General features: G+C 40.7%; 6 protein-coding genes across 7 annotated transcripts in view; 4 read left to right on the top strand and 2 right to left on the bottom strand.

Moving 5' to 3' along the window:
- The window catches only part of ccdc85cb (coiled-coil domain containing 85C, b), a gene marked incomplete at both ends in the record, with an annotated part of 44,703 nt that extends 603 nt beyond the window's left edge, over nt 1-44,100 (bottom strand). The window contains 6 exons of the mRNA XM_083898734.1: nt 344-442; nt 702-794; nt 4,836-4,940; nt 11,102-11,143; nt 12,254-12,333; nt 43,389-44,100. Coding sequence (XP_083754860.1) covers nt 344-442; nt 702-794; nt 4,836-4,940; nt 11,102-11,143; nt 12,254-12,333; nt 43,389-44,100 — 1,131 coding nt within the window. The remainder of the gene's footprint in view (nt 1-343; nt 443-701; nt 795-4,835; nt 4,941-11,101; nt 11,144-12,253; nt 12,334-43,388) is intronic.
- Nucleotides 44,101-54,577: 10,477 nt separating this feature from the next.
- On the top strand, nt 54,578-68,923 carry sptlc2b (serine palmitoyltransferase, long chain base subunit 2b; the record flags this gene model as incomplete). Its single annotated transcript, XM_083898864.1, has 12 exons — nt 54,578-54,721; nt 58,447-58,641; nt 58,909-59,063; nt 59,790-59,938; nt 60,167-60,291; nt 61,482-61,575; nt 62,201-62,306; nt 63,072-63,291; nt 64,039-64,165; nt 67,133-67,268; nt 67,471-67,600; nt 68,797-68,923. 12 exons carry the CDS (start codon nt 54,578-54,580, stop codon nt 68,908-68,910), a joined length of 1,695 nt encoding a protein of 564 aa, XP_083754990.1. The 3' UTR covers nt 68,911-68,923.
- A 3,885-nt stretch (nt 68,924-72,808) lies between these two features.
- Nucleotides 72,809-81,555, top strand: ism2b (isthmin 2b; the record flags this gene model as incomplete). Its single annotated transcript, XM_083898269.1, has 6 exons — nt 72,809-72,919; nt 77,304-77,555; nt 78,310-78,637; nt 80,555-80,692; nt 80,787-80,855; nt 81,038-81,555. 6 exons carry the CDS (start codon nt 72,809-72,811, stop codon nt 81,553-81,555), a joined length of 1,416 nt encoding a protein of 471 aa, XP_083754395.1.
- An 11,031-nt stretch (nt 81,556-92,586) lies between these two features.
- Nucleotides 92,587-99,828, top strand: LOC310934580 (cholesterol 24-hydroxylase-like). The gene is made up of 15 exons (XM_083898332.1): nt 92,587-92,814; nt 92,899-92,979; nt 93,152-93,233; nt 94,540-94,613; nt 95,296-95,382; nt 95,473-95,611; nt 95,710-95,820; nt 95,901-96,063; nt 96,513-96,578; nt 96,667-96,739; nt 96,813-96,897; nt 96,978-97,088; nt 97,236-97,324; nt 97,435-97,501; nt 97,805-99,828. Exons 1-15 carry the CDS (start codon nt 92,666-92,668, stop codon nt 97,943-97,945), a joined length of 1,518 nt encoding a protein of 505 aa, XP_083754458.1. The 5' UTR covers nt 92,587-92,665; the 3' UTR covers nt 97,946-99,828.
- Nucleotides 99,829-102,612: 2,784 nt separating this feature from the next.
- snw1 (SNW domain containing 1) lies at nt 102,613-107,453 on the bottom strand. Of its 2 annotated transcripts, none has more exons than XM_083898246.1 (14): nt 107,438-107,453; nt 106,830-106,983; nt 106,510-106,671; nt 106,256-106,351; nt 105,977-106,083; nt 105,670-105,774; nt 105,423-105,492; nt 105,246-105,311; nt 104,994-105,110; nt 104,738-104,879; nt 104,370-104,475; nt 104,084-104,201; nt 103,653-103,813; nt 102,613-103,549 (listed from the first exon to the last, which is right to left on the bottom strand). In XM_083898246.1, exons 1-14 carry the CDS (start codon nt 107,449-107,451, stop codon nt 103,354-103,356), a joined length of 1,614 nt encoding a protein of 537 aa, XP_083754372.1. In that variant the 5' UTR covers nt 107,452-107,453; the 3' UTR covers nt 102,613-103,353. The 2 variants fall into 2 exon arrangements, with proteins under 2 accessions (XP_083754372.1, XP_083754373.1); XM_083898247.1 differs by having other exon boundaries at nt 104,370-104,472.
- Nucleotides 107,454-271,019: 163,566 nt separating this feature from the next.
- On the top strand, nt 271,020-571,226 carry nrxn3b (neurexin 3b; the record flags this gene model as incomplete). The annotated part of the gene is made up of 22 exons (XM_083899178.1): nt 271,020-271,743; nt 277,185-277,211; nt 336,841-337,142; nt 338,505-338,549; nt 340,259-340,420; nt 355,608-356,046; nt 359,380-359,763; nt 383,727-383,930; nt 385,496-385,522; nt 387,059-387,178; nt 387,517-387,629; nt 388,471-388,739; nt 388,939-389,129; nt 389,580-389,753; nt 390,319-390,345; nt 392,342-392,461; nt 489,831-490,012; nt 524,633-524,804; nt 534,027-534,116; nt 535,944-536,254; nt 558,380-558,458; nt 570,241-571,226. 22 exons carry the CDS (start codon nt 271,020-271,022, stop codon nt 571,224-571,226), a joined length of 5,148 nt encoding a protein of 1,715 aa, XP_083755304.1.
- Nucleotides 571,227-576,716: the final 5,490 nt, after the last annotated feature.

Below are 576,716 nucleotides of genomic sequence, written 5' to 3'. Positions count from 1 at the left end.
TAATTGCTCTGACAGCTCAACTCCAACGTCTCTTCTTAGGGCTTCCAGGAAAGAGTTGGATTTGGAGCCAAGGTGGATGGAGGAGGAAAGAGTGAAAGAGAGAGAGAGAGAAGGAGAAGCAGGATAGGAGTGCTGTGCCCAGGAAAGTGCTGTACATGTCACTCTAAATCAAATGTGCATGAATGTGGGCTCATTAGTGGAAGCAGCTAACAGACTTAATTTGGAGCCAGCGGACGAGGGAAAACACAACAACAGACGGATCAATGAGGACATTTATGGATATAAGGTCTCTTTGTTTACAGCAGTAAGGTGGTAGGAGAAGTACAAAAGGCGTTGCACTCACGTTGCACATCTCTCGCACAATGGCCTTCTCTTTCTCGCTCAGATCGTCCTCATAGTCCTCAGGAACCTGCTTGTCCAAGTTCTCGTGGACCTCGAGCACCTGAAGTGATGAAAAATGTGACTTTCATGAGAGGTGAACACGTGGTTAAATGGAGGAGAGAGGCAAAAGTTACATTTTCATTTCCCCGTTATCATTTCTTTCAATTTTAAGTCGTCTTTCCTGTTTCCAAGTGTTATAATTATAAAAGGAGTTCTGGGAAAAGCATGGGTAATTAAACTCCTCACTAATGAAGAACTCGACAACATGAATACTGATAAAAATACGTCAAAGTTTACTGAAGATTAAGTGACTGTGTTACCTTCATGGCGTGCACCACAGCCTCAGGCTTCTGGACACAGGACAGGTAGCCTGTAGCAGGGGAGGACTCGCTGGTTGGGAGACGACCCGTACCCTGGGAAAGGAAAGATAATAATAACTTTAATGCTTTTGGTCACTTCTTTTCATTTGACACTGGAGGTTAAGAGCCTGAAGTCAGAAAAATAATGAATAAAAACACTCTTTATCAGTGGGTCTGACTTTCACTGGAGGATATTTCACATACTGCAGCACTGAAAATGCCATTCCCCCTCATCCCAGCTCAGGTCACCTCTCCTCTGCTTGTGTTACTCTCCTCCTTTTGTATGTTTTCAGCTGCCAGCCAGGTCTGCTACCTGCACAAAGTGATTTAACCTGCTGTGATGGGAGCGGCCGGCCAGAAAGAGAACCGCAGTGGGACGTGGGGGCGAGTTGTTTGCTTGACTCATCCCACCCCATGGTTACTTCCAGACAGTAGCTCACTGTTGGAGGGGGACACAGATCTCCGGGACACACAATGGTACCATTCAATGTAACCTGGCATCAGGGCAGAACCCTGATTAGACACAGCTCCGTGGCTCTGTTAGCCGGGGTTCAACCCCCTCCGCCGCGCCATCACTGACGGTACTTTTTTTTTTTTTTACGAGAGTCCTTTGAAAACCATAATGAGCCCACACAACGTAATAGCACAGAGATAAAATACTGAGGAATGGTTTGTTCATTCAAATCACAACAGCTTCATAAAGAGTTGACGTCTTGTACCGGTGTTGAGTGATGACCTGACAAATTCTTACCTGGCAACCGCAGAAAACAAGAACGACTGTTTATCTCACATTTGCTGCAGTGTTTACGCATTTTTTTCCGCGGCAGTGATAGGTTATCATATTGGATTTGTGAGGGCAAGGAAATGGAAAACTGATGTTAAACTGGCTGATAAATTAAGAAAAGTAGCCACACCCACTTATGAGCTTTGATACATGAACAACTCTGGGTTTCTCACTTCTCCCACAGCCCAAACACATGCAGCTTATGGATTGGTTATTTGGAGACTGAAGGGTGGAGTGATCTGTCCAGGATGTAACATGCCTTTTGACCTAAATCAGATCAGGTGAGATCGTCTCCAGCTCCCTTTTGTCATCCTCACATACTAAGCATTATAGATGATGGATGATGGAAATATCTCGACTGATACACATCTACAACGTCGTGCCATTATTAAGATTCAAAGAGTTTCTCTGGTAAAAGAAATGGTTTAAGTAATAACACACAATAAGGGCAGTATAACTGGAAATGCAATAGAAATAGAAATCTGTTCTACACTCTTAGAAATCAAAGTGCTAAGTAGAACCATATAAGGTTCTTTGGCTTGTTCTCATAGGAGAACCCTTTTTGGCTCCAGGTAGAACCTTTTTAAAAAGGTTTACCCTTTTGGAGGGTTCCACTAAGAACCCTTTTAAAAACCCTTTATTCAGGAAAGGGGTTTCAAAGGGTTCTCTGGATCAACATGGTTCTTTACTGGAACCATTAGTGTTACCAAGAACCCTTGAAAAACCCATTTCTTTGGGAAAGGATTTTTCAGAAGCAAAATTTTCCAGGTAGAACCTCAGCCCTTGTAGAAGGACCCTTTTTGGAATCCTTATTTCTAAGAGTGTATACAATGAATTATAAGTATAGCTGTGCTGTGTAGAGATGAACCATTGTAAGACAATAATATGCAAAACTGTCTGCGCTTCCCTTTGTTATCAGCTTACATTTACAGTCCTTCCGCTGTGGACAAAACATGTATAAATCCTTATCACCTGCTCCTTCCAATGTTCACATCTGTTGGTTTAAGTGAAACAACGTGAAGAGTGTACATGTCTTATTGTTACGAGTGTTGAACTTCTCAGTTCATCCTACAGTGAAAAGCCCTTTGACAGCACAGAGACAGAGCCAGCTCGCAGCGATGTTTACTCTTCACATGGCGTACAGTTTCTTATGGCTTGCCTGCGTAAACAGACCTGATTCAGGCCCGCGCAGTTTGAGGGGGAGGGAAAGGGAACGCTGTCACAATCAATGGTTTGTAGTCGGAGCATAACGATTCAGCGCTGACTCCTGGAATGTTTGTGAGAATCATGCAGCCTGGCAGCTTTCTTTCTCTATTCATAGTTTCTTTTCATCTGTCTCCTTTGTTTCCAGTCCAACAATATCACACACACACACACATGCATGCATACACAACCTGTACGAGAGACAAAGCACTAAACATAAAGGTTGAGTTGATAGATTAGGATGATACACACACAAAAAGAGTCCCTACATCCTACATATCTCGTTCCACCCAACAGTTTCACCTATATCCGAAATGTGGCACCATCTTCAGACTCCTGATTTATCCTTTTATTGATGGTTCGTTACTGATCTTTTTCCAAATGTGACACACACATATTCTCTCTTGTGGTAGTATAAATCCCAGGAAAGTGATCTAAGGTAAAATCATTGATCACATTTCAAGATACAAGAAGAAACTTGCATGAATCCTTGTCCCAACATAACGGTGTTAGTGCATTATTTTGTGGTAATTTACACATATGGTATTGTAATATATTGTGTTTTTTTTGCTTAGAACCAGACTAATGTTACCCTATTGTGTCACTGTTATTCCAAAAACTACACCAGCGACCGTGTCAGAACGACACCATGTGTCATTTCTGCAGGGAGCCAGAATTCACAGATTACATCAACACCGCGACCTTGTCTCTCTTGCGCAACTCTAGTGCAAAATTAAATGCAGGGAGAGGCGAGCGCAAAGATCGTTTGCAGTTTATCCTTCCTCCAGCGGGGGGAGGGAGGGATCTTTTATCGGGTCAAGGTTCATGGACGTTATGTAGCAGCACGAGGCGGGTGTGACCCACGAGCTTAAAAAAACGTGCTAGTTTGGCCATGCGTCACACCACTGGGCCTTTTTTTCCTCTTCTTCTTTTTTTTTTACACAGGGGAGATTTAGTCCTTAAGCAGTCAGAAAACAATTATCCAGCCTCTCCTCCACACACACTGACGGGGTCAGAGGGTGTTGGTGGATTGACGAGAATTATTACTTTCATAGCAGGATTCAGTTCAAACAGGCTCCAGGGAAAAGCCTGGAGCTGAAAGGCCACAGAATGAGAGTTCACAGCAGCAGAGGTTGACTCTTGATAATTGTCCTTTCTTATCTTTATCTCACGTTTAATTTCCTTCCCTGCCTCCCGCCCTTTCTTTCTTACTGCATGCGTGTGGTGGTTATACTTGGAGCGTTTGCAGCAAAGTGAATTAGAGCTGACTTGACTTGATTCCACTGTGTAGGCAGCGGTACAGCCCTCCCTTCAATTAAGCCTGTGTGTGTCTGTGTGCAATTACTGCCTGTCTCCATACATAACCACATAAAGTACATGACAAAAGAAGAAAGATTTATTGTGTTAGTCTGACTAAAACCAGACTTTTGTAATACTAAATAAAAGTCAGACTAACACACACCTCACACAGAAATTATAGCGGACGCTACTAAACAGGAGAACAACAAAACGGTGACATTAGTGTGGTGAAATCAAGGCTGGTGCATGTGGAGACCAATTTCATGCTCTGTCAGTGTAAAGAAGTGAATATCTCAAAGTTCATAGATGGTAGGAAGACTTAACTGCACATGAAAAGCATACTGAGAGTCATATAACACATTACCACTGGTCATAAAACCTGTTTAATGCCAGGATTAAAATACTTTTTTTGACCAGTGGGATGTGTTTAAGTGGCATTCACTCCCAGGTCAAATGACTCTGCAGTGTGCACAGCCCCAATCAGCTTTAGCGGGAATGCAACACCTGGGTGAACATGCTAATTTAATCTTTGTCTACTTCATGCCCAGAGTAATTTTAATGCAATACTAAAACACACAGTCACTCCTATTCTGGTCATAAGTATAAATCACAGAGTTAAAGTCCCAGGTACACCTGCTCATTTTTGTGTAAAACAGGCTCCAGTGTTGATTTTTGCCTCCTGAAGTTTGTATCCATGGATGTGCATCAATATTAAAAATTAATCGTTGTCCCGGTCTGTCTGTTTGTCTATCTATCAAGTATGTGTATGTGTGTGTGTGTGTGTCTGTGTTTGCCTTCTGTGTACCCACCATGTGCATGGCGTCCTGGCGCTGAGGCAGCGAGGACAGCTGGGACTCTGAGTGGTAGAGGGTCATTCCCTTCCTCAGGGCACGGAGGTCACCTGGGTTACACTGCTGGGCAAAAAAAAAAAAGAGAGAGAGACACACAAAAAATAAACAAATGTTATAAAAACAAAACACAAATAATACCTCAAAAACTGCATCTCTGTATGGTTAAGTGATCAGAATTATAGAGCGAACACAAGAATAGGGACAAAATGTACAGACAGGAAGTGAGCAATGCACACGTATGCACACAAATCACACATTTGCCTCAGTAATAACATGACATTAACATTAACTTGTGTATTTTTACAATCCATCACCAAAAACATACAATGACTGACATATTTATGAATTAAAGCTCATGCTACTCATGCTTAAGCATATTAAATAAATCTCTTTTTAATATTATACATTTAGAATTTTTTTAAAGGCCAATACAATATTTTTGTTGTCGATCATCCTCTCACATTATCACGATGACATATCAGAAAATTAATTATACACATTATATGTACACGATCTTTTTTGAACATCTCCATATACATTACTGAATTATTACCCAGTAATAATTATATTCATACAGATATACTGTATAAATGAGTATCTAAAAATAATGCTTAAGTCAGCTCATATATAAACTATATTAAATATATATAGTATTAAATATATAATATTAAATATTTGAAAGATGACAGGAAATGACAGGACATTTGAGATAAAAGCGCATTTTGAACAGTAACAACACTTGAAAATGACATTACACATTAAGTGGCGCCAGTGAAACACTGATTACTGCAAGTGTTTCTGTCTGCCTCCACTGTGTATATTAGGATCCTCAGTGATGCTTCATTAAAGACAGTATGGGTCTCTCACTCACCCCCCTCACACACACACCCCCACACACCCTCTCCTACACTGGCACCTGCCTGCACTCTCAGTGTCCCCCGTGACGCCATCGCTCCGAGCACTTCGTTTGCAAAGCTGATTTTTGTTTGCCGGGGCTCCAGAACACTGGGGCTGTATCACATTGTACATCATCGAGGGCCATTACACGGAGACAGTGTTCCTACAATTTGTCCTCATTAGCAGCAAAAGACCACTGGTTCCTGGAGGCGGTAACCAGCCCGACGTCTCTCTGTGGGCAGGAACACGACACAACGCCAGTGTTCCTTATGACATTTCTCATCTCACGCATTAATGTTCCCTCTGTATGAGGCGCGGTGTGTAAACACACGTGATGCCTGGGGCCACTGGGGCTATAAATAACCCACTGAGCAGTGTGTGTGTGTGTTTATACGGATGCATGGACATTGTGCTGTGTTGTCTGCCTCTATAATACCTCTGTGCCACATGCTCAGGTGCACACTCGCGTACATTTTGAACATGTTCACCTCGTCTGCACTGTCCATTGACGTCCCTGACCTTATCAACTGTCCCGTTGTTCCTCTAACCTTTGCTCAGTCCTTCCCCGTGTACTTTTTCTTCTACCCTTATAGTTTTTTTTCTCTCATTTGTGCCCTCAGTCTGCATCTCTGCCATTTATCTCTGTCAACTTTGTGTCTGTCAGCTGTCTGCGCTCTGTGTCTCACACATCTGAATGAGGGACAGATGTCTGAGGGACTTTTTTGTTGCGTAATCACAACAAGAGCAGCTAATGTTCGGGGGTTTTGGAGCCGCCCTGTAAACATGTCTCAGTTGTTTTTATTTGTAAAAATTTGTTTTTCATCTCTCTCATGTAATTGTACCCTTTTTTTCCATAATTGTATTCATTTATTTCTACAATACAGATAGTAAAGGATGTTTGGTTAGAGAAGCAGATCATTTGTTAAAGGTGAAGTAAGTAGTTTATAGTGACATCTATAAGAGGAGAGGCTGAAATTTACAACAAGAATTGCTCCTCTGCTCACCCCCTCCCTTCCCTGAGCGCTACGGTATCCTCAGCCGGTCAAATGTCGTCCTCGTCGTCTTTCTCCGTGTCAGCAGATGAGGTTCTAGTATTTATTCAGATGTATAAGTGTGTCTTTTGTATATCGTATTAGCTCCGTCAGTGGAGGCGGGACTTCCGCTACAAGTAAAGCGACGCTTGATTTGTTCTCTCGGGTTTGTCTATACAGGCTCCCGTAGAAACATGGCGTCTCGCTGCTAACAGTGGCAATGCAACAGCGGCCCGTGACCATGTTATTTTACATGACTTTTTGAAACACTACGAAAATGAAACAAAAACTATTATACAGCGACTTGACAATGCAGGAGCACATAATATGCATAAAAAACTGGATTTTGGGTCATCTAAACCCATAAATACTACGCAGTGTCCCTTTAAAGGGGGAAGAAAGACACAATACTTTAGCATTTGTGTATTTAACACAGTCACCGTTATCCCAGTTTCCAATAACATAATCGCATATGGCACGTTTTCCTAATATTGTGCAGCCCCTGTGCCAAGTCTAGTTTAGCAAACAAAGCGACCGCTGTCCAACTTTACTTCCTTCCCTTGGTTGACCTTGACGTCCGAGACCAACACAGTGATTTGTTTGCCAGACAGCTGGGGACAGTCGGCTTTTTCTGCAGTCTACATGGTTAAAGCTCAGGCCGCTCCATCTATCCATCCATCACAATGTTCTCTGCTGTGACGGGGAGAAGCTGTGGTTGTCATGCTTCATTTCCTACTTGAGTAACGAGGAGCAACAGTGACGCCAGAAAAAGGTAGAGAGAGAGAGCAGTTCCTAAGTGAAACTTAAAGCTGCTCTCAGTCAAATACTTTAGTTAAAACCTGGGTTAATTGGCTCCACATTGTGACTGCGATCACTAATCTGGTGTTTGCTCAGTGACTAACAGTAAAATCTAGGAGAAACTTTCCATGTAATAACCTGTAATTTCATATAATCCTGAGGGATAGAAGAGGAAAAATGCTACTTTCCTGGAAGTTGATCTAAAGATGACATCACTGACAGCAGCTTATTCAGACAGTTTTTCTACTTGTGTGTCTATTATGTGTACATTTTTCTCACGATTGTCTTATTCTTCTGTGTACCGGCTTCTTTTATTATAGGTTACAGCCTGGATACGGGAGAAGTGAAGCATGTGCAGAGCACACAGGCCAGTTTGAACAGTTGAACATATACATATATAATAGTATTTCTACTCCCAAAATATATTATATCTATTTAGTCCAATTACAGTACAGATTAACTACATTAACAGAGTTTCTCAACCATGGTCCTACCTTATGTCGCCCTGCTCCGACACACCTGAATCAAATGCTCGTTATCAGGCTTTTCCAGAGCTTGATAACGAGCCGATCATTTGAATCAGGTGTGTTAGAGCAGAGCAACATCTCAAACATACATGACCAGGCTTGAGAAACACTGCATTAACATACTGACTGTTAATCGTGTTTGTAGCCTTTAAAACGTTCTGTTTAGCTCTTGTCATCCTCCTTTAAAGGTCCCATATATTATGCAAAATCAACTTTTTAATCATTTAAATCCTTATATTTGGGGCAAAGTCGGCAAAGTGTGAAAAAAGATGACTCACTCATGTTTTTGTGGTCCTCATCAGTCTAAGTACAGGAGATAAAACACGCAATGTTGACTTCCGCGCTCATTGGGATGTCACAATGTGCTAAATTTCTGTTATTGCTTTGTCCCCAACATGCGAGTGGTGGCGAGGGCAACGGTATCCGAAGACTGGAAGTCCGTGAAGTCCGCTAAACGTTCTATTCTTGGCTCCACAGTGCAGCACAGAGTCCCACACGAACTTCCAGGTGATACAAGTTATATATAACAGCAATGTGCCTGCTAGATCGCAAATGATCACTTTTCCAAATGCTAACTTCTGTTAGCTCCCAATAGCCTCTGTGGCTGATGTCATTTCCTGTCCCTTAAGTTTCGTTTTACTTTTTTTTTAAGGTGGACCTTTAAGGTGGAACCAAAGAGATACTACCAAACAGAGCGTGGTGCATTTATGGTATTTTGACCAAAGCATGTCACAGACATGTTCATTAGGACACCAGGGAACTACGTTAACTTGGAGAAATAGGATATAAAATGACTCCTTTAAATTAAAGAATCATTGTGTGATATTCTGGTAACGCAATATCTTACTTCTCTGCGATAATGTAAGTTCATCAAAAAATAAACTTCATTTCATTAACCTCAGTCCTTTGTGACATTAATTACCCTGCACACATGTGATCTAGTGTCACACTGAGCACTTGTTCATGGTAAAGTGAGCGCGTAGTGAAATCCTCACACTCCACTGAGTTAAGAGAGAGATAATTAACGGTTAGAAGACATGGGTGAGCTGAGTGGGAGAAGAAGTAATAGAGGGAATCGCGCACACGCATGTGGCGGCGTGTACCTGTGTGTGTCATACACACACACGCGCTGTATGTACATTAACGCAAAGTAAGACTTTGTTCATATCTTCTGTGGGACCATGTTATTAACTCCCTCCCTTGTTCCCTTAGTACAGTAAAAGCACTACAGCCAGGCTTGTTCAGAGGGTCAACATTCCAGCGATAAGAGGCTATTGTTTCTTTCAGGTTTAACACAAGTTTCAATGGGCCAGTTTCATAACGTAGGAAGTTAGGCAATAATGTCCTTTGAGGTGACTAATCTATTGAAACAACCTCACCTGAGAGCTTTCAGATACCGTACGTCAGAGAAAATGCATTGTAAGAGTCAGGTTCAAAAGCAAACCGAGGTGCTGCTCTTTCTTCCATTATTTACTGGAGTAAACATTTAAGAAATCAACGTTTATTTGAGACACAACCCTTAATGATCTTTCACAACTTTGGACAGACATTCCATCATTTGCATACCACAATCCAGGCATCTATTACAGCTGCCTGGATGTTACCCATGTTGACCCCACATCGTAAATGATTTAACCCACCACTTCATTTATGCACCAAAGCACAACGTAGCGCTCGTTCACCTCATGTGCACCCAGTGTATCAAACACACAGACAGTGCAGTGCAAAAACATCTCAAAGCACAGAAAAAAGGCTTTCCTGCCAAGAGAGGTCCCGTAACAAGCAGGGCCACCTAGGTTCATTCATTAGCGCAGCATGCTACCAGAGCGTAGGAGGCCAAAAACAGGACTGGACACAGATGCAGGACTTCTACAAGGTAACACAGTCTAACTCCAATGAGCATGTGATAAACGTATTTGAATAAATTCAATGTTAAGTTCAACAGCACATGCCTGAATAGAGTCTTAAAGACATACTAGAGCTGTAACTAACGATTATTTTCATAATAGTTTAATCTGTCGATTATTTTCTCGATTAATCGATGAATCGTTTGGCCCATAAAATGTCAGAAAATGTTAAAAAAAACTTTGTTCAGTGTTTGTCAAATCTGGAAATTATGATGTTGTTGAATGTCTTGTTTTGTCCACAAACAAATACGATTCAGTTTGAATGATTTCTTTGTGATGTGGAGCAAAGAAACCAAGAAAATATTCACATTTAAGAAGCTAAAACAATCAGAAATCTTGTTTTAATCATGAAAAAAGCTTCAAACCGATTATCGATTATCAAAATAGTTGGCGATTCATTTAGTAATCGATTAATCATTTCAGCTGTAAGACATACTGTGACGTTTTGGGAAATAAATGCTATAGGAGGAAGAATAAATAATTGACATAACTCTAAGAGTTGCTCAAAAGACTGGAAAGGAGGAAAAACTGTTAGTCTATTGAAAAAAATAACTGAATTTCAAAGGTTAAAAGTTCATTTTGTGCAGACACTGTACAAAAACATGTAAAATTTTGTGTGCACAAAAAGTATAAAAGCAAGAAGTCATGATATTAGAAAACTATTTCTTGTAGAGACTTCCTGGGATATGTAGTTTTTATACTTAACTTATATAGTTTAAATACATGGAGAGGAGTCTTTATACTAAAAGGTAATCAAATGATTTCTTAGCTATGTCATAAAAAAATAGATCTTTTCATCTTTTTCATACAACAAGTAATCGAATGAACACTGAAATGTGCCTGAAGTTGATGCAGTGCAGTACTGAATATGTCGTTATTGCACAATATTCAAAGTACAGGTGTTCCCTTTATTGTGTCCACGCTCCGTACAGAAGTAAAGCACCAAGCTCAAAGCCGTGTAAAGTCCCACCACCAAACAGATAAAAGAGAGAGAAGGCGAAAGAGGCTGAGAATTTTGTCGACGGAGAGACACGCAGATGATTAACGACATTTCAGGAGGTTACCTTTTTCGTCTGTATTTGTGATAAGCTATATCTGCTATGAGCCTGCGGGGGAGAGAAACATAATGATATATCGGTTCATTATTTGAATATTCAATGCCCTTATCAGAGGTTGTAAATGTAAATGTTGTTCCTGCGCTACGGCAAAAATAAAGATACAGTTTAAATAATAAATACGGTCGCATTCATGGTGATCTCACATAAAGAAAAGGAAGAAAGAAAAAAAACATCATCACTTCAAAGATGAACAAGGACTATAATTGACTTTAAGAAGCGGGCTCATATTATGCGTCCCGATGGATGTGAGACAATGTGTATAGCGCCATAAATATAGCACTTCAGGGCTACGAGGAGGATTTAGGCTTTATATCTGGGATTCCAGCCTACACATGAATCTACTGGGAGATAATTGGGGAGGGGGAGAGAAATCACTTGAAATAAAAAAAAAGCCTTTTGAACTGTCTTCATACGGATGTATCACATCATAAAGATAACAAACGGCGTTTAAAGGACCAGGATTTGTGTATGTTTTATGTTTACCATTTGTTCCCCCCCTACACGTGACCAGTTATCAGGCTTGCGTTCTAAATTCCACCGTGAGTCTGTTTGTCCTAAGTTGTGTGTATGTGGCACATACTTCTGCAGACTGACATGTGACCTCCTGGTGAACCAGACCCAAATATTCCCCCGCCCTCTTCTCACACTCACACTCCCACCTCCACTCAACTCAGAGCTCCATCCTCCAAATTAAAGAGAAGTCAGAGCAAGGTCAACTTTGGAGGAAAATGCTTTACTCTGCCACTGTCACTTAATGCCTCTTTCCCCTCGTTTTTTTTCCTCTCCTCTCGTCTCTCTCCTCCGCTGCCACACTTTCCCCTCAGGGGCTAACATCACTGCTCGCTACTGAAGCTTATACTGACTCCCCATGAATTAAACATGGATAAACATATTCTCCAACTAACAGGGTAGCAGGGTGTTTTTGAGGGGGTGGTTTTCCACTTCGTCTCATGCTGCTCCCGATTCACGTTTCCCTGCGAGTTTAAAAAAAAAGTTGCACTAGAGCAGACGAGTAACTGGGCTAAATATGCAACTGCGGTGTCTGTGAGTGATAGAAGTTTGATCCTGACGCCCATCTGTGGAGCATGTGGATCTCACCTGTGAAAGGAGCTTATTGTTATCGTCCTCCAGGATCCGCACTTTTGTCTCCAGCTGCCTGATGTAGTTGGAGGAGGAATCTGGAGAGAGAGAGAAGAGAAGAGGGGAGGACAATTGATTAGCATTTGAAAGACCTCAACTGGGAAACAAGCTGGCAGGGGCAACTGGAGCAAAGGACCCCATATAGAGCTCGGATGGAATTTCCTTGTGGAAGAGCATTCTTGGAATGTGTGCATTTTAACTGAGGTTATCTTTTACTTTGAAACCCGGTGAACCCCCCAAAAAATGCATGCACAGTTTTTGTTTGCATCAGTTTTGATGGGCGACAAAAAATAAAACGCAATATCAATTTGTGTCAGCAAAGCAAAGCAAGCCACGGTGTCAAGGTCCCGCAGGTACACGGCTGACAAATCATGAGTCAGTCTGCTGTCAATCATGAGGCCTCACCACAGTTTTCACAGCATAAATGACAAAATAAATATAGTTTGGTCAGAAATAATATAACACTCGTAAACACACAGTACAATGGTACATCATAGTCCCAATAAGTGACGTGATATAAATCATAAAATGTTGATCATTTTTTCCTAAACCTCGACATCATGATGTTCTTGAATGTCTTAGTTTGTCCACAAACAAAAATTAATCTGTTTTAATGACTTCTTTGCTGTTTGAAGCAAAGAAACCAGAACATATTCACATTTAAGAAGCTGAAAAATCAGATTGATTAACAAAACAGGTGACGATTCATTTAATAATCAATTAATAATCAAATAATTTCCCACTGGTTTAGCTGCCATGTTGTTCATTTAAATGTGCAGTCACTGGTTTCACATATTAGGCTATTTTACTAATTAGCACTAAACTGTTTAGGCTGAAGGTAAAGTTACTGATGACTGAGTGAACAAAACATTGTTGAGCCAAAAATGGGCAGCATGAAACCAGTGAGCCGCATTAATGTGTGGACCCCATCTGCAGTAAGTGCAGCCAGCAAGATGGTTTTCATATATTAAATAAATGAAGGGTTTTACACAGTTTTGGGCAGCCCACCCACGGCCAAGAGGAAAGGTATTGGGCTTGTAACTAAAGGGTTGCCGGTTTAAATCCCTGACCGGATCCTCCACTGTTTCCCTGTAGCAGATATGTGTGAGTTTTCACTACTGGTGCATAATAAGGATGAGTTCAATGTCTGATTCACTATCTTGTGTGTGTGTGTGTGTAAATAGAACTAATTCTAATTCTGTTGTGTGGAAGCATTGTCACCATTTTTTTTTGTTTTGACTGTGCAACAAAGAAAAGTTCATTAACAATTATGTAAAAACAACAAATCTACTTTAAGTTAATCCCTAAATGTAAGCTTTTTTTTTACTTCTAGGGAAACTCAAAACTAATAGCATTATTATTGTGTTAAGTGTTTAACACTTTGAAAAATGAACTCCATGTGCTAAAAACAAAAAAAAAATAGTTGTAGCCTAATGTTAAAGGTCAAGCACTGAGCCTTACCACCCAGATTAGCAGTGCTTGACCTAACTTTTGACCTTTACTCATGTCCCTTTTTTGCTTCACACTTTCCCTGCATGCCTGCATGTTACTTGAGATGCTGACAATCTGGCAAACAGTGTTAATTATGGCCTAATTGCCTCACTGGAAACTCAGGACCCTGATAACAACGGCAAGCATTCTGCCTTACGTGAATCAACCTCAGCGAGTTCAAACCAGGGACAGGAACTATGAGAGGAGTGGGGGGTTAGGGGCGGGGGGGCGGCTACACAGAGCGCCTGTTATCTAAAATATTTAATTTACATCGAGATCAAAGCAGCCATGCACTTTGTTTCATTTTCGAACAGGAACGGAGAACGGAGACAGTGATGTGTGGAGATATAACAGACGGAGCCGATGGGGAGGACTGCTGCTGAAAATGACAGGCTGAGCCAGACGCAGTGGAGAATTCACCACTGCAGGCTACACACACGCACACACACACACACACACACACACACACACACACACACACACACACACACACACACACACACACACACACACACACACACACACACACACACACACACACTGTTGTAGAAGTACGAGTCAGTAATGTTAGTTTTACTCAAAGAGGTTTTATGACCTAGTTTTTCCAACACCGTGCAACCAGGGGGCACTATTCTCCAAAATCAACATCAGAGACACACACACACACACACACCAATCCCACTGTAGATGATGTTTACATGCAGCATTCTACAGTAACCTAACCTTATGAAAATAAATGATATTTGCAGCTCTAATTGACATAACTCAAATTAACCCAATTCCATAGATGTGGTTAAGAATGAGAGAAAACAGGTTGTAGTTTTTTTTTGGTCGTTTGTTGTTTGGACATAATAAATTAATAGAAGACATAAATTTGCAGAATTCTTCTAGCCTTTTATTTATGATCTATGTGTATTTGACATAACATTTATCTCTTCAAATGGGTTATTTCATGATTTACAGTGTAAAGTATTGTTAATTAGGTCACAATGATTTGTCATCTTTAAAAAGCCCCCCCCCCCCCCAAGTCTGGAAAGCCCCGTGCTAGGTTATACATATGCATTGAAATACACCAGCCTTAGATAAATCATATTGTAGTGAATGAGTAGAACGTGATTGTTTTCATGTTTCCACTTGCTTACCCATGATTTATCCCCATTAATGGCTGAGAAAGGAATAAACATGAGTGAATGTTACCTTGGCAGGACCTGAAGACCAATTTCTGTTCAGCTTTTTAGACGAGCCAGAGCAGACAGTGCTGTATGGTGTATGGCTGGTTAACCAACGGTTAAGACTGCTGCTGCTGCTGCAGCCGGGACTACTAATCCTCTCTTCCTGCCCTGTGACACTCTAATCTGGATTCATCTGTTGCCCTGACCTGCGGCCAAGATCTCAAGCCGATTAGGATGAAGGTTCTTCAGCCTTCAGTCATCACCAGCACCAACAAAGGGAGACGCATCAGAAAGAGGGGAAGGGAAGGACGGAAAATGAATGCTGATGGGGTTTCTATACTCCCAGGTGGTGTGTACATTAAGATGAGTTACCATGATGGAGATTTCTCCATCATCAGAGTGATTCTTATCTCTTTAAATATACAGTATACACTTAATTATTTGGCGTTATATTGCGATTGTGGTTTCATTTGCGGTATAACTCCTCGAGTCAAGCTTCAGTTTCATATTGACTGTGTTACAGAGAACTCTAAGATGTGAATGATTTATGCATCGCACTTTTGGCATAGAATATAGAACAATAGAAATGGAACTATTAAATTGCAGCCGTTGCAATTAGCTAATTGAGTTGTTCCGCCTTGTTTTGTTTTTTTTGATGTGAAAATGATTAATTGTTCGACGCTGGCGCAGACAACTAGGAGCACCGGGAACTGGCGTTATGTGTGGAAACCCCACAGCAATGAGCACATTGCATTTTAACATACAGCACCATATACTGCGCTCAATCCACTCCCAATCTATAAGCCTTTGATGTGCTATAGTGGGGGGGTATGTTAAATCTCTGAGCGCAACACTTCTGCATTACACATGACAAGGTTAAGTAATCCTGATTAAATATGTGCAGAACTGCTGTGGGAATATTCACAGGAACACATGACGAGCACCAAACGCCTCAACACCTCCCACACACACACACACACACTGTAAAGAGCTGCAGGAATCAGCAGGGTGAAGCCAGTCTGTCACCTGCTCTTTAACAACCAACTCTGGTGAGTCTTCCTGGTGGGAGAAAGGTCAGACTACTGAACTGTTACCTCCTCCACCACCACTGCTCCATCCTTATATCCCCTTAACTACTTCAGAGGCTTCACATCCTCTCCTCACTGCACTCCCATGAAACGGGAGGGAAAGCTACAAATCCTAACTAAAAAAAAATGTGTGCACCCTGCAAAACTCGACACACAAACAAGCACTTTGGAAGAGGATTTCAATGCATGGTCTGTGATCTTGTAAAGTGTGTCCTGTGAGGCAGCAGAAAAGTTACACCAAAGTCCAACTAAGCATTTAAGTGTTGTTTACTCAACGGATTGAGCTGATTAATATTTATGCGAGAGCATTTTGTGGACAAAAGGTGACGCAAAACAGTGGCGCGAGTCTATCCTCCCCGCTCTGCACGTCACTTTGCATCACATCAGTGCCACTGTGACCCACTTCCAGTGGCCACTCCCTCCTTAACTCTGCCCCACTCCACGATTCCCTCCATTTCCCTCCGTCCCTCTACTTTTAACTGTGTCGTCTATTGTCTTTCATTTATGCTCTTGAATGCAGCACAGTCTTTTTTGGCGAGACTCACCACTGCTCGTCAAATTTTCTTGTTGGCAACGCGTCACATGATCTCATCACTGTTACTAAATAAAGCTAAGAATCTCCAGATACTCCCTGGCCTGTGTGTGATCATTTTAAATGTGACCTCACCCAGTTCTTTGTTTTGCTGCGAAACTCTATCTGTCCATCATAGGTTAACAACTGTGTTTTAAACTATAAGGACAACTGTATATAGACATACACAGGTACAAAATTTGTTTTTGATCATGTACTTTAACATTTTAAAAACTTTAGGTAGATTTGCAACGATTTACCTTTTTTTAAGCTTGTTTAAATGTCCCATATTATGCAAAATCAACTTTTTAATAATTTAAATCCTTATATTTGGGACTCTGGGGGCCCTACCAGTCACCAAAGTGTGAAAAAAGATGACTCACTCATTTTTTTATGGTCCTCCTCAGTCTAAGTACAGATAAAACACGCAAGAGTGCTGGCGAGGGCAACAGCGCCTGAACACCAGAAGTTTGCCAAGTCCGCGAAAAGTTCTATTCTTGGCTCCACAGTGCAGCACAGAGTCCTACACAAGCCTCCAGCCTCAGAGGATTTATCTGTCCAGTGGATACATGTTATATATGACGGCAATGTGCCTGCTAGAGCCTGCAAATGATCACTTCCAAATGCTAACTCCTGTCATTTCCTGTTTTTTTTCTTCTTTCTTTTTTAAAGAGATACTACTAAATAGAGCGTTCTGAACAGGGCTGTTTTGGCAGGGTGATTGAACTGCTGTGGTGCTTCATCCTTATGGTACTTTGACCAAAGCATGTCACAGACATGTTCATTAGGACACCAGGGAACTAGGTTAACTTGGAGAAATAGGGTATAACATGGGATCTTTAAAGTTGTTTTCCATCTCCACATTTGTTTTCTTTATCACACCCTCCTTATATGCCTCAACTCCCAGTGAGGGGCATTGGGTGGAGGTCAGGCCACTGTTTATGGAGCAACCATAAAGCAAGGCATGCTGGTGACGGGATGTTGCAAGAACCAAGGAGTGTGACTAATTATTAGACCATGCATGTGCAAATATGCACTCGGCATTTAGCCGACAGTGCCAGGTAGTAATGCAATTACAGCAGAACCAGCCTCCACACTGTTCCTCCAAGGCCTTTGCGACATGAAAACAGCTTTGGCAAAACAGTAAAGTTAACAAGGACAATGCTTTCGGAATCCCCTAATGTTTTAAATTGAGATCTCTTGGATGTTTAGAAGCCTGCAGTGCACCGGAATCACTCTGTTTTTATTATTCCTCTGGCTTTCATCTCCCATTCACAGCTGCGTCGCAGTGTTTTAGCACAGAGACATGGATATTCTCCTGGCGATGTGTGTAAGTGTGTACTGAGTATGACTGAGTGTGTATGTGCAGCATTTGTACAAGAGGGAGTGCCTGTGGATTGCAGCCGAATGTATGTGCGTGTAAGAGGGGGAGGGAGCGAGCAAGTGTTTGTGTGAGAGAAAAGATTAAAAAAAAACATCTGTGTGTGTGTGTGTGTATAAGGCAGGAGGTTGGGTCAATTACCTCAAGATGTTGAAAAAGGGGCAGAAACCGTCCAAACAGACTTTCTCTCCTTTCTGTGCGCCATCGCACCCAAATAAAAGTAGAGTAAATTCCAAGAAATGTGATCTCACTTGCTAAGGAAAGTCCAATTTATCATACAATAACATCCCCATTAACCGGCAACATTGGAAACTCAATAGAGAACAGACTGAATCCACACCAGGATGAAGAATCTGAATGAGGCCCTGCCTTAAAAGTGAAAAAAAGAGAGGGAAAGAGAAACAGAAAAGAGGCCACACACTGCCTCGACTCAGAATTTAATGCAAGTCAGGTCAGCAGATCGCCGTTAAGGCTTCGACGTGTGTTTGTTTTAATTACTTCATTATCATTTAATCTGCTGATTACTTTCGATGAATAATCAATTACTTGTTTAATCGACAAATATGTCAGACAAGACGCCCATCACACGATTCCCCACATCCCAGCGTAACATCTTCCTTGTGTGTGTGTTTTGCCAATTTGGAGTACAAAACCAGATAAATGAACACATTTGTTCACATTATTGTTCCAGTCCAGATCATTTTTCACTCCAAACAACTCTGCGCACACTGTTCCCCAATAACAGCAGCAGGTTTACAGCTGAAATATTTTGACAAAAAAACAACACAAGGGTCATCAACTTATTCATGCTAACTTTGCACAAGCTGCTTATAAACGTCATCTCCAGTAGACACATTCTAAATGGATGATGTAAAGGGATAAATAAATGCTCTTGGATGAAGTTCTAATGCTCTGGAGTGCTTTGCCGAACAAGCAGCTTTAACAAAACCACATTCTGACAGTGACACTGTGGTGTGGGTGACAGTCGAGAAGCTCAAACCTCACTCAGAAAATTTGTGAAGACGTGATTTCTGAAGTATCACGTTGCCTCAAAGAACTGCGGCAGAGGGAATAGCTGATGGGGCACAAATAATGAAATATCACTGGAGAACATCCTTGGCGTGTGATGCTAACTAACACTCAACTAGCCTTTTATGTGTGAGGATTATTGCAGAGTTTGCATGACAAATAACTGTCTTATGCAAACCATACTGCACACTGCAAGTGGATAGGGAGTTCCTAGTTTTTCCTAGTTTGTGGCATTTGGCATAAAGTGTCATGACATATACAGAATTGTATGTTGTTTTAAAGTGGAATCGGCTGGTGTTCCTTACAACACTAAACCACAGTGCTGCAAAAAGTTAAAAAAGAATACTTCCTTCTGCTCAATTCCAGGAGAGTATAGTGTGATGTGTATTGAATCATTTAGTGCAGCCATTTCAGAATGTTTTAAAAACTGAAATGATAATTAATAAGTGACCCTGACTTAGCCTTTTTTAACAAAAAAATAACATTACAACCTTAAGGTAAATCAATTTTTGGAACAGAATTTATAAAAGTACCTTAAAAGGTGCCATATGTAAGAATGTGGCCAAAAACGGTTACTACATTCAAATTCAAAATACCAAGGTCTTTTAGGTTTCGTTTTCTGACGTAACTGGCAACCCGTGGTTGCTCGTCAGCTGAGACTCGACTAACTGCAATGATTGGTAGACGGTGGTAGGTGGTGCCACATGCCAAAACATGGTTTCAAAACATAAACATGATTTGCAGTCTGCAAAATATTTGTTTAATGCAAATATTTTGGCTGTACTGTTGTTGTTGGTGAGTTCAGTTTGTTATATGAACATTATTCCTGAGTCTCTGTGACATATTAGGAGGATTTTATGGCCAGTTGCTTTAAAACTATTACATAATGCACCTTTAACTTAATGATGTTCATACTCTCCCATTAAAAAGAGGAGCAGATGAATTGTGCATGTTTATATGTAGATTAGTTCTAGTGTAATATGTCTGCGTTCTATTTGGGTCCAATGCAGCCTACATTTGCATCTGTGACTTACACCTCACTGTCCCTGCATATACTGCACTGTATGTGTGTGTGTGTGTGTGTTTGTGTACATACTCCCTTCCCCTGGTTACCCAGCGCTCAGTCAAAGCCAAGCAAGCTGACCAAAGAAACAGAGAGGAACAAGTTAAGCGGGCACCCAAGCAGCGTTAATGAGAGGGATGGCAGAACCTGGCAACCCAAGCATGTTAAACCAAGGGCCCCTAAAAGGGCTTCAAAGGCTTGAATTGTGCATCAGCTGTCACGGAGCTAACCTCATCTGACAAGACATGGCACCCGCTCTGAGGGAAAGAGCGAGAGAGAGTGCCTCACCTCCTCACACACACACACACACACACACACACACACACACACACTCCGTTGTGTACTGTACTGTAGGTGCGTGTTGTGCAAGACGTGTTTTCTCATGAGCATGTGAATGCAAATACGTGTATGCGCGTCCCTGCGTGTGATAACAGCGCTGGGCTAATTTAAGCTTGAAGCGAGAGACGACCCATGCTGAGCGACTGGCGAGAAAGTTAATGGATGACGCAGGAAAAGGACGTTTTTTTTTTGTTTTTTTTCTGTGTATCAACAACCTTTACAACATTAACCAGGTGTAATCTGGTTTTCAATCATTTGCCTCCTGTCAACAGCCCCAATACATAGGACTCGCTGGAAACCAGGGACACACCTACTGTGTTTTAGTAGCACTGTACTGTTTGAATGTGAAGATACAGATCACATGAGAACTTGTCAAACAGAGTTGAATGTCTTAAAGAAACATGGCATTCTACAACACAAATGGTCTGTCACTCCAAACTACATTATTTCTGCACTGCAGTGCAATTTCAAACAGTATTTCCAATAAAATGACGTTAAATACATTTTTAATAGCACTCTTTCATAACATTTATCGATTGATCACTTGACTTTCAGTTTAGTAATAGTTTAACTATTTTCAAACCACCACAGGTACTTTTTGGAAAAGATTTGGAAAGATGTAATGGGAATTAATATTTGTGTTTTCCTCTGGTCAATTCTTGAGCATGCCAAAGGGTTCTTCAGCCTGGATTAGATGTCAAACAGATAAATGAAAGTAAAGATAATTAGAGTATGCTGTTGAATTTGTAACACCGGTTAATCTTCCTTGCAAACACATTACAGAATACTATTTTCCTAAAGCTGAAGTGAACGTCATCTCCTCGCGTGTTTCCCCAGCAGAAATCAATCTGACAATCTAAATGAAAGGGAGAGAAGTAGACAGGGAATCGTTACCGAATTAATTTAAATTCCCACAAACACCACAGCGCGTTACACTTGTAAGTCATTTAAAGTAGAGGTCAGGTGGGACCCTTTAATATAACAACTGCTGCTAATGTCTATTGAGTGGAAATTGAAGACCTCGCTAAATCTCTCCTGTCTACATATTGATCGGTGTGTCAATATCCTTAGGAGGTGGACGGAGGTTTATTTATAGTTAGTCCTGCAGACACTAACACACAGACGCGTGTCTTGCTGTTATCACACGTCCTGTCCGGCAAAGTGATGCTTCCCTCCCGTCTCCTCCGCTCATCGTCACCACCCTCGCAGGTTCAGTGGACGCCTCCGCATGCCTAAAGCAGTGATGTGGCTGAAAATGTGTCTGAGAAGGTGTGACTGATTTATAAATAAAAAGTCCTTCATGTATATGTGAAATTAATGAGTATGGGGGGTGTGATTTGTCAACAAAGTCAACAACCTCCATTGACTCAGCTTGTTTGTTTTCTGCACATGATCGAGCCACTTTCAAGGCTTGTGCCCTATGACCTTAATCTTTTGATTAGGATTGAAGAATGGCAATCTGGCGGCCAGTTAGTTTTAATCCCATAAAATCAAAGCTGCAGGGGCTAGCATTTGGCCCACACCCTTAATTATTGTCCCTGTGTGCATATGTTGGCTGGATTAAATGACATTTGGAGATGGATGAGCTATTGTTTGTGTTTTTGTTCCAGATGACTTTTTCTGATCCGTCCATCTTTTTCCTCTCCGAGTCAAACACATGAACAGGATCAGGACACACAACTACATTTCAATCATATTGGCCAGAACATGAGTGCTGATACTGAAAAGTGACAACATACCGAACAGAAAAACCACCTGTTTTGACGAGCGTGAACTACTGCTATTCCACAAAGAAAATCTTATCACCACCTCGCACTCAGTGACACTTATGGCCCTTGACACGGGAGGTGAAAGGTCAGAACTCCTGACCGATTCAGGAATGGGACACTGCATTCCTCTGTATCAGTCGACCAGATAGTGCTTATAGAAGAACATGGTGGCATTAACGTCCCAATGGATCTTTCCCATTCCTCCATCCATCCATTATCTACTGCTTTATCCTCCACCGGAGGGTCGCGGAGGGTGCTGTGCCCCATCTCAGCTGACATAGGGCGATAGGCGGGGTACACCCTGGACAGTTTGCCAGTCCATCGTAGGGCAACACATATAGAGACAAACAACCATTCACTCTCACTCTCACGACCTACAGTCAATTTAGAGTGACCAATTTAACTAATCCCCATATTGTATGTTTTTGCACTGTGGGAGGAAGCTGGAGAACCCGGAGAAAACCCACATACACACGGGGAGAACATGCAAACTCCTTGCAGAAAGGCCCTTGTTCTAACCGGGGCTCAAACTTGTTCCAACTCGGGCTCAAACCTGGGAGCTGAGGTCTTCTTGCTGCAAAGACGAGAGCGCTAAACACTACACCAACCATTCTTTCCCATTCCTGACAAACTAATATTCATGTACATATGACACAATTATTAGCAATTACAAATGTTTAAATCTCAGACAGCGAGGTAAATGGGACCGTTTATTGGTTGATGATGAGCAAAAATGCCTGATATTGCTCAAAATCACAGGATCAGATAAGAGCAGCAAGTAAAATCTGATACAATCACAAAACCCTCAATATCAGTTCACTGAGCACAGGCTGTAAATAGAGACATGTCCCATTAACATCATGTGACCAGAACATGAGCGAGGGCTGCAAGTCTGCCACGCTGAAGTGATCGTGTGAGAAATGTGGACTTAAGATAAAAGAAGAAAGAAAGCAAACACACGTTTTTTATTTTCAAAGAGATTTCTAGATGCTCAACGTTATATCAGTGTTGCTATCAGACATGAAAAAGTGGTATAGAGGCATTCCTGGCCGTCTCTGAACGCCTGCATTTCAACAACACGATACCAGACAGTGCCCTGGGAAGACTTTGCAGAAGAGGCTTAAGAGATGTCTGACTTTACCTCGCATCAACCCACAGCTCACCGCAGTGTGTAAACAAACACCAGAGGGCATTGTGAGTAAGTAACTTCCTCCCGGGGCCCACGGCTCTCTTTAACCTCATTCCTCTCCCCGTTACCACGGTTTCACGACCGCAAACCCAATGGCAAAAACATTTGCATAAATCTGCATACCTTCCCGTTGCTTTAAAAGCCTGTCAGACTGACTGCTGAGTTGGCAAAGGCTGTGCTTATGTAAGTAGAGTATAACAGCTAGTAGTTAGACGGTAAATACAGGGGACTATCTGTCGATAACTGCAACCTTTAAACCCCTTTATTACCAGCGTCTGAAAAATCCATCTGCTGTGTGGGTTCTGACGCAACCTGCGCTCCTGTAAGTCTTTCAGCAATGTGGAAAAATATCGTTCCAATGACCTCACCAATAGGTTTCATTACTCATTAGAACTCTACGAGTTACAGCCATGTCGCGTTTCATTCGAATGCGAATCAGTGCATCGGAGAAGGCAAGATGCAACTTGTGGCTGTGCTCTTTAATCCTGTTGACATAATCTATGTTGCTCCAGTACATTTGCAGCTATATCTGAAAACAAAGCATTACTTGTGCCAACGTGTAAGAAATCCCCCAAAAAACATGCCCTGCCAAAGAAGACTTGGAATAAGAATAGCCCCTCAAATGATAATGACTTGTGGAACTGCTGGAGGTTTTCAGCAGCACGAGGACAAAACTCTCAAAAAACAACATGCAGAGACAAAACTGCCTCTATTCACTGGCGTCATCTGGATTATTACCAACTATTAACTGAACACTGATGGATACAAAGGGTCTTTGAAGGGCTATTAGCAAAGTAATTGCCACAATGAGAAAGACCTCTTACGTAAGAGCTGCCCGTATAAGACAGTTATCTCATCATAACGCGCCACTAAAATTGAATTGATGTTCAAATCGAGTTCCACAGCCTTTGACTTGACCCGACAGCAGCATTTTTTAAACGCGGTGAAACTAAGCAAAGGTGACAGTGCTTGTACTCTGCAGTCGTCACGAGAAGAGGCCATTAGAAACAGGAGCAGGAGAGCGAGACGTGTAGTCGGGATACTGTGTGCAGACAGAACAGACCCGGGCATAACGACAAAGGGAATTCTATTACATCCCATTATGAATGGTTAGCACTGGCTCCATCCAAGTCTCCGCTGAAGAGGAAAGCTCAACTGGCCAGGACTCTTTATCCATCCCGCTACATTTATCCCTACTGTGTTTTTCTACCATTTTTCTTTTTTTTTTATATTCAAAATTTCTTCTACTCCCGCGCGAGAAGTGAACAATGTGCCGAACTCTGATGCATCGGATGCGTCCTCATCCTGTTCTGCAGGAGCAAAGCAGAATGAAACATTATTCAAACAGGGACAGGGTGCTTTAACTAAAAAAAAAATTCCGCACATCCTCAGAGAGATGAGCTATTTTTACCCTCCTAACATCAAATAGTCTTGTAAGAAGCAGCGGCAACATTTTAATCTACCACGTGACTGCACACACTAACAGCTCCCCCCTCCCACATCACTTACAGGCCTCAAAGCAGCTCAAAAAAAGAGACACAGATTGAGTCAAAGGAGTAAAACATCACTCGCAGGAAGAGTCAAGTGAGCACAAATGCCAGCAACCTCTTTATTAGAAGAAGAGCGCTGCACGAGCCCCGACAAGCAAGCATTAGGCTACACTGATGTTCAGGTTTGTCGTCGCTGTGCCTGCTGAGGCGGGCTGCACCGAGGAAACATGTTTTCTCCACATAATAACTCCAAATTACTTCTGTTTGATCACAGCTCTCGAACATTCCCAGGGTGTCTGATCTTGTCTAATTGCCTTCACTTAAAATTGACCTGCAACACAATGTTCAGTCCAAAACAGCCGGTTTGACTCCTCACTGTTCTGCATCCACACAACCTTTTGTCCGACATGATGAATTATACCTGTTGGATGGATGGATGGAATCATAATACAGCGAATACTTGGAGTTAATAACTTGGGAAAAAATAGATATGAGAACGTTAAAATACTTGAGATCAGCAGTTCAGAGACATTTTGGCCTATGACAAGTAAAATGAAACTGCCAAGTTGTTACCCTACCTACTTTTAAAGTTGCAAGCAAAAACTAAAAAGGCATAGCTACTTTTTTAGAGGTAGCAGTTAAATCACTCACAGGTGCATCAGTAGAAAAATGTATTTAGTATTTATAAATAATAATAAATACATATGATCTGAAGTTTCAGTTGACAATTCACCAATCAGGATCAAAGCTCAAACTATGACTAGGAAAAATGTCAAATACTTCATCCAAGGTAAATTAGCAAAGTGCAAAAAAAAAATTATTTGTATACTGAAATATATATATGGATGAAATATGTTGCTTTCTTGCACAATGACAGCATAAAAAACAGCATAATGTATGAACAAATAATACACACCCTATCCAAAGAGAATTGGCATGATACCAAAATGGATGCACACACTCCCTGTGTTCTGAAGTGTGTGGGTAAACGATCGATAAAACAAGCAGCAACTCAACCAAACCCAAGTCCAATCACAACACAGAGATAAATCAAACTGGTTAATATCTAGAGTTAATTGCAGTTAATGAATGTCTTCATTAAGTCGAGCTGCTACACACATCAAGTCCATTTCCAGCCCTGAGGCCAGAATGACATTTACGACTGCTGCTGCTGCCGCATGTGTTTTACAAGTTCACGTTTTTAAAGCATCGCATTGGATTGAATGATAGACTGGATTATTGCATTATATTTATGCTACAGTCCAGTGCACAGGGAGGGGTTTAAATGTCATTAGACACTTTACTGTGTTATATCACAATGGTCCCCATGTCATAACTGCCGCTGCAGCCCTGAAGTGCTCCATCTTTTAATAGGCCGAAAGCCCACCTCTGACTTTGTAGCCATTAGGTTTATTAGTGTAGCTTGTACTGGGGCGAAACACACTCTCTCTCTCACACACACATACACACACACACACACACACACACACACACACACACACACACACACACACCAAGGGGGGAATCACAGAACCAAATTCCATTAGCGAGTGAGACTAGAGGTTTATAGCCAGATGGTTAACCTTCCCTGAATCAATCCGATGAAGACTCCATCTTACACACACATATATACGCACACATATATAAATACCTCATAAAACCTAATGGAAACTCATCAAGCATTAATTTTATTACGCAGGACCTCGCCGACACCCCATCATCTGGTCGTCAAGTCACGCGTTCTCGCTTTATGATGCATGGCCATCATTTACACAGCAGGGTGGTTATAGAGGCAGTTTGGTTTGAAACATCCTCTGACGGGGCAGAAGAGAAAGTCAGCATCATCAATCCAGCAGCCACACTCTTAAAGTCTTGTGTGTGTGTGTGTGTGTGTGTGTGTGTGTGTGTGTGTGTGTGTGTGTGTGTGTGTGTGTGTGTGTGTGTGTGTGTGTGTGTGTGTGTGTGTGTGTGTGTGTGTGTGTGTGTGTGTGTGTGGTGGGGGGGGTCCAAGAAATGAAATGCACAACGGCGAAATGTGCTCCTGAACTATAAAATCAAACTGTTTTTGACTAGAAAATTATAACTGTGGTGGGTGAAGCTGATGTGTTGCCACTGGATTCCAAAGCCACTGAACTGTGGTGTGCGGTTGAACTAAATACCCAGGCTACTGAGTAATACAGGACAGGGAATCTTTAATGGGATGAATCCCTGGATATCAAACTACTTTTTTGAGTCATATCCAAGTATAAATCTTAAACGAAAGCCTGACACAGGGTTGGTCTAGTGGTTAGCACTCTTGCCTTTGCAGCTTTGAGTGGGTTTTCTCTAGTTTCTCCCTCCGTCAGCTGAGATCGGCACAGCTCCCCCTGTGACCCTCATGTGAAAGGGTAAAGCAGCAGAAGATGGATGGACATGTTCAATGTTAAGCCTCAGAAGTGACTTTGACTCTTTGAACATATCCAGGTAACCTCTACAACATCAAACATCAATCAATCATCCAAGTCTGGGTGACAAAGAAAAATAGGTGTATACTCCAATATGTCAAACAAATATGTACGCAAGTAAATCTATATCGACTCAAAACATTACACCAACACTGAAAAAGCGGGGAAAAAACAGTCAGACGATATTTATGTCAAGTGAATTGCAACCAGCTGCATCAACACACAGTCTGCTGCAGATATTATGCAAGACACCTTAGGCCACAGACATTAAATGATGTGTGTTATGATTATAATCTAAAATCTATCAACACCATGAATGAATATTTCCAAAATCTATTGCTTAATGCTGAAAACATTTTGACAACAAAAAATACACTCCTCCAGTTCTTATTTGCTGTGAGACTGTCTACTAAAAGTTAACCAGCATCACCACCATTACCTCAGTCAACTTTACAAACACAGACCAAAAGACACCGGCGGGTGTCGAGCTCTACCTCGGACAGCACAGATGGGTCAGACGCCGCTCGACCTCCACGTTCCGTGGCTGAGCCAGCTGTCCACTGAGCCAACGACCAGGTGGTTCCTATGACTCAGTGGATCTTAGTGACAGAGTTGAGGTCAAGAGAACATCACTGACAAACACCGGAAGACAATTGGATGACGATGTTTGTTGTTTATATTCAGTCTAAAATAGCGTTATGTGGATTTGGAACAAAGCCGAACACAGTTTCACGTGTGTCTCATTAGGCACAAAGCTGCTCTATATCCCAGAATCATGGAGGTCTATATTCAGATCCTTTGAGGCTAAAATAATAATAATAATATGCTGCAATTTAATTTTAATTGGGACTTTTTTGATTTTGGGTTAGAGATCAGTTTTATGCATTTTTTTATCTATACATGGAGGGTTATCAAACTAATCATCTTACTGTAAAAGCTGCAGATTGGCAGGAACAGGAACATATGCTAGCTCTTTGGCCTCGAAAAGGCTGCGTTGCTCCTCTGTGACGCTTTAAAAATTGCAATGAATCAAGTGTTTTCAGCAGGCTGTAACCTTTTCATTAGGCATTTTCCTGTTCTCCCTGCGTCTGATTTCCTCCACATGCTCCATTTCTCTCCTACTTTCCAGACACATGTAGGTTGACGGGTGACAGTAAATTGCCCACAGGTGCGACTGTGTTCACCTCTCGCCCAGTAAGAGCTGGGAAACATTCCAGTTTCCCACAACTCTCCACAGGACAAAAGCGGGCATCATTACAAAGGTTGCATTATGCATTGTGTGTTGCATCTGTGTGGTGTCAGCATCGTGCCCCAAATGAAAAGATGCAAGCCCGACGATTTTAATTGCGCAACAGCGGCTCATTAAATCTTTGAAATGCTACAGGCTAAAGGCTGATGTCAGCATATTTATCTGCTCGCAGCGTTTCCCATTAATAACAGAGACAGTGGCAGCAGGCCATGGTCTAATTTGTCTCACCAGTTTTATACACCGAAAACATTTTTGCACCTAAGCTCATAATGTCATTAAAAGACCGCTAATGTAGGGGGTTTGCCTCATTGCTTGACTACAAGTCTGTGCACATAGACTCGCTCAGCACCTTTTTACCACACTCTCTTTCACACATTAGCAACTTTACCTGCATGTGACAGTCGGACTGGCGTCAGGAGCACTAGGACAATTGCCACCATCATGGTACAAGTGTTAAAATTTTGTTTTTTTCTCACGCCCATCAACACCAGACACATCTTCTTCAGCTTAAGATACTGGGATTTAAAACATACAGTATATCGCTTGTGAGCAAAAAAAATAATGTTTTTTTGTCCATTTCATTCATATCAACCAATCCTTTGTTTACATTGATCCCGTGGATTATGATTGACATAGAGGAACAAAAAAAAAACATTGCCTCTAGGTAAAGTTTGTGCTTGGATCACAATACCGAATAAACACATACCGAATCAGGGCGGGGGAATAAGTTCAGACAATTTTAAATTTAAATTTTTCCCCCGGGGTTGTGATATTTGTACTTGGTTGCTGAACAAGAACAGCTAAAAGGAGCAGTTCCAAGTATTGGAAGTTCCGTGTTTTCAGTTATCCAGAGTTTTGAGAAGACAATTTTCAGTTTCTTCTGAGGCATGCTAATTTAATAACTTTTTAATCATTTAAATCCTTATATTTGGGATTCTGGAGGTCCTATCAGTTGCCAAAGTGTGAAAAAAGATGACTCACTCATGTTTTTGTGGTCCTCCTCAGTCAGTCAAGTACAGGAGATAAAACATGCAATGTTGCCTTCCGTGCTCATTGGGACATCACAAGATGATAAATTCCTCCGATTTGTCCATAAAACGCGCACAAGTGCTGGCGAGGGCAACGGTATACCAAAACCAGAAGTCCACAAAGTCCGAGAAAAGTTCTATTCTTCACAGTGCAGCACAGAGTTCTACACAAACTTCCAGCCTCAGTGGGATTTAGGACTTATATATGACGGCAATGTGTCTGCAAATAATCACTTTTCCAAAATGCTAACTGCTGTTAGCTCCCACTAGCCTCTATGGCGGATGTAATTTCCTGTCCCTTCGTTTTACTTCATTAGGACATCAGGGAACTAGGTTAGCTTGAAGAAATAGGATATAATATGGGACCTTTAAAAGCACATTGTATTGTACTCTTCTAACACTGTCCCCTTCAATTTAGATACACGTCAAACTGATGTGCATTGATTTGGATTTTTGTGGGTTATTGCCATGTGATACATTAGAATCATGACAAAAGCATATCTTCCAAATTCCTAAAGGGAATGGCACAAATATACTGTTTAAACTCTAGTCAGTCGACTGCACACACTGCTTGAATTACACTTATGAATATATAATCCACTACATAGCACCAACCTGTGTAAATAATTGTAATAGCAACGGCCTGTCTCTCCCCTTCTTCAACTTGTGGAACATGAACTCTAAATCAACCCTTCTCTCACATTTTTCTTTCCGCCCGTAAAATCCCAGGAGGAAACAACAGCAAATGTTCACATACGCCGACGTCTGATTTATGTAACCAATTCGCTGTTTTTATCATGACATTGTGACAGTACGCTGTGCTCGCTTTACCTTACATCCAAGTTCCTGTCAGCGTGCTCTTCTTATTGACATTCCCCAGGAATTTAAAGGCTCGGCAAGGTCCCACCCAAGAGCTATTAACATCTGCAGCGTTGCAATAAAAAAACTATTTCACAGTCAATATCTCAGATGCAAACACATAACTCTTCACGCATTTACGCAAAAAAACATAAATAAGTGAACTTCAGACCTCCACTGACATGCTTCCTGGTAGCAAAACATTTAGCAGTGGGAAATACTCCAAACTGGATCAGTTGTGAAACACTCGGTCAAGTCCCCGACTAGAACAAAGAACGGATACATGCAGATTTGGCGAATCAGGCAAATTGGCCATAGAGTTCAGCCTAATTTACACTCAAAATGCTTTGCCGTTTTTCTCTCTATTTCTTTTCTACACATATCTGGCCCCAAGCCTCTCAAACCCCCAACTCTCAACCATTTTTCCTAATTCTACGTCTCCCTCTTCCTTTTTCTTTTTTTTTTTAACTCGCCTCATTTCTCTCAGATTCCCTTTCCCCAAAACCCTCATTTGACTCTGATGTGGGCTCCCCCCCAAAAAAAACCCTCCCCCGTCAGTCTTTCCACCCATTTGGTGAACGATACTGCCATGGCATTGGTAAATACAACATAAACACAATGGGAATCAATTGCTTGTCTCTACTTTTATTCAGCTTGGCAGGCTTTTTCTCCTCCAGCTTTTTCCAAACAGTCAATTATTAACTTCAGCATGGAAACTGCTTATGTTATACCTTTCATCTTGTTCCATCCTGTATAAATACAGCACCATATGTAGCCTGGATCTGGGCAAATACTAACTGGTAGCGCATGACACAACCGTCCGCTCCCTTTTCATCCCGTTTTATTTCACGCCTATTGCTCTTGTTTGCTGTGCGTGCGCTGATTATAAGGAGACCCTAAAGGTATGCAGTACACATTCACCATTGAGAGAGTAGATGTAAATTCACTAGTGGCAACAGAAACACTGGATGCACATGCATTCCTGTAAAACAAGACGAAGCCTGCTTTAAGGTTTCTCAACCAAAAACAATTAAAGCAGTCAAGAGGAAATAGACTCAAGAGCAGAGAGAGATTTACAGTGGAATGATGGCACAGAGCTTAAAAAAAAGAAAAAAAGGTGCCAAGCAGTTGTGAGTGCATGGTAAAGCCCACCCCATAATATCGGACAAAAAGGGCATGGTATCCTAGCAACAAGCGGAAGGGAGAAGCTGTTTTGCTCTGCAGTGTCCTCTGTTGCTCCTGGATCTTCATCCTTGCATCTTTTCTTTCAGATGTTTTCCTCAACATCGTTTCTGAAGACACTTTAATCCGTCACGCAATACTTCTTCCTGTTAGGACACCCTGCTGGACCCTAATAGGGGCACTTTCATAAAGTGTGTAATGTACAGTGTTGTGTTCATCTTCTGAAGGGGTAGAGAGAGTTCCTCTGCTGATATGGTGGATTTCATACTGTATTCAGGGCTACGTGCCATGTATTTAAAAGAGAGGTGGGCAGAGAAATAAGATCCTTCTAACAAAGAAGCCCTCCCCTCAAAACCCTATGCCTTGCTTCCGAGAGCCATGATGGAACTGAAACATCAATGATTTATTCATTTTACATCTATTGTTGACCGAGAGGAGAGCAAGCGAGACACAGAAGATGTATAGGCGCTAACACACTGTAAAACATCTCCTGAAATCCCCCTTGGCTGACTTTTCTACTCAATTCATCTGAGTCGCTGTATGGAGACATCTACAGTGGGTTCATAGAGTTCACTCATGAGTCTAACCTCAATCAGACATCCAATAACCAATTGAAGATTTGAAATATCCTCAGCCTTATTAAGAGGGATTCACATATTTGTCAGTAACATGGCATTGTAATGTCCTGAATAGAGTTGTCACAATACCAAAATGAGTAACCACGGTACAATACCAGACAAAGTATCACGGTTACGGGTAGTATCACGATACCACAGCCTTTAGTATTATTATTATTATTATTATTATTATCATCATGTATTTTTTCAAGTTATAAATGCTTATTAATTACTTAAAATGTTGTTTGGTGCATGATAAACATAATACTGGTGAAGTAAGAATTAGAATGGCTTTAGTTCATAACTGGGTCAACAAGAGTACATGAACAAAAGCATATCAGCAATAAAAAAAAAAAAAATTAAGATGAAGTTAGAATGTATATGGTTGAAATTAAATAATCATAAATAATCAACTGAGGATAACAAAACCACTGTCAGGAACTGATTCCCTGTGAAAACTATATTTTTATGCATTTTCTATGTGCTTTATACTTTGACATCCTTTAACTCTTCATTCCTCAGCCTGTACACGGAGCCTATAGTCTAATATTAGCCAATGAGAAAAACAGGGGCATACAGGGCATACCGATATATCAGTATATCGAAATCCACGATATTACCGTTGCGTAGAATTTCTAGTACTGTAGGAACACTTACGAATTGGCACTGCAGTGTACCGTGGGAACCGTGGGTATGGTGCAACTCTAGTTCTGAAAGCTTTACAAATGCAGTTGTATGACTAACAATAATTGTTCAATTGCAAAACCCACAGTTTTAATTATTTAAAATATACATAACAAACTGTGGCAAAATTTAAGACAGGGGCTTCTGTTCTGATTCCACTGGCTGTAATGACTATTGACTTATCAACTAAGCCATTGCTAATCAACTTAAGTTCTGAGTTGATGAAACGACAAAAACAGTTTTTGCTTAAGTTTGAATAAGGAACACTATTTCCTTGTTTTTTTTCCCAGCTGGACAGCCTGTAGCGCAAGAGCCGGTTCATACTTTTTGCTTCCACATGTCTGCAGAGATCTGAGCTGAGACCTTCAGTACTGGTGCTTATAAAAGAACTTCTAAGCACCAGAATGTACTGACACTGAACTTTTCCCCAAAAACAGCAGCAGAGAAACAACACTATTTGACATCAGAACTAAAAAAGCCCACATGTTGGGAGGAAGATAGCAGAAGCAGGATGGCTATAATTGGCTGTCAGATGTGTCATCTCCTCTCAGTGTGTAAGTGAGAAATATGCTGCGCGATGCACTTTTGAACATGAATAACTCACTCCATTTGCCACACCAAATGTATAAGAAGCTGTTATGTCCATCCAGGCAGAAACTGAATGTAACTGAAACAAGCGAAGCTACATATACTGAATACTCTAAACCTAACACTCAAGCAGCCCATGTGTAATCTGACATTATCTGCTGAAGCCAGAGCTAACACCGGTGGAGTTACAGAGGATCGGAGGAAGACCCAGGGACATCTAGATAATCGTGTGGACATTCATGAGGAACATTAATGCCACCGCAAATATTCTCCAATACCATGAATATCAAATAACTGCAAAAAGATGAACAGATAAACGGTATTTGTACGTGTGCTCTCTCCCTCTCATCTATTAGGGCTGCCAGTCACCGACTTAATCGGACAAATTCCTTTTCCCGGAGCCTGCATTTTCATGTGATTATCAGCTTCCACCTAAGCGCTTTATGATTGTCACCGTCACACCACTGGAACCGAGCGCGCTGCCCTTGTTAGAGTTCAAATAAATAATGACTTTGATCAGCCTTTATAATCTGAGATATAGTCTAGTAAAGAGCAGTACTCTACATACATTTTTGATTGAATTTCAACAGCTGTTGCATTTGTCAAGAGAAGCATAACTTGGACTCAAAAGGGACAGATTTTTGTTTAATATAAGATGTGGAAGAAATGTTGATGATTATTCAATATTATCGATAGCACTGAGAGATGGAAACTGACCTCTGAACTTTTACCACGTGACTCAAATTCTTTCCATCTGTCCCATTTCCTCTTTATATACTTTATCCAAAAAACAACGTGGCATAATTACATCCAGAAAGATTTCGGTTACAGGTTTGACTGCACAGCCATCAAATGTAATTTGAAAAACCTGAGGATCTAACCATTGTGGGCAGATTAGAAAACTCTTGAACTCTTGAAGTATAAGTCTTTTAAGCCTATTCCCTATCACAATAAGGAAAAGTATGAAAGTATAGCTAAACTAAAAGAGCCAAGAGTCGACAGCCATGCTGGTGACAGTGAGAGGCTGTTTGCTAAAAGTTTCAGAGACCAAACCATCCTTGTAAAAAAAAAAAAAACGCTACACTGACAGATGGCCACAGTGGCATTCATGTGGGGCATTAATAGAAAAGAAGGAGGAGGGCTGCAATCCATTCTTCACTGCAGCAGTAGAATTAAAAGTTCCCCAGTTCAATTATTGACATATTTAGCAAAGCAAGAAACCACACTGATCCCACACACAATACACTTTCTCTTCAAACAATCGTTTCAACTACTGCTTCTTTATAAACTACTCAAAAAAGACCAGAAACAATGAGTAATGTCTGTCTCAGGCCCATCCCTAAATTTCGCCATTTTCAGCAGTTAAAATTTGCCTGGCAAGAGGAAACTGAGCATCTAGAATAGCAAAGCTGTTACCTGAAACCATAGCAAAAAAAATAAAAAATCCCCCTGCAGATGGAGGAACAACATTGACACTGTACAATTCATTCCAGATGCTCCAGTTGACCGAACAAGCTTCACATTATCTCATTCCTCTTGAAACGCCGCGGCCAGAGTTATACTTGTTGAAGGCATTCCAGTTACACAAAGCTATAACTATGACTCTCTCACTTTTTTATTTTTTTTTCCAAAGCAGCAGAACTGGATTTCTCGTAAGCGAAGGCAATCGCACAAACTAGGAATGTCTTTAAACCTTTAAACTAATGAGCCATTCCATGTGGGACCAACCAAAAGTGGTGCAATGGCCACGTTTTAGGCGACAATGTGTAACAGAATCAACCAGTAACTATTGTGACATCACTATTTAAATGGTGGAAAGGTGAACGCGTCTGCTGACTCCAGCGTCACAGGAACCCAGGGGCAGAAAGCTGACAGGCCAGAAAATCCAGATGAACACCTTGTTCCTCCCAGGCCTCGAAAGCAGCTGATGAAGGGGTGTTCTGCCTAGAAGTTGCTGACTTTTGGCAACCTGGGACCATTCCACAGTCGAAGGTCACAGACTATGTCGCATAGACAAAACTGAACTGCTGACTGTGACTTTATAGAGCAGTCCCAGATGGGTATTTGTCACCGGATCCAGTTACTTGTTTGAATTCCCTGCCGAGCCTGTCCTTTGCATTTTAATCATCTGTTTAGAGCTTGTCCCATCTGATATATGACACAGATCAATAAAGCTTTTTTTGCTTGGTGAAGTGCTCCCCAATAAAATTAACTTTAGCCCGTCAAGGACAAGCTGACAATGGAGAAGAGAACAAGCGAAGAACATGCCTTTGTGAAAACCTCATTCACAGTAGCCCAGCAACAATGCAGAAGGCATTCTTTAAAGTCTCACTTAAAATCAGCCAAAACTTAGTTAGGAAATAGGTGTAACTTCAATATGTTATTAATAACTTTTGTGTCGGTTATACTATACTGTCTATCTAGTCAATTTAAGTCACAACCAATCAACATGTTCAATCATCATGTAATGTGTAATTCTGAGTCTAAGTAACTGTAATCTCATCATCCCATCTCTAGTCTAATCTGTTAATCTGTCCCAGAAGACACGATATCAGCAAAATCGCAAGATTTAGACTTGTAATAATCCATAAGTTATACAACAATAATCAAATACTGGAATCTTGAGTCCTCCTCGGCTCTTTTAAGACATAATAGCCTATTTGTTTGGTTTAATGGAGAACAACTTTACTGTCTTGGTTCACTCTCAACACTAACAATAAAGTAACAACTGAAAGTAAAACTGGTAACGGATTAATTATGAGTGTAATGAATGTGCAACTTTAACCACACCCTGTTCATTTTGTATGTGTGGGTTGTTTTAAAGCAGCAGACACACACACACACAGACACAGACGTACATAAAGCATGTGTGCATACACTCACACAGAGCGCTGACCTTGCTTTGACTGGCATTATTCTGCACGGGTCAACCAGCATAGAGGCCAACAATGCCGAAAAAAAACCTATCCCCATCCCCCTGTCCTTCACTTGCCTCCGCTTCGGTGACTCCGAGGCTAAACATGGGTGCCGTCCACCATTGCCCCACTGATCATTGCTGTTGCCTAGGCAACTGAGCAACCCAGCCCCTTCCAGCCCGCTGCCCAATAAACACAAAAGAAGGACATCCAAAGACATCAGTAGAGTTGTAGAGAGAGACACAGTGAGTCATGAGAAATGCTTAAATATTGGTAGGATTGCCGTTTTTGACATCAGCAAACAGCTGCACCATTATACAATCCAATAGTTGTGACCACGCAAACATAACCGCATGGGTCACTTGCTGAAAAACATTTTTCTTGGTGAAAAGCCACCACTTTAGTTCAAATAGCAGGTCCATATCCACGTGTGCAAGGCTCATGCTGGCTCAATAACCTCATTCTGTCGACTGAGCGTTGTGTTGATGGGAATGAACGGGCGGTGGCTCAGACAAACGGCTTCATAGGAATTGAAAGAGAATCAGATGCAGATGGAAGGTGAGTGGAAGACGGGAGAGGCGGAGTCTGCGCGGTAACCGAAGACGCAGAGGAAGTAAAAAGTTCAAAAAGTGACTGGGACACGCACGCTTCCTATTGTTTTCCATGCTCCTGTTCCTCTCTTGTTCCTGCTGTGTCACTAAGGAGAGAGACCCACTTCCTCTTTTGTAAATCCAGGAATGTGGGACGTCCTGACAGGGCCGGCTTCTCATTCACAGTACACAGCAAAGAGTTCTCCTCTTGGCTCTTTCTCTCAGACATTACTGCATGTGCATGTTTGTGTGTGTGTGTGTGTGTGTGTGTGTGTGTGGGTTTCTAGTCCATTATCTAAGTTATCAGCTGACCTGGCCTCATTCAGACAAGAGTGCTGAGAAACACAAGACAAACAAACAGTGCACTCAAAGCGTACCAGTAACTCTCACTACTCACTCAGTCGTTACGTTTCCATACAGTTAGATTCACCATTAAATAGTCCTTGTTACAGCCATGGGTGGGGATACATTTATTAATGAAGTGTTTCCGACTGAAACTATACATGCTATAGTAGTCCAACATCTATTCAGTATAATATCAGTCAGATTAAAGTGTCGTTTTAAAGCCGATTTTAGACTAACAAAAATAATACTAATGTCATGTAAAAATGTAAATAGTTTATAGACCTGCAATTTCAGTTTTGTCAAAGTTGTGTATATCTAGGCAAGTAGAAGATCTTTCACCACCAAAGAGGCCGTTTCAGAGCAGTTGTTTTTCCCTTTTCATTTTTTTCCTCAAAGCCACCACGGAAGTATTGCCATTTATGAGGAGTATAAATGTAACCAGGCATTGGGAGAACCCAAGTCTTCATCTTAGAGAACACAGCAACATGAATCAAAGTGTAGACAAACAGGATATTCATGACAAAAACATCCTATTTCTGCTCAAACGCCCATTTTCTTCTTCTCTTTTTTTTTTTGCCTCAGACATGCCACACAATGACTTGAAACCACAGCCAAGAGGAAAACACAATTGTGTTGTTGATCCACTAGTTTCCTGTGATACAAGAAAGCAGCCCATGTAGTTAAGTGCCAAAGCTGACAAACTCGCAGGCTGTGATTTATTGATTGATGTTTATTCAAGGATACTCAACACTCGACTCATTATTTGAAGAAATAAAAGCATTGATAAATATTCTTGGAGAGATGAAAAACAAAGTAAACAACTGCTTTGATTCTTTCACATAAAACGTGACCCTAGTCCGTCTCTTCATTTAAGCCTACGCTCTCTAGAGTGACGAGCTTCATCTAGAAACGCACCTTGCAGGAAGAAGCACTGACTCATTTGGATTTCACAAGAAATACGCACACACAGATACTGTTGGCCGACTGGGAGGGCTGGTTCTACAGTTTCAAGTTGAGCTTTTAGGTCATGTCACTCCCCAAGGGTAAAAGAAAAGGAAACTAAGAAGACGAGTGAGTTAGAGAGAGAATAGTCTGAAAATAAGAGAGAGGAGTGAGTTCACACTCAGGCTAGCTTTACACGACAGTGATCTGAACACAAACTGCAAAAGTGGCATTGCGTTCCCACTTTTTATTTCACGTTTAAACGATCGTCTTTGGGTGGAAATCTGCATGCACACGGTGACGCAAAAGTGCGTGAAATTTGATGTAGTATGCATGCCAGGTGGCTAGGTGGCACTGTGAAGCACTGCAATACAACAAAACCAGGAGCGTGTGCATGCGTTGAAACTACCTTCTACTTCTCTCTTGAAGCGCGAAGCCACAGTCGAAAACCAAAACATTAACTCTTGAACATGACTCCTGGACAGGTATCAGAGCAGTTAAGGCAACTTGAATGTCCGACTGATGGATATAATCCGACATGTTTGTTGTCGTTTGGCTGTACTGCACATGGATCTGACGTCAACGCGTACAGGAGGATAGCCAGCGTGAGCAGCTCAGAGCACACTTTTGCGTTTGCAACCCTTTAGACGAGAACGCGACGGTGGAGTGTTTTTAAGATTTCCACTCTGGAGGGTGGGTTACATTTTTTTGCGTTTTTAAACCCCAAAAACGCCTTTGCCGTCTAAACGAAAGGCACATCTTTCACCCGGGAGCGTTGTCGTGTAAAGCCAGCCTCATTTACTGCACACACACACACACACACAGGTAAGTTTTGAACAATTGAACAAGATTTGAGTGACTCAATTAAACCTAATTTAAAGCCAAGTGGGTACATTTGAACAGTGACTCAGACTAAAACACACACAAAAACATGTTGTGTCAGGAACATTACAATATACTCAAGAGAACAAGCATAGGAGGCCTTTATTAATGTGAAACACATCTCCAGTGAATCACTAAACCCCTTTAACTGGTTTCTGAAACCCAGAGGCATCTGAACAGACTTTTGCCCTCTTCCATTTGCAGGCATTTTTGGATGTGTTGTCATGCGTTTCGTGTCTGAGAACAGCCTGTTAAATTTGGATGTTCAAATCACTTGGTGCCGTTCATCTCAATCATCACAATAAATCTCCAATAATGAATGAATATCCTGAGTGAATGCTAAACAGAGAAACATCTCTGTAAAACATGCAAAGCAGTTAGTCAGACATCTTAAAGTGTGTTTGCACAATGTATAAATATTATAAAGTTATACTTTATACTGAACATTTTAATTATAGACTGCAACGGAGGAAAATGATAATAATAGTTATTGTTTTATCGCCCAGGTGGCACAGCTCATCATCTGCTCCTTCCATTCTAGATAATCTTGCCCTCAGTTTTCTCAAAGTTTACCGCAGTTATAGTTTAGCATTTCATTTGCATTGTCAGCTTCTCAATAATGAAGGTTCACTCGTCTCCAGCTGTCAACAGCAGCTGTGCTAAACTCACCACCTCACTGGGGTTTAAAAAATAAACACACACGTTGCACACAATAAGTAAAGGATTAAACCACTGCATCAATTTAAAGCTACCCTCTGCTGACTAACCACTTACTAAACTAGTATTTATTCCTCTCACCTTTGTGTCACATACTTGACAAAAGGCATGTGGCACTAACCAGTTTCACTACATTAAAAGCAGCTGTACAATATTGAAAACGGTTCAATCATAAATGGTTTACACCGAGACAGTACTTTACTTTACTTTATGGCAGATAAAGCCCCACTACTCATTGAGAGCAGATGAGTGTCAAATGCAACAGGTTTCCAAAGTGGTACAACAGTAATATGTTGACGTCAGTGCACATATTTCTCTTCACCCTCGTCTGAGAGTCTTCACTCTTTGTAGTTCATAGAAACATTGTTCCCCTAAAGTCATTTGGCAGCTAAAAGGCCACGGGAATGTGTGAGCGTCTGTTTAAGGTCAACAAGTATTATTGCGGAGAGGTTCCTAATCAGTTCATCTGGACAATGTCAAAGCACCACTTTGGTGTCTAGCTTGGCCACTCTGTCTTAATCACATGAGGCTTTACTCCGTCTGTGCAGCCACTATAAGGGGAGCCTAATGCTAGCTCTCTGTGACAGCATCGTATTACACACGGTCTTTTGACTGGAATTGGGTTCCAGACCACCACAAGTGAGCGCAGACGTTGAGAAGTCAGGAGATAGAAGTCACTGTTTAAGGCTATGAAACACAATAAGGCTCCAATACAGCCCCTGCTGCTCTGTCTTTTTATTTCCACAGAACAGAATTCCTTGCTCCCCTTACACATTACAGCACACACCCAGTCCAAGTAAACACGCATATACACATAGCTATGCCCAAGAGAGGGGGGAGTGGGGGTTGCCAGCAATGTCAACGCACAAGAAATTCAATTAAGCAGACAGCAGGATGCCTTCGAAACCCAGCCTCCTTTGTGCTGAATATGCCCTCGAACGGTCCCCACCACTGCACCCCCAAGCTTCCCAGCCAACCCCTTACAGCCATTCAGCCACTCCCCCACCAAACCCCATTGAGGGTCCTTTGCTGGGTTCTCTTTTATCCGTTCCTCTCACAGTGCCCCAGTTGCCTCTAAAGAAATGGAAATCTTCCAGAGACGCACTAGCCAAGAAGATTAAAATCATAAAATGATGGTATGAAACATAAGCCTGCAGCTCAGTCAAGTTGGTTTTACACCATGGACACCAAAACTCATTTCATCCTCCTCCTCTCTTCCCATCTGTGTGTGCCTGGCGCCCGCACAGATGCTGTTCATTTAGCACTCGAGTGTCAGTCCTCAAGCATGTCTCCTAAATGCCCAAGGGAGCCACTGGCATTTGGACAGCATTAAATAAAGCCACTCAGTAGAAGACCTCACACCGCGACCAGATCTGACCTCGCAACATGGTCTCTTAACTCGGGTTTCAAACAGCTATGAGAGTGAATCAGAGCTATAGAAGAAGATCACTTTCTCACAGCTCAGGCCAGTAGAGGTTAGCTTCCACCTGCAGGCGATTACAGTTTACATCCGAGGTTTGCAGAATTATTCATTGCAGTGATGAAACACTTGTTTGATCGTACCGTCATTCGACTTGAGTAACAGTAGATTGGGATCATGTAGCGCTGCTTTGTTGTCGCTTTAAAAATCGACTGACATCTTAGTTTATTTCTCTCCGCGTGGAGCTGTTTGCAATTATATCAAAGCCAGGAGTAATTGTGATGCTCAGCTTTACTGAAGACCAGATAACATCAATTCCATTACCAATGCAGCAGTGTGTACAATGAAATAAGAAACGTCCCATGTGAAGCGGGCCAACACGTTCCTGTGTATCTGTATATCATTGTTGGTGATGAGCGGCACACTGAGCCAGAGCCTCAGGGGCGCACAATGTCAAACACGCATCCAGCAAAGCGGGCGGCTTAGATTGGCGCTGCAGACACAACACTGATGTTACATAATTATAGCAAAGTAGTGCCAAAAAATTAGAGTGTTCGCAGAAGTGTTTGTGTGTTTTCCAGGTTAAGAGTTATCTCAGCTTTCCCTTGCACGCATTCATACATTTATATTGTTGATCTTCCGTTCTGTTTTGACTATGTGCAATTCCAGTGAAGCCCAACGGACAACATGTGACCTGTCATCTGATTGGGAGCTGTTTGCGCTGAGCTCTAATATGGCGATGCCGCCCTGTCTATGTACACATAAAAGTATTCCCTTTGCCAAATGGATCATAGGGAGTGATCAGCCCATGTGCTCGCTAGACGAGGCTTAGTATCCTCTTGTTAAATGCCATTTTCATCCCAGCTTGCAGCTTTCAGGCGTGTATTTAGGTTTTTAAAAAGTGGGACATTGATTTCTAGTCCCATGCAACACATTTCAGGGCCCTAGGCAAAAACACAAGTGCTCTTCAGCGACAAAAGACAACAATTATAATCCTCAAACAACCCGAAAAACATGTTTTTGCTCGAGCTACCATCCAAAGTCTGTTGAGATAAGTCTGCTTCCTTGAGGACCCTGTGTGCAGTGACCTAAATCAGTGCAGATTCAAACGACAATGTAGCGTGAGACCGAAAAGGCCACTTAAGCATGCCGTCTGACCACTCTGTATGCGTGTGTGTGTGTGTGTGTGTGTGTGTGTGTGTGTGTGGGAGAGATAATCACCCCAATCAAGACTGTAAAGTGCGATTACAGACCCCCCCCCCGCCATGTTAATACTTAGCACCAATATTGATCAGCATATGTTGTCTCTGCAATCACATGGTGACTGTAAAACTGACTTTCTGACTGTATTATGTACATATGAGTGATGAAACCAGGAAGAGGAATACAGATGTAATAGGCTCTTGTGGTCACAAAACGGGTTTCTTTGCTTTTGTAGACATATTAATAATATACTTCAGTGGTGTCAGCCGAAGAGAAATAACTCACTGGTTTGGACACACTGTGTGGATCTGTGTCAACTTGAAGTTATCTCGTCATTTCAGTCTGAGATTGACTTAAAGTGAGCGGCTATTCTGAAGCTTGTGTTGTAAAGGCTTTACGAAGGTCCCAGTCTTGCCTCGTACAGACACATTTGTTACTGACGACTCAGGATATTAAATCAAGATCAGCTGAGACAAGAGTAATTTGTACAAAGCATTACAGTAACTTGACGCCACCACTAACCTAAAGCAGTTTGGATGTTTTGTCATTTGATATCAGTCACTGGTTTTACATACTTTAACGCAAGCCCAACCAAAATTAACAATGTTAAATTTATGGGGCTGATACCAAATTGTAACTTGATCTTGTCTTGGTCTTTTTACAATAGGGTCTTAGTCTTAATTTGGTCTGATTTGCTTAAAGTCTTGGTCTTAGTACACTCTAGTCTTTGTAATTGGTCTTGGTTAGTGAGGTCTATCTGAAACTCATATCAAGCTTCATCTTGTGAAGCCTGGACAAAGTGTACCATTGTTGTTTGTTGACAGGTGGATGTTGTGTGTGTACTCACCATTAAGTCCATTGGGGATGCTTCTGTGATGAGGTGCCGACAGGTCATCCATGGACCTCCTCATGGTGGGGCCCAGCTTACTGCTCTCTGAAGGCTTGTGTATGTGGTTGTGATTGTGGTGATCGGGGCTGCCGGCACTACCTGTGCTGGACGTGCTACTCCCGTCCCCAACATCCCTGACCGTCCCGGTGCCCCCGTTCAGATTGGTCAAACTGGACTGGCTGTCTATGGAGCTCCTGGACCCTGCACCGTTCCTCTCCTCGTCCAGCATGAGGATGATCTCCTTCAGCTCAGAGTTCTCCCTCAACACAGTCTCCTGGTTGGCCTCAAGCTCTTTCAGCTTCATCATGTAGGCGCCCACCTCCTTCCACATGGTGCTGGCAGTGTAGCGGCCGAAGCGCTGCCACTCTCGGGACAGCTTCTTGCCCTTCTGCCGGTCATCGTCCAGGAAACAGCAGAGCTCCCGCAGCTCCTGGTTGTCGTCCTGCAGCTTCTGGTTGACCTCCTTCAGGTTGCGGATCTCGTGCAGGTGCACCTGCAGCCTCCGGTTGATGTCTTTCATCATGTTCCCATGCTCGATCATCAAGTTCATTTTCTCGCTGTCGACCTTCCTCAGCCTCCGGAGCAGCTCCTCTTTACCGCACCGCAGCAGCTCCTCGTCCGTCAGCTGGCTCAGGTCATCCGTCGCTCCCTCGGACAGGTTTTTAGCCATGTTCTGTCTTGTGACTGCGAGTCTCAGTTAGTTAAAAAAAAATTTAAAAATAAAAAGGGCGGCTTGAAAGTTACCGATCACAACTCATTTAACCGACCCTCAGTTGCGAAATTGAGTAAAAGAAAGAACACATTGTACAAAAAGTATAGCTTTTACCCTCTGTTTCAACAGGCCGATGATAACAATGTTATTGTGATGCTACAATTTTAGTTTTTCTATCTCAGAAACTACAACTCGTGTTCACGCGCCGTCAACAACGAAAACACATGGTTATTAATGAACTACCAGTGATTTGCAAGCAGGTCCAATCAGGTCAGTGAACGCACCGCGGTCCATCGCTGTGTCCATTGAGCGGATGGATAAACGCACTAAAACTGGACGTTTTGATAATAATGTGACGCGAAAGCGGCCGAAAACTACAGAGTAAACACTGTACCGAAGCAAACCTTCCTTTCCTATTCTGTTTTTAGTTTTCCCGAGCGCGTGTCCCGGTCACCGGCGGTGCTCGGCTGAGTCTCGTCACCGAGCCGCTGTGTTTACACACGGACTCACTCAGGGTTTTCCTCCCGGTCTGTGGCAGCTCGGAATTAGCAGAGGGTGTCCCCCCCCCCCTCTCTCTCTATCTTTCTTCGTCCTCTCCCTCCTCCTCCCCCTGGTCCTCGTTGACCAAACACTCGGGTTTGAAATGAGTCCAGAGGATTTGTGAGGAGACAGCCAATCACGACGGAGCAGAGAGGAGAGCAGCAGGTAGAGGAGCAGAGGAGGAGACGCTTCACAGGACTCAGGCTCGGCCCTCTTAAAGCAACAGCCAGAGCTGCGTTCACACACACAAGGGAAGGAAAAAAACACACATTTATCATTATTTAATATACAGTCTATAATAATGAATAAAAGCATCACATAAACAAACACACATGAGCAAACAGTGAGCAGTTATGCTAATAGTTTAATTCATCATAACATTTAAGGAGATAAGATCTTTTTTAAGGTCAATTTTTTTTTTTTTTACTTTTTTTTATCCAGGAGATGTCGTGGTCATCCATTGGTACTATTGCCTTATTATATTGTTACTTTATTTGTTAGTACTGTAATTTCATGTTAAAATAAATACGTCTTTAAATGTAATATAAATATCAAAACAGAACTGGACTGTATGAAACAGTGATAGAGATAGGTATCATGACTTTATTTTTATTAAAAAAAAAAATACATTTAAATATTACCTAAAAACACAAGGCACACATTAGATTATATAATTAGTTAATTAATCCCCCCAAAAAATAAAGCAATACATTGCTCTGCAAGAAATGTAATTTATGTGCAAACAAAATCTGACCCCTACTTAAAAGTATGAGCTCAGTGCAACACGATCACTCCTCGCTTTCCACTAATCTATTAATAAACATAAATCAACATTCTCCTTCAATTCAAACAGAGAAAACTTTGCAATTTTAATTCTCCAAATATGAATTAACAGGTGCTTTTCAGCTTTCTTTGCTGTGTCACAGCGCCCTCTTGTGTATTAGGTTGGTAAAAACCCAACACTAATAATATTAGTGTTGGGGGTTTTTTTTATATATTATATAGAATTGCAAAAGTTTCTTCTGTGATTTAATTGTATTTCTTATGAAAACAAGGCAAATTCAGTATTGAAGGAAGAGAAGTTGCAGCTCAGCACATGAGGTGATCATTTGTTTTCTTCATATCAACTTTTCAGTTACATGAATAAGAATTATACTTCATACATGCAATTATTAAAAAATGAAGATGAAAACCATTCAACAGTGTGAATAGATTTTGCAGCTGATTGTACTGCAAAACTGATTGTACTTTTAAAGGTTTTCACTTTAAAAGATAAAATTAGTAGAATTTCTGCTTTTTAATCATCTAAAGGTGTAATGTTTTTGTTTAGTAGTGCAATTACATTCACCAAAACACTATTTAAATCCATAGAAAGGCAACACACAAGTTCATTTTGATTGCCTTTTAATGACTTCATCCGTCCCTGGGCAACAAATACTCACAATAATGATAATATAAAAGACAGCACATTGGCTAACTCATAAAATTACCAAACAACACATTTCCCATGACTCCACACTACTTCCTGACATAAATACATTGCATTATAAAAGAGTATAGAGCTCTGGGCCCTGTGGACCTAATATCAACGGGGATCGAGCATGTTATCGCACAACAGACAGAATGAATAAATCTGACCGCTATGACATCTTCAACCGTCTGATCAACTTTCTCTCATACCTGCTAGTCCACCAAATGCTCAGACGTCCCAATAAAACCTTGAAAAACACTAGTAACATTTCAAAATAGTAAATCTAGTCTGTTTCATTTTACGCAACAGATTTCTCACCATACAACCAACACTTAGAAAGGAGTCTTGAAGATACATCCTCTTTACATACCCCAGACAAATTGGTTCAGACATGTCTTACTAATGACTCATTCTGGAATTCAACCCACACACACATAAACATGATGTTTTGACGAAATGAAAGGAGTGCCTCGTTCTTAAAGCCTCAGTTATGTTCCAGAGTACAGAGAGGAGGACATGGGTTACAGCGCGCTAGTGCAGGAATGGATGAAAACGGACAAGGACAAGCATCATAAATACTGTCCTCCTCTCGACCAGATCTGATTTTCTGGCCCTCAGAGTCTCCAACACCAGAGAACACACCCAGCTCCAATGATGCATATATGGCTCAAAGGTTAATAGTTGGTGTACACCACAGTAGTTAGCATTGCTGCAACAAGAGGGAAGGACACTTCAAATAAAACATAAAGGGTTCTACCATCAGTAGTAAAGGTAGAGAATACATGTCATGCTCACAAGTTCATCAAGGATCTTTTAGTCCGAATGCAAAACATGTAAGCCACTTACGACTGTGTATATCATTTATAGATGTAAGAAAACATACTGTATTTATTCTATCAGGTACTGTATTTATACATTGGGAAATATTCTGGACCAAATGTGGCAAACTCAAGGCCCGGGGGCCAGATGTGGCCCGCCATGTCATTTTATGTGGCCCGCGAGTGATTAATTGGTCTTAATAATCTGTGCTAAAATAGGTCTATGCTGCTTTAAGACGTGCGTTGACCATAAACTACATTTCCCACAATGCATGGCGATTGTGTTAGCCGCAAAGTGACGGCACCGCCACTAGATCGCAGTGTATCATTGTATATGCATCATGTGACGAGTGAAATTGAATAAGTAATAATACAGAAAGTTATTTAGGAATATGTTACGTAGTAGTTACCTTTATTTTACATTATATTAGGTTACATTTATTCTGTATGACCGTTACATCTGGCCCTTTGAGGGTAACCATGATGCTGATGTGGCCCTCAGTGAAAATCCGTTTGACACCCCTGTTCTACACAGTGGTTGTGTTGTATTTAAGCCTCCAGCCGCGAGTTGGCATCAAACCTTTGACCGTCTTCCACCTCCTCTCACACTCATTTCACAACAGAAAGCCTTATTTTCAGTGAAGATTATATAACAGATTATTTAAAGGTTAAAAGGTCATCTCACTTTGCTCATAGTGCTCCTATGTATCACAATATATCATATCATTACACCTGTATCAGAATATGTACCAAAACACAGCCCTAGTAAACCATACTATCTTACCAAAGGAAACACACAACTTAATGTGAGTCACATCATCTCACCTACTGTGATTGAGTGTCAAATGAAGAACAGAAAATAAAATGTATTTATAAAAGAAGATTGGCACTTATTATTGTGCTATCTTCAAAAGCAAATACCTTGCATGTTTTAGGACACGACTTTGGCACATCCTGGAAACTGAGGTTTTGTTTTGAACGTCAGCACACAAACACAAAATGCTAAACAGACCCGTTGGCCGAGTTCCTTGAAGCTCGGTTGCTCCCCAACAAGTTGCTGTTTGTAAACGTCTGCTAATCGCGATGCAGATCTCGTTTCGCGACAGCGTTCCGAGCTGCGAATTACCTCAACTAAAAATCCCTCCAACCACACAGCTTGTTTCATTTCAGATCACTGATACACATAACTGACGAGGAGAAGGCCTGAAAGACCTGACCACACACCTTACAGAGTCTGATGTCAAACCAGAAGCTCTGAGTGGGAGTGAGTTAAAAAAGAAAAACATATACCTAAGAGAAACAGACTCACGTCCTGAGTGGTTTAGCTGATTCCTCTAAAGATGCATTTAACACCGTGACACAGCTGAGACTACAGGATTACAGTCCATGCACTTAAGAGTTAAAGATGGCAAGAGAGTGTTGTCATGGTGATCGATTGGTTAAAATCTTATTTAAGCCCTCTGCATTATGGGAATACAAACATACACTGGTGTAAAACAGCACCTATGTCAAAACTATGTCCTAACAAATACAGTTATACATTATTATTGTGATATAATAATAGTGTGATGTATTACAAACAATTACTCTTTAAACAACAGCAGTATATGGAAATGCTTGTCTTGATCACTACTGGCTGCAGTATAGACCAGTGTTTCCCAAACCTGGTCCAACACACCTGATTCAAACGAAGGTAGTACAATTAAAGGGGACATATTATGCAAAATCAGCTTTTTAATAATTTAAATCCTTATATTTTGCCATCAGTTGGCAAAGTGTGAAAAAAGATCGCCCACTCATGTTTTTGTGGTCCTCCTCAGTCTAAGTACAGGAGATAAAACACATGATGTTGACTTCCGCACTCATTGGGACGTCACGATGCGCTAAATTCCTGGAATTGTTGTGTTGCGGAGCTCCGCTTTGTCCACGCGAGAGTGCTAGCAAGGGCAACGGTATCCGAAAACCGGAAGTCCGCAAAAAGTTCTGTTCTTGGCTCCACAGTGCAGCACTACAGTCCTACACAAACTTCCAGCCTCAGAGGATTTATCTGTCCAGTGGATACATGTTATATATGACGGCAATGTGTCTGCTAGAGCCTGCAAATTATCACTTTTCCAAATGCTAACTGCTGTTAGCTCCCAGTAGCCTCTGTGGCTGATGACATTTCCTGTTCCTTAAGTTTCGTTTTACTTTTCTTTTTTTTCTTTTTTTAAAGGTGGACCTAAAGAGATACTACTAAACCGAGTGTTCTGAACAGAGCTGTTTTGGCAGGGTGTTTGAACTGCTGTGGTGCTTCATCCTTATGGTATTTTGACCAAAGCATGTCACAGACATGTTCATTAGGACACCAGGGGAACTAGGTTAACTTGGAGAAACACGGTATAATATCACCCCTTTAATACAATGTTTTGCATACTCGTGTCACAGCGGATGTAGATATACATTTTCTTCATTTTGCGAAATTAATAAACTAGCTGTTGAGGACAGAAGCATAGAAGTCAAGGAGCTAGTAGATAGTAGCAGTCATAACTATGGTATAGTTAATTTGGTAGTTGTCCTTTCATATTATATTAGTTATACGGGCAACCACTTAAGATAAGTCCACCATATTGAAATTGTCTGTTCTTGTTGCACACATTCGCCCTTCTTCTACCAATATGGAGACGCTACATTAAAAAAACTCTATGGTGGTCAACAAAAATACAACACAACGTGAACGTAATGGATTATTACCTTTGCCAGCACTTTCGATGATATGCGTGAAGATGTCCTTGGGGATGGCCAAACTATATAATTGTTGAGGTGAACTGATGGCCACACTCCCTTTCAGTCTGAGTGCACCAGCTGAGGCTGATCTGCTAATCACCTGAGTCACACACACACACACACACACACACACACACACACACACACACACACACACACACACACACACACACACACACACACACACACACACACACACACACACATATTTTAATGAGCTGGTTAAAGGGTGTAAACTGCAAATGTTTGAAGTTATGTTTGTTAAATACAGCTAATATAATATAATGTGATGCATTTAAAGCCATGTGAGTGAAACACAATGCGATGGATTTGAAAGGCTTGCCTTAAAAACAATTGTGTTATTAAAATCGTTAAATAATTAGACTTTAAAAATATATTATTTTCTGTTTAAATGATTTGAAACTGACTATCTGCTTACGTGATGCATTTTTGGTCATTGGCAATATTTTGCTGACCTTTCAGGTGGGGAATTTTGCACATTTAAACCCAAAACTTTGCATCAGTGAGGGACCACTTGATACACAATGATAATGTCCAGTTCTGACGTTTCTTTTCAGAAGATCGCCTTTATAAAGAAGTATCTTGTGTTCATCAAATGGTATTTTATGACTTATCCAGTAAAATAATCCATATCTGTGACTACTGAGCAAAAATAAAATTGTTTTATATATAAATATATTTGCAATCTACTCTACCAAAAAAAAGTTGCAAGATTGAACCATGTTCACCCATCAGGTCAGCAACAAAACATTTTTTTTTACCACATTTTTGATTGAATAAGGTTTTTCTATTTGATGTAATTGTTCTGCTGCTCCACAAGATGGAGCCATGTGAACTATAGTTGTTTCGTTTGGTTTCAAAGGCTATTTTGTGACTACAAAAATCACATTTTAACAAAAATTCACACCCTCCCACACTTTTAAAATGATATTCTTAGGGATATGATACCTGGTTGATTCAGTTTGTGATAGAAAAGCTTGTGTATGTTCCTGCTATTGATTCAATATCAAATATGTTTACACCGCCTTATTATCAATGTCTTTGACCAATTGTGTATATAATGGGTTTTTATCCTGGAGGATTTTATGGAGCCCTAAGCTGGGTTTTTTTGTTGTTTTTTTTACTTAGAAGGCAGTAAATTCACAAAAGTGGCCTAGTATTAATTTGCACTTCCATATTCAAAGTGAAGCACTCATGCTGATACTTGACTTAGGTTTTTAAGATTTCGAACAGATGTGCTTATGTGCAATAAATTAGCAAATCTTTATTTAATAATTTAAAAAAAATTTCCTGTCCTTTTTTTGTTTCTGACATTTTAAAAATAATATTCAATTGTCATGCAGAAAATCAATTTCCGTGAAGTTATACCAATGTGACCTCACTAACTGTGATATAGTCTAACCTTAGGGATTTTCCAACCTCACTGGATATCCATGGAAGTTACAATTTATAGTCACTTGCCCCGATAAAGGGTTAAGGCTTCTTGCAGCATCTGTATCAATGCGATCAGGACCACATTCGTTGTAACCCTGCCTCTGATCCTATTAAAGCTGGATAATTATCGCCTGTGTCAGGTTTGGAACAGTGTGCAGCACAACAATGTCACCAAACTGTAACCCTGAACATCAACACAACCTCTGTCTGTGGGTCCTTCAACACACACAGTTGGTCCAACAGTGCCATCTAGTAGGACTTAGCGCAGGAGCAGGACTGTGGAACTGTAGTTGGATTGTTTGCATGGTTTTACATAAACAATCACACCTTATCACAGAAACATGCAAATACAACAGAGCCCCTGCTGACTGGCACGTACCACCAGTTCTTATTTACCAAACAGGAAGATAACAGGAAGCATAGCCTCGAGGTTCATCGCAAAATCCAGGAAACTCTCCAATTGTTGCTGTATTCTCTTGCCACATAATGTCTTCTTCTTTTTCTTCTACTGTGCGTCGGAGTGTGGAAAGCAAAATATTTCATGTTTGTGAGGGTTCTCAGTCATCCAGGCCCTTGTGTCTTCAGGAGTTTAGACGTATAGTAAGAGTGTTTAGATACAGACAACTAAAGAAAGTCCAGCTGCCATTATCTAATCTTCTACAGTAATGTTTTTTTTTATGATACAGATTTTTCTCTTTTTTCAGTTTGTCAGTGAGTCAGATACACCACAGCAAGCTCTGTCACATATTCCACAATATTCCCCCAAAGTGGACTTTAAACTATCTGAAATACTCCACACAGCCCACTGTCACTGCCCACTTTTTTCTATGGGAATCTCCTTGATGATGGCCTTGACCCTTGTTTTTCATCCCTCCCCCCAGCTCAGGTGAGGCTCGACTGGAAAAATTTGTCTGACGTCTACAAGTAAGCAAGGAAGGGTTATTATGAGTCATTTCCACGGGCGGAGCCCACACTGAAGAGTGGGTGAGGCCAAGCAGGGAGGAGGCAATGTAAGGAGTTCTCACACTGTTATCAACCACACACACAAAACACACACATAAAATGGACAATACAATAAGATTTAGAACAGGGATATAAAAGTATACAAGAGAGGAAAAGTATTATTAAAAATAAATACATATCTAAACCTGTCACTGTCAAAAGTTTTTATGTTCACATTATTTTCACATTTGTGCATCAAAATGTTGATTTTAGTTTGCTAGGACTTTTCTTTCTTCGCCTTGTTATTCTTTTTGAAACACGTTTACGTAGAAAATATAGAGCTGCATGTTGGTTGCCATGGTGAGGCAGATCACACATGAACCAAAGGTAATAGCATGAGGAAAAAACATGCTCCAAAAGTTAGTTATTTTAACATTCTAGTCCAGACATTCATAATTCAGTTTTTCCTCAAATTACAGATTCAATTAAATTTAGTAACTCAATTATGCCATTACTTAATTCTAATTTGACATATCTGCAAATTAATTCTGTCCAGTTATATCTTCAATTCATTCAGTTCAGAATATTGCCTAGAGAAATGTTAAAATTATAAAATAATATGTGTGTTGGTGCTTAGTAGAAATAAGCCACTTCATCTACAAGAAAAAAGAAAATGATTAACATATTGTTTAAACATAACAATTTGGTTACATGTAATATATCACTAATAATTGGCATTAGTTCTGCAACATTTAAAATGGTCAGTGACTGCACTGGAAATATGAATGAAAAGTGTGTTTTGAAAATAGACCTTAGCAGTTTTCCTCAGAGACTGGTCCCAGTTCATAAGTTCATAAGTTCATTAGAGTCACCAGACGTAAAAAGAGGAAATTAACGCTAGCTCAGATTAGTGCCCATATAAATGCTTCAGAGCGTTCAAGCAGCAGAGTCGTCTTATACATCAGCTGTTTGGAGGAGACAACACACATCAGGCCTTAATGTTCCAACTGCAGCAAATGTTAAACAACCAGGAGAAAATAATTTATTGGCCCACAAAACAAAATAAGTTGACATACGACTGGGACTTGGGACGGTTCCTTTGGTCAGATAAGTCCACTTGAGATGTATTGTTTCACCTGCCATGTCTTTGTGAGACACAGACACAGTGAGTGGATGGTTTCTACATGTGTGGTTCCCATTGTGGAACATTAAAGGAGAGGTGTTAAGTGTTGGACAGCTTTGCATGGTGACATAGTTGGTGATTTATTCAAAATTCAAAGCATATTTAACCAGCATGGTTCCCACAGCATTCTGCAGTGGCACATCGTTCCCTCCGGTCTGTGGGAGCATCTTTTGTTTTTCAACTATACAATGACCCCAAACACACCCCCAGGCGCGGGCTTCAGGTACAGGCTATTGACCAAAATGGGGAGTGGTGGCATTCTCCACAATCACCCAACCTAAACCCAATTGTGGTGGTTGTGGATGAGTTGGACTACATTGTGAAGGAAATGCAGCACCTCTGGGAACTCCTTCATGACTGTTGGGATAACAATTCAGGTTAAACTGATTGAGAGATTGCCAAGCAGTCTTGTATAAATTACCTGAAAGGGATACTTCAGTAAAAGTACAAGTATCTGACCAGAAATGACTTACGTAGAAGTTGAAGTCACTTTTTATAATGTTACTTAACTCTTAAAGTATATGACATAATTGAATGTACTTCAGTATCATGTACTTTTCTGATATTAAATGTACTTAAGTTTAAGAAATAAACGTATTTAAAAAATGAGGATTGTCTTTTACCTAGAAGGTTGTGGGTTCAATTCCTTGTCCTTGAACAAAAGCCACTTAACCCCATGTTGAAGTGCAAATGGGTCTGAATGGTGAAATGCAGCTCATCAAGACTTACCAACTCTTCTTCTTCTGATTTTATTTGGTAATAACAACAAAGATAGAGGAAATGTAGTGGAGTAAAAGTTGCTAGAAATATAAATAACAGTGAAGTACAGATACGTGAATTTTGTACTTAAGTATAGAAACGAAGTATTTGTACTTTGTTCCATTACAACACTGCATCAAAGCATATTGAGTGCCATGAAAGGCGCATCCAAATAAAATGCATTATTATTATTATTATTATTATTATTATCATTATTATTATTATTATTATTATTATTATTATTATTATTATTATTATTATTATTATTATTATTATACAGCTATTTTATATGCAGTACACATGAGTCGTTGCATGCATAGACGATCTTTGTACAGGAGGAACGCCATTGGCCAAAGAATCTGTCTGGGGGCGGGGGTTTCCGGCAAGCTCATGCTAGCAGAGTGGGCGTTTAATCCGTCCTCTTCCCGCAGCTCATGCATGACTTCACGTTAACATTATACACAAGTTGTGAAATTCCGAGTCACAAGCCGATAGACGAAGATGACGGAAGGCTCGGCGAGCAAGCCGTTTACCGGAGACGCCTGTCACCGGACCTCGAATGGCAAGAAAACGAGCAAAAATGGCTTCCTGAAGAACCACTGTCTGTTTGAACAGCCGCACAAGTATCGACGCCCAAGGGAGAAGGTAAGGCCCAACGGTCAACTGCTATGTAAACAAGCAGGGCTCTGTTTGACACTTAGGTCTGTGTAGTTTGAATTCGGGTAAAAAATTGTTGATGCTTCAGCGTTTTCTCCCATGTAATGTCATTACTTTGGGTGGGTTTAAGTAGCAGGAAGAGGAGTAGCGTGAGCCTCGGCTGTATCATGACGACATTCTAACGTCACCAATCAAGTCGCCATTAATGTAGTTACATTGACTTGTATACCATACAGTAAGCCTAATTTGAGACTATTTACCTTGTGTGTAACTTAACTTTAGGCTCATTCCTGCCAAGCGCTTACATTTTCATCTTCTGAAGTTTGGACACAATTGCATATAATTCACGCCATAATGGTTTGGCACCTTGTTATTGGTCGTTCGTGCCATCTGATCATGGAGGATTGTAGTGGTGACTTCTGTTCTGTTGGTAACTTGATACCCTGTTGTCCTAGCTCTCCTGGATCCATGTGTGTGTGATTGGGTGAAGTTAGACTGGTTTCTGTTTACACTGACTCCAATATGAAGGGGAGCAGGGCCTTGTTGCTTGTTACCAGAGAAACTGACCGTCGGTTTGTCTTTGTATGTATATACGCCTGTCTCCTGGGAAAAGGAGTTTCCATATGGACGGAGTCTCCACATGACCACCCCTCAGAGAGGAATGTCCTCAGGCTGTGAAGGGTGTGGCCCCTCCTGGCGAATGAAAAGCACTAAAAAGACTGTTTGTGTGTAGTGGTGAAATTGTGGGGAGTACACACATGCCTTTGTTTTCTCTCTAGTTGTATAGGTTCAACACAGAAGGAAAATTTACAAACCACATATGCTAAGTTTAATCAGAAAGTCATGAACAATCTCTCATGTTTGAGTACATTTCATTACAGTCTTATAGCAGCATTCAGTTGCAGGGCTGCTGATTTCAACACATGTTGGATTTCTACAATAAGGTCCAGATGCTGTGGCTGCTGTCAAATTATTTAAATTCTTGTGCTTATTATCTCCGAATACAGCTGCAGGTTATATCATTGCTTGTGCTGTTATCAGATCATCCTGATAGTGAATAAACATCATCAAACTTTAGTATTTGAAGCCACAACACTAATAAACATGAGTGATTTGTTTAGTGTTTCTCAAATTACATAGACTATCATGTCAGCAAGTTGTATTCAGTCATGTTTTTTTCAAATTGAAAATGCATGAAAACATGAAATAACATTTGTTTGCTCGACTATAGTTAGCATGGAGAGGAATCTCTAGAATATTATTGTGTATGTTATTATTATTTCAGTGCTGTTTGTTTGTCACAGGGTTTCATAATAAATACTGAATTATTTTACTTGAACATTAGTGGGAGGGTAGGGGGTGGCCTGAAGAGAAACCCACCATGTTTTGGAATGGGTCTGATTAATGGACTGTACAGATGAGGTGTTTCAGTACCTTGCAAGATTGGAATTTCTGTGACATTAAATCACGAAGACAGACGAATGGGTAGCGTCTTAAAGCAGGTGGAATTTTGTGTTCATCTGGATTAAGTATCTAGATATTAGTGTTGGTGGAGGTGTGAGCTAATTGTGTGTACTAATTTTAGAGTAATGTGAAACATGTACCATGTGCAAGCTTTTATTATTATGTACACAATGTAATTTGAGCACCATCTCCTTAGCTGCAGAGCAAGCATTTGGAGGAGCAGGTATTCTCCGTGTGCTGGTTAGATTCTCTTCTTGGTAGAAAGGCTATATGCTTTTCCAGCTATAATGGAACCACTGACGCTTATCAGTTTTCAGCCTGTGTTTGTCCACAGGTATAAAATATTAAGCAAACATGATGTCAGGGTTAATTGATTTTGCTGCAAAGGATGACATTAGTAGACATCTGTCTCTGGTTGGTCGATTGGTAGAGGTGTTTAGAAGCAGTTGGCATCCATAATGATGCATTGCTGCCGCCTTCTGCATTCTTCTTGCTTCTGGATTCTTCAAGGCTACAGTCTCAGAGTGGTACACTAAGATGTATTCATGTCATGGAATGATGTTGAATTATTTTACCATAATATGTATGCTGTAAACAGGAGGAGAACAAGTAAAGGATTATTAAATCCAAAAGGAAGGCAGGAATGCAACATTACAGATGCCTACTGTTGCAAAACACATCTGCCAGCAGTTAACAGTTAACTGCCATAAACAATAACAACAACAGATAATGAATTATTAATGGTGTATACCATTTGTAGTTGGAAATTCTGAGTTCAACAGAACTTTTAACTGGGAAAGTTGAAGCAATCTCACTAACGCTGACATGGGATTCCGAGATGGCTGCCATAGATTCTATTACTGTTAATTGCCCTTCTGTCATATTTGTTTCACAGCAATTTTGCTACACTGTTTTTGTGTGCGCAAAATGCAGTGTACATGTTTTTATGAACTGGTATTTCTAACAATGGCTAGCTCGAGATATATTTGCTGCTTATTTTCATCCCACTTCTCAATGGGGTCACTCCCAGTTCCAACCTCCGACTTCAGATGTAAATGGAATGCAGCATTAATGTACCATACATTTGTAAGAAGGTAGTAAACGCAACTCTATGGTTGGCAAACCATAGCTGCTGTACTCAGAGGTTCATAGACATTTGTAAAGACTTGTAAGGAGCAGGCACTCTTTACCTACACCGCAGCATTTTCCTCTTCCCTGGCTTGAAGGTATTTCATGGAGAAGCATGACTGATCACATGTGGTATGGTTGCTAAGTTGCAGGGCAGAGCCTGCAAAGATTAACCACCCTCATTTGTTTAATGTTGGTTTTGTAGACAACCAGACCACAGTCAGGTTTAATGATCTAAGTGATATGCTTTTGTGGCATTGCTCCTGCATGTGACCATGTTCTTATGCGTCCCTAATTCAGGACGTATTGCTATTCGTTAAACTCAATGAATTATCGGGTTGTTGTATATTTTACTACACACTGGTCCACAGGCGGCCTTGACACAGCAAAGTCTCCATTGATAAATGTGCTCATGGAGCCTATATTCGGTTTCATCCTCTTTCCAAGAAAAACACAGTTTTAACTATTTAGCCCTGCTGTCATCTCGTGTGTGCACAGCTATTACTGGGTTGGTCTGATCTGCTTCTCATTACAGTTTATTGGTGGTGCCTAGTGTGGCAGATTTAATAAATAAACAGACTTAAAGCGTAGATAAGCTATTACCCTTTTGAAGGAGAAACTACTATTGGCTATCGGAATGGTTTATTTCCACAGAAAGTAGCATGCATTTTGTTACATTTATACTATTAAATCTGTTCCTCACATTCTGATTTGTCATTTGGTTTTATTTTAATAAAGGCTCTCCAAAAATGTATATTTTAATTTTCATTGTTTTCCACATCAACTGCAATGTCGGTTAACTGCACAAAAGTGGGAATACTTAAGAGGTGAATGTGAAAAGTGAGCAAGTGATATGGACCAGGAAAAACAAACAGTGTGAGGTCAGCATTTAGCGATCAAGCTGGTGCTCATGTCATGTGATGTTATTGCTTGGTTCGGCAGCTTAAACTTTACAACTTCTCCGCTTCAGAACTGAAGATGCCTGATTTGATTAACTTTGAAAATCAACAACAGTGAATAAATTCAACACACAAACAAACCCACCTTGTGTGCAAAGGCACACTAAATGACTTTTAGAAACTTATATTTATGACAAATGATTTTACTTCAATTTCCCACAGAACCGCAATGTCCCACACAACCCCAGCCTGTACAAGAAGCCCTACGTGGAGTCATTTGAGGAGACGCCTCTCTTGGTAGCCGTGCTCACCTACATGGGTTATGGCATCCTCACCATCTTTGGCTACCTCCGAGACTTCCTCCGTCACTGGAACATCGAGAAGTGCAATGTGGCTCGGGAGAGAGATGAGCAGAAGGTGGATAAGTGTTAAAATTATAACCTTTTCAATGCAAATTCTTATTTAAAATTCACACATGAATACCAAGTTCACCCTCACACTTGTTACACCTGTCATATCTGGTTAAACGGTAAACACAGTCTTCATGTACTGCCACAGATCTTTTGTGGAAATTGTAGTTTGTTACAACATTACAGTAAGAATAGAAGACCATTTTACCATGCTGTTACTGCTCTTAATCTACTATCCATTGTAAATGAACTGTCTTTCCCATTGCCTCCACAGGATTTTGTCCCACTATATCAGGACTTTGAGAACTTTTACACAAGGAATTTATACATGAGGATCAGAGACAACTGGAACCGACCTATCTGTAGCGTCCCTGGTGCTAAGATGGACCTGGTGGAGAGAGTTTCCCACGACTACAATTGGACTTTTGAGTAAGTTCTGTTGTGATTGTGAGTATGTGTTGTTCTGTACAGGGTTGATTTTTGTTTGAATGAAGGCGTTGTCAGTGTTGGTTAATACTTCCCCCACAGGATGTGTTTCTGTGGGTTTGATCAACAGGAAACTCATTGACCATATATTACTGATAACAAGAGTGATGTAAGCGGTGAATCCGGTAGTCATTTTGAAAGCAATAAATTCCATTTCATGACACTGGACTAAAATATCATTGACTGACACACCTGTCGCACAACCTCCACAAATTACAGCGGTAGTATGAGTGTAAATTTGTGCTAAAGCCACAGAGAGAGCTCACATATGAAATAACTGGCTCACTCTTGTTCAATTGTATTCACTTCTTAATTTTAACACCAACTATGAAAGATCTGTACGAATCGTCACGATACAAATATAAAGCTTTTTAGGGACTAAGTGCTAAGATATGTATGTAGACTTAACTGTTCTGTCATTTCTATGTATCTCAGTGTTGTAGTATAATATACACAACCCTTAGTCTTTGCTTGTTAAGTTCCCCTGGCAAAATCATATTGTGTATTATCATGGGGCATGATGATAGCTGTGGCAGTGAAAGGACAACACTCAGTAGCAAAGTATTGCCAAGACACCAGTGCAGAGAAGGTCACACAGGGGAGCTGCGTCTAATTAAAAAGTGAGGCAAAGGTTCTCTGTCTAATTCTCTCTGTCTGTGTCTCTTTCAGACACACGGGCAAGGTGGTGAAAGATGTCATCAATATGGGCTCATACAATTACCTCGGCTTTGCTGAGAACACTGGGGCTTGTGCTGACGCTGCTATTAAATCCACACAGAAGTACGGAGTTGGAGTGGGCAGCACTCGCTGTGAGATCGGTAATGGTCAAACTCTTTTTGAATATGAGATTTGTTTCCTAAGCACCTCACAGGATTTTTCATTTGAGCTAGCATCTGCTGTTAAGGAAAATTGGAATGACCTTAGAAGTATAGGTGTAATAGGTCAAAGAAAACAAGTGGGGCCTGATCTCTTTTTTTTTTATTTTATTTTTTTTTTTAAACACCAACTCTGTAAGTTGCAGTACAGTAATAGTGAGTTGTTTTCAGGGAACCTGGACATCCACGAGGAGCTGGAACAGTTGGTTGCAAGGTTCTTGGGTGTTGAGTCATCCATGGCTTTTGGCATGGGCTTTGCAACCAACTCCATGAACATTCCTGCTCTCAGTGGGAAGGTATGGAATTATATCACTTACTCTTTTGTTCTCCCTACGACATCTCATTATTCATGATTTTATATGTTTTTGTTTCCTATTTCCTGAGTTTTACTGATAATGAAAACTCAGTTTCCCTTTTAAAGCAGAAACAAACCACATTAAGCTGGAAGAGTTCACACTCACTCCTGTGACACAATAGTTTCTGTATGACACAATAGTTTCTGCCTAGTTTTTGAAACATTTAAGTGCAGGAGGTCAGTGCATTAAGTGTTGCCATTTTAACCCCAACAAATCACTAATGTCAGCTCTATGTTCCTCTCTTTTATAGTCAATGTTGCTTTAAATATGAGCGAACTCACAAGGCGGATGTCCCTTGTGGGTTAAAGGCATTTGCTGATTAGGCACAGGAGTGAAAAGAAAAAAAAATAGATTAATGCAAAGAAGCTTGTACAGAGTGACAGTAAACACCTGGGTCGTTGCCCTTGTCACAAGGGTCTGTCAATTCTTAACTTTGCTCATCATGCTTCAGACTAACTGACGTCTTTATGTCATGGAATAGTTGTTGTATAACAAGCTTATTTATTGATTGACCAGAGGTAAAGATGTGACGTGTATGTTTGAATGTTTATTGTGATGGAAAAAAAGCTCATCCTGGTTATGTATTTACTTATTGTGAAGGAATGTAAATGTTCAGGCTATTTTAGCTTTAAATGATATTACTGATTAACAATTTGGTTGATTATTACATATCTTATTACAAATAATAATTATTAAAGGTTCATGTGAATAGTTTATACTGATTAAGCATGGATTATTGGACCAGGCTATCTTCATCACTGACCAAGCATACTTTCATTGTAGCCACAATTATTCCATTCTTGTGTTTTTTTGAATGTGAGTTTTGTCACATTCAAAAACGTGTGTTTCTGTTTTCTAATGGGAGTTTAATGGGTATCTGGTTTAATTGCATACTCCCTTTTTATTAGGCTAGCACTTTTTGCTTAAGCTTGAATAGTGTTGTTTACATAAAATGTATTGTTGTTGTTGTTGTTAATTACAGCCCGGGTTGTAAATTGATATTAGAATTATGAATTGAATTGAAAGAGGTTTTTGACTTTTGGTCATTGAGTATTGCCTCTATTTCCCCTGACAACAACAACACTTGTACACTCTAAAAATGAGCTAAACAAATGTCATTCTCATTTTAGGGTTGTCTTATCCTGAGTGACGAGCTGAACCATGCGTCGCTGGTGCTGGGAGCCCGTTTGTCTGGCTCCACAATTCGGGTTTTCAAACACAACAGTGAGTGACCTCCAACAAGAGACTCCTTTCACCAGATTACTTGTCAGAATTGTGTCTTGGAGTACACCCAATGCATGCAGCAATATAGATATAGAGGATTAAGGTAACTTGAAGTGATCTTTTAACAGAGTGAGAGAGATAAGCTTCTTTACTCAGCAGGAAAGTAAATAGGTGTGTGTATCCTGCAGCAAATGGCCTCACTCAATGGAAATTGCCTCCACACGTACTTATCTCTGTAGTTCTCCATTAATTTACTTCAGCTTAGTCTTTCTCTCATTTACTGCATTGAATCACAGAGTGGGTGTAGTGGGTGTGGTGTAATTCATTATTTTTTCTTCTTGATTCAGGGCAAACATGTACAGACACAAATACACTTACCGAGACCATAGATTGATCCATTTCCAAGCTAACTCTCTGCAACTGGGAAAACAGGCTGATCTGCTTGAGAGTACACGCAATGCTTCAAAGGCTTAAAGTCATAAAATATTCACTCAGCCATTAATTAGCAAAAGCTCTCATATTACTTTAGTGGAACAAAATCTATTCCTGGCTAACAACTTATTATCAATTGTTTATTAAGTAACTTGAAACTTGTGTGAAAAGGTGTGTTGTATTTGTGTTGCAGACATGCAAAGCCTAGAGAAGCTGCTGAGAGACGCTATTGTACATGGGCAGCCGAGAACACACCGACCTTGGAAGAAAATCCTTATTGTGGTGGAGGGCATATACAGGTATAAATCAATTTGATCTATTTCATACACTAGGGCATAGTACACACCAGAGACCTTACACAAACGAACACTCTTGCGTTTCATGAGCTAGATAATTAGTGAGTATAAAACCTAAGCTTACTCAGCTAATTAATTTTTGTGTCTGCTTTATCTTGAATATCTTTATGGCACATCATTACACTATTTACTACCAATTATTTTGCACCTGCACTTATTTGAGTAAAGAATCATTAATCTTAATTTATCTTAACTGGTAGTTAATTGTCTCTTAATAAAATTCAGAAAACACAAGATAAATCTTCACAGAACATGAATACCAGTATTCAAAGTTACAGGGTTTTACTATGATGGCAGCATTCCCCGATTCTACCATTTGTTTAAATATAGAAAAATAATGGCCTTGAAGGAACTGTGTCCACTCTTTAATCCTGTTGATCAATAGAGTACAAAGAGAAACTGCCCAACATAATCAATGTCTTTCATTACTATTGCTGTGTTCATGGAGTTAGGTTTCTATTGGTGCTGCTAAAATAGATTTATTGTTCACACATTAACTCCAATGCATACACTGTGAAGCCTGCACACAATCTCAATATAATCTCAATATAAGAGTTTATTGCATGTCTGAAACTGAAGAGTCAAAGACTCCCAACATTGTTGTGACTGTATGACTAATGTCAATGTCATGTTGATGGGAAACATGTTGCTTAGATCCTTCTACAGCACTTGTCTTATATTTGTTTTTCTTTATTGCATGACCTGAAGTATGGAAGGATCCATAGTGCGCCTCCCAGAAGTCATTGCTCTGAAGAAACGCTACAAGGCCTATCTGTACCTGGATGAGGCACACAGTATTGGGGCCCTGGGGCCTAACGGTAAGGGAGTGGTGGACTACTTTGGCCTGGACCCCAAAGATGTGGACATCATGATGGGAACATTCACAAAGAGCTTTGGTGCTGCTGGAGGATACATCGGAGGCAGAAAGGTGGGTTAGAAGTTACAAAGTTGCAGGGACACTTGTAAAAATTGTGGGAACCCAACACATTATGTGTCATCCAGTTTCATTGTTGATCAACCGTTTACTAGCAGTGACATGTTTTACTTCCTGTTTCTCTGAAAAATTATTGTTTTCAGTGTAAGCTCTAATGTCTAGTAAGAGTCCATTAGAAAGCACTTCTTTTTTAAAAACAAAACAAAAACAAAATATGAGTTGACCACATCTTATGTAGCAAACAACAACATAAATGACTGGCTCTGATGCATAAGCTCTTTATTATTTATTACAGCTTAATTTGCAGTATTTCCACTTTACAAGGCTCCTTGTATAATGTATATTATATTCACTGGACATAATGTCCTCCACATGAGGGTCGTGAGGCCACTGGTGCCAATTCCAGCTGACATTATGATCGTCTATTGTTAAATATAGAACTGCCTTAATTACAACAAACCTATTATGGTTATTATAATTATTTACTTGCATGGACCTTTTGTGTTCTGGATGAAAATTGGGGAAAAACTCAAAAGTATTGTTTCTAACATTTACTTATCATCAAGCTCTGTGTCAGTGCCTTTAGTCAGAATTGTACTGCTAATGTTGTCAACAAATTTCCTCCGTCATTGCTTCCCCTGTTGGAGCAATGGTCTCTTCTTTAGAAATGTTTTGTGTCCTGTATCATGCAACCCTCATTATGTTGACTCATTTTCTGTCACAATGTAATTTTTCTGTTAGGACCTGATCGACTACCTGCGGAGCCACTCTCACAGCGCCCTGTACGCTACCTCCATGTCCCCTCCTGTGGTACAGCAGATAATCACTTCCATGGAGATCATCATGGGAGAGGATGGGACCACACTAGGTAGGCCATTTTCTTCAAAGTACATTTGTAGTGATTACCATTAGTATATGGTTTTAAAAGAGCCTTGGGTGGGCCTTTTTTAAGAGGATTGAAAAGAAAAAAGTGTTTGCTGGATTTAAGATACACCATTGCTGTGTTTCCATTTGTGTTAGTTTTCTCTCTTGCGTTTGCACCAGCAATGATATATTTTTTTGATTTTATTGTGCCCAGTGTTACTAAATATGACCACATGGTGGCAGTATAGACCAGATTTTTAGAAACCATCAAAACTTCAACTCTCATCCCCTTTTCCAGCTTTTGTGACTCATATTATGTGCCTAGTCTGTCTATTAAATATAAAACTACCTACCGTCTAGTTAGGAAGACAGTAGGTATTCTGTCTAAGTTACTTTGGCAAAAGTTTGTTTATTTTATAAACATTAAGCACTTCATATTTTGAGCATCATAGAGTGAAGTGCAGTTGGGGACGCGTATAAGACCCATGCTAACTAAGGATACTGTTCACAATGCTGCATGAACTTTACACCTCCCACAAGTGGGCCATGTGTCTCTTTTTTGGAATGGATCCCTTGCCTGTTTTTACCATCAGCTGTATCCTTCTCACATAAAAAAAATATTTGGTGAAAATAATATACCTGGCATAGGTCACAAACACAGCATGCCCTCTTCCTGTTTCAAATGAATAGCATTTAGTGGCTTCATGCTGAGGACTCCTGGCATTTATTTAAGTACAGATGAGTATTTAACAGTATATTCTAAGGGGTTTCAAAGGCAAAACCTTAGATAAAACACAGCAGAATCTGCACAGAAGTTCTGAGAGACTCTTCTGTTGAGAACAGCTGTAAGATGCAGCAGATCAGTGCTGCTGCCATCACGCACTGCACTGCATCTAGTGTGAAACCGACCTAAAGCAGCATGGTGTCAAAGGCCACAGATCTGTGCAGAACAAGATCAGTGGATTTCCGTCCTATACACACAAACAGACCACCAGGGCTTGTTTTTCTTGTAGGGCGGCACCGCTTCACGGTGCTTGATTGATTCCCTTAAAATGCTAATATAAGATCAGATTACTTTCCTCCCCAGTCGTTTAGTCATTAGGAACAGGAATAAACACCTGGGGTATTTTTTTAGTGCAGCCTTTCCACATTGTCATCAATTCTTTCTCCAAATACCTTCTGAGAAGAGAAGGCCAGAGTGGCTGACCTTGCAACATATCCCAGCTTGACATGTTTTCCTTGTGGAAGACTAACAATGGCAGTCTGATTGGTTGCAGCCATGTCACTGTTTGAAATTCAAGCCTTTGAAGATCCAGACACTGACATGAAGTCGAAGTGACAGCTGGGCAACGATTTGTTGCTGCTCATGGTTCCTGGCACCAGCCTATGTCAAAATTGACATTTGTTGTTTGAAGCTTTGAAGCTCAATCAGATATGTGCATGGGGCATAAGAGCACTAGGATGGCAAAGTTTTTTCATTACAGAAGGAATGTTAAGACGTTTGGAAACCAAAATCAGTGAATATTATACACCACTGGTTCTTGCCAACCGATCGCCCAGTACTGAAAGTAGCTTATGATTCCTTGTCTGTGGGGGAAATGTCTGGATAATATAATGTCAGACTTTGTTGTGTCTCAGGCTCTCTTTGAAGCTGCGATGTTTCTGCTTTGTTATTCAGCTCAGCCAAACAGATGTGTGTTGCTGTTGGCGCTCTGTGCCATGTGGTTGTTTGTTTGGTTAAGTAGCTGTCTGTGGAGCCTTGGCCGGAGGATTCAGTGAGTGAATCCACACGTGAGGATTGATGCCTGTGTAGTTTCAGCCCTTTGACCTGAGACTTAAAGAATACTGGTTGTCTTGAAAGGAAAGATGTCTCAAAATCTGTGTATACCATGATGGAAGAGTTTTGCACTCATCCCATGTATGTCTTTTTTTCTGACATGGCTCTTTTACAAGACTTGGCTCCATTAACACGGACTTCTTACTTCAGCTGTTCTGCAATTTACAAGCAGAGAAAATGGAGGAATTTGGAATACATCAAAGGTGGAAAAGGCTGCAAAAGCCCATGTTGTTTCATTCACTTGGCCTACGAACAAGAGCTGATAATGAAATTTTATGAAGCTTGCAAGTACAAAAATTGCGTTGCAGTTTAACTGCTCTGCACACGTCTCTAGATGTTTTTACTCCGGTTGAGTAGACGGTACATCTGTGCAGGATGCCTTGCCTGTTTTTGTATCAGGATGCCAAATTCAGTGCACTGATAATAATCATACAAATGTACATCGCCCTGTCTATATGCACACTGTGAACCAATGACAATAGATTTAATCAGGCAGATAAAGGGAAAACACCATTATGCACCATGTTTTTACAAATACCCAGTGTGTAAGTGCCATCTAATGGTGAGGCCGCAGATTGTTACAAATGGAGGATTCACACCTCCCCCTCCATTGATTATAAATAAATCGATAAATATTACTAAATGTTTTTCATATATATTCTACCTGCTTGTTTTTAGTTTTTTGATTTTATATCTGAATTTTATTTTATAAACATCTCTTTTGTATGCTTTTTAATGTTTTATGTAAAGCACTTTGAATTACCTTGTTGTTGAAAGGTGCTATACAAATAAACTTGCCTTGCCTAGACACTTATACAAATATTCTAATCGGTAGGATATTCCAATTGTCCCAGTAAACCCCCCTACACAGTGGACCTTTTTAAGGGGTTAATGTAAGATATACAACTGGAGTTTAAAACAGATACTGCAATCCAAATTAAGTTTTTCGTACTTGGTGAATATGTTCATTTACAGAAACAGTTACAGAAAAGGAGGACTTTAGGTTTAATGCCCACAAATAACTGGCATTAGGCTGCATTTAATTAATAGTGAACCTACCACCACCAAGCTCATGCCTGCATTGTGAAATATCGCTCTAACATCCCATTCATGTGTTTCTCTGTTTTCTTCCAGGTGCTGATCGCCTCAAACAGCTGTCACAGAACACTACCTACTTCCGAAGGAAACTCCGCGACATGGGTTTCATCACCTACGGCAATGACGACTCGCCCGTTGTACCATTGATGTTGTACATGCCTGCCAAAATTGGGTATGCTGTTCATGTTATTCATATATAATGTGGTTTTAAAGTAGGTAATGGGAAGAATCTTAAAATCACATACTTTTCTCGACTTCATGTGTAAAAAGCTGTTTTTGATTTCACTGGAGAACATCTCCAAGATATGGTGCTAGAGATGAAAAAGACCACAAGTTATTCTTGACATGTGTGTAAAGTTGTCATCGCGTTCCAGGGCATTTGGCCGTGAAATGCTGAAGAGGAACATCGGCACAGTGGTCGTCGGCTTCCCAGCAACACCCATTATCGAGTCGAGGGCGCGTTTCTGCATTTCGGCTGCCCACACCAGAGAGATGCTTGACACTGTAAGTCTTTCCAAAACACAGAGTAATTTCAAATTAACAAGCTTGTCTATTATAATTTAGTTTAATTTATCACGTAAATCTGAAAAATGTCAGTACAGGTTAAAACTGACTCAGAAACCAACCATATAGATTCAAAATGGACTATGACCGATGGCAGGTAACAGAATCAGCTGCTCTTTGGCCTATTTTTTTATTGCCATTTTTCTTTTCAGAGATAATGGCAGTAAAAAATGGCCACAACAATGGCTTTAAAATCTAATTTAATGTGTGTGTTGCGTTAAATGAGGCTTTTGGTCTTTTAAAAAAATGCACTCAAATGGTCTCTAAAGTAAACATTCTAAATCTAACCTCAAACGGAGAAAGATACATTTGCACCAAGACCATCTTCTTCACCACTAAATGAAATGTTGTCAAGGCACTTATAACTGAAGACTTAATTTTTTGATTTAAGTGTTTATTTGGGCCCATGGGTGATCATAGATCTAAGCATTCAGTAGGCTTTGTCAGCTGTTAATTAACCAGATTTGCCCAACAGCTTTGTGCATGTGTGTGTGCACGTGTGTGCACGTGTGTGTTGAATAATAAAGGCTCCCAATATGTCCTTTATTATAAAGGAATGTGGAAGGCCAAACTGTCTCTAAGTATTATAGTGTGGCTCCGATACAGACTTTAATTTTAGCTGTTCTGTCTCTCCAAAGACACTTCATTCATCTTACTGAGTAGTGTGTCAACACTGTTTCTAATAGTCCATTTAAAGGGCATCAGGCTTTCTTTGTAGAGCATTACGAGGAGCCGCTTTTTCCCTCTTTGGAAAAGCCGGTCCTCTCTATTTCTCAAACCACAGAATCAGGAAAAAAGGGTCAGGAGGAAGGTAAATTGTTTCCAGGTGTCCTGCAGTGTTGCAATGCTGATACAGTCTCCTGTGGAAAGACGTGGAGGGGTTTGTGTTCAGTTGTGGTTCATGCAGAGCCTTCAGTTCACCAAGCCTCCTCCTCTCTGTCACGCCTCTGCCATGTTGAATGGTTAAAATCCATGTGTGATTTAAGGTTTTATCACTTCATGAATCACTTTAAAAGACAGTTTATTTTATAAATTGTCCAGCTTTTATGTTTCACCATCCTCTCTCATCTTTGTTATTGTTTATATTGTCTCTCTGGATAGAATGATTAATAACATTCCTCCTGTTGCTGTCGCAGGCATTGGAGGCCATCAGTGAAGTGGGCGACCTGCTGCAGCTGAAGTACTCGAGACGCGAGCAGCCGCTTCCCTCTATGGGGTGGATGTCTGAGGAGAGCCTGCTGCAGGACTGAGCCACATCACCCCCTCAAGCTCCCTCCATCCTTCCACATCACCCCACTCTACCTCCCTTAATTTACCTCTTTACATCCGAACCCCCCCCCCTCCCCATTACCCGTCTTCACCCCACACTTCTCTTTGCATCAAGAGGATTACCGAGGACTTTCACAGCCAAAGTCTTCACCCTGGTCCACTCTGATTTTTTTTAAAACCTGCACACTAGCGATACTATTGTTCTTGTCCAGCTTTTTCACTCCACAGGGGGACTGAAATCACCCACATATTTCTGTGTCCATTGTTACAAAGTTTGTCCTAACTTAATGTGACTGCATTGGTTAAACGTCAAGTTCTATTCCTGTGTACGCATCGAATGTGTTTCCTATTTGTGCAATAATCCCAACAGTGCAGTTTCTTTTTCAAACAAAAGTCCGCAAACTAGAAAGATTGTTGCCCATTTGTGCACTTGGAGAACAATAAATCTGATCATAGCCATTTCTATAATGCACTCGAATGCAAAAAATATATATATATTTGTAAATATTATTTATCCCAAAGTTGGTAGAACTGCCATAGAGTAGCATTCCAGACCTCAAATACAGATCCATTATTTCACAGGATTAGCATGTGTTCTCCATGTACATAATCCTATAATCGCTTTTACTTGAATAGAGAATATAGCATATTGGATTCCTTCCCTGACCAAAGGATATATATATATGTATAGATATATTTTCTACCTTTTTCTCTTAAAATGCAAAGCAGATGTTCCAGAAGAGAAAAAAATAATAATGGGGAAAGTATCCCGTGGAGCAAGACTTAGGAATATTTTTTACTGATTATTTTCTAGACATATCCCTCAGCCTTAGTTAATGTTTACACCTGCACTCAAAAACTCGAGCCCAGTGTCTTTAACGTTTCTATAAGCTAATGAGCTACAAAGTGTGATTGTTTTTTTTGTCTATTTTATTTCTTTGAATCATTGTCACCCAAGTGCTTTCATGTGTTTTCAGCGTAGACACCCGTCTCAGAGCACAATGACACGCTGTAAATACAATCTGTATGTATGACGACGCCGTGTCAACACTGATCCGATATACAGACAGCTTTTTATTTATTTGTCTTCCTTCGACCTTTTTTGGTGATAAATGTAACCTTTACCTGAAAGGCAGCTCCTAATGCGACCCAGTGCAACGTGTATAATTGAACTGACTATTTTACTTGCACATCTTGGTCTTCAGTGCAGCACTACTGACAGGCATTGTAAATGCACAGATGACGTAGCCACTGAAATTTGTTGAGGGGATGCCTCACGTTATGATTTATTGTCTGTGATCATGTTCTGGAATGACATTCCATATTGACCTGCTTTGATTGTTATGTCCTTGTTTTGCTGTTTTTGTTGTGTCTTTTTATTTTTAATGCGAGGTTACCCCCACACACGCTACTGTGTTTGTTTTCACTTATACTGATGTGAATCAGAGGATGCGTCAGTGAAACCAGTCCCAAAAGCTGGATGTGACTATTCCTACGCGTGTTCATCAAAGTGATTAAACTCAACAGCTATGTTTTCAGCATCAGTACGCTGAGGTTTTTGGGGTTTGTGTCTTAACGGCCCGTAGTCATTTCTGTGTTGAGTCATTCCAATATTGTTGTTTTTCTCTCCTCCAAAAATGTCTTTAATAGCAACTCGTTGATGCGTTTGATTTTAATAAATTGAATATGAAAGGTGGAACACATGACGGCAGTGTGACGTGAAAAATGTTCTTGTCAAAGTTTCCTCTCAGGCTGTCTGCAGCACCGTGCAGTATGTGAAAGTCTCTACGTTTCTGTCTATGAAGGCAAAAAAAAAATGTAATTGCAAACAGCAACGTGCCCTGTTTCTCGCAGCCAGGTTTCCTCCACTGAATGTGAGGAATTACATTTTCCAGCCTACCTACCACAAACACCTGCACGCTGACCTGCAGTCACCGCTGGAAACATGTTTATCAGTTGCTTTTGCCCTTGCAGTTGTATTCGGTTTGGAGATAAAAACCACTTAGAGGAGTTAGTGAAGCCATGATGTTTGTTGACTGTGCTGGTGGAAACTGCTGCAAAGATTAAATCACTTTCTTCGTATCAAGTTCTGGAACGGCTTTGTGTTTATTTACGGCACATTGTAGACTGTAGCCACAAACCTAAAAGCTTGTGAATAACATCTTACAGCCATTTTGACTGATGAATCACTGACATCTTGCCATTGCACGGGGCGTCCACAGTGGCCAGTCATCCACTACTGTCTTTACATGGTATTTTTAAGTACAAGCATACTTGTGGTTTCAGATAATAAGCTGTTTTCAGAGTTAAGGAAATGGGGGAAAACAAGTTTAAAGAAAATAACTTTATTAAAGAGAAGAAAGAAGTAAAAACCATAAATGTATTGACGTGCCATTATTTCATGAGGGGGTCCAGTGAAACATTGTCAGAAACTAAATATATATTACCCATAATCCCACTGAACCTTTAAAGGACCAGTGTGTAAGAATTAGTTGCATCAAAAGGCAACCTCCTCAATGTCACACACTGACCTGAAATCAGTTTCTAAACTTCCCCAGTTGAGCAAATGCATGGATACCAATATTCCAATCTTAATTCTATTAAATCTGAATAAATTAGTGCCAGGTAGACATCGTTTTGTCGAATCAGGACGCAAAATATTAAAATTGTAGTCTAATAGGTGCACAATGTGTTTAACCTCCCATGGAAGTAATAGCCGATGTGTGTTGTTATAACTGTCCAAAAACATACATTTTATAGTAAACATGATAATAAGGATTCAGTGGTTGGAAAATAACTCTTAACTCAGTAATATTTACTGCACTTTTGATATTCAACCCAGTAAGAAGTAGTAGAGGGGATTACAGTTCACAATCATGATAGGTCGCATCAGAATGAATACACAGAAATAATAAATTGATGTTTTACTTTGAGAGGCTGCCACTTTTGCACTTCTGCAGATTGGCTGCTGATTCTTTGTTTCAATGAAGTGGATTCGGATCCAAAATAAAACTTGTTGCACATCACGTTTTGAGTTTATTTTTTTAAATAACTAATGTGTAATCGTGTGTTCACACTACACCAGTAACTTACCCACCACTGACAGTGTTGGTGTATAGGTTGGTTATGTGCAAACCAAGACCCTCATCCCCCTCCACACAGCTGTGAGCTCGTTGTCCCCCACTCCTCTCTCCCTCCATCCTCTCGCACAAAGCGTGCGTAAAAGGCAAGTTTTCAGAAACCGGTTGGCTGGGCGGCGCGCACGCACGCACACACACACACACACACACACACACACACACACACACACACACCGGTGGATGAACTTCAGCTTGATAATGGATTAACGCATCAGACAGATAGATAGCAAAAGGCGCACTATCAGCTCCAGATGTAAATGTATTGGAAGAAACCATCCACCCACCCACCCACGACGGAATGACTCACAGTTTTAAGTAGTTGAATGAGCGAGTCCGCCGGTGCGGATGGGGAGATTCTGCGTGGGGTACTTTCGACTCGGTTCTCTCTACTTAAAGCTCTCCACACTGGTTTTTTTATGGGGTAGCTGAGCGCTGAGCCTGAGCCTGAGCCTGAGCCCTCTCCACACGGACTGACAGACGCTGCTGCTGCTGCTGCTGAGCGAGAGGCGCTGGTGCCACATATGGAGAGCGCGCGGCGGGATACTGGAGCGCATCTTCACCAAGTGTGACACCTCAACTCCGACGAGGCTTAAAACAAAAACTGCATTAGTACCGAGGCAAAGTTGTTGTCGAGCGAAGGTTAGGGAGGTTGGAGGTTGAGCGTCTCAACAAAGTGGTGTTGTTGTTTTTTTTTTTTTTCAAATTACAAAGCTTCACAGGAGGCTTCGAGGCAGAGAACATGCGTCAGGAGGTCGCGAGGAGATTCCACATGCTGCTCGTGCTTTGGTCAGTCGCTCTCCTCAGTTTGGGGACGGCTTTTCCCGCCAGACACATGAGTGTCGCGCACAAGGTACGTGTTTTCCTACACTTTGTGTTTTATGTGAAGTGTTTTTTGTTTCCTTCCTGCGTAACACAAAAGCTTTGACGACGTCTTTGGAATCACACCTGTCACCGAGAGACGCTAATGAGGCAGCTGACGAAACTTAGCTAACAGTTGTAAAATGTTCTAAATGTCTTATTTATGAATACATTTTACAAACATAACGGGAGAAGTGAGACATAACATTTTAATGTTAAATTCCAGTTTTTATTACGACTTAAATGATCAATTAATGCCTTTAAAGCAGAGGTTTTCGACATGTTTCCCCATGCTTTTCCTTATGCTAAATTGTGCTTATTACAATGCTCCATGTGGGAGTTATCATCACTTTGGCTGCAACTAATGATGAGTTTATGTCATTACTCGAATTGGTCCATAAAATGCAGAATGGTGACAAATGTTGATTTGTGTTTCCCAAACCTTTAAAATGGCGACATTATCAAACCAAACGTCATGTTTAGTCCACAAACCAAAGACCGAAGAACTATTTGAGATGACGATACATTACTGAACATGTATGCACTAATCATAATCACTTAATTAAATGAATCTGCAAACTTTTCACAGACCCTAAAGGGTTCCCCCGACCTCCATTTGAGAACCACTGCTCAAAGGAACGTGAACACGTTACATACTGCTTCAACATATAATCTACCTTTTATATACATTAGATCATTGGTTCTCAAAGTGTGGCCCGCGAGGCAAAAGAAACATTTCTGGTGGCCCACAAAAGACCAATAAGTGTAAACTGTAGAACCTGGTCATTAAAATGATTACAAATGGGATTTATTTCTGTTTTTGGCAGCCCTCAGTCCAATGGTGGGTTTCCTAAATTGGCTCTCAGGTATCAAAACTTTGAGAACCCCTGCATTAGATCATGAAATATAAGATAATTAACACCCTATTTAAACACAATCGGCTCACATTAAATTATTTAATCAGTGATATGAGTAGATCAGTGTCTGTAGTTAACTTTGCCATCAGTCAGCTTCTATTCAGCTGTAATACATCTTTAACTCAACTCCTTACACACACACACACACACAATGTGCAGTGTGTGTCTGCAGAAATGTTTGTCTTGCACACAGACATATTTGGATATCAAAGTCTGTTTGTGTGTGTTTGTGTCAGGGTTCAGTTTGTGCCTTTGAACTCTCTCCTTGTGTGGCCTCCCATGGATGTCCTATGGGGACTCTCTCTCATACACACACACACACACACTCACACTTACACACGCACACACTCTCGTCATCTGTCTGATTGATGCCAAAGCAAAAAAGAGACAGAGAGGAAAAATAGACGGAGGGAGGGAAGAAGAAGAAGAGAAGAAGGGGATGATTACTGAGCAAACAAATGTTCCTGCAGCTTGCTGAGATTCACGCTGCAGTTGGTGACTTTACCTGCTGTGACCTGCTGGATGTGTGTTTGTGAGGTGAGGGACAGTGGGGGTCATGCTCATGTAATGAGATGCTTGTGTGATTAGAATAAGGTGAACCGTCCGCATCTCTCACACTGGAGCCGGGGTCAAGTGTCACTCATCTGAATGTACGTTGGTTCTTTATTGTGTTAATGTGGAATTTCCTGTTTTTGGTTTTTACCCCCATCCCTCAGTGAGGGGAAATGGAGGAGTTTTTTGTCGAAGAGGCCCCTTTCCCATATCGGGATTGGTTTGCCTTATCTGCTTTGACCCCCCCCCCCTCCCTCCCTCCAAAGTCCCATCTTATCCTCCACAACCTCACCCCAGTTTCATCAGGCATGCATTTGTTGTCCTGTTTCCATTTGCGAAAGAGTTGGCGATCAAAGAGCGGCCATAGTTTATTGTTCTTCTGTAATGGTTTGGAAACAGCCATCGGTGCTGAGCTCTTTGATTTCTGCAGGCACATAAATCACCCCCCCCCCCCCCCCCCCCACACACACACACACAGAAAAAACTACCAGATCCCATTTACAACCCTCACCGCTGCCCCTGCTGCCCCCATCCAGTCTCCTGACCTCCTCTCTCTGACCTGAATGTGTGTTAGCCTCATCAGTAGCTCATAATGGAGCTCAAAGAGGAGGAAACAATGTGGTGGATTTGCTGTTGATGTTTGTCTGTGGAGAGAAGGGACAGAGTCACCAACTGTAGGTCTCCCACTGCACCCATGGATATTATTCCCTGTTAATCTCATTGCATGACATCAGATCAGCCATTAGGCCTTTGATCAGCCCCACTACAGAGATGAAGAGTGCAGGATCAGAGAGAGGGGGGGTGATATGCAGGGCAAAAGAATACAGGATCCAGATGTGTAACAAGCTGAAGGATGAGGAGGGTGTGAAAGTATGCGGCCTCGTGTCTCTGGACTTAGTCTGTTTTGCGTTTGCGTAAGTCCTTGAGTATTTAGGCATGTGTGAGAGTTAGGTGTGTATGTTCACTGCTGGTCTGGTCCTGTACACACACACACACACACACACACACACACACACACACTGTAATAACTGGTGTTCATGAGATCAATGAGGTCAAATACACCAGGAATCATGTGTTGCATGATGTGGTCTTTATTTCCTGACACAGTGGAACACAGAATGGTTTCATTAACGTAAGTTTCAAAAAACAAAAGTTCTGTATCAGTGACACGTGTGGCCGTAACTGACCTGCAGCCTCGCCACCGAGTCAGTGACCGAGGACTCCTCTGAGAGGAGTCTGCAGTATTTTTTACTCGCAGACAAAATGCACACTGATGAGATAACTAAGGCAACACTGTAGTCTTTGCTCAGCGTGGGTCAATTTCCTGTTTTGGCCCCAGCAGGCTGCACTTGATAAAAACTTTATTTTGCTTTTTATTCTTTTATGGGGTTTCTGTTGGAGTCTGTGTTGAGCTGGGAGCAGATCATGTGTTGATATTAGCAGACTCCATCACCGCACAAACTCTAAACTCACTCACCACTTACTACTCAGGCAGTAAAACAAAACTAATTGCATTTAAAATTAATACATTCGATTTGAGATACTGACAGTACATTTGTGTTTGTGCAAAGCCGATGTTCGTCATGAAAGAATTAAATGGAGGATTAAACATGAAGAGTTAAGAGCTAATATACTGAGATAGATAGATAGATAGATAGATAGATAGATAGATAGATAGATAGATAGATAGATAGATAGATAGATAGATAGATAGATAGATAGATAGATAGATAGATAGGCCAAATCACCCTCAAAGGTTATCTGTATGTCACCACCAGTTTACAGATACGTATCTTGGGAGGGGGCCAACTCTTCATCCATCATTTATCATGCCTGACTGCTTTCTACTCTAAAACAGGCTTTCTGTGTTCACATGCTCGGATTTGACCGAGAGGCATACTTTCTTTATGGCTCAATCACAGGCAGTCAGTGAAAAGTACTCCGTGTTCAAGAGGCCATAACTATAAATCATCAACCGACTGGTCGTGAATTCAGACATTTCCTCTCCTCTTTAGCCCTCTAACTGCCACCGGTTTGTTCTGAGCAGACCGCAAAACTGGCTCAGGTCCAAACTTAAGGTCCTGTCCAATCATACATTGGTGCCACTTAAGTGTGTTCAGGATCAAGGGGTTGATTGGAGTACATTGGGTTGTATTTAGGTTTTGACCATTGGTAGGAATGGAATTGATATATGTCGTGTTAGAAGTGAATCAGGCACGTACATCCTGGACAATCAGCCACAATACATACAATATAATTATTTACATCGACAGCGCGATGCACAATCACAAATAGTCACCACTAATCTCAGAGGTCAACGTTTCCCTGCCGGTCTTCCCTCTTTGTGTCTGTAAAACCTGAGAGGTCAAATTCGGTGGTGTCCACAGAGGCAGCAGCAGCAGCAGCAGCAGCAGCAGCACAGCAGGTTCAGAGACACTTGCAGCAGTACAGGGGTCCCACGCCTCCCAGGCCCTCTCATTAAAGCTAAAAGAGGATCTCTCTGGCACAGGCTCCTCTTTGTCCACTGCCTGGATGCCATTACTGTTGTGGGAAAAGAAAGAGAATGAAATGAACAACGGCTGGTTGGTCACTTGGCTGCTTAGTTGGATGCCTCAGGGTTTTCCCTTTTTTTTTTTTTTGGAATTGCCGGCCAAGCCGTAAGGTGCTAGATGGTTTCAAGGCTTCTTCCTGGAAACAGCACACTAATTGTTTTTACACTTCAGTGAGCAAATATAAATGATGAATGTGTTTTGACAATAGCATTAAAGTAGTCACTGGCTTTTGAATGTATAAGTGACTAGTTTATATTTGTCCCAGTTGCCCTGGTTTATATACGCAAAAAGGAAAAATCTTTGTTCCGCCAGATTAATGTCTCTAATTCAAATAAACACTTGTTCTTTCCATCAGGCTCACGGCCACCCTGTTCATAGCGCTGGGGTTCATTATGTCCCAGAGACTTTGGAGCAGCAGAACCAGGTGCAGAGTCTGCTGCCTGAACCACACAGCCAACAGAGGAGGTGGTCGCACCCTCAGCACCGCTCCGTTGGTGTTCTCCCACAGCCGGAGCCTGAAGAGGAGACCAAACCGTTCATCCTGGATCTCCAGAACTTTCCAGACCTGGCCAATGCTGACATGAACTCACAGAACCCCAACATACAGGTGAGCAGGGAGATGACTGTCACCCATTTCTCTATTTTGTGACAGTTAAGCTTCAGAGACGCTATGATGGCTTAAATTACATTTGTTTCCTTAATGTATAACTAGCTACAGATGAAGGATCTGTGTGTCCAATAAATCTTTATTCTGTCTTTTTTACATTGACAGAACGTTTTTAAAAATGTTAAACTGTAAAAACTTATCTAATGGCATTTTCCTTCTGCAATCAGGGTGTGGTCACTGCAAAGAGTCATTTTCATGTATCATAAAGACCACGTGCACTACTTACAAACTAAAAGACTTTACAGCAAGGATATATTCAACTCAGACTAAAGACACATTCGCCCCATTTATTTATTCTAATTCTAACATTAGTTTCAAAACAGCTACAAAAACATTTCCCAGTTGTTTCCCATTTGCCTGGTTGAAGTGGCCCCTTGGAAATGCTGTAGCATCTATAGTGAGTCATATTGAGGTAATGAGAGGTAGTTACCCAGAATAAATGCACAAATTCTCTCCCTGAGACGACTGTTTGGTTGGCTAAATGCTCATACTTAGTCTGGCTGACTGGGTTAGATCAGAGAACATTCGTCCGCGAAAATGATTCCTCTGCAGATTTGAGATGGTTGATTTCTTGAGTCGACCTTGTTACTGTAGCGTTAATGCTGCTTCAAAGTGTTGCTGGCACTTCTCGGATGAGTTAATAGAATGTTTAAGCAACAGACAGACAAAGACCTCTCTCTCTCTTAAAATACAGGTCACCATTGAGGTGGTGGATGACCCTCAGATGGAGGTAGAGATGGACTTGGCCAAGGAAAAAGACTGGCTGCCTTCCTCCTCCCCCCCTCCTTCCACAGTAGATTGGCTTGGAGGCAAGAAGCTTTTCTGGCCTCTTTTCTGGAGTTACACCGACGCTGATTCTGGCGAGGACAGCAGCAGCCGGTCAGGCATGGAGGAAACTGGCGAGGAAGAGGAGGAAGATTACTCCCTGGATTATGGCAGCGAGGAGCCTTTACCAAGTGGAGTGGGCGGAGACTGGGATACTCGTTGGAACGAAGGCTGGGATCCAGTGCAGAGCTACCATGGTAAGTCTTGCCAAGTGGTCCACACTGTCCGCTAATATATTCATTAAAAAACAGCTCTTTTAGTAACGATGAAACGCCAAGGTTTTTCATAATGGTGTTAAAAAAAGATTCACAATAAATCTTGCAGATTGTAGTGATCAAAGCAGAGAAGAGATCAAGCAAAGTTCTGGTAGGAGAGACAGAAAATGGAAAAACAAAAAAGGGCCAGCAACAGAGTTGTTTTGGAAAACTGCATGATAACTGTCTTCACAGTCGGAGTGAAATGAATGATGCCTGCATGCGAGGCAGCAAGAGCACTCGACCATCAGGACATTGTGGGTTATGGCCACTTTGAAGTCGACACTGGTCGTGCTGGTCGCAGAGGCCTGTCTTTTGAAGATGGGTCAGATGCGCTTGCTAATGGCAGCGTGAGGCCGGCAATGTTCCTCGGGACAAAACAGCTCTCTGCTTGAGGACAATTAGAGGGCAGATTGGGAACTCAGAATGACAGGGGCCATTTCACCGGCTCTTTCATCCTTCCGCGGGACCCCATGCCCCCCCCCCCCTCCCCACACACAAACCCTGGCGGCCCTCACTGGCTTCAGCGGCTCAGCCTTTTGAGCCAGTTCAAGAATTTCGGGGGCATCCGGGGCCCGGCATAACTTTTACTCCTGTTTACCCCTTTTAATTCTGCTCTCTTCTGGTGGGAAAAATGTTAGTGTCTCAGCTCACACAGAACACCAATTCAGTGGTAAAAATAGTAAATAAGTAGTGAGCGGAAGAGAGAGAGAGAGAGAGAGAGAGGACAGTCAGTGTACAAATGAATGACAGGGAAAGAAGGCATGGAGGAAAGATAGAATAATAAAAAAAGGTTCAGGAGTTGGGCAATGGGTGGGCCAATTTGCGCAACTCTTACCGTATATAACCATACAATTGAGGGTTTACCGGAACCATAATGTGTTCCTTCATCACTGAAATTTCCCATAGAAACAAAGCTGTGCATGACTAAGTTTGTTTTTGAAAGTTGCTGTGGTCGTACAAACCACTACTGTTCCAGCGTAATCTGAAAATGCAGTAGCAGGTGTCTGAAAAGTTGTTTTTTACTCTATAACTGTTCCCTTTCCCATCTGTCAATACAAACACTCTGTGTTGCACATGCGGACGAGTCAGCGCCGGGCAACAATGCCTGTTAAGTGGTCACATCTAAAGACTCAGTGAGCATAAATCAAGGAAGCCTGCCTTCGCCTCTTCTGTAATTAAGACTCTCCTGAGACCTCATTCTCATTCGGCCACATGGCGAGCTGGCAGCGCCCACAGAGTCAAATTGGGTGCTCGCTACACCCAGGCTGGTATTTCTGCACCCACCTCGCCTTTAATCAAGAATGACTTGTTTTCAGTGTTATTAACACCACAAGGAATCATGGTGCGGAGGCGGACAGCCACAGCACAGCTTCTCTCTCTCTCTAATTTTACTGAAACCTTCTTCTTAAAAAGAATATGGGTTTGCATGGGAAAGGTTAGACCAGCAGCACTAAACTGTCATTTATGTGGACTGAGGCGGTTCTCAATCTTTGAAGGCTTGTTGTGGATTAGACAGTTGAGCATACACACACACACACGCAGTTCATTTCAACAAAAATGAACTGCGTGTGTGTTTATAATCCAAAACAAACCCCTAAACCCCCATTAAACCCTAAACCTAGTTCTTCCTAATAGCTTAATGAATGCTGCTCACCCTGAAGTCCTATTTTAGCCTCTGTCTGTATGATCTAGAGCTTACATTAGGCCAAATTGAACACCAAATTTTCATTGTGTTTTCATCTTAATCTTGCAACGTTCGCTTATTTGAATTAAATGAATGGTGTACTTTTTAAGTATCAATATAATCTGACAAATTGTTTGAACAACTCAAGATTATTTGACCTTTTCCTCCCACAGAGAAGGAGACCGATGAGTGGACTCACTGGTCTCCCTGCTCGGTGACATGTGGACACGGTGAGAGAAAGAGGACTAAGTCTTGCGGTTACTCCTGCACTCTGACAGAAGCCTCCAAATGTGACCTGCAGCCGTGTCCTGGTGAGATTACACTTCTATCTTCTAAGTATTATAAGGACCAAAACAAGGTCACTTTGTTTTAAATCTTCAGCCGTACCATTCTTCTCATTCTCAGGTGATGTCAACACTGTGGTAGAACCTTTTCCCTTCGAGATGGAGAATGGCACAGAGCCATTTGGCACAGGTGAGGTCATTACGGTATCACAGATACTTATTAGACCTTTTTACAGCAGACATTGTGACCTTTTGAGGCATAAATTGAGGCAGCTAAGGGGAATTTGATTATACTTTTCCTACTGCGACATGCCTGCCATTAAAAAGTGAACCACGACAGTTGATGCAGTGTTTCTATTCTCTTTCCTACAGATGTGGACAGCTGTGAAAAGTGGCTGAGCTGTAAGAGTGACTTCCTCCAAATGTACCTGCACCAGATGCTGTCTGAGTTACCCAGCTGCCCCTGCTCCTTCCCCTCTGAAGTGGCGTACACCGTCGTCAGCGTCTACGATGAGACTCACGGCCGGCAGTTTCGCTGGCGCGATGCCAGCGCCTCGAAAGAACGCCTGGACATCTACAAGCCGTCAGCGCGCAACTGCATCCGCTCGGCGCTTTCCGGTGACTCGTCCACTCTCGCAGCGCAGCACTGTTGTTATGACGATCGCGGGCGGCTGATCACGCGGGGGAAAGGCGCAGGCACGCCTAACCTGATCAGCACAGAGTTCTCGCCCGAGCTGCACTTTAAAGTGGACGTGCTGCCCTGGATCCTGTGCAAGGGAGACTGGAGTCGCTTCCATGTGGTGCGTCCGCCTAACAATGGGCTCAGCTGCCCAAAAAACCCCCATGAAGACGTGTTCATGAATGAACTTGAAGAGGCCAGGGAGTACTGAGGGACCACAGCCAAAAGTACAACTCCACTCAGAGAGGCAGGCGGCCCAATCCTAATTTGAGAGGAGACAGTCTACCCTTAAAGTCATGAAATTTTACATCGAAACTGTGCGTCAGACATTAATTATGCATTGATGACTCAGAGGAAATGCACATTTGTGATTTGCAGGGTTTAGTAATGATGGTGAAGTGTGGCTGTCTCAAGTTAGGATTTGGCACTGTGTCCTGACAACAGGCTCTACTGAAGTGAATTATATGAATGGAAAACAAATGCAGTGTTCTCCCTTTGCTTGCCAACCTGTTACACATCTGGCATGACGTCAAGCTCTCTCCTTATACTCAGCACACTCCCCTGGGTGTGTGAATGCATGATGTCTTCTTCCTGGGTTTTTTTGATTGTGTCCTAGAGTGCTTGCGATTGACCAACAACATATGGTAAATATCCTGATCATGCTTCTTGTAGGTTTTACACGTCGTACACGTTACATGTATGACTCCATAACCACCTGACATCATCATGGGATCTCATGTCCAGTTTGCATCTGATTACATTTACACCTGATATTACTGTCTTCAGTGTCACCGAGATCCATTTGAGCTCTGTTTTCTGTGCACCGTGAACACCGCAGCTGCATTTACACCTGTATTTAATGTGGACACAGTATGTCCTGACACATTTTAATACCAGATGTAAATGAATATGTGGTTATGGGCTGTACTGATTACACAAAGGCCAAATCCCAACAGATGAATAATCCAATTATGCTGATATAGTGTATGGTTCTTACATATGAAGAGGATGGTACATCCACTGATTTTTTAAAGCCACTTGCATTCACAGTACTTTTCAATCAATAATTCATGACAAACAAATAAGTATAATAAAATGATATAGAATGTGATCCAGAGAGGTAAAATGAAAGGATTTAAAACCTTCTGTTTGTGGGTATTATGAGAATAGCCTGTAACCAATAACAATACAGTGGCAGCACGTTGGGTTTCAAATGTTTTGTCATATTTTTTATAGCAGGAAGTGATATGATCTGGGTGCCAAAGAGTTAAAAATCAGACAGTTGGTGCCTGTGTAAGTCCTAAATCTCATCAGCACTCAAAGATGTATCTCTACTATGTTCTCAGGGGGACAAACTGACCATGATAAACACATTTTGGTCATTTACCTGTACAGTGCTAGCACGATTGGCCCTTGCATAAAGGATATGGGGGCACAGATTAGTTGGGGCTATTGTGTGTGTAATCCAGATTGGAACTGGTGAAGAGATGATGCTTTTGCACCATTTTTATACAAGCAATCAGACCCTTATAATTGAATTATTGTTGATTCAATGAGTGTAGTAGAAAGGTGTCATGAGGGTGTTTGTGGGTTTATATAGAGAACTTGATTGGATAGAAAGGACATTCCAACTGACATAAACATTTCTATAAGTGTAGTTAGTGTCCTTTCTCGTAGCTGAGAGTACTGGAGAAGGCAATGTGGCCTTTGATGAAATCCTTCAGGCTTTCACTAGCACGCATAGCACGATAGCAAGATTGAAAAGGCTTTAGCTCTGTAGAAGTAGTTTTGTTGAACTTTGCACCTCCTCCATTTAACTGTCAGTGGCATTTATCTTCAACCTACTCAGAAATACATTAAAACTCCAGGAATGGCCCTTTCTATCCCATCTGATTTTATGGACGTTCACTCCGAACCTGGAACTGTGCTACCAGATGTGTGTATATGCAGACATGCATTTACATTTTTGGAATCACAGATTTTTTTTTTTACAAGGAAGGCACTTTATTTAAAGTATATACAGTCTGGTGACAAATTAAAAGGAAAGACCTGAGCAGATGAATGAACACAGATGCTTTCAGTGTGAGAGGTGGTGACACATGGTGTGAGTATGAACATGAAGTGAATCACATCCTATGGCCTTTGCAGTCACGTGTGGATGTTACACATCAGCATCCATCAACTTCACACCAAATGAAGGAACGTCTTTTAGAAAAATTGTGCTTTTGACTCTGCAATTGAAGCCGTTCAGGAGGCTTGTGGTGGCCCAAGACAAAAAAAAAATCAAATTTGACTAATTTTCCATTTGTGAAGGGTAACTCTAACTGTGGCATTGGATGAAATATGCGTATATTATATCAGGCGATCTGTTGAGAAAAGCATGAATTGTTTTGTGTGATTTCTTAGTATTACATATATGGTGTTGTACAGTATTTATTTCTCTGCTGTCTTTTTTTTCTAAGTTTGCAGATGCTTTGAAATGACTATACTCAACATGGTGCACTAATCGGACTGAAAAATGAAGGCAAAAGGGAAACCACATTCCTCATATCACTTCATACAGCAACATAAAGTGTGTGCTTCATTGTTGTACTGTAGTGTTCTATAAAAAGCAATGTTGCTACTATGCTGACAAAAATGATATATATATATATATATATATATATAAAAAAACCTTGCATTCATCACAGGACTTTCTAATGTGTTGTTTCTTTATCCGCACACGATACATCGTGTCGTCGGGCCAAGTACAGCAGAGTACTGCGGCGCAAAACTCCTTAAAAAAACAACCAAGACGTTACACTATTTGTTGACTGAGCGAGTTTTTTTTTCCACGGCGTTCTTCTCCCAACAAGACGCGTACAGTGAAGCATGTGGTCAGTACAAACATGTCACTTCACTTCCTTGTTTATGGCAACAAGGTAAAATGAGGAGAGCCAATGAAAAATACTGCACCGAGACCAAAGTGTTTTTTCTCTTTCCACAAATATTTTAAACATCCTCGTGTGTCAAAACATCAGCATTAGCATTTTAGGCTCCGAAGGTTTAAATTTGAAAGCAATTATTTGAACCTTCTTCTTTCCTTCTTCCTTGTTTTGATCATAAAGATAAGATAGGATTAACACAGACAGTGCATTTTCACACGTATTTTTGTTTTTGTATGTTATAGAAAGATATATAGATATGATTAAAAAAAAAAAAAAAAAAAGATGTAATAGGATATTCCCACTATGTGTAAATTTGCAGAGTTATAACTGTAGTCATGATAAAAAAAAGTGAAGGTTTACTACCTAGTAAACAGGAAATTTAAGGAAAAAGGTTAGGTTGTAAAGCTCACTAATGAACTTTAATGCTGATTATTTTAAAATACGACTGCACTGTCGTCATACATATGCTTCTGAAGGCCTAACGATCAACCTGATCCTTTTTTAAAACTGCTGTTCATATAAATATTGAACAAAATTGGGCAATTGGTCATTGCCAAAAGTCAGTACACCCACAGTGAAAGTTGTTCCTACTATCATGGGATGGAGTTACGCTGGGTGTTTCCCCGTTTTCCAGAACAAACTCTTCTTTTTAATATTGTTTAATCCCTTTTAGAAATACTTTGCCCAAGTGCAGTGGATGAGGCAGTGGAAGCTGTGATGTTGAAACTGTGTAATAACCTGTAGTTTGTGGGTCGGCCTTGATGAGAAATAATGGACTTGAGAGACTCATTTTCCACATATGATTACAGGAGTCGCTTCGGTATCACAGCTGCATTCTCCTTTCCTGCACGTGTTTTCTTCCCTTACACAAACAAAGTTCACTGCACGATCTCTTAACAATCGGGATATTGTTTTCCACAAATATGATTTCCAATTGCGATTTAGCCTCTTAGAGAAAGTACATGCTATACAATCCTTTCAATTCAAGCTCCAAAAATAGCCTGGTTGGATATGAAAATATAAGTGTTTCCACTTGACCCATCGGATGAAGTCGACCTGCTGTACCATAATTGCAACTTTTTAAGCTCCTGCGTGCCTCGTCTCACAACCGACATCCCTGTTATCCATCACCATCAGGGTTTCTGCATTGATATATAGTGTTTCATGTCGTCCAAAGCCATATAGACTTTCAGGGTGATTAAATAACATGGAGATTAAAGGGTCAAAAGTCAGGGTTATCTAAATCCACATGGTCAGACAATCAAAATACTGCACTCAGATACTCTAATCCCAGTAGGTCATGGTGTCCATATCCTACACTTGTGCTCTCACTGAAGGGGGGAAAAAAACAAATACCTATGCCTTTACAATAGAACATTTGGTCAAAAGTAGGACACAATTACCAGAGAATACCCTAATATCATGGATATATTTAGAAACCATCCCTCTGTTAAGTATCCACGGTTTTCTGAACGATTAGGAGCCTGGGTGCTTCTTTGAGGTCCTGCCTGTGTTGACTGCAGATGAGCGCTGCGTGGAGAGAAGCCAGACACATGTTGACCACATTGCTGTCACAGAATAACAGATAAATAACCGCAGATGTGTGGACAGAGCAGCGAGCTCCAAGAGATGGGGCCGCAAACGGAGGAGAGAAGAGAAGAAAAGGAGCGAAAATAAAAGGGAGAGGAGGTTTCAAAAGCCTTTTGTCTAAATAAGATGTTATCTGAAATATTGAATGGAGAGACATTGAAAAGTTGGAAAGACTTCACAGCTTGTGGAGGGAGTGTACGCTATGTCACCGAGGCAGCACACTGTGGTTTAAACACATTAAAGCGATTGCGTTTCAATTAGACGTCAATAATTCACATTAAAAAAAGTGTAAAGATTGGACTGCTTTTCTCCGTGACATACTTTGCTATGCACCTACATGCTCGCCAATGTGTTTGTGTGTGGCGCGATTCATTCCTTCGGTTATAGCGCTGGTGGCCCAGGCCTCATGCCAGAGCTCAGTGGTTGCAGATCTGTTTACTGTTGTAGGCTGGCAGGAACATGAGATTTCCTCTGGCTCTGCTGCGGCGGGTTAACCTGCAAACAGCACGGCCTTTCAAGTCTCTGCTGGTGCTGCTGCTGCTGCTGCTGCTTCAGGCCACCACATCCCCACCGTCCCGTCCTGGCGACTGCATACACAGACGAACCAAACCAACACACGAACACAAAGAGGACGAGTGGATTTGTAAAGGCCGGTAGAATGAAGATAGTTTGAAAAATGAAAAGGCTAAAAGCTAAGGGAACTTGGCTCATGATTGAACGGTTGCCAGTTCAAGAATCCGCTAGGTCAAGGGCTGGGTTACCAAGGTACTCAATCCCCATTCCTCATTGTTAATTGGAAACTCGAAATTGCGTCAGAGATGGCATCCGGTGTGAAAAAAATCCCTGCCAAAGCATGTGTGGGCTCATCCAAACTGGTGACCCCTAGCCATAAAAGCCAAAAGCAAAAACAGTGACCTTAAAGGTGCATTATGTAATAAATCTAAAACAACTGGCCATACAATCCTCCTTATATGTCACAGAGACTAATGTTCATATAACAAACTGAACTCACCAACTGCACCAACAGTGCAGCCAAAATATTTGCATTAAAAAATATATTTTGCAGACTGCAAATCATGTTTATGTTTTGAAATCATGTTTTGGCATGTGGCGCCACCTGCCGCCGTCTACCAATCATTGCAGTCAGTAGAGTCTCACCTGCCGAGCAACCATGGGTTGCCAGTTACATCAGAAAATGAAACCTAAAAGACCTAACCGTTTTTGGCCACATTCTTACATGTGGCACCTATTGAATTGCGCATCTGTTGCCACAAGGTGGCAGCAGCATGTGTTTATTTAGGACTGCATGTGTGTTTATAGAGGTATGTATGGGAATTGATGAGGCTCATTGAATGCACCTCCAAGCTCAACACACTGAGGACTTTTTTTTTTGATGCTGTCTTTCAACAGTTTGTTATTAATCATCAGGAGGAAAATCATGTAAACTTTTCAACAAAAGTGGCTCTTTCATGAGCTAATATAGGCACTAACCCATCATTTCAGGCTACTGGCCAGAATAAGCCAAAAATGCATACTGTATTATTGCCAACAAATACACCTTAGCTACTCTACAAACAGGTCATATATATAAATAAATATATGTATATATGGATGCCAGTGGAAATTAGGATTTCATGGATTGTCTGGGCTTTCGACTTATCCCATTCCTCGACACAGAGGAAAGCTTGTTCTTAGATGATCCACGAGGCTAATCTCGAGTGGAGCCTCCACCCATGAGAGAGTTAGACAACAAATGGACTTATGGAGTATGAATAACAATGTACAAATAAAAAAGTGCCTTCATTTCTCCCTCTACTAGTGAGGGGCAAAGATATCTGACAAATAAACCCAAAAAGGAATCCAAACATCCCAACATGCTTTGCACTGGCACTGTTAACATGCTGTTTTACAGGCAGAGGAAGACAGATATGGGGTTTTCTTTTAACCTCCTGTTACAAATAAGAACATTTATAGCAACAGATGATTGAAGAAATTGCTTAACTTAAAATAAATGCTTACTTTAAAAAAAACAAAAAAAAATTTTTTTGTGTCTGCACTGCAATGCATTTATAATCTTTTAAATAAAACTATGTAGAAACTTAACAATAATTACATGAAACAGATAATAAATAACTAAACTTTGCATGTGTTTGTTGCTAAATGACACAAGGTGCCGCTAATGAAATCATATTTTGTAGTGATTTATTTAAATTTTTAATTTTTCAAACAATCATCGCAACCCAGAAATCACATAAATGAGTCACATATTGATTTATTTCACAGAGATGACAGTGAGTGTGTTTACATGCACACTAAAAAACTGATAACTGGAATAAGCCGTTTAAGGTGTATACATCTCATACATAATAATAATGGCAATAAACGGATAATGAAATCAGTTTATTCCGTTTACATGAGCACTTGAATAACAAGATCACTACAAAAACCCGATAATAATCAGTTTTTTAGTGTGCATGTAAACGCACTCACTAAAACATAGTCAGAAATTGGTTCTTGTCACAGCTTATCTCGAGAATCGAGTAGCAATTGTCTGTCCTTGTATAAAATGTTGATATAAATGTTCTCAGTGCATCCTGCAGGGGGCACTAATGTATTTTCAAGGGAAAATTTGGCTCAAAACCAAGAGCCCCCTTTTCCTCTTTGACATTTCAATCTTTTCTGTCTTGCAAACCAAGGACATGCACTATTTAACGATTGATTTACACGTTAATGACCATTGACGTGTAAATATGGCAGATTACAGGCTAATAATTTACATCTGACAGAATGAACCTGATAAAAGGTACAACAGCATACATGAATAGTAAGAAAAAACAAGAGCAAAACAAGAGAAAAAAAAAAAAAACATTATTTAAAAACAGAAAACAACAGGACAAGCAAGGACCATAATAATTTTCAAGGTAGTAGATCAAAAACAACATTGAGCACAATAATCATAACAGTGGACATCAATATCCTTCAGAGAAGCCAGAATAGCTGACATTCTTTGGATGAAGCTGACTCTACAATCTTTTTTTTTTTATTATTTACACGTGTCCAGTGGGAGCCTTAATTCTCTCCCCTCTCTCTTTCAGTCAGATGATAATATAATAAAATAAAAGGAACAGCCAGCACAATACCTTTGGACACGTAGGCCCCTGCAGATCCAGTTGTACATAAGCGGCCGACAGCCAGTCATAACAACATCAAACAGCTCTTATCCTCTGTGGCGTTTACAGAGTCAAGACCCCGGAGCAATAACAAGGATTGCATGTTCTTTTAAAGAAAAGAATGTAGAAAAGCTCGGAGGTCACAGCAAAGCAATAGAAAGTGGTGGCAGTCAGGACACACACCTTTCTCATTATATTGTGCTACTGGCATCTATAAACCATCACTTGTGGTCTTTTATTTGACACCGTTATTTGTTTTCATTTCATTTTCAGTTTTTACAGCACTTGACCTTTGACAAGTGAGAACATTCTGCTCTCTGAAAAACAAAGACCACACTTGGTGGTGGAGAAGCATCAGACACAATCTGTCCTGTTTTCCAAGCATGTCGTCAAAGGGAACATTTAAGATAAGGAGAAAACTTTGAATAAACTGACATAGAGCACCCCCTGCTGGTCACCATGACGCCACACACCTCCTCTCCTCTCCAGTAATGGATGACTTCATATTCTCGGGATGATTGATAAAATACATTTTATGAAAACATATGTACTATTCACCAGCATCTTAACCTAAGCTTATAAACAGATTGTTTTTTATGGACCAGTGAGCTAACAATATTGGATATTGATCAACCTTTACAAGATATGAGACTTTTTTTTCATTTTTAAACGTTTTGCTTGACCATTAAAGGTGCCATATGTAAGAATGTGGTCAAAAACGGTTACTACATTCAAATTAAAAACACAGAGGTCTTTTAGGTTTCGTTTTCTGACGTAACTGGCAACCCGTGGTTGCTCGGCAGCTGAGACTCTACTAACTGCAATGTCAGTAGAGCGGTAGGCGCCACATGCGCCACATGCCAAAACATGATTTGCAGTCTGCAAAATATTTTTTTAATGCAAATATTTTGGCTGTACTGTTGTTGTTGGTGAGTTCAGTTTGTTATATGAACATTATCCCTGAGTATCTGTGACATATTAGGAGGATTTTATGGCTAGCTGCTTTAGATTTATTACATAATGCACCTTTGTACATTGGTTTGCATTGAAATGACCATAAATTTAAACAAATTTTAGAGTTCAGAACCCATTAATTATGGAAATATGTGTTTTTGCGTAAAACTACATTAAACAATCCAACCAAAATCCGTTTACACAATGGACAAGTGACCCATTCTCACAGTGGACAGTTTGGACATACTAATCATAGAAATAACAAGAGAGTTAAAGCAACAACATAGCCTTTAGATTTTTTTTTATTTTTTTTTTTAAACTTTATTTTTCACATTTTCTTGCACAGAAAAAACAGACAAACAAAAACAAAAAACGAATAACAAAGAATACGTACACAAGTCTGAGCACCTGATCTGACAAAGATACATGATCACTCACACTTGTGTGTCCAAGTAACACAAAGTAGTCAAACTCGTATTCAAGTACAATACTCAAGCTTGTGTGTCTAAATAATCAAACTCGTATTCAAGTACAATATACACAGATATAGCCTTTAGATTTGAAGCTCCAAATGAATGACATAGTCCTAGTCTGAAAAGTGATGCCTTCATAGTAGGACAGAAGTAGTAGTTAAATATGGTGGCCCTGAGGTGCAAAACACAAACGCAAATCACAAAACACAACACAAATAAAGAACATAAACGCAAATCAAAAAACACAAACGCAAATCAAAAAACACAAACGCCAATCACAAAAGCTGGACAATAACTCACTTTAGCTCACTTGTTAGAGCTGCCGTTCCATGTAGATGTGCACACTACTGACAGCCCCAGTTCGAATCCCGCCCCAGGCAGAAAATATAAAAGCATTTAACGCAACAACATTTTCTCACAACGGAAACACAAATCATTAAACGCCAACAAAAAAGCAAACAACACAACGGAAATGCATGTCAAAACGGAAACGCAACTCAAAAAACAACAACGAAAACGTTGTTTCCCGCGATCGACCAGTGTCGTCGCTCATTGCACGGTCTGTGTTTGTAACCTATGGATGTTAGAAACACGTATTTTTTGAGTTTGTGTTTTTGATTTGTGTTGTGTTTTGTGATTTGCGTTTGTGTTTTGCACCTCAGGGCCACCGTAGTAAAAGGTGCATTATGTAATAAATCTAAAGCAACTGGCCATAAAATCCTCCTAATATGTCACAGAGACTCAGGAATGATGTTCATATAACAAACTGAACTCACCAACAACAACAGTACAGCCAAAATATGTGCATGTTTATGTTTTGAAATCATGTTTTGGCATGTGGCGCCACCTACCGCCGTCTACCAATCATTGCAGTCACTAGAGTCTCAGCTGCCGAGCAACCACGGGTCGCCAGTTACGTCAGAAAACTAAACATAAAAGACCTCAGTATTTTGAATTTGAATGTAGTAACCCTTTTTGGCCACATTCTTACATATGGCACATTTAACCCTTAGGGGGCGAATTTGATTGGAACTCTCAGTCATTAGTTTCAGTTTTCCTCAATAGCACATGATGTCAGTTTTTGTTTTTAATAGTCACTTAAGTGCATGAGTGTTGTATATCGACAGCTGGTTTATCTAATAGGTGCCTGGTTGCATGTGACCAGCCCTTGACCCGTCCCTGGGATTTGAACTGGTAACCCTCTGACTTCATGCCCAGTTCCTTATTCCTGTATGTAGGGTTCGTCATCAAAACCCTACAACCCTACAACCAAAAACAAGATTTCCTGTTGTTTCAGACGATTAATTCATTCCTCCAGTGGTATGAGAGATTAGTGTAATTGAATAAACCAAAGACGTGTTTATTCTTGCTTCACCAGCTAAGGTGAGAGGGAGGACAGGATCTGATGTGTGAAGATAGTGCATCTATAGCTATACCGTTCTATGCTCTGTTTGGCAACATTGATCCTTTTTTCATTCATGGAGGAGTTCCCGTGTCTCTCGATGTTGAAAACGGTTTGTTGAGTGATGAATATTGAAATAGGAGGCAGAGCAATTTGATTCAAACCTCTGAAGCCGTAATGGAGATCACCACGAGTTGTTTATCAATGTTTATAGGGTACGGTGGGTGCATGACATATACCGACATCATTGTGCTTAACTAAGCAACCACAATAGTTTGTTTCTGGAACTAAAATAAATGTGATGTATGTGAGGAGATGAAGAACCCAATAATAGCCTAGTTATTCTGCTTTGCTTTAACCACAATACTTTCTCGGGTAATATTTTAAACAGCATAGGCTAATGAGGTGATAGCTGGTTAAAACTAGCTAGCTTAAACTTCCAGAGGATTCTGGGAGATTCTGTCCAAACACAGCAGCCATTTTGACTGGAAAAGAACAGGTGTTCTTATTAATTTAATTACCCACACCTGTGTTTTTCAAAAGGCACATCACAGTCGACAGGCCCCAGCGAGGATCGAACTCGCGACCCCTGGTTTACAAGACCAGTGCTCTAACCACTGAGCTATGGAGCCCGTTGGAACATGCGGGCAGTCGTGTTCGTTTTTATAGATCAGCAAGTATTTGAGGACTATTGTTTTTGTGATTGTAAAAACCTTTCACCTACAACCACCTACGGTATTCTACTCACGGCGCGGTCAGCATTAACTTTATTTGCCTGCGAATGACATGAGCACAGTGAAGTACAATGGCAGTCCTCCTTGTACTTTTGAGCTGGACCGCTCAGGCGCTGACGTTTCTGTTCTTTTTGCTTTTAATGGCGTTTCTCGGTTACTGCGTGTATATTAAACATTGTCACATGAAATATGACCACATACCTGGGCCACCGAGAGACAAGTAAGTATGATATGTGATTGGTTATTTGCCTTATTTTCACGCTAATGTAACTCGTTCCTCTTCAAGACTGTTTTGTCTTCGCAGTGTTTTCCTCGGACATTTACCCACTCTTTTGAGAATGATGAAACAATATGACGCCACGGTTCACGACAAGTTCCTCGAGTGGTGAGTTCAACTGAGGTTTTTTTTGCGCTTGAATAGCTTCTTGCTACCGAAGGCTACCATGGCAATTTATCACATTTCCGGTCGTTGATATGCCCCAAAAACTCTTTATGTGAGAAAGTAGGTTTGCATTTGAAAAAATAAATATACCTTTCACTGAAGTTGTCGTTTACAGGGCTGAACGCTACGGGAGTGTGTACAGGATAAACGTTCTTCATTACGTCTCAATAGTAGTCACCAGTCCAGAGGCAACAAAGGTAAAGTGTACACCGTGATGAGTCGGTTGCATAAACATTACACAGCGATTGAAATTAGTTTAGCTTTGTGACATGACGCAGTATCCTCCTGTAGGTTGTTTTCAGGAAGTTGACACAGTGGTCAAACACTTATGTACATGTTGAGCAACAATACTCGGGTAGAGTGGCATTAAAACGATGCTTGGTCCATACATCATTATAGTACCAGGCTGAACCGTTTATACAAATTGTGACCCCTTAAACCATTGGTTCTCAAAGTGCGGCCCGGGGGCCAATGGCAGCCCGCAGAAACATTTACAGTTGATAGTTCAGGAGCTACTAAGCTTGTTCAATGTTTATTGGACATTACTGGATACAGACCAATAAGTGTAAACAAAAATACTGGGTATTTACCTGGTTTCTATATGGTGAATTTTAGTGTATTATTGGGTTATTAGCTGGTAATAAGCAGGTAGCTACAGCCCCCAATTACTAGCTATTTACCCAGTAAATATATGGTAACAGAAATGTGTTACTTTGTATTAACCTGTAATTAGAAGGTAAGGACAATGGCCAAAATACTGGGGAATTACCCAGTAAATTATAAAGCGTTATTATATTAACGCTTAAATTACATTATATTAACGCTTATATTACATAACGCTAAACTGTAGAACTGCAATCTGGTCATTAAAATGATTACAAATGGGATTATTTCTTTTTCCTTTGGCGGCCCTCAGTCCAATGTTGGGTTCCTAAATTGGCCCTCGGGTATCAAAACTTTGAGAACCCCTGCCTTAAACCAAATGTCAAAAAAAAAAAAAAATCAACACTCCTCAGACCAGGAAATATTTTTCCAGTCTTCTTTTGTCCTATTTTTGTCAGCCTGTGCAAAATTGTAGTCTCAGTTTCTTGTGTTTATCTGACAACTGACTGTGTAGTTCATCTACTTCAATGTTATGTTGTGCATTCAAAGATGCTCTTCTGCATACCTTGCTTGTAACTTGTGTTTTGAGTTCCTGTTGTCTGTCTACCATCTTAAACCGTATCATTAAATAAGCATTGTTTGAAAATCACTGTAACAACCCTGTCACAATTAAGGTCACTTGCTTCACTGTTCTTCTCTGTTGTTATTGTTTGAATGTAATATGGTCATCTTGATCATGTGTCCATGCCAAAATTGAGTTATTGCCAAGTGATTGGCTGCTTGAATGTTTGCATTAATATGTATTGAACAGGTGCACCTCAAAAAGCATATTTGTTGATTATATTTGCATTGAAGCTCTTTGTCTATCAATGATGCACCTTCTAATGGTTGTTGTTTCAGGAAATCCTGATGTCCCCAAAGTACCCTAAAGACAAATTTGTCTACAAGAAACTCTTCAACCTGTTTGGCCAAAGGTAAATGACAGCTGATACAGTGATAACGATGTTGTTGGTAATTTGTCATACTTGCCTGGTGACAAATTATTATGAATTTGTGTGGTCAAGGGAGGGAGTATTGGTGACATAATATTCTACTTGTTTTGCATGTTGCATTTTAGGATGGGTGTTTCTCTCCAGTCACAATGTTTGTACAAATAATTCAATAGTGGTATTGACCAGCCTTGATCCCTTTACATAGCTATCATCACCTTCGATGGCTCAGTTGGTAGAGTTGAGGACTGTAGGCACATACTGTCAGATATCTTTAGGTTGCTGGCTCGAAGGAGGACATCTTTATAGGGTGGCCCATGGCCAAGAGGAAAAGGAAATTGGACTTGTGACTGGAGGGTCGCTGGTATAAATCCTAGGATGGGTCAAGGGCTGGGGCACCCGATTCCTGGGTGCAGATAAGTGCTGCTCCTGCACCCTGCTTGTATGTGTGTTCTCTACTGGTGTAATGCAAAGGATGGGTTAAATGCAGAGATGAAGTGGTTCAATGTTAAAGAATAAATAGAAATAAGTAATGCAGAATTATGAGCTTGATGTGGTAACACATGCTCATATATGTACACACACATGCATTTATATAACATTACAGAGTAAGATGTTATGTGAAATCATTTCTTTTTAAAGTCATGTGTTTCATGCCTGTCTGAAGGTTTTTTGGTAATGGCCTGGTAACAGCACAGGACCATGAGCTGTGGTATAAACAGCGCCGAATAATGGACCCTGCATTCAGCAGCACGTGAGTTATTTGCTCATCACAAAAGACTGAATGGAGAATCTTCTCTGTTTCTTGTGTGCAACATCCTTCACATTAATCTCTTGTTTCCAGGTATTTGCGAGGTCTAATGGGCACCTTCAATGAGAGGGCAGAGATGCTGATGCATAAGATTTCTGATATTGCTGAGAGAAACGCAGAGGCCAGCATGCTCAGCTTATTCAACAGTGTTACCCTTGATGTTATTGCTAAGGTGTTGTGTCACCAACTTCATCAACTCATTTTGTAGCTATCCAAGTATAAAAAAAAATACTAAATATATGTACTAAATGTTCCCTTGATAACTTTCAGATTGCTTTTGGTGTGGATTTGGACCTAGAGAACAAAAGTTCACCCTTCCCTAAAGCTATCGATATATGTATGAAAGGGATGGTGATCTACGTCCGAGATATCTTATTTGCTGTATGTCTTCACTCAAAGGTTAGACTGAGTTTGGATGATGGAAACCTATACTTACAGACATACAATGTTACGATTTTCAGTGGAAACCAAGCAACCGACCGTATATTAATGAAGTGAGGAAAGCGTGCAAGCTGCTGCGTTCAACTGGAGCTCAGTGGATCAATGACAGAAAGACTGCCATGCAAAATGGTGAGGACGTCCCCAAGGACATCCTCACGCACATCATCAAAAGTGCTGACAAAGGTAACAATCCATAACATTCACATTTGTTTATTTTGTTGGATAAGATGAATGTCTACATATACCAGTTGGTATATACCAGTTTTTAAAATTTAGTGTCTCCATATTGGTAGAAGAAGGGCAAATGTGTGCAACAAGGACAGATAGGGTAAATTGATAAATGAGACACAAATATAAATGTACTCTTTCCAATCTGGTGGACTTATCTTAAGTGGTTGCCACTGTTTTTAACTAATATGAAAGGAAATTGCTCATATTCTTCTGAACAGGATTCCTTTGGCAGCACATTGACTAATATAAGAGATTTGGGCTTTTTAACCACCTTTGTTCCCTGGGTGCAGATAAGTGCTGCCCACTGCCCCTGCACCCGGTTTGTGTGCGTTAAGGTCAAATTCAATATCACTAATTGGTGTGTGTGCAAATAAAACTAATTGTAATTCTAATTATTTCAGAGGAGGTCATGACTGAAGAAGATGAGCAGCTTATGTTAGATAATTTTGTGACTTTCTTCATTGCGGGTGAGTCTTTGTTGTTTCTTCTTTGATGTATGAAATGCTCCGAACTGACTTGACGTAGTTTGACACTTAAGTGTTTTCTATGATTTAGGGCAAGAAACAACAGCTAATCAACTTGCTTTTTGTGTAATGGAACTAGCAAGACACCCCGACATACTGGACAAGTAAGAATACATTTAAATAATACACTTTAGGTGGTGGCGGATGGTTGCTTAAATTATGTGTTTTGTTTCCAAGAGTAAAGAAAGAAGTGGATGATGTCATTGGGGTAAAACAGGAAATAAGCTATGACAACCTGGGGGAACTAACCTATCTCTCACAGGTAAATGTCTTGAAATTTGGATATTGTGAAATCAGGGGAATTCAGCACCATACACTGACCTTCACTGTAACCTCACCCAGGTGTTAAAAGAGACTCTGAGGATTTATCCAACAGCTCCAGGAACATCTCGTGAAGTACCTGAAGACATGGTCATTGATGGTATCCACATACCTGGAGGAGGAACCTGCGTGGTGAGTCATTCACTTTTAGATGTTTGTGTTTAAGTGTGTTTCTCTGTTGTGGCATGTTTAACTTGAGGACGTGCAACAAAACAACATGTCTCATCAAAAAAACAAAAATCTGCTATCATACTGTAATACAATTGGTCTGAAATTCAGTTTAGTTCCTATGTGACTGGGAGAATGGAGAAATTCTTCAAGGACCCACTGACATTTGATCCAGACAGATTCCACCCGGATGCTGCTAAGTAAGTCACATACAGAGCCACCTTTTCTTTTGAGTCTTGTCACTTGCTCCAGATGGAAGCAGGACTTATTCCACAGAAGGTGATATCGTCTCTTGTCTGTTTTTACAAAGGCCTTATTACTGCTACTACCCCTTTGCCCTCGGTCCACGCTCCTGCCTGGGACAGAACTTTGCTCAGGTGGGTGGTGATAAAATCAGCCATTAATAATTAACACACATTATACTCATGTTCAGACTTGAAATTCTGAATCAGAACGGATTTTCTTTTCACAACCTCTTCCTTTCACGTCTTTATTTACTATTTATTTGTTTATTTATGTACTTACTGTCTCCCTATTTGTAGAGTGACAACAATGATATTTATTCAGAAGTGTTTTGGACTTGGTTGGACTCAGTATGACACTCAATAAACAAACAGAAGTGTTTACATGTTACAACCAGGTGAGATCAGGGGTCATATAAACACATTGACTGCTTTCAGATGGAGGCGAAGGTGGTGATGGCTAAATTGCTCCAGAGGTTTGATTTCACCCTTGTCCCTGGACAGTCGTTCGACCTTCTGGACACTGGCACCCTCAGACCGAAGAGTGGAGTAGTGTGTTCTATCAAACACAGGAATTAACAGACATACTGTATGTCAGGGGTGTCAAACTCAAATACAGAGTGGGTCAAAATTTAAAAGTGAACAAAGCCGCGGGCCAAGGTTGAACAAATTAACCTTTTAATAGGGACCCAAACAAGTTTTGCATTGAATATTGAACAAGCAAGGCTTATATAACTTTAGAGTGACATGCAAAATCGAGTTTCAAATAATAATAATAATAATTAAAAAATATCAATGGCATATCAAATAAAATTTAAATAAAAAATGTAATGCCTCTTTTCTATTTGCAGCCTTCTGAGGTAAATATCAACATTAACTTTTTCCACAAGCTAATAAATTTGAAAATACCGTTATACTGACCATCAGAGTCGCCAAATCGCCGGCTAAACTCATCGCGATTGCCGCTGTATAATACCGGCGGGCCAGCTCTAATGTTAATTTGATATTGCCTCAAGGGCCAAATGAAATTACACGGCGGGCCAAATTTGGCCCGCGGGCCAGAGTTTGACACCCATGCTGTATGTGGTCATGCACTACAATTACTGTACATGAAAACAAACCATAAGAGTCAACGATCGTATAAATGTAATTTTTATGCCATTTCTCGGTTACACGCAGTAACCGAGAAACGGCATAAAAAATACGTTATCATAATTTTTTAACTATTTCTTAACACTAATGGTAATGAGTCATTAGTACTACTCTAGCTGAACGGACAGTTTACCTCACTGTAATTGTTCTTCTTTTAAAACTTGCTTACATTGCTCACTTCATTCATTTAAAAATGTATTATGTCATTTGATGTGGGTTAGGGTTACAATGATTTTCAATATTTACAGAGTTTATGATCTATACTGCGGCTAGTGGTGATCGAGGTGTTCAGCCATTGTTTAATGAATATTTCTAATACCTTGATATAATATATCACGTTCATAATCCATCACGACTGTACTTGATTAGGACATAGTTTGCAATGTGCTTTTTTTAACCAATATATTTTTGTATTCACATAATGCACAGGATCTAAATACAGTTTTACAAATCGATTGCCATGACAATGCTCTCTTGCCATCTTTAACTCATTAAGTGCATGGCCTGCAATCCTGTAGTCTCAGCTGTGTCACAGCGTTAAATGCATCTTCATAGGAATCTGTTCCATCAAGGGGATTCCCATAGGAAAAAGTGGGCAGTGTGGAGTATTTCAGAACGTTCCCTTTGAGGAATATTGTGGAGTATGTCACAGAACTCTCTGTGGTGTATCTATCTATCTGATTCTTTATGGCACCTTAAATGTGCTCACTAAAAAAATAGAGAATTGTATACTCTTCTGCAATGACTTTAGAGTTCAGATAACGGCAGCTGGACTTTCTTTAGTTGTCTGTATCTAAACATGCTGACTATACTGTCTAAACTCCTGAAGATACAAGGGCCTTTTTGTATCTGCATGTGTCTTCATTAAGACGACAGTTCCATAATCCTGCCCCTGCTCTAAATCCTCCTAGATGGCACTGTTGGACTACACAAAGGCTGAGCCCAACTGTGTGTGTTGAAGGACCCACAGACGGAGGTTATGTTGATGTACGGGGTTACAGTTCGGTAATTGGTGACATTGTTGTGCTGCACGTTGTTTCTAGGTTGTGGCAGCTTTGATTAAGACACTCACGATAACATCTGTGGAATCAGTTGCTGAGGCTTTTAACTTTTTGTTTCCACTCAAGGTTGTAACCTTGATTGTGTTATAATGAAACATCAGTCTGGTCAGTTCTTGCCAGTGTGCACAACTCCCATCCATTCCTAACCTGATAGAGGCGATAAGTATCCAGCTTTAATAGGATCAGAGGCAGGGTTAAGAGGAAAGTGGACCCGATCGCATTGATACAGATCCTGCAAGAAGCCTTAAAGTGGTCAATTCTGGTTTGGTGATTGTATGATGTACAGACACATAGTAATACATAGAAATATACTACCCATTAATGTTTCCATAAGTGGATAATCAATTTTAAATAAATGCTTAAATAAGCTTATGTTTTCCCCTTGTGTGTGTGTAGGTTTTCTCTGGGTTCGCTGTTTTTTTCCCCCACAGTCTAAAAACATGAATATTTGGGGATTAGGAAAATTGGATACTCTAAATTGACCATTTTGGTGTGAGAGTGGATGGCTGTTTAGGCCCTGTGATGGACGGGCAATCTGTCCAGTGTATACTCACCCTATGTCAGCTGGGATTGGCACCAGCGCCCCCACACGACCCCTCATGTGGAGGATAAAGCAGTTAGAAGATGATGATAAGTCTTTTTTTCTAAACTTAAGGCTAGGGCCTTGCGTCATTGAAGCAACTGTCTTGCACAGCCATTTTTCAACAGCCCAAACAGACAAACCACGAGTTTCTCACAATTCACCTCCAACAAAAGCTCACCTACAATCTATGCCACTTTGTAAACTGCTCACTCTCTGAAATCAAAGTCCACAATCATGTTTATTTCATCCTGGTATACACAGTATGAATAAATGATAACTGAATGAAGAAATAGAAAGTCGCCTTGCTGCTGGTGTGAGGTTATTTATTTAAGGACAAGAGGGGTTTATTGTGAATGTCAATCTGTCATGAACCCGGTCAAGGTATAGCTGAGTCATTGGAGGTACAATATAAAAACAGGAAGAAAGAAAAACAAACAAATTATTATTTTATTCTTATTTTTTTAACAATGCACAATGATTTGAAGCTTTTCCCCGTCTTAAAACAGCACACAGATGTGCCCTGTACAGCTTGTATTTGCACACAATAGTTGCAGACTGCTCGATAATGGGCTTCTCTCAGGCCTTCTCTGCTTTTACAAATGCACAGAGAGGACAATGAATAACATTCTCATTCATGAAGGTAAGAAGAAATTGGTTCCTTAGCATTGCTTTTGTGTGCCACTGGATGTAAACGGTGAACAGTATTGTGTTGGACTTGAATGGTATCGTCTGCTCTTACACAGAAGCCATGATGGATACCTTCTTATCTGCACCACAGTGAAAGGGACACAGAAATAATAAACGACACTGAGGTCTTACACTGCATCCTTCCACTCTTTGGATTTAGAAGTAGGATATCTGGCTTTGTTTTTGCAATGCTTGTTTGTGATATCTCTTCTCACTCCCGACCCTCAGTGACAGCAATACGTTTAGTGATAAATGTAATTCTGCAACAGCTGACCAGTCCCAGACGGCGATCAGAGTGTGTGATCTTATCTCACAATCTTTGTAATAAAACTTGTACAAGCACATTTTTGTCAGGTGAGTATAGAGCAAACGTGTAGCCTAATTTGTCAGTTTTATTGACTTCACACTTTTATTTATTTTCTATTTTATGGACTAAAAGATTCATTTGGTGTGACTCCAGTAAGTTGAGATGCTGGAACCGAGACACTTCCACTTACCCCCCCCCCCCCACACAGACTCCACTGCAACAGCACAATATCCTTTGTGGGAAAAACACAATAACCGACAAGGTTACTGCTAATGTTCATGTAGTTTTGTTCGAGTAACACATGATTTCCTACTCCCTGCTGCAATTTCCCAGCTTTCATGTTATCTAATAAAATCATCAGGAGGATCAGGCCTTCATGCTATTTCCCCAGCAGCCTATTGAGTCTCAGCGCTGTGAGAGAGGAAGTCTTAGAAAGCAGCCTTCTTTCATACTTCAGTGGCATCTAAATGTGGTGGATAAACACATGATGAAATCACAATACTTCACAAGTAACCATATAAATGAGAGTACAAACTATGCTCATGCACAAACAGAAGGAAGTGCAAGTCACATCCCAAACCCTAAAGTGGCAATAATGGAAACGAGCATTGACAAACGAGCAATAAGAGCAGTATGTCAGACTCTGCTGCAGCCAAGCCCGACCCTTTATACAGATGAAGACATTGGTTGGGGTTTAAATGAGTTCCTGTCATAGCAAATCCCCGGGCAGGGAGACATGCACTCCCACCACGGTTGGGCTGGCTCCGCCCTGTGCAGCACACCAGCTGCTTTTCTGATTGGCACAACCATTAAGAGATTGCTACGCCTGTCTAAATGCACACTCCATAATAGATTATCCACAGTGAGTGAGTCACTGAGGAGAGGTTGGAAACTGCTCTCCAAGATCCAGGTAAGGCAGACAGGATGGACAGATTGACAGGCGGGTCATTTTCCAGTGAGCGGTAGACTCTGTCCGACTCCAGACTGCTGCTATAATGATGAGTGAATCCCAGCCTAAATATGCACAGATGAGGAACTAATGATAAACCGAATGAGTGACAGAGGAAAGACAGGCTGTGCAGGTGTGCGCCGTGTTGTGGAGATGAACGTCAGTTTGACAGATGCAATTTAGAGGTTTTGTGGATTTTCTTACACCGCAAAAGTTCACGCTCTAAATTAAACTGACAGTGCGCACAAGAATAGCTACACAACTGCAAGTTGGTTCAAAAAGAATCTGGAGAGTGACCTAAAATGACAGGAGCGTTAAAAAAAGCCATTTTGTTGCCTTTAGGCCAAAAATGTTTATTTGCAAAAACAAAAACTGTTAACTCCAGACACCAAGTTATACAAAATCTGCACATTCTTGAATAATGTACAATAAATATATACACTTTTAAGGGAAACTTGACTTAAATTGAGAAATAGAGTGCTAATGGTCATTTTAAGGAGGGTTTCTGGTGTTAAGTATATTACTGTGGTTATATTTATAAGTTTAAAATCTTAACAACGCCCTTATTGGGGGCTGTATAAGAGCCAGTCGGCGTCTCCTCCTTTGACCAGTGTCTCTCCATCACTCTGTCATCCTGCATGTAAATACTCAACAAAGTTGTTTACTTCATCATGAAATACCAAGAGATATGTTGGTTACACACGGTATGAAATTTATTCCTTTGGTGGTAATATACTAAAATTATACAACTGGTTTGCTTTACAGCTTGCAGATCAAGTTTAGACCTATGTACATGTCTGATTTTAAATATGGGCAGTCGTTGTGCTCACAAATACACCAGGGGCTTTATTTACTAAACCACAGCTCACAAAAACTCAAAAAAGGGAGACAGGGAACAAAAAAAAGACAAAAGGCTAATAAATGAACACTGAGGTTTTTGTTGGTCTGTGTACATGTTTAAAAAAAAGGGGGAAAAAAAGAGCATACAACATCAATCTACACACATTCACATCTGAAATGACATCAGCTGCAAACTGAAACCTCAACATAAACAATGTTAAAAAAAAAAAAAAAGAAAGAAAAAGAAAAGCAAAGTGTATTTCACAATCTTTCATCTCATCTCATACTGAATGAAAACAAATGTGAGTACATCAAAACCCCTTAACTGCTGAGAGGGCACCGAGTAACTCCTCATTCTCTTAATAAGCCATCAATTGTCCTGAGTGGACAGTGTGTGTTTGCGTCCTCTCACTCCTTCCTCCGTTTCTTATCGTGGTAGTCGTCCTTTGAGCGGCCGCTGGTGGACGGCCTCTTGGAGCCACCGTGCTGCTTGGCCTCCTCCAAGAACTTATCCAAACCGAAAGGATCCTCCTCGAACTGGACCGGTCCTTCTCGTCTGTGAGAGTGGTCGGTGCCTGTGAAGTCTTTGTTTGGAACAAACCGGCTGTTGGGACAGAAAACAGAATTTGAATATGGTGAACACTGATAGCTTTCAAACAAAAACACCACATTAATCATCCACAAATAAGCAAATTAAGTCCAAGTACTTGTTGTTCATGAGCGAATCGAGGTTATCCGTGTAGGTGTCCTTGTCTATGTTCTTGCCGGGCCTGTAGATGTTTGCAGCCATGTCTCTGCCACTGCGGAACGGCTGGTCGTACACGTTGTACGTCTCATCCTCGCCGCCCGCGAAACCGCTATCCATTCCCTGGAAAAGAAAGATGGAGAAAATAAGAGAACATAACAAGGAACAGGTACAGCACATTTATAGTCTCATTCATTGCCAGTCATTCATTCACCCACACATGCATAGCACAGCTAAGCTTAAGGGTCTTGCATGATTGACATGAGGCGTTCACACTGGGTAAATATTTCAGAAGTGTATCCTCCTGTTGTAGAGACTGGGATCTTCAACCATCTGAATTATACCCCTAATGTTGATGTACTGGTTGTGGAGTAGGTGTGAAAAGTTTGTAACCTTGCTCTGATTGAAGAGCCTCTGGTCGTACTGGGCCTCACTGGAGGTACGGGGGTTGGGCATGCCGAGCGCAATGAGTTCACTGATGTCTCTCTCCTGGTCTCGCTGCAACTTGGACCTGGTGCAAAAGGACAAAGTGTGAAATATAACAAAAAGTAAAGCAAAAAAAAGCTTCTTCTATAGCATTACATGTTGTAATGTGATTGATAACTGATTTCTGATATGAAAGTACTTTATATTAAAGCAAGTTTGTATATGTGGTGTGTTAAAAGTGTGTGTCCAGCACCTCTTATCAGGAGCTGCCCTCATAATGTTCCGGTCCTGCTGCCTGTCTTTCCTCCTGTCGTGACGGATCTCGTCACGCTCCCTGGCCTCGCCCTCCTCGCCACCTGCTATGGTAAACACAATAAAGAAATTAGGGGGGAAAAAAGAGAAAGGAAATGACAAGAGAGCAGATGATGTGGAACAGCACAGATGTTTTCTAGTGAAAATAAACCATAGTTGGTACAAGTGAGACAAATACACAGCTGACGCAGTAAGTTGGATTTTTTTGGTCAGCCAAAAATAGTAGTATAATTCACAGTATATGTGAATTATCAGTCATATAGTCTTTCATATACATACACCATGTTAAAAAGAAAGTCCTTGTCCCACCTTTGTCCCCATGACTTTTGATTCCTGCTCTGCGATCTCGAGCCATTTGAGCCAGCTCTCTCAGTTTTTCCTCTTTCTTCTCCTTCTCCTTTTGGGCCATCTTCTTCTCTACCTGGGCTCTCATTTCCACAGCCTCTCTGGCCTACACACACACACACACAACCAGTATTATCATGTTATTTCACTTCAAGTAGTCATGGTAGGGCTTTCATTTCTAAACTGCTTTTCAGAACAGTCAGTAATGAAGGTGCTGTACCTTTCTGTCAGCAATGTAGAGCGCCTCAGCCAGCTTGGCAAAGTTTTCATTGATGTGAACCGTTTGCAGACCCCGACCATCAGCAGCAAGACGTTTGTCAAGTGGAATGGTGTAGCCCTAAGAGAATATATACATATCAAGAGAAAGAAATTAGCCGAGGACAGAAATGTAAGCTTGGCAATAAAACTGCAAAAATACAATGAATGACAATTAGTTTGACAACTGTTCCAAATGCTTCTGTTGTCGTGTTACCTTAGCGTTCTTCCAGTTGGAGATACATGGAGGAATCTTCCACTCCTGCTGCTCTTTTACCGTCATCTAAAGACAAAAGAGAAAACTATGTCAAACACAGTGTGAGCAACGCCGTTTAAAACGCATCAAGGTAGAATTAACAGTAGAATGCATCTTCAAAGGTATTTATAACTGTACCTTTCTGCTTGGAGAATGCATGACAGGGGCAGGAGGAGAGGGAGGTCCTCGAGGAATCTTCTTGTTAATTCTGAAATGCACAATAACGCACATCAATTATTTGAAGATATGCAAGCCTCTGAATCTGGGATCATTAAGTAAATATGCGATTAAGAATGCAATATTAATATTAACTAAAATATGTCCAAAAACTAAAAAAATTATTCACACGACCTCATTCTTCATTGATGAAGACATGTTTACTTACTTGAAACGTGGAGGCTCCATGGGGTCTTTCTGCATTTCCACCATGCGGATCACCCTCTGTTTGGCCCCAGAGTTAAAAGCTACTCCCTGCTGGGATGGAGTATATCTTCAAGAGAAAAAATAAAAAACAGACAAACTTGTTACTTCACCACCCACGTGTGCCTACAATTTCAATGATCAAACAGCCACAAATGTGTCTCATTTAATCTAACGCCATTACTGGCAAACTTTCTATAACACTATAAAACAACTAAAACAATCCTTCTCTCTACGTTTTTGAATATGATACTAAAATATCTGGTACATACCTGATGTACTGTGCAGGAGCTAGTTTGTCTGCAGCTCTAACAGGCATGGCAGCAGCAATCTTCTGAGACACCAGCTTGTCCAGTGCATCACGAGTCTTCTCTGTGAGCTACAGACACAAAACAGTGACCACGTTATCAAACTGATGATCAATTAATATCCCGTTCAAATCCATTATTAACATCCGCCTTGAACGAGCCAATATCCAGTCACAAAAAAAAAACATATCTGGAGGTAGTAGAAGGATGCATGTTCACATCAAAGCAGTGCAAATGTCTTACTTCTTGTACAGCCTCCTCATCAGGTTTCTGTAGTTCTGGAGCTTCGTCATTTAAAACTTCCTTAGGTAGAAGGTCAGTGTACTTACTGAAAACCACCTGCAACAAAGAGAATTAGAGAAGTTTAGAAATAGCCGACTACTGAAGCCAACCCAAACTTGTGTGAGATCAAATCAAAATATGCTATACATGCGACTAACTTTGAAAGTGAATATTTTCATTGAGAGAACAGTTGAAGCTGTCATTTGTCCGTATACCTTATCTTTGCCCTGTCCTTGTTTGGCGATGGCATCGTATTTTATCTTTCCCTCTGAATCCACCTGCACCGCCAAGGCGTTAGACGTCTTCTTCTTTCTACCCATCTCCAGAGGAAACTGGGCCACGTGGATCTCTGGGAAAGCTCCTCCATCTCCAAAGTCCTGCAAGAAACACAGGATGTTTAGGTCTTTGCATTTATGTACAATATGGGATTAACTCAAGAACTTTAAGTATCAAATGTGATATTCCAAAAACTACTAAAACCACACAGCAAAGCTAAATACTTTACATAAGGAATGATTACATATCAGTGGGTTACCTCAAGTGATCGAGGTATCCAGCCTTTTCTGTGTCCATAAGGAGGGGGCTCTCTGCGGGAAGACACCAGGGCTGTGGAGTAGGACTTTTGTGCCCGGAGTCTCTCCTCTGCCTCCAGCTGGTCCTGGGACAGCTGGGTCGGCGCTGGTAAAAAGCTGCAAACAGAATAACACATGAACACAACACGGTTAAATTAAACCTAGCTAACAAAGCGTAGCTGGCGTTAGCCGACATGCGCTAACCCCCGACAAGCTCAATACGGTTGTCAGAAGTAAGAAGTTGTAACGACCAGCGAGGTAACCGCCATAACCACATTGGAACAATTCTTACAAAACCGAAGGATATACATTACAGAGGCGTTAAACGACTGATGAATTGTGTTTGTTTACGCGAGTACGTGTGGCAACGTTAGCAGGCTAAGGCCATACCATTAGCCTGTTAGCATTAGCTAATGTCATTGGCTTTCACTTGTATCATGGAGAAAGATCGCGGAAAATCCACAATATCAAATATCAAGCGAAACATAGAGGTACTTAAATAGCGGTAGAAAACGACATACAACCATAATGCTGTTGATTTAAAGCACAAAATCCTCGTCGCGGAACTCACCTCGTTAGAGACATTTTCCTTTCTTTGCTATCGAAGAACTGCGCTTGCGCGTTTTCTTCGCCTAAGTATCTTGGCAGAAGAGACGCTTCATTTTCATTTTACCGCCATCTATTGGTTGTAGTCCTGTCCACGATTACAGTGGTTATGATGTTATTTTTAATGGACCAATTCTTTATCTTAATGTTTTTGTCCACATTTTATTCAGTAGTTGAACCCTGCACTGATAATGTGATTACATTTGATTAAGATAAAGCTAAGTTAAACTGTCTTTATAATACTTTACTCACCAAAGAGCTTGCAATTATGCTGTATAATGTATTATGCTAATTATCTGTTTTGAAACTGTAAATGTGTATTTCTGTTGTTGAACCTTTTTTTTTTACTTGATCCCTCGCTTGCTACAGCAGCAGGGTCAAGTACTACCATAAGGTATGGAAATATGCCATATACAATTATATAATACATAAATAATCTGATTTCAGATTATTATTCTCTATTTGCAATATCAAATTATAATCTGGCAACAATGCATCAATATTCCATTATTCCATTCAATTACACTTTGGTGTTAGGATCACCATTACACTGGTAAAAGTATGGCATAAAAGCTGGCATTATTACAATTTAATTTGTATTGTATAATTATATTTCATATGTGTAAGCTGTTTTTTGTCCAAAGCAGAACAAAATATTTGCCAACAAGCAGCTGTGAGAGTCTTGGAAGAGAGCAAACAGAACATCAGAGTGAAATCAGCAAGTGACTCACATTAAAGTGTGGCAAATAGACAAACTTTTACATTACAAGGACCCTAACAGTGAAACAGAAACATGAATTTAAACCCACGCCTTTTCTACTATTATGTGTCAAATTCAAATGTAAAATGAACCCATGAGTTTTGTAATGATGGGTAAATCTGTCCAACCTTGCATTAAAACACTTATTATTTTGAGTGCAATAATGCATTCAAACTGGCAAGTGTGAAACCTCCCCTTGACCCAAAAGAATAACTAGATATTAGGATGTGGCAGTCTAGTCAGAGGCTCAGATTTTAATGAGGTTTTGGTTACTTTTGAATAGAAACTGCTCCAGGTGTTGAGCCTCTGTAGACTGGTTACCGGTGGGAAGAGCTGATAAATTATCTAATATTAATCTTGTCATTTTTTAGATATTTTAACCGATTCCATTACTCTACATTATAGTTACTGGGGGAAATAAGGCTTGGATGTCTCTGATTTTACCTTTTTCTATACATGGAGCAATAAAGCAGAATAAGCAGGAGGGAGCACTGATGTAAAATGGCCAGAAGGAAACCCTCAAGCTGTTCTCACTCTCAGTTGCTAGTTGTTATGGCATCACTTGAGACTACTAAACAGAGGGAGAACATAAAAGCGTTCAAGATGAGTTTTGCCATGAAAAAGGAGAATTACGTATAACGTCACCATAATAGACCCTTCTGTTATGATGAAAGGGATAAATGTCTTGGCTCAGGCTCTTCTGCTGTAATGATCAGCCGCCACAAATGAGACATCGCTGCTGAGAATGCCCACTTGTTCTTTCTTTATTTGCTGTCCACACCATTTCCACCTCACCATCTCCTCCCCTCCCTCTCTGTTTCTTAAAGGAGGAGGCAGTCTGTCAGTCTCTCAGCAGAGATGCATCTTATTAATGTGACACAGGGTAAAAGGACACGTCAAAGGAGATCAATCACTGGACTCTGACACACAGGACAAGAAGGCTTTTAATAAACCCAATCATCTGGTTGAGTCTCTTTTCAAATATACCTGACATTTGACACGGATGCGCTAGTAAACCCTCTCTGGTCTTGTTGAAGAAACACTGATGGAGTTGAATTATTTTACTCACCTTGAGTCACTGGTATTCCCCCCTGGATTAAACATAATACATGAAGTCGTAGTTGTGGAAACATTTCAGTGTCTCCATCTTGAGGTCAGTGTAATAGTAGAGGAGCATCCATGTGCTGCTTGGTGGCGGCTGCCTCCAGCATGGAGGTTACAAGGCTACAGGCTGTGAGGAAGCGGCACGTGTTGTGTGATAACTACACATGTTCCACCTCCAGTGTCACTGTGGGAAAAAAGACAGACCACTGCAAAGGGAGGTCAAAAGTGGAGCAGAGCAGTAATGGAAAGGGGAAATTTTCAAATAAAAATAAATATTACTAATATTAATATAACTATCATCTGAAGGAAGGTGGACAAGGAAAAATGCAGAAGAACTAAATCGTGGCTGTACTTCTTAACAAAGACAGAGGCTTCTGGTCATGCGGCTGCTGATCTCACTTCTGCTACAGATGCGGTAGCGTTAGCATTTGCAGAGCTGCCATCAATCACGGATTGGCTGTGAGACTCACGCATTTGATTGGCTTCACACGCTCTCACGCTACACCTCCGATTTCTCACGCTGAAGTGCACATCACGATTAAAAAAAACGGTTCTGAATATATCTGTGATCTAATCTGTTGAGCTTGAGAAAATCCACTCGTGATCGATAAGTTATGTCTGCAGAGACTGTGAGGAGTACAATATTGTACTCTGGTTGAGCCAATACATCCATGGGCTGAGCTTGTGCTAAGCATATTGTGCAAATATCATCCATCCTCTGAAACGTTTGAAGAAACCACTCGCACCCGCGATAGACAGTTCGGGTAGGTCGTAGGATCGAAAAATTTCATGCTAGACTACATTGTTATTACGTAGCTCCAGGGCCTGTCCAAGCATTTATGGGGCCCCAAGCTGAATTTGATTTGGAGGGGGCCCTCCCACCATCTTAAATGTACCTCAATAAATTGCATTAAATATATTATAGCTGTGTTATTTACTCCAAACCAGTGTCTGTATCTAAAGATACATTTTATCTGCATTTCTTTCAAATTCTAAAATATTTTTGAAATGCAAATGTTACGCACATCGGAACTTGTGTTCGATCAGATGATCGTATTACAAGCTGTAACGGGAGAATGTGAGCAATATCCAGTAATGCAATGATATGCAAGACTGGATCATCAAAGGCCTGAAACTATAATGAACCAAAGTTGCATGTAGTTAAAACATAACATTAATACATTTTGTTAATGCTAAAGATAAAACAGCTCAAAAGAGACACACCTTTTAAGCATAAAACAAAAACACATATGAGACAACAGAGAGAAAAAACATACAGACAGTGACAGGATGATAGCAGCAGGACGGGACTTATATTTTGTTGTTGACAGATTTGACTGACAATCAGGCACTTTTTTAAAGACTTATATGTTGATGAAGAAATCAAAGGTGAAGGTTAACGGAGGCAGAAATGCAACATTATGAAAACAACTGTATCAAAGAAGAAGAAGAAAGAAAAAAAGATGAAGCAGAAGAAAATGCGTATATATGATAATAAGACAGCAGTATAACATTAACATAACCCAAAACACAAAAGACAATGATGAAAGATGACACCTTTTCTTCTTCCTCCTCCTCCTCCTCCTTCTCACCTCTTCCTTTTCCTCTCAAGTGGAATCCTTGTCTTTGACTTTTGATGGTCAGAACCTACAGACCAGTGTCCTGAGAACACAGTCTGATAAAACTGAACGCTGTGCTATCACTCAGACAGACAGAGCAATAGGGATCATTGGCCACAAAAGCAGATAATGTTGTCAAGACGCCCTGTCCTCTTCTTTCAAACGATACAATCTTAAACAAGCTTTAATGTTCTGAGGGACCAAAGGCGTCCTCCCATGTGGAATTTATAGAATGTAGGAACCAAAGAGTGCAATATAGTATCTTGACCTTGTCTTTAATCAAATATTTATAAACCATTTACTTTATATTTAATACATTTTATGCACTTTTATATGAATGTAATGTACAAATCATCTTCAATGTCGGTTATTTTTGATACATCAAACTGTAGCTTCGTGTCACATCAAATTGTTCCCATTTGTTTCATGAGCAGTTGGAATCAAAAGAAATAGTTCCTCTTCCTCTTCCCCTGGCTTTTCCATGTGTTTTTTTTCTTTTTTCAAAGCTGCGTGAGCTCCTTCATGTTGGAAAAATTATACATGTCACAATTATTCCTGAGTAAATACTGAATGAATGGGAAGATGAAGAGGAAGAGAGAAATGGGAAGAAAGCAAGGATGTTGTGGCTGCTGATGGGAAGTGAAAGAAAAATGAACAGCTTGGTCAACAGCCCCCCCCCCCCCCCAACACACACACACACACACACACACACACACACACACACACACACACACACACACACACACACACACACACACACACACACACACACTGTTTTGTCTGTTTCCATTCACCTGTCAGCTGCTGTTACACTGTTTTCCACCTGCAGCTGTTGTGATGAAACAGTTCAAATGTATGCTTCATGGACTGTTGTGTGTTGGGCTAATGATAACCTGTGAAACCAGCAGAAAGGTATGAGGAGCTGTGGTGTTTGCTTGCTGTTTTTTTTTTTTTTTTGCGCCATCTAGAGATTGGCACATGAACTGCACTGAAAAATCCAAACTCAGATAGTTTCCTTCTAACATATTGTTTACTTGAGTTTGAATGAACTTTTTCGTCAACCATTTTCTTTGTGGACTTTTTATTGATTTTTTTTTTCACATTGCCTTTATTTGGTATTTTAGTATATTTTTTAAATATCAATTCATGTTATGTTAATATAGCCGAATGCAACCATATTGAGGATCTCTTTTTGTGGTTGTTCTTGACACCAAACTGCCTTAGGGGTTAATTTAGCTTTTTTGTTTTTGCATTTAATTGGACACATTTCTTCAGTCCAGTGTTGTTGTCATTTTTGAGTTTATGTCAATAAAAACTACACAAACAAGGAAAGACAAATGAACACAACATAACACATGACTGAAGACTGGTAAGAGAAGCAGACGCAGGAAGAAGAGGGGAGATATAAATATTTCAATCGCTGCTAAATCCTCCTTAACCTTTATCAGTGACCTTAATCCAATGTTTCGTTGAACCCGTGGGTAATACTGTGGAGTCACTTGTCTCTGCTGCAGCAACAGAAAAAGACAGGATCTAACAAGGTCAGCAGGGGCTCAAACAGGGCAAGGAGTAAACACACTGCAGCATCTGCCTGTGGAGCCTTTACTGTAATCTGTGGGGAGGGAAGACGCTATGGAAGCACTGAGGAGGAAAGGGATAAAATGTTTCTTGACATATTTGTGTTGCGATGTTCTGTTCTTTATGAATTTGTTTTAGTAATTTTGCTCTATTAAAACACAATGCATCCCCACATTTATTTTACAGCGATAATAAGGTCATGCTTGGAGGATTAAGTCTGCAGCAGAATGGATGATCCGTCGTTCAAGGCCGTTAGCCAGCGATGCATAAGCATAAATACATTTGCACATCATATACTCTTGTTGTGAGGTTGGATATCATGTGTAAGAACATTCTTTCGTTGGCATATGATGGTAAAAACATCAATCTATTAGCAGAATTGCATAAAATGTAAAGCTTTTCCATGCAGGCTGTGATATGATGGGAAGTGTCCTTTCATTATATGATTGTTTAATAGTACGTTCGCCTTTTTTCATAAATGCAGGAATGAACGAGTGATGTGTGTTTATTCAGCCGTCAGCTTATCATATGATGAATGAGCCATGTCACAAAACTCAGATGCTCAAATGCCCCTTTGTCCATATACTCACCACTAGATGGCAGCACCACTCAAATCTGGGTTGCCCGCCTTAACGCACACACACACACACACACACACACACACACACACACACACACAGAAAGAGAGGTTTGCTCAGGTAAACAAAGCCTCATCCCCATCCTTAACCATAACCAGTTAAGTAGCATTTAAAATCTTACACACACACACCTAAGTATATACACATTCACAGGTGACATCAAAGAAGCCTGCAAGTGTTCCCATGACTCAGAGATCTACTATATGGCATCTGCTTTGCATGAGAAAGAGGAAAAATATAGAAATGGCGAGATGATGCTGTATCTTTGAGGGTTTTTCTTCTTCACAAAGTGAATGTGCTTGTGTGCAGTTCTGCATAAGTGCCAAAGAAAGCATTAGCAGAAAGCAAGAGAGAGGGAGTCAGCGGCGGCCGGTCAGGGCCTCTTTACATCGGCGGGCAGGCTGTCTCAGTTACCGTTTCCCCCATCTGTATCTGGACTTTTTCCAAATTGCACAGTGCACATCCCATTCAGGATGCTTGGAGGGGAGGCAGACTCCCATCAGCACCAGCAGACCCATCATTTGCCTCCCAATTTGGAGAGTTATTAATTTCATAATCGAGGCAGAATTGCTTTGTCAATCGGATGGAGCTTGTTTATGAAAGGGTGAATGGAGGCTAATTAAAATCCACTCAGCACACATTGGCAGCCCATTTAATGCAATTACTCAGCCTGCCGCATGGGTTCAAATAAACAAGTAAGCAAAAAACCCCCCCAACCCCCATTCACGCTGAGCTCATGCCTCCACGCACAAGGCGCTGGTGCTCAGCGCCTCGAAGCTGATCTGACCTTGAGAAGGGGTAAAGGAGACACAGGCAGTCCCAGCAGGAGCAGCAGCACGTAGGGCTAATCTCCAGAGCATGTTGCTCGACTGGAGGGTGTTGATCGTGAAAAACAGCAGTGTCTTCAGTGGTGGAGATAAGTATCGCTCCAGATTTGACAAACGATTTTAGAGCCATGTTTCTGCAAGTTCAGCCTCATTTCCTGCTCCATTTAATGTTCTGCTAAAGGTTATACAATCCAGTCTGAGAATAAGGCACTAAAACTCAGGTGATGTTCCCATGTGGACTCACAGCAGGGCAGTGTTATAGTCCCCATTCACACCTGGTGCTAAGCTTCACCTGGAGAGATCACAAGTGGACAGAGTTTGATTTAAAAATGTGTCTTGGATGCATCTCAAGTACACACTGACGTCATGTCATGAACAAAGATATGTTTTTAACTAGTCAGACTGACTGTACAGATGTGTTTGTGTCTGAGACTGAAGAGGAGCTGAGTGACTCAAATCTTACAAATGCTGCTGTAACATGAAATCAGATTTTAAAGTGACAAATATAAGCATTTCAACCTTCAAATAATGTCTCTATGATCATTTTGAGCAACTTATATCAGGGTCAGTGGCTCCTCTGTCAAAGCCTGAGCAAGTCTGCATCGCCTGCATTGTACTGAGTACAATACCCTTTGTGGCAATCGGTGGTAATAGGCTACACATAAATGAAATTATGGGTGCTAAGAAGTGTAAAATTACATTGAAACTGCATCAGGTAGAGGATCCGAGGTGCTAAGGCTGTCTCAAAGGTGTCCTGAGGACAGATGGCAGTCATGCACGCTTAAAAATGTGGCCACATGCATCCTCAAATCACCTCCTAATGTGGTTTTTATGATTGGATCTGAGGACACATTCAAAAAGCAACAGGTGCATTCAGAGCTGTACTTAGCTCTGTCCACTGGTGATTGGATCGCTTATAAAGTGAGCCAAAATTGGAAAAAAGAGCTGTACTGTTGGTGGTGGTTTTACAATAAGCAATCAGACAATTGCCACTCTGGGTCTGTGTGACTTGGTGTCGAGAAACATCTTCTTTTCAGTAAAAACAACATCAATTCCCGTTTATTTTTCAGAGGCATCTGGAGAAACGTAACTGTTTTGCATGAGTTTGTGCTCGGGCTTTGTCTGTAGTTACGAGTGGACCGAGGACATTTTTCCCATACATCTGCTCAAACACACACACACTCACGCACACATCCGTTTGGCTGTTTGTGGGATATATTCCTGTCACAGTTGGGGAACTGCCAGGCCAGCTGTGCCCTCCAACTACTGTCTGATTGATGTGCTGGAGCAACAACCCATGTGCTTTCATTGTAATGCATGAAGGTGCCCCGAAGTGGCCCACCCACCCCAAAATTCTCTACTTCCTTTCCATCTCTATTTATTCCGTTCATCCTCATGCTCCCTCAACTCATGGCTGAACTACCCCACCACAGGCTGCCAGTGTTCTGAAATGGACTCCATTATCATAATAAGTATCAGCAGAGTTCACCTCGGGACAGCTGCATTCTCCCCACCAAACAGACAACATGCTTTTCGATAGTGTGTGGTGCAGTGGGGCCGCTCCGCTCTAACTGTTTTCGACAGGTGAAGGAGACGGGAGGAAGGACGTGCAGCTGTGCTCGAGACATACCTGGTAGCAGATCAGCTGGCAAACGTCTCATGAGGAAGAGAGGACACAGCTGCCAGATTCAGAGTCTGTGCCACCTTGGAGAGTCGGTATTTGTGATACTGTTGGCACGTGCAACTCAAGCCCTTGGTGTTATGGTTTTTCATTGTGGGACATTTCGGAGGGTTTTGTTGGCAGAAACTGATTATCCATCCATGCTTTATCCTTCACTGGAGGGTCGCGGCGGGTGCTGTCAGCTGACATAGGGCCATAGGCGGGGTACACCCTGGACAGTGGACACCAGTCCATCGCAGGGCGATTATGCTACTAATTGTTTTGAATACATTTTTTTTTTAAAGAGTCCATCATCTTGAATTGTGTTTTTAGCAGCCCTGAACAAATAAATCAGAGGGAGCATTTTGCATTTTGAAAAGAAAGCTTATTATGCAAATGAGGAAGACTGGCTCTGCCCACATACACCTGATACATCAACCGAGACAACTCGTCCCACTTGTTGACATTCTTGACACGCTAGGAAAAGGAAGGAGTGAGCAGAGGAGTCCTCTCTTTGTTGCAATCTGCAGTCTTATCATTAGATGATACTAACTCTTACACACTGGATCTTTAATGTGAACTCTCACTTGCCTCGTGTTTTTGGATTTGGATTTCTCTTTTGATGTTTCCCCCCCCCCCCCCCCCCCCCAGGTATTTTGTCATATTCACTTCATGTTTGGTGTCTTTTAATCCACGCTTGCTGCTCATTTCAGCTTGTAGTATTTTCTGTTGTTTCCAACATGTCTTTGTGCCTGCTTCCTCGTGTCAGTATCTGTAAGATATCTTTTCCTGTTTTTTGACTTTGTCTGTGATCGTGTGCAGTGTTTACCCTTGCACCAACTTTAACACATTCATGGTTAACCCTAACCCTTTACCTAACCCAGGCCAGTGCAACAAAACCTCAGCTGAGACGCCTTTAGACAGCTTTAATTCATCACCTACCCCTCACCCTGACCCTAAAACCAAGTCATAACCCTCAAAAGTCCTTAAAGTTGTGAGGGCAAATATCAGTTATTCCTCATCATAGTATGATTATGTGGTTGATTGTTCCAATTTTAGTCAGATAGACAATAATTCAGTTTTCTTCATGTTATGTAAACACATGATATTAAGCTAGTCTTAATTGGACTATCATACCTGGATCATGTGATTCATAGTCTGATTACTCATGCACATATACAGTACATGCAGTCGGACTGGAATAAGACTTGGCGTTCTGTGCATGCCCCAAAATTTCCTCCCCGGTAAATAAAAATAAAAATAAACTGCAGTACTACACGATGGCGTTGGAGAGAGAGGAAGCTACAGAGCTATAAAACAGCAACGTCCATCTCACCGTACATCTCGCCGCTCGCCGTTTGTTTTTCTGTGACTTAAAAGATCAACAGGAAACTGATTGAATACACAGAGACACCTATGGAGGTGGTGTCAGAAGTAAACAGCCAATAAATAGATTTTCTCCTCCACATGAATACTAGGATTCGGGAAGTTGTCCGATTTGCCTGTGTAAGTTGGCCTATGGCCTTAGCTCGATTAAACTGTGCATGCAAACGTACTGAGTGACAGAACAGAATTAAATTAAAACCTGAAATGATATTGTCATTTGTACAGAAGTGAATGATTGAATATATACCTTCAATTAAATAAAATAAAAACATTCACGACCACAAAGTTAGCAAACACTGTCAGTATAAAATCTACTAAGGATTGTTGTTTTGAAAATAAAACGATATCTAATTTCCTTAAAATGTCTTTTTTATAGCATGATGACATGGAGTTTTCTTTCATACTTTTTCCAGCATAAAATGCATTCTGTCAAAGGTATTAAATTACAAAGGGTGAACGAGCAAAAAAAGGCACATAATGCGGTGGGGGTGTATAGTCATTTACATCTCTGAGCCAGTCAAGGGTAGCGAACCCAAATGGAACTGCCACTACTGTCTCCCCCTTGGTTTTATCGTGCTCCCACTGAATTAGTGCCTGGTGAAAGCAAACCGCAATATGGATTTGCAATTCCACCACTCCCCCCCCCCCCCCCCACACACACACAAAGATAGCTCAGACTCCCAACACTTGATGCCCTGGTGAGGCTGTAGAAGATCACAGGGCATACATTTCATCACACTGGGCCAAAGCATGAATTAGCCATGCATGACAGAAAAATACAAGGCATGAAATTACCGCTCCCCTCCTCTGTGATTTGTCTCCCCAGACATCAGTTTCTCCCTGCTGTATTTTTTTTTTCCCTTTGCTCTACGTTATATTACAAATGAACAAGAAAAATGCAGATTAGATTTATTATCAGCAGTCAGCACTACAGAGTGGTGTGAAAAGGCACATCCAATGCACAAGATAAGAAAGTCATGTGTAATGCATTTTGATTAAGTAAACATATTTTGGATTATCAGCAGCTTTAGCTTTGTTTTTGCTTTAATTATTCCGAGACAAGGCTGTTGTCTAATCATTAAATTGTTCACGGCTGGTGAGTAATAGTGCAATGATGCCTTAAAAATATTTTTTTTCAAAAAGTGTTCCATCAGAGCTCCAATCCCTACAAATCACGACTTCAAACACAAACTTGAAAAGACAGAGGATGAAACGAGAGATCAGAGAAGAGTCATCTTGTTTGACTCCTTTGGTTGTGTCTCTCAGCTGGTTGGTAACACACACTGAAACACTTGTAGCTTGGACATCTTTATGGATGTCTTCAAGGACACTGACTCTGCGGGAGGTTTCTCTGAGCATAACACTCGTGTTTGAGATTTTTATCCCCGCTGGATGGTCTTCTTTAGATCAAGGCACATGGTTACATCTATCGCTTTATGTTTCCATGTGATGTAGCTATACATGTCCTTGTAACATTCTCCCACCAAACAAAAGAGATGGAAAAAACATGTCAATAGCAGTGCCTTTGGGAGAAAGGAGTCTCTCGACATTGACTCAATTGACCCAGCTCTCCCGCTGGATTGAAGCGTTTTTGGCTGAGTGAACAGTGTTTCAAGGTTATGGAGAGGGAGATGCAGTCAAACGTAGTGGCAGCCTGTAATGAGTGTTTTCCTGTGGGATGGACGGTGACTTTGTGGATGGCAGGTGATTTATGGCCAAAGGGGGAAAGGATTAGACGCTCTCGCCACCTCTGACGTCAGACTCATTTCAACTCATAAAGCACATAATTACTGTCTTATTGTCTAACTCTAACTCTTTCTCCTTGTGTCTTTGTTTCATTCAAACCTAAGGTTGTGGTCTCTTCTCTTTCCGACTGCACTTATCAGCCTGTACGACAACGGCAGCCTCCTGGAACAACAATGTCTCAAAAAGTGTGTCTTTGCCCCTTATGCTCCTCCTGTATCTGTAATTATCATGTATTTCTAAATTTCTTAATTACAATGCTCATATTTAAGTTTCCCTGTACGACATTTATTCACTTTGATCATACTGTTACACTCATAATTCTCATAGGGATTTTATATTATTAAGACATGAGGTTGAAATAGCTTAATAAGCAAAGGCTAACTTAGACTCCATTTTTACCCACAAAAAAACGTTTTAATCCCAGGTTTAAACAGGTTTTTTTACCGGTTGGAATTTGTGTAATGCACGCAGGTTTCTATCAGCTCCAGCTTCGATCGCCATCAGTGGGATCTTAAGACCCAGGGGAAGAAGCATTTCATTTATTGCATTTCTGGTCTAGTGTTGCGCCATTGCTTCGGCAGGAGCTTAATATCATCTATTTCAACAATCGGATGATTTAGAAGATCTGTTTGAAGTAAAAGTTGCAAAATAGTAACAACTATAACATAATAACTGAGAGATATGGAGTTGTTTGTTTTATTGCCCTGATGCTTCCAGGACATTGCAGTTAAGTACCTTCTTAAGCAAAAAAAAATTGCAGTCTATGTCTCTTTTTCTTCCTGTACTCCGTCTCCATCTATTTCTGTCACAACACCCATTTTCCCCTTATGCCTAAGGATAAAAATGACTTTAAATATGTAATTTTACACTTATAAATGACAGCTCTTTCTGTGATTTCCATGGAAAGTGCAGATGGAACTTTGTCAGTGGCTCTTTATGGAGAGGTTCACACGGCATTAAGTAAACTTGCAGAATGAGTAAAATATTGGCCAAGAACTTTAGCCTGACAAACAAGGACCAACTCAACTGGACGGTACACAGACACACACACTGCACCAGAGATACATGGCTATAGATTTGAAATTGAAACCCACTAATATATAGAAAGTTGCATCTCATATGATGACAATATATAATATTTTACCATTCAAGTGGTTACATAAGCTTCTATTGAGCTGAAGTCCTCGAGGTCATTCCATACACTCTGATCCTGCAGCAACACAAACGACATGTCGCCTCCATGTGAGACAGACCCTCGCTGTGGCAGTAAATGGAGTAGAATGAGAATTATCGGCTTAAGCATTGTGGCAGAAATAAGTGATAAATCACCGTGCGGCGGGAAGTGGACACTTCATCAGGACGTGCATTTGTTGAATATGCCTGCTGTAATACTGAAGCAGTAAGTGCCATCTCCTCGTTGTAATTAGAGTCACCACTGAAAAGGCAGAGTGCGTGAGGAAGATAGAGGCGAAAAGGGAAATAAAAAGAATGGTTAGACACAAGTGGAAATGAGCAGCTACAGTGAGCCTGAGAGGAAGATGTAATTTAGGGTTGGACTAAATGCCTTAACTGTGAGATAATGGCGGTGATATGGGATTTGGGGCTGTCATTTTGAGGGAAGTTAAAGTAGCTACAAAGAAAATTCCTATAATTTTGGACGTTTCAGCAAATACATCCAGCTGCAGCTGTGGTAAACAGGGAGGAAGCTGAATGTTCAAACATGGTGAGGGGAAGAGTAAGGGTTACACATGCTTTGAACTCATTTTGACCTCCAACAAATCACTGTAGTAAGTAATAATGGGTTGATATTGGATCAGCTTAATGCTTAAAGGTGCATTATGTAATAAATCTAAAGCAACTGGCCATAAAACCCTCCTAATATGTCACAGAGATTCAGGAATAATGTTCATATAACAAACTGAACTCACCAGCAACAACAGTACAGACAAAATATTTGCATTAAAACAAATATTTTGCAGACTGCAAATCATGTTTATGTTTTGAAATCATGTTTTGGCATGTGGCGCTACCTACCGCCGTCTACCAATCATTGCAGTCAGTAGAGTCTCAGCTGCCGAGCAACCACGGGTTGCCAGTTAAGTCAAAAAACGAAACCGAAAAGACCTTGGTATTTTCAATTTGAATGTAGTAACAGTTTTTGGCCATATTCTTACATATGGCACTTTTAACAAACCACTCAGCCTATAAGTATTGTTAAATGGAGTTACCAAAATCTGTGAACAAAAATGAGACATAATTCATTCTGTCAAAAGCAGAATAATCCCCAAAAACAAAGGACACAGGGATGAAGCCAAAAACCAGCAACGACACAAACATCACCAAGGTTAGACAAGACAATCTGTCAGGGCATGAGTGCAGAATATAAAGTGTAAACAATGACAACACGGGTGAATGTGATCAACAAACGAGAAACAACAGATACGTAGAGACTAGACTCAAACATGGAGCTGGACGTTAAGTCCACACAATATACCAGCTACTTTGTTTCATCAATTCTGGTAATGCCCTAAACTGTCAGGTTTCTGTGGATCGATTTTGAAATGTTTTTCTGAGGTTTTTGAATTTGATTTTCAACCTTGTCCCATTACAGCTTTAAAGCTTTGGGATTTTAGCAGTGGGCCGACCATTGTGTCCAATCAGATACGGTTGTATGTGTTTACACAACCTGGTCATCATTCTGGTCTTACTTTGAGCATGTCACCTCGTGAACCTCTCTGGTTTTCATATTTCTCCTGGCCTTTTTTAATCGCATGGGATGTGAAATTAATTGCTGTTTAATTTGTATATTTATTTTATTTTATTATTTATTATGTAGTTCATACATTTTTTTTTAAATACAACCTGGGTTAGTTACTGTGATATTGAATATAATTGACTTGATTTGTATGTGTATGTGTTTGTATGTTGATTACTGCCCTGTTGACACCAATAAATGAAAGACAAAACTCAAATAATACTCAAAACAATTCAGCATTTTTAAAGTACAATACCTGAAAGACCAAATAAATCAAAACACTGGAAATACACTATGAGGTTCAGGGACATGACAATGTCAAAAGTTATTTTTATCCATTGTTTTTTCGGTTTCAAGACAGTAGCATCCTACAGCTACACAGTATCACCAAAGTCGCTCCCTTGTGTCTGGTTGTGAGATGCGAGCGTTGCATAGATGTGGGCGAAGAACATCCCACGTTAACCAACACAAAGTATAAGACCTTAAAAAGCCATTCCCTCATGGCCTAAGGTAAAGTAGCAGGTGGTGGTAGTAGTAGTAGTAGGTTGTTTTGTAGCCATTGAAAATCCACCTGGAAAATAAAAATGATAAATATGTGTTAATTGCTTGGTTTGTTCATGTACTACAAAGTCCAGGAAAGAGATTCCTTCCACCAGGCACAGTGAGTGAATGAAGAACACATAGGCCTTTAAAGGTGCCATAAGTAAGAATGTGGCCAAAAATGGTTACTACATTCAAATTCAAAATACCAAAATCTTTTAGGTTTAGTTTTCTGACGTAACTGGCAACCCGTGGTTGCTCGGCAGCTGAGACTCTACTGACTGCAATGATTGGTAGACGGCGGTAGGTGGCGCCACATGCCAAAACATGATTTCAAAACATAAACATGATTTGCAGTCTGCAAAATATTTCTTTTAATGCAAATATTTTGTCTGTCCTGTTGTTGTTGGTGAGTTCAGTTTGTTATTATAACATTATTCCTGAGTCTCTGTGACATATTAGGAGGATTTTATGGCCAGTTGCTTTAGATAATTATTACATAATGCACCTTTAAGTTTTCAATAATCCTTTACATCCACAGTGTAAAATGTCTTACCTCGGAAATTCCTTGTGCTAACAGGCCGTTTTCACAGGAGACGCAGTCAAACCTGCAGTGTCACGAACGCCATTAACGACAGGTCTGCGGTGTCATATTACAAGTGTCACAGTAAAGTGAACAAGCATGAATTACACCGGGACCCTGAAACTTGGGCCTGACCCATCATTAATTGCATTATATTTATACACCTGTGCTGCTTTTCCTGCTGAGACAAGTCAAAATGTCACCTGTGTGTGTTAAAAACACTGTGGCAGCCAAACACTCGCCGGCTCAGTGCAACACTGGGATGTACAGACATGTCAAGGTAAGACTGAGCCAGCAAATATGACTATTTTATGGTTTTATTCCCATGTTTTAAGCACTGAAGAACCTTGTTTAGATCCAGTAAGTGGCATAAAAATGAAGTTACTCTTCTTTTTTATTAATATGACGCTGACAATTTTTTTTTAATAGGCATTCTTTATTTTTGCTTTATTAATACCAGAGCCGTGTTAATGTAAATCAGTGGCATTAAAGTGAAGTGTTAACATATTTTATGTCCTATAAGACAGTTAAAGGGATTTAAAGTGTGGTTATATGAGGTTCTGGCACATTGTCAGCAAGAGAAAATCAGCAGTTTTACATTACAGCACTCAGGAATCGTTAATCCAATGCTGCCTCTGGCATTAAATTCAAATTGATATCTCTTCTTTTTTTCTTTAATTTTTGAACTTCTTTGTTCAGGTTTGCCTATTTGTTTCAAATTTCAAATCATGTGGTGTAAAAGGGGGCAGAGTCACCGTCCATTTCCATCCACTGTGTGCACAATTATTAGGGAAGTGAGTATTTTGGCCATGTCATCGTTTTTATGCATATTTTCCAACTTTAAGCTGCATATAAACTTGAGTGCTTATTGGATTTAAGCATAGAAGGTGATGTGTATTTGTGTAATGAGGGAGGATGTGGCCTAAAAAGATCAACACTCTATATCAGGGTGTGCATAATTATTAGGCAAATTCTCTTCCTCAGGCAAAATGGGCCAAAAAAAAGAGATTTAAAGGACTCTGAAGAGTCAAAAAATTGTAAAACGTCTTTCAGACGGATGCAGCACTCTTTAAATTGCTAAGATATTAGGGCGTGACCACGGAACCGTCAAATGCTTTGTTGAAAATAGCCAAGAGGGTCGCAAGAAATGTATTGAGAACGCAACTTAACTGTAAAACATTTGAGAAGAATCAAACGTGAAGCTACCAGGAGCCCATTATCCTCCAGTGCTGTCATATTCCACAACTGCAACCTACCCGGAGTGCCCAGAAGTACAAGGTGTTCAGTGCTTAGAGACGAAACGTGACCGCCACTGAACAAAACGCACAAGTTGAAACCTCAATACTGGGCCAAGAAATATCTGAAGACGGATTTTTCAAAGGTTTTAAGGATTGATGAGATGAGAGTGACTCTTGACGGACCAGATGGATGGGCCCGTGGCTGGATCAGTAACGGACACAGAGCTCCACTTCGACTCAGACGACAGCAAGGAGGAGGTTGGGCACTGATATTAGGGCTGGTATTATTAAAGATGAGCAAGCTGGACCTTTTCGGGGTTGAAGATGGCCTCAAAATCAACTCCCAAACCTAATGCCAGTATTTAGAAGTAGTGGTGCAGGAAAAAGTCTGCATCTTTCAAGAAGACCATGATTTGTATGGAGGACAATGCTCCATCACATGCATCGAAGTACTCCACTGCGTGGCTAGCCAGTAAAGGCCTTAAGGATGAAGTCATGGCCCCCTTGCTCACCTGACCTAAACCCTATTAAGAACCCTGCAGAAATGGAGGCTGTGGTTGCTGTTGCACAAAAAGTTTTCGTAAAATGTTTTTGTTTTTTCATTTAGTTTGGTATATGGTTGCCTAATAATTGTGCACATATGCATATATTCTCCTAAGAATGACAAAACCTCACTTTTACTTTCTTAAACAGGTTTGGGCTCATTAACATTTTGGATTGACCGTGAGCACTGTAGTTGTTCAATAATAAAATTAATCAAAAATACAACTTGCCGAATAGTTGTGCACACAGTAGTTAGTGACAAACCTACCAACCCAGGCGGCAGGAGACCAGCACCTCCTGCGTAACTTGTGAGCTAAAAAGGTAGATTTTCTCGTTGGCATGAGAAAGTAAGAACATCTTCTTTAAAGATTTAGTGGTGTAAAGGGCCTAAAATCCGTTTTTCTTGTGTCCCTGATGGCAGCCATGTTTTCAGTGAGACCGAGCATCGTGTGTCTCCGGCTGGTTCTCGAGGGCACACGCACAAAATCAGTACTGACAGTGTGTCAATACCTCATACGACCACATTTTTTAAAAATATCCCTTCTGGTATCATATGACTCCATTATATCCCATTGTGTTTTGCATAGCAGTACACTGTGTCCGGTATTATGAGAGAGAGAGAGCATGTTAGAAGCAGTATACAGATGCATTCCTGGCACCTCTCACTGTGCAAATCTGACTCCTCCTCAGTGATGTTTTGCTCGCTTTTTCTATACATGTTTTCTCTGGTCAGCCTTGAAAAGGCAGAAGAAGCTGAGTGGCTGTATAAATTACAGGCCTCCAGGTGAAAACATGAGAATGAGAGAGTAGGGAGTCGAGCCAGATGGGAAGGCAGACGCAGACTTGCTGTCTGACAGAAGATCACGATAAGAAAGTGTTTACAAGATTATGGATTTATCTGATCACCGACTATGAATTCTTCTGATGAATATCGACAAACATTTGCCCTGTCAAAAAATTTTGCATTCTAGTCAGGTAGCAAAAAAAATATTTAAACACACATTTACATATTTTATGTTAATAGTATCTCACCATCCCTGTTCTTGTAACACTGTATTGTACATTTAGTATTGTTGAATGTGTAAAATAATGGATTTCTCAGGTTTTATAATGATGTTTTACATTACATAGCCTGTTCTAACAGTTCAACCTTTACCCAATTTAAAATATTGCATGGGTGCAAGTAAATTGCATACACATTGTACTTATATCGACAGCCACACTGGGTTCATGCACGAAACTCCATGACCCATCCTCTTTTTTGTAAATATTTTTTCATAAATATTTATTTTTCCTTTTTAGAGAGGTACCAGAGCCTCTTAGGTCTGTTATAGTTCAGTATTCCTGCATATGCACGGCTACTTTTCCTTAATCTCTGGTGACACACCATAGTCATTTTATGTTCATATATTTCTTACATATTTTACCTTTTAAGAAATGCCAAACAGAAACAAGAAGAAAAGTAAGTAGAAAGTCACACCGCTGCTTTTTTCCATTACTGTTTAAATGTACATACAGAGGCTCTAATAATGTGTTATATAGAGAGTGTGTCTTATATCCTCTTACTCAAAATGTTTAAAATTGGATTGAATTTGTGAAATGTGTAAATACGTCACAGTTTAAAGTTCACTTCGCTTATTTCTATGAACAAAAAGGAAAAGAAAAAAGTGTCTATTTTGTGACTTTTGCACAATTATTGCTACGTTATATCATTACTAAAACCACTACAGGATGTCCATATAAGGAGTTGTATATCATTTCCACAATAATTTACCATGGGTGCACCTGCGGCACAGATCACATAAGCACGAAGGGCACAGACACGTCAGCACTAAGGGTGAAGGAGATAAAAAACTGCTCTTCTCGTTGAAAGTTAGATTTGGATTTTGCTATATTGCCCTAAACATAGTGGAAAAATAGATGCATGACTTACTAATGCAATATTGCTTTATTGGAAAAAACACCTGGGGCAATTTCTTCTGCACCCAAAAGCTCAGCGGTATTTAAAATCTAACACACCTTTGCAACCAATAGTGACAATGCATCACTAAAAGCCTTAGGGAAAGGCGACAAATTAAAAATTGAGTCTGCAAAACACACACACATACACACACACACACCCACACGCACACACACAGTTAATGTATTTCTTGCATGCCACCGTCTCCTGCTGCTTTTGAGTTTCTGTGTGTGTTTCAAACACAAATTTCTCTTCAGTCCATCACACAGCTTCACGCTGTAGCAACCCAAGGCCCGTTGATCAATGCAGCCTTAATTTGAGACCATGGATTATAATAGAGGCATTAGTGCGCATTGATTAGAGCTCAGAGGGCCCATTGCAGTATGAATGGAGAGTCGATGAAAACATCACATGCGATGACAAAGACCGGCAGACCCCCTCTTAGCCACAGGGGAATTTAAATGTCAAGAACAACCTTGAAGTGAGCGGGAGTTGACTGCATGCTTAGTTTCTTTTGGCTCTTATGTCAGGAGTGTTTTTTTAAAATATATATATATATATAAAGAGAAAAAAAGTATTTACATTCTCTAGCATGAATTGTTGTTTTTCATTAACCCCAGAATCTTCGCCATTTTGGACTCCCATGGTTTTACAATAGCCCACAAAACATCTGAGTTTTAATACTAACTGAAGGCTACCACATAGAGCTGAAACGATTAATCGATGAATTGATTATTAATCGATTACTAAATTAATCGTCAACTATTTTGATAATCGATAATCGGTTTTAAGCTTTTTTCATGATTAAAACAAGATTTCTGATTGTTTTAGCTTCTTAAATGTGAATCATTTCTTGGTTTCTTTGCTCCACTTAACAAAGAAATCATTAAAACTGAATCATTTTGGTTTGTGGACAAAACTAAGATATTCAAGAACATCATCATTTCCAGGTTTGACGAACATTGATCAACGTTTTTTGACATTTTATGACCCAAACGATTCATCGATTAATCGAGAAAAATAATCGACCGATTAATCGATTAGCAAAATAATCGTTAGTTGCAGCTCTACTACCACATACAACTTCACTAATTTAATTTACACACTGTACCTTTAAGATATGTGTCTGCATGCTGGTTGTGATTTATCTCTGAGAAACATCAGATTTATCTACATTTGTTGCAAATATTGCAGTAAAAAAAAAATGACCAGAAAAGTTATAGTTTGCACAAACTTTCTCCCGTCACGATTTATGTTTGCCGTCTGCAAAAAATGTCTCCCTCCCTGTTTTAAACGTGTTAGAAACACTGCACTCAAGTGTGACAACAGTGTTTTTTTAAATAAGATAAAAGAAGCATTTACTTGTCCTTCGCAACTCGACAAATCATCATCAACACTGTCAACAATGCATGTAAATCACGTTAACACATCGCAAAGTCACGGTACTGTAAAGCACGGCTATTCAACTAAAATTTCCGGAGGGCCAGCTTTTCGGAAGGCTGTCCAGTCAACCCCTGTACTACTATTTTGTGTTGTATGTACAGTAAACAGATACAAATAGATACAAAATGTTTTAAATTATTTAGCATCGATAAATAATTGCTAAAAAGGTAAATAACAAAACCACCAACATTCAGGTACAATACAATTTGCGCATAGTGCAAAAAGGTAACAGTTAAGTACCACCATCATTTGGGTATAGCAGTCACAAATGGCTCTTACAAGATTAGAGGTAACAATATAAACTACAATAAGGTGCAATGGCCACTGTCACGATCTCACCTGCACCTTCCTCATGATTTTATTATTTGTATTGTTGTTTTGCTGCTGCTGTTTCCTCCTCACTCTGACTCTGCAGGGGGCGTGGTTAACCTACTTCCTCCAAGACGCCGGTGATTGTCTACACCTGCGCGGCTCCGCCTCACCTGCTCCAGATGAGCAATCAGCGGGGCTTAAAAGCGGAGCCTTTCCTCATCATCGGCGTCAGATCGTTTTCTCACCTACATGGTAACAGACATGCTTATCGTTCTCTCGCTGAAACTTACCTGCCTGTCTTCGCTCCAGGTTGCCACGTCTCCTGCCGCTCCACAAACTCACTGGTTGTTTCCTGTTTCCCTACGCTCCTGGGATCCTCGTCTCCAAACTCGTGAGTTTGTTCCTCGCTGGAACATTGCCATCCTGCTGAGCCACCCCCGCAGTAGCTGCAAGGACAATTTTCCTCCTGTCTCTTTATCTATCCCCTATCGCTTCCTTATTTTTGGAAGTCGCTCTTTGTTATTCGTTTTTGTAAATAAATACTCTTTTGTTTTGAAATATACTTACGTCTCCGTCTGCTTCCGGGTCCAATCATAACTAATCCTGACAGCCACAAAAGGTTATTTTTGCAGAAAGAAAAGTTACAGTACCAATAATATTCAGGTACAACAGTTACAACAGCTAGAGTTGGCTCTTAGTGCTGTACTAGTATTTGCCAAAAAGGTACGCAAAGTATCACAAAGTGTCGCGAAATGTCGCAAAGTGCCAGGAATAGGCGACGCTATGGTTTTATTGGCTTTTTAATAATACATTCATTATTTATGGGTTAATGGGCTGCGGGCCAGTCCAAATTGCTTGAAGGGCCTGATCTGACCCCCGAGCCTTAAGTTGAATAGCCTTGCTGTATAGGATTGATGCCTCCCTTGAAATTCTACTGATTCATCTTGAATGCTGCAGCATCACTTGGTAATTCACTTTGCTTGCACGCATCAGAAATTGAGAACTTTCCAAGCAGCAGCCGATCCAACCACGTTATGGGGAATATTCCAGAACAGGTGTGAGTCATTAAAATCACATTTATGAGTTTTCTCTCAAACAGAGACACCAGTCAAGGCCAGTCACCCTGCTGCCTGTGTTTGTGTCTGACTCAGAAGTTGTAGAGCTTTGTTCTCTGTTAAAAAACAACAACAACAACAACAACAACAACAACAACACGTCCAGTGCACCGAACAATGGCAGAAACCACCTTGCTATAGACGACTGCAACTCTTCCCAAGAAGTCGGCCATGACAGACACTGTTCCAGCTCCAGGCTTCAGTCACATCCATCCGTCATTGTCTACTGCTTAATCCTTCACATGAGGGTCGATGGGCCGCCGGTGCCAAGCTGAGCTTGACATATAGGGCGAAATGCGCGGTACACTCTGGCCTGGACAGGTCGTCAGTCACATCCATCGTCACTGATTTAAGTGGCACATACTTAAATGACTTATTTATACTCAAGAATTACTTCTTGGGTCCTAGGCCAAAAATATGTCACTGAGCCAACCATAATGTTTGTATAATATACAAACAAACATTGTGGTATACCACAATTCTATTATGGTGTATTCTGATTCTGTGATACTACTTATGTAAAAAAAGTAACTGTAGCTCAGTGTCCTTGGGCAAGACACTGGAACACACTGCAGTGCACACTGAACCTTTTATTCCACCACTGCTCACAGCTGTTGACTGTGTAAACTTCAGATTGTGGTTAGTGTAAGTCTGCCGCTCTGTCTAGAGATCCCCAAAGAATTACTGTTGTTTTTGCCTCTGTCTGGTCTTCATGTGTCATTATTTGTATTCTGCAAACTTCATCTCTCCAGTCAAGACTATCAGACCTGACTAAAGGCCACATTATACTTCTCCAACCGCGTAAATGCGTTATCTGACTGCGTAACCACGGAGAGCCCTCGAGCCTTCATACTTCTGCGTCGTGGTTTTACGGATACACGCTGCAATTTCCCGCCTGATCAGTAGGGGTCGCTGCGCAAGGTTGTTGTGCTTTTGGCTACAGTGAGCAATGGCTACGCAGAGCACTTCAGCAGGAGTATAAATTGGGCTTAAGGGTGCGTTTGTGTGTATACAGTGGCAGAGAAGGAAAACATGTATCCCATCAAACTGCTCAATGACCAAATTCTTTAGAATTCACGGACACTTCTTTCATTTTCTTTGTGTTTTCCACGCTTTACTCGCTCCATGTTGCCACCGTCTGTCTTGACATGAAATTAATCACTCAGAATAGGAGTTTCACCAGGAGACACAAGCTCTAAACACATCTACACTGAGAAAACACAGAGAGAGTAGTGTGGAGCTTGTAGCGGGGATTTTGATTATCGGGTGAGACGACCGAAGACGGAGTTTCTGGAGTCAGTGATGAGTTCAGTTGAAAAGCTTTATTGTAGACAGCTCAGATCCGAGGAGAACTGAAACGATTCCAAACACGAACAACGAGATGTTAGCAGTTGGGCATCGTCTGTTATTCTGCCAGTGAAGTTACGGTAAATCTCTAGTTTGGAGGAGAAGTTCAAGAAGTCTGGCACCTTCCTCTGCTGATTACCTAGAGTCGACCTTGGGGAGAACTGAGTTGAGTTATCGGTACTTTGCCCCAGTGAAGTTAGGGTCAACAAAGATATAATGAGGCACTCTCTGGAGACAAATTATGGGTGCCAGGGTTACACAGAGGCCTTTGTGATTTGCCAGTTTCAGCTGGTCTGAGTTGTTTGTTTGTACTTAGGAATGTAAGTCGCTAATTTAAACAAGGCCGAATAATAATAATCATTTTCTCTTACAGAGCTGATAGGCTCAATCAGCTTTGTGCGAACTCATTTGACAATGGATTGAAATGTAACGGACTCTCACTGATATTTACAAGTTGCACACTGTAGTTTTGTGGTTGTCTTAATCTGCAAAGTTTAACATGCTGTACTATTATTATTGAAAATTTTTGCATTCTAGTTTTGGGTATTTTTTCAGTTGCAAAAATGATGTAGATTGCAAACAAATTTCTTGCACATGCGCACACTGTATAATTATCACTGCCTCTGTGAGATAACAAACATCACCATAATGTCCTGCATTCAAATAGAGATAACAGATGGTCGGTCAGTAATCGGATTAATGAAACAATCAGCCATCAGCAATCATTAACCAGCCTGAGCCTGAGAGCGAGTTTTTTTTTGTGCAGGAAAAGGGCTGAGGAAACAAAAGTAAACAGAGCCAATCGCCTTTATCGGGGAGAAGCACATTGCTCATCCATACCCTCTGCAGCCAGTCATCCAAACCCTAATTAACTCTCTGGAATTGTCTCTGTCTCTCTCTTTTTTGCCTCAGTGTTCTTCCCAGTTTTCACAGTGATTATCTTTATGGTTTTTTTGGTTGGGTCTTGATATTCTGGATGTACTGCAGAGCTTGGAAAAGCATGCAATAATATTCCCACTTTTTATGTAATGTAGCTGACAGCACCTGTCTGACAGTCAGTCACAGAGAAGCATGACCCTATGCTGCTTTCAGAGAGAGAGAGGGGGAGAGAAACACACAGAGAGAGAGAGAAGATAAACTTCTGGCAAATACATATATAAAACCTATGAAGTGTATTAGACACTTTAACACAGCAAATATGTTACTATAATTCTGTGGGTTCACATGCTCTGTGAACTGGGGTTTACAATACCCTACAATTAAGTTTTACGACAGATGTCTGTAGATTTTGTCTGAGCAGGTACTGCTCAGATGGATCATCGGTTGACCATAAAGTGGAGGTCTAGGTTAGGCATTGGTCCTGGCATTTGTCCTTTGATGTGCTCCCTAGAGGAGACTGGAGGTCGAATGGCTAACCAAGGGCATAGGAAGAGGTAGGAGGAGCAGGTAACCTTTATTAAGTGTGGCTTTGCTCAGGAGAAGTGAGTGCTTCTTAGGATTTTGGCTGAGGCACTCCCGAGCAACTGCAGCGCTTGGAATTGACACTTGACTTGTTACAGAATAAAGATCTCTTTGTTTGGTAAATGTCTTGTGTCACGGAGTCTCATTCTACGTCATCATCTCATCACCTGGTGTTCTGAACAAGAAGGAAGCCTGACAAAAACGACATTTTGGCGTCACGAACAGGATGGTCTATCTGCTCTGTGTCTGCGACACCGATGGCTCTTCACTGGATCTGCTCTCGCTCCCTGCCGGCATATAAAATAGAGGTGAGTGATTTCTCACTTTTTGGGAGCCAGAGGAGATCTGTTGAATTAGCTGTTGGAATGCAGTGGGCTAACGAGCATGCTAAAAAGGATCATTTGTGTGGTAGCAGGCTGAGGTGTGATGATGGTGCAGAAAGCTCCGTCTAAATTTGTTTTTGATTTTTATGTTGAGGAATAAAGAAGAAGAGTTAAGAGAATAAAGATAAAGAGTTAAGAGAATGAAGAGTTAAAAGTAGAAGTAACAGAGAATAATGAGTAGTAGATGAGTAGATGATGAGTAGCGTAAGCCAGACTAAATGGCCATATGAGAGGAATAAAAGTACTAATATGTGTGAATTAGAGGGCCCGCGAAAATTAATTTTTGATTAAAGAAGAGATTAAGAAATTAGGGACAGATTGGTTAGTAATTTGGCAAAAGAGCTAATGAGTAACTAACAGTAAAGCTGGTAAACGGTGCAAGATCTCGAAGAAGGGCCCCACTCTTCGCTGAACTGTAAGGCATGGTATTCACCTATACTTTTGAGAAAGTTGAGCGCAAATTAGGTAGGGAACTGTTAACGTTAGGGAAATTTAAGTGATTAAAGAAGAATGGCTGCTGTTGACCCAGACTATTTTAGTACTGCTAGAGGAATTAAGTACCTATAAGTCAGGTGGAGTGGCAGGCGACAGCAGTCGAAGTGAAGAATGAGTATTGTTGACCCAGACTATTTTAGTACTGCTAGAGGAATTGAGTACCTATAAGTCAGGTGGAGTGGCAGGCAACAGTAGCTCAAAAGAATAATTAGTAGCGTGGACTAGACTATTTGGGCACTGCTAGAGGAATTGAGTACCTATAAGTCAGGTCAAGTAGCGGAAAGCGTGAAAATTGATTCAAGAAGAAGAGTGAAATCCTGTGCACAGGTTTATTTAATCAAAGAAGTGAAACTGCAGATGAAAAGAGATGTTGAGAAGTTGAGAGTAATAGTGCACGCATGTTAAAGAAGTCTATCAGAGGATGAATAATTGTGAAGAAGCCTGGCAAATAAATTCAGTAGAAAACAAAATGGTATATAAATGTATCAATCCTAAATGAACTGAAGGCAATGACTGTCTCGTGAGGGCCAAATCATCGGAATATTAGTTTTGGGGGGTTGCAAAATACCACCTCGTTTGGCTTCAAGACCGAGCAGATATATTGTTTTTGGAAGTCGACTTAAAAAAAAAAAAAAATTGATTGAGATTGAGTACCATTTTAAAATTTGGCCTTAGTGTTGTTTTGTGTTGTTCTGTTTTGTTCTATGTTGTTTTGTGTATGTTGACATGAGCTCAATCTGCAGAGCTTGTGTGAGGAGGAAAAGTTGCATGGGGTTGTTGCAGGCTGTGGAGCCAGAATGACTGTAGAAAGTTGGGGAAAAAGGAGAGGACATGCCTCTATGACAAAAAGTTAGACCATGTCTAGAGCATTGTTTCATTCAATGTCTGATCTGCTGCAGACAGGTGATATGTAGATATGTTTGGAAAAAATAAAAAATAAAAAAAAAAAAAGGAGAGAAGAGAGGAGAAGTGTGGTGGTTTTGCATGAAGCCGTGTGAAGTTGCAGGAGAAAAGGGGACTTTAATTTGTGTTGGTGAATGAACTGTTCCTAAGAGCTGATTTCTTGTGCTGAACAAGAAGAGCAGCTTCTGTGGGGAGAGTTGAACATGCTGAACTCACACAGTGATAGAGAAAGAGAGAGATTGAGAGACAGAGAGAAGGGGGGTTTCAGAAGTAAGGACAAAAAGTTGGTCAGGAAGGACTGAAAAGTAGTGAGAAGGGAAAGAAAGTTGAGATATGATAAAAAATGTTTAATAGGAAATAATAAATAATAATAATAATAGTAATGATAAATTAAGACATTAAATAAATACATAATAAATAATAGGAACTGTCTATGTTGTTGTAATAATAATAATAATAATAACAATAATGATTAAAAACTACATACCGACACGCAAATTATTTATAATTGTTTAATTAGGATGAAATAGAAAGGTTTTGTCTTTCTATTTCTAAAGGCTGAGTCAAGAGAATTTATTCTTTGGGAAAAGAGCAGGATTTCCTGTCACTCAGGAGAGGATGATGTGTGGCTGTGGCTGAGTTAGCTCAACTCAGTTGTGGAAATTTAAATATGTTCCTATGTTGTATATAATGCATGAGGGGATGATTGTTTATGACGAGGTGTCCCTGATCAAGACACTAAGTTCTTAACGGCTCCCATAGTTTTTAACATGAATGTGTGACATGATTTTGTTTTTGTTTCAAATGACTTTGTCTTATTGTAGACAAGGAGGGTGTTGTGTGGATGTTGTGGATGTGATGTGGAAATGACTGAAGTGGTTATAAACTAACACATAAATCTGTAATTACATTCCAGTAACTATAGGACTAAAATAATCTGTAATCCAGAAGTGAATTTGACTGCATGAAGAAACATCTGAACACACAGTCTACAATTAGGCTCAGGAGATATCAGAGGTCAACAGGAGAGACATGGGACGCCATGACTCTTCGGTGATCCCAAATGAGAGGAAATCGGGGACGCTCTTTTTCTTCTCAAAGCCTTGGGTGAACACTTACTGACCAAATAAATATCTTCTGATCATTTCAGACATGAATAGAGAACCATTGCATACATTTAATATAGGTATAGGGGACTGACTACCTTGATCTAATCACTGACTCCACTAACAGACCTGACTGACTGAATGTCTGTGTGAGAGTGCCTCTGTGTGTAAGGTGAAGAGTGTCTGGAAGAGTATGAGTTTGTGCTGAAAGTTGTTTGAAGTGTGATGATAATTAAATGAATGTATGTAAAATGTTTGAATGAAAAGAAGTTACATGTGCTAATTTGGAAATGGTGTTCTGCTTCAAGGTGTTCTGATGGTGTTGACACTGATTACTTTTATTTGTGAAGTTAAGTAAAATATAGATGAATATAGTGGTAATTTACAGCTGATTGGATTCAAATCAAAAGGTAGATTAACAGTGTATCACTGTTTAGTGACTCAAGTTTTTTAAAATGTAAGTTTACTGATGAATAGGGTGCAAATAGTAGCTGGACAATTAATGTTTAGCTGGAATGGCTGTTTTGTGGTCTGGAGCAGTGTTCTCTTCTGTGTTTTAGGCAGAAATTAAACTTGAGGACTCTCAGTGGAGTAGGAGGGGCTATCTATGTTGTCCTATCATCTTGTTCTCTGACATTTGGTCACCTTCACAGTTCCTCTGTGAGGCCTCAGTCTCCACTCAACAACTTTGAGAGGGGACAAAACAGGATTAAAGTGACTGTATGCAAGCTACACATACAATTCAAAAGTGGAGAATTACTAATAGGATTTGGATAAATACATTTAAATTGAGCATTTTTAGCAGATTTAAGATATATGCAAGTAGATTGGATGAGTTCTGACATTTAAGCTGTTTCTCAGAATTAATTGCTTTAGCTCTCGAATTGAAACACCAACTAATGCCTAGTTTGAATAAAATGAGGTATTTCATTCAGAGGTTGTACAGGTTAAACAGTAAAAAGTAAAACACAACAAAATAAAAGACAATTAGAATTTTAGAAATTTCTTCAATGCAGAAGGCCAACAATAACAGAAATAATGCAAGAACAGGGTTGGCTGTATTCTAAACTGAATTGATGAAAACAAAACAAAGAGAATCAGCAAAGCTTGCTGAGGATTGTAGGATTGCATCAATTGCTTAGGATCTATCAACATTAATGAGGTTTAGATTAACAAATCTAAATCTAAAATACCCTCAATTTGCTGATTTCCCTAGGGGTTATTCTGGTATAACAGACTGCTTCAAGTCCAGAAGTGATGAATCATACTACTTGATTTCAATAATAAAAAGCCAAATACAGAAATCTTAATCTTCTGAGACAGGTGGTTGGATACATTTGGAAATGATGCTGAAACTAATGTTGAGAATCTCATTAGGAGACAGGTTTTGATCTAAAATAGAGAGCCAACATACACCCACCAGATAGACGTTCTCCTGGTTGGTTACTATTTGTTAATTAAAGGTGCTGAGGGTCGTCAGGGACCAAACACTTGACCTTGTGAGGCTGATGTCCAGACTGCCAGACATTCATGAAGGGGCAAGTGAGTGGATGAGAGCAAATGGGGAAATGACAGTGGAAGAAAATCTTGCCACGTGAAGGAAATGAAGCTGTGTGGACTTGTGTTCTTGGAACAACAGCAGTGGAGAACCTACTGCACTCTAGGGGGAAAGGCTGGATGATAAATCCCATGTAAGATCCAGAGGTGCTGAAGAGTGAACATATCTTTGAGATGCAAAGTGAGGCAGTGCAAAGAAAGCTGGCACAGTTACCTCTTTGAGGATTGACAATCAATGCAAGAAGAAGACTTAATTTCCAGTGAAGAACAGTGACGTTGACAGTGTCACTTCCAATGAGTGAAGGATGTTGCCACATCTGTGCTGTGGATGTGGTGAGACTGGAAACTGCAGGAGTTCATGAGCTGACCCTGATTGGGGAGAATGTGGTTGTGGAGCTCAGCCTTCTCAACGTGAAGGAGTTAGTCCAATAAATTTGTGGGGAGAATATTTCTATAAGGGGGAGCTTTTATGACGACCAAAATGCCAAATTTGGCTTTTGCCCAAATTTTCATTAATCAGTGGGGAAGAACTGTGTGAAAAAGTACAATATTAATTTTCTCTCTGGGGATATATGTTGGTGGCTCATGATTTAATTTTAAATTATTTTTATTAGACTATTCTACAATAAAAGGTGATTGTATAATTGTGAACATTCAGTTTAGGATTCGCACAGTTGGAATCTGTGCGAGGGGGGAATGATGGACATACAATTTGGAACAACAAAATAAATAAATACTTTTTTTAATTTTTGAAACAATTCAATTATGGAAGTTATGAGAAATTATTTCATTTGAAATGAGGAAATAATGTAATGCATTTGTATTCTTTGTTAGTAGTTTAATACGCCACTGAGAATCCCATTACCAGATCGATAGTTAAAATATTACATTTTAATTATGAATCTTGTAGGCACTAGGAACAATAAAGTGATAACTTCTGATAGTGATGAACCATTGTCTTCATTGGATTGAAATAGCACCATTGGACAACCTTGCAGCAGAAACAGTTGATAAAAAGGATAAGAAACAGTTGATTTAAAAAAGGAGAAGAAATAGTTGATGAAAGATGTTTTGGAATTTGGGAATGTTTTGAATATTATTTATTCTAAATTTAATCTCCAAGCTGGGGGATTAGGTATATTGGATGCTCTAAATTGAGGTGTGAGTGTGGAAGTGAGTGGTTGTTTGTCATTATTGTTTACCATATTCAAAGTCAAGGTTGTTTCAAAGATTCAAGGGCAAAGTTGAATGAAATGTGTACTAATATTACACTTAAGTAAATATATGTTTGGTTGCTTAAAATTAATAACTACATGTTAATTCACAGTACTAACACTGCATGAAATGCTAACAGGTCGACCTATGCACAACATTAAATAAAACTACAGCTATAGTTCACAAAATTACATATGTGTAAGATCAATATGAATACAGCAAGCTGAAGTTGAAATATGTAACAGCATTGTCTTTATGAAATAACCCACATTAGTTGACTGCCCTCCATAGGCTTGTCCATAGTTTGTGTACTTTCAGGAAAGATGGTGGAAGCTCAGCTTGAGGAAGTTGAGTGACTGATGCTGCCTGAGAACCTGTGTACACGAGGGGGGTCCAAAGGAAGTGGACTGAGCCAACAAGAGAAGGAGCCTGAACTGTGATGAGAACATCATCAGCAGTCCAGTCTGAAGGAGCATGGCATGGTGTCAACTGAGCCAGTACAAGGAAGTGGACGACACATTCTGCTCGAACAGCAGAAAGTGGATTGTGGTTCCTGAACATGACAGAAGCAGGATTCACTGAGTCAACGTACTCTGGACATTACATTATATTACATTGCATTGGGAGGCGATGCTACTGAAGTTTCAACGTTTAAATAACATACTGGATGACATGTGTGTGAATGTTTATATACAGAAACTGTTTTTATGTTTTCTTTATTTTTATTAGGTGTCTTTATAACATGAAGATTTGTTTTGTTAGAGTGTAATTTCTGATGATGTTTTGGATGTTTTGAAATCTTCAGTGTTAAAAGTGTGTTATATGACCAATTGGCAAGGAGTCATACAATTAGAGGATAAATATTAATTGTTAAATTTAAAGGAGATTTCTTATCCTGATTGGCTGAGTGGATGAGAGTTTCTCTAATTTCATTTTAGAAAGGTCTCCTAATCTTTTTCCCACTTTTAGAGGGGTGGTTTTTCTGATTGGGAGATAACAGCCGATCTGGGGTTCCCTTACACCGACACTCAAAGGAGATTTGATTTAAAGGAGTGTGGCTGAAAGGAGATTGACAGATGTGGCTAAGAGTAGCCGAATTTGATTGGATTAAGATAGGTGATTAGTTTACCTAGTCTAAAATAGTTAAACTAATGTGCGAATAGGACATTTAATAAGAACTTACTTAATTAGCTGATCCCAAAATTGAGGTTTTAAAATTAGGTTTTAAATTGGATAAAAAGAACAAACAAGGGGAATTTTGTTGAGTGAACAAGCAAGTGTGATAATGTGCCAAACTTCATGGCTGTGTTAATTATTCTGCATTTCGGGACTCTATGAAGTCCCGAAGGGGGGAATGAAGTGTATTAGACACTTTAACACAGCAAATATGTTACTATAATTCTGTGGGTTCACATGCTCTGTGAACTGGGGTTTACAATACCCTACAATTAAGTTTTACGACAGATGTCTGTAGATTTTGTCTGAGCAGGTACTGCTCAGATGGATCATCGGTTGACCATAAAGTGGAGGTCTAGGTTAGGCATTGGTCCTGGCATTTGTCCTTTGATGTGCTCCCTAGAGGAGACTGGAGGTCGAATGGCTAACCAAGGGCATAGGAAGAGGTAGGAGGAGCAGGTAACCTTTATTAAGTGTGGCTTTGCTCAGGAGAAGTGAGTGCTTCTTAGGATTTTGGCTGAGGCACTCCCGAGCAACTGCAGCGCTTGGAATTGACACTTGACTTGTTACAGAATAAAGATCTCTTTGTTTGGTAAATGTCTTGTGTCACGGAGTCTCATTCTACGTCATCATCTCATCACCTGGTGTTCTGAACAAGAAGGAAGCCTGACTAAAACGACACCTACCTTTAGACATTTAGGTGCAGCAGTATGTCCTGGAGGTGTTGGTGTGGCTGGGGGTCAGGGTTAGACATGTGACCACACAGAGCACAGTACAGTTAGTCTTTTTCTCTGCACTTCTGTCCCCGCTGATCTAAAGCATTGTCGTTGTTTCTGTTTCTTTGAACGCTCTAGCTCTCTTTCTCTGCCTCCTCACCTCGTGAAGCGTGACGCAATAGCAGCGTTGTGAAACTGCTACGCTTGCGTTTTGTCCCCCTATGGAGCATCTGCTCGGTATGAGCCGATGCTCGCTGCGAGAGCTCACACCCTGCGCCCCAGTGTGAAACTTCACCCATTAACGCGCAGCGATGGCATTGTCCAATGGAGCATTCTCATTATGCTTAATCTAAATGTGACTTTCTCTTGCAGCTGCGGGAAACTGCTGGGGACAAGAGAGGTGGAGGGCAGGTTTGAGAGAGGTGAAGCAGAGACACACAGGGCTTATAGGATTAGGGCAAGTGTCAGGGAAAGGGGTCTTGCAGGTGAAGGGGTGAGTTGTGTTGTCATGTTTGGCACCACCTCGGGGGGGTAAAGGCTAATTCGGCACACAGAGGAAATGCAATGAGGCTTATGTGGAGCAATATGGAGGTGTGACTATGATCCGAACAGTAGACTTACTGAAAAGGGCTATATGTTATAAATTTACTGTATTAAGTATTCAAATTGTTATTATATATCAATAAAGAGTAAGGAAAGGGTTTCACCAAACATCCAATAACACAGCCTGTAGCATTTACGAAGAGTTACGGTGCATTTCCACCACAGGATCCAGAAACTAAACGGAAGTACCGAGCAATTGTTTTGGCCCACCAAAATGAACCTGCTAGATAGTACTTTCATTTAGTCCATGGACCATCACGGTGGAGCTGATTGATTGGAGTAATCATTGCATTTATTTCCCTTGCCATTTAAAAAACAAACAAAAAAAAAACTGTAGTGGCAAACAACCATTTTATTTTTGCAGCACTGAACTTATGTGGCTGTGCTTCTGCCTTTTTTTATTTCCACAAAAGCTTGTAAAAATCTCCACACATTAAAAGTTAACGTTTTTAATTGGCTTTGATATCAGAGCTCGTCTCATTAATCTCCATGTTTGTGACCACAACTGTGTCGTCCTGGCGTTTAATTTGTCCCGACACAGTTCCATAATGATCCAATCAGTTTCCATACTTAGTAATAGTTTTAGCACTTAACGAGACCTCTGTTAGATCGTCTATTAGCGACGCTGTTAGCTGTTATTCAGCAGCTTTGTGCTGCTGTAGCTGCTGCAAACAGGTTCTTTCACCTCAGCAAAGAGACAGAACTTGACATAAACTGTTTTTATCACTTTCACTTTCAGCTGTAGCCCTAGACTCATGGTGTTGATTGTGTTCACAGTGTGTTCACCATCTCCCTGGAAAACTGCAGCAAGACTCACATTATAAAAAGGACATAAATTAATCATTTTAACAGAATATTTTGAGTCAATAATTTCATAGTGACTTCATTGTTGTATAATCTTTTATTGTATTGCCATTTGGTGAAGTGGAGTTTTTGCAGCCCAGGATCATTCACATGTCATCACAGTAATTATCTTCCCTTTACTTTTAACAATAAGCTCAAGACCCATTACGTTCCTGGTACTGTAGGTCAGAAATGCCACATGTTACCAAAGTTAAAAGGCCTCACAACCCCTCTCAAAAATGTCTTCAGAAGGGGAAAAGGAAAGCAAGGTTTAAATGTGGACACTTCTCTCCTGGACAGGGACCCATTACAGAAAGCTAAAGCCAAATTCAGCTAATGCTCTTTTCTTGCTTTCTCATACACATTATTTGTGGTTGGCGTAGTGCTTAGCGCGATTGCCTTTGCCTTGTAACTTCTTTACCTGAGGAAAAGAATTCCCGGTAATCTGTGTTGTTTGCTTTTCCTTAAAGTGCTGTTGATGACATACAGTCAAAATATTTCACGCTGTTTCCCCACACCCGTGTACGCGCAAAGGGGGGTTGCAAAGGAACATCCGTTGTGTTGTAAATTTCCCACTGTTTTTCAAAATCCCAGGTAAATGAGTAAGTAAATAACCTGCGGTGGAAAAGGGGCTAATGTTTTGAATTGGGATTGCAGTGACAGTTAAAAACACTAAAGGTTGTCACTGTTGCACATATTTTACCTATACACCTTAAAACAGTCAGGTTTGCTCAGTTTATTCCCACTTACTTATACAGTACTTATACATGAGAATAGGAGAGAGGGACAGAGTGGGTGGGACAGAGAGAAAAAAAAGGAAGTTAAGGCAAAATAGACACAAGCCTATAGGGCATAAGTAGGAGTGTTATATTATGGAACTGTGAAAGACTCGGTCAGGTGGGAGTTTGTCTCCTCCAGGACTGAATTGAAAACCTCTCTGCAGCCTTTTTACAGTGTACAAAAACATTACATCCGATCATTCAGAGAGCTTATTATCCCGCAATCCTCCACTTGTATCCTCAGGTCAAGCAACTGTGAGCCACTCAGGATGGGCTCGTCACCACAGGAGATTCAGCTGCTGTTGGAAGTGTAAAAAGAGGGAAAAGAAAATAGAGAAAAAAAAAAAAGCCCCAAGAGCTTTTTCTGTTTTAGCCAGGCAATTTAATGCTCATTAAGTGGCCTGCCACTTCTTGGCTGTGCTTTAAAATGTAGTTTTTTTTTTGCGTGTGTGTGTGTTTACTTTTGCATGGTGGCAGAGGAAGTAAAAATGCCAAAACAACATTTAACAATACAAGTGAGAGTATTCCAGACTCCACTTAAACCTGCAATAACAGGTTTTTGTGGCCATTTGGGGACAACGATAACTACCTGATATGGTAAAGCTGTTGCTTATTTACACACACAGTGATTATGAGGTAGCCATAATATTCACAAGATTTCCTTTCACTCTTTTTGTTCTGTTTTTAGGCTCAAATACCTGGGTATCAAGTTGCTGTAGAGCCTACACTGTATTCTCCAGCTGTAGTCGAGTCGTATCATGCTCAAAAGTGGCAGGTTGGTAAGGCATCGTTGTGTGAGTAGCTTTAACATCGTCATGTGAACTCCTAACAACAAGAAGAATACATGTTTTTCTACAAGGAATGGGAAAGAGAAATGAGATGTTGGTGTTTTTTTTCTATCAGACGTAGAACAATCAGCAACCGCGAAACCGCACATGAAAGGTTGGAAATGAAATGAAATATTAAACAAAACAAAATCCTCTATTTATTGTCTTTCCTCCCAGCTGCAGCGTTGTGTCTGATTGGTTAAAACAGAGCTTAAGCAGGCACAGGTAAAGTCACATGATGTATCATTGGGAAGGCATTCCAAGTTAAAAATGGAAATAGATAATTAAATATAATTCATCATAACCTCAGGCTTTGATCGCTAGTTTAGTGCTTTGATTTGTTTGGACTTTTACTCTCTTGTTTTGGTCTTGGTTTTGTCTCGCATTTATTGGGGTGTGTTTTGTGATATTTGCTTCCTGTTTGATCCTTTGCCAACAAAATGATTTCTGTTTTTGTGCCGTTTCCCTTGTTTGTTGATTGATAAAGTTGCCGTCCCCCCAAAAAAAATAATTTAAGTAAAAATACTTGGCAGCATTGCATTGATTCCTGCTGCACAGTCTTTGTCCTCCTCCTTTTTAAATCCTGTTGTCCAATAATCCTTGTTATAGTTTTTTTCTCTGCCAGGAACGCTGGCATTCACATTGTCTCGTACCAGGCATGCATAGTCATTATTTATTGGGATCACTACAGGCAAAAGAAATATTGGAATTGTCCCTCCTTCATTGTCTCCTCTCCCTTTTGTTCTCTCTCCCTCAGTCTGTCTTCATGCCTGTTTCTCTCCCTGTCTTTTTGTTTCTCTGGAGAGCTCATTCTTCCAGGCTTATTTCCCATGAGCCTCTGCTGATTGTGTGATTGCAATCATCCCACGCAGCTGCCATGGTGACAGGTAGAGTGTATTCTTGCTCCAAGTGCAAATTTACTGCCACATTTGATGACATAAGCAGAATGTGCTGTGAAAAGGACGTCTCCGGGTGTTTGTGTGTGTGCATGTGCGAGTGTGCCTAATTTATCTAACTGACTGTGAGCCATCGCAAAAGGCCACGGGTGTCAAAAGCCCCGTGTTATCTCCGCTGTCGGGCAGTGTGTACTGTACGAGGGTTATTGCATCTAAAAAAAAATGAGAAATACAGACAGACACAGCGCAGTTATATGTCAATTTGTCAGCATCCTCTCCTATGGGATACCGGGTTTGTCAGTGAATGGAGGTTTTATGAGCACTGTCTGTCTCTGTGCCTCTGTATCTTCAGCCAAACCTCTCTGAGGAGTGGCGGATGCCCTTGCTTGTGTCAAACCAATGTGTCAGAGCGATCTGTTTTGACGGGCTCAGAGAGATGTTTGATAGTGCGAGGTGCCTTTTTACCCCCTCGAAAAAAAAGGGAAATTGGATGACATTTTGGCTCCGTGTCATACATGCCTGACTAGCCAGTAAAGTCAAAATCATACGATATATACTGTATGTCCACTCGAGTGTATTATTCCATCCTTGGCGGAAATTTTCCCAATTATGACAGTAGCAGCTGCGGCTTCACTTGTGCGACAGTCCTCGAAGGTAAATGATGGCGAATGCACGGAGAAATAACACCTCATTTCACACCACATAACACTGTACATCAAGCAGCTAATTGCTACACAGAGTGTCTCCTCTTTGCTTTTATCGTAGGAGGCTGAGGGACATATCCATGGACACCTTGACACGAGCTTAATGTCTGGTATCAGTCAGTCAATGTCCAGTTTTCTGGTCCAGCCTCTGCTGGGATCTACAGTACGTGGCTTTTATTGAACCTGTCCACACTCTGCCGACTGTGGAGTGAAGCTGCCAACCCGCGGCTCCTCGTGTCTCCATCTCACTTTATCTCTGAATCAGTTTCTGTCTTCGCACGTCCCTCACTTTTCACATCCTCTCACTGATGTTTGCCCCCTTTTCACATTCACACTGCCTCTTCCTTCCACTATTTCATTTCCTTTCTTTCTTTCTCTATCTCATCCAACGATGCTTTCGCTCTTCAGGTGGATACTTCATCTCGTCTTTTACTAGATCCCACTTTCATTTCCTTTTCTTTTTATAATCTTTTTTCTTTGCTTTTTTTTTTTTTTTTTAATACCAGCCTAGATCACATCACGGAGCATGGCTTCAGTCAGGCTGTACAATGAGGTGCACAAATGTCTTTTATGAAATGATGAACAGAGGAAATCGTCTCAGGCAGAAGACAGGATGTAAAAGAGTTATTCAGAGAATGGTGTTTGTGCAGAGTTTATATGTTTTATGCAGCAAATGCCAATTCATGCTTCCAGCAAATAATCCCACTGCTGAGCAGCAGAGTGAAATGAAGTTGGACTCGTTGGACCCCTCACTTACCTGAGGTGCAGTTTTTTCTTTTCCTGGGAATTTTACAGTAAAAGTGATGATGCAGCAGCTGTTTACACATTTGCATATCCTGTCTGATACTGTGCAGTATTTTAATATCATTCTCAGCTATGGTATTCCATTTTAACATAAACCTACAGTACAACACATTCTCAGCCCATTGCGATCCTGTTCCAGGTTGAATGACAATGTTTACATTGACATTAGTCATTTGAGTGTTGATTTGTTGTTCTTTTAAATCAACTCAAACGACTAACCTTCTAATCTATAAATCAGTGCACGTACCAGAGGAAACCCAAACAACCCCCTAACATTTAATAACATTGATTCCTTTGGCACTGCAGATTTCAGTACTGACAGCAGCACTTATGGATCCTCCTGGTGCTTTTTATATTCCATAGGACGCAGCGCTTGTCTCAGGCAGTTATCACTCTCCAGTGACATTTTAAGTTTCCCTGATTTCCCCTGGAAAGTAACAGCACTTGTGTAGAAGGATGACACGTATATATTGAAGGGGTAAGACGCTCTGTATTTTGCCACTTCAAGGGAAATGAAGGGAAAGCGGAACACTGCTGAGTTTCTTTGGTTTCTTTGGATTGCTGGGGAATTCTTGAAGAACACAATAGTGATGAAAAGCCACTGAATGCACTGTGAGCCGCACACATTTGCCTCTTTTTTTTTACGAGATTAAAACAATAGCTCACCTTAAAACTTTTATATTGTAGGATTTAAGGGGAAGCAAAATATGCCAGCAGTTCAAATCGATGGGGCTGAAGGTTCATGCATTTGAGCATAGAGAAATGAGGGCATAATTAATCATACGGCTCTGCAGATATTACAATACAGTAGTGGAATAGGACATTTATAGTGTATGGTTTTTGTTGTAGTTTCTTGCCTTGATGATTAAAATCCCGGTGAAAATTAAGTTTTGGTGGAATTTCGACGGCAGATCGTCCCCCTGGCACTAGTCTGGGCACATCCGGTTGCGTACATTGACCTGCAGAAGAAGAATAACGTCCGTTGTGGAGGTGTTTCACGAGCGACAGTGTCTTCTGACTCTGCCTGACTCCGGGTCAAAGTCATAAAAGGGACTGCGGCGGGGAGTCGTGACAAAGCTATTTTTAAACATTGTTAAAACAATGTTTTGATAATGAGTAGCAGTGCATCCACTGTTCCAGAGGGGGGAGCTGTGCTTCTGAGAGCGGGTGTGCTGAATATGTCACTTCCGGGTACTGGCCAATCACAAGACTCTGTCTTCTGGGTGAGAGAGTTGAGTCTCAAATCTCGCTGGAAAACAGCGTCAGAAAAGAGGATTTCTATCAGCCCGTTTACAGCAACTAGGAGGTTTTTGACCATAAAAACAAGTTAATGTATGTAAATAGACCTCCATATTCCTGATGTGCATGACCCAATGTATATTGAGAGTGACAATAAAGAGCTATTCTATTCTATTGGTCTCAAGTGCCTTTTTCAGTTCTTCAGTAGAACACAATGCCAGTTTCCAATTTTGAAGAAAATATACAGTATAGCACACTATGTATGAGTGGACTCCAGTGTGATTGACAGCTGGTAATGCTGAACTTCCAGTTTCAAAAATTTACTTGGAATAGGATCGTGATAGGAAATGCGCTGCACATAGATTAGCTGTATGAATGTTTAAGTGAATGAGTGAAAACTTAAAATCTCAATTTTTATATACATGCTTTGGATTTTAAGCACATCATTTCAAGTCGTGACAGATGCTGCCAGTGGGTAAGAGCTCTCCACCCATCTGTACAACACTGAAAAGTTATTGGAGGTGACCTTAGCTGACCTCACCGTCTCCAAAGGTTCTAGAAGTTTAGAGAGTCTTGAGACGGCATCAATTTCTTTGTCAGGGGCGCAAACATCACACAATATATCCAAAATTGGAGGGAAATATCTGCCTGACCTCGGTGTCAAGCCACTCAATGTTGACACAGCCAGCAAAGATTTTGAGATCAAGTGGCAGCATGAGCTCCAGCCTCCAGGGGATTGATATACTATTTGAAGATTTTTATATAAAGTCTTCTGTGCCGAGAAGAGATGTACTCACCACATCAGCGCGTTTGAGTTACATTTCAACCAATGAGCTAAATCCACCAGTCTACTTGGTACGCTTGGTTTTGTTACAATCTCCGGCCTGTGGTTGTTCTTTAATCGCTTCTCCTCCTCAGGGAGACGTTTCCCAAGTTGAAGCAAGACCTGTCACTGCACACCACGCGCACGTTGTTTGTGACCTTCTCATGTAGACTAAACCTTCGACTACAGCTACATATGATCACAAAGTGTATCATAGTCCTTCAAATCAAATGTTTAGCAGAGATGCTCTGCTGCACCTCATGAACTATAAATAAAATCCTTTCCTTATTTCCTTCTCCTTTCTCCTCCATCTTGTCTGGTTCTCTTTTCTAGTTGTAACCCATATGGGAGCCCAGAGACAAATGAGGAGAATTGCAGAGAGGTTGTAGTTATGTAATTCATTATCTCAGACCATCTCAATTGGCTCTTTTACTTAAGGGGAGGAGAGAGGTGTGGTGGGCTGAGGAAGAATAAACGATACTTTACACATGGAGTAAAATGCTTGCCAAGGAGTGTAATGGCTGGCTCTGGGTCATTGCTTACAGTACAGTATATATTGTGTAGACAGAGATGACAGGAGACCAGAACACTTGTGATTTTATTCATTCAGAACATATTCAAAATACATAATTCAAATACTTTATACAAAACTACCAAGAACTGGACCTGAATCACTGAATAACATTACTGAATAACCATATACGCTGGTTTTAAACTGAAAAAAAGGTTTAATTACTCTTTAATTGTCAGTCCTTGGATAAAGATCAAGTCAAAAGTGAACACATACACAACAAGAGAAACAAGAGAAAACAAACAAATGTATAATATGATAAGAGCAAGTGGGGGCATGATAAGAGCAGGAGGACATAATGGACACAATGCCAGGCAGAAGGCCTTGTCCTTATATGATAACGTCCTTTCTTAGTGAGTGGGTTTCAGCCTTTTGTATGAGCAGGCCTCTGTGTGTGAGCATCACAAAACAGAAAGTGTCATCTGGCCTTGGTATGCTCGAGAGGAACTGAAACATTCACCTCCAAATTCAGTGATGCTGCGTGCCCATCATAGTATGGTTTGGTACTGTAGGTACGGTTTGGAATGGTAAAGCCGTGGGTCAGGCTTGTGTTCTGATTGAGAACAAAGCTTTACTTTACCTGGCAGGCGGGCGATGGCAGCGTCAGTGAGACATGCAGCGTGGCTTCATACCTGTTGCAACGAAAACGCAGCCATTGCTGGCTGCTGTTTACTGGAGTGCTATTGAAAATTGTCTTGACTTCCATGAATATTTACATACGTCGCAAGGTAATGAAGCTTTTCTGTCACCCAATCCGCTGACTGTTGTGGGTGGAGCCAATCTAGCCTCACCCAGACCTTACCGTTCCATTTTATGGGAAGGATGGATGGCTTTTTTGGCTATTTCCAGCATAGGAGTGAAACATTTCTCATTCAGTTACGTGAAATAGAAGAATGTCTAAATTAGTCTCCTGACATGTTGTGTTTATCTCTTTTACTGAATAACATCTTGCTGTACCAAATAATCTTGTATGAATATGAAACGGTGATTAGGCAAAGCATGTCTACATTTTTTATCTTAATGCATGGCGGCACACACAAAGGAACTAACACACACACACACACACACACACACACACACACACACACACACACACACACACACACACACACACACACACACACACACACACACACACACACACACACACTCACATTCTGCTTGACCTTCTCAATTGCACCATCATCGTCATCATCACAGCAGTTTACCTTCATCTCGTCTGGTATTTGCTCTGTACGGCCATATTTAAATCTAATGAGCTTCCCTGAGACTCTGCTCCGAGTTTCACTGAGGTTATGCAAGACGCGCGGAACCTAATCCTCTCTCACACAGATCACTGACTTACAGCGATCGGCTAATAACTCTGCCAACTCTCTCATTAACCGCTCTCAGTATCTCTGGTCTGGCGCCCATGAACTCACCACATAGACCTGACAAAACATACACGTGCACACATAAGAAATCCCCCAGATGAGATTGCGTGGTTGCATACCGCAAACCAGTTCACTAATTGACTTAGATGTATTCCATATAACACCTTCATTTAAATCCTCAACACATATATTACGAACTGCTGATGTCGACCTCATGCCAAGGCCTAACATTTAACTTTGAGGCAAATATCAAAAATGTATTAATGCAGATTTTATAAAAAACTAAATAAATAAATAAATACTGACATACATCAAGGTAGAAGTCAAACACAGAGGTGGTTGACCAGCATAACAAACACAGTTTATTAAAGATTTTATTAATAATAATAATGGCTTGATGCTGGGATCAATGGGACAGGGTTTGCAGAAAGTGGAGCAGAGGCAAACATCAGTTAGACTGGATTCACAAGAAGCACAAGGAAACGTGAACTCCAAAAAACTTGGGAGGGTGGAGTCCTAATGCACAAAACTGCTACATGCTAAAGTGCCTGCTTGAGTCACAAGCCAGTGTTTTGAATAGAGGCCAGATTAGGTCATGTGAAAAGATGTGGGGGTCAGCTGCGTCTTGCATGGGTTAAAAAAAATCACATTGACTATACCAGAGAGTTACAATTTTATTTTCAGTGACATAATAGACCTTAAAAAAATCAACAGTTCATTGGGACGTATCAATAATCAATAACATACCAAGGCTTTCTTGCTTTATCTTCAAAGACACAGCACTTTAAAAGGTGACATACATTGCTACAAAAATGCAACTTTCTTTATCAAACAATAATTTGTGGAGCGCTACATAGAGATCCACATGAAATACAATCCTATGGCCACAGGTTTTACTTTGGACATGCACACACTTAAGTGTACTAGTGACGCCTGCCCCGCTTAACCTGACCACAACGTAATTTTTCGCCCTAAACTTAACCAGTTCCTCAGAAATTAAGCTCTGCCTCTTTAGGATCAGATTGATCCCCGTGTCAACTAGTGGACCTGACAAGGTCAGTGTTTATGCCAGAAAAAGGCCCATAAGAGCCAAAAAAGAAGGTAACCCTAGAAAGACAGAGAAACGGACAACATGGGGACAAACAAGAAACATAAGGAATAGGCAAACAGCAGGAACACAAGGGAGGAGGTAAAAAGCAGCAGAAGAAACAACGATTGAAGAAAAAAAAACAGCCTGAAGTCACACTTTGGTAACAGCAAGATCAACAGACTCACAACAAGAGTGTGTTTGTAATTAAGAAAATAGGTTTTCAGGGATTTTTCCAATTACCCTTTCAATCAAGGTTACAGATAGCAACAAATTCTGCAAGTGGTGCTGTGCAAGTACTTTAACCTTCATTTAATAGGAATTCCTATTACCATCGAACTCCTCACTGTCAATGGTCATTAACAGGTCTGCATAAATATAAACACAATTAATCCTAGTTGTGAGGTAACATCAGCAGATGTTGCCTGAACTGCACAAAATATGCATGTATTTGCACGTGGGTTTACCAGATCAGAGGTTCTCGTTTGTCATAGTAAAGAGTAAACTATGACTAACTTCAGACTATAAGATGAAAATCCTTTTATTCACTGTACTCTGAGGTCTTAAGTAAAAAAAACGACATAGACTTATACTGTATTATGATAAATTGAATGAATGTATCTGCAAACTTTCCCTCCCTGGCAATGGGCCATCAATGCCCATTTGAGTGTTACTGCCTTATAGGAAACTAACCTTTAACTTCGGAATCTGTGTTTGAAAATATGCAGTGTTGCCAGATGGGAAATGTTCAACATATATATTCCTTGTGTTCCTGCAGATGGGAAATGTTGCCGTATTGTACCAGCAGCTCAAAAAAGGGGGAAACTATGGTACGCACTCAATTTGCATACTGACGTGGCTCAGAGTCCCATCTGCGTCAATAACACATTATCATAGACTGTGCATATAAGAGCCTCTGTGTGTGTCTACCTGTTTGCTAATTAACTTAGCCATGTGATGAACGGGTCAAACCATAGTACATAGTACATGCTAACAAATACTTGGTTGTTGTACTGTACAACATTCACGTATCTGTACTTTTCTTTGTTATTTATATTTCTAGCAACTTTAACTTTTAATCCACTACATTTCCTAAATAAATAGCCTACATTGAATCTACTACATTTCCAAAATAGATAGTGTACTTTTACTCCACTATATTTTCCCCAACTATCTTTGTTACTCTTCTGATAGAATCAGAAAAAGAAGATGAGCAGCTTTACTGCTCACACATTCACATGCTTAAACGGTTAAAGGTGCATTATGTAATAAATCTAAAGCAACTGGCCATAAAATCCTCCTAATATGTCACAGAGACTCAGGAATAATGTTCATATAACAAACTGAACTCACCAACAACAACAGTACAGACAAAATATTTGCATTAAAAAAAATATTTTGCAGACTGCAAATCATGTTTATGTTTTGAAATCATGTTTAGGCATGTGGCGCCACCTACCGCCATCTACCAATCATTGCAGTCAGTAGAGTCTCCGAGCAACCACGGCTTGCCAGTTACGTCAGAAAACGAAACCTAAAAGACCTCGGTATTTTGAATTTGAATGTAGTAACCGTTTTTGGCCACATTCTTACATATGGCACCTTTAAGTGTCTTGCTCAAGGACACATACTAGCAGAGCCAAGAATTTAACCCACGGCCTTCCAGTTAAAAGATAACCAAAGACATGAACGTGGGGAAATTGAGCTGTAACATGTAACATAACTTTTTTTTTTTTTTACATCAAATAATTTTATTTCCTGAAAAAAAACAAAAACGTTTTTTAAAAAAGTTCCCTGTAACAATGTTTAACCCCGCCCCTCCCTCTCTTAATGACTTCCTCCTGGTGCCTGGACTGATCACAGGTGATACGTTCAGGTGCCCACAGCTGCACCTGTAAGCTCCTGTTCAGGGTGAAGAAAACCCAATGAGCGTTGATCACATGTGTTCATGGCGGCTGCCGCGAAAAAACAAACAAACAAACAAACAAACAATTGAACAGAGAGTGAAAGAGGGATCACCCGAGAAAAACCGACAAGCGACTTTTATGAGTGCTGTTGATTTATTGATGAAGTAAACACAGTGAACGCACCGTGGCGGAGGTGTAGTTTGCAAGTGGACTTACAAGAAGACGAGAAGAAGATGCAAACAGGAGCACGATTTGAGGTAAGGTGAGCTGAATCGTTAAGGAGCTAAAACCTCATTCAGAGGGAGAATTTGTAGTGAATGAGTTTTGCAGCAGCTGCTAGAACGGGACAACAATAGATTGTGCACAGTGTGCAAACCCCCCCCCCCCCCCCCAGGTACGTTTCCTCCTCTGCTAGAAGAAGTGTGTGTGAATCTGAATGAGCTCATCAGTTTGCAGACCTCATTCAGGTTTTTGCAGAGAAGCTCCAGGACATGAAAATGAAATGGAAAGATGTGCATGTTGTGGCAACCTTCTACTGCTATATACAGTGCATTTAACTATTGTGTCAGTGTCTGTGTTGTCACCCAAGTCCAATTATTTTGTATAATCATTTGTGATATTTTTAACAACAGCCATTTTAAATCATATTTATAAATACACACTGTAATACAAAAGTAGTGCTCTTGTGTTGTGTAAGGTTACAGATTAAATAGGCCAACAAAGCAGAAAATGTTAATCAAAGTGTTTTAAATTAAGGAAATAATTCTTCGTTTGTGAAGTGAAAAGTTTGTCTACCGTTCTCTTTTATATCATGTCATGTAAAAAAGGCCTATTTTCTTAGGCTTTTCTCTGGTTCACAATCTCATCAGAATTCTGGATGCATGTGAAGCCGAGTAGCTGTGACTCACTACTTTTGTTGTTTACACAAAGACTGTGTCGGTGACGATGATTTACAAAAAGTAACAAAGACATTTGCCACAGGTGTACTTTTAAATCTGTGTTTAGCTAAGTGCTGAAGAGCTCTTACTTTGAACATGTGCTGAACATAATTTGCTTTATATTCAACAAATGTAGAGCTGGTGCATCTTCACTGGTCCCACTTTTCAATTCCCCACGATTCAATTATAGTTATCATTCCAATGATTTGACTGTATCCCTTGACGCACCATGATGCATTGCATCCTCAATTTTCTCTATTGATGCACACGACTACTTCTTCCAGTCAATATAAGCAGTCAGAGGAAAATTAATTTAAATATGAATTTTTTTTAACATTGCATCCTAGAAATGGTTATTTTTTAACACCCTCACTATTATGCTGCAAAGTGAGTGCGGCTCGCTGATAAAACGGGCGAGAGCTCAAGTGCTGCTCGTGTGGCCAATGTGGCTGCTCTAATCTGATGATGTGGGAGCTTAAATGATGAGCAAGCTTTTAGGTGATGCAGACGTGCTGCTCACACAGCCAGACTGGCATTGGGATGATTTACGGTGTCTAAAACATCTAAAGATGTGAACTAAATGCTGTTACAATATTGTAGTTCTTACTGATTTAGATCACAGTTTGAGGATATCAGCCAGACTGTAGTGACTCAAACTCAACCCTTAATCTTAACTGTCCCTCAAAACCAAGTGTTGAGGGCTATTTTGTCACTTAGAAATGGGACACCCCTTAAATGCAGATACGTCTTCAGACTATGGGGGGCAGAATAACGCGAAAACTGCGTCCAGTCTGTCAATTCCAAAAAAAGAAGAAGAAGAACACGTTTACGTCACGATTATTTATTACGATCCGTTTGTCAGTCAAGTTATTAGGTTGTCAGTTAGTTATAAGATGATACTCATACAAATACCACAACCACGGACATATTCAGCTGACAGTTACCACACACCACGGCTTATTGAAAAGTAAACTATAGCAAACGATCGCTTGTCCGCACCGGCCGGCTATTGACAATTAAAAATAAATGTTACGCAACAATGGCGTCAGTAATCCATAATATGGGTCTAAACTAAGATAAAACAATGGTTTTCATGATTTTATATTAATTTGTACTCGTTTCACTGCTTTCGGCGCCATCTTTGTTATGTCAAAACACGCAATGCATTCTGGGTAGCCCTTGCTCCCAAGTATGGTCTCGGAAAATCTCAATATTGAGGGCGATACAGCCCTTAAACTTGTCCCTCAACTTAATTTTTCGGAGAATCGGGACAGCACTTGCACTAGAGGGAGCGCGCGTTTTTGAGATTGAGGGTTAAGATTGAGGGTTAAGCAAGGAATTGGAATTCACCCTTGAGATAAAAAAATACAAACAAACAATGTATGTCTTTTTTTCCTTCTATGATATTCTGACAAGACATGAAGTTTACGTCTCTGGATTAACCGACCGCTGTGTTCAGAAAACTGACCGGCTGTGAAGCTCATCACCATCTGAGAGGTTAGTGTTATGTATGTGTTCAGTAATTTAGTCCATTGGTTTGGCCTTGATGGGGGGGGGGAACGCTCCAGGCCCCTGCTGTAAAAGTCATCGATTTATACATACATTTATGATAAACAGTTGAATAATTTCACAGCGGAGGTTGCACATAAATGTTAAAGAGGTTCAAGCGTTCTCATGGTGTTGGTGCTGCTAGTATCAAATGTCCTGTTGAATCTTGAATCTGCACTGAATTTTCTCGCTGGTCTCACTGGTCATGCATTATACAGGGAGTTGTGGAAGGGAAGCTGCTTTAACTATAAAAAATGTAAATAAGTTATATTGATGGCGAAGCTGTAAAAATACAGGTCATGTCAGGTGGAAGTTATTGATTTGTGTGCACTGTAACAGTCATGTCTGTGACTTTTTCCTCATGCAGCCTAATTGAATTCATATAAACTTTGACAAGTCACTTTGTGTTTAGATTAGAACGTATCCACTCATTTATGTAAGTGATACTTTGCATGCATGTCTGATACCAGAGCACCTTGTTAATGCTGATAATGATACCGTCTGTGAGCATAATGAGCCAACATGTCAAGAGGATGTCTCTGCTGTCTGCCAATCTCCCTTCATCGAGTGAATTGTTTAGTAGGTGGGCATGCTGCTAATCTTTATAGCAATTTTTAAGAGCTCCCATGTTTTTTTCCCCCCTATTTCACTGCATTTCACAGTGATTTTTTTGAAACCTGCTGACAGCAGCAGGCTTCTGCCAGGCAGCCACTGGTGTGCTCATTATTTAACAATCAGCTTTTTTTTTATTTACCTCCTTTGCCACACATGGCTAATGGAGAAGTTTCACTTATCAAAATGGTTTAAGCTGCTGTGCACTGAAGTCTGCAAAATCCACAAATGTTTGGAGCCATTGGAAAGCCTTTTGCAAATAACACATCCTGCATTGGTAGCATGGTAAATAACAGCAGCCGTGCTCCGCCATGGTAGATGTTGATTTTAGCTGTTACATTTTGTGCAACAACTCCCAGATTCATATTTTGAAAAGTTTGGGGAAGTTAGAAATATCTGTGTGGTGTTTGTAAGCTAGGTACCTGCTTTCACAGTAACTATTGTGGTAAGGCTGCTCACACTTGTAATTGCCTGCAGATCAATAACCTTTTAAAGCGTGTTTTTATTGTCTCTCTTTTTGTCTTTGTTACTTTTAAAAGTAAACACTTTAAACCCTGTTTCCATCATGGTACACTTTAGTTTGGTACGGTTTGGAATGGTAAAGTCCTCGGTAAGACTTGCCTTTCGTGATACTTGCCAGCGAGATACATAGCATGACGTTGTACCCGTGCGCCGTCACACACACGACATCAAACGCGGACAACGGGGCAGCTTGTTCTTTTTCTGCTTTGTTTGTGACCGTTTGTCTCAACAAGACGTCAAGCTTTGTATGAGAATAGACTGCGGGCATTGAAGAAACACCGGTCGCAAGGGATTGACGATTCTCTGTCGCCCAATCAGCTGACTGTTGTGGGTCTAGCTCCACCCCTGCCGTACCCTACCATTACTCTGGTACCTCAAGGGAAGGTTACTGAAAAAAATGCATACCGTATTGAACCATCCCACAAGGTGGAAACACCATTTTATTTCTATTTGTCTGTAGCAGGACTGTAGAGGTCAAGGCAAGGTAAGGTATTGTGGTATAGACTTCTGCAGATGCCCTATGAGATGGCATCGAGGAGGCGTTGATGTGTGTCATAATGCTCTGACCTGCCAAGAGGCAAACTAAGAAACTAGTGTGAGGAAAAAGCATGAAGTAATTGAGTTAAAATAGATTTATTTAGATTTATTTAGTGGTTACCCCAGATTAGATCAGGTCTATAATCAGGTGCTGATGCAGTGTTTCAGTGAGTGGGTGGTAGAAAAGGTGCCGTCTCAGCTCAGGATAAAATTATTTAGGGAAGTAATTTGATTCAGCTTCAGAAAGATTAGTGACCCACATTTTTTCACAGTTTGTAATATTTTATTTACAAACGCAAGCCTTAATGAATTAATTAGGTCTTGTGCATATAATTCAAAGAGATAATTGATAGATTGTGTGCGTTGCGCAGGTCTTGATGATGTCACGTCTGGCGTGTGCATCCTCGTCGTGCCAAACGCGCTGTGAAGTGTAAATCACACATTATGTGGAAATCTTGTCTTGTCAGATAATATATCCATTAAATGGGTGTAATGGTATGCATTCAGAGAGGTTAACACTGATGGAGACTGGTGCAGTTTATGTCTTGCTTTTAATTATTCTACAAGACTGGCTGTCAGCCGCATATAATGCCATCTCATTTGACCCTTTTTATTTTGGAAAGCAGTCATCAGTGAAGCAGAAAGCAGAAATGAAATGCCCCAGTGAGTCTCATTTTACTCTCAGTGTCCTTTATGCTTGCATTAATCTTAAACTATGACAGGCATTTATTTCAAAAATATGATCTACACTGCTACATTATTGTTCTGGGGAAAAAGAAACCCCTGCTTCCTGTACAGTTTAAAGGCGGATTCACACAAACAAAGCAGTCATAGTTGTTGGATTGCTGTGCACTTGCTTTTCGTGATGGGATGTCTTCGAGTCACTGTGAGTCATAATGAGTCTCCATGCTCTTTGTATTTCTCCTTTTCTTTTATTTGTTCGTTCTGTAATCGAACGGTGTTCTTTTTTGCAGTTTTTCTTCTATAGTAATTGTTTCTGTTTGTCTTTAAAACATTTTTTTAAAATAATAATAAAAAAAAAATATATATACATATATAAAAAGAGAAACCACATGAAATCAATACCCAATACCCAGGTGCAACTTTTAAATATAAACAAATATATGTTGAGGTGTTGTATTTAATTGAGCTCACACTTTCAACTCCACTCTCTGTGTTTCTCAGGATAATGGTATATAATGGCGACCCCATGTCGCCCTGAGACATGCCCAAGCTGCACACAGGAAGCGGTTTGTTTTGTGTCAAGACGGCAAAGGCAACATTGCACGAGTAAAACAAGATATTTGCACAGAACAGAACAGTTTGGAGCTGCTGGTGTGTACGCACAAATGCTCCCTTAGTTAGGTCTGATGGGAACATTTTCAGATGGACCGAGCATCGAAATTATGCTACATAATTGTGTGATAAAGTAAGTTGAATGGACAAATCATTGAACAGTAATTCAAATCAATAACAATTAGCTTCAGATATTCAATAATGAAAGAATAAATCTTAATTGTGACATTTTTTAGAAAATTCTTGCATTCATTTTTAACCTCCATCTACTGTTTTATTTCATCCAGCTTACAAATGAAAGGTATTATTATTACAACATAATTTCTGTTTGCAAACAAAATAAATTGGATGGGTCATCTCATTTATTTATCTTCACACTTTGTCTGTGTAAAATGCATGTATGACAATGCAGCTTTGCTTTCATTTAAAAATCCCAGTGCTGCATTTTAGTCCAAACAGCTGTGAATGAAAACCTCTGTAAAAACTTACTTTCAGTCTGATAAGAAGTATTATTATGTACTATATATATATATATATTATTTTTCTGAAACAGAACGGAAACACTTGCTTGGATATAATTCTGTGTAGCCTACATGTGTCCCACCTTCCATTTATCATGTCGGTAATTTGCAGCTTTCTGCCCTCCTCAGCCCTTGAGGACTAGAACACGTGTCCTCTTTGCTGGATAACGCACGGTCTAAAATAAATCTTCAAGAAAAAAAAAAAAAAAAAGGTTTCCTCGCAAACATTTAATCATTAGAAATTGCTGAGTAGAAAAGTTTTGTGATAATATCCCTTCAGAGGAATACATAAGCATTTATCCTGTAAGGGAGAAGGCCTGTGGTTGTTTGCTTTGTAATTAAGGATGCTACACAGGATTTTCCTCCTCCTCACTTCCTCTCCTCTTGTTGGCAGCAGTGTTCTAATCTCTGGCATGTAATAAACACATGCTCAGATACATGCGTGCACAGACACACACACACACACTTTCTGACTCGCACACTTATTTTCTCTGTGAAATCCCTTTAGCTGGAAAAGCATGGCGTCTTAGCGGTGCAGGCCTTCAACACGCGCTGCAGCAGCTATATATAGAAGTCATCATAGTCGGCTTTCAGGCCCCGTCATCTATTTTCCCTCTCTTCTTTTCTGTATTAACCGCACCAGTGGTTTTCTTTTCCTAAAGTGCTTTGGAGCCGGACAGCCCATCCTCGCTGCCGTCCTTGAAAAGGTTACGCACATGTTTCATTCTTTCCCATTTTGTCTGTCTCCTGCAGAGAGAAAAGGGGGCAGAGACAACTGTGAAAGCGATGGGGAGAGAGAGAGAGGGAGTAAGAGGAAGAGAGAGCGAGACAGAGATGGTCCCTCCTGATTGAGAATGATTAAAAGCAGCGGGTTGTCACACCCTGCTGCTACTGATGACACGACAAAATAACTGCATGTTAAAGACGGTGAGCGGTAGAGGAGGAGGAGGAGGAGGACGAGGAGGAGGAGAACACAGTCCAACGTCGATTTTGACAAATCGATGTAGAATCGAGCTTGCAATTCCGCGTGTCGCACTGCCCCCCCGACCACTTCACCCCACATCAGTAGCCTCATTGTACACTGAATGTCCTCATTATTTCATAGAAAAACAGGCGTTTTCCTTGTACGACCCCCCCCCCCCCCCCCCCCCCCAAAGACTTGATATGTAGTGCCCCGAGGATCCCATTAAAACGACGCTCTGTTTGAAGACCACTTGGAGACCGACACTGCTCCACTTGATTCACTGCCGTTAATGTACCAACTGGTGTTGTGCAATAGCTCTTAGCTGCTTGCGGTGGTGTTGTTAAAGTTAATGTTTTATTATGGCGTCTCTGATTTGCCATCTGGCCCCGCACGGCAGTGCAGAAATTAGGATCGTTACAGCATTGCCACTTTCCCATGCCTGTCAACAGCCATGGAAGTAGAAGATAATTGAGGCTTCTGTGCCATCCCTCCCCCCCCCGCCAACATCCATTAATTGCTTTTCTTAGGTGAGAAAGTCAAAAGTGTATTATCACTGTCTGACAGATGTAATGATTGGTCTATTAATAACCTTTTGCCAAAATGACATAAAAATAACCGATGTTTTTTTCCGATGACAGAACAAGAAGCATCGTAGAACAGCGTTACACGTGATCACACTAACTAACTGTTCTGTGCCTTGCAGAGATGAAGATGTCTCATGCAGTGATGATGATGTTAATGATGGGTGAAGTGTTTGCATTCACTGTGGCCAGCAAGCCTTTCAATTTAAACCACACAACGTCAAAAACTGACCTCCAGCAACTGAGTCGAGGTAGGATGAAAACTGGTGAAAACCTTTTTTTTTTTATGTCCAGTATTATTTTTGCCTTGATTTTCCACATTTATATTTCCTACAAGTGTGTTTGCATTCGCATGCATTTGCTATATGATAAAAATAATTTGGTGTCAGCCATCTTGTGCCTGAACAGATGTGCGTTTCGCGTGTTGAAGCGGAAGCTTACTGCACAAATGAAAAGAGCTCTGCTCGTTTAAACTCGATGCATAAACCAATAAGATGACATAGAGAATGAGAGTGTGGAAAAGATGAGTCTTTCCTATAGTACCACATGGCCTCAGTCTTTTTTGTTCACGTACCACTGTTTCCAAACTGTTTCCATGGAGCCCGAATTTATGTTTTTATTCTCAAGTAAATGTTGGAATGAATATTTTGCTTTTGCCATCACCAAGGATGCTTCGCCCAACAAGTGGCAAATTATTATAAGAGTAACAGTAGAAGGTTTTATATCAAACAGTCTGATCTCTTAACAGTTGACAGCTGATCTTATGTGTTGCTGTTCACTTGCATGTTACACATTTTGTAGGAGGAGGACTTTTTAAAAAAAAAAAAACAAATGTGTTGGGGTATGTTGATTGTGTTTTTAGGCTGGGTCTAACTAACCTGACGTCTCTTTGGCTCAGGTCTGACCGTTTTTTGGTGTCACTTGGATCATCTTTTTTGAGATTTGATTAATGCAAGTTTTGGGTGTTCCCCACTTGTCTGTTTCAGATTAGGTCCAACATTTTGGGCTATAGTAGTGTGCATAAATGTGAAGGTTGTTACTGCTCTGATCGGACATCAATTACTCATAGACGCAGATATTTTAAATCCACCATTGTAACTGCTTACGTGTTAACATTTTTGGCATCATTCTAATTCTATGATTGAATCCAAGATGCATACAGTAGTCTTCTCTCTCATGGTGCATGTTCTTTTCACCCTGATGTCAGATGAGATTGGCTCCGACCCCCTGTGACCCTCATGTAGAGGATAAAGAAGTAGAAGATGGATGGGTGTCTTTGAAGTGCATTAAAGGTGCATTTCTGTAATGAGAGTAGTGAGAAGACGTTCATAATTTAAGCCCGTATAGCACCGTTTTTAAAAAAAGTTGTTTTGTACAAAAACAACGAGCCATAGCAGAAAAAAAAAGTCCTGATGTGAGTGAGCACTCGCTGCCTTTGATGTTGCAGGTGTTGTTAGCTGAAAACATAAGAAGTGCCACACACTCTGTGTTTGCGCTAACACAATCTGCTGGGTGAGACCTGACAGCGTATTTCTCCTCTAATGTATGGGCGGGGAAACGGAGCAAAAGCATTCTTCTGTGAGATTTTTCTTCTCCTTATTTCCAGGACTTTGATGTCTACTGAAATAAGGTGCAGAAAGCTGGAAAATAATGGGTGCAGTGGAGGATTTCCTTTTGACAAAACCCTGGTGTTTTACATGTTCGTATAATAGATACTGTCGCTGTATTAGTGTGTGTTTCCCTCTGAGCTGGTTCAGTATTTATCCATCACATATTCTCTACTTGATCTAGTTTAAAAATTCTATGCATAAATGACATGATGCATGCACTTCAAAGACATTGCATAGTGATAGTGGATTTGGCTGCATTTAGGATTTGATGTTTTTTTTTTCTATTTAAATAAAAGTAATCAGAGTAGACAGGGTCTTCCTCGTATTTTGTTTCTGATGTCGGCGCCATCTTTCTGAATTGGGTGTTCAAGATAATGCTGTCTGAGCACATTTGTGTAAATAAAGTACCACATTGTCTCAGCGTTAGCGATCGTGTAAAATTTTACTGCGCATTGCATCAAAGAGCACTCGCAGTTAAGTTGGCCGTGGTAAATTTTTATGACCGGGAGAATCATTTATGAGGAAAATCTTCCCCAGTGACTTGAAAATGTCATCGCCAAGGGGAGCCTGCAACTTTCCAGTCCATTCATTCATACATTCGCTACCGCTTTGTCCTCACACTTGAAGTGGTGCCACCGTTGCCAATCCCAGCCGACAAAAGGCGGGGGTTACACCATGGACAGGTCGTCTGTCCAGACCAGAGATCCCAGAGAAAACCTGCACATACATACACAGGGAGGACATTCAAAGTACCGGACTGAGACATGAACCAGCAACTTTCTTGCTCTGAGGCATCTTTCCCAACTTTCCATTCATTCCTAATAATTTGTAATTGCTTTATTTGACCCATTAAGACCCATTAATATCATCTGCTATACCAAGTGATTTCAGTGTGATTTAGAGCCATTTTAAGTGTTCAAGCATAATTTTATAATTGTCACAGTAATACCACGAATGGCTGTTATTTCACTCGGAATAATTGCGAGACCAAATATTCACATCAATGCATCTTTAGTGTATATAGTTTATCATTCATGGGAACATAGGAATGTTTACATTACTTGATACGTGATTTTTGCTCATTGTTTTTCTTTTGCTTGAGCTTTAGAAGTTTGGTTACTTTTTGTTTTGATTACTTGATGATTCCTATTGGAAAAATTTGGGGATTAGGCTCTATATGTGGCCCTGTGATGGACTGTTCTGATCAGGGTGTACCCTGCCTTTTGCCCTATGTCAGCTGAGATTGGCACAGCGTCCCCCCTCGACTCTCCTGTGGAGGATAAAGTGGTAGAAGATGGATGGATGTTATCCGCAATTTCTAAGTGCATACATCATTAAAAGAAGCACAAGCCATTTTCTTTTAGTTTAATTAATTAGTCAAACAAATTATATATGCTATGATCAATGTGCAGGCACTAATTTCTGCTTGACAGACAGTAGACTGACAGAAACCCTGTGTTTAAAAAAAAAAAAAAAAAAAAAGGTATTTGACTGCTAAATTGCTGCCACGCTGCAGTCCCATAAATGAGCAAAAATGTCATTGTGAGATGACAAACATCCCTACCTTCAGTCCTCTCTTTATTGGACAAAAAACCCCCAGAAAGGTCCATTTGCATTTTAGAGGGAAAAGTAGGCTAGAAATCCTCGGGCGCACACAAAGAACTGCCGGTGTGACACTTGGAAATGTGACATTGTTCCACAAATAAAAGTCAATCCCTCAAAGGCTGCACACTTTTGCCATTGGTCCCTCTGAAGAGTCCCCCCACATGTACACACAGAAGCCCGGAAGCCATTTATTGTTTGAGCAGCATGTACCCATCAAATCCTACCCCCCTCCTATCACCACAGCCTCCCTCTCTGAGCGTTTATCACAGGGATGACAGACAGCGCTGTGGCTGAACGGCTCCCTGTGCCGTGTTGGTCTGTTCTAGTGAGTGATTCTTATCTTTGTGCCATCGGCCATCGTTGGCTGCACTTGCACACTGCTTTATACTTTTACTTTGAAGGTTGATAATGAAGTTCTAACATTTTGTAATAGGAAGGTAGCACACTATGCTGATTGAAAATGTGGTACAAGTAAAGGTTTGAGTCTAAAACCAGACCGAAGACTTTAGGTGAATGGCCTTTTATTAACCTTGGCTCACTGTAGACAGAACGGCTACAATCACATTACTTTAATGATCTAATTTCTGAATGAGGGACATTGGCTGCATCAGAAGAGGTGTTCCACAGTTCTCCCTTAGCCACTGACAATGCAGCAGTACACAGCTTTATCCCAGGTGGAGCAGCAGAAAACAGGTTGTGAAATGGTTAAAATTACAACCTGGGGAGCGAAAGTGAGAGAAGCAAATTAAAAAAAATTGATGGGATCAGTTAGACGCTCTAGGTCTCGGCAGGTATTTTCCTCCGCAGATCTCTATTGCACTTATATTTCTGATACGCCACAAACATGAATAAATCAGTTTAAAGTAAAACAACTGTGTCACCATGAAATATAAAATTACAATCCATTGCCAAATGAGTTCAGGAAATTCCGATGAAGTCTATCAACTCCATGTGAATCGGTGTTTCCACATGTATCCAGGAATATATGAAAAGTAGCTCTTTCTGTGCATTTTGGCCTTTAATATACACACACACAAACTATAGGTTAGATGTCTGAAAATGCACATTTTAGAAAACTGTTGCCAGGGTTAGATTTTCAAAATATCCAATATGTGCCAATGCATCTGGGACAATGTGTTTTTTGTATTAATCTCACCATTGGTAACTTTTAAACAAGATAGTGTTTATTTATGTTTGTTAACAATTTACTTTAAATACAGTATTTTTGCTACCTACATGTGTAAAATTGATGCGATTGAGCTGCTACTGGATGCAGGTTTCTGTCTATTAATCATTTATCTGATGTCACTGTGTGTGCACCACAGTCTCTTCTTTTTGACCTCACTGTGTGATGTCATTACACATGAGACCAGTTCTGTCATGGTGCTTTTCCATTATGCAATTCTAGCTCGGCTAGATTTCACTCGACTAGTGATAGTGCCTGGTGTGTTTCTTTTTTTTTGTACCTGCTCCAAATGAGTTGAGCCGATACTAAAATGTGACGGCCACTGATTGGTCAGAGAGTGTCGTCATTGGAAGAGTCATGAGTGCGACGTCAAGACACAAGAATCAAACCGAACAATACTGACCTGTGGATCAGTTAAAAAGACTTAAAAATCCCCAAAACATGCGTTAATCGCCAACATTTTGCAAGGAAATGTGTAAAATCTCAATATTTAACAGAGGTTTCTGGTGTATGTAGTGACAGCACTGCTTGTGAGCTTTCTCTCTTCTGATTGGCACGTCTTTACAGTTCTTATATTGCACCTGTTGGTTTGGCATGCTTTTGACAACAGTTAATGGGTTTTTGTGTTTTCATGTGAACAAAGATGGGTGGACAGGATTACTTTTAAAACCAGAAGTTCAGTTTTCAAAAACGACTCTCCTATGTGTGGAGTGTAGGATGGAAGCGAGGAGGAAAACCTTCAAAATAAAAGTGGATTCAGCAGATCATCCAGAATTCTTCAGTTCATTTATAATTCCTCAGGAGGCTGACAGAGTTATATTCTCGAGCTTTGAAACCAAAACATTTTGTGAGGTAAAATCATGACCTAAATTCCAAGCAAGGGAATCTTGATTTTTTTTGTCTTTTGCCAGAATTGTGCAGCAGTATAGGACAACAGTTCGGCAGACTCTCTGTTGCAATGAGGTCACTTAAACAGCATCTGGTACAACTTCATTTGTGGTAACTACCATTTTAGACCTACAATACCTGCAAGGCTCTAAGTCTATGATTCAATTTATTTTACAGAGCAATTCCAATCAGGATGTAACTGCAAGGCACATGGAGGAAAGCTAATCCAGGAATGTGTATTAGCTCTGCAAATTTGCCTTTATGGGCTCTCAGCAGCAGACATAAGTAGGACTCCTTCGCGGGACTCATTCTAAATGAACTGCCGCTTGAATTTCAGTGATTCATTGGGTGTGCAGGGGAAGATAATGTTTAATCTGTAAAAGAAAAGATGTTAATCTGTTATTTATGTTGATGACTGGCAGTCACAGCTGGATCTGCTTTGCTATTCATAGAGTTGAGACTGAGTCTCCTCGCCTCAGCCTGTTCCGAGGGCCGTTAAGAGGCGTGATTTACAGATTTATTTATGCGCAAACCATTGCTGTGCTCACATTCGCTCGCTGTCTGTCTGTGTGTGTGTGCAGGTCATACATGTAAGAATGAGGCAATCTTTTTTTTGATGCTTTACCTGGAAATTTTCTTCTCACTGGGTAATGATGGAATATTTCAAGGTATTTCAGCAGGCTGTGAGCCAAAATGCCTTACGTGGAAAATATACTGAACACGTCACGACACCCTAAATTGCGTGCAACACAGAAGCACATGCTTCCCTGCTGAGATGTTAGCTGATTCTAGCGGACCTTTCAACATGACAAGAAAATCTGTAAGTGTAAGAGGAAAAACAGCATTTTTTATTATTTACCCCTGCAGGCAAGCACGGGAACACAAAATCAATACACACATATCATGCATTCACTTTTTATTATGACTCCAAAAAAATTCTGTTGGATTCACTCATTTTTCATGGTTTTTAGAAACTCCAATCCCGGGCTTATTTGTGCAGCAGAAAAAAAAGTAAATGCACGGAGCCATGAAACGGACAGATTGAAGTTAAAGGTGGAGTCTGGGACTTTCACATGTGTTCATGTTCACACGAAGCAGATTAAGCCCTTCAGCCTCAGATAAATCTCTCTCTATTTTTTTTGCAGAATACCAGTCTCGGTGTTGATGGCAACATTCCCACACTGTGCACTGGTAGTGATTTATTTCATATCAGCCAGAGCTGTAGTAGATTGCCAGAGATGGATTCAGCCACAGCAACTATATGGTGAAAAAACCCTGCCGTGTCCTCAAAAAAAAAGTTTCTAATACTAATGCTCAAAAGAAACCAACACACAATGGCAGGGTTGTTTACTTGATTTTAAGACAAGACTATATATAGTCTACTGAAGATGAAGCTAATAATAGTATAATAGAAAAAGCATATCTGTTCTTCCAGGAAGCATTAGCCGCCATCTTTGTAAGTCAGTCAGGGTTGAAGCAATGAAATGCTTTAGGCCATCGAAGTAGTTTACACTATTGTATACCATTGCAGCTGTAATGGCATATTGTGCAGGATATGAACATTGCACTGCTGTAATTATTTGGGAAAAAAAAAGTCACAAATTATCATTATAAAATGTTGAATCTGGAAGAGAAAAGGAAATACAGTGGAGATTGGAGGTTAAAGGACAAGTAGACGGCTTCACAGACACCATTATATTAATTAGTTTTTGCCTTGTCATAATATTTTACTATGTCTATAATTGGGGGAATAGAGCGAAATAAACAGCGGGAAACTTACTTGTCCTTGTAAGGTAAAGTTTTTGAAAGCTGCGCGCTAGGTGCTATGAATAGTGATAATTAAATGCATTTTGGTATGTACCGTGTGTCGTAATCGCTCTCATGACGTTAGCATTTGAGAGAAGACTCATCTGAGAGCAGAAAGACTTGACTGCCCTTGTCGGGCTCAATAAACCTTCTGCATGTTGATTAATAACCTTAAAGTACAATGCCACAAGTGTACACTGTACCACACACACACACACACGCAGACATCCATTAAGTGGTGTGTCGGATATCCAGCCGTGAAATCAACCGCTGAATATGGAGTGCTTCCGTTCGTGGAAGGAGAGATCCATCGATCGCTGTCTCCTGACATACAAGAGAGTATTAATGCCATACCCCCACAAGGATTGGTGTTAGACTCACAGACGGAGAGGGATTGTGCACCGCGGAGGCATCTGACGCCGGTGAACCCACTCTCTACTGGTCTCACATAGTTTTTAATCCAAGCTGCCATTGGCGAGCGTTGATTTCATCTTCCATATCTACTGTTGATGAAGAGAACCTGCTCAAATAAGGCGATTAACGCCATCGGTCATGAACGTGCTGGAAAATGAAATGAGCTGGAGGAAGAAGAAAACAACAACACCGTTAAACTGCTACCGTTTAGTATCTTTTAATTTGATCTCTCATTTGATCTTTCTGCGCTGATATGAACGCTCGAAGCTGCTTTACACTACAGTTTTGCCATTCACTCACACTTTCATACAGTGCATCTATGTGCAGCGCATTTCCAATCACCCATCTTTCACACAAATTCACACATTGCACAGCTGTCAGGGGTTAAGTGTCTTGCCCAAGGACACATCAGCATGTAGACTACCAAGCCGGGAATCAAATCCACCTTCAACCTTCAAGTTGAAAGATGACTCACTCTACCACTGAGCTACTTTCTAATGAGTAAATAGGGTTAGGGTTATTTTAAAGGGGACATATTAGGCAAAATCAACTTTTTATTCATTTAAATGCTTATATCTGCAACTCTGGAGGCCCTATCAGTCAGCAAAGTATGAAAAAAGATGACTCACTCCTCACTCACTCTGTTTTTGTGGTCATCCTCAGTCTAAGCACAGGAAGCACTTGATATTGACTTCTGCGCTCATTGGGACGTCACAATGCACTAAATTCCTGGAATTGTTGTCTCGCGGAGCTCCGCTTTGGCCTTAAAACTCACAAGAGTGCTGGCGAGGGTAACCGTATCCGAAAACTGGAAGTCCGGGAAAAGTTCTATTCTTGGCTCCACAGTGCAGCACAGAGTCCTACACAAACTTCCAGCCTCAGAGGATTTATCTGTCCAGTGGATACATGTTATATATGACAGCAATGTGCCTGCTAGAGCCTGCAAATGATCACTTTTCCAATTGCTAACTGCTGTTAGCTCCCAGGCTGATGTCATTTCCTGCTTTTTTGGACCTAAAGAGATACTACTAAACCAAGCGTTCTGCTCAGAGCTGCTGGCAGGGTGATTGAACACCTGTGGTGCTTCATGCTTATGGTATTTTGACCAAAGCATGTCACAGACATGTTCATTAGGACACCAGGGAACGAGGTTAATAGCAGAGAAATAGACTATAATATGAGTCCTTTAAACTTCCTATTATCATGTTTACATAAGCTGATTTACAACTACAAACTTTATAAAATGTGACCTTCACTTTTCAAGCTCAGAATCCCGCTGACCCTAATTTGGGGGCCCTCCACACGTCCTCCATCCAGGCTGAGAATCATGAACTGAGTGAACCAAATTAATGATAAAGAGCAGTATGATAATAACCGTGCTACGCTCTGACCTTCATATCCTTATTCAAATTCAGCGTGAAGATGAGATTGAATTTCTTCTTGCCTGGTCGCTAGAAATGAGCAAATACCTGTGGTCATTAACGCAGCTTGATCCAGTGGAGAGCGGAAACGTATAAGAACATTTCATTTAAAAAGTAATGGCTTTAAAAGAAGTGCAGTATCAAATTACTGTACTTTGCGATCAAAATATTTTATTAAAGGGAAGCAAATGTACTGGCTAGAGAATGTGAAGGAACCCAAATCAATATTTTAATACACCTGCAATAAGGTCTTCACTTCCTTAAAACTAAATGTATTAGTGTGGCTTCAGAAAAAAAAAATCGCTCACTAGCTATTGTGCCCACCAGCAAAGGATGTGACTCAGTTTTCATTTTACATATCCCCAGTGGAGCTTTGGCTTATAAAGTGCTCCTCTATAAAACATCTGCTGTTCTGCCGCTGTGGCAGCCTTCAGGCGGAAATTGAAGAGTTAGTTTGATCTCCGCAGACATGCAAATTCTTTCCCTTTTGTAATATTATAAAATGTCTCTGTAAATGATCTAAATGAGGCCACTAATCATAGACGACCTCATTACTCTGTTTTTTGTTTTATATATATATATATATATATATTATTTTTTTAAATGATGTCGGCGGTACCCCCAGGCCACACTGCATATACGTGAGACGTATGTATGACTCGCTAAGTCTGGCTTTGTGGATGCATATTTTCTCATGCATGTGGTTCACATCAAAATAGGCAGTGAGAAAGTGTCTTTCATCACCATTTCAAAGGCTAATTGAATATTTCACAAAAAACAAATATTTGCAGCATCTTCTGCGTCTCTTTCAGAGCAAAAGTTCTTCAATTCTGCAGGCTGAATCCATTTTTATTTATTTTGAACAACATTTCTATAATAAAAATATTTGCTGGATTGTTGATACATTTTTTACATTGTAAATCATTGCGAGTCCTGGCATTCATGCACATATTACAATTTATGTTACCAGTGCAGGAACCATTCAATTTGTTTTTTTGTGTGTGTATTTTGGTTTGTTTGAATACTTTTACACACAATTATTAAGAATGTTATGTTTAATTTCTTTAAATGTTTGCATCACGCATAAATACAGTTGTTAAAGTGTTGTAATAACATTAGCAATGACAGGTTGAAATAATTCACTGTGCTGCGTGAGACTTCTCACACATTTCTCATCCAAACAATGTGAAAACGGGCACTGCACACGCCGGTTCCCTTAGTAAATCGCCTGCCAAGTTTGAACCCTGAGCTGTTGGAGCCGTTTTTGCGATTAACAGACAGACGTTGTTTGCATGTATAAATAGATTTATGACCGTTTCTAAAGGCGAGGCCCCCCGTGGGAGCAGCTTCACAGAATGCACGCACCAAAACACGCTCCCTGTGTGAACAACTCATACAATTTTCAAGTGACATTGTTTTTTTTTCTGCATGAGTCTGTCCAGTCTTCAATAACCCCCACAGCACGTTGTATTGCACAGTCTGAAAAATGGCACGCACTGTTCTCTGTTGGAAACTGTCAAAGTCTTTATTCATCTGCAACAGTGTGCAATTTAGCGCCGATTTACAGCATCCAGGCTGCAGCAGAGTCCAGAGCAGTCATGTTGCTTCCCGTGGAGCCAGTGCTACTGTAAGATAGCCGTCTCTCCGTCTTCCTGCCTGTGTGAACACACATCAAAGCCCCCTGTCAAAAACTTCTGATGGAGTTGGAACAGTGACATATTTCAGAGCTATAATCAGTCACAATATGACAGCGAAATTACCACCTTCCCTCAAGAGCAATCAGTCAGTTGCAGTGCCAATCAGCTCATCTGACGCACACACAAATAGACATGTCAAAAACAACTCTGCTCTTACGCTCCAGGTTTTGTGTTTGGAGGTGTGGGGAAGATCTTGCACTTTGAAAACTTGAAAACATCTGTGCTTCGAAAAAAATCCTTAAAAAAAAAAAAAAAAAAAAAATTCAATGCATCTGTTTACCAGTAACATGCAAACTTTGCATCCATATGATTTATGCAAAACTCTTTAGTTTACAGTAGCACTTCCGCTGTGAATCTGTATATAAGAAATGGACAAAGCCAAGAAAGTAGGATGGAAGTATCAGTTGGCCACCAGGGGGCAACTCCTCTGGTTGCAAAAATAACAAAATTTGAATGGAAGTTTATAGGAAAATGATTTATAACAATATCCTGAGGACTTTAATGATCTTCTTTCAACATACCATGATGTCAATGTTGTACATTTTGTTCCAATATGGAGGAAATTAGGTTATAAACATGTGTGGACACTAGTGTGATTGACAGCTGGCGTTGTCTAATAAGAGCCTGGTTGCAAATGACTTCTAAAAAGTTCCACTTTCAAAAACCGTGATACCAAATCTCAAGGCTTCAAAATGGGAGTTTACTGAAAGACTTCATACACAGTCAGTGGCTCTTAGACGACGTTAAATCATCGGCTTCCAGTCTGGTCCAAACCAAACACTGTCACTCATCCAAGATGCCTGCAGTGAGGGGACTCCTTTTCAACAGAGAGATGAGAGACGACATTCTGCTGCCCTGCCTTCACTTACGGAAGTGTGACACGAGTGAGGAGCTTTTACAGGGGGAGGTGTTCACAGGGTGGTGGTGTGTGTGTGTGTGTGTGTGTGTGTGTGTGTGTGTGTGTGTGGGGGGTGTTCTGAGAGTAACTGCAAAGGGAATGTGCCACAGTGGCAGGCCCATGGGAAGACCCTGCGAATACTGTTCAGTCACAGAGGCAGAGGAGTAGTGGGGTAGGAAAGAGGAGGAAAAGAAGAAGTGCTACTAAGTGGAATATTACACAGACAGCTGATCAAAGAGCAGAGACAAACTCTCAAAGAAAAAAGTAGTGGGAAAAACAACACAAGCACTGTGAGAGAATGAACAATCAAAAACACTGGGTCCTATTTTTGTTTCGCTAAAACCATTTTTTCCCCACAGGTTGAGGCTCTTGAACTCTTATAGAAATTCTTCCAGTCAGCAAGCCCTGCGGCTGCAGCGTGCAACTCAATCAGAAAGTCAAGACATGGATTTGCCTTCTGCAGTCAATATTGCATTTACACTGAATTCAATTCCATTTGTACTGCATTAGCGTCAGGCTGCTCCCCCCGTCACGCCTCCCCTCAGTGCTTCTGATCTGCACCGCGAGGATTTTGAACCTCAGAGGAGAAATGTTTTTTTTAATTAAGTGGCGTGAATGGTGATGAAAAAGCTGCAAATGAGGCTGCGTCGTTTTTGTTGAAGAATGCATACGTTCTGCTCTGCATACACCTGTCGTCCACTGTACCCTGGCATTTTAGAGCCCCAGAAACGGAGAAGTTTTAAAAATGCTTTCAAAAATAGAGACCTTTTGTAAACAGTGACACAGTTATTTGCTTCCTGATTGGTCCTTAACAACAACTCAACTCAATCAGCTGTGAATGAAAAGCTCCTTTGACACTTACTTTAATTTTCACCTCGTCTAATCATCATTGTTGTTTCCTGGTAGTAACGCTCTGAAACTCATCAAATAACTCCCAGTAGAGAATCATGTTTCTGTTAATACTGGCATGGACATGCCCAGTGATGAACGGTCATGAGATAAAGGTTTTTAGAGGTATTGCTCCTAAAGTGAATCATAAATGCTTCTCTGCAACTTTATTTTTATTAGTTTTATCTGAAAAATTTCACTTTTTTTTTAAATTTTTTTTCATTAATTCCACATAAGTAAATCACATGAAGATGTACATAAAATCACACCTGCCTCGGTCACAATCCATTCAGTCCAATTCCTATCCTCTCATACAAATACAGTATACCACCTTCCCACACAAGTCAGGATCACACAAATATTCACAATATTAATTAAAATTTGACTTCTGCTCGTGAGAAAAAAAAAAGAAGATACAAATGTCACTTTTAACGGTGCATTATGTAATAAATCCAAAGCAACTGGCCATAAAATCCTCCTAATATGTCACAGAGACTCAGGAATAATGTTCATATAACAAACTGAACTCACCAACAATAACAGTACAGCCAAAATATTTGCATTAAAAAAAATATTTTGCAAACTGCAAATCATGTTTATGTTTTGAAATCATGTTTTGGCATGTGGCGCCACCTGCCGCCGTCTACCAATCATTGCAGTCAGTAGAGTCTCAGCTGCCGAGCAACCACGGGTTGCCAGTTACGTCAGAAAACGAAACCTAAAAGACCTCTGTATTTTGAATTTGAATGTAGTAACCGTTTTTGGCCACATTCTTACATATGGCACCTTTAAATGAAAACATAGGATGCAGCCTTATAGTCTTCCTTTCTTTTCGTCACAAAACACTTGATGCTAGTTTTTTTGTATGGCCCTTTTTCTACAGCCACTAATCAGTACAAATTGTGTGCATAATGAACGACAGAACCAGTACAACAAGAAAAAAGAAACACACTGAGTCATCAGAAAGCCAGACACGTCCAACATGTCAGAGTAAAGCCAAAGAGATGCACTGAGAGAGATTGAGATTAAGTAATGAGAATCAGTGTCTGCCTGTGTTTGGGCTCAAGGTTGTTTCTGGGCCTGATATCCATCTGCATTCCGTGACATGGGCCAGATGGATTAGTTTAATATTGAATTAGAGCTGTCTGTTCAGAACACTTCTCTGCATGTCCACAGTCAGGACATTCATCTAAAGCGGCCTTCCCCCGTAGCCCTTTTCCAGGCAAAACTCATGAACAACGAGGAGAAAAGCAGAAGAAAGTTGGTCATGAGCTGCTGTGACAGAAGTCTACTGCTGCAGCGCTAAACTGTTAATTTTTTAAAATCACAATAGTGTGAAACCAATTCTTAAGCATTGCACGTACGTATTTTGGTTGATATGGGAACCGTAACCGCGAAATAGCGTGAAGCTAAACAAAAGAGGCAGAGGGAGAATATGGCCTTCAGGAAAATACCATTAAAATAGCATTTACACTTTTAATTAAGTCTGCAGATTTAGTCAGTTCAATGTTTGTAACCACAACTATGCATTTTACACAAAATGACATTTAAATTACAACAAATCGTGACCGTTCATTGAAATTATCCATTTTATTTTTTAATGTTGGCTCTCCTGTGTTTCCATACACACACTTAATTTCCCCTGATCTGATTCTGTGCGTTTCTCATTGAGGGGACGACTTGACTCTATGCATACTGATGATGTACTTTGCTCTGATTACATCTACAGCTTTGACATCATGTTTTCCTCTTTAAAACTTCATGCTTGTAAAGCTCCATCAAATTGAATTTAGACAGACACAGAGGGCGAGAGATTATCACCAGAATTGTCAAGTAAACAAGTCTTTGCTCAGAAGCAAAAAAAAAGGCTGCAGTGAATCTGCCAGACAAAAGAACGAGTGAAAAGTATAGTTAATGTATAAGAAAAAGAAACAAGAAAGAACAAATTGAAAAAAAGGTTAAACCAATGTTTGTCCTAATGCCTCGAGCAAACACTTTGAAATTTAACTTCAGTCTTTATGAGATTGTTTTTTAAACCACAGCATCATAAGAAATAGACATAAAAAATAAAACCTAACGACCTTGTCGGAGCGGAGTTAACTTCTAAAACTCCTTATACGTGCACAAAGAATAGTAAAAGTCTTCTTTAAAAGCAATCGAACACTAGACACTTCAGTAGACGCACAATTTCCTGTGTCTATATCATATCCTCACAATAGGAAAAGGGATATTACGATCAAAAGAAGTGCTGTGATAGACTTTTTCCATTTTGAAAAAGAAGCAACATTTTGGCTCGTATATAAAAATTGGTTTGGTGCCAGTAAAGTGATGTTTGAGGAGGAATAAAAAAAAAAAAAATCACAGACAACATTCCTGTCTCCACCTCACAGACACTTCTGTTCATACATTTGTTTCACTTCAACCTAAACCTCACACACAAACACACATTTTCAACTTCCCTCATGCCTCCTCTCCTGAATTGACTCCCTCAGACTGACAGTGTGGATGATCTCTCCTGTCAGGCTGCCTAAAGTGGGCACTGTCACACTATAGCTGCCATTTCTCTCGCTCTCTCTCTTTCCCCTCCCACTGTCTCACCCTACCCCCATCTCCTCTACGAGCCTGCTCTCTGCTCAGCCTCCCTCTCCTCCTCTTTCACATCTTCATCTATCCATCTTGCAGACTCATTCTCAAATCACTCCCTAACTTTTATTCACCCTCCAAGACAAATCACTTTCTATGTGGGCAGAGGAGATTGAGATGGGAGCATAATAATTGGCTTTTTGGAGAAGCTGATGCTGCTGTGGATGTTCAGCAAGCTGTTGAGCCTGTGCCGAGTCAGCAGTTTCCTTATGTCAGTCTAGGTGTTAACGATTCTGTGACCAAGACAATGATGTGTCCAAATACCATGATTATTGATTAAAAAGTTTGACATGGTATTAATATCTGGACTTCCTGAATTATACTTTTTTTTCAATTCCACCATCCCAGATTATGGCTATAGTTTTAGCTGGCCTGATCATCATCTTGCAGTTGGACATGGAACAACTTTCTGCACTTGCGTTTATTCCATTTTTTGGTTCATTTATGAAACAAGTTCCAGCCCTTCCAGCTTGTCTTCCTCCTCTCCTTTGGGGAATGTCATAAGACTGACAGCCGACCCAACCCCCGCCGGGGTCGCCGGGGGACCTGGCCGTGGCTTGCCATGACTCCTAGTAGGGGTGGTGGTGGGCGGCGAGCTGGTCGCTCGGCCGGGGCCGGCTCTGGGCATCTTGGCCCCTGGATGGACGGTGAGTCCCTGTCCCGGGTGGGCGCCGGGTCCGCCGTGACGGATCTTTCAGCCGCTGACCCATGCTTGTGCTGGGGGGCTTGCCCGGTGCGGGTCCGGAATCGTCCGGAGAAGTCGTGTGGGCTCCGGCCTGGGGGGTGATCTGGGGGAGGCTCCGCTGTCTCTGGTGGTGGGCTGGGCTGCCCTGGGGGCCTGGGGCCCGTGCCCTTCTGTGCCCGTCTGTGCCCATGGTGTTATCGCCTCCTGCCCTCTCGGGGCGGGCTCTGGGCAGGGGGGACTCCGACCTTGCGGCTCCCCGCCCTGGTCTCGTTCGGGGTGGACTTGCAGCTGGCCCTGGGACTGGCGGCTGCAATTCTCTCCTGGCCCGGGTGGCCGGTGGACGCTCCACGTGCCTGGGTTACTGGCGGCCTTCTCCCGGGGAGCAGAAGGGCGGCGACACGGTTCTCACCACGGATTCTCGACCACACCAAGTGACAACCTCTGCACATACATATACATGGCTGCACAAATACACAGACATACAGATACACATTTTGGTTCCAACCAATATAAACTGATACAGTCGTTGTAAACTAGATCACATTTTCTATATATAAAAAATTAATATATATATATATTTAGTTATATATATGTATATGTATATGTATATATATATATATATATATATATATACATATATATATGTATATATATGTATATATATGTATATATATATGTATATATGTATGTATAGATATATATCTATATAGATATATATCTATATATATATCTATATATATATATATATATATGTATAGATATATATCTATATATATATCTATATATATATATATATATATGTATAGATATATATCTATATAGATATATCAAGCTAGATAGATATATATCTATACAATTTCAGAGATGGCCTTAATTCCTGGAACACAGTATTGTGCGACCTGAGTTCACCAGAACCCCCTTCATTAATCACATCACCTCTGTCCTTCAGCAACTTCACTGGCTACAAACACTGGACTTGACTTCATGATCCTTTAAGGATCAACACACCCACCTGCACTCTCTGATCTTCTTCGTCCATGCTCTTCACTGTGCCATCTGGCTTTTACCACCATGACAGCCAGAGCCTTCAGCCACTCAGCCGCTCGCCTCTGGAACTCCCACCAGAGATCCATAATATTGACTCTCTCTCCATTTTCAAATCTCATCTCAAAACACATCAGTTTAAACTGGCATATTCACTACGATCTTTTTCCATCTGGTAACATTTTTCTTAATATACTTTTTTTATACTTGGCAAACATTTGTTAATTTGACTCCCTCTTGTAAAGTATATAATTGTATTGCTCTAGTATTGTTTATCTCTGCCTTGTAAGGTGACAAAAACATTTAAATGAACTGAAATAAAAACTAAAAACTACAGTTTAAAATAACCCTGATAACTTGTTCATTTGTCCTATACATTTTTAAAATAGCACCTTTTTGTTGAGGTTTTTACGACACGATAATGACCTTTTTGAATCTTGCACCTGACAAATACTCCATAATTAAAAAAAAAAAAAAAAAAAAAAGTCTAACACTTAAATTAATACAAAGTAAATTAAAACTAAGCATTTACAAAAAGTAAAAACTAATTAAAACACTGAGCGTATGGGAAAAAACGAACACTCTCTAAAAGCTGAGAAGTTGCACGTCAAAGCCAACATGTGGTTATTACAGTAATTTCACTCACGTTGTTGCAGGAAGCCGGCGAATCAGCACCTTTGTCTCCAAAGATGAGAGAGTTGGAAAAGCACTGATACATGGATTCCATTTTTTGGCCTGTTTTTGGACATTGAGACAAAGACTCAAACAAATGTTATTTTAAATATGTTTTATATTGTTAAAATTTCAAATTTAACACACCAAAATGGTGTTCATGTGTTTTTTTCTGGATACACCTTTTTGTTTTTCTTCAATTTAAATTGTTAATACACCATTTTAACATGTAGTAAATTGTAAAACTACCAGTACTGTCAACTACATATTGATATGATTACTCACATTTTCCTTGTGCGTATGCATTTTATTCCAAACAAAGTGTAAAACACTGCCATGTAGAGATTAAAACTAACAAGGGATAATGCATTCATTGACTATAGCAGAATAAATGGCACTCATATTTTACTTATTTATTCATATACAGTCTCATTGACAAAACGTTTTCATTAAGTTTGACGCCGCTGAGTAATAAAACCATGAATTATGTGTAAGCAGGTAAATTTGGCCAGTTTCTTGTACTAAAGGTAGAGGAGGAGCAGAGAAGACAAAGGAGAGGACAAAGTGTCTTCGCAGCAGTGGAGACGCTGACCACTAAAATGAGGAAGACAGAATGTCCTGATAGATGATTGTGGGGAAAACCATAATGAGCACTCTAACTGGATTCAGATCCTTTACAGGAAATGTTTGTGAGCTTTTGTGGCTGCTTTGATCCCGAAATGCTCGAGTTTTTCCTTTTATTTCAATATGGAAGAAAAATTAAAGGTGCATTATGTAATAAATCTAAAGCAACTGGCCATAAAATCCTCCTAATATGTCACAGAGACTCAGGAATAATGTTCTTATAACAAACTGAACTCACCAACAACAACAGTACAGACAAAATATTTGCATTATTGCAAATATTTTGCAGACTGCAAATCATGTTTGTGTTTTGAAATCATGTTTTGGCATGTGGCGCCACCTACCGCCGTCTACCAATCATTGCAGTTAGTAGGGTCTCAGCTGCCGAGCAACCACGAGTTGCCAGTTACGTCAGAAAACAAAACCTAAAAGACCTCCGTATTTTGAATTTGAATGTAGTAACCGTTTTTGGCCACATTCTTACATATGGCACCTTTAAGATATATCTCTTTAGTCCACATTTACTTATTTTGTCTTGATACAAAATAAAATAATGACGCCCCGGGAAGCTCCACATTATGTTTCTTATTTTCGTTTTGTTATATAGCGACAGAGTGACACCTCCCAGCTAAAGAACTTTTCCGATGTTTTATTTTTAATTAAGAAGCAGCGTGGCAGGGTTACGCAGTGTTACAGTTCTATTTATGGCCATAATATCCACTTTCATTTCACTTGTAAGGAGAACGGAGAACAGGCTCCATGGCTATTCATCCTTATCACAGCCGTTTTTGTCAATTTGTCATATTATCGACCGGACAGGAAAGCCGAGGCTCTGCAGCATCCGAGCAGAGGTGAAAGAGGACTAAAGGTGGTACATCTGGAGTTTGAGTGCCACACTTGATAACTCCGGAGAGCATTGTTGTGTGTGTGTGTGTGTGTGTGTGTGCAATGTGTGTGTGTATCTGATATGTATGGGTGAACACTTTGTATGAGGAAAGATGGATGAGTCTCAACAGAAACAATTATACCCTTTGACCTGGACAGTAATGGATCAGCCCTAACCTTCAGCCGCTGGGATTATATACACACACACACACACACACTCGCACACACAGTCGCACACACAGGTATGTGGAGCTATTATTCTTAGGACATTGCATTGACTTGTGTTCATTTGAACAGTCTAAACAAAGCATTGTTCTGAACATAACCAGTTAATATCCATCCCGAACCTTAACCTTACCACAGTTATTCAAACCATGGTTTTGGTCTTCATTAAGTGGGAGATGGGGCAACACAACATGTACCATTATTGATCCCGAATGCAGAGGACGACACCGTTAGCCAAGTTGACAAATTTTATGTGCAAAAAGCTGTGTGGCCATTCTAATGACTTTTCTTGCTCATGCTGCATTGGCCACATATTGGATATATACTGTATCTAATCAAGGATCATGTGATGAAGTGACACAAATCTGAATAGAATGTTGGATTTGATCAGATTTCTGTGTCCACACAGCTCTGAAAAACTCAGACGTGAGTCACATAAATGAAAGCACATCATGTATGAGTTAGTCTTTTCTGTTTTGGTTTGGTTTTGTACTTGAAATGTATGCATATACTGTATGCTTTTTTATGATATGCAACAAAAAATCTCAAGAAATAACAAAACAAACATGATGCAGTAGACTTGTTTCCTATGGGTTTTGGGAGCCTCTTCTTTTATAAAGTATTAAAAGGACACATCTCAGACATCAGACCTATTTTAAGAACATTGTTTTCCTTTTTCACAGCACCTTGAAACACATCCGTTGCCGAGTTATTGGTTTAGTGCATGTTCTCTTACGCTAGTTTGTTTATTTGTATTTACAGACCCTAGCAGCGAGACTGTGCGTGTGCCTTTATAAAATATTAAAAGTGGGAGTGTTTGCTCTGTTTGATAGACCGGCTACTGCTAATGGCACCATGGGAGCGTGTGTTCGTGCTTTGGCAACGATGTGACACACGTTATGGCAGGTGATGCTTCTCATCACTCAGGCAAACGTGGCGTGCTCTCCGGATGTCAGCGAGGAGCGGCTCACGTGCTTGCTGCCTCAGCTCCTCGGGCCATCAGTCTTCCCGCTCGTGTCTTTCTATAAGACTAGTGCAGTGTCTGTTCAAATTGTGGGGCTGATTGCTTGGCCTGCACCGGTCAAGTGTCAGCATTGAGAATTACCCGTTACAGAAACATACCGAATGTATAGCAGTCCTTGGCCCCCTTGGGGCAGGTGAGGGTGGTGGAGGTGTTTAATGTGTAAATGTGTAGATGTGATCTGGGTTTAAAAATCTCTGTGCACAGTTTATGAGCCGTGCTCTTAGATTCATATTTCCTGCCCTCAGATTTGTAAGCTGGGCTCTCATGCAAAGAGTGCACGGGTCTCTTTGTTTGTAAATGAAAAATGAATCAGTCAGTTTTCTTCTTTCAAAACCTTAAATGAAACCACTCATACAAATAAAATTGCAAAAATATAAAATCAGGATCAAGGATCATATGTTGTACTTGTAAACCACAGACTATCAATATGATTTAAACATGTTAGGGGTGAAAAGCATCTGTTTATAGCTTTAAAAAGGTAAATTCAACTCCAGAAGGAGACTGATTTATTAATATTTGCCATATTTTAATAATTTGTATCGGCTAATGATAATTTATTCAGTCAACCAATTATTTAACATGACAAGTTTGTTCTCTGAAACAGAATATTAACTTTATTTTTTAAGTGCATTGCAGTACAGACACAATATGCCGATTCTAGAGTCACATTCTTAAATGTTTTTCAATACGTTTTTTTTTTAACTTGATGCAACGCTTGTTATTCTAAAACATATTTTTCAGATGGCGGGAAAACATCTGTAAAAACCTGTCCATGAAAGACAACACTGTGAAGTCCAGAAACCTCACAGTGTCATTGAACTACAAAATTTATAAAACGAACAGTGGCGTGCACAAACATTTGGAAGGGCAGGGGTGGAAAATTAAAAGGGCACCTAATGTGCACCAGTGGGGCAGGCACCACAAGTCCATAATTCCCCACATTATCACACACCTGTGTATATATTTAAAGGGACATTTACAGCACAGCGTCACTTTATATCCCCAAGATCGGAATTTTCTATACAGCGCTGAATATCATTTCCTCTAAGGACACCCTTTGGAACACTGTCATGTAAGGACCGTATAGGGAACTTCATAAAGGCACTTAGACTCTCCCTAGATTTTCCTTGTAATTGTTGGACATTAACCCACATTTTTAGGGTTGTTAAGCCTTTTTAACTGATCTGCAGTTCGGCATTGTTCGGCGCGATTCTCGTGTCGGACGTCTATTCGTGTGACGGCGCAGTCTGGTGACGTCACGCAGCGCGATTGGAACCTCACCAGAGCAGGTACCAAAAAGCTAGTGGAAATGCAACATAGCCGTGCCGTGCTGAGGCGAGGCGAGTCGAGTCACTGCATCACTTTTCTCCACTAGAAAGGCACTCCTTTTGAATTTTATTGAATTGTTTTTTTTTAATTTACATTTTGCTTTTGAGGCCACTGCCTGGTGGACGTCTCCCTCTGTCACATTATTGTTTAACTATGACCCCTCCACTTCCAGAGTGAAATTTTGCCTCACACGAACACATGATGCACTCATCAAATATTGTTTTTTTAAAAATGTATCCTGTATAGAACGTATGAACGCCTGGACTTGTTTGCAGGAAAGCAAAATAGCAGTATTTTTCCAGGAGAGCAGGCTGCATTATACGAAACTGTGAAGATTTAATGAGGTCACGGTGGACTGCCCCTGTCAAGGTAATTAATCGAAAACATGACTGTGTTTACAGCATGAGCTGCTGCTTCCAAGTAGCTAAACAAAATCAATTATTGCTTCTTTAAGTGCACAGAGTTGTCCATTTTCTTTGCCATTTCCCTCTTGACATCATTAGCTTCCTCATCTTATTTCAGTCGTTGCCTTTTTTTTTTTTTCACTTATCTGCCTTCAGTGAACCAAGAGTGTGACTGTGAATGCAACATAGGTGCGGTGCTACAGTTTTTTACCTGCCTTGACAGCCCTCACACTCCAGCTTGTGCTTCAGGGGTTTACTATAGGGCACTCCTATTATGATAAACTCAAAAGACCAAAAAAAAGGGTTGTTTAAAAGCTTCCCGAGGCATCTTTTTTTCATTGATGCTGCTCTGCAAGAGGGCACAAGGTCACAAAGACCTAGTGCATCTCAGCGGAGAGGGTTTCCATTCGGCTCAGGTGGTCGCACACGAAGGATCTCACAGCTGGGAAGAATGTAAGAAACTGCAGTGGCACCTGCTGCCATTTTCTGCCGTATACATTACTGAATCACACTGATTAATGGGATTATGATGTGGATGGTGAGAGTGAGCCTGATGACAAATAGAAAAATGAAAGTCACACACTCAGGATCTAGGGACATGATATGCTAGTAATTTATTTTTAGCACGCTATTAGATTTTGAAGCTTCAGAATTCATATCTCTGTTAAACTTGCATTTAGTGATGAATCCTTTGTGGAATTCTGGCCCATGTTAGTGTTGTTCTTTAAGTAGGATTTAAAACTGTTCCCCCTAAACAGAATTTGATTTTAGGAGTAGCTGGTGCTTGACTATTATTGATATGAACAGTGCAGTGTGTAAGAATTAGTGACATCTAATAATTATAGTAATGTAACACTATAAATTTCATAAAATATAGTTGTGGTATTTTACACCAAACCAGTGACACCATCGGCCACAAAATAAGTGGCCCATGGTTGGTGTAGTAGTTTTAGCGCTCTCGCCTTTGCAGCAAGAAGACCCGGGTTCCTGGGTTCGAGCCACAATTGGAACATCGGGGCTACATCACTTAGCCTTTCTGCAAGGAGTCTGCATGTTCTCCCCTTGTGCGTGGGGGTTTTCTCCGGCTTCCTCCCACAGTCCAAAAACATGTAGATTTGGGGATTAGGTGAATTGGTCACTCTAAATTTACCTTAGGTGTGTGAGTGAATGGTTGTTTGTCTCTATATGTGGTCCTGCGATGGACTGGCGAACTGTCCAGCGTGTACCCCGCCTATCGCCCTATGTCAGCTGAGATAGGTACAGCACCCCCTGCGACCCTCGGTAGATAAAGCGGTAGATGATGGTTGGATATTAAAATGGAAAAAGTGTGGTTTTACTGAAGTTTAATTCAACATGTTAACTATTTTAATGACTGGTTTTTAAAACTGAACACAGCAACCTTCAACTGCAAAATAACACCAAATAACCTAAGATAAACACTATATAAATATCTTAATCAAAAGATTTTTTTATCTCCACATGGTAACCAGCCGTTTATGTTCACTTATGCCTTGGGCCAACAGTGTTGTAAACACTTGAGCAGCAAAAGTAAAGGCTCCCTCAGTATAAGTTTATGAGAATTTCCTAGAGTCACTGCAAATGTATAATCACTTAGACCTCTGACAGACAGATTTCATTTGGCTCCTCATTAAAACACTTGTCAGCTTAAACACGGCGTCAAACAAGTGGTTTGAATATATGGACTTTATATTTCACTGCAAAGAAAATGTAGAGCGTAGTCGGGATCCCTTCACCTGAGCTGACACACGTAGAGCACATTACACCGCTGGAGGGAAGATTAAACCAAGGCTTTGTATCAGTCACAGAGCACAAGGAATGAAGAAAATGTTCACGATGTGCCCTTGATGAAGTGGTTGCCTTTCGACTGCAGCGGACCAGCTGAAATGTATGCAGCGACCGGACACATATGTGACGGAAAACATTGAAGATGACATTTTGGTGTCAACGTCGGCCAATGTCATTTTATTTCCCCTGGAATATGGCAGTCGATATGTGAATGTTGGCTGGTGCTGATTTGGCGTGTGTGTGTTGGCAATAGTCAAATTAAATGATACGTATCCTGATACGGGGGTGATGATGTATTGTGATGTGTTGGGATATTATGAGCAAAGTGCTACTGAACAAAGATTATTCATGCAGAAACAAAAGGTTTTCTTTGTCTAGTGAGAGAAGGGAAATATAGGGAATTGAATGGCTCAAGGTTTGTTGTCAACTAGCAGTCAGAGGCTTAAAGGGGACATATTAAGCATAATCAACTTTTTAATAATTTAAATCCTTATATTTGGGACTCTGGAAGCACTATCAGTCGGCAAAGTGTGAAAAAAAGATGACTCACTCATGTTTTTGTGGTCCTCCTCAGTCTAAGAACAGGAGATAAATCACGCGATGTTGACTTCCGTACTCATTGGGACGTCACAATGTGCTAAATTCATGGAATTGTGGTCTGGCAAAGCGCCGCTTTGTCCGTAAAACACGCAAGAGTGCTGGCGAGGGCAACAGTATCCGAAAATCGGAAGTTCGCAAAGTCCGCGAAAAGTTCTATTCTTGGCTCCGCAGTGCAGAGGATTTATCTGTCCAGTGGATACATATAGCCTGCAAATGATCTGTTTTCCAAATGCTAACTGCTGTTAGCTCCTAGCAGTTTTAAGGTGGACCTAAAAAGATACTACTAAACAGAGCATTCTGAACAGGGCTGTTTTGGCACCACTGCTGTGGTGCTTCATTATTCTGGTATTTTGACCAAAGCATGTCACAGACATGTTCATTAGGACACCAGGGATCGAGGTTAACTTGGATAAATAGGGTATACTATGACCCCTTTAAATACAACACAAAGCCACTGTCAAGTATATATCTAGATATCAACAGCATATTGTATAACACTGTGAAATATTTGGATAGTTTAGGGAATCAGTATTTTCTTACACCCCTAATATCATATGTTTAGTTCTAATATCCTTTTCATACGCCCAGACATCCATTTTACTTTTATTCTCTTCACAGATTTTTTTCCTTTTCAACCATCATCCCTCTCCATTTGCATCAGTCGCATGTTGCCACCTTGGGAAAGCTTTTCAGAATTGATTATGAATTAAATCAGAATCCTACTCAGTCGGGGGTTGCACTTCCTCACGTAATTTAAATTATTGACCTCCGCCAAGGAGGTATATCGCTATCACTATTTTTAACGCTATTTTGTAGGCACTGAGCTGCCTTGGTGGAGGTCTGTGCTCCCAGAGTGCTTTTCTAGTTGTTTCTATAATAATGCCAACCAAGGTATGTCTTCTCTGCAGCAGCACCAGTAAGGACCTAGTGTTAACATGCTCATATATAGACACACACTCTGTATTCATGACATTATTAGTTGTAGCGGCAGATGTATTTTCGCTCTCACTGGGAACATGGAGACACCGGGCGTCCGTCCACAGGGATATTTTGTAAAACCACATGGAAGAGTTAGCAGATAGAGGGACTGTTCATGCTCAACAAGGGACGGACAAGAGGGACAATCCAGCGCTGACATTTAGCCGAGGAGCACTGCCCTTTAACGAAAGTCAATTTAACAGGAGCACACAAAGGTCAGTGTGTTTAGATGGGCCCTCATAATGAGCTATATACCGCAGCACATTGGTGATACTGACAATGTTCACTTGTCCAACAATTGCTCTCTCTAAGGGTCCGTCTACGCTACTACATTTCAACATTTATTTAGATAAAAAAAATGTCTGCAGCCATAAGGGCTTTTCAGCTTCAAATTAGGAGTGATCTATGCCACACTGATATGCCTAAAATCACCTTTTAGGCACACTGGGCATGTAGGTGCACTGGTGGAAACTGGAAGCTGATTCATTCATAGCTAATAGTCAAGTAATTCTGACGAGACGCAATCAGGAAGTGACTGAGCGTTAAAAAATATTTTTTAAGTGTCCGTCACTCCTTCAAGGGACAACGGAGACGGCAAGTGCTGCGATTGGTCCTGAGGACAGGCCGAGCTAAGCTGATCTGTGCTGGCCACAGTGCACAACGAGCGTCCACAGAGGCGGAGCTGATCACCGCCGACAACGTCGCTGCCAAACTATAAATATGTTATATCTTAATACACACAGCACATGTTTAGACACTAAATGGCTCATTTCTCACCTCAAATGATCTTAAAACTGCGTTCCGTGACACAGAAAAGTGAGAAACAGCCAACAACAGTCTTTCTCTCTCGGACGCCATTGCTCAGAAGCACAACAACCGTGCATGGCGACCCCTACTGATCGGGCGGGAAATTGCAGTGGGTATCCGTCACCACGACGGAGAAGTATGAAGGCTCGAGCGGTCTCCGTGGTTACGCAGTCGGATAACGCATTACGCAGACGGAGAAGTATAATGTGGCCTTAACAGGTCTCTGTTTTTGCCCTTCCAGACAATCAGCACCAGAGTTTTCAAAAATACAGGAGAGGCAACAGCGTTTATGAACTTCTCCCTTCTGGGGCTGAAGCAGACATTTTCAAATGAGAATGTGTAGCCTTTAACTATGCCTCTAAAATGTCTAAAAGGCTAATGTGGACAGCAGGCATATTCCGATCAAAATTTATGCAGTTGAAATTAAAATATACTAAAATGGAATTGTGTGGATGTTGCCCATTGTCTACATTGCTGTACATATTTATCTGTGATGTCACAATGAAAGGGAAACAGGCTCCCTGTGTTTTTGTGGATTTTCTTCCAAAGGTCTAAAGCCATGTAGATTGGAATCATGTTAGTTGGAGGCTCTAACATGTAGGTATGTGTGGGAATAGTTGGTCGTCCCTGTGCATTGGTCCAGTGATAGGTGGTGACCTGTCTAGGTGTGTTACGTTCCTCTTGCTCGATATCTGCTGGGATTGGCTCTCGCTCTCCCTGCAACCCTCAAACAAACTGCTATTGATTATGGGTGGATGTATTACTTTGGAATACACAAATCAATTCACATCAGTTTGCTACACTAACTATAGCACAGTCGCTTTCTTTAATTCCATCTTTATGGTGGCTCATTTTCTCTCCCTCCCATCATTATACTTGGACCAAATACCCTACTGTACAGAAACAAACAGAAAAAAACAAGCATTTCCTACTGTAGCTTTTTAGTCTGGAAGCCCACATTTCAGGTCCTTTCTCACTGTGGTTTGTGACATGTGGTGCATGATGGATCACTAACTTGTCAGAGTGGCTCTAAAGCTGCTGTCATGGATCACTGATTTGCAGGGTGCCGAAAAAATCTAGCATTTTAGTCCACAGTGTAGCCATTGTGCGAGGATTTCTGGCTGTATGCTTACTATTATCCTGCCAAGAATGGTTACTGGTGCAGTTTTGAAATTAAAGTACAGATCAGGAGCTGGTGACAAGAAGAGTGTTACATTTTCAACATCTGCAGCGAAAGGGAACTCGTACTCCACTCCAGTGACTTCCACCTGAGGAGAGATTTAAGGCAGTGGAATCACTGTGAATCGGGAAAGTACACTTCAAAGTTAAGCTGATTTATACACATCGCTTCACGTCAAGAATGCTGATTATGGGGTTGTTACAATTTGGTGAGACATCTCTGCACTTTCATGTGGATCTCACATGTGCTCGTTTTATCTCTCTTTTAAAAACACCAATCAACATGATTTACATTACCATATACACATATATATGGTAGAGCTTTCACACTCCACATCCTTTGATTTAACAGATGCATGCATTTTCATCAATTAAAACTGTCGTGTGTGGCTTTTAATTATAAAAAAAAAAAAATGTCTGTTACATTCAAACCATTGTCAAATGAGTTCACACGATGCTGATTAAGCCTATCGGCTCCACATGACTCTCTCTGTAATTTCTCAGTATATAACGCTGTTTAGATCTTGGCAACAGTCCTATGCTGCACACAGGAAGTGATTGGTATCATGTTAAGACGGGCAGAGGCGATGGCAACATTGCACCAAAGTGAGACGCCTGCAAACAGTTCTGGTGCATGACTGAAAACACAAAGATGTTTCGGAAGTGGATACTGCTCCAGAAAAAAACGGCTTTAAAATAAAAACATTAAAATATGTCTGTGTAAAATTATAGTGTCTGCAAACAAAGGGACACAGGGTTTATTTTTTTTAGAAATCTACTGACAAACTCATACATAAATCGGTTATATTATAGTATATAAATAAGAAATATTAAAATGCATGACGCATGGGAACAGATGTTTTCTGGAAAATGCTTTGAGCAGTAGGTTCCTGTACTTTGAACACATCCTTTTATTTTTCATATGTACTCCTTCAGACCTGGACACACCTTCCCTGCTTGTTTTCATAATTACTCTCACGTGTTCACCCTTTCTACTCTTGACATCTGTTGTCTGACCCTTCACACTGAACCGTCATCGCTTCCGATCTCACCGTTTTGACTTGACACAGTTTTTCTACCATCCAATTCTCATGCCTCCTCTTCGCCTCAGTGCGACCTCTCCTCTGTCTTCCTTTCAATTTTCCTCCTCTGCCATTCTCACTGCTGATGAGAAGCTTTTTTTTTTTTTCTCAGAGCTTTTAAACCCGTGAGGCCACTGTCTGGCTTTTGGCAGACATTGATAAGGGATGATGCTGCAGTTGCCAAGCCATACAAATTATTTAAAGAATAAAGAGATCAATAGCCTCTTTTAGCAAATCCTTCCCTTCCCAGACCAGCGTTCATCCCAAGTTTATTTCACACTGGATAAAAGTTAGGGGAAAGAAAAAAATTGAAAGAAGCAAGTTTTTTTTTCAAACTCTAAGGTCACTCCAAAAAGAACAAAAAAAGATATAAGTGTCATCCGCTCTGTTTGTTGATGTTATTGCAGGAACAAAGCTACACCATGTAGTTTCATATGTATAGACATTGTAAGAAACTGAATACAATACAACCACACATCCATTTAAATGTATAACTTATCAAGCTTTCATTTTACTAAAGGAGTATTCTTTAAAGCTTTTTTCTATTTGAACAGTAGAGCTACAGCATTGTTTTCCCCAATTATTACAAACAGGTGAGGTTGAACAATTGGGCTAGTTCTGCACAAGATGCAACAACAAACATTTTCAACAATCTGTTTTAATATTTGTATTCACACTATTTTGTGTTTGTACACACACAGTTTTCTGTTTTTTTATGGCAATCAATGTCCAGCTCAGTTCCGATATTAACATTACTTTTGTCCTCCGTGATCTGTTTGCATACAGGTCGAGCTAAGTAAGCGAAGAGCTACAGTAAGATAAGTATGACTGCTCACACCTGGCATTAAAATGTGTTGTGATTTTAATTCCCCGTGACCACATGTGATCAGATCTGGCATCCCTCTGCCCTTTATTCAAATACACATTGATGCCACATCTGTTCCCGAGAACAAATTAGGTTTCAAGCGCCAGTTTGACTGTACAGATGTGTCAGTCGTCAGCATGTGTGCCTCTACTCGCATACACGAAATTAGATTTTAACCATTAGAAAAATAAATAATGTGTTCATACTGTGTGGAAAAGATGGCAAAGGTTCAGTTGAGGACAGATTGCGGCACATGAATGCTCTGGGACAGAGACGGCTCTAGGCTTAGGCCGTAGGCGGTCGCCTAGGGCACAGTCTACTGGAGGAGCAACGGATGACCAAAAAGAATATAGTATTTTATTACTTGTTTAATTTTTTTTTTAGTCTCATTGTCGTCAGCAGGAATGTGTGACATCCTGCTACGTGTTTCAGTTTTTCATGGGAGTTACTTGTAAAAAATTGTGCTGGTGGACGGAGGAGACGGGAAGGGGCACCAAATCCCAATCTCACCCCCCGGCACCAAAATGCATAGGGCCTGCTCAGGAATGTGGCTCGATGCATCCTCAAACCACCTTTGAATGTAGTTCCTGTAGATCTGTGGATCTGCAAATTGGATCACTCAGTCAGGACTGATGTTCAGACCAGGAATGTGTCTTCAAGCCATAGGGAGGTTGCCAGGTTTGATTATGTTAAATCTTTATTTGGCACTTTTGTGGTCTTTTTGTAGTCTTCTTGACCTAGAAAATCCTCACTTTACTCATCATTTCTCTGTGCAGGTTTTTTTTTAAAACCACATAACATTCACACTCTCCCAGCACTCTCCCAGTGTAGAGTTCAACGTCTTGCCCAAGGACGTTTTCATATGCAGACAGTGGAGGAGACGGGGTTCAAACTACTAACCTTGTATGACCTGCACAACCATCTGAGCCACAGCCACTGTTTGACACAAAAAGCTTGCACAGACATCTTGTACTAAAACTGCTGCTCTCCTAGCCCACACTAGAGCTCAAGAGACTGCATGGTAAATGGGGAAATTGTTGTTCACAGAGAACGTTGTAAAAGTGTTTGAGCGGTGAATGGTTTTATAGGGCCTTGGTGGAAGGCACATTAAATTGTTACATACTGTACGTTGACTGGTGAACATTATCTTGTCAGCATTTTACTGCATTCAGCTGCACTTTGACTGCTTCTGTGATTTCAGCACAATCTCTCTGTTGATGTCTCTCATCCTAAAGTTTCCTGTTGTACAACACATTATTTTGTGCTGTTATCGAGTGGCAACCAGCTGTGATGTCGTGTTGATGTTTTTGCAAAAGTAAAATTCCACAGACACTTCCTTGGACAAGACGAGCCGTCGATCACACTGTGTTTTTTCGTCTGTCTGCCTCTAAATGGGAACATCATTTACAAAATTATGACCCGAAGACCTGAAACAAGTGATTTAGACCAGTAACTCCTCAGGAAAATATTTTCTGATGTTATGAATCAAGTCAGAATTACAGACTATGGGCCAATTCCAATTAACCCTCAATCTTAACCCTCAAGCTCAACCCTTAATCTTAACTGGCCCTCAAAACCAAGTGTTGAGGGTTATTTAGTCACTTAGAGACGAGACACCCCTTAAATGCAGATACGTCTTCAGACTGTGGGGGGCAGAATAACGCGAAACCTGCGTCCAGTCTTTACGTCACGATTATTTATTACGATCCGTTTGTCAGTCAAGTTATTAGGTTGTCAGTTAGTTATAAGATGATACTCATACAAATACCACAACCACGGACATATTCAGCTGACAGTTACCACACACCACGACTTATTGAAAAGTAAACGATTGCAAACGATCGCTTGTCCGCACCGGCCGACTATTGACAAAAGATCATAAAATAAATGTTACGCAACAATGACGTCAGTAATCCGTAATATGGGCCTAAACTAAGATAATACAATGGTTTTCATAATTTGTATATCTCTATTAACAAAGAAAATACTTAATTTGTAGCGTACTCGTTTCGCTGCTTTCAAAGCCATCTTTCTTGTGAAAACAGGCAATGTATTCTGGGTAGCCCTTGCTCCCAAGGGTGGTCTCGGAAAATCTCAATATTGAGGGCGATACAGCCAGATACTTGCCCCTCAACTTAATTTTTCTGAGAATCGGGACAGCACTTGCACTAGAGGGAGCGCAAATTTTTGAGATTGAGGGTTAAGCAAGGAATTGGAATTCACCCTAATTTCCCATAACTTATATTCAAATTGTGTTAATTTAACTACCAGCATAGACAGCCCCTAGTGACTACTCGGTACAGTCTTATGCCCTGGTTGCTAACCTGAGGACTGTGGTCCATGCTTGTTATATTAAAAGATGATGTACTGTACGTGAAAACAAAACTAAGCCAACGTATTAATATAATGGGGAAATGATTCTTTTAAAGAGCTAAGATGTCATAATAATACGAAAAAACTGTCATGGTCATGTCACGGCTCTTAATATAATACAAAATGTTCTTGCTGTAATGAGAAACTGTCTCACAGCTGTACACCGCCGCAGCTCATCTCCTCATTGAGATGCCGGTGTCTGGTTAGTACACTATATCTCTACATATACAATGCCACTGCGCTTCACGCATGATGACATGCAGAATCAGCCATTGATCTCTCCGTGTAAATGAAGGAAATGGCAGAACATAATGGATTTTCTACGTCCGGCAATGAGTTATGGATATGAATGATGGGACATTACAATGGTACCCTTTGTAATTTTCAGCCAAGCAGCCGGCAGCTTCCTATCATTGTGCCAAAAAAGCCCATTACTCATCATTGAAGATTAGTACATCCGTGTGCGCTGGCACTGTATGTACGCAGATATGTGTGTTTGCAGACGGAGAGATGGAGAGACAAGAAGAAGCACAATTCCTCTACGTCGCTGAGGTTTCTGCGCTGAGGCAGTCTTTTGTTAGGAAATACTGTACGTGAACTCATCTCATCGCCCACACATGATTATTTGCTTTAATTATTATTTTTTCCTCAGTTATCTTTATTGAAGAAAAGTGGAAGAAAAGTTGGGCGACAGACCCAAAGTCCATTTCAGAATTGAGGAAATTGCAGATAAATAAGTTCTATTTGTTGGCTGCGTCTTCCTTTCAAATGTCTCGATCCTTATTATTTTCATGTCTGTCACTTTTTTTTTTATTCATGTCTGCTGCGTAGTTATTATCAGTTACTCGGTCAAAGAAAGAGCCGTGGCTTAAAAGAACACCTTTTTGTCAACATGTCCGTGAAAATGTGCAATTAACCCCCGTATGTGCTTCAGTGGAGCTGCGGTAGGTTGTGACTGCACTGCGGCTGCAGAGGAGAGCTTTAAGTGTGAAGTGAAGTGCTTGTGAAAAAGATTAAGTCAGTTGGGTTAGGAAAAGAAACCGACGAGTGAGAGGTTGCCAGTTTGGGTTGAGAAAATAAATGAAAAGGACCCGCTGCTCCCACAGCAACTGCTGTGGAGTTGTTCTCGAAGCAGGGAAGAAACCTCAAATTGGTCCAGTGGAACTGCTCAACAGCTAATGGTAGAAGATTGGTATTTGCAGTGGGTAACTCCCAGATGTGGTTGCGTGTGTGTGTGTGTGTGTGTATGGGACCAGAATGAAAAAATAACTGCAAGCTCAGTCAAATTCCCACATTCCCAAGTCAGCCTACATCGTTTCAGTGTGTTAAGGTCAATCAGTTTTTATGTTGAATGGCACTCGGGGACGTAATGCTCCTCCCTAACCTACTCTAAGCTTCCTCTAATTTTTTATCACCTTCTCTACTCCTTTTCCCCTCATTATTCTCATCTTTTCCACCACATCTCTGTCTTTCAACGAACTGAGCCTTGAGTGATGGACTGTTTATTGTCACCTGCCAGTGAGCAAAGCGAGCGCTACAGTTAAGTGATATTTATATGCAAATAAAACCCGGCTTTTACGAGGATTATCTCACTATGAAAATAGAGATGCTTTTGACATAGACGTAATTGGAAACTGAGAGTTTGTCTCAAAATGGATAAATGGATGTTGGATTACCTCAAAATGACTTCTGTCATGGATGGAAATGACATGTTATAAGTCACAGAAGCAAATGGATTGCAAAATGACTTCGAAATCACACATACACAATAGCTATAATATATCTAATTTCAATATATACATTTCAGAGATATTGATATTCATCATGTAAGCATATTTAAAGTTAGTTTGATTAAATATTTGAAAGGATCCCCCTCCTGTTGCATAGTGAACATACATACAAAAAAAAAATCTCATACTAAATATAAAACCATAAAACTATTGTGAGAAGGGAAAAGGACAAATCACTGTTTGGTCGTGCTGATAACAATATCTGAAATCACAATCTGTTTATGAATGATATGATGTGTCGATATAACTGGTGAAGTTTAAATTAATTGTCTTTTCCCTGATCATCATCATCATCTTTCTTTCACCTTTTCATTTTTCTTTGAATGGCATTCATTATATATTATATGCATATTTCACAGTGCAGGAGTGTTAATGGTGTGTTTCCCCTCTATTTCTGCCTGAATCCCATCATTTGAGGTGTTAAGCCCATACTTTACTTAGTATAGGTATACCTGTGACCTTTTGCATGATTGAAGCCTTCCTACTGTGGCGTGGCACATCATATTATTCAACAGCCTTGTCAAGGACAATCAGCCAAGCATTAAATGTCGGCTTTACAGTTATTCTGTATGACATACTCTCTCCTTTATCTCTTAAACATTTGAGTGATTGAAGCTGCCCAGGCACCTTTCAGCCAAACCACACCTGTTCTATTCGATGTCTGAGCACAAGCAAAAAGATCAGGCTTTTATAAATTATAGAATCCAACCATTGCTACTCGTCTTGACCCAGTGTCATCTAAGATAAGTTAACATTACAGCACTGAAATGATCTTTGTCAGATTTTTTTTCCATTTAAATTTGATCATCAGTTTTGAGTTTTGATTGATATGTGGGTCCTGTCGGTATGGGGTCCTGTCAGATATATGCAGTACTTGACCATGCATCATGACAATGGCCATCCTGGAATACATGAGGCTTTAGAGCTCAGGTAGCAGGTCTCATGCAACGGTCGGAATCAAAACAATGCCATTTTGGCAGGAAGCCCCACTTTTCAAAACTATAGATATATAAAGTGGGCAGGATATACCAGGCAATATGTCAGGCAACTCATCTCTTCACCAACTGTATTGCTATACAGTAAAGCTGGCGGAGAGCTGTCATGCCCCAGGATGCCTAAAGATCCCTAAAGAGCCTGAGTAAACACCTGGGGATTTAAGGGTTAGATATATTCTGTCTGCCAGGTTCTGCAAAATAACGCTCGATCTATGTAACGTCTGACAGTGAACAGAGCTCAATATGCAAATGCTGAGAATTGTTTTAGAGATATCGGAGATTTAAAAGACACTTTTTGCCAATGAACAAGCCAAATTGGAGAGAACAAGCTGGAAGCGAGCAGTGTGCACATGGGTGCCATTCGCATGAACGTCAAATGCAAGATTTTTGCAGAGATTTTATTATTGAGATTACTATTAACTCATCTCTGATATTACAGAGATGAGTTAAGTTGAAAAGCTTTATCGGAAGCAGCTCAGATCTGAGGAGAACTGAGACAATGCCGAACATAAAACAAGTATGTTAACAGTCGGTCTGCCTGTGAGTCCCAGAGTTAGGATATTTAAAGGTGCTTTCTCTGCTGATACATGGAGCTGGACTGCACAGTAGCCTTGTCAGCCGTGTGCCCCAGTCCAGTTAGGCTCATCGAAAATATGACGAGACAAATTCTGTAGACAACAGACTGGTACCAGTGCTACACCGCTGTGATTAGATAGCTACGGTAGGCACCGTCCTGAGTTGTTTAGGCTTGTGCTTAGGACTGGGCACTGATAACTTTAGAGAAGGCCGAATACTATGTTTTTCCTCTTACACAAGACACTTGTAGTTATGAATGTGAATTGTCAAATCTGATCGCTATTGAATCGGTGGTTGGTAATATGAATGTAGCATAGAGATGAAATACAAGTGGCTGAACTCAGTTCAAAACAGTCAATGTCAAACGTAATACTATAACAACATATTATGTTGCCACTCTGCCAATGAAAATCAAGTTACAAATGAATGTAATGACATTTCACACATCTTAAAATGAAAATAAATACATAAAAAAAGAACCAGAAAAGTCTTAAACGGAACAAAAGTAATACTAGAAACTTAACTTTGGACACCAAGCTGAAAGTAATCTCCATTCTAATCATCAATAATCATCGAATAGTACAGAATGTTTTGTGAGTACATTTTTAACCTACACTAAATCCCTATCTCTCTATGTAAAAAAAAAAAGATTAAAAAAAGTATAATTTTATTTGGATCCACTAAAAAAATGAATTAAGGACTTACAACAGCCTTGTTGTTGTTTTTAAGCAATCCTGCTTCCTGACAAACGAACGAATGTCTATCCGTGTTTTTGTGGCCTCTTCTTTGTAAGAAATGTGCCATTTTAAGTGTTTGCCTCTCCCTCGTGCACATATTTGTTGACAGTATTTGATAGGGGCATCAGTGCTGCATCCTGGGCTTAGCACTGTCCCAGACAATATTGATTGCTTTAAAGGAAGACGAATAAGCCCGAGCCTTTTTACTCCTAGAGTAGAATGATAATGGGTGCAGTCGGACCATCCTCAGGCATTGACACAGTGCTGCGGACATCACTCTGGCTTTGCGAGACTAAGAGGGACATAAAGAACAATGATGCCGGCTGAAAAAAACAAAAAAACAACAACACAGAAAAGTTCAGTGGAAACGCATGAAACATTTTTTGTGTCTAGAGAAACATTCAACTCACACCTGACATTCCTTGTTAAGCCCAATGTATACTTATGCGTAAAGTGCCTTACGTAGGTTTACGGAGACCCTTCTACGTCACCGGAGATGCGGTCGGAGAGTCTCTCCATCGTCTCCGGGTTCACAAAATATTTTAAGTGTCAATCCGTCAAGGGACAACGGGGACGGCAAGGGCTGCGATTGGTCCTCAGGACAGGCCGAGATAACGCAGAGTCCACAGAGGCGGAGCTGATCACCGCCGACAACGTCGCTGCCAAACTATAAATACGTCATATCTTAATACACAAACCACATGTTTAGACTCTAAATGGCCAATTTCTCACCTCAAATGATCTTAAAATTGTGTTCCGGGACACAAAATATTTATTTAATGTGAGAAACGGCCAATGTTTCAATGTTATTCAGCTGCAATAACAACAACAACAGTACCAGTACCGGCACCACGACGGAGAACTATGTAGGCTCGAGGGTCTCCGTGGTTACGTGGTTGGATAACGCATTACGCAAGTCGGAGAAGTATACTGTGGCTGCACAACTGCATGTTGTGAGTAAATCACTGTAACTCATGGACCATATTGGGTGGGTTTTTATGACAGGCAGTCAGTACGTATGTTAATGCCATGGTTGTTCATAAAAAAAAAAAAAAAATATATATTTTTAACAGACAATATTAAAATTGTTTTTGTAGAATAGATGTGTGCATGATTATGTTTTCTGAATTTCATTTGCACTGGAGTTTACAAGCTACATCTTTTTTTTTAGTACGTATGCATAATAATCACCTCTTGTAAACAGGTCTGGTCCACCCCAGGCAACTGCATGACGGACTGCTGGTCTACTGGATTTTATTCTGAAACCGTAATATGTCAACCTGCTGTCAGGTTAGTCTTGTTTGCTGCATAATGAAGGTTAAGTCGGTAATACTGGAGAAACCAGCAAAATGATGCAGATTTTTGTTGTGCGTGTGTGTGTGTGTGTCCAATCTCTGTATCTCAGCATGACAACACAACAGTATGAATAGTTACATTGGTTACTTTAACACTGCTTAGACCGGTTTACTGTGTGTAATAATATTAAATTAGAACAATGCGATGCAGTGTCTGTATTTAATTTCCGTCGCTACATACACTGAAGCTGTGAGCAATCCAAAAAGCTCCAAGGTGTATCCGTATCATTGTTATACATGACCAGTTAAAACTATCCATCCATCTATTTGTCTATCTGCGCATTTTGTTAAAGGAGTTTGGAAACAATCGTATTTATTTTAGGCCGGGAAAAAATTGCCGCATACCTACGATTAAAGCCGGGGGCACTGTTGAGTAACTCTACCATTGACGCCGGGAAAGCGGATATGACAATTTTCGTCTTGTTTTGAAATTTCTTCGAGTAAACATGGAGGACTTTTGAGGAGTTTCTCGGCTTCGATGACATTATTGCTGATGACTTTGATGACTTTGAATGCGCTGAACCAATCGACCAGGATTTATGGTTAAGACGTTTGGAAGACGTTCGTTTTATGTTTGGAAGACGACAAGGTCGACGATGAGTTTGAAGGTTTTGAAAGTGACTGTAAGACGGAGAATTACCACCGTAATCGATGAAGTGTTTTCAACGGCACACCAGGGGGGAAAGTCGATTTACCTTGATATGCCACACCGCTGTAAGCACTATCACCGTCACATGTGAAGCAGTCCATCAGGGCAAAATCAAGGCACTGACACAAGTTGATATCGCCGACACGAGTTAATATGACTTTATTTTCTTACTGTTTTTAAATTGAAAATAGTGCTGCCACAGGTGTAAGCTCTCAAATACTTTTTGAATTTTGTTCCCATCTGCAACAGAGGCTGAGAAATCAATCATTTAGTAGGCATTGACACAATTGCTGAATTTGAACCTCAGGTTTTAGAGGTCCTTTCTGAAATCACACATAGGTTTTCCAGGCGTTGCAGGCCTTAATGGGTTAAAGGCAGACAAAGAGCCAAGTCAGAGCCTTAGTGACCCACATCAACAAGCCCACGTCTTAGTTTCAACGATGTGTGATTTAAAAGCTGCAGGATGCTCGGATGTTGCAGGAATAGTGCGATCCTAAATTCCGCGCAGCTGCCTCCACTGTGTTTTATCCCTGGCAAGAACTAGCACACTGCTGCTTCTGCCCTGGAAGTTCACCATAGTGCCTCAAGGAATGAGGTGGATAAAACAGTCCAAAGGTCAACTTATTAGCGAGTCGAATATTAGAAAACAAAAATAATTACATTATCTCTTGCCTACACTTGGAACACATTATCAAGGTTAAGACCCAGTGTACAAAATATTCAGTTAAAGACCATTTCAACTGCAGTGTTTGCAAATCTGAAACTCTTATTCCTGGAAACCAACAGACTCTGTATCCATTTGGCAAACAGTGAATCTTATTTGTTCCTTATAGCTATAGGTAATGGTAAATATAATATAATCAGGTTAAGCATGCAGGGGAAAATGAGCCAAATACTTAAAATAGTGCATCATCAAACGTCTTTAAATGTGGGCAGAGAGTGGGTGATGACACTAATCTCTCATTCACCCTCTGTAAAAGTAATTAAATACAATAGCTGACACTGATGTTCTCAGTTTAAACTTAGCTTTGAGGCTACGGAATAAATTACCCTCATGATGAGCAATATGGAGCTCTGATGAACATTTGACATGAGTTCACTTGTTGCTTGGTTGTTTTTCTTGACTATCTCTTTAATTTAGTCACATGTGCTTCTTACTTTCCCTCACTCTGAACTTTATTTTTGCAGGAGCAGAGAAATGAGAGAGGGTGAGTAATGAGTAAAAAGCTAAAATGAAAAGAAAGAAGGCAAATAAGATGAGATGGGTGCAAAGACTAATTTAACTTCAGCAGCCGCAGCATCTTTCAGCTTCAGCGGTTGGTTCTGAAAGAGGAACGGGAACAGACAGGCGCCCTCACAGAGAAAGGGACGAGCACAGCGAGTTCAAATGGCTCTTTCAAAACACCCTGATCACACATTACAGCAAATTACTTCCCACCAGAAAAAAAAAAAGAGAAATAATAAATAAAAGAAATCAGTGTGCATTTTAAGTGAACCGCGGTATTACAACGTGCGAGGCAGCAAACGCGGATACTCAAAGCCTGGGATGATTTGTACCATACAAATTAGATCCGGCAGAAGTGTGTAATTATAAAGTAAAACTGCATATGAGTAACTTTCAAGATGGATTTTAAAGTAAAAGTTGCATTAAATAGATGCACTCGGAGCTTTTACATCTCAAGATAGACTTCATACATTCATTAGACCTGATCCATACTGCTAATTAACCTCCCCTGTGTGAGTCTTATCTCAAATTGCCTGTGTGCTGCACAGATGTTTAAAAACCTTGGGCCTTGTAACAGAAACCCTGTTAAAAACTCCTACCTAAGAGATTTTTTTGACATCATGCGGTGACTTACAAGAAAAGTTGGATAAAAGCAGTGAATGTCAACAGCTCTGAAGCTATAAGTGAAAATAATGCATGCGTCAATACCTCTACAAGTGGCATTTCAGGAGGCTCAAACAGTACACTATACATTTACTTGTCACACTCCACAGAATGCTTAGATCCTGTTTTTGTTATTTACAGCTGGAGGAGCGTTTATCTTAATATAAATGTTACCGAGAGCATTTTTCATCTTTTTTACCGTCTGCTTTGGTAACGTTCTTCACTCTCCATGTTTACTTCTAAAGGCGCCATTTTGATGAATAACAACCCAGAAGGCTCTTTTAGAAGTTAAATCATGCAGTGCAACTTTTAAATGTACAAAAAGTCAGTTCTTCCTCATAAAAAAAAAATCCCTTTCCCAAGGAAAGTAAATCTGTGTCCCCAAGCATCAACATTTGAACAAACGTTCAGTACAAAAAGAAGGTGACGCGCACCTTAATAGTGTAGTTTGTCAACCACCACAAACCATAACAAGGAGGAAGGTGGTCACAGCAAACATGCAACCGCTCCATTCATATTTCAAAGAGCATGATGGCTGCAGAACAAACCCTTCAACGCATCAGCGTAGGGGAATATAAAATATGTAACACTACAGTGTGTCATTAATAATCTTATAAAGAAAATCAGCCATCCAGGTAATTTGGTGACCCTGTTTCAAAGATATTTATTAATTTATTTTGCTCCGTACTTTCAAGCCTATACATTTTTCTTTAAATAACACAGATTGTGATCTGTCCTAAATATCTTCTTCCAAACCAGTGGACGTAATACGGTTGTCCCTGTGGTGCAGAGAGGGATTCCGGTACGTTAAATCCGCAGTTTGTTTGGTTGACTACGCGAATGCAGGATTGAAAATGCAAAGTGGTGCATATGGCTCTGCTCGTAACATCTGTCTTTAAGTGGCTGCAACGCAGTTTAGCTGCATAAATATGCATGTTTCCTGTACGGAGGCAATGTTGGGTAAAATCAATATGTGCTGTAAAACATCCAGTTCCATATTATAATAAGTGTGGCGGACTAGTGGACATGTAATGTTAGATAAAAAATATGTTCCTGCTTTAGTTAAACCCACACGGCTATCGAATCCGCTGCACAAAATAAGCTCGTCTTCTACAACATCATTTACATCCTATTTCATTTCAATTCAAGGATCGTTTCTTTGTTACACGAGTTGTGAGTCTTGAGCAGCTCACAGATGACTGCCACTTGAAAATAGTAAAAGGCAGAAAATAATTTTACAAATCTTATGTTACATAAGCAATATTACAAAATCTTAAATAGCATGTACTGTATAGCCACTCATGGTATTCCCTAATGTGATAATGAGGCTTGTTTAGTTTAATGGTCTGCTGCCTCCTCTAAGTTAAGAAAATATGGTTTTCCTCGATATTCAATTTCAGAATAGCACCACTGAATGCATCTGGTGAAAGGTTCTTTATTGTTCATATTGCAAATATATTGCAATACCATTGCAGAAAGCAATGGTATTGCAATTGTTTTTGTTTTGTTCCACCACCTGCTATAAGCACAAATATAATATAACTGAGGAAACAGTGAAGGTTGCTGGTTTTGCGGTCGTAATGTAGATTGTATATAAAATGTGGACTGTTTCCACCTAGTCGATCGGTTCGGTTCGGTTCGGCACAGTACGTATTTTTTTGAGCTTCTATGAGGAATAGTACCAAAATACTACCAGCACACCCCACTTACCGAATAAAGGAACTGTTCTCGGTCCAAACGGTCAAGCCTGACCGGGAGCTTTACTGTTCCAAACCATACTGTACCGAACCAAACTGTACCATGTTTTAGTCTACCAGTTTCCTAGCTGAGGACAAACTGGAGGAAATCATTTATTTTAAAGCCACCAGGTGACTGCTGGTTACCGAAAGAACTTTGTTTGAATGGAAGTCTATGGGAAAATAAGCCCAATTCTCACTTGATTATCAACGTCGGTAAATATTTTGCTGAGGTGTTAATGGTCTCCTCTAGGTCAGGATGTCAATTTTGTAAATTATTTCCCATTTGGAGGCAAATAAAGTACAATATGAGTGGACATCAATATGATGTTTCCAGTAGGAGCCTGGTAGTGAACTTTTGGTTGGCAAAATCTTATGGCTGGGCAAATATGACATCACTCCCAGTTGCCACTTCTGGTACATTACTGTAGTGAAAATAAACATTTTAGTTAAGATATAATACACTGCTGCTAAATTCTGATGATGATTTCAATACAACAATTTCCTCTTTAGTCCGACTAATTCTGTTTATTTGAAGTGATGTTTTTAATGGAGCTAAAATGACTCGCATGCAAAACAGTCATGCAGGTTAATGTCACTTGGTGGCAAAATACCTTCCACTAATAAACCATTGATTTTGGCATGTTGCTGAATGACCTTTTCCAAATGCAAAGCAGCATTTATCAAACTTATATGAGGCCTAACTAAACCGTTTATCCGCCTGTGCTTGGCGTGCCAAAATATTTTAACTGCATGTAGTTCTTCGCCCCTTCAGTCACTGTGAGTTCTACTGACGGCTGTTTGTTGCAGTAAACTGTACGGTCCCACGAGATCTACCTCAAGGCTCTGCAAACCTTCGTGTAAGCAATCCATGACGTGCACACACACACACACACACACACACAAACGCTTCCTCCAAGGTGCTCGTTCCTCTTGGGTGTGTTCCACACTCTGTGTGGGTGTGTTTCAAACTAGGATGAGAAAACAGATGGCTGCAACAGATTTGAGCCAGCAGCTGGGCATCACATGCCATTAGCTTTAAGCTGCCCTCTCTTGCCACAGCACTGATCATATTGTCTCAACTCATCTTGTACATGAACTGGACTTGACCTGCTTGTGTGTGTGTGTGTGTGCATGTGTAAGCTATGATTGTTTGATGCTGTTGAGCTGTCTCAGTAAACTTAAGCTAGGTGTATGTTCATGTGTGTGTGTGTGTGTGCATGTCTGTGCTCTTGCCCATGATTAATGTGTCCAGGATGCAGTTTAAGTTCTAAAGGGAGCCTTTGTCTTCACACACTCGTGCCGCCCATTGTCTGGCTGCTGGATATTTGCCTTTCCATGCAGTGCACAAACTAGGGCCAAAAAAAGGGAGAATCATTTTTTCTTATTCAGACACTGAACAAAAAGTACAAGCACAGTCAGCATGTGAATGGAGCACTGCACTGAATATGCTTTCCCCCCCCCATCCACTTACTCCTATACTTCCTTCACTTCTGACATGTCCTGATCTTTAATAGACAGGCTCCTAGTATGTACACACAGTTCAGGACTGGCCAGAATACAGTATGTACTTGCTGTATTGCAGACATTTTGTACGCCCAAACCAAAAAAAAGGTAACGCTTTTGGCATTTTGTCGATTTTTTAGGAACATTGTTATTAAATTTTGCCCCTAATTTTGCACCATCCATCCATCATCTACCGCTGTATCTGCCACATGATGGTCACGGGGGGTGCTGTGCCAATCTCAGCTGACATATGGTGATAGGCAGGGTACACTCTGGACAGATCGCCAGTCCATCACTGGGCATCACAGAGACAAACAACCACCTATGGTTAATTTAGAGTGTCCAATTTACCTAATCTTCATATTGCATGTTTATGGACTGGGAGGAAGCTGGAGAACCCGGAGAAACCCCCCCCACACACACACACGGAATATATTTGCACTCATGAATGGAAAAAATGCTTATTTTTGACTCTGTGACTTTGCCAACCTGATAATTACAAAAAACGTGTATCAGCAGGAAAACCTACCACCCTCACCGTTAAAGAAAAAAAAAAAACATCTCTGGAAGAGAAAAAATGCGAGAGACGATTTGGTGCTTGAATTACAATTTTGGGAAAGCTATTCCGAGTATGTAGAAATGGTATATTCTGTTGAGGGATTTGGGGGTCGCATAATGGGAGCTCGGGCAGACTTCCATCTGAGGCAGCACGTTATGAATGAATGACCTGGGAAGATATGGGCCCATTGACATAGATAGAAATGCATTCTGGCAAATCCAATCTCCTGGTCTGACATTATGCTTTGAACAGATAAAAGGCTAGTGGGATTGTGAGAGTTACTATATATATATATATATATATATATATAAAAAAAGCAAAGATACTAGACAATATGCACTTATCGACCAATCCTTGTTTTCATTAGTGGTTTAACAAAGATCAAAAAGGAGTACGTTAGAAAATATAATCAGACTAAAATGGCCGCAGCTTTGCACACCACATCTCAATGAAAGGGAAAGCTTTGAAGTTTTTTCCTCACAATGCCGAGTGGAAAAATTGGGAAAATCCATTTACAAATGGATTTATGACATTTTTAGACACTGTTGAAAGGATATCAACATGCATTTCTTTATATAAACTGTTGCTTGCTGCATGACATCTATCTATAAAGCAAGTTGCGTGTGTGCGCGTGTGTGTGTCTGTGACAGGCATATCTCGCTGACCGTTAGTCAGATCACCCTAAAATATGGGTTGAGCATGGCCCGATGGTATGCATCCATGATTTTCACATTTTTTGGTGTAATTTTACTTTTCGCTGATTTATCACGCTACACTTTCACTGATTCACGCTACTCCAGACAGGCACCGGCTCATCAGCAGCAGCAGCAGCAGCTGTGCTGTGCTGTCTGGAGTAGGGAGGTGGCAGTGAAGAGGCTGTCCTCATGGTGGGTGAGACATTTTCACACGGTTCAACGGAGAATATGGAGTTATACTGAAACGAGTTGGGAGTAATGGCGGCTGGTTAGACCCACACGTGCACGATAGTGGACCGTGGCTGCCCGGGACTTACCTTCCACTTTTTTTATAAAAAAAAACAAAAAAAACAAACCAAGAGGAGCGGGGGCTCCACGACACCCTCCACCACTGCAGCAGCAGCGTCCAGTGGGTTCGCGATACTACTGCTGTTGTTTCCCGGCTGTTTCAATCAACTCCAGAAAATTCATTTGGCCATTACTGAAAAATCTCCTCAGCTCCCACTACAGGAATGTATACTTCCTACGGCCACTGCACTAGTTTAATAAACACCACAAACCAATGCATTTCTATAAATGATCCTCACTTTTTCCAGCCCAGCTTTTTACCCAGCTCTCTGACTGACATCCTCACCTGCACAAATTCGCTTCATTAGCATTGACACATTGACAAAGATCCACTTCCTCTCGCTGCATTGATTGCCTTACTCCTCATATTATCCTGCATATTACCTCCTCTTGTGTGAGGCATAATTGCTTCACTGATAATCTGCAATAATAAGATACAGATATTGTATGGCTGAGATAATATTACCAGCATACAAAATGGAATAATCGCTACTTGAGTGCACGCAAGCATGCACGTGCATACACACACACATGCATACACACATCTAACAACAAGTACTTGGTAGCAATCTTTACACATAAACTACTTAAAGTCTCAAACTGAAACAGAATTTTAACTTGACAGAAATTGGCCTGATGGCTTAATCAATATTTTCAGACAATACAAGGTCAACTCTGCATTGTCACGAGTTAACACAGTTCATATTAGGCCAATCAGCTCCACATGACTCTCTAGCTCTCTGTTTTTTAGTTAGCAGTGTTCAGATCTTGTGCCGCACACAGGAAGTGATTTGTTTTATTTGAAGACGGACAAAGGCACGACGGCTGTAAAAGGGTTGGAGTATGACTGAAAAACACAAAGACGTGTCAATGAAAAGTTTCGTAAGTGAATTCTACTGCTAAAAAAAAAATCTGGTTGTTCAGCAGACTGGAATAAATGCCTCTTGTCCCCAATTGTTGTTGTACACACACACTCCCCTTAATAAAATAATGTCATTTGTTGTTTACCTGACCAGTAAACAAAAGGCAGAATAATAACTGCATCAATAACAAAAATCACTAAAAGTTAAACAAAAGAAAAAACTGAAAAAATGACCTTGCTGTGATATAAATTACCTCAATGATTCCTAATTTATGTACTTCAATTATTTGGAACATTGTTTCCCTTGCAGAAACTGCCTTCCAAATAAATTTGGACCATGCATCAGTAAACACTGGGTAGTTGCTGTAGAGTTCTCAGCCTTTAACACGCTCTAACATAGCAGAGCAGCAGTTGATGCCGTGCAGATCAACTGTAATAGCTGAACTTTATCTTGATTTATTCCATGTTGCACCCTTCATGAATCATGATTTTTCTTTGTTTTTGGTACCTGAGCTTCAAATGGAAATGAGTAATATACTCAGCTCAGCTGTGAAAGTGTTTTTAATTCTGATCACTCTCACGACATGGTCCTGTTTCATAACTGCATTGAAAGGCATTCAATCCAGTATTGGGTTCCGATACACACGTAATTCGCGGATCGGAAATTTGCGTTCCAACTGTAGAGCTTTCCGATCCAATCCGTCTGTGCTTTGATATTGTCTCCTGAAATGTCTCGACAAGTGATTCACTGACTGTTTTGCTAGCTGGCTGCAAAAAGTGGAATGGATTGAATGGAGGCGTGCCTCAATGAGACGCGGAATAATGATGCAGGCCTCCATTCAATTCCATAGTTTAAAGCCAGCTAGCCAGTGAGCATGATTGACCAGGAGTTAGCCAGGAAGATCAGCTCCGCTACCTCCTTTGCAGCCGACGTAATCCCAGCAGTCAAACGCCTGCTCACTGAGGAGAACAGTACTAACAGCGGCATAAAAACAATTAAAATGACACTCCTCTAAGCCAGGGTTTATGTTAGCCCGGCTTTTGGCCGTGAATCACGTGAATTTGGCCGGCGAAAAAATTGTCACCAGCCAAAATGTTTGGTGGAAAAAATGCCAAATAATGAAATCAATCATTAAGGGTCCGTCCACACGGAGACGGTGCTTGAGCAGATAGAGCATCCACAGCTCGTCTGGGACTCCGTTTATGTGTGTGTGTCTGTCACTTTGTTTGCGCGGTGCTCTGTTGCTCACAGCACTTTGCGTGCGTGTGTGTGACTCTCTCCGCACAAAGTAAATAAAGTTTGGGCAGAATTGTGCGTTCTCGTAGTATTTAGGTTTATGACAGAAAGTTGCTAGATTTATCTAGATTTTTCTGTAAAGTGGCTGTAAAGTCGTACATATGACACTTGCCTGTATAAAGGAGTTTACTAAAGCCTTATATAAAATCAACTATAATGATGATAATATTATTAAAGCAAACCATATCAGAATATTATTGGTAGATAATAATAGCAGATCCAAATTCAGGTATCGGGACCCTAACCCAAGTGAAAAAAAGTGGATCGGTGCATCCCTAAACAATGTGATTGAATTGTGATAGGATATAATTCAATCACATTGTTTAGGACAATATTATTGCTCAAGTGTCCCAGGCCTTGGTACAAGTTCTCTTTCCACTTGGCTATGCCCAGTCAATTTCACTGTAATAAAGATTGTTCATGGTTCTGCCAATAAGTACAACTGTTTACTTCATCTTATTCATTTTTAATGTAAAACCCACATATTGTCTGGTATATAAAACACTTGTACAGATAAAGCATCAGCTTCCACTGAGCTGGAGGAACTTTACATCTCCGTACTTTCAAAGCAGAGCGATGTTTTGCACACTTTGCTACAGTCTGGGGGTAGGAAGGAGAGGAAGGAGAGGTGAAGCATCCCCATCATTTGATCTCTGAGTGTTTGCTATCACTACTGCTGCAGGGATATTAAGACTCTCAGATGGTACAGATGCAGGTTCCTATTAGAACACACAGTCTGCTCCTCCCACATTGCTCCCTTAGATCTGCTCTTTCTGTCCATCAGGATAACTTGACAGTATCTGGCCCCACGGCCATCTCGCTCTCCCTCCCTTCCCCACTGTGATCCATCAGTAAAACACCCTGTATGCAGGTCCCTGCTGGCTCTCCGATGTCTCTGATCATGCTCAGCATTCAAGGGTGAAAGCATTTCCAACCACTATTCTTTATTTTCAAGTGCATACATTGTGACATTCATCCCCATAGTCAGATTTCTATTCTCCAGTATTTTGCTATTAGTAGCAAATGATCAATGCAAATGCGCACATGTAGACATACTTGTTTCATGAAATTAGACTGAAGATTGCTTTATTGAGAGATGCAGTCATTCGTCGTTACTAGAGTTAGTTATTTGGTCTCGAACAAACTGGGTTCTTTTAAATTACACTGGAACAGCAGAGGCTTGAGTTGTTTCAGTCATGATCCAAGTTTTTAGAGAGGATGAGCCAATCATATAGTGAGTATTCGTAATGGTCTGCTACTGGCTAAAATCACTGGATTGGAAATTATTTTATACAGTTGGAACTTTATGAATGGTTGGTTATGAATAGGTGGTAAAAAAAACCATGTTCACGGGTTGGTAGTCGAAAAGATGCAGAGATGTCCTAATCAGACTGATAACAGTATCCGTGGACACTCTTTTCTCGATATGTGTTATGCTAATGGACACCAGGTTGAAATCAAAACTGCTTTTGGTTTAAAAATCCAGAATCTAACATAATCGTATGGATACTGCAATTATGAAGCTGCAGCACTGAGGTTGAACTCTAAATGTCACTGAGGAAGACATTTAGAGCTCAAGAACTGAATGTTTTACTTGACTGAGGACAAACAGGCACTGCAACTCAACACCATGCAAATGAGTCCAATTAACTTCAATATCACCGCACAGGCTCTGCCTCTCAAGCAATCAAGTAAGCAGAGTGTTTAATGGATGTTGGCTGAGGTGCAGGACAGAGTGAGCAAGCACTTGCGAGAGCTTTTGTGAATGTGGTGTGATTTACTACTGTAGCTCTCAATATTTATAATGACCTGCTGTACACAAAGTCAGTCTCTTCGCTATAGACATAATCTTTTTCCATCATGTCACCACGGTCATGAGAAATGGAGTTTTGTATCTGGAGTAGTTTTTAGTACTGTTCATTTTCTGCAGCTCCCAAAACACTTTGTTCTCTGGGCTTTGCCCTCTTGACAGTTCAGGGCGAAGCCTCTTTTCGTCTCCGTGACAGAGGAGGAGCAGGAGACAAAAAGGGGAGCAGTGGAGAGGAATGGTGGGAAAAGGAGGTGAGCCATGTAGAGGAAGGGATATGGGGGAGGCAATGACTGAGGTGAAGAATGTTATATAAAGAGAAAAAGTGAGAGATGCTACACATATCAGGATCAGGATCGTATGTTTCCCTTGTACTTTTCTACAAACCACAGATGCGTGTATGACCTCAATTTCTGAACTATAATTTCACTACAGCAGCAGCCTGAATGGACAAACTAGCCAGAGCATGTGTTTTGGAAGCTTACTACACAAATGAAGATGAACGACTCTCCTCATAAACCTGACGCATACACCCATAAAGAGGCAGAAGGAAACAGTAAAGAGTGGGTCGGGGGTGAACGAGTGACAGAGTTGTGAAAGGGTGAACAAATCCCTGCTGGTATGCAAATGCCACCATGCCTTCCTTTCCCCTGAGCAGATGAGTCCTCTGTTTGTTGCATTCTGCAGTCTCATCATTAGATGTCATAATGCTTGCACATCGGAACTTTAACTGCCTGTGGTAATTTTGGCTGAAATTACAGTTCTCGGTAAAAAAACACCTCATTATGTCCTAATTAAACCACAACATTCTGCATCAAATCGTCTAATGTTTGCTCTCAAACCAGTCTCAAGTGTTCTGCTGTTCTTGCTTACTGTTGCATGCCACCGCCGATGTCTCAAACTGCTTGTGATACTTTTGCCTCAAATACTTGAACACTTAATTAATGATATTACACGTTATTTAACAATTTCCCAAAACCTAACAATATTGCACACACTTTTTTTGAGGTTTGCTGGGAGGAGATGGAGAAACAGGGAGGAAGATGGTGGGGCATAAACGGTTATGAGAGGGCATGGGGCAGCACAGTGTTGCAGTGGTCAGCAATGGTCTCGCACAGCTAACGGTTCTCATCCTGGTTCAACCTTCACCTTTTTAATGTGTGTTCATGTTCAGTTCAGATTTTTATTGTCCCTCAATGGGAAAATTGATACATTCAACATAACATCCAAACCAAAAGGATAAAAACAATAAATAGAATAAAAAAAAGAATAAGATCTTCTGAGAACAAAGTCACTGTTCAAGTCGAGAATGGAGTGCATTCATTGCACTCTGGGCAAAGGAGAATTTAAACCTGTTGCGTTTAACCTTGGGTTACTTGTATCTCTGCCCAGAAGGGAGAAGAGTAAATTCTTGCAAGAGTGTGTGAACAGGACTGCACTTTGAGTTATCTTCCTCCTATGGTCTAAAGACATGCATATTGGAACCCCCCCATGAGGAATTCTTAGGAAATAACACCTCCACTGGCTTCCCCACCCCTCCAGTACCCTGATGCAATTAGCATTTATTTTAAATTGCTGAATGTACAGCTTTTTTTAAGCAGTATAATCCACTTTTTGCCAAATTCTTGACAGTTTTCAGTCATACTCGCTGCACTGAGAAACACGGATCGACCTGCAGTGAAATGAATAGGCTTTGCAACGGACATTCATTTATATTTAAAAGCTAAAATGTACAGCTTTATTTCTAAATTCTAAATCAACTGTAGGTGTGAACAGTTCATAGTGTCTTTTCATTTTGGCCCTGTGGTTGACAGTGACCTGGCCAGGTTGTACCCTGCCTCTTGCCAAGTCGCAGCTGGGATTTGCTCTAGCTCTCTGTAAGACACTCAAAGGACAAGCATTCAAAAATAATGGATGGATGGGTATGGACGGATGCGTTTGTCTTTTGAAGCAGGTTATGAAAGTATAGGCCTGAAATCAGACTTTGTTCTCCCTGAGCTGAACAATCTGGGAGCTCAAAACCTCTCCTTTCAAGTAACATATAGTCAATGAGGCCTGAGATCATCACCAACATAAACACTTGCCTTTGTCAGTGTGTTTGACTGTGTGTTTCTGTAAGTCTGTTTGCCTAAGTTTCGAATTTATCTTTCACCATTGCACCATCCTTCACCTGTGTGAAGGACCTGTTCCATTATGTGAGACTAAGAGATCTACACAAACAGTTGTATAGATAAACAACATCCAACAGCTTGTTTGTTGTAGTTTGAGAGCAGCTCTCCTGTGTCCCCACAATAACAGCAAATCCTTTTTTTTAATTATTATTCCACCTGAGAATTCTGCATCAGCACTTGTTACTAAACCTCTTTGCTAGCCAATGGTTATCTACACGTAATTATCTCAAAACTCAGTTGTACAAAGCTTCTCCAGTGTTGCAGTTTATTTGCCAAAAGCCTACTGCGTGAAGTTGCCAAGTTGGCTGAACTTCACAATAACACTAAATCAAATTGCATTTAGCTGGGGAGCTTTCCAACTAGCTTTCAGGCCTATTTTCCACTTTTTTCTTTTGGCCATTTTTCTCCAGTCTTTCCTCTGTCATCTGTTTAACATCTCTATCTCTCATTGTGTGCCAACCTCTACATAATAGTAGATCTGTGTGCACTGTATTGTGGGTATCTCCTTCCTTTCCTTTTTCTTAGTTATATTGTATTACTTCTCCATTCATTTTCCAAAATTCCGGGCTTTTTTCCCACAGGCAGAAAAGATAGGGACTTTGTTATTGATTACCTTACTAAAAATAATAAATAAATAAAAAAATTCTTCCATGGAAATGATTTGTGAATTGTTTGTTTAATTTCTCAACCACATCTACAGCCTCTTCCATCAACTATACATGAAAGGACTAAATGCTATTGTATAGATAGATATGCACCAAATACTAACACATATACCTTCAACATTTCACATCACATCGATATAGGGGTTGTTCTGAATGTCTATTTTCTTATTTATAATATGTGTTACGCTATAGATGGTCATCTATATTCATATTTATCCAGACATGTGGTTAAAACCAATGAGGACTATCCATTTGTGTACTGTCTGTAATGCATCTACAATTTATGATTGGAGCCTGGTTCCTGAGATCAGGTGATCATGTGTGGCGGTGTATCCATGCGTTTGTAAGACCCAGAGAGAGGGGGAAGGAAAGAGAGAGTCTTACAGATTATAATGTGTTTAATTAGTGTTGGCTTTCCGTTGTAAAATATATTTCCGTTTGCTGAATAAAACATGAGTCTCCTCTCCCTGAGCAATTTCACCTTATCTGTTCTTTGTCTTAAGATGCACAGTCGGGGTCGCAAAAGGTCTGCAGAGTGATTTCATGCCCTGTTAATTATTATTGTAACAAAACAACTCTCTTTTCAGGCTAGAGAACTGTGGTTTCCATGCGTGTTGTTTCTACTGGAATGTTAAAAGTGTACTGCAGCCTAAGCTTGAAATGTTGAACCATCACAGCTTGAAAAGTAAAACAGCAGTTGTTGGTCTGCACAGCTCTGCTTGGCTTTGTCTAACCTGAGCTGGACGACTTCAGTCTATAATATGGTGATAAATACTTCAACATCAGCTTAGACGTTTAAAGTCTCAAGCACGAGCTCACTCATGCCGACTGACTCGCATTTAGTTGTTGGTTTTTCCTCTCTCTCTTAGTGAGTGTGAGAGGTTGTTCTTAAAATATGCGAGACTAGACTAGACGCTGGGGAACAGAAATCTGTGTGGATGTGATGGTCGGATTCTAGCAGGAGTTGGGGAAAGTTTGGCAATCTGCTGTCAATCAGTAGAATGTGTTCAGATATTTTTTTACAGCTCGGTATTCATTAAATCTTCAGTTTTGTATCTTTTATGAAGAGTTCATTGATGGCCAAGGGTATATGCATTTTTTTCTTTTAAATGGGAAATAATGAATTACTTTGAATGCAAGTATCGTTGGGTTATAATAAAACCATAACGGCAAACCATACTTTGCGTTTCCACACGTGTACGTGTCCATGATTCTATTAACACTTTAACAAGGTCACAATGAGCGCTCCATGTATGCGTATTTGATCTCACATTCCATTTTTAGTAGCTGAGTTTTACAGATGTAGGTACCAGTGGACTTCTTCATTTAACCATGCGAGTTTCCATGGTATCCGTCTTCTTCATTGCCTTTTTGAGCAAAAGACGAGTGTACCACCATGTAGTCTGTGGCCTATGGTTAGCATGGAATCAAACTGAAGCTGCACATGGATAGATCTGTGTAGGACCTTTGGATAACATAATTTATGTCACCCAGTCCCCGAGTGGACCTCTGCATACAGAACAACACAGAAAGTATGACCCAGTCCTTAGTGAGTGTGAGAGGTTGTTCACATGAAATATGCCAGAAGCTGGTGAACAGAAATCATTGTGGATGATTTGAGGGTCTGAGTCTGGAGGGAGTTGGGGAAAGTTTGACAATCTGCTGTCAATCACAAGACTTTGTTAGGATAGTTTTGCAGTTGGATGTTCAGCAAAACATTATTGACCATGTTGGTTATTGTTAAATGGCCAATAATGAAGCCTGTTGAATGGATGGGCAATAATGGATTACATTAAATCCAAATTGTAGCACACTAACATATCATTGCTTTTTCTTTTCTTTTTTAAATCAATCACTTAAAGGTGCCTTTATATACCAAGGTCTTTTAGGTTTCGTTTTCTGACGTAACTGGCAACCCGTGCTTGCTGGGGAGCTGAGACTCTAATGACTGCAATGATTGGTAGACGGCGGTAGGTGGCGCCACATGCCAAAACATGATTTCAAAACATTAACATGATTTGCAGTCTGTAAAATATTTTTTTAATGCAAATATTTTGGCTGTTGGCTCTGACTGTTGTTGTTGGTGAGTTCAGTTTGTTATATGAACATTATTCCTGAGTCTCTGTGACATATTAGTAGTATTTTATGGCCAGTTGCTTTAGATCTATTACATAATGCACCTTTAATTACAATGAACAACATAGAGCCTGCACCATAGTACAAACCTGTTCACTGACCCTCTTGGCATTTATTTGCAACCCTCAGTTGGACGATGGAACTGTATTTTTCTTTGTCTTGGTTAATTACATATTGACATAACATTATCCCAAATAATGGCAGACTTGGCATCATACAAACATATTAAGATGTCATATTAAAGCTCATGTTCAAATTGTCTCCTGCCAGAGCCTTCCTCTTTTGCTCCTTAGGAGGAAAAATTAGTGCATTCTCAAGCTGATATTTTTAATACATAACAAAACCAATTTGCAGGTAATTGACTCTTCTCTGTATCTCAGATTTCTCCAGTGTCTTGTAATAACGGTTCGATGCATGGAGAGATAAACCACAGGGAAACGAGGCAATTCATATTGTGTTTTAGATTAAGGCGGGTGCCGCGAACGCAGCAGAGATTTCTGCTGCGTTTGTGGTGTAGGACATGTAGCGCATTACAGAGTAACAAGCATGTAGTTGTTGCTCGCATGATTATATTTGCATCATTTATTTTTTTCCGTCATGAACTTTAATGAAGGCACATGCTGAGCTCCATAGTTGGCAATGAGCAACTGTGTCTCCTAAAAATTGTTTCTCTATTATGTAGACTTTACTAATGTAGTTTTCCAAATGTTTAAACCCCACTGGAATGTAATAATAATGATAATATTTATAAATGATGATAATAATAATAATTAACATTATTTGTATAGCACTCTGGGATGTTATTGCACACCAGTCAGTGCACATAACATTAGAAAAATCAAATAGTTGTTTAGTCCAACTAAGTTGTTATAAGGCAATACAATTTTAATAAGAATTGCTGCTGTTAAGGATTCTGCATCTGACAATTATCGACCAATTTTTGTTGAAAACGTTGACTAATCGTTGCAGCCCTATTTTAAAGTGAAGATTATGAGTGGAAGGTGTGGAAGACTCGTTGCCACCTTAACAACATGGCACTAACGAGATGAATTGGGGCTATATTGCCACCTCAATGCAAAGTGTTCATGGAAACATACTGAGTGAGTCCTGCATTTGGTTTTGCAAAGGCTCTTTTTTTATTTGCTGTTTACTTGTTTTTTGGCCCGATTGCACACTGACAAACTGAGCTAGGGGGTTTTTAAGGTCCCACAGCTGGTGTGGGATTCATCATGTTACAGTGAGCAGAGTCACACATGCATTTGTCGTCAGCAAAATGTTTAAGAGCAGCTTTATTTTGTTTTTAGTATATCTCTACCTTAAGGCTGTTACATGCACACACTCGCACACTTACTTCAGCCCGTTCTTATTCCAAAAGTGGCATATACTGCTGCTCAGGTCTTTGGAGTCGCCTCCCAGACGCGCAGGGTCGTCCAACCGTGTCTGAAAGAGACCCACCAGGGGGCGCATTAAGTGTCTATCCACTAAATACTGTATAGATAATGCTTTGAGCATCAAGCCAGTACTAAGCAGCCACTGACAATGAAAATATATACTGTATTATTTATAATTATTTATGATTTATTATTGGCATGGAAATGCTTGATGATATAAAAAAAAAAAAAAAGTCCGTCTTGGTGTGAGCCAACACCGAATATCCACTATAATCTGTATATTTATCCTAACCCTAACCTCAGTCCTTCTTGTGGTCCTTATCTCTCTTTCAGACACGGAAGGGTACCTTGAGTGTTGTGACAGATCGGCGGTATTTGACGCTCTTGGGATGAGAATGGGTGGCTTTACTCCTACCACACTTGTCAGCAATGGGTGTAAATTGCTTTGTGGTTCGTGTCATCAGGGATGAATTACAGTGGTTGGGGGTTACCGACATCAGCTGCTCGTGTCAAAGCTCTTTTGGTACATTTACGTCAAAGTGTGTGGAAAGCCGGTGGTTAGTCACGTGTGCGTGTACACACACTGCTATTTTATTTCACTTGTCTTATCAGTGTCAAAGCAGCCCCACACCCTCCATCCCACACCAGCTACACATCCATGGTAACTGAGCTAAACACTTACCACCTCCCATCTTGTCATCAGACACCCTATCCTATCCTCCCCACTCACATGTTTACCACCTCATTCTCAGCAAAACCTCCTAAATTAGCACTGACCTTCTCTAATGAAAAGAGGAAACGTCGCTGTGGCCTATTATGGTGTCAGGCTTGTGAGCCTGTGAAATAGCATGCCATTATTTATCTGCACCCCCCCCCCCACCCACCCACTTGGCAATTTAGAAGCGCACCCTGGAAAGCTTTCCACCACTACTCCAGCTCACAGGTGGTCCTTTCAGACACTTTAAGCACCAAATGACAATGAAGAAAACAACTGCTATTCATCTTGTATTGTACTGATGCAAATGCACCACTGCTGCACATGTCGATAAAGAACACAAGGGGCAGCAGAGACATTGTGCACATACTGTCATCAAATACGTGTCAGTTTTCTGTGTTTAGTTTTCCATTTAACAATACAACTCCAAATGCTTGTTTTGATTATACTTGCGGCTATAATATAAATGCATTAAAGGGGAAATAAGTAGTATATAGTGACATCTAGAGGAGAGGCTGAAATTTACAACAAAGACCTGCTGCTCTGCTCACCCCCTCCCTTCCCTGATCGCTACGGTATCCGCAGCTGGTCAAATGTCGTCCTCGTCGTCTTTCTCCGTGTCAGCAGATGAGGTTCGTGAGGTGAGGGAGAGGGCGAGCTACCGCGGCCGTAGCAGACGAAGCGGAGAGAGAGGAGGCGGGACTACCGCTACAAGTAAAGAGACGCTTGATTTGTTCTCTGGCGTTTGTCCTTACAGGCTCCGGTAGAAACATGGCGTCTCGCTGCTAACAGTGGCTATGCAACCGCGGCCCGCGGTCATGTTATTTTACATGACTTTTTGAAACACTACGAAAATGAAACAAAAACTATTATACAGCGACTAGACAATGCAGGAGCACATAATATGTATAAAAAAGTGGATTTTGGGTCATATAAACCCATAAATACTACATATTGTACCTTAAATCAATTAGTTCACATAAAAGTAATGAGGGATTTTTCAAGAAAGAAAATCAAATACATTTACTTAACCCAACGGACAATTCATTGGGTCAGTATAGGCTACAGGTAAAGTTTATCATGCTATTGTTCCGAGAAAAATTTGTACAAAGGTGTACACAACAATGTAGGGCTGACGTTCTGACTTTTTGATACGATAACCGTCTCTCTTGTATTCGAAATCCACTAATTTTTACTAATAAAACTGACTCTACTACTTAGAGAAATCACAATGACAAAACGACCTACCAGAAGCAGCCCAGCATACCAGCAGCCACGGTTGCTCGGTGAAAGTTCCATTGTGCACGTAGCCTATTGTCACAGAAGCATATTCCAATAAGCATATTCACACAATTAAATTATTACTACACATAATTGTCTCGAAGATGAACACACCCAGTATGTCAACACTGCATTTATAGCACATCCTGGCATTGGTGGTGACTTTACAGTCATTGCTTTTGCAGAGTTTGTCCTTCCACATGAGTTTATTTTTACGATTTATACATGAATTGTTAACAGACTCACCAAGTAGACCAAGCAGCAGGTTTTGAAACATTGGTTCTAAACCCTTCAGTCCACTGGTGAAGCGTTTGTTGACCCTGCTCCAGTTTACGTTTTTATTAAGATCACGTTCTCTTTAAGATTCCTTGAACACCAGAATATTTCTGCCATGTAAAATGATGCTCTTCAGATGTCATGGATTTTGGACTTCCTTATTAAGTTCACGGTACAAGACAACTATTGTATTGTAAGTGCCTGTTAGATATTTGCTTTCTGATTCATAATTACTGTGGACTTGAACATCCGTTTCTATTACTTGTTTATTTTCCTTCATGAATCTAATTAAGTCCGTTCATTGGTTCAGTGGGTTTCAGGCCATCACATCACATGTTCTCCAGTTAAAATAATATCGCTGTACTCGTGAATACATTGTTATGACCTGACTCCTTGCTCTTCTCCAGTCTCAGTGTCTTCTCTGCTCCTACGCACCGCCTCTTCATGTCGACTCTTCAAATGCTCCTCACGTGCCCTGAGCCAATACTGAGGAGAGTTGTGATCATTTTAATTGCTCCTTTGACTGCTCTTGATGATGCACTTCCTTTGAAGAAAGGAAAACCCTGTCAATTGAAAACACCACAGCTTGCCTCGTTTACTTATGTCTTGCAAAAATAAAAAAGTGTGTTTCCCAGCTTGTTTTACCCAAGGCCTTTGAAGTGATTTGATTTTGATAAGACTTGGAGGGGAAAACAATGATTGTTGGGAAATAAACTCTCTCAGAGCATTTGATAGCATGGAACTGTTCCCTCTAGACTCTTTTTTGAGAAGCAACCTCATCACTGAAGCTTGTGGCAGCTTGGACTGTACAGTTATCTTTGAAAATTGAGATGGATATCAGGAACATGCTATAGCTTCTTAGTTCTCTTGTTGCAGCAGAATGATCTAAAGTAACTACTGTAACTCTATTCTACCCAGGTTCCCGTAGGTATGATTTGAGGCCTTATTATTTATTTACACACTCCTGCTTTGACATATTATCCACCAACTTTGTTTTCTAATATATAGCTTTTACGGTATTTGATATATTTATAGTTGCAATAGTAGCTCAAGAAAGTATCCGCGCCATTTTTACCTGAAGTTTCCCGTTCCCACCAAAGTACATCATCACTGTCTGCAATTCTGAGCTGAGGTAGACACTTTTCACTCTCTAATTTTATCAAAATAACGTTGTTATGTTCTTTTTTATTATCCAGATCTCCCAACAGTAATCCAAAATACTCATCTAGACTTTTAATTTAATTCAACCAACACTCATTTTCCTATCCAGTAAAACATCTGTTTCAGATAGATTTTGTCATTGCACATCTGCACATGGCCACTGGACACCCATAGGCACCCGTTTCCTCTTCTTAATTATAAACTATACATTACCAGTCTATTATAACCTACAGCATTGCTTGCCAATATGACTCTATAGCAATTCCATCTTTATAGCACTACCATCCCTTTGTTCACATTCTGTCCCCCTCTTTTTTTTGGACTCAACTCCCCTTTGGCTCCATTTTTCACTTGGTTACCTGTAGCCTGAATCTCATTTTGTGCACAATTTCTTGCAACAGTGTTTGCAGAATTTATCTGCTCACAAAAGATGGTCACAAAAAAAAACCAGACATGCTGTATTTTTTCCGTTTTACTCATTGCGACACTGTGTGGTATTTGTTTTGTCTTTATTCAAACTGTGGCATAATGATAATCTTCAAATGCAGCAGTGTCATGAAATGATCAACATCAGCGGGCTTTTTGAGGAAGTAACCGGTTTATTTTGTTTTCATACTGAGACATTTCATTGCAGATCCTGTTTAATTTGCAGGGAGTCGCAGTTCAGGTTTGTTTTGAAGCTGAAACAGTTCTGTTCTTTTCAAATTCTTTTTCTACAAGTAAAAAACACATGAAAACAAAACTGCTCATGTTTTTTTTTACTGAGGGGACTTTGAAGTGCACTGTTACTGCAGTTGGGATTGTTGAGCAGAAATTGCTTCTAGTGGACTGCAAACAGAGGAGCTTTTACACAAATATGTCAGCCTACAATTCATGTACTAGTTCTGCACAGCTGTCTCTTATATGAGTAGGGACTCCTGAAGTATGAGTTTGTCTGCTGTAGTTTTTCAGGCTTCCTTCTTCCAAAAACATCAGGTGGAGGAGTTGAGGTGTAGAAAAGACTCTGCTGACAAGGCTTGTATGAACAAAGATATCTATATTGTTACAAGACGGCATCAGATCAAGGACTGCAGTTTTCATGAGAGAGAAAGATTCAGCCAAAACGATGGGACAACTCTGCTTAAAGCTAGTCTGACGTCATAATTTCGAGCATGATTTTGCCTACTTTTTAGTAACATAATGAGAAATATATAGCCAACCCTCTAACCAGGATTTGTAATTTCTCTTCCGGTCCCAAAAGTCCTTTGTCTTCACATTTCGAGTTGATATTCTCAAGCTCTTTTCCTTATTTTACTCTCATACATACAGTAGATTTCTTGGTTTCCCATCAAGCGAGAGCCAACAACCCCTCTGATAATTTCCTTGGAAGAATCTCAGCTAATAGTTTTTCAGTGAATGTAATGCCACAACAACACACATTTATGTCCTTTTGGCTGATACCTTTTTTATTTGTCAAGTCTCACGGGCTGGAGAAATGCTTCACCTTCCAGTTAGATAAGAGTCAGTCCGGCAGTGATTGAGGAAAGAGAGACTATACCTGGGAGCAAACAAAATGAGTGCATTTCACCTCCAGTCTGGCTCACTTTTACTTTCTCAGTCTGGCTGGTCGCTTAAGTGTATCACCCACCATCATCTGACAATGCTGGGGTACTTTACACAGAGTGAAGAAGTTCAATAAACTGCTGACATGTCAGACCGTTTGTGAGTACAAGTTCTGGTCCCATTGGCTGAGTTACTGACTTCTGCCCCATTCAAACCTAGTACTCACACATGTCCTCAGTGATCAGTGACAACAGAGCTTGGATGGGTCTCTGATCACCACATGTGATTGGATCTGCCTTCACTGCCCTTAATTTCAGATACACACTGACCTGATGGCTGTTTGCGAGAACAAACTTATGTTTTTAATGAGTCTGACTTTACAGATGTGTCTGCTGGCAGAGTATTTGTGTGAGTGATCGAGAGAGAGAGGAAGAAATAGATGAGATCGGAGCACTACTCGCTCTGCTGTAACATGAAAAAAAGTGAGGATGTCAGCTGAGGAGATGGTCTCTAATTTCTCCTGAGGTAAGATCAAGTTCATACATGCACAGGAATATGATCACTTGGGTCGTCAATCCACCTCTGAATGTGGTTTTGTCATCCAAGGACACATTCAAGACGGATTGGGAGCGTTCAGACTTAAAATCTCTCAGTCTGTTTATTTTTGTTTTCTGGATTCATTAAGTGTTGTTTGCTTCTTAAAAAGTGTTGCTTGCTTTGACAAATCTAATTCCATAGTCACATGGCATTGATTATAGAGCGTCCTTTGGCTGCACAACTTTTCTGACTTTGATCCAAGTCTGAATTGAGATTAATTAGCATCCAACTGGGTATGATCGGCACACAGCAATTTATTATCTCCAACTGGTCTACTGGAGCGCTTAGTGGAATGCTCACAGTGACATCCATCTGTCTGGCCACTTGTTTTTAATCTCTTCAGGCAGTGTGAGGCAGTCAGGGAAGTGAAGTGACGTGACAGCTTTCACAGCATGGTGGTTCAGCCTCGTACAACAGGAGAGACGGTGGAGAAGAAGCACCTATCCATCCCAGAATGCGTCTGCCATGACATTTGCATTCAGTCTGAAGTTCCAACTTGTGAACTTCTTTTTTTTTAATTTCACTCACCATCCATTAATATTTGAAATTGAACTAATACTAATTGGTTTGAACTGTTCGTGTATTGCTGTTTTCTAGCTTTCACTCTCAGTGCTCACCGTCTCACCACATCACAGCTAATTTGCATTCCAGCAGTTTATTAGTATGCCCTCTCTCAGGCTCTGCTGGGATACTGAGTAGCATGAGTTAATTGACGCTGTGTTATAGACTGTCCAGCAGTCTTGACACATCACTACCAATCTGAGAGGTTAGCTTCTCTCACAGATTGGGAGTAATGATGATTACCAGCCCCCAAATGGTTCTTATGTGGTTAGAGGTGATTCATATGATACTATTTTAACCTCTGTAGAACCAAAACCGTTGACATTTGATGTGGCTGACAGTCCTCACTGTTTACGTCCTGTATCAGAAATGATCTTCTGAGGAATGAGCACCACTACCGTTTAACTAGCAGTAGTCAATTGCTGCAGACCTGAGGTTTAGATTGTTCTGTTAGCAGTAAGATTAAGCCAAGCCATTAAACTGAACCTTGATAACTTGTACATTAAATAACCCAAAAGTTTTGTAAAAATAAGTCATGCACCACCTGAAAACTTAACGTTCTTATATTTATTTAAAAGCAACGCCACTCGATCAATCTGCTTTGTGAAACGAAGCATTTGAGTAAGTCAGCAGCCACTTCTGTACAAAAATGTAAACAATCCATCCCAATAGCAACTTTTAGATTATTTTCATTCATCTGCACACGAATCTGCTTCTAGGTGACTCTCTTTCTCTATTTTCTCACACAATCACACACAGACTCAAAATTCTCCGGTACACAAATGCATTCGATTAATATGCAAAGTATGTACCGCACTAAAACACTGGGGTTGAGCTAATCAAATGGTAATGATTTTCACTAGCAAAACTAATTAAAAATTCTTCAACTCCAGTCATTCCATGACATTGCCATTAAATCATAATAGCAGAGCCAAAGTCCTATTGATATTTTCCTCACATAAAGAGAAACATGTTCTCGTGCGAGAGATGAACCTTTGAAGCTGGTCTTTGGGTGCAACTTCAAAGAGGGGGATCAGGGCTAAATGATGAAAGCAGTGAGCTGAGGAGAGAGTGCTCCAACAGGGCTGGAAAACTATAGACAATGATACAAGCATACAAACAGACATTTGCCATACAAATACAAATACCTGACATGTATGAAACCCTTTGCTATATGTGCGTAATTCTGTGCATGAGACGTAATTTCACATGCTTTCCGGGTGTTAAGTTACAGTTACCAGTTACAGCAGTGACGTGCACTGACCCATTCAGTTAGATTTACACATATTATGAACCCAAGAAATTGTTTATTCACTATTCAATTGGCAGCATGCATATTGCCTGCTGGTTATGTTTCATATCTCATCAGCATTCTTTACATACACATAGGTAAGGGTCATATTTGGCTAAGAAAGAATGTTACATCTATATCAGTGAAGAAGAACAGCAGCAACAAGCACCTGTTGGGTGGATGCACCGTCTGCCTCAACTTGTGCCTTTTCAGTGCAGTTTTATGTCCAATCGGCAAGACTAATATGTCACACGTTCACTGAAGATAATAGCAAGACTGTGGAAACGTTTCTGGAAACGTTATACTGGCAACAGAGGAACAGCAACATGCACAGATGCATCAACCCAGTGTGTGATGGAGAGCATGGTCTGAGATTAGGCTCGCTGCTGCCACACTTTGCATGTCACATGCATTATCAAAACTATTGCAATCATGCAGAAAACAAATTTATTGTACAGACAAATTGACTCATTTTACTCATATCATCATTATTAGTGTTTTACTATTCACGATGACCCTCACCTGCTTCCCTTGACCGCACATTCTTGAGTTATAGAGTCTTTTTGAACCAGTTGCCATGTTTGGACAATTTGTCTTAAAAAGACCGTCCAAATGATGACATATCATGTAAATGTCATGGAGTCACAGCCTGCTGTGTTTGAAATACAAAGAGCTACATTTCGACAATCCTGAGAGGAATAACATATGTTCAGTGTGCTCATTGTGAAAGTGGAATATCCTGGAAGCAACTCCCCAAATGATGCAATACGGGACATTTACACTGGAGGGAAAAGTGATGAACAGAAGCCTAATGAGGCTCCACTGCCTGTTGTAGAGAAAGCATTGTTTCTAAATGATTGATTGATTCACAACATCGTACATTTCAGAATGGACTTTGGTTGGGCTTCAAATGGCTGTTAAGTCACATGAGGGGAAGTCAGAATACCACATCCATCTGCTTACCACACATACGCAAATTAAACTTTCCCTGCTTTAGTGGAATAGTATCAATGTTCAGTGCCATGGATGTCCGCCGTTAGCTTACACACATCACAAAATGGATATAATGGTTAGATGTTTCACAATAACCAGGCTATATTCACCTCAAAGCTAACGGGATGAAGGTGAATTCCAAAATCTGCAGGCCAAAACATCGTAGTAGTTCAGTAACAGAGGGAATAAAACAGCTGAATTAAACCATCTTCTTGTGTACACGGAAAATCGAAGACACGCTGCCTCTTTCTCAGGGGGCTTTATTACTTTTAATGACTGATGGCTGATCCCAGCCATTGAAACCTCCCTTGGTTATTTAGGTTAAAGCCATTAAGTTTAAATGGCAGCCATGTGACCGTCATCAGAGACAAACATTACTGTGTGAACTGAGCAATACTGGAAAAGGGAATAGAGGCAGCACATGAAGATAAGACAATTAGATGAGGTGTTTGGTTTGATGTATATTTTACACAATTCCAATTTTACCCTCATCTCTGTGTTATCATGTACAGATGAAGCTATAAGGAAAAGGACATTTGGTATTAATCATGGTTAATAATTGAGTAAACTGTCTGATGCTACATTCACACTGAGCTACCAGTCCGATAGTGACCTGATCTAAATAAATAAGTGTATTTAAAGAAACTGGCGACTTTCGCTACTCAGTTTTGGCAGTTGTGTCACTTCAGTGTGGTCACATTAGAATCCATGTGGCTTTTTGTCTCTGTGCATGTTGTGTTGACCCACAGTGACGGCGTCCAAAGTCAAATTACATGGGAAGAGAGTCACGTCCTCTCTCACCCACTAATTGGCCGTGAATGTTTCTGTTCCTGACCTTTTTCCCACTTCAGTACCGAGTGCTCTCGCAAGTATGACGTTTCCTGTTGTTGTTGATGAAAAAAAGTGCTTTGATCATACGCGTGAAAGTCAGATGCAAGACACTTGTAGTTATGAATGCGTCCTTGTCAAATCGGATCTGTAATATATTGGAAGTGAAGCGGATTTTAACAATGTGACGACTGGGAATCTAAACATAGCCGTGGTGTTCGACCAACCCAACATCTGAGATGCCTCTGAGAAGTCACTGAAGAGACAAATGTGTCTGTTGTCTTTCTCCCATTTTACCTCCCACGTCTGCACAAACAGTGATCAATACAAGCGCAGAGCTCTCTCTCTCTCAAGTGTTTGCTCTGTGAAGTAATGGACAAAAGACTTGTTTTTCATTTCAGTAAACTCTTAACCGTTGACGGTCACCCTGTCAAGTCAGAGGTCACCTTTACTGTTTACTGACAATTAATGACATTATGTTTTCTTCTTTTTCACACACACTGATGTTGAAATGTTGCCGATCACCAAGTCATGTTTAGAAAATGGGGCAAAAAAAAAAAAAAGATCTATAGATATATTCCTGATTTGTTGCAGCTACAATATAGCTTGATTCCTACTCTACGATGAGTAGAAACAAGTATTTTTTTTTCCGAGGAACTTTAACCATAAAGATGATTTGCCACATACCAGAGGGGGAAATGACCCAGCAGTGCATAGATAGTAAGTTCAAACATGGCAAAAAATATGCTTCTGATTTCAGATTCAATTTAAGTGATGCGTTTAATCTTTTTATTTGCATTTTAAAAGTTTAGAAGGAATGGGAGCAGCCAGACGGGAGAGAATTGTATCTACTGAGTTATTTTGATCATCACAACCGCAGTGAGGTGTCGTGCCGGCCTCACTTGCTGCGTTTTCATCAGATTAACTTGCATGTTTCAGCCAGGCAGACATTTATTGTACTTGTCTCAGCACAGTCTGGCACACCTTCATCACTCGACCCACGTAGAACAAGCTCCTCAGTCTTTGTCTGATGGAATATGTAGCAATCATCTCCACTCATCTATCGCTTATTTCCTGCTGATGTCTGGACTTTCCAAGCAGTTTCCTCCCCTCAACAAAGAAATCAATGCACACACACAGGCCTCCCTACTGCCCTTGAAACCATTACAACTTGTCTCAAGCAGATAGAGATGATAAAAAAAAACATATGTTGGGTGGGAGTTTCTGTCTGTTTTCAAGACTTTACTATTATCCCTATTACCCCCCTCTCATTACTGTTTAGACTCCTCCTTTGCATTCATGCCCCTGTTTTTGTGTGTGTGTGCATTGCTTTTTACATGTTCAATCTTGACTCCAACTTTGCACCTTTGGCTGTGTGTGATTTCACACTCCGCTTGCCCATGGGCCTAGTTTTCACCCCACACTTCCAAGGCCTCTTGCCACTCACCTGCTTTTCACACGTTTGCTTTTGGCCTGGTGAACCCGTAAACCCGGTAAACGTGACGCCACCTTCATCCGCTGCCAAAAGAGATCAGAAACAAGGATGAATAATATGATGGAGTATTACAGGCAGTTCTAGGGTTTCTCCCACAGAGCCTGCACTGTGCCACTGTATCGTGTACAGTGACATACGGTACAGTACCTGGTTTTGAATAAGATCTGAGGGAGTACTGGCAAAGGTGGAAAAAAAAGAAAGAAATCAATCTTGTTATTCACCACATGAGTGTTGATTGCATGAATACACAACTGGAAGTTGAGGCTCCTGTGCCATCTGCACCGCAGCACACTAAGAAAATAATCTATTTAATTTCCCTGGTGACCACAGGCGCTATCATTTATCTAATCCAGGGAGACTCCTAAAGTAGATAAATGCACTTCTGAGAATGAGATAAATCTACCTGATCATATGTGCCCTGCTGTGATGCCTTATGGGAGAGAGGGTGGGGTGGGCCGGGGGGGTTAGTCCTTGTTTTTGTTGCCTATGCTAAGTTTGCCCTAATTAATTTGGTTTATCAGTTTCAGTTGGACTGTGTTGCATGCTGGAGTGCAGGTGTTTGAGAGGAAACTTAAATTGTTAAGTTGTTCTGTGGAAGACAGAACGTCATGAGCCCCATTTTCACCAAGCAGTTCAGTTCAGTTTGGTACGTCACACTGTTATTTGCTTCTCCATTGTCAAAGATTGAAAAGGGTACCAAAATAATCCATACCACCCCAGTTTTCTGTCCGGTTACCAAGCATAGTGGTATTGTTACTAAAGGGCGTGGCTTGATATTTAAAGGATGTTTAAAGGAAAATGTGTGATCCCTGACTGTGGATTATGGACTTATACATACACATGTTCTTTGATGTTTTGTGCTGTATATATGTAAATGTTTTACTGACGTATTGATTTAACGATGCATTTACAGCAATAATAATAATGATAACTAGAAAAGCACTCAGAGAGTGCAGACCTCCGCCAAGGCAGCTCAGTCGCTCCCCCCCCCCCCCCCCCCCCCCCTTGGACTTTGAAAATCTACTCTTAGCATTGATATTTTGGGAACATATAAAATGAATATTTTAGCCGAATCATTTAGGCTGAAAATGCTGTGAAAAAGTTGTAGGCACAGTTCCTACAAAATACACCCTGCGGTGCTCCTGGGTCAGACAGCGAGTGTTGTAACCAGTGATAGCATCTACGAATCACGCCCAAAATGTAATCACTTGTTCCTGGTTTCCTGAAAATGTCATCTATCAACTCCGTGACTTTTTCGAGTTTTGTTGCTAACTGATAGACAGACAAACAAACAAACTCCAACGAAAACATAACCTCCTTGGCGGAGGTAATAACGCAGATTCAGAAAGTGCCTTTCACAAAACTCAAGGTCACTGTACAAGTAGAAAAACAGAAAAAATACAAAACACAGACACCAACAAACAATCGGGTGGCAAAAAAATTGCGGGAACAAGTGTCGCTTCAACAGTGAACTCCAGAGTTGGAGAGGATTGGAGCAGCGATGCTGAAAGCCCTGTTAACAAAGTTTTACCTGCAGGTGTGGGGAATGGAGAGGAGACCTAGGCCAGCAGACTGCAGGTTCTGGGAGGGACGGTGCACATGGGGGGAGGTCGTAGAGATAATGTCGCGCAAGTGAATGGAGAGACGCGGAGGAGGAGAAGGTTGAAGGTGATCCAGAGCCATTGCAGTTGTTTCAGCATGGGGGTCAGAGTGAGAACCCTGGCAGAGTTCTGGATGTGTTGGAGCCTATCCAGGTTTTTTCTTAGAAAGAGTAGAAAAGCCTGCAGGGAAAGCCCTGGCTAGAAATCTTATATGCAAAGCATCAGTGATAATGTGTTAATTTTAACTTGTTACAATGTTTTTGCATTGTTCCTGACAAATAAACTACTAACTAAAAAAGTAAAAGAAATGTATCCATGCAGCCTTCTCTCAAAGAAAGCTTGTATTCTTCTTGCGATACACAGCAAAATTCCAAAAAGGAATAACATGGAACACGTGTTTCCTGTTGGCTGTGTTGCCTTCTTTGCGGAATTACTTACAAGCTACACTGTATCATGTGTGTTACACATAGCTATGCAACTCGTGGCTCACATACCCTGCATTGATAATGAAAGTTAGATCAGGACGGACCGTTCCAAAGTGGACCGAGGTGAGCTGAACTGCCCTGTACCGCTTGGTGGAAACACGGTTATATAGAAAGCTACATCTATTCTTAATCTGTAAATAATGTAGTCTCTTTTGAGGATGCAAATGAAGCAGTTTGCAGCTAATGTAATTTGACAACTTGTGTGTCTGTGCATATATGTTTACATGCGTTTGATAGATAGAGGCATGTTGCTTCCCTGCCCTGTGTGCAACACCGCCTGGTGTTTCTCCTGCATGGATTTGGCATTTGAATGCATGCTTGCATAACTACGCTAAGGTCTTGCTGTCTTTCACTTCCTATTTTCTCTGTCTTTATCTCCTTCTTGTTTCCCTCTATTTTCAGAACTCTCCTTCTTCATTTTTCCTTTTATTATTATCTTATTCCCCACTCCTCCCAGAGGAATCACATCACGCCTATGGCTCAAATCTATCGGTAACATTATCTACCTGGACTTGAACTTTTGTGACCTCTCGCCCCGAGGGACTGTGACATGCTGTAAAACCAATCGAAAAAACCTCATTGGTCACTGGCTACCAGAGATTCTCAATGACGGTTCTAGCCTATAAGCTGTAGGAGAATATGAGCATATACATAATTCATAGAGTCAACTCATATGGCCTTAAGTGATGCTGCTGAGGAAGTTAAGTGTAGAAAGCAGCCAACCAGGAGGAGGTCTGTGTGTGGCTGCCAGTGCAACAAGTTTCTTGTTGTAAAATTTGATCAAGCAGCTAATTGAACTTGACGTGAGCCGAGAAAGCATCCTGGTGTGTTCTGAAAAACAGTGGGGTGACTCTGGGTTTGAAGTTCTAAAGTCTTTTTTTTTAATAGCTGCTCTACAGAATCTTGATTTAGTCTCCAAGTATGTGTGTGTCAGACAAAAGCATCTAAATGCTCAACATTCTTAGCCCCTTTTCCATTGGTCAAAAACCCAGCAACAACTACTAAAATCTTTTCTATGATGGGAATGGATACGATCACAATCTCATTTATCAGCACTAGGTCTGATTGGCATTGCTGTAGACATACATACATACATGTAAGTGGCAATTTGTAAAAGATTAGAAATAGGAACCAAATTTGCTTTGAAGAAGAAATTGTTTTTGACAGAGAGAAAGGGAGAGTAACCATTCTTTTTGTTTGTTTCTTTGTAAATATTGCAGCAAGGAAAACAAATATAAGCAGTGTTCATTTGGAGGCCTTGGCTTCGGACTTTAATTAACAAACAAGGATCTCGGCACGTCTAAGAGGTCATCCAGGTGCAGCATCTCGGGGGCTTAGAGCATTGACTGAGCCTCTAATCTGACATTCGATTAAGCATGCTAATTTCATCTTCCACTACTAAATCTTGGTAGTCTAAACACGGAGGATGCACCTTTTTCTATCATGAATCCGTGATGTGCACCGTTAAAGAAGTAGTCTGACTGATTATTGATTTTGACGACATGCACTGAAGTGACTTTCTTTTGTTGTGTTTTGCACTTTTTGCTCGGCAAACAGTTTGTGTCGTTGCAAATGAATCACCAGAGAAAATTGCAGAAGGGGAAAAAATGCTCTGCTTTACCCTCTACCACTTTACTTGTGTATGGAAAAACCTGCATGTACGCACTAACTTTAGAGTGAAAGAGGGAGAACACTTTGAAACACACACCTTTCACATTTATATCATGAACACGTTAAACCTCAGGAAATTGTATAAACCACATTGTGCACATTTATGAGATGCACATATGAAAGGAGTGACACATGGTGAGTCCCTCTGTCAGTTGGAACCAGTCCGACCATTATTTTTGGGGATCATTTTCTAGAATTAGATTATGCATGGAAACCCAGTACATTAGCACCTTTTGTCATACTCACACCAGCTCATTCTGCACCAACAACAATGTTATGCTCAAAGTTCTTAAATCGCATTTTCTCATTCTGATGCTCGGTTTGAACTTCAGCGGGTCACCTTTACCTAGTCTTCATGATGGAATGATCTGAGTTGCTGCCACGTTATCGGCAGCAACAGCAGCATCGGACTCCATCAACAAACTATTGGGGGCCTCCTGTAGGTGTTATATACAGTATATACATTGTGCAGTTCTCTATAGTTTAAAACGACCCAGTATGCCTATGGCGTTGCGTTGCATACGTCTCTGCCTGCAAGGACACCAGGATTGGCTTTAGTGGGGAAAAGGAATTATTAAAAAGTGCCACGGCCGCAAAGTGGTTTCTGAGTAATTAAGTCAGAGGCGGTTTGGCTCCTGCAGCTCCATACTGAGTGTGTAATGTATTTCAATAATGACAGTGCAGAGCAGCAAACTGGCTTTTCGTCACGCTCTCTCCTCGAGCTAATCCTGCGCTGACCACTCTGATGGGGGCGTGAGTCCAACCCTGCTACTCGTCTGTCTCTATTTCTGGGAAACGAGGAATGAGCGAAAGGGATGGCCAGAGAGAGAGAGAAAGCAAGCCAAATTTATTATACTGTGTTGTTTCGTACTTGTTTGCTTGTGTGCATGTAGTGTTGACTGTCATTTTGTATACCTGAGATTTCATGCGCCTGTGCTGTTACGAGCCAGCGCGTGCATCGGCGCATATCTACCGTAAAAAATGTTTATTCAGTCCGCAGTGAATACACTCCAACCCCACCCTGCTTAGGAGGTTTTTCAGCTTCATCGAGGGCTCTGAGCCCATCCACTCTCATCCGGCCACAATGGCTAATCCTGACTCAGGCAGCAGCAGCAGTGAGCAATCAGCACTCGCAGCCCAGAACATAATGGAAACCTGCCTGGTTGCCTGTCTGGCTGGTTGTCTGTGTGGATGACTGGCAGGGCAGTTCCTTATCTGGATGTGTGTCATTTGTGCTTCTGTGGCTGTTCTGATGGCTGGTGGACTGTACGTTGGACTGCTGGTTTATTAAAGTTGGTCTATAAAGGGAGGAGTAACACACACAAACAGCTACAGCGAGCTAATGAGCATTCAAACTATTAAAACGATGATAAAGCTTGTTTCTTTCTCAGGATGCACGAAACATCTTCCAGTGAGCATTAAAAAAAAAAGACTTTATATCTGTATGTTTTTGTGTCTGCCTGGCTGCTTCCTGTGTGGGTCTGCTGGGCTGAAGTGCTGATGCAAGACAACTGGCCCTGTTATTCCCAGTTCAGCATCTCAGAGATAATTCATGTTTATATTCTCTGTATATAGAGAGGAGAAAAAAAAAAGAAACATGTAGTGGCAGATTGCTAAAGCGCATTGTAGATATATATTGTTGTGATACAATTCTTTTGGGGATTGTGGCAACACGACAGAGGGGATCTTTGGTTCAACTATTTTGGTCCAGTAAAGCCACAATTTATGCTTATCCTGTAGACTGTGATCATACACCTGATCATTTCATTTCATCACGGATGTTTGAAAACATCAGGATATCCAGAATCCCCAAACGCTTTTGTTATTTAAAAATTCCATCCATCCATCATCTACTGCTTTATCCTCCACCGTAGGGTCGTGCGGGGGTGCTGTGCCTATCTCAGCTGACATAGGGTGATGGGCGGGGTACACCCTGGACAGTTCGCCAGTCCATCGCAGGGACAGGTATAGATACAAACAACCATTCACTCTTACGGTCAATTTAAAGGGACCAATTCACCTAACCCCCAATCTGCGTGTTTTTGGACTGTGGGAGGAAGCCGGAGAACCCTGAGAAAGCCCCCACACACACACACACACAGGGAGAACATGCAAACTCCATGCAGAAAGGCCCTTGTTCTAACCGGGGCTCAAATCCAGGTCTTCTTGCTGCAAAGGCAAGAGCACTAACCACTACGCCAACCGTGTGGCCCACATTTTAAAATTCCATTAATTGATGAAAAAAACAAAAAAACCAGCTAGTACAAGTTGTGCTTGTTTCCTGCGTCCTTGGAGAGCATAAACACATGTATGCTGGTTAGGTTTTTTTCTGCTCTACTCACTAGATTTTCATCTGGATAATTAGAAAGGTTTTGCTCCTCTGAATACTTCCACAGCAGCAATAAATGTTCTTGAATTTTTTTATACATTGTAGCCACTGGAAAACATATTGCCATGACAACTATGTCCATATGTCAATTGTGTATTTATTTATATATAAAGAAAAGTTCAAACAAGGTGCAATTAAATGTTTGCATAGATAAATATAATGCCTTGTACTGGCATCCTGTGACATTAATGTCATCCATATTTATAGACTAAGAAAGGAAAGATGGTTCAGTTGGACTGACTTGATGATAGATACACATGACATCCAACAAGTCGTATTAATCACAACTGGAAACTGGAAATACATAACATGTAGGAGGGGGCAGAACATTGACAAACTCTTGAAATATAGTACTTAACTTGGCTTAAAACTGTGATTTAAATTTGAAAAAGACAGATTGTTCAGCCTAATGGATGGAGTTATAATTTTTTGCATGTGGTGAGAGTGACAATAGCTGGATGGTTTTGATATAGAGGCAACGTAATTCTTTATTTCAGGTGTTTTCCTCAAAATCACAATTCACCAACTTGTATGTCACTTGTTATAAGATATGTAGTGTTTTTCTAATCGCTGTGGTGTACGACGGATCATATGTAGTCCCGGTGGTTTTGTGAAAATCCTTAGAAAAGAAACGTCTGTGTCGCTTCTTATTCAACGGTCATAGCTCTCCAAATATTTCAGTTGCATGTTCAGTTCAGAACTGAAGAACCCTTTTCAGTGAGAGGAGAAACATCAAGCATCTACAAGTGAAGTTGCTATGGATTCAGTGTCTTTTGAACCCTGGATAAAGCTGTCTTTGGGGTCTCTTTGGATTCCATTTCATGTGGTGGTTATCCATGGTAATCACACAGCAGATTTTTTATTTTTTTTTGCCGTTTCACTCTGACTCATTCTTCTTCTTCTTGAAAGGTTTCTTGTTTGATATTTTTAAATGGAGGTAATAACCCTTGTCCCTGAGTCACATTGTTCACAACCAGTTTGTGGACAGGCAGTTTTACCTCCGGGAGCCAAAAGCTCAGTAACGTATTTGTCGCCCACCTCCGATAGCTCTTATTACTTCAAATATAAGCTTCTCTCAGTAACATTGCGTTTACCTTGTTGGTTTTTGTTCTAAACACTGCAAAATACATTTTACCAGAAAGCTGAGCAGTATTACAGTAGATGTGTTTTTTCCTGTGGTACCTTTCAAATATTGGATCACAGCAAATAGTCTTTAATGGGAGGAAATAGGGTTGTCCCTGGGGCTTGGTGTACACAGGCAGCCTCAGTGCCTCAGACCCGCCTCTATTCCTCTCTCTCTCTCGCATTCACTCACTCTCCCCCCCTTCTCCCCCCCCTCCTCTTTTCCCTCTCTCTATTACAGTGCCGTTTGATGCTTACACTTAGGCTACAGTTTGTGAGCATGCACAATTGTGCACGCTAAAGCTTTCCCATAATGAGGCCAGCGGTTGTCAGGAGGGGGAGGTGGGGAGGTAAATGGAAAGATGTGAGATATTCCGGAAGAGATGGATGAAAGCCAGGAGAGGCAGATAAGTTCAGGCAAAAGTGCAAGAGCTGAGTGTGTGTGTGTGTGTGTGTGGCAAGATTTTCTGCGTCCAAGGCCTGCTGTCGCAGCTTGACTACAGACCAATGCTGTAGCCATTGAGTAGGCACAAACCTTAAGTTCAAAGGTGATTCAATTCAATTTACTCTTGTCCATCCAGAATGTTACATTTTGGGTCAGGGCTTGCAGTCACCTCTGACATCCACATTCTGTGAAAGTAAAAGTGGTTTTGTAGCTTCAAAAGAAATGCTACAAAACAACACAGCACAAGGACAGTAGCCTTTTTATTTTTTTTTCCAGCTCAACAAACAAATATACAGCCCTTTAACGTCAGATATGTCCATTCCCGTCTTTCTTTGCACCGCTAAGATTTGTTTTCCTACGAATAAAAGATCATTTTATTTGGTCGTAATTTGTCTGTAGCTCATTTTGATAAAAAAAAAAAAAAAAAATTGTGAGAAAATCGTATCGTGAACAAAAAATCGTGAACTGTATCGAGTCGTGAGTTGAGTGTATCGTTACATCCCTACTCGTCATCGCTGCCTCTGATTGGCTAACCAGGACATTTTACTTTGCCTCATCATTACTTATGCGGTTGCCCGCCTCACCAAAGAAAATAAAAGTAAAAAAACTCTGCAGCTCCTGTGCAGTTGAGAGATCCTGGTTGGATGAAAACAGCTTCAATGAGCGTAATTATAGTAATGCGTGCGTTTTATTGACAGTAATGGTAGCAGCCTTGTAATGATTGAAACAGTGATTAGTTATATTACCCTGTTACTGAAAAACAGAATGCCATTTATTTTAACGTCTTTATTCCTATGGAGAGAATTTTGTTCCTTTATTATTCAATCAAATAGAATAGATTTGAAACTAAAAAAGAGATTTGAGAGCAAAAAAGAGTAAGTGGCAATCAAAAAAATGTTGGAGATTAAAACAGAACAGGTTGCAATTGAAAAAAAAAAATGAGAGAACATGTTTCTTCAAATTCAATCAAAACTAATGTTTGCAAGTAAAAACACACAACCATTTTCCTTATAAATCAGTCCTCTTTGCTTTCAAGTTAAAAACATTTGCTTGCAAATCAGTCTTCTTTGCTTGCAACTTCGTAAGTTTTGGTTGCGAATTCAACAGCACTTGATGGGCGGGGCTTACGCTGGTGGATGGGAGAAGAGTTTCTATTGGTTGGTTTGACCGACGCAGCTACGTCTTCTGCATTACACCCACTTATCCCTTGCTGTATTTTTCCGCTGCAACGTGTGTAGGCTGGTGATGTTAGCTGCATCAGCAACATAAATAGCATTTCATCATCCCAGCGTAACACACCAGTGCCTTAACTGTATTGATGAGTATATTTAAAAAGTATTAAAGTTTCGTTTATTTCCCATTTCATCCGTGTCGTTGCCTGTTCTGATTGGTTGATTCGTTGACCAGCTGTGTGAACTGTTGAGTTTGGTTATTTTGGTACACCTTCGCAAATTTTGGGCGCGTTTCCATCATGGTACAGTTTAGTTTAGAACGGTAAAACCCTCAGGCGGGCGAGCATTTGGACTGAGCGCAGCACCTTTACTTAACCTTTACTGCGACGACAACAACCAATGATGACATTGAACGTGACACAACAGACAACAACACAATGGACAGCAACGGAGCTGCGTGTTTGTCTCAACAAGACGTCAAGCTTTGTATGAGAAAAGACTCCGGGCATTGAAGAAACACCAGTCACAGAGGAGTGACGCTCTTCTGTCGTCCAATCAGCTGACTCTCCTGGGTCTAGCTCTACCCATACCATCTCTCTGGTGCCCCAAGAGGAGGGCACTGAAAAATGGAACGGTTGAAGCCAGTTATTTTGTAACATTGTTAATGGAAACACACAAAAAATTTTAGTGGAAACACTGCTTTTGATCAAAAAAATTTAAACAATTGTGTCAACAGTATTGCTTAAGGATGCCTAATTATATCACTGTGATACAGTGGTTTTACAAAACGACTAAATAAAAACAATACATTTATGCTGATGCACGTATTCTGCTCTCATAAAGAAGTAGCGTACCGCCCCCCAATATGATTTAATTAAAATGCTTGATTTTTACAGTCTGTACCTAGTGAAGCATTTATGTGATATTTAGGGTTTTTTGATGACTGTATTTTTCTTTATCCACTATCCCATCCAGTGATTTTGACAAGTATTGTATCATTTCGGCTTATCCCTAGTATTGTTTGGAAGAAGTTGCTTTAGAGTGATACAGCAGGAGTAAACAGGATTTCCTAGTGCGGGATTGCAAAACCAAGGCCATGTTTGCAGAACCCAAGGCTTTTTATTGGAAAGACTGTTTTTTTTTTTTAAATCCAATGAATTAAATATGATTCGATTAATACCTTAACACCATTTGTGCAAAGGCTGCAAAATATTCATGAGGGGAAAAAAAATCATAATTGCCACATTTTAGTGAATCTTCAAAATTCAAGACTATTAGGACTTTAGATGGATATGCAGATTCCTGTGGAAATACTTGCTCTGTTTTATCCTTTTCTTAGGGAACATTTCTGTATTATCTTGCCTATTGGCTTACTGTTACTTATTTATATTTACTGTACATACAGTATGTACACCATACACCATACTAAAGTCTTGCATGGCTTCTGGTGACCAGCTCTCACATTGTACATACCAATCTCAACTGACAGGCCATCAACTGCACCCAGAGGGTTTCGACATGCAATATTGAAGATTTCCATTAGCGCGAGATTGGTGGAAGAGTGTTTTTGCATCAGGACAGACATGAGCCATCATCATCATCACAAAAGGGCAGACGATAAGCCAAGAGGAGTAGGTGGTTGGCGGATGAGGTAAAGGAAACAAAGAGAAAACAGATCAATATTGATTAAAGAGAGAATTCACTATAATGGTACAGAAGAACATTAGCATGTGTTGCCTTCGCTTCATGTTTCCTGTCTGGTCTGAAGCAAGATGGCTTCCTGTGAGAGTGTCATTTGGGAAATTCCAGCACAGCGGGGAACGTGACTCATCCTCTGTCTGTTTGACTGGCACACACATATTCAAACAGATTTATCCACAGTTCCCAACCAATCTGTTACAGCTGACTGGTTACTGGCTGCCTCCCTGTGTTTATGCCTTAGGTTATAAACTCATTCATCCAACTGCTTTACATCCTTTTTTAGACACATTGCATTTAATCAAACAGCAGTAAACACATTTTATGGGGATTAGGGCATTCTTTTGCACACATACAATACTGTACAAAAATCTTAGAACATCACAAGCTTTGTTTTTGTGTGTATGTGTGTGTGTCTGTCAAATTCGGTAATCATTGGCATTCGAATGATATGACTGAATTAAATTTAGCAAGCTGTCAATGAGTTTATCTCATACGACTTGTGTATATAATGCTCAGGCATGTCTTCAATCAATGAAAGCACAACCAAAGAAGCAAACTCTGGTCCGCCTAAAACATAGGTCTCGGTTCGCTTCAAGTGAACTAAACGCAGGAAGCGGACTACAACGCAGGGCATTGTGGGTAAACAAAGTCCGTTGATGCAGCGTGTTCACATTAAACAGAAGTTGTCCTGCATTAACCAATAGATGAGCGAGTTCTCCTGTTCGTTTTTTGGCTCGTCTTATCCTTCACTGGAGGGGAATAGGTTATTAAAAGGTTTGGTTAGTTTCACTAAAGTGCGTTGTCAGAGCACATTTACACCAGTTAAGAACCACGAAACTTAGTCCCCTTGGTCCAGTGTTTTTATTAAAGATATAGTTGTGTAAGCCGGCCATATACACAACGGGGCGCTTTCACACCTATATTTCGATTGCTTTGGTCCGAAAAATGTTACAATGTAGCACACAGACGTGGGTAAGGTTTGCTTTTGCATGGTTCTAAACGAACCAAAATAGACCGCAAAGACTTTGCACTGCAAAGACATTGGCAACTGAACCAGACTCACCCCCAATTTCCAACGGGGAAAGCGCACCCGGTGGGGATTGACGCAGAGGATGTCGCAAAACTGCGGCACTGACCGATGGAAATCCTGGTTAATCCCGAAACTATACCGTTTCGTCCAATTTAGTTGGGTTGCTTTCACAACAGAGGAACCGTACCAAAGTAGGGCTGGGGTTGGTCTGGTTGATTTGGTGCACACCAAAGTACAGAGATTACATTCACACCTACGCAAACAAACCGAACCAAGGGACCAAACACGTTTGGTGCGCACGAACCGCTGTAGGTGTGAAAGCACTGTTAAGTACAATTTCTGCTGTGTCGTTTGCATTGTTGTGTTTTTCTTGTGTTGTGCTGCATATTACTACTAGTATACTCCCGAACAGAAACGAATCGATGTGATAATTAAGGCAAAATGTCAAGTGACAGATTCATTTATTGGCTTCAGCTGACCAGAGTTAATGTGTACTGTAAGACACATTTGACCCAATGGAAAGTTTAAGAACAATGCAGAAACGGTTGCAGAAAAGAGGAAATATACCAACTCTTTCCACTTCCATCCCAACATTGCAATGGCAGAGAAGGCAGGAAGATTGGTACAAACAGAATTTCTTCTATCAAAGGCTTTGGGCGCAGTAATCTAACAAAATCAGCAATTAACTACAAAGAGGCAAAGACAATTCAGTGACTTAGGCAACCTAATTAACTTTCACCATGTGAATGTTTTTTTTTTCTGAGCACAAAACCTTTCTGATAGCAGAACAGACATTTGTGTGTGTGTGTGCGTTCACTGTGCTACATATAAGTTTGTGTTGTGTAGTTTTCTACTTTCATTAGACATATAAGGACTCTGCTGCTGTCCTCTGCCCAGCTGTGAAAGTAACAGCCTCCAGGTAGATTCCTGCGCCATTAATTTGGTGGCTTAATGCTGCTTTCTGCACGTACACACATCACACCTACACACGCACATACTGTAAGCATAAGTGCAGTCTCTCCTTTTAAACGAGCAGATAGCAGCATTATGAACTTGCGAGAGGGGCTTTCCATCACTGTCTCCTGTAAAGTGGAGCCCTGTGTTTAGTGCCATGTTAATATTTGAAACACTCACCACATGTTTATTATTCTGAGCAATTAATCTGATGATGACACTGAAAAGAATTGAAAAAGCCTGCAGGTCACAGTATTGATCTCACCCGTCGACTCGTGGAGTTTTCTTTGATCATATTCACACGCAGGCTCCCAGCCTTGGCAGAAGTCTTAACTTCAACCATGGCCCTCGCAAAGCAGACCTATCTCAGGAGGTGACAGCTATCAATCCACCCCGAGGGTTGATGAAGGGATAGAAAGAAAACTTCTTTCATCTTTCCGCTTATTCTCCCTCCTGTCTTTTAACTGCACCTTTCCCTGTCTGCACAGTTGTCAGAGTCTTGAGAAAGTGGATAGAAGATGACAGAAGATTTCACCGGCACATTTTCCCGTCCCCTGCCATTTTTTTTTTTCCTTCCATCACCTCTCACTCACACAGATTTGTTCTGTCGTTCATGTGTGGTTTATGGAGCAAATCAACAGCAGAAGCAGAACCTGAGAGAGCGTGTGGTGTTGACACCTAATTCATCAGCTCTGAATACTTGCGGAATGTTCCAGGTAGGGATGCGAATGATTAACAATTATTGGTTAATTGCCAATGCTCCAGTGTGTAACATAACAGGGTTTATAGGCAGAAGTTGAATAAGTCAGTTTGGGGGGAAAACTGGTTGGTTTGTCAGAACATCTTTCCTGGAATGTGTCGGCTATATACACATAGTTTGCTCGTGCACTTATTATAAATGGAGGGATGAGAGGACTATTGTTTTTTTTTTTTTTTTTTTTTTTAAACTGCAGTAATTTCCATGAACTTTACGAGCTCTGTAAATAACATTTATACCAGCAGAGGGCACACGTTAAACAAAGCCCTAAAATACAATTGCAGAAGAAGTGTGCATCAAAGTGCAACCAAGATGAAGAGGCCTCTGACTTGTATCGGCCTTCTGTCTTTTACTAGGCCATAGAAATTGTTCATGATTTGTTACATGAATAACTAATGTGCTGCAGATGGACAATGTTTGAACTTTGAACAAAGAAAAAGACAGTAAAGTCAGTACTTAACTGACGTTCGTATTATCCTCCTCAACTATCAGTTAGGGGAAAATACAAGAAATGTGCTAGTTTCAGCTGTGCACTCGAGTAATCATACACATCTAGTTTACCCTAGGAATCTGGATAATCTTTCTTTAACCTCATGTTTATTCATACTCGGTGTTAAAGGGATATTACACAGTTGAAAATATTATTTTTTTTCGCTCATGTAAATGAATGACAACTCCCATACTGCACTGCGCTCGCTGCCTCTGTCTACAGTGTCACTTCTTACCGAGTGAAGCAGACAGCATTAGTTGTGTAAACACACAAATCCCTGTGAGGAATTAGTTGGTGAATACGTTACAGACCTGCAAATTACACAGGTTGTTTTCTATGGTGCTCAATTGTACCTGGATATGCAGTAAAAACAAGGAAAGGACAAGCAGTAAGTTCCAATTATTTGCGGGTCAGTTTTTCTCCAGGCAGCTCCGACCCGAAAAAAAAAAGTTTTTTTCCCTCGCAGGCATATCAGTTTAAAAACTACATTCTGTCATTGACTTCTCAGTTTACAAGGCCACATTAAAGATCCGGTCATAACTGTTAGCAAAGATGGCGGACACTGTGTTTACATTCTGGGAATGAGGTCTCATCCCCCTATGGGTGAGTCTAAAATGCGCAGAACTAGCATTGTAGTTTCAAACCGTGAACGACCTTTGCTCACCAGTGACGTAAAATGATGTGAATCGCGTCACTGGTAAGTTGGTAAGGGAAAAATATATGTTTTACAACTTAGTGGAAAACTAAGGGAAAGAATAAATAATATTGCTATTTTAGCAATACAAAGCTACATACCAATCAGTGAAGTATTCTTGTGTTTAATATGAACAGTTTTCTGGTTGTTTTCTGTGCTCATTTAGATCATCTGAAAGCTCATAAAGTTTGACAAAACACCCAAAGCAGATCAGTCGGAGATCGTGGTGGGCAGTACCACTTTCTTAAAAGGTACACTGTGACATCATTTATCAGCTCTGTATTGGGTACTGCCCTCTTGTGAATGTATTGTTTAAGAGCCATATAGACTCACTGTAAGAAACCGATGCATCTCATAATGCATGTACATTATGTAAACTACTCTTTACTACTGTTTCACTATTATGATCAGTTGAATAGTTATTCGTTTTTTTTACTTTAATCACTTGTACACAAATGTTTGTCTTGGCAGAACAAATAACCAATGCTTTTTCAAATCAACACTGTTTCCTTTCCCAGTTCTTTTACCCCTTCACATCTTTCTTTCCCTCCACTTCTAGACAAAATCAGCATCAGAATGTTCTCTTCTCTTCAGACCCCAGGGAACATAGTTACCAGTTCCTACACCCCCATTACCTCATCATCATCATCCATCTGGGATGGAAGTATTAACACTGCATGGGACATTAGGCTCATTACCCAATCATGACAGGCCACCAGCCCTGGCCCGTGGACTCTCCCTTTGCTCTCACAACGTGCTCCAGTTTGTGCTTAACACAAATTACAAGGGAGTACTGGGGCCGTATCAATCTAACGTGGGGTCTTACAGATCTAAATGACTTTGTGGAGTTTTTTTTCCAGGCACATATGTACTTCACGTCTCATCTAAACCTAACATTTGGCACCACAGGCATATTACCACTACCAATTGTGTTCCATCATTTGACATTATGCATCAAGCTCTTAGCATACTTTATGCATGTTTTCTCATGTGTAAGAATTTAGACTGCAGATTTTAAGAAATAGACTGTCAGTGATCTATAGTGGTTTTCGCAAACCACAAATAATATTTTATGTCTTAATTTGTAGAAAGCTTCCACTAAAATGTCCAATGTTTGTCCATTTGGGCTTGCCGTAGAAAGATGGCAGCACATGATGGTGTTCTCCATAAAACAAGGTCCTTGCACAAAGTCCATATAAAAGGGTTATTCTAACCCCAGATTTCCACTGGATGCATTACAGCCACGGCACGTCAGCGGCACGGTTCTGTTTCGACGTCTGCCCAGTGTCAATCCCCACCGGGCGCGGTCAGCGATATTCACGGAAGATCACGCGATAATCTCGAACGGACGCGAGACTGTGTGTATAAAGGAAACAACAACAACACAGCTTCTTTCATTCTCCAACGTGTAAAAACTGTTGATCTGGTGTCATAAATGATTTTATGTTTCTCCACTTCAACAATCAGTCTCTTGTCATACATCATGACTCTCCGAGACGCTCTGATTAATTGACAGTTGACCTGATAGCACCGGTCACCGGGCTGTATGACCTGCGTATTGTGTTTTATTTTGAAAGGGGGGGCGGAAGTGTTTTACTTCGAGTCTGTCGGACTTCCTGTCTGGTGCGATCTGCTCTGTTGAAATTTACGCGGTTCAGCAGCGGCAACGGCAAAAATAGAACTGCTACCTATCGAAAGCTCTTTGGCGCGGCGAGCTCTCATTGATTAGAATGGAAGCTATTTGCAACGGCGACCTGACGTGCCGTGGCTGTAATGCGTCCAGTGGAAATCCAGGGTAAGGCTAGATTCTTTTTATTTAAATGCAATATGCTCAAACATGGGTATTTTATTACATTTTGGGCAATGAGCCCTCTGAAATAAGACCAGTTGTAAGGCCCATCATGCGTTCTTTTACTTTTTTCTCCTCCCCTGAAGTTCGTCTCGTACTCCTTGAACACTGCACATACAAACCCATTGATTCAATTTGATTAGCTAAAAAGAAAAACCAGCCAAGAAAGGGGCAAAACTAATTTGTCAAAGGTTAAAAGCCAATAAGACCCTAAGGCTTCTTGAATGATCAAACGCTTCTTTTCTATCTCCAGCCTGAGTTCTCCAAATTGAAATTTTCAAAAAGCCTGCTCACCCTAATTTCATCCCTTACCAAACGTAAATTGAAGTGTACAACAACCCTGAAAGACATCCAGTTCCTCTGTAATGCTGTTTCTGAAGGAGCCCTCACTTGAAAATTGACATGATTATTAAGAACTTGACATTTCCCACACTGTTTTTCTACTGCTCAAATCTCCTTAGTGCTTAAAGGGAACTGTACATACTGTGCAATGATCAAACGACAATGTAAGTTCATCATGTGAGAAGCTGAATATGACAAGTGTGGCTGAGGTGAGAGAACAGAGTGCACAGCTATTATATTAAAGCCAAAGTCAATTTCAGTTTTACAACTGTGGAACACACGTCAAAGGAAAAATCTAACAGTCCCTGCACTCAAACAGAAACTAATTATTTAAGTGCAGAGAAAAAAGAGGCCTGCATCTGTCATTCAGTATTCTCAACACCTACTGTATACAAGACATGTCTGTCACAAATCTTGTTGCCTTATGATTGATTAGAATAAACCACATTTTAGAAGATATCCAGACAAACATGAGAACGTCATTTTTCATCATGTTTACTCTTATGGCACCTTTCCACTATACAATCGTAGCAGGGCTCAGTATGGCACGGCTTGACACGGCTCGGCACAGCCACTATAGAGGCGGAGTCATCATTCCACGGCTGCATGAATACGATGTGTTCATCATGCAACACAAACCCGCAAAACTAGTGACGAGAGCAGCTGTTTTCGATGTAGTGAATCATTAGAATCAGTTTATTAAAAAGATGACCAGACACAGTCACTGAATTAAAATATGATGTGGGTCACGGCACTGATCAGCAGTACTGACGCTAAATACACCAGACCCCTCTGTTAAATATTAATATTTTAGAAATGTTGGAGATTATTGCTTTTTTACATCTTTTCAACTTTACATCTACATCTTCGGCATTGTTTGGTTTGATTCTTGTGTCGGACGTCGCAATCATGACTCTTCCAGTGACGACACTCTCTGACCTATTTAGTAACGGTTCAGCTCGCTTGGAACCTCGGCGTTGTGCGGTTCCAAGCCGTGCTACAACTGTGTCGTGGAAAAGCGCAACAAGGTTTCTCAATGTTTGGACTGTCCATCTGCCCTTGTGTTCTCCATTTTCATACGATCATATGATTATTACCCAAGAGTGTCTAATGCACTTCTAGGCTGTTTATTTTTCACTCAGATGGTATTGTTCGAATGTGTGTCAGTGGGTGTGTCCGTTTCACTCTGCATTGTAGCCTGGATCTTGCAGGGATTTAGAGATTTTGGCCCTCTAGTGAGTGACTATTGCACAGGCAGGACAGAGGGTGAAGCTGGACTCTAACCTCAAACTAATCTGCTCACAGTTATCTCTCTCCTGCCAAAGGAGCTTACAGAGCCACTGTGACCCCGAGGGAGCATGTACCCCAGATGTACAGTAGATTCACTACACACACACACACACTGGTTTCACTTGTGCTTGTAATTACAGGCTGTGATATATATTTACTTCTCCGACTTCAGAAAAAGCACCCTTATGTGTATAGGACAAAAATGACCACAGTGATATAAAAAAAAAAAAAAAGAGCAAACAGCATATGAGTTATTTCCTCGAGAAAATCTGATCTTATTTCCCGGCCCTGACTAGGACAACACACAGTAAGGGGTACCGAGGGAAATCTACAGAAGTCCAGCTTATCACCTGTAAATGTATTATCTCGTGCGGATATTGTAAAGTAATTTCAACCGCTGCTTATATACTTCCACATTTCCTACGCATTTTCCACCTTTCCCTGTAGAGTTGGGTCTTTTAATACATTGTGAGGTTTAGAGCCCGGAAAATGTGCCACCCCTCTTCACATGTATGGATGTTAGTAATGCAATAAGCCTGACCCTAGTGGAGGAGAAGACTTTTGCTTTTAAATTTGGTTGCAAAAGTACACAAGTTTTTTTTTTTTTTCTTAAAATCTCCAAACACATTTTTTGCATTTTCAGTTAGTAGAACATTTCAGCCTTTTTGGAAATTCACAATCTTGCTTTCTTGCCCAGTGCCAGATAAAATATCGTATCTATCCAGGATTTAGAGCAATGACCAGCAGCTAATTAGCATAAAGATTAATACACTGTTCAAGACAAGTCGAAAACAATCAGAAATACACCTGTCGGCACCTTTGAAGCTCATGTTTTTGTTCTGGTTTGTCTTGTGTTGTTGTTCTGATGTGGTGTTTCTTGCACTTACCCACTCATTAATGCTTAAAGTGTGAACATTGGTGTTCAACAAAGGCATTCATATCTAGTTTAGATTTTGTGTAAGAGTTGACACCATCTCAGATTCTCTAACAAAGATCAACGGCACAAATGACCCTTCTAGGAAGTTCCATCGTTGTAAACTGTGTCAGTTGTGCCTCCAACAACAGTTTTGCTTTCTTTTCTTCCTCGTAGTTTTCTTAAAGGGGAGGAGCTCTTTATGGGCGTCTTTATCTCTTTCTGTCGAGTAGGTCATCACTCTCGCTCTTCAGGGGTGAGAGCCAGTGAGGGAAAGAGAGAGCAAGGGAGAGAGAGAGAAAAAAAAAAAAAAACAGGCGGAGATGATACTCTTACGTAACGTCTACTGCTGCTACATGACACATTTTGGTCACGCTCTGGACATCTACTCCTTCGTCCAGGACAAACAGAAATGTGTGTGTGTGATGATGCTGCAGTAAGGTATGCAGTCCTGCCCATGGCTGAGAGGGGGGAGGGGGGGGGGGATTGTCACTGATTGCACAGCTGTCACTCCTAATTATGCCTCTATCAAATAAATGTGAAAGAAGGCAGGAGCCAAAGTGACATTTCTTCACTCTGATTACTAATTTCTCCTTTGTGATTCAACTGTTCTTTATGTTCACTTGGACGTTATTTGACCTGTGAATTCTGGGCTACAGCACTGAAGATTTTTTTTATTTGAGCCACGATTCCTTTTCTATTACTCAACAAATGCCAATTCCATTCAAACTATGATGATTAAGACTTTGACCTCCACATGACTTTGTGTTTCTCAGTAGAAATGGTTCTCATAGTCCTGACTCATGCAGACAGATTGCAGCAGGAGAAGTCGTGTCTTCCTCACAGCAGCATCTCTGTCAGAAAGTGTCCTCCGTGTCCTTTTTTGATTCTTTGAGAATACGACGTTTCATGGAGCGTGACCCTGTTGTTTTATTCTTTTTTTTTAAAGATGCACAATGGCTCAAGTGAGAGAATGGCAGTGTGCTTTCAAATTCTCTAACCAGTGTGTTTGGGATATGTTATAAGTCAATAATTGATGATGTTCACTGATCAACTGCAGGCTTCTGGATGCAAAGGAATCATGAATATTTTCTGCAGAGATGGTATTAAATGACTTGTTTGGACCACTTTCAAAGCCGTGAAGGCCTTGACACTTTTCTGCTCATCTTTCTGGTGAGTCATCGGTACAAACGATGAGCAACTGTGTTGGAAAACAACAGTTATGTTACGGGAAAGTCAGACACTGACAGTGCAGTACACAAAAGAGAAAGACGTCTTATAATAATAATGAGTAATAACTTTAATAATATATTATTATATAATATAATAATGGATTATCCCTTTTACATTTTCCCAGTGCCCATGTGTCAGGTATTTGACAAACAGGTCCATGAATACACATTTATCTTGAAGCAACTTATTTTTCCTTGTGTTTCACCGTTAAACTTTCCTTGGTATTGGTATATTACTTATTTTAACCACTTTCTTGTTTTTTTTTTTTAATGGATACATTGATTTACTTGGATACAAAGAAAACAGCCTCATAATTCAACTCATGCCTTCACTCAGTGTCCATTAGACAGAACAGTGAGTATAAAGGACAGCACATTCTTTGCTGCAGTCTGTGTTGTCGTCTTCATGCTGCTTCAAGTCCTCACTGCTCACTGTCTGATTTGCACACCATATTTGCTACAACTCTTTTACAGAGTGTACATAAATGGTAGCATAATTATATCTACAGCAGAGAGAAGAGCTGAGGTTTAATTTGTGCGTTGATAGTGTGTCCTTTGGGTGGAGAAATGAAGATTAGACCCCTGCAACCTATTGTGGAACACATTTAACATGGGGGGGATTTACAGTAGCAATCTGTTTGTAATTGTGACTTTCAATGTTTACCTTATTAAAACTGAATGCCATGTTAAATCAAACGTTCCTGTGAACAATAAAGCTTGGAACTGATAAAGTGGGCACTGCTGTGTGAAGCAGCCTGTAATTGGGATGGTGGTGGATCTGAAGCTCCATCGAGCAATATTATCAGACTAGACTGAGGGAACATTTGTGTTTATATATTAGCCGTTAAACTGCTGAACAAGTGGGCATTGAAATTCATTCCTGATGCTTTTCATGGCTGCTTCTTTTGTTTTGTTTTTTTATTTTCCAACCTGGTTGCAGCGCTTTTGCATTACTTATGCAATAGTGCTATTGCCTCACTGTCTCGGCATTAAATAAATCACTTCCTGTGTGCAGTGCAGGAATGTCTCGATGTCACAGTTTGAGTTCCAGGTCTGAGAAAGAATGTAATAAGTAATATTTGAACACTACATATAATTAAAAAAAAAACTTAAAATCAATCCGAAATGAATTAATAGGCAACATTAAACAGATGTGCCATGCAAAGTGAGCCACATATTACACGCAAATTATAATGAGCTTTTTGAATTATTAATTTTACAAGCGAACGCGGTAGCTCACACCCATGATGCACACAGCAGCAAATGTCAGATCTACCAGCTAGTAGACGGAATATTTAGTTGATTTTCAACACAGTGCTTAATCAATCTGTAACAACCAGCACAATAAATTATAAATTGGTTCCTAACGATGAATTACACAGTGGTGCAGGCACTGAACAGTTACATTTTATTAATTTATTAATCTTTAACTTCAACTGAATGATATCTGTCATCACACAAGGAATTAGGAACTTGCACATCAACAGAACTCTGAAGTTAGTTTGTAAAGGTGACTTGTTGGGGTCAAAATTTTCCTAAACTTTGGACTCCTTAACTGACATATAAAGATTCATGTGTGGCATTTTAATGGCATATGTTGATTACTTCCAGGTCATATAGAGATTAGCATGAGCAATGCTCCATATGCATACCCAATAAATGTTCCTCCATCCGCTATCTCTTTTAATGTCTCCATCATATAATATCCTTTCTATTCCAGTCCATCTCTCCCAGTTACTCTCCCTTTCATTCTGTTCCCATGGTGATTGAAATATACTTCAGTGTGAAAAACATAATTGTTTATTTGAATTTGTTTTGTTGACAACACTCCCCTCTGACTCACCTTATTTCCAAATTAAATCTACAGGATAAAAAAAAAAAAAAAAAAAAGCTTTCCCGTCCATACTTTTTAATTTATTTCCTGCTAAATCACATCCCGACTGTTGGGATCCAAATTGGTTTCATTGCCTTTTCTGGAAATATACATTTGCTGTCGTATTCATCAGTCAAAGCAATTTGCAGTTAGCTGAAGTATGCCTCCGTGTGCGATGAGAGACTCAATAAACACCTGTCCAATAAATATGAGACACAGTCTTTGGATGAATCTGTCCCATTGTGTCTGGTAATTCCATTCATCTAGTCAGTGGAAAATAAATGAACCAGATGAAGACGGAAAACCAATTCAAGCCCTCTGGTGAAATCAAGAGGGAGTTTGAATTCTGTCACTGTTTAAAAAGAAGTGTTCTCTTTGGAGGGCCATACTGTATTTCTCCGCCTTTCAGCCATTTTGTTGATGTTTTGATCACACCAGGACAGTCATGGCTTATTGACACTTTTCTGTTTCTGCCTTTACTGTTTTAGATTTAGAATTTCATCTGCTTTTGTTCAGTAGCTGATTTAGAGTATTGCATGTTTCTGCTGCTAAGTAAACACCCATGATACAGTATATATCGCTGCTTTTATGATTATTCTCGTTATTGTCATCAGAGCTCTGAAAAGAAGAAATCTAAACCCCAGCTTTTTCTCTCTCCTCATGTAAAAACCCCCTGCTGTTGTTTCGGGGAGATTCTGCATTTCAATTTGTCACTTTTCACGAGAAGAGGAGTGACTGGGATTATATTTTGGTCAAAAGTGTGATTATACACCACTACTGAAACCCTCTACTGCAAATCCCTCACCATCCCATTTTCCACAGTATGTTTGGTGAATGTACTACTCAAGCGCAGCTCAGTGTATATTAATATAATACATTTGTCTCGACTGTATAGTGTTTAAAGTCGTGATGCAAAGATGACTCACGACTCAGAGTGGAGAGAAAAGACGGACCAAAAAACATATTGGGATATTGTTACACTGTATATTGGATAAACACTGTGATATTATCTCCATTCATTAATCTACTACTACCTACTCGATTGGTTTTCTCAGCTCTCTCTCAGATCAATTTTTAATTATCCTGTCATTCATCATGATAGTAACTTTCAATATTGACTAATTTCAGTACATTTTATTGTGATAACCTTTTAGGTCATCGATAGACGAACCATACACACAGCACAGGTAGAATACAAAGTCCACAAAATAAACTTCTCTTGAGGACACAGTGTTTGATTTTACCTGAGGAAGAGTCGCATCAGATCCAAATGCTGTGTGTAACGTATCCTTCACAATAGTCTGCCATGTTGGAAGGTGCTGACAATGCATGTGTCTATTGGAAAAACCCACATCTGGACAACAAATCCATAATTGGGAGGATTAAGACCTGGATTGAATCACGGCTTCTGTGCTTGTTGTGTGCAGCCATGTGGGGCCAACATGCAGTTAATGATTTCTATAGCGATGTCAGGTCCATTGAAAAAAGCACCACCGATGCACCTTCTAAAATATACTCATTGTGTTGCTCAAACTTCTTTACCGGGAGTGCTGCAAGGCTCAGCCCAAGACCCTGAATTTGTGAAGATAGAGTAAGAAATGGCTGAGAAATTGCCCAAAGGTCGGAGGGATAATTTTATTTTGCACTTCATGAAGAAGCTGGAGCACAGACTCGGGCAAGTCTGGCAATTCTGTGGAGGCCACTTAAGTGAGGTATGGGTAGAAAGTGCCTAGTTGTAATTACAAAATGTTTAAATGGTCTTGGAGATGGATGTTTTTGTAGTCGGTCATATGTGCTGCCCTCGTTTTCATAGCCCTCTGCTCAATAAACTTACATCTAATGACCTCCACTTCACTCCCTCTCCTCTTTCCTTCCCTTGCTTTGTAGACCAAGCTCTCACAACCCCCTCGGGGGACCTGCAAGAGAGTTTGTGTGCTCTGTGTGATGATCAGCGAGTCTTAGAGAGCTCCTGACAGCCAATCATCTATTTTCTTGTGGCGTCCTGCTTGGCTTCACATTTCAGAAGGGTTTCATTTCTTATATTCCTGCCCAGAGAGCTGTTTCATGTTTGGAATGGACTGGTAGTTTTTCTTTGCTCTGACATGTTGTGGAAAATGACTCTGATAGATCAGCGCTGTGTTTGTTACAAGGGGGGGGGGGGATCTGCAGAACTTTGTTTCCATCCATCTACGCACGCTCGAATGTACAGATAATTTCACTCAGTTTGAAAATCAGCGTAGATTAGTTACAGCAGGAACGTTTGCTTGTAATTCCCCCTCTTTCTCCTTCACCGGCTTGAGTGCAAAGAGGAAAGTTTCCCATTAAAACCGTTCCCAGACCCAGCTCTCTTAGTGTGGAGAAAATACATTAGGAGAGTTAATGTGATTTTGGCTGAGAAGATTAGAAATGTCTTTCATGGTCACATTCCAATATTAGTCCAGAGTTAAGCCTCAATATGTGTTTCTTTTGTGCTTAACCTCATAATGTCAAGAGACCCACAGTCACTTCTGGCATGGATATTTTCTTCAGCTGCCAGCAAACTTACTTGTGGAAAATAAGGTTTAACCGAATGACATGTATGTGTATGTAAAATAATGTGGCAAAAAGGCGCATATGTGTGAAAATGGATATTTGACAGATATTTCTGGCTTCAACTTGTCCTGCACAATGTTCAAGAAAATTCTCTCAGCTCCTTCTCTGACACTCTCCCATCTACTCGGGTACTTGCGGCAGAGAACCACAAGGGAACGCAGCGCCGCCAGAGATCCAGTGTGAGCACAAACAAACAGACTGGAGTCGATGGCCTTGTTGATGATCTGTCCTAACAGACTCCAAAGACCTCGCTGTCAACAGACACCAAATCCTCTGAGTAAACACGGTCAGCGACTGATCCACATTCAATTTAAATGACCTCCATCTTCCTGTTGTGTCTCACGGGGGGGGGGGAATTCAAATGCCTCCATCGCCCAAGCCACCACTCTCTCCCCAACTCAATCCAAAAGGGATTAAGCAGCCAAATCAATTACAAGCTGCAGCTAAGAAGCAGCAGTCGACTGCTATCGCTTTCGTCCTCACACTTATTTCCTCTCTCAGCGTGCAGCCAAAGACAAAATGTGCTTAAGTACTTTATACATAACAGTCCTGGTCACTGGCTTGTAATTACAATTAATAGCCGTCAGATAATATGAAGCACTCATTTCCTCCTATACCAAATCTTTTTTTTTTTATTATATGTGACTCAGAGGTCTATTGAATTATTTTAAAAGAAAAACACAATTATTCAACCAACTAGTATGAAGTACTGTAAGTATAATTGAGACTCAAATTCCTCTTTTATCACGACAACGTTCACCCTTTATCTCACTACCTGTTGTTTTTTTTCTTCTTCTGTCTACTAAATCTCGGCATGTATGCAGAGTCTGTTCTTGCCTCTCCTCACACCTTTCTTTATCCCCCACCTCCCTCCCATTTCTCCCCAGATCTGCTCACCAGAACACATCACTCTAGCCCTGGGAAGAATGCATAAGTTCTGAGGGAAACAAGTGGTCTGGCAGCAGGATGAGAGGACTGGGGCTCCTTTTTTTCCCCTTCCCCTCCCCTCCTTGTCTCTCTCTCCTAGTCTATATGTCCCTCTCTCTTTCTGTCTCCTCCTCATCTGAGAGAATCAAAGGAGCTCAGCTCCCTCACAGCCCCGTCTTAAAGGGGTTTGACGAGAGGGAGGAGCGTGAGGCAGTGGGTGAGGCGCATACTCAACTGGTAAGGAGTAACTTAGAGGGCAACACAGAGAAAACGGCATGAATGTAATGAAAAGACGATGGAGGCCATTGTTGTGTACATTGGTGTGACTTTGTGAGTATTTGCACAATTCTTATAGATGAATAGAAAACAAACTTGATTAAATCTTGTATAAAATTTGATTTCAGCCTCTCAAAATGAAGCCTCCAGTATAACGTTTCTTTACAATTGTAAAATAGAGCATCTTAATCCATACTGACAGTTCAATATAGCACCTTGTTTCAGCTCGTGTTTGAAGTTGTATGATGTTCAATCAGAGTGAAACATTCAAAGACATTTTTTTTTTTTACAGTTGGACTGTTTCTCCAAATCAAATATTTATTTTAGATCTCCAGACTTTTCTCTAATTCAGGTTCATATTTCTTGTTTCTTTCAAACTTTGACATCTAAGTTTGGTTTTTTTGTTCAAGTTTGAACAAAGTTTGGCTGCCCAGTCAGTATCTATATCGACTGATCTCCTCGTGGAGCAGAAGGGTTTAAGAGGACAATTGGTATTTTCTTCAATTTTTTTACTTTGTGATCAGACTACTGAAAGACATAGCTGCTGGAAATGCAGACTCTCTAAGAGTTTACAGTTCCACATTCCCACACATCTGAGCAATAGGGACATACAAATAGACATATCAAAGTTATTGTGTTTTAGTTTGGGGTAAATTATTAAATGGTTAACTTTAGGAACAAAGAGCACCTGGTTCCAACTAGGAAGATATTGTATTTCATTCCAAATAGGATCAACTTCTTCTCCTTAAAAAAACAAAAATGTGTATATCTTCAAAGTGGCACTGAGACACACCGGATGCTCTTTGTTCAACACTGACACCTTCACCTCCACTTCCAGGTAAGAGTTGGCCTCAAATACTTGTTGTTATAGGTCAAGAACAAATGTATTCTGGGTAAAACTCGGCTCCTCATGATACGTGATTGGAGAATGCAGTTTGATTGTGTGGGTGTTGTTATGGACTCCACTCTAACATTTGACACAGATCAATTCTGTCACCAAATCCTTCTTCTTCAACCTTATAAATATCTCCCGACCCCCCCAGTCACCCACTGATTCTTACCGAGACTCTCATACATGCATTCATAACATCACGCCTGGACTGTTGCAATGCTGTTCTCTATGGGCTCTCTAATAAAACACTGGATAGGCTTCAACGTGCTCAGAACTCAGCTGCCAGGATTCTTACTCAGACCAAACCTTGGCAGCACATCACCCCCATGCTGAAACATCTGCACTGGCTCCCCGCTAAGTTCCGGATCATCTTCAAGCTTCTCCTCCTCTGCTATGAATCTCTTCAATCGCTCACTCCACATTACCTTTCGGACCTCCTTCATGTCCTGCACCCCTCGTGGAACCTGGCTCCAACTCTGGAGTCTGTCAAATCTGTGCTGAAAGGACACTTGTTCCTGCAGGTTTTTGCAAGTCATTATTTTTTGTATTATTTTTATTAATGCTCTGAGCTATATGCTATTGTCAGCCTGCTATCATGTTCACAAAATATCAAACAAGTTTACTGTTTATGTTCAACCGCTAAGTGACCATGCTAACATTTGCTAACCAGCACTATACACAGAATCCGTTGTGTCCAAGTGTCCGATGTTAGGACTAAGAATAATGCATTCAGTGCATCAGAAAACACAGTATAATCCACCTCAATTTGGACAAAAGCAGCCAATTGATTGAGAGTGTAAATGCCATTCCCCTACTTTGACAAATAATGTATTCATTGTACCACAACGACGACAGAAGTGTGGCTTTGGTGCGTTTACAAATGAGTTCATTGAGATACTACTGTGCAGATTGTTAATTGATAACTGCATAAATTGATGTTTCTGTAAAATCTCAATTGCCCCAAAAGTGTATGTTTTAATAGTCTAGTGACTATTTTTATGGAATTAATTAATTATTTAATAGTGGACGCTCCATCGTGTATGATACAGCCACACTAATACACACAGACAGACACACACACACACTGGCAGTCCGCCTGTCTACAGTCGGTCTGTCTGGCTGCATTATTTTTGTATGTATTTGTGTACTTATTCCACTCTTAATCACTATATACGGTGCATCTGTCTGTCCATCTGTCTGAATGGCTAATCAATAGATTCTTCATTAGACAAATGGAAGGAGATGGGAGGAAGCTGCACCAGGAAGCCAATCAGATAGCTTAAGTGGGAGGGAAGGACATTTCAGATCCAAATCAGCTGCAATGAATCACAAGGACACGGCTGATTCATAGGGCATGGCTTGATTTAGGGCTGGATGGGTATGATTCAACAAATCTGGATGCACTGAATTGCACTTTTTAGAATAAATTGTGTTTGTCCTTTGTTAATGCCTACAATCAGGGTCATGCATTTAATTGCGCATAGGCCCACACGCGTGCATTTGAAGCTGAAATAAGTCCTAACTCATTTTCATCTTACACATAAAACCTTACATTTAAAATAAATAGAATGCACCCACACTCTCTTCTCTATGATGGAAGATTCCACTCCCACAGATTTCCCCTTCCTCTACCACCCTCCACTCCTGGCTGCATGTCTGCTGCCCACTTTGCATTGTCTGTGTGCTTCATTGTCATTTTGAGCCATTCTGCAGACATAGCTTTTCTCCTTATTTCCCATCTTTATGCTAAGCTAAGCGAAGTGACTGCTGGCTGTAGCTTTATTGATGTATCAATCTTCTCCTTCATTCAGCACAAATGCAAATTACTGTCTGTATTGTCCACATACATTGCCACTAGGTGAATACAAGAATGTACATTTCAACGCGTTAATGTTGTCAATCATCTGTCACTTTTTGTCACGTTAGAGAGTCTTGCGCTTCTTGTATGTGATCACCATTTTTCCAAACAAACCTCGATGAAACCGATGCCCGCTTTTTAGGATGAAAGCCTGACCAAAAAAAAAGGTGTTTGGTCGATTATTTCTTTGTAACAATGATTGTGATCAACACAACCACAATGGCTGATTTGTGACAAATGCTGGTTGAGGAATGGGATACCATCCCACAGCAGTGTGTGACCAAGCTGCTGTCCAGTGTGAGGAGTAGGTGCCAGGCTGTTGTGGCTGTGAATGGTTCTTCCATATGCTACTGAGGCCCCTGTTTGTTGAATTCATATTTTTTTAATTCCCTTGTCTTGTTTCTTCAGACTTTAATCATCCAACATAATAAACAATCAAGCCAATAGCAGAATAAGCTGTTTGGTGAATGGCCTATGGTTTACAATGGTAGACAATATATAGGCCATGGTATGGAGAGAGTAAGGTAATGTGACAAATATGAGCATCCAGTACAGGCGCATTGCTTCTCCCTGGATATAGGATGAGTTACAGCTTTCGAGCTCCTTTACCTTGTTTGTGTCCTCTTCATTTAGATGCAGAGAGGTCAGCGAGTGTTACGGAGGAAGAAGGATCACAGCACATAAAATACCAAAGGAAGTGAACCCGAGGCCCCGTTGGGGAATTTTCTACAGCAAGTATGAAAAATGGCTGCCTCGCAGACAACATCACAAGGTCCCACTGCAGCCTCTGTGGCTTACTGGAGCGCTTCATCCTGAACTGCTCCATTTTCAAAGTCCCTGCCTGCTTCCATATTCATAACTATTCCTGTATGAACGTCCAACTCCATTTCACCTCATAGACAAATCACCTGCTTAGAACCAGAATGCTAACCCCATTCTCAGGGCATTGATTGATATGTCTCCTATCTCCCCACAGCAGCTTTATTTCAAATTTGAAAGCAAACATTAGCGGGCCTGAACATTACCCTTCTCCCTTGTATTTTATCTCTTTCTCTCTCTTTACATTACATCTCTCTCTCTCTCTTGCTCTCTCACTCTCTCTCCCCTTCTCTCTATGGCATCCAGGAATCATCTGTCAACACAATGAGGGAATAAAAGGTGCTCTCTCTTGCTAGGTTGATGTGACGACTGCACCTTTCATTACCATTGGTGACATGAGTGATTGCCTTGGAGATGGAAGGTAGGGAATATGAAAGAACTGGCCTCAGTGCAACAGAAAGAGTGTGGTGCTGGTGTCTCTTGTTACTGCACCTTAGGTTAAGACTGGGAGCAATGGGGTTTCTCTCTTTCTGGCCAAGAGTCAGGCCTGGAACATCAGGCAGAGTCCACACTTCTTCTTCTTCTACAACAATTTGTTCCAAATGGGAGCAACTTGCATGAAATGTGCTCATGCTGTCCCCTTCTTTCCTTCTCTTTGGTGGCAACAAACAAAGCCATTTTCAAAAAACAAGCCCCCTTGAAAAACAAATAGTCTCTCTCTTAAAAGCACACAGTTCTGCAGGAAGCGTGGTGGAAAATTAAGAGATGTCCACATGATTTATGCTCCGTATGATTCTCTGCACAATTGCATCAAGAACAAAAGAAGAGAAAATTACTTCAGCATTGTATTGGATGTTGCTTTGATGAGCAGGCGTTCACTCTGCAAATTAAATGTGTCATTTTTTTTTTTTTTAAATTCTCTGCGCTTTCATCACTTTGTTTGTCCCTCTGCACCAGCTTTTGTTTCAATCACTCTACATCTCTGAAGTAGTTGTGAGGGGCAAAGGGCCTCACGTTGTCTTTCTGTCCTTTCTTTCTTGCTCCTTTTCTCTCTTTTGTCATTATTTCTATTCAAAGTCTGGAGCTCGGCCTTTGTCTGTGTTCCCACAGAAAAAAAGGTTTGACTAAGCTATATGAGCCATCTTATTGAAGACAGTTCCATTACTGCTCAAAGCTCCAGTGTGCAACTTCTGTTGCCAAAACCACTGCTAGTACGGCTACCACCCCAAACTTACCCCGCACCCCAGAACAGATGCGGAGCTTTCTAAAAGGACAACTCTAAGTCCATAATCCAACCATTGTCTTTCAATATTTGCTTCACTATCTCATTACCAAAACTAATGTACCAGAGAACCGACTGTAATTCCTTGATCTAAAGTTCTCTGCCATCTCATTTTACCAGCATATATCTGTTATGCTTAAACCTTCCCTCCATCAATCTGTGTCATCACAGAAACTATATATATATATATATAAAAAAAAACACTCTACAAGGAAAGTCATGTGAAGCTCATGGTTACAAACATCAGGCTCAGCAACAACATAGACAAGGATGCCTACATGAATGACCTTGATTCTCCCATACATAATGGATGGTTTGGATTATAACCGTTCATATCCTGTACATTAAAGTCCAGTGTAATGTGACGTGCAAAATAGTATCTCATATAAAATGTCAAAACCTTTTTATCTTCTCGTAAAAAATAACACATGCAAAGGACATTGGCGGTATCTGTTTATATGCACGAGTTTAACGCTGCAGTTCTGCAGTGCATCTGGCTCACATTAATTATTTGTGCGAGGCAACTGTATGCCAAACTGCATGTGTTTGTGGCTACACGTTTGTCTGCGGGTGTGTGATCTCTCATCACGCAACCATCTGGCTGTAGTCTGAAACACTTTGCGATCACACTGTCGGCCCTGCCAGGTGTCGGGGTACCTGGGTTGCCCAGGTGGTGAAAAGTGTCAGTTGCCAAAACTTTTGCTTACCTCTATCTGTAATACTTAAAGCAACATTTCACTCCATTACGAAGGTTTACACTTCCTGTTACATTAACCTTGATGTGACTAAACAAACAGCTTAGCAAGATGTGCCAAGTATTGAAAAAATAAAAAGTTGATATCTGACTTGCACAAACTCATACGACATACCACTATATTTGATATCAAGCCATATGATTGCAGGTCACCGGGACGCTCTGATCCATCTTTCATCTTTTACCAGTGCTGGAAAATGACATTTCATTCATCCTTTGTGTAGGTTTGACAGAGTCTTTGTCTGAATATGGTGATTTCCTTTCAGATGGTTTGATACACGTTTTTGTTACCCGCATATTGTAAGACTTGTTGGACAAGGTTAAGATATTGCATGTATTTTACCACATACATGAAGCGTACTGTGCGTTACATTGTGTTGTACTTCTTGTACAGACTGTGGTTTATTAGATGAAACATCGCACAGAAAGCCCTGGTGGGATTTGGCCTATAAGGTTAATGAGGTTGCATGTGCTTCTAGAGATGGCGAGCAGAGATGATGGGCCTGTAGAATGTATATGACAGAGAGGAAAGAATCATATAAAGTGAGAAAGACCTACAGAGCCTATAGTCGGTGATCTGTGACATTATAGTCACAGTTCACTGTTTCATTTGTGCCGGGATCATCCGTGCTTCAAAAACACTAATGGAATATAATATAAAGTCAAGTCACGATGAAGAAGCTTTTGAATTAAATTGCTCACCAAAGAGGACATGCTATGCATTACGTGTTCTACAAGTGGCATGTTTTAAGTGCGTGGTCTAGTGAGAGTGATGAAGCTCATTGCAGTTTCTCATGGTGAGGCCTGTGATTGATGCAGTATTACAGCAGTGGCACCTCACTTGCAATTGTCTATTCAAGCTCCGAGGTATGTGGTTAAAAAAACATGCAGGTGCCCTGCAGTGCAGTGAATGTGCTCTCCATCTCTTTGTCTCTCACTCCCTCCCTTCAGATGTATGTAGGTGTTAGGACTACAGTCTGTGTGTCAAGGTAACTGAACTGGACAGGTGCTTCTCCTCATTATTCAAATAGATTCTCACCATTGTGTGAGAGAGTAGTTGAAGGAACGGCTTCATGTGTCATTGTGTGCATACAGTATAATACCTTATATAGAGTCTATGCATACAGCCCCCCCCCCCCCCCCCCCGCCCTGGGCATTGACGGTTACATTACACTGACATTTACAATGAAATATCACCCTCTTATCATCAGTATACCATCACATTTTTTTTCCCATAAGCCGGACCTATTGATCTAGGTATCACATCCATCGTGCTTAGTGCCAAAGCTGCAGACCTCACACACAACACCCAAACAACAAGAGATAAATGAATGTCCATTAAGGAGGTTAGCTGGGCCTGTTTGAGGACCTAACCTGGCTAAATTGCATTCTAATAGATGTCCTTCATATTGTAATCACTTTGTCCTGTTAATGGCCTCTGAGGGTTGGAGAGGCGGGCATTCCGACAGCTGGGATTTGATGTGAAATAAGTATAATTAGGATCAATCAGCATCCTGATGTGTATGTGTGTGTGTGTGAGAGAGAACCCACGTGACCTTCAGTGTGGAGGTGGTAAAGCATGATTATGAGAACCCTCATTATTATTGATAACTCTGTAGGAGGTTGCAGCAAATACGTTTGCGCTCACAGTGAGCTCAGTGATTGATACACATCCACACACGCGTTCATTATACAATGTTTTAATTCACACCTAAGTTAAAGTGTTTGTATACACATGGTTTTACATCGTTCATCTTCAGACAGAACCAGTTTCTGCACCCCTCCCCCCTAAAACTAAGCTAAAGGAGGATTTACATGGTGGCAGTGTCAACTAAAACTCTTGTAATTTACTTTGAATGGGCGGTGCCAAACATTACATTGCTTTGATCCAGCTGCAGCAAAAGTTTTAGAATGGTCACCTTCCCAGTGTGCATTATCCAGTATCCCAACACAGGTCCTCAGCTAATTATACCATGTTTATTCTCCAGTAAACTGTGCAAAAGGACCTCTCGAGAAAAAAAAAACGTTCTCCTTCTTGCCGATGTGTTTTGATGGACAAAGTGCACCCGACATCAGTAGACAACAGTAGTAGTAGATCTTTATTGTCATTGTCACATGTACAACGAAATTAAAAGTGCTCTCAAGTCAGTGCAACATTATAAGTCTATAAAAATATAATTTAATACTAGTGTTACTAGTCTAAAAGAAAACAGCAGCATAGGACATATAGGCGCCTCCACACGCAGTTTTCCATACCCAGTCACACAGGCAAAACACATACATACATGCATACATTCATACATACATACATACAACCATGTACACTGTTATCGTTTTCTGGTGGTATTGAGGATGGTTATTGCAGATGGATAAAAACTGTGTTTGAGTATTCTTATCAGTTTAGCGACATTAGCAAACCCTTGCTACAAAGTCTTCAGCTCTAACCATCAGGCATAAGCAATATACTTGGTGCTTACTTGTTATTATTTACTGGCTTTAAACTCAAAATCAAGTTTAAGATATGACTTTTCATTTTTTTTAGCATGATTCCCAAGCACACATTCAATCATTTGTTTATCTCAGCAACTGCATGATGCTTTTGTGTTTACGCGGCCATATTGGATACACATACAGTATTATCTGTCTCTTCTGACTTGATGGCGCTCTTTCATCTGCCAGGAACAAAGAAAAAAATTTAAAAAATGGTTTCATTTCCCACTGCAAGCATAACCAAAATAAGTAACTACAAAGAGCAGCTGCTTATCCAGTGCTGTGTTTTGTCCTGTGCTGCCTGGTGCATTCATGGTTTTACTACTTGTGTTGTATATTTTTTTAGTGATCTTTCTCAATGAAAGATACACACAGGCGGCGTCCGCCTACTCTGCACCTCTCTAAGAAATATGATAGTCTGTAAATGTGCCACCACTGCGATTACATGAGTGATAACACAATGCAAACAATCAGAGGAGATAATGGATATTTGCAGTGTGCATAAAGAGAGGGCACACAAGCTGAACAATTGTGGCATCATCTGTGGTGTATAAGCCTTGTTCAAACTGAGGGTAAGCAGGTTGGTAGCTCAGCCACTGTGTAGTAAATGGATGTTGAGCGCGTCCTTTGTACAGGACTACAGAAAGTATCACGCAGAGCAGAGTCAGCTAAGGATCAAACTCCACTCCACACCTCCTACCATCACGGCAGACAGTGGAACCACGAGGCCACTAACTGAGAAAGAGTGCCTGACAGTTAAAAAGCCCCAGAAGTGTCCAGGGTTTCTGTAAAAGATTGACATTGACATTGCGAGTTTGTGTGTTGCACTTTTTCATCGGTATATACAAAAAAAAAAAAAATAGGGTGAAAATAGAGATAGAGAGGTAGGATTACAGAAATGAGGAGATACCACTATGCCCTCCCTTCATTTTTTTACTGCTACACCTGGCAGGCTTTCTGTTCTCAATATGGCAGAAAAAACACACTCCACAGTAAAAACAGGCCAATTCAACACATTTACACAGTTTGTCTTTGACTATCACCACAAATCGTCTTATTTCTTTTAACAGCTGGGTTGTTTTAAAAAGACGATTTAGAGGTATCTCGGGGTGAAGTTGCTTTTTTTGCAATCAGTGAAATACGTTTTGCAAATGAGGTTGGTGAGGCAACATGGCAGAGTTCATGGAGGAATTTTAACATGTCATTCAAAGTCTACAAGAGCATGCAGTTTGTAATTTTTGATTTGATAATACACGATTGATCCCCTAAAGTCTACACAATCCGCTCAAAGGGTCACGCACATCATAAAATCCAGTGCAGAGTAGGACAGAGACATTTTAACCTTTGCAGTAGAATCCATGAATGGCTTGGGAACAGTGCACGTTTTCCTTACTTTCCCTTTCTCACATATTCTTTGCAGTCTTGCTGCAAACAAATGTAATTGTTAATGATGACTCTTGGCCACAGATGTAATGCTAGGTTACTGTGTCAGTAATAGCTGTACTCATTTCGTTATTGTTGCTGTTGGAGACAGTTTAATGAATGGTCAAGTGGTAAAAATAAACCAAGGAAGTGTCATTTAACGATAAAAATGTATACATACATGTATAGACAACATATTATACTGGTGAGATACTCTGCCTGGTTGACCTGTCATACCATAGATGTCAGTGCACGCTCATATGTCACAACGTTAAAAAAAAAGAAAAAAAGAAGCATGATCTCAAACCACTCCACATGCTTTGAGAATATGTTTCATCCATGATTAATACACTTATTAATATACATACTTGCTGCATTGTTGCATATCATACATTTTAAATATTACAACAGTTGTTGTGGCAGTTGGAAATTCATTTCCATGATTACAGAACAAGTAGCTGGGCTGCTATTGAAGTAAACCAGAAGCTTGTGTTGAATTCAGTTTAAAGACGTTATCAAAGGCTTATTATTCATTTATTATGCCTTTTAGTATAGAGGAAAGGAGGGCAGGAAACCTTGCACACGAGATCCAGGGTGCTTGAGGCACTATTGTATTTGATTGTAGGGATATATTTGAAGAATTACTTAGGGTTACCATTATATTTGGATGTGATTCATTGTATTTTGTCTTGTTGGTTAAGAATGAACAGACATGTTTTTTTGGCTCATGATTGTGTGGGTTCATGTCCGGTAACATGTCCACCTTTTTTATTCCGCCCTTCTCTGTCTCTTTGCTCTTTTTCTCTCTCCGTTTTCCTCATCAGACAATGGTCTCATAACTTTACTTTTTTCAATTAGAGCTTAAGTCCTATTAACTTGATAATGGATTGATCAACGAGAAATGACCGTATATGCGATACAAATTGAAACCATTTCCAAAACAAAAAACATTTCAATTGTTTTAAATTGAGGAAAAAGATCACACTAACTAGGCCATTCAAAATAATTGAATAAGGTTTATTTTTTTCAGTGGTCTTTTCGACCTCTTTTATTCTTCACAGAACAAGTGAAGGTCATTTATGCTTTTTTCACTTATCCCCCCAGTCCTGCCTCAGTCAAAAGTTGCTCTTGTGCCTCAAGCCATTTCTCAGTGAATCAGCTAGGATTTTGCCGAAAGAAAACAGTCCATGTATTGGATTTGTTATTTTTGTTGCAAGTACTTTTAATTTTTAAACTTTCTCTGATGCCCAAGTTTAGTATGAGGAGACCTCTTGGGTTGATGTAAGTCAGAAATCAGGTCTACACCCTAAGGCAGGACCTCACCAACTGAACCTCTGTCTAGACCCAACACTAAAGGCACTTTATCACGCCTGCCAGACTCTGTGTGTGGAATTTAGATATGCCAAATCACTATAATCTTGTGTGCATACTGTACTTTGCTTTTTCATCGTGCTAATACCCAATGATATACAAGCTTGCATGAGTCAAGACTATTTAGTGCTTTGATTATTTCCCCCTGTCATTTTATAATCTTTTCATTGTGAATTGTATTAAGTTATTTTTGTTGTGCATTTTCTTCCTGTGGCCCTTTGCAAAATCAGTATTTAGATTGGCTTTATGTAACAAGCAGGAACAATCATCATCACTCACAGCACCAGGCTGTTGGGAGAAAGAGCAATGGGATGAATATAATACTCTGATGGTCAGTAGTGTACAACAAATGTGAATAGACTTTTTTCCCCTTTTGCAAAATATTATCAGACTGAGTTTCACAGTCACTGTGATGTAGTGTAAGACACACACTATACATTATAGAAAAATGTCCTCTCTTTAAATATTACATATTGTTATGGCCCACTATAGGACTATCACTATTAGTATTCTGTGTTGCAGGTTGATCCTTTAGGATGTAATGGTAATATAAAAATGAACTAAAGTTTGCCTTCCTCACGCTAATATGAACCTTTGTTCACTTAAAATGTATATATACATACATTAAACCCACTGATATAAGAATTGCAGAAGTGCTGGACTGTTTTACATTAGGTAAAGAGGCATTCTTTGCAATTCTCCTCTCCACTCTACATAATCCTCCAGCTCTCTTTTTTCCGCATGACAGGAGCTCAAAACCCTGGACAGCTCCCCAGCATTATAAGAGTGCTGGAACATGCAAAATTGCAGGTTCTGTCCAAGGTGCTGAACCTTGGACAGCACCGGCTTCACCCTGAATCCCAGCAGAACATAAACCACAGTGCTGTCCAAGGTGCTGAACTCTGGACCTGGCAGGCACTTTGCAGTGAATCCCAACTGATTCATTCCAGTGTATATCACATTAATATTTGTTGGCTTGTAATAATTTTTTTTTTTTTTATTTTCTTCTCTTCTCCTTCCCTTAGTTGTGACTATTCTGCTCAGTGGTTTGTGGACATACCATGACTCAACCTAGTTAAGGTGTGAGTGTGCTTATGTGCACTTGTGTGGGACTAGAGTGGGACTAGAGTGGGACTAGGTGGAATTCAAATTATAATACGTACTGTTCTAGTGTCTATTATTTATGATAAATATATAAAAATAAATATTAAGGATTAACAAGACAACAGTAGAAATACTGGGCTAGGAAATATTCCAATAACAATATAAATCACAATATAACTGTCTTCATAATGCTATTTGATGATTTACCTCATTAAAGGTCATTATTGTTTTCTATGGAAGACGATTAGCCTGACTTTTGAGATCAGAATTCAGCCTTTTTTTCTTTCTTTCTGTCTTTCTTTTTTCACATTTGACCCTAATCCTCTCCTGTAGTTTTGTGTTTTAAAACCACAATAAAGCTTTTTTTTTTTTTTCAATTCTGGAGCAAAACATTATATCACGATAATTATGGAAATTGACTGTTTTTAAACTTCTTGCTCTTTAGCTCCAGCTAAACCGACACAATGGGAGCTTTCCAAGGTTCTGGATCCCTGATGCAACGTCCAAAACAAGTCGCATCAAGAAAAACCGCACGTTCGCTGTTCTTTTTCACACTGTGTTCATTCTGTGCCAATTACAGCGCACAGCCCACAATTCTAGTATCATCTCGGAATAAGAAATAGCCCTTAAATGTTTCCATGATTCCCGTTTTGTCCAGAAGGGTTATTCTATTATGTTCTCTCCAAACAGAATGACCACCCTCTACACCCCCCCACTGTTCAGAGCACCGTGAAGAAGGCGGGCCGGAGCGTCAGTGTGGGTGAAATCCTCGGACCCATCATCATCATCATCATCCTCATCATCAGTTGCGCTGAGTGAGCTGAGCAGAGAGAGATGCGCGTTCACTGAGCAGGAGGAAGCAGGACCGGCTGCTTTTTCCCTCCACCGCTCCTCACTTATAATCACCTCCTCATCATCACCAACATCAGCATCAGCATCTCCCCGCCCCGGACAGACTGCAGCGTAAAACACTCCGGTGTCTGGATGGATTTTGTTGCTTTGGATTATTGTAGTTTTGATACAGCGCACTTCTAAAAGGGCTTTATTCGTCTGGAACGTCTGCACGAGAAGGTAGGAGCAAACTAAAACTGTGTTTTGTCTTTCAACCTCCCTGAATGCTTTTGTGTAAATGTCTTTATAATCCTGTAGTCATTCAGTCTTTATTTATTTATTTATTTAATGTGAATTTGACGGGTCGTGGTGGAGTTTGGGTTGCGATGAGGGGATTTATAAGCGCAATATGAATGGTTACTTTAGAAGCACCCGCAGTCTAACCGCGGAGAAGAGGATGGTTAGTGGTTAAACCAGACCTAAAAAAAACAAAAAAATCAACACATTTACTTGTTGAAAGTGCATTTTTTTGACTCAAGTAATTTACGGTGAATGAGCGATGCGCGTCGAGACGGAAAGTTTCACATCAGTGACCAGCGTCTCCCCGTAAAAGGAGACTTTTAGACCCAAGTCGTGTCGGCTGCGAAACTGCCACAACTGCTCACGATTTACAAATGTTTATTGCTGTGTTTAGACTGGTGATATTATGAGAAAGGAAGGAAATGCTTTAAATAATGATAATAATAATAATAATAATAATAATAATAATAAACATTCGAGCGGCGGTCAGAGTGCCACCGTGCGAGAAGTAGAGGGACAGCTGAGGCGAGAGAGAGAGAGAGCAGGTGAAAAATGGTGCCTGTGCTGTTTTATTCATTGGTGCAGGTCAGGGCTGTGGGTTGGGTTTTCTAATCAGTATGAAACGTTTTATGTTCAGCAGCAGATTCACATTAAAGCTGTAGTACGTAACTTTTAACTTTCTCTCTCTGTCTCTCAGTCTCAGTATAGCAGCCTTTTGTTTTTCATGTATGCGGAGACATTCCCGCTCTGCACACACACACGGAGCGATGCACTTTACATCACGACTGACGGAGGCAGGGTGGAAGCAAGGTAGCTATAAGTGCTAGTAAAGCGAGACAGCTGCGTGTAGTTGGACTGTGGCTGAAAAGGCACAAATCTACATTGGGCAATGAAAGTTCACTCACAGGAGCTTTAACAGCTTTCACACGGTGAGAGGCCAATGGTTGCTGTGTTCATTTTAATGAAAGTCAACTGTGTGTCTCACAGTCTCCTCGCAGTGGCGTGCACTGACCTTTCAAGAGGCAGGGGCTCAAGTAAAACAAAAAAGGACACCCTCTAATTGTCAATAGCTGAAAAAAATGTTACCGTAGCAAAATGTATACTTACTTACATAGCTATTTATTTTTAATAAAAATACACTCAGCAAGCTTCAACCAAATTGGACAACATTTCGAGAGCAAAAGGACATGGGGAGGACTCTATTGACCTCCGCCAGGATTTCGCTGGAATTTGTTTGTTTGTTTGTCTGTCTTTTTTTTGGTGACATGTGGTAACACTCCATCACTTTTTACATCTATTTCACAGAGAATATTGAACTGAACCTTGACGCAAAAAAATATATCACAAATCAAATTTCAATTACAATAGCTGTCAAAAAACAATCTTTTATCCTCCACACGAGGGTCTTGGGAGGCTCCTTTTGCCCTATGTCAAGAAAACTATTAGATACTTTTCCCAAGTCATTCAGACCTACTCATGACCATGTTTTTCCCCGATGTATTAAAGCTCCAGTGGGTGACCTCTACCGCCAAGACACTGCTAGTGGACTCAGAGCACTCTAGTAGTAGAGCAGTAAATCGGGCACTATTTTGATGGATAGTCTGATAGTTTGGTGGTTAGGATCTAAAATTGAAAACTAAGTTGCTCCAAATAAAAACAGACATGTACTTGGCTTCTGCAATGAGTGACGGAGATGCTACTGTGTGAAAGACACAAGTTTTTACAAGCATAGCTGGTTTGCTTCCACCGTCCCTCAGTTGTGACGTAAAACTCGTTACTCTGTGTGCTGTGCAGTCAAATTGCTGGGTGAAACAAAACGAAAACAAACACAGCTAACTTAATAACCCTGACAGTTGTGTGATTAATCAGCTTAATCAGTATCGTGTCACAATGGCTTGACGATAACAAACAATATTTCATGGTAAAACAAAAACGCACTACAGCTTTAATTGTAATAAACACATTTTGCTGTTAAACCATGAGCTGTTTTTCTAATTTAAAAACATGTGGTTTGAATCCACTAGGATTGTTTCATTATAACATCTGGAGTTTTGCACAGATGTTTCCATTCACTCTCAGTCAGTACAAGGCAGTTTTCGTTAAGGATAAACCCACTTACGCTGCAATGATCAAATCGTCTTCTATCAAATCCACTCCTTGGTGACCCCTGTGTCCCACCTGATGGCTGCATGGTTCCCACTCTGTCCAGCCAGGGGGTGCCTGCACATCTGCACACACACATACGCTCCACACACAGTGTAGGTTACTCCTCCTGTCTGCTGTGAATGATGTTGGATTAAATCGTTGCTCCAGGCTGCAGCTTGTGACAGACAGGTAGAGCAGTGAAGGGACACGGGGGGGTCTCCAGTGCAATGATGGGGCTGTAGGCTGTTTGACTAAACATGTCAATAAATCTGCAGCGCAGAAGCTGGATGCGTCGATGCATCATTTATGGTCAGTCAGTGTTGGTATACCGTGCAGGTCATCTCATATCCTGCTCTCATTTATAATTCAACATGGATATATGTTGGAAAATAATGTATGTGTTGAGTCCGGTATAGTAATCTTAACTCTGTCAAGAACATGACAGTTAGACTGAGGGTTGTGCCGAGTTCAAGGTAGCTTTATACAAAATATTATAGTACACATATTGTGGCATAGTATAGCGCTAAAGTATATATTTTTTTATTGATACAGTACACTGTAAATTGAATAGGAAAATAAAACAAAAGATACATCAGTGAAATTAAATGTATTGGATTCTTACTCAAGTGACACTAGAATTTAAGATAACATATATACCGTCTTTCCTCCCTCCTTTGATTTATGAATAAAATGTCTTATTGATATCAACCCTAACCCAAGTGTCAAACAGTTTTACTCGAGCTGTAATGAACATTATAATAAGTGGGTGCAGCAAATTGTTTTCAAATTGCAGCCAACTCTGAGATGAAGGTCAACATTCCTGCAAAGTAAAAAATATAACCAAAGAAGCCTCTTGGATAACTGAGAAGAAAAACAGATCAAGTCATTTTGCAAACACTCTTGAAGTAAAGTTAGCAACACCCTTGTATTCCTGACGTGTGTTGGCCTCTCTAATGCTAGTCAACCTCACACACTTACAAAAATAACTTCTTAATTTGTGTTTGTTTGCCTTCAGGTGTGAGGGATGCAACCAGCTGAAGGGCATCTTTCATAACAAGGCCATAAGGGAAAGTGTCAGTAAAATTAGAAATTAGACATGTCACCACATTAGCCTCATTTAGCTTAGTTTAGGGCCTGGCCAGCAGGTGGACAGTTTTTGACATTAAATGAGGTATCGGAGGATCTGGACACCTGACGAGGCCTTTCAGTTCATGTTAATGTCAACTAATTGAATAAAAACCTGCCTCATTTAGGACGTTAAATGTGAGTCACATCGTACAAAAAAGCATTTATCACACCAGAGCAGCCGTTGCAAAACTGAGGAATACCACGTCTCATTTTTATGTCTCACTGAAAGCTTGAATCCCAACATGAAACATTATTATTTCATAAACCTGTGGAAAACCTAATTTGAAATTTCAATCGGGGCTCTGCACCAGTCCATAATGGATTATTTGAAGCTGTCTCTATTTATTTATTTTTACGACATCTCATGTCCCACCTTCAGTACCTACTCAGCCCACCAGGGGCCACGGCACACACTTTGGGAGTTGCTGCACTAGAGGAAACCCTATTAATTACGGATATGGAAATGTGGCAAACAGGACCATTTTGGTGTTATTGATCAATAAATCCTCTCTTAACCTCTATTTACTGCCTTTTATTTTTACTCTGGGCAATCATGGGACGGTTGAGAGGGAGGGAGGGAGGGAGGCGGGGGGGGGATTGCTCCTATTGGCTCTTCTTTTAAGCAACTGTGCATACAAGTCCCTTTGGTGGAAATTCTAGAATGAGTAGTGATTGCCTACAGTGCAAAGGAAGCGTTTAAAGTGAAAATGTAGTAAAAAGAAGAGATGAGAGGAGTTTCTGGTCTTAGCTTCTATCAGGGATTTTAATAAAAACATAAAACTGTCAGAAACATGTTATTTTGTTATGCTGTGAAAATAACACTGTCTTATGAGGTTACAGAAGATGGCACTGTCGGTACTGATGCTAATTTTTTAGCATCGATTAGTGTCTGAGTATCCATTTTCTTTGACAACTGTACCTGGGCAAAAGCTCGACAAACTAATTTTTTTCCTCATGATTCTGCTTACTCCAGCTCTTTAGTCCAGCATTGTTAGTACAGTGTGTAACTCACAGGGACACCTGATGCCTCGGTTAGGTAATACACACAATAAGTCATGTTAAGTGAATAGAGGCCAAGCCCACTTTTCATGGGAGGCTGGTATCTCGGGTTTCATGGGCTCATGAAGCTTTGCTTATTGAAGGGACACACACACACACACACACACACACACACACACAGCTCATAGCACATCACCTGTGTCACCGGTGGCTTGGATTGACACAGCTGTGTTCAGGGACTCTTTCAGTGCACACACACAGCACCTTTTCTCTCCTGTCTCACTGAGTCACTTTTAAGATAAAGACAATGATTGAAGCAGGCAGTGTTGTCAGAAACACACACACACACACACACACACACACACGCTTGCTCACTCAAGCACAGGGGCACACATGCGTGCACACACACAGTGCATTAGCACAGGTATCACTTACTAGAATTCAATAGCTCGCCTGCTGCACCAAGATTAACTATTCAGAGCAGGTGGTTAAAGGGCCTATTGTGTTGCACGGTTCTGTGCTGCTGTCATGATTGGACAGTGCGTTTGTCTGGTGGGCAGCCCGCTGCCAAAACAATTGCAAGGGCAAAGGGCTAGAAGAATGCACACACACACACACACACACATATGGTTTTGTATTTGTCATTTTTATTTCTGCAGAGCAAAGTTTTACAGAACAGAGTAAACACAGGTGTAAAGACTGAGGGCTCGAGCTCATTAAAACTACAGTGTGTGACCTTTAGTGATATTCCTTGTTGTTGTTTATGATGAAAACGGACCCTGTCAAGCAATAATATCAGACCATGACTGAGGGATTATTTGTGCGTATACAGAGGCAGCACAGGGGCGGTTGGAGGCAAGAAGCATTTATCTAATCAAGCTGTTCAGCAAGTTTTTTGAGCATGAGAATTAACTCATGGGCCAAAATCAACCCACAAGAGGGTCCAATCCGGCCTGCAGGATGAATTCGTGAACATTTGATATTGATTAGATTTTAATCCTATACACATAATAATACAATATTTTTGAGTTCTAGATGCATGCAACTGTTTTGTTCCTTTGTAGGTCCACTGTACCCATGTGTAAATGGTAAATTTAGGCACAATACTTTTGAAATTGCACTTATTTTTATCAAGGTCTGTAGATTAAGTGACACCCTCTGTCCTGAAAAAATGGGAGAAACCTCAGGAAGAGCCTTCGTTTTTGTAAAAATTGACTTCATTGAATGTAAAACAAAGGGTAACATTTGGCTTTCAAGTTATTATGGCCCCTGAACTAAAAAATGAGTTTGACACCACTGCTCTAACCTGTCTGCGGCCACCTCTCTTTACTATAGCGCAATGTTGCCGTTGCCTCTGTCTGTCTTCACATAAAATGATCACTTCCTGTGTACTGTGTGGTATTGTCACCAGGGGACACAAGGGAAAAACGACACTACAATACTGAGAAACGCAGAGGAAAGGTGGTGCAAAGTTGATGGGTTTAACCATCTCTCATTTGACAATGGTGTGAATCTAATGGTCTTTAAATCTATTAGATCATAAACACGATTGCAATACCAAAAAGAGGTGCAAACGAGAGAAGAAAAAAGGCATTGGTAATGCGTCATGTGTCCACAAGGATCCCAGTCATTACAGATAACAGGTTAACTGTTGATTTTGAGCACAGTTTCTGACTCACCCACTGGAGCTGTCTACTACATGCTTTGTTTCTTCTTTTCAGAAAATGTCTGTGTAGTGCAGTCACTGTTTGGGGAAAAATGTAACACTGAAAACGAGGCTTTAAAATGCTGAATGATAATTTGTCAATCTTGACATGAAATGGGTAATTGGTAGAAATGGAACCCCACATAAAATGCTCAGAAAACCTTTAATGTGTGTTATTAGTAGTTATTTAGTGATTTTTAATGGCTACATGGAGAGTCAAATCTGCATTCAATGGTATTCTAAAATTCATGTCATTTCGATCCAAACACATTTGCAAGATTTTGTTTATCTACAATGCATTTTTTTGCCCTAAATTGATAGCACATATTTTCTTCTCACATTTCTTTGAATGCAATATTTTATTAATTGAATAACTTCATTACAATACTATATTTTCAAATTTAATCTTAAAGTGTCACAGAATGTGACCTTTGATCAGGCATTTTCTATCTTTTGATAACCACTGTACCACATTGTTGAGTTTTCACCCAAAGTTTATTTTCTTCTTCTTTTTCTTCTTGTGTGTGTTTAGTTCTTTCAGATGTGTGTCTGACGCTGGAGATCAAACCATGGGGCAGGGAGCTGAACCAGCCATGAAGGTTGTGTGCTTTAATCCAGGAAGTCGCCTCAAAGAAGAATCACAAGCGGCCGCTCTGATCCACTGACACATCAACACCTTCATCTTAGCGTGTTCACCTGTCCACTGTGTGTGGAAATTTTATATTTTTTCCATATACCTCTGCATAAACTTGGCCAAGGAGATTAGATTCCATCCATTATCAACATTAGATCTGCTTCCAAAAAAGAAAGGATATTGCATTCTCTGCTTGACTCTAAAATTATCTATGTGGAATGTAACATTTAGAAGATAAATCCTGGAGCATTACCATATGTTATCATCACTTTGAGGATCTATCCCCAGTTCTAACTTTATTCGGGTGCACTGCGTTATTCCCTACAATGAATTCCAACAGCCTACCTGCTCATGTCCTCTTGCTGATAAGTACTGTGCTGGGCCTGGGTGTAGGTTTAGAGTTTACTGGCTCTGAGGGTCAGTGGGCTCGCTACCTGCGCTGGGATGCCAGCACCAGAAGTGACCTGACGTTCCAGTTCAAGACTTCACAGTCGGAGGGCCTGCTGCTCTACTTCGACGACGGCGGATTTTGCGACTTCTTGCTTCTCATGGTATCTGGGGGTAAGCTGCAGCTTCGCGTCAGCATCGACTGTGCCGAGACGACCATCACCTCCGATAAAACGGTCAACGACAGTCGCTGGCACTTTGCCGCTCTCAACAGGCACAATTTGCGGACTGGCATGGCCGTGGATGGCCGGACCAAGACGGAAGAGGTGCGTCCTCAGCGTCAGTTTATGAAGATTGTGAGTGACCTCTTCCTTGGAGGGCTCCCGGGGGACATCCGCACGTCTGCTATCACCCTGCCTTCTGTCCTTGAGCTACCACCATTCAAGGGAATTATTACAGACCTCAGTTACGGGAGTAAGTTGCCCATGCTCATCAATAGCCAGAAAGTACGCTTGGAGATGATGGGCCTTTGTACGGAGAACCCCTGCGAGAATGGCGGGATCTGCTCGCTAGGAGATGGAGAAACCTATTGTGACTGCTCCAAAACTGGATTTGTAGGTCGATACTGCACTGAAGGTAAGTGGGCTGGCTCCAGAGCTTTCTGTGTCAAGCACTGAATATTGATTAAAATCTTTGTAAAAAATTCTCTTGCAGTTTAAGAAGAGGCCCGACAGCAGCTTTTCTGCTTTCTTCTATGTAAACAGTAAATTAAAAAAAAAAGTTATTTCAACTACTTTAGTACTACGACTACTTTGCTTTATGTGCATCATAAGATTATTGTTAACTCGATTTTTGACACACTATAAATCTCAATACAAAACTGCTGAAATTAGATGTCATTTCCATGACTCTGTTGTTGTGCCTGCTACACCTAATATGATTTCTGCCAACCCCAAACCTGATTTATGAAATGCCTTGAAAAAATGTTTATATATTGGAAGTTAGCATTTACACAACATTGACATTTCTCTGCGGCACAAGCATGTGTTTGAAATATTTAACTTTAATTCACACAGGACCTACAGGAATCGGGGGGCATTTCTTTACAGGTTATTCATTTAAAAAGTCCTCATATTTAATGTGGGAGTACAATTTGAGAAGATGTGCTCAGCATCTCTTCGTCCCACGCAGTTATTACCTTTGATGAAGATGGATATTAGCTGATATGACTAAAATTACAATACTCTCTTCTCCATTAAGTGTATTCAGCTCTTGCAAGGTGGTGCAGGGACCTGAAGGTACATGTAATCTATGATGTATGGATGAGAAACAACTTTGTCTTCTTTCTCTCTGCCGCTGTGCTAAGGCCAATACTTTTTGGGGGTTTGTAATAAGATGCAGATAATATTCTTCTATTTCTCTCTACATGCTTTTAAAATTATAAGAAACAAAGCTTTTTTTTTTTTTTTTAATACTTTGAATATTTACTTTCAAATTAACCAGTGACAGTGATGTATTGCAGGAACCACTTTTAAAAGTGGTTATTTCCTCCCACTCCATGGAATTCTAAAAAATCGTTTTATTTGTACTCTACAATGCCAGTTGGTGGCTGCTTAATGTTTAAACCTACGTCTTTTCGAAACCCAGCAATGTGAGCAGCCTTTAGATCAGTGCCAACTGATGCCAAGAATAACTGGCTTCATGCTTGGTTACTGGATATGCCACATTTAAAAACAAACAATGTTTAGATCAGTAGCTCAGAGGTTAAAAAAATTCTCTATGTTCTTCCATGCTTAACGCTTTTTTTGTGTGTATGGATTGTGAAGGATTACTTAGTGTGAACAGACCCATGTCAGATTTCCTCCACTGCTGACCCACTTCTTGCCTGCATAAATCACACTGACATGGTTGAAGGGTGACTCCATTTTGACCAAAACCAGGGGAACGCTCACAGGACAAAAAGCCTTTTTAAACTGTGCCGACTACGGATTTCATTATTTATCATGATTATAGCATGCATTTCATATGTGCATTCTGTGCAGCGTTTATTCTTTCATTTGGTTTCATAATATGGCTTATCATTTGCTGCTCAACCGAAGCTGTTTGGAGCTTAAATCGCAAGCGCTATAGCCAGAGGCCTTGTTCAGGACGGCACGCAATGTGCTGGTTGCGGAGCAGTCGAGCGGACAGACTGGACTAGCCCCCCTTTTTGTTCATCCCATTTTCTCATTGCCTGTGTTGAACCGTTGATGGAGAAGAAAGCTGAAGAGGAGAAGGAGGAGTCTGCATTATTTGCCTGCAAGCTTTCCGAGAGCTGATGTGGGAACTGTAACATTCTCATGTTGAAACAACCGAGGTTTTCAGTGTGTGCTTGCAACTCATCGAGACAGCTTGAACGGGGGACAGAGATGGTCACATCTCAGCTGCAGGGCTGAGCAAGTATGACAAGTGAAAACTCCACAGGCCTTTTGTACCTTAATTTGTCCCAGTAGGTTATCTGTAGGACACAAAACAACCCCTCCTTACATAGTACTCTGTCAGTCACTCTGTCTGTCTTTATCTCACCCACACATCTGGTCCCACACTTACTCGCCATTTTCCTCTGCTTTCAGACAATGAAAGAGCCACTCAGGGAGAGTAGTCATATTTGCTTCCCGGCTGATCCGACTTTCCGCTCTTTTCTGCCTCCCCATTAAATGATGTGGTTGATTGTTGATTATGCCACAGAGACTGGGAACCATAATTAGGAGTATAATGAGAACAGAGATGGCCAATTTTCCTGGAAAATGCTTGCACAAACACCACCATCAATTCAGACTGTCTGCCAGTAAACTGGCACAGAATTGTATGTCTACGTGCCCACAAGTGATAGAATCCTATAAGCGAACCCTGGAGCACAGGGCGTTAGTGGGGTGATGTGAACAAGCACTTTGCACACCTGTCTGTGTTGGCATCCTGTTGATTATGCTGTACATTAACAGGAAACGACAGCAATCTGTCAAGCGTGTGGATATTTAAACGTTACATCATCAGACTGCAAGGGTTCGGGCCTTGCATCGATGCATGCTCTCACACATATTTGCATTGCATATCTTAGCGCAGAAACACGCAGAGCAATGTAGCCCCGGAGCTGCTCCTTAAAGTGGGCAGATGGCGGACTGACTGACTGAGCGAACTGGGCCTCGGAAGCATTTTTTCAGCTGTATTCTTACTGGTTGCTCGCTGGCCCAGTGGCCAAGTGGGAAATATGAAAAGTGGGGCCGAAAAAAAAAAGTAGGGTATAGGGCTTGTTTGTTCCACTTGTGGACACAACAGTCCCCTGAGCGTTTGCCCATTTCGCTCCTGTTGAAGTATCATATCACGTGAAACATGAGACGGACCTGTCCCTTCTTGAGCTCCAGAAGCTCTTCCCAAACTGTCCAGCTTGTCCTAGCAGCTTAGCACCATAAACAGTTGGCCATAAAACACATGTTCAGTCTCTCCTCCCATGTGGCTCAGGATGTATCAGCGTGACTAACTGTGTCAGGGCAATGAGCTGAAATTAGACACCACTCACTCTTCACGTGTGTTGACTTTGGCAGGCAAATTTTCTGCCGTGGCTTCTGACTTTTGTCTTATGACGCGATGATAAGTCTTAAGCAGCGTCTTACTGCCTGGAGTCATCTTTAATATTAACTCCACTCCACTCTTGTTATTAGCTGTGCAAATATCAGTTTCTTTTATGGTAATGATCTGGATATTGTCCCTCTTTTTCTTTCAGTGAAATTAATGGGGGTGACATTATGAAGTCCCTTCAATACCTTGGGGGGGGGGGGGGGGTTTAAGTTACAAGATATGCATAAGGTCAAGGTTATTAAAAGCTACTGTGGTGGTTTAATGAATATGTAAAAAAAAATATTGCTCATACTGTCATACATCCTGCATTTGTAATGAACAGTTTTAGGCCCCTTTTCATTGGTCTGATGGAAGGCTAGTCATTCATGGCAAGGGCAAGCAAACTGTTAAGCAACTGCTGAAATGGTGCCTTCAAGCTTAGCTTTGGGGATTAATAAATAGACATAAGGGGGGAAAAATGACAGTTACAATAATATTACGATAGAAAGTAGGTCAGGAAGGAAAAAAAGGGGGGGACAAAATGGTGCAGGGAGTTGCCTGATTTCAGTGCAGAGGGCATTTGTGTCTAGTGCCCGAGCTGGAAATTATGCTTGGATTTGAGTGTTGAAGCTGCTGGTAAAACAGAGCAGAGGATTATGCTCAGACCACATGTCGTCCACAGCACATTGGCTTGTTCTGGATGCTGTCGCATCAGGAGAGAAGGGTTTTATCTACATAACACACACAAACTCCCACACACATAGACACACTGGACACTGAATGAACACAAGCTTTTGCAAGGTCAGAAAAAAAAGGAAGTGTGTGTGTGCTCAGTCAGGCATATATTCCGGGTTCCTAAGTCCCCCTGTTCCATAAAGCTGGAGGTGCGCTGCTGTCCATCAGCCTGGCCACTGTCTCCCACCCCCCCCCCCCCCCACTTCCATGCTTTGTCCTTCCCTTTCCTCTGCCAATGTCATCCTTTCTCATGTGGGAGGAGAAGCAGCAGCCATTTTGGAGGACTTCCCTAAAGCAGAGTAGAGCTAATCTTCTCCTTCGCCAGCTTCTATGAAATCACCCCCCCCCCCACCTCACCAAAAAATGATAATGTTGAGACTGTTCTATTTAACGTTCAATAATGACTTTAATCAGTTAATGAAAAGAAAGGACCAGGCGTCTATGATGGTGATCAAGGCAGTCAAAATTACATCTGATACTGTATATTAGAGCTGACACTTAATTAAAATTTGGTTAATTTCCTCGTGCCAGTCTTTGATACTATTTAGAGGCTCTCATTACAGAAATGTCCCATTTTAAGGTGTAGAACATTAAGGGTGAAGTTAAAGTCATAATGCAACATAAAGTATGGTATATCCTTATACACGAATGAAACTGTGATCTCTCGCTCATCTCTTATGTGCCCTAAATCAGACTGGCATGTTTGATAACCACAGGGTGTCATCCACGGCTCTGATCCTTGTGAGGAATTTTGCTTCAAGAGATGAAGCTTAATGTACGCTGCATTTCTTTTGCCGTGCCAAAACTGCGAGCACCAGGAGTCCCGCGGAGAGAGCGTTCCCCTGAGAAACCGCAAGTGCTGAATTTGGGTTAGCAGTAAAGCAAAAAACATTGCTGTGTGGGTCAAAGTGGCAAAAGTGGAAGTGGAGGAAAAAGGATAATGGGTCTGAGACGAAAAGCGTCCTGAGATCCACAAACCTCACGACACGATAAATCCTCGGTGGTGCGGATTTACGGCTCTTCTTATGTGTGTGAGGAAGTCTGTGTGATACAAGACGAGGAATATTATGTTGTTGTAACAATATTCAAAATGTGAAAGAGTTGATTTCCAAAGCTTGTCGAGACAATCTGGTTCCCCCCCCTCCCAGAGGATGGGAACAGATTAGGCTTTAAGTGTTTTCTCTCCACAGGGATTAATACTGGAGTATTGATTTTGATCGGGCATGTCAAGGGGCAGTTCTTTGCTCCTTACATGATAACGCAATGCTTAGACGTGTGCTATGTTTTGCATGGTAGATCCACATGCAAAAGTGCCTGTAGTGTGAAACTAATGTGGGACCTCTCTTTGCTCTCTTTTTCTCCTTTCTTCTGACATGTCCACAGCAGTCCAGAAAATCCCAGGTGAGTCTCAAACAAGGACAGGACACTATTTAAGTTTAACTGTAACAACTGTTACTCCCAGTTGTGTAGCCTATTTAAGCCAAAATAGCAAGCAGGAATGTACCAGTGATTTTGTTATAACTGACATTTATTCAGTAAACAAACCTGCAGAGCTACTTTATATTCAAATACAGCATTGCTCTCTTTATTAGTCATTTGTTTCTTTCAACAGAAAGCTTCCAAATGCACTTGGGAAAGCTTTTGCTCTTAGTGTGATCGCCATGGTTTGCCGTCATGCAAAGCATGCATAATGACAATACAAGAGTAGTATTGGTGTGCTGTTGTTCCTCAAATGTTCTCTCTCTCTTCCTGTTTGTTTGATGTTTCTCTTCAAGGCCTCGCACACCTGAAGGCAGAGCAAGGTACTCGCTTTTTTTCTTTGTAGCCCTCTTGTCTTTTTCTTATTTCATTCACCGCCTGGCTTGGTTTGGGGGTGTAAATTTGTTCCGTGTGCCTTTACTACCTGTCCGTGTGCATTTGTGTGTTGCACTGCTCCCATTGTTGCTGCAGAGAGGTGGGGGGTGATGTGTGTGTGTGTGTGCGCCTTCTATGCTGTGTCTCCCGTGTGTCTCCTCACCCTTGTTCCACCCTGGTTTCTGTGTATTATAATTGTGGACCGTTCACAGTGCTACAGCTAAAACGCAGTGACACACTCACCTGTTCTCCAACTCAACCTCTGCAGTGAGTAGGTCATGGAGGAAGGAGGAAACATAAGAGAGGATGGATAAGGGAATTATTGGGATTGGAGAGACAAAGGATTCATATTTGAGATAAAGAGGAAGAAAGAAGATAAGGAGGAAATGTTGGATAATACAAAATTACCTAAACTTATCTATTAAGTTTAAGTGCTTAACTTAAGTTTATTTGCTATAGCAGCACTCTTTGCCTAACCTAAATCGTACCTGAGTAACCCTGAGCAAATGTTATACAATTATTTTGATTTCAATCTTGACCATAAAAACAGAAGTCCACAAAATAAACTTCCCTGAGTTTCTCGTGATCTTTATCGATTCATTTAAAGTTTGCCAAGTTTAAATCTTTTGAGCACTTGAAGGACTCCTGTTTGCATTGCAACACAAAAAGTAAAGTGTATTCAGTGTCTATTCTTGAGCTTTCTGTCATACTACATAATTCTAATACCACTGGCATTGCTTAAGAAATGAATGAACCCTCAAATTGTCACTCGAATTTCTAATGTGTTGAACAAAACCGTCAATCAGTACATCAAGAAAAGAGCCTGTGTTAACGTTTATACAGAAACACTTCTTCACTTGAATAAAGATAGCAAGATGTAAAATAAATTCCCATTGTGGTTTCACATAATAGTACAACTCTGCAATCGCTGACTGGACAGTGCTGACCTTTACGATAACAGTGATAACTGCAGCAGTCCAAAATCGAGGGCTATATTAGCTGCGCTGTAAGCTTTTTCTTCATTACTTTTTTTTCCCCTCCTCTGAATAACAATGGAGGTCAATAGAGCATTTAATTTTAATTTCTATGTTACTTCAAACACAACTGGCCTCAATAAAAAAAAAAAAGCCACAATGTATCCCTCACATCAGCAAACTCTCAGTATCCCTTGTATTCAGAAGCTGTGCAAATACATTTTGGTTTGCATATTTCTGGAGAGGAAATCAGCTGAAAGATCTGTAAGAAAACACAGAACGGGGGGAAATTGTAACGTGTTCGTTGTCTGCTGCGCTTGTTTGCTTCACTCATTTTGTCACCATTTGCATGATTGTCAACATTTTGCACGGGAAGTGTCAGTTGTCAGTGTACACGCTAATGATAGACTAATAGTTCGTACATTTTGCTGTCTTTCTCTGGTGCTCTTCGTGGGATGACACTCTTCCCTCTTTTACCTCTGCGGATCCTTTCTCCTCTTCAAATACTGTAGGTAGAAGCAAAGGTACAGCAAAACCCTTTTTTTTCCTTACTAACTTTTCTTTGCGCTTCGTGAAATGTATTGAATGTGCATATGTGCAGCCGCTGATTAATCATTCATCATGTGTGTTCATTAATGCGCAGTGAAAAAAAGCTAATCTCTGTGTTTGCGAGAGAGTGGGAGATTTTCACATATCACGCTTATCATATATAAGTGGTGAAAGTCGCAGTTTGCTCTTCAATAGGTCATCCAGTGCAAACAATACATATTGAAAGTGGATTATCTGTATGAAGATGCAGTGTGTTTGTGTACGTAAGCACTTAATTGGATGTGACAGTTCTACTACGGCTGAAAAGGAGCTGATTGGTGAATTTGACCTGACATTTGGCTGCATTCAAATGAGGTCATAGCAGTGGGCTTTATGTGTTGCTGTTGTGCAGAGAATCTCCTCATTATTCATTTACAAAGGCAATGCGATACATGGTGTAGTTGTGTGTGTGTAGGTGATGCATGTCGTGTGTCTGTTTTAGCGAGATAGATCCGTGAATTATGATAATGGTGGACATCCGTTTAAAGCGAAGGTCTGCATTCTCTGACTCTTGACTGAAAGGTTATGCGTGAGTCACCGATCTTCCCTTCAGCTATAAACCTCTTGGTTACTGTTGCTATGCCCGTTCGGCTTCCTGTTTACCAAGAGAGGGAAGACTGTTTCATCACTCAAAATCATTTTGTTGTTGAAACAGTCGGTGGAAATTTTGGGGGAGAGGTAGACACACTCTTTTGCCAAAGGTTGAATCTTCTTCTTCTTTTTAGTCGTGTACAAAACTTCTTAAATATATGCGCATGATGGCGACACTTGGTAAATGACTCATAGACGAGTCAGAGACCTCACTTACAGTAAGTGTAAAGTGCACGACCTGACTGTTAATTAATTCAAACGAGACCTTGTTTCGCTCCTCATAGCTTACGTACTGAATATTCACATTTTCAAACTGTGTTTTCCACACGTACGCGAGTGTTGTTACACGAGCAGCGTATGATGCAAAAGTCGCCGGCATGTTTGGCAGCTGTAACGCCGTCTTGACGGTGTTGTTGACTTCGCTGAAGGATCAACATCCCCAAATCAGCATATCACATCATCTCCACACATCAGTCTAAGGGTTGGTAAACATACCAATCTTATTTTTAGTAGAGCACTCACAACGTTTTAAATGCTAACTCTCATAGAGCCTCGTGTTGCCCACATCATCATGTGATGAGACGAGAGAGAGGAGTTGTTGAGGCAAACCAAGAGAGTTGGATTCCCTTCTACTTATCTCAACAGCAAATGGCTGATTAGTGCGTAGTGAGATGTCCCACTGTGGTTTAGTTGTTGGGGTTGTTGCATAACAGAAATAAAAGGACCAGGGTTTGATGCACGGCTTTCTATGTGGTGTAAGCAGGGGCGTCCTGCGGGTGTTCCAGTTTCCTCTAACATCCATCAGAGAGGGTTTAAATTACACTTGTGAATGATTGTCTCTATATTAACCCTGCTGTGATCGCATGACAGGCTGCAGAATTTTTGTGTTGAAATGAATTACGACCTAGAGAACAACACAAGTGTAACTCTGTCAGAAATGTGGCTCAATATTAAATCATTAACGCCATGAAGGAGATGATACAAAAGTGACTAGACGAGACCGCATTTGTGTCAGTCTGAGATCATGATTTCTTAAAAATGAGGATGTGCCTTACAGCAGGTCCCTGTGCTATTAGATTTATGTCTCTGCTGATGTGTGTATGTATTTTAACGGCACAGTGGTCAGAGGGCGCAGTAAGTGGGCGACTGGGGAGAACAGAGAATAAACCCAAGATGAGGAACTAGAGAGAAAGAAAGACAAAGAAAGTAGGAAGTGCTGCATGATGAAGGGACCAGGGGAACACGTCAGTGTTTTTAGGCCTTGTATTTCATATGGACCATATGGAGCTATACTTGTTATCCCTTTAATCAAAACTGGGGTTTGTGCCACATGTACCCAAGCCATCTATTGAAACTTTTGGCCACTGGCAGTGAGGGAGGCCCTGATTGTTCCTGGGTCAGAGATGCAACTGTGTTTGATGCATAGCTTTGGCGGGTATACTAACTTTTTGGAAGAGATGGCAGTGGACCAGAGACTGTGCTCTAGTTTGCAGCATTGCTCCAGTTAGCAACAAACTGCCCTTAAACCTGCAGATCCATTCAGTTTATTACACAAACACATTGTTATTAGTTTTACATTTTTCACAGTTTACTGCCCTGTTATAAAACTAATAAAGTATGTTTTTCTGTTATTACTTATGTTCACCTGAATGCAAATACATCTAATCTATTCAGGGTGAATTCCAATTCCTTGCTTAACCCTCAATCTTAACCCTCAATCTTAACCCTCAATCTCAAAAATGTGTGCTCCCTCTAGTGCAAGTGCTGTCCTGATTCTCAGAAAAATTAAGTTGAGGGGCAAGTTTAAGGGCTGTATCGCCCTCAATATTGAGATTTTCCGAGACCACCCTTGGGAGCAAGGGCTACCCAGAATGCATTGCATGTTTTTATAACAAAGATGGCGCCTAAGCATCGAAAAAAGTACGCTACAAATTAAGTATTTTCTTTGTTAATAGAGATATAAAAATTATGAAAACCATTGTATTATCTTAGATTAGGCCCATATTATAGATTACTGACGTCATTTATTTTTATTTTACGATCTTTTGTCAATAGCCGGCCGGTGCGGACAAGCGATCGTTTGCTATGGTTTACTTAGCAAAGTAAACCATAGTATCATCTTATAACTAACTGACAACCTAATAACTTGACTGACAAACAGATCGTAATAAATAATCCTGACGTAAATGTGTTCTTCTTCTTCTTCGGAGTTGACAGACTGGACGCAGCTTTCGCGTTATTCTGCCCCCTACAGTCTGAAGACGTATCTGCATTTAAGGGGTGTCCCATTTCACATTGTGACATTGTGGATGTCTGAATCATACCTAAATATGTCATCTTTATAATGAGAGCTGATTATGATATGAAGCCTTTCATCCATGCTCTGTGGTAATGGCGGGCATGACCAGAACTGAAAAAGTGAATAGAACTGCAAAGTGTTGGAATTAAAAGGTATTGTTGTCAGGCATAAGTGCAAGTGGTGTGGTTTGCCATAAATCAGCCCAAAAAACAGCTGAAGTGTTGTTTAAAAAGACTTTGGCCTGGACTGCATAATTGCAATACTGCCTAAAGTGGTGACAAAAAAGTCGACTGTAGACATTTCAAACAGGCTGTTGTCTTCAATTAGTGCCATCCATTTTGTAAGAAGACATTTATAAACAGACACTGATTCTGAAATGGAGAAAAGTCCTCATTGTGCTGTTTCGTATCATTGAGTGAACTCCACTAAATATTGACGAGAGGAGAGAAGAGGAGATAGGGTGGGAAATAATTGGCTGGCATTATCAAGGTGAAGCCTGCAGTGGCATTTCTAAGCAGTTTCATGTGCCTGTGACCCTGGCGGCTAATATTTTTATTATTATGATTTAAAGCCCATGGAACCAGAGCTATAGACTCGTATTTGACTAACAGTAGATTGACATTTTGCTCTTTAATGTATGACGGTGGGGGGGCCTGATGTTTGGCGCTGCACTTGGTTATTGGAGCAGTTTTTATCATAACTCCACAGCAAGAGTTGCTAATGTTGCTGAAGTGAGATCATCTCTACTATTGTTAGATGAACTTTGTCTGCCAAAAAAACATCAACAACAGGGAGAACAACACTGTCTGAGAGTTATGTTTTGGCCGTGTAGTTTTGGCAATAAACACGACTGTGATTTGATTGGGTTGCACCTGTGTGCGATTATTTGCATAACAAGGGACCCACAATGCAGTTCAGCAATGAAAAAAAAAGTAAATGGGAGGCATTTTAGTTGAAAATAGAAGGGAAAAAATCTACTACTTAGGGGCTACACAGAGGTGAAGTGGCTGGCATTGTTATCTTACAGGTTTTGTTCAACCAAGGGGCTTTCTTTGTAGAGTTTTTCCGACTTCTCCTCATGTATGCGTCAACATATACAAATTAGGTCAACAGGGCACTCGAAATAACCATAGGTGTGAGTGTGAGCGTGAGTGGTTGTTCATCTCTGTATGTTGACGCTGCAATGGCCTGGCGACCTTTTCTGGATGCACTCCTCCTTTTGCCCTATATGCCACCTAAACTTGGCTCCAGCCTCCCCCCGTGAGCCTCATGCGGAGGATAAAGCAGTAGCAAATCATTCCTCATTTCTATTCCTCTGAATGAAAATCCAAATTAAAAACACTGCATTTTGATGAAATCACATAGGTTTTTGAAGAACTCCCCTTTGTACAGATGAAACAAGATTTGAGGTTTTAGGTGAGTCATATTAGTGCTCACAGAGGTTCTATGTTTTCACACTATGAAATATGGAAGAGGCTCAGTTATGTTATGGGGATTGGTTTCCTGTGTGTGGCACAGGCTGCTTTGAATCTCTGCAGTGCATCCAAAAGCAGCAAAGAATGAAGGAGACAGAAACAGTGGAGTGTTTTGAAGAGTCCTGATTTTCATCCAACTGAACATCTGTGGAAAGAGGTGAAACCTGCAGTTGGGAGAAAACATCCATCAAACTACAGAGAACTGGAACAGTTGTTTTTCAACAAGAGCTCAAACTACTAACTAAAAAAACTAGAAAGCACTAGATTGCAGTGAGTACTGCAGTTATAAAATATGAGTCTAGGAGCCAAATATTTCATTTTGTGTACATTGTGTTGTTTTACAATAATAAAATATCGTACTACAGTGTACTATGATATTGGCCATGTATGTGTCCGTTTACCATGTTGGGTTTGGAAAATCTGTTTTGGAAATGTATGCTGTAAAAATTACCAAAAACAAAACCAAACATTTAATTTAGGTTGTTTCTTTAGTGTTTACACCTTTTGTCTATACTAACACCCACTTTAATCTACTGCTGGTACCTGCTGATTAATGATTTTGCTCTAAATATCTTGGCACTCACCACTTAGTGACATAATTATTTCCTCCGCTGTGTCTCATCAATGATGTGCTTTCAAATCAGGATTTGACAACAATAGCCAAGGCCAGAGATGAAAGACTAAGCCTCAGCCTACAGCTCCCAACATTACCTAATGACTTTACTGTGAACACCGCAAATATATGTACAGTATATAAATAAAACCCAATAATCATTGCATTATTTGGTCTTCTTTTGGGCAGGTATCCTCACGTTTTCTAGAATGCACTAATATAATTAAATTCATGTAATATTCCTGAATAGTTTTGGCACAATTATTATTATTTTGAATGTAGGTCAGCCATTTTCAAGATGTGTTTGATAAATTAATTTAATCTGAAGTAAGAGGCTGGGAAATAAAATAAATATTTGCCAACCCAAAAAACATCTCCAGCAATTTGTCGGCCTCGCTGCTCTCGATGATTTTGAGAGAATGTCGGCAGGTTGAGCTCCAGCGATGGACAGAGGTGGAGGTAGAGCACTGCTTTAGTCGGGTTGGCTTTAACTTGTCAATGGGGTCAAGTCCACTTTTAGAGAGCACTGGTGGAGCTGTAAGGGAGAAAGATGAGTACACTGAGGAGTTCAGCCTGAGTCTCACACGACGGCTTAAGACTGAGAACTCTCCCTAATTATCCCCTCAAAGTGCTGCCACTAAGTTTACACACACACACACACTTTTACTTTCTGCCTCTGTCTCACACACACTGTTTCTATGTCTGTCTCCCTCCTCCTCTATATATTTTCACCCTGCCTGTCACCTCTCCTCTGAATTTGACTCCATCTCTCTCTCACACACACTCTCTCTGCCTTTTCCCCCTATTTCACCCTATTCATCTCTGTCTGCTTCGGTATTCTTGTTAGCCTTTCTCACTTTCTCTCTTCTCCTCCCCTTTACTCTTCATTTTTTTTTGTCTCTCTCCAGTTCAAAGTACTGTGGACATTCGTGAGTCTCACATCACAGTCAGACTCAAGATGGTAGTGCTGTTCTGTTGCTTACCGCCCTCAGATGCTGCCAGGCTTCAGTGGGATTTATTTATTTTTCTACAGCGCTGTCTATACCCTGCCCATCAGACACATTTTGGCCAGTTCTTTGCCACTACTACACCACAGATACCTTTGATTTCTTAGCGACTTTGTAGCAGTTGACAGCTTATAATACTGACATTCTGCCCACAATCACAATAGTGATAATACATAACGGAGTACTTTATAGTTTGGGTGCACACAATATACTGCTGTGTTCTTAGTGCTGTTGCAAACAATGTGTTAAGTGCCACGTTTGCATAATTATTTTATATGCCGAGCAAATATGATTGAACTGCTGCTCTTTCAGAAGAATAATGTGTTTTTTATCCTTGAAAATTAGCCAGAGGCGTGAAATGATGCATTGACACCTGTCAAGGATGCTGTCGCTTTTAAGCGTAAACAGAAAAATAATGGGTATTGGTATTTTGATATGAGCCACTTGTCACTGCATTTATGTATTAGTCCTTGCAGGTCTTTGGGAGTGTTACAGCATATATTGAATTCTCTGATTAAAACTGATGATTTGACTCAATTTATTTTGCTTAGTGTCGATTTGGGCTAAAGAAAATGTAAAAAAAATATATCTTAAGTTGGGATTTAGAAATAAGAGACTGGGCCAGGTCCCTGTGAAAAAATGAATAAAGGTTTATTTCAAATATGTTGAAGAACGGAATATAACCAATTTTCTGCTTGAGGCGTCATTAATCACTGAGTATTTCATACCTGAATCCTTTATTAAAGTGTCCATTTTGCTGGCTTCTTCCTGGATGATATAAGCTCCAGGTTTTGAGTCTTGATGCAGCAGCTATGGTGCAATTTATGTTTATGGAAAAACCACAGTTTCACAATGTGTCTGCATAGTTATTTTCAACACCTCAGAATAAAATTCACATGAACAGTTCTTATTGCATTGCCATGGAGTGGATTGTTGTTGTTGTTGTTGACGCCGTTTTTTTGGTGTGTATCTGCGTCATTACCTCGTTTATGAAGCGCTAGAGGTTCGAAACAAGCAGTTCAGCCACTGCTGAGAACGCTGTGTTGTCTTGTGATCTCGGGTTAAGCGAGATCTCTGAAAAAACCCAGTCCTGTTATGTAAACAAAATTTCTCCTGAACAGCGGATCCTCCTGGTCCAGGCACTAGTCCAGGCACATCCGGTTGCATACATTCTACCGCAGAAGAAGAACATCCGTTGTGGAAGTGTCTCACTTGCGACAGTGTCTTCTGACTCTGGGTCCGACTCCGAGTCAAAATCATAAAAGGGACTGCGGAGGGGAGTCGTGAAGAAGCTATTTTTAAACACTGTTAAAACAATGTTTTGATAATGAGTAGCAGTGCATCCACCGTTCCAGAGGGGGGAGCTGCGCTTCTGAGAGCAGGTGTGCTAATTACGTCACTTCCGGTTATTGGCCAATCACAAGACAGTTGGGAAACGCTCACGCTGGCTGGCCAATCACAACACACTCTGTCTTCTGGGAGGTGAGATTTCAGTCTGAAACACTGTGGCTGACGAGAGCTTCAGTGAGGAGAGATTTCTATCGGCTCATTTACAGCAACTAGGAGGTTTTTGACCATAAAAACAAGTTCATGTATGTAAGCAGACCTCCATAACTAACATATATGTGCAACAGGACCACTCTATGTGAGCTTTAACACAGCAGTTACTTCAGTGACATGTTTATATTTGATTCAGTCCCATACCAGCTCAGAGATTCATTCAGCAACTTGTCAGTAATTACTAATGTTTATATTAGTCATTAGTGTATTAGCTTCACCTAATCGTGTGCAGCTGGATGATGATCTCAAAGATGTTGCAATACATTTCCGGTGTTGGACCTTTTAAGTCGTGCAGATTGCATATCCATCGTCTTCTTCATTCTTTGAGTATCCAAAATGCTCCAACTTGAGGCAATTTTTGAGTGGAATCATCACTTGTGTAGCTAACAGCCATGTAGCTGTTATTTAATGTTAGGTGGCAGGAAGAAGCCATTAGCTGTAAACCACATGCTCTGATTAGCGAGTCTCCAATTTCATTCAAGGTGACCAAAACCTCTTGTTGTTTGTATTTCCCCCCCCCATTCTCTGTCTGCCCTTACAGAGAAATGGAGAGTTTCAGTTTCAGCTTGTTGATTTAGATGTCAAGTGTGAACAATCCCCATGCATGTACCTGAGGTGCTGACAGCTGAGAGGGATACAACTGTCCAAAACAGCAGACTTTTGGGAAACACTCTTGAGAGCTATAGGTAATGTGAAGAGTAGCAAAAAATGCTTTGTTTCTACAGAGGTCACTTGTCTCCTCTGATAGATTCCTTGCTGTTGTGCTTATCAAAATAATCAAATGAGGTAGAACGCTTTGCTCAGTAACGTTGTCCTCCACATACTCCTATATTGACAGGTAAGCGTGTTGGAAAATTAGAGAATGATTCCATCCATGTCCTTTTGCAAAGCACAGGGACTGGACTGTTGTCACAGAGGCAGTGTTATGCCTCAGACTTTGGGACTCGGAGCATCAGCTGGTACTTATTGGCCTTGGCGTGTGTTGGCAGTGCTGTTGATAAACGGCTATTAATGGCCAGACACTCACCCCCCGAGATTGAGTTAAACTTTTTTTTTTTTCTCTCCACGTTGCTCAGTCTGAAACAACAACACTTCTTGTGATGGGTTTAAAAGTAGCTTAGAATTGAGGGCAATGGTCAAGTCGTTTGCAGCGTTCACCGGCTGCTGCTGCTGCTAAAGTAGTCCGGAGATATGAGGTGTAAATGCACACCACTGGGTTTCCTCTTGCAGCTCAGTTCATAGAAACCAGTTGCTTCAAAGCTTTGCTACCGAAGAAGATAAATTATATAGTTTACATTATTCTCTGTCTTTGTTTGTGTCTGTCTTTTCCAATTTTGTCTGAGCAATTTGCTGCATCTCTGGTTTCTCAGACGAGGGGCAGAGGTTCACAAAACATTATCGGCTACATTGCACAATTCTTACCCGGACACCAACGTGATGATGCCAGCTTTACGATAGTCCCCCCCATTTGCCTTTTATTTTTCACTTTCTTTTGACCTTGTGCTCTCTTTTCTCCATCCCTCTGCTCCCTCTCTCTCTCTCTCTCTCTCTCTGCCACTGACCTCTGGGTTTAGCCGAGCAAAACTGATTCCCACTTTTTCACGGATCATGAGTGCGTCAGTGGTTATGCAACAGTGAAGAGAAAAAGGAGGAGCAAGCGAACGTGAGAGCGAGAGAGGGAGAAAATGTGAATGTGTAACTGACATATTTGCCTGTTTTTATTTGCATGGCTGCTCATCACCAACAAGCCATTTTAAAATGAAAAAATATTCAGTGATTTTGCTTGAAATAGAAACACAGAACATTGTACATCTGCTGCGTCATGGATGCAAATGGTAGCATTCTTACCTTTTGTAGTATTTTATAGCGATCACACTGTGTTGCAATTAAATGTTATCATGACTCATAATATGCTTGTATGTGCCATATACACCTACATTAGTGGTTGAAAATGAGCAAAACACGGTTCTCACGGGGGAGCAGATAACTCGAGAAGGATGCATGGCTATTGTTTCCAAACTGCCTTAGACCTTATGAGTAGGATTTATGTGAAGAAGTAGGTTAAGATGTGGCTTGAAGGGCTCTATTGTTAGAGTCCAAGTATGAGCACAGAAAGGCTTAGGAATATGTGCAAGTCTCTCTCTCTTTCTCGCTCCCTGTGTGTGTGTGTGTGTGTGTGTGTGGTGTGGAGGGATGACACGTGTAGATGTGATGGCTGCAGCCATGCATAGATGTTCACACCAGGGAGAAAGTAAACAAACATGGCAGCAGAATTGTTACAAATGCAGAAACCACTGCCTGTCTCTTGCTTTCTGTTCTCTCTCTTTTTTTTTTTCTTTTATCGAATTCATTACATTTGTTACCTCAGCCAATGAGCTTGTTGTAGTTGAGTGCAGTTTTTTTGCCCTTTAGTCAGCATTATATCTCAGAAGGTACTTAAAAGTTTTCAGTACAATTCAGTTAAACAAATCCCCTGACAATCAAACTCTAAAGAAAAACAGAATCCTTTTATTTATTTTATCCGACATACAGTTGCGGCCATGGTCAGCAGAATTTATGATCTCAAGATAAAAAAGATGATAGCTATTTAGATTTTTCATCATTTCCTGTAAATGTTATGCAACTCGTGGCCTATTTGCTATTTAAATTGTTGTTTACCTTTGGTTGTATTGTACACTTCGGTTGGTGCAAATTTTATCACAGAGCAAGTTGACAAGCTGTGATTACATTTCACTAAGGCAACAGACCTAATAAATATTTAATGCTTGTAACCCAGCGGTTGTGAGAAAAACTGATTTCATATTTTGTATTACCAGGATTTCTGTTCCTCGCATATTATCTGCACCTTCTGCTGGAGGTTTGCAATGTTCCCTGTATTCATTTGTTATTGTTCCTGAGCTTCAGAGGTGTCATAGTGAGGGGAATAACTGCAGTAAGTACCCAGAGCTCCAACATGGGGCAGAGCTGTCAGAAACCTGGAAAGTCTTCTGTAAGGATTTTTCAACTTTACAGTCGGTTGCAAAAAAGGGACAAGAAATAAAGGCAGAGAGAAGGGTTATTAGACCCAGCAAAGGTCCAAAGCCAGAATAAAACACTGGATACTTTGGTTATGCAACATTAATATTGAAAGCACACTTGATGAGTTTGTATTGGCAATGTGTACCTTAATATTATGACGAGTACAGTTGGCTGAATAAATGATACGAGGTGGGACTGAACAATGAATTGTTTTCAAATTGAAAAAATCACAATGTTAAACAACACAATTAGCAAATATCGGTTGATATTTATTGCCAATTGTGCCGTAATTGAATGCTTCACAACGGTGTTTTTAATCCAGCAGAAGTGGATATTAAACGGAAACGTCACATCAAATGTGAATAACAACATTTGTCAGAAAAATGGTAATGTTAATATATGTACATTTTCAAATCTCTTTAAGTATTAAAGCGGACCTAGATCGGAAGTTCCAATTAACGCTGTTTTTTAGTGTGCATCTGCGTCATTACCTTGTTTATGAAGCCCCGAAGGTTCTAAACAAACAGTTCAGCCACTGCTGAGAACGCTGTGTTTTATTGTAATCTGGGGCTCAGCGAGATCTCTGAAAAATCCTGCTCCGGTTACGTAAACACCGGTTCTCCTGAACAGCAGATCGTTCTGTTCCGGGCACTAGTCCGGGCACATCCGGTTGCGTACATTGAACCGCAGAAGAAGAATAACGTCCGTTGTGGAGGTGTTTCACGAGCGACAGTGTCTTCTGACTCTGGGTCTGACTCTGGTTAAAGTCATAAAGGGACTGTGGCGGGGAGTCGTGAAGAAGCTATTTTTAAACATTGTTAAATCAATGTTTTGATAATGAGGAGCAGTGCATCCACCATTCCAGAGGGGGGAGCTGCGCTTCTGAGCGCAGGTGTGCTGAATAATATTGGCCTTTTACAAGACTCTGTCTTCTGGGGGTGAGAGTTGAGTCTGAAATATCGCGGCTCAGGAACAGCGTCAGAAAAGAGGATTTCTCTCGGCTCGTTTACAGCAACTAGGAGGTTTTTGACCATAAAAACAAGTTAATGTTTGTAAGTAGACTAACATTTATGTGCAACAGGACCACTCTAGGTCCACTTTAATTGTGTTTCTATAGACTACTGCATTTGTTGCCTCGTTTAAACCAAATAAAACCCACAATTAAAATAGTTTTAAAAAACCTCATCTATAGTACTGTGTTAATATATTTTTAACAGCCTAATAACTACATTAGTGTTTACTTGTTGATTCAGTTTTTTTGCACGGGGGTGAATATGGATGTATTTACAGCTGACTTACATGCACGCATGCAAGTGGCGGCGTCATCTGAGACACTTCTCATTCACTTTGAATGGCGTAGCTTCAAAAGCCTTGCTGAACTGCACTGTGGTCCGTTTTGCTGCACGTCGCTTTACGTGCAGAAGTTGAGAAATGTTCAACTTTCCAAACGGCAGCACAAGCATCAGCTAATCAAAACGCAATATGCAAATACTCCAAGCGTTAAGTTCAAACACTACATCGTTCAAATCGAGTAAGGTTCATCTGTCTGTATTATCATGTTTATGGACAGACACTGTTCTAGAAAATCTCCAATAGCCTCCAAGTGCAAGGTGCATTCACTGTTGAACCTTAAAACGTAAAAAAAAAATTCCACTGTAAAAGTGAATGAAAAACATGCTTATTCTGTCTTTCTGCCTTTTCGTGCTTCCCATCAAAGACTCCGCAACCACCTCAGCTTCCATCTCTATGGAGTCTAACGTAGCAGCATTCGTGTCTCTCTTTTTATTCTTCTGATTTTGAAGTTGCTCCTGCATCTGTCTGCGTGAACCCTTCTGCCCGTTGTGTTGTGAAGTGTGTTGCTCTGCCAACATTCTGGCACTTGTGCACATAAAAAGAGAGAAAGAGTCTTAGAGAGCCTTGGCGAAAGCTTGACCGTGAACTATGATGAACACAGTGAACCCGAGCTAATAGAGGAGAAGTCTGTCGCTTTAAAAAAATAAAAAAATAAAAAAATAAACAGTTTGGTGAGAGCAGAGACCAAGGACGGGTTTTAGTGAGGTGAGGAATACAAACCTTTCATGGTGCACCTTTAGAGAAGGATAAATATTCTAAGAGCCTTGATTATATTAAATGGCTTTTGGACTGAAGAGGAACATTACTGATAAGCACTTTTTGTGCACAAGTGTGTGTTAGAGTGACGTACTTTGTGTAGATCATTTGATAATGATGCCCTTAAAGACTGTATGTTATTTAAATTACTTTTATGTCAAAAATGAATACACAATTTTTATCCCAGGTTGGTTGCAAAAGAGCAACGTTAGCAAAATACTAAAATAGAAATCCATGCAGTTAATATTCACTGAACAAATAGCCATGCCCACATCTTCATACGTTAATGTGCAGACAAAATGCTTGTAATTGGATATTTAAGCAAGGGAACTGCAGCAATTCTGAACCACAGAGAGAAATTATCTTCGCTTGAATATAATTTTTCTCTCTGCCCCCAATTAACTGGTAGGTTGAGGTGTCGTGTGGCTTCAAAGATGCCCAGCGTTTGCTTGGCTATATCCCAAATTAAAGAGCCTCTCTTACCTTCACCCTACCTCTCAGAGTGAAACACGGTAGGAGCCACGAATAGCAGACGAATACCCTTTGCTGTGGCAAAGCCATTATGCAGATGATATGCTAATGAAGTCATTTGATTTGGTTCTGCATAGGGTGCACTGTACTGAGGGACACTGATCAAGCTCTGATAATCTCTCACTCCTTACGTTGATAGGTTGTGAGGACACATGGTTTCCATTAAAATGTTGAAGATGTGAGGACAGTTAAGCATGTCCTCACGACATCAACCTTCATTGTGTCCTCACAGACACATAAAGGTGTGTGTGTGTGTGTTTGTGTTGACTGCATTCTGCCATGTGTGTAGTCAATTTCTAGTGTGTTTTGGGAGAGAGAAAATACGTGTGGGTCTGTGGTTATTACCTCTGCCAAGGAGGTCGTGTTTACACTCCCATTTGTTTGTTCGTTCACTTATTCATTTCTAGTTTATTGGTCAGTGAGATTAAAAGTGCAGATTTCCACCTAATTCGCCGAAAGGACTGAACAGGTTCGGGCCAGGGAAAGATCTGTTAAATTTTCTGGCACAGATACGATTAAAGGGTCAGATCCAGAACATTTTTCTCAGTCAGGCGAAAAATGCTGATATTGCTGATATTCTGCACCAAACTGTACCAGAAATGCAGAATATCAGGCTGCTTACTTTATCCTTTTGTTTTTCTATCGCTGAACATAAAGTGGCACAGCATCAGGAGCAGGATGCTCATGTCTTGCTTGAGCACACTTGGACACTATACCTCTGAAGGACCCAGGGATTTGAGCCAGGAACCATTCTGTTACGCACTAACCTCTTATCCAAGCTACACCCAACCCAGTAGACGATACACTTACTGTATGTTATATGTTATAAAAAAATAATAAATAAATACATGTACAATAAAACAGTCAATGACCCCCAAATAAACGATTGCATTCAGGTACTCATCTTAATCTGCTTTTGTACATTATCTATTCATTTTCGTTTGCATAAATGTTGAAAATATAAGTGTATAATAGCTATAGCACGTCTGGATTATAGCCACAGTGTGTAAGGATTTATTAGGACAGTTGAAACACCTTCAAAAATTCACACACCTGTGTCCTCGGTGGCAGCTGCCCACGTCCCTGGTGGTGTCAAAGAAGATGTAGGACTCTGCCACAAGGCTTTTTCGAGTCTCAGCTTCACTCATATCTGCACCTTTTTTCTTCTTAATATTTTTGCATTTTTTTTGTCTCTATGATCATTGCATTTTTTTTTCTTGCTATTCTCGTCCTTGTGCACCTTTTGCTTATCTGTCCTTTCTTTTACCTGCACATTTTCAGCTCTTCATTCTTTCATCTCTTTAGTTCCCAATACCCCATTAGTCACACACCCAACTCCCACATTCCTCTTATTTACTTATCAGATGGTCATCAGTTTGCTTCTCGATCGTTTACCTTCTTTTTGCTTTATTCTCTCATGATTAAATCATCTGCATGTCCTTATTACATCTTTGCCTTGATCTCTTGCTCTTTCTTTCATTATTCCCAGTTCAGATGGAGTTCAGTGTTGTTTATGCACCTGTCCTTCAGTCTCCTCTTCCTCTTTACTACCTGAATCTATGCAACTCCGATTTCACTCATGCTATAGCCATGACCCTCCCGGAATTGCCTCGGTCAACTAAACATTCCAGTCCGTTATCTCTTCTTTAGTCTCCTTTGTAATTTGAGTGTAGCTGAGCAGATAATGATTCATCTCGCATGTTTGTGCAAATCTCAAGGCGTTGCAGCACACCCATTAACCCCCATTGCCTCAGTGCATGACTGGAGGTCCACTGAGAGATTAGGGTTTGATCATCTGCTTCCCTTGCAGCGTTGCACATGTGTGTATGTGTGTTGCTCGTCGTGTCAACACGTCCGCATCGATCCTGCTGTACACGGTGCTTGCACTGTCTGACAGATATGCAGGAGGCCATAATTAGTCCGGTAATTGGATGATCATCTGCGCAGCAATTTGCTGAGTCAACACATTCTGCTTTCAGGGACATTTGACCCAGCAATAGATTGAGACAGGTGTGTGTCTTTGGCAGTTTATATTTTACAACAAAAAATAAAATATTTCTGGTTGAGTGCGGTGCCCCCCCCTGCCCATGTCTATTAGAGGACACAAAGAAAAAGGAATGTAGTTTCACCCCCCCCAGCACCCCCCTTTTCTTCTTTTTCATACTAATCACAGACTTGAATGCTTTGCTCAAGGGCATGTCGACTGCATGCCGTTACATCTGTTTTGACATCCACAGCAGGCCTGATGAGCAGCAAATCCGGCATGTCATTGTTTAAAGCGCCATTTTATTATGAAAGAATGGGACTGTGGATATTATGATTATGGTTAATCATCACACGCTATGGCTGTGATTATTTTCTTAATAAATAATCTTACCATTCACCATTAGCACTTACCACAAGTACATATTATCCTATTCAGTCACTAAAACACGTTGTTCGGCTGCTTTATTGTTTGTTTATTTTACATTGTGCTTATATATTGTATATATATATATATACATATATATATATATGTATATATATATATATATATATATACATATATATATACATATACATATATAAAGACCTATACAAAAGCTGATTTGAGCTCATTGTTGAGAGAATACATTGGAAATGTGAGTTCTGTTTTTTTTCAGGGTTTTTTTTATGGGCTTTGGCAACAATAACCGCAATATGTAATGTCTTTTAGGGGTGATGAGTTCTTTACAACAGCTTTTCTCCACAAAAGGTAAATTTTATTGGATTTCCAATGCTGTAGAGCCACTGTTTATGTCGGTTATTATAACAATGCACTCGCCGAAGTAGGCGAAACACGAGCACTTGGAATGAAGGGAAATATTTAAAACGAGCAAGTAACACAAACTAAAGTGAGGACGTTTGAAAAGTGCAATTCTGGTACAATAATGGTAACACAGTTTGCATTGATTACATTGAAAATGTATTAACTTCACAGTCTGTCATAGTTTTCTCTTCTACATTACTTAGACTTATCTCATTGGATCAGTGTTTTGATGTGCTGGGTGTATCTTTGCAGTTTTCATGGTAAATACGATATTTTTGTAACTGAAGGAGATGATGGTAAAAACTGCACCAGTAACTTTAATGATAGGTATTTTTAATACGTTTCTCTGCACAAGTTTTCATGACTGCAGGAGAGCGGAGAAAGTTAAGACATATTGATAAAAGGTAAATGTGGAAACAGATTTGGAAATGATGCGACTCAATCATCAATCCAACACCCATGTGCTGTGGGAGAGGTGTAAATGACAAGTGAGGTGAAGGGAAATATGTGGAAAATATAACATTCTACCACTTAGTTCAAGAAGCAAATCAATGTTAAATGGAAGCGGCAATAAAACACAACTAGCACTCTTTATTTACGCCATCAAGTTTTTTTTTAAAATTCTATTAGATTTGCATTAAATTAATACAAAAACCGTGTGAATGAAGTGACTGAAGTTTTTCTATTTTTATTTGACAAAGACTGTGTAGGAATCTGAGTTTATGAGTGACTGTTTAACCCACTAAAGGCTAGTTTCTTGTGAGTGATCAATATTCCTTTCAAGCATGACACCTTCACTGGGTGCTCGAGCGTTAAGCACGGCAGCAGAGAAGTCTGATTGGGGCGCCTTGGGCGTGTTGTTAAAGGGGGTAAAGCCTTGCCCGTGTCTGCGCGTTCAGAGAGGAAAAAACGAAGGTGATGGACGTGTGAAGGGAATATGTTCCACTTTCAGAAATATCACACACCCATCGGCAGAGCGCTGACCTTCCACTGCTCCTTACTGTGAAGCTCTCGCACCAGCTAATGACGAGCGCGTGTGTGTGTGCGAGTAGTGTTAACTTGTCAAAGTATCATCATCCGTGTCCTTGAACATGTTTGGCAGTGCGGTGTGTGTGTGTGTGTGTGTGTGTGTGTGTGTGTGCGTGCGCGTGTCTGCTTTTCTGTGCTGAGCTAGTGCCGTGCTGAATTATAGAGTATGTTTACTTTTTAACAGATCAGCAGAAGAGATGCCACAGTCAATGTCACAGCCGTCATGCATAATTGCTCCACTTTGTCATTGCCAAGGGCCAAGCAGAGCCTCATCTGATTGTGTGTGTCCCCCCCCCAACTGCATGCACTCTTCCTCTCCTTCGTGAGCTGTCTCCTCCTCTCTTCTTCAGTCTTTATTCTCATTAGACTCATTAACTTATCCTGCGGAGACAGATAGCGTAAGACAAAGCAAGAGTGTATTGAGTGTACTCGAGGCAAATGGAGCAGTCAAAAAGAATAATTTGCGCTCAAGGTTTTTACCTCTTGATGCAGTGGATGAGCAACGTCCGCAATGGGCAGAGGTTGTTTTTAACAAGCTAAATGAGGCTTCCTGTAAAGGGACAATGTATGACACCATGTCTGGTACAACAGACCTGACCTGTTTGAGTTAACCTGCTTGTGTGTGAGTGAGTGAGTGAGTGATTTTGGTAAGAAGACACCAGGCAGCAGAAAGCTTAACCTACCTGTGATGCTGTGTGGTTATTACTCTTGCCTTGGCAGCAAGAAAACCCGGGGTTCATGACCCGGTCAGAACAAGGGCCTTTCTGCATGTAGTTTGCACGTTCTCCCTGTGTGTGCGTGGGTTTTCTCCAGGTTCTCCGGTTTCCTCCCACAGTCCAAAGACTTGGGGATTTGGGGGTTAGGCCAATTGGACACTCGTAATTGAATGCGAGTGTGAGAGTGGATGGTTGTTTGTCTCCGCATGTGACCCTGTGATGGACTGGCGATCTGTCCAGGATGTACCCCGCCTTTCGACCTATGTCAGCTGACATAGGGTCGACCCTCATGTGGAGGATAAAGTAGTAGAAAATGGACGGATGAATATGTTGTTGAGAGCTTGGTACCTTTTGGCAAGTGTACCTGTATTCTTATTGGTGTTTTTTTTATACATGAAGTATGACACAAATATGTGAATAATTGAACTTACAATTGGCTGAAGATTAGGATTTTCTCTTCTTCGAACAGAACTTGTATTTCTTCGTAATGAAGAAGCTAAAGGTTCAGCATGTCATAGTGTTTGATGAATGGGGAGAGAGCAGGAGGATATTTACATCAGTTTGGGCACATTTAATTTACTGCACTTCAATCCAGATTTATTTTATAGTTTCTAATAAGAAAACTGGGTGGGCTCCAGATCAGTTTTTTGCTCCCACTCCTGCCATGTTTCTATCAATTTCCAGCAATATTAGAAGCAGAAAATCAATCATGTTTACATAGGGCAGAGACCTGATAACCCAAACCCGGAAGTCATGATTGGATCGACTATTTACGTAATGACAATAGGGATAAACTACCCCCTGAATCATGTAATTTCTGTCTGAATGGTCTGTATATGGTTTTTACATGAAGCATTTTTAATTTTGATCAGGCCTTTATTCCAATTATTTGTGTTGATTTTCTCACATTTGTGCTTTGCTCTGGTAAGTATATATATTTCTGATGTGATCAATCAGTCATTCGTCACAAGGCAGTCTTTCTGTCTCCCTTTGTGAAGTTATGTGTGTTCCAAATTATTTTTGGTGTGTGTCAGCATGACCCAGTGCTAAAAGGCCAGCGCAGAGTGAAGTCAGACTACCTCATGGTTAAATGATGGGCCCTTTTCGGGGCACTCGGAGGGCTCTGAAACACTAAGTAATTGGTTTTCCTGGCAGAATGGGGCCATAGCCGTAGCTTAGGGAAAGTGTGAAGCCCACTGTAGCTCAGATCTTGTCAGGGACAACCTGCGAGGAAGAGAGAGACACTAAACAAGACGCAGGAAATGTGTCGAACAAATTATAGAAAATGTTCTGCACACGGGTTTTCTCTGATTGTAGAGAGTTATCTGCTGTAGAGGAGACCTGTCAATTTATTTATCAAAGTTTAGGCACAAAGGTTTGCACAAAACCCTCCCCTCTGATAGTACATAGAATCATGATGACAATATTGATCTTACAAATGTATCATTGTCTGACAGTAACTGCACGCGAGAGTCTCCAAACACCACAAAAAGGCAGATTTAGCGACAAAGTTGCGCTGTTAACACTGCTCTTTCATAGATGCTCGCGGCGAGGCGCGCGACAGCAGACAGACAGTCAGGTAGCTCGGCCAATTATTTTATTCGGTCCGAATATTTTAATTGGTCATACTTTTATCATAATAATATGATTATTAAATAATGATGAGTTTCAAAACCTGGTGGGTTTATCTTACATTTTAGAGTGCCATACGCTTATTAGGAGCAATTTAAAAAGAAAGAAACGTGTAAAAATGCAAGAAAGGTTAGTATAGCTTTAACTGAGAAGTTTAATAGAATAGAATGTTTTAATTTGCTTTAATTTGTTTAATATACCCACTGTGACATTATTATCACGATGATTATCAGGTTTAAGTTAAGTCAACTCACTCATGAAAATCTCTGTCCAGAAGTCTTTATTTGTCATTCTGACAAACTCAACCGATGTGCATTTGTGTGTATTTACTACCAGTCTTCTTGCTAATCTGGGAAACCTGTCGAGGGCTAATTTCTAATTTATTAATTTAGAGTTTTTGGAAACTAGGGAATACACTGTGTGTGATTTCTCTCTTTTTTAACATAATCATCTTTATTGTTTTCCTATCATCTCCTCCCACATTTGCTCATTTCTGTTACACTGTGATGAATCCTGCGTGGTTCATGTACTGTAGTCATGTTGCATTGTCTCATTCTGCCCTCAGGTCTTAGTTATTCTCCAGAATTGCTTCGATAGATTCTGGCCTGGATTCGTTCTCAAATTTTGGCCAAAAATTGTGAGTGGAAGCTTTTATCGCTTCTCCTTGGTGGTTTTTTCTGTCTTCATATCACACTTTTCCTGTTCAAAGATCAAATGTGATTCTTTTTTTTTTGGGTTCCTGAGCAGCTCCTTTCATGATCTGCAGTGCAACGCAGGTGCAATACGGCTGCAAGAAATCACAGAGGAAAAAGTTAAATAATTCAGAGAGCTGTTACAAAGAATGAAAAGCTTTAAAGGTGGACATATTTACCTGGCTAAGCGTACAAAAAACCTGTAAAATATTTGTCAGCATTGCAATGTCTTTTCCAGCAGGTACTGTGATAGCTACTATAATTATTTCAAATTTATTAGAGAATTTGTCTATTAGTCATAATCAGAAAAAAATAAGGTAACGCTTTCTTTTACAGTCCCCTAATTACCAGGTATTTACCTGGTAAATTCATGGTAACACCAAAGTGTTACTAGGTAATTACCAATGGTAATAAGAAAGTAAATACAGTGAAACTGTTGCCAAAATACTGGGCATTTACCTGGTAACTATATAGTTAATTATAGCGTGTTATTACTGCTGTTAATAAGAAGGTATGTACAGCTAAACTATGGCAAAACTATGGTAAATGTAAGTGTATTATTGGGTTATAAACTGGTAATAAGCAGGTACCTACAGTCCCCTAATTACTAGCTATTTACCCAAGGGGTAATCTAACAAACCTAACCCTAAAAATGTGTGTAATTACATGGAAACAAGCTTGGCTTTCTTTTACAGTACAGTTTTACTTAACTTACCGAGTACATTACCGTGCATTACCCAGTATTTTGGCAACGGTTTCACTGTATTTACTGATCTTATTACCCTTGGTAATTACCTAGCAACACTTTAGTGTTACCATGAATTTACCAGCTAAATACCAGGTAATTAGGGGACTGTAAAAGAAAGCGTTACCAAAAATAAATTCTATTTAAGTTTAATTGGAAGCTGCTCTGTATACATTTTTTTGTTGTTTTGTTTTTTGTTGATGTATTATTCTGCCTCTGTTTGTGAACAGAAACAACTTCACATTATTTGTTTGTTGTTATTATTTATGTAAAATAGGAAAATAGGTTCTGTCAAGCAACACTATCAGACCTGACTGACATAAAACAAAGTATTGTTAGTCATTTATTGAAATAACAATTCCTTTGTTAAGCCAATCTATCCCTCACATTGCAGTCAGAACACCATACATAGCTGTGAAAAGATTCCAGGGTCATACAAATGACGCATGAATTGAAATTAGCATCAAAGTACAGTGGCTTACCCACATTGTGCCTCATAAAACCTCTGCCATGTATTTCACTTTGTCTGTGGCCCTGTTGAAGGCAAAGGACTATTTAAGGTCAAAGAAATGAGCAGTGGGCGGTGCTTTGTTTTTCTCATTTAATGCATTCATTAATGCACATTGTTTTCCATGTTTGCTTGAATGCGGCTTTAAAATGTACGTTTTTTTTGCACGATCCAAGAATCCGGTTTACAGATTGTTCTCACGATGATCGAATGTGAGAGCTTAACAAATGCTACGTCTTTACTTCTCTTTATTTTCCACCTTCCTCTCTGCTGGTATCCCTGGATCCCTGCCCTCTTTTCCCAGTACTCCTCTGTGTGCCGGGTTGTAATTGAGTCATTTTCTCTTCGTTCAAGCACTGTCTCCGGCAGGCAGCTGCATCAAGGTGACCTCCCGCTATTGTTTGGGCCTCTGTGTTTTTGTCTCGCAAGCTCGCCGACATAATCGTCGCCTATGAAGCGATGTAATGGGTCAGCTGAGGCAGTGAGACATCATTTCTAACCCTGGATTTCTTGCTTCACAGTTGGAAATGTCATTGAAGGAGGTACAGCAGTGAATGTAGTGATGTAACACTGCAGTCCCTTTCTTTTGTGTCCCTCTCCCTTGGAGCGCTCACTCTGTCTGATTATGTGCTTTTACTCTGCCTTCCTCTCTTGAAAACAGCCGAGGGGAAATTTAGATCTGTTGGATGTTGGACCTCCTCTCCTCTCCTCTCCTCTCCTCTCCTCTCCTCTCCTCTCCCTGGAGTGTAGTTACTTAGAGCAATAATCTCTCTGTCTGTTTAAAGCACTAATCCTTCTGTCAATCCCCTTCTATTAATTGAAGCATTAATGTCCTGTAAGCAGGCTTGGCAGCCAGGTAATTACATTGATTGTTGCTACTATTTGACCTTTATTTAGCCACACGACATATGACAGCGAAGTTTCAATAGCTGTGTGTCACAAGAGTTGTGATGTTTCTGAAAAAAAAAAAACCTTTGCGTGAGATTTCCACTAACCGCTGTCACAAGATGGAACCACATTTTCAAAGATTCACAAAAGGAAAATGTCCATTTATATACTGTATATAGTCTTACATGGACTGATGTAAATCAGAATGGGAGTCAAATGTGGCAAAATTGTCACTACCAGGGAAGCTGGGCTATACCACGACAGTAGATGGGGAGGTGGACGGGTTTTTGATTGTGAACTTTGCAGAAGCATACGCGGAACCTTTTCTGCCTCAATCCTGCATGGATTTTGTGAGGGAAGTCTACAGGCAAATAGCTGGCTCTTTAGTGTTATTTGCTTGGGGATATAGACCATTTTCATTTGTACATATACACTGTAAATAAAAACACGATGATAGCATCTCAGTTTTACATAATTATTGCACTTCGTTCCTTTCCTAGTTGTTTGTTTGCAGAATTTATGTAAGAATGAGCTTCCCCCTGTTTCAAAGACCTGCAACCGCCACTGAATAGGTGGCACCAAAGTCCACCTCACCACAAGGTGATTAGGAGTGACAATAGCTGTTGATAAACAGTTATTTTTAAAATGCGGAAGTGGGAGAGACGTTTCAGTCACGTGATTGCATTAATTAAAAAAAAAAAAATCCAAAATGTGCATTAAAATAGGCTGATGGAAACACACCCTTGATTTTTTTGTGTAACTCTACTAACCAATCTCATTTTTTAGGAAATAGTGACATCAGAACACTAAAGAGAAACCTGTAAGGTTGCAGATCAGGTGTGGGTTAGGAAAAGGATTAATCTATAAATCCTGTAAATCCAGTGAGTCACCATCACCTTAAGGAGCTTTGATACCAGCTGCAGATGTCAATCTGCAGGTAGAAAATAAATAACTTACCATACACACTATACGCATATTATCAATGATATATCACGTAATGTTCCGTTACGGATCTGTTTGGTGACGTTAATGTTACAATCGTTAAGATTTTCATTACCTCAAACCCAATTTTCTGATGCAGTTTATGACTGGTAATTACTTTGAATACGGCCATTAAATGTGTATACACTCATTAATTATTTCTGTATAAAGTGGTTCACATTGTCACAGCAGGAGAGTCTGTCATTCCTGTGCTTGTTTTTTTGGGAAGTCAAGCATTTTAAAGTGGAAATGTGTTTGTGGCGGCTACAAGGACAGTGATCCGGTTATCTTCTGTACTGATCATTCAGTGCCCCATAGTTAAAAAAACACACATTTAGGGACTCATTAATCATTATATATACTGTAGATAATTGTAAAAAAATACAGATTTCTAATATTTATACTTTGCTGGAGGGCTTGACATGACAAAAACCTCCATCACTGCATTATACCAAATGTTTTCTTATACTCCTAAGTTTTACAGGCACTTTAATAAGATTCCACTCTGTGTTTTTGTGCTAAAGTCACACTAAATTGACCCCATTTCTGCGTAAGTGCTATACGCCTTTGAATATAGCTAGAGTAATCATTCACACATTTGTGGCCTGTTTAACGCTTGGCCTTCAACCGGCTGGTACATCATTTGTATGCACAAAATTGCACTTTGTGTGGAATTTGCACATCAGCGGAATTCCTCCCGACAGACCTGACCTGCAGTCTGAGCTGTGCTCTGATCAGAAATGAAATGGCCTCCATTTTACCCACAATAAGCTGTTGGCAGCGTCAGATTAGCCTCACTTAGACAATCTGGTTTGGACAGAGAGAGCACACTGCCTTTGGCTGTGGAGGCTTGGTTTTGGCCTAAAACTATCAAAGGTTCTGGCTTCTAAAAAAAAGAGACATAGTCACTGTTAGTGATGTTTAATGGCAGCGGTGAGGATGGAGGAAAGCATATAGTATGTCATATTGATTGGTGTTTTCATGGTAGAGATGAGAAATGGGATGTTTAGGATTCAGGGGATGGAAAAAAAAAACATTAAGCAGTGACGGTTTTGATAAATCTCTGATGAGGTTTGCATAAAAGACAGCTTATTTGGTAATAATTACTGTATACTTCTCGTTGCGTACAGATTCAAATTACCATGACATTGTCCGTTATCATCACATAAGTAACCAAGGACACAAAACAGGAGATGCTTTTATTTTATAAAATACAGAGGATTTTTTTTTTTCCTCTGGGGCAAAAAAAAGTTAGAGTCTGGATTGTAGTCATCACCGTAACTTTTTTACTGTGCTAAGGATTTTCTTAACCCAAAGTGAGTGTTTGCAACCGGAATTTGCATCGCCGCCAAAATGTGAAGCAGACAAAGAAGAAATTAGCATGGCCATGCATTCCTTTTCTCCGATGCCGAAGCTGATGAAAACCAGTGTGCATTACAAAGTGATGTGACCTATAGGAGCTAATGCAGATTAAACACATTCCCACTCGTCAGAAACAACTTAGATCATGTAGATTAAACAGCCTCTTTTTTTTTTTTTTTTTTTTTTGACCAGTGGGAATGTGGTGTTGCAGTGAAGTGTAGGCTTTAAATATTTCAAGTAGAGCCTGATGGGTAACTCACCTGGAAAAGAAGAGTGAGAGTGTGACTGGTATTGTAAAACACCATATGTATATACTGTATATGTATATGTATATGTATGTATATGTATATGTATATGTATGTATATGTATATGTATATGTATATGTATATGTATATGTATATATATGTATATGTATATGTATATATGTATATGTATATATATATGTATGTATGTAATGTATATATATGTATATGTATATATATATGTATATATATATGTATATGTATATATATATGTATGTATATATATATGTATATGTATATATATATGTATGTATATATATAATTGTATATGTATATGTATGTATATATATAAATGTATATGTATATATATATATATATATGTATATGTATATGTATATGTATATGTATATATATATATATATGTATATATATGTATATGTATATATATCCACAGTTAAAAATCATCTGCCATCGGTCACATTCAACTTCAGAGAATGATATCTGATCACCAGGTGAGAACAAGTTAGCTGGCACTTGAGAGTGAGGGATGCCTTGCGAGTGAAGCTGAGCCGCGGGTCGCTGTCACAGCTGCATTTACTGGCATTAAGGATGAGAGGCACTTGTCTCTTTCCTACACTCCTTCATTTTTTTCCCCTCCTCCCTTCTCGCTGTCTCTCTCGCTCTCTCTTTTCTGGCTTGTGACTGATTTGGCTCATTAGGATTAGGAGAAGGAGAATTACTTATTGTCATTAAATGAAGCATGCCTCCACCCTCTCTCAAGCAGCTGGGCAGTGAAGTGTGGACGGCAGTGAAGGAATGAGGAAGGGGAAGGGAAGAGATTGGGGCACTTGGCGGCAGTGGTGGTGATGGGAGGGAGGGAGGGATGCAGGGGTCTCTCATGTTAAAGAAGGCACAAAAAAAGAGAGAGAATAAGAGAGTAAGGGGGATTGAAGTGAAAGAATGGAGAGGATGAAGATAGATGGAGGCCTTGTGGAGAAAGACAATGCACTGAAAATGGAGAGTGACCAAAAAGCAGAGTGTAAGATGGAGGGCTCAGGCCATGCACGGGAGGAGGAAGTAGAGAGGGAATGCGCATAGAGAGGAGTGGCCTGAACAGGATTTTTTTTTTTTTTTTTGGGCTGCGTTGCATGCTAATAATGCCAGAATGTATTTTTCAGCTCTGGGAGCTGAAAAAAAGTTATATCCAGGTCAGAGGGGGGAGGGAAATTGCTTGTAAAAAAAAAAAAAAAAGACGAGGGCAGAGCTCACGCACACACACTAAAAGGAGAGGTCAGAGATTGAAGCATTTAGAGGAACAAAGGCAGGGCCACGAGATAAGAGGCTCGATCTCCATGCTTTTATTTGACTTAAAGTATTCATCAAGACACAGATGCCTCTGACCTCTGAATCCATATATTTACATCCTGTAAGTACTTGCATATGTGTGTAGCACAAAGCGAGAACATTTTGTGAAGGTGAGGATAATTTGGCTTGTCCTCACGTTCTGTCACACCTTAAATGAACTGTTTATGGGTTAAGATTTGCTTTTAGTGTTAGAATTATGATAAGATTAGGGTAAGGGGTAAGGGAATGCATGAGTGGCCACACTAACAATGCTGTAAAAAGTGTGTGTGAGAGAGTGAGAGAGTGTATGATAGACCTTACATTACTGACTCTTGAGGAGGAAGCTTGAATGCACAAGGCCTGGGGCAAAGCTACTCAAGAACATCCCCTGCAATTCATGTGACCTGCTTTTCCTATGCTTTTTCCCATTACTGAATTCATATATTTTTTCCCATTACACAGAACAGCATTTAAATTTACCTTCCATCATTCACCTTTAATGTTCCAGAAAAGGATATGGATGGTTTCTAACTCCTTTCTTTTATTATTGAATCACATTTTCTTTTTTGCCTTTTTAATTCTGCTTCCTCCTAGTCTTACTTTGTCCTTGTCTTATCGCTTGTTTTTGGCACACAAATGGTCGTATTTGTTAATTCATGGACAAAACATTGTTGCAGAGACTGAAATTCTACTAAATGCTGAAGTTGAACATGACTCAGCTTACGTATATCCTGCTGCGATACGCTTTGCTGAACTTAAAAATGCTCATGCTTCAAGAGCAACCGATGCCATACATTTTAGACAGAGTTTTATTAGGTTTGAAACATTCGCTGTGGCAGAATGTTTAGTCCTTATTTTGTGTGCACTCACACCGAGTCAGACACAGGTGAGTGAATACATGAAAATCTTTTACACAAGGGCTCTGCAGCAGTGTTGGAAAGGTGTTGTCCGTCAGTAACATTGCAAGGGGTCAGTGATTATTGATGTAATTGCCTGGTTGTAATAATGTAATTACTGCCATGCGAGGAATTTCATGCCCAAATTTCAAGTCCAGTATAGTGTCACCTACAGAAAGTAATGCCATGGTTTAGCACATGCATATAAGAATGCTAATACACTAGGCTAAGTAAGTATGGTAAGTAGTACACTTAAAGGAGTAAAGGAAATGTAAAAGCCATACTTTTGTTTGCAAGCTGAAGCTCAATAAGCTGAAGCGTGATACAGGCTGTCGACTTGGGTTGTTATTTATCATCTTTTTTTTAAATTCTAAATGGGAACATTACAAATTTGACATAATATTATATGCTCTGGAACTAATTAACTCTTCAGGAAAATTCTTCTTCCTGGACTTTATCTTCCAAAGTGTTTTTTTTTTATATAAAAGCTTTTTATATATACACCCTCTTGTGTGAACTCGCTCATAATTGAGAGTTATTGTGTTTAAGTCGCAAAAATCCTTCATTTGACATTGGGAGCAGGTTGTCTTTCATGTCGCACCACACTATTATATGTCATGCTGTGTCATGTCTTTTCAAACCAGGTGTGGGCTTAAAGAGGCCAGATTTTTAGTAGCTGAAGGTTACTGTTAGTTCACTTTAAAGTTTTTATCTCTTTTATGTGATAAATAAATTAAAATGAAAATAATAATAATAATAATAATAATAATACAATAGGCTTTATCGCCTTGCATTCTCTTCCTGCAGGTGGCCAACATTCAATTATTTACATTATGCAGGCCATTTTACTGCTGTAATTACTTCTCATTTGCTATAGGTTGTCACGCTGTATGTAGAACTACTGTGCAGTGAACTAAAAGCTCCCTCCACACAGTATTTGTAGAAAATGTTCACTTTGTGTATTAAAGTCCAATTAGGTGCTTCTGCTACATTTGGGGAAAGAAACCATAAATCTAAAACTGCTTTAATTACTATCACGCAGCGCTTTATAGTCAACTGCAAGTGCAAAACAACACCATGCATTTACCTGTGACAGTCCACAGTCATCACTGTTTAGAAGAACTATCCGCAGTTTCCAGGCCATTACGCAGCGATGAATGGCAAACCATTAAGATTTAATTTTCTGTCAACAGCAAGCCATTAACATTTTGTATTTTGTGTATTCATCTGAAATACTGCCTACTCAAACACTGAAGCAGAAGTCATATACCCTCTTCTCATCCCTCATTTGTAGTCCTCTCAGCCTTCTTTGTTTGCTGTCAATACCTCTGAGCCTCCCGACTCCCTTCAAATGTCAAACATTGACTCGGCATCGAACAGTCTAAGTCGATGCTTTTTCTCCCCCCATGCCACTGTATACAGCTTTACTTTTTTGTCTTAAATTAGCCAGCAAAAGTTTCAGAACATCTTAAATTCTAATTGTCTCTCTTACATTTAAATAATAGCAAAGCCTTGAAACTCCCTTGAATACATCAGATACACTGAGTGGCATTAAACAGTTTATCGCCATGATTCACTGGATATTTACTGTTTAACTCTCAGTTAAACTGTAAAAACTGTGTCTTGCAAGAGTGCTATTTGCACACAGTCACCGCGTGTGTCTCTTCGACCAGCACAAAGCCAAAGTAAAGATGCGACGGAAGAAAGTGAGGCAGACAAACAAAGCAACAGAGAAGGTAAAGCACCAGCGAGGCAACACTGAGATGAGCAACCGCGGGAAAAAATAATAATGGGAAGCAGCAGAAGAGGGGGAGCATGAGCAAACAGCGAGAGTACAGATCAAGAGAAAAAGAGAGATGGCGGAGAACTAGAGAGTCGATATGAGCTGCATCGCAGCAGCTCTGAGGGCTTTGTTTTGCTACGTACTGTAGCTGCTCCATGACATGCTAATAGGTGGAGAAAAATATGAGGATTAAGCTGTCAGACAACAAACAGTAGTAGCTTTAGATCATTTTGTGCAAACATCTGGGCAAGAATGGCTCTAAGAAAGACTGATGAACACCAAACAAAATCCTCATATTTAAGAAGCAGCAAACAGCAGATGTTCTTTCTCCGTCTTCAAGACCGCTCTTTTCTTTCTCTCAGTAATGCTCCCCCAACTCTCCCTCATGTGACTTCAAATGTAAAGATAAAACACGAACGTTCTTATCTGTTGTATTGAGCTGGACAGATTGCAAATTGAACACTTTACAAGTCCATTGACAAAGATTTCTGCTCCCATGACAGGAAGGACATCACTTCTCAGCAACTTTGGACAACACAGCACATTTTAAATCTACATTTTTTTTATTGCAGATAATACATTTTACAGACTATCTGTGTCATATTTACCAGTGCTTTAAAATTTGAACTCTTTATTTGGTGTGTGAATAATTCTTCTGTGCTGGATCGTAGGGAGGAAGGACACTTAGTTATTGTAGTTTCCAGTCAGACATTCTACTGGAACATGTTTCACGCTCTGTGCATGGGCATCTACCGCTCTCACCCACCGTGCTCTGCATATACATGAACATATACAATTACTGTTTCCCCCCCTACACATTCAGTCACAGGCAGAGCTCATACTCCAGGATGGGACTTAATGGAGTGTGATGTGGTCTGACGTCTCAGCGTCGGGGGCCCTCATCTGCATGCTGGCAGTATTTCGCCAGCGTATAATAATAATAAATTCAAACTGAGGAACTGGCACACCAAATCTGACAGGCCTTTATGGGTACCCTCATTCATGTAGGTCGGGCTCCACACTGTATCCTATTCACTAACTCTCACATCACCGATTGTAAAAAAAAAACAAAGATGAATGCGCTGAAGGAAAATTATTCCTCTCTTAGATTTAATAAACCATGCAGAGACACATGGATCACATGGAGAGTTGATGGAGAACAAATGGGGCTGAGGGACCGAACGAGAAGGCACGTTATTAGATTGAATAGGATCCTCAGATAACATGGCACCAAGTATTACTGCACACAAAAAGCTTCATTGTTTTGCTCAGTGATGATAGTCTGGATGGAAATATAGTAAATTCATAGTTTTCCACAATTTATTTGTTCACTCACGTTAATTTTTAAAGTTTATTCAATTATACATCAAAATGTTCCAACTGTTCTAACCCTAACCCTACTATGGGAGGAGTTAACAACTGAACAATGGAAGTCAATAGTTGTTAATTCCCAACTGGCAAACTACTTAGCAAGTAACAAGAAACAATAGTACTCAGCATTCCCACCTGCTTTTATTTTTTTCCGAGAAATGCACATCGTCTTTTTTACAAGAAGTCTGCTCAAAACTATTTCTTGAATATATTTAGCTCGCTACTTTGTTTCACTGTCCACAAATTGTCAAATTACAGCTCTACTCCTGCTGTTTGGTATTGCATTTCCCTCAGGATGGAGGGATTACAGGAAAGAGATTTGTTAAAGATTGTTCAAACTCAGGCCGAATGTCCCTACTTTTACCTTATCTTTCGCTATAAAAAAAAACATTTCCTATAATGCGACATAATATCATATTACAGGTAAATGGCCTCGTGACGGCACCTGTACTTTTTAGCCTTTCTGGTAAAAGTCTAAATAGCGATTCCTCCGATGACTTCTTCATGACATCGTCAGTGGGTCTGATAAGTAAGGGAAAGTCAATGAGAAGGAAGTGTGTGTGATATTTTTGTAATATCACACAATGAATGCCCAAAGTAATGTTGGTTAATCTCATATTTACCTGGGAATACATATCAAACTTTAACAAAGTCCTCACTCATGTTTTGGATAAACCTTTTATCTTTTAAAGCAGATATGGTCATTAACCTCCATGACACCATGTGACATGTTGCACTTTATAGACAGAGCAGAGGCTCAGGTCACATCCTGATGCTCTAATCTGCAATTCAGTTGCCATGTAGGGCATCAGCGGTGAATAGTTAAGTCTGTTTCCTGTAAAGAATGCCGGAGTGAGAACCTGAAGACGATTCACTTCTTCTCCAGCTCTGTCACATAATACCATCTTTAAAGAAGTATAGAAGGCAGATGGGTACTGTCAATGGCTGCTGTGCTAATTGTGCACGAAACAATGTTTGCAACTCCATTGCTTGGGAAATGGAGATCTTGTGACGTGCCAGTGTATCAGTGAAGTGACAGCTTAAACGTTGAATCTGAATAGGGAGAACAGTTGTTGTCATTTAGGGGGGGGGGGGGGGATGGTTTACATTTGTCTCTTGTTTGGTGCTGCAAAACAGAGTTTCCAGATATCAGGGTGGTTCTTATATGAGACAAATAAGATATGATTTAATGTCATACTCGGGTGCTTTGTTAAAAAAATATATTGTGTGTGGGTAATGAGACATCCTCCTCCCCGTCACAATGAACACACAATTTATATTATTGTACTGGGTCATTGACACAGTATGTGCTTGTATGTTAAAATGGGAAACTATATTTGTGCACCATCCATCATCATTGTCACGGTCAGTTTTGTCATTATCATCTCCAGTCCCCCTTTTTTTTAAAGTCGCTGACCCCACAGGGACAAGCTGTGACCTTGGAGCAACAGCCGCAGCCGTTTCCATTCGCTTCAGATCTGGTTTGTAACGAAGTCCCTCTACAGCAGACCCGCTGCTTAATGAACTTCACCCAGATGCTAAGGGGAGCGCAGCATCCCAGTAGCCCATAGTCCCTATCCAATCTCAGCCTCACCTCCCAGTCCTCCCTTGTCGAGCTACCTCCAGCATCTCTCTCCCTCAGACGGTCTGTCTCGACGAGAGCTGGTTGTCATTTTGATTATAAATGAGTTCCATTATGTTTTTCCCCTCTTCCTCTTTGCACGATTAACCCTAGATAGTCATCCTTCCTTTTTTTTAAGTGTAGCTGGTGTACTGTATGTGCAGGAATAATTACAGTTTCTCTTTATGTGCCTTATCATAGCCGATACATGGCAATGAAAACTGTCTCCTCACGTCTGCATTTAAGTGGAGATTTGTGTAAGATTTGTACTACTGCAAGAGCAGAGAACAAAGTGACTGCTCCTCACATCTACCCCGTCTCGATCAGCAGCTAAACATCCAGCAAGTGTGTGTTTCCTTGCCTCATCTCCCCTGCAGCAAAAATAGCTGAGCTCCTCTTAGCTCCCACAGAGGTGGGTGTGTGTGGGGGGGGTTATAAAATGTTTGTTGTTTGAATTTTTTCCCATGCACATGTGAGACACAAAATGGTTTCATTTTCTTTTGGCACAGGAGAGAAAAAAATGAAAGAAACAAAAAAAACAAAAAAAAACAAGCCTACAAATATGTAAATGATGATAAATGACTGTTCTGAAGGCTGCACAGTTCTCCTGCTCCTCCTCGCCTGTAAACATTTGAGCCATTATGTCATTCATTCATACACCTGCCAGCAACTTTACCCTTCTTCATAATGGACTCTGTAATGTTTTTGGTGACTTAAACAATGGCAAAATGCTTAGCAACTGCGATATATGATGTGGTGTCATTACATTATCTCCACGTGTTGCCTGCTTTTATGACTGAGCAGATGAACATAATGGTCATTGACTCGTTTGTAAAAAGCAAACTGAGCATCTTTAAAGATCATGTTTGCTTCAAGGTCATTTAATTGCGACTCAAATCCATTGAGTGAGTCACTATTGCAAAACCTATAATGGCATTTGCCTAGAATGTCTTTGACATTATTAACTGCAGCATGTGCTCAAGCACTTGGCGTTTTCTCTTTTTTTTTACTTTTCAGAGGCTGTGTAATATGTTTATTTTCACTGACCTAATGTGGACTCGTCAAACACGGGGCAGAAGCTGTGCCACTTTAAATGGATGTGACGGATCTCATGCTGTGCTAATTAATAACCACCTGCTCTCGCTGTTTTTGGATATGCTGCTGAGAGGACGTGCCAGGGACATACATTTATTGGGTGTGGAGGTGGAGGGTGTCGGGGAGTGGGGGGTGGGGGTGGCATCCTTGCAATCAAAGTCCCCTCATCCCTCTGTGATTTACACAGAGACACAGATGGGCCTAGAATGCATCATCCTCACTGTTCCAGGGTGTTATCATTGCAGATGGTTGTAATCACTGGCCACTTTGAGTATGGTAAAGCACTAAGAGCTGTGGTAAAAGGGAAATCAGTGAGTAAGCGGAGGGTGGACACAAGGGGCAGCACCGATGATTGTAGCTGCATGTGACTAAACTTAATGGATCTAAAGGACGTCATACGAAAAACAGTAAGTCCTTCCCCGGCCTGCTTGTTTTATTTCAAGTAGAGTTGTAGTGGGATGGGATGAGAGTGTTTACATAACTGACCAGTGAGTCGTTGCTTGTTGGCAAGCCTTTAAGACGAGCCAGTTTCATTGGGGGGAAATCCAGCCTTCAGTTGCTCACGGCCACACGAGTTGTGGGGGAAAATCTTGTAAAGTCTGGTCTGTTTAATATGCACATGACATGAAATACATGCACTGGGAGTCCTACAATATGTAGGTGCTCTGAAAGCTTTTGTGAAAAAGAAGGAAAAAAAAAACTTTACACTAATAGCTATCAAAGTATGGCACCCACAAGTCCTGACTGTGGCTTTGGTCTCAGTTCAGAAAGGTTGTAGTTATAACGGTGTGTGTGGACTTGTCCATGGTGCTGAAATAGTCTGTGACATGGAAATCCCAGATTGCTGGTCACTTGTGGCGCTGACCATGGTGCTGAAAAGTGTACTCAGATGATACTGTCAGATTTCTGATGACAGTCTGAGACCAAATATACATTTGCGGGCTGATTTGGTTTGAAGAAGATTTAAATAAAATAAGGCTATAGTCACAGAATATAATGCATTGTTTTCTTTAAAAAAAAAGTAAAAATCAAGAGTGAACTGCTGTACAGGAGGAGCCTTATAACATATTATTTAATAGTGTGTTTTTATTCAATACTGTGTAACCATACTTTGCTGGAGGCTTTTTTCAGTTCAACTAGCAGAGAAGATTAGTCGGAAACCTTTCTGTAATATTTTTTTGCATTGGCCATGTTCCTCATTGTAGAATATGTTGTTTCTGAGAGCATACTGAAACCGAAGTTGATTTAAAGCTGCCCTATTTTACATCCCCGCTGTCTTATTGCTTCAAAGCATCTCACAGGTTCTGCTAACATATGTGTCTGTGTGACTGGGAATCCTTCCCCGGGGGAATTCTCTGTTGAAAAGTTGAGAGTTTCTGTCATAAACAACATTGAAGGTATGCCTTATGTGAAAGCACAGTTTTAACGTTTCTGTTCTAGATTGCATACTGTGGGGTGTGTGACTTTTCAATTGGACAAATATCTGTTTCATTCACACCATTTGACAAATGAGTTCACACAATGCAGATTAAGCCTACCAGCTCCACATGTTGTGTTTCTCTCTTTTCTATAGAGGTGTTTAGATGGTCTGATCTTTTGTCGCCTGGTGACATTTCTGTGCTGCACATAGGACGAGAGTCCGTTCATGTCAAGTCAGATGGGGAAATCGGCAACATTATGCTAGAAAAGCAAGAAGGGAGCGTCAAACTATTTGGAGTATGACTGAAAACACACAGAAGTGCTCACGAAAAGTTCCAAAAGTTAATTCTGCTGCTTAAAAAAACGGGTGTTGTTCAGCAGGTTGATGGGATAAACACATACAAGCTTGACAGATCCTGTTTTCACTTTGCCTTTCACTGATAGATGTGTGGTTTGGCCCTGATAGAGCTTTCCGCCTGCCAGACTCAGCATACACATAATCTTACATCATGTCTGTTCACAGCTGCAGCTTTAATTAAGCTTTTTTTTTAACCGCATTCTTTCCTTTTCTCCCACTCACAAGCATGAGCAGACAGTAGATTCATGTCTTCTTCATCCTCATTGTTAAAACTTGGTAATACATATGCAGCTTCTGCCCGATTGCCTAGAAATCCCCTCACAGCTTTCCTGCACAATCACCCTTTACAATTTATCTCACCATACTCAATCACCCTTTCTTCTAGGATCCGCCCTCATTTCATTTAAACACTCTCTTATGTCCATTCCCTCTCAGCTGTAGTTTACTATCTGGGGTGAGAGAGAGAGACAGAGATTGCAGGCCTTAAATTATCCCTGCTCTACATTGGCTCTGAAGCCTTTGAAGCACTGTGGATATACTGATTTTATGACTGCGATGATGGTTTGACGTGGCATAATCCGCTTTTGCTGATCTCCCCCCGTCCATCTGCTCCATCCCTCTTTCCTCTCTCACCCTTCCATCTCACCATCTAAACACACACACACACACACATTCATGTAAGTCGACGCACAGACACACATACACAAAAAAGGAGCACACGAAGTAGACACACACGTATGCACAACATTTAGATTAGAATCGGATTAGAATTAGATTCGCTCTACTGTCCTGTGGTGTCTCTGTGAAGTAATACCGGGACAACACACCGAATTTCCATGCCTTCCAATCCATCAGCATCTTTGCTCCGTTGCATCCTCTCCAGGCAAATCAGAAACCGTACATTCATAAAACAATACAAGGAGCATGTTTTAGAATATTTCTGTGTGTTTATGTGGTGGGGGTGTTGGAGGAGGACTTGCCGACTGCTGTACAGTCTCAGACGGCCAGTGTTGTGAGAACATGAAATTTGTTTGACAAGTGGGGCTCATGCTTTTCTGGTTATATTTCTGGTGTTGTGGCAGCGGCTCTTCTTTCCAAAAGACATCTGGGCAGATCCTGTTTCACTGTGCTTAAATTGGACCCACAGTGTTTCTCTGTGATTTGATGTGTGTGTGTATATATAAACCATAAAAGTGGCACATTTTCCACAATTCTAAAGTCTCATGGGAGATTTGGGGCAAACATGTATATTTATGATAATTATTTTTTTATACATTTCCTCTCTGCTCATCCGACCTGGATAGGATTTCAAAATGACAAAAATTAAGTATGTTTTGATAGAAGCTTGAGCACTCGCTTGAGTTTGCATTTCACACACTCCCTCCACTTGCTCACAGTTTCTGGTGGAAGGAGATGAGAGACAAAGGGTGAAACTGCCTCCTTTGGCAGTTTCACCCTTTGTCTCTCATCTCTTTCCTCTCCTAATCTTTACCCCCTTTCTCCTTGCTTTTATCTTTCCACACTTTCCCTTTGTCTTTCTCTCTCTCTCTCACTCTTCGCATCACTTCTTAACATTTTTCTCTCCTAACTCTGCTCTCTCCCTCTCTACCTCACTTTCTCTTCTTGCCATAGCAGTGGGTGTACTAAGCAGGGATTAGGCGTGACTGAAGTGCTGACGTGAGAGTTCTTCCGCCGGGAGCTCTTATCCCTCTGCAGTCCCCAAGAGAAACCTCTCATTGCTGGGCTTCACTGGCAGCCTGGGCCTGGCCTCTCCAAGGACTCCCCATGGAAATAGCCTCTCCTCATGCTTCCATGCCTTATCCTCCAAAGCCTTAGTGCCTTTCACTGATAGATGTGTGGTTTGGCCCTGATAGAGCTTTCCGCCTGCCAGACTCAAGCCTGGATTTTTCTTAATTTATTTATTTAATTCTTTAAAAAAAAAATCCTGCTGCTTTATATCTAATCCTTGCTTTTTGTGAGAGGACCTGCCTTGGTCTTTTCCCCCCCAACTTCCCCCTCTCTCCCATGTAGGCGACACTTGATGAGCATCACAGGCTGCAATCTGCTTTGCTCTATGATTTAGAAGGGGCCACATCGAGGACGGTTAATTAATTTGACTCTTCCTGGTAAACCCAGTATACAACATATGATGAAAGATGCACAATGAGGAACAGTTGTGGTTATTTATTTGATTGGGTCTTCTAACCAGTGAGACTTAGTTGCTTTAAAGTGGAAAACAAAAATAACGTCATCCATAAGAACTGTTTTGAAACCTTGGGATTGGCCAGCACCATACTGAGGTTTTACAACCAGTGCCGGTGCCAATCCCAGCTGATGCATGGCAAAAGGCTGGGTGTGAACCTAAATGGGAACATAATATATAAAACTAATGTTAAGGCCACATTATACTTCTCCGACTGCGTAATGCGTTATCTGTCTGTGTCACCACGTAGACCACTCGAGCCTTTATACTTCTGCGTTGTGGTGACGGAAAGGCGCTGCAATTTCCCGCCCGATCAGTAGGGGTCGCTGCGCAAGGTTGTTGTGCTTTTGGCTACAGTGAGCAATGGCGTCCGAGGGAGAAAGACTGTTGTTGTTGAAACAGTGGCCGTTTGTCACTTTTCTGTGTCCCAGAACGCAGTTTTAAGATAATTTGATGCGAGAAATTGGCCATTTAGAATCTAAACATGTGTGTGTTAAGATATGATGTATTTATAGTTCGGCAGCAACGAAGTCAGCGGTGTTCAGCTCCGCCCTCTGTGGACGCTCGGTGCTCACTGTGAGTCAGCACAGACCAGCTTCGCTCGGCCAGTCCTGAGGACCAATCGCAGCTCTTGCCGTCTCTGTTGTCCCTTGACGGAGTGACGGACACTTAAAAAATATTACGTGCAGCCAGAGACGACGCAGAGACTCTACAACAGGTTCTGCGTCGACGCAGAGGACTCTGCATAGCCTACGCAGAGCACTTTACGCAGGAGTATAAATTGGGCTTTAGGCTTTTTATGTAACCAGTGGTGTTGCCCCCTGGTGGCTATCATTTATTCTTACTACTGGGTTGACCCAAACCAGCTAAACCAAAAGACTTCATGTACATTTTTATACAAGGTCTGTGGTTGTGCTGTGAGTGTTGTTCAAAGACAGCCATTGACATGATTTTGAGACCAAAGACAAATATATCTGACTTTGTCAACGGTTTAGGGTTAGCCATCTCACAGTGTCTACTCACTAGCCAATGCAAATGCAACAATAAATAATGTATTACCCAGCAGCAGCGCAACCCAATGGATACAAACCATTGGAAATGTTTTCTCTCTGCACACATAAACGGAAAGATTGTGAGAGCATGATTCATCGTATCCTGCCGTTTGCCACTGGGACATGCTAATGACGTTGTTAACTTGCAATGCCGCTGATGCCTTGCGTCGCAGCCTACAATTCAACAGGTGCTAGCATCACACAGACTGCATGCATCGTACTTTATTTCTTTGCCGAGTTTATTAGATCCTTGACGCACCTTGACGTGTGATTGCTTGAATCTCACAGTCTGTAGGAGTTTCTATCAGGGAGGTGCCCACTTCCCTGTCATTGTCATATTTAATGATCGAGCTTGAGAGGTCAAAATGTTTCCCTATCATGTGGCATATGCCCACAACACCCGGCAACAGTAACAGATGTGAATACAAATTATGGAGCAAGCAGATGTTAAGGAGTCACGGAGAAGTGGTGGGTTGGTGGAGGGGGGGAGGTGGGTGGCTGTCTGCCAGTCACTTCCCACGGCCTACATCTTCATTACTTCCTCGTTCGTCTTCTATCCACTGTTGCACCGGTGGCGATTAACACATAAAAGAGTAAGGGATGTGTGATACGACGTGCACTCAGCACATTGTGTGCTTTACTCCCACCCCACCCCAACCCCCCCACCCCACCCACACCACCTGACTTGGATTCTGCAAGAGACTTTGTCTTTGAAGTTGAGCTTTACAAAAGAAATGGAGAGCAAGAGAAAAAGTCTAGTATATGCAGAATGCAGTGTTGCCCTCAGGACATTCAGGAATATTCATGGCACCACTTGTGTCAAGTTTGTTGATTTAGCCAGTATTTGCTTTTTTTTGGTCTTTGCTTTTCTTTTCTCGGCCGTGTTTTTACACCGCTTGTATTTGCTGAAGAAAATGGAGTGATTGCCTCTTTAGTCCCCAATATGACCCTCATTCTCATCTCTACGTTATGTTCGAATCTGTGCAACTTAAACCGGTTTTTATTTAACTTCTGCAGCATCCATTTTACTTCTAATCCTTTGCCTTTTCCAGGCAATCGTTTTCCCTGTTCGGATGTTAAGCATAAGGCAAATGCAGTTTATTTCTTTGATCATCATGACAGAAACTGACAGAGCCTGACACGCACAACACATGTACATGCACTTTTAAACATATACCATAAATCCTATTTCCAGATTGCGTGCTTATGCTCCATATGCATGCGAATGCTGGCTTCCCCCTTTCACACAATTCACTGTCATTTCCTGCCTGACATATTCCACTGTAACAAGGAGATAATCAAAAGTCAGATTCCGATGTACTGTAAATATTAATGTGCTCAAGGATTTCAATTTGATGTGCATCTTTCACATTTCTGACTGCTTGGCTTTCTTACATGCACTGAAATTTATGGAAATGCATTTTTAAAATTCTCAGCTCCAGGATGCAGGTTTAAATTATATCTCACACAGACTTAACCCTCTGACAGTTTTCCTTTAGCGCTGCCTCTCATCACCTCAGCATACACTTTTGCATGCTCGTGCTCAGCCAGTCAAGATAAGCTTATGCACATAACAAGCAGTTGACCCACTGCTCTTTAGCACCTGTCTGTCTTTGCATTAACCCTCTAACCTGACTGGTTGCAGTTTGCATGAAAAATACCCCATGCTGAATACATGTAAAAGTAGACAAACAGTTAGAATAAACCCAACCTGCTCTTTACAGAGAAAGTCTTCCCTGTTACTCTCGATCATGCCTTATTCATTCTGGTATGCCCATGGTTGGTCTATCAATCAAAACAATGTTAGAATACCTAGTTTGACTACTTCGAGAAGCACTGTAGGATGATGGGAATTGTCTTGCTTGGGCCCACTATGCATTTGTGCTTTATGGGGAGACCTGTGACAAACAGCTATGAGTAGTGATCTATTGGCAATATAGGGCAGGCTGTGACCCATGCTGTAAAGTAGAATTGTAATTTTTTTGTGGCACTGACCCAAAACCAGAAATTCCATAGTGCCAATATAGGTGATGCATACCTGCTCCGACTTTCACAGGGGTGCTGTTCACCCTGTTTCACATTATTTGAAGGTTATAATCCCACATTGGGTCGATTTAAATGTGATCAAGTAGTCTTTGGCTTGAGTAGAGTAGTTAATGTAAGTATACCAAACAAAATGTATACCATTAGACTTTTTCTTTTAGATATTTTACTGCAAAATGTTACATATTATATGAATGCAGGATTTTTAAAAAAGGACTTGAGTTGCTGGTGTCACAGCGAAACAGTTACCTCTGCTCTTTTTTTCTGTGTCCTAACTTTAAAGAAGCAGATAAAAGGGTTTTCTTGAAGTCTGTTCTTCACCAGACAATGTTGAGAGTAACAAGGCTCTGATTTGGACGGGGTCAAATGCAGACCCGTCCGAGAGGACAACCTCTCTATTAGCCTCATTGAGAGCAGAGAGGAGGTGAAGAGCAAGGACAACTCCTGGACTGACTTTGTCTGTGATCTTTGTGCTTGGGTTACTAAGTAAGTCAGCCTGCCGCACGACTCAAGAGGCTCAAGAGACAATTATTGCTTCCACCTTGATGTAAGGAATGACTGTCTTGTTTTGAATGGCCTCATTCTCAGTGCACCCAAATGGTATTAACAATTGTGGGCAATTATTTAGGCAGCTAAATCCAGAGGGTATGGCTGCCCATGATTCCTGCATGATGTGACTGCTGCATGAACCTCCTTTGCTCTGTGCTAATGCGGGCATCGCTTAAATGCCACATCATAGACTGGGGCCGAGCTAATCGCTGCATTGTGCAGCTTTGTGGGCCGACTTTTAAATGCCCTTCTCCTTCTCACTCTCGTCTCTGTTGATTCTCAGGGCAGGAGGGAACGTATGCCGCTTATTACAAGTTAATGGATCATAAATTGGAACTGAAAGTTATATAAAGGAGCTCTATTCATGTGCACATGCACTTGCAAACACACGCATGCACACCTCTCGCACTGAGATTTCCTCCGATGCCTCTGACCTCAGCACTCCTTATTTGCTATGCTTAGCCTTCGTCTGGTTCGAGGTCATCTCTTATGAATTACTGGTCCAAATTTACAGTCTAATAAGTTTTTGAGCTTTTATGTGTTCTGCCCCTGCATGTCCTCCACTGTGAAGTGCAAAAATGGTAGTCAACCTCTGGAGTTTTTACCTAATGGAAGACCGCTTTATACCAGTTACACTCTGTGCGGGTGAGGTCATCCTCACTGTGGTTTGTGAGTGTTTAAGTGTGTGCTTATATGTATGAATAAAGCACTTGGTCTGTTTGTATCCACACCTATTGAGGAAGTTCAAAGCACAGCGTCTAAACACACTCTGCTTGGCTCTGTCATATATTCTCCCCTTGTTTTTCCAATTGTTTGGATTTGATTATTTCATTATGGCTCAATATTTGAGCGCTGCAAGTTTGCAGATCTCTATCTTTGCGCTGTACCGGGGAAAACATAAAGCTGAAGGAGAGATAACCAGCTTGACTTGAGTAACAGCAGCTTCTTTTGTGGAGCTACAGCCTCCTGATTCCTCAACCACATCAGATTAAATGTGTCACCATGAATAATTACAAATCAAGCGCATTCATCACTGCAATTCAGCAAATTTCGCCTCTTCACATCTCCACATGCTCATTAATGTTTCAATGTGTAGCGCACTGTGGAAATAGTGTTTGGCTAAATACCTTAGGACACACAGATACACAAATGTGCATTTAACATGCGTCACTAGGCTCAGTGTTCCTCTAATTGCAAATTCATCAGCTCTCTGTACCACTGCAAATTGTCCCTTCTGAGGTTTAGCAATAGCACTTTATTGTTCTGTCTGTATACATGTTTTTTTTTTTCATTTTGTACTTTATTTTTTGCAGTGTAAGATGGCTCCTCATCGCTGGCACAGAGATTTAAATAAAACTTCCCCACCATCTTCTCCATCTTCATCATATATCCATCCACCTAGATAATGGAATGATGGGTTATTTACTCAGTGCCCTCCCACAACATGGCCTTTAAAAATCAGTCAAGTGGGCGAGGCAGTCGGGAATATAGGCAGTAGGGCACACCATATTGCCAAAAGCGATTTGATAGCTCATTCTTTAAAAAAAGTCAACATTAAATAAAGTCTTCGGTTCTTTTTCGTCACGATTTTCATGTGACAACTCAACACACACACACGCGTGCAACCGGGCTTCAGCCCCTCGTCCATATGGTGCAGCCTGTGGTGAAGTGCAACAGTCACACTCTTTACCAGCTTTAACAGGTCAAAACATGTGCATGCATGTGTGTGCACACGCGCCATACACACACACACAAGCTCCAGAAATAGACATGTGGGGTGACAGCCTGCAGGGTGGTGCTGACCACTCTACCATACAGCAGTTATCCCACAGGAATTGGCATTTACGTAGTACTGGTCCCCCACATTGCTTGAATTTCATTCATTTTTGTTTACGTTTATTCAATCTAATACAGTCCACCTTCATTGAGGACATAAGGACCGTGCACAGATTTGAGCACTGAGTTCTGAAAAATATGAAAAGTAATGACACGGCAGCTGATGTGCATAGGATTTAAAAAATAAAAATAATAATAATTTAAAAATAATGAATGACAGTTTTTGGGATTGTGCTGTGCATTAGCCTCAAGCCTGTTTGTCCACCAAAGTAAGCACACTGTTCTCTCACGTAGCTAATTTCAACCTTTCCAACACTTTGTATGACGCTCACAAATTGGGAGATGGAATGTGGAAGATTTTTTTTTTTTTTTTTTTTTTGAATTACTGCCTCACTTGCTTAGAGTCTCCAGCAGCGTCCTTACTTTCAGTGCTGCTTTGGTCCTGTGCTACAGAAATATGAGACTCCCAGGTAAAGAAAATAATTCAGCCTAGGCTAGAGTCTGTTCCATGTCAAAAGTCCTGTGTCCACACAGTGCTGTAGATAATGAGGGGTGTCAGTGGTATAATAGTGTCGGAGCAGATGGCGGTTCTCTACCAGAGACATAATAAATATTAACTACACGATGGAGAACTATTTTTCTTTTGTTTTTTTTTTACACCTTACCTAGTTTTTTGAGGACTTAGCCAGGACACATAGTATGTTTTGAATGAGGCAAATGCATTGACATCCTACACAAATGGCTCCTATTTTAGATTACAAAATGAATAGTAATTGTTTTTTAAATGCTATACATCATGACGCATTGGGAAAAAAAAAAAAACAATTACTCATCCAAAATTCTGGAACCAGCCCTCAGCACAATGAAAATAGGGCACACAAAATCTATGAGGTAGTCACGCCAGCAGTGAGCCTCTTGGCATTTGTTCCTCTCTCCTTGTATTTTGAAGAGTCTCTCTCTCACGTACGCACACTCACACACATACAACGCTTTTGGAGTACCAGACCTAACAGAGCACTTTTTTTTTCTATTCAGCAAAGCAAAGGGGAGGGAGATGAAGAGCGAGTGTGACACAGGAAAAGAGAACTCACAAAGAGGAGGACTTCTGAGGACTGAATACCAGTGTCTGTGATCTGACAGTCTTGTCCACACGTCATCTGCTGAAAAAAAAAGTCATACCACCCTGACTTAATTGTCTGCACATCTTAGACTGTGCCAGTGGGTTTTCCTTCTTCCTCCATGCTTCTTATTCTCTGTTCTATCCTTTCATAAGCTCATACTCATCCTTTCAGTGTGGTGGTTTATCCGTTCATCTCCAGAGTGTCATTGAGGAGAGCAGTTTCATGCTCCAGACTAATAACCATTGCTGAGATAGAGAAGGGATAGTATTATTGACTTCCAAGCTAGACGGCGGCCTGCACTGTGTGTTATTTCACATGACTGTCCAAGTAACATGTCGCTTTTTCGTGTCGGTGCCATTCATTTGACTATCAGTGAGCTTTGAGAGGCGACGCCTTTGGCTCAATAGGTCAGTGTTAATATTTGAATGCAACACAACAATGCAAATAGAAGCTCTTCCATCACATTCTTGCATCCTTTATTGTCATCCTCTCATCCTTTAGCAGTAAATCAAAGCCAAGTAATGATTACATTATGTTTTTGAGATGTAATGAGGGCTATGTTTTATTTAAAAATGAGCATAATATTGATGACATCCCCATTCAACTGCTCCTGTTTCTGTTTGAGGAATTGCTATCTGGCTCCCTCTGTGTGGTACTTGTCATGATATTTGTTATTCTACATGTTGCTTGTAGCTGTGTGCACAACATGTATGCTGCAGGGGAAAATACATGGGGTTTCTTTTCACCAGACATCCTCGGAACAGTGGAGCTGCTCTTCCAAGCATTGATTAGCATAGAAACTGTGGGTAGGCCTCTCCGCAGATGGCAAATTCCACAGTTCTTCAGTGACGGTGGTATTCTTTATTTATGTCAACATGTCAGCATCAGTGGATTTGATTGTAGGAAAACGAGATTACCCATTTGGAAATCAGATGGCATTTGATTTTCATGAAGCAAACACCACACATCGTCAGTTATTTTGAATGTCTGCATGCATGATTCACACACACACACACATACACACATGATACATACATTGGCTCAGTACGTGCAAGGCAAAAAGACTGAAGCAGATAAAATATGCACCACAAATGTAACCTCTCATCACAGCAGGAAAGCATGACGAGGCAACAGACATGTCAGTCAGACCCTGCTCCTCCCTGGAGAGGCTGTGGATCCCATGTGCTAATTTTAGTTCTGAAGTTGTGAGGAGGATTGGGACTGCTGGAGCTTGGTTAAACCAAACCAAGCTTTGGGAAGCAAGGAGACTTAAACACTCCCCCACTTGCCTGAAGCAGTGTGCACGCTCGGTAGGAATTAAAGGAAGGCAATGTAATGGAGAAAAAAAGATGAGAAGGGCAGAGTCTTTTGTTCAAAATCAGAAATAGAAACACCCTGGCCCAACTACTACAAATCAGTATTTCTTCCATGTGCTTGAAGGATGTGCATGTGACTTGTGCTTGTTTGAGCTGTGTGATTAATGTAGCTGTAAGATTACGGTTCACCCCTCTGCTGATGTGTGTGTTTGTGCCCTATATCCTCTTATTTCTGCATTTGAATATCAAGGCACATATTGTGCCGTTGCCCCTTTTATTATCACAGAATCATATACGTTGTTGATTTGCATACATTACGTTTGCAATCAGCCCTGCAGGTAAAAGCTTAAAAGGAGAAAAGCGAGAGAGAAAAAAGGTGAGAGTAATCCATCTTTTGCTCTTATCTTTGAAGGAGCATGTCATTGCAAATGCCTGCACACACTCAAACACACACGCACACACACAGAGTGAGACTTACATATTGTTTTGGCTACAGGCTATGACTGGTTCGAGCTGGATTCAAAGCTACAGAAGCCTTTTTTTTTTTTTTCATTTTGCTAAGCTCAGCGTTTGAATATGTTCCCCTCAGTCGTCTGCAGCTGCATCCCTCACTCTCGTGCCATTCAGGAAATAATTATTGTACTCAGCTCCTACATACGCTGTAATAAGAGAAGGTATGCTCTTCCTTCTCCGTTTTTTATGCCCTGTCTTTTACCCTACCCTCATAAACAGATTTGCACAGTATTGAAGTAGATGATAAAGTAGCCCAATGGTTGTTCACCTCCATTTTAAAACAGCACACAAACCGTGTGATTGGCTATTTATATAAGGTCATAGTTCAGACCCGAGGGGGATGCTTGTCCTTAACAACCTTTGGCACGCGGCTCTTCCCCCTGCCATCTAGATTATATTGGCTTTAAGGGCTCTTTCACGGTGAGTCATGTTTATTTCATTGTCCCTTTTATGGTGCTGCTGTTCCCCTTTTAACCCCTTGCCTCCCCGCACGCGGCTAAATGTTCTGCCAGTACATGGGAGAGTAAGTTATAGAGGTAATAAATATTGCATGGCCTCAGCTTCGACTAGGAGTGTGTGCTAATCTGTTTCAAGTGCAGGAGAGGGACTTTGGCCCTTTACCACTACCTATTAGTTTGTGATTTCCACCTGTAATTGTCTTGCGTGAGTCCAAACAAACCTCAAATAATTATAATGATGTAATGTTATTTAGAAACAGTTTGTAAATGTCCCCACTGTGGGACAAATAAAGCACTACCTTATCTTATCTTAAATAGAAAGAGAGAAAGATTTCTTTCCATTTCTTCCCCTTAAAATTTCCACTTGGTTTGGAGTGCCCTCAACCCTAAATTCGCCTCGTTGAGGGAAGTGGCTTTCCTATGGTATTGGGACACCACAATATGCAAATGAGCGTAGTGAACGTAACAAACGTGCTAACCTATGTCACATGTTGGCAACTCGGTTGGATGTATATCAAACCAGTGACGTGCAGTCAGGGGAAGCAGTCAATCACCTGTCAATCTTGAAAAGAAGAAAGGGTTAATTATAAAATAAAATTCATATTAATTTTTATCAGCTTCAATTTAGTATTTTATTAAGTAGATCATGTAATCCCTCACAAACTACGTGATGCTATTAATCTTTCGATAAACCTCTGTATATCTCTCAGTATATATATATATATATATATATATATATATATATATATATATATATATATTTATTTATTTTTAACTGAAAAAAATCAGCCTGGTCACTGAATTCGCAAAGCATTATGGGTAATGTCATCTTCCACTTGGTTTTAAGCCCGCATCAGAGCTCACTACATTTCAGGGTTGATTGTAAGGACAAAATCGCACTCCCCCTTGCTCCCGACCTACACAAGTATACGCAAAATTTAGGGTTAATGGTATGGGGCCTGTATCTCAAAAATAGTAAATACTAAATCAAGAGACATGTTGCATAGTGTGTCAGATATTGTATATAATGTCAGATTTTGTCTATTTCCATTAGCGATAGCTTAGAATCCAAATCCAAATGTTTGTTTCTTTAAAAAATTAACATTAATATACCAAATTTGACTCTTTTTATTTAAAGTACTGGTACTTTAGAGCTTGATGTGGCTTTGATTTGCACTCTGATTGCTTTTTAGGCTGTTAATTTTTTCGCTACTAAAAATCCACTTTAAAGTTTAAATTCTTGAACCCTGCATGGATTGCGGTATTTGTTCTACTTTTTCTATATTATGCTTTACACATTTAATTAAATGGAAAACTTAAATAACAATTGGATGATCTGTAATTAGGACATAAAAAAACCTTTATGGCAACCTTGCAATTGTTAAATACGTCTTATTAATTGTTAAAGACTAATTTATATATGAAGATGACATGCTACGTGCCAAAGATGCGAGCGTAATATCACAGTATCAAATAAAAGTGCCAATTATTCAGCGATACGCTGTGTTGGTGCAATGTGATTTTTTTCTGAAAAAGATGTTTTCATATCCTTTTCACAGCTGCTCCTATACCACAGCTGTTGATGAAGAGCAGTAACAGCATACCACGCTGATGCTACACCAAGCTCGACTGTGAACTGGGGACAGACTATTGTGCGGAACATAGTCCTGAAATAAGGGTTTCTCTGAGTCTTTGTTGCTGATAAAAGTATCGTGTCACAAAAAGTTAAGGTTAACACTCGGATGCGGCTTCATGCTCATGCTTCATACTTGAATTCTTCATCCACAGGCAATGCGTGATTTGACCCAGTGATTGTGTGCGGTGGAGACACGGGCAGCCCTGTGACGGGAGAGATGCAGTAATGGCCAATAAGGCAACGACAATGATTGACAGGCTCCAGGAAAGGTCTCACTCGCCCCCACATCCCAGTTCCATAAAGCTTCACAAATACAGACAATATTGTAACACACACACACTAGCTGCAAATACTCAAACATCATTATTAACTATTCACTATTGCCGCCACGTCGTATGGCGTCCTGAGAACGCTCGCAGCAAATCACGGAGGTTGTCCAGGTAAAATATACAAACGACTTGAGTAACTTAAACGCTAATCCCGTGGTTAACACATACACTACAATGTGTCTGACAGACACATGAAAACAATTAACCCACAAACCCACACATATTATGCTGAGTGATGCAAGTCTATTAATACAACATTCTGCACCATTCCGTCTGCAGAATGGTGCAGAATATGAAACTGATACAGCCACTCACCGCTGTCACCTCCCATTTTCTGCACAGGCATGACAGCTGTCAGCCTGATGCAATAGCCAGCGTTGAGGAGATACAGTACACTGTCAAAGATGGTTTGATTATTGACGGTGGTAGGTAATGGAATGCAGATGACTCCATGACAGTGTAATCCATAGTTACATTCATTTTTAAAAGAAAGAGAAGACCGAATCACGGAGAGGATATGAATGAATACATCCAGAGGACGGCATTAATTACGGACACCGACTGTCATTAAACACAACTATGAAACTTAAATAAGTAACTTAGTAAGTATTATGATAAAAAATAATGTGGGACAGAACAGCGTTATGATGAAATTCTGCAGTGCTGCGGTAATTCACCGGCCCAAACATCTTGCTCTATGGATGAGGAAATATATTTTTGGTTGCTGACTGACAATTTCAATATCTGTAAAAACTATATCAATACCATATTGTGCAGCTGTAGTTTAACTGTAAGCACAACGGAAGCTGAAAGTCATATAACTTAAACTTAACTAAAGAAACAATGATGCCATCAGTACATGGAATCTGCAGATGGATAGTTTTCTCACACTGAGCACTGTTTCTTTTGTTTAATTCATATTTCACATGTGCCCGTAGATAAAGCCTCAGATCTTACCTCTTTGGATTCCCATCAGCCGCTATGAAGCAATTTTTCTTTTTGTGAGTTTTAAATTTGTATCATTTTGCTTGGCCATATCCTCTACTGCCAAGCAAACTGAATGATGAATATGAGCTTGATCATTTCATCTCAACAACACTGAGCTTGCAGATGGGACATGCATGCTTTCATAACGGTCACCACAATTTGCAATTATTGTCTGTTTTCTGCTAAAAGTTATCCGCATTAATAGCAAAGGAAAACAGCATTTGACTTTGATAAAATAACTAATTTAATGTTTTAATAGATTTCAGTTCATTATGTCATTGTCTTTCTATTATTGCTTAGTTTCTATAGTTTCTATTCCATATATTTTCATATTGAAGCTGGTATGTCAGACTTCTTTTACACACCGTAAAGACGTTATTGAAAAGGAAACCACTGATTTCTAATCATAGGAGTTCAAGAAATATCCGCAAATGTGCATGTTGTCTCCATTCCATTCGCTACCGTTATGCGTTAATTATCTTGCAGGGTTTAATTACACCATTGCAGAAGGGGACATGGGGATGTAATTGAAAAAAAAGTCCCTGTCAATTCTAAAATTTTGCAACACAAAATAATTAGCATGTAAATCTGACATACTTTTGTTTTAATGGATTTATTTGACTAAAGTCAAAAAGACGGTCATTGATGTGTGTCTGTTGTTTTGTTAGATGTTTAAATCATTTATTATTTAAGCCTAAATAATTAGAATATCAATGTATGCAAAGCATCCAATGCAGAATTCCCTCTGTTGACTCACTGATATATTATTTTTACATCTTGCATTAGTCGACTCTATGTTGACTTTTCTAAGTTGCGTTTTCCCCACTATTTGGTCAGTGTTTGCTTTAATATGCCAGTGCATGTTTCACTGAATCAGCATGTTTCAAGTAAACAAGTGAACCTTTGAAATCGTATAAATCTTTTAACGAGTGAACGTTGTTGGGAACGTCTATGAAATTAATTTTTGAAACATCACTACTTTGTTCACTTCTTCTCCCGGGCTTGGTGATCTTTTGAGCTCTCCTTCACTCACAGAATAATGTGCAGACAGCGGACCCCGTCTGTGATTGCATAATTGGCTGCTGCTTTCATAAATCAGTTGCTAATTACATGCAGATCGCAGGAGCAGATAGAAAGGCTTTCGTGGACAAATCTGGTTTTAAATGCACAAAGTGATGGATTACGTACTGTATTTCCACCGACATTCCGGTCTCACACTCCTAGTTTTCCCTTGCAGCTACTGCACTCAAAGGATCGGTAAAAGACTAATATGAAATGTTGATCAGTCTCGCTCTCCTCTGTTTTCAAACATTACTCCTACTTAATTGTCCAATATTGGTAATAGGAGTGCAGTCACCACATCTCTGCCTATTCCATCTGTCTCCTTTGCAAACTCATCCTCAACCCATGCCTCCTCACACCAGTATTTCGCTCCGCACAATTGCCTCGGTTGATGGGATTGGACCACAGGCACCTGCCCCCCATTCTTCAGGCACCCTCCATCCCTCCAGCGTTCAGTCCCGCCATTCACACCCTCCACCCCCCCCTCTGTCACTCCAAACCTCATCACTCACTCCATGGAGACTTCACCATCAGCAGCCAATAACGGGCTTCAGTGACACGCATACACACACACACACACACACATACAAACACGGTGAAGTTGAAGGTGACACGCTGAAGGTCAAGAGTTTACAATGGAATGCTGAAATGGAGGAAAAATGTCCAATAAACACAACAAGGGTTACAATTTTCTTTTCAAAGGAACCTTTCAATGAGAATAATGAGAATATTTATCTCATTTAATTTTCCACCAATTGTATATGTCCCATTAGCTGCCAAAGGCTTTACCAACTAGTTTGGTTGTTGTTGTTTGGAAGCTGAAAACAAAAGGTTAATTTCATCAGTTGAGAGGAGTTAAGGCTATAGGCACACACAAATAAAACATCAAAACTATGAACTAAAATGCACTGAAAAGCTCCAGAGAGTTCAAGGAAAGAGAAGAGTGATTTTTATTAAAAAGGCATATTTATTATTGAACCATTTAAGGGCATGTTTTTGTTAGAGGCTCCTTTCAAAACAGCAGTTAAAAGACCACCGTGAGTTTTAATGATCAACCCTTAACACGTCCAACACAGTTCTAACACAGTTTGTAAAAAAAAACGTATAAAAATGTGACCAAAACAACCAACTTTCAGAAAAAAAGGTGACAGTTTAATCAAATGAAAGGACAGGTCAGGTATGAATACACCTAAGGATCATACATCTAAGGAATACAGAAAGTATTTTTTGTATGAAATAATGTTTGAATCAGGACCAAAGTGATGCACTTTCTGGTAGCTGTGCTTTCCTTAGAGCCAAATAAGCTGAGTGGCTAAAAAAATCCTCCAGCAAGGTCATTTGCTTATGCACATTATCAGCCCATATGAGGCCTTGTCATCCAGCTGACCTGCTCTCTCTGTGCAGGTCTATTAGTGAAATTATCGCTTCATTGAAGTTAATCGAAATGTAGACTGTGCACCCTACTTCCTTTGCATATATAGAACAATCTCATGCATGGTAATAATGTGTTATACACTCTTCCTCTGATTCATATTCTGTTATGCAACACAATATTCAACCCCTTAATGTTTAGTGTTAGTTGTTATTGCATTTAGAATTAAATACAGTGGATAAATTAAGTAGTTTTAGTTTGTTGTGCACTGTCCTCTCAGACAACACAGACGAGGATGAGACAGTTTATACGAGGCAGATAAAACAGCGGCTGTAGGTGTGTTGCATGGAAACATCAATTGACTTGAGCTTAAATTAAAAACTTTTATGAAAAATGAGTCAAGTGAGTCAGAGTGTAAATCACCTTGCCTCATGTCTGTCTGTGGCAGTTTGTACTAATTGGAACATTCTCAGGTTGAGATGGGCTTATGTGTGTTTTATGTATTTACTTTGTGAATAAAATCACGATTCTCACATTCTATTTAGAATAAAAAGATACATACTCTGGGGGGTTTACTTTCGCAGAAATGATCTGCAGTGTGTAAAAACAGGATGGATTTGCAGAAGTGTGTGTGTGTCCTTGTCCTGACCTTATTTCAGAGGAATTGGTTGATTTTAGGGCTAACATTTGAATTGTGGCTAGGTTATGTTTAGTATTATGTATTGACCGCTGGTTATGGTTATGGTTATGGTTAGGGATGTTGGCCAAATGAATGCAAGTCAATGCAAGTCTCAAAAATGAATAGAAATGGGCGAATGTATGTGTGTTTGCTGTTAGAGAAACTACGAACAATGTGAGGTGGATGTTTTGTGTTCTCAGGTACAATAATAAGGTTTTTTTTTTTATTGCCACAAGCCACAGGGACTCTTCACTGCTTGCCCGAACACGCATTGTCACTTTCTTTCTCTGGAGAACCATTGGAAATGCCTCTCTTCCTTTCCCCCCCTCCGTCTGCCACTCTCACTCTCCTTCTGGCCCCTCTGCTTCCATCTTTGGCTTCTTTTTGTTGAAGACACTCCTCTGTGTCACTTCTGTTTATGCTCCTCTCCCTGTCTTTGTCGCTCATCTCTCTTCAGCTTGCGTGTGCAAACATCTGAGGCAGCCTCAGACAGGTCGTCCGTCGCAGCTTCTCGAGGTTACCCGAAACACGAGATGAAAGTGTTGGGGGGGGGGGGTGACAATTCACTTCAACCTCTATGTTTTTTGACATCTTGAAAGACTACATATGAAGACTACACATATAGAGCAGTTTGTTTATTTTTGTCTGGATAATAACGCTCTGACAAACTCTGTATTATTATGAATGATTTATGTTGAACTTTAATCAACTTTAATCGTGGCCACAGACTTAAGAGCCAAATAAATTGCAACACATTTCTCCTGCCTTTAAATTGATATCTCACATGGTGCCAGAGACAATGTTAATGTGGTAACTGTTCTTCTGATGCCCTCTCAATCAATTTGATTTGATTGTATTGATCTGAGTGATGAAATAAATACTGAGCAAATTCACTCAATTCACAATAGTGTGGGTCTTAAACCCATAAACTTTGTATTTGAATTAGGGTTGTTTGATTGCTGTGAATCGATTTCTAGTTAGGGTGTGGTGATATCACATTCCAGTGCTTTTATTGTTTTTTCGGCCCATCAGCTGCTCACAGAGGAAACAAATGGCTACTTAATATGCAGCTGAGGCTCCTCACTGTTGCTGCTGCTTCACAAGCGGTGTGTTTTCACCATTGAATGAAGATGGACAAGGTAAAACACAGAAGAACTAAATCGTGGCTGTTGCAGCGCAAATCTTTGGCTGTACGTCTTAACGAAGACAGAGGCTTTGGTCACTTCTGCTACGTTAGCGGCGTTTATCGCTGACGCATTAGTATTTAAGCTGTCTAGCGTTATGTGGCAACATCATTAGCTAGCTCAGTATTGTCGTTTTAAAAAGCAAATGTTGCGCACATTGAAACTTGTGTTCGATCAGATGATCGTATTATTATTCTCATTTTATGATGTATTATCATTATTTTTATGGATCTGATAGGGTGAGCAGGCTATCAGTCTTGATAATGTTGTGCTGGGAATTTGCATCACTTCGAGAAGTCATTTGACCCTGGAGTGAATGCTGATTAAACACATTCACACTGGTCAAAAACCTGTTAAAACATGCTTTTAAACTGTTTTTTGTTGTTTACCACAGAGAATGGGGTATTATTGTTTATGTTTGGTATTATTGTTTTTATTTCTCAGCTTGGGGAAAGTCGCAGAGGAGGAAATGGAAAAGACAGTTTGAGAAAGGGAGGGTGGGATGAAGAATGGATTTTTTTTAAGATGCATTGTGTGCAATACACTACATCCCTGAATGACTTTGGTTCCCAGGAGTGTCGCAAAAAACATCAATAGTTAAAAGCACAACGGAGCATTTAATGTTCAGGTGTGGAACTTCAGTTCATCTGTTTATTGGCAAATTCATTGCAAACATCTATTTGATGTTTTGGATGTCAGCACAGATTGAGTTTACTTCACAAGAGAAAACTCTCCCCGGGACTTGTGTTGCCTCTGTGTGCACTGAGACTTGGCAGTCATGCAGCTGTTGCATCTCCAGCTATAGTATGTCTTTTGACTAGATCATCTCAATTTCCCCTCTCTCTAATCCTATTGCTTGCTTGTGTTCTAAGTCTGATTAGGGGGAACTTTGAAATCCTGCCATAAGGAGGTTACGTTTGTGGACCAGCGCTCCAGAGGTGACAGCATTTCCTGCTCAATTGCCCCGTGGGGTCAGACGGGACAGTGAGCATGCGTGTGTGTGTGTGTGTGTGTGTGTGTGTGTGTGTGTGTGTGTGTGTGTGTGTGTGTGTGTGTGTATGTGTGGCAAGGAGAGAACGGAAGAGAATGGGAGATGGTAACGAAGGAGCTAATTGCTTCCAGTGGATTTTGAAATCGAACCCGAGCCCCCAGTGCATGGGCCAGGCAACACACAAATGGAATATTGATGACAATGGCGAAAAATAAGGGAAAATGACCCGGCTGCATGATCGATATGAAAGCCACACATCTGTGCAGAACATGTCTCAACAGGCAATACATTTCCCCTGGCTTTTATGGATCCGTATACACTTACAACGGGTTTAATATTGCTGAGGTGCACAAATATTACATTATATCAATTTGCTCCCTCTATTATTCATGAGACCGATGTTATATTGATAGTCTTTACAGCTCTTTGCAGCAACTTTGTAATTACATCACTATAATTAAAACACGTATGGGCAGTCAGACATTCCATAGTCAGGTAACACTTTTTATAGGTGGAATATAAAACTTGAAAAATTATTAGACATAATATTGGGCATCGCAAGTCGTGCAAGAAAAAAGGGGGACTGGGTGCTCTCAGCGTATGCTATTAAACAGATTTATTGATCTTAAACAACACCAAATGATTCTCCGCTAAAAAGGTGCAATGCCTGTAAAAAATTACTGAAGTCAGTGTGATGCATCCTTTGAGCACTAAATGTCTGTGCATAAATTGAATTGCTGTCCATTCAGTACCATTTGAGATATTGTAGTCTAGACTTAAAGTGTCCATTTTGGCTAAAAAGGAAAACACTGATAAAACCTCCACTACTTGGGTCAGCGGGTCACTGCACTTTATCTCCAACATCCATTATGTCACACATCACATCAGCCACTAATGGTTATGTTTGTTCTTTGCAGCATTAGGTGAACAGGGATATTTGAGCTGCAGTTGAGACAGACGAGCCAATTAGAGTATGCTGGTGAGGTCAGGGGAGTTGCCATGGCAATAACCTTTCTACTTTGGGACAGGTGAGAGCAAGACAAGATCAGGTGTCCTGGGTGTGTGTTGCCTGCCTAAAGAAAACAGAGTTATGGAGATAAAGGCTGCTTCCATTGTGGTGTTTTTAAACAATTAATTTGTTTTTTCAGTAAGATATTTTAATTAGCTAAAAAAAATCAGTCTTACAAAGACATGCAGCCCTTCTACCACACATTTGTAATTTTTTCATCAGGCGTACAAGAAAGGGGGCAAACGTGACTTGTATAGCATCTGTGTCCCGAGGACCCGATTAGTCAAGATGTACAATAAAAACCAAATGGATCAAGGAGCTCATTTTATTGTTGATGGAAATCATGATAGTTACCACACTGTGAACCTATAAATCCATATTTACGTTATCTCAAAAGAGTTTTCTTTGGAAATAAAAAAAAACAACAACACTGACAGAACTGATGAATCTGCTATGCCACAATTACAGAGCCATCATTTTCTGTTTGATGCCTGAGACCATTGTGCGAGCACCGTATTATATTGGTATTCAATCTACGGGGCTCCTCCGCGCAGCCAAAGTCTGTGTAATTTTCTTAGATTAGATGCATGAAATCAGTAGAGATGGAGAGGGCTTTCATGGTACTCCAAGGTATATTCTGCTGCCTCTCTGTGTTGTGCTGTCTCAGTGGTAATAATGGGTTTCTATTTATTCTCCTGGCACATGGATGAGGGGTTTTCATTGGGCCTTTGTTGCCTCCCATACTATTTCCTCTTGTCTGTGTTGCCAAAGACATGAGTTTGACGCCAAAGGGAGAATTTATCCATGACCGGAATCAGCACCCCATCATTTCACAACCCCACTTAACTTTCCCTTTCTCTCACTCTCTCTTTCTCTCTTTCTTTCCTCCTCCTGCAGTTCTCTGCCAGCTCCATAACACTGCTCCCTCATGTTTACATATAGCCTGATCCAAAACAACAGTCTGAAGCTTCACAGCCTGCAGCCCTTGTACTCTCTCTTTCTCTCTCTCCTTCCCGCTATTCTCTCTCTCTCGTTTCTCCTTTCACTTGTGTCTCTCACGACTTTTCTTGAGCGCACACGGAGGAAATGAAAAGACACATTGGAAAATGGTATTGTTGACACGTAATGGCATAGTTATTGTTTCTAAGTACCACAGTATGGGCTTCCCCCCCCGAAAGGTTGCAATTTCCCCTTAAAAATACTGTCTAGAACACTGAGTCATAGCCTTGAGTCAGCTGTGCCGTGTCCAACCTGACACATAACAGACAGTCAGTCTGATTTACAATGGATTAACCCTGACCAGACTACGTCAAATCACCTTTTAAGAGGTGCTTGGACTTCATCAGTTAACACAAATAAATACTTATAAATAAAGTCCTCATTTTTTGTCGAATTTTAGATTTTCTTCATCCCTATTTAGTTGGGGGGTTTTTTCCAGTTATCCCTGCATTGCAAGTAAAAGGAATTCTAAGTAAGATGAATTATTGATAACTAGAATAATCTTAAGTCAATGTTCTGGAAGGTTTTTTTTTTTTTGTCTCAATATATATTGCGTCTTACCAGAGACTTGTGGTGTTAACATTTAATTTGTTTTTGTCTTATTTGTTCCATTTTCCAAAGTAATACCTTCCCGCGCTATATTGCATCATTCTGCCGGCCCAGCTTTCTGTCTCAAGCTTGTACTGGTCTCACTTTACTCTCTGTGTTGATGTAAAGAATGGGCACAGGAAGTCACTTTGCAGAAGTGGAGTGATACAAACCTCTAACATCAAGCTAAGTTTGATTCATGCGCACCATTAGCGCGGAATAGTGTTCCGTCGTAAGTCGTCTGTCTGTCTGAAGGCTGTATGCGAAACCTAAACCCACGGTTGTACAAAAATAATTTTACGATCTCAACTGAATGATTGGATTATCATTGCTGTAATTATGGTGAGCAGTGGATTGTGTGTGTGCGTGTGTGTGTCTCTGCACTTGTTTGATTTTACCTTCTCTGCAGCATACAGCACTTCTCATATTTAATGAAGCTGCCTCGTGATTAATGCAGGCACTAACGTGAACGCTGAGCTTGTTTCATGTATATGAGATGCTGCAATGGAATATAAGAGAAAAAAGTGTCATTCTAATGCATGACATTCCACATTTTGAAAGATGTCCATCATTAGTACAGAAGTATTATTGTGTTATGCCAAAACTGCTGATTGTTTGCATTATCTGCCATCGTGAATGATATGATCATGTGCAGACATACAGGTCTGAACTAGAGCTGCAACTAAAGATTATTTTCGTAATCGGTTAATCTGTCGATTATTTTCTCGATGAATCGGTTGGTTCATAAAATGTCAGAAAATGTTAAAAAAAAACATCGATCAGTGTTTGTCAAACCTGGAAATGACGATGTTCTTGAATGTCTTGTTTTGTTCACAAATCAAAATGATTCAGTTTTAATGATTGTTTTGTTATGTGGAGCAAAGACTAAGAAAATATTCGCATTTAAGAAGCTGGAACAATCAGAAATCTTGTTTTAGTAATGGATTAATAATCGATTCAATCGATTAATCATTTCAGCTCTAGTCTGAACACTCTAACACTTCAATCCATCCTGAAAGTGTCCTCAGATCACACAAACCACATTCCTCAGCATGCATGAATGCAACAGACAGTTTGGGGCTACCTTTTCAACTGATGTGGTCTGATTCATAGTATTTATTGTTGTCTTTTTAGGTACAAATCAATGCTAATATGTTCATTTATTTGCAGGCACCACCACAGTATCAACACTGATTGATCCAGGAGATATTTTAATGCCACATGTGAATAGTCATTCTTAAAGCTGCATCGTCATTGCATGCGAGAGGATCACTGAGTACAAGGCCTTTATCTCCTTGTAATTTGCTGTACTTTGCTTTGTAAATTTCTAGATTGTCAGCCTTATAAAGAATTGTCTAATCTTTATCACACCACGAATTTATGATTTGCTTTTTTTTCTGTCTTGTTCTTTCAGCGAGGGAAGAGAATGTGGCTACCTTCCGTGGCTCGGAGTATTTCTGCTACGACCTGTCGCAGAACCCCATCCAGAGCAGCAGCGACGAGATCACGCTGTCCTTCAAAACCTGGCAACGCAATGGCCTCCTCCTCCACACGGGGAAATCGGCAGACTATGTCAACCTTGCGCTAAAAGATGGGGCCGTATCACTCGTCATTAATCTCGGTTCCGGGGCCTTTGAGGCCATTGTCGAGCCAGTCAACGGAAAATTCAATGACAACGCCTGGCACGACATCAAAGTGACACGCAACCTGAGACAGGTAATCGGGGGTTGCAGTGATGGAGTGTGGCGACAGGTGGATTTTTTTTCTTCTCTTTTCCCGCTTTTGATTAAGTGCTTCCAAGAGCTTTTGACAGAGAGATGGCATTAAGGATGTCATGTTCTGATTGGTTGTCATTCCATCACCACAGTTGGGAAACATTATTAAAATAGATGTCATGGTTTTTCAGTTGATACTTACATGATTTTTTTTGTCATTTAATTTCATGGTTCAACTTTTGTTCTACCAAAGTAGAAGACCAAACAGGGCAAATCAGTCCTTCACAAGTGATCGATGGCTTAGTATTGGTTTGATTATACGAGGAATTATCCTCTCCCCTGTTTATATTGAACTTGAGTTTCATGTGCCTTTAAATTCAACCTATAACGATTGTATAGTTTGATATTTTTTGATCACACGCTTCTTAGTTGACATGTACGCTAACGTTTGTGTAGAAAATAGACTTAAGTTTAAAGACAGAGACACTTTGCTTCAAGGCTGAATGCTAATGTAGTATTTAAACAACTCGGATGCTTTTTGAGGGCGTTATTTGACAGCTATTAACCACTTTCTTGATATAGTTTATAATTAGCTCGGTGTTGTGTGCTCCGTTTTAGTGTTACATAAAAAGAGAGGATTAAAATAATGAACCTAGTGCTTTGTGGAGTTAGTGCCATCTGTATATCATAGTTGTTCATTGTCCTGTCCTGGGTAACCTTTAGTTTGTCTACAAGTTGAGGCAGCACTTAGTGTTGCTTTCAGGGCATCACGTCGAAGTAAGTGCCAATTTTCTGACATCACTGACAGTCAGCTTTTGCCCCACAGGTTAGTAAACAGTGTTAGTCAAAAATCCCAACAGTATATATTTTTTTTTTTTTTTTTGCTGGGTCTCTTATTACTTTCCTTTCTATCTACCGATCTGTCTATCTTTCACTATCATTTTCTTTCCTCTTTGAAAAGAACTCTTTGACAGACTGAGGGTGAAAAAACACTACAAGTTTTGTTGGGATTGAGGTCATCCTATACAAATTTGTATCTGAAAGTCCCTGTATCTCACACTACAATCCTTTTTTTTAATTTTATTTTCTTCCAGGACACTGATATAGAAAATTTGGCTAGGATGGCCACAGCGAATCTTGACAAATCTGACAAATCATGTAGTGTTTTTTTCACCACATCACTAACTCATCCATGTTAAAAGTCATTTTTTTTACTACTAACCAGTATCTAACCAACTAATGTACTAACTAACATCCTAATTCTTCATCGTTGCTTTTGGTTTTTGTTTTCTGTCCATCCTTATTAACAACCTTTTTTGTTCACTATTCTTTTGATTTCCTTTCTTCCCCTTTTTCTGGAAAGCAATCAGGCATTGGACACGCTATGGTAAACAAACTACATTGTCTGGTAGATATCATTCTTATTGTCTTTTTTTTGGGTTTGCCGTGTGTCCCCTCCCCCTCTCTTCTTTTATTTGTATTCTTTGAGTTCCATCCTAGACACTCTTATCAAAAAATGAGGAGATGGGTTTGTATTACCAGGCAATTGTTTCTTCGCTTCTTATCAATTTTTTCCCCCCTTGACCTGCCAACAACCTCCTTCTTTAACCCACAATACCCCATCCTGTTTTTGTTTTTTTTTTCACTTTAGCTATTACTTTTTTTCCTCTTTGTTTCTTCCACATTACTACAGATTTCCAACAAGTAAAAAAAAAAAAATCTACTACTTTGCCTTTGTCAAGGCAACTTTTTTCTTCTTTTTTTTTTTTTTGCACAAAAAAGTCCCCATTTTTTGTGAGGACTGTCATTCAGAACTGACAGAAGCTTACCACAATCCCAAAGATGGTGACCTCGACACCGAGCCGTAAAAGAGAATCTACCAAAAAAAAATGGCAACCCTTGACCTGATCATTGCGGGAGCTCTGACAGTTGTTTCCAACTCACAATGGCGCATGGCATGCCCACACCTCATCCACCTCCTAACTCCAACTCATACAAACCTCAACCCTATCAACAACAATAACCACTAACACTCTAATTCACTCATTCACTTTCCACCTATCACTGTATCACTCACTCTGCCCTCCCTGTGTGTGTTTTTGTGGCACGCTGGTGAAAGTGGTGTCGTTGTGTGGTTTGGCCAACCTCGATCAACCCTCACGCCTGGGCCCATATGCAGAACATTTCAAAGAACAAGTGCACTGATCGAGGATCGGTTTGTTCAGGGACATGGAAAACTTGTTCATGAAACTTGAACTGAACCTGAGATCGAAGATCAGCATTAGCTTTTCCGAGAGTGTGTTTGAATATGGGCTCTGGTCTTGATTGTGCACGATCATCTGCACCCTGTGTGGCCTGCTCCAGCTTTTGCATGGCACCATTGATCCACTTACTCCCTTAAATGTCCAATTAGGTGTGTTTAATTTGCCTTAAACAGTGATGACCTTGGTTTGCACATTGATGTGGTGTGAAAAGCCCTTTGTTTTGCATGTGTATGGATTTATAAATGTAGATGTGTGCAAGAGAGAGGACAACATAGAGAGAGGGCGTGACTGATGGTGTGAGAAAGGATGTGCGTGCGAGTGCAGACGTGCGTGCTCACGTCAGTGTGCTTGTTTGTGTCCTCATGCGTGTGTACTGTACATGTGTATGTCTGCAGTTAACAGATGAACCCCGAAACCTAAGACAAGTGCGATCAATTTGTCCTTGGTTTGAACATTGTACTAACCCTACCCCTCAACCTGAAGTTTTCAGAACCAAACCCAGGATCCATTCTCTTACCCCCATCAAAGATAAAGAAAATATGCCTGTCCCATATTTTCTTTACCTGTCCTGTGAATCCTTTGGCAAATTATTCCATTAACAAAAAATCCAAACGCTGTCTGGTCCAAAACAATCCGCAAAAAACAAGCCGCAAAGACACTGAACGATTCTGTTCGAGAAAAAAAAAATAAAAGGTCAAATGAGAAAACCAACCTCCAGAGCAGAACCGAAAAGAAACGTTCAAGTAGCTCATTTTGAATGCAGACCGAGGAAGTAAGTGTGTTTTAGACACAGCATGGGATCAAATACCAGACTGTAATGGCTGGGCTTTGGCTATGTGTTACCCCTCAACAGGTCACTATCTCCGTTGATGGAATCCTCACCACCACTGGCTACACCCAGGAGGACTACACCATGCTGGGCTCTGATGATTTCTTCTACGTGGGTGGTAGCCCCAGCACGGCGGACCTGCCGGGATCTCCAGTTAGCAACAATTTCATGGGCTGCCTCAGAGAGGTAGGAGTGATTGAATACAGATGAACACAGAACAGATGTTGTACACGTTACACTATAGTTGTTCATCCAAAAATGTATTATCAACATTTGCATCAAATTCCAGTTTCTCCTTCGGGGATTAGTTGCCATACACACAACTGCTTTATTGGTAGCTGTTTTGAAGACACGGAGAAAATAATAATAATCAGCATACTTTCCTGAGAAGGAAATGAAAAGGGAGGAAAATAAAATTGCATTATCAATTAAAGCTGCTGAGCTGGCAGAGGGAGTATCAGACTTTTCAGTGTTCCCTTACTTAATGTAATTCGTAACACTTACACCAGTTTGTGTGTGAGAAAGTATCCCAAAATTGCTTCTGTCACATGTAATTTGCAGCATCGGCTGGAGAGTGCCGCTAAAACGCCTCCCTATGGGCAGCAGTCTGAAAGAAATATATGCCTGTGATGAAATACGAAAAAAGTGCTGTTGTTTCGAGACATTTATAATGCATTTGCTGGCTCTCAGTGCCCTGTTATTTACATTTTGTTCACTATTACTTATTCTGCAGCAAGTCATGATAATAAAGGGAAGTACGGCGACTCTTTAGATGTGCGGGAAAAGCAGTCTGCCTCGATTCCTTCTGTTTCTGTCTTTGAAATTTCATTATAGTTTTTTTTTTTTTAACTTGAACTGTGTTGTGTGTCCCTGTGCAGAACCACACGGCAGTATATTGTCATCATGAGTTTATCTGATCATATATGTAGAGCTCTCATGGCTATGTTGGCAGATCACCACCTCACGTTGTTGAAATCTGATTAAAATCTGATTAATTATAGATAAGATTAGACGGATCACATTCGTTACTACTACTGTGACTGCCCTCTCGAAAGGCTCAAATAGCCTTTTGCATGGATCATCATCATCATCATCAACAACAACAACAACCGAGGACATTGTTGTTGGGTTGTGAAGCGGGACGTGTAAGATAACGTAAGATTTACCATTATTGATCCCACGTAAGGGAAATTCAAAAAATTAAAGCTATCCCAGCAAATTTGTCAGTGAGATTTAGCTTTAGGGGACACCATTCTCCTGCGTTGCCGTTTGATTTCGCTGTGCCTGCAAAGTGCTGATATAGGACAACAATACTCGACACATGCACATGGGCAAAGAGCTGCATGGATTTGTATATTACTATTCACAGTTGCATGGCAATATGTCCACATTCCGAAGTGACTCAAGTATAATTTGATCAATCCAATATGTATAACTTTAGCCTGGTAATCTGAAAATAGGTTGTGACTAATGTATCTGGACTTGGAAGTAAATTATATATTTCTGTGTGGTAACATTAAAACCCAGATGCTTAGATTTTTAAATTTTTTTTAATGGCCTAAAAGTAATCATGAAAATAATTACTGGACTAAGAGTAAAACAGTATGCACTGAATAGATTACTCAAGTGTACAAGTACTGAGTTTCTCCATATTTATTTTTGAAATATTCAGAGCAACACAATGATGATGATTATGTGTTGTAGGCGTTGGTGGCAGATTTTGAAGCCTTCGGGATCAGGTTGGGGGTAGGGGGCTGTGACTGTGGTCAATTTAGAGTGACCACGTCACCTAATCCCCATATTGCATGTTTTTGGACTGTGGGAGGAAGCCAGAGAACCTGGATAAAACCCCTGCACGCACACACACAGGGAGAACATGCAAACTCCTTGCGGAAAGGCCCTTGTTCCAAAGTTGTTTCAAACGGGGCTCAAACCCAGGAAGCTGGGTCTTCTTGCTGCAAAGTGCAAATTGCAAGAGTGCTTACCACTACACCAACTGTGGGCCCGGAACAGCAACAACAAAAACAGATGATGGAAATATGACTACACTAGTGTAAGGACAATAAATTATAACAGAATAAGCCACCCCCTTCCAATATATATGTATAAAGTAAATGTAAAGTAAAGTTGTAATGTAATGTAAAGTTATTTCAATTCATATGTTTTATTCTGTGTAGCAGTGTATCTCACAAAAGTAGCACATACAGAAAGGTGTGGTTTCTCCGTTTGGCCACAAGGTGGAGTATCCACTAAAGTGAGCACTGCTCAGTGGTAATGAAGGCAAGCACATGTCTATGAGAACAGTTTTAGTCCCGGTTTCATAGCGATAGCCGCGCCAAAGAAATTTATATTATATATTTTTTTCAACGTTCGAAATACTATGCGTGGCGGGATTGCGTGACAAAAGACCGAAAAGCTCGACTTGAGGACCATGTTAGCTGAAACCCGACATCCGGCATGTACAACAGGAACCTGGAGACAGGAGACCGGAAACCCGGAGACCAGAGCATCGGTGTCAGACACGGTAAATAACGAGCTGCTGGTGTGTTTTATGTCCACTTGGAGCCGAAATCTGCGGCTAACAGCTAACAGCTAACAGCTAGCAGCTAACAGGCTAACAGCTGGTGCCACAGCCCGTAGCTGGCAAGAGCGTGCATAAGTTAGCAGCACGTTTGATATTCGCTGGATATTCGTTTTCCAAAGACATTTTCTCATTATCATTTTGATCTCTGTAGTAGTTGCCAATGGAAGGTGGCTACATACTACAGGTGAAGTGTTGTTGATATCTACCATTATTGCGAAACAGTATGAAATTAAATATTTAAAAAATCAACATAAATATATTTTCTGATTCTGATTGCTGTGGTAGTTGCCAAGCGTACCGAATTTTGGTGAATTCTAAATATATATTTTTTTTAAATATTTAATTTCATACCGTTTCACAATAATGGCAAATAGGCTATCAACAAAGTGTCACCTGTAGTAAGTATATGCCTACCATTGGCAAATGCTACAGCGATCAGAATGAGGAAATATCTTTTTGTTGATTTTTTAAAAATATTTAATTTCATACTGTTTCACAATAATGACAAATATCAACAAAGTGTCACCTGTAGTAAGTAGCTGCCTACCATTGGGAACTACTACATCAATCAGAATGAGAAAATATCTATTTGTTGATTGAGAAAATGTCTTTCGAAAACGAATATCCAGCGAATATCAAACATCCTGCTAACTTATGCATGCTGCTGGCAAGATTGTGTCAGCCATAGTCAACGTTATAACACGATATACAAAAATAAATTAACTGTCACTTAGCCACATGGAACGCCGTAAAAGTACCGTTCTTACTTCAAATATATACTCAAGTAAAAGTATGTTGCAATAAAACTACCTCTAAAATTACAATTTATCCAAAAAGTTACTTAATTTATTTAGCTGTAACTTTTTATTGTTCAACTTCCATTATGCTTTCTATGGAAGGCTGTGCTGCCAGCCTCAGTCCAGCACCTTCTAATATTCCTTTCACTTAGCTAAACTACCTTCTTTCAAACCGCACTGTGCTTTTAATTCAGTCTGTTTGGAGTCTGAGAGCATATGCTTGCCTTGCACACGCACACATACACACACACACACACACAGATGTATGTGCTACAGAGATGACTTCGAGAAAGTCACCTTGTCTGCACTGTGTTATGTTTCGGCTGAGTGGCTCAGGCTCTTGTTCCTCCAGTCATTACCACATTGGCTGAGGCGTCCCGTATCTATCTTCGAACTGCCATGATACTTTGTGTTTTTATCTCTCTCATAAACACACACAACCGTGTTGTATAAAGAGATGAACATTTCTGGCACTGACCCAGGGATGACTTTACTTTTACCTACAGGCCTTATGAATAAATAGTTTACATGCCCTGTGGTTTTTTTGTCAAGAGCTGGAGCTAGTGCACCAAGGGTGGACCACTAATTACATGGTCAGTATGTAAATGGAGAATGTGACTTGTAATTTAAAGTACCTTGAGTGGCTTTTAAGACAAGAAAAGTGCTGTGTAAATTAGAGGTGGGACAAAATATCAATGTAGCATTATACAACCCTTTCCTGACTTGTGAGATATGCTGGGACCAAATAGTATACACTCATTTAATAAATAAAACAAGCTCACAAAGTGCTTTGCAGAATAACAAAAACATAAAACTTGAAGACAACAGATGATATAAAATTGACAAAAAAGTCAACAATTTTTTTTGAAGAATCAAAGCTGCGACCCAATAAAAGCACACTTGTAAAATTAAGTATTTAAAACAAACAAAAAAAACAAAACAATGGAGGGATCTTCCAGTCCTAGACTGAAAATACCTCCTCGGTCCTCAGTTTAAGAGGACCTTTAAATGAAGACCTCAATTTATGACCTGACTCATAAAGTGAGAGGAGATCAAAAATATATTTGGGAGCAAGACTGTGCTTTAATAGTTGTCATTAAAATGTAAAAATATGTTGGCAGGCAATGAAGGGAAGCTAATATAGGTGTAATAAATCTATGGCACTCTCAACATATTTCCACACTAATATGAGGCACTAGAGTCACTCTATGATCTCTGATAGTGGTGCTTATGATGGAGTTTAGAGTAATGTGAATGGAAGTTAACTGGCTGAAGAAGAATTTGACGGGATATTGGAGATAAGCAGTAACCTCTTCCAAACCCTGTGCTTTTACCGTGTTATCGAAACCTTGTATTGTGTTCAGTTCAATGCTATCATTATATGGTTGTTTTGCAATATATTGATTAGAATTGCTGTATCATGATCATTGTTGTGGGCCATGTGTTTCCACCTACTGTAAATGTAGTCTTAGCAAAATTGTTCATTCTTTGTGGTTTTATATTGAAGTGCACAGAAACAATACAGTGGAGGAAATAAGTATAAGTATGTAAGATCATCTGCTAACCAAGAAATGGACAGTCTATAATTTTAATGGTAGTGGTTTATTTAACAGGGAGAGACAGAATATCAAAAAAAAAAATCCAGAAAATCACATAAAACAAAAGATTTAAATTATTTTGCAATTCATTGAGTTAAATAAGTATTTGACCCCCTATCAAAACATTACTTAGTACTTGGTGGAGAAACCCTTGTTGGCAAGTACAGAGGTCAGACGTTTCTTGTCGTTCATCACCAGGTTTGTGCACATCTCAGGAGGAATTTTGGTCCACTCCTCTTTGCAGATCTCTCCATCATGGGCAAGACCAAATACGTACATTTCTAAGGACATCAGGGACAAGATTTTAGACCTGCACAAGGGCGGAATGGGCAACAAGACAAAAATAATTTAAATCTTTTGTTTTATGTGATTTTCTGGATTTTCTTTTTGATATTCTGTCTCTCCATGTTAAAATAAACGTACCATGAAAATTATTGACCGTTCATTTCTTTGTTAGTGGATGATCTTACAAAATCAGTGAGGGATCAAATCACTGCACGGAGGAACCTTTTAAAAGAACAATAACAACCATCTTACGCTATGTGTTAATATTGTCAAAGAATAACATGAACAGCAGCAGTAATGATCCCCTTGGTGATCTATGGCGAAATCACAGCAGCCTGTGTTCTAGGATGCCCCCTTGTTCTAGTGTTGGATTTCATGACACTTCTGTATTCATGGTTGTGTTTCTGCAAGACAGGGTAGGAATTGTTGTTTTGCACTTCTTGACAGCCATGGTAGTTGGTCCAGGACAAAGCATGAAACATAAATGAGCAGTTGTGCCAGTACAGCAGGCCCACTAACACATCTGAAGCACCGAAATAGAGCAAGCCTCATGCTGCTGTTACTTCACCTGAATCGTGGTTGTTGTTTTATGTACAGTATTTTTTTTGTTTTACCTAAAGCTATCTGTTAGAATTTCTAGTAGGCTATGTGCTATATGTGTTTTGCCTAATTGTTTATTTGATTGAGCCTCGGGTTAGTTTGTTTTACATAGGCAGCTTAGTCATTAACATAGTGTATGTTTAAAGTTTAATTCACTAGCCTTGTAAAAATGGCCGAGGCTAACACAATTGTCAGAAGTAATGGGTAACTTTCATTCTTTTATCCTAAACCTATTAAGCAGTACAAAACTATAGTGCAGGTGTTAGAATTACTTTTATAAACACTATGTTTATGGTCACACGTTGATAATTATACCTTATGTGTGTATGTATATACAGTAAGTATACAAATGATATACTGGCTGCATACTGTATACCCATTTTATATCCAAACTCACTATTATATACATTTTCTATTGTTGACATCAGAATTCCCCAGCAAGCTTAATGTTGCCTGTTTGACATACTATTGCAGTTTCCTTTATGACACACCTGGCAAATAAGATTTAACATTAGCTGTCATTTGAAGTCAGGTCTCACCTTTCTCTAAACTCTGGTCCCTGCAAATGTCTGAGGAAAATAAACGGTGGTTTAGCTCCTACACCCTTAGATTCATCAAAGTTTGGAGAAACAGCATAAACAGTACATTCACAGGCCAGAAAACCAAGATAATCAGCTGTCCCTGGGTGATAATTCTGTTGTTTAGTCTTTAGTGACCTCTTTTCACTTCAAACAAAGTTATTTGATACATTCTTCACTCATAATGCCTCTTTAATTATATGTCACAGACTGTGATACCGAGACAAATGTACCTTCCACGTGTTTCTAATATTATCCAAATGAGTGTGACTCAGCATGAGTAGGCCCTTGAGAGCGTGCATTGGGAGGATGGAAACATGGAGGTGATTCACCGTGTGGTTGGATAGCGGTAGTATTGTGCGGTCCTCAAATGTTCATTATGCTTTGCTCCATTACGCAGACACAATGCCTTTTGCTACACAGGACAGGACACAGTGGAAATGAAACAACATGAGCCATGTGATCTCCTTTCAATCACAAATCTCTGTGATCGATCCATTAAGCCCATCATTGTTTTGTTTTTTTTATGGACTGGATGTGTGTACACTCAAATAAATAAGGGTTCCAAAAGGGTCCTTCTACAAGGGCTGAGGTTCTACCTGGAACCATTTGCTTCTGAAAACCCCTTAAATTAAAGGGTTTTTCAAGGGTTCTTGGTAACACCAATGGTTCCAGTAAGAACCATTTTGATCCAGAGAACCCTTTAAAAACCCTTTCCTGAATTAAAGGGTTTTAAGCCGGTTCTTGCTGGAACTCTCCAAAATGGTTCCAGGTGGAACCTTTATAAAAAAAGGATTGAGCTGGAGCCAAAAAGAGTTCTCCTATGAGGACAACCCAAAGAACCCTATATGGTTCTACTTAGCACTTTTATTTCTAAGAGTGTAGTTACACACATACTCTTCACACATCAGTTTTTTTGTCTCTGCATAGCTCAACACTATATTTATTCCTTCCTGTCCCCTTTGCCTCTTTCTTTGGATTCAATACCCTCAGGAAAAGACAGGATGATTCAGCAGAGTGTGGACCATTGCTTGCAGCTCAGTGGCTCTGTTTGAGTGTGTGTGTGTGTTGTGTTGTGTTTGGCTAAAGCATTTCAAAAGCTACGGAAGCAGAAAAGTTACTGTAAGTGTGATAATAAAAGAGATAATAAAAAGGTGATGGATAAGTTGATGGAGGCCTGCGTTGCTACAGTGATACCTCGTCTGGTCAAACTGTGTTGAAACAGCATTCACTCCAGGGTCAAATAACTTTGCAGCTAGATTGTTATTGGATTGGGCTCTATTCCTCTCAAATTCCTGACTAATTCGCAGAGCAACCATATAACACATATTATTTTTCCGGCCATTACGGATGAATGTGTGTAATGCAACCTAGTTTCAACACTAAAATCTTTATTTTTTTTAAATTTCAATAGCATCAAATTGAAAGACTGTTGGAAGACAGTCTGATGTAAAAGATACAAACAAGTGACAACTGCTTCATTAATTAAGTTGTTTGTTTCTGGTGTGACTTCATGATTCACACAGGGGGGAAAGAAAACACCACATGGCAGACTAAGCACTGGCAATAAAAACTGTTGCTTGCTTTTTTTTTTAATATACTGGTTCGCCCATTCATTTCAGTGTGAAAGAGGCTTGAGAGAATACATCCTTTTCACTCCTCTCTGTCCGCAAGAGAGATGCTGTGTGTGCGACCATCACAGCGCTTCTCTCGCTCAGTCTCCACTGCACTCATTTGCTCCCAAAGGCAACACGGGATGTCATCCATACTCGACACAAAGCCACATGTCCCGCCCACGCTCGTGTTCTGCCATGTGGACGACAGTTGTGTTACAAAACCGAGAGGCAAATCCTCATGCTGCCTGGCTCACTCTCTGTTCAGCCTGATGTCAGCGGGGCCACACAGCCAATGCTTTTCTACATCATCACCGTTAGGTCTCACAGTATGCAACCCCTCCTTCTGGTGTCAAAAGGGCACCCATGGTACCACTGGAGCTGTATAGTAACACGCATGAAACCATGGAGGAGCCTGAGGTTTGCGCTTTGATCTGTAGTGAGAGAGGAGGAGCAGAGTGTTGGAAGTAGAATGATGAGTAACCAGCTCAAGGAAACAGATACTGGAACGAAGGAGGTGTGAGCGTTTAGAGGGAAACAAAGAAGGGAGTGCATAATGAATTGTCAGCAGGTGGGGAACGTAAAAAAGGAAACCTGATAAGGATGCAGGTAAAGATAATTATGAGTCAGTGAGAAGACACAGAGAGAGAAGCTAAGGGACCCATATTTGGCATTTGACTGGAACACTGTCGTCATCAATATTGTATTAGTCACCCTGCTAAATGCATGCAGCTCTTGTTTTAACCTCCAATATAAATTCAAATGCCGAACCCTGTCCTTTCTAATTATGGAGTTTAATAGGATGTCTTCATCTTTCACCTTAAACTGGTTGATGCTAAGCTGTGACGCATCGTTGGTTTAGTGGATGTTATGTATTCCAAACAGCACCAGCAAACCGAAAAAAATGTGACAGGACAAATCTAAATTTGCTAGAAGACATTTTTTAAATAATTTGAGTCACTGTCCCAGTGAGCACAATTACACCTAGAACAACTGAAAGCATATGAGATCCATGATGTACTGCTGACAAAACTAAAACTGTGCTCTTTCAGACGGCTATAAACAGAGACGATAGCTCATTATCTTTCAATGTTTGAAGTCTCTGCCATTAACACTGTGCCGCACTATACTACATCTGAAATCATCCCTGAGTCACTTTCCACAATGAAAAAAAAAAACACTTGCACACCCACAGTGTACACAAATACTGCCAAAGCTAAACTCTAATTTATTGCATTAGCTAGAATTGCAGTCAGTTCTTTAACTCACTTTAGCAGTTTGTTGACTAATAGATTTTTTTTTAAATCTGAAAATGTTCCTCATAAGATATCGTTCTGCATAAAGAAACTACCTTTATTTTTGACTATTATTATTTTATTATTTTTCTCGCATAAACTGAAACTCAAAGCTACCTAATATGACAAAAATGATAGGAGTAGCATCAAGAATCAGAGGGAGAAGTCGAACACCACAGTCACTGAATATCTTGGCAAAACATCACCAAACCACCATCTACTCTACTCCTTACGGGAACCACGTTCAGCGATGGAAATCGTTCGAAAATAGAAACTTTCATCCTGTGCATATGGAGCCATGTTTCACTTTGCTATTTCACCCTGACAGCTTAAGTGACATCTGTATAACAAGTAGAACATGAGAGTAAAGACAGAGAAGTAACACAGGTGAAATCTTCAAACTTGACACTTCATGTGCACTATCTTGGAGGAGACAGTGGAGGTGTGACTATAGATAGAGGGACACGTTGGGAGTAATTATAAGGGCACATTTTTATGACATCTTGAATGGACCTTGAGCATATTGTGCTGCTGTATTCCCTCACTTGTGAACCCAAATAATAAATAATGAACCCAAATCACATATCTCGTTGGCATGGGAAGGTTACTGGCTTCAAGACATACCGCGCTTTTTGAATAATGATATGGGAACTGCAAAAGTTTCCTGTTATATCATCCCTACATTGTCAGTTGTTGAGTAACATTACCCCATCCCCCTTCAGGTTGGTGCAAGGGAATCTAAAACCCCTATTCCGAGGCCAACTCGGCCCAATGCCTGATTTAAATAAAAAAAAAAAAAAAAATGCCAAGAAGTGGGCTGAGAGCTGAGTGAGGGAGAAGAGAGAGGGTAGTAGTGCAGGGGGTGTGTTCTGATAGTGAATTGACACCGGATGAATTAAAAAGTCCCCTTCGCAGGAGTTCACTGAGATCATCTTCTCAATAGCTCACACTGCGTTTAAAGCGATGGAGAGGCAAAGAAGTGACACCTCTTGCAGTTATAAAGGGAGGATAGGTCTGGGACGATGGGCCTTGCACTGATTAGTCAAGAGGTTGACAAAAGCATGTACCAGTACAGTAAGAGTGGACTAAGAAAAAGCCAATGGCAAAATGTGAATGCAGTAGCCAGTGTCAGACAAGAGAGGCAATAGATTTGCCAATGTTTAGGACAAAATGTATCATTTAAATTCAAAACGGTGAAGATTTCAATCTGGATCAGCTACTAGATAGCTATATACACTGGTTTGCACCTGAACAAAGTGGTTTGGGGGGGTTTAGTTGCTCTTTAATGGTACAGTGGTTGATGGAGGTGACATTTTGATACTGTGATATTTTTGCTTAAGGTGGTCACACTATAAGAATGATACCATCCCCTGCTCAGTCTCTAGTGATATAGTGTATGGTCTGTTGGTTTTATGTGCCGAGAGGATAAGATGTGAAATATCCAATGCATAAACTCCACTGCGATAAAATATTAATGGAATATGATTTCTTTTAGAGTATTGTAAAAAATATATGTAGAAAATTTTAAAAAACTGCCAACCTTTAACAACTGGGAACTCAAACCAAAGTAGGACAATATTGTTTGTTATCTGGATGAACTCACTCTCATCTTGTTATGTAATTGCATCTCGGCTATTATAGATATTAAATTCTGATTCTTTGTCAAAAAAATAATGACTGACTATTAGAGCAAGTGATTCATCCGTGATGTCAGTCATTTAATTATACTATTAACCGATTTAATCGATCTGTCCCCCAGGAATTCTTGTTGTGTTGTATTATGCTTCTTTCTGTGCAGTTACATCATGATGTATTTGCATGACATGGTTTGCTGTGTATGTTTGCATGTTTGAACAGAGAACCCCATCTGCAGTTTTTTCTCAAGCACCTTTTATGTTTGTGTATGTGTATGTATTTTTTATCTTCAGTCCACTTCAATGGAATTACCCTGCTTCTTCATTAAGACTTGGGTTAAATCAGCAGCTGACAACAGCTGTGGCATGAGCACTGATCTGAAGTAGATTAGGGAGGAGATTGTGCACAACTATATATTTGTGCGTGTACATGTGCGTGTGTGTGTGTTTGCTCACCCTGTGGTTCCACCCACCTGCCCTTCCCCTCGCCCGGCTCCATGTAGCCTTACCAGAGGCGATCAATACACCATCCAGATGCAGAGATGAAAGATCGTGGCTTTATAGAGTCTTTACAGTCCCCTGTGCTTGCATTATGAATGGGCCCCATAAGGCTGTTGATAGACCAAGGGATGGCGAAGCAAAGCACAGGCATAACAAAGGAAAGGATGTGGTACACGTAGCCACGGTAGTCGGTTCCTCTTTTACAACATCATTTCGATTACCTTATTGATCAGCCTGCAGCAGAGCAGACAAAATCGTAATCCCAAAACAGATCGGAGGTGGTTGATTGTAAAATTAGTGTGTTCCCGTACAATGCTGCACTGCCTGAAAGAGTTTGTAAAGATGTTCTTCTGTCAAGGAAACTAGGAGAGTGATGACAAGGCTGCTGTGGCTGCTCTGATGGAAAACGTGTGTTGTAGAATTTAAAGGGCCTTAATTATTCTGTCCAAAAAACATGTCTCACAGACAGAGACCGAGTGACTTGGACCTGAAGCAAGTTGGATTGATTTGCATAGAACGGCATAGTGGTCATCACAGTGTTATTAAAAAGCTGCACTGCAAATGGGAAACATTGAAGCATCTCTTATTGTGTAATATTCAGTTTGTTCTCATGCCCTGTAAACCAAACGCTCGCTGAATGTGAAATGCAAGGTATTTACTTTAGCTTCAGAAGAAAATATTGCTGTTTCAATGAGTCTTTGAGCTTTAGGGTAGCTGTAATATTTTGCTGAAATATCATTTTTTGAAAAAAAAACTTTCACTCAACATATTATGTTGAGTGAAAGTGACTGTTGGAATATGAAGAAATGGTACGTGACATTTGTCTACAGAGAATCTCATTGGATGATGACTATTGTTGCAGTTGTTAAGGTCATTTTTGTATCAATAACAGACTTTAAACCCCAAAACAATATCTAAATATACAGTAAATTTGCATAATACAACAGTGACATTCAGTTTTATTTACTATGGAATAAAACATCTGATTTATCTAACTACCAGAACAGTGTAGGCATGCAACAAACATTTATTTGTCGTCCAGGTTATGTTAAGTGGAGAAATTGCACCTGTATGTTTTTCTATAAGTCCTGAAAAACTGAATCTTGAATTCCTTTTATTCATTCACCAAACTGTATCTTGATCCTGCCTCTCAACTGAGATGTGTGTCTTTTATGCAATGAACTGAGATTTTTGTGGTGTATTTGTTTGACGGGGGGCTGGTAGTTACAGACATTATTATATCCTAAATTATGAAATTATGTTTTTATAGTGTAGACAAATGTGGGTTGTAAATGGAAGTGAACAAGCCACAATTACTGTAGCAGCACCTTTCATCGTAAGCCCTGCATTAAATATTTTATTGTAATGCTGAGAATTACACTTCCCGATTGCTTTGCCAAAACTTTTTGTAGACACTATAAATGTAGTCTAATGTATTCAACATTTTACTTCCTGGCATACGCCAGCTCAGTGGTAACAAACAATACCTTTTACCTACAGTAGGGGGGTAACCCAAGAGACAATCCTACATTGTGTTACTTTAAGCCTCTCCTTCATAAAATTAATTACAATTTGATGAATCCCAAATAATTCAGCATACTTTGATCATGTGTTGGCTGTCCAATGGTACATTAGAAATTGATCTAGTGAGAAACTCATTGTGTGACTGGAAAAGAGCTACAGTTTAATAAAAGATGCGTTTTCTTGTAATTAGGATTTTTTTTTTTTTTCTTGCATTTACTTAATAATTAATTGCTTGGTCGAACAAATTCAGTGCATAAATATTTTTAAACAAAGGCTGTGTAATTAACAGTGGCTTGAGCCGGAATAATATTCACATTTGAACAGACTGCTTTTCTCAGAGAACAAGACAAAAACAACAACATCAAATTCCCTGATAAAGGCATTAAATTAATCAAAAGATGAAATAATCAATACATGGAAGTCTTAGTCCTGTGAATTTGTAATGTCGGGTCCTGTTCACACAGTAATGAATTGCAGGCAGATGAGCGTTATCCACATGATCTCCATTAATATGGACTGTAAACAGTAGACTAAGTGCTTGACAATGCGTGAGTGTTTGTTTATCACATTGACAGCTTCATCACTGTGTATTGTTCGATACATCTATGTACGTGTGCTCAAACACACTCAATTTTGTTTTAAAATCCTCTGGCACATTTAATGCTCAAGATCTCTCCATTTTTGTCTGTAAATTATTTCTCCTAAATTATTTTCTTTCTGGCACAGTTTTGTTTTTCTTTATTTCTACAAGCTTGTTGGTTCCCCCCCACCCCTCTTTCCCGCCAGTCCTCCTCGCTGCTCAGGTAACCTGCGTTGATTTACTGTCAAATCTTCAAGGATTATCAGTAATCCCACAGCAGCAAAATCTGTTTGCTGACAGCTGTGCTCCCTCTAACAGTGTTGCCTTTCCTGCACACTCACTGCCCTATATACTATAAGAGGCCTGTCTTCCTCCTCAATAAGGAAGAAAAAAAAAAAACAAGAAAAAAAAAACATTAATTTTCCACTTCAGTGGATTCCAATTGACAATTCTCTGCTCTCCTTTTCTGTGGTATTTTGTTGTATTTGACTGTAATGCGGCACTTCTTTCTGCTTGTATGGATTAGGGGGTTGAGCTGAATTTATCGTGAGTAAATGGGTATGATATTGGGCGTATTCTCACATGGTCACAGATACTCCTATGGGGGCCACCGTCAATTGATAAAGCTTGCTGCTTTTTGAACATTATTGGGAGATGACTCGCCCAATAATTTAGCCATTGCTTCTCTCACAGTTCACCCGGTCGGCAGGTGTTTCATCAAATGAAAATGCAGTAATGGATTTGTGCACAATCTCCATTTCACTGTGTATAAATTGAAGTCAAAATAGAGAATGACTGAGAAAGAAATTAAGCCCCCACACACCTTAATATATTAGTTTTATTGATCCTGCTGTCCTTGAACCGGCAATATGTAATTTCAACAGAGTATGATGCTATTAGAGTATGACAGTATTTGCACTGAGAAGTCATTCGAATAGGCAAAAAAATCTACCCCTGCTGCACTGGCAATTATCTCAGATATGGTGAACAGCGTAGAAAACAAACTCAGAACACAATTTGCAGTGGCATAGAATCATCATCTTTATATTTCAGGGCATGCACCAATTGCCATTTTTGGGGCCATTTCCGATTTCCCAAGAAGTTTGACCTGCTGATACCGATTTTAGTCGATTCAGATAAAAAATTTTTTTTAAATTGCTCAAAAATGAGATTCGAATATTCCCTCTTAAAAAACACAGATATTTGAATATATTCTCATAGTATTTGCATCGTGCATCTGGTGTGCGTTGCATCCGCTGCATCTGGGGGCTTTCAATCAGCCAGACTATCAGGTGATGACAGCATGACGTCAATAACAGGACAAACCAATAAACCAAGACAAAACTGCCTGTAGATGTAGTTTATTTAACGTTAAACATATTTCACAACATATTACCTACACAAAAATAAGTAAATTAACTAATGACCAAGAGCGCAGACCTCACTCTCTCGCACTCACTCGCTCTCTCTCTCTCACGCCCCATGCCAACAATGCCTCGCGCTCTCTCCTCACACTGGTTTAAATGACAAACAAACAAATGCTGAGTGCTGATCAAAAGTTTTGTGCAACTGCCCAGCCCTACACTGTGTGTTGCTGATGCGGGTGCATTTGACCGGCTTATTAAAATCGGAATATTTCTGACTGACCGGCCGGTCGCTGACTGGGGCAGATCATGTGAATATCGGCCAGTTCCGGTCACTGGCCGAGCAATCGGTGCATCCCTAATGTCATGTTTTTGTTTAGTTATATACAGCGTATATTAACCAATGTACTTCTTCTCCAGGTGGTGTACAAGAACAACGATATCCGCTTGGAGCTGTCCCGTCTTGCTCGCATCGTTGACCCCAAGATGAAGCTCCAGGGCGACATTGCCTTCAAGTGTGAAAATGTCCCCACCCTCGACCCCATCAACTTCGAGACTCCCGACTCCTACCTGGCCTTGCCAAAGTGGAACACCAAGCGTGTGGGCTCCATCTCCTTCGACTTCCGCACATCTGAACCCAACGGGCTCATACTCTTCACCCACGGGAAGCCCCAGCACCGACGGGATGTTAAGGGCCAGAAGAACAACAAGGTGGACTTCTTTGCTGTTGAGCTGCTGGACGGAGGGCTATACCTGCTGCTGGACATGGGCTCCGGCACCATCAAAGTCAAAGCCACACAGGCAAAGGTCAACGATGGGGCCTGGCACCATGTGGACATCCAGAGAGATGGTCGCTCAGGTGAGAAAGGAGGGCAAAATAAAAAGGAAAATATGACTAACTTTACCAGTAATAGTAGTGTACTTATATTAGCCAAAAGTGTTAACTCTGGGGCAAAACTGCTATGAAACGGTAGAGGAAGGACATATTCAGTCCAACTAGCCAGTGTTGTCTGCCACTGAAGCCCTCCCTGTAAAGTGCAAACACACGGGGAGACCAAAACAAGACAACAATTCCCATGATCCTACTCTGCTTTTCAATGTAATTGAATTAGGTCCTTTTTTTTATAGTTTTGATTGAAAGACCCCTCGTTGCAAAAGTTACATGCTGTGCATTTACAGTAAACGAATTCTGTTTAACATCACTGATCAGAGTCTGTTAGCGTATATTATAGTAAATATTGCTTTCATCGCAGTGCTTTGGCAGCTCATTCCATCGATATTTCTCATTTCCCTCTGTCACACACAAACTCAAACACATAATCAAGAAAGGCTTCAATCAAAGACTGAACTCTCGGCTTCACTTAAACTATGTTGCCTGTGGCCATATGTATAATAAGGATTTATAGCCAGAGACATAAGAAATAAAGTCCCACTACTGTACTCTATATCCTACAATAATCACATATACAATTGTGATTTGTAGTAATTTGTAGAAGCGATGTCATCATTTGTTGTAGAAATTAATTTAATTTTTTTTCTACTAACAGACAAATTAATGAACCAACTTAACTTAACAAAAGAGAATTGCCTTTTAAACTATGTATGACACAGAGAACAGAGGCATTCAACCTCATCATTTTATCAAGTTTTGTCATTCAACAATGTTAGTGTTAATGCTTGTGCCAAACAAATACAGCACTACAGTAACTGCTACCCTGTGAATTCACAGTGTAGCTGCCACAATAGAACAGCACCAGAAGGGAGTCAGATATAATCATATCACTGTTTATTTCACCTTTTTTTTCTCCTGCAGCACATCCACAGAATCATGTAAATGTCTTCAACATATTAATTTCAGCAGTGATTTATTGCGTGGATAAAGTCGTATCTCTCTCTAGATGGATACGTTTGCTACCCCATCACTTTCTTTCATTTGTATGGCATCTGACCTCAATACATGGCCAAATACACAGAGAGCATTAGAAGAAGATTATATTAGAGAGAAGGGTTCGGAATTTGTGTTGCCCTGAGCTCCAAAACCTGCACTATCTCTGCATTAGTTGGGATCCTCCAGAGGACTCGCCGTGTTAGTCGGCACTACAGCCTGTGTTATATATCAGGTTAGAGCAGCCAATTTAGCCGCGTGTCAGAGCTCGCTGCTTTGATTAATCACCGGCACAGCCCCGGTGCGATAGCAAGAGTAGAAAGTAGGATTTTCACGGGGAAAAAGAGGAATGAGACAGATATATGGATACCAGACTGAGTGATGGTTAAGAACAGGCATAATCACACTTGTGGCTTGAGTGAAATGTTAATAAGAGTTGCGAGTGAATTAAATTTCTTGTCCACAAAGAGCTGTATCTCTCTGTCTGGCTGCAAGGTGAGTTTAATACATGTAAAAAGTGAGAACTCAACTCGCATCACAGCATATTTTATGGCTAAAGGCTTTATGGACATGGTGTTGTAATAATGACCTTAAGGGCTAATTGAGACGTAAAGTTGACACATTACAAAGAGAGATAATTGGAAGGAAATGTTTTAAATTTCTTTGTGTAATAAACCAACGTCAAACTACAATGCATGTTCACCGGCATTTGTATATAGAAAGTTTAAATATTTTTTTGAATGAACATGATTTGACTACTATAGTGTGTTCACTATACACCAGCATTAGTAATATCAGCACTCACAAAACAACAGCAAAACCCCCCCCCACAGTTTTCATTAGTTTACAGTAGATTTGTGGTATTTAGATTATCTTTTAATTTCAGTTGACATCAGAGCTTTCACTTTATATTTCATCCACCCCCCTTTTTCTCTCTTTGTAACCGGAGGGAGAAAAAGGTGATACATTAATAAAACCTTGTGAGTATGTAGGTGAAATGCACAGCTTTGAAGTGTTAATAGAATCCTACTGTGACCTCGCAACATGCTTCTAATCATTTAGTCCGTGTATATTGTAGCTTTTTGGGATACAAATGATGGAATCAGAGTAGGATTTATTCTATTATGTTCTGCTGATTGAGCATGTGTAGTATGAAGAATTGCTTTCTCTCAGAACATTTCAAGATATTTATATATAAATCTACATATACAGTATACATATATATATATGTATATATTTATTTATGTATGTATACTTTATATAAATATATATAAAAATGTTTAATTAAACATAACTTTATCTTGTAAACATCCTGTAGACATATTGAGTGAACACAGTGACCTTGTGTCAGTGTGCAGGTTATTCTGTTGGATGCAGTTGTATTTTGTTCTCTGCCCTCCATTCTGTAATTTTGTGACTCAAATATAGCATCCCCTGAAGCCAGTTTTTCCAAAGTCATTCATCGTTGTGGTTTTGGCTGCCAAACATAGGTCACAAACCTGCACCTTTTCAGACCTCATCCCAGCACAGACACAACAGTGCTGTGCTATTTTTGTTCGCTTCTTTCACAGCTTTGTTGCCCACGTGACTCAGCTCCACGTTCACCTCTACATTTGTTTGAACGTTTGAATGAAAACTTTCTAAAATGCTGCCCGTCCTTCTCGACCTTCATTTTCAGTGATTTTTTGTTGTCGTTATTGATTGTATTATTCGGCCTCCATTTGGTCTTCATGAACAGAAAAGTGAAACAAAATGTTTGCTGTTTCCATTTGAAAACGGGTTCTGTCAACCAAAACTATCAGACTTTACGTAAACATTGTTTATGAGTAACAGCAGCCAATATATACACTTACAGCATTACATTAGTGTTTATACTATCAAACTGCAGATTTCTCGGTACCATACCTGTGTGCAGCCGTAAGGTTGCTGTTGCTTATGTCTTTTTTGACAGAAAACAAATTGCTTCCTGTGTGCAGCGTCAGAATGTGACCAGGCAATAAAATTCCTTGGAAATGTGGGAGCTTAACATTGTGTGAACTCATATGACGATGGTAAAAGTAAAACCAACAATGGTTGTAAAAGTTATGCGATACAGCTCTAAACATCAATTTTGTGGATGTGCCGATACCTGTTATTACAAAACCGAGTATACACTTACCTGTAGAGTAGAGCAGGACCAAACAACTGACATTATCTCTCACAACTTGCTCTTTTTTAAGCACATACTAAGTAAACTACGGCATGTACACTGCATTCTCTTAGCGTTGTATCTGATTGGTATTTATTAATGAATTTTTCTCTCCCCAGGCATAATCTCAGTTAACAGCCGCCGGACACCTTTCACAGCCAGCGGGGAAAATGAAATCTTGGACCTGGAGGGCGACCTTTATCTGGGTGGTCTGCCTGACAGCCGGGTGGGTTTGGTACTCCCCACTGAGCTCTGGACCGCTATGCTGAACTACGGCTACGTGGGCTGCGTGCGGGATCTGTTCATTGACGGCCGAAGCAAAGACATCCGGCAGATCGCTCAGTCCCAGAATATGACCGGCATCAAGCCTTCCTGTAACAAGGTGACTGGGAAACAGTGCGACAGCAATCCCTGCAAGAACAGCGGAGTGTGCAAGGAAGGATGGAACCGCTTCATCTGTGACTGCACCGGGACTGGATTCTGGGACAGTACCTGTCAGAGAGGTAAGACTCTTAATGGTTCTTTTCCGAAATGAGCTGGTTGTGTTTTTTAGTGCTTATATTGAGGCAGCGTTTATCCTCTCCAAAATACTGTAGAGTTAGGGTTAGTAGCAGTGATGTAGTCACTGCCTGCTTGCAATTACTTTTAACAGCAAGTGGCCAATGCTCTATTTTGGCAGAGAGGTAGAGGTGTGACTTGGGACACTTGAGTCACAATATTTATGGAACTTTCACTGTAAAGATTTAGAGGAACTTTTCAGCTCCCGTCTTGTTGGAGAAGGTTCTGCCATGAAATCAAACTCCCTTCTGGTGGTGAAATGGGCTTAAGAGATTGGACGCATGAAATTTTTATAAGACGGCAGCGTTGGGTAAACACTTACTGTGAGAGAATAATATGGTTCCTCGCTATTGTTCAGATGTTCATGACTTTTTTGTACTGTTTTGCAGAGGTTTTCAGGGATTCTCACACGGGCATCAGGTTATTTCCTCAGCCCTGGAGGTGTGCAAAAAATGTGCTTGCTGGAGGAACAATGAGTTTCTTGAGAGAAAGATACAAGTTTGAATGTAAGAGGGTAGCTACATGATAAGGAGCTATTCATAATTAAACTTTAAAATAATAATCAGTTGGTTTATATAGCCTTAGAATTACTTGTATAAATACTTAATCAAGAGTAGTGCTTTATGGAAACCATCAACTTGTGACACCATATTTCTACTGCAGCCCAAATGGACACACGAGTCAGTGTTTTTACAGTCTGCAGTATCACCCTTAGATGTCACTTATTCTTACATATTGGACCTTTAAAATCTGAACACCCTATAGTAGAAGTGCATGAAGTGGCTTCTCTTGGCATTCGAAGACATTAAATTCAAAAAAACATTTTAAAAAGGGCACACTCACAAATAATAAAAAAAGAAAATGTTAAGTTTACATTGCACTAATGCAGAGTGCATGTTCTGCCCTTTTGTGAAAGAGACATTTCCAGTGAGAGTTGAGTTTTGGAGTCGGGGCTGTCTGATGGCATTAACCTTGTCTTAAGCGTCGACTGTTGTATCTATTTATGTTGCAGTCATGTGATGCCGTATCTGCACAATTGGGAATAAAATGGAAACAGTGAAGGCAAAGGTGCATGGGCAAGAAAACATTCCAACAGAGCCCGTCTGTCTCACTGACCTTCCACCCACAGAATGAAAACATGTCATTAACTCTTCCTACAGTCCCTGCTCACTTCTCTTTCTGTATCTCTGTATTGAGCCAGTGCTGTTGCCTAGGGCTAACCCAGGGGATTCTGGGTCATCCCTCCAGTTCTGCAGCTGTAGAACAAAACTTTGCTGTGTTTGGCAATTGATTTGCACTTCAATCCCACTGTTGTCAGTTCATGTGTTTGGAGGCATGTTATGTTTCTACAACCTGAAGCTTGGTATAAACCGCTCCTGCTGTTTATATTCAGATATTTTATGTATTTTTCATGCAACATACAATGAGCTTTCTTTGTAAAGGGGCAGCCCACCAATTTAAAAATAATATAATTTTACTCGTCAGCATCCACAGGAGATATCTAAACTTTCTGAAAACTATACTGATGATCTCTATGCTGTGTTGTGTTTGCTTTTCTGTTAGTTTGACTGTACAAATATATTATTTTCAATGGAGACACACGTCAGACACACACACAAATGAGAGGGATGCAGTCACGTTGCACATATGTTGCAAAGCTCCTGTTTTTCTAAATCTGTCCACATCGCACTAAGATGACAATATCTTAACTTTTTAGAAGACATCAAGAGCCTTCAGGGTGTTTTTGATACTTGGGGCAAAGATGTAGGTATATATCCAACAGCAAAAGTTTTTTGTTTTTTTTTAATGTAGTAATTAGTTCAGTGAAACTGCAGTAACTTCAGTCACCCCAGCAGCTCCAAGGTTAGGTTGCTAAGTAATGACAGATGCGACAGCAGATGCAACCCCACACGAGCCTTGGTTAAACGCACCCCTGGCTTTCCTCCTATGTGTCTTTCAAACGTTTTAAGTTGAATTAAAGGTCCCATATTATGCAAAATCAACTTTTTAATCATTTAATTCCTTATATTTGGCACTCTGGAGGCCCTACCAGTCGCCAAAGTGTGAAAAAAAGATGACTCACTCATGTTTTTGTGGTCCTCCTCAGTCTAAGTGCAGGGGATAAAACACGCGATGTTGACTTCTGCGCTCACTGGGACGTCACAAGGCGCTAAATTCCTGGAATTGTGGAATTAAACCGAGCGTTCTGAGCAGGGCTGTTTTGGCAGGGTGATTGAACTGCTGTGGTGCTTCATTCTTATGGTATTTTGACCAAAGCATGTCACAGACATGTTCATTATAGGACACCAGGGAACTAGTTTAACTTGGAGAAAAAGGATATAATACGGGACCTTTAAATACACTTGCATGTGTTTAATCACAACTACCGCTTAATGCAATGTGCATTTCAAATATTCTAGTCTTGAAAATGTTAAGAGTTGTGCAGAAGAATGAAGAAAATGCGGATTGACCCTTTCCCCCTTTTCTTCTGGGCATTTGTTGTATCTGTATTGCCGTCTATAGATAAAGGTATCCTTTGGACTTTCATCCATCCAACTGTTGTCTTGCCTTTCTCGTTAGTAATAATGGTCATGGTCAGCATGGTTGGATGAAACAAGGCTGGCTAGATTGTCTCTTTCTTTTCAACTTCCTCCATCTCAGGCCTGAACAGCCTGACTTACTTCAAACAGAGCCCCTGTTAGTGTAAAAGCACAGCAGTTCAAAACCCACCGCAGCCCGAACAGTTTGCTGAACTGCTCACTTTCTCACGCACAGCGAAGCCAACCACCCTGTGGAGGAACCTCATCTCACGATACTTGTGTCAGCAATCTTATTTTCCTAGTGACTACCTGCAGTGTATGACAAAATAGAAAAGGTTAGCAGCAGGACCGAGAACAACACTGAGAGCTGTGGTTTGTAGCTACCTCTTCGGTGTCACGGTGAAGAGTCGTGTAAACACTTGCATTAATTTCTCCCTTGTCACCATTTCGTGTGAATAAGAGCTCACCTATCTGGGAACAATCCACCCTTTTCCTTTATGCTGTCAGACTGATTTTGGGCTACAGTCTGCTCGACTGTCTGATCCTAAGCTGCAGCACATGGGGAAGATCCCAGTGTGATAACACTGGGATGTTATTATCTACAGCTGCATTATCCGAGACTAATAATTGTCAGCTCAGAAAACAGCGGTCCCCAAGATGATGAAATTGCTTTGATTTGAAATGTTGGGTTGGAAATGACGCTGCGTTTTTCTTCCTTTCCAAATCAAACAGAGGAACAAACTGAACTGTTTTCACTTGTGCTGGTGGAGAAGGTTATACACTATTCCTTCTGCTCTTTACTTTTAAGCAGCCCCTGCAGCTCCCGGGTGACGATATCAAACAATGTCTGAAATGTATTCACACATGGCTGTGGCAGTTGATCTCAAGCGCGCGAGATGGTACCAAACAGAGATTTGTGCTTGATGAGACAATGGTTGAGACGATAGAGATCTGTGCTTCCCCGTCGAGTGTGACAAAGGTTAAACATTTACATCATAAGGATTGGCTTTTTACTGGTAACTTTCTGCTGGAATGAAAATAAGCTCCTTTGTGTGTCATTATTCGAAAACATTTTTTTTTTTTTTGTGATTGTTTAATTCTGACAGATTTCCTTGGGCGACGCTGGAGGATTTGTCACATCGTATTGGTTTTTGTATCTAATGTTTTGAAGTCAAAGCCCTCTTTCATAATAAAACTCAATACTCGATACATAACATGTACAATAGCTTCTCTCTTTTAATATAATTTGAGCACTTACAAACTGACTAAACAAATCGCTGTCATGTTACTGTGAACCGCCATCTCTATGTTCATAAAAAGAACTGTTTGAAAGGTTCATATCTTGCAGGTTTTCATTATCAGTTTTATTTCTAGTGCTTCTGTTAGTGAAATGTGTGAACTGGGAGTGTCATTCTGAGAAAAATGTAAAATTAATTTGTGTAATTTGTTGAGAAAGTCATTGGCACCTCACAGGGTTTGAAGCAGCACCTTTAATATGTATGCTTTTAAATGTAATAGGTGAATTTTCTTTAAAGATGTCACATTAATTTCCCAAAGCCACTATAAACACAGATGCCTTTTGAGGAAAGATGACAAAGGTGATAAGGGGAAGTATTTCATCTTGCTGTAGAAAAAGGATTTGGTCTTTAATTAATAGAATTTGTAAATTCAATTCTTCTAACTAATATTTTCGGCCCGGTGAACAGTGCCATGACAGTAGCCATAATGCTTATTATTTTAAATAATTGCTAAATAATGAATTATATTTGCACAACAGGTATTTTTTAACTTAGTTCTATGCTAAAATTATACGGTGTGACTTACACACGTTCAAACCATTAACAAATGAGTTCACACAATGCTGTTTAAGCCAAATGGAGGATATAGTAACATTGCCCTAGTTACACGACTGCATACAGGTTGTTAATACAATTATAAAATGTTTCTTGCCCAACCCCTGCACTGCAGTTGTGCAGGGTGGTGCTCCCACCCTCAGGTCTGATAGTATTGCTGCATAGAGGTATAGCAAATGAATAATCTTTTTTCACAAAGACCAAACATAGGCAGAATAATTACTGCAAAAGTCACCAAAACTATGTAACCTATAAACTGAATGTGGTACTTTACAACAATTTACTACAAAGAGTGCAAAGTACTGTTGAAAATTCAGACCACGTGGAAATTGTCTCGGCACATTTTTGCACTGCTGATATTTTTGGAACTCAAATAATGGAATCTCCAGAAATGTCTCAGGATAATGTCATCATATTTGTACTAACCACAGCACACTGCTCTGTGTGATTTCCTGTCCTCCACGGGGAGCTAAAAAAACCGAGTGATTTTTTTTCTACACTGTTTACCGGAAAAACAAAAAGCCCACTGACAGATATTTTGGCTCGTGTGATGAAATCAAAGATCACACTGGGAGATAACTAAGAGATGGTTCTTGTGCCTGTCATCAGTTTGTTGTATTAGTTTGTTAAACAGATGTCTTCATTTCTGTTCATGTTTTTGTCATTGTATCTTCCTTCTCTAGTCGTTTTTTCTTCCACTCCCTCTTTCACACACAAACGCACGCGCACACACTCTCACTCCATTTGGCGTGCCTTCTTTAACCTAGCCCGTGAGACACGACAGCACCTGTGATCAGAGGTCTACCGTGGACACACAGAAACAGATGTAGTGTCAGCATGGTGGCCTGCCACTGTGTGTGTGTGTGTGTGTGTGTGTGTGTGTGTGTGTGTGTGTGTGTGTGTGTGTTATGAATGTCATCACATACCAAATCTGACGTATGAGAAGCAACGAATATTATCATTCTCTGTTTCCATGCCACCGTATGGCTCGGTGTCTGTGCTCTGTTTATGTCTGCATCCATTCACATGATTAGGAATGTTTTTTTTTTTTATGACCACTAATGCTGGTGTGTGTGTGTGCGTGCGTTTCCACCAGTCAGGCAGTGTCACAGCACCATGCAGGGATGTGATAGCGGGGCCCTGGCTCTGATAGACCCCCTCTTGTCTGGGTTGTGACTGGAAGCATAGCCTTGCCAAAGACCCATCTATCAGTGATCTGCATTCAAACGGGGCAGCGTGGCTTGCTGCGGCACCCAACAGGCGCACATGGTGAAGAGAAAATAGAGGCTGTTCACTCAGGCTGGCACTGGTGCATCACAGCAAGAGGAAGGTTGCCGGTTTGTACCCCGGCACTTTGCACATTCTCCATGTGTGTGTGCGTGGGTTTCTCCCGTTTCCTCTCATAAAGATGCGCCGGATAATTGAACACTTTAAATTGCTTGCAGGTGTGAGTGAGTGAATGGTTGTACCTTGTACGTCTCTATGTTGATTGAGGATAAAGCTGTAGGCAATGGGTGGATGCATACACCTGCCATTGGAATCATTGGGAATTCAGACATTATGTGTTATTAAATCATTTTGTAACCTGTTTTTCGTTGTTTTGTTAAGTGCGCAAAGGTTATTTTTGTTACCCAGCACTTCTCTGCATGTGTCTAATTGGACTGATTCAGGAGCATAGATGTAGTTCAGTGTAGTACTTTAAAAATTGATGCTGAGAAATGATTTTCTCCTCAAATAGCCTGTAGTCAGATCCACAAAAGGCAAAGAGGAAAGGAAATCATTACGCCGCTGTAATAATAATGTTTCGATGTGGGCTTTGTCCTCTCGCTCGTCTTTGGGAGGCAGCTCGAGGCTCTCTTTCTCTTTTTGATTGTGACATTCCATTACATCAAAAGCTTGTGAAAATGTTATTCCCCAAAAGGAGAAAAAAAAAGGAAAAGTGGAGTACAGCAGATTACCCAGGTTGTATTTGACTCGTAAGAGGTGACATTAATTCAAGGCTACAGGAAAGCGAATTTGATGTCACTTAGGATTTCTGCCAAGAGACTGGGAATCAGGCGTGCTGTCTCTATTCAGCGGGCTCACGAGTGAGTTAGAGGAGTCAGACGGCCAGCAAAGCTTTGTGTTTAGTAAACTATGTTCAGGTTTATTTGAGTGGGCGTCGAAGGGTAAGCTTTTAGGAAGTCGGTGGGTGGTGCCGAGAGTTGTTTGTTGCAGAGTGCTGCGCAGTTGATGAAGTAGCCCCGTTAATCAGGTAAATAGGCCTGTAATGAAGTGTGTTTGTCTGACGGCGTGCCCAGCGCCAAGAGATCCCACCGAGACTCTCGTCTTTCTGTCTTTCCGCTCCATTCACACACACACTAACATGCACGCACACACATGCACGCACACACGCGTACCAATCCACTGGAGACAGATTGGATTGTGTCTAATGCGTATTGCATTTTCACTGACAAGATGCCACCGCCCACATACAGTAAGTGCCTGTGTTTTCACTACTGTCAGAAGAGGGGAATCGCGATTGGCTCCGGGCCTGAGCCGATGGCTGGAGTGTGTTTTCAACGCAGATCAGCGGTGACATCACTCATTATAGTGCTGGCTTCTTTTGTTGTTTGTGTTTGCGCTGGAGGTGACACACAGTTTAGAGCAGTTATTCCCAGAGACTGGGTTGCGACCCGCACATCTGTCGTGGGGTATTGCCAAATGTGCTCTATTTTTACCGGCTTTTGCATGAGATTAATTAAATAGCACGTGCCTAGAATGAAGTTGTGCTGACGAATTAAATAGATATCTGTGCAGAAATTAAGCTTTTGTCAAATTTTATCTTGTGAGTTTGGATAGTTTGTAATCTGATAAAAAGTGGGTCACCAAATAAAACGTGTGGGCAGCACTGGCTTAGACTGCCACTCATTGACACATTGTTTGATGAATTTATTTAGTTCAATTTAGTCTCATTGATATCTTCAATTACAAGAATTTTGGATGAAAAAAAAAAATGGTGATTTGTGTGTGCGTCATTCCTCTTCTTAAATAATAGTTCTCATATGGGCAGAAACGGCAAAATGCACACACATCATGCAATTACCTGCTCTCCTTTGTTCAGTGTTCATTGATAGTGGCAGTGAAATAATAGGCTTCAACATAACTCACAGTTTAATCATAGGTAGTAATTGCAAAAGAGCGACTGAATGACGCTAATGCCTGTCACCTTCCTACGTTTAATCCTGTAACCCGAGTATAAAGATTTAATGCTTTGCATTTGTGGTTGTGGACTGAGAAAAATGTTTTCTTTTATGATAAAATGCTTTATTTTGAAGGTGATTTGCTTATTCTCTTCTGTGCCATGCACTTTATTTCCCACTGAACATAACAAGAGAATATAAGTCATAAATTTGAAAGAGGATACACTTAATGAGATATATCTATATCTTTTTTTATTAGATATATTTTTTATGGTACTGCCGATCCCTGAAGTTTAGCACATGGTGATGATGCATCTCAACAGGGTGTGACCGGTCGTCCATCTATGCTCCAATTTCTCAGTCACATAAAAGTTTATGGTTGACTTTTAATTTGGCTGCCATATTTATTGCTAAGTGAGCTACTATGATAAGTCTATTCCTAATATGATCAGAAAGTACAGGGGCATCATGAGAACAATGGCTGAAATATTGCTCCAGACTTCTCCCACTGCGCCCACTTTGAAAAACTATTAATCATTTTTAAAATCCTTTTCCAAACACATTAGTATTCTGCTGGTCTGACTTCCTTGAATATGGTAAATGCAAGTTCTAACAGTGTTAGAGTGGCATACTTGTCTAAAAACCTTGATCCCTCTAAAAGTCCCCTGTAGTCCTTGAGCTCTATATTTTCCAGGTTGCCTTTGTATGAATACTATTTTAATGTCAGGTACCAATTACTGTCACATTTGAGCTGTCATATCAAACCAAATCTTTGCACATATACTATACTTTTTTACATGGATCTCATTAAAGGGGAAATAAGTAGTTTATAGTGCCATCTAGAGGAGAGGCTGAAATTTACAACAAAGACCTGCTGCTCTGCTCACCCCCTCCCTTCCCTGAGCGATACGGTATCCGCAGCTGGTCAAATGTCGTCCTCGTCGTCTTTCTCCGTGTCAGCAGATGAGGTTCGTGAGCCGAGGGAGAGGGCGAGCTACCGCGGCCGTAGCAGACGGCGCGGAGAGAGAGGAGGCGGGACTTCTGCTACAAGTAAAGAGACGCTTGATTTGTTCTCTCGCGTTTGTCCTTACAGGCTCCGGTAGAAACATGGCATCTCGCTGCTAACAGTGGCTATGCAACCACGGTCCGCGGTCATGTTATTTAACATGACTTTTTGAAACACTACGAAAATGAAACAAAAACTATTATACAGCGACTAGACAATGCAGGAGCACATAATATGTATAAAAAAGTGGATTTTGGGTTATATAAATACTACATATTGTACCTTTAAGTCATGCCAGATGCAAACCTGTCATATTTTCTTCATAATCTACTATCACTTTTTAAAATACATACAATGTGTATATACTTCACTGTGTGTGTTCACATGAAAACAACCTGAATGAATTTGCAATACAATTATATTTCTCTAACTTGATTGTACGATATTGAACATTTGTTGCATTACCGTCCAAACAATCGTGGAATTTTAAAGGTCAATAGAAACACAAGAAGATTGATTCCCTGATTACCTCATACCCCCACTAATCAGAAATGGTAAGCACTCTTTGCCTTTGGAGCAAGAAGGGTTCTCTGGGTTCTACGGTCTCCGGTTCCCTGTTTACATGCAGATCAGGCAGATCAGACTTTCTAAATTGACCGTATGAGTGTGACAGCAAATGGTTGTTTGTCTCTATGTGCCCCTGTGAAGCAATGGCGGTGGTTTCACCCTATGTCAGATTGAGTGATATATATATATAAAACTTGATAATCAGTGGCAGCACTGATTTAAGAAAAGGTAATTTGACCTATCGTTTTTGGTGGACTGTTTTTGGGTTTGTTCACTGAATGCACCTCAAAGAAAATATCCTGCATTACACACACTAGCTGTCATGCACTGGAGATAAATATATGCCTTTTGTTGAAATGTAACTCAAAGTCTGTTGTGTAGGTTTGGCTATTCTTACACTTTTGTCCTCCATCATAAAGGACGTTGTTAAGTTGACGGAAGTAGACCACACTGCTGGACAGTTCATGTGTCCATCTTAGGTCTTCTGTCTGAGATCATCCTGCTGAGTCTCTCTAATTCCACAGGCTTTGTTTGTGCTAAACTAACATTTGATGTTTGTCAGACTGTTTTTTTTTTTTTTAGAGCTTACGATTAACTGTAAAATAATGTTCTTGAATTGTGATTTTGCAAAAAAGAAAAACGCAGTTGAGCGTGCTTTGATTATGATGCACTTTACTCAAGTATCTGCTTGACATCTCATCACCATTTGGCAAAAAAAAAAAAAAAAATGCTGCTGCACGTCTTATTGTCCGGACAATGAAGTCACAGTCACATCACCCGTGTACTTGTCTCCCTGCACTGGCTCCCTTTTATATTTGGTATTGATTTAAAAATGTTATCGCTCACCGTTAAAGCTTTAAATGGCCTCACTCTTAAATACATCTCACATTTATTGACATGGTAGAGTATGTACCTTCTTGACCGCTGAGATCCATGGATGGGTGACTGCTGGTTACTCACAGGTCACAGCTGATGATGAAGGTTGACCAGGCTTTTGCTACTAGAGTCGACTATAGAACATGGAGGTTTCTGCCCAATGAACATAGACAGACTTATTCTTCTTTCACTCCCCACTTCACTCACTCATTTAAATGCCCTTTTCAGACTTTTATTCTTACTGAAATCTTTTTGAAATGTTTGACACTGGCTCTTATTTATACTTGCTATTATCTTATATTTGCTCTTATCTGTTATATAGTTTTTATTTTTATTTTTTGTTGTTTTAACTTTGTTTGTCATCGTTAAAGGCCTCAAGACATAAACAATACAATTTCCAATCCTGTATCTCTTGTTACGTGTCAAATTTGAAAGTATGCAAAAGTATGCTTTTGTCATATTTTCAAATTCCCCAGACACTCTACAGCCTTTATATGTTTATCTCCTTGACTGGTTATCATTGAAAACTGTGTGTGTGTGTGTGTTATTTTTTATGTTTACTGTTTTTGAATCTGCTTTAATTAAACTGAAGTGAAATGCCTGACTTTTAACAGATAATATTCATTTTATTTTGACCCAAAACAAGTCAAACAAAAAACCCAAAGCACTGAGCTTGAGCGCCAATCCTGCTTTTAAGATTCCAAGAGACAAAGAGTTAAAAGACTGTTTGGATCTCCATCCCCAAGGTCATATTTCTCTTTGACAGGATGAGTTGATTTGTGTCATCGGAAAACTTTTATCTCATGATGGACAATTTTGTTTTGAATAGAAATGCATCACTTCAAGGATGACAGTTGCGAGTATGCACAGCCACTCACCACCTTCCAGCACTTTATTCTCAGCTAAGCTGTTGGCATTTGGAGAAAGCCATTACCACTGAGTGCAATAGAATGAGATGAACAGGAACCTTCCAGATAATTTTTCCACACTTATATTCACCCAGAGGGTGTGGGGTGAGGAAGATTCGAGGAAGTGTGCCAAGTGTCATTTGTGCTGCCCATAGTTTTTTCACTGAAAATGATTTCCACCAACTTTCCTCAGGTTAATTTGAAGAAAGCGCTGCAAACTATGTCTTTTAAATGAAAATAAAGGAATTTCAGTTCCTTCCTTCCTATTCCCGCTGTACTGTAACTCAGATTTCACAGACGCCTTTCCCTTGCCCTCATCTTTTCCCAGTCCCACTTCTCTGCGTAAACGGGTGATAAGCACCTTTGCCGGGACATTTATCTCAGCATACAGAGAAAATGACACTTCAAGGTCTGCCCTGACTTACAGGCCAATGCTCACACACACACACATACATGGGACAAATGGGGGGAAGGGTGTAAAATGGAGGATGGCAAAGGCGAGTAAAATGGAGAAAAGAGAGCAAGGTTAAAAATACAAAGAAAGGGAGTTTTATAGAAACTGGCAGCAAATTAAGAACAGAGACAGATCAGGGCAATGAATTGACTTGAGAGGGGAAAAAAACCCACCACTATTAACCTTGTAAATCTGTGGACTTCAAAGCATTATCACTTTGCAGACAAATAGATCCCCGTTTCTCAGTAGATTGAATAGAATGACTTAAATAAATCATGTCGAACTCTTTGTTTCATATGCATTGTATATCCTGCCATTTTGACACACATGCAGGCTGACAGTAAAGGCTCACTGGCGCAGGATGTGGTAACTGATTCGCATCATTTAGCACATGATGCCTCTGTGGCGCACTGCAGGTGGTAGATTTGAAGCATCAGCAGCAGCTACACCTGCAGTTGCACATTAAGTCTGATGTTACTATATCACTCTAGAATGGTAATAATATGTCTGTTAGTGACCATAGTGTGCCTCATATTTTATTTATTCTACCTGCCTGTACACCACAAGATAAATCACTTATTTATTTTTTTCCTGTCTCACCACTGGAAATAGTCTATTCTCCTCTGGGTTGCAAGCTAACAAGCTTGCACTATGATTGACAAGCACATACCTCCAGGAGAAAAAAAAAAACACGTACACAATAACATGTTGCCATACATCCAGAGGAACAATGAATGTGCGTGTTTCTTTATGGGGCAAAAAAAAAAAAATCCTTTTATGCCTTGAAAGGAGTCGGCAGTCACAGCGACGCGAGGAACTGTTTGTCTAAGTTTAGAGTGAATGTGTCAAATGTGCTCTGACGTACGATTTTTTATATGCATGCTGAACCACTGAAAAGAAAAACTGCTCGTCACAAGTCTGATCCCTCCCGTAGATTCTGTCTCGCGTTTGAACAGAACATTGTTCCCTCAATACACACAACATAGATTGTTAGAATATTCTGTTTGTGCACGTAAATGAGCGCGTTTCTCCGTTTTTAAAGCATTTTGCCTCGTGACAGATTAGTTTGATTTAGTTTATCTAAGGCTAAATGTTGAGTGGGCAAGAAATGGAGGAAGGAAGGAGAGAGAATGAGACTGGGGAAAAAGTGAGCCAGTGCTAATAAATCACTATTAGATGATGACAATAATGGCAGTGACATTATTGATGTAATAATATTCTTTATGATAACAACTGCGACTAGAGAAAGTGCTACATCCCTGGGTAATTTTAATAAAGACAAAAACAGCATTTTTAATATTATGCTGCTCACAGACAGACGAACAAAAGTGACCAAACACATGTCATCCAAGGTAATTTTAGCTGCACCCATTAATAAGAGTAGTGTTATATTAATTATGTAGTAGTGTCCGATCTGGATCCTGCTTGCCTGTGTAGGTTTCTGTGTTGGAGCTGTTACGCAGCCTAAGGTAACATGCTAAATACATCTTCTTTCATTTGAAGATGAAATGTGCTGTGCTATTTGTAGAAAATGCCTGGGCCTGCATTTGGAAAAAAAGAGAGCATCTCTCATTTAACAATGAAAAAAAAACAGGCCTCTATTCACTTCACATCCCAGCTTTGCTCCAGTTGCTGTTGAACAATCATTGAATTCTGCAGAATAATGAGTTTTGTATCTTCTGCATTATCAAGCGTGCACCTTTTTTTTTTTTTTCTCCCCCAACCAATTCTGCATTGGGCCATGCAGAACTTTTTTTTTTCCTTATTATCGCCCCTCCCTGCAATTGATTCATCATCATATTTTCACTATCCTGATATTTTCTCTTTCCATTTACTGAGGTGATAGTTTTGCAGAAAAGTTGTCCTATAAGTGATTGGGAGGTCGTGTCCAATGAATTTTAATTCTTGAGGACGCCAGACGAGTTTATTTCCCTGAACACGTACAGAGCAAATATAGAGCGAAATGTCCTCTCCTCTTGTCTCCTACTGGTGAGATCTGAGTTGCCTGTCATTAAAGATGGTGTTTCCTGCCTGCGGTGCCGGGAAACAGACTCATTGTGAGTTGACAGTCCTCCTGAGTGGAACACTGTGGCAGTGGTGTCTGACGCAACTCGGCTCCAAAGATTTATACAGTGCCTGAAAATGAAAGGAACAAGGAAGGGCTGAGGTTGTAGTGGATAGCTGTATGTGGAGAGGGGGAAAAAAACTGTAACTGTTGACTGAATTGTTGAAAATGCCAGAGAGGCTGTAGAGAGACTGAGATTTGTTTGACATTGTTTACCCGTGAGAAGAAACTCATCCTCCTGCACTATATAAAAGATGTTTGTTTCCGGTTTTCCCCCCCCCTGCTTGGAACATTATGCTGTTGCTCCCTAATCCCCATTTGTAATTAAATGTGTGCTTAGGAGCTGTGCTGGGTTATGTAAACCCTGACTCTCACTGTAGCACACTGAAGCTGAAGAGAGAGGAAAGCATATATAGGAAAGTGCTGCATCCATATTCCCCCTCAGTTTTAAGTCGTGTCTCATTTCAGTCTTCTTTTAGATGCATATTTGCACACTTTTTGTGCTTTTCCCCACTCTCACACACCCGGACTCTCCACAGCAAGACGGAGGAAGACAGAGAGCACATAGGAAAATCAAAAAGGAAATCAAGCCTTCTGTGTTTGGCCATCTGAGAAATTGACAAGTCTCCAAAGCTCCCCTGGCAGCAGGACGAGAGTTTCCAGAGAGACTCACCGATTTTTATCTGATTTTTATGATACATACATATATACATAGAAAAATAAATCATACTTCTTTGTTCTGTACGTTTTCCTCTTTGGGGTTGATTTGTAGTTGCGCGTTATACAAAATGGTATGATTGTTTTGCAATTACCAGATGTAGTCTGTTAGTGTCTTATGTTACATTGATTTATTTGCTTTCAGGGGGTATATTCAACTACATCTTATTAAATCCTTCTCCTTTGACACGTTGTCTTCTACTTTGCTCGTTCCTCACGTTGCTTCACTTTGTCGCCTGCCTCCCTGCCTCCTTTATTTCCTACTCCTTACTTCAGTTTCCACCCTTCTCATCTCCTAAAAGCTCAAATAAGATGGTATTTACTGTCTTTGACTTTGCTGCCCCCCGATGGAGCTGTGGTTCACTGGTTGGGTTTCTCCATCTTTTTTCTTTGCAGTGTTGTTTCAAGGACAGTGCTGGGTTTGTTGAAAGTGCGTGACACAAAGTTTGCGAGAGTTGAGCAGAAGCCACGTTTAATTTGCACACTCACTGGATTAAACACAGGGGAGCACGGCTCGGTGTACAAGATATGGAGTTTTACAGCAATATGAGCCTGTTCCATTTGTTGAACATGTTGGTGCAAATGAGGCAGATCAAAGTTCTCCTGGTACAAAGCACATGTCGGATTTCCTGATACCTAGAAACGCCAAATAAAAGGAAGGCCCACAGGAAAAGTGCCTGATTCTCTCCCACACTATTTCCAACAATGCATTTTTTATCCTCAAAATATACAGTAATGCTAATTTTTTTTACAGTTACAGCGAGAAGTGAATGTGTTAGCCACACATATACCCTCTCACTCACCCCACCCACAATCTGCTCATCAGATTATATTTAGTATTTTTAAGCACATTTTTACTTATTTGAAAAACACACCACCAAGCAGAAACATTTTGATATATTTACTGATGTTTGGTCTTTATCAACCCATAGCAGATGCAGAAACAGAAAGCGCACTCAAGCTGGGTAATACTCCGCAAGGGCAAAACCATAAATCAAAATTTTATCAACACATTGTCCCCGGAGAAAATCCCACTGGTCCTTAGAAACTGCAGAAAATATAACTTTTCCCCCCGCATTAGTCAAGTTACTGACTTTAAATACAAAAGTTGGTAAGGATGGTCATCCTGCAGAGGTGAGGGGAAGGTCCATGTCCCACAAAAGTGTTTGATCCGGCTCGAAACGCAATTCATGAATATAAAAGAGGTGACCCAGAAAAGATAGAGAAAAATGGAGGCAGGCAACTTTGTGGAGAGTAGGCTAATGGCTACAAAGCTGCAACCTAATGCAGAAAAAAGTATGTATGAAAGAGCTGCTGGACTCTCTCAAGGTGTTTGTTTCAAGAACCGATCTAGAGAGGCTGAGATTACAAATATTGAATATCATAAGACATTTCCAGTTTTTCTGCGAAACAAATACTTGATACGAGGGACAAATTACCGTTTCTGCAAGCCATGCATGACACAACCGACGGTTGTTGTGGCCAAAACCAACTGCAAGGATAGCATCAACATCATCAGTATCAATTGACAGCAGTCAGCTGAAAGAGAAGCAGCTCCAGCCATCCCATTAGAGGGTTAGTGTGATATGTGTTCAATAATTTAGTATGGCTCTAGACAGATGTTATAAAATTTAAATGATCCTTGAAAGGAAAAATTGTTCATCACCCCTGTTCTAATAGAACATGTTTGCCCTAAGTCATAACCTGCCTGACACCTTCAATTACCCTTTTTTGACCTTTAAGTGATCTGATCAAGTCTATGTTCCCAAAAGTGTCCTTTAAGGGACCCTCTAGTTACCGTGAGTGCCACCCTGGGTACTTCCACTCCAACTCCACCAGTGGGTAGGTTTACATAATCCTAATTATTGAGTATTTCACTAAATTGAATTCCTCAAAGTTGGACTAACACATCCACATAATGCAGTTGGAAGTTCAATTCATTTTGCATTTATATGCAACACTGAACCAGGTATTCTGAGTGTGAACTCCACTCCTGCCTCCAGGCTTTGACCTGGAAATAATAGAAGGAGCCGGTAAATGGTCAGTGTTTGTATCGCACCTTTCCTAGTCTGGAGGACCACTCAAAGACCTTCATCCATTCACATTCATACAGCACATCTATGTACAGCAACACCTTTTTCTATCACACTCATACTAGTTTACAGGCTGCGGGTACAACCATCAGGAGCAAATTTGAGGGAAGTGTTTGGTCCAGGGTGGATTTTTTCGACTGAGGAATAGACCAAATTTATGCTCTGTCTCTTAGAGAATTAAATATTTTGAAGGTAATGAATGATAGAAAGACAAAGAATGGCATTTGACACCGTACCAAAGTCACAGTCGCTGCCAGTAGGTCAACTAGAAGAACAAATTCCCAATACTAGGTGAAAGCTGAAAGGCGGTGCATCGAGAGTCAAACACTTTCATTCAATAATTTGATTCTCCACTGCTGAGACAAGAACACCAGTCCACTAAATGGCCTTGTAGCTTGACCTTGAGTTATGAATGGAAATGTACTGACTAAAGTGAGAGCTTATCTTATTTTCACTTGTGTCATTTAGAGAGTCTGTTCACACTGCTGGTTAAGGTTTTGCACAGGTATTTATGATGTGCAAATTGTTGTGTGTCGTATGTGTGCGTGTATTTGTTTACGCACACAGTGACCTGTGTGTGTAACTACCCATTAAGCAGGAGTATTACACCCATAAATCATCACAAGCTGTCACTTATCACAACTTCAGCATCCTTGGGGTCAAACGCCGCCGCTTGGCTTTGAATAATCCATTTTAAGGCAGCGTAAGCTGCTGCCAGAGCCACAGTTGAGAAATGCCTTTCTGTGATTTTCACCAGCAGCAGGGTTTAAGCCAACAAAACTGTGGGAAACGTTGTAGTCATTGTGCTGTCCCTGACCTAGAATACACCAAGAATATGATGTCCATTACAAAATCATACTTGCAATTTAATGTGCAGAGGCTTGTCGCAGATACCACTCGTATCTGTCACATGTTGATAAAGCTCCGGGGATTTACCTGATCCATGAGTAAATCCTGTTCAATATGTCCGATGCACAAAACCGCTTACTGTTTCGTACCAATGCTACAAAACCCTGTGCAATTTTTTTAAATGTCCCTGATAAATTTATCTCGGCCTGCTTAAGGTCGAGTTCGACAGAGTATTTGGTCATCCCCATGAGTGAACTGACCTCTTTTAGTTTGTCTGTCTGCAGGCGATGTCGTTCTTCAAAGTGTTTTCACGCTATTTCTCAAACCTGGCTCGAGTTAACACAGGAAAATATTACAAGGGGAGATTTCTTACCTCGGAGCGAGCCACGTGAACATGAATATTAACAAATGAATGCTAATATAGCTGTCTCTTAGATCTATCAGAAGTGGGAAGGATTGTTTGTAGCTTTTTCTAGCTCACTAGTTTTGCCGAGAAATGGCAACTACCTCATAGCTTGTAACCTAATACACAACATTTTGACATTTAGAACCGCATGCAAAATTAATCAAGTAATTATACAGAGTATACACAAGCGCCGCTTACACATATTTGCCCCTATTTTGAGAGAGAGTACATGGTGAATTAAGGTCAGAAGATACAACAGAATAAACCTGCACAGTCACATCTTCAGCCTCACACCATGGTAGGACTGAATAAAGCTGTGTGGGAGGAAGATTATTAACATTTTCTATAGAGCTGATTATTATTATTATTATTATTATTATTATTTGTATTATTATTATAATGTTTATGTTTATGTTCATATTTATTTCGTGCCGTTACAATTCCACACAGAAAACCAGACAGAAGAACATATAACGAAAATAAAGAAATATCTATAAAGAAAAAAAATATAGTGAAGAAAAAAAAAATATATATATAAAAAGTAACGGAAACATAGATCTGTAAGTAACTGTGCACATATCCATATAATATATAATATACACATATTTAAATATATTTTAATATACACATACATAGACACCTCCATAGATATCCACAAGACACATGTCCATACATACAGATATATTATATACAAATACACAACAGCAATAATAATAACAATAATAAATAATAACTATTTTGTTGTGTGTGTGTGTGTGTGTGTGTGTGTGCGCCCTTCTGCATGCGTGCGTGCATCAATGTGTATGTGTGAGTGCGTGTGTCTCCAGAATCATGTGGGGAGGATTACTGTTGGCAGCAGCGAATAGTCTCTTCTGTTGCGTGCAGGCATCTCCGTCCTACCGCCTTATTGTGAGCAGCACACACTCCACAGAGTACACACAGGCAAAGGCACACTTAGTGCTTGTAAGATGTTTACCACCGTCTGTCAGGATGAGATTTTTGAACTTTAAAAGTTGTTTGACAGCTGCTGTACAACCTTGTTTGAGTGTGTGTGTGTGTGTGTGTGTGTGTACTCACACAAAACACTACGGTGACAATCAAGGCCCCTTTTTGTTTGCTTATAAAAACAAAGAATTGTCACTCTGTTGGAAAAAAAAAAAAAAAAGAAAAAAGATTAGATAATCCTCCACAGCCGAGGCGAGTAATGGGAATGCACATGGAGAGATGGAGGGAGAGGAGTGCGCTTGTGCTGAGGAGCATAAACTGGTCTTCTCTCCCCCTCTGCACCGTGAATATTTGTGAAGCTTCTCCCTTAATGGCTTTCCTCCTCCTCCATCTTATGCTTCAATTGGACTGCTAATTATGTAAAGTGCGGCACTTGCTGGAAAACACACACACATCCACAAATGCATTCACATGGACAGACTGACAAAAAGTGGCATAATTACCATCTGAAATGACTTCCTTATAGCTGCTGATATATCGCTGAAGTTACAGAGACTGCAGTCGTGTGTGTGTGTGTGTGTGTGTGTGTGTGCAAAGTTTCATCGCCGTAGTGTTGGAGTGCAATCACTGGCAATATCTGTACCCTATATGAATGGTTTTAATCACAGCCGCAGTCTTCGCTGTTTGCAGATAGTGATGTTAAATGCTTTAGCTCAGCTGCCTCTACTTCTTTGCAGCTCTGAGATTGCTATTCACTGATGAAAGCAATGCTGGTGCTCTAGTCTACACCATCAAAGATGCTGCTGTCGCAAGAAAGACGAGACAACAAGTGAAGCAGAGATCAAATAAAAAATATAAAATGGTTGTTTATAGTCTGTCTTTTGTACCCCATCTTTGGGGTTAGGCTAAGTTAACATGCAGCGACAATTGAGTTAACAAACCAACTTTTTATTTCACCTGCCACACATTTCTCTGTGCGATAAACATCTTTATTACTTTGATTTCGCCTCCAAATATGGCTGTGCAGCAGTGAACTGATTTTTAATAACCTTATTCTCTGACTCTCTGTCGGAGTTGCAATACTGGCTTTTGTAGTCATGTTGACTTCTGAATGGTATTGACTTGATATGTACATTGTGATCGTAATAGAGCTGAAACGATTAATCGCTGAATCAATTATTAATCGATTACTAAATTAATCGCCAACTTTTTTGACAATCGATAATCGGGTTGAAGCTTTTTTCATTATTAAAACTAGATTTCTGATCGTTTTTTAGATTCTTGAATGTGAATATTTTCTTGGTTTCTTTGCTCCACATAACAAAGAAATCATTAAAACTGAATCATTCTGGGTTGTGAACAAAACAGAGAACATCATAATTTCCAGGTTTGACAAACACTGATCAACGTTTTTTAACATTTTCTGACATTTTATGGACCCAACGATTCATCGATTAATCGAGAAAATAATCAACAGATTAATAGATTACGAAAATAATCGTTAGTTGCAGCTCTAGATCGTAATAGTATTGTAACTAATGTAAATTATGGATAATTGGTCATTTCAGTATGAACAAGACATTGCAAACCATGCAGTCGTGTTACTCTGAACATTTCTTGTGAGAACATTACATTTAAATTATATTTCATTATTAGTATAATGTTTAGTCACAAGATCTCCAAATCCTTTTCTTACTGTTTAACATGATTCCCATTACTTATGGACGACTCGTCTAGATTTGACTACGTGTTGAGGAGGCATATTCTGACCATAGGCAGAGCTTTTATGTCTTTTTATGTCTTGTCAATCACTCCTTAACTATTTAAATTGAAGATTTGTCCTTCATTTTGGAAACACTCTGTTGTTCTGAAAGCAGTGGGTGGACAGCATCAGAATAAATTCAGCTTTCCTTTTAGTTTTTTTTCTTTATTTTTTATGGGTCACTTAAAAGCGAACAGACTCAAAATCATATAAATCAATTTGCAGTCAAACACAAATGCCTTTCTCCTTTCTAACACAATAAAAATCAATTTGACTACGACACAGCTGGTCCCGGCTGAGGCTGACTTGATGACAGCCAGACATGACGGGGACTACTTTGCCCCTAAAAGGATTCTGTGCGCAAATACAGGCCTCTAAAAAAAACTGTGGGTTACTTAAAAAGCAACATTGTGGTTCTGACTGTGGAGCAGGAAAGTAAACTGAAAAATTACACCAAACATCAGCATGTATTTCCTCTAGTACTTTATCATTTCAACCTGTTGCTCAAGAAACACTCGATATTAAAACATTTCTTTTCATCCCACTGACATAATTGTATGTCGAGTCCTCTCTATCATCAGAGTGGATATTACACTTTATTTTATGGTGTGATCTTCACGTCCTCCCTTCTCTCTTTGAGTTTTCTGAGCCGGTTGACTCTCATCATGTTGTCTTTTGTCTCTTAGCCTGGGACTTGACCTGGCTCACAAATCAATACGTGTCTCTGTCAGTTAGCGGATCCGTCTGTGAGCTGGCCATGTTTCTTTGGTTAAATGTGTTTCTGTGGGAGAGAGACACCTAGAGAGACATGAAGAGAGACACACCGCCTGTGCAGTTTAAAATTGAGTAGAACGGTAGCGAGCCGAGGTTTCATTATCCTCCAGGCTACTGTACCCACACAGTCGGCAGCTTGTTCATAGAATGGATTTTTACAACAGCCCTCAAAGCAACACAGACAAATGTGGGATTTTCTTGTTTTGTAAGCGGAGCACTTTTCCTTGTAAGACGAATGGTTCCGTGACCTCACACTAGTTAGAATTCTGCAACCAGCAGAGCTAATTTGTTGTCAGCATCCTCTGACAGTGAGAGTAATTACTGTTGAATACAGCAACATTTCCACATTTTGCAAAACAAGAATTTATTTTAATTTAAAAGTAACCATTACATAACACATTTAAAACACTACAAAAACCAAGCAGTACCCTCTCTTCTTTCTGTGTCACTGTACAGCCAGAGGAGGCCACAGCATTGGTACTCACTGTCAATTGCTTTCTTTTCAAGTCTGTAATTTTGCCTTTTTTTTTTATCTGAGGCATCAAAAAATGTGTCATGGACACTTGCTAGGATTTGGCACCAGGATTAAAAAGAACAAACTGAGAGGCAACTTTTTATATGAAATACAACGTGTTGATAGCTTCAGATGTGAGAGTAATGTTTGTTAGTGTGATGTAGCTATTTGCAACCAAGCAGAGCAATAATATTGTTTAAATGTATTTTTGATTCTCTATCAAAATCAGCAAGGGGATGCATGTAAAAGCACTTGTTGTTTCTCCAATAGACATGAACATATAAACATTTCAGTACTGTAGTCATCTGGTTCTCCCAACGGCGCCAATGCAGGAGTAAAAATATATTGTGAATGGGCACCAGGGGGCATCTCCACTTTATAACGTCAACAAACAGAGATTTTAAGACTTCTTCAATAGCACATGATGTACATTTTGTAACTGATGTTCTCAAGTAGGTTGGTGTAGTGGTTGGCACTCTTGCCTTTGTAGAAAGAAGACCCACATTTGTCAGAACAAGGGCCATACTGCATGGAGTTTATATGTTCTTGTGTGTGGGTTTTCTCCAGTTTCCTCCCACAGTCCAAATACATGCAGATTTGGAGATCAGGCGAATTGGACACTCTAAATTGACCATAGGTGTGAATGTGAGAGTGAATGGTTGTTTATCTTTGTGTGGCCCTGTGATGAATTGGCAACCTGTCCACGTTGTACACCGCCTTGTCAGCTAGTATTGGCACCAGCACCCTCCAGGACTCTCCTGTGGAAGATAAAGCAGTAGAAGATAGACGGATGTTCCCAATTAGAGGAACATAGGTGATAAAGCCTGGCACATATGATTGGACACCAGTGTGACTGACAGCTGCGGTATTGTCTCAAACCTATAGTTCAGATTCTTATGGGTGACTTCACGACCAGTTGCCACTTGGTTTCTTATCACAGAGCTGCCATTTGTTGTTAGGATGGAAAAGTTTTACATTTTATAATTAGAAAAAGTGAGCGTCGAACAAAGTGACTTTCTCTTTCTGTCTCCTCAACACATGTTTTACATTAAAGCTACATGTAAAGGCGCAGAACATACAGCTGAGAGGGTTATGTCTCCTTAAACCCCGCTTGTTACAGTGCTCACTTCATTCTCATTGTCACTGTATCCATCTCTTTATCTGTCACTACTATCGCTCCCCTCTCCTGCTCTGGCAAACTTGCTGGCTGACAGTTGCCAGATTTAGAACTGCAATTCACTGCCAAATACAGAGAGACTTTCTTGTTGCTGATAGGCTTAATCAGCACTGTGTGAACTCATTTGGCAATGGCTTGGATGTAATGGGTGTTATTTATGTGTAAAATACCCACTCTTCAGCTTTAAGTGAAGCAAAATCCAATAGTACTTATAAAGTGTTTACCTTTTGCATGAGTAAACATTTTCTCCACAAAATTGACCTGGAAATGGTACTTTATTCCCAAGACCACATGCATGCAAGAAAGGAATAAGCAAAGGGTGCAACATGCGGGTGTGTAACATGCGACACTGCATCATTTACAGGTACAACCCCTCTCTTGGGTGATGCTCACCTACAGCCTTAACATTTCCCCCTGCATGCAGCCAAATGGTGGTGCATTTCAGAGGCCATGGGGCTATTTTTTTTTTCTTTAAAAGCTGAAGTGTCAAAACAGGTATTTCATGCTTGGATGCCCTTTTAATCTGTTTCTCTCTCCCCCCAAGAGGCTTCAAGTCTGCTGACAGGCCTCCTCTTTCTCAGGCACACGAGCCCCTTTTTCCAACTCACAAAATCCAGCAGCCTCCAAACCTGCATGTGCACTTATTGTCTATTTTTAAGACACAGATATTCTATTTATTATGATTATTATTATTATTATTACTACTGGCCCAGCATAGAGTTGCATATTCCACGCTTTACATTTTTACATTTCCAAAATGAGATTTCATAATTATAAAGATGCCATCCTACATCTATAGTGGGGGAGTTAAAAGGCAGATGAGGAAGCAGCATGATGATTTAATTTTCTGCACACTGAGCAGCCTGAGATCGCAGACACTCGCCTGTCAGTTCGACAGATGATGAATACAGCTGCAACTGGGCATGTGGGACATACGTGTGTGTGTGTGTGTTGATAAACTGCGGAAGGGAAAGCATGCATGCAGGTTTCATCTTTAAATTAGGTTACATTGTCTTCACTCTGTGTGTTTTCATATCACACATTCGCTTTTATCTTTATCTAAGTGTGAAAGAAAGCTGTCAGAAGGAGCTGAAAAGTGCGTGCAATATTGTGCCGTTCTTTATGCCATCATGACGGTATGTGTTGTTTTTGCTCACATGTTTGGATCATCATCAATATTTCAAGACTTCTGTCTTTTTTTCTTTTTTTTTATCTTACAGAGTCTTCTATTCTGTCCTTCGATGGCAGCATGTACATGAAGGTCGTGATGCCAAATGTCATGCACAGCGAGGCCGAGGACGTCTCTCTCCGCTTCATGTCCCAGCGGGCCTTTGGTCTGCTAATGGCCGCTACGTCTCGAGAGTCGGCAGACACGTTAAGGCTTGAGCTGGACAGCGGGAGGGTCAAACTGAGTGTCAACCTAGGTATCGTATAAACCGTCCCTGTTGGCTCGCCTCCACTCGTCTTCAAGAGGAGGCCATACTGTGTTTTTTTTTTGTTTTTTTCTTTATGGCCCAGATTTGAAATCAGACCTAACACGTACTAAAACCATTTTCTAGTTTGTCTTTGTAGTTGCATGCACTGTTTTTGCCTGAACTTTCTGCCTTGATGCTGAGTCTTTGTAGATTTTTATATCCATCAATCTAACACTTAACAAAGTTATCCATGCTCTGCGGTACATCTTTTGAAAACATGAAAGGTCATTTTAGTCACGCTCTATTGTACAAATAGATTTTTTTTTTTTTAAAGCACAGCATTATTTTTTGTAAAGTTCCTTCAGTAGATGGCACTGTCCTTGGACATGCATCGATTCACTTAGCAACATGTCAGATTATATTTAGCCATCTATTCTGAACTGCAAGTAAGCATTTGTACATTTTAGCGCTGCTCTGATTGCGTGCATTCTTACTTATGCGTCTGTTCTTGTGGACTTTTATTTATTTATTTATTTATTTATTGTTTTTCTCATGATAGCAGATCTTTCTGTCCATCAGTGACCCTTGGTCTAGCTGGCATCTCCCATGCCTTGTTCAAAGATGGCACTCACCCCTTCAAAGGCCCCCGAGCCTGCGGCCCATCTGGCAAACAGCCCGATGCCACAGCACACAGCACTCCTGCAGATGGTGGCATGGAAGGTTATGTTTAAGCAGAGCACAGGCCTTTATACCAATGAGCCGTAAATAAGTACAGGTTGTATAAAGCCTGTCAGTAAATATCTGAAAATAATGTGTAGTTTATTGAAAGCATTACACTTTTTTTGAATATGGTCCATGCATAGTCCATCTTTCTTTGTCACCCTAAAACTACCAGAAACAAATTCTGATCTAACCTATTCAATTTTTGGACACCTATCCTCCACAGCCCCCACAGGGTCCTCTGATTGCAGGCATCTGTAAGGTGTTGGTGCTGCGTGGCTCGAGGCAGTTTGCTCCCACTTTTCTGTTGCGGTTGACGGCACATGAGCAGCCCGGTCACATGGATTTCAACCCGCACCTGCCAAACACAGATTCATTGCTCTCCGGTGCACGGAGATTTCAATCAGAGCCACGGTATTCCGTAATAGAATTAGAAATGCTCTATATTACATTGCAACAGTGGGAAAGCAGTACAATAATTTGGCTCCAGTTGCTGGGTTGCAAAATCGATGTGGCCATTGAAGTGCAAGCGACCATTTTAAACAATTTGAACATATAGCCAAATTCCATAATGACTTTATGGGAAATAATACACATACCTTTAATACAAATGCATACATTGTGATCATTTTAAACCTGTTAGGATTTTTTTTATCATTATAATGAATATCATTAGCGTTGGATTTTCAGTATCATTATATTCATATTAACCATAAGTAGCCAATGAGGCTAAAATGGCCGCTGGCATCATGTGACCGTCCCCGGAAGGTGGTTTTACTTGCTCTTGGATGTCTGCAGCTATAACCTTGAAGGATGCGATTTCATCTGTCACTTATTCTCCCCTCCCCATCTAGACTGTGTCAGGATAAACTGTAACACCAGTAAGTCAACATTCTTCTTCTGCAGCCTTCTTCCTTCAATCGATGTTTGATTGTAGCCTGTGTGCTAGATGTAAGGGCAGGGATGTGTGAATGCAGGAGACTGATAAGAGGATTTCTCTGATAAGAGGGGAAAAAGTAATAGCCAGAGATCAAAGCTATGCAAATTTGACTCCATGTACTCTATAGATTCTAAATGGCCCATTTTTTCCAAATTAATTCAGGCCACTAATTCTTAATCTCTCCCCAAGTGCCTATAGCTACACTATGGGCTGTATTGTTTCCCCCAATTATAGTGTATTATATATTGCTGTTTGTCGCATTCGCTGTGTTTTCTTGGCTTCCTTATTTAAACATTCTGCAGTATGTAAGCCTGAGATAAACAGGTGGTGTTAGCAAACATGCTTTTACTCACGTAAAAAGGACTCTTATTTTCAGAGAGACAGAAAAAGAGGACACTGCAGGAAGTTAGACTTGAGGAGTTTCACGTCGTCATACCTTATTTTTGTCACTAAAGTATTCCAAGGCTGAAATATTTTCACGGTCACTGAAAAGTAGTCATTAAAATCTCATTCCTCAGGAAATTTATCAGTTTGTATAGTCGAGTTTGCAATTTTGCATTAAGGTCAAGTTCTGTAGTCCATTTAAAAATCTTAAAAAATCACAAACGTGGCTCAGCTGTCACATCCAACGCATCGGAAGATGTGAAATGTTGCTGACTTATGTCCTTCTACACATACACTTCATAACAGCTTCCCTTACAAGGCTGGGTCAACATGAACATTATACATTTAATTATATCCTTATTGTGGTCTAAAAGTCAATAACAGAGCAAACAATACTGTTCCTCTGAATTTAAAACCTTGGTTCAATATTATTCATCAGATTTCTATGAATTCGCTGCTCTGGTCTTTTTTGGAACAGTGTGGCTGGATTGCCCTCTAGTGGTCAGTTTTATGAATTACTTAACACGTGTGCACAGGCTTTACATGTAGTTGCAGTAAAACCATATTTTGTGGCCGTGCATCTTTGCAAACTGAAATTAAATCAGTACGAATGTGTAGGACAACTTGGGAAGGAATAATAAAAAGGGATAAGATGTAGGGAAGACAGGAGGAAGAGAAAGAGGAGGGGAAGCCAGTGAGGCGGTAATGCCACCTTATGGATGTAATCTGCCATAAAACACCAAAAACAAACAAGCAAGCAAACATCTTGGGAAGGATCGATCAAAAGTATCACCCAGTGGGGAATGAGCGAGATAGAATGAGACGGTTATATTAAGATTCAACCATAAACTCTGTCATAGAGTCTTTATCTGAGTAAAAGCATGTGTTAGCCCTATAGTTCTCCACGAGATGAGATTAGTATTGCATTCCTCTGTTGTCCAATCCAAACCACAATTTTGTTTTGTTACTTTCTCCAAAATATACATTTCATATTTTATATGATGACAAAATGTTTTGGATGACTATTTCGGTTTGTGCTTTTATTGCATTTGTGCGTCTCCTTGTCCCTTGACTAACTTACCTTCCTGTTCAGGCAAAGGCCCTGAGGTTCTTTATGCCGGACAAAAGCTCAACGACAATGAGTGGCACTCGGTGCGAGTACTTCGTCGTGGTAAAACCTTCAAGCTCACAGTGGATGATGACATGGCTGAAGGTATTTGTATTTGTTATCTGTTAAACTGCTGTTTTACAGTATCGGGACATGCATGTTCGTCTATTTTTCTTTTTTTAACAGTGATGATGATTGTGTTCTGTTTAAATGATGCCATATCAGGATTCAGCCAAATAAGATTTTATAGCTGATGAATAATTTTGAAGGATACTTACATTAAAACTGCATGAATTGTTCCATACATAGACCGCTGTCTTGTGTCTAATAAAAAAATTACAACTGTAAGTCATGATAGGTTAAGGTTAGGTTGCATGTCCTTCTTCCTCCTCAACCCCTTCACCCCTTGTCTCTCCTCCTCTCTCCCTCCTCCTCCATCTTAGGCCAGATGCCAGGTGACCACACCCGGCTGGAGTTTAACAACGTGGAGACGGGCATCTTGACCGAGAGGCAATTTGTTTCTTCTACTCCTTCCCCCTTCATTGGGCATCTTCAGGTATGAGGTGCACTAAATTCATGGGGTAACAGATGAATAATCACCATATGAAGAGCAACACTTATATTTGTATATGAGAATGCATTTTATTTACAGTTGGAAAATCACATAAAATAATCAAATAAATGAAAGCTGTGATGTGCAACTTTTAACCATCAAAAAATTGGTTACATTGAAACCACTCTTAAATAATTTGATGCAATGCTTATTACTCTCTCTATATTTCTCAGTGTAGTGCTGTTTAGATCTTGTGTTGCCTGGCAACATTCCCACTCATGCCCATAAAAGTGATTTGTTTTATGTCAAGATTGATGGAGGCATCATAGTAAAGCAAGACGGCTGCAAACGAGTATGAATAAAAAAAAAACAACCAGCGCTCACAAAAGAACTGAAATCGAGTGCTCTGAAAACCCGCTTATTTAGCAAATTGACGGAATTAGTGTTTTTTGCCTACGCACACCCCTGCATTACCCCTTTATACACACACGATCCCTCAGTCAGGTCTGATAGTGCTGCTTTTCAGTTGAAGGAAACAGTATACAATAATGTTACATCATGTCTGTTCATGGAGACCCAACAGAGACAGAATAATAGTATTAAATCAAGTAAAGTATTAATAACATAAATCCCCAAACGTTGTGCACTGCAGCTTTAAGAGTTTCATTAAGAACTAAACAGAGGCATCATTAATGTGATCAGTAACACCTGGACTTTTCCTGTGTTTCCTCTGCGTTCCTTTTCCCTGCAGTCACTATGATTCCATCGTTTGCTCTGCATTTGACGACTGAAATCACAAAACACCATTTTCTTAACACCTTCTGTCACTGACTCTCCCTCACAGAGCCTGAAGTTTAACGGCATGCAGTACATCGACATGTGCAAGAACGGGGACATCGACTTCTGCGAGCTCAACGCCCGCTTTGGCACGCGCTTCATCATCGCTGACCCTGTTACTTTCAAGACTAAGGGCAGTTACCTGGGCTTGCCTACTCTGCAGGCATACACCACAATGCACCTATTCTTTCAGTTCAAGACCACGTCATCGGATGGATTCATCATCTTCAACAGTGGAGACGGGAATGACTTCATCGCTGTCGAATTGGTCAAAGGGTGAGTGAGTGAGACAGTTTGAACATTTGGTTTTCCTCAGCTATGATACATTTAACAATACTGAGCCCAAATCTCTGAAAGTGTGTATTGTGTGTATATGTGTATTGCAGGGACAAATGTTTTCTTAATTAGTTTAACTCGCGTAGAAATATGAACTCTGAAACTCTCATCCGTTCAACTCCCGCTTCTTCCCTTTCAGGTTTATCCACTATGTCTTTGACCTGGGTAATGGGCCAAGCCTGCTGAAGGGGAACAGTGACAACCAACTGAACGATAACCAGTGGCACAATGTGGTCATCACTCGCGATAGTTCCAACACACACACCCTCAAAGTGGACTCGAAGTCAGTTACGCAGAATGTCAATGGTGCCAAGAACCTTGACCTCAAAGGTACCACTGTTGTTGTTTTGGAGGCATTTTCGTGAGGAAGTACCAGTAACTCACTTTTCTATAGACGATTGTAGCCCAATTTAAAATATAAAACCGTATTTATAAATGGCAATTAAAAAACAACAACAGCAGATGCCTAGTACCATTTCTGGTACTGATGCAATCATGCATTTCAATAACAGTATCTCATCTTGTGGGACAAACAATCTCAGTTTGTCATTGTCTAACATAACATTAAAGTTTATGTTACATTATTAAAACACTGTTACTTCAATCTTGAATAAAATGTCATATTAAACTGAACAGATTTCAAAGTTGAATTCAACTTGGGAACATTCAGCGAATAAGCCTTATATATAAATGTCAGCCTTATATTGTCTAAGTTGTAAATATTAAAATACATTTTCACACTCAGTTGCTTCTCCCTCTCTGTCCCCATTCTCCCTTCAGGTGACCTGTTCATCGGAGGTCTCGGACCCAACATGTACCAGAACCTCCCGAAGCTGGTGGTGTCTCGAGAGGGTTTCCAGGGCTGTTTGGCGTCGGTTGACCTTAACGGCCGCCTGCCAGACCTCATCAACGACGCCCTTTTCCGTAGCGGGCAGATTGAGCGTGGCTGTGAAGGTACAGATGGCCCGTGGCATGCAAGAGTCACGACCTGCCTTGTGAGATTTATTAGTCTAATTAGAATGTTCCTCGGTAGGCCTTAAAGCCATCAGCTCGCATTGTTAATCCTAATCCTTTTTCTTCACCAGACATTAGAGGTTTAAATTTGTCATTTGGTTTCCCTACTAATAATGTCTTGGTGACATATTTTAAAAATAAGTAGAAGTAAAAAGAATTAAATATTTTCAGGTCTAATTGAGTTAACATGGTAACACAAAAATGACACTGCTGACATAACAAATCTATATTGACCAATTACTTGATGGATCATCGTTGACGCCCATGTACTGTATTATAGAAATTCCTTATGTAGGGTGCAGGCTCTCCTGTAGAGGGCAGCAGAAGATTACGATACGTCCAGACAGAAACAGCAGCTTCTATGTAGAAAACACTGTACAACATCCACTAACGAATCACCAGCACATACTGCACTTGTCTGACAATGCTGGTACCTCACTAACCTTTACTCCTTTCCACTCTGCTATGTTCTGTTCTGTTTATTTTTCTTTCTGCGCTAACAAAGTTGGTTTCACCAAAGCCGACCTGCAAGGTAGAGGGTTAAACTCCGCCTCTCGGAGGCCTGCTTGCCTGAAAGTCTGCTGTGTGCAATGCATTGTGGGTGTGTCACCATGGCAATAACGTCCCTCTGGTTACGCAGATGTGACTTGCTCTTTGAAAACAAAACAAACAAACAAAAAAAAAACATGTATGAGGATAAAAAGAGACAGAGAAGAAGAGGGAGACGACTGGAAAGCAAAACAAGTGATGAGGCGAGCGCAATGGAATGAAAGGTGTAAGATTAGGAGGTGTAGGTAGACGCACACGTGATGGACAGATATACAAAGGGAATGACAAACGTTTCCATCCTTTCCTTGTCAATCAGTTAGCCAGGTGATAGAATAGGAAAGAAGACATGAAGTGTGATGTCGGGGAAAAAAAAGGCACTCACACGTTTTATATGTCATATAAAGCAGCAGATTAAAGCAGAGGCAGACGAGGAGAGTTCTGTATTCTTGCCAGTTCAGATGGCAGAGAGCAGCTGCTACTGCACATCCAAACACTTTCAGCATAATACTGATGTATCAGATCTCTGTCTCTACTTTTTTATTTTTCATTTGATTAAAACAAAATCATTTTTGCTACTTTGCACAGACGAACGTTATATCAGAGAGCAAGCACCTTCCTGCTGCAACCCTGAGACGCAGGCTCAGGTTTCTCCTCCTCAGCTCTGCCTCCTGTGTTTCTCGCACCGAGAAACATGCACCATCGTCCACATAGAGACATGAGAATTGCACAGAAACGCACGTTTACATAACGGGTGCCTGGTTGACCACCATCACTGTACATTACACAGTAAATGCGCTTTCAGCTAGCAAAACTTCAAGTGTCGTCTCCTCGTCACATTGTCTTGCACAAGACAACTGCACTTAATTGTTGTTTACTTGCATTTGTCTGCCATGTATTTGGAACTTTTTACTTTAATTTGACTTTATTTACTTTCTTCTGTGATCATCAAAAGGGGTCCCTGTCGAGGATTTTTTCCCCCCTCGTCTGTCTAGACTCCGGCAGGGGATTGTTTATCTTGTTATCTATGCTGTGCATTTGTCCTTATCTGCATTCCCTCCCGGTAAAGGTATTCAAAACTGAGAGCTATGTGTGGTGTAGAGGAATAGCAAACACACATCTAGTTTGACTTTGAATACCCTCCTACCCATGAGGATATGCACTACATGTTCTCAAGTACTCTTTGCATTTCTGCTCTTCGTGAATTCTGTTTGTCTAGTGTCAGTTGTTCATGGTCTTCACAGTGAAGTAGATGTTGAGGAAAGTAACGTACTGCTGATATTTATAAGAAAAACGTTTGAATTCAATGAGTTAATGATTTTTTTTTTTATTATTATTATTTTTATCCGTGAGTCATTTGTTAAAAGGTTGTCTTTCATGTCTTGTCCTGCTTGTTCATTGAGGGAATGCAGTGTTCTAAGTTTTACTTGGCTAAAACTTTATTTCGAAACATGTTGGAATGATAAGAATTGCATGCCAAGTCCATTTCCACACACTCTCCACAAAGAAGGGATTGAATGGAAGTTGACGGTGCCATCACATCAGCCAGACGGCTGTTCAGTTCATCTGCAAGTACAGTAGCCTGGTTTAGATGCAGATCAGAAGCAAACTGACATCCTCTGCTGTGATCAATTAGAATCTAATGCTTCCACTGCTGAAGAGAGATTGATCTTGAGAAAGCCTGGCACACTTTCTGTTGCCTTGCGAGTGCCACGCTTTTTCTCCAGCATGAAACAGGACTCCCCAGTTTGTTTTGAAGGTGTTGTACTCTAGTTCAGGCTTCCTGTGGTGGCACAGTTTGCTCCTTGTTCTTTCTTCTAGGCCCACATGCTGTTTATTAGCCTCTCCGAGAGTGCATTTCGTCTGCATGGGTCCTGTATTGTTTAGGCTCAGCATTGGCTCTGATTGTTGCTTGTCTGTGCATCTGCGGTATCTCATATCCTTCCTTTCTACCTTTCTCTCTTTCTTTGTCCTTCTTCTAGGGCCAAGTACAACTTGCCAGGACGACTCGTGTGCCAACAACGGCGTGTGCATCCAGCAGTGGGAGAACTTCACTTGCGACTGCTCGATGACGTCTTACACGGGGACTCACTGCAACGACCGTGAGTACTGCTGATTTACTTATTCTTGTTTTTACCTGCGTTTGACTCTTTGCATTCTTTCGGAGTCTGAGAATATTGCACACGATACATGTTTTTTTTTTGACATGTAGCAGAGTTGAAACACAGTTACTGTGAGAAGGACATGGGCCTTTTTGTGGAGGATCTAACAAAAGTCAACATGCATTATGTAGGATCCTTAGTTTTTGCAGCTGTGCCAATCCCCACACCATACATTCATGGAAAATGATATATGCTAAATGCATATTTTGCTAGTATGCTGTGGCTTTATACTATATGTAAAAATGACAAACACTCAGATAAACATGCCCACTTAAATTAGATGCACACATCAAGAGCGAGTCCCATATCCTTGACTCAAGGACTCCAGGCCTGTTTGACTCGTGCTTTGTCAGATTTGCTGCATGAAAGTGGTGTTGAAAGCTTCATGTGATCTTTTAAATGAATCAACCGAGAGACGCCGGCAATTTTTGAGGGTGCTTTTTTTCTTTTCTTTTTTTTTTTCGTCTTTGCTGCAATGCAGACAATTTGGTTGTAACAGGATTGCCGGTTGTTCCAAGCATTTTGCATTCTGAGCTTCTCAGTGAACGGGGCTGTGACTGATGTGTAAAAAAAAAAAATCCAGTGCTGCCTCAATCGTCCTTTAATGCCCGTCAAATGGCTATTATAGAAGTTGAAGTGTGATTTTTGCACGCGTGTCTGTGTAGGGATCTGTTATCCCCATGACGACAGTGGACTTCCCTTCAGTAATCACGGTTGGCGGTCTTTCATTTAGCGGTTAATAGAGGGGGCATACTGCTGCTGGGTCAGACTAATGAGGTGGTGGATGCTGTTGGCAGAGCTGCTCTCCGTGAGCGCTTGCATCCCTTAATCACGCAGACCTTTATGGAATTAGACCCCACCTCTCTATATCACATGACTTCATATCTCTCACAGTTTTGTTTTTTGTCTTTTGTTTCACTCTCATTTTCTTTTACTCTGCAAGAGATCAACCGGCAACATTTTTCATGCAGGGTGAATAATCGACTGCAGTTCTCACTTGACGATGGGAGTTGTGTGTTTATGTGTCTATTAGTGTTGAGAAATTCACCTCCCGGTGCTACACAGAATGAATTAAAGAAGGGTTCATTGATTTTGTATCAACACATACATATTTTTCCTTGAAAAACAAGAGCTTACATCGTAACTTGTTTCATATTTTTATGAAGGTTTAGGTCATACTTGTGTGCTGGTTTTGCAAATAGATCTTGACTAATATTGACTGGGCTGTCTAAGCATATAATAACATTCTTAACTGAGCGTTGCCTTTATTAGGAATACTGTAATTGATTGTCTTTTCTCTCGTCTTTATTTAAAGCTACTTCTATTTCCTTTGCTGGAAGCTGGGAAATAAATATTGAAGAGTAGTAGGAAAGGATAAAGAGGCAACATCAAGCAAACAGCCAGTCTACTTTTGGGAATCTCACTGGAGTTTACATTTCAGAAATGTACTTCTCCTGGATTGACCCAATCTTCTGATGTTGACTCTGATGGCAGTCTGTGTCCCTGTGGGCTTTCATGAGCTCAGCAGTGCAGTGTTGCACCAGCAGGGGTCAGTAAATCCATGAGTTGGACCGCGCATTGTCCCTGTGCAGGTAGAGATGCAATCCTCCTGAGCATGAAATCAGCTTTCCTGTTATTTTCCTCCACCACTTTAGCCCCCAACATACACCCAACCAGTGTTATGGATCATGAAGAAAATAATATCCTAAACAGTGCAGAAATCCAGTATACTGCAGTGCACTTATTGTAACAATTGTATTGTTTGATACCGGCAGCTTGATAAACTTATGAAATCAGGGATTTGCCTTGTATGCAGGCTGCGTGTCTGCCTTATTTCCAGTGCACAGCTCTGAGATAGAGAAATATTCTAATTAACAATGTTGGAGTGGAGCTTCTCCCTCATCTCTCTCTTCACCCCCACCCCCTTCTCCATGCGATAGCTGGCAGCAAATATCGGTAATTGTCTTCTCCTCTGACTCCTCCATTCTCTACCCGCTGTCCAAGTAAAGAAACTTGAGGAAATTAAAGTGAACATTTCTGCCTGTAAAACCAGTTGTTGGCGTCAAACTTCCGTGCCCCCGCCGCACTCTATTGTTACCAACAGGACTTTTAGGTGGCAGAGACAAAGTAGAAGAGTGGAAAAAGCTCAGTAGGCAAGAACTAGTTACTCTCCTTCCATTTATTCCTGTGTACCCCTGCAGCCTGCTTTGTGACTGCGCACCTTTACTTATGGGAACAAGACAGACAAAGGGAATTCAAAGAGCTTGTAGCACCGTACAGGCCATTCTCAGAGCCACTTCTGGTGGTACATGTCATACCCAGCACAGATTAGGAAAAAAAAGTAGGTAGGAGGATGGACTCTTAAAATCTTTTTATAGTATTTTCATCCTGCATGGTTCTGGCTTACTGCTTTTTTCGTCCTCATCTTTATATTTCACTGTTGTCTATCCCTCAACTTTTTTGTGTCGTTCTTTCTGCTTTCTGGGCAGAACCCTTCCCTGTCAGGTTCCATGAATACCAGAGTTTAATTTAAATCAATGGACAGGAGTTTGTGGGCTGCGCAAGAAGAGCAGTGGACACTCCTCTTCCACATCAGGAGCAATCGCTCAATATTACGGATTTATTAGTGCAAAGGTTGTTGCATTTTTCTACAGTCGGGGAACGTCATGGTAAACAAACAAAGTGGCGAAGGCAGAGCGAGTGTGATGACAGGCAGCAGAAAACCGTTCATCAGTTTGATGCCAACATCTGTAATTGCTTAGATAGATTTAGTGATGAATTTCCCTGTCAGTGCGATGATCCCAGCTCCCCTCTGCTCATGCTTATCACAATGTCCATAATTTAGTTTTCAAGCTGTGTTCAGAAGGCTGTAACCACATCTAGCTAACTGCTTACATAAATGTCAACACAGCAGCACTATTGCTTCCTACACAATGTAAGGGGGACTAATCATGGCTTTCACCTCATAGTCATTTCAGAAGTCGCTCTAGTCTTTGGGGGAAAGGAGCAAGGAAGGAAAGGAGGATGAATGTAGTCTGAGCTGAAGAACAGAATGTGTTTCATGTGGTCCACAATGTTCTTCTGAGGAGAAAATAAACAATAATGGAAGCATTTTCTTTTTTTTTTTTTTTTTACTGACTAAGGCACCTGCATAATAGTATCAGACCTGAGGCGGGGGAGAAGTAGCCACACAATGGTGCCACTGCTTTGGCATGACGTCAGGGGACAAGTGGGGATTTTAGAGTAAACAAGCAAACGAGATGAATCAACATAAACATGCGCACGTTACTATGAAAGGGTATTCATAGACCTCCTTGTGCATACCGGAGTGTATTTAATTTAGCTAAATAATTTAACCTGCTGTTTATTAAGGGGGATTATGTAGCTTGAGAAGTGTGAGGCAGAGTAGCAGGTGTGGAACAAGTGGGTAAAACACTCAGATGTGGCAACTTTCAACAAAGCAGCACATTAAGGTAGTTGATATGTTGAATATCATATCTAGATTGTTATGCTTGCAAAAAAGGTTCAGCGTGTAAGGATTAGTGACATATAATGGTGAGAATGCAGATTATTAAATTCCTTCCCTTCGCAGTAGAACCAGGGAACTACTTTCAATTCCGTTTGTATAGTATGCGGAAATGGGTGTTCTTTGGCTTGTTTATAAAAATGTATATAAAATTATTATTTTAAGGCTATAAAGAGGCTATAGACCTTCAAAGAAAGTGTCCATACACTATGTGAAAGTACCTTGTGGCTAAAGAGGGCTTATAAATGGAGCAAAGAAATGTGAGAACATTTTCCTATAAATACCGCAGGTGGATCAGAAGTGGGTCAAAGGAGTTCCACAGAGAACCAGTTGTCCTAAGGGCACAACCTATCCCAGATGTACACTTAGAAAAGGATCTCACCCTCTTTGTTGTGGTCTTTGAGGCGACTGTGTCAGCTAGAAATGCCCACATCGCTGTGGGAGCACGTGATCGAGTTTGAGCAGTTATCCTACATGAGGGAGACGACTTAGATTTACTTTGAAGAAACCGCTCATGTCGTGTTAATGTGGCTCGAAACTCCCTTACTGTTGTACGTTGCCCTCTCCACCACCCCTCTTCTCTAATATCTGTGTTTCAGCTGACCCGCAATGTCCAGCCCTTGGGTGTGGGGCTGGGTGTTTGGACAAGCTGCTCTCCTATTGGCCGATCGAGCCAATGATGCTCACACAGCACTGCATCGTGTCACTGTGATAAGAATACTTGTCGCTTGTGTCACTCGCGATGTGTCACTGCTGGGTGCAGAGTCGTGGGATAATTGTATATGCAGAGCTGTGGAGCCTAAATGCCTCAGGGCCTGAAGAGTGAAAATGTAAACTGAGTAAAAAAGATGGAGAGTGGGAGGCTCGTCCTACATCTAATGAGTACGCAACGTTTTTTTTTTTAAATACATTTTTGATTGTTCATCTGTTTTCAAGGTCCAGTGTGGAAAATCTAGTACAGGTTTTATTGGCAAACCATAAGTATGTTTGTATAATTTACCTTTGCTCTAACTCATAGCAGTAGTATAAAGAATTTTATATGTACTTTAGGCAAGGGCTTTGATTTATGAAGGCCACCATCTTGCGCCATCTTGTTTCTACAGCAGCCAAAATGCATTGAAGCTGAAGCTATTGGGCAGACGAAGAAGAATGTCATCCTTTCTTTAGTTCCCTGATGCCCTTGGAAAAGAAAAAAAAAAGTGAGCAAATTTTAACAATCTGGAGTCTCACCATTAGATGTCTCTTAATTGTTACACACTGGACCATTACTTACTGAATATACAGCTGTATTTCTGAGCCAGTAGTGCTTAAGGTTATAATATTGCAGGTCCTTTTGTTGATAATTGACTCAAGTTACTCAGTTTGATATGTTTATATAAACTATAGGTAGAATATGAAGTGCACTGATGCTGCAGTATGAACATTTTCTATCTATGTGTTTATTTAAACAAATTTAAGTCGGTGTTACTATACTAGCACTTGTTTTGTTTGACTGTGAGGTGCATTCACGTTGGGCGATGATTCCAGCTCACTTCATATGTCAGCGTCGACAGGTGGTGGCTGCTGGGGTAGACTGTGAAATAGGTGCGTTGGAAATCTGTGTTGCGTTCTGTCTTTACAACGCAATATATACATTTAAAGGTCACATAGAGTGGTCCTGTTGCACATAAATGTTAGTTATGGAGGTCTACTTACATATATTAACTTGTTTTTATGGTAAAAACCTCCTAGTTGCTGTGAACGAGCCGATAGAAATCCTCTTTTCTGACAGTGTTTTTCTGCTGCGAGATTTCAGAGTGAACTTTCACCCCCAGAAGACAGAGTCTTGTGATTGGCCAGTACTATCCAGCACATCCGTTCTCAGAAGCGCAGCGCCCCCCTCTGGAACGGTGGATGCACTGCTCCTCATTATCAAAACATTGTTTTAACAGTGTTTAAAAATAGCTTCGTCACGACTCCCCGCCGCAGTCCCTTTTATGACTTTAAACCGGAGTCAGACCCAGAGTCAGAAGACACTGTTGCTCGTGAAACACCTCCACAAAGGACGTTATTCTTCTTCTGCGGTTCAATGTACGTAACCGGATGTGCCCGGACTACCGCCCGGAGCAGGACGATCGGTTGTTCAGGAGAACCGCTGCTTAAAATCGTGAAAATCATATTTTCAATTTTCCATTTTGCCAAAGTCTTTGCAACGCGTGGAAATGGATCTATCTACGAAACTATCTGACAACTGTAAGCGGTAATCTGCATTGCACCTGTTAAAAACGGGATGCAACATGTTAATTATGTGGAGATTTAAAAAGCCCACGTTTTCACCCTGGATATAGCACGTCTCATTTGTATTTGACATTACCTTCAAGGTATTTTAAGCTAAGCTTGACACGTCAGAATATGTACTTGCCGCACTTGACACCAGAATGTCGATTCTCATCTCATTCTCTGAAGAAAAGCAAATTATTATTTTTTTTCTGTCTAAAAAAGCAGTCAGCTCCTCTTTTTAAGACACAGAACAAGAGCAAGCTTGTTATAGTTAACAACCTTACAGCATAGTTGTTGCACCCAGGAGAAAATGTGGAAGTGTGATAAATAAAATCATGACATCTGCTGCTCGCTCTCAATATATACAGTACAACTCCTCTTAGACCTGCTGCTGCAAACTGCCTCCGCAAGCCCGACAAGAGAGAGAGATGTTGCACGGGAAAGAGAGCAGGAGAGGGAATGATTGAGTTGAACACATTACAGACAGTTACGATGAGGAGCATCCATCTGTTTTGGTGTCAGGCGGGTAACCTTGAGGCTGTCGGAGCCTCCACAGCAACTACACTGGCCCTCACAGGCAGAGAGCCCAGCTACAGACACATCCATCAACACGTGTTCCGAGACACATTTCAGGAACTCCGGCAACACATACAAATCACCCAATCAATACTACGAATGCCCAACTCGGAGAGTTTTGGGCAGGAACATGTTTTGAGTAAGTGCAGCTTATGTGTATGTTTTATTTTATGGCTTAGATATTTGTTTTATGTCCAGTCTTTCTTTCGTGCAGCTCTCGTTTATCACATTTCTTACCTCTCACTGCTTTTGGTGTTTTATAAAAAAAAAATCTTGTGATCTTTACATTTAATCATCTCTATTCCTAATTAGAAGTAAAACTCTTTATTTATTACAAATTGTCAAAATGCATGTATTAAAAAAAATAAATAAAGCATCACATTTTAGTTTTGCCAGAAACATACAGAATTCAGATTTGAGTCAAACAAGCTCATATAACTACTGCATGAAAATGTGGTTCTTGACATTCATTATAATTGGCTTCTGTTCAGTCTTATACTGTGTTATTTAAGTGTCTCTCTCTTGTGTGCTTTCATGTGCAGTGAATTTTAGCTTGTGTCTAGGTCTGCACAGAGACACTTCATGTCATATTTGCTTTCCTGGCTGGAACGATGGGTGTAATCAATAGGCAGCTTCTCATCAGCTTCTCTCAGAGCTATCCTGAATGGCTGTACTTGTGCAGCGAGGTAGACGGGTTTTAAAAGGCCACGCAAATACAAGTAATTTGTCATTGGTCGACAGCGTTCCCACGCTGATCTCAATTGCACCGGGGAGCACGTGTAACCCCCCCCTCACTGCTGCTTCACGAGACCAATTTAGATGAGCGTGGATCAAAAAGGAAAATGAGTTGGTCTCATTCTATCGGCCGTTGTGCAATACTTTCCATCTTCACAATCTTTCGTCTCCATAGCAGTGACGCTGATAGGTGGCTGTCACCTGGAGGTTGCTGAACCACATGAACCAAACTGCAAGGAAAATAAAATAAGACATATCCTTTGCTCAGGACTTACAAGACTGTACTTCATCAGAAATAATGAACACTAAATCACCCCTAAGTCACCCCTGTTTGTGCTCATCTTGTGTGAAAGGCCGACCACTGCGTCAACTTGCCTTCCTTACATGCAAGCTCTATTCAGCCTGTCCCCATTAGCATCTATTAGCCCAAGGAGCTTGGGTAGCAATCAACTGCATATATTTAAAGTTTTCTATCTCTTTTACTCTTGTAGATCTAACGGCAAAGCGTAGCAAAGTGTAGAAAATACTTCCATGCTAATTTTAGGTGGTTTGGTGTCGTCTTTGTAAAGCCGTGCAACAATTTATAGATGAGGTAAAACACTCACACAGCACCCTCTGCTGGCCACATGGCTATTAATTTAGACAGTCTGATGCACTTCTAGACTGTAGTTTTTTGAACATTTAAGGTTTGCGTTTGAACTCCCACCTCTAAGCTCAAACGGATTACCAAATTCTGCATAAAAAATGACAGCCCTATTACCAAATGCGCACATAATCCAGAATATTCTGGTGCAGCTCAAGCCTTTTTTTTTACGTGGGTCACACTGACCCTGACGGCTAATCACCAGCGTTTTGGCCAACAATTACAAGGTATAATATTTCCCACGGTGAAGCCATGTCATTCATTTTAGTTGCCAATGAGTTCAGTCATTACAAGGTTGTGGGATGCTCAGCCCTTGGAGGGTGAAAAAAATGAAATTGCACTGTTTGATAGCTTGCAGCCATTAATTTGAACCATTAAAGAGCTCTCAGCAGAAGCACCCTGGGGTGCATCTGAAGGGCACTCATATTGGGAATATGCTCCTGTTAGGCGCAGGACAAGGCATTATTTCTCCATCAGATGAAACTGATGGTTTTCATCAGATTCAGGCATTTTAAAGGCCAATACATCTGACATTTATTTTTTCCAAAAAGAGCTGTCGGCCCACTCGCTCATACTGAGTTCAACCAGTGAGTGTCCACCCACCTGACCATTTGAAGCCTCCTGCCTCCTTCTGATTTGTGCCCCTGGAATGACAGACGTTAATGGCTGCTTGATTTTTCCAGCAGGTTTCAAAGAAGCAACACATTCTGTAAATGTTTTAATCGGTAAGTAAATACATAGGGATAAGTAATCAAAAAGTCATATGTTTAGCCTTTTACAGCTATAGTTTGTAGGTTTTGGTGATTTTTTTTTTTTTCTTACTGATGTTATTATTCTGCATCTGGTCTTCAGGAACAGAAACAAGTAACATTTGTATGCTGCGTCCTTCGTCTCAATACAGGCTTTGTCAAACAAACTGTCAGACCTGACAGAGGTGAGCAGGGGTGATTGGATTTTTTTTAATTGGTAGACTTCATTTCTGAAAAGTCCTCAGTGAAACTCCAGCCTGTTTGCAACCATCTCACTTTACTAGCACAATGTTAAAAAAAAAATTCATCACTTCCTGTGTGCAGCGCGGGAATGTCACCAGGCAGCATGAGATCTTAAAGGTGCATTATGTAATAAATCAAAAGCAACTGGCCGTAAAATCCTCCTAATATGTCACAGAGACTCATGTATAATGTTCAACATACTGAACTCACTAACAACAATAGTACAGCCAAAATATTTACATTAATAAAAAATATTTTGCAGACTGCAAATCATGTTAATGTCTTGAACTCATGTTTTGGCATGTGGCGCCACCTACCGCCATCTACCAATCATTGCAGTCAGTAGAGTCTCAGCTGCCGAGCAACCACGGGTTGCCAGTTACGTCAAAAAACTAAACCTAAAAGACCTCGGTATTTTGAATTTGAATGTAGTAACCGTTTTTGGCCACATTCTTACATATGGCACCTTTAACTGTTTGAATGTGACATACATTGGTCATATTTTTGAAATCATGCAGCACCTGTTACCCTTTTTTTTTATATTAAAGTTGACAAAAAAGTTAAAAATTTGTACTCTTAAAGTACAATTGTAACTCTTTTTGAGTGGGGCTGGGGTTCAAGCTCTCAAGGTCTTTAAAGTGCTTAAACCACTAATGCATTGTAAAATACATGCACCATATTTATTAAGAAATTAGACCTTGGAAAAATGGATGTTATCTTGAATCTCATAGGCCTGAGAGTTCTCGGCTTGGAACTAATTCACTTAACTGAAGACACATTTCTTGCCTTGGTAACTCGGATTCTAGCCGAAAATGTTGTGAAATGGCCGTCTTGCCTAGCACTGTGTAAGTACAGTGTTAATGGCTAAGAAAGAGTCTCAGTGCTTAATGTTCACCCAGTGATAATTATCAACCTCTCACTCAAGGCTCCTGTGTCTTTCTCTCCATCCATCCCATCTTTCGAGCACTTTGCATCACACTCCTTTTTTTACTCCCATTTCTCAGCCTCATTACTCGATGCCTGCAATTATTCTGTCAGCAGCTTCCTATTACATCACTTAGCCCCCACAGATGGCACTCGCAGACTTTCACAATAGATTGTGCTAACTTGTTCTCAGAGTTTACAGCCATTGCCTCCAGACTTCTGATCAGCTTACTGCTGTCGGAAGCAAAGGCAGGTGCAACACTTCACGAAGCCACCGAGATTGCTTGATCAGTATTGACTATGGATCACAGATGGAGACGTTTATTTGTGTTGGCCGATTGTTACACTGTATAAATTATCATTTTAGCCTCAGGTGTTGAAGATAAATGAGATCTTGCAAACACATATTTTCCAGTAACACGGCATACATGTTTGCCCTTAATTAATTATTATGATGGTTTTGCAATTGTCAGAATATGAGAGTCTTTAAAGCAACACACTGATTGAAATGCATCCATCAATGGCAGTATTAAAGGGTTATTGTGACCCTGTGTATACATATTGTACATAAGCTGTCAGAGCCATATAACCTATTAATTTAAGGGTTGATTAAATGTGACTTCTTCCCCTTCACTATTATAATGCTTTCTCTGTACATCTCACTTTATACTATGGAATTTAATTTTAGTTGTTATTCCACCAAAGTGCCTGATCCTCTTGAGGACACTTGAAATTGAAAAAAAAAAAAAAGAAAAAAAGGGAGCTCACAAAAGGTCATTTATATTCATTATACATAGCCTGGATGAAAATCTAATACTGATTAGTAAAAATGGATCATGATTAATTTCACATTACAGCAGTGTGACGTTGTGTTATCCCAACATCACAGCCTTACAAGGTATCTTTTCCATTGACTCAAATGTAAACTCACTGGAGGAAGATGGAGATGGTGTGAGAGTGTGAGTGAATGGTTGTTATATGTCTCTATATGTGGCCCTGCGATGGACTGGGGAACTGTCCAGTACCCCGCCTATCGCCCCAATGTCAGCTGAGATAGGCACAGCAACCCCTGTGACCCTCTGGTGGAGGATAAAGCGTTAGATAATGGACGGACGGATGGATGGATGGATGGATGGATAAAGTCAGAGATTGAGATTAGGGTTAGGGGCCAGGATAGGACTGGGAGTTAAGTTTGAGGCCAAGGAAAGGACTCAGGTTATGCTATCTGGGTTTAGCTTAGTGGATATCCTTTGGTTCACTCTTCGATCTGAGAGTCTATACGCGCCACCCAGTTTGTCTTTCAGACGAGTAAGGGTACCTTGTTCGTCAGTAAAGGGACGTGGATGCTTTCGGAATGAGAACAGGCTGATTCTCCTTTTGATTTTACAATTTTCTCTCAAAATGTAGCATTGCCTTTTGATTTCAAAACAAACCATCACCTTCTACACCCCAACCTCACCCCCATCCTTCCATACAAGCCTTCACCCGAGATGTGGATGTCCGACTGTCTTTTCACTCGCCATCCTTTACATCTGTACTGAAGTTGCGGTGGAAAAACACGAGCACGAGCTGCTATTCACAACTTCGGTGACGACGGTGTAAAAGTGTTATTTCGAGACATGACAATGACAGACCAGTAAAAATGAGTTTGACTTTGAGATAATGCTCTTTAATTTTCACTTCCTTCGCGACCTCTCATCACTCCTCAGTGACCACAGGTTATATATTAAACTGTTCTCGCAAAACACATTGATTTGGAATTTATACCTGCTCTCCTTCTTGGCTGTGTAGAGTTCCCATTAAAAAAAAAAAAAAAAAGTGATTGATTTGAAGTTTCAAATGTTGCCCAGCTGTTGAACTGTGTGAGAACAATGAACAAAATCAATACTGGGAAATTGTTTTTGTGAGTGTCTATACCACTGATACTCCTCTGTGTTTACTTCTTGGACCCTGAAGGAAACAAACTGAGCCACACAGGGTTTTTTTTTTTTTTTGTTATTCGCAGGTGGGATTCAGCTCTGTTCCCACTGACAGTCCTGCACACATCCTTTACAAGTGGTCTCACACTTTCCTTCTCTGTGTTATTACACTTTTTTTTCTCCCCCTCACACACTAAGTAGGACACTGATGCCATTTAGATTAGTATCCCATGTGACCAATGCTGACATGAATTTGCTGGGTGACAAGGGACCCAATTACAGCAGAGGGCTGATCGTCCACGGACTCACCGTTTCAAATTGTCTCCCAAGCGTCAAGCAAGGAACAGCAACATTTATAATAGTGACTGTGTGTGTGTGTGTGTGTGTGTGTGTGTTTGTGTATGTGTGGGAGTGTGAATCCGTGTATGGGGCTGTAATTGTGTCACTGTCTGTTTGCGTCTGCGGTGGAGAGGCTAGGATAAACACCGGGGTCAAATGCATCACTGTCACTGTTTAAGTAAAGCGAACTGACTGCTGTCAGTCGTGAGATGCCTGGTACGAGTTAGAGGGTGACGTGCATACACAAAAATGCTCAGACTTTGTGGAACTAGCTTGCAAACACAAAAAAAAAGAATGGAAGGGTTTAAATTGTGTCCTTCATTATATGCTTATGTGGTCACTTTTACAGCAAAACAGGAGCACACCTTAAAGACCGCTTATGTTCCTGAGTGGGTGCGTAAACTACAAATGCACCTTCTTCTTCATCATCGTATTTGAGAAGAAGAAAAAAAAAAAGCACAGCCTCAATATACGGAGCAATTTCTAAAGGTCACAGTGATGTCATGTAGTAAACGGGTAACACATCACATCAGACACAACATTACACAGCGGAGGCTTTTTTTTTTCCTCCTTCTTCATTTTATTCAACGTCTCCGCTGCTGTAAGTCTTCCCTCTGCCTGACAGCTGTCTTAACCAAATCAAGCTCAGTGGATTGATCTGTAGGCTTTAAAAGGGGCGACAGATAAAGACTTACCACTTCCTGTGGTGACATAATCGATTGTAATCAATCTTCCCCTGGCTGAAACTGTCCAGCTTGCAGCCACTCTGGATCGCATTCTGTTTTCAGCAGGCAGGCATTCGTCAAGCGTGTGTTTACTAATTTTTAAACCACGGGTGCTTTTTTTTTCCCTCCCCCTTTTTGTCGTTTGCATTTTTTTTGCAATGCTCTGTGTCTGCACACACGAGCAGCTGTGCCGCTTCTGTTTTATCCCAGGCTATTTCCAAACCTTGTTCGCTCCAGCATGCACTCTCCTTCTCGCTCGTGTGCCCCACTTCTAGGAAATATCTCTGCGGCAACGCGAACCCCACGCTCTCCGCGAGCACCCTTCCTTGTCTCTCTTCCTCTACGCCGTCACTTTGATGAATCAAACCTCCTTCTCACTTGAACGTCTCCCACAATAAACGTGTCTCTCGTCTGCAGGGTAATGCTTTTGAAAGGCTTTTGCGTGCGTATCATAGGCATGCTTTGGGAACATACTGGGGTGTTATATGTGCCTTCCTGGCATGAGACAGAACGACTGAGAGCGCCAGATAATCCTCCCCTTCCCCCATCTTTTTTTGCTCTCTGTAGGTGCACACTAAGCTGAATCACCTGAGCCATGCATGGTATTTGTTCGCTCTAAGTGAATATTTTACCAAAACAGTGAGGGTAATATTCCTTTGGCTGGTTTTATCCTGCTCAGTTGGTGGTCAACAGTGATGGTGGTGTTTTCCCCTCTCCATTATTACCATGTTGTGTGTGTGTGTGTGTGTGTGTGTGTGTGTGTGTGTGTGTGTGTGTGTGTGTGTGTGTGTGTGTGTGTGTGTGTGTGTGTGTGTGTGTGTGTGTGTGTGTGTGTGTGTGTGTGTGTGTGTGTGTGTGTGTGTGTGTGTGTGTGTGTGTGTGTGTGTGTGTGTGTGTGTGTGTGTGTGTGTGTGTGTGTGTGTGTGTGTGTGTGTGTGTGTGTGTGTGTGTGTGTGTGTGTGTGTGTGTGTGTGTGTGTGTGTGTGTGTGTGTGTGTGTGTCAGTATGGCTGGCACTGAGTCTTTGCCAGCCCATTATTCTCATTCTGTGTGTGTGTTCGGGTCATACTGGATTGTTTCAGTGAGAGAGACCCTCATTACAACCTCTTCACTGTCACTACATCATCTCCCTCTCTTTTTCAACTCCAGCATATAGCAAGGAAAACATTTGGAAAAAGAGACAAGATATCAAGTATGAGAAAGAACACTAATTTGAGAGCATGGGGAAGGTATAGGAGTGCCCATGTCCACACCGTTGGTTGCCACTGGTACAGAAAAGCATACCTCTGATAAGGTGCTACTTTGACCATCTGTGGAGGGAGAGATTTGTCTGTGGGCTGGTTAGAGCTGTACTCCGCAGGGCCATCACCCCAGGCACCCCCTGAGAGAGAGGCAGCTTTTATATGGATATATTGCAAGGGCCAGTGTGCAGTGTCTGGGGGAAAGTGTATAAGGTCTGGGCCTGAAAGTGAGAGAGAGCGAGAAGGCATAATGAGTGTGTCAAAATTAGCTTGGTTCACACACAGAAAACAGCAGTATGTGTTACTAATGGTTTGTTCCAGTAAAGCCTAGTGAAAGGGGGGAGAAAAAACAAAACAAGAAAGGGCACAGGAGACAGAGGATGAAGAAGATGGAAGAGGAGACTTTTCTCTCAGCACAAATTGGAAACATGACATTTGTTTTTGTTCTATTTGTTTTTTTCCCCCCCTCTTATTAGGGATTACAAAAACAGACAGATGTTTGTAAGGTTTCATCAACACTTGATGACTAGGAGGCCCATCGATCAAACATGAATTCAATTCAATTCAAAAAACGTACAATTTAGTGGGTCACAAAAGACACAAACATAACAAAACAAGCAATTGACAAATACATGAATAGTGAAGAAATGTTGCTTGCGTTCGTGTGTGTTCTACATGTATTATATCAGACGTTAAAGCAGAACTATGTGATGGTTAAATTGCCTGCTGGGGATTTTGGTGGCTCTATTTTGGTTGCACTAAACCCACCTACTCATCAGCGGTGAGTGTTTACGTCAGTGAGGATAAAGCAATGGTAGCAATGGATGGAAGGGTGGATGTTTAAGGTGGTGTTGTAAAAATAAAACTGTAGGAGGAGCTTTGTCGAAACAAAGGCGGACAATTGACCAATGTTCAGCTCTAAGAACACAATCACCTTTACAGTATATTAGCTCAACAACTGTATAATGTCTCTGAACCAATAAACTATTATAATCTTTTACCACATGCTGCAAGTAACAAAGTTCCCTCTGCTTTCAAATTCGTTGACACAACCAAACTTGTGAACACTTGATTAATTGCGGCATGTTTGCTCACACATCTTATATTATAAGATCCCACTGTGTACATATTTTAATAGAATATGTCTTTTATAGTCCACATTAACAGCTGTAGCAGCATGATGGAACACCCCTATTTTAAACATGAGCTCTTAAACCCATAACAAGATAATTATTCACTGACCTCAAGGTGTAAGCCATACATTATCACATCTCTAGCCAGGCATCGCTTTTTGTTGCCTTCGTTCTGTTGTTACTCTCTTTTAGCTTGGTTTAATTCTTCAGAGATGCGAAATTGAAAGCGATTCAGCTTCCCCCGAGACCTCTCCCTCTTTTTTTTTTTTTCTCCTTCAGCTTGTTTTTCTTGTCTTTTCAACTCCCACTTTCGAGTCACATCCTCTAGCACCCCGCAAGTATAAAGAGGACTAATTGAGAAAGCAGCATTGGTGATGGTGACGGCAAGGGTATTGTATCTATATTTATATATATAAAAACACTCTCCATAGCCCTTAAATCACAGTTTATTATCAGTTACTGTACACAGCATCTCATTAACACTTGCTACTACAGGTGAGGCTCAGATGAGACATTGTGACAAAATTACCTCACCCAGTCTGTGTGAGTTAATCTGAAATTGATCAAACATTGAACAGTAATGGTTTGGTTCGACACTTAATTCACAGTATTGTATTGCTATTAATAACTGCAGTAATAGAAACATGGTGAAGTGTACGTGTAATGGTTCTTTCTAAATCTTCTTTATCGTTGCAATGTCCAGTATTTCCCATTATGTGGGGCAGCTTTGTTTCCTGAGCAGTGTTGGCAGTGACTGAATGATAAGTGATAGAAAAAGCACACAATTGTGTGTGTGTGAACGGGTAAATGTGACTTCAGTCATTAAGACAAGAACACTCCATATGGTTTAACACTTACCCTATAGGTTTATTGGATTTACCATTATTGACGTGGACTGTTGCTGCCAGTCAAATTTTGTAATTTCATCAACATCAATGGGGAAAAAAAACGTTGTTGAAGTGACGTCAAATGTGAGTTCTTGAAAACAGTTAGTTCACAGATGTTGACAACATTGTTTCTGTACATGCGACACCTACTGCACGTCTGTCTCCTCTGTGGCTCTTCCTGAGGTTTCTCCCATTTCCCCCCCCCGTACAAGGGTTTTTGTGTCGTTACCTATTGACTGGTGTCCACTCATATCTGATGTCCTCTATCATCTATTTTCATCAAAATGGGAACATAAGATTACAACATAGAGATCATGTTTTATTGTAGAAAACCAGAAACTAGTGATTGAGATCATAAACTCCTTAGGAAGGTGTTTAGTGTCTTGTACGTTGTAAAGTTCTTTTTGCAAGCAGCGATATTGCCCCCTGGTGGCGATTTAATATTTTTTTAGCTCCGGGTTAGACTCGTGCTCCAAAGCAGAAAATTACATAGTCTGTGGCACAAGGGGAAGTCTCTCAAGGCACAACACATTGAACATCGATGCATACAGCAGCAGAGGGCCACACCAAGTGTCACTCTTTTTAGATAGCCCCATGTACCGAAACACAAGCTATAAATAATCATCCATCTTCGGCCCCCAACACCCAGAAAATCCTGTCGTCTCAAATTTTTTGACAGGTCTTAATGCTTTAACACACAGTAGCCCGAGCATAGTCAGACTGCCAACTTATTAATGCGGCAAAATGGATGATTCCTGTTCTCGTATGATGGTGGTTGGATAATTTACAGTGAGGTATTCTTGCAACAACTCCACCTCAGGTCATATATTATTTTCTCTATCACATTTATGTAAAACGCTACACTTAAAGTTTCAAAAGTTCTGAGCCATTTGTGTTTAAAATTCCTGCAAAATCCTGAAGATTGGCATCACAATTACACAGCCCTGCAATCACGTAAAAATAACCTACTTTGCTAAGTTATTTTGGCCTTCGACCATGTAAATGAACAGATTTCTCATCTCCTCTCGGCCTCACCTCCATTTCATCCGACACCTTTTCAATCTGTTAACATAATTCAGTGATAAGTGGCTGACTGAAATTCCACAAATATCTGTCAGATTTCTGGATAGGGCCACTCACGGACTGGCAGCAGTTCCTTCAATGGTTAGTTTAATTGAGTTTGATTTCCAAATGTGTGAAAATAACACTGACATTATATATTCCTGCACAGAACTGTAAGTCGCTTTAGATTAAATCACCCACTGAATAGCATGAGAAGTGATGATGTGGGTATCTCCAGTGGCCCTGCTGCCATTTTAAGCCTCTGTCATGACTGAGGACATTTGTTGCTGTTGGAATATTCCAGCGTTTCCTTAATCTCCATCTCAGTGATCTTATGGTTTGAGAGAAGCCACCTGGCTCCTCTAGGCACATGCTTATAGCTGCTCAGAGACTCATGAGAGCTATCTTTTATTATAAGAACTTTCACTTTCTAACTTTTTTTCCTTTTTTTTTTTTTAAACCGTTGCTTTCTCTTTTTCATTTGCACTCCCTGGGTGGGCAGACACCAGACACTGTCACCTCGCAGACAGTAAGAAGGATTTTCACTAGTCTCAATTTGCTTTGCCTAAAAATGTAGCAGCACAACGTCTCAGAATGTGGTGTAGCCTTAATGTGTGGCTCATTATTTTTTTTTTAACAGAAGCTTTTTTCAAAGGCTTAAGTCTGCAGCAGACCACACATTGGTGGTTAAAGTTGAAAGCATGGGGACAAAATATTCTAATTACGTTTTTACTGATGTGTCCTGCCAGTATAAGGCTAATTGAATAGAAGACACACACTTTTTCCCTTTGTTGATACCACCGTGTCACAGCGCTGACCTCCAGAGCTTACATCATGATGCTGACCTTCTGCTAACTGCCCAACTGTACATTTACGGATATAATTCACTCAACAGAGTCAGTATGTTCTTTTTCAACTCAATTTCTGATTGGCTCCTCTGTGAATCAATTGTGTTCTTATATAAATGATGACATTAAAACACGTTGAGATACAATCAAGAGAAATTACACAAGTCCTGAGTCACAGGCAGTTTTTTGTTAAGGCTCAGCAGCATTGTGATCCTCCGTGTGTTCTGTGTCCTCGGGATACGTTAGACCGTCGCGTTTCTTTTGCCGTGTGTGTTGGTGCGTGTCTGCGTGAACATCCAAGTCGAGTATGTAAATCTCTGTGTATGAGGATTAGATGGTTGACGGGGCTGATGTGAATTGCCGTGCATTTCACGACCAAAGGGTTAAGTCTATCCTACTACTTAAGAAAACTTCAATTTATATTAGCGAATAGTCCCGGCTTCTTTACCCTGAAATAAATTCTGATGTGCAGTTTCGTAAAAGGAATGTTTTTTTGTTTTTTTTTCTCAGTAAAAATGTGCAAACCCTCATGGGGATTTTATGGAGATATAAATGGATTCAGTGAAACTGCTGGGGTGTAAAAGTTCAACTTCTCTTGTTCCTTGTCAATAGAGGTGATGGTGAAGGAGTTTTTATTATATGTGGGTTTTTTTTGTTTGTCTTTGTTTCCCAATCAGTGAAACAACTTGTAACTTTGAAAATACATTTAAAAAAATAACGAGCTTGAGTTGTGTTTAGCTCAAATTAAAATATGATATTCAAAGAAAGTTGTTTCCGTGTGTTCACACTCATCCATGGATTTATTTAAGCCAGGGGATAGATAATGATGTGGAAGTGATCGTTCTGTGACATGGACAGTTTATATGATCATAAAACAAAAACAGAAATGTAATGTTGTCTTATACTGCAATACTATTTCCTTTTGTATTTGTACTGAGTAAATACTCTGTGGAACAGCAATCACACTTGAACAGAACCGTCTGATGAGCCAGTTATATGGTGTGGAACATTTTCGACATTACGGAAGGAATTGTTTACTCACACATCATGTAACACAATTTCAGCCCATCACATTACATAAAAAATGTTTTCCAGTTTCAGACGTGTGGCACCAATTTAATTTATTTTCCAAAATTCATTATCATGTTATAACAGTAAAATAGCACGGAAATGCTGAAGCTAACTGGCAGCGCCTCACAATCTGCTCAATATTGACGTTTACCATTCTCTTTAAAGGAGCCTCAGGCCTTTCATATTCAGCTGGGGAGATTGTTGCCTTCTCTGTAATCTTGTATACTATCCAGCACCCATTATTTTTCAAGCTTTAATTTCATGGCACCAGTCTGGTGTCAGGGAAGGCAGCATGTGGTAAATAACAGATCCAGGCCTCTAAATCCTCTCCTGACATACCTGTCACAGATGTTACATGTTTCTAGTCATAGCAGCGCCAAGACCCTGTACAACCATTGCTGTTAAAAACATCCCCGTTTATCATTATCAATAACGTAGCTGCTATTTGTTTGTTGAAAATAAATATCAATGAATCATACAATATATTTTACATTTAACGCAGCAGCAGTAGTCAAAGGGGTCATTTAAGCGAGACAACACGTCCACATCTGCTGCACAGAGTAGCACAAAAAAAAACTGGCACAGATTGGTTTCCAGATCATGAATGTAACTGGCTTCAGGGCACTGCTGACTTTTCCTTCTGCAGTCAAGATTTAGGTAACATTTTCCCTTTAAAGCGAAATGTATCCACAGCTACCGATAGCTGTAAAATTTGATATGCACATCCATGTTCTCCCCCGTATAAAATTTTGTGGAGACATAAATTCCATTTAGCAGCATATTAACGCTCCGAATCCTTGCCTTATGATAAAATACAAAAAAAAAAAAACGACGTTCTTTTCAGCCTTAGCCAGTGTTCATTTTGACAGCAAATTTTGATTTAGTTATAGTGTTATGACTAAAATACCATTTAGTTTTAGTCATATTTTAGTCATCTGAGATGTTTTAGTCAACTAAATCTACAGTAGATTTAACATTTAATTGGTTTCTCTACCATGCTATCTATTCATATGTTGATAGGAAACATTTTAATTTGTCGTAACAATCAAATTAAATGCAATTTTTTTGTTACACGTTTGTTTCAATTTGAAGACGGTGAAACATTACACTTGGACTTATCATCTTCAGCACATCAATTGGTATTTTTTATTTAAAATCTAAAGATAGCAGTGTTGGTGGTTTGCTTCAGTTTGAACTACATTTTTAATTTAGCTACAGCACAACAACAGTTGACCTGATTAAAATATCATCAGTGTGTGCACTGGATTTCTGGATGGCTCGTCTCCAAATGTGGCAAAAGTTTGTTTTTGTCTGGCACTGCATGGTTTACAAGAGGTTTTGTTTTCTGTAAAATCATACATAAAATTTGACCATATGTCGTCTCATTTGGTGCGAAACGTCCTCATCTCGATAACTGATATGACTGACATGTTTGTAGCATCGGACAGGTGACCTTATTCTGTGGTGGAAAACCTCGAATTTTTGTTACATTAATATTGTTCATAAATTATTCAGATTTGACAATATGGCCTTAGTGTGGTACATTGCAAACAATAGACATGATATTAGTCATGACTCTTTACTTTAATTAGTTATCATGACATAAAACCAATGATCCTGGACCAAACTAGACTTAGGCCCCGTCCCATTTCTCCCCCTTAAAATTTACACTTGGTTTGGAGTGCCCTCAACCATGAATTGGCTTCCCTATGGAATTGGGACCCATCTATATGCAAATTGGCGCGGTGAACGTAACGAATGTTCACATGTTGACATTTCTACCAGTGGCGTGTGCTTCTATTTTCATTCAGGAAAAATGCAGGAGGATCCAGCTGTTGAGTTGCCTGTTGCGTTGGCGGTGTTTGTTTTTTTCCGTCAACGCCGGTTGTTTTTGTCCGTCCTCAAACACTATATCACAAATGTGACAAGTCCAGGTTATTCGTGTTCAAGTCAATGCCGGTACACACATTCAAAACACTGACAAAACTACCCAGATGTAGCAGAGCTATCTAGCTAGCTCGCGGCTATTTGCCAAGTGCTTCAAGAGAGTTTGCCATGTAGCTCTACATGATGGGCATACTCTCTCGAAGCACTGCAAATAGCCGCTAGTTAGCTAGCTGCTTTCATTAATCGTCAGTTATTTTCTGACATTCGTGTTCAAAGCTCAACGGTCCTTTGGATATATATCAGACCAACATATTCCAACACATTTCGACATGCTTATTTGCGAAAAATATACTTTCAACGAAATTGTTCCTCTGCAGATATGGCCGCTATCTTTGTAGAAAATGGCGACCGCTGAATTCGCAAAGCACCATGGGTAATTCCACTTCGTTTTAAGCCTGCACCAGAGCTCTCTACATTTTGAGGGTTGATTATAAGGGCAAAATCACACTCCCCCTTTCTTCCCCCCTACACGAGAACGTGCACAATTTAGGGTTTAGGGGAGGTATTGGGACGATGCATAAAAATGGCAGACCCATCTATGCTAAAAGAGAAAAAAAGAGAATTTAATCGAATCGTGACACCTCTACTAGCAAATATTTCCTTCCTCAATCTGATGTTTTATAAATGTGCCCTCAACATTGCAGCAGAAAGTGGTGAATCAGATTAAGTTACGTACTGTATATCTTTAAACATGGCCAACATACACTATTATATCAACGCGTCAGCACTGACTAAACTGAAGGCTGTGAAATTTCATACGTTGAATCGTGCACTCATGAAATTCCTTATATAGTCAAGCATACAGTAGACAATAAGACACATTTTAAACTGTTTCCAGATATTTTGTTATTCCATTGCCACTGTCAACTGTGAAGTTTCTTTTGAGTTGTCAAGGAGGATTCTACAAAGAGGAGCTGAATGGAGTTTTTCGAATGTCAGCCTTGCCATTAATTTTAGCTACACCGTGTTCTTGGCCTATCTTTTCAGCTTCCCCACTTCCACTGCAGCACTTTCTCCCCTCGCTGGGATCTGTTGTGATATCAGATAAAGGAAACAATTCTCTCTTTTTTCCCCCATTTCATGTCCCCTGCAGCCTTTTATCATCATGTAATTTTTTATTTTTTTTGTGAAAACGTATCTGCTTCGTATGTGCATCCGAACACGTGCGCGCGTTCTGCATTCCAGCGATGTTACGCACTCGTGTAAACTCCAGCAGTGAAGACTGACAGCTGAGGAACATTATCGCGCGGGGATGCAAGTTGGAGTGAGGCCATAAGGAGGGAAACGATATGTTTAATACATGGAGATTTGACAGATTGAAAACGTGGCAGCACATTATTTGCACTCTCTATCTCGCTGCATAATGATGCCTGCAGCATACTTGATGATGTCACACCATATAGCTGCAATTTTTTTTCCCCCTGTAATTTATATGGATCATCCTGACATTAACACAGTGCACCATACCATCAGTCACAGGACAGCACATTTGTATGTAAACGTGTTACTGTGAGCCACAGTGCTATATGCTGTGACATTTTCACAATAATAATTTATGGGTTTTTTGAGTGGCACAGCATTCTCTATTCTATCTATTACAAACTTAAATCTGCAGTGTGTAACATTTGGGGAGTTTGTTTTTGCTGTTGAACAGAATGACATTTCTGTTTCATGAACATAAATGATGTGACATTATTTGTATGCTATTACTATTACAGTACTATTAGACCTGACTGTTGACTGTTGTTTGTGACAGTAGTTGCTCTAAGTTGCTCAGCTTCAGTGTTGTATTTACATTTCAATACTAAAATGTGCAATAGAACGCCATTAGAACGTGTCACTAGTTTGTTTAGAATCAGCTGTTTATCACAGAAGATGGATCGTCTTATGTGATTTCCCAATTCCCGTAGCAGCCTCCGCATTAAAACTCTGTCAGGCTCAGCTTCAATTGTTCTGGGACGACAGAATTGTTTTGTTTTTTTTCACTGTGGTGAAGCTCAGCTTCTCTAAGAGTCAAAGGAGCAGTGGGCAGGCGTGGACACTGGGCTTCTGCATGATGAAGGTGGAACCAGTTTTTGATTAACAGCGTTCAGAATCATACACGACGGCAGTTTGCAGACAAATAGCCGGGGGGTTGTGTGTTATCGGCTTGGCGATATAGCCCATTTTTATTTGTACATACACTGTAGCTAAAATTGCTATCCACTATCCTAACCGTTAGTGGTGGGCGGATCGATCCAAAAATATTGATATATCGATCTAACGTTGGTATTGAGCAGAGTGTGCCAGGCAGGCACAGGTAAATAACCTACACAGGTTATTTAATTTTGCTTTATTTTTGTATTTAGTTCTGTATTCTACTTGAAAGAAAATAATTAGTTTGTAACATTTGGTGTGCAATGATAACTTTGTTTATTTAAGAAAAGAAGTACACTGAAGGGAGATCATTTGTTCTAAAGTGACAATTTGTACTGTTTTAAAGTATTTTACTTAAACTGTCCTGGATGGATTACTATTAACTAATAATTAACAAATTAATAATACAAACGAAAGGACGGAGCAGCGTGAAAGGAGCGCCGTAAGTATCAGTATCGGTATCGCCGATACTGACTGGTATTGGATCGGTATCGGATCGATACCAACAATTTGCAGTATTGCCCACCCCTACTAACTGTCCAACTGCTGAACAACTTGACTTTTTGAGCAGATCAATCAACTTCTGAAACCTTTTATAGACACTTCTTTGTATTTTTCAGCCATACACAATGTTGCTGTTTGTCTTGTCATAAAACACATCGCATGTTGTGTGCAGCGCAGGAATGTTGATGGATGACAAGGGATCTAAACATTGCTTTACTGAGAAACACAGAGAGAGTTGTGTGGAGCTGATGGGCTTAATCAGCATTGTGTGTACGCTTGTTTGGCAATTTTATTTTCATTTAAAGGTTAGGTGCTACAGCTTTAACTTCAATGAGAGTCAGTAGTGCATGGCAGTCGTCCCCCTCAGAACATTTCACAGGGCAAAAAGTAAATGTCTTGCTTTGAAATTAAACATGCTCAGATCGGTATGGGAAACCATATTCCAGGTTTCTATTTAAAGAAGGAGGCAAGGTGAGTGCTTCTTTTTTTTTCGAAAGTATACATTCATCTGTAAATGCAGAGCACCTATGATCTTTTTTCAAAACCCAGAGTTGTATTGATTGGACCAGAAAACTGTGTAATGATTCGATGTGTACCCACACGGGCTGCCAGAGTCTGCACACACCGAGGGGTCTGCAATCAGGAGTGCAACCCTGTAATTCCAACTTCTTTTTGGACTGCAGTGCAGCCAAATCTGTGTTCACTTGTGTGTCCGTGTGAGGGCACATACACATAAGTGGCATGTTATTACAGGCTGTGTCCCTGCCATTCGCTATCACGGCAGAAGGGGCGTCTACCCTCTTATTTTGGTCAGCATCCCAATCAGACCACTGAGGCCATCTCTTGCAGGCTGCCCTAAATGAGAGGCACATTCACGTACGTGTGCTTGACTTTGAGCTTTCGCTGTATTTGTTTCTTGTGTGTTTCTGACCTCCAACTAAACCTCTTTCTGCATAACTCACACCTCGAGGAACCGCGTTGGCAATCTGGACTAGCGTTTATCATTTTCATATTGTGGCCTTGATGAGGAAGCGTTTAATAATACATGTGCAAGGGGATAAAAATCAGGGGAGAGAAAATTAATATTCTCGGGGCTTGTCAGGCTCATTTAAGCAAGCCCTATGTTTCGATGTGTGGCCTCTGACACAGATGATTGCGTGGGCAGCTATGCAGTTTTTCCTCATAATTACTTTTTGCCGTGCCGCTCTTGTCCATTGTCGGCCTCAATAAGGCAGAGGTCTGAAGAAGAGAGAAAGCAAAAGCGAGACAGAGAGGCAGAGATGTGTAAGCTGTGGAGCGTGGCGTTTTTGTTTCCAGCCCTGAACCTTCAAACGCAGTCCTCTAGTCCTCTCCCGTTAAAAAAAAAACTAAACAAAAACTGTCCCTTTTTTTCAGTTTCTCTGGTATAAATCGTTGAGCCACTCTGGGACCCAGTGATATGACTCGAAGCTCGATCTGGTGAGAGATTTGTGGAGCTAATTAAACCAGTTCAGGTTTACTGAACTAAGTAAGCCAGTACAGTCAAAGTATCAGGATTAGAATGCTCAGAGAAAACCCACTGTTAAGAAACTCATCACAGTATAATTCTGCCCTTGTAGCAAAATTTTTTTGCAGGGAAATAAAAATGCCACCAATTGATTTTGCTGTCAGAAACATTCGCACAGAGCCTCATGCATACTGATGCTTTGGGATTACCACAGAATCATAGCCACAGACGTAAGTGCTTTAAAGCAGGTCTGTCCAAGGTGATCATACACCGATGCACCCACAAGCATCAGGGCATAAATATAAGTTACTTACCTCCATGACAAATGCCCTCTTCGGCACACTTATCTTTTTGCTTCATCTCGGGACTTCCTTGAAGCAATCCGACAAAAAAGCACAGGCTAGGAAGCGTATCTTTGCACGAGGCGTTTTAATTTAGTGCGCTGAGCAATGAGGCTGCTTCATGGTGCTTTAATTTGCAGGGGTGGCTAAACAGATGTAGCATCATAAACTAATATAATGGATTCCCCCACCTCCTCTCTTGTGCGAGGACACACAAACAAGGCTGATTAAGTGATGATATTTAGGATTTTTCTTGTTGTTGTTGACTCTGTAAATATTGCAAGGGTTACAAAAAACGATGATTGGCAGCGTTTATTGGGCATTGAATGTGTTTGTGTGTGATTATATATGCAACACCTACGCATACTTTAGAGATTTGATTTCCTTTGAAGTGTGTTTACATGGGTGTGAATGTAACAGTGGGGCTTCGGAGTGTGCCATTTTAGTGTTTAGTGGTCATACTGCTATGTAAGTGTGTGTGTGTGTATCTCTTTGCTTGTGAGCTAGGCAACTGGTTGGATAAATCCAAGGTTAAATGTTGTCAAACCAGCCTTTGGGCCATGGCAATGTAGTTGATGCAAGAGCCATAAAGTGCTCCCGTAAGAGAGTCTGCTGAGCACAGCTCCAGCTGTTGAGCTGCGGAGACACATACCCACCCCACATTCCCGATAACACAGACATATGTCACACTCCCTGTCCGAGCCACATTAGGGAACTGTTGCAAGGAGGCACGCTTTCTCTTGCCCAAAGAAAAAAAAAAAAAAAAAACTCTGCCACCCAAGTGCATGAGGCCATGTTTCACTGCCGTATTGTTACGGGGATTTCACAGCATGCAAAGGAGGACACACATACACATGGGGTAAGGTCGAACGTGATCCCCCTCTCTGTCGGCGAACAAGAGCTGGCAAGGTGAATGCCGTGTGTCTGTGCGTCGGCTTGTCAATGACAGATGGCGCCCAGGTGCCATTAGGCAGACAAACGACGGCTTCATTAGGATGTGCCACTGGCAAGTGATGAATGCTGCCCTCTTCAAGCCATATTTAGAAAAGGATGAAAACTGGAAGAAGAGGTGGAAGATGGTATGTAGGTTGTTTTCAAGGCAGCCTTGTTTTTTATATTCAAGTTTATGTTAAAATAAGGCCGTATTAAAAATATGAAGAAAAAAAAGGACTTGAAAGCATCACAAGAGGCAAATTACATCAAATAGCGGAAATTAAGTCAGTAAATATCACTATTATGTCTGTTTTCAAGGACACTTGTTTTATGCGGTTACTGAAATTGTGTAGGTCAAAGCGACTTGTCATTTAATTTCTTTTCTTTTTATGTTTTTCAACCAAAACAGGTTGCCCCTTAAATGGAAATTTATCAAGATTCACTGCTCCAAAAAATCTCATACTCAAATATTTTGTTAGACTACCTTTTGGCATTATTTCAATTCATAGTTGTATTTACTTTTTCCTTTTTATCTTGTATTCATAATGGAGTTAGACTGCTGTGTTCTTCAGCACATCCAGATGATTCTCACTGGTTTAAGGTCTTGGACTCTGTGGTGTGAAATTGATGTCTAACAATCCTTGATCCTTGAACTCATTCTTTCACAATATTGTCACCTTGGAAAGTGCTCCGAATGCTACCAAAGCTTGGCCCCTCAGTATTTAGGATGTCAGCTGACCTCATAGCCTTGAGCAGTGAACACTAAGCCAAATATTAGTGAATGTGACTTTGCTAAAAGTTAAAAATTGGATGTTTTGAGCGAACAAAACCATTGGGTAGAGAACAAATAATTGCATGGTCATTTTCTATGACGAAGCATGTTCATTATTGCCTCAACAGTTTCACATCAACAGGCCGTCATTAACACTGCAACAAGCAGCATATCCCTCCCCACTGATGGAAAGGAGGTTGTCGGGGGGGGGGGGGGGAATGGGAGAACAGAGAAGGAGCTTGAGATAGATTACGAGAGACAGAAGCGGAGGGAGAGACCGAGCGAGAGGGAGGGAGCTCTGCCACAGCGGCTCTCCCTCCCCACTCACATCCATGTGTTACCTCACTGTGTCGCCAACTAGGCTGCACATGCTCCCTGGAGAATTCAGTAAACATGTAATCGTGACGGTTGGCTTGAATCTGCATCAGTGTGCTTGTGCTTTGCATAAATCATGTTTTCTACTTTTAAGGATAGTTTGTCATTTTGGGATATTTTCATTAGATTTTTTTCCCCCCCATTAGTTTAAAATACATTTAATATCAATCATGGGGCCCATGGTTGGCGTAGTGGTTAGCACTCTTGCCTTTGCAGCAAAGACCTGGGTTCGAGCCCCGTTTGGAACAACTTGTGCCTGTCCAGGGTGTACCCTACCTATCGCCCAATGTCAGCTGAGATAGGCACAGCACCCCCTGCGACCCTCTGGTGGAGGATAAAGCGGTAGATAATGGATGGATGGATGGTTTTTCAATCATACTCCAGGACTATACCAGAACCACATACTGGCATTGAGCAAATATTGTTACCTTGCAACAGAGCGAAAATCTTTTGTGATATTTGAGTCGAGTAAACCATTTGTGGGCTTTATGATTATTTCCCACATGCCACACTAATACTTAAACTCGGATACACTGAATTTCTTACATATAAAAAATTTAATTGGAAAAATGTTCATACTTTAATTTGATTTGGGCAACGGTTTGATTTGATTTCCACAACTAGTTACATAATTAGTGAGAAAGTAGTGTTTGGCACATCATCATAATCTTGTTACATGATATTCACATTGTCTTCGCAGATATCTGCTGTCCGATCACTTGTGCCTGTTTTTCCTCTGTAATAAATGATGCGTCAGTCACAGTCTTGGAAACCCAGCTGTAATTTCACTACATTAAATCTGTAATGATAGGGGAAAAAACTCATGAAAGGGAACCAGAGCGCTGAGAGTCTGATGCTTGTGATTTCACCCCCCTGCCGCTCTAGAGAAATATGTTCTTTGATGTGCCTGAAAGAGTAGGAGGATTCCACATTTTCTGCACAAGTTCTTTCATTTGTTATCCATCTTGCTTTAACAAGTTGAAGCCAAAGTAACCTTAAGTCTGCTCCTGGGGACGGCGAGCACTTGAATCATGATTTCTAATTGTTTGTTTCTGTGTCTGCGCTGTTCCCTCCTCGCTCGGCTCCGTCCTGGGAGGCAGGTGCTTGGTGTTATGGTTAGCGTTCTGCACGGTGGCCTTTGATGGGACTGGTGATGCATTCCATTGTGTGCCAGATATTCCCATTTCTTCCCATCCCATGCGTCAGCTGCAGTCGGATGGGCAAATGGATTCTGCCCGTGCACCTTATTCAGGGATAAACAGAAAGACAAACCTGCAGAGATAAAATCGTAGTGCGTAACATTTAAATGTAAACAAATGTCTGTCGTATTCAAGCAAATCCTCGTTTGGGGTTTCTCGCAGCTTGTTCTTGAATTGATTATCTGGGCAGAACTTTTTTTCTTGTGCGGTGTCTGACGAGTATTTGTGTGATTGGCCATAAATTTGAAGTGGGTGTGGTTAATGTGTTGTCTTCCCCAAAGTTCTGCAATTGAGTTACTTGTATGAAAGTATGAAATGTGAAATGTCCTGGGCAGAGGAATAAACGCTTCCTGTCCCGTGCTACTGGTGCATACACACAAACGCTCCCGCAGCCAGGTCTGATTGCTTTGCAAAGGACACAGCATACAAATGTTTCTGTTCACGAGGCAGAATAATAACACTGACAGCAATAATGTTAGAACAGTTCCACACTCAGCTGTTGTAATAAGACTTGGCCTCATGCCTCTGGTGTAACCAGTCATTTAATGCGCCCATAGAACGAAAGTTCCAATTAACATTTTTTTGGTGTATCCGCGCCATTACCTCATTTATGAAGCCCTAACGTTTCGAAACAGTTCAGCCACTGCTGAGAACGCTGGGTTTTATTGTATTCTCGGGCTCTGCAAGCGCTCTGAAAAAGCATGGTATCGTTACGTAAAGGATCACTGCTCCTGAACAGCAGATCCTCCTTCTCCGGGCACTAGTCCAGGCACATCTGGTTGAGTATATTGAACCGCAGAAGAAGAAGAATGTCCGTTGTGGAGATGTTTCACTTGCAACAGTGTCTTTTGACTCTGGGTCTGACTCCGGGGTCAAAGGCGTCAAAGGGACTGTGGCGGGGAGGCGTGACGGAGCCATTTTTAAACAATGTTTTGATAACGAGTAGCAGTGCATCCACCGTTCCAGAGGGGGGAGCTGTGCTGCTGAGAGCTGACGTGCTAATTACGTCACTTCCAGGTACCTGGCCAATCACAATACAGTTGAGAAAGCTCTCTTTGACTGGCTAATCACAACATAATATATGCTGTTTGACTAAAGCAGCCTCTTAGCCTTGCGTTGTTGATCACAGGCATTTGTTTTTCCATTACAAAGGGTCGAACATGTTTGCATGGCAGGTCTGTCCTCCCTGCCACAAACTGTTTGTTTTGGATGGACAAAAGCCAACGAGTGTGGCAGCAGGACAGCATCTTTGTTGTTGTTAATTCAACACCTCATGAATATTTAGGTCACACACACACACGCGCATAAAGAAACGTGCAGTCAGCTGAGCACATACATTTTCTCATTTTGAGGTTGGATAACAAGGATCGTTGCAATAGCGAGACAAGAGTGGCAGCCGCGGCCGCAACTGTCGCTGAATAATGTAAAAGTCCTGCAGTGTCATATTAAGGTTTTTATTTTGTGATATTTTTTTCCCGACACAGGCTATTAAAATGCGAAAACATAATTGAGCAGATGGTAGCAGGGTGTAAAGTTGAAGTGCTGTATGTGCTGCATCAAGGGATAAATGCCAAGAGTTATTGAGGTGCAGAATTCCCTTTTTTCTCCAAAATGAACTCATCTCTCTTGGGAAAACTACTCGCAGTAAAACTGAATTTTTAGCATTTGTTTGTATCTGACCTTGAAAATGCTGTTGGAAATAATATAATTGGACTAACATTTCAGCAGCAGTGCTGTCATCCAGTATTTATTTATATATTTTATGTGAAAACGACACCTTGCTGCTCACAAGTGTGAACAGCAGCGCAAAAGCATGTGGTTCAACAAGGGGCTAAATGGCCCATCATCAAATCAGAGGGAAGAGCAACAGCATCGAGACATTTTGTGTTTTACGACAACAGTCCAAGAACAACAATGACTGATTTCAGATGAGCACTGTTAAAGGGGGAGTTCAGCAAAGTTTAAATGGGGTTGTGTAAGTTCAGTGCAAGTGACTGCACTCTGTATGCTCCTTGGTTTAAGAGGCTGGCACACACAAGCACACACGTCAGACAAAAAATAAACATTTTAGCCACTAAACAAAAGACCCATATAGTAAAATCAAGTGTGTGCTATCATAAGAACATTATTTGCTGCCTTGTCTCGCAGTTAGAAATCAGCTCACTAGTCCACCTCATGGTCTATTGACAAAGACAACAGTTACTACAGTAACTACTTAAGTTAAATAAGTTGGTACGTAAAATCAAATTAAGGCTTTTAAACACCAAATTCACAAAATAACACTATTGAACTTATGTATGCATATATGATGATTCAGTGACAGTCAGACTTTCCATTACCAACCTGCATATTTAAACATTTACCTTTTGTATTGATCGAACTGTACCCTTTCTCCAACCTTCACAATTGTATTTGCCATATGGGAAAAGATTTGACAAAATCATCCAATACTTGCATTCTTGACCGCAAAGAAAAATAACTTTTGTAATTGTTGCTCAACAAAAATCTAGCGACCGTGAGGGCATTTTTACCCTATTTGAAGTCAACTTCTATGTCTGCTGAACTCCAGACTTCCACTGCTCTAAGTACAGGGGTACTGTTCATCGCTGACATGTCATTTAAAATGAGGATTATAAATTCGTAAAGGTGTTACATTTCTCTCCTTCTCCCCCAGGCAGCAATATTACACAGAAATTCTTCTCAAAGAAACATCACGGTAGAAAATGTTCAAAGATTCAACATGCTGATCTGTATGTCTTATTTGTCTCCAGTTCTATAGAGATCACAGCCAGAGCAAAACCTGCTTTGGTTTGCTTTGTGCTGTCTGTGTCAATCCCGTCTTTCAGCCATCACAGCTTTGCCATTCAGCTTACAAAGTCGCAGGATGCCCTCACTGACTTCCATGTTCGTGCACGCGTGTGTGTGTGTGTTCCAGTGGCTTTTCCAAAGGAAGCATCCATGCAGTTTCTTGGCCGGCCAGGTGTTGTGGGGTGAAGGTGGACCTATTTTCCAGCTGGCTGCTCTTGTTAGAAGTCTGCCTGGCACAGAAATTGCAGAGATTGATTTTGCTCAAAAGGGAGAGCTGTGATTACAATGCATGGTTCAGACTTCAAACTTTCACAAGTCTCCTCTATTCATTTGCCTTTCCTCTTTATCCTGGACTAAATAAACATTTTTAATTCTCCAAGAATAAATAGTTATTTCCCCGCAGCAAGAGAAATGCTTGAGATGCAAAAGTTCGACTTTTGAGGGCCTTTTAAATCTACTTTGGCAGAAGATATTGGTTATTACAGCCTAGTTGGTTTTATTGTGTGATTCATGGCTGTAGTTTGGTATGGAGCGCACTATTGAAAGGTTCGGTTAAGTGACATCTATTGGTGAGACTACAGATAGTAAAAAAATAGACGACTCTTCCCCTGGTGCCTCCCTTTCACAAGTGCATCTGGGAACTACAGTTGCCTTTGCATACCAGAAAGTCATTCTTCTATGTTTACATAGTAAGCTTTGACTTCAAAATATGAAAAGCACAGTCTTTTTTTTTTTATATCATTCAGGCAGCCTCTTTAAAGCAAAGCCCTGGCCTAAAGTGCATATGAAAAGCTCATTCTAAGGCTATGAAATGAAACAGATTTTATTTTTTATTATATATTAAGTGATTATACACTTTGACAAACAAACGTATATGTGTAGTATATTAAATACTTACCAATGAACCCTTCTATATCTTACACGCTGTATCCTTTAGGTGAGTGGTCTTTGGAAAACATTCATAATGATCACTGTCTGTTGACATCCTATAAATCTGTCACATTTTTGAGCCTATAAAAACATTGGTACACCTTCTGTTGTTGGGGGTTGTCACTCCATGTTGGAGCTCCCTCAGGCTGTCATTATTTTCATCACACAACCGAATTTGGCTTCCTCTCAAAAGCTGTCGAACTGCTGTCTAATATGCAAGCAAACGCCAAAGTGCAACTGGATGTCTGTTCATTTGATGGCATCCACCAGCCAGATAGAGCTTGTGAGAAGAATGGGTACAGTCAATGATGGCTCCCTGGAGATGGATAAATATCTCTCTTATCTTTTAGCTATTGAAACAGAACAATCAAATTGTGTGAATGTGTTTGATTTATTCTTTTTTTTATTTATATACGGAATGTCTATGGTCTTGGGTCTATTTGAAAGCAGCAAATTAGACTAAATTTGTTCATTCATTCATTCATTCATCCATCTTCTATCGCTTTATGCTCCACATGAAGGTGTCAATCCCAGCTGACATAGGGTGGAAGGTGGGGTATTACCTGGACAGGTTGCCAGTCCATCACAGAGCCACAAAGAGACAAACAAACCATCCACTTGACACCTATGGTCAAGTTACAGTGTCTTATTTGTCTAATCCCCAAATCTGCATGTTTTTGGACAGCGTAAGGGAATCGGAGAACCCAGAGAACATGCAAACTCAATGAAGAAAGGCCCTTGTTCCGACGGGGGGGCGCAAACGCGGGTCTTCTTCAGGAGCAGCCGTCCATAGAGGACGCCAGGGTGCCGCACCACCAGTCTCAGATGAAGAAGAAGAAGATAGGAATCATGTAAAATAAATTATAAAACCATTGAAAATGTAAATTAACCATCTACACATTATACAATCTGTACATTCAGGTGTAGTTTAAAAACGTTCTCTCTCTTGTGCCGGTCAAGTGACATATTTCCGGTTCCTTCATGTCGCACAAAATCTTTACCGTATAATTTTTCGGTATAGTGATGCATGCACACAGGCACTCCCTTGCAATGCAAAAGATAGGAACACTCTTGGGACGCAAAATTTAGCACCCAGACTGCCGACATCTTACTCCGGTAACTACTGGGAGTCCGGGACGTGCTCTTGTGTTCAGATATGTCAGCGTCAGTGTGGACACACAGCTTCTCCACAGCAGGTGAGACCGTGATGAGTCCATCTTGTCTTTATAAAATTTGTGGACGTCAAACTAGTTTGTCTCTTCACCCATGTCACCCATTTTTTTTTTCTCACCCGCCACCACTGGTCTTCTTGCTGCAAAAGCGAGAAGACTACACCAACCATGTGGCCTCTTGTGCAATCACGCTAAATTGAATTGTATGTGGATCTTCCGATGGAACCTGCCTCTGTGTAAGTGACAATCCTCCGCACCCCCCCCCCCCCCATCACAACACCCTTGGCTGTTTCCAGGCCATAAACAAAGCCTTCAAGTGTAGTCACTGAACACAGAACCTTTTTACACTTGGCTTCCTGAGTGGCGTGGTGCCCACGGGGGGCTTGTTCACTGCAGCATCTGTCTTTATCCTCCTGGCAGTCTGAACAAGTTGATATCTTACCTGGAGGTCTTATGAGCCATGTGTCCGGAAACGCAACTTCTTTATAATGCTCCTATAGTACGCTATTACTAAATATTTCGAAAGGTATACGTGTATGATTTACATATTAATGGAAAAAAAACAGTCCCTTGATACTAAGGTGTTTTGTCATTTCTGGGGCATTGCAGGACTCGCATTTGTGCTTGTAGTGGCACTATAAAATGTAATCCCTTCTCACCCTCCAATAACATGTCCTTAGCCTTCTGCCAGAGCCCTGCTATTTAGTCTTCAAAGCGAGCCAGCATTGGAGTTGAAATAACTGTTATCAATATGACAGGGGGCATCTCTGTCTACATTTAAACTTTGTGTTGTCCTCTTTCCTTTCTCCTGCTTTCCTACACTGCAGCAGTATAGCAACGGAGGACGAGCTCATAATTAATCCAACACGTATAATTGCACCTCAATCCATCTGGGTGCTTTCATGACATTGTGACGCTCCTGCCTCCAGATGTGGGTGTTTCATCACAGCCTAATGAGCCTGTGCAAAGTCCTGTGTCTAAAATGCAACCTGAAGATGATAATAATGGAAACACAAAGAACGCAGACTAGAAAGGGAGCTAAAAAATCAATTTGAGCTGCTAAACGTTTGACTGGAAAAGACACAAACACCAGCAGTGATTTTTTATTTATTTTTTTCCTCAGGCACAACTTGAAATATTGTCTTGCAAGGTACTTCGTTCTCACTGTAGTCACAGTGGGTGGCTCCTAAACCTCATTTTTGTTAACATCCCAATCGGACGCCCCCTTTTAACACTTCAAATAACCCGTGAGGTGAGGAGTGGGCCACAGAGGCTAAACAGAGCTCATGAGGGAGGAACAAGAATGTAAAGATGAAGAGGTTATATATAGCACTTTATCAGCTGAGAGCAGCTTCCCTATACCAGATTGGCCTTGTGTGTTTACATGCAGAAAAAAGGGCCTATCTCGGGGCTACAGCTCAGACTCGGGAGGCCTACCTTTGCCTGCACTGCTCACATGCTCACTCAGCAAGGAGTTGAAAAGTTCACCTGGCAGGCTGAGCGTTGCCTCTGATCCAGTAATACAGAGAGTCAACCCGGGGAAGGCCCATACCGAGCGCTCAGAGTGCCGAGTATAGCTCTCGCTGTCGTCCCAACGCCCGCTCTCAGCCACATATAAACACAAGTCTACTTTATAATATAGATATTCTACTGTTTGTTGCTTTGCTCTGTGCTTTCAAGATTGGAAATGTTGAGCTATGGTTGGAAGTTGGAATGTTTTTTTTGTTTTTTTTTTTCATTATTCGTGCTTGGTTACATAGGGGAAAGTCCTTCCATGATGTGACAGTGAAACTACACTGTTTAGCTTTTCAGGCACTGCAGCATGAAATCATCAAGAGTGCAAGAATATATTCATGCCCCCTTCCCAGCCCCCCAATGTCTGTTATTTTTTCAGCACCATAGCTGCTGTAACAAAAGAGAGCGAGAGGGAGTCTTGCTGAAATGAGGGAAAATGAGCCCTCGTTCTCTCTCTCGCACTCTATGGTTGCCTCTGGCAATGCTTTGGCATCATTGTCCCTGAGTGCCCACAGCCTGGTGTGAGTGAGATGGAACAGGCAGGAGCGAGTCGGCGATCTGACTGCAGGACGCGCGGAGAGGTAGAGAGGCAGAGAGTCAATAGAGGAGGACACAGTGTATGGAAAAATAATGTTAATAATTAGTATTGGCAGGAGAACCAGACGGAGCAGAAAGGGTGAACTGTCGGGGGGCCATTCGTACGCTGCCTCTTTTTGCACGCACAAATCCATTGTTTTCAGTGGAGATGCGCATGTCAGCATTGCAGTGAGATATGATCTCAACTTTGTAGACTGCTGAGAGCGCTTTCAGCAAATCTTTTCATACTCTGGGGAAAGAAGTAGGTCAAACTGGTCTTTGTCAACTCTTGACAATTAATTTTGAACCTTCATCATCCAGAGAAGCTCCCGGGTCATTTGAGGAAGGCGAGGATGGGCACCACAAACTTCCTTTTCCACATTTATCGGCAATTTCCACAATTTCCCCCCTCACACCAGCTTTCAAAATCAGCAATCAAAATAATAATTGTTTATTTTTTTTCTAGTTTAACGTGTTAATTAATTCAGCATTCAAGCATTCTAGATGCTGTATGTGAGCAGTCCCTGTCACATTCACCTATACTACCTTGTCACCTCTGTATCTCAGGTTTTTCATGCAGAGGAACAACAGCTCCGTTTATAACTGCAGAATAAATGTGTTAACCTCTAGACGCAAGCACTCCTCGTCATCCTTCCTTTTCTATTTTCTTCCATCTGTGCCTCACATGAAACCATTTTTTTGTCGTCCTTCTGTTGTTTGTCTGCTTTCACTGCATTATTAGTGTCTGAGGATTGACCGAGAAAGATTTTTTAATACATTGCTCTCACTTTAGCTTTTTCTGCAGTCTAATGGTGATTGCACTCCCTCTCCCGGTCCTTTCATTCATACCAAAGGACCTGGCCTCATCAATGATTGAACGCGGGCTCGAGCAGAAAGACGGGCAGCAAAAACCGACAGGAGGGGAGCCAGGCTGGTTTTATTCTGAGCGATTGCTGTGTGGGTTTGTTGAGTGAAACTGAGGCCCATTTTCCAGCTGAGGAGACACTGGTTTGTTTTTTTAACGGAAAGCTCGGGCAGAAATGCTGGCCAAAGCAGGCAAACAAAGATTAAGGAATGTGTTTGTGTGCGCTCCTCAGTTGAGACCTGCTGAGGTGTTTATCGGCCTCCATCAGCATGTGTGTCAACACAAATGCTATTGCTATCTTTATGACCTCATCAAAGGGGGAACAGTCTATATTGGCGGTGCTCCGGCAATGAAGCGTTTCCAGCTCTCCTGTTTCTGATGGGCCCTGTGTGGCCTTGCCAGGAGGGATGCATGTGTCAATGGATGCAGATGGCCTTATAATGAGAGACTGAAGAGGATGGATACAGTCATTGGTCTTAATGGAGCCTTACCCTTTATTTACGAGACAAGATGCTGTGGTTTCCTAACAAAAAGGGGCAGGGATAATGTCATCACTGTCGGTGCTGTACCCTCCCCCACACAGAGAAACATAGCTCCTCCCGTCAACTGCTCAAGGATATAGTGCGGGTAGTGGGGTCGAGTGTTTGTGAAGAAGTGTGTGTTACATTATTTTGTAAGTGTTTGTGCGTCAACTCGACATGGAGCCACTTTATTAGCCCTGTTGGATTATTATTTTTTTTTTTTTCATTTCATGGACGGAAAATCTTTAATATGAGTCTGTCGCTGCCACCCATTGTTCACATTCCCCATCACTCTGCTATGCACAGCTTCACTCTCTCTCACACACACACACACGCAAACAGCATCTCTTTAACAGTTGTGTACCTTTCATGCACCGACATCACTAGCTCTGTTTTATTCCTCATATTAGGTCACTTAGCACATTTCATGCTGTATAAGAATAATCAAATCAGTTTTACTGCGCAGCTGTGCTCACCCGTCGTTAATGTGCTCTATGTCTAATAGAAGACGTCGTGTTTTAATGTGTCATCATCGCACAATGCACTGTATCTGCATTGCATCTCATCTTGTCTGCTACTCAGATTTTCTGCAAATCTGTACCAAGAGTAAAAGCACATGTGAGCGAGGGAAATGCACTCACAGAGAGAGAGAGAGCTAGTAAAGAAGAGAGCAGGAGTTCAAGGAGGCTGACCTCACTCGATACGGTATTGATTTGCTCGTTTGGGTTCACAGCAAGAGTCTTGCATTGGAACTAAACAGCTGAAGGCTCCAGCTTCAGTGGCAGACGTGAATAAGATCACATTAGATCACCTGATTTTTTTTTTTCCCCCTGCCATGAATCTCTTCCCCCTTCTCCCTCCAAAAGAAGTAAAAATGAAAACACAGAGGTGCATAGAAGTAAAGGGTTGTATGTTCTTTAGCTGCAGGAGTGTAACACATCACAGTTATGTTGATATCCGTGCTGTTTGTTAATGTTTGTTGGTACTGTACATAATTTATATTTACTGTGTGTTTGTTCCATCTCTGGATGTGGATTCCTGCAGCGCATGGGAGCACGAACTGTGCTTTTATTCATACTTTATCTCAAATCCATCTGCCTTGGCGTGCACCCCGTTTCACCCCGCTGACATTTTATTGTAAGTGACGGGTTGCTCAGCCACAATTCATTGATTCTTTCAGCCATCCTCTTTGTCTCTCATTTTCCGGCAGTGTTTTCTTTTTTTCCGTTTGTCATTTCTTGTGCAGCAAACTGCATATTCAACATTTATGGTTTACAGAAGCTGTCATGTATAATTCAGGCGTGATAACTTCTCTGATGAACTGACCTTGAGGCAGACCGAGGCTTTTCATTACACTTCAGTAGCCTGATGCTACAGCAGCTTGAAGGTTTAGTGTGGGCTATTTAAGGGCTGTTGGTCTCTCTTTCTGCTGATGTGCACTAACCACTTGCTCCTGAACGTGCTGCAATGTGTGTTTTGTGTATGCATTTATGCATTTACTCAGCAATCACATGCAATGTGTGCCAGCCTGTATGTGTCTTTTTTTATGCTGCAGGCTGTCAGACAAATAAAATGTGTTATAATCCAAAAGGAGTCAAAGCCAATGCACAGAAGGTTTACCTCTGATTTACTCAGTGCGAGAAAACACTGGAGAACCTGATTTAAATAGAGGAAAGGGGCTGGTGACAAGCCAGATAACATTTTCCGACAATGCTGTGTTCCCCATAGTTTCACGGCTCCATTCTGAAGACAGATTACCGTAGATTAATTCAGTCTGCAGGCGAGAAGCCTGCAGTGGTGCCCTTTAGCATAAACAGGACAAAATGCACTTCAGGTGAAGTGGGTATTTGTCAAGTCACATTGATTATATTGAAGTCGTCAGTGTTTAAATGAAGATATGGGGGATTCTAATGATATTGGAAACCTGTGAAGTCCACTCACTACTAGTCGTAGATCGCTCTAGATAAAGGACTGAATAAGGTCAAGCTATCAGTGATAGGATTCTTGTTTTGGAAGTCTTGAGAATTCTTATTGCCAATATTTTCAGTGAAGCTGTGCAATCATGATTTATAGGGTAATACAATATAGTGTAAAAAGCACATGTACTCCTGGAGGACATGCACAATACAAATTTATTGACACAAGGGAGGTAAAAACACTCTCTAAAAACACTTTAAATTAATTTGGCAATAATTCAAAATGTGAATTTGCTATATTTTGGTAACGCAAAAATATTTTTTTTGCTGAAGTTATTGACGATTTCCATTCACTGAGGATTTCTGACTTTGTATTCAGCCGTCGCTAAGTCTGTTGGTTGTCTGATTTTTTGTTGTTGTTGTGCAAAACACGTGTTGCAGAGCCTGGAGCGTCCATTACAGACACATAAAGCTCTGTTGTTATTCCTCTGCCTGGCTCCTACAGTCACAGCATCTTCTGTTCACATAGCGTGGATTTATGTGAATAAGACAAGATAGCATGGCGTTTCTCTGGAGCTGGTGTGTGGCTTATATGAGCAAAGTTGTGACAGGAACTATCTGAAAAACAGGAAAAGTTTACTCTTTTGATAGATGGCAGTTTTTGTGAGTGTATTTTTCCCTCCTGTGTAAAAGACAAAATAGATTTTTTGACAAAAATTGACTGGAAATATTGAAATTGTGTACTAAAAAATGTGTAAAGTAAAGTTCCTGAAAGTTGGTGCCAAAAAATGTTTATCCAGTGCATCAACCCCGGTTCATCTTTCCATAGATATACAGTGTTTTATTTTAACATATTTTTTAAATACATCATTACTCACTAACACTCAGAGGTATCATCCTTTACAGTATGTGCTTGGGCTTAAATACCATGTGATTATATTCCTCACAGCTCTTATAGCACATAACAGATTTAGACAGGAGGCTTTAACAGCATATCAAGTCCTGTGTGGTAGTTTGTTACGCCTGCTGCTCATGTGCAAACATCTGCATATCATCACCGCAGCGCCATTTATCCTCGCAACATTAAATCCATTTACCTCTTGCATGCCGCGAGTCTAAATCTGGGGCCGAGTAATTAAATGCCATTCTCTTCCTCCATTAGAGAGATAATTAAGTAGGAAACCGGCACTCGTCTCATTGCACTCTCACACTGAAGTAAATGGAGGATGGGGGTGTGGGTAAAGTAGATGCTACCTTGACTGAAAATCTCCTGATTAGTGGAGCCACTGGTAATTTCTTCAACTCTATCATTCAATAATGTTACTTTTGTCTGTTTCACCCTGGCTTTCTCACAACTCATCATCCCAGGATAAGAAAGTGATAAGCCATTGTTTTTCATCAGTGACATTTTCATGAATTTCATGGAGTTGCAAATAAATACAAAAAAAAGTGCAAATGAAATTGATAAAACTCTCACACTTGGTCCAGCAGAATCAACTTAGCTATTTAAAAGAAGCATGAAGGTAATGTTAGAAGAGATGAGATCAAGTTCCAAGGAAAGAGTACTTTTTCATCTTTTAAAAAGGCTTACTTTAAAATGTAGGTTAATGAATGGATTTTGTGGCGTGAAATTACTTTTCATGCGGGGCATCTGTTGATGCATGTTCTCGTATTGATTTAGCTTCATTTTTAATAATTCATGTCATTTTGTCTTAACAAAATAGAGTCTTCAGCGAATACCCGGGCTTTGATGAGTACACGCTGTGCTAATTTATGCAAGTTACCAAAAATAAGGTAAGAAAAGTGAACTCGTTTGAATGTTCTAGTTTTCAGTCGCAGCAGAGAGAATTCGTTGTTCCTTTAAATGTATCTCGATGGCTATTAAGGCAGGGAGCTTGTCGCTTGCCTGTGAAGGGCCTAAAAGAATGGCGGAACGCGGCTTAGCCCATAGGCGTGAGACACAGACATGCAAGTATGGAGAGCAGTGTTTTTTTTTTTAAAAGCCTAAAGCTGTTGTCAACATGCACAGTGTTCAGAGACATTCAGGCAGATGTTCCTGCTCAGGCTTGATTGCCTTCACTGAAGCCCATCAGGGATTGCACTTAGCCCAGCTAGCGCTGGCAAAAAAAAGACACCCAGTCCTGAGTTATTTTAGCGATGCTCAGTTCCATTAGGTGCAGCTGAAATATTGAAGCTGTGTCCATTTTTTCTCTGCTTTCACCCATTTACCTCGCATACAGAAGTTCAGGAGACAGTTGGACAAGATTTATATGTTAGTATATCGCTTAAAATCTTACTTTTGCCCGATTGAATGATGTCTGTGTGAAATAGGAAGTGCAGATATACTGACTAGCCACTAGGGGGTGATCCTCTGTTTGAAAGTCTTTGGGAAATTGAGAAATGTATGATGTTAAATTATATTTTAAAGGACTCATATTATACCCTATTTCAAAAAGTGAACTAGTTCCCTGGTGCTTTAATGAACATATCTGTGACATGCTTTAGTCAAAATACCTTAAAGGTGCATTATGTAATAAATCTAAAGCAACTGGCCAAAAAATCCTCCTAATATGTCACAGAGACTCAGGAATAATGTTCATATAACAAACTGAACTCACCAACAACAACAGTACAGACAAAATATTTGCATTAAAAATATATATTTTGCAGACTGCAAATCATGTTTATGTTTTGAAATCGTGTTTTGGCATGTGGCGCCACCTACCGCCATCTACCAATCATTGCAGTCAGTAGAGTCTCAGCTGTCGAGCAACCACGGGTTGCCAGTTACGTCAAAAAAACGAAACCTAAAAGACCTCTGTATTTTGAATTTGAATGTAGTAACCGTTTTTGGCCACATTCTTACATTATGGCACCTTTAAGGATGAAGCACCACAGCAGTTCAATCACCCTTCCAAAACAGCCCTGTTCAGAATGCTCTGTTTAGTAGTATCTCTTTAAAAAAGAAAAAGTAAAACGAAATTTGACCCAATAATAAAACTTTGCGGACTTCCGGTTTTCGGATACCGTTGCCCTCGCCAGCACTCTTGTGTGTTTTATGAACAAAGCGAAGCTTTGCGAGAAAACAATTCTCGTAATTTTGCGCATTGTGACGTCCCAGTGAGCGTGGAAGTCAACATTGCGTGTTTCATCTCCTGTACTCAGACTGAGGAAGACCACAAAAACATGAGTGAGTCATCTTTTTTCACACTTTGCCGACTGATAGGGCCTCACGGGGTCACAAACATAAGGATTTAAATGAATAAAAAGTTGATTTTTGCATAATATGGGACCTTTAATGTCTCGTTCACTGTTTTTGAATCTTCTTTAGTAGAACATTGCGTAAATAATGTTCCCATTTAGAGGAAAATAGATGATAAAGTGTGGCACATATGAGTGGACACCAATGTGATTGACAGCTGGCATTGTCCAATAGGAGCCTGGTGAAACTTCCCGTTTCAAAACTTCAATGATGATGCATGGCCAAATTGGGATTCAAGGGACTTCTGTTTTTTCCACTGGTTGTACTATATGATCATAAAATATCTGATCGATTTTTATATATTCTTTTTACAAATATGATTGGGATTTGTCTTTTTAAGTCAATCTAATATTTACTGTGTAATACGTTTAAAACAAGATCGGGCATGACCACATGAGATACCATCTAAATATTAACTAATTTATTTAGGGATCTGACTATCTTCTAGAACATACAAGAAAAAGAGAATGATTGTGTGACTTGGCGATTTTTCTAATTGGGTTGTTACAAATTTCAATTATAAAAAAATATTGTGTAATCATATAGTAGCAAGAACCCCAAAGAACAGTCTTTCCATGACATCATTTTCACACTTCACTCACAGTCATCTGTGTTTTTACCATGATTACCAATTATGTCACACCTACATTATTACAGATTAATAGTGCTCAGGAGAGAATGGAAAATCAATAGAAAACATATGTTTAATTAATAAGAACATATGGGAAGAATGTAACCCGATAATTAGAGCTCTCTTTTTTTCATCATCTGATCTTTATGCAAACTATAACTCCTGTGAGGGACAAGCGAGTGGTTTGAACTTCATTAGAATTGTTTATCTACCTCCAGATGATTCCGCCTGAGGTGCATGTGTGTGCGTCGCATTTAACTGCCTTTGAACAAAGGAGAATAAGCATATCTTTTTATCTGCTCGTATCTCACGCAGAGGCACCTGCCTTCTGGGGAGCCAACGTGTCACATGCCTCAAAGGTTAACACTGAGAAAACAATGCCTTCCCATGATATTACAGATGTAAAACATAATGATAAATATCACCATTTAACCGCTATGCACTCTGGTAGAAGGAGGTCATTTGTTTGCTTTTATTTTTGTATTTATTTCACACACGTAAACACAAAAATAAAAGCGAGTAATAAAAAACGTAAGAGTGATGGCGTGGTAAAAACCTGTAGAGGCTTATAAACATGTAGTATACAAGTAAAAGTAACGCGCTCAAAAATCATTAAAAACTGTAATATTTAATAGTAGCACAAGACCTTTTATTTCGAGTGGGTCTTTATTATATGTGCATATTCATTTGTTATCTGTTTTCAGATCTGCTAATCCTCATAAGCCATTTTTCCTTTAAAGAGGCAACAGATGACCTTCTTGTTCTTAACAATTCATTGTTCTGATTCCAGACAGAAACAGAGCTGGTGTTAAAACAACGTGTTAAAAGTGAACAAATTAATTTTTACCCAAAAGCTTAAAGGTGCCATATGTAAGAATGTGGCCAAAAACGGTTACTACGGTTTCGTTTTCTGACGTAACTGGCAACCCGTGGTTGCTCGGCAGCTGAGACTCTACTGACTGCAATGATTGGTAGTCGGCGGTAGGTGGCGCCACATGCCAAAACATGATTTCAAAACATAAACATGATTTGCAGTCTGCAAAATATTTTTTTTAATGCAAATATTTTGGCTGTACTGTTGTTGTTGTTGGTGAGTTCAGTTTGTTATATGAACATTATTCCTGAGTCTGTGACATATTAGGGGGATTTTTTGGCTTTAGATTTATTACATAATGCACCTTTAATATTTTTTAAAGATCATTTTTTGCTTCAATGTGTATTTAATGAAAAAAGTCACTTCCTGTATGTTTAACACTAAAAGCCTTCCCATAGAACCACATTTCATACACTAATGTTTCTTTGAGAGTGAAGCATCTGCAGAAAAAATATGAATACGAATACTGGACCGAAAAAAACATAGAACAATTCTGAAATGACTTCAGAGATGAAATGACTGAAGCAACAAATAATGGATGCACAGGTCATGACGATATTCTTTCCCTCTGACCTATGTCCAGATTTTTTAAGATTTTTGAATTTTCATAAGTCAAATAGCTTTGTGCTGAAATGTTTAATTTAGGAAATCCCACATGCATCGGCAAGTTAATGCTTCTACATTTCACCGTGTACATTCATTCGTAACTTGTGTGCCATTGTAAGCCATTTCCATTGTCCCTGCTGGCAAGAGTCATATCATCCATTTCTTCTCAAAGTGACCTAAAATGTATGCAACCCCACTTGGGGGAAAGGAGAGACTCCTTTACAGCCATAATTACTCTGCTCCATATTCATGAGAGAGCATCCGGTGTGAAATGTCAGTGTTTCCCATCATGCTTTGTGCCATCCTCGGCCAACTTTAATTGGACAAGCACAGGTAGCCTAAGCAAGGCGAAGACGGAGCCAGCTTGGATTGTGGTCAAAGGGGCCTGTGGTTGAATTGTATCACTCCACCACAGTATTAGCACAGAGTCTCACCAGGGCAGGATGGCCAATATTCGGCTACCCTGGGGTAATTAAAAATGTCCTCTGTCTAATTTACACCCAGGTGGTGAAGCATGATATCATTATTGGAATCCAGTATAATTCAAGGTTAGTATATGTCGGCATGCGTTTTAAGAGCAGGCAATCTTAAGACGTATGAAGGCTGCGACAGTGCTGTGATACTGAACACTGGCTTATTCACTACTCCTCTCAGCACTGTGTCATTCTTTTCACCACCCCCAGGGACGTGACCCAAAACATCTCTACACACCGTGAGTTTCAGGGTGCTGACAATTTTTGCAGTGACAGCAGTGTTGCAGAGAGAGGCACACCTGGTCGAGAGCTTTTGCATACCTGCTCTGTACAGTAGTAGCATCTGTTATCCAGGCCCGATTAAGTGTGTTTTGAGGCAAATGCATATACACTAACACAGGGAGCACAGGGACACATCAGCTGCTGAGCATCAACGCCCCTGTCATCTGTGAAGTGAAGCAGGGAGGGTTTGATTGAGAGATGGGAGCGAGTGAGTGGTACTCTGTGTGTCTTTGTGCGGGCGTGAGTGTGTGTGTGTGTGTGTGTGTACTCATTGTTGCTACCTCTTCAGGACTGTTTCTGCACCAGTAGTTCTCATAAGGACCAAAGCCCAGTCCAGAACCTCATATTTGAAGCTCTAAGGATAGGCTTATGATTTGAGATGCGGTTAGGTTAGGATTAGGCATCACCTGGTTGAGGTTAGGCTTTGGGATTAATCTTTGGTTGCACTGTCAATTATTCCCAGGGCTTCACAAAAAAGTATATAATCATAATATTGCTGTGATAATTCACAATTTAATGTTTTATCGTGAAATTATACATTATTTGTCAGGAATAAGCTGCCACGTTGCAGTAACATACAATACATTATGGGTATTATTATTATTATTAGTAATTACATTTTCTAGAGCGCTTTTCTAGACACCCAAAGCGCTTTACAAATTGCCCATTATTAATTAATACATTCTCACTGGTGGTGGTAAGCTACGTGTAGCCACAGCTGCTCTGGACCAGACTGACCGAAGCGTGGCTGCCAATGTACGCCCCTTCGACCGCTACGATCACATGCATGAAAACATGCAAACTCTGCAGAGAGGCTCTTGTTCCAACTGGGGGCTCGAAGTTGTTCCAACTGGGGTTTGAACCCAGGAACTCGGGCCTTCTTGCTGCAAAGGCAAGAGTGCTAACCACTACACCAACCATGGGCCTAAAATAGCCTTTAAGCACAGTGAAATACAGTGTTTCTATAGGGAAACACTGCTCAATCACAGCAGTGTGTGGCATAAGTGTGAAGTTATTGTAAACAACTGTCAATATTTAGTGCTTAACTATAAACAAAAGGTAAACTACTGAGCAAATACAATACCCTAGGACACAGTAAATATAATAATATTATACACATTAATTTGCTGTGAAAGCCAGTTATTGACTACAAATGTATCGTCAAATATTTTATAGTGTTCTCCAAATGAATGGAAGTCAATGTGCGATCCGGACAAGAATAGCTGAGCAAATTTGTTTGTGGTGTGTGTGTGTGTGTGTGTGTGTGAATTTGTTTACAGGTGTGTGTGTGTGTACAGTATGTAGGAGTGAAGGGTAGCAGGTGATTGTCTATTGTTCTACAAATTATCTGCCAGTCAACTTCCAGCTGGCCTGTGGGTGACACACGTGGGCTGAGTGGCAGGTGCGAGCAATTCAAGTGTGTTGTAGCTCCTCCATGTTGCTTTTGTCAAAAAACAAGCAACAATCTATGCTTGGAACGATGGCAGAGGCGTGGGGGTTGCTTTTTGAATAGTCACTCTACTCCACACTTGAGCGCACAATGATGCCATTCTCAAACTGGACTGGTTTGTATTGTTGTTCCCTCACAAGTGGAGCTGAGTAGCCGGAATCTTGGGACAACAATGTGATGGCTTTTCAGAGGAGGTGTTGAATTGAAAATCTGACTCTCCCTTGTTGAGTGTTATGTTGCCATTGTGGTGTCTTTATTCTCTCTCCTACCTGTAAAGGACATTTGACCAACAAAAAAAAAACAACCTACAACAGCAGGGTGTTAAAAACTGAGCCTGCTGCAGCACAGTCGCTTACAGCACTTCAACTTAAAAAGGTTTGCCCGGTCACAGTAACGTTGTGATCATCGTACTGGCGACAGTGTGGTCCGTGGTCATATAACAATGTGCTGCATCTGCCAGTCACTTGCTGCACCATGTAATGCATAATAACCTTGTAGGATGTGTGCGGTCACTGGGTGCTTATTCTGCTGCTTCCCTCAGAAGCAACATAAAGGAGAAAGTTATGGCTGCTGTGAGAGCTTCCTGGAGTTTTTAAAATCTGCCATGGGGAAGATTAAGGGTTGCGGAACATCCTGGCATGTGACAAGTCTATTAAGTAGACTTTGTGGTTGGTATTTCATCCTCTCGTGGGTGTTACTTAATAAAACAAGCCTTGGCTTCTCCTCACAAGCAGTTTCTTGTGGTTGTAGGGTTGTAGACCGACCGGACTGTTGATCTGAACTCTGGTCTCTGTTGTCGTAGCCGTGTACTTTATACGACTCCCATCTACCCCAACCACCGACACAGTGGCTCAGCTGCCATAAATAAAGGCAATATTAAGTTCAACTTAAAAATGTATTGTAATCATATCTACTTTGCCATTACAAGTGCGCTTGGTTTGGTATGGAACGCATGTACTTTTCCTCAGAACTGTTGTGTTGTGTCATAATCATAGATGTGTATGAAAATCTACATAGTCCTCAGTTTGTAAAACAACAAACTCCCATCACGAAGCCTCGAAATTCACGATTTGACTGTCGCTATGTTAGTTTTTAGTTTTTATTAAAGACGTTTATATACATCATCTGTGACCAGTAGTGATGGGATCGGCAGTTCATTTGAGTATACTGCATCACTTGAATCGGTTCATTAAAATGATTTGTTCAAAAGATTCGTTCACAGAAGCGTTCAGTGCTAAGCAGGAGCCCAGTGCCCTGCTACGTGACTCACCTCCTCCCTGAGTGCAGTACGTTCGCGCCGCGGGTCATTGAGTGAGTGACAGCGCGGACGAGATTCATGTCCTCAGCGACAGTTCACCAGCTCTCTGTTTGTCAGTTCTTTCGCGAGATTCACGTCCACAGCGACAGTTCACCAGCTCTCGGTTCATTCGCGAGATTCACAGCCACAGTTGACCAGCTCTCTGTGTGCCAGTTCGTTGGCGAATCATGACTGACTCCCTTCCCCGCTCGGCACACGTTGGCTGGCGTCGTTTGCCGAAGACTCATGAGTGAGTGACGGCGTCGGCGAACCACTTCACGAGTGATTCACAGAACGCGGCAGTTCCACTCCCGGCCGCCACGATCGCTGCTGAGCTCAACTGAACTAAGAAAGGAACGAATCAGTTCATGAAGTGATCCCAGTCAGTTCGTTCACTCGAATGATTCGTACTTTCGAACGAATCACTCCTGACCGACACACATTTGTGTGAAAATTCAAAAGACATTAGTGATCGTCACCAGTAAGCTCCTTTTCCAAAAGACTCCCATTCAAATGGCGTTCTTTCTGCAACTCGCGGAGTCACCCCCTGGTGGTTATCTGCTCTTTCTGTTCTACTTCCTAGGAATCACTTTTCAAACAGGAACGCTATTTTCTATCTATGGCCATAATATGCACTTTCACATGAAAAACAACCATGTCCCGATCTGCACATTTGTGGATACTGAGTGAAAGCTGGTCTCTGCATTATTTTGGTCACACAATAATGGATATCCTTTTTGCCTTCAATCAAGTGATTAATTTTCTCCAAAAAAGCTTTCAAGATTATACAAAATTGTGAAGCAAGGCACAGTGGACTGTTTTTTTAGATAATAGGGTAATATCTCTATGCTTTTCATGGTCAGTTTGTGCACATGGAAGAGAACACGTGCCTGTGACTACATCAGTGCTTTATGTACATCCACACTCTTGCCTCTAAGTGAGCATAGGCAACATGAACATATTATTGTTGTGATGGCTTCTCATTCCTACACCCATCCCATAAGCAATCATCTCTGTCTCTCACCCACTCAGCCATCACATGTATCACACAGAGCAAAAAAAAATCCCCGGGCACTTTCTCCCTCAACGAGGTATGATCCATATTTCATATATTGCCTGTAAATCGCTTGGCAAGAACTGTTTTGACGAAGCCTGGGAAGTGGCAGGGGGCAGATTGGCTCTGTGCCTGACTCTTACTGTACCCAGAATACAAACAAGCCTTTCACAGAAACTGTAAAATGCAGTATTTTAGTCACTTTTCAAGGTTGAAATGCTTGCTATTACAATTCTTTTCAGCAATCTAGTGTGTTGTACCACTTTATCCATCACCATGGCAAACCAGTGTGTATTCATTGGAACCAATTTGCAAGGGTGCATTTAGACAGGGATTAAAATGTTGAGAAATGGGGAAAAAGCATCATCAGGCTTTGTGAAATAGAGCAATCAAAGTCCCGTTCTGCTGTAAAGTAGTGCCAGTTCCAGAATTCTGCTCCTTCGTCTCTCTTCAATCATCAAACACATCCTCTGTACAGTAAGACGAACACGGTATTTATCCACTGTACTGAAATTCTTTAATTGCAGAACTCTTCCACTGAGTCATTTGAGCAGCAGGAATGTTTTTCTATGATCCTTTGGAGTCAAGGTTTATCTCTCCACCTTAAATGGAGGTTCAGCTATGTGTTTACTGTATACATCCTGATCCTTTTGATCCTGGATCACATTGAGGACAATAGCTCAGGCAATGCCACGTGAGAGGCAAAATGGTTGTGTACTCATCCCTGTAACGTCCACTGAAGGTTGATGTCAAGGGAGGAGGAGGAGAACAGTTAGAAGAGTTTTGTTTCTGGGTCTGTGCTTTTATGTTGTTTGTTCCCGTTCTTGTGGGATTTGGAGAGAAAGATTTTTCTTCTCTGAAGGCCAATTTTTTTTGGGGGGAGGGACTGTTTCTAATGTGGAATGTAGTTGAATCGGTTGTTTTTTTTATTTATTTTCCGGTGTAGCTTTGAAATGTTAACAAGTATCCATTACATTCAAGCTATTGTCATATGATTTCACACCGTGCCGATTAAGTCTTCCAACTTCACATGATTCACTCTCTATAGCGGTGTTTCGGTATTGTGTCACTCGGCAACATTCGTGCGCTGCACACAGAAAGTGATTAATTTCATGTCACGACATGCAAGCAACAGCAACATTAACAATAATACATTGTATTTACATAGAGGACAATCAAATGAAAAGTCGTTCAGCAATTTTTGGTATATTCCCACAAGCACTCTCTCAAGTCTGATAGTATTGCTTGACAGAGCTCATTTTGCAGCTGAAAGATGCAGCATGCAAATAATATTTTATTTGTTTTCTCCAAGACTAAACAGAAGCTGATTAATAACATCAACAACTATAAGAACAGCTTTTCATTGACGTGTTACCTTGAAGTTAACTTGCTTTGAATTGTTGTCGGTCTGCCCGATTGTTTGCAAAAGGCATTTCGGTTTGCAATTATTGATAATGCCCTCTGTAAACTTAAAATGAAGTGAGAGGTTTCAAACCCACTCTTAAATGCAAACTGTTAGGACAATGTGAGGCTATCAGGCAGGAAAAAATTGGTTTTCTGTCAGACCTGCATATATATGCCAAAAATCACAAGTGCTCTCTTTGGCATGAGCACACTGTATAATTATAAGTGTTTGTATCTGCAGCAACCAAGTCAAGTATATTTAAAGATTTGTACTGGTGTTTATTGAACAGTTCAGACTCTGTGCAAAGAAGTGTAATAAAAATAGGATGTCAGTCAGTGTGTGTGTGACAGTTGCTCAAAATCTGTGTAGGCTGGTGGAGGGGAAGAGTTTTTTTCCCAGTTGAAAATATTTTGGACCAGCACTATATGAGCATGGAATTGATCATCTTGTCTGACTCTAATCAGAAAATGAATAAGTGTTTTCTCAAAATGTCGAACCACAATGAAAATGTATTGATTCCCAGAAGGGAAATTCACACATTAGAGCAACAGTCTACAATACATAGTTTTTTATGTGGAATTTGGGCATATGGTGTTGAAAGGCTATGTAGGTGCATTTGGAAAGTTTGGTAGATTTGGTAAATTGGTAGACGCGCTCTATATTCAATAACCATTTAGCAACAAAACAAAAAAAGACGATTAGAATTCCTCACACATCTCCTGCATGAAAACAATTAAAACTTGGGCTTGACCAGACGCTACTAAGTACTTTGAAGCCTTCCACGGTATGTTGCCACAAGCTTTACCAGGATTTGGGGATTTCCTGTCATCGCTCTCTGCAGATGCTCTTCCAGATCAGTCAGGTGCTGTGTGTCTGGACCATTGGTGGTCAGACACATTTTCTTCACAAGACAGGTGTCTACTGATAAAATAACTACCGAGCCAGCAGTGCATCTGTAGATTTGACTCAAGAAGAGTCTTTGTCAAGAGGGGTTTTGCTAGTTTTAGGCTATGTACATGATAACAGTAATGTGAGCTATTTTGTTAGAAATTGCAGTGAGATTGTACAGCAGCAGTGACAGAGCCAAATCAGTGCAAACCCATGGAGAACACACTACTCCCTTTCCTTTCAAAATGGTACACTGAGAACTGTAGTTTTGTAGATAGCTTTCCTATTCAGGTATTTTATTCCCCTTTTTTTGCCAAGGCAAATTTACATACTTACATAAAAATATCTAACGGCATGAGAAGACCTTTTGCTCTTCTTGCCTAAAATGTCTAATGTGGCGAATGCTTTCTTGTGCAGATGGGCTGTGTCGAAAGTTACGGTCCAAAAAGTGTCCACTATGAATGCTAATGTTAAAAGGAAGGATAACTTGTGAGAGTGGTAACTTCATTGGTCCCTGTGGGGAAATATTCTTCTCACTTTCTTCCACCGAGTGGAAAAAAAAAAAAGCTTTCCTGGAGCTGGTGTGTATTCATAGTCTTAATTACTCTGGGACACCTAAGCAGTGATAGTGCCTGCCAACACGAGTTAAATCCAGGTTATCCCTTTGAATGATTCCTCCAACTGCATGGCAGCCATATTTTCCTTAATAATTCTTTGTTGCCCTATGTTCTGCCTTCTTTATTTAGCAGGCTGTCTGGAAAAAAATAGCTCTAATTTGGTCATACTTTATCTTCAGTTTGTGAAGTAGTTTGAGAACGCCTCTACTTCAGGTACCATCTATTTTGGTTAGTATTTTTTATTATTTCTTTCCTTTCTTTTTCAAGTCTACATGCGGCATAATAAAATCTCGATCTCCTCTTCAGAGCCGCTATTAAATAAAACGGAGGCTGGAACGTCGAAAAATCTAAAGAATGTTCCCACATTGAACTCATTTGCAATAACGGCCTAATCCACAGATACACATTACACTCATCTTTATTTGTGACAAAATAAAAAGGTGAGACGGGAAAACCTGTGTGTGCAGAATAATTGGCAGCTCTGTGGACTGTGGCATTCGGATACTGTCTTCAGTTCCTCTTCATTGTATCCTGCCTGTGTAATTCGATGTCGCTATAGTTGACAAAGTGATATGTGAATCGCCTCGTACAAATGGTCCAAACATGCATGTGTCAGCTTGTGTGTGCTTTGCTCACTTCAGCCGAGCTCACGTCCTGAGGTGTTGTCCTTCCAATCGAGGGTTTCAGGCTTCATTCATAAGTTATATGGGTGTTACTGCATTTTTAATCTTTCAAACAAATGGCCAGGTTTCAATTGCTACTTGTCAGTTTTGATTTTATGATTCATCCATTATTGAGCGTGTTAGCCTGCAGTGCAGTGCAACGGGGGCAGATTACCACACCACCACACCACCACAGGCGGGGGGTACGAGTCTACTATGTTTGTGTGTCGACAAGCAAGTGGTTTCCACGTTTGTGCAAGTTTGCATTTCAACAGTTTCAATTTTCTCTCAATCGTGTCGGAGGACGGCAGGGCTTTAAGCAATCCAAGGTCGGGTTCATAAAAATATTTTTCAACATTATTTCACTTTGCAGCTTGATTTTTCTTTTACCTGACATCTCTATTTAGGTGATTGAATAGTGTACAAACTCTCAACCATGAATTGGAAATTGTGACCACTGCACAATACCAGAAATAAACCCTGTATACACTGCCACACAATTTTACTGAATATTTGTTTCAACATCTCTGAAATCAGAGACCATTTTCAATTAAATTAAAATGTGTTGTTTATCAAAATCGTATATTTAATAATTTATTAATCACTGATTAAACAAATAATTGTTGCAGCCCTGTTCTCATGGGGATAAATGATTAAGACATATTTATCCCACTGGGTCAAACTACGATTGTAGCTGCTGTGATCGCATGATGATGCCTGTTCCCTCTTAATACAAGCGTGTGGGTTGTGACGCACACTTTCTCTCAGTCTCTAGTGGCTGCTGATAGAGCTTTAGATTTCAACATTTGGATATGTATTTGGCATTTTTTTTCTATATATATATAGATTAAAGGTCTGATGCCTGTATTAGATGTAACTTGGAACTACAGAGGATTATCAGCAGTAGCATGATGTGAATTACCATCTCGCTGATAACAACAGCACTCCAAATACACCCCGACAAGCACGCCGCACACATACAAATGCAGTTTGGTGAAAAGGAGTGAAGCTGACTTGAAAGAAGGCTTCAAAAGATGTTTACTGTATTGCTGTCTGTATTGTCAACGTTCGCATGGGAGTGTGTCATGTGTCTCCTGTGCCCGGCTGTGATGCTCCGAATATGCAGCGATGCTCTTTCTCCTCTGCCAATCCTCTTCTAAAGCCAGTTACTTCAAACGGGCAGAAGTTTGAAAGCTGCGTATGTATGCATGTGTGTAAACATCCCATGTTGTGCAGTTATGTTAGATTTTAATGGAGGAAACTAGAAGAACAACAGACTGAGATAATTTTTTTATTAACCTTGGAAGCAGCGTGAAGGGGACGTTCACGAGCAGCGTCCAAAGACGACTTGAAAATTGCACGGAAGGAGAAAGAAACCAAATCCAGGGATCTACTCAGATGACTACAGTTACTGCAGCCTCACTGAATCAATGAATGCATTAAAATAAGAAAGAAAAAAATCTGCACAACAGCACGCGCAATCTTTGAATCTGCTTTTCCCTTAACCATCTTTGCTGTTTGATATGTGTTTGGAGGAAAGAAAAGGACATTAAACCTATATTTCTCCAACTATTTCAGCAGATTCATCTGGATGTTATGGAGGTTCAAAAAACCTATTTCAAAATCGACAAAGACCACGTCTACTCACTACCTATGTCTAAGTTTGAGCGATGTGTTGAAAGCTCTTCTTTCTGCCTGCCCAAAAAGTTTAAATATTTCAATCTCGGCACGTGCCAAGAATAGCAGGTGCGTCGCAACGAATGCGAGTCATATCGACAATGTTCTCCCCAGAATTCTTTCTTATCAGACTACCACTGGAAACATAAAAAAAAGACACTTATATATATATATATATATATATATATATATTTTGGTTCATTAATGACATACTGTCATTTAAAATATTTCCCTTTTAACATCCATATTATGAATGTTGTTTTTGAAGCTGTATTTGCTGCTTCCATGTTCTACAAGTACTTAAGCCTACTCTGCCAGATGAAAATAACGAACAGATATGTCACTCCGCACTTTTCTTTTCATGTTGAACTTTAAAATGTAGAACAAGAAAAAAAAAAATCAGGCCCTGTATGTTCTCCCTGTTGCTGTGTTGTTTAGTTTGATTGTTGCACTGGCCTCAGCCATTTCCAACCTGTCCTCCAACTGTGTTAGTGAGGTTAGAGTGGGAAAAAACACAAGTACCTTTATAGATAGAAATAAACTAGCTGTAATGAGGATACGGCTCAGAATAATACAATGGAACCAAAGTCTCCTGCTGGAGGATAGTGGGTGAAGCCATTCTCCAAAGCATAAATTAAAAATGTTGCAGCAGTCATTAAGACATCATCAAAAGTGTAGGGGAGATGGTTTAGCTTTACTCTGCTATAGCGACTATAGATTAACCATGTACAGCGATGTTTGTATGTACGGAACAGTGACTCTAGCTATTTATGTTTATGTTATATTTAACAGACCAATAGAGTAATTGAAAATAAATCAACAGACTAATCAGTTATGTAAATAATTGTTGGTCTCTGCAAGTTTCACATTCATCGATGTTTGTCGTGCAGTTTCACTTTCAATTTTCCGGCTACATCCCCACACTTATTGGATATGAATGAGCAGTTGCGGTTAATAGAGTTAAGAGATTTCCATCCTCCTTCCCTTTGTTTCCCCACTCTCCTGTGACATGAAGATGTTTTGCGCTCCATTTGCCTGCGTGTAGGGCAGGCAGAACAGACTTCATCTGTCACAGAGAGACACCACAGAGAAATCAGAATGTAAAACACTAATTAGGCCTGATCCTGATGAGGGTTCATTACCGAGTCGGCATGAAACTCCACGCTCCCAAGATTCTTATTGGTTGACTGGTTTGGAGCAGAAGACGCAGCATTTTAGGCTCCTGCGTCGTCGTGTAACGCTTAGCACATCGACATCAGGTGGTGTGTTTCCTGCTCCATGCATGTGTACTTACAGGGCCGGCTCACTTGCTTATGCGTGAGTATGTGTATGCAAATGAACTGAGCCCAGTTGCTGAGCAGCTGTTGTGGCTGCAACACACAGAGAAAGTCAGCATCTCCGTTTGCAGCATCAATGTCCCTGAATTCCCCGCTGAAAGGCCAAGCACCCTGATGGGTCATTTGAACAAGATTGCGGATCAACTGTTCACTCGCTTCTACTGCGCCATAAAGAGAATAGCCACGTTCTGGATGCTCCACTTTAGCTGCAGGGCAGGGAGGCTAATGATCAAGGTGACATATTGCTTTCTTTTCTTTTTCCCTACACCTTCGCAACACATGCACCTTTAAAGCGTGCAAAGAAAATTCAAACGTGAAGAGTTTTTTTTTTTTTCGCAAAACAGCCCACAGCCTAGTGTATTTTATTCATAAACCTGTCATGAATTGATATGGGTGGTCATTTAAAGTTATTATAGGCACAGTTGGCCATTTTCTGCTTACGGAAACCCAAAGAAAGAGTTTCTTATACATAGGTATAGCTGCTTATTACTCAGTATGAACTCTTGGGTAAGTGCACTGCACGTACTATGCAAAGACAGCAGGCATTTAGATAATGTGTGCAGTGACACTATGAGAGACGAAGTGTGTTAGATAAAGCTGCAGTGGAACTTTTGTTGGTATCTTCTAAAAGTTTAGTTCATTCTTAATTGGAGAAGGCACTTAATTTGAACTTGCAGAGGACGCACACGCTCTTAATCTGATAAGGTCTCACCTGAAAGAAGTGTCAGAACTTCAATATTAAAAGATGATGTGAAGTTTTTTTGCGAGCCCAGAAACAGACTGACAAAAATGGATGATTTGAATGAATTTTTCAAGCGGTGACTTTGGTCTTTGTTGGCTTGTCAGCTTCTGTTATGCTGTCTTTATAGAGGATCAGACTCTCTGCGTGAGAACGACACTCGGTCTACCCTGAGAGCAGACATGTTGTGTTTTCAGAGTGAAAATAAAAGAACGTGCTCACTCAAAAGGGTAGCAGACGACGGTGAATCTTAGTAAAAAAAAAATCACATGCAAATTCAGTTTTTATTGTGACGATATATTTAGTTCAGATTGGAAATGTGAGATGCAGTGTTTTTAACGAGGACTGTGGTCTCGTTCAGTCTCTGCTCTGAACTTTTGGTTCACATTTTAGATCAGTCACCAATATGTATTTCAAATGGAGGAGTAAAACAAAGCAGGGAAAACGATGCATATACAATTCTTTGAAAATGTACTGTTAAAACCATGAATGTGCTTCTTACTATCATTAATGGTGTGTTACAGAACATAATCACACTATATTCTGCCACGATATTACAATTCATGCATGTGATATACTGTCAGTATATGGTCAGCAGGAAATAATAACTGCATTTAGAGTATAGTCGTAGAGTATAATGAATGAAAAGGTTTAAAATACTATATTTTATAAACTATAAAATAGGTAACACTGCAGCTGTTGAGTTGACTACTAAATTATTATAAATAAAATGATTAAATTGCACTTGAGTATGTTTTTGAAAATGCTTTTTAGATTAACACAGTGACTGCAAGAATAAAAGCACATAAAATAAAATAAGAATAACATAATGAACAAATAATAAGGCAGTATAAAAGACATGCACTTAAAATGAAAAGGTGTTAGTACTTAACCTCTGTTATAATTCATGGCCTAACCCTTGCGGTGAGTGTACTGTAATTGTTCAACTGAAACATTACATAACATAAAATGTAAAAAAAAAAACAACATAAGTGCTCACATATGTATTTACACCTTCCCTATTCTGTAAAAACACCCGGATCCAAACTGCTGCCTCCCTTTTACATTAATCAATAGATGTCGGAGTGTCCCCTCTCCTCCGTAGTTCATTTGCCCATGAAACATTATCTCTGTGTTTTGTGCTCACAACAAGCGGTACAATAATTGCGCCCCCAGGTGTCTCACAGAAGGACTCCTTCTAAATGAAAAAAAAAGAGACATCTTGACAAATACAAAGAACCAGAGTGAAGCTGCAGCTCTGAAGGGGCTGTGAACAGATCCTCCTCAAAGCTAACAATGAGTCATACATTTGGAAAGTTTGGCCTCAATTACAACACACGTACGCCAGAGGCACAGCCTTCGATCGATGGACATCCCTTTCCTCTTGTCATTTTCTTGTAATTTTGAAGGTCAGCATCAAAACACTTAACACGTGCGTCAAAGTGATTTATCTTTAAAAAAATCTGACACGATCTACCTGCTATGGACGTTTAGTATTTCTTTCTCCCCACGTCCATAGAGACCTTCCCTCACCCTCATCCCGCTCTGAAGACTCAAAGATTGACAGAACAAGGAGTTTCTCTCTGTCACTTCTGTTTTAGCGTGGAGAGATTTTGCTGCTTTGAAATTCACCAAATCCTTTGCCATGTGCATTATGCATGCATCTTTTCCTCTTTTTTTTTTGTTAGTTTTAGTTCAGTGGTTTTTGGCTTCAATAGGCTTTTTAGAACCATCAACATAGGAGGGGGAGGAGAAGGTCACATGCTGTTGCAGGGAAAGTGACACTATTTTACCCTGAGCTGTTTATTTTTTTTTTTTGCTTTTATAAGTCATACCAGGCTTGCTGGTGGAAATATTATTATACATCCCTTTCAGTTTTTCCCTCACCCTCTCATTTATCTTTCCCATACTCCTGCTCTGCCTTTCATTCCCTCATCCTCTCCTCTTCCCTCCCTCACATCTCTTCTCCCTGTGACTAAAGGCAGCCCACTCCTCTGCAGTGGCTGCCTGCCTCCCTGATTTGCTCGCTGCTCAGGGAGGATTTGCATAGACTGGCCCACTTGCTGCTCCCTCCCTCCCCTCCCTCTTTCCCTTCCCCTCCTCTTCCTCCCTGCCTCTGCCCCATCATCTTCACTTAGTTTCACCTGAGCCCTCATCCTCTCTTCTCAACTCTCTCTCCTCCATTCTCTTTGTCCCCTCTCTCCCCTCCTCACTCGCTTCCCCCACCACCATCGTCTCTCCATCTCGCCCCCCTTCCCCACAGTTTCTCATTTTCTCCTCCGATTCTTTCTCCCTGGCTTTTCTTTTCTCTTTCTTTATCTGTCTGCAAATCTGTCTCTCTCTCTCTCCACTGTGGAGTAATACAAAGAGCTATCAGTCTGGGTCTCCCTGGGTTAACAAGCCAGACCACTTCACTTCACTGGGGACACAAAAAAGAAAAGAGGAGAGTCAGACAAATATTGGATCCAAACTTAAAGACGGAAGATAAAGCACGTGTGGGGATCTTCACCTACCATTGAGACTCTGTGAGGGAACTGTGAGGGAGCAGGGGGGTGTGTTGCTGCCAAGACGATACAGAGACAGAAAGCTGACAGTTTGTCCATGCCGGAGTGTGTGTGTGGAGCTCCTCGTCTCGCTGCTGTTCCCTCCCTCCATCTCTCCCTCCTCCTTCGGTCTCATAGCCGAGGCTGTGTATTATCTGTGGCTTGACAGAGCGGAGCTGTGCAGAACGAAGCGGAGCAAGCGGACAGAAGGCTGCAGCGCAGGTTGTTCTCTCTCCTGTCACTCACTCTGTGCCTGCAGGTGAAGGAAGGCGCACAGGGACACAGGTGTCGCCCCGTGAAAGTGTGCATGCACGAACTCGCCGGGTGCTTGCGCGCACACATGCGGGGCTACATGGTCATCAAAGGAAAAGCCACAGGGTGATCCTGCCAAGAACAGAAAGTAAAGACATATTGGATTCTGGTTCAAAGAGCCAGCAAGCAAACGGAGAACAGCGGGAGATCTGCTGCCTTCCCAACGAGCAGGGTCCAAGAGAGAAGCCTGAGCTGCAGTTTGGAGGGAACTGTGGGATCTTACATTAACCAGGAGCGTGTGCCGATTTCGTTCTGTTATGGAGTTTCCTGTCGAATCCTGGCTACAGGAAGGTCACTTTTTCTGAGATCCTTGCACGTCTTTTTTTTTACTCAATTTTAAAAATCCAGAAGACGGGAGGGGGGCTGTGAACGATGCTCCCCAAAAGGAAGCCCCAAGAGGGCCAGCTGTTCTGGATGTTGCTTCTGGCAGTGGAATGGATGGCGATGGGTGCTGCCTTGGGTTCCTCCTCTTCGTCATCCTCCGACCTCCATCTCCTTTCCCCTACCCCCGGAGCCCCCCTGCCTCATGCCTTGCCCCGACCTGAACACCCACATCAGGGCCCTCAGGGGCCCAGGCACCACCAGCCACCTGTGTCCATATACCGCTCACCGGCCTCACTACGAGCCGGCCACGGTGAGTCCTGTTCCACCACCTTTCACCTCCCGCACCTTTCTCCCCTTCCTTTTGCCCCCCACCCCCCCATCCATTTATCATCATGACCCATCCCAGTCACAAGGAGCCATCTGTAGTAACCTCTTCTCCTCTGTAGAACTGACTCACTCCCTTCCCACCTCCCACTGTAGATCAGTCTTTGTCTTAGTTTCTCGCTCAACCTCTTACTCATCCAAACACCACGGCACAGAGAGCTAATGATAGTTGACAGCAGCTCTGCATCATGGATCTGTGTCTCATTTATGAGATTATAGGTTTAATTGTCAGTGAAAGGCACTGACAAGCAAATCACCCACAGTGTGTCTATCAAATGAGGAGCAAGCAGCAACTTTGAGTTTTCCACGATCCAGCCTTGTAACTGCAGAGACAATAACCGTACAGTGTTTTTTTTCTTCTCATCTTTATTTCCACTACTCTCTGCTTTTTTTCAAGGACCTGTTGTTCAGCCTGTTTTATTCATGTTTGAAAGCTGACATCAAATTAAAACCAATTTCTTAAAAAAAAAAAAAAAACATGTCCATGTAGGATTATCTTCTTTAACAGCAGCATGAGCTTTTCCTCTTTCCAAGTCGATGTACACACCCCAGAGGGAGAATAAGCACTGGTGGTCAAATGCCTTTTCAATATTGACTTCTGCTTTATAGGTACTTAATGTGATCTATTTGCAGCATTAGCCACTACACAGACATCAGTTGAACGATCTCGACTTTCTCTAACAGAACAGAGAACACGCTTTTATTTAGCTTTACTATATCCCCCCACGGCCTCATTAGACTGGCTGCTATTTACTTATTTGTGTCATTTAAATGTAACCATCTGATTTTCATTTATCAAATTATGTATTTGTTATACTATAATTAACTGGCTTTCTAAGAGGCAGCTGCTATGTATAGTGTGTCAGAAAGTCCTGATCGGTTTTAACACTGTTAGTCTAAAGACCAAATATCATATTTAAGTATGTTAACTATGTAACATTCAAAATTGATTTAGTATTTTAAACATTTTACTGTAATGGTACTTACGTATACTATTTAATCCAACTAAGATTTATTTAAATGGTGTGCAACATGCCTGGAAAAAAAACCAGAATCCAACAGGCCTAAAGAGGCAACATTTTGGAAAATATAGTGTGTGCCAGACTGTGGCTCCCTGCGAGGAGATCAAATCTATTTGAAAAATATATTCCAGCCAGGTCTATGCTTGACTCCTTTTAACACTCCGAGGGCTCATTTTTAACATGTTGAGGACTATTGGAGCAGATGAGCCTGACAGGCAGAGGAGGCAGGAGAGGGAGAGGATCTGCATTACTAATACGGAATGTGCAAACCATACAAAGTACAAGTAGTATGTTGCAGGAACTGGGTGGCAGCCATTTAAGGAGCCATATGATGCTTTATCCTGTACACAAGAAAAGCAACACATCGATGGATTTATGTTGCTCACTTTATTCATTTAATCATTTATCCATTTAATTCCCTACAGATTAGTTTTGTTCTCATTACATTTGCTTATGTGGAAGGAGCAACACTAGGATGATGGTGTGGATTCTGTGTGTGTTTGGACACTTTCCCACACAATTAACATTTATTTACATGATATTTGTTCTTAATGTATGTATTCAGGTTTATGGATGACTCATTTATCCACATGCTGTGTAAGCACTGGATGCTCTTTTCATTAGCCACATTACAGTTTCTATCAGAAGTCACTGAGTTTTATAGCTGCACATTACAAGTTAGTTAGTTGCGATTGGTTCTGCTTGACTTTTGTGCGAATTTGCATGCAGAATGTGGTGACTCAGTACAGAGCAAGATAGGAGGAGGGGAAAAAAAAAATCAGGAGATTAGCAGGCATGTGTCTGTGTATATGTGCGTCAGTCAGAGTCTGTTTGTGTGGGTGTGGGGTTTGTTTTGTGTATAACTCGCTTCCAATTCAGCAGCAACAGATTGACCCTGTTTCTTTTTAAGGGATTGCAGTTACAAATTCAGAGGAGACCTTGAACACCATACAGACGGGGAAAAAAAAGATGCACAGCGCTTCTCCGTACAGTACACGAGTCTGGCATTAGTTCAAGGACAGGGTGCACCCAAGCTGTAAACAGCTGACTGCAATCTATTAGACACGCTCTAATCACAGCCACTCTCTCACCAAGACAGTACATTTACTCTTCCCTTACACAGTTTTTTTTTTTGCTATATTGATGCTGCCTGATACCGCAGCCACTGGCAAGGCATCTACCTTTTCAGTAGGCTCAAAAGTTTTGCTTGGGCTCACTTTTGTACGAGGGTTTCTTGCATTACGCTCAATTTGACTATTCATGTCAGTCACTTGACTTAAATATTTGCAGTGGCTTTTGAGCAAAGGTTATGATTGGCGATTTAGTGCTTGCAAACCTAAACTGCAGTTGCCTGCTACAGTCAGCACATAATTAGGCGTCCGTGTTGTAAGAAAAAAAAGCAAATCAATTCATTATTATCATCATTTTCTTCATTAAACAAAAGTCATAGCATAGAGCAGGAGAAGGCTGAGCAGTTAAGAGAACGAGAAGTAACTAGCAGATATGAAAAGCGTGCAATCGTCTTATTATAGAGAGGAAACTGTCACTGTAAAAAAAAAAAAACAATATAGCAAACCATGTTGATCTAGATCAGCAAAAAAAAAATTACTGACAACACAAATTTTGGACAGCTGAAAATGAGACAGTATCCTCAGTGAATCAGCCACTTGAACCAGCTGTCTCACATGCTGGTATCTGACAGTGCATATTAAAATGTTGACTTGTTATTGACTGGCAGAATATGTCTAATAACGGTAAGCTTAATAAAGTGTTAAAGCAGATGCCCTGGTTTTCATTTAGTAAATAAAGCTCCACACTCATTCAAATGTGGATGCTTAGAGTTTTGTAAATAGTTTGACTGATTTGATTTGATTGACCTATATGGCAAGATCTCTACTCGACATGCAGCCCAAACTGGTTTCGTAAGCATACTTAATTAGAATCTAATCTTCCTGACCAACTGTTCACATTATATATCACCAGTGATCAGATCAGATCTGCGTGTGTCCATATAAACATTGTGTAGTCTAGTCTTCCATATGTATTTGTATAGTTACAGGCCACGCCCCCTGGAAAAAGTCGTAAAAGTAGTTGCGCTGCAAGTTTGAGGTCCGCTCTTTGAGTGTGAATACGACGTGTTTTCAAAAAACGAGGGCTTTTATTCTGATAACTGGCCCCAAGGAACAACAACAACAGAGCCGCTATGCGACACAAACAGAGTGGTTGGACGTTGATGCACTGACGATGTGGATGCATATCACTCCTGATGCTGCAAAGAAGGCGCTATGTGACGGATACACGTTCAGTGGAATCACAGGGGAAGACACTTTGTGATTGACCGAGACATTCAGATTTAAAAGGGATCTGTAAAAAAATCCAGTCGGAATCACATTCCAAATTATACCCCCATCGCAGCTCGACACAATGACACATGTTTACATGTTTTAACACATAAACACAGCGCACAACCCTAGGGGACTCGTATGTAAACTCTTAATTAGAGCCAGCGACTAAGAGTGATCCTCTCTCTGAGGGCAAAACAGAGTGGAAATATGTATAAATAAACAAGTATATGTTTCAGCCATAGGCTTGAATCACAACTTACAATATCTTCGCTGTTATTTTACTTATTTATTTATTCCTACACTGGGGGAAAAAAAAAAAAAATCTCAACAGGCAACATTTTATTGAAAAGATGCAGGAACAGTAATAAGTTATTAAGTATAATCCACTTTTTCTATTCTATGCTAAAAATATATATATATAATATATATTTTATTATTATTAGTTTTTATTATTAGTTTGGCACCCCGACTTCTTTGTTGATTTCTCCATTTTATTAGTAGCTTCACTATCAGTGTATGTGTGCTTAGGGGTATGCATTTTTGGTTGTGTGTTTTTGAACTGACAAACAATGCAAAGTATATTTATTGCGTGATCTCTGTAGCACCTTCATCAACTCTATGAATAACCAACCAACGCATCACTGTCTGAAAACTCTGAAATCACGTGAGCCAGATGAAACCCCGCAATGATTATCATGCACGACAACAAAGCATCGCTCTAAATTGAGCCGATATTTTATTTTTTTTTTTTAAAGTGAGTCACAACTGTGATGGTGGTTAAACCTGCTTTGAAGCTTTGCTCTCAGCACCTACAGTAAAGGAGTATAACAGAGAGTCATCTTTTGCATATGCATGTTACAGTCGTCTGATGCAGGATCCCTTTGCAGATAGTGGCTTTGGGAAAAAAAAAAAAAAAGAATCTTCCACACATTAGTGGACCTGCTGTACTGTCAGTCTTGAGAAGGATGGATGGGAGCCCAAAGTATTGTTGTTTCCCCCCCCCCTCTCTCTCTCTCTCCCTCTCGTAGCTAAGCCTCAGCTCTGTGATTTGAATTGAGGCTGCATCAAATTCTCATTTTCTTTCACAAACTATCAAAGGATTGACATTTTTAGTTTGAGTCTGCTATATTTCCTTCCTCAGGCCCTTGACACTGTTAGGGAAAAGTCTCAGTATTGGCACTTTAACTGAAAAATGGATTCTTCTCGCTGCCAGAAGAATAATTGAAAATAAGATGAGAAAACTGTCCTCTATTGAAACTCTGGATCAAAGTGTATTCAAGACTGTTTATTGTGTGGTAAATTGTTTCTATAAATATATGATGTGCTCAGTCTCATTATCAGCACCCATGGCTCTCCTCATGGTCTGGTGTGAAAAATCCTAACAGCTGTTCAGTGAATTTCCTGGACATTTTGTGCAGATGATCATGTCCCCCTTATGATGCACTTGTATCGCCTTTTATCATGATTGGTGTGGCACCTTAATGTATAGCATCATCACCATGTCAACATTACAATTTGCAAATTAATCTTCTTAACATTCCACAGCTGTAGTTTCCATTTGGCACTAATTGGAAAATGTTAGCATGCCAATTATGTGAAACAGGATATGGCCATTACGGGAAACTATACTTGCGTTAGCATTGTGAGCATTATCTGAATCTGCCTACATATAGTTAGGTAACTCTTGTTATCACAGTTAAAATATTTACAATTATTTTTTTCTCCTTGTCATCTAGAAGGAAAACATATAACATATAACCTTAAGATGCCTGCATTAACCCTCTCTTGCGTTCCACTGTGACACTGTCAATATACAGAGGGCAGCGGTTGAAAACAATATTCCATACTGGGGCATGAAAGGGCAAAGAAATAAACTGCACATTCTAAATTGATTTTTTTTTCTCTCTCTCCTCAGTAGCTTGTGGAGATAGCATGGCTACATACTGGAACGGTTTATGTTGTCACAGCTGAAGTTATGAAAAATGTATTTGACCCCACAGACTCGCTGTAAAATGTATGGGTGCAGGTGCAGGAGCTGCATAATAACTTGTCCCACACGTATCACTAATATAAATTATTCCGACGAAGTGGGACCATTGTGTGCTTTGTGTTGCTGTACCTTGATGAAGTATGCATGCATGCGCGTGTGTTTGTGTGTGTGTGTGTGTGTGTGTTGGGGTTTTGCAGGTTTAATACAGCACATTGATAGACTTAAATGATATTGCCCTCTGGCTATACGTATATGATTGGTTGCAGGATCAGATTATTAAAAAAAATAGCAAAGGACAAGGCGGTATAGATTGTTGAGGGTTAGAGGAGAAGACGAAGAGATCTGTGTTGGACCTGGTGTTTTTCAGCATGTCTATAAGACACAGCCTCATTCGAAAAACATTTCCTCACTCGCCTGTCTACCCTCTTCATCCCGCTCCTCTTCTTTTTTTTTTTTTTTACTCTTCTTGCTGCTGCTGCCTGCTTATGCTCAAGACAACAAATCAATAAGGAAAGCTATTCGAGGGGCTTGATTATATGGTTATTTTAGGTTTTTCAATCTGTGCTTCTTTTTTTCCCCCCCTCACAAACCTGGGTGTTTTATCACAACGAAGACAGGATTGTTTTTCAGGCTGAGCGGAGGGAGAGAAGGTGACAGAGGAGGGAGGGAGGGAGGGGAAAAAGGAAAGGAGAGAGCAGTAGAATGCAACAAAATTGGGAAAAACAAAGACATTAATGAGGTGACGGTGACATTGCAATGGCCCTTCCCGCATTTCTCTCTCATCGTGACCTTTCTCACTTTTATGCCTGCTCAGCTTCAAAACTATGACTTTCTCTCCTTCCTCAAAGATTTATTTCACAATATATAGATAAACATCTTTTGTTTTTCTCTCTCACCCCCCCAAAAAAGCATGGTCTGCAAATTAAGCAGAACAAAAAAAACCTGTCCACACACAATTTTTTTCAGAAACTCACTGTGCGTGTTCTCCCCCCCCCCCCCCCCCACACTCGGTCAGTCCAGCCTTGGATTATTCATTATATTTATGCTCTCTAGCTCTTCTAATTATGGCTACAGCTCTAACTGGAAGTAGTTGAACACATTTCATAATTATCCATCAAATGATTATTCGTTTGAACGAACCCCTACTGATTGTAGCTCTATCCCTGATGCAAATGAATAATCGGATGAGAGAGAATTAAACCAGGCATATAGATATTTAATATTTAATTACTTTCCATATTTCTTAATGTTCAGCCATTTTTGAATCAACTCGTTCCATTTTGCGAAGATTTGTACTATCCCCCGTGTGCACACGCTAGAACAGTTACTCTCTCGTTTGGAGTAGTTTGGTTAAAACGGCTGTGCCCTTTGTGCCACCGCCATCGCCATGGAGACGGGAATAGAGAGAAGATTTCCCGCAGAGGTCATCAAACATGTTAGATGAGATCGACAGTGGCATCACATGGTTAACTAATAGGTTGCACACCGGCCCCTTGCCACCTCTAGTGACTTCACTCCGAGCTCATTATGGTCTCCATCAAAAAAAAAAGAAGTGGCGAGACATGAGGACACCTTTCCAATATTACATTTTCTCAGTCCGATCCACCTCTCCATGACACGGAGAGTCAGCCATCTCACCCGCTTCACTGTATTAGACATTGTTGAACATACTCCTTTCTAAATGTCGGAGAGTGCATTGCCATTAAAGTGGTCTTCTGAACTCCAGTGAATAGGTGTATTGAAGCCTGTGACCTTGATAAGGACTTTACTTCTAGATGCTCACCCTCACATCTCTCCCTTGCATTTGTCTCTTGGCAGTAATTAGCATCTCTGTGATTGATTTTTGATTCCCTGTTGTTGCTATTGGCAGTGAGATGGAGTACGGTTCGAGAAAATGATTAGTTATGTCAGCTTCTTTTTATGCTCTCGTTGAGGTTAATGGGCTGTTTTAAGAGTTTATTGGTATAATTTGCAAGCAGGAATGATGTATTATTTTCTGTATGAAGTTACCAAAGTAGTAATTAGCCCATATTTGCCACACATAGCTTCAGATGATTAATTTAATGCACTTTGTTTGAGCTTAGACGATGGAGCGGTGTCAAAGGTGGTTATTGTTATTGCTGAGCACTCCGGAGCATACAGGCAAACATGTTTCTGCAGACACACACGCACCACCAGCAGATTATTTATCCTCTGATAAAAATGTTTACAGCCAAGTAAATATAATATTTGTAGTCCCGTCCATCTTGCCCAGCGAGAGCTAGATAAATATCTCCTGCTCTGCCAAGTTTCCAATGCAGTATTTCTCTTGTATTGTTGTATATCATGGGGGAAAAAGGAGAGGCAGGGAAAAAAAAATTGCAGAGAGATAGAGAACTATTTGGAAGGAAAGCAAGGCGGCAGATACGTAAATTGAGAGCAAGATGTAGAGAGTGCTCACGTTAAAGGAAAAGCGGTGCAGAAAGAGAGACTGGATGTAGCTCCTCCAGTGCACTCTAGTCCAGGCTAAAGTAGCTAATGGGCTTGCCCAGATGCACTGAGTGGATATTGCGTTGGGACTTCCTGCAGTCCCCCAGCAAACAGACAGCCAAGCTCGGCTAGGAAGGCTCACTGGCCAACCGGAAACGGCGTGATATCATCTTACTAGCACCACGAATATAGACACACTGCCGGCTGGAAAGAGAGACGGGCAGGTAGACGGCGGTGAGACAGTGTGAACCCAATTTTCTCTCAGCCCAGGAAGGCAACACCTGTAGGGAAAACTGACTGGGCTGGCTGATAGGTCAGATGTTCTAACATGCAATGTGTCATATCCTGACATGCACAGCCTGGGTAATAGCTCGTAAAAAGGACAGGCATGTGTTGTTTGATGAATGAGGAGGAGGAAGTCACACAAGAAACATGACCAAATAAAGAACATGCTGGTTCCCGATCTGACAGCGAGGATATGAATTCGGCTTGTCGAACACAGAGCTCATGGGAACATTCAGACAATTTTTTCGAAAACGGTATTTCCCATTTCTTTTTCATAAATAGTCTCATCCTTATAACTCTGGGCTAAATAAAATTCTCTCACAAACTTACATGTTACCGTAACACTCAATGGTGGGTGGACAGGGCAGCTTTCAGAAGAGCAGTGTCTGTAGTAGGAATGCTACTTAGTTGATAATGTTACTTAAGTGATGGTGATGTAATGTCCGCCATTTTGTTTTACAACAGAAAACATTGACAATGTGCTTTATCTGGGCATGTTTGAACGCTTTGTTTGTACTGTGAACACTTGTGATTTCAATGGCTAGTGCCTGTGTGATATTGGGGTATTTACATAAAGTGATTTGATTGGCTGACGCTTGTACTGATGAAAAGTTGAACCTTTCTGGACTTTGCACACATCAGTTGATGCCTCCGCTGTGTGTGTGTGTGTGTCTCATTACCCACAATTAGCTGTTTCTACATACACATAACTTTGTTATGCAGGCAATTAAATTCGAAAAAAAAAATAGAAAAATGTATACACACTTCTGGACTCAAAACTTTTGAGTCCAGATGGGGGAGCCTTGTGGGATATCACCCCGTCTTAAATCATCTTACTGGCTGATTAAAAACATCACTTACTGATGCTCAATTATTTATGCAATCCTGTCACATCCTGCTAATTTTTATAGACACATGCTGATTTACATTTGTGTGTTGCCAGAATCGTTTCTCTTCGTAGGTCTCGCACATCTTGCCGACAAATTCATCTCGTGTTGAAGCCATCGACAACAACGTGCACATGCACAGGCACATCAGGCTCCAAATCGCTGCCACCCGGCTGCACTTCCTCAGCGCACTGCACACGTCCCATACACAATACTAGTAGGGGATGATTAACACTTTCTGAGGGCAACATTGTACCACGGTCAGTCACAAGTTTAAGAATAGGCCATTTTTTTTCTCTCCCCAATCCTTGACTTCTTGTTTATTGCACAAATAACCACGAATGGCAGCCTCTGTTTAATTTTATGTAAAGTAATGCTTTGTGCTCTAACAGAAAGAAATGCATGTCTTCATTTTGCTGCAATCCTGAGTGTAAAATAATGGGGAGGGATTAGCATATTAAGAACAGAGAGGGAGAGTGTGATAAGGGGGAAAAAAAGGAGGTAGCAAATTTCCTCTTTACTCACATCTTGCATAACCAGCTGAGCCTCAGCAAGCCTTAACCTGTGATTCATCCTGTTTTACAGGGCACTTAGTGGATATGGATAATTCATATGGATCCCAAAAGCCCCCCAGGGCACTGTAGATGTAAACAATATATGTCCCATATTTGTCAGATTGAAGAGTGCAAGGAGCAATACAGCCTCGCTTATAGGATGAAACTGCAACTGCCCTGTCTGAGTAAGATTGATTAGAGGCTCATTACTCCGTGCATGCCTGCATCAGTGTATGTGTAGGTGGAAGTGAGTGTTTTCGTTGATTTGATTTATCAAGTGCTTCAAAGCGGGCCGAAGGATTAATCGCAGCCATGATAGCATGGAAAGTTATTATCTACATTGCTTTATCTGAAGCTGCTGACTGCGGCTTGATACTGTCTCTGTGTGCGTGTGCGTGTGCGTGTGCGCGCTGCGTGGGTTTGCGAACAGTGTGTAGCATCTGCGTATTAGAATCCCAGGAATGTAAGAGAGTATTGTGGTTTGTGTATCTTTTCATAATGGTTGGCTCTTGGCTATATGTCTCTTATTGTTTGTGATGTGAAGTGCGGAACACTGGACAGGACATCTGTGCTTCCTAGAAATCTGAAGCAGGTTATGCAATTACACAAAGTAATTGTTTTCCAATTAAAATCACAATTTGATTTGATTTGTTTTGTGTTCTGTGATGTAGCACATAATGTACAATTGTAAACAATGTATGTATTTAATTAGCAAATATTCTCATGGTACCTCATGTGGTATAGTACTCACCACTTGCTAAATATATAACACAGTGAATATTGACGTCACACAATTCAAATTGCCATGACGACAATAATATCTGTCAGGAAAAATCGCCATGCGATCCAATCCAATTGTTCAGCTCTACTACACAATGGATGCAAACAAACACTGCTACTGTATATGTACCAGAATATGAGTCACCCCTTATTCCATCTTCCTCGTTTCTCGCCCCATCACTTGCATAAAACAAATATAAAATACAAAATCACTCAACCCAACTATGGGTGTGGTGAACCTGATGATACCATTACACACACCCATACACACACACACATGCAAAGTCTGCCGTACTCACTGTCTTTCTCACTCCCTCAAATTGATTTTTCTCCTCTCTGTGTCCGTCTTTAGCCCCACCACATTTGATCCTCATTTCACCCTTACCTCTGCCTGCCCTTATCAGCGCTGACTGTAAACTAAGTAGATTTATCCAACAAAAGACCTGTGTTTCTTTTCTTTTTTTCAGCTTTGCAGAATCAATCTATTAATCTTTCTCCATCAAGATATTTTGCTATTGCTCTCCTCTCGCTGTAGCTATTGTGCTTCAATGTTTCTTTTTTCTTAAATAAAAGCTTTAGAGTGCAGATAATACCCGAGTGTCAAATAGCAGTTCATGGCACAAAACAAAATTAAAAGAATCCAGCTATAAAAATATGGACATGGAGTAGAATTACAAGCGCTTAAAAATAACTCAAGGACAATTTAACGTGTCGTGAAGTTCAAGATCAGAGTCACATCAATTAATACAAATAGTGTGTCCAGATATTGGCTAGGAGGCTCACTGGCCAACTGGAATGTCCAGATATTTGTGAATGAAAAAATACCAGGAGATGCAGTTGATGCCCTTCATACCCCTCAGAGTAATTTATGTGAAACATCTTTGCAGGAAATGCACCTTTTTTAAATGGGAATGATTGAAAATCATTTGTGGAGGTAAATGTTCAGACCAACCGAGGTCAACTGTAGAATGATGAGCATGCATGCTGTGTTGTAGCTCTGCTACTAGGGGTGGGGGAAAAAAAACGATTCACATATGAATCCCAACTCTAATCATCCACGATTCTGAATCGATTGATAAACTTCTGCTGCTTTTATTTATGCAAGTTATTTCTTTTGTACAGTAAGTTTTTATTTGTTTTGAATGAATACATGTTAACTTTTGTCTTAAGTTTGCCTTTGTGTGATCACATTACCACATTATCTTATACAAACTGTATTGTTTTGATGCCATAATTTGCCTTTACACACTATGCATTGTATCACTTTTTGAATCGAGAATCGATTTTGAATCGAATCGCGACCCTAAGAATCGGAATTGAATCGAATCGTGAGCCACCCAAAGATTCACATCCCTATGTGCTACTGTACATTATTGGACAGTTATACAACTGGAGGGAGTTTGCAGCAAAGTGCTTGAGTAACTGATAAAGGCAGAAACAAATCAGTAAAAGTCGACACATTCTGCTGTATGTGTATATGAGTGAATATGGTTGAAGGCGATTTTGAAATTGAGGTGTGACTATAATGTGCGCTTGAAACATAAAGGTCTGAAATGTATGCTAATCCTGTCTAAACATTCAAAGGTGTGAGTGACAATAATACGAAGTGTGATTGGGAATTCCTGCTATCTGACTAGCTATTAAGCTTCTTTGCAATCTGTTTCCTAGATGTCGTGGTATCTCGACAGCTGCCGAGTGATAAGACAGCTCTGCCATCCTGTATTTCAAGCACTGTTCATTTCTGCCTCTTTTTTCTCCATTTAAAGAACCTGGTCTTAGAATAAGCAGCATTCAGTTCAGATTACATATTTGAAAGCATCAGAGAGCCACAAGCTTATCCAGATATACTATCACTCAATGGGTGTGAGCATGCGGCCATGTGTTGTCTAAATGGAATTTAATGCTGATGCCCACACATGATTCGTCACCAACATTAATTCCATAAACCAACAAGCCAAGCTTTTCATTTTCATAAATAGCCCATGTTCCATTTTTTTCATCTCCATCCTCTTGTCTTTCCATTGTGTTGTCTTTTTCTTCTTTATCTCCTGGTTAATTCTCTTCACTTATCTCTGCTCTTTTTTTTTTTTGGTATCCAGCCCTTTTTTCAAACCGTCTCACTCTCTTTCCCTCCGTCTTACTTTCTGCCCTCATGCCAAGTTGCAGGCTTGGGCTACGTTGAGCCACATTCGTGACAACGTCTGAGTGAATTAACGTTGTGCTGCCACTGTGTGCAGACATCTAGGACACACAGCAGAGGAAGAAAAAAAATATACTCAGCCCCCGTTCTGCCTATCTGGCCAAGCTGGAGCAGAGCTTATCTGGTTCTACGAGGAAAGAGATGCGGATATTCACCCTCACTGCAATGGCACAGTGTACATATCAGTGCCAGTCCAGGCAACATAGTCGCAGTATTCAAATGTCAAATGCTTATGTATGTGTTTGTGTGTACTGCTCTGTGTTTGGGTATGTGTGTGTGTTGTCATAACTTGTAAAGTTAAGTAAGTAATAGAGTAAATGTTACAGCTGACCTTCGAGTGCTCAGTTCAGAGGGCTGCTCTGTAAATAGCAAAGTATAAAAATGTAGAGTGTAAACGAATGTAACTTAATGTCTTTTGCATCCAAACCATTGTCACATCAGTTCACACATTGATGACTAAGCCTATTCGTTCCACATGACTCCCCATGTTTCTCAGTATACTAGTTTAGCTCTTATGTCACCCAACCACATTTCCACACTGTATGCAGGAAGTGATTTGTTTTATGTCAAGACAGACAGAGGCAACAGCAATGTTGCGCTTGTAAAGCAAGAGGTTGGAGTATGACTGAAAACACAAAGAGTTCTGTTTGATGGGACGAACACTTATTGCCTGTGCTCTGGACTGCTGTGCTCGCCACAGATTGTCCATAACGAACACCATGCTCAAGCATGGGTGTCCATATGTACTAGGCACCAAGATAACCTTGGCTGTGAGTCGATGATCGACTTCGTACTCATGTCTTTAAACCTGCGTCCATATGTCTTGGACGCTCGGGTGAAGAGAGACGTAGAGCTGTCTAACGATCACCACCTGTTGTTGGGTTGGCTCCGATGGCAGGGGAGGATGCCCGTCAGGCCTGGCAGACCTAAAGGTATTGTGAGGATCTGTCAGAAAGTGCTCCAACACCCACCTCTGGCAGAACTTTGACCACGTCTCAAGGGATGCGGGAGAGTCTGAAGGGGCCATGTTTTGTGCCTTTATTGTTGAGGCAGCTGACCAGAGCTGTGGCTGTTAGGTGGTTAGTGCCTGTCATGGCAGTAACCCTGAACCCGTTGGTAGTCTGCGGCGGTAAGGGATGGCGTTAAGTTGAAGAAGTGTCCTATCTGGCCTTTTTGGCCTGGCAGGCCAAGGAGAATGCAGCTTTGGGCGTCATTGAGGCAAGAACTTCAACGTGGGAGAAGTTTGATGAGACCGTGGAATGATTTCCTGGTGGCTTTGAGGAGTCAACACTTGTCAACAGTCAACACTGTGGACATTGGAGATGGGGTGTTGCTGACATCGACTCAGGATGAGCCAGATGAGGTGGCTTGTGCACCTGTTTAGGATGCTTCCTGGACATGTCCCATTGGGAGGAGGCCCCAGGAAAGACCCAAGGTTCGCTTGTGAGACTATATCTCTCAGTTAGCCTGGGAACACCTCAGGATTCCCCCGGAAGAACTGAGGAAAGGGAAGTCTGGGCTTCTTTGCTCAAGCTGCTACCTCCAAGACCCAACCTCGGAAAAGCAGTAGTAAATGAATGGATTGATGGATGGATGGATGGATGGTAAACACACTTTTTGACATAGTTTTTTTCAGATGAAGGACATCAAGTATAAAAATATCCTTGCATCCAACACAAATAATGATTTTGTTATGTCATCCCATGTGAGCGTTTCTTTGTCATGGCCTATACATCCATCAATCTTAGCCATTAAACATTGGATTTGTTCAAAAGCAACAATCAACATTGTTCGACCACTCTTGGTCACACCTCATCTCCTTATGATCCGTTATGGTTGCTGGTTGTGGTCAGTGATTTTAAGTAAAAAAAAAAAAACATCTTATCTAACCTTTAGCAGTGGAACCAGTGTAATTAATGAGTGAACAGAGGTGATTATTGGAGCTGGCATTGACCACAGAATGCAGAATCAATACAGAAGTGCCGCATTGATCCTTATGGCAGTTGTTGATGAAGTGGAGAGGCTCTTTGGGAGATGAGCGCTGGGTGATGATACAGTGAACAAATAGGTTTTTATAGGGGGACAAAGACTGTTGTCCAGCATGCTTTGCTGATGTTGAAATCTCTAGTGTTGGTTTGGCTTAACATTATGACCCATATCCCTGTTCAGAAATGACCTTATTGGCCGTTCTGTGAGTACATGCACCTTAATGTCTTATTTGTCAGGTATGCTGTTAAAATCTTATGACACAATTACTAGTGTGAACATGTAGGTGTTGCAGAAGTCATTTACAATTTGAAAGCACTTTTGCTCCAGATGATGAAACAAGCTCATAATGTCAGTACTGATGGCTACAATTTTCAAAATGTAAAAGGAAGGCAAGCCAGGGAAATGAGTGCTGAATTTTCAATGACATGCTTTTCAACCAGTGGAACTTGGTCTGCCTGGTTTGATTTGGTTTAAAGGAGGCTCTCGGGTAGACAAGGGCTGGCAGATATTGTGCTTTGTAGCCTATTCTCCTGTCTCGTGGAATTCGTTGCACTTCTGTCTCCAAAAGCCTCCAACTGTGTGTGTCCGCATGTTTACTGTATGTGGGCTTTCTGTGTGTGCACGTCCTCACTTTTCTGCGTAAAATCATAGTTTCGCCAGGAGCAACTCCCCTGCTGTGTGGAATGCACCCAAGCGTGAATCCGCTTCAAAGCCTTTGTACATACCAATGTTTTCCTCATAGAGATACTGTATGTCTTTATGCATGTTTCCCAACTTGTCCAACACTCGCGTGTACTCAACTTCCATGCATTCAGTGTTATTTAGACAATATGCTTGCGTAAAACCTCTGTGCGGAAACAAAATTGATTTTATCCACATCTCTGTTCTGACATCGATTTGGGAATAAGTCCAGGCAAGTGAAGAGTTGTGTTGCAGTTACGCAGTTGATTATTTTTCAGAATATACCTGTATACACCAACATCACAGGTAAAAAAATGTAAATAAATAAAAAATAGCATCGCTGTCTCATTCATTCAAGACATATTTTATTCACTGGACACATCCTATACAAAGAGAGGCTAGCATCAGTCAAGAAACTTCAGTAACAAGAAGGCTACCTCTTACTATGATGGCATCACAACTGAACTGAGTGGGTGGATAAGTTGATGGGTAGATATTTGTGTATTAGTGTGGGGAGTTTGCTGTGCATCTGTGCTTCCAGCTCAAGCTGAAAGATGCTTCAAAGCCACACACTTAACCACAGGCTTGCCCCTCAGCTTTCCAGTTGTGGTACAAACAATTTTTCAAAGGTGTGCAGATAAAAGAGTGTTTTCTTTATGTACAGTATATCTACTCCCACATCATTTGTAAAGTTCTTTTTTTTAAAAGTGGCATACCGTAACCTATATTAGATGGCAGCAAAGCCTCTGACAGTTTACTGCATAAACTAACTCTGCTTTTGATAATGTAGGAAGACAGCTAAAAGTGACAAAACACACACACACAAAACATTTCTAGCACAGTGAAGGAATCTCAAAATACACTACTCTTCAAGATGCCAAGATATCCCCACTTCCTTGTTTTTTTTTTGTTGTTGTTGTTTTTCACTTGGCAGCCTTGCACCTCCAAAAAATATTTAGATGAGATAAGAGCCAGTGAAAAGAAAAAACACAGAAAATGGACAGAGACTGTTTTCCAGCCAAAACCATCAGACAAAAATCTCAAGGGTGCCATTTCCCTCTCTGTGCTCTTCCATGTACTTGTGCCCACACATCAATGGGCATATGTGTTACCACACACCAGAATGTTACCCATTATACTGGCACAGAAATTGAACTGGTAGTCATTCATAGTGAATATGATGCAAAGCCAGTGACCATTAAAGTGTCCTCAGTTGTCCAGTTAGAGCACTATGAACATGAAGTAAAGAGCCTATCACTTTGGCCTTTTATCTTGGTGCAGTTCTCAAATGGAGTGGAGACATTTAATTTAAAGTCTAAGATCTGGTAGAAGCCAGTGACTTCCATTAACTCTGTCCCTGTGAAGTAGCTGGAGAGGTAGAGCATCAAAGAACTTTAATTATCTTGCCCCGCAATGGGGGAGACAAAGTGAGAGGAAGGAGGCACATACAGAGAGCGAGATAAAGACAGGAAAAAAAGGGTCAAGGGAAGAAAGGTGGAGGTGCAAGGTCTATGGATTATCTGCCATAATATTGGCTGATCTGCTTGATTCACTGCCTTTTTCTTTATGAAGGACTCTCAAGGTGTTAAATTGCTTCCATGCTTTCATTATCTGCCAATTGATTGGATTGTGGAGCCCTGCTGTGGTATGCCATCAGGAAGTAATGGGCAAATCTAGTTGCATTATCATTTTATTTTCATTTGGTCCCCACTGGAGATAGAAATTCACCCTCAAAACCAGAATATTTCCACAGCTATTAATAGCTTCGATCACAGGGAGCAAGTGGTAGTGCAGGCAAAGCACGTGAACAGCGATACAGCAAATAATGAATAAAGTTGGCAAGTACAAAAAAAACTAAAAGGAGGGGGTGTGGGGTGTGGGACTGTATTGTATGACGTCTGTGTGAAATGGTGGAAAAGGAAAGCACATCTCTCCTCTCTTTCTTTTTCGTGGGCCAACGAAGAGTGATAGTGGGACAGACATTCAGACAAAGTGGTGGAGTGGAGGGCGGTCTGTAGGGAGTTGGGCGGTAAAGGTCAGGGACGTGGAGATGGCTCCAGCACAAAGACATAATTGGCTAGGCAGAGAGCCAGTCCAAGACACGCACACACACACATGCACACACAAACAGAGAGAGACAGAGGTAGGGGATAGTTGCCTGTAGTAGCTTGAGGCAGAATTGGAGCCTATTGAGGCAATGGAACCACTGGAGAGAAGTGTGCAAAAGTCTTGACAGAGATTGTTTGGCTCTTCATATGTCACCTGTGTTTTTAGTCCTTTGTAAAACCACTGCAAGCACCTGTCATCACGCTCTCCATAACCTTCCCTATCCAAATACATTCTTGAGGTTTCTCTCTCTGTCATCGTCAAAACTTTAATGCAATTGAATCTCTTTTCCTGTTTCGTTCCCCCCCTTCCCGCTCGACTTCCTTGGAGTGGCTGCAAACATCGAGAAAGTTACAGTTCCGAGAGTATACCGATACTGTTCCCAACTGGTGCAATGACCACCTGGCAAAACCCATATCTGCAGTATGCACACACTTATGATATAGATTCAAAATTGCCATTTAAAAATAGTGAACTTCACATCACATATGGCGCTATTGTTTATTTAATGCGTTATGCAATCATTCTCTTGAGGACTTGCAGGCAACTGTCCCTTCTAATAGTGCCCTGTTTTCATCGATAGCCTCAGCTTTGCTCATTTGCACTAACAATTAGCAGTAATGAAAGCTTGATCAAGACCAATGCGACCAAAGCCACGACTAACACTGCCGGTAGGTATATTAGCTGTATTGTTAAGCAATGACTTTGGAAGCTTCAGGGACATGCATGCATACCTTTACATCTCACCTATAAAAGCACACACAGAGAAACACTGGACTAAAGCCCCACAGCCCCCAAATTCACAAGTCACACCACGCATAGTAATGATTTCCTCAATGCTACAGCACAGAGGAAAGGAAGAAGCAGGAAGATAGATAGAAAGAGAGAGAGAGGGATAGAGCGAGAAAGAGAGATTAGGGTTAAGAGCACTGCATTAGATGCCTATCATCAAAGAGAATTAAAATCATGTAATAGAGGTAAAACGCACCCTTGGGCAGTTAAGAGTAGAAGTGGTTGGGTGGATGCAAAGGAGTGAGTGTGCTCAGGATATATAGTAAGAGACAAGCTTTGCTTTAAAGGGGGGGGGGTTGAAGAGGTTGGCCCGATCAAACTACCCATAGGCATTGATTCAATCTGACTGCTGTAAGTGAATGTAAGTGAGGAAATAGTTGAACTCTCATTGGCCAGGATATTTGGAGATGAAGCTCTCTTAGTCCTCGCACAAGTGTGCATTAGTGGGTCCTCCCTTCTTCCTTGTGTGGCGTAGTTACTGATCTTTTTTCTCACGACTTCAGAATTCATTGTGCACCGCTCAAACGACCACTTGAGTGTTTTAATTGGTCCTTAAATTCTCCATCCAAGTGAAAAATCTCTCTCCTCTTTTCATGTCTTCATTTTGTGCCGTCCTCTGTCAGATACTTCTTCTCCTAGTGAGAGCAAGACAGGTGAAAAAGACAAATAGACAAAGAATTCTCAGTCATACCCTGCTTGTCACCTTTCTCGCGGGAACTCTTTTTGCATCAGTGTAATGTTGTATTGATTTATTGGGACCATGAGAATGGTTCATTTATCCCCATCTCACAGTGAAATATGAGTGTTGTTGATGCGTTCTGGCTGAATAATCCTGGTACTAATCGAAGCCAAGGAGAGCAAAGACGAGGTGTTTGGGCTGTTTGAGGTCTGCAGTGGTGGACGTAGTGCCTGACTAAGGCTCTTTGGTGCAGCGATTGCGATAAGGGCTTAGCACAGAGGCCCAGTTGCATCAAACTGCAGCAGCCCCATCACTTTGAAACCTCTAAATAGAGAGCTTTGAAAGGATTACAACACTGTAAAAAAAAATGTTTTTTTGTCATTTTCAATATTATTCTTTTGGGGGGTTGGGATTGCATTGCCTGCCTGTGGTAGTGTGGGTTAAATGTTGAATTTTAAGGAGCCTAAGTGAAATCTAATATGGCATTTGTTTAATTAAAACCCAGGCAGTGATTTGGGGGCAACAGATTAGTGCTTAAAATATCTAATTAACGTGTTTGGTGAGAGAGGTGCTCCAGAGGCTGTTTGGTTTCCTCTCTGATAAGTGAAATACTTTGTAGCCAAACCTGATAGTGCTGATAGCATATCATGAGGAAAGACCCATAGTACTAAGCAAAGGCCACCTGTTAACTACTGTGGAACTACGCCTGCTTGAGCCATCCTGCTTTACTTTCCTTCCAGCTACAAACACCAGACACACGTAGTTCTTCTGCTATCTGACAGCACAATCAGTATATTTCTAAGAAAAGAGAAATAAGTTTTTCTTATTACCGTCACCAGTGCAAAGATGCTAAAAACAAACCAATATAGTGAGAAAATATATTTCTCGGTCATACATGGTTTACTAGATTTTGTTGGGGCCAAAACAACTGCAGTCCTGATGGGATTTAATGCGGATATTTAGCATTCAATTGTTTTTTTTTGTACCAATAGTGCCAGCTCAAGTTACTCCCTGTGAGCAATAATTCCTCTTCACCCATTTTTATAGAAACAGCTGGCCAGAACTAGCAGGACATTTAGTCATGGAAGCCTGTGTGTGAGGGAATATTGTGGGTAATGGGATGTGATCCTCCATATATTCATTTCTCTGTGTTGTTTTCCCTGTCAGCTGGCTATATTGACAGTTTTTTTTTCTCCCAGCACTATGCCACCGCCACCTTTAGTTACCATGCTAGAACCATGTATCTCACCCCATTAGCCACAATGCAGCATTTTGTATTAACCATTAGTGAAACAATCAGCATACTGTTGTGTAAATATTTGCCCGGGGTAAGGACCCACAGCCAGCTGAATAAGTATGACTGTCCCCAGATGAAATTGATACTTGCAGGCTCCATATGCAAAGACATACTTGTGCTTAAAAACACACACATAGAGCTATACCTGTATATGCATAGGCATGCATAATGCTGAGAAACTGGCAGGCACCCACACAAGCCTCTCCTGTCTTCTCCAGCTCCACTATACATCGCTTCTGTGTCTAGATAGAAATACCATCAGTTGGGATAACTTCTATCGTGCTTGCTGGCAGGGTGCGTGTGGTGCATTTGATAGAACAAAAATAGAAGTTTAAATCGAACAAAGTAATGTAAAATTTCACAAAGCAAAATGTTCTCGCCAACCTTTGATGTTTTTCCACTTTGTTTCAATATGTGATGTCTTGCTTGTTCAGTAGATGTATATATGCTGTGTTAGGGTAGAACATACATTCTGGTATGTGTTTTATCCCAATTACCCTCATTGACATCTCTTACATTTAGAATTCCATTATTACCATGTCCAGTTTTTTTTATTATTATTATTATATATATGTTATATATTATTATTATTATTATAATATGAAATCACATGTAGTGAATGAGTGTTTTGCACTGTATCAGTTCACGATGAACACGGCACCTTCTTGAGCCCCAAATCTGTTCTATGGGTAGTATACATGTATAAAATGTCTGCTAATAAAACATCTCAAATGTTACACACTGGACATTTCAAATTACAAACTAGACACTTTATAAGAAATGTAGCCCTGGCAAAGCTGTCCTGGTTGACCTCTCTGCCTCTTTCACTATTGGTCTGCTGCCCACAGTGCCTTACCTGGAATCACTGCATGTTGGCTGCTTTTCTGCCACTTAGTCCATCATACCTCTCAGCTTCAGAGCTCCCACTGAAGATATGCAGCCTCCTTGATGGAAGCTTTAGGGTCAAGTGTGAAGACGAGATGAAGGCAAAGCTACCTTGTGCACAAGAAAAGCTATGATAAGTGGTGATTTTGAAATGAGAACAAGAATACAGGCAGCATAGCTGTAGAGGGGGAAAAAAATGCTTTTTAATATCATTCTTTTGGTACACGGTGCTCTGAGTTCCTGTAAGGACAAATGATGATCTCAGAAGAACTGCAGCCTAGTGTGTGTGTTTTTTGTATGTATGTGTGTGTGTGTTTTTTTACCTTGGCTGGAGTTCTTTTTTCATATATTATTATTCTAGTCAAGTCTGATGAATTAACTCAAGGTGAACAGCCTTCTACACCGTATGAGTATAGAACTCAACTCCATAACACCAGACGGGTGACTATTCTTGTCATGTCAAACCTCCTGTTAAGAGTCCTCAGTCACCTGCAAAATGAAATGAAATACATAAAAATACTACATATGTATAAACCTTGAGCATGGGAGTTCAAAGGTAGTTATTGCTCCTTCTCCATAGTCTGCGCTGCTGTTTATGCCTCCCATGGCACAATCAAACACAACCCTATCAGTATTCATGTCCAAGGCCACAATAAAATGAAGTCCAATCCTGATAGGCCGTGCGTGACTGTGGCACCTGTTTGCTCAGGCAGTAGGGCAACAATGATGTATTCACTTTGATGAAACAAGAGCTCATGTCTAGACTAAACAATGGACCCTGTCACCTTGCCTGTCTAGTGCAAGTTTTTTTTTTTTTTTTTTTAAATGTGTAGGTCACTGAGCATTTTTTTTGTTTTGTTCTTATTAACAGAAACTGATTGTGTGCCTAATTACAGGGTATTACAGGGTAATATGTTTCAATGTGCTGGACTCCCCAGAGCAGAACAATTAATCTCTTAGTTTGGCATCGGACTGAGGAAGACATTTCTATAACCCATGCGTTGTGCCAATGTACTGTCCCGTGGCAAGGAGAGGGGTAAACACCTGCTGAAAGAAGAAATGCCAAAATATATTTGAATGATGTATTTTTTTTTTTTCTGTTTTGTCAAAGGTAGCTCAGGGGTTCTGCTAGCTGAAACTTTCTTTGTCTTTCCTGTGCATTTGCTCATTTTCATGCATGCCATATGAGCCAAGATGTATGCAAGCTTGGGCTGAGGGATTGAAGTCAGCTTTGTACAGAGGTTTTTGCCTACAGTCCCTATCCCCGCTACCCATGCCACTGCACAATTCCCCCGTCATTTGACTCAAACAGAATGGCGGTTTTCCTTTGGCTTTCATGAGCTGTTGAAAGCCACCGTCACTCTCTTTAAATTTCTCGTCAGTTCAGCTAAGTACATCTTCAAAGGTAGCAACTGGGGCCAACTGGTATGGGTGGCATTGAGGTATATTAATAGTGAAGAAGAGCAAGAAGGAAGCAGTGTAGACAAATAGAAGAACACTTATACTATAATGGACCTATGGAAGTATTTGGCCATTGTTGTTAATTATTGAATTGAGACTGTTTTTTCCAGGCTAGGCCCCTTATTTCCAGTGAAGGGCAATCTTAACGCTTAGAAGACATACAAAGATGATGCTATGCTTTCAAATGTTTAGCAACAGTTTGAGGAAGGCCCTTTTCAATTCCAAAAATATTGTGGCCCAGTGCACAAAGCAAGGTATAGAGACATGGTTTGACAAGTTTGTTATGAACGCACAGAGCCCCTGACCTCAACCCCATCAAGACATAATGGTATGAACTGGAACAGAGATTGTGAGCCAGGCTTTCAACATCAGTGCCTGCCCTCATAAATGCTCGACAGAATGAATTGACACAAATTCACATAGAAACACTTCAAAATATTGAAATCAATATTAAGTCTTCAAGAAATGTAGAAGCTGTTATAGCTGCCAAAGTAGGACCAGCTACATTATTAATGTGCTGTACATGTATTTGATTACATCATTACAGGCCCTGTTGGTGTAATGGTCAGGTGACCCAATACTTTTGTCCACATAGAGTATATTTAATTAGGCATGATTGGACTGTGAAGCACTTTGTTCCAACAAGTACTCTACTCATAGAGATACAGAGACTTTTCTCAGCTTTGAGGTCATATGATCCAAGTGTGATAACTTAATAAGCATTTTTAGACCCGACTTCAAAAATGTAGTATTTGATATATACAAAATGTTCAGGGAGACAACCAGCTTGATTCCACTTAATACATGTTGTTGTGTCAAAATGCTCCAGGCAACCATCTCCTTCCTCAGGGCATGATATGTATTTAATCACCTTTGAGCTGTTTTTGACAAAGGAATAGGGTAGAAAAACATGCAAATAACCTACTAATAACGTGCGTGTCTTAATGACAGATTTGACACATGCCATCGGAGTCACAAGCAAGACAACGTTCAGAAGATGTGTTAGAATATTTTGAAATACCAGGATTTAAGCACAGTTTTTCAATCCCCTCGAACATCCACCAAACACACGTTCAATATGCAAGCACATACTCGCACAGAGCTGCAGTAACAATAACATGGAGAGCTTTTTGGCCTACACTTTAATTAGGCTGACACCAAGACGCACTAAGAGGCCAAGATGTTCCATCCCACTGCCCCCTAAAGTTCCCACAGGCCCTCTCAACCTCACCCTAGGCAAATTCAGCCAAGCCTTGGCTGCTGATCAGCGTACACAATCCGCATCCACTTCCACACAAGCTCACCTCATATTCTCAGTCTCACACGTGCACAATATCCTTGAATTCATTCTTGCTTGTGTCTTTGTCTCTGCTGAGCCTGGCGTACACCCTCCTGCCTATCGCCAATCCATAACGTCTTAAGGATTCTATTAATTACAGCTTTTTAAGGAAGAATCCTTTGTGCCATGTCTTTGCCTTCCTCTCCCTTATCGATTGCAACTGCTCTTGTTTTTTTTTTCACAGAAAGGCTGTGTGTCAGTGGCTTTTTAAGCATATGTCTCCACCCTCTACCCTCCTCTCCCAAACCTATTCTCCTCCTTTTGATAAAGGATTGGAAACAGATAACAGAGGAGGTGGTGCCTGACCGAACTCTCCATGGTTTTGTGGCTAAATCGCTGAAAGGAGATGGATTGTGGCTCTGCCGCCAAATTTTCCTCCCATATGGAATGAATCACTGGTGTGTGTTTTTCTTGGACTCAACGTCCTTGGAGCAGGAGATAGAACTATTGGTAAGACTTGCTCATGAGAGCTGGTCAGTAGTGGAGGAAGATGAGTCAGGGGGGAAATAATAGAAAGGAGGGAGTGGAGGTGAACAAAGAGAGGGCAGGCATTAATTAGAAAGCAGACAATGGAGGGCTGGAGTCAAACCACCTGCTGGATGGAATTGGAAAACAGCATCTACAGAATGGCATTTCAATATCAGAGTTCAGTTTCATCTGGTTTTTATGGGACTCTGAGAACAATGGAAGATGTAATTATAAGTTTATACAGATTCAAATAAAATAAAATAAAAATCGCAACTTAATAAATTTGAAGACTGCATCAACACCATTATTCTGCCATGTCACCCAATTTGGAGGTTTGTCCACTTCCTTTAGGTCTTAAGCACACACACACACACACACACACTCAAGCAATTATACCGTGCATCAAAGACTTTCACCAAGACTTTCATGAACATTTCCTTTCTTATAAGTTGCTACTTAGTTACAGTTGTTGCAGACACCTAACTGTGGCATTAAGTCCCACTTATAGTCAGAAATACTCCAGAAGAGCTGTCAGGGTCATACACCTGTTGCTGAAGCCCCACAGATTGATTCTGATTTTGTAAGTGGCCATGTCGAGAACCTTCATCAAAAGAAAGAACAATAAAATAAGTAATGACTGGTACTGGAATATGAACCCTTTGTACCTTACAGGTAGCATAGAAATTCAGACTGAAATAAGAGCTACCTGTCAACACCAATCACTTCATCAAGATTGCCACAGATGGCATGTTCTCAAGTTTTCTGTGGCAAAAGCAGGGCCACAGTTGTTGCCGTCTTCAACGTTTCTGTGGGAACTTCAGAGAACAAGCTTGATTTGTACACAGCCATAAGAGTGAAGGCCCTGTGGGGGGTACACGGCAATGATGAACAAAAATGCATTAAGTATTTTTGTTCATCATTACTGTGGAGCAAGAGCTTGTGAGATAATCGGTGTGATGTAAAGGTGTTTGGTGTAGGTGCGGTTGGAGGTGATATGAGATTTGTCAAAGACAGAGGCAGCTAGAATGTAGGGGTTGCTATGCCAACCACAGGTACAGGTGGTATATAGAAGCCAATGAAGCTGTGTTTCAACGGGGCGATCGTCAAATTCAGAATAAAAGGAAATGCCAAACAAAACAAAATGCCAACGAAAAGGTCATCTGGCATTTTTATTCCCCGTTTGATTTCGTTTTATGTGAAAAACAGATCTTTATTGTCAGTTTGATTACACTGTTTGTTTCCCCATTTGAGACAGAGCCATCAGTGTCTGTTATGTTTTTGGTTCAAGTACTTTTCTATTTGATGTCGTCGAGATCAAAGGAGAGATTAGCTCTGCCTCATACAAATAGCTAATATCTTAGTATCTGCCTGTCTACCGTGCTAGTCCACTCTGTTCTAAGGCAGGTGGCCATCTGAGGCATACACTCTTAATTGTTCTATATGTGGAATTCACCTGTAGCTGAAATGCAAAGCCTGCATGTCAGAATAATGGATTTGAATGGATTTGACAAGGCTGATGTGGAAAGGGAAGTCTTGCTCTCACATTCAGGTTGCAACACAATTTGTAGCTGTCTTCTTTTGCAAACTGCAACTGAATGTGCAAGCAGACAATTAAGGCGGTATTGTGCAGAAGTACCGCCTTAACGTCACGTCACTCATCTTCAAATGTCCGGGTTGAAGCCAGCTGTGGAGGACAGAGGGTAAATGTATGTCATGTGCTCGGATTTAACACCAGATACATCCAGCAAATACTAGAGCTGGTTTTCTTGCCGTAGCAATGGTGGCAGGTAGTTTGACAGATAGTCAATCAGTCATGAATTATTACCTTCTCTACACAACTTGTCTGAGGCAAACAACCCGAACTAGCACAATCCATTTGCTGATGTGTTGTCGACATCGTATGAAAAATAGCTAAAACGTGTTTTCCCACAGTGCTTCTATCACTAAATTTCAGAACGCAAGCACAGTTTTGATAAAGACAAATATTATATCAGGAAACTTGACAGCAGACCTGAGGGCCATTGCACAACAGCCTGACTGTTCCATTTGCACTCTTGTCATTCCTGTCCTCAATTCAACAGTTTATCATTTAAAAATGTGAAATTATGTGATGAAACATTAATTTGTGAATTTGCGTTAATGATCTCACTTATCAGGATAATGTGATACCAGTAGGAATACTCTGTATTGTGTGGCCCGCGTCCTCACAAAGTGCAGACCCGTTGCTTTAGACTTGCTGGCCACTTTATGAAGTACACAGTAGAAAAATGTCAGTCGTGGCAAACTGCTTGACCTTCCCTTGCTGTAGCTCATGTGCTTCAAGGTTTGCGATGTGCATTCCAGATCTCAGCACATTCTAAAATTCTCAGTCCAGCCACTTTGCAACGCCAACCATGTCGCATTCACAGTCACCATTCTTCCCTATTCTGATGCTCAGTTTGAACTTCAGCAGGCCATTTTAACCATGTCTACACATCTACAGTAAATGTCTCTGTGTCTGCCATCGGAATAGATCTTTAGGTATTTGCGAGTTGAAAAGGTGTACACATTAAAGTGGTCTAAGCATGTGTAGGGCAGCTTTTTCAAAAACTGCTGATAAAGTGTAAATGCCAAAGGTCATGTGACATGCGGGAAATGCATTTTATTTAGAAGAAAAAAAAAAAAAAACTTTTCCTACCAAAAAGACAAGTTTGTAAAAAGTTCAGAATGGGGGAAAATTTGTCCAACTGGGGGTTGAGTCATAAAGGCTTTGGGATAAGATCAATGGCTGAGGTTGCTGTGTTGTATTTGTGCATGAGAGCCTTTCAGTTATCGCAGAGGGAAGGAGGAGGAGGCAGACGGAGACAGACTGGGAGAGAGGAGTTTCTGGGCTCTCCATGAAGCCTTGGCAAAGGCAGACAGGCTGCACTATCCTCTGGGGAAGATTCAATTATAAATGATGCTTCCACTCTGAGCCATCTTGGAATCCCTTATTCTTTAGGAGATCTTCTTCACCTAATCCTCCGCAGACTTTGGTGTGGCCTGCGTCAGAAGTGATATGCCTCACACACAGTGTGTCATGCATTATGAATGATGGGAAGGAGACACTTGTGTCCTAATTTTGTTGCGAGCAGTGTGAACATCAGCAGAATGCTAATTTCTTGCCATAGAAACACTCGCAGACCTATACGCAGGTTGGTTTTGCAGGTTATTATTTGCTCCCACCTTTTCTACCCATCCTTGTCTGCCACTTCGTCTTTTTACCCAACATCTTTCTGTGCCTCACCCATACCTTACTCCTCCTTTTCCTTCATCTCTCTGCAACATCTCTTTCCTCCTAAAAAAAAAAAAATTCTGCTGGTGGCAGCGTGCAGCATTAAAGTCAGCAGACAGGTCTTCTTTGTAGCCTAGAGTGCCGTGTAGATCTCAGCTGCAACCCCCTCGCACTCTTCTTCCTTTTCCCCGGTCTCTGAAATCCTCCTCAGACACCCTCCCCTCTTTTTTCTCACCCTCTCCCTTTTCTAACAAGAGAGAATAGGAGTTGACATATCTAGAGAAGCGAGAAAAAAAATCATTTAAAAACTCTTCCTCTCTGTCCGCTTGCTGCTACACCAGAGGAGTGTGCCAGTAATGCAGCAGGAGGGGGAGAGAGAGACTGGCTATCCGACATTCACAGTAATAAGGGGGGAGTTGTTATGGATCACCTTCTGCTGTTTTAAGTGTGTGCGTGTGTGTGTCGTAGGCTGTAAGGATACATTTTCATTTTGACATTGTGAGGACATTTTATCTGGTCCTCACAACGTTAAAGTGCTTTTTGAGGGTTCAGACTTGGTTTTAAGGTTAAGGTTTGGGTTTAGGTTAGGTTAAGGGTTAGTATTTGACATTTAATTGTGATGTTTAAAGCGGACCTAGCCCGGAGGTTCTAATTAACGATGTTTTTTAGTGTGTATCTGCGTCATTACCTTGTTTACGAAGCCCTGAAGGTTCAAAACAAACAGTACAGCCATTGCTGAGAACGCTATGTTTTATTGTAATCTCGGGCTCAACGAGATCTCCCTTCCGGTTACGTAAACACCGGTTCTCGCACTAGTCCGGGCACATCCGGTTGCGTACATTGAACCGCAGAACCCCCCCCCCCCCCCCACTCACATACTTGCCTGATTCTGTTCAGATCGCTACAGAAGAACAGAGTCCAACTCACAGACATCCATTAAAGCGGTCACACTGCAAACCACCACCACAAACAGGCATGTACACATGGATTCGTGTACAGAGTAATGCATTCCCTAGCCACTTACCTTAACCTTAAAGCTCACATAGGTCAAGGTCAAGGTTAAGGTACTTTATTTGTCCCCCAATGAGGCAATTTGTTGTGCAGCAATAGTACAGTACAGTACAGATCACACACACACACAGTTAAAAGGTTGTCTACCTTGCAGGCATAGTTAATAAACAATAAAGTAATAATAAAATAAAGGAATAAAATAATAAAAGGCTCATCATATCCAAAAGTATGAGTGAGGGAACAATGTTACGAAAGGATTTTCTTGTTGCTCTGAGTAAGACGAGAAGAAGAGGACGTTGCGTCTTTGCTTCCTGAATCAGATTATTTTACTGCTCTTCTCTGTTCTGCGTTGTTCACATCTTATCAATCCTTCAACAATATTAAGATAGCCAATAAATCTGTTCATCATGAGAATGTTGTACTGTATGTCAAGTGCATCACTTGCAACACAATTTAGGTAAAAGCTTGAATGGTTGGGCACAATTGCATACATTGTATATTAATATAAAGAGTTAATATTTGTCAAGGACGTTCATCACAAGTTGATTGCGTTGGCTTAGTTATTCCCAAGGATGCTGTTATTGCAAGTGTACGTTGGCAAATAGTGTCCAGTGGCAAACTCTGCTTCTCCAATGAGAGCATAGTTTGATGACCTCATATCCCATAATTCCCTGCATACCCTGACCAGCTTCAACCTGAGCGGAGGTCTAATTAATCACACTGAATTAAATCACCTGTGTGGGTATGCAGGCTCTTGCAAATGTCTAAAAAAAAAAGCCTATCCAAAATGCAGTCTTATAGATAAAAAAAATATGTCATATAAGTTTATCCACCACATGCTGTACTGTAAAAGTGCTGCATTAATGTATGGCAGTACGAGTGAATGGCACTTACAGTAAAAGCACTTTAAGTGGTCATTCATTTAAAATGTAATTTCATAAATGTAAGTTTACACTAAAAATGGAAGTTGATATAAAACCTGGGTAAGAAACACCAATCATCGAAACGTAGGCCATCGAATAAAAGTGCATTTTTACAGAGTGTTTAAAAGCTGCAGTGAAGTCAGCTGATCTCACAATGAGAAGGAGGCTGTTCCACTGCCAAGGAGCTATAACAAAAAATGTACATGGAATTATCTGTGGAAAAGCTAAAAAAAAAAAGTTCTGATCAGCTTATTTCAAGACCTTGATTTGACAGTACAAGATTATGGTCTAATGTAATCTGGAGCCAGTCCAGTAATGGATTAAAACATTTTAAAAATGCTTTCAAAAAGTAATGTGCAAACCAGTGAGTGGTATTGAAATTGTAATGATTGAAGATAAGTGTCCCTCAGTTGTTCTAGCCTCTCAAAAAATGAACATTTCAAAGTTTGAATCATAGTTATTTTGAGTCCTGTGCAGGGGGTATGTTACTGTTGTTGGTTGCTTCCACATACCTGCTCCTCTTGTGCACAGGCATCAGCCACTGATTCCAAATGACACTCATCTGTAAACGTCGCTGCTGCAGAAAGGTCTGAGCTTCTCTTGGCACTGTTGTGCAGCCGCAGCACAAATGTAGCCACACTGTAGTATTTGACCGCTCAATCCCAGTGAGTGGAGCTGCAGCTCAGCTTTCATCCCACTCTGCAGCTCAGGCAGCGGCAGAAGCTTGCCCGAGTCTCGGACTCTCTTTTCTAGTGAGCTCTGGCTTCGAAAAACGCGACAAAGCAACACCCGCAGTGTTTATAAGAGTGTGGGACAATGAGCCTTGCGCTGATTAGACAAGAGGTTGATGGAGCATTTACCACTGAAGCAATAGAGGACGAAGAAAAGCCAAATGGCAAAATTTGAATGCAGTAGCTGGGGTTTGACCAGAGGCAGTTGGTACAGCGATTTGTATCACATGCATAAAATCAATACTGAGATTTGGAGCTGCAGCAACAAATAATATTACTAATATACAATGGTTTTCACCTGAAACATGATTTAAGGGTTAACTTACACTAAAACCCACAATTAGCCTGAAAATAGCAGTCTTGCTAATCTTGATGAGAAACCATAAACTAATGTGTATTTCACAGTGTGTCTATGTGGATTTAAAATAACTGTCCACTCTCGCAAACAAACGACCCGTCCACATTTCTCTCTCCACCATTTTTCTTCGACTTCCATTACCCATAGTTTTTGGTGTGTAAATCCATAGAGTGTAGTAATGCTCCCCACTTATAATACCAGAGAGAGAGAGACAGTGTAAATCATCCAAGGCTGGCTGTTTTCTCTACATAGCTATTCTTCACAACACACTGCCTTTCATCAATCATGTTCTGCATTTTGTTTAGTGTCGCTGATGGAAGATGGAACACTTGGCTACCATGCGTGGTGACAGTGAGGAAAGACGCAGTGATTTCAGTGTATTTTATTTAAAAAAAAACAAGAAAAAACATTAGTCCAACAACACACATATAGACATATATTGTAGTTCAGCAGCCATTTGGTTTATACCTGCTTCTGGCAACAGTTTGAGACCAGCGAAAAGGAGAGGGAGAAGAGGTGAGGGAGCGTTCAATCATCGGTCTCGTCGCTCATTCTATCCCAGAGGGGAGAGGCAACAGTTGGAAACATGAATTATGAAATGATAAGAGGTTGTAAAATGGAGATAAATCCTGGTGATTACACAGCTCAGTATCTCGCAATTCGATTCCTCTGCCAATGATTCTTTATTGTAGTTGTGTGAAGGACAGCAAGCCTAATAATTCCCCGTGTATGAAGCACAGCAGGGGAAAGCACTCTGATGGAGTTCTTTTGAATGTGATTGAGAAGGCAATTACATTTTGCATCTTATGTTCAGGGTTGTTTCTTTGTCTTTTTTTTTTTTTTTTTTTTTCAAAACATTTTTTTCCTTTCTTTTACTCATTCTCCGATGGCTAAAAAATTCGACCACATCAAACCATGTTTGTCTTCTGTTTCCATCCCCGGGGGTGCCAGAGCTGCAGAAAGCCCAAGAGATAACAAGGGGGAAAGACATAAAAGCACATGAACAACCCACACACGCAAAGAAAAAGACACAAACATGCATGCGCACACACGAGCAGCGAGTGTGTTTGTAGACGTATGCACAAAAGTTCAGACTCATTTGTGTCTATGCAGAGCACTTGTGAGTGTGTCTATGCGTGTTGGTGTGTGTGTGAACTTACACAGAGTTAAAGTTTACGCTGCGTTTTTTTACCATGGGGTTTGCCGGCTATGCCACTCTTTCTTGGTGGCTGTAATGGAACACACAAGCATGAGCATATAAACATACACACGCTCTTGACCGCCGCCTCCCTGCAGCTGTTGCAGTCGGACAGAAAGCACCAGTCTTTTACTGAAGGTCCTTCTACCAGCTGCCTCTAAACACAGGGTTTTATCACAGCATGGTGTGTGAAGCCTGAATACAACCAATTACCCAGTTATGACAGATGTGCACCATGGCAGCTGCTCTGTTCTTTTTGCTCCTTTATAGATAGCATTGTTGCCCGGCATGGTATGCCATGTGCATGTGGAAGATAAAGAGGGAGGAGACTACACAGTAGTACAAGGTTTTATACCTTTTTTTTCCCCCTAACTTCTCTCTACTGTCTGAATGTTAGCAGCAGGTTGAAGGGTAAAATTTGATCCATCCATATTTTTTCCCCGCTGGTTAGGCACACTGAAACTAGTGACCTTCCATTATTTTTCCTGATTGTAAAAAAATACTGTGCCCTCCTCTTTTTGTTGCCCCTCTTGTATTTCACTAGTTGGGTAATGTCATGTGGGGGCCTGAAGGACAGGACATACTTCTGTCCTGCAGACAGGTGTCCTGACCTTCTGTCTGCTCTCCCACGCCTCAGGGGACCTCTTCGAAATAGAGGCCAAGGCTTTGACCTAGTCTTTCATCTGCAGCAGCGGCGGCGGCAGCAGAGACACAGTAGTGGAGGAAAAAAATCCCATGATGAGGCAACACTATAGTATAGATAGACAGAGAGAGAGAGAGGAGTATCTGACATTGTGGTGGACATTGGTGTGTTAACGACATCTCCACTGCAGATCCGTGTTTAACTTCTTCTCAGTTCAAGACATTTTTGAGCAGGGTACCAGGGCCTTTTAAGTTCAGAAACATTTGGCATCGTCAAGGCATAGTTCCAGATCAGTTTGTTTGACTAACTTTTCTGGCAATCCACATATATGCTTGCTGTTTGCTATACAGCCAGTATTTCAATGTGTTTCCTTAATATCTGATGACACATCATGGTCATTTAAATACATTATCTACATAATGTGCCTTCAACTCTAAAAGAATGCAAATAAGTCAGTGTTGTTTATTATTTTTTTTCCCAGTGCTTCCTTCTTATCTTTCATCATTTCCCTTTACAAATCAATAAGCACCCATATGCTACAATACAATTTCAAATGGCCTTTCTCCAATACCCACTGGCCATGATGGCAGTACATTATTCAGACACGGAGATGAAAGTCCCCTCTGATCTACCAAAATAACATCTTGAGCAGTGATCTGTTTGTTGATTTGATTTCTTTGATGATGTTTTCCCTGCAGTTGGCTTTTCACCAGGTCCTTATCTCTGTGAAAGCTGTGTGTGTTTGTTGAACACACAATTTCTGCTGTTCCCTGGCATAACACTTGAAACTTGTGAGCAACAATGCCACTAAAGTTTGAGTGCCTAACTTTCAAAGAGTGACAAGAATGGCCATGGACACAGAGGAAATGTCTGCAGTAATTACAAAAGGGAGAAAAGAAAGGGACATGCGGGTGACTACAAAGCAGACCAAACTTTGAAGAGGACTTTCATAGCCATTTTCCATGAAGTAAGGGACTAATTGCACCGCTTTTACCTTTGTGCTTTAATGTGTTTTGCTGGATCACACTCTTTTATTGCTTTGTTACTAAGCAAATCAAGCTCTGTTAGCAAGCAAATCAAAAGGAAAGGTGTACAATCCCATCACTGCGGTACACTGTTTCAGCGATCCCTTTTAGATAAGATAATACGTTTGTCAACTAATGGACCAAGTTATTTTGCAGACAATGGCGTTCTTCTTTTTGTTGCTCTTGTACTTTTAATTAGATGCACATTTTAAAAGCTTTTTGCTGAAGTACCAATGTGAGGTATTTGTGCTAATGTACAACACACGATGCACTGCTCAAAAACTGGAAATAATAGGTGCAGTCCATGTTGATTTATTGAATTTAATAATTCGTTTTTTTTCCATGTTGGCTTTCTGCTTTCAGTGTAGCTCATTTCAAATAATGGGTAAAAAAAAAAAAAAAAAACCTTGAGAACATCATTGTTAATGAACAATATTTTGGGGCTAGGTGAAGGCCCAAGGAGGTGCCAGTTGAAGTAATTGGGATTATGCATGCTACAATGTGCTAAACATGTTAAAATATGCCATCGCTTACACTCACCTTTATGTAATTAGTCTCCTTGCAAAATTGCAGTTATACAAGGACACTGGAATGAAGAGGCCGTCTCACTCTGGAGTGAAATCTTGGATTTAGCACCAGTTATTACGCCACACGTTAGTTTTGCACAATGTATGACTTGGTAAGCAGTGGACTTCCTCTGTGTGTGAAAATACAGCCAGTGCAGTCTGGACCCAGCAGGGAAATGTGCTACATTTCGGCAATCTCGGGTTCTTTCTCTTCTCTGCACTTGTGCAGTTAATCACCCACTTGTGTGATTGCGCGTGAGAAGCCATCAGCTTATGAGTGTTTGTGTGCATGCACACGCGTTTGTAGACTTGTATATATTTGACAATGACGGCTTGTTTTTTTTTAATATGTGTGTGTATGTGTGTTTTAGTGTCAGTCGGAGTGTGTGTGTGTGTGTGTGTGTGTGTGTGTTGCTTCCTGTGTGTGTTTCATTGTGAACATTGCCTCCTTGAAACACTAAGCAAATCTCCTCAATGTGATAATTGGCTCCCCAGGGTGGCTGTGTCTTTGCTGCTCATCATCGTCATCCCCTGCAGAAAAAAAAAGGGTGTGTGTTAGATGAGATGGGAGAAGGTTGCTCGTTTGCTGGGGAAAGTGATCCCAAGTTTGCCTGAACTCTTTTTGGCATGAAGGAATTTTTAGGCACTGAATCAGTCGAACCAGATCCGGTTCAACCCGGCTGCAGGCTGCTCTTTACTGCTATGGCAATCAGGGTTTTCAGACAGACAATAATTCCATTGAGGAAAAAGCTATTTGAGGAAGGTGACACACGATCTTAACATCGTCATGAGTTGCTGCAGTGTCATTGAGAACAATCAAGATTGTTTGTTTCCAAGACATTTCCATGCTCATGACTACTACCCTTTACAATGTTTAATTGGTGAACTGTCCTTGTCCCGTCCTTGCAGCGCTATAGCTAGGTAGTGATATGCCCCTTTTCAGCAGGTTTGTTTTTCCGGTTTAGCTGCTGCCTCGTCGTTAGAATGTCCATTTTCATTTCATGTCATTTTCAAGTCTCCCCGAGTCTGCCTGAGTCATTGAACTTTTAATTATTCAATCATTTAAGCTGGCAGAGCATAATGTGGTCTCCTATTGAGTCCAAAAAAATGTATCGGCCTTGATTTCTTCATGTTTTTTCTCACCGTTTTCTTCGTCTGTGTAATGGATTCTTCTACGATTCAAAAGTAGCAACTGTGGAGTATGTGCAGAATGCCCATATCAGCTTGGGTCTGACTGAAAATGCAGTTGTAATTCAACTCTCAATGACATTAGATGAGTCTGCTAATCCGACCTTGAGAATTTGTATTTAGTACCCATTTTTCTGATTTCATTGTAACAGTACTGAATGAAACGACACAGAAAGGTAGCCAGTGTAAGAAGGTCAGAACTGATGTGAGATCTCTTATTATTCATAGTTAAAAGCAGCTGCATTGCGGATGGATTGATTGCAGTTTATAGTAGGTTTGGTTGAAAAAGGTAAAATGAACTTTACGATAAATTAAAGGAGAATAGATAAAAGCATGAATGATCATTTTCATCTCAGTAAGAATAATACTTAATTTTGTGAATTTTGTTCCTCAAGTGGAAGAAGCATGAACGTACAAGATGGCTGACGTGAGAGTTCACCAACAAGGATTGATCATAACAGTTTTCAGGGCTTCTGTATATTCATTTGAGGCAGCTAGTTTGTTTAAGTCATTGGTTCTCAAAGTGCTGCCCGGGGGCCAATGGCGGCCCGCAGAAACATTTCTGGCGGCCCGCAATGAATTACAGTTGATAGTTTTAATCCAGGAGGTACTAAGCTTTGTTAAATGTTTATTGGACATTACTGGATACAGATCAATAAGTGTAAACAAAAATACTGGGTATTTACCTGGTTTCTATATAGTGAGTTTTAGTGTATTATTGGGTTATAAGCTGGTAATAAGCAGGTAGCTACAGCCCCCAATTACTAGCTATTTACCCAGTAAATATATGGTAACAGAAATGTGTTACTTGGTATTAACCTGTAATTAGAAGGTAAGAAGAATGGCCAAAATACTGGGTAATTACCCAGTAAATTATAAAGCATTATTATATTAATGCTTAAATTACATTATATTAACGCTTTTATTACTTAACGCTAAACTGTAGAACTGGGTTCCTAAATTGGCCCTCAGGTATCAAAACTTTGAGAACCCCTGGTGTAAGTCATCACATTCAAAAGAGCAATGCGGCGATATCATCAGCATAGGTATGGTATGAGATACCACTGTAATGGCTCATTTAAAAATTGGCTATGAAAAGCTGCTGAAGCTGTGTTTTTTTAAAGCCTGGGATGGTTCACTTGCTTGGATATGTTTATGTATAATAAACAAGCTTTGATGATGGTTTGTAATGCTGACACCTGAGGACTGTGGAATGCAGACCCATTTGAGAGCTTGAAGGCAAATAGAGACACACTGGTCGATAAAGTCTCTCCTGCTGCCTTACTCTCTCTCTCTGTCTCTTCCATATGTTCTTGCCGTCCCCATGGTTTTAGGAACCACAGAGCAGATTGTTGGCCTCTTCATAGGGAAACATTGAGACAGCTGGGCACCTATCACAAGGCCAAACAGATGTTCAGGTGACTTTAAGAAGAAGTGACTGGGAAATGTGACAGGGAAGGATGCAGGGGATGAACGAATCAGAAATAAATAAACTAAATTGGAAGAACTCAGAGACTTCATTAGCAATCTACTGTCAGCCACTGAGGAGAGCCAAATTATTTTCACTATCCTTAGTCCACACACAGGAGTCTGTTTCCTTCTCCCCATATTGATTCAACCCCTCGTCTCTCTGTTGTAGGTCTAATGCCTTTGATCTCTTGATTATCTTTGTCTAAATGTGGATGAGATGGCTAAGCAGTTCAAGGATTCTGTGCTTCATGTCTGACACACCTTGGGGAACATTAAGAAGTTGGAATTGAATATTTTTCACTCCATGTGATGATGGGAAAAATAAATTCAACTTCCATGTTGTGTGGCTGAGAGCCAAACCTGATCCAATCAGACCTTCTAATCTGACACAAATCTGGATAGTGGGTTATGTAATACATTTTTAATTCCAGTGAAATATTTCCCCCACTGGTACCACATGAAGCCATTTTTTTTCCCTTCACTGCATTTGTCAAATTAAACCTGACGAAAGTTCTTCGATTATTTTTTTTTTTTTTCCTTGCTCCCCCTTCTCTCCTTTCTTGTGCCAGCCTTTGTTCTTTGGTTGCAGGTCTCATATATAATACATGAGGATTGGGAGACTTATCCGGTTCTGCTCATACTGGCTGTTATTCCCTGGAAAGGGGCTATATTTAAGAGCGGGATAAGTCATAGAATGGCGCCAGGGGAGCCACTGACTTTTACCCAAAAGATGGTGGTGGCTGAATACCATTAAAACCCTAAAATAGAACTCAACACAATTACAGTGGAGCCTTGGCAAGGTGTTTCTGTGAGGGACAATATACCTCACACCTAATAAATGTACTTTGGATCCAGTTTTTGTCAGAAAAGTGACAACACGTTGCTCCCTAGTGTCTAGTTAGACTACATTTGTATATGACAAACTTGAATTTAACCTTACCTCTTACTATCTGCTTCTATTTTTCAAACAAGAAAAACTTTTTTTTTTTTTTAATCTTTATCCTTATCTTGTGTTTCCACAGCTGGCACCACCTACATCTTCGGTAAAGGAGGAGGACTGATCACATACACGTGGCCCAACAACGAGCGGCCGAGCACGCGGACAGACCGTCTGGCAGTGGGCTTCAGCACCACCATCAAGGACGGCATTCTTGTCCGCATCGACAGCGCTCCACGTCTGGGTGACTTCATCATGCTTCACATTGTAAGTAGCAACAATGACCGTTTCCTCTTCAAATTCGCTCACTCATTCTAAAGTCACTTGAAAAGTACTTGATTTCGAGCTACTCATGTACAGTATCTACCACATTCATGTAAATCAAAAGTATGTAATGTTGGCTGGACATGCTGTAGCTTTTGCAAACACACCATGCTGAAGCAGATTGTTAAAAAAAAACGTTTTGTTGTTGTTTTTAACCAGATCAGTTCATTTTTACTCTTGAAGTTGATTCTGGCAGTTTGAGTCGGTGACTCATTCTAATTCACACACTTCTCACCACGTTCCTACCCACTCATCAAATTTACATTGTGCAAGGAGAGGAGTTTAGGTGCAGAGCGGGAGTTAAAGATTCTCCATATGCTGCTATTTTAAGGTTAAAAAAGGTTGCATTTTGTTGCTTCAGTTAAAGCTTTGTTCTTGCTGTCTATTGGCACTTTTCCACTATACAGCTCCAGCACAACTCGACTTGGCACAGCTCGACTCGACTCGTTGTTTTTGCTTTCCATTAGGGGATAGCACCTGGTAACCTGGTACTTTTTTTATGACCTGCTCTGGCGAGGTTCCAAGCGAGCTGAGCCAATACTATTTGTGCCGTCGACAGACTGTTGGCCACTGGTTGGCAGAGAGTCGGCACTGGAAGAGTCATGAGCGTGGTGTCTGACCCATAAAACAACAGCATGGCAGTTGACTCCGCCCACATCGAAGAGGTACTAGAGTGCCTTGCTGTGCCGAGTCGTGCTGGAACCGTATAGCGGAAAAGCTTTACAACCACAATCTCTCACAAACACAATAATGTTTGCTTTTTGTAACCCAAATATAAGCCTTTATGTACTTGACATGCACTTTACAGAGGCTGCCATCCTGCACTGCCAAGTTTTTAGATTATCCCAAATTGGAATATATATGTTTTTTTTCATTTTAAAGTGGAAATTTATTCCACAAATAGATAGAATAGAATGATCTTTCTGGTCGTTCTCCGTTACAGCCTGCGGTCTCACCATTAGATATACAACTCTTACACATTTCACTTTTATGGTTGTTGTATTACGGTCTTCAAACCAAATCTACCGAATGCTTTAAACTAAAATATACAAATGGTGCAGATCTAGTCAGAATGGGAAAAAAGCTGATTTCCTTATACTCCCTCGTCCCTGCTGGCCATCTTCTTCCAGACTCCCAAACACATCCAAACTGACTCCCTGTATGAATAATTGAATGTGTCTCTCCATACATATGCAGTGTGTCCCCACATGTTGGGAGAGAAATGGTAGAAACCAGGGGGTGTGGGGGTGGGAGTTTGAATTCTTGGCCAGTCGACTGTGCATCTTAATAATCTCACTTGTGCGACCTTGGGTTTGACTCGTTTACATAAGCATTAAGTATTTACATTATCATCAACCGCAGCTAGATGAATGCAGGGCGTCAAGTCACGTGCAGGGGAGGTGTGTGTCAAGGTGGTGGTGATGGTGGGAGAGAGGCTGCCGATGCCATGTGCCAAAAAAAAAAATATCTGATGATGAGGAGGAGGAGGAGCTACAGTTGCGAAAGCAGATTGAAAGTCTTTTTCTTCTTAAAGAGCTCCCTTCATCTCCAGAGTGCAGACCATGTGGTGCAGGAATGCAGCCATCTGCTCTGCAAAAATGAGGGCCAGCAGCAGCAAGTGCTTCTGAGCTGCCTTTACATTACAGAGAGATGAAGTGAGTGTGTGCATGTCAGAAAACGAGGAAGTGCAAAGGCATTGATTGAGGGAAATTATAAAGATGTACAGTAGCCAGCGGTGTAGGGAGGGGCAAAGCCTCGCTGCATGTTTCTAACCGACTGAGTAATTGCAGAAACCTGTAAGAGAGTGAGGAAGGGATGCATGTTTAATGCTGCTTTTTACATACCACAGCAAAGCTCGCCAAGCAGGGTATCTCTTATAATTTTAGCTGTGAGTGTTGGGCGGTGAATGTCTTCATTCCTCAAGCCTCGTGGTGCTAATGAATTTATTATTAGTCTAAAGCAAGTGGAAGATTTGCCAGTTTATTCAGAGAAGCAGCTTGTTTCGTACAGTGTGTGTGTGTGGGGGGGGGGGGTGTTTTTCTTTTTTAAAAATGTTTTTATTCTTGCTCTATGGTTTATATCCCACTGCTAATTCATTGCTATTTCAAATGACTTACTGACAGCCAAGGGTGTACAGACAGAAAAAAAGTGGGTTTCCTTTATCATTAACAATAATTATAGGCTTAAAGTGTAAAACACTCCAAAAGTCATCCTGAGGCTGCTGTTTTTTTCCCAAAAATGTATTGTTAGTTGCCTTTGCAAGTTGAAATGCGTGTCTTTTGAAGTAGAAGTGTTTCCAGACATCACTGAAATGTCATTAGATACTAAATGCTAATGATCGCATGTCAATTTTTAACATCAAGTGATGAACCCGGACGAAAAGGTTAAAGGCATTGCATGTGTTGATTGTCTAACCAAAGGTCTCATCAGGCTCTGGGCCATTACCTTGGCCTTTAGCAGTTATTAGGTCACTGCTCCACAATCAGCACGCAATGATGTCGTAAGCAGCTGAATACATGAGGCGGAAGAGACAAAAGAAAGGGAAATCACCTCTGCAGTTTTTACACTCAGATATTCGTTGGGTGCAGAGCACCAAGATATGCAGACAGAGGCAAAACCTAATCACCAGCTCCCTCCTTGGTTTTCCCTCTTTTGCATTCTTCATTATCTGCTCTCCTTCCTCGCTGTGATTAGCTTACGGCTTGTTTGGCAATCATGAATTAAAATGCTGATTGTAGTGTTTACCTTTTAACTGCTAAGAACAACTGCATGCTTGGTTCGAAAACTGAGGGGCAAATTTGTATTAGTCTGCGGTAAGGTGAGCACTTTTCCTTTTTTTTTTTGCTCTTGCTGGTATTTAATTTACAAGTTCTTAAAATGTCTGAATGCAGATTGGAAATCAGAGTAGTCGGCAGACATTTAAAAAAGCAATCTAATGCTAAGATGTGAACTTAAAGCTGTGTGGAAAACAAATACCAAAGATGTTTGAGTCACAGGTGACATTTTACTGAAAGATGAGTCAAAAGAGGGGCTTCTGGCAGCACTGCAGTGATTAGAATCCGTGTGTGTTTGTGTGTTCGTGTGTGTGTAAGCTTAAATCCATGACGGCAAAAGTCTAAGCCGAGGGCTAAATGTGCCGATCGTGACTCATCCAGCCTCTCGCCAGGGAGTGTAGTTGACTGCAGGTGAAGATTAGCCAAGATTTAATGCACAAATATGCACACAGTGAGAGGAATTACTTCACAATTGATGTCCTTCCGATGTCCTTCCGAATAGTAATGATGAATTTGAAATATTAGAATAATGTGAAATGCTTTCAGTTTACATCAAATTTGATGTATGCTTTATAGGGCAACTGTGTCCTACATAATGCTGTAGCCCAAAGAGAGCTAAAATGGTTACCATGGTGACCCGATGCTGACTACCATATAGAGTACCTAGGGGAACAGTTCTTGCATACCTTAAAAAAAAAACATGAATATAGTTGGATAGAAACACAGTTAAGGATACATGATGGTACAATTTCAATAACATCAATATTTCAAATCTGCAAAAATATTGATACTTAAGGAAAAGCAGGATCATCTGTTTTGTAAAAACTCCCGGGATATCATCCAATATCAATCTGAAGGTTAAGACATACGTACATTACTGTATGTGTAGACCGAACATACAAATCAGACTGCTTTTCAGATGGAGAGGAGAGAGATACAAGAAGTGCGACACGAGTGCTGAGCTGTGCTCGATCACATCACGTCACTGTAACACAGTATGTGCATCAGCCACCAGACTCCATCTTCTCCCCCCCCCCCCCACCTCTGCATTGTTTGAACGCTCCAGTGCAGAGTGTGGATGAGGTCTATCGCAGTTCACCGTGGCTCCCCCATCGTCAGCACAGACAAACTCACTTTTCTCGAGATGTCGAATTGTGACGAGTTGGAATCAGGCAAAACAGAGATTGCAAAACGCTCCATCGAGTTTTGTGTCTGGCAGCTCGTTTGGTTTCCAATTAAGGTGGTGGGGGGGAAAAAAAATCACAGCAAAAAACACCTAACAAGATAAAGACTCTGCAAGCGGTGCAACACATTCTTTGTAACTGAAAAATATGCTGCACTTCAGACATCATCACAACTGAAAACTCCAATAACCAGAATAGGGATAAAGATGATAAATTGAAAATTACTTATTCATCGTGTCTAGAATCCAAGCTGCTTTTGTTGGAACAGTTAAACCCTTGTTGTTGCTTTTAACATTTGTGGTGCAGCCAGGATTATTTGAGTTTCAATTTTAGTTATTTAGGGAGATCTTAAAAGGCTTTAAATATTCTCATAAACCACTGTCGTGGCCACATTTTTTTTACCGCGTGCACTTGAGGTTTATAAGGAAATAAAAATGTACTTCTCAGATGTAATATTAACAGTCTTCATAAAACTTCTACCGGCAGGATGGATAGATCATCCAGATATGTCGCCTAACCCAGCACATGTACAAAACACTTTTTTTTTTACACTTTGCCCTCCAACACTGGAAGTAATTTAGATTCTTAGCACCTCCTTTCAAAACATGCGTCCACAGCCAAATCGGGCTTAGGGTTTCGAAATGCAGCGATGGCACATCGTACTTCCATTACCCACTTCAGATTCCTCTTCATCCTGATACGCAGAGAGGAGAGAGGCAGCCGCCGGATAATTGAAAACCCTAATGTAGACATTCAGACGTAAGGTGCGGAATTAAGTGCCTGTAGATGATAAATGTTGAATTGCATATATGCTGTATCCTTTTCCCATCATCCGTACATACGTAACATTTATACCTACACCGATGCATGTATATTTAATGTATTAATGCAGGGGTACATATGTATTATTCATTCCCGTCTTCGCTCTCTTTCTGTCCCTCACCATCCTTCCATCTTTTGTGTCAATGTATTTATGGCTAACTGTGTCTGTTCCCCACTGCTCCGACTCCCTCTCCTTCTGACAGAGCTAATATAAGATGCTTGATGTGCACCTGTGTGCATGAGCGCATATATGGCCGGCAAAGTATTGCTTCTATCAAGTTACCCGGCACCTCGGCAGGGAAAGATAGATATTATCATGGTTATGGCTCATGGCCTCTGATAACATTACAGCGTCTTATTTGACTTTGTATTTCCTTACTTCCCACATTAGATTTTCCCCGTGGAAATAAAAACCTGGGGAAATATGTTTTCACAACCAGCCACATGCAATACATGGAGTCTGCATTACTGTAACTTTGATGATGCATATGTTTTCTCTGAGTGCAAACAGCAGCGGTCTTTTTTTTTTTTTTTTATCTCCACTGCTTAATGATTTAGATTTTTCAGGTGACACAGCATACCGTTATTTAAACTAGGAAACAAATGAACATTTTTTACTATAAGGAAATAACTCACACGAGCACAGGTTGCTTCGTATGAGGTGAAAATATATAATACCAGATCATAGGTTGAGTTTTCACAGCGGGCTGAGCTGAAAGGCTATTCTAGGCACCAGATGGTGTGTGCACATATGTGTGGAAGGTAAAGTGTTACACGCTACAGTAAGCTTTTGCTTTCAAAGCTGGCAAACACTAGGATGAGCGTGAGGAGTCCGATACATGTTTGTTTATATGTGTTGTTATGGTTGATGTGTGAGCACTTGAAGGAGGTTACAGTTTACAGACAATAAAGATTATCTTTAGAGTCTGGCCTGCCTTTGATTCTGAGATAATTGGATAAATATGTTATTTTAGTTTACCCTCAGGGCAAACAAATGTGCTGTTTGACACTCCTGCTCCAAACCAGCAACTCTGCATTTGCAAAGTTCCCATATTTGAATTATGCACACTAGCACAGCAGACAATACAAGTACCAGATATCCAACGAATGCACAAATCCAACTTTTGCTGTGTGAATACAGATTCCATTACCCCTCAAGTTATCAGTCAATACTAAGTACTTTTCTTGAATTTGAACCTGTGCTTTTCCCTACTGAAATGGTCAAATCTTATGTCTTTGATTGTCACAATGAGCTACACGAGTCATTGCAACAGCTCTCTCGCAGGAGAGATCTCACTATCGCAGCAGGAGCAAATACAGGTTTAAATAATTTTGTGAGCGACCACTTTTTTACCACAGAAAAGTTGGCGTGACTTGTTACGTTCTCTCTGGGGTGACAGTGGACTGGAAGCATAGCCATAGTGTCGTGAAGTTTGGAAGTTGACTGTCCATCTGTCTGGATGAGTTTGTAAAGATTACAGAAACACTGAATTCCCCATTGACACTGACCAAATCACAACCTGACCTACTATTTATGTATGTCTGTTTTATACAGGAATATACCCCTTGTATGAGTGTATATGAAGAGAGTTAAGGCCACATTATACTTCTCCGACTGCGTAATGCGTTATCCGACTGCGTCACCACGGAGACCCCTCGAGCCTTCATACTTCTGCGTCGTGGACGGATACGCGCTGCAATTTCCCGCCCGATCAGTAGGGGTCGCTGCGCAAGGTTGTTGTGCTTTTGGCTACAGTGAGCAATGGCGTCCGAGAGAGAAAGAGAGAGAAAGACTGTTGTTGTTGAAACAGTGGCCGTTTCTCACTTTTCTGTGTCACGGAACGCAGTTTTAAGATAATTTGAGGCGAAAAATTTGCCATTTAGAGTCTAAACATGTGGTTTGTGTTCTAAGATATGACGTATTTATAGTTTGGCAGCGACGTTGTCGGCGGTGATCAGCTCCGCATCTGAGCCGGCACAGAGCAGCTCTGCTCGGCCTGTCCTGAGGACCAATCGCAGCTCTTGCCGTCTCCATTGTCCCTTGACAGCGTGACCGACACTTAAAAAATATTGTTTGCAGTCGTAGACGACGCAGAGCCTGTCGCAGAGCCTCTGTGTCGTCTACGACTGCACACATTTTTTTTTTAAGAGGGCTCTTAAAGAGTCCTCCTGCGTGAAGACACTTTACGCTTTAAATTGGGCTTTAAACAGAAATATCCCAGGACTTATTGTCTTTCAACAAGACATGGCCAAAGGACAGGCTAATAATGCAGGGCGTGCCTTAATTTATAATAATGCTTTATTTTGTTTTACTTGACAAACAAAATTCATTCATTCATGATCTTTTATTACCTTTTTTTCTATTATTTTTTTTTATTATTAGGGTGCCAATCCCAGCTGGTGGCCAAGGACAAAATGAATGTAATTATTTACCAAAAACAAATGCTGTGAACCTGGTATTAGTAGGCGACATGTTGAAGTTTGACTTGTTTTTATAGAAGAGGACATTCTCCACACAACTTATTGTTTTAATGAGTATTATGACTAACAAGCTCACTTGTTTTGTCAGAGTTCTAGGATTTGCTTTAAAAACAACGTGTGATCGTGAACTAACCCCAGGAAAATTGAAGGTTTAGAGTAAAATTGTTGCTCACAAAAATTAATGAACTGTCAACTTTATAGCCAAAGGATATTGAATGTTACAAGAGAAAAAAAAAACCAACACGAGCTTAAGTGTTGATTTTGACTTAGTATTCACGCCTCTGGTTTTGTAATGTCACTGCCATTTGTGAAATGACAGAGAATAATCAAGACAGAGGTTGAGCGTTTGGGTGTATGTGGTTATTAATTATGGAAAACCTCAGCAGGCACCTTCACACTGATAGAAAACACAGGCACAGACACACTTAAATGCACATTACACCAAAAGCCTTCTTGTGTCTAATGAGCACATGTGCATGGATAAACACAAACACATGTGCCGCAGGAACACGGACTCTTGTGGCTCTCACACTCACTCTTATTTTCTCACTCGATGCAACAGTCATGTACCTATATATACAAACACACACACACACACACATTGTCACAGGCTCATTCAACAATTTCACACCATGGTACACTGGCATTGACACTTCGATATACATGATACGAGGGCTCTGCGGGGACATCTGCCTGTCAGTCATGTCAACCAAAGGCATCTCGGGAGGAGGGGTGTTGCGGGATGTGGGGATCGTGTAGCAGTGCCCTCTCTGACACACTCATATATATCTACGCACACATCCGATCATCTTCTCGCCCCTGTTGCCGGAGAGTATAACAACAAGTAATAACTGCTCAAGCTGGACAAACAGAGTAACATTATTACAATGTGCCCATGCGGTCCCTGGCCTCAGCCCCGGCCTCGGCAATGTATATTTCATGGATTAAGATGAAAAATTCAATGGGGAAACAAACAAGTGCGCCTCCTTCTCCCGTCTTTGCTCTCTCTGACAGCCCCTCCCGAGGGAGATGCTCGTGTTTTCACAGCTTCTCGAAAAAGGACATGGATCCCATTTTTCCCGCGTGATGAAGAGACAGAGGGAGGAGATGAAAGAGACGGCGTAGAGCATTGTGTACATCCAAAAGTAGTAGAATAAATACAAGAGGCTGAATGAAAAAGAGGAGGGGGAGAATAAGAAGAGGTGGTGAGAGGAAAAGAGTTGAGGAGGGGGGGGATGGAGAGATGCGGGTATTTGTGAATTCTGAGCAGGATCAGAGACAAACTTGGCTCACATGGGTCTCAGCACACGAGCACATTGGCTGTGAATTCCAAATGATGTGTTGCCTGTTCTGTCTCACTTTGACACTACTAACACCACCCACCCCCACAACCTGCTCTCTCCCACTTATCTCTCACTCCTTTTCAACCCTCTCTTACAGTACTTCCCCCTTTCTCCTCTGTACTTCCACAGTTACACAGGCGTAATTGAAAGTCGGCGACCCGTCAGTCAGTTTATCTGAATTCGGCTGCAAAATGAAAAAAAAAAAAAGAAGCAAACCTCTCCTTAAGCGCTGTGTTGAGGTCAAGGTTTATTCAGAGTTGAAAACAGAATGTGTATCTTCAAAACTTTGCACTTCTCTGAAATGATGCATTCTGTTACTGTGAACAAAAACTAGGATTGTGGGATATCACATTATATTTCCGTCAATCATTGATAATTGCCGCAGTTTGATGGAGCGTAACTTTTTGAGCCTCTTTGGCACTCGAGGTCAAGGAAATGCAGCCTAATGTACGTGCGCTGTAAATTGCCACAGGACACCACAGTCATGTCTGTGAATTTTGGTTTAGCGTTTAATACAGTCAGTGAGCGAGAGAAACACTCCAAGGAGAGACAAGAGGGGGGGGCGGAGAATAAACTGATAAGAAGAGAAAAGTAACTTCACTTCACAAAAACAGAGATTGGATTAAAACAGGAGCAGAGAGTTTTAGACAAAAAAGGGAAAAAAGGTTAATTTAATTTTGAATATATTACATTCATGTGCATCTGAAGTGCTTTATTTTAAAAAAATATTATGACGTAAGCCTACTTAGTTTTCTTTCTTGCGGTGCTTATTCACCTTATTTCAATATGAAAGATAGAAAAAGCATTAATTGATTATACTTTCATTGATATAAAAGTCAGCTGTCGAATTGGTAGCCTATACTGATAGAAATGTTGAAATATATATCACTTAACCATGACAGATTTTCTAGAATCCTTTCTTGATTCTATATCTGGAGAAAATATCTTGCAATATTACATCTAATGCAGTGGGAAACCGGGGACAATATGACGTACAGTAGAAGGAGCAGCTGGCCTGGCAAGATAGACGCTCATCCTGTTGTGTTACATGTCAGGCGGCGTCTCATTCTAAAACGGCAGCAAGCTATTTAAAATCCAACAAGCAGAGGTGACATTATGAAGGGTCGTCTTCTCAGCAGCTCTGTTTAAAAAAGGAGCAAAACGTATCAGTTATCATTCTGCTTTCCTGTCTTTTTTTTTTTTTTTTTTTTTTTTTAATACAAGCTGTGGTTTTCTTTTATGCTGCTCTTATCAATAATTTTATCTTAACAATATATCAAATTACTATGCATAATGTAGGGACAGATTATGCCGTTGTTATCATCAAAGAGAAAGGAAATGCGGTCATTCATTGTCTCTTTGATGTGATGTTTCATCTCTTTGCAGTCATTTTGTGTCATTTTGTGGCCCCTTTTTTTGTATCTCCGGCAGTTTTATGACCTCTTTGTTGTTGCATTCTGTTTTAATTTGTGGTGATTTTCCATCTCTCTAGTCACGTTGGATTCGTTTCTGTTTGTCTCACATATAGTTTATAGTTGTTTTGAACTTCATTGTTATTGTTTTTTTTGTTCTCTGTGTATTTTCTCATCTCTTTGTAGTCATTTGCAGCCTCACAACGAGGCTCTATTTCTTTCAAAAAAAAAGGAAATGAGAGCGCACTCTCATCGTCCAGATGTGTGGTCCTGTCCTGTGTCCAGCTGGCCCATTTGACATTCCACCCATCACTGGTAGTCGAGTCGAGTCAAACAAGGAAGAATCACCTTTAAGGTGATATAATATGTAAAACATGTATACAGGGATCTTTGGAGTTTAGAATGGCTTCTGCAATCCCAATACAAAAAAATGCAGAAGTAGGTTGCCAGATTTTCTGAAATACAAAAATAAGATTCTGCACGCATATCTGGCATAACACTGTGTTAATGCACATACACATGAAACACATAGGGCCTGATTTACTAAAGCTTTGTGCGTGCAAAAACATGTGCAAACTGGATTGCACACGCAGATTAGCGTTGATGCTGATCTACTAACAGGGCGCAACGAGTGAAAGACGCGCAAAATAGCACTCGCAACCCATTTAGCGTTCTTGCCTTAATGCATATGCAATATGGGGCGTTTACACGCTATTTTGCGTGTGATGGGAGGAGAAAATGTAAATATGTTATTTGAGCACGCGCAAAGTGATTTATCAAACCTGAAACTGATTGCGGTGTTTATTTTTGCGTCTATATTTAGCACGTTTGAAAGGCAGGTCTTAACTGGCACAGCGGTGTGCGCGCACATGGCTGCGGTTATTTATAGTTATATTATATTTGTAAATCAGGAAATTACGCTTTTCCAGAGCATGTTCAACTACGCGTTCACAGATGACGCACATTCATTTCTTATTCGGTATATCTGAATAAATTAAATATAGATATCCAGAGGAGAAATGCATGTTTGTACTGGTATGGGCTTACCTTGGTCTGCAGTTTGTGGTTCAAGGAGGTCGTACCTATGTTCCCCGGTTAAGACCGGAGGAACGGGGAATCCCGATTTACCTTAACGGGTCCAGCTCTAACCTGATCTACTCTCGGTCCCAGTTATCTGCTCATCGCAGAACGTCACTTTCTGTTCATGGCTTCACATTTAATTCTGCGCTTCCGTTGAGTCTGCTCTCTCGCCATGTTGACAACTCTTGACTAGCGCAAAATCCTCATTTAAATAGGGCGGTCTTAAACCACTTCTGCGCCTGTAGTCAATTGCGGCCGCAATCTTAGTAGTTCACCCCGCAAAACGTAATCCAGTAACAGGCGCAGTCTTTCTGCTCGCGCAAGCAATTTAGCGCTCTCTATTTGGAATCTTAGTAAATCAGGCCCATAGAGTTTTATTTTTATAAATAGAAGAAGCTATAACGCTCATTTTAATGCATCAGCAACACGTGGAGATTGAGTGTCTACTCAATGCAGCGGCCGAGAATTATCACAGGAAAAAGAAACGACGACAAGGCGACAATAATAGGCTGTAAAAATAACATTTTTAGCCGACGCTGGCGGGTTTTTTCTTCCCTGTCAGGAAACACATTCACATTCAAGTATCCACATTCAACCAACACATTCATTTGTAGATCACAACAAATCACAGCATACATTATGACAAGACGCTGTACACGGTAACGCAGAAACCTTTACAATTGTTTACAGAGAAGAGAAACTCAACAATTCACGAATGAGAAAACACTATAGGCATCAGTGCAAAAAAAAAAGAAGGAAATCTTTGACAGAACCCGACTCAAACATGTGCGGCCAGCTGCCTCGACCGGTTGGGGTGAAATGAAAAATGGGGGGGCAGAGGAGAGCTGGGGGACAGGGGGGAAAGGATGGGAAAGAGGGAGGCGAGGTAGATGCAGAAGAGAGAGACCAGGAGCAAACCAGGTCTGAATCAGTTATGACGTGTTTATCGTACTACAACGTCATTTCTCCACTGCAGTTTTTCTTCTCCTTTGGTTGAGACGTTTTTCAGAGGGGTACCAAGTCCTTTTAGATGTGGTGTCATTCAGTACTTCCAATGCTCGTACATGCACCGTCCTGTGATGTTCTATGAGCTGCTTCATTGATTGGGTGGCAGCGAGTCAGTGGGTGGCACTACAAATACACGAATACACTGCCTGTGTTAACAATGAAGCCAAGATTACAATTTAGCATTCCCTTAATCTCTGATGACTCATCATGATGATTTTATGTCTGAATATAATACATTTCTAACATAAAGCACCTTTAATGTAGCATTTTTCAGCAAGTCTGTGTTTGTTTGTTTTACAACCAACGCATTAATGATGTTGTTTTTTTTAACTCCCATAATTTAGCTGCTCAAAAGCCAAGTGTTTCCCTCTGAGCTGCTGGTAGAGATGTGAAACATATCAATCATATCATTTCATATCACACTTTAGGCCCAATGACACATAACTCGGTCTTTAAGTAGCTGCACTCTCTTCGAAAAAGACAGATGCTCTCTGAGATCAAAATGCGCCTCACTTCAGTCAGCAACAGCATCATTTTACAATTTCCTCTATTTACCCAGCTCCAGACGTTATGCTACATGTGTTTGAGTGATGAGTTGGACAGCTTGTGACGAGCGTCTAATGAAAGATCAGTGGGATGTGGAATCGATTGAGGTGTATCTCACACAGAAGGCCAGGTGCCATCTCAGCTCAAAAGACCACTCCTAAATCCTCACGCGAGGCACAAACATTCCCTGTTACAGCCACACTCCACTTCTCTGGTAGTTCAGGTGTGAGAAAAAAAGCAAAATGAGAGGTAAGAAGACAGAGACGAAGAGAGAGAGAGAGAGGGGGGTAAAAGAAAGAGATTCACATTTTAGCAAATGAACCCCCCTCTTGGATTATCGACAAGAAGGGGAATGATGGATTGAGAATCTGCTGAAGTGATAAACGTCGACATTAGAAAATAAATCTAGCAGAAAGAAGCCAAGAAAAAAAAATTCTGTGTGGCAGATTGGCTCACTCACACACACATACACACACATGTACACACACTCCAAATGTATTCATGGCAGATTAAGCTCCTGCATGTAAAAAAAAAAAAAAAAAGAATGAAATAAAATAGCAGTAAGTTGTTTTTTTCTCTCTCTCTGGCTCTCTCACTGATAAAAAAAAAAAAAAATGACAGGATCAAATTTGAGTGCGAGGCTCCTTCACAAATGGAGTGAAAATGTGAAAGTGAGTACCTGTGCATTTTGTATTTATTTAATCCTCCCATTATTGACTTCCACCCTGACAAAGCTCTACTGACAGGGAGACAAAAGGAGACTATATCACTTTTTTTATGAAGCTTGGATCATCAGAAAACCAATCTATAAGGAAAAAAGATATTTCCTTCTGGACGGCTCTTGTATAGAATTATTATGAGCACTGAATCACTGAAGGTTATAGAAAGTATCTCACAGTTTTATTGATCCTCAAACGTTCTGGGCAGGCGGCGGTACAGGGCAGATGGCCAAGGACGTGACAGCCAAGTCCTCCATCTCCACATATCTTGTTCTGCTCCTCCACTGCCCTCAGCCATTTCCTCTCTCTCGCTCTATTGTGGAGAAAAAAAAAAAAGTTGTATTATCTATTTTTAGTTTGAGTTCCAGTTCTGCGAAGCGCTCCCTTTGTACCCCAGCATGAACACACACACACACACACACACACACACACACACACAGAGCGAGAGACCACATTTCCAGTAAGGTCATAGCAAACCACTAACGAGGCCACAGACCCCGATAGATTCCAGTTTGATTGGGCGCCCAAAGTCGACCAATAAGGTTATGACCTTTTCAACCTGATGACATACTTAATGTGTCTGTGAGCTGTGTATACATGAGTGTGAGTTTGGTAGATGGTCTTCAGGTTTCGGGATCAGCAGTTAAATCATAATAAAACGGGTGGAAGAATCGACTTTGGTGCTTAGCACGATTACTTTTAATCAATCCCTGAGTCTCACTGTGTTCCGGGTAATTGTTTTCTGCTTTCCAACTCCAGGGTACCTGTTTTAGGAGTATCTCAAAAGAGCAGTTTTGGTATCTGGTGTTGGTTAAAATCGCAGCCGATCCACAGAATGCAATATAAAGGGAGAATGGCCACAGTGTTTACTGCTGCATGGTTCAGTTGTCATGAGTTGGAAGTGTAGAGTCAGGACACATCTCAGCTCCTCTAAACCTTAGGCCTTGTGTTATAAGTAAACACAGTTTTCCAATTTACTGGAGCGAGCCCAATGTGTATATAGCCACCAGGGGGCAACTCTGCTGGTTGCAAATAGAACTCCATTTGTACAGATGTCTATGGGAAAAGCCTATGTCTCAATTGATTTACAATGTCCGTAAACAATTTCCTGAGGAGTTGATGGTCTCTATCACTAGTTACAGATTTTTTTGTAATGGAAAATGATGTCCACTTTGCAGAGTTTATATTCTCTGCCCGAGCCGGGTCGGGCCGAAATTTCCTGCCACTATCCTCGGGCCGGGGCGGGTGTAAAAACCTGCGGCCGTGAACACATCATTTAAAAACCAGGAAGTGTATCGTCATTAGCAACATATGCGTTCATGGAAACGGATCTCAGCGGCTCTGTTATTGTTGTAAATTAGACTGTGGCAGCAGGTACAACAACCTCCTGTTGTGGGGAGGACGTGGACGTACGTGTACATTTACGGCTCACGTATTTAAAAAAAAAATGTCCGGTTTAAGTCAGGCTCGGGCTCGTAATTGCAGTTAATGTGTCGGGCCGGGTCAGGTCAGGCTTGATTTTTTTGGGCCCGATCGAAGCTCTACCACTTTGTAAAATATGTTACTATTTAAAGGTAAAAGACGATAAAGCATGGCACATGGCAAAGGTTATGGCACCAAAACAGTTCAGATGCAAATCAATCAATTGCCACTTGATCTTTTCCAATTTCAGGTTCGGGTGCAAAGGAATGAACAAACGATATACTGTAGTGTCAGTGCAACTTTGTCAGTGTAGCAGTCTTAAGGGGTTAAGTGGATACACTTCGCACTCAGGGAGCACAAACCTCCAGCAAGGCCACTTAGTTTCCCACAGAATACAAATAATCTCATCCTTGGGCCATAACCTACTTCTTCAGAAAATGTAATCCAAAATCATCTTTACTTTTTTTTTTTTTAGTTAAGATGATCATAAATCAAACAGACAGGCAAATCAACAACAGACAAATACGGCTGAAAACATAAGCTCCTTTGCAGAAGTAATTAGAGCCCATCCCGCGGTGGCACGTTGATGTACTGACACATAATAACTCTGCAGTCATCACTACATTATCACATGAGAAACAAACTGTATTTGTGAAGTTGTTACCAAGTGAATGAAAATAGATCCTTATCCTCCTTTTCCTATGTATGCATTTTATTTACACCTAGTGACAACAGATTTAAATAAGCCACTGACTAAAATCTGGCATTTTTACATGTGGATAATCAGTATTGTGTAATGTCCCTATTCCAAACCAGTAAATCATACTAATTTTATGATGATGTATAATGTTTTATGCTCTATAAGCATATTCATTATAGAGTGAGTGCGTGTGTGTGTGAAATCAACGCTTGCCTCATATCCCCCTGCAGTTAGGGAAGATCTAAGCATATGGCCATGACGGCATGAGTCAGCACAAAGATGACGTTAAGATAATGGACATGGGTGAAAGCCGTCCCCCCTCCCATGGATTTCACAAGACCACTTTGATTAAGATGGTTTGAAGTCTGCAGAGATCATGGTTAATTCATTCTTCCAACATTATCTTTAATTCATATACACTTCTTGTCGGAACATGCCAGGCTGGTCAAAGCTGAGAAAGAAGAAGAAAAGATGTGTTCTTCTTTTGCTTCTACGACCAGTTAGCTAATTCATAAGAAAGTTTCACTTAAACATACGATTTTCATCATTATGTTCACTCTTGTGGGCAGCAAAGCTAATAACGCACATGTTAAGTAACCCACACGTTTTAGAAAAAAAAAAAATAGATTTGGGTCTATTTTTTCGCAGTGCTTCCGGTGCCAAATTGCCCCACCCTCTGTGCATGTGTTGGCCCTTTTTCAGCAGGCTTCTGCCTGGACAGCAATTAACGTCATTTGGAGCGAAGAGGGACCTCATGACTCATTACATATGCCTTTTGCTCGGAAAAGCCTCCAAGGGGCCTTTTCCTCTTGTGTGCCAATGCTGCCACTCGGGGGTTGGCACAAGTTAGGAAACACTCTAATTATAAAATTCACTGTGAGAAATGTCTTCTGCAGTGCTGGCAGGAATGAGATTAAAAACTTGTTTTTCCTTTCATTTATTTAAGCTTCTTGTGCCCCCCAGACTATAACTGCTGTTTGGATTGTACAGGTCTTTGACATTTTGCGCAATTATTTTCCGTCTTCCTGCAGTGTGCTTGTTTTGCTATATGTTTAAAACTCCTGAACGATTCAAGTCTCCGAATGCCTTTGTCACACAACAGACTGTCCTCTGAAGATGAATGTTCAGAGTGACGACGATGCATTATTGACAGCATGCAAAGCATCAAAGCTTAGCTGTCAACTCAGTGTAAAAGAGGGATTTCAAAAAAAAAAAAAAAAAAACAGTTTTATGCTATTACCTGTGGCAGCAGTTTTGCTGAGTGGACACATAGGCCCATCTGTGCCTTGCATGGCCGATCCTGGTGGAACCCCACACACACACACACACACACACACACACCGGATACTGTAACCTGTCCACAGTCCTGGCTCAGTGGAGCGCACTCTGACAAATAGCAGGAGGGAAGGAGAGGGTGGAGGTAGCGAGGACAAGATAGAGGACAGAGACATTGACAGCTAGAGACGGGGAATGTTGTTGGGGAGAGAGAGATCACCAGACAAGGGATTTGGGGGGGTGGGTCGTGGTGGAGAGAGAGAGTCAGTGCAGCGTGTCTAATCTCCCTTCAGGGGCGACAATGTAAGGAAGCCTTCTATGGCAGATAAACTCGCCCCAAAAGTGAGCCCGAAAGTGACAGACACCCACTGTGCCAGACTCAGCCCAGAATCTCCACCCTATCTGGCTGAGGGAAAGAGGCAGCACTTAGTTTCCAAACAGCTTGAAGAAGATGAAGATTATGTTCTTCTAACTGGGAACAGACTTCACGAAATTGAGCGTCGTGTGCTACGGACGAAGACCTGAAACTAGAGTTTGAGACCATTAACTCATCAGGTTTATTTTTCATAGACTTCCTTTCAAATTAAGTTGTTTTGTTGCTTTTGTTGTTCTGGAGTTGCCCCCGTAGATGGTTCGATACAGTGTGCCCGATGGTAGCGCCAGAGAGACACATGCGTGACATTGTACCGGTGCAACGATAATGACGACATAGAAAGCGACACAACAGACAACAACACAATGGACAACAATGGAGGACATAAAGCTACTCTTCTTTTCCTGCAGGGTTTGTGTCTGTTTCTATCAAGACGTCAAGCTTTGCATGAGAATAAACTGTGGGTGTTGAATAGCCACCACTTCCATGGGATTTTTACACTGTTTGCAAGGGAGTGATGTTTTTCCGTCGCCCAATCAACTGACTGTCAAATACTATAACATTTTACTCTGCACTTGATGGAACCATGGCTTAGGTGCTATTTCCATTTTAGTTATTGAGCTTCACTTTTCAAAGCCAAATCCATTTTCATATGCAGTCTATCGCGACAACACACAGAAAAATATGAACTATCAGTGCGGTCGACAAAAGATGCCTCGCCACTCTGTGCCCAGCAGAGAGTGAACAGTTGTGTGTGTGTGTGATCATTTAAAACCATGGATACAACCGCTAGTGGCATTCCTGTCACTCAGATGTCAATCCAGTGTGCCCACAGATCCCAACAAATCAATATGAATGGCTCCAACAAAATCTCTCTTAATCTTCATCTGTCTCCTTTCAATTATTCCAAAGGGGTAAGGCTGGACTAGCCATGAGCATCTTGTTTCTTTCTTCGCTGGCTTTCGAAGTTTGGAGTATGACATGTTCACTCTACATTAGCGAAGGAGAAATTGCTTTTGAAAGACTCTGCATTTCTTATAGGAGTTTGTGTCAGGCTACACTGATCTTACACTCACCTCATCTTAGATCTTTTCCTGCAGCTTAGCCTTTTAAAAAAAAAAAAAAAAATAGTAAACACTGGTCAAAATGTAAAAGCAAGTTGAGGGAAGTCCACAGGAAAGGAAATGAAAAACCTATATGTCAAAAAAATGTATTTCTTTGCTTCAGTTTATGTGTGCTTTAATGGTTTGTATTGATATAGCACGTTTCAAGCTGCTTTACACTACAGTCTTGCCATTCACTCACACATTCACACAGCGCATCCATGTGGCGAGCGTTTTCTATCACACTTTCTTTCATACCCATTCGACCCATCCGTCAGGAGCAATGTTGGGTTGCCCAAGGACACATCGGCATGTAGTCAAGCAGAGCCGGGGAATCAAGCCCACATCCTTCCAGTTTGAAAGATGACCTGCTCTGCCACCGAGCCGTCGTCGCCACCTTGTGTTTGATGCAGCAACCCATTCTTCTGCGGTCCTGTTTGAGAGCTGAGACACAGGCCCCCGAACTGGGACAGAGGATGAGAGTCACTGTGACATTTAAAAGCAACCTCCCACCATCGCACGAGATAGACAATACATTCGTCACTTTTCTGTGGCACACTATTCCCTGCCCTCTGTGAACCGCCATGCAGTCATCTCTGAATAGAAAGAGAGATCAGGCTGTAGATGTGCCAACACACCTATCTCTGCCTATGTGTCTCTCGCTGACACATTTATTCTGTTAGCATGTGGGAAAATACAGGCGAGCATGAAAAGGATTTGGCATCACATCACTCATGTTTGCACACATGCCATCGCTGCGTTTATCAGCAGCCATCGCAGTTCTCCCACCCATGCAATTAGGATCCTCTATAATCTAAATTTAGATAAACATCTTTGATCGTGTACACTATGCAGGCTCTCCCAACATGCAGAAATGCATCACTAAAATCAATCGTTTGGAGGCCCTGATTAACGTTAATGGCATTTTTCAGAATTTCATTGGCATCTTCATGCATTCCAGTCACCTAGATTTCATGCCTCTTCTCTGCAGGCAGCCGTGTTAATTGTAAAAAAGAGGAGAGCAGCAGTGACTGCTATCTACTGAGCCTTTGATACGCACTTATCTTTCAGCAGTTGAATATTATGGAAAAGAAAATTGCCTTTAAAATGATTAGTGCCTTATTACTTTTGGGTCAATTAATTTTCATGAAAAAAAAAATAATGTCTTTTTCGAAACAGCAAGGAAAAAATAATTATGAAGAATAACTGACAAGGAAGGACAAGCACGCATGGAGGAATATAAGTTGTACTTGTATTCAAATTGACTATAATTTGGTCGGTAGGACATGCTACTGCAGGATTATTTTCACTCGGTAATCTGTGATAGTGTCGGGAGTCTCGGTTTGATGACAGCTTGCCCTGAAAGTGTCCAAAGCATTAAAGAAGTAGGGCACTTGCCTTAATGTTCCTTGAGGTGGGAGAGACAGAACGGCCTAGATTCCCTCCTGTTTGTTCAGCCATTTTAGGTGCTGGGAATTCTTGTCTCCATTTCAGTGCTCCCTTCTCCCTTCTTCTGTCTCTTCTGTGTTTTCTATTTCCGGAATGTTGGATACTTTTGTTTGTTGTTCAGTCTTTCTCCCTTGTGTCCTCTTTCTATATCACCGCTCAGTCTCAAAAGTTACATGAAAGTGGTGCTAAATGGCTTTGACACATTTAGACAGATGCTGGGATACCCCACGCTGCTTAACAGCAAGGGGTCTGATAGGTTGACTTATCTTAAGAAAAAACACTCCAAAATGTTTTTGTGTGTTTAGTTTTTTTTTGAGGGGGACAATATTTTTTCTTTTAACATATCGCTTTATTCATGAATTAAAGGTGACGTAAGTAGTTTATAGTGACATCTAGAGGAGAGGCTGAAATTTACAACAACGAATTGCTCCTCTGCTCACCCCCTCCCTTCCCTGAGAGCTACGGTATCCTCAGCTGATGAGGTTTGTGAGGTGAGGGTGAGGGCGAGATACCGCGGCCGTAGCAGAACGAAAGCGTAAAGAGAGTGGAGGCGGGACTTCCGCTGCAAGTAAAGCGACGCTTGATTTGTTCTCTCGGGTTTGTCCTTACAGGCTCCGGTAGAAACATGGCGTCTCGCTGCTAACAGCGGCTATGCAACCGAGGCCCGCGACCATGTTATTTTACATGACTTTTTGAAACACTTCGAAAATGAAACAAAAACTATTATACAGCGACTAGACAATGCAGGAGCACATAATATGTATAAAAAAGTGGATTTTGGGTTATATAAACCCATAAATACTACACAGTGTCCCTTTAAATACAATATACTCTTTTAGATCAGATCTCAGCATACCTGTTTATGCCATCATGGGACTTTGGTGAGGTTCTGCATGATTTAACAAAGCTCGAATGCACCGAATGTGCTCATGAATTGCAAATGAATAAATGCAAAGTGAGACTTGGACTGTTGACCAGTATCAAGCTGGTTTGACAGCCATGCACACAGAGATGCCATATGTCGCCCAGTGTGTAGTCGCTGCAGGAGAGTTTTGATTCTGCTGCTGCTGCATCATGTCCATCCTGCTATTCATTTATACGTTACATTAGATCTATCTGAGGTTTAAGTGCACGACACAGCAAGAGGCCTCTAAGTACATGATTTACATACTGTGATAGGGACACGAGTTCTTTGGTTTGCCTCAGGTATTTCCTTTGTATTGCAAATACCTGAACACTGCAAATATAGCCTTTGAGAAGGTGTTTCTAGATACCCGGAAATTCGCTGTCTTCTTATCAACTCACAGTCGCTCTGAGTTAAACACTGCAAGTACTGCGAGTTCAAACGGCAGCAATTGGTGTCTTCACCGCTTGGAGTGACAGAGTGACCCACAAATTGATATTATCATATAGAGACTTGGTGGATTTGAAACGAAATGAATCTCAAATCAAAATAAAACGAATCCCCTCTTCAGTGAACTATCAAAGACGGAGAAATGGAAAGGAGAAGAAGAAGAAGAAAAGAGGAGCGCGGTCGGGAGCGAGGCACCTAATGTACTCTATTCTCAGTTAATCGTTTTTTTCTGCAGCTCTCTCTTTCCTCTTCACCTCACCGCCGCTCTCTTCTCATGTTTTTTTTTTCCACGTGTCCGTTTTCGTCTTCACTCGTCTTTTCTCTATCTTATCGTTTCTTTCCCTCCATCTTAATCCCTGTCACCTCAGTAGGCCAAGGTGGAGAGTAGAGCCTTGATCCCAGGCAGGTTACCCTTGGCAACAGACCACCCACCCCCTCTGCTGCCAGCTTGTTTTGGAGCGGTCCAACTAGTTTTGGCTCCGATATTGCCTTGCAGGGAACAGAGGAGGTCCCTTTTTCTGCCTCATCATCTCCTGTGACTGGAAAATAAGCCCTCTCCCCTCTATTTTCTCTTTCGTCACCCTCCACAATCTAACACTGACATAGCTGGTGCAGGACCAGAACATTGCCTATTATAAATGCGTGCCGTTAGTATTAGCCTTTTAACAGCTGTACCTGGACATGTGGGTGTTAGCGCTCCTAATTTGAATGCAGTGTGCAGAGACAACATTGAATAAAACTAGGACTGGAACAGAAACAAATATAACAACAACCTGTGTCTATTTGTGCACATGAATGTGCACGTTTGTGTGTTTACATTCGTCCGCCCGTCTGTTGGTGCCTGGAAGTGCCTATACCCAGAATAGTATGTTTATATAAACAGATGGATTAGAAGCTGTCTCTCGCTCGCGCTCTCCCTCTGTCCCTCTGTGTCTTTGTCTCTCATTTCTTTCACACTCAGTGGTCCAAGCTCAGCCTTCAAAGACGTCGAAAGACGAAGATGTTTACGGCTGCCACACACAAGGCAACGGAGCAAACGTGGTTCATCTCATTTCATTAACAAACAAACTCTGTGCAGCGTTTCCCAAAGTAGATGAATCTGTATCACATGCTTATGTAATTACCATCCACTTTGTTAGCTGCTGTGATGTGCAGCAAACTGTAATAGCTACTTGGTTTTTTTTTTTTTCTCCCCCTGCGCCTTCCCCTTTCTACCAGTGTGGCTTTGCTTTGCATATGAGCCCAGACATGGTAGGGAGAGCATGTGAAATGCAGAGGGCAGCTCTTCAAAACAAGCTGAAATCTTTTGTGTCTATTCAAATAATTTCACCCTGTGACTTTATACCAGGCAGCTGCAGTGATGGATGTGATGACGGAAGGTGTTCTCTGTGGCAAATTACACTCAAAGGGTTTATTTGTAATTGTATTTATTAGTGTTGCTCTTTACTTACTCATCTAGTTTTCCATAAAAATGTCAAATTGTACTGCATAGCTTTTGAATACAAACAATTCAATCTATTGTCACAAGTGCACACAATGCTGTTTAAGCTGATCAACGTCACGCGACTCTCTCTGTGTTGTCGTGCCACCCCCATGACATTCTCATGCTGTGCACAGAAAGTGATTTGCTTTATGCTAGTTAGGTGTGACAGCTGCAAACAGGTTGGAGTAGGACTGAAAATGCAAAGAAGCATCCAGAAAAAAGACTCAAAAGTGAATTCTTCTGCTCAAAAAATCTGGTCGTTCAGCAGTTGGATATGGGATAAATGCGTCTTGGCCTGTGCTGCTGCTGTATACACACAAATATTCCCTCATTCTGGTCTGAAATTACATTGCTGACAGAGCCTGTTTTCAGATGAAGGACGCAGCAAATAATATGACTTTGTTTGTGTTCATAAATGACCATTCCGTTTCCGTCGCTCCCTTGCGACCAGTGTTTCTTCAACACCCGCAGTCTATTCTCATACAAAGCTTGACATCTTGTTGAGACAAAACCGAACAGAAAAACTAGCTCCTGCATGTCCTCGTTCGATGTCGAGTTCGGTATCTGTGCACCGGTTTAAATGTCACGCTGCGAAACTCGCCGATGGGGCCATCAATGTACATCACACACCTCGCCTACCAAAAAAAAGGTACCATTCTCAGTCAATATGACACCAAAGACCAAGCAATCAGAATAATAACATCAACAACAAAACAATCACACTGTCGCTTTAAGTTTAAGTCTTTCTGCTTTTATTTCTTTCCAAATTCAGACATTGAGTTGTTCATTTCAGAAAAATGAGCGGAGGAGAGATTGCAGGACGAAATGTGTCCCCACTTGATTTATTGGCCGCGGTTTCATTCTTGGGCTACCAAATAGAAAGTGCTCAAATTCAGCAGCACATTAAATTAAATATCTGCCGAACAGATTCTAATTTGATCACCAAGCTGTTTCAATTTCATTAGCTTACTCCCTAATGGACTTTCACAGCATATTATTCCATCTAGCACAAATCCCACTCATTGGCTCTTTTTTTCCCCCAAAAAAAATGAGCCCCCTGGCATGTGAGGACCATGTGGTGCCACACAGCGCAGTGTGAGGTCACGCAAAACCTGCTTTATCTTTAATGGATGCTGGGACAGAGCTACCATGAAATGGAATTAAATCCGAAGCTGCGGCGAATAAATAAAATCAAACTTAAGATTCCTGCCCAGCGACTTCTGAACAGCTGTTGCAAAACATCAGTCCAAGCAGAGTATGACTAAGGTCATGGCAATATCGAGTGAGTGAGTGAGTGAGTGGGGGAGTTTGTGTGAGTGAGCGGCAACTGAGGACCGTTGCTTTTGCATATGCCCTGATTTCATGGCGTGTACACCCTGCATTGTAATGGTGCAAATGAAGGAGTGTGCCAGCAGGTCAGGCAGATGAAAATTCATGGCTGAAGTTTTGCCACGCTACTGTGGTTTAGCGAGCTCGTTATTATGCAGCATGCATAATAATGCACTTCAGCTCTGTGGTATAACACTCGGCACCTTTGAATGGATCGGCTCTCTTAAGCGCTCAATTGCATTTTCTGTTATTACAATTCAAAATTACATGTTTTCATAGAGTGTTGCAGTATATATATATATATATACAGTACTGCAGAAATGTCTGAAGCCACCATTAGAGGTGTTGTTTTGGCAAAGCTATAACAATAACCGCACAGTATAATTATTTTTCTTGCACTGTATTTGAACACGTCCAGAAAATTGTGGAAACATGTCAGAAGTTTTTTAATGATGATAATAATAATAATAATTTTTATTATTTTATTTTATTTTTTTCAGAGTGTCAATGATTAATTGTGGCCTACCTTTACACTGGAACAATAGCACAACACTGTCTTTCTTAAAACTGCAGTAAAACCTGAATATTATTAAATACAATTTTATTTGTCCTGGTATGATGGCATTATTATTATTAGTTGAAAAAGCTATTGTCAAACAGATTAATTCACTTTTTTTAATGAAGGAGTTGTTTTATTACAGACTCTATAGGACAAACTGTAAAAAAAAACAAAAAAAAAACATTGAGGCATATTTACATTTTATATTGTTGTGGAGTGGATGTACTGGATTTTAGATCATTGAATCCCAGTAGTGGTTGTAAAATAAAAAGAATCAACTATAAAAAAAAAAAGGATTGTATTTTACATCATCCATAGTGTTAATATAGTTTACTCTAATGGTGTTGATTTTTAACACTATACACTAGTGTTGTAAAAACCACAACAAAAATTGACCAGTGTTAAATCTGAACTCTTTATATTGTTGCTGCAACTCCGTGAGAGCTGAATATTTAACGCTTTAACACTCCAAAAGTGTTTTAACTCGATTTTGAGTGGACCAATATAGACACTTTAAAAATGTTAAATTTAACTCGATCAGAGTTTAATTAACACTGCTGATTTTGCTGTGAAACGAAGTTTTTTTTTTTTTGAGTGTTACATACACATGTTGTATGAGGGAAAGTAACCGACAGCTTTCTGATGTATGAGACTAATTGTCAATCATTAAAATCCAAATAGCAATACTTTTGCACATATACTGTGTTTGTGTATGTGCACACACAGATAGATAATTATATAGAAGGCATGGACTAAATAGTACGAATAGTCGTCTGTAGTGTCAGACTTACTGTTTACAATAATGGGAGCTTAAATGGGCAATTATTTCCTTTCAACCAATTTAAACCTAATTTTACCACTTCATCATTAAAAGGATACAACATGTACGGTTCAGATGTATGTGCTGCATCATACAAAGGTTGGATACTCTTAAAGCTGTGCAAATAATAAATAAACAAGAAACGGCTAGAGTGAATAACATTAGTGCGATTTTTAAAAGAAAAAAACAGGTGTGTTGTTGAAGCAGTAAAATGCCAAAAGCGTGTATCAGCCAGATGTCTTGCAATTTTTTCTGTTTTTATTTCTGCTAATTATAATTTATTAAATGCATTTTTTGTATCAGTTTATTACTGAGGATAAAAAGGCTTTGCCCAACAAAAAGTCTGCTTTTCCAGAGCAAACTAATTACAGGTAAGAATACTGTTAACACCTTATTTTTTATTTCTTTTTTTTGTTTGTACGTGTTTGATAGCAGTGCAGAGAAAGTTGCTTTCGGGGACAATGACTTTACTGAAGCAATGAGACGCGTGCAGTAAATTGTCTCAAGTACTCGTGATGATTACGATCAGTGCAGCGTCGGTCCTCTAAGTCCCGAAAATGTGGAAAGTGATAATCCAGAGCGCGAGAGGACTCTGTGGTAACATTGATAAATGTTTTTACCGGGCCGTCCGCCATTAGTGTCAGAGCAAGTTACAGCCACAAGAGCGGACAAACAGGAAATAGGGAAAGAGTGGGTGTAAATAATTGATAAGGCTGACCCTGCGCGATTCATATTCTGCGGCAGAGGATCAAAGAGCGGGGCTTAGAGTTTGACATTGAGCCCGAGCGCAGGAGTCAAAGCCATTACCTTCCTCTGCAACACAGTGCTTGTGTTTGTATTAAAAATGCAATGACTCTTCCTCTTCAGTTCTGAGCTGACACTAGCCAGCCACTCCTGGGCATTAACCAACTGGCTAATGGACTCGTTGGTAATACCACAGCAATTACCCACGGTGGCACTAAGTAAAGCGAGGTGGAAGCCATTTTGTTCCCGTCCATTCGGTGAAGCTGTTGCCAGCTCTCTCAGGTGTGAAATACCGTGTGTGTGTGTGTGTGTGTTAGAGATCTGGGTTCTTTTAGGTGTGATCAATATTTCAGAGGCACCAGGCCTCTGCGTCTTGTCTCCCCCATCCCCCCCCCCCCCCCCCCCGCCGCCCCCATCACCTCTCACAACATCTCTGCTGCTGATTATGAATGTCTGAATGAACGTTCGAGCCAATTAATGATTCATGAAATTTCACAGTGTTCAGTAGCATGTTTATTTTAATAGTGCATTAAGACTGTCACTGTTCAAAGCCAAAAGCCCGGAACTCTGCACCCTCTGTCTTTAAAATGAGAGCGTAAAACTGTGTCTGCGGTGTTTTATTCAGTTCCACCAAAGAGTATATCTTCACAAAGTGAGTGTCTTTTTGTGTCTGTCAGCAGCAGCAGCGCCTTTTTACGCCGCCGCTATATGCACAGTATATCAAATTGTGCTTTATTCGTGACATTAAAATATCCATTTCTTCTCGTTTCTTTTTCAAAGTCTTTGCCTTCCTTTATTAAAGAATCACACAAAGTCAATAATTGCCCTTGAGACATGATTAAATATTTAGCTCAATAGAATCATGTGATATCTTGGCATTGGGATACTGTAGTTTTGGTTTATTTTCTCAGGTTTTGAATATTAGGTTAACACAATCTCTCCTGCCACACCAATAAAATAGAGGTGACTGTAGTTTGCACTGTGGTTTCCGCGCATTAAAAAGTCATCTTTGTCATGTTTCTCTTAGTGTGTGATGTTGTCTTTCCATAAACGAGGAATGCTCATGTCTATTGTAATGACGTGTGAGACAGTGTGACGCCCATGATCTGTTTATTAAAGCGGACCTAGACCGGAAGTTCCAATTAACGCTGTTTTTTTAGTGTATATCTGCGTCATTACCTTGTTTAAGAAGCCCTGAAGGTTCAAAACAAACAGTTCAGCCACTGCTGAGAACGCTGTGTTTTATTGTAATCTCGGGCTCAGCGAGATCTCTGAAAAAACCCGGTCCTGTTACGTAAACACCGGTTCTCCAGAACAGCAGATCCTCCTGCTCCGGGCACTAGTCCGGGCACATCCGGTTGCGTACATTGAACATCAGAAGAAGAATAAATTCCTTTGTGGAGGTGTTTCACGAGCGACAGTGTCTTCTGACTCTGGGTCTGACTCCGGCTCAAAGTCATAAAAGGGACTGCGGCGGGGAGTCGTGACGAAGCTATTTTTAAACATTGTTAAAACAATGTTTTGATAATGAGTAGCAGTGCATCCACCATTCCAGAGGGGGGAGCTGCACTTCTGAGATCGGGTGTGCTGATTATGTCACTTCCAGGTATTGGCCAATCACAAGACAGTTGGGAAGGCTCTACACTGGCTGGCCAATCACAACGCACTCTGTCTTCTGGGTGTGAGAGTTGAGTCTGAAATCTCGTGGCTGGGGAACAGCATCAGAAAAGAGGATTTCTATCGGCTTGTTTACAGCAACTAGGAGGTTTTTGAGCATAAAAAGAAGTTAATGTATGTAAGTAGACCTCCATAACTAACATATATGTGCAACAGGACCACTCTATGTGAGCTTTAAGCTACATCAGAAACTGAACTTATTATACTGATAGTTTTAATGGGATTTGTTAATGAATAATAAAAATCATAGTGGAGGAAAGTGAAGTGGAAAATTAAAATGGTCCATTGCCTTGACTAGAAATAGAAATTTCTTTGGGTGTAAAGAGTGTTGAAACATTTTAGCTAACGTAAGTACATTCATTAAAAAATCTATAACATTCATCTCATCAATGATTTATTAAGTAATGCAGAAATGTTGCATATTAAATCTTGATATCATGCTGATTATCGTGCAATCAATTAAATTCCGCGTCATATAAGTACACTATTAGAAACATTCTTTGATCTGTAACACTGACATCTATTTATATCTTTCAATTTCACTGGTAGTATTTTCTGTTTTTCCTTTTTCAAAGGCCACAAAAATACACCAGGTTCTTGTCTTGCCTTGGGCCTGTCAGGTTGTCGGTACATTCTATACGTGAAGAAATGACTCGAAACTAAAGGCCGCGTACACGCACAGACACAGATCTCTCCTCAACACTTTGTAACATCCTACCCTTTAGGAAATGTCTGACTCCAGGGTCCGATACGCACAAGAAGAGACGGCTACTAAATCACTGCGTTGTCTGTGAGTTATCTCTGTCAATTACTGACGATGGATGGCTTTGGCACTGTGAAGGCCAGGTGCATCAATCCAGCATTTCTTTGATTGTCCTACCTTATCCACTATTGATTCTGCTTCCACTGCTTCTATGATCCAGTTTTGATGACCCCCCCCCCCCCCCCCGACCGCAGGAGCTAACTTGAGCACTGATGTCAGATGAAAGGGTGGATATGTAACCCAAACTCCCACCCTGGGACATGTTCACGTTCTTGATATTAGATCTTCCTCCCTCCAAACTGAGACCTAATATAGACCCACTGGAGTCATCCACTACAACTAGCCTTTGCCCGTACTAGATTTCAATCAAGGTTTGATTGCAATGCAATACCATTTCAGGGGGAGGACGCTCTATTTTTTTTTTTTTTTTATTGACATTCGTTGACCTTAACATGCTTTTAAAGCACATCCTCTTATTGAAAACGTATGGTACGTAGCTACATACATTTGTTCTCCACCTCTTTTTTTTCCCATGGAGCTAAACGTGCTAATTCTATCCCATCTCACCTTCTTAAAATGGCCTCCAATTGTATTTATCTGTCTGGGGACTGTGGCTTCACAGAATAACCATTCAGAAGATGGGGATGAGGTCTATTGTAAGTGGCTCATGCTCCTTCCAGCAGCTGCCCACTAAGGGCTGTGGTGCTGTCTGTGATCGCCCACCACTGCTTTGAGTGATTCTCTCTCTTTCCCTCTGCCTGGGGGGTGCGTCTGTGTGTCGGAGGCATTGATCGGCCCTGAATTGGATTGCAGCGGTCCTGATTACTGATGTCAGAGTGTGTGTGTATGTGTGTGTGTGTGTGTGTGGAGTCACATGGGCAGACCGGAGCTCCTCGTGCCAAACCCAAGTCACCATACAGCAGAGTGGGATTGAGAGGGTGGGAGGGGTGGTGAGTGCGTGGTCCTCATTGGAATTGCATTCATCAGTTTTAGTTACACAGAGTGTGAAAGCAGCGAGCCCGCACATGTTGAAACACTGACGTGGTGCACAAACAAATTGATCTGTTCCTGTAACTCAAAAACAAGTACAGTTTGTGAATGGCATGGGTTGGTGATAGACTATGACAAGGCTTTGGCACATTAAACCAGCAAATAAACTTGTTTATTTTTATTCTAGATTGCTTGTTCAGAAACTTACTAAAGCCAGCTAGTTGAATGTTTGAACACTGGGTTGTAATTTTTGATGCTCACTATAACACTCGGTGACCTTGTATGTTTGCGTGTGTGTATCTGCACGTCACTCAGTCAGTACTTTTTCTTGCACAGTTAAATTGAGCTACAGTTGTCCCTGTCTGTCCTTGCCCCACTATGTGAGCACATTATTTTTTTTTGTATAAAGTGTATCCACCTCCACTTTATGCTTGTTTGAATGAAGAGGTTTTTGGTTTAACAGGGGGATAGTTTTTAGCATGCCGTGCTCCATTCAGAGTGCTCCAACTGTCAGTCCAAAAAACGTGTTAGGGCCACATTATACTTCTCCGACTGCGTAATGCGTTATCCGACTGCGTAACCACGGAGACACTTTGAGCCCTTCATACTTATTTGTCGTGGTGACGGACACGCACTGCAATTTCCCGCCCGATCAGTAGGACTCGCCACGCAAGGTTGTTGTGCTTCTGGCTACAGTGAGCAATGGCGTCCGAGAGAGAAAGACTGTTGTTGTTGTTGCAGCTGAATAACATTGAAACGGTGGCTGTTTCTCACTTTTCTGTGTCACGGAACGCAGTTTTAAGATAATTTGAGGCGAGAAATTATCCATTTAGAGTCTAAACATGTGCCATGTGCTGTGTGTGTTAAGATATAACATATTTATAGTCAGGCAGCGACGTTGTCGGCGGTGATCAGCTCCCCCTCTGTGGACGCTCGGTGCGCGCTGTGAGCCGGCGCAGAGCAGCTTAGCTCGGCGTGTCCTGAGGACCAATCGCAGCTCTTGCCATCTCCGTTGTCGGACACTTAAAAAATATTTCGTGCAGCCGGAGACGAAGCAGAGGCTCTGCGTAACCTACGTAGAGCACTTTACGCAGGAGTATAAATTGGGCTTTAGTCTGGATTTATGTTTTCCTCCCTTTTGTCTTCTTCTGTGGAACAGTTTCTTCTGCTAATTTCTGTGTCAAAGAATGGGGGTGGGAACTATGGAGCTGAGTGTCCAGGCCAGTGCTAATAAAGGTGTGCAATAGTAATTGGACTCCAAATCACATTATCTGGGTGTGCAACTCCAACATTGAGAAATTTCAATTTTAGTTTAGTTTAGTTTAGAGTAATATGTTAAAGGTCTAGTTTTATAACACAATCATTAGATTTTTTTTGCGTCATGTAAACATACTCGGTGTCTGTGGGTGTGTTTGGAAGCGATTATCTGTGCTGCATTTGTTTGGAATTGTGGCCATCATCATCTTTTCCACTAGGAGAACAATAGCCATTTTCCCTCCCCTTTGCTCAGGAGACAATGAAGTGCCTTCCCGCCTCGCGAGCGACAGGCCAATAAAAAACGTAATTGGATCTGTCAGTCAAACATCTAAGCTACGTGGGGGTGAGCAGGTGTGTGGGTGACAGAGGCAGGAGGGTAGCCGGACAACAGGAGAAGAGAGGAGGAAGAAGGAAAGAATGAGGCAGAAGTTTGCTCTTGTGTACACTCTTAGAAATAAGGGTTCCAAAAGGGTCCTTCTACAAGGGCTGAGGTTCTACCTGGAACCATTTGCCTCTGAAAATCCCTTTCCCGATGAAATGGTTTTTCAAGGGTTCTTGGTAACACCAATGGTTCCAGTAAGAACCATTTTGATCCAGAGAACTCTTTAAAACCCCTTTCCTGAATAAAGGGTTTTAAAAGGGTTATTGGTTGAACCTTCCAAAAGGGTTCTCCTATGAAGACAAGCCGAAGAACCTTATGTGGTTCTACTTAGCACTTTTATTTCTAAGAGTGTAGCCACATCACACACAGTTTGCTCCCTGCATTCTGCCAGAAGGCACTCAGCAATGGTTACAGAGGTGTACAATTGTTGTGTTTTGTTGTTTGTTTGTACCTGGGCCGGGGGGGTGACAATCAGTCTTTGTTTCGAGGTATTAGTGGGTTCGGTGATGCGGCTTTGATGCAACTGCACAGAAGAGCCGAGCCGATGCTGCCAGAGCCTCTGAAGGTCACAGTTGATGTACAAGAGCCGATGTGTCTTTCTGTGCTTTTTACGCACTCAGACATGTTGTTTTTTTCGTACCAGGAAAGGTCCTGTCATTAGTCAGAAGGGCCAGGATGCTTTAGTAGTATTGTTCACGCTACAACACACACACTGAGCATCACCTTGTCACATTAGGTTATCAGCATATTCATGTGTTTGCTTACCTTAGCCGGAGTAGGTGCATGTATTTGCTGCTACATAAGCAGCGTGTGCATCTGTGCACTTGTTCTCACACACACACACACACACACACACACACACACAATGTTCATACATCTGTCTGCTGCTCTGAGTTTTGACGACAACTGCTTAAATAAAGACACCATTTGCAGCATCTCTGACAGAGATGTTAAGTGCATATTCTAATATGCAGCTTGTCTGAGTCCCACTCTGAGCACTACCTCTGCTTTTAGGAGATGGCTTTCTCGTGTTTTTAGTGCCATTCTTCTTCTATTATTAGCCAAGCTGGGGATTGTTACAAAGGAGAGGCGCTGTGTGGTCCCTTGCGTTACGATGTGCGCACTGTAATGCCACGCTGCATGTCTTTTTATGAACAGACAAAAGCTGTTTGAGCTGCAAGTACAACTGTGAATATAGTGCAGTCTTCTGACAGCCTTGGTGGTTTAAAATGACTTGTCAAGGAAACTAAAGTGTGCACATTCATTGTGATGTTTCACACAAAGTGAGTTTACTGCATTCTTTGGGCAACTATCCAATTTCTTGTAAAAAAAAAAAAAACTGATGGACAAACCGCTCCTTAAATCAAAACAAGAATAAACTGCCCGAGAAAAACAAAAGGGGTGCCTAAGTTAGAGGACCAAAAAAAGACCAGTGTTCTTTCCTTGAGGTTGCTCCACTGCAAAGGTAGAAATAAAGGAATAAACTTCATTTAAAACCTAATAATTTTCCCTAACGGCAAAAATGCAGAATAAACAGACTCGGGCACACTGTGATGCTGGAGAACAAAACTTAAAGTCTAAGGACAACAGTAAAATGACACATTTCATTTATGACTGTACACTGCCGCTTCCTATCACAATCTAGTGGCTTCGTATAATATTATATTCTTCAGCTCGGCATATTTGAGGTCGTAAAAACACGAGGGGGTTGGTGTTAAGTATAGTTTGGCGTTATTAAGTGCTCTTCTACTGTATTAAGAGCCTGTACCATTAAATAGAGGTCAACAAGGTCAAGTGCAGCGTCATTTAAGTTGTAATAATCTTGAAATGCTGTTAAATTCAGCTTGACGTTATCAAGTTCTGTGTTGCAAGAGTCAGCGATGCAGGGCCAGCGTTTCAGTTGATCAATTAACAATATGTGTCTTGCCCCCCCTCGTGCGAGCCTTCCTAATTTCGATTTTGTTATGAGAAACAGTCCCTCTTCTCCAAGCTTCTAAAGTAGGTAATTACACTGAGAGATTCCCTGTGGGGGATTAAAACAAATGACACAGAAAACACAGCTCGCCACTTTCCCAAGCTCTGCCCCCGCTCTGAAACCTTTTGCTTGTAACGCCTACACGCCCATGAATACACAAGCAGACGCAATAAAACACGCTGGCAGCTCATGAAAATTAGTGGGGTCAATGGGAAAAAAAGAGTTGGGAAATGGATGTGGATGTGCGTCACAATTTATGAACATGGTGTAACTGCTCTAGCATTTGGGAGGTAAACAAAGCACGTGGTATTCATATAGCTTGTGAGGATCGCTGCAGAAAATGTGGTCTGTCCAGCTAGGTTTGAAGTGACAGGCTGCACGGAGCATTACTCATCATTACAATCTCTTCTGGCAGCCTATTTTCATCACATTACAGTGGTATAATGAAGTGTAGTGTGCTCGCATCCTCAGGTTCCCCCGACTAGTTTGCCGTCTGCATCAGCCAGCCATTCATTCCAGTTGCTTTATTGAAAGTTTTACTCGTACTTGTATAATCAATTCATTATGTGAGAGTTGGAAAAGCAGCTGAAATATTCATATTTGTCCACCTTTAATACTTGATCTCTTTTTAATTAACCTTTTTTTAGTAGTCGCATTGAGATTAAAAACTATTTTGTTCTGATGTTGTTTTATATATATATATATATATATACTGTATATATATATATATGCATAACTTTAAAGTTGCATTATGTAATAAATCTAAAGCAACCGATCGTAAAATCCTCCTTATATGTCACAGAGACTCAGGAATAATGTTCATATAACAAACTGAACTCACAAACAACAACAGTGCAGACTAAATATTCGCATTAAAAACATATTTTGCAGACTGCAAATCTTGTTTATGTTTTGAAATCATGTTTTGGCATGTGGCGCCACCTACCGCCGTCTACCAATCATTTCAGTCGGTAGGGTCTAAGCTGCCGAGCAACCACGGGTTGCCAGTTACAGTACGTCTAAGCTACAATGGCGGAGAAAACGAAACCTAAAAGACCTCGGTATTTTGAATATGAGTGTAGTAACCGTGTTTGGCCACATTCTTACATATGGTGCCTTTATATAAAGAATGTTAAAAAAAAAGTATTTTGTGAGACCAAGCTTAAACAGGATCGGTTAGCAGCATTATATGTGCAACTGGAAGTTCATCCACTACATGTAACAATGTATCTCAACATTAAGCTTTTACAAATTAATTATTTGGCCATAATTGAGAAGCCCTATGTTGTCTTTACAAATAAATATATATAATTAATATGTTATATTTCCCAGGACAAAGAATACACTTTATATTTGATTTAATTTGGTAAATGTTTACATTTCTATAGCATGGTCACTCCAAGGCAGAATAGTGAGTGGTATCAGGTGAACAATGGAGGTTGTTTAGTTAAATATTGAATCGAACAAATTGGGTGCTTTGACTTCTGAAATCAGCTCTGACATCATCTCTTTCTGTCTGTTTCGCTTTCTCTTTTCCAGGAGGAAGGCAAAGTTGCTGTGACTTTCAACATCGGGACAGTGGACATCAGCGTTAAGGAGATGAACTCGGCTATAAACGATGGCAAATACCACTTGGTCCGATTCACCAGGAATGGGGGAAACGCCACCTTGCAGGTGGACAACTGGCCGGTGAATGAGCACTTCCCCTCAGGTAATGCCATCCTTAATCCTTTCTCTGATAAAAAAAAAAATATATTAATTGTAATGGTATCATAGCATTAAACCCACTGGACACCTCCTGTGTTTTTTTGTAAATCAAGGGCCACAACCAAAAAGGCAAACGGATCATTAACTTTCTCCTGCTGTTCATAGCAAAACATCTTACAGGTGCAAATTGAGCTCCTGTGATAAACCATTCGTCAAGAAAGAAATTCTCATGCCCTCAAACCTGACTCCACACAAGAGAAGCTCACCAAACTCAAATCCATTGTCTTGCAGGAGGTAACTGTGTAACATCTGGCCAGATCATTTCAGGGAAGGGTTTGAAAGGCACCAAGAGGCATTCGGTCAGTGGGCAACAAAGAGGAGGTTTGAGGCAGGAACCAAGGGTGGCCTGTTGGCCAGATAAAGCTGCTGCCTGCCTGTATCTCTCATCCCCAGGTCAGCAGAGGCAGCACAGCAGCAGAATACAAATGGGGTCATCAAACAGTAACCCGGCTCCATTTGGAGACTCAGGCACTCTCTTTGTTTGGAACAGAGATGTGCTGCTCAGTGAGCCTGGTGAGAGGGTGAGAAAAGGAGTGAGAGAGAGAGCAAGAAGAGAGGGTAAGGGGAAAACATTCTGCTTCTTCTTCTTAACAGTCCATTAAATTGAGTTGGCTCTCCTGGTCTTTGCTATCTACACCTCCTTGTTAGCAGTAGTAGGAGCGGCCACCTTTTTTTTTCTTTTTTTCTTTTCGTTATTACTCACTCTTTAATTTCACTTAGTTTAGCACGGCAGATGCACAGGGAAGCAACATGGGCACAAAGTGGCTGTTGAGGCAAGGCGAAGTCGGGATGACAAAAGATAATATGAAACTTCATTGATCTCTGAGGTGCAATTGTGCCATTGCAGCAGGACATAATTGGACGGAAACAGATGTACAACAAGTAGACAGTGTTGAAAAATAACTCGTGTTACAATGCCAGATATGGAGTTTACGTGTCCAGGCATACAACTGTGCGTCACAGGCTAAAATAAAATTGGGGGAAATAACTCTGTAAAATGCTGATATTACCCCAATGGTAAGGAGCAAACAAATAGGAGCTGATCTCTTTCTCTTCTCAGCCCTATGTCTCAGCAGCCCTGCAGCTTCTAGTTGCATGTCTTCAACAAGGACAAGGGGGCGCCTCCTCCCCTGGCATGACCTTGGTTTGGTACAGTGCCAGTGCAGGTGATGCTAATCTCTTCTGTCTCTGGTTTTCTTTTGCCGTCGGCTGTCTTTCGCTTTGCTTTGAACAGATAAAGTCCGACAGGTTTCATAACTGCAATCCAACCACGGTAATGCTGGGGAAATACCGAGATACCCCGCATAACGTGGCACTCGCATGTGCACGCAAGTGACAGCTTCCATTTTGCACTCGCATGTGCGCTAACGCTCACCCATCACACGGCTGTACATGACCGTGTTGTTGTGCAGAGTTTTGTCAAAGAGCTTGGTCCTGTAAGAGGTTATGAATTCGTCACGTGTAATGGCCTGTGATTTTCACCTGCAATTACCATTCGCATCAGCATTGAAAAGTTGTTTTCTATAATCCAATGCAAGTCTCCATTCAGAAATCACTGCTAAATGGCCATTCAGTTTGTGCCTCAGTTTAAGTAATGCGCAATTTTCTGGCTTTGAATTCCTTCAAACGTATCCCACTGAGATTGCTACCCTTTCAGTCTGTCTGCCATTGTCTTGGAAAGCAGTCGGGGTCAGGGGATCGAATGCGTGGTAATTTATTTTTCTCTTCTGCACAGGTAATTTGCAGGACACTCAGTGATAGTAATTCGACAATGATTGATTTTTTTTTTTTCTTTTTCTCCCCCCCCCCCTCCCTTGTAAAGGCATTGTCATCTCATGAGTAATTACATGTCAGGGTGCAGAGTCATTGACTGCTTTCTCACACTCCCAATGCTTAACTTGAAGGCAGCAGCTGCCACAAGGCACTCAGGTCGTTCAATAAACAGTTACCGGATCTGGTCGTGCCCTCGCTCTCTGTGGAAGGGTACGGGTGAAGACAAAGGTGTTGGTGGTTTGTTTGTCAGTCGAAGTTGCTAGCTGAACAGTCTGATGAGTGTAAATTGGTGTTTGCAAAGATGGGCCACCAAAGTAAAGAGGTAAGAGCTGGAGGTTTTGTTGTTGTTGTTTTTTTGAATAGCTGGGTCTGCTCTCATTATAGAGCAAAATACAACTATTTCCTTTTTTAATATATTTATTCAAATTGTGCTCACTTAATAAATTGTTGAAAAATGTCAGTAATACAGTCACTAAAAATGTGATGAGAGGGAGACTCGTGGGCAGTCGAACGACGATGAAGGACATTATAAACAAACCCCCAGGTCAGGAAGAAGTCAATGTTATAGTTTATGGATACTGTCGATTGTAAAAGGCAACAAGTGTAGCTTCCCTCGCAGTTTGGTCACTGTCATAAGACACTGCAGTTACAAAATGTCAGTAAAGACACAGGTACATTTCTGTTGTGTCATGTAATGGCGCTTTTCCGTTATACAGTTCTAGCACTATTCAACTCGACTCGGTATCAAGCACGTCGATTTCCAATACCATTTTAGAGATTTCCTTGCTAAATGTTTGAGATGAATGCATGTTTTTTTAAGTCTTTTTAACTGATCTACAGATCGCCACTGTGCGGTTTGATTCTTGTGCCGGACATCACGCTCATGACTCTTTTAGTGATGACACTCGGTGGCCGGCAGTCTGACAACCTCACACTTTAGTATTGGCTCATCTTCCCCGGAAATTCGCCAGAGCAGACACCAACAAAAGCACCAGGTACTAGTTACTATCCCTAATGGAAAGGCAAACAAATAATAAGTAGAGTTGAGCCGTCCTTGAACTGGATATGGAATAATGCAGTTCATTTGATGTAAATAGAGTCATAATCTTTCCACAAAAGACATTTAATGCCAAATACAGTTTGATTTCAGTTATAACGTTTTAGAAAATAATTGTACAATCATACCATACTTGTGTTCATATGCACATGTAGTTTCCTCCTGGTGCTCTAGAGCACCAGGAGGAAACAAAAGATCTTTTGTTCACATACTTTTTAGTTACTAGATTCCCCCAAAAAATTGACATATGAAACAAAAGGAAGAGAAATTAAACCAGAAGTAACAAAAAGACTGCCAGGAAACTGATAAGGCGCCATTAAAATGTTGTCACCTACAGCAGAATGTTAGGAGCAAAGGCAACGACAAGTAGGTCATTTGCAAAACACCCATAATGGGGATTTGTCTGAGCCACTAAGTGTTTTACCTTTTGCAAATATTTAATACACAGAGTCCCAGTTTTCTGTTGATTTGTGTTGTCTCTGTTAGGACTAAGCAGATCATGTATTTCAGTTTGTAGAACTAACAACTTCTACATCTATTTATTTGAGTCAAGATTCCTCAGAGCAGCCTAAGAAGGGATTATGGTTTTTGAGAACCTTTTAAGTTTATAATGCTGAATAGAAAGGCATGTGAGAAGAACTGTAATGTCTACCTTTCCAAAGAATATAAATATGTTTTGTTTTGTTTTTCAGAGGAGCATTATCCTAACTGTTCGTGTTGTAGTTACAGTGGTGTTGAACGGGTTTCCATTACACTGAGATGTTCCCATGCCATTGAAAGACATTTCAATAAATAACATTTTAAAGTTTTATTGCAACAAAGCCATTTGAAGCGGTGTAAACACACAGAAGAATGTGCAAAGCAGAATGTGCACCTCATACTTGACTGTAAAGTTTTTTTGTTTTAGGATCATTGGAATAAATTCCCTTTAAGCCCAAAAGGCCTATCCACTCATTTTAGAGCAATATTTAACTATACACAATTCTTCAGAGAGATTTTTCACAAAAGAGGTCTATAAAATGAAAATTGTGCATTTTAATGCTGGAAATTCTGAGCAATAACACTTAAGATTACTTTGGTGCCTCACAGTCCCATTCTTCCCTACAACAATATACCCTCGCTGATCCCATACAGGCTCCTGCAGCTTACACGTGTTTGTGTGTGGGTGTGGAGTGTGTATGTATGTGTGTGTGTGTGTGTGTTCACTTCTTTGTCTCCCTGTCTCTAATTATTCTCTCCCTCTAACATTGCCCTCTCTGATTTCCATTCTCTTCTTGTCCCCAAATTCCTTTTTTCATGTGCGTTTATCATCCGTTTCCAGTCTGTGTTCATCGGGACTGTGCATCTCTCCTCCTATCCTGTGTACTTTTGTGACAACCCACGTCACTGCAGGGGCTTGTCTTTGTTTAGCGAGAGGGTTTTCAGTTTTCCTTATATAACATCCCAATCCCCTGCACTCTTTGATTTTGGATTACATGATCTCTTTCGGTTTGAATCGTCGAATCAAAGAAATTACGATAGGGAGCTTGGCAGAAATTGTGCGTCACACGTTGCCGGAGCTGGCTGAGGTTTCAGGCGTTGTCTCAGTTGAATGACCATTGGTCTAAGTGTGCTGCATGGGCCGCAGGGAAAATGCATTTGTGTGTGTCTGTGCATTTTCTCCTTGGTGGATACAAGGAAGAACGGCCTTGTGCTCATTTTCTGACTCAAACATGCAAAGGCACTGACGGGGGCCATGCACTGATGCACAAAATGTTACAACTTGTAACAGGCGCACTGTTATCTGCCAATCTTTGCCTTGAAATACAGACAAAGGTTTTCTCAGGAACAAGATAAATCCCCAAGCTTCCCCAGTGCCAAACACACGATTAGCCATAGATAAAATCTTTGTCCCTCTCCAAACTCAGGCTAAGCTGAGAGTAGATGGTAATTCATTCATTCTAAACCATACGTTTCACCTGATAAATCATGAATTTACTCCCTGGCTTTTGTCTGTCGTCTGAGAGAGAGAACGGAGGACAGAGCAATGGCATTCAGCAGAAACAGGGGGGACATGGGTGAATGTCGAAGAAATGCAGCCACCCAGAGAATACAGAAGCATTTAATGGATTAGATGACAGGAATAAGTTGACAAAAGGCTGCAAGAGCTGACATATAGACAGGAGAGGTGGGCAGAGAAGAAGTGAACGGGAATGAAGAGTGTAGAATTGCACTTGAAGCTGAAGAAGCCGGCTGTAGCCAAGAAGCGCAAGCGGAGTTGATTGCACTGGAGGGAGACAAGAGAAAAAGAGAATAGCAGGGAGCAGAAGAAGGAGCAGAGGGTAGATGCTCCACAGTGGGCTGAAGAGAAAGGGAGAACAGAGAGAAATCTGAGAAGATGGAAGAATAGCCAGAAAAGGAGAGCGAGGTTGAGACAGGGATGAAAGTAAAGTATAGATTGGAAAGGAGGTGGGTGGTACAGGATATTCATAACCAGGGGCTGCAGTAGCTAGCTGTGGAGTTGAGCCATGGCATGATGATTTTTGGACATGGCTGTGCTATGTCAAATGTACTTATTATCCACAAATGGAGAAAATGCCAGGAGTGTGTCACGGCAGCCATTTTCACAGTTCCGATGCACTCTTAGCCCCAGTTCTGTGATGGAGCCCCAGTGAGATTAGTCTGGCAAGCAAACAGACTAAAACAAAGCGGCCAAGCAGCCAACCAGCAGATGACTGTCGCTGTGCCAGTGTGTTGATTGAATAACTGCCATTAAAGGGGAAACATTTACACAATGTTTTGGCTGGGAAGGGAGAAAAGGTGCACGCGTGCATTTGGGATAAAAATAGACACACATACAAGCACAATATGAAAACATGATACACTGTAAGAATGGTGGCCACGTCAGTCAATAGCACTGCAGTAAATCACCTGCATCCTATAAAAGTTGCAATGTACATCAGAGCATAATATATATATATATTCTGAGACTTTATGTTGTTCAGACAACTGTATTAGAAAAAAACACACTCAGCCAGTCTCTTTCATCCAAACTACATCAGTGTGTTTTTCAGATTCATGATTTTTCAGCAGTGAATCAACTTTTTATAAAACGGCCACAATCTGGAAAAAGTTGCACCTTGTGAAAAAAAAAGCTTCTCATTTTTTTATGAACCGATCTCTTTTTTTTTTCAGTGCTATCAAATAAACACTTAAAATGTTAAGAGCATCAAGAGTGGAAATAGGTTGAAAATGAAAAAGCAATGTTTGGTTTGTGGTGTATATTCAATGTGGTCAATTATCATCACTTAACAGCAAAAAAAAAAAAAATCTGTGAATCTTTATTATTTCTCCTAAATGCATGCAACTTAATAAATACAGGACTGTACTGCACCTGCACACATATACGATATATCATACAGCAGTAAAATACAAACACACATAACATTAATTAGGATTAACCATTAGCTACAGGTCACAAGAGACCAATACAGTTAGCTGCCAAAGCCTTAAACATATTAATATGGATTGTTTTATAATGTCACGGTTTCATTCAAAAAAAGAAAAATGTGCAACTGGCATTCAGATGAATCCATCTTTTTGACAGTCGGTGCTAATTCTGGCGATAGATTTAATTCAAACACAAGAGGTGATCGTTCTCAGTGGAGAGCACTTGAGTGCAACACTGGGTCAGTGTTCTCGGCTCAAGGAGAAACCAACACAGGTAACGATGTGTCAAAATGTTATAGTATACTATATAAAGCTGTGTGGACTTACATAAGTCACATGAAACACAGACATAATGACACACTGAAGCCTTGATTATTTCCTTACACTGATATAAGGCGCAACATATTGAGGTTCTCCATGAAAAGCTTTACTGAAAAGATGTTACAGGCATACAAGTTTTAAATCAGGATATAGAATTAAGGTGATACCATCTTGTTTGTAATGCAACTTGGTAATAACAGAGGTTAATAGTGTGGTGATATTGCAGATATTGATATTTCCAAAGTAATATCCAGGAAATAGCCTGGACATAAACATTGCTGTATAGGCTATTATGAATATCTGTTATAAACATATTATAAAATGTTGACATTATCCTTATTTAATCAATATTAAACATGAAGAAAGAATATTCAGAAAGAAGAAATTAGGTTGTTATTGATTAAAACATTATAGTCAGACCCTCATTAAAATAAAACAAACTCCACCTCTTCCATGCATGATCACTGAAACATTTTGTGAGTTATAACATTGTGTGCATCAGTGCATCAAATCTACATGGCGCTAAATTCCACTTCCCTCCAGTAAACTGTAAGGCTGATGCTTTAAAAAAAAAACCTTGAAGTCAGAGTGACTTCTTAATAAACACTATCACTTTCAATGGCTAGGTCATCCATTCTTAAGTCACCTTTAGAAATTGAATATCAAATTGACAAACTATAGAGATTTTTCTCATTAGTTGGACAATTAGCTTGTGGTGTATTCATTACAGGGATGCTGTCACCTCATTAATCACCCAGAACTATGTAAGAGCTTTACTTGAGATCACACGGTTAGCAATGCACAGCAGACGTAAAACCTCCTCTTCTAATATTTGGATGTTAAATTTTCAGCAAAAGACAGACAGTCTCCCTCCCTTCTTAATTCCCCGGGCCAAGTCGACCCACTCGACCAAAAACTCCAAACCTTTTCATCCGTCCTCTGGTTTTCACATACAACCACTGTGCCTCCCTCTTGTCTAGAGCAGTGTGTGTGTGTTTGGCTTCCACCTGAAAACCAGCTTGAGATCAAAGGAATGAGGAGGAAGCCCTGCTACTTGCTGATTAACCTGCTGGCACTCTGCAGACACAGTCCTCCAGCTCCTTTCAGCTCCCGTGCAGCCGTTGCCTCACTCCCTCTCAGCAGGCTGTAAACTGAGCACACGGCTGTTTTCCGTCTGAATTCAGACTCAGGTATCACGGGATGACAGAAAAGATCGAGTTGAGAGAAGCAGAAGAAAATCGAGTCACACTTATGATTTATCTAATTACTTTGGAGCATATGTAGCCTAATGAATGGTTTGATGAAATTGTGGCACATTGACTTTTTATGTACAGTTTTAATCAGCAGGTGAAATCAATGCGGTTCCAACTCAGCAACTAACTGTGCAATTATACCAGAAATGAATACAGTGCTTCTGGGTATTAGGGGATGAGTGTGATATCAAAGCTTGGTGCGTGTGTGATGTGCTCTGTAGATCAATCACCTCAGAGAAATGTATCAGCCAAAGTGGACACATTTCCAGGAGGCTCTTTCTCACAGTCATGAAGCCTTGCCCTTTCAGTATACTGCGATAAATGTTGCCAAACGGTTCCTTTATTCTTCCAAGTGGGTTTGCCGAGTTACTTCACGGTGTCGTTCATAATCCCATGCAGGCTTCACACGAACCCCCGATGTGTTTGACAACAGAACTGTTCATCTCACCTCTCGGTATCAACACACCATCAGTGGCTCGCAGAGGGAATGTTCCTGTGATTGTCATCCTGGCACGTTCAACACATGCAGGACATTTTTTCCAAGGCAAAAATAATATGCACACAACTGTTCCTTTAAAAACTGCTCTATTATATTTCATTCCTAGAGTATATATATACTTGCTGGGTGTTAGCCATGGTCTCAGAAGAGAGGATATGTGAAGCTTCTCCTCGCCCAAAAGGCCTCCCACCATGTCAGTAATGATCTCATTTGTATGCATTGTCTTCAAATCTGTGCCACTATGGGACTTCCCTCCCTATAGTTCCGCACAACCACAAATTACCATCTCTTCTCCTAACGTTGCCACCCTTTTTCTGTAAGCCTGCTGCACAGCTCCCTTCCTTCAAATGAGCTACTAAACCAAATTGTTCCTCGGCCCTTGAAATATAAAAGCAGGTGGTGTCCAGTGGGAAGAATTAGTCCACATAAATTAACTCCAATGTGCTTCAGAGAAAGGCACTTAATACTTGTCTGCTTTTTTAACCACTTGATTGCCCTCGTTTTGTCTTAACAATGAAATATGATCCATGCATTTCCTGTGTTTGTGCCTAATGTTCCAGGTTATTTTGTTGTTTCCTTGACTGCTTTGGATCTGTGCTGTGCTTTTTAATCCATAGATATTCTGTTACATATTGGTGTGGACTGTGCTTTATAAAATGTTATTTTTTAAAGAGTTAAACTAAAGAGTCTTGAATAAAAGAAAAATCATCATAAAGATTCTATAAATAGTTCTAAACAGAGATAAAACTCATCATAAACCACTGTATAAATGTGTGATGTCTGTTGCTGTTGCCAACTGTTTCAAGCTGTTTGTTAAATTTCCAAACTTTAAAGGCAACAGCGACATTGAGCGCTATCAAATGGCAAATAAGAAAATCCCGTTCAAATATACCCGGCCAGTAGAAGATTGGCTTCAGGAGAAAGGTAAATCTTTATCCAACTTCTAGAATGTTTTTCCTTTGAGTTTCTGTCATTTCATCGGCTTGTTCCCTTTCAGCCTCTGAGAATGAATAACCATCTTTTAAACCATTTTTAAAAAAAACACTGTAAAATAGAAAACCGTTTACTTTTTTTTTTGTTTTTATTGATTTTCCCCTTTTTGTCATAGTCATCATTTTGTAATTTTGTTGATTCATCGTGTCCAGTTAAAGGGACTGAGATTAGACTTTATAAACAGTGTCACACAAGATTTTAAATATTATTCGTTTCTAACCTTTTCAGCAAAATGGACTAGGAGAAGGCATTATTTATGCCACAACAGTAGGCCATTTTGTTTTGCGAGGAGAATTAGCTCCCTTGGCTGAAATCCTCTGCAATGTTTGAGCACAAACTAATCAGTGGGCATATCCCCCCCTGAAAACCTTCCAAACAGCAGGTATATTTTCCCTGCTGTAATTTATCTGCTTGTATTATACACATCACACACTATAAAATTCTCACTTGTTTGCTGATGGAGAGCTAATTGGAGCCTTTTTGACAGCAAAGCGTCACAGTGAGCCCTGCCAGGCTACACTGTGCCCTGATGGTGCGTGTTTGTGTTTCCATCAGTGAAATTATCGAGTCAGCACCTTGTTTATGTTGAAAAAACATCTGCAGGGATTGAAAAAGTATTTTACTCCCCTGTCTCTTTCTCTCTCTCTTTGTTTTGGTGCGTATTAAATTTCCGATTCAACATAATATCATTATAAACTGTATTTAAACTTCATTGCACATAAACATCTTAACCTGATTATAAAGTCCCTTTAACAACCCCGCTAAAACAGACAGGTCTGAAAAATCCCATTAATGCTGCATGCATGAATCCACACATGCTATATTGTTTTTCGCTTCTGTGATATGAACGTCCTGTCCCTGTCATTCCATGCCCAGTGTGTTACGTATAATAACTGTGCAGTAGCTGCCAGTGTAACAAGCTCGCAGTGCTGTGCCTCTGCAAATTATACAATGAGATTTTTAATTATGATTCCTGTATTGTGAAAGTTTGGTGTATTTTCTTTTCATAATTAATGCATGAGCAGCGTGTACTGGCAACGATATGTACGCCTCTCCTAATGAAATTCACCACGACAGGTTGTGAGTGCATATTGCTCATACTTTATCATAATATGCTAAAGCCTGTATACATATTTATTAATCGTTTTACCGCATGAGTCCACTGCTTTGTCCAGAGAATATTAGGCGTCTCTCCAGAACATGCTCCAGCTCATTTTTCAAACCATTTTTTTTATTTTTTTTTGTTACACCTGCATGTGCTTGCTGGCAGGAGATAATGTTGCTATAGCTGCAGAGTGTGTTGTTTTCATCATTAGCAGTTTTTCTCACTGGTGCTTTTTCTTGTCTATCATAAGAAAACGCTTTCCTACTGTATACAGCGGTGCATATACCTGCAGGTTTTCTCAAAGTATAGGGAAAAAAAAAAACTGTGGTTGATTAGAAGAGTCGGCTACTTTTTCCAGTGTAAAGGCATGTTGCATCACTGTTACACTTCTAACCATTTTAACGTCATCCACACTTATTGAAATAAGCAGTGAACTAATGAAGCATAAGTGAAGTATAACATATTTAATCTTTAATTACTGCATCTTTTTGTTCACAAAGTGTAGTCCCTCTAAGTACAACCTTTGTACTTTATAGATCACCTTCATCTTGCCTTATATACGATATGATACATATACCTATATTGTCCCACAATTAGGGAGATTCCCAAAATATACAGTACATGGTCAAACTCTTTTCTCCCTCCTGTACCAGGCCGGCAACTGACAATCTTCAACACCCAGGCCACTATCTCCATCGGCGGAAACGACCGGAAGCGGCCCTACCAGGGTCAGCTTTCCGGCCTCTACTACAACGGCCTTAAAGTGCTCAACATGGCCGCCGAGGGCCACGTCAACATCAAGGTGAACGGAAGCGTGCGTCTGGTGGGTGACGTGCCGGCCAGTCGGGGTGGGGCACGCACCACCACCTCGGTTCCGCCGGAGATGTCCACCACCTTCATCGAGACCACCACGACCCTGTCCACCACAACCACGAGGAAACAGCGCTCACCACCTACTATTCAGGTACGGCAGCAGCTGATGGGATTATCGTGAATGTTTGCGTGCTTCTGAATGTGTGTGAAAATGATGAATCAATGTGTGATGTGACACAAAATTTAAAAAATACTGCTGTCTTGAAAACACTGATATGGTTGATTAGCATTGTGTGAGCCCATTTGGCAATGACTTGAACGTGACAAACATTAATTTATGCTTAAAAGACGAACTTTAGCTTCAAGTTTAGATCCACCTCCCAGTCCTAACTAGCCCTATCTAAAAATGATGACATGTTTGATGCATATTTAATGCCCAGACACATTGGCATGAGCCGTCTCATCTAATTATCTGCAGGAAAGTACATGATTGTATCCTGGCCATTAACACAATGTCAACCAAAAATGATCTTAACTCTATTGTTTACCTCTAGTTTGCTGTGAGCTTTGACCTCATCTGAGATTTGAATACTTTGGAAACTGATGTTCTGAGTTGAGTGGAACTTGGTGTTTTGTACACACTCTGTTGTCTAGATAATCAGGTTCAGAATGAGACAAAGTGAAATGTCAAAATGAAACAGAAGTCCTCCACCAGTCCTTTATGTGTTTTGTGATTGAGTGTGGGTGGGTTGTAGCCGTGCTGCGTTTTTCCCTGCTAAATCACTCAAGGTCAGGATACTGTATTTCTCAGTCTATTGAGGATTGAAGTGCTGCTGCTGCTCACTGAGGTGTACAAAGCCGGCCGTGCTGCTGCCCTCTTTCTCTTCATTTCTCTTTGTTTGTCCGTGTCTCAGTTTCTTTGTCTCTGTCTGTCTCTATCTGTCACTCACCCGTTCTGGCCTAACAGAGGCCTTTCTCCAATACGCCCTGAGTCCAAGCCAATGAATGTCACTGCGGTGCCAAGAAAGTAATCACGCCAAGCAGTCCTTTGACACCGAGAGGACAAATTGAACCATTCGGCATTCATATTAAAGCAGTAACTCTCCCTCAGGGGTGAGACCAAGTTGAGGGTAGAGGGACCACTGGTATCAGCCTCTTCACCTCAACAGATCGCCTGGAGTGTAGTGATGATGGCCCGACATGTCAGCATTGACTCTTGTATGTCTCTGTAGTGTAAGTGCAGGTGTAGAAAGTCACAGTCAGAGATGTTAGAAAGCCGCTAAATAACATGAACTGGACAAAACTTACACACTTGATACATGGTACTGAGAACTGGCATTAAAGCGGTTCCGGTGATAATGGTGCTACTGTTGATATGTGTGTCGTCTATATTCTAGCCATGGCAAAAGTAGCAACAAATCTGCCCACTGCAAACTGAGTAAACAAAGAAATTTATTTCTTGAAGTTTAGAAGAAGCCACTACATGCTTCAAATCACAGAATCCTGGGTCTTTGAATTAGGGTTGCTTGATCGCTGTGAATCGATTCCTAGTTAGGGTGTGGTGATCACATTCCAGTGCTGTTATTGTTTTTTTCAGCCAATCAGCTGCCCAGAAAGCACATGGCTACTCAATATGCAGCTGAGGCTGCTGCTCCTCACTGCTGCTTCAGAAGCTGCTGTGTGTGTTCACCATTGAATGAAGATGGACAAGGAAAAGCGCAGAAGAACTAAATCAAGGCTGCACATCTTAACATGGCAGAGGCTTCTGGTCATGTGGGCGCTGATTCTGCTATGCGAGCGGACGTGTTAGCGTTGGCATTTAAGCTAGCAGACTTTATGTTAACGCGTAAAACCATAAAAGTTAGCAGACTTCATCATCACAAACTTTCTCCAGACACAGTAGTTACCTCTGAGATGATGACATGATGCCAGCACCCCAACCTCTTATTAACCTTCTCTCTTCTTATTTGGTGAGTTTTCATTAACGTCAATAATCTAAATTATGTTAGTGTTCATTCAAAGTCTCATTGTGGAGACAACTGCATGCTTTTTGTTTTCTTTGCCGTTGTCACCAGTACGAAAAAATTACCTTAGGGTTGAACATGGAAAATTTGATTTCGGAGCTGGGACCATGTCAGTGTGTGAAAGGACTATGAGGGTTAAACTTTATAAGTCACTGGTCTGTCGCTAAATATACTGTAAGATGTATAGCTTTTCAATTAACAATAATAATAATAATGCATTATATTTGAAGGCGCCTTTCAAGACAATCAAGTGGAGTCCATTTGTTTCAATTGTACAACTTGCCCTCTGATGATGAGATAAAAAGTACACAGTTCCCAGTGCTCCACTACTTTTCTACATTCAGGTTTCCCCAGCACCATATTTTAAAGAAGTATCAAAAGGAGTATTGATTGTATCGGTATCTTTAAGGTGTCCTAGTGACAGTAAATTGATGAAATCCTAACAATATGTTCCTGAGTCTTCAAATGTGACGTTTGAAGGTCTGGAGCAAAAAGTAAAGCAGTTTATATCCACTAAGTCTAAGAGATCAGTAATCTGTGATGATGTTGACAGAGCTGAGATACATTACACCGCTGTCTCAACACCATCAGCAAGGTCATATTAGATAAGGAAAAATACGGCATCTCTCAGAAAATGGCATTTAGTGTCATAGGCTATTAATATCAAAAGAAGTCAATATACTTCTGTGTGCTATGAAAGAGCTTTTATATGAAGCACTCTCCTGTTCCAAGGTGAAATGATGAAGTGATACCTCTTGTGTCAATACTCAGGATGCAGCTTGTAGTTTCAAGATGATGCATTTTCCTAACTTCTCAAAAAAAAATGTAGTTTTCCAAGCGTCACTTTAACGTCCAACTTTTCACTTTACTTTTGTGTTCCTTCTGAGAGCGTTTCCCTTGTTCTTTCGTCTCCCAAAAGCTACCATGGCGGTGTCTGCCTTGATTCACACCGCTGTGTCACAGAATTTCATTTGCCAAGGCCTTTAATTTAACAGTTCCCTGGTTGGTTGTCAAGTATTGTGGTGTAAGAGGTAAAGAGAGGGACCTGTACCAGTTTGGCAGATTTCCCCACCCCTCAGGGTTAGGGGAGTCAAGGAAGCTGAGCTATCATTAGTGATGTATTGCAGCACTGAAAGGGAGCTATAGGCATCTGACACGGGTTTTGAGCTTGTGTGCAGCTGTGCAAGGAGTGCGATTTGTTTGTGTGTGAGCAAGTATGTGTGCGTGCTCGTGTGTGTGAGTTTGTTGGTATCTTCTCACACATATATTTTTGGTAGACTTGTACAACACAGTTTTTTTTTTTTCCGAGGCGAGAAGTGGTGAATCCTTCAACCTCTCAGCAACAACAGCACATGAGACAGGAGTGGGAAGTGGAAAGAACCAATCTCACGCTTAATTAATGGTAGCTCCGCGGGGACGAACCAACATGACAGACACATTCTGTTTTCATTTTACTCTCCCTTTCGCTCTCATTCACTGTGTTACTTAGCCACTGTGTGGGTCAAGTGGTCAACTGAAGAATAACACTGGCAAGAAAGGAGTTTCAACCTCTCCCAGTGCAAAAACCAATTACTTAAGTAATAGTTTGTTATACTTTAAACTATTATTTTTATATGCTGTTAGTTGCTAGAAAACAAAAACTAGTGAAATGTGTTTCATTTTAACACAAATCTACAGTTTAAAATGTTAGTTAAAACTCCTTTTAGTTGATTTCCAGTTAAAATGCTTGCAGAATTTAGACACAGGGAAGAATCTGGACTTCTTTCAGTAACAATAACAGCACTGAGCAATAAATTATACAATATGATGAAATGTTGTGGTCTAGGTGCATTTGAAAACATAGTCTTAAAGACTCTTTAAACTGATAATTATTGTTTATATATATAAAAAAAAAGGTTTCAGATGCTTTAAATTCCGTATCTTACCATTCCTGTACTCCTTTTTATCAGCTCAGCCATACTCAGTTAATATTGGATACCTATTTGTAAAGGTTTCAGTCAGAGACGCTTCATCAGCCACACACAATGTTTTGTAATGTGCTTTTCGATTAAATGAAGTCTGCTGCAGTCTGAGAGGCACGCCCCGATTTTCAAACCCACGGTGACAGCAACTGTAATGAGTTGCCTCGTCATAGCATTTCTTCGTGAAAATTATAAACGGTCTCAGTTCATATGTCAAAAAAGCTGCCTCCTTGTGAAGGTCATGCCCACCGCCTCAGCCTCGGTCCTGCTGTCAAAGCCTCCGCGTCTTTTAAGGTTTCAAACCGAGTCATCGTTCATCCACTTAGCAGCGAGGACATTTGTTTGATTTGATTCAGAGGAGGGTGACTAATGCAAACCATGTTGGCTGTATTTGCCTGCTCCCAACTCTCCCTCACACTCTGAACAAAGTCATGATAATATACCCACGCAGGAAGCCGAAATGCTAATATAATGGCAAGATTGTTATTTCCTGCACTGTTGCATATGAGATTTTACACACTGAAGTTATCATGGAGACGTAAAACAGTAAACAAATGTCACGCTCTTCAGAAACACTTCACTTTTCTCTCTTCCACCGTCATAAACACTGTGTTAATTAGTTCTTTACTGACTTGGCAAAACAAGTGAATAAGGGCTAGAACAGACGTAATGCAGCAAATAATGTACAGTATATAAACAAGCACAGTGAAATAAATATGACGCTGTTATAAAACTGTTTATGTTAAGAGGCATTTAAGTCTCGGGGGGGACTCCTTCTTTTATCGAGCAACATATTCTCGCTCTAAAATAATAAACATTTGACATTAGCTCTGCTGGCTGTGTGAGCTGCGGTGTTCTTAAGTGGTTTCTATTGAAGTTTAAATGGCGAAATAATTATTTTTGAAGTTATGCAACACTTGATTAAAATTCTAGTAAAAGCCTGCAACATAAAAAGCCAGTAAGGAGGGTGAGAGAAGATGTCCTTTTAAAGTTGGATTCTTTATACATTAAGGTCTCCTCTAATGGCGTATTACTGCACGTTTTTGGACGACTTTAAAATGATTTTGCCATCATTTGGGTTTTAAGAGTACAAACGGAATCTGTGGGTGTCGGAATAGAAAGAAGTGCTCTTGCGTTTGCTCGACACGTCCCATCAGAACTCTCAGCCATTAGTTTACAAGATGGTTAATGTCGGTGTCAGGGGTTTTGATGATGAAGAATAAGAAGGTGTGCAGTGTGGAATCCTATTTTTGTATTGTCGAACTCACAATTCGACAATATTAAGCAAGTGCAATGATTCATCACTGGCGTAGTTTTTCAGCTTCAGCTCTCATTCCGTATGATTTATCACGTGGCGTCTTCAAACTCTGCACGCGCTCCGTTATTTGGCAACTACAACAGGGGGAAAACTTGATTCTGGCAAGCAGCGTTCAATGCCAAGGAGGCAACGTAATACATGAAACTCGTGTAAAAGAGTGAGCCCAAGCAAGACACTGAAAAACATTTCAAACTTTTGAGTCAAACTGTGATCTAGAAACGTGAAGGCTTGAGTGGAGGCGGTAGAGCTTTGCGGTTCGAGGCAGCATTGGTGTAGCAAGAAATGAGTGAGGGAGTAGTCTAAATTAAATTGACCACCTTGGTGTGAGCGCGTGGCTGTCAGCTGATTGCATTTGGGGCAAATGACTACTGTGTCCCGCATGAACAAACGCAAGGCTTAATTTTTCATAGATATTAGCACTCTATATGCACAATTTCAGTCATCAGCCATTTTTTGCATGATCCTGCCAGCAGTTAGACATAAAAAAAAAAAAAAACATCTCGTTTTTGGAGATAATAACCCATGAAAAGTACTTTGTACTTTCAGCCTTGGAGATTGATTTTGCAGCTGTAGTCCTCTGCACCATGCGCGCTTGCTCTTCAGATGTGTGGATTAGCAAATGCGTGGTGATTGAAAGCTCTGTTTTACATATACTTGCACTGGTCACCTGGAATATTTTGATACTACCGATGAGTATTTACAACACAGACATCATTTAGACATGGGGGGGAAAATAAGCAGTTATAGAATGGCTGCCTGCCCTTCAGCTCTGCATTATTCCAAATGAACCAAAGAGCAGATTTTCTGCTCGCTGGTTTGATGTGTCATTTTGGGAATGCTCATTTATGCAAGCCTCTCATGGGAGATCTGCGTCTCTCGTTCTCAATTAACGTGCGCTGCCGGCCTGAGATGTTTGGGAACAATTAGGACGCGAGCCTGCAATCTAGATTACCGTGGGGGGAAAACAGCTGGGAGAGAAACACTGAAAGTGATTTGCATGGCTGCCGCGTTGAAGAAATTGCTTGCGTCCATCATCTTCAACCGGCCCAGTGCTCAGGAGACGGGGAAATGTGAGGTAAATTGTTTGTAGTTTAATTGGGGTCTTTTTCTGCAGACGAGAAGTAAATAATGCCATATCAATGCGCTTCAATGCACTTCTCACACATGAAGTGGCAGATATTCTTCCATTTCCATATCATTTTTCACAGTGATTGTAACGGATCACGTCAAGTGGAGAGTTACAGGAAAGTTTAGAGAGTCAGAGCAACATGCAGCTCCCGGTCATAAACGAGAATCCACTCACACTGATGCTCGACAAGGTTTGCACACTAACTAACACTTTCCTTTCCTTTTATTATCGCAGTTTTTCTCGCCTCGCCTCTTTTCCGCTGCCTCTCTTAAGTACGTCGGGGATGTTGCTTAACGCCTGGGGATATATGATAATCACTGATGCATTCTCTCTTCAAGAGGTAGCGAGGAGGGTGCTGTGCAGCATGCTGCGTGACTCTACGTGGTAGTCTGTTAGATGATGTTTGATGACCGTGTTCATCTGTTCATATATGTGAGTGCACCTGTGTGTGTGTGTGTGTGTGTGTACACACACGTGTGTGCACTCCACTCCTTCACCTGCTGTCAGCCGTCTTTTTTTTTTTTCAATTAGTTCATCTCTGTGATCATCCTCCCTCACAGCAAGAGCTCAGTCCTGCCAAGTAATTGTGTAAAGGTCGAAGTAGAAGTAGTCTCGTATTCCACAGGATGTTTTCTCCATTCATTCCTTACCTTTGCCTCTTTCTTCGCCTCTTTCTTCATCACTATCCCCACCTCTCTCTGTCTTTTCTGCTTTTCTGGCTGCCCTGCGCTGCACCCTATCCTCCCAGTGAATAGTGGGAGATGAACGCTGGAGGTTTTCGCTACTCGCTCAGTCGGACCAATTAGCAGACTGCCAACTGCGTGGCTCATTAGAAGGACACACACGCAGAGAGCCAGGGATCTACACACGCGCACATCCATGAACAGAATGTGTTCTCGGATCTCTTAATCTCGGCCAAGTGCATTTGCAAACGCGTGCACAAGCCGTTTAAAGCTGCAGCAGGCAGGATCACTGAAAGAGCAGTTAATAGTTTCACCTGCAGGTTATTTAAATACTCACTATCACAACTCAACAACTTTTTTTGAGCTCCTCTCATCAGATGAGCATGGACAGACGTCTTTGTTTCATATGCAACAGATGGCCCAAGGCAATCTCTCCGTTTCGGATACTTGCTGCAAATACTGACACATGTTTTATTGCATTTACTGTCTGGTTTCTTTGCAGTGTAGGAAGGTTTCAGTGCATCCAGCGCCATAATGGACCTGTATACAGAGTAGTTGCTTTAAACTGCCCTGTGAGACAGAGGTGTCATCATCTCTCAGATTTTGTTTACATCATGCTGAGAGGTTATTATCAAATTATTGACCACTAACAGCAAATAAATCCTGCCCACTGTACCTTGAAGCTACATTAACGTCCATATTTGCACATGAAAACCATCAGAGCAGCACAGCAGCAGTGTATTAAGATTTTCAGTGTGTGTTGCCATAGAGTTCGCCCCCTACCATCATGACAAACTCATTCCCAGCACTGACATGCATTATCTGTCTTCTCTGTCGCCCGAGTGTGTATATGCTACATTGCGACTCCCTTTATGAATTTTTCATGTCACTTGTTGTGCAAGAGAATATGCACATAAAGCTACTTCCATTAGGCTTCTCTGTGTGAATGTGTTTGTTGATGTTCACAATTTAATGTCTGTAGATCATGTATTTTGTTTTTTATATAGATATATATATATATATATATGTGTGTGTGTGTGCTCAGGGGCAGTTTGTCTCTCAGTGTGTGAGAACCAGCAGCTAGCTACGGGGGTTTTGAACCACAGGGGTTTTTGTAATGGATGTCCCCCCATGCGTCACAACACAGCTTATATAGATCCTCCAGAAATGCTTGTATGTGTGTGTGTTAACCTGCTGTCTTGTCAGCCGCCGCTGTCACGGCGGGGCACTTGCGCACAAAGGGACAAGCAAACATTTACACACATACACACGCACACACAGAGCCCCGGCTGCTTCTGAGCTGATCGGCAGGACATCAGTATCTGCTCTGGGTGGTCCACAGGCTCGCCTCACACTGTGCTGATTTCAAACATGGTTGACTGGTTATAACTGCGGACTATGCAGCTGCATAGGGCCCCACAGCCACCAGGGGGGCCCCCAAACTGCAAGTTCAGACTCATATTTTATTATATTTTTGAGAATTAAAAGTACCTGTCTTCATCTGCACGTATTGGATGCATTCATTATGCATATATTAGCAAAGCATGTAAGTGTTTGTGGGGTAATCAGAAAAATCTCTACCTCGAGTTTGGAAAAAACAGGGGCCCCCAAATAGTATCTCGCATAGGGCCCCAAAACAGCTAGAAAACGGCCCTGTACACAACTATAACCTCAACCACACAACTGAAGCAAAAAAAAAGTCACACTACCAGTCACAAAATGCTCAGTATGTTTCCATGTACAGTTAAGCCAAGCTGTGGTTGTAGTTAGGCTACTTAACCGTCCTTGTCCCAGTATTCAAGTAATAGTGGGGAAATGATTTATTGAGTGAAAAGTGTCAAACTCCACTGGGCCAGGTGGAAACATGCTCCCCTTTCAGCTTGTTAGTAATAAGCAGTTTATGGTTGACCTATTCTGTCACAGACCAAAACAAATTAAGCCGGTGGCTAGTTATTTAGTCATGTCTTTACCAACCATGAACTTTAAAATATTAAATTCTTTGAGCTGGCAGAGCATAAACCTGAAAACTCCTTTTCAGTCCAAAAATGCACTGGTTAGGATTTTGCTATGTATTTCTTGCTTTTTTTCCATGTCAAAGCTCAGGGACGGGAACTGTGGAACACGCACGGAGAGTTCAGGCCAATTTGAGTTCAGTTGAAATTCCATCACATCCATCCTTCTACCACTTTATCCTCCACATGAGGGTCGTGGGAAAGCGGTGGTGCCAATCCCAACTGACAAAGGACAAAAGGCAGGACAGGGCGGCAATCCATCACAGGGATGACACACTTATACCTACAGTCAATTGAGACTGTCCAGTTTACCAAATCACAAAATCTGCATGTTTGTTTTTGGAATGTGAGTGCTTTTAGACAGACGTGGTTCTGGTTCTGGCTCAGTTCTGGAGTCTCAGAACCGTGGCGCTTTCTGACGGACTCGCCCATGTTCACACCAGTTTAAGAGGAACCAAAGTGGGAGGTCATGGGAGGACTCTGCATTACTCAGGTGGAAGTGAACAACTTGCACTTTTTCGCCATACTTCCTCTACTTTTACCGCTCGTCTTCACAGCCCAGAATATGACACGCCCACTGTTGATGTCATGGTTTGCAAGCAAGAACCAACTATTTTTTTTAGTTCCTGCTGAGAACCAACTTTGGGGTGACACAAATGGGGAGAACATGCAAAGTTCTTGCTGCATTACAATCGTAATATTTCAGACGGACTAACAGTCCATGTCCACTTTCAGTCAGACTAATATAAATATTCAATTCTTTTGAAACTTTATGCTGAATGTAACCTGTGTCAACCAAACTATTAAATACAATAATTAACTTATCACCTCTAGAGAATTTAATGTCTTCTAATTCTCAAGCTATATTTTTTCTTAAATTAAACCGAACAATTGTGGATTTAAAAACCTCCCGAGTGTTATTTGCTCCCTCACATATCAAACACATATTCTTCTGCAGATGACATCTGTCCCTGAGCACACTCCAGTCGACTTACATGGATTATCAAAGTGGAACACTCGCTATTTAATCCTTCGCCGAGCCATTTTAAAAAAAGTTGTGAGGTTGCTGTGAGATCCCACACTCTTGATGGTGTTTAATTAACTTTGTTTCCAGCACAATGGTTCTGGGAACAAAACTATTAAAAGAAGTTCAACTTCTTCCAGCTTGTTATTCTTTTATGTGTGTAACACTTAAAGTTGCCTGATATCAGACTTAGGAATTTCCTGTTCAAAAAAATGTCACTTTTATCATTTTATTTTTTGCCTCACTGCGGGTTTGTTCCTTGTGTTTTCAGTTTCTTTATCTTGCTATGCCGTACATGACTATTCCAACATTTTGGGAAATGCTCCCATTAAGGTTGCATGAGAAGATCAATATTAATGTCAACATTTTGTAGCCGTGTTTGACACAGATTAGCGTCGGTTGACACAAAGAGCAGTGGGGAACAGCTAGTGTAGAACTGTCATACTGTCAATAGGAAATGGGACACTGTGGTTTAAACAAACACAATCTATTTAATGTTCACATTAAAAAAGCTTTTTCTTGTCTTTACTTTACCCTTGAATAAATCCTCACTCAGATGTCCTAACAAGACACAGCATATATTAGATATAGAAGATAGGAACATATCCCCAACCTATTCATCCGTTTGCTCACTCATTTGTTGAATGATGATCCCTAATGCTTTCTCATCTTTGTTCCAAGCTCCACTAAGCATGTGACAGATACACCTATCAGCCACATTATTAAAACCACTAAGTGGTTTTACATTTGTGGCAGATCTGTTTATTTGAGACTCGGGGCCAATTCCAATTCCTATCTTAACCCTCAAGCTCAACCCTTAATCTTAACTGGCCCTCAAAACCAAGCGTTGAGGGTTATTTTGTCATTTTTTTAATTTTGTCTTAGAAATGGGACACCCCTTAAATGCAGATACATCTTCAGACTGTGTGGGGCAGAATAACGTGAAAGCTGTGTCCAGTCTGTCAACTCCAAAGAAGAAGAAGAAGAACACATTTGCGTCAGGATTATTTATTACTATCCGTTTGTCACCGGCCGGCTGTTGACAAAAGATCGTAAAATAAAAATAAATGTTACGCAACAATGACGTCAGTAATCCATAATATGGGCCTAAACTAAGATAATACAATGGTTTTCATATACCAAAGAAAATACTTAATTTGTAGCGTACTCGTATCGCTGCCTTCGGCGCCATCTTTGTTATGTGAAAACACGCAAAGCATTCTGGGTAGCCCTTGCTCCCAAGGGTGGTCTCGGAAAATCTCAATATTGAGGGCGATACAGCCCTTAAACTTGCCCCATAATTAAATTTTTCTGAGAATCGGGACAGCACTTGCACTAGAGGGAGCGCACATTTTTGAGATTGAGGGTTAAGCAAGGAATTGGAATTCACCCTTTCTCAAGCAAGCTATTACTTTTAACTCACCTCCAAAAAAATCTGTTTAAATTTATGTTACCAATATTTGAGAATGAGCAAATTAGTCACCAAATTAAAGCCAACTTTAACATCAGAGCTGATCAATGACACCTTTTGCTCTGAACACCACACAGATGCGGTGAGACTGACACTGATATTTCATCTGACTGTCTTTAAAAAAAAAAAGCACATTTCCACACAGTTTTGAAGTGTTAGCGCACCATCGCATCAAGAGAAGCTCGCTGAGCTGTGCACTATGATATTATAATAAACGTTTGAGGCCATGCTCACAGAGTTTGTGACTTATTCCACATTGGGGGCCATGAATCTCTGCACACTGCTGTTCTGCGAATATATTTGCTGCCAGCCCGTGATATGCACTTTGAGTGTGTGAATTTATGTCTTCGTGTGGGAGACAAAGAAAGAGGGAGGCACAGAGAGAGAGAGAGAGAGACAGAGAGACTACCTCTTTGTACAGGCATTCAAGGATCTACGTATATATGCGTTACTGTATCTGTGCGTACAGAGTACACCATGTGTCTTCTTGAGTCGGTAGAATTTAATTAAATATGTATCACACAGACGCAGCCTGTGATGTTCCACAGCAATAATGTCTTCTGTTTCATTGCTTGGCTGAGCTGTTAGCGAGGCCCAGTAATGTTTCTCCTTTGTGTCCACAGAGAGTTGCGTACTACAATGCAACCTGTTGCTCTTAAAATACATTATTTGTGTGCGTGTGTAGACTTCCTTACATGTCTAAAGCATGTGCCGGTACAGTGGGTAGGGCTCAGACGAAACTGCGCGTCTTAAAATTATTTCTCTGTTGCTTGGTGATTACGTTTCAACTTTCATCTTCTAAAAAAGAAACTAAATTGAATGCTTGATTTGGTTTGCGCTCATTACAAACTGAACCCAAATGGGACCCGCTGCTAATTTGGGAGACGCGAAGCTGCCAGAATCAGCCATTACATAACGCCGACATTGATTTGGTATTACAGACTTGAAGACATAATCGTCTTTGACTGTGTGAAATACAGCGTCGCTGAAGTGGATTGAAAAGGGAGCTCAAAATCTAAGTCCACAAGGAGAAAGTGCAAGGTCCAATTTCAGCTACTTGTGTCAGACTTCACACGTTCTCTACAGAAAGCCAATAGCGCCAAACGATAGAAAATATCGTCTTGCATATTGATTGTATTGTTGCAATTAGTGAGGTCAACTGAGGTCTATTTATAAGCCCCATGTCCTAAACAAACAAATACTCCTAGATTTTAGTTAATCAGCCTCATCTAACCATGTGGGAACATCCATTATTTAAAAAAAAAAAATTACCATTAGTTTTAGTTTTAGTTTAGTTTTTTGATGTATTCATTTTTTTTTTTGCTTTTTATTTTAATTAATTTGTGCATTGATTAGGAAGGCAACGAAAAGGGCAATTTATTATGAAAAGCCTGGATTAAGTGAGTTTGCTTCGAATTAATTGTTTTACAAATCTGACTCGGAATGTGACCAGATTCCTCCCAGCCGTGTTAAAATATGCATATTCATGACCGTAACACGGATCCCGAAGAGTGTGTCAAGTGCAGATCGCATCAATTTATAATGAAGGAGACAGACGATGTTCATATTAAACACACTGCATGAGATGAACAATAATTATTAAGTTAAAACCAATTAAAAACTGTTAGAGGAAAAAGTCAAACCACAGAGCTCTCGTTTAATCACTTCATATTGGATGAAAGTTTAAAAAAAAAAATACAGTAGTTTTGGCATCTGAAAATATTTGATGTTTTTGATGGTGGAGAGAATCTATATGGATTTGTTTTTTTTCCATTTCTGTTGCAGTTGTGAAATTAGGTTTTAACAAAATTAGATACAAATCAGGAAATGAATCAGAGAGAAATGTTAGTTACAACCCTAATTTGAAGTTAAAGATAACAGGTAAGATGTTAAATATGCACACTAAAGTCATACATTTTTTGTGATACGGCAAAGAAATGCAGTTTTATTCATAGAGCACTTTGTATGTACAGAAACAATTAAAAACTCTCAAAGGATGGAAAATGATGGAAGTACCTGTAGTCTTTTTGTAACACTTAGCCTGAATGTGATCCTGACGGACACTAAACAAACCTATTCTCAAAATATTGTGAAAATAAGCCTCACTTTACTTACGTTTTATAACCTTGCGTCATAAAACGTGCGCCCCCTGCTGGTCCTGCTACCTTATTTTCTTTTCGAGGACACATCTCAGCCAACGTCTTGTTATCCAAAGTAAAATGGATTCTTCGCCATTCCTGTCCTGTCCTCACCTCACCCCGCCCTCCTCCTCCTCGTCTCCCCCTCCCGGCGCTTTCATCTTCTCCCTGCGTCTGCTTTGGTCACGGCTCTCAGCACAGATCTCCACCACATCCACATGAATTCATCACTTCCTCTTTGGAAGGAAGAACCACAAACGGTAACGGCGAACCATAACTCAGAGCTGTAATCGCTGCTCCAATTTCACCTGAGGACGTCATGGTCTTGCACGGGGGGAGAAGAAATTTTCCCTCCATCTTCCCACCGCTCACCTCGCACACGTCCCTCTCGTCCCGTCTCACCATGCGACCGACCCATGCGCTCCCCCCCTCTCTCTGACGCTTATTCAGCGAGTGCTTGTGTACACACATACGTGTACTTGTGCGAGTGTGTTTGTGTGTTTGTCACAGAGCTTCCCTGATGACCTTGTACACTGCGGCAGGGGGGTGATTAAAGATCAGGGCCAAAGACCATTTCCTTTTCCATGGGAAGATGAATGACCCTGTTTGAAAGTGGCTGCCTATTGCCTCGGGGCAATTAGAGTTTGCTGTGAGCCAGCAACACTCGATGCTCTGCAAAGGCAGGTCCTTGAGAAAAAAGAGAAATACTGGCACATAACCCATTCTGCTGAAACCAACACACCAGAATTTATTTATTTATTTTTGCTTCTTTCCAGCTGTTTCCCGTCTTGCTCTCCTCTCAGCCACTTTCCCCGCCCTCCCCTTTCAATTCCTCCATAAACTCGGAGAAGACGAAGAAATTGTGCTGACTACAGCACGCCGCTAAGAAAGGCCCACCGAGGGTGCTCATTTGAAATATCAATATTTGATCTTGGAAATCATTTAGCGTGTGGCTTAGGCCCGACAAGTTGATTCTGCTGCTCATTTTGTTGTAATTTATCCACTATATTGAAGGTGAAGGTTAACAGCATGGCTTCCAGCCTTTTTTTTTAACTACTTGCATTCGCATTCAACACTGTCATTAGTGTTAAGGATTAAAACTCATGATGAAATGTTTTACTAGACGCACCCCCGTGCCTCATTTTTAACACGAGTCTCCACTGCTGAACCCTGCACCCCCCACTCATATATTTCTAATGCAGCATCTTATCTTCCACAGAGTGGGGAGCATGAGCAAAAGGAGTTGTGGCAGCCTATTGATAGGGATATGGCCTAGTGCCATTGATTCCCCTTGTAATACAAGCCTCTCCCTTGTCGGACTGTCAAAGCCCAGATCAGACATGATAACACGCGCATCAGACAGCCGTCAATAGAAAGGCGAAGCTTCCGCCATTGGAGATGACTATCTTATTTTGGTACAAGGGCTGGTGGAGAGAGGGGGAATTGGAACAAATTAGATAGAGGAGATGACAGTGGGAGTCAGGCCGGCCCTTCATTTCTGTAGCCTCCTGCACCATTTCTCAAGCTGGAAAAAATTGTCTGCCGAATGTAAAATGTGGGAAATATTTCTAAGGTGACCAAGGAACACCTTGGGGGGAAGAAGAAGTTGCTGTGAATTGTGTTTCTTTGATTTCCCCCTGCCTTCACGTCACCACTTTGATCTCTGGACATGCAACTACATTGGATACCTGTAGCAACTGACTGCAAGGATAAGGCGTTTGAGGAAAAATTGATTTGTGTGGGGTTTATTTCCATCAGTACTACAAAGAAAAAAGGCAGAGAAAAAGAAGAAGAAGAAAAAAAACATCGGCCACAGTGGCATTGTAAAATAAAACAAACTGGCTTTGATAGCGGGGGCTGTAATGTGGATCTATAATGTGTCTCTTCTCTTATTCTCAAAAGGCTTCGCTTCTCAGTGTTTCCTTCACCCTCGGGGCACAAAAAACATGTGAAGGTCATTTGTTATGATAAGACCATATTGCATCCAGGACCAACCTCCCATGCCCTCCACAGTGATATAACTCAGTGTACTGTACTTAAACATGTGATCCCTCCCCCCCCCGCGCCTCTCGAAGACACAGCACCGTTCACGCTCATATTTCATGTCGTGTCTGTAACCCGGAGGGCCACGGCTGAGTTTTAGCCTTTACACCGCGTTCACTGACCCAGTGGGAAAACTCGCCAGTGGTTTTGAGTACATTATGTCTTTCTTTTCCCCCTGCCAACGCGCAAGCTCTTGCTTTGATGTGACTGATAAAATCACCATCACGCTCAGCACACAGTATTCAAATGCAGACAGAGCTGTCGATGCAGCAGCTGCTCGTGTTCTCACCCATGTATTTGAGTAGTTTTTTTTTACCATGAGCCAAAACACTCATTCTTCAGTTCGCCTGACCCTTAGCACACGATTCAATTACGGTCCATTTTTAAAAGAAATATTATAAGAAATTGCTCATTAGTGGGAGCAATTCCTGAAAGATTCTCACAGATCAGTTCACAGTGTGTAACACCATCTTAAAAATGTCACCGATTTCTGTGCAAAAACAGGTTTATAATGAAGATTTTTCGCTTTTTTCGTTTATTATTGGGTACAGGTGTAAAGAGAAGGTGTGAAATGCGCTGCGACCTCTGCAGGCTCAGCAGTTACTGTGAGTTTAAACAAAGTGTGGAAAAAAATATGGAAAGGGTGAACACAGATTAGAAACCAAATGTCTCATGTGAATCAAGTGTAATGGAGAATGTGGCTCACTTGTGTTGAATAGTAAGAGTTTCTTTTTGGCTGTAGCGGAATAAAATCTGTCAGACAGTGGCTGCGTTTATCTGCCTGATGTAGCAGAGTGTGGCAGCCTGTTGTGCTACTACTGCTGCCATTACTGATAAACTAATAAACAGTCAGTGTTTCCTTCCTAGGCTGCAGCCGAGGGAGGATGACACAAGGAATTTCCGTACTAAAAAGTGTAACTTTGTAAGATTTGTCTCACACAGGCTGCTGGAGCCTCATACGAACTCTGACTCAAGGAGAGCACAGTAGATTTGACAAGACAGGATTGCCTCCCTTATCTTTTCAATTGGAATCACATTTAGAAGGGATCTCCTCGCGCTATGGGCTGCAGGAATAATAATTGTGACCAAAAAATATCACATGGATATTAGAGTGTTGTTGTAACACGTACTTGAACGTCAACATCCTTTATAACTAGAAACTATGGCGAGTGGGAATGATTTTAAACAATACTAAGCTGTAAACTAAGCTGTGCTGATGCATTACAGCTTAGTCCTGACAGCCATAGCAAATACCTTGCTTCCATAAAGAAGAAATAAACAGCTTTATTTACATTTTTACAATCTGTGCTTAGTGAAGAAGCATTTATGTGATAATATGGGGTTGGTGAATTGTAAAACAAAAAAAAAAAGTTAGATAAGATTCTCTCTAGATTCAAAGAATCAGAAAAATAATGAACGCAATAATCCAGTCATCCTTGTTTTGATATTTGAATTCATTCAACAAATATCAAGAGAGAATATATCTGGTAAAACGAGCTTGAAGTCTGACAAAGAACCTTGAAGCTGTTGAGTTTTTATCCCATCAGAGAAGAAAATATCACTGTCTATGTCAAAATTAGTTATGTCTGGATAGTTGAGACTCTCAAGGCCCATCTTGTCCCAAAGCTGGGACAGGATTGCACCTGCTAACTGTAACCAGAGAACATTCTGAATGTAGAACATTTCAAAACCTTACTTATACGTACATTTTTCAGTTATGGTAATGCATGATAAGGAATGTAAAGACTAACATAATACAAACACTGTGCAACCTCATTAGGCACAACGCAAATGTTTTCATTTTTGATTAGCATTAGCATGGCTGTCAGAACAGCTAGCTACGCTAGTGCTAATGGAAAATGAATATTTTTTTGTTATGCCTAATGAGGTTGGAAAGTGTTTGCATTATGTTAGCCTTACACTAATGCTGAACACAACCTCGCTAGCTTACCTTTGGTAACAGGTTAGCCGCCAAGTTAGCCGCAAAGTAATAGCATGCTAATGCAAAATAAATACGTGCTCGCATATTGGTGAATGGACACCTCGTCGTTTCACTATAACACCATGTTCTGCGGTGAACCGTGTGAAAATGTCTCACCCACCGCGAGGACAGCCTCTTCACTCCCACCTTCCTGCACCAGACAGCACAGCTGCTGCTGATGAGCCACTGCCTGCCTGGTGTGCTGTGATAAATCGGCGAAAGTGCAGCATGATAAATCCGTGAAAATTAAAATTCCTCCTAGAAATTTGAAAATCGAGGAGGCATACCATCAGGCCATGCTCAACCCATGTCCAAAGTCTTAGGGCAATCTGACAAACGGTCAGCAATATATGTCACAGATAGACACACAGACGCAACTTGCTTTATAGATAGATATAAATATTATTAAAAATGAACTATGTCTGAAATTTTAGTCGTTTATGAATAATCCTGACAACAGACATTCAACTGTACAGACTACTGTTTATAAATATGGCCTCTTTTGCATAGATAACAAAGCATTCACGCACCTAAAACTGTAGTGCGGAACTTAATATTAATTAAGTAAATCAATGTTTGTTAGATTCAAATAATTGGCAAATGAGTTCACACAATGCTGATACAGCTCCACATGACGCATGTGTTTCTAAATATAGCGGTGCCATGTCTGTGGCGACATAGAGCGATGCGTTTGACGTGCAAACAAAGCTAGCTGTGTTTTGGTGACAGAAGTTACAGACTGGAACTTTATATTCAGGTGTCACACTTTCTTCTTACACTAGTCTTCATTAGTCTACTAACTTTGTGCAATAGATTATAAATCTTCTCTGGATGTGGTGGAAAAGTGTGGTTTTTCGTTTCTGAAGCTTCAGGTTTATTGTTAATCAGCGCCTTTGTTCACTCGGAGGTCAGGCATGGCTGGTGATGTAACATGCTCTCCTTTCACACGCTGAGGTAATGGCAGTTTTGTCTGCTAATTGTCTCTGCATTGCCGCCGGCTGATTCATAGCAGTCAGACCAGAATTACTGATTCAAGCAGCAAGAGGAGCTTTGTGTCGAGGCTGCGGCATCTTCACACCCTCTCCCTTTTGTTTGTGTCAGTGCCATCAACCGGGGAGGTGAAAAGTTTGTGTATTTTGAGTCTCGTCTCCCAAGGAAGCTGTCTATCTTTATCGATTGCCTGTGTGATCCTTTTACTTGATGTACTGAAGCGGTCAGAGGTAAATGCAGTTTTAATGAAGCCTGGCTATTGATTTGGCCGTGGCGTTAGCCGTGCGGAGGTGTGGAGACTTTGAAGGCAGGGGTAATGAGGATAATCAGGCATGATGCGCATAGCCTGCAAGTTTTTATGCACCCAAATCAGTGTGCATCCCATGAATTCTTCACACACGAAATTGGAAGGCATTTTGCCCACATCTTGGAACTTCAGACACAAGACAATCCAAGCCTATAAATCCCACCACCCAGACTCACAACAAGTGACGATGAGAATGTTTATTGAGTATAATTACACCAAAAAAAAGAAATCACTTTGCTGCCAAAATATATCCCACTCTATGCTATGGAGATTTAGACAGAGAATTGGATTTCCCCAGCTGTGAAATCAGTTTGTGTAGTCCCGCTGGCCAACCGCATCATTATGCTATACCACGCCGCAGGCTCCCATCGCTGCACAAGCGCAGCCCATGCCTTTTCCGCTCCATGGGTTTTCTTTGCATTTCAAGCCTCACGCCATATGTTATTATCTATGTCTTTGGTTCACGAGTTTGCCCAAATGTGGAAAAATGGCATGTTATACACCGCTCATGAGACGTACACTTCAATCTAAGCCATTGTGATGGGCGGGCCTGCAACGCATCGTAAGTTTATGAAAATGAATCAGACGCGCACGGAGTGAATCTACAAACGGCAAACATTACACTCCAAAAGTCTTTTCAGTTTCACTGAGTGGAATCAAAGTTGCTTGGGTGAGAGCTGGGGCCTCTTATTACGAGTCTGCAGATGTTTGTCAATGAAACAGAAAGTGAATTCTCTCAAAGGAGCGTGTCCTTCTCCCACTTAAATGAAACCTCTACAATATACAAGCGGAGACATTCAGTCCTATCCAGGCTCAGAGACGGAGTCTTTAATGACTCTCTTGTTGCAAGAGTTCAGGCTTTGTGTGTCAACAACTTGGAGAGAGCACAAACATTTCTGAAGAGGCTTATCTTGACCTCAAACGCATTTTCAGAAAAATCAGCTCTCGTAAAACTGTTAAATCCCTCATCAGATATGAAGTTTAAAGAACATTTACACTAGAAGGTTCTTCCGCAAGTTATCTTCGGGCACCAACAGTGTCTCATCACGTTTGAATTGAAAATACTTATTGTTATGTGGCGTGGACACGTGGTTATAATTATTTTTAGGCCAATTTTTGCAGAAATGTAATACATTCAATTCTACCATTACCTTAGAATTAGCCCTGTGTTTCTACAGTATCCCACATTTCATTTAAAAACGATAAAATATAGTTTCAAAAGTATATTTGAGCTTGGGAACCTCCTGCTTTAATGTAGTTAACATTTTCACACTGTCACCACATTCCTCTCTGCTTATATGTCACAAATTGCTTCATTGCTACCGTAAGTGAAAATGTATGGGCAAACTAATGGTTTGATAATTGTTTTGGTCCACAGACCTCATCCCATAGTCCAATTTACACAATGATTTGACTTGCGAAGAATCTGTTTTACAACCTAAACATGTCTCATTACAGCAGCTCATGTTTTATTCATGGAAATTTTATTTTATTTTTTCATGCATGAAAAATTGAGAAAAAAAAATATTACAAATTCATTGCAGTGCTCCAAAGATGGTAGAAACAAGATGCATTTCAATACCGCCGTCTTCATTCATACTCCGTAATGTTGTTGCACACACCACTGCATCAACCACTGCATTTACATCCTCTTACGTTCAAGGGTTTTTTTTAATTCCTTATTTTTGATTGGTGGATATTCATGAGTACACATCATATATGCACGTGTTTATAATCGATTGATTTATTTTTGAACAAACAAGGTTACATCATGTTTTAGTCTGTGTGAGGCTGCTGCATCCCAGCCTTTGAAATGACTTTGGCTTTTGTGCTGAGACGAAATCGCCGTCATTAGCTGCAGAAAACTGCACCATGAATGGACGAGAGTGCGAGAGAAAAGGCAGTGTTTTTCAGTTGGACCTCTGTTATGGTGTGATGGAACAGACGTGTGGTTTAGGGTTTTCATCTTCTCTTCTTGTTTTTTTCCCTCTCTGTGTCCCTGCCTCCCACATTTGCCGCTATCATAGTAACAAGCAATAACCAAGACTTTTACGCCCGTAATGTGGCTTCAATAAATAATGTCATTCTTACCAAGGGGGCTATATTTTACAGCAATTTAGTTTACAGCCTCCCCTCACACTTTCATTTTTTTTGCCTCCTCATGCTGGAGTACAGTATATTATGTGGTGCATTAGGATTACTAGCTCCAACAGGCATTAAGTCATTTTGAAATGTTCTGGTACAGAGTACAGCCCATCATGCATAGTCATAGCACAAGTGAGGAATTATGTGTAGAAAAAAAAAAACTACATTCTCCTGTGAGGTAAGACATGATTGTGGAACAACAGCAAGCCTGTGAGTGTGGGTGTGTGTGTGGTGTGCATTGTAGACAGCCTTCTCTGGGCCCTGTTGAAAGCAGCAGCACAAGCACGGGGGCGCGTTTCATTAGTCTGTCAAACTCAATGATATTTAGAGCCCTACACCCTCGGCCAGGACTGGAAAACTCAATCAGCGCTCTGATTTCATAACCCTGCTTGGTGACAGGGCTTATTTTATCGCCCCGCTGATTTATTCTAATAAACGCCGGCTGCCCGGCGCACACACCGCTGAAATACAACCCCCCCCCTCCTCCTCCTCCTCTGTCCTCCATGAGTCGACCCGGGAAAAAAAGGGGGGGTGAAGCGTGGTGGTGGTGGTGTGGGATGGGATAAATCAGAATTGTGGGAACTGGAGAGTGCAGATAATCCATCGCCGGTCCAGCTGTAGCTAGCAAGTCTGCCCCCCTCTCCCTCTCCCTCTCCCTCCCTCCCTCCCTCCCTCCACACCCTTTAGCACAAATCAGGAGTCGGGACGGTGTTGATCTGTGAGGGCTTGGTGGGGCCATTGATTGTGGACGACAGAGGAGGAGAGGGGCGATAAATAATTGGAGGCGGAGTGCGGAGGGTGAAGGAAAACAATTATCTGCGGAGGTGGAAAGCACATAAAGTGAAGAATGATAAACACTGTGAAATATGATTGACTCCAAGTGATATATGGAAACTGAAGGGCAGGCAGAGAGGTCTGTGTGTGCAGAGATATCCTTGAATTGAATGGCTGTGAGCAAGTTGAGGACTCTCTCTCTCTCTATGTTGCCCCTGGCCTAACCACATTTATCTGTGTTTGTGTTTGTGTTTGTGTGTGTGTGTGTCTTCACAGACGACAGATGACATTGTTTCTTCGGCCGAGTGCTCCAGCGACGACGAGGACCTGGAAGAGTGCGACTCCGGACATGCAGGTGGGATGGGTGTGTTGAGTTGTGCTTGCTCTGAACCTGGTCTATTTTCTCCTTATCTTTCTTTGATTTGCTACCGAGGACAGTCTCCTCTTAGCATCACGTCCCATGGGTGCTTCAAGTGTAACTTCAACAAAAAAAAAGCGTGCACAAAAGTAGCCACTTTGAGTAACACACACGAGTGCGAAGGGTTCTCACTGTATACGTGAAGCTGAAAGAACTCTTTGGAGACGGATGAAAGCAGTAAGAGTTTCTATTCCTTTAGCATGCTATCTTAAACCGCAAATAAATCCACACATACAGCTAATAGTCACTGTAGTTTAAAAGCTCTCACCTTTCATCTGTAAATCAAGTTACACTTAGCTATGGGACCACCGGTTGCAGACATGATGAGGCATTGATACTAATTTTGTTCTCTCAGCATTCGGTCGAGAGCAAAACTTTGGTCAAAGTACGAAATTAGTATCAATCCGCATGTCGCATCCCGCACTGATGCTTCAAAATGTATCTGTCCTGTACTTGGTTGATTTCCTCTTGCTGTGCGTGTCTTTCTTGACAGAGGATACATTTTGAGATTCTTTCGAGAACAAAGATGCTTTCAGCATAGATACTGTGATATGTAGCAGACTAACTGCAACAGAGCCTCCACCTCCCCTCTCTCTCTTCTTCTTCTTATTCTTCTTCTTCTCTTGTTTGTACCTCTGTTCCTTCATCGGAGGCTTGCCTTACCTGAAACATTCTAATAGAGAACAGATATCCTCGAATTTCTGTGCGCATCGTCTCTCTTCTCCCCCCCCCCCCCCCTCCCTTTGCAGACACACACACAAACACACACACACTTAGACTAAAGTGATAAGACATTCACTTAGAGGAGTTTTGCCAGAGCTGTAAGTTAAAGTGCAGATTTCAAAGGTGCTGTTGTGTTGAGGCAACTTGGGTTTGGACGTCTTGTGAACAAGCAGCTCTCAATCAAACTTCTGCCCACGAGCAGTTGGCACGTGTCCTAATAGAGTAAACCAGGAGCGTGTGCACTCTGCTGAAACTGGCTCAGTATGTGAAAAGCATTTCCCCCTTAGGCACTCTGGAAATCATTAACAGCTCAGGCTATTTGATTGCTTCACTGTCCTTCAAAATGCCATCACAGCAGACTAATTGATGCTGTGCTAATCTGGCTAAGTATGGCTCAGCACTGGACCAAGCGAATGTCCACTCTTCACAGCTAATAAGAAGTTGAAACAATGCCTTGCCCTTTCATTTTTATGCGTGTGCCCACAGAAGCATAACAGATAATCGAGCATTTATTTATTCCTCTCGGAAAATTAGGTCTCTTCCGTGTAATTTGGGGGATATTCTGTGAGTAATCTCACAATTCTCCCCCCCCCCCCCCCAATCTGTGAAAGGAAGTCATTTACTCTGAAGTCTTATCACACTGTAATGGCGTTTGTTTCCGACGAAATTATGACCACATTCAGAGCCTGTGCTTATGGCTTTTTGATGTGGAGAGAAAGCCATTTTCTCCGCGCCTTCACGCAGTATTGAGGTGCTTTATCTATGAGCACGAGTTGCTTTCTTAAGTCAGAGATTATTGAAATTGAAATTGACGAATTTTTCACAGCTCATGCGTTTTGTCTTTACGTGCCCCGACTATTAAAACCTCAAACCCATGCGTTCTCAAAAGTGGAAGTAGACGTCTTCGATTTACTGAGAGAAAACACGGTACCCTCGCCTCATATAGTGGCAACATATGTAGTCATACACACTCATACATTCTCGCACATTTCACCATGTTGACACAGAAATTCATTTCCTCATTCCTTGTCCCGCTTCCAGTGGTTTGAACAGTTGCATGACATGACGTTCTTTTCTTTTTGCATTTTGTTTCTCCTGTGATGCACATATGAACATCTCTCCTCTGTATCGATTTTGTACCCATCTGCTGGGGGGGTTGCTTACAATTTGAACTTTTTTGTTTGTTGCTTTATTTTGGGGCCTTGGGCAGGTTGAGTGGGTTGGTTTTGTTTTCTTCTTGTTTTTTGTGTGATTGTTTTTACTTTTAATTTTCCTTTGGTATCCTCATCCTCATCATCCGTCGTCCATCCTCCAAGCAAGGATAGAACCGCTCCTCCCGTTTTTTGCCTCATCTTGTGCCGCATGAACTTTTGGTGGTTGGAAAATTCAATGTTCTCCTCCTCATCAAGTTTGTGTTTAGTTGTTTTTTTTAGTTGTTTTTGGTGCCATATTTTGGCTTCTAAAGAAACATCCCTCCCCCCCCATCTCTCGATACAACATTGGGAAATGAACGGCAACAAAATCTTTTCTTGCCATCATCCTTTTTTTTTGGCCTTGTGCAGGCAACCCCATTCTGTCTCAAGAAAGTTGTGTGTGAAAGAATACCTCCCCGTCTCCCCTCCTGGGCGTTAACCCCCACCCCTCCTCCCTTCCATCCCCAATCACCCACCTTCTTTCTTTTAGCCTTTCTGCATATACATGTCTGTTTGAATGCAGATGGCATAAAAAAGACTTTTATTGCCACAAAGTATATCTGTTTTTCTATTCTATCTGTTGCTCCAAGTAGAAGGCATTTGTGGCATGCACATTGTACTGGACTGTACTGCGACTATAGACGAAACTAATAATCCTCTTCCCTCAATCCCCTGCTTCTGCATGAACAATTGATTGACATCCATTGTGTCGTGTTGCTGCTTCTTCTTCCACCCATAAGTCTCAGACTAACCTCCTGCTGGCTTCTACTACATGTGTCAGTGTATGTTGGGGACTACAGCGGCAGGTCTGAACTGCTTCTGTATTCCTGCAGCACTTCCTCCCTCTGAGGCGTCTTGTGTTTGCACTCGTGCCTGCAGTCTCTGTCTGTGCTCCGTCTGTGTCGGCCTGTCTTGTCTGCTGTACGTGGTCGTCTCGTGGGTTGTGTCGTCCGTGTGTTTAATAAAACTGTAAACCCCCCCCCCCCCCCCCACACCTTTTCCCTTTAATCCCACGCGAGTTCCACAAGAGAGCACATAAAGAGTGTGCCGTGATTCCCGACCGTCCTCTTCTAAGTGAGAAGGAAACGTGTGTTGAAATGCACCAGCTGGTATAAAATGACTACCTGGAAATGACTGACGAAAACATAAGAGATGCTCAGAGTAGAGGAGAGTAAACAAGTCGATTTCTGATTTAATTTCACAGTGATTAACAGTGTTGCAGCTTGTCATTACCATATAATCAGAGCAATTTTGTGATTGATATGTAATTATATTCCACGTAATTGATGCAAACAATTTTCAGAAACCCACAAGCCCAAATGAGAACGTTTGATTTGTGTGTGACCTTAGCTCAAGCATGTATGAACAGTTTTACCAAGAAGAACAAAACGCTTAACAATGCGCTGTTTACTCTTATCATGCCAGTAAACTGTGTCAGGGAGACACAATCCCTATAGGACCCGAAACACATAAATGGAATGGAGTCATCATTCGTGTTGGTACTTAAATCTTAAATCTGCCACGACAAAGGTATAGAACTTTTCTAACCTGCATCCTCCAAGTGTAAGGTTTGGTTAAGTTAAGTCAACTAAAGCCGCTTTGTTGAAGCAACTTTATTTGATGTTAAACAACTCTTTGGTGAGGAAAACTTCCTGGACTCACAATAACATGCTTCAGTCTCAGTATTCATCAGGGAGTCAAAAGGGCGTTTTAATAGTTTTAAAGAGAGTGCCTCGGAGTGTTTGCTGACTTTGGTTCTGCTGTACCTGATCATTTTATATGAATAATAAATCAAGTAAAAATGTTAATATAATGGGAGTTGCTCATGGTGACAAGCTTGAAGAGAATTGTTATCCTATTCTGCAGTTCACCTCAGCTGTGTGGAGCATTTTTCTCATCCCTCCAGCTTAAAATTACAAACATTAGGGGAAAGAAGGAAAAGTTAAAGTTGAGCAGAACTTAGTCACTATTACCAAAAAATAAGAAAAGGGTCTGTTTTATTTATGTGGAGGAGCACAAAGCAACTGAAGACAATTATTTTTCTCAAAGTGGAGACCAAAACTGAATTAAATGGACTGATTTTTGAACTAATTGGTCTCTGCTGAATTTTTAAATAGCATAAAAATAAAAAAAATGTTATCCATTCTGGCTTTTGTGTTTGGGTTTTAGATTGTGATGAAATAACATTAAAAAGGCACTTCCTGTATTGTTACTGAATGTTAATATAACACATTTGTCGTTTCTGTAAAGAAAACAACCCGCCTACGAATGTCTGCAGACAGGGTAAATGTTGCGCTGTTCATGCCAGTCATAGATTATAAAATCACCATTTGATGAAGTGGAACGTATTTTAAATACGTGTAGGTGGCCTTAGACTCGGGCTTAAAACTGTAATGCATAACTTCTAAATACAAACAGATGTCACATTGTTACATTCAAACCATTGTCAAACAAGATCATTCAGAGAGTGCAGAGTGACCTTCACCGAGGCTTAGACACTTTGTCACTTGTGTTTTACAGACCAGAACCTGACATTTACTGGATCCAGAAGGCTTTTTGGATCTGTATAGAGTTTTACCTATTAACATCCTGATTTGTTGAGATGTCACTGACATACACATCTGAACTTAATCTGAATTTAAATCGCCACCAATTTGTGTCTACCAAATTTGATCATTGTTTTGATGTCATCAGTGGGTAGATCCTTACCAACATTTAATGGGGTACATATTTGTTTGGTCAACTAACCGTCACAAAAAATTCAGATTGATTTGTCAAAAACTGCAGACAACAGAAGGACAAACTAACTCCACGCCAATGAAAACATAATCAGCTCAGCTACGCAACTCAGTATAACAGCTTGTGTTGCCTGGCAACATTCCAGCACTGTGCAGGAAGTGATTTGTTTGATGTTACGGGGCAACAGCAACAGTGTGTGAGTAAAGCAAGACAGGTTTGAATATAAATAAAAAACACGGGTTGTTCACATCTTGATGGGACAAACGGTCTTTGCCCTGGTCCTGCACTGCTGCTGCTGCTGTATACACACAAACACTCCCTAAGTCAGATCTGATAGTATTGCTTGAAAGTGCATCGTCTCTGTTTAAGAAGATCAAACTGGCAGATTAATAAAAAGAAAAACAAAAATCACCACTGCAGCTTCAAATAATGTTGGACTGCATGGATGCAGTATTGTGGGATTTCCTCAATGCTTTTCATGCTCTTTATCAAGAGCCACGTGTAGGGTAGAGAATGAAGTATAGGAATGGATCAGTGAGTTTCCTTGAGGCATCAGCTTTTGGCTTCCGTCAAGCCCCATCGGACCGGCTGTCACTTCAGCACAGGTCTCAGATCAGTTTAAAGGTTATTCAGCTGACACATGTCCACCGAGTGCAAGGGTGCAGCCTAATGGCTGTACAGCAAATCGACCGGCTGACAGGGGGCAAGTCGCCATTGCCTGCCGGAGATGCCAATTTTATACGCCAGACTGCCCGCAGCCACATGATGATGGATTAAGAGCTATCTGCCATGCGCCCATGGCTTCAGGACATCCCGGAAGAGAACGCTTCCTCCAGCCAGATCTGGTTTGTGCTTCCTTACAAGATGGACCTCTTTGCTCCATGGAATCGCGAGTGGGACACAGCGTTCAAATTTAAGCATGCAAATTACCGTCCATCAATGATAAGTGAGGCTTTTCTCGGCAGTTGTGTGCACAGGCAAGATAAGATAATTTACTGGAAGGGCAAAAAGCTCAGTATCTTAAGGTGCAATGTTTCTAGAATACTCTGGCACCAATATAATTCCCGGTATAACCTTTTATCTGTGTCCATGAGAATCGGTATGTTGCTATAGCTCACTAGTAATCACCCCCATACCTGTGGTGGGTAGAGATGAATGAATTTGCTACAGCAGGTCTCTGGGTACAATGCGAGTAGCTACAATGGGATTTCAGGGCCTCAAACCACTGACTCACTAACAATTTGCAGCGTTGAAATTCCTTTCACTCGGTTCATCCGTGGTTGGTGCGGGTGCACGGGCTTTCCGCTTTTGTGGCGTAGCGCCATCAAATCCTTGACACACTGTCGGGATTCATCTCCTTTCGGAAGCCTCAGCAAGCGCTGGATGGACACGGGGATCAGGCCAGAAGAGTGAAAGTGGAAAAAGAAGAGAAAGTGCTGCTCTGAGTTTTCTGCATCTGTAGCTTCCAAGCTGCTGAGGTAGTCAATCAGCCATTTTGTAGTAACTATATTGACTTTAATTCCTTCTCAAAAGCCAACATGGGCATGCAGCAGATAGTGACTTTCTTGGATGAACAGGGGAAATGGCTTTTAAATTTGGTTTTATTTCATTTTGTCGTTTTGTAGTTAGTTTTTTCTTATTAAAGCAAAGACTATTGAGTAGGCACAAAGCAACTCACTCTCTCTAAAAATAAAGAAAACAGTTTAACTGTCTGTAGGTTTAGGGAAGCAGAAAATGATTTGCCAGAGAGGCAGAGGCTTAGAATAAAGTCCCCATGCATCTTGACATTGGTGAAAACAAATTTGGTTAAGCAAACCCATTAGAAACTGCCGTGTTTGTCTGCTTTCCAAATGCAGCAAAAATGTCTGATGCTTGTGGAAGAGATTACGCAGGATTAAAGTGTTTACCAGAAACATCAAGGTTCTCTGCACTGACTTTACTGGCGAAACTTTAACAGCAGAGGTTCCCCTTTGTTGATATAACGCAGAGCTAACAGTCGCTGAAAGCTGTTAGCCGGGAATGGAGCGAAAGGATGCAAACAAGGCCAAGACGACAAGGGCAGGGTCGGTAAATAAAGCCTCGGTGAAATCACTTATCGCTGGTGTTGTGTACTTAACAAGGCGCAGGGTTGTGTTACTGGAATATTATCACAGCCGTCCAACGAGCACATTTGCGGTTAGTCATAGAGAAGATTATTCATGGGATTCATACAGTAAAGAGCAACTCTGCACGCTCAGCCATTACGACGCTCTCTGGAGCATGATGGGACGCTCGCATTTAAAACGTCAGTGTTGATAAGATACAGCGCAGCGTGCGATATTTCCTCTACACTGTTTGACTTATGGAGCCTGTTTTTTTTTTACTAAATGAATGAGGTATTCCTGTATCAGCCTGCAGAGGAGCCACCAAAACCTGTCACGTGAAGACTAATGTGCCTCTCACATCTCCTTAAAGTCACCAGAGACGCAGATAAACCTGGTGCGCCCCCGGTGCCCTCTTGTGGAACTCCTCCCCCAGCACAGTGCTTATCTGTCAAATGAAGGCTGTTGGTTATGCATAGAACACAACAAACATTTCATTAAAAGTGGCTCATTAATTATCACTTTACTCACCCTCTTGATTAATTAGCAAATGCAGTGAGGCTAAATACCTCTTAATATTGGTTATATATCACCTATGGCACCCCCATCTCCCCCTGTTAACTGCTGATGAATGGTATCTTTGCCTGAGATAATATCCTACAGCCCTTCAATGGCAGTTGCCTTTTACTGACCTTTATCCCCTTCTTAAGCCCCTCCCCCCCCACCCCCCCCACCAACCCCAGCTTGCTGTATTGTTATTGTATATTACTCTCCCTAAATGCAACTTACTTAAGCATGCATTAACCCGACTTGTTATAGCCAAACTAAAATCCAAAACAAAATCCATTGTCTGATTTACCTCTCTTTCTCTGACGTACATCCAGACTGCACGCACCTGTCCCGTGTTTTAAAAAAATACTAACAAGAGAAATGTACTGAAGCAACTAATAATAAAGACTTTATTATTAGTTAAGTGAAGGTGGTGACACTTTGCCTATAAACTGTCCCCCTCTCTTTGTCTGCCTCAGTGTGTGCTTTCTGGTTGTTCATCTTTGATAGTGTGAGAAATTTGATGCCTCTCTTTCTTGCTTGCTTTATTTATTTATATGATTTATTAATGTCTTATTTTGTACATATATGTTAATACACATATATGTGTAAGTGTCTCTTTTCTGGAAATGTTCAAATTTCATTATCTTGTTAATTTGCTAAGAATAAGCTATTGTTAATGTTTTGATGATTTTTTTCCCCCCTTCCCCTCTAATTAGAGCAAAGCTTCCTCTTTTCTCTATGATTTAATTGGTGTTAAATAAACAACAGAAGGTTTTTTAAAGATTGGGCGTCAAAACACAGCAGCTCTTATGGAAATTCAAATGAATTTCCTCATAGAGAAAACAAGTGAAGTGATCTTCAAAGTGGACCAAAAAAAAACTGTTTTAATGCTGATATTCTCCTTGTTATTTAATTGCTATCTCTGATTGAATTTGGACTTGATTAACGAATGAGTCGATTTATTTTTGTGCATGGAAAAGAAGTTGCAGCTTAGGGTCTGTAAAACTGTCAGTGTTGAGAGTGCTGTTCTCTTTTGTAGATGGGCATGTATATGCTCATTGTTTGTATATCCCCATCCCTTCCTTACAGCCAAAAGCTCTAATGCCGCCCGACCGCTTCGTGCCGCCTTTACATGGACATGGCAACTGATGTACACGTTCACCCCCATCTATGTCATTTCCTTCCTAGTATGTTCATAGGTCCCACCCCGTCTCACACTCCCTGCTCCCTGACCCTTTTCCGTTAGAGATTCTAAGAAATGTACAGTCATCCGTTTTGTTCATTACTGATGAACATGTTAATGTTGAGCGAGGATTTAAAAAAAAAAAAAAAAAAGAAATAAGGAAAAAACAGTATTCTGATCAGGCTGTAGATATTTATGGAGAGAATTATCTATCAAGACTTCTAGATATACAGTTTTCTTTTTTTATACAAAACTACGTGATTATCGAGAAAAGAACAAAAAAAGAGAGATATCCTGAACAGAATGGTGAAGATTATTTTTCATGTCATGATGTGTGGATGTATGTGTTGTTGCCTCCCTTGTGCCATCCTGTCTCAAAAGAGAAATATATACTAATTAATCAGAAAGTGTTAAAACAGAACTAACCTAACTTGTCCAAAGGCATTCTTACACAACTTTCTTTTGTAAATTTTTTTTTTTCTTCCTGCCAAAATCATGCGGGCAATTTGTTGATGTAAGTTGACAAAACTGATTGTATGCTTCCTTCCTTTGAAAACTGTTTTCTTTTTCTTCCTTTCGTAGACTCTTATGATTTTCCGAGCTACCTGTTTTTTACTTCTTACTAATCCCTTTCTGGATAGCTCTATCTGTGGCTTTACTTTGTGAATGTTTTTACAATGTTTGCTCTAACTCTGGACTCTTTTTTGCAATGCCTTAATTATGATTTACTTTTCCTTTCCTTTTTTGGTTTCCTTCATTTCCGTTGTGCTCTTTTTGTTTTCTTTACTGTTCCAAAAGGTTTGCATCTCTTTATAGTGCCCTGTCTGTGAGCCTTTGCAATGTTACAAACGAGCCGCTTTGGCAAGAGGAAAGCAGTTCCGGTCGACATCTGAATGTTTCAAACTCTTTCAATAAATCGTGCGGTATCAAGTGCTCCAACGTGGATTAATTATCAATGGTTGGATGTAGAAACGTCTGGTCTGGCACTCGATGATGATTAATATTGTAATATCACACCAAATATTAAGGATGTCCCGATAGCAATCTCAAGTATTGGCTCACAGCCGATCACCTCACCTCAATCATTAACTGCAGCCACAGAGCTTTCCTCATGACGTTGGCCGTCAGCTACTTTATTAACAGTGATCAGGTCCGTCCTGTCGCTCAGCTCTAGAGTGTAGCAGGGCTTTATTTGGGGCAGAGTTGAAAGGACATTTATTTCTTATCTCATAGATATATATATATAATCGGTCATATTTGAATATGAATTTTGATTCTCTCTAACCTCTCTGCCTTCAGCACTGCTTCACACACACTTACACATCTGTCCGCAGCTATTCTTTTAAGGGCACTTAAAAGCATTGATCTCCATTTATTTGGACGACCTAAACCAAGCATTATCCCTAACTTTAACCTCAACCAGTTAAAGCCCAACCCTAACCTTCACCTAACCACACTTTAGCTCTAAACTTAACCATTAATTCAGAAATGAGGTTCTTTTTCATCAGGACCAGGTTTTGGTCTCCAACCAAGCGGACTACTGGTTCTGATGAGGTCAGTGTTAATGCCAGTAAAGGTCCTAACAAGGTAATAAAATGTATTCCTACTTAATAGGAATACTTTAATAGGAATAAACTCATAGACATAAGGTTTTCCCGAGGCCCTTACAAAAATGAATGCCTAAATGTAACCCTAATCTTAACCTAACAGTAATCAAACCTTAACCTTAAAACCACATTTTAACCAGCCAAATTTATTTTTCAAATTTATACAAAAAATCTTCACCTCTGGTGGTCTATACGCTTTCTGGTATACATGCATATACATTTATATACATGCATATACAGTAAATATATACACAGCTAACTCATTGAGCAGTCGCATATTGCTATAACGTGTTGAAAACAGCGACACTCAAATGCAAACCTATGCACTGATCAACAAGAGAATAATATAATATTTTTAATTATTTTGTTCACAGTTTGACGACATGTTGTACACAAACACAAAGAAAGCTGGAGAATTTCTCCACCACTGCTACCTGCAGCAATTTTCACAAAATGGTCAAATAGGTAAATAAAATAAAAAATCAGATCTGGATTGTAGGCTAAAATGCCTGATCGGGACATCCCTACATTATTTAGTTTTATAAACCAGATTCTCGAAACAAACCATATAAAATCAGCAAGCATTCAGGTGTCACTGAACTGCACGGTGACTTTGTGCCATCGTGGTAACTGTAGGAGTCAAAAGGCAAGAGGCTAGGGCAAATAGGGGAGCCCACTAATGCTGAGTAAGTAGTTCCCTTCATTTGTCAGAAGTAAACTGTTTGTGGAGATTATCTTTACTGGTATAGTTTAGTTTTCCTTTTTTTTTTTTTTAAGATCAGCGTTTGACCGTTCTGTAGACTTTAAATACCAGTCAGGTTTTTAAGAGGCTCAACGTAATGTTTCTGGACTGTGGAGCACCTCCAAGACGGTAACATTTCCAGCTTTATGATATAGTTAGCTAGTTGTAGGTTCAGCAGGGTTAAAAAGCCGGCGCTCTGTATCAAACACCTTACAAACACTTTCTCATTTCAGACTTAGTTAACTTCCTTTCAGGCCCCACTGGCTTGGACTTGAATTGCAAACAAAAGCTAATACCCTCTGCGCCTGTTTACCCACAGAGCGTATCTTTTGGTGTTCAAATGGGCTAAAAAGGGGATTTACACTTGAAGATACATGAAACAAGCCTCTTAAAAGCCTTAGAAAGTTTATATGGAGAAAAATGCAGCATTATTAGGTAGAAATAGCTTCAGGGACAAAACTGTGCATATACACATCAATAATTCACTCTCTATCAACTCCGAAAATACATGGAGCACAAAAACATGTCGTAATAGTTTATAGTGTAGTATAAGTGTAGCATCTGAGACGATTTAGGAAACATATAAGTAGTCCGATTATTGTGGCTCACCCTTGTGCATCCCTCAAAGCCTTTTGATGCAATGTATTCTTTATTTATGGCTGTTGTTTTCTTTTGGTTTGGGTCTTGTTTGGTTCTGCGTTTCATTGTTTTTTGCACTGGTAGACTCTCTTTTGTTTTATCCTTTCGTTGTTTATGTTCAGTTCCTCTTCTCCCTTTGTTGAGCTTTGCTTTTTTACGTTCTTTGGTTAGCAGTTTCTTTTGGTGTTGGCTTCTTTCTCTGACCTAACGCTAGCTCGCCGCTCGCTGACTGGTGTTTGTTTCTCTCTTTCACTTTGCAGGAGGGGAACTAGTCATCCCCGTGCTAGTCGAGGACCCCATAGACATCCCTTCTGTATCCACCCGTTCTCCTTTCATCCCCCTCCCCCCAACCCTTCGCCCTGTCCTCACCATTATTGAGACCACCAAAGAATCCTTGGCCATGGCCACTGAGGCGGGGGTACCTTGCTTGTCGGACCGAGGCAGCGATGATTGTGATGATGGTGATGGTGGTGATGATGGTGATGATGATGATGATGATGGAATGGTGATTTCGGGGTTTGGCTCTGGCGAAGCTTTCGACTCTAGCCTGCCCCCGACTGACGATGAAGATTTTTACACCACCTTCTCCCTGGTAACAGATAAGATCTTGACCACATCGGGCTACGAAGGTGGCTACAAAGCCCTCGCACCCAAGTGGGAGGCCAAGGACTTGAGGCCTAGCAAAGCCTCTGAGGCAGGTAGGACTACATCCACCTCGCCTCTACCCGACCTCCAGGGCACACCACCGGCGGCGGTCCCCTCGGACACACCACCCAAACTGCCGGCTGGGAAAATGAACAACCGCGAGGTAAAACCCCTGCAGCCGGACATAGTCCTGTTGCCCCTGCCAACATCCTTCGATGGAGACGGCACCAAACCACGGGGCCCCTTCATCACCTCGCCCATGCTGCGCACAGTGCCTGCAGCGTTGCCCACAGTGCCTGGCGTGGTGCGGCGGGTGCCCGCGGGGGCCTCAGAGGTGATCCGAGAATCCAGCAGTACCACGGGTATGGTGGTGGGCATCGTCTCAGCCGCTGCCCTCTGCATCCTCATCCTCCTCTACGCCATGTACAAGTACAGGAACAGGGACGAGGGTTCCTACCAGGTGGACGAGACTCGCAACTACATCAGCAACTCGGCGCAAACGAATGGCGCTGTGGTGAAGGATAAAACACCCAGTGGCAGCGCCAAAGGCATCGCCAGTAGCAAGAGACCGAAAGACAAGGACAAGGAATATTACGTATAGAAATCAAGTCGTTTCCCAACACATAAAAAAAAAATGAACGCTTTGGAACAAAATTATATACATTTTTGACAGTACCATATTGGCAACTGTGATTAAAAAAGGATCAAATCTCCTGAGAACTCAATACTTGCTGAGAAACACTTAGAAAAATACTTTGGCTTATAGAAGCACACTTACTATTGTAAGCGCTATGGAAAGACAATGCAGTACAACTTCACCTGGGATTCAACATGGACCTTTTCAAGGAGTCCCTGCTGGAGACAGTTGGCAGTGTGAATATTATCACTCTCAACATCCACACGATCCCCCAAGTGACTGTCGAGAGGTGTGTGTGTGTGTGTGTGATCCTTGGAGTTCTAACGACCTTGTCCATTGTAACCCTGTAAAATACGATCACTGTCATTTTCAGCCATTCTGAGCATGCATGTGAGGTGTATGTGACGTGGTGCTGGCATCTGTGTAAGTGAGGGACCTCGAGGAGCGATGATTGTCCGGGAAAGTTGGAAGTCAAAAACAGGATTTCACATTGCGGTTTCATTCAATGTAGCTGTCACAGATGAGGTATGAGGTAAAGTATGTGTACTCGAAGATGTATTTTTTTTTAGTTTTTAGGTTTTTTTAATTTATTTTCTTATTTATTAAGTAATTTATTTATTTAGTTATTTTATTTAGTTTTGTTTGGGGTTTTTTTGGAGGATGATGTCCAGTCTTGGTTGAGCGGGCAGTGTTCAGTGTCGGCTGAGCAGGATGTGATACAGTAATGTATCTCAATATTTTTTCTCTCCCTCCCTAACGTCTCAGCTAAGGATTGGACTGCTATGCATGGCATACAAATTCTAGATGGTGTTCAAGCGTGCAAAAGTGGAACCACCAGGAAAATTGCACAGCACATTGGTACTTTTCTGATAGCATTTTTCCTTTTTATTTGATTTCCTTTTTTTTTTCTTTACATGCAAAAAAACGCATTAACATAAATTGTCTGGCAGAGATTTAATTACTCACAGTCTTGCAAAAGAAAAAAAAAAACACCCAGGCTAAAGACTCCAATGTGAACAAGTGTGATTCTATCTGTTGTCACAGACGACTGTGTCAAAAACAGCAAATGTGTTTACATATTTTTGTTACATCATAGCCGTTGTGCTTTTGCTGGTCAATATTGTACAGAAAATTCAAGATTCTGTTTTTCTGTTGTTTTGTTTTTAACTCTTTTACTTGTACAGACAGACCACTGGATCAGATTTTTCCTGCTGTAGCAACAAGACAAAAAAAAAAAAAATCATTATTCTTTTGCCAGCGACACCCGGAGATAAAAAAAAAAAAAAAAATTCAAACTTAAAAAATCTGATGTGCACACTGGAACATTTGTTTAGGCAGGAGCAAATGTTGTTAGATTAGACGTCTAGTCTCTCTGGATGGTGTATCTCTTCAGTCGCATGAATATTTGACCATCGGAAGCTGTCAAGTCAAATAGAAAACACCTCCCTCAGATATTGTATTAGACACTCCTCCTTATTCTGAATTTACTTTCGTCATGTTGTTTATTTTTTTATTGGAAATTAAAAAAAAATAAAAATCTGAACAAGAAAATAAAGACAGATTATGATGGATTTGGAGATCTATTGCTAGCACCTTACTGACTCAACAGGTGTTTTATGTCTGTTTGTTTGTTTGTATTCTTCCTTTTTCAATACCGTGTCTGCTCAACTTATCTTTTTGATTTAGTTTTTTTTTCTTCTGTTATCATGTAGCTTAATTTTGCATCAGGAAATTTGTGGTTGTTGTTTTGTTTTTTTTAATTTCATTATTTATTGCTGAAGTTATTTTGTTTCCATTCATCATGCAAAATCAGTCAGTGTTCACTTTGATTTTTTTTTTTTTTTTCTGTGTTTCTGTACTTGGATTTTTCAACCAGTTAATTATTATTGTCTTCTGCTCTTTGGCTCCAAACAATTCCTCAAAATAAAAAAAAAAATGTTGTTCCCAACCTTTTCTGATGTTAAACTGCGGGTGGCTGTCACTCACTCACTCATCTATTGTTGTGGTGTGAAAGCAGGAGAAGAATCTGCAAGGAGATGGCGATAGATACCATCCACACAGAGGACTACTCACCGAAACCACAATTTTTCATCCATTTAATATCACTTGACTGATTTCCTTTTATTCCAAAAAGTGGTATCATTTCTATTCAAATATAGAAGCTCAAAGCTCTCATTTAACTATGGATGATTATGCAAATTCAGTCATGCAACTAGAGAAAAAAAAAAGGAGTGAGGGGAGAAACTGTTTACTGGGGGGGAACCAGAGTCTTCACCTGCAGCAGTGGAGAGGCTTTATTTTTGCCATGTCTCTGTGAGAATGCACAGTTAAATGAGATTCTTCAGAACCATATGGGCGGGTTATGAGCTACTCAACGGCAGCAGCACCTGCTTTCCAAGCTCATTTTTACTCTGTCCATATTTCGTGCAAATGGGCCTTCACAGAGCTGGTCATTAACTTGCAATAGCCCATTGATGTAGGATATCAGAGCAGCATGTGTGAGTATATCCAGCTTGCACAATGACTACATATTAACTCATTCATCCTGCCACAGGCAGTGGGTACGTTTGAGGCCAGCAGGGATTCGTTCCACTCGGGAACTGTTTTTTTTTTTTTTTTAAATTCGGAGGCAGACCCAGACGCATTTCATGATTTGTTTGCTCTTTTTGTTCTGCATAAGTCAACGAAATAACAAGCTAATGTGTAAGAAAGCAACATTGCTTTTGAGCAATGGAGTTTTCATGTAATGGCACCCAGTCCACATTTCATCTCACTGCAGAGAACAGAGTCAATGCACGAGGGAAACAAAAACGGGTTATAAGTGGTGATAATCAATATTTTTTTGCGTATTATCTGTCTCGGTATTTCCTCTAAGCTATAGAGTGACACAGTGTGTCTTTCTGCTCATTGTCACATCATTTACATAACATTGAAAACACACCTTTTGCTTTATCAACAATGAACAGCAGATTAACAACTACCTGGTGAGTATATGTAGTCACTCTACTTTTTTAGACCGAATCATGCAGTCACTTTTGCTATCTGCAGCTTGTTTCCCCTTCTCTCAGAGGGGTCAAAAATGTGATGACGGCACCTTTCTAAAAGCCCAAAACAAGCTGCTGCTGCTGCAGAGCTCCGGACGCCGCGTGACTCAATTTCTTTACAGCTCCATGGTGACAGGACAAGCTTCTCTAAAAATGAATGGCGCCAGTGCCAGTTTCAACTGCGCGCTTTAAATCCACAGAGATCAAGCATTGTATTACCGAACCTGACAGACTAAATATATCTGACCCTTACTTTGCCCCTGGGTGCTTTTCACTCGAATGGAAACAGCCACACGTGCAGTATCCCGACATCTTCTTCATCTTTCTGATAAAAATTTTCCCTCATCCTTCTCCACAGAACAACTCAACATCACAATGAAAGCATGTGAACTAAACAAAATACTGAAACTAGAAAGCACTGGATTCTGTAGCTGAGGTGAAGTGATCGTTATACAAGCAGAATCTGTTTTCTATGTCTTCACATTGCTCCGACCCTTTGCCGCCTCTTGGAATCTTCAGTGATCTGATAAAATATTCTCCCATTTGCTTGTTTCTGACTGTGGAGCACAGTCATCTTCACTTTTTATGAATACAGTCGATGAAGAGATAGGTTTATACTTATGTCTTTGGATTTGAACAGAGCAGCTTCCTGCCAAAATGGCAAGTTTTCATTTTGATACAAAAAAAAATGCAGAAGACTCCATCCTGCCATTGTTAAATGTTCCTATAGCTTTATTTTTCTATCGTATTTATATTCATTTTGAGAACATTTTGCTTTGTTAAAAGTCCATATAGGTATAATCTTTTTTTCTTGAGGCCCTTCATGGGGTCACTTTAACTTCCAGTTTATTCAGAGTAATACATAACACCAGTGTACGAAATATCCATTAATAATCGTGGGGTCCCCATCTCCCATTTGTTGCGCAATACTGTTTCACCACCCCAGGTGCCACCCTGCAGTATTGGCTATCTTCCCTGTCAGATGTGAGCTTGTGTGGGCCTTTTCCACAGCGCCATTTGGAAAGCAATTATTAAAACATTAAAAATACACAATTAGAAATAAAATAATTGACATGTCTGGTTAAAAGGGATAAGAAAGAATGCAAAGTGTACTATGTATGTAGATCATAATGTAAAACTGAAATTACAAAAATCTTTAGGAAAAAAAACATGCTTTCCAATTACACTGTTGTAAACATGTTTAGACCCCCCTCAAATTTTGCATTTAAAGCTTTCAGGGGGTCTTGAGTGTTAATCAGGGGGTCTAACCCCCCCCAGACCCCCCTGTATTTCGCACAGTGCATTACACTGAAAGTGATATTAACACACCAAGTCTGGTACGGTTAAGGTTTACATCTTGTTCTGAATGAAACGTTGAAGTGCTGTGTTTTTGGGCAGAAGTGTGCAGAAGAAGAGAGGTCATTGCTTTGCCCCTGAACAAATTAAAATGTTAATTAAAAAAATAACAAATAGCTGACAAAAAATAAAATAGACAAAATATTAAAAGCGACAGTCTGCCAATACAATGCAATTAAATGGACAAATGAATGGGAATGTATTTCATTAAGTTGCAGCGCTCTCTCAGTCAGTCATGTCACATGCACTCACTTTAAGGTATTGATTTTATTATGAAGCTGTTTCCCCATCTCTGATGACTTTCTTTTCCAAATTACTGCCTTTTTTTTTTTTTTTAATGTCTTGACATTTATATTGTCTTTTGTAAACTGAGCCTGAAGCCACCACACTCATGGTGGACCATAGGTTTCAACTGTCAGAGCTGATTTGCCATCAGGAGCATCTGTCAGCGACACTTAGCTTCATTCACGCCACTGTGATATGAATATGAACTGCTGTGTAGCTGCGAGCTCATACACTCAGGAACCTGGTTAGACGATAAGGGATTTAGTACTTTCTGTGCATTTTTATGACATCCTAGTAAAAAAAAAAAAAAAGTAAAGTAAATGGCCTTTTTTTATCCATATAACAGAGCAGAGGGCAGACTTTAAAATGAAAGGCATTTTCTATGAGGCATTTAAAAAGAGAATAACTTCAAGAGAACAGAGAAACAAAAACAAGCGCTGGAAGGTAATTGCAGCATAAATCAACACAGGGATAGAGAGAGAATTATGAAGCATTGTGATTTGGCCAAATAGTTCTCCAAATAGCAAATTAATATACGTTTGCAATTAGCATTATAATAATTTTTTTGTTAATTCAGGTCCCCAAATAAGGAGATGTGTTAATGCTGAAAAAGCTTCCTGACATAAACCAGGAAACAGGGAGGTACCGCTGCTTTCACTCCCATTAGTCACTTTCAAATTTATACCAGCAGGGAGCCGGTGGAGCAAACGTATTCATTTGATATTCACAACCCATTTGCTTACACAGTTGTTGGCTGACAAAGTTTATT

The sequence above is a fragment of the Microchirus variegatus genome, assembly GCF_963457635.1.
Source record: "Microchirus variegatus genome assembly, chromosome: 12".
Lineage (NCBI taxonomy): Eukaryota > Metazoa > Chordata > Actinopteri > Pleuronectiformes > Soleidae > Microchirus > Microchirus variegatus.
Note: the sequence above shows the minus strand (reverse complement) of the source record. Positions and strands in the feature narration are given on the sequence as shown.

What these genes read in the sequence shown, in the direction of transcription:
- snw1 (XM_083898246.1), bottom strand. An exon ending in TGCATTCTCCAAGCAGAAAG is followed by an intron (nt 105,312 to 105,422) that starts GTACAGTTATAA and finishes TTTTGTCTTTAG; the next exon opens with ATGACGGTAAAAGAGCAGCA. An exon ending in GGCTCTTCAATCAGAGCAAG is followed by an intron (nt 103,814 to 104,083) that starts GTTACAAACTTT and finishes TTTCTTTTCCAG; the next exon opens with GGAATGGATAGCGGTTTCGC.
- LOC310934580 (XM_083898332.1), top strand. Translation starts at nt 92,666, where the DNA reads ATGGCAGTCCTCCTTGTACTTTTGAGCTGGACCGCTCAGGCGCTGACG. An exon ending in GACCCTGCATTCAGCAGCAC is followed by an intron (nt 95,383 to 95,472) that starts GTGAGTTATTTG and finishes TCTTGTTTCCAG; the next exon opens with GTATTTGCGAGGTCTAATGG. An exon ending in CATCAAAAGTGCTGACAAAG is followed by an intron (nt 96,064 to 96,512) that starts GTAACAATCCAT and finishes TAATTATTTCAG; the next exon opens with AGGAGGTCATGACTGAAGAA.